Source organism: Apus apus, chromosome 23, assembly GCF_020740795.1.
Source record: "Apus apus isolate bApuApu2 chromosome 23, bApuApu2.pri.cur, whole genome shotgun sequence".
Classification (NCBI taxonomy): Eukaryota; Metazoa; Chordata; class Aves; order Apodiformes; family Apodidae; genus Apus; species Apus apus.
The window spans coordinates 616,838-1,176,166 of NC_067304.1; the positions used below are offsets into that span (position 1 = coordinate 616,838).

At 51.2% G+C, this 559,329-nt stretch overlaps 14 protein-coding genes across 30 annotated transcripts in view; 12 read left to right on the forward strand and 2 right to left on the reverse strand.

The window, feature by feature from the left end:
• Positions 1-23,748: 23,748 nt before the first annotated feature.
• KLHL12 (kelch like family member 12) lies at positions 23,749-50,709 on the forward strand. 3 transcript variants are annotated; one of them, XM_051639100.1, is made up of 12 exons: positions 23,749-23,832; positions 24,094-24,291; positions 30,692-30,845; positions 31,643-31,860; positions 36,377-36,526; positions 39,105-39,219; positions 40,968-41,074; positions 42,593-42,788; positions 44,161-44,319; positions 44,995-45,093; positions 48,361-48,547; positions 49,174-50,709. In XM_051639100.1, exons 1-12 carry the CDS (start codon positions 23,749-23,751, stop codon positions 49,298-49,300), a joined length of 1,794 nt encoding a protein of 597 aa, XP_051495060.1. In that variant the 3' UTR covers positions 49,301-50,709. The 3 variants fall into 3 exon arrangements, with proteins under 3 accessions (XP_051495060.1, XP_051495062.1, XP_051495061.1); XM_051639102.1 differs by lacking the exons at positions 23,749-23,832; positions 24,094-24,291 and adding an exon at positions 24,321-25,047; XM_051639101.1 differs by lacking the exons at positions 23,749-23,832; positions 24,094-24,291 and adding an exon at positions 29,423-30,096.
• A 3,613-nt stretch (positions 50,710-54,322) lies between these two features.
• Positions 54,323-55,789, forward strand: RABIF (RAB interacting factor). The gene is made up of 2 exons (XM_051639119.1): positions 54,323-54,499; positions 54,565-55,789. Exons 1-2 carry the CDS (start codon positions 54,341-54,343, stop codon positions 54,802-54,804), a joined length of 399 nt encoding a protein of 132 aa, XP_051495079.1. The 5' UTR covers positions 54,323-54,340; the 3' UTR covers positions 54,805-55,789.
• A 13,026-nt stretch (positions 55,790-68,815) lies between these two features.
• Positions 68,816-79,129, forward strand: LOC127393734 (tubulin alpha-8 chain). Of its 3 annotated transcripts, none has more exons than XM_051639103.1 (5): positions 68,816-68,896; positions 72,729-72,951; positions 76,015-76,163; positions 77,307-77,987; positions 78,620-79,129. In XM_051639103.1, the coding sequence occupies exons 1-5, from the start codon at positions 68,894-68,896 to the stop codon at positions 78,911-78,913; spliced, it is 1,350 nt and encodes a 449-aa protein (XP_051495063.1). In that variant the 5' UTR covers positions 68,816-68,893; the 3' UTR covers positions 78,914-79,129. The 3 variants fall into 3 exon arrangements, with proteins under 3 accessions (XP_051495063.1, XP_051495064.1, XP_051495065.1); XM_051639104.1 differs by lacking the exon at positions 68,816-68,896 and adding an exon at positions 68,976-68,981; XM_051639105.1 differs by lacking the exon at positions 68,816-68,896 and adding an exon at positions 70,048-70,130.
• Positions 79,130-96,840: 17,711 nt separating this feature from the next.
• KDM5B (lysine demethylase 5B) lies at positions 96,841-159,060 on the forward strand. 4 transcript variants are annotated; one of them, XM_051639085.1, is made up of 27 exons: positions 96,841-97,002; positions 109,669-109,746; positions 110,966-111,088; positions 111,894-112,064; positions 117,931-118,065; positions 122,050-122,143; positions 123,841-123,944; positions 125,610-125,768; positions 126,322-126,441; positions 126,887-127,045; positions 127,488-127,669; positions 130,446-130,608; positions 131,590-131,709; positions 135,568-135,762; positions 136,175-136,356; positions 136,952-137,076; positions 137,417-137,567; positions 140,810-140,924; positions 143,692-144,047; positions 145,133-145,271; positions 148,920-149,099; positions 149,454-149,612; positions 152,099-152,584; positions 154,875-154,986; positions 156,280-156,434; positions 156,953-157,279; positions 158,175-159,060. In XM_051639085.1, the coding sequence occupies exons 1-27, from the start codon at positions 96,865-96,867 to the stop codon at positions 158,310-158,312; spliced, it is 4,566 nt and encodes a 1,521-aa protein (XP_051495045.1). In that variant the 5' UTR covers positions 96,841-96,864; the 3' UTR covers positions 158,313-159,060. The 4 variants fall into 4 exon arrangements, with proteins under 4 accessions (XP_051495045.1, XP_051495046.1, XP_051495047.1 ...); XM_051639086.1 differs by having other exon boundaries at positions 96,841-96,987; XM_051639088.1 differs by lacking the exon at positions 96,841-97,002 and adding an exon at positions 100,068-100,879.
• Positions 159,061-164,670: 5,610 nt separating this feature from the next.
• IPO9 (importin 9) lies at positions 164,671-206,781 on the forward strand. The gene is made up of 24 exons (XM_051639120.1): positions 164,671-164,889; positions 174,681-174,742; positions 175,381-175,467; positions 176,404-176,605; positions 176,960-177,048; positions 177,314-177,400; positions 179,110-179,229; positions 184,074-184,174; positions 185,733-185,791; positions 186,328-186,479; positions 187,216-187,314; positions 187,454-187,560; positions 188,673-188,812; positions 191,880-192,039; positions 193,371-193,597; positions 193,808-193,956; positions 194,861-194,989; positions 196,503-196,778; positions 198,524-198,690; positions 201,060-201,193; positions 203,079-203,198; positions 203,664-203,765; positions 205,059-205,135; positions 205,695-206,781. Exons 1-24 carry the CDS (start codon positions 164,706-164,708, stop codon positions 205,803-205,805), a joined length of 3,141 nt encoding a protein of 1,046 aa, XP_051495080.1. The 5' UTR covers positions 164,671-164,705; the 3' UTR covers positions 205,806-206,781.
• Positions 206,782-209,601: 2,820 nt separating this feature from the next.
• On the forward strand, positions 209,602-247,358 carry LZTR1 (leucine zipper like transcription regulator 1). 2 transcript variants are annotated; one of them, XM_051639095.1, is made up of 20 exons: positions 209,602-209,795; positions 209,871-209,933; positions 210,037-210,093; positions 210,861-210,940; positions 211,023-211,131; positions 212,702-212,785; positions 214,609-214,666; positions 215,200-215,339; positions 216,251-216,452; positions 230,692-230,802; positions 232,054-232,146; positions 233,058-233,153; positions 234,668-234,851; positions 236,781-236,950; positions 238,760-238,916; positions 240,354-240,480; positions 241,594-241,743; positions 241,940-242,045; positions 243,411-243,491; positions 246,555-247,358. In XM_051639095.1, the coding sequence occupies exons 1-20, from the start codon at positions 209,620-209,622 to the stop codon at positions 246,669-246,671; spliced, it is 2,361 nt and encodes a 786-aa protein (XP_051495055.1). In that variant the 5' UTR covers positions 209,602-209,619; the 3' UTR covers positions 246,672-247,358. The 2 variants fall into 2 exon arrangements, with proteins under 2 accessions (XP_051495055.1, XP_051495056.1); XM_051639096.1 differs by having other exon boundaries at positions 241,985-242,045.
• Positions 247,359-248,986: 1,628 nt separating this feature from the next.
• Positions 248,987-255,662, reverse strand: RNPEP (arginyl aminopeptidase). The gene is made up of 11 exons (XM_051639099.1): positions 255,240-255,662; positions 254,757-254,897; positions 254,032-254,180; positions 253,343-253,459; positions 253,007-253,242; positions 252,346-252,459; positions 252,026-252,138; positions 251,576-251,684; positions 251,030-251,254; positions 250,334-250,476; positions 248,987-249,250 (listed from the first exon to the last, which is right to left on the reverse strand). The coding sequence occupies exons 1-11, from the start codon at positions 255,642-255,644 to the stop codon at positions 249,086-249,088; spliced, it is 1,917 nt and encodes a 638-aa protein (XP_051495059.1). The 5' UTR covers positions 255,645-255,662; the 3' UTR covers positions 248,987-249,085.
• Positions 255,663-257,278: 1,616 nt separating this feature from the next.
• Positions 257,279-330,895, forward strand: NAV1 (neuron navigator 1). Of its 2 annotated transcripts, XM_051639082.1 has the most exons (32): positions 257,279-257,338; positions 270,273-270,865; positions 271,231-271,325; positions 273,658-274,377; positions 301,821-301,923; positions 306,082-306,447; positions 317,463-317,601; positions 317,814-318,111; positions 318,547-319,240; positions 319,355-319,807; positions 320,010-320,051; positions 320,195-320,346; positions 320,996-321,166; positions 322,175-322,227; positions 322,392-322,415; positions 322,581-322,658; positions 322,852-322,935; positions 323,102-323,213; positions 323,813-323,934; positions 325,679-325,875; positions 325,981-326,143; positions 326,282-326,456; positions 326,712-326,809; positions 326,925-327,020; positions 327,169-327,328; positions 327,426-327,661; positions 327,768-327,922; positions 328,056-328,127; positions 328,405-328,601; positions 329,097-329,215; positions 329,453-329,650; positions 330,194-330,895. In XM_051639082.1, exons 2-32 carry the CDS (start codon positions 270,297-270,299, stop codon positions 330,287-330,289), a joined length of 6,237 nt encoding a protein of 2,078 aa, XP_051495042.1. In that variant the 5' UTR covers positions 257,279-257,338; positions 270,273-270,296; the 3' UTR covers positions 330,290-330,895. The 2 variants fall into 2 exon arrangements, with proteins under 2 accessions (XP_051495042.1, XP_051495043.1); XM_051639083.1 differs by lacking the exons at positions 257,279-257,338; positions 270,273-270,865; positions 271,231-271,325; ... (1 more) ...; positions 301,821-301,923; positions 306,082-306,447 and adding an exon at positions 314,791-314,867.
• Positions 330,896-337,648: 6,753 nt separating this feature from the next.
• SYT2 (synaptotagmin 2) lies at positions 337,649-355,099 on the forward strand. Of its 2 annotated transcripts, none has more exons than XM_051639106.1 (9): positions 337,649-337,777; positions 349,114-349,296; positions 349,437-349,606; positions 350,933-351,049; positions 351,269-351,436; positions 351,588-351,755; positions 352,115-352,232; positions 352,967-353,100; positions 353,757-355,099. In XM_051639106.1, the coding sequence occupies exons 2-9, from the start codon at positions 349,131-349,133 to the stop codon at positions 353,961-353,963; spliced, it is 1,248 nt and encodes a 415-aa protein (XP_051495066.1). In that variant the 5' UTR covers positions 337,649-337,777; positions 349,114-349,130; the 3' UTR covers positions 353,964-355,099. The 2 variants fall into 2 exon arrangements, with proteins under 2 accessions (XP_051495066.1, XP_051495068.1); XM_051639108.1 differs by lacking the exon at positions 337,649-337,777 and adding an exon at positions 338,823-338,876.
• A 4,014-nt stretch (positions 355,100-359,113) lies between these two features.
• PPP1R12B (protein phosphatase 1 regulatory subunit 12B) lies at positions 359,114-496,839 on the reverse strand. 6 transcript variants are annotated; one of them, XM_051639089.1, is made up of 26 exons: positions 496,473-496,839; positions 460,946-461,076; positions 458,918-459,036; positions 454,798-454,957; positions 452,260-452,404; positions 450,657-450,731; positions 447,801-447,880; positions 447,198-447,340; positions 442,616-442,725; positions 439,226-439,423; positions 438,350-438,432; positions 436,582-436,707; positions 430,816-431,001; positions 430,115-430,300; positions 414,471-414,561; positions 413,849-414,019; positions 412,711-412,894; positions 412,037-412,149; positions 410,164-410,208; positions 376,393-376,409; positions 375,756-375,900; positions 373,823-373,927; positions 373,522-373,575; positions 372,540-372,590; positions 367,381-367,561; positions 359,114-362,416 (listed from the first exon to the last, which is right to left on the reverse strand). In XM_051639089.1, the coding sequence occupies exons 1-25, from the start codon at positions 496,758-496,760 to the stop codon at positions 367,427-367,429; spliced, it is 3,141 nt and encodes a 1,046-aa protein (XP_051495049.1). In that variant the 5' UTR covers positions 496,761-496,839; the 3' UTR covers positions 359,114-362,416; positions 367,381-367,426. The 6 variants fall into 6 exon arrangements, with proteins under 6 accessions (XP_051495049.1, XP_051495051.1, XP_051495050.1 ...); XM_051639091.1 differs by lacking the exon at positions 430,816-431,001; XM_051639090.1 differs by lacking the exon at positions 367,381-367,561.
• Positions 496,840-504,351: 7,512 nt separating this feature from the next.
• Positions 504,352-519,159, forward strand: CSRP1 (cysteine and glycine rich protein 1). The gene is made up of 6 exons (XM_051639115.1): positions 504,352-504,470; positions 511,563-511,675; positions 515,884-516,052; positions 516,454-516,580; positions 518,383-518,476; positions 518,745-519,159. Exons 2-6 carry the CDS (start codon positions 511,564-511,566, stop codon positions 518,819-518,821), a joined length of 579 nt encoding a protein of 192 aa, XP_051495075.1. The 5' UTR covers positions 504,352-504,470; position 511,563; the 3' UTR covers positions 518,822-519,159.
• A 5,926-nt stretch (positions 519,160-525,085) lies between these two features.
• PHLDA3 (pleckstrin homology like domain family A member 3) lies at positions 525,086-526,098 on the forward strand. Its single transcript, XM_051639118.1, has 2 exons — positions 525,086-525,437; positions 525,824-526,098. The coding sequence occupies exons 1-2, from the start codon at positions 525,086-525,088 to the stop codon at positions 525,943-525,945; spliced, it is 474 nt and encodes a 157-aa protein (XP_051495078.1). The 3' UTR covers positions 525,946-526,098.
• An 11,378-nt stretch (positions 526,099-537,476) lies between these two features.
• On the forward strand, positions 537,477-544,991 carry TNNI1 (troponin I1, slow skeletal type). 2 transcript variants are annotated; one of them, XM_051639117.1, is made up of 7 exons: positions 537,477-537,658; positions 537,760-537,801; positions 538,406-538,537; positions 538,625-538,714; positions 539,153-539,329; positions 540,590-540,700; positions 541,338-541,768. In XM_051639117.1, the coding sequence occupies exons 3-6, from the start codon at positions 538,412-538,414 to the stop codon at positions 540,695-540,697; spliced, it is 501 nt and encodes a 166-aa protein (XP_051495077.1). In that variant the 5' UTR covers positions 537,477-537,658; positions 537,760-537,801; positions 538,406-538,411; the 3' UTR covers positions 540,698-540,700; positions 541,338-541,768. The 2 variants fall into 2 exon arrangements, with proteins under 2 accessions (XP_051495077.1, XP_051495076.1); XM_051639116.1 differs by lacking the exons at positions 537,477-537,658; positions 541,338-541,768 and adding an exon at positions 544,856-544,991 and having other exon boundaries at positions 537,766-537,801.
• A 4,586-nt stretch (positions 544,992-549,577) lies between these two features.
• Positions 549,578-559,329, forward strand: part of LAD1 (ladinin 1) — a 12,333-nt gene continuing 2,581 nt past the window's right edge. Inside the window, exons 1-8 of the mRNA XM_051639109.1 lie at positions 549,578-549,767; positions 553,411-553,551; positions 555,060-555,546; positions 555,969-556,112; positions 556,808-556,857; positions 557,854-557,926; positions 558,300-558,431; positions 559,237-559,326. Of these exons, the coding sequence (XP_051495069.1) occupies positions 549,730-549,767; positions 553,411-553,551; positions 555,060-555,546; positions 555,969-556,112; positions 556,808-556,857; positions 557,854-557,926; positions 558,300-558,431; positions 559,237-559,326 (1,155 nt within the window). The 5' untranslated portion in view covers positions 549,578-549,729. The remainder of the gene's footprint in view (positions 549,768-553,410; positions 553,552-555,059; positions 555,547-555,968; positions 556,113-556,807; positions 556,858-557,853; positions 557,927-558,299; positions 558,432-559,236; positions 559,327-559,329) is intronic.

Sequence of the window (559,329 nt, forward strand, 5' to 3'; positions counted from 1 at the left end):
TGCAATGACGTGGCCAACCATAGGGACCTCAGGCCTTGTCCTCCAGGGTCCTCCGTAGATCCCACAGGCCCCTGGAAATGGGCACTTGTCTGCCCCACACCATCAACTAGAAGAGCAAAGGAAGTGGGTTAGAAACAGGGTGTCCATGAGTGACCTGAAGGCTGGACCACCTCTCCCTTGGGAGGCTCCACCCCATCCACTGGGAGCCCCATGGTTTGGACAGGACTCCTGCTTTCAGATGATGCCAGGAGCTGCGGATGCTCAGCTCCTCTTTCAGTCTGGCCCACCATGCCTAACAAGGGGTCTCTGAACCTCAAGGCAGCCAAATCCCAGCCCCTCCCCAGAGAAAGGCACGTGCTTTGCCTCAGGTCACTCGGCAGCGCCTGGCCAGGGCTCCCGAGGGAACACCAGGCTCCCTTCACCTCCACAGCTCCCTCCACCTCCACACCCCACAGCACTCCTGGTACACTCCAGGAACAGACACTGGGCTCCTGGGCAGGGTAGAGGGAAATGGGGTCTGGCTCCCTCACTGCCCCCAGCCCTCACTCCTGGAAGAGCCTGGTGGTTCTTGGGTACTTGTCCTCCACCCAGAACAGCCCACCTGGGGGCTGCACTTGTCCTCCCTTATTTTAAGGGCCACTCATGTAGAAAGAGGAAACAGAAATCAGCCTTGTGGGATGATGGCATCAGGAGGACACAGACCACCGGGATCAGTCTCAAATTTGCTCCCTGCAGCTCACGGATCTCCCAAATCCATCCTCTCCATCCCAAGCCCTCCCACTGCCGCACAAGGCAGCAGGGAGCCCGTGGGCAGAGCTCAGGCCCTGGGCAAAGCTTTGGTTCTGCTGACACTGCTGCAGCTGCGTGAGTCGTTCATTCCTGTGAGACAATAAACGAGCCCCGTTGCTGATCAGTGGCTGCTTCTCTCCTCTTGAGTGTGACAAGCACCTTGTTGGTTCATCCCGTGTCTGGCTGCCCCTCTCAGCCCAACCAGGCAGCTCCTTGGATGTGGTCTGGATTGCCTGAGTGAGGACTGGGAAACGCTTTGTGTCCACAGGAGCTGCCACCATCCTCCCCACCCCTCTTCCTCGGGGGGAAGAGCCAAACAGCCTTTATGCAGCAGAACTGCAACCCCAGCATCCCTCTCCAGACCCCACGGACCAGACTCACCTGGTTGCTTCCCCAGCCCACTGCATCTGGTGTCTGGGCTCATCAGCGGGACAGAATCTGCAGCATAAAAGTTTGGGGACATCATGTAACAGGGTCTTCCACACAAAGCCAGACTCCAGCCAGAGCCTAGCTCTGCTTCCCTTCACTTCACATGAGCCCTGTAGACTTATCTCAGGAAGAAAAACTTAAGAGATCAGCAGGAAATCAGAGCTATGAAACCCAAAGATTAGATAGGAGTTTGGGAACCCCAGATTGAGTGACAAATCCAAAGCTCTGCTGTGCATTCCAGGTGAGAGCTATGGAAGATAAGCCCTGTTATGACACTTGAATCCTGATCTAGACGTCTGATAGATGCTCAAAATCATTTCCCATGCTTAGCTTATTAAAAACCCTGAGCCATTTTCTTCCATTTCCTTAAAGTGCACATGACTGGGAAAGACTCCCCCCTGGCTTGATTTGCAGGAATAAAATGCTCCTTCAGAAGTGGGATTCTTCATTCTCAGCAGAAGCCCAAATTCCCCAGCGTAACTCCATAAGGGAAATCCTGAATTATAAAACATCCCAAAGTAAACCCCACTGACATTGACACCATGAGAATCGTTACAACTCACAGACCAACCACAACACTCTCTTGCCTGGGATGCCCTGCCTGCACTGCTGCCAAGACCATCCATGCCACACTAACCAGCATGAAGGTGCCCAAACCCATGTCCCCAGGGCATGGAGCAAAGGAGCACCAGGCCATCAGGGAACACCCACACAACATCATGGCAACAGGAGCTAAGCAGTACTTAGGATAACAAAAGCAGGGTGCTGCATGATCACTGTAGCAGAAATTGAGATCCCAGTTGTCCCAGCTGGTAGACAGGGTTCCCAAAATGTAGGGATGCTGTGTTCCTACACACACACCAGCATGCATGGGCAGGCTGCCAGGGCTGCAGAGACTGTGGTGTGGGACCAACAGCTTCCTCCTGGGACTGCATGAGTTGCAGCCCTCATCCAACCTGTCTGTCCCTTTTAGAGCCTCAGCCCAGCTGGGCACATCCCTTGGTGATGCTGTCATGGGTGCTTCAGGTGATGACCACCACGGGACAGGCCAGACATCCTTCATGGCACTGACCACAGAGGAGTAGGTGAGTCTGTGCTCAGGACTGGCAGGAGTCTGGCACAGCCAGCTCTACAGGGCTCCTGCTCATCACCTCTGGAGCTGGCTGAGGAGCAGGAAGAGCATCTCAAAGTGCCCAGAGCAGAAAGAGCCTGAGATGATGACAGGGTTGATGCAGGCACAGGCACCATCCTTCCCATTTCTCCAGGAAGCTGTGGAAAACTTCCTGTGAGAAGAGCAGGAGTCCTCAGGAGTCTGCAGGCCCCTAAGAGTCAATGTGGGACTTCCCAGCTCCTCTGTCTCTAAGGAAGCAATGGTCAGCAGCCCTGCTGGCCTTGTCTGTGCTAGAGCACAGCCCAGCTGAGCCCTGCAGCACCCACATCCCTCCAGCACCCACAGCAGATGCTGCCTATGCACTTCCCGACCATCACCCCGTGCTCACCCACAATCTCTGTTTCACCATCTTCTACCTTACTTGTGTCATCAAGCACAAGCCTGGAGGGTGTCCCTGGTGAGAGGGACATGTCCTGTGCCAAGAAGGGCTGCAGGGCACCTCTGGGGAAGGAGGGACTGGGAGGACACAAGGCCACTCCAGATGGCCTTGAGCCCAAGGAGCAGGCAAGCGATGAAGCACTGAAGCACTTCCCCCTGTTCCTTGGAGAACCTTTTCCCACCAAGGGTCTCTAGGCTGACACCAGGGAAAATGTGGTGGTGGAACAGTCACCCCTCAAAGGCAGTTTCCCTCTCCTGGCAACCCAGGAACTGCCAACCCCAAAGTGAATAACACCACTGGACACAGATCCTGGATAGGGCCATTGCCCTCTTTCCTACCCCACAGCACCAGCTCTCCCCAGGCTCAGAGCTCTTCCCCAAACTATTTCTGCACTGGCCACTCTCCCTGCTTAACTGAGCACCAACTTGTTATGGAGCAGGCATGGGATCTGTGTCCTCTGTCTCCCAGGGATGGGATCTGTGTCCTCTGCTTCCTCGGGGCCACCTGGAGCCCCTCGGAGCCCACAGAGAGCAAACACACCCCAAAGAGCTCTCTGAGCTGTGGCCTTGGCAAAAATAGGAAGAGGAAAAGAGAGGAGCTTAAACAGGGATCATGTTCTGTCCTGGCCCACAGAAGTGCCTGAGAAACAGTGAGAGCTCATGGATCTGCAGAGGTGCAGGCATCAGAAACCAGCACCTTTCCCTCTGCTACTGCAGGCCACAAATCCAGAGCGTGAACTCCGGCTGTTGCTCATTAAAGTGCTTCCATCACATCCCCAGCAGCGTGGCTTTCCACACCACCAAACACTAAGATCAATGATTCTCAGAAACAAAAGTAAAAGCAGTTCTCCACCCCTCCACCTCCTTCTCAGCAGCTGGTTTGGTCCTGACGGGTGCCAGGCTGGCCACCTCCATGCAGCTCAGCCCTCTCCCCATCACAGGGAGCAGAGGGTCACCCTGCTGCTCACAGCCACGCACCCAGCCTGCATCACTGTCCTGGGGACAGTCAGGAGGCAGCCTGGACTATGTAAACCATTCTGGTCCACCAACCGAGGTGTGAAGTTGCTTCAGCAAGCCCAGGACTGCCCACATGGGCCAGCTATGGGGCCTCAAGGGGTGGTGCTGCCAACTCTGATGAACACAACGTTCCCTTTGTGGAACAGGGCCACCACCAAAATGTGTGATCCCACGGGTGCTGCTGGCTGGTAGAGGAAATAACACAGCAGTGTTTGGCAGGTGGTGACACAGTGCTGGTCATCTTGCTAGTTTACCAAGTAGAACCCTCTCCATAAAGTCCTTTCTCTGCTGGAGCTCCTGCCATTTCAGGAAGTCAGGTTCAATTCAGGGGTGAATCCCTTGGGAGTTAAGTCCACACAGTCAGAGGTGGGACTACAGCTTATGTAGATACACCTGCCTGGACTTTGAATAACCATGGTGAATGTTGCTACCATTATCTGGAGAAACACAAGCTCAGGAATGACTGTAGAGCAAAAAGGATTTAGGAGGAAAACTCAGGCACCTGGAGTATATCCCACATGGGAAGTTCTTGCTCCCTACCCTCCATTAGCAAGAACTCATGAGTCTACTCTTCTGCCTTCTGGACTAAGCTTTGGCAGAGACATACCACCCTGTCTGGACACCTCCCTTCCAGATGATCCTCTTCAAGGCCACCAGATGTTAGCACGGGCCTCCCAACAGCAACCAGAGGTCCTGGAGGCATCACGAGGTCTTTTTGTTGGAGACAGGGCTCCCCTGGCTCCCAGCCTTTGAACAGGGATGTGTGAGAGCATGAGAGAGAAGTTTAAGTCTGGGCCCCCTCCCTGCAGCAGGATTGTTCCTGGCTGGAAGGGGTCTGGCTGGAAAACAACCCCGGAGAGCAGCCAGGGATCTGGACCTCCTGGTTGGATGAGTGGAGCTGGGCTATGAGTCCCACTTGCAGGAGCTTGTGTGGCACACTTCCCAGACACTGCCTGCAACCTCCCGTGCAGGGCACAGAGGTGGTGGGACACACTGAAAGGGAGGAGAGCGAGGTCACACTGCCCTGTGGGTTACATCTTGGCTGATGTGGCTTGTTCCAAGCAAAGGCCCTCTGGGTAGCTGGATGACATGCAGAGCTGCTCTGGAAGCCATTGTCAGGGCTGGGCACCTTTGAGGTTTCCCCTGCACGTCAGCAAAGCACTGTCAGGACACCCTGAAGGGGACAGACAGCATGTTTCATGGAGGGATTTGGCCCTGAGGGACCCGGAAGCATTGTCTAACAGGACAATGTAGAGACAGTCTGTAGGCACTCTCAGATGTCAATTTTTCACTTGTCCAGCCCTCATGGCTGTAGATGTGCAACTCTTCTGAAATGCAGCCAGTGAAGCAAGCACCCTACAGTATTATTTTTTCAATCTCATTGTTTTTTCCACCAGTGTTGTGAACTCTGGGAGCCTGGGCCATGATCTGGGAGGTGGAGGATCACAGCACGGCCACAGGAATGCAGATGGTCAGCAGCAAACTCTGAGGGGGATGGCAATGTCTCGTACCAGCTGAGGAGGCCAGAGGAGAGCAGAGATTTTGCAGAATGTGAGCCCAGTTTGGAGACTGAGACAGACCACAGGCCTGAGGCTGAACCTCACCAGGTCCAGGTTATACCCTGAGCTAACAAAGGGTTAACGTCTTTTCGCTACCCTCCAGTGACACAAAACCAGATTCACATCACTAGACAATCTTTTCCAAACATGCTTCAGGAACCATTACTGTTCAACACCTGTTTGGGAACTTCTGGGCTTCCTCATTTGCTGTTTTGAGCTCCCGGAGGCAAAACCAAGCATTTAATCTCAACTTCTTGTCTGTTAATATTTTGTTAACTCTGATTCCTGCTGGAATCTTTCTTCTGCCATCCAGTTCCAACATTTCTTCATTTGGACACTCTATCCTCATGCACCTCTTCCTTCCATCACAGACCCCAGGAATGGGATGCTGGATGGTGTGGGCACAGACAAGTCCAGAACTGGACCAAACCTATTGGCTTTTGTTTCTCAAAGTGAAAGTTACAGCCCCAGATCTGCCTGCAATCCACCCTGCCCCCATTTCCAGCTGCACATTTCCCATGTCCAGAGGGAGAGGCGCTGCTTTGAAAGGCAATGGGCAGGAACATGGTGTAGAGGACACAGTCCTCCAAAGGGTTCAGAAGTTCACAGCTTGTTCTCATTCCTCTGGGAATGCCAGCACACTCTCCCACTACTGTGCTGGAAAGTATTCTGCTGGGAAGCAGAAGTATCCTGGGAAATATTCTGCTAGGATATTTCTTAAACCCTGGATGACAGTGAAGCATGTGCACAGTCCCTCCAGTTCTGTTTCCAGGTGTACCAGCACACCTGAGATCCTTGCTCACTGTATTCTATTCAGATATATCTAGGATATCATTGTGCAAGCAAGTGTCAGGTTGACCCTTGGGAAAAATCATGGGAAAAGCTGAGTTCCCAATGTGAAAAGCCAACCTGGAAAAAATCAAAAAGCTCCAGTTTCCTGAAATGCCTCAGCCCTGGAGTAACTTCCTTGTAATTAGTGAGGAAGGAGAACAACACTGGAATACTGGCCAGACATAAACTCAAACACCTTGACCTCTCCTGTGGCACTTCCCTGAGACCCACGAGGCTTAAAGAATGATGTCTTGGCTGAGGCAGAGGGTGTCTAAGGAATGGTCACAATCTCTTGTCCTAAAGGGCTCCCAGGGGGCAGATTAACAATGCACAGGCGCTTGAAGATGCAGAAAGACAAGATTTGTGAAGCATCTTGGTATTTACTTATGATTGGAAATCATCATCTAGGATTTGCATGAGGCCAGTGAGGCCTCAGTGTGGAGTGAATTGTGGAGGGAGGTGGGCAATGCTGCAACTGACTCTTCTCTTGCCCTTATATTCACTGTGATGTGGTTCTTCTGCAGCTCCATAGGGAATCAAGCAACAGTCCTCACGGGGACTGGGGTTCCCTTTGCCTTTGTCCACTCGGGACAGTAAATGTGGATGTGAGAGCACAGACAGAAGTGCTCCAGCCTAGGGCACTCTGCCCTTTAGATACAGGATACAGGAAGATGCAGCTGCCTTGCCCAGGGAAGCTGTGGCTGCCCCATCCCTGGCAGTGTTGAAGGGCAGGTTGGATGGGGCTTGGAGCAACCTGGGCTGGTGGGAGGCGTCCCTGCCCATGCAGGGGGTTGGATCTAGATTATATTTATGGTCCCTTCCAACCCAAACCATTCCATGATTCTATAATTCCACACCCAGGACACAGAGGAACACTGTGTCCCTGCACATGGGCTAGCTGGCTTCCTCATGCCAGAGCCACAGAGCTCTTGAAGTGCTGGTCACTGCATGGGCCTGAAGAATAAGTGCATCTCTGAGAGTTCCCACCTCTCAGCCTTCATCTGCTGCCCAGGCACAAGGATGCAGAGAGCACATTGCATTCCCCACCAAGTGGTGCTCCAAAGCAGCAGATGATGTCTTGTTCCCTCCAGCAGGGATGAACAGTAGTTCAAGTGCTCCCTTGCACAATCTGAGGGGAAGAGCAAAGATCTCTTGACTGGCCCAGCAAGACCCAAGGATGTGCTGTGCTGAGCTGCAAGCCAGGGGAACATTTGGATCCTCCTTCCTCAGCTGCCACTGCCATAAACCATTCATGATAGTAAACCTTTCCGAGATTCACTAGCATGTCCTACACCCATCCTTCATTGCATCTCCTCACAAGAGGGGATCTGAACTCAAATCCACCCAGAATTTTTTGTATGAACTTGTCTTACTTGGAAAATACTTTTAAATCATCATCTCCTCTCCCTTTTTATACTCCAGATACAGCCAGCTGAAAGGCTACCTGTCATCTGTCTTCTAAATTTTAACAGTATCACTTTTACAGGCAAAGTATTCACATCATTCTTATCACTTTTTCTTCAGAATAATTCCACACTATTCCAAATATGGGTCAAGAATAATGACAAAATCACAGAATAAGAACCACTGAAGTTGGAAGGAGCTTCTCAAGATCCCTTGTCCAACCTGCCCACTCAGGCAGGGTCAGCTACCATAGATTGTGTCCAGTCAGATTTTTAGTAACTCCATGGATAGAGACCCAACAGTCCCTTTGGACAATCTATTCCAATGTTTGACCACCCTCACAGGAAAAAAAAAGGCTGAGGAAGGTTACATTCATATGGAATTTGCTGTGCTTAATATTGTGCCTGTCACCTCTTGACCTGGCACTGGGCACCAATGGGAAGAGTCTGACTCTCTCTTCCTTCCCTCCCATCAGGAATTCACACACCTTAACAAGATCCCACGGAGCCTTCTGTTCTCCAGGCTAAACATCCCAGCTCTCTGAGCTGCTTTTCATATGGGAGTTGCTCTAGGCCTTCAACATTTTTTGCAGCATTTCACTGGACTCTCTCCAGTATGTTCATGGCTTTCTTGTTCTGGAAGTGCAGAAATGGACACAATAGCCCAGATGTGGCCTCACCGGTGCTGAGGAGAGGGGAAGGATCCTCTCTCTCCATCTGCTGACAAAGCTCTTTGGAATGAAGCTGAGGATGCCAGTGGCTTTCCTCACCACGAGGGTGCATTGTTGGTTCATGGTCAGCTTCTTGTCCACCCAGACCTCAGGTTCTTCTCTGTAGAGCTGCTTCCCAGCCATTTGGCCTCCATCTTGTGCTGAAGTGTCACATTATTTCTATCCCTACATAAGCTTTTGCACGGCCAAGAAAAGGCAGCTCTGGGAAGCTCTGCCTTTCTCCACTCTGCAAATGTGATTATATGTATAGTTGATTTAAGGTATCACAGAATCATGGAATGCCAGGTTGGAAGGGACAGCAAGGATCATCTGCTCCAACCTTTCTAGGTAGTAGTATAGTTTAATGAGGTGGCCCAGCAGCCTGTCAAGCTGAGTCTTTAAACTGTCCCTTGGCATGTGCATGCACACACAAGTATCTGATAATCACTATTAAGTGCACATTATTCACTTATTTCTAGATAAAACCACCTCACTTCACCCCAACATCCTGCAGCTGCCACCCCAAACTTGTGCATCATCCTGCAAAAGGAGAAAAACTATTCTTTGCTGCAGAGTGTCAAGCTGGGCTTATTCACAGCCTTAGTGAGGACAGCAAACAAGCCTTCTCAGCACAGAAGAAGGGGTTAGGGCTTCTCTTCAGCATCCAACACTGTCTGTTAGAGAGAGGTCAACTGGACTAGCATGGCAGCCCTGTGTTCTTCCCAGAGATCTCACCCCCCAGGTCAACCTGCCCTTCTTTTGCCAAAATGTTGGACTTTTTCTGGCATCCACAGCAGCTCAACAAGCCCAGGTCCCCTTGCCAGGACTGGTATCTCAGCACCAGGCTGTCCAAATCCAATGATGGCAACCACCTCATTTACAAGCCTACGTAAACTTGTAAAAGAGCTATCCTGGGGGCACTTCCATGTTAGGACACTATAAGACACAGGAAATGGAACGACTTACTTTGAATTTCAGCATACTGTCCTGACTCACCTCATTTTTGCCCATATTCTTCATCCTTTTTTTTCCCCTTTGAGACCTGAGAGAGCCACAGATACTCCTACATCCAGTGTCCAAAGTCAGATATGATGAGGAGCACGTGACAAGCTGTGGAACATGTGGAGCTTCAGTTAACAGCTGAAAGGTGCCTTTTCTGCTGCCATAAGAGTAAAAGGAATCAAGTCTACAGCAAGTAGTCTCCTTCTAGACTCTTCTGGGACTTAATAGCAAGCAATTAAGACATCTACTCAAAATTTTGAAATCATCTTCTTTGGATTTACAGCTTTGTTAGCAATTGCACAGTGTGTCAATGGCTGGGTAAAGGCTGAGATGCAGCAGGGCTCCTCAAGGAGGACCCAACACAAGAAGGACATGGAGCTGCTGGAGAGAGTCCAGAGGAGGCCACGGAGATGATCTGAGGTCTGGAGCAGCTCTGCTCTGGAGACAGGCTGGGAGAGTTGGGGTGTTAAGCCTGGAGAAGAGAAGGCTCCAGGGAGACCTTAGAGCACCTTCCAGTGCCTGAAGGGGCTCCAGGAAAGCTGGGGAGGGACTTCAGAGAAGGGCAGGGAGTGACAAGACAAGGGGCAATGGATTGAAACTGGAAGAGGGGAGATTAAAGTTGGACATGAGGAGGAAATTCTTTGCTGTGAGAGTGGTGAGACCCTGGCCCAGGTTGCCCAGGGAAGCTGTGGCTGCCCCATCCCTGGCAGTGTTGAAGGGCAGGTTGGATGGGGCTTGGAGCAGCCTGGGCTGGTGGGAGGTGTCCCTGCCCATGCAGGGGGTTGGATCTAGATGATATTTAAGGTCCCTTCCAACCCAAACCATTCCATGGTTCTATGTATATCATGCAATGGGTGTCACCTGCCTTGAGCTCTTGCTAATAGTGTATCAGGTCATAACTCCAAGAAGAGCAACAGGTCATGCCAGGTACATTGGTGCCCAAAACACGGAGAGCAATGAGACATCTTTTCCCCATAAAAAATAAATCAAATGTGCTCTTTCTTTACTCATTACAGTTTCCATCACCCAAAACTAAAAGGGTAGGAATGCCAGGCTGCTCAAGTACTTCCACTGACTGTATTAAGCAACTGCTCATTCATTCATGACTATCATCACGAATGGATGGCGACAATCAGGACAATCAGAATCCATTTTTTATTTATTCCTTCTTGAAGTGTTCTGAAATAAAATATAAAATAAAAAGCAAGACCCACCAGGGGACACAGGAGACCCATTCTTCAGAAGGAATGCAGCACTTTGTGTGAAGGTAGTGACTGACACCATGTCAAAGACAACAACCTAAAGCCAGAGGGGACAGGCCAACCAGGCAGCATCACACAGAAACATTTTAAGATCCTTCTCATTCAACTGATTCGCTGATTTTCTGAGGTGTAAATCAACTTGACAGCAAATTCATCTATAAACTGAACATGCATTTTCCCCTCTTCGTGATGACAGGGTTTGCTTTGCTTGGGGACAGCCTAGATTCTCTGTGGTATTGTGTCCCATCCTTGTCCAGCAGCCTGGGATAACCTTAGAGACAAAGAAAACTTCTAGCCTGTAGGACATGACCCGTGGTCCTGACTCTCCCATTGTCCAACTCAGGGACCTTCTTCCCCTCCCAGCCTGCATGTGCAGCTCCTAGAATCCTAGAATCATGGAATGGTTTGGGTTGGAAGGGACCTTAAAGATCATCCAACCCCCCCTGCTATGGGCAGGGACACCTCCCACCAGCCCAGGCTGCACAAGCCTCATCCAACCTGCCCTTCAACACCTCCAGGAAGGGGCATCAACAACCTCCCTGGGCAACCTGTTCCAGCACTTTTCTACCCTCATAGTGAAGAATTTCTTCCTAAGATCTAACCTAAATCTTTCAGTTTAAAACCTTTACCCCTTGTCCTCTCACTACTGTCTGGTGAAACTCTCACAGCTTTTCCTATCCCATTGCAGAGGGACAGGAGGGAAGCAGGGGGAGATGCACAGTTGGTCTTGTCCTAACAGAACAATTGACCAGAAGCATTGTGGGGTCTGTTTGCATAGAACCAAACACACTTTTGGAAACTTACTAATCTAACTTTCCCAGTCAGGATGTAGAGGACAGCAAAGGGCCAGGAACTTTGTGAGTAGAGGCAGAAATTAGCTCCTCCCCCCCAAAACACCATCCTACATCCTTGTTTACACCACGGTGTGTGGGAAGAACAGATCCTGAATTGCTGTCAGGCAAGGGATAAAATCCAGCAGCTGCTCCACACCACCTAGGAACTGTTTGAGGTTGATTCTGAACAAAAACAACAACAAAGCCTGGTTTCATTAGGGATGATTTCCTGAGCCAGGGGAATAGAGGAGGACGAAGCCAGATGACTCGTTTTGGAGGCAATACTAACTTTTCCTAACCTCAGCTGTTCAGGAAACTCCAGCCTTCAGCAGCACAGCCAAAGTGACCCAAATCCTCAAGGAAAAAGCAGGTGTGAAGTTGGGTCCAAATGTGCCTTTGAGGTTAAAGGGATGTCTAAAAAAGGAGTCCTTACTCCTACACAGAACTTCACAACCACGCTCTTCCTCTCCTTTGCTGCCCCACAAGAATAGACCCAGTTAACAAACAGAAAAACAATTGCACCAAAAATTTTGCAGCTGTTATAGGTCCAAGCCCTCAGGGGGAAAAAAAGCCTTTTATGCTTTTGATTTTTTGTTTTTCTCCTGCCTTTTTTGCCAATTGAGTCAATCAACTAAAATAACTGCATTATTTTCCTCTCCCACCTCCTCCAGCCCACCTCTTCTCTTCCTTCTTCTCTCATTCTCACATTTAGGACTCTATTTTTATTTTTATTTTTCAACTTCTGGTTTGGAAAAGTTACACAGCCAGAGTTTCACATTTCCTTTTGCCACCACATTGAAGACACTTGAGGAACACCGTGAAGTGAATTTCACCCTGGACACACACGTGTTCAGTTATAGTGGAGGCAAAGGGAAAAAAGACAAGAAGGCAAAGCAGTTTCCACTCCAGTTCCTCTGGCTTGCCTGGCCTTTCTACCTTGCTGGGACTGTTCAATTTCTTTACCCACCCCCATTTCTTCATCACCACTTCTTCCCTTCCTGTTTCATCTCAATCTTGTTCCTGTTCCCTCATCTCTGCTACATACACCTCCTCACCCCATGCCAAATAAAATTCATTATAAGAAAACAGAAATAAAACTGTGCTGCAGATCTGCAGCTACCTGGTTTAAGTCAAGAAAACAAAGCTCTGAAGAGATTCTCTCTTGAACAAATGCTGGTGAATAAGGAACATCCCAGACCCCTGAGACTGGTGGGGGACAAGGGTCTTGATCTGACTGTGAGACCTGTCCTGCCACAGCCTGTCTGAGGCAGAAGCATTAGTGGAAGAGGCTGAGGAGATCTGTGCAACCAGGGCTGAGACTGCCTGGCAGAGACCACGAGCAACGGTGCGGAAATGCTGACAAGGCTGAATCTTGGCCAGTGTGAAGACAGCCTGCAGTCCCTGGTCTAGTGGGAGGTGTCCCTGTCCATGCAGGGGGTTCGAACTAGTAGAGCTTTAAAGTCTCTTCCAACCCAAACCATTCGCTGATTCCCAGGTGAGCACATGCCCATCAAAGAGGGGCTGAGATATCCCCATCACTTGCTGTCATCATTTCCTGTGGCTGAAGCAAAGAAATGGTCCTTTGGCCTTTACTCCCATCACACAATGGACAGGTAGAGCCCCCATCCTTCCTCCAGACCTTTGCTGAATCAGTGTACGAGGTTGGGATTTCTGGAAAGCCCCTTCTCCCTCAGGTTTATCTGAAAATCCCAGTGAGCAGAAAAACACAAAGGTGAAAAGACACATTCAGACTCGGGCACAGGCTGCACCACCACTTCCTTCATGCTCCCACATCCACAGAAACAACTAGAGAATCATAGAATTAAGGAATGGTTTGGGTTGGAAGGGACCTTAAAGATCATCTAGATCCAACCCCCTGCATGGGCAGGGACACCTCCCACCAGCCCAGGCTGCTCCAAGCCCCATCCAACCTGCCCTTCAACACTGCCAGGGATGGGGCAGCCACAGCTTCCCTGGGCAACCTGGGCCAGGCTCTCACCACCCTCACAGCAAAGAATTTCTTCCTAAGATCTCCTCTCAGTCTCCTCTCTTCGAGTTTAAGCCGATTCCCCCTTGTCCTGTCACTTCCTGCCCTTGTCCCAAGCCCCTCCCCAGCTTTCCTGGAGCTCCTTCAGGCACTGGAAGCTGCTCTAAGGTCTCCCTGGAGCCTTCTCTTCTCCAGGCTGAACACCCCAGCTCTCCCAGCCTGTCTCCATAGGAGAGGAGGTCTCTGCCCGCTGGGTTGGGCCCCTGTGCTATTCTATAGGTGGTCCCTGCTCTCAGGCAGTGGCTGGAGCTGTGCAGGGGCTGGTGGCCAGCCCTGCTCCATCTCATCCAACTTTCCATATGCCCTGGACCTTGTTATTTAGCACCAAAACACAAACTGGTTTAGAATAACATTGTAAAGCCTTCTGAGTTGCAAAACACCACTAAAGGAAGTTTCACCTTGGTCTAATGAACTTAATGAAGATTCTGGAGCATGTTGCCTCCACAAAAAAGCCTGTCAGCAAAACATGAAGGCAGGTTAGCAAACACACAAGCACCAAAAAGAAAATATCTTCCTGTCAGTTTAGGATTTTGAAATAATTTATACTATTCCAACTAACCTGCCCACAAAATCTTGGAGTTCCTGGACAGAGAAAATTTAAATATATATGTTTAAACCCCTACAATATAATATAGAAAAATTTAGTAGAAATGCTGGAGTTTTTATGGTCTTCAATAGGATGTTTAGATTAAGCTTGAGCACAGCCCTGAGTGCAGACAGATGGAAGAAACCCAGAAGAAGAACTTTGGTCAGAGCAGCCCTCTGGAAGGCTCCACTCTAATTCCCTCCATAAAGCAGGATCAGGTTGCTCAGCACCATGTCCAGTCAAGTTCTGAAGCCCATCCAGGATGAAGATCCCACCAGCTCTCTGGTACCAGTCCCAGGGCTGCACCACTTTAATGGGGAAAAAATACTGCAGCAGAATTTCCCTTGATGTAATTTGTGTCCATAAGCTCTTGCCTTTACAACGCACACCTCTGGCCACACATGAGGCAGCTGCAGCCAGACAGACCTCCCACTCACCTCGTCTCCTCCAGGCTGAAATCCAGCTCTGCCAGTGTCTCCTCGTGTGACCTGTGCTTCAGCACCCAACCACCTCATCTGGACTCTCCAATATGTCTTTCTTATGCTGAAGGACCCCAAAATGGACACAGTACTTCAGGTGTGACTCTCAAACAGAGATGAACAAACACACAGAATCACAGAGTCATCAGGGGTTGGAAGGGACCTCTGGAGATCACCCAGTCCAACCCATGCCAGAGCAAGGTCACCTACAGCTGATCCCACAGGAACATGTCCAGATGGGTTTGGAATGTCTCTGGAGAGACTCCACATCCTCCCTGGGCAGCCTGTCCCAGGGCTCTGTCACCCTCACAGTCAAGAAGTTTTTCCTCATATTTAACTTGACCCTCCTGTGCTCCAGTTTGTGCCCATTGCCCCTTGTCCTGTCATATACAACCAACCCTGGATAAGCTTCACCCCTGCACCCTGAAGCAATGTTCCTACTTCCCTTTCAGGCAGCCCAGTCCTGCCTTCACTTTCTGTGCACTTCATTTTTATTTTATTTTAGTCATGACTTCCCTGTTCATCCATCCTGGCCTCCTGCCATGCTTGCCTGACTTCCTGCAGATCACATTGGGCCTTTCTTCTGTCTGGGGAGGCCATCCTTGAAAATTTAGCAGCTCTCCTGGGTGGCTTTGCCCTCTGAGGTCAGTCTCCACTGCAATTTCATCTAACCCAAATCCACCAAAACCTGGTTTCCTGGTGCCAGAGTTGTTGCTCTGCTGCTTGCCTTCCTCACTTCTCTCAACACAACCAAGTCATGATTCCAGCAGCCAAAGCTGTCATCAGCCATCACATCCCCAAAGAGTTCTTCCTTATGCATAACTAGTAGACCCATCACCACTTCCATCAAAAATGAAATGACCATTAGATCTCATGGTGAGTCTCATTCAGCTTTTTCCCCCTCATCTTCTTGCCTGTCAAATCCCTGTCTGAAGCCTCACAGAACCATGAGACCTCTGCAACAACTGCACAGGGGCCCTCATCATCATTGAGGCCTTGGAACAGGCTGCCCAGGGACGTGGTGGAGGGACTATCACTGGAGGTTCTCAAAAACACAGGTGGACGTGGTGTTTCAGGAGATGGTTTAGTGATTGGGGGTTGTAGGGTGGATGGTTTGACTTGATCTTGAAGGTCTTTTCCAACCTTGATGATTCTATGATTCTGTGATCATACTGGCTAACCCTGATACCAGAAGAATGAAACTCAGTTGCAAGGAAGGAGGGAAAAAGTTCCTCACAACTGCAGGATCTAATTGTTTTCTCTGTGTCCTCCCATCTGGAGACAGAGACGTCCTGGACAGCATCCACCAGACCCCTCCAGGAGTGCTGGGCAAGCTGGGGATGTTCTGTGCCCTGCCCACACTCTGACAGGCTGAGGTACGATTGCACGGACCTTGGGAGCACAGTCAGGGAAAATGAACGTGAGGAAAACTTCTCGACTGTGAGGGTGGCAGAGCCCTGGGACAGCCTGCCCAGAGAGGTGGTGGAGTCTCCTTCTTGGGAGACATTCCAACCCCCGGGTGCCACCCTGTGCTGCCTGCTCTGGGTGACCCTGCTCTAGCAGGGGTTGGACTAGATGATCTTCAGAGGTCACTTCCAACCCCCACCATTACATGAGTCTATGAAAATGGTTTATGAAAGAGGAACAGGGATGGCAGAAGAAGAGACTGGTCCCAGTGACAGCAACTCCAGCACATGCTATGACAGCCAGCAGGTGGGCTCTTCAGGGAATGCAAGAGCATCATGTCAAGCCCTGGGCTCAGGAACAGCTCCCATACCCTGTGTCCACAAGCACTGCTTGGTGTTCTTTGGGGATCACCACTGCCCTGTGGCAGGCAGGTCCTAGTGCTGAGGGAGACATCCAGGACACTCCCAGTCCCCCCTGCTGCACAGCAGAACGGAACCTGCTTCCACAGCCACCCCACCCAGGGGTGGGACAGAATCACAGAATCACAGAATGTCTCTGGCTGGAAGAGTCCTCCAAGGTCATCCAGTCCAGCTTTAGACCTAACACCACAAGCTCACCACGAAACCATGTCCCTGAGCACCAGGTCCACATGACGTTTAAATGCCTCCAGAGATGGTGACTCCACCACCACCCTGGGCAAGCTATTCCACTGCCCGACAACCCTTTCAGTGAAGAAATGCTTCCTAATATCTAACCTAGACCTCCCCTGGCACAGCTTGCATCCATTCCCTCTGGTCCTGTCACAGGTCACGAGGGAGAAGAGGCTGCCCCCTCATTGCTCCAGCCTCCTTTCAGGTAACTGTGAAGAGCAATGAGGTCTCCCCTCAGCCTCCTCTTCTCCAGACTAAGTAACCCCAGCTCCCTCAGCCATTCCTCACAGGACTCGTGCTCTGGCCCTTCACAAACCTCGTGTGCCACACGAGCTCCAGGTACAGATGTCAAAACAGAGACACTTCCCCTGATGTTTCAGACCCAGAAGTGCTGAGGAGCCTTGTGTGGGACACACCATGGCAACACTCCTGGGTGGCTGGGGAGCTAAGAGGGACCATGAGCTCCTGCTTAGGTGCTTCAGAAGAAATACCAGGGGTCTGTCCAGCCACCACCACCACACGCACACGGGTGCAAGGAAGATCCTTTCTTTGCCCAGCTGCTGGAGCAGAGCTGGAGCTGCTCTGCCCTCGCGTGGTGCGTGGGCATCTCTGCAGTAACGCATCTCTGCATCCTTAGGGCTGTCACTGTGTCACACCCTGGTAACTCAGCACTGTCTCCTCCTCATCAAGGCCTCAGAACAGAACGTTCTGATGGCACCTGAGAGGTCACATCCAGCAAACACCTAAACCACAGCCCAGAGACACATGAAGATGAGTAGAAGTTGTAACTGGATGCTTTAGAAAACACTTCTCAGATCACACTTTTGAGACATTTCTTACAGTACCCCTGAAGACACTCCCCGGAGCTGGAACATGGATATCCAGAAGCCATTTTAAATTGTCCCAAAGACGTCACCTTGGGAACAGAGCCAAGAAGAACTTGAAAAATCAATCAAAGCCCCAACCCAGGAACCATCCTGCAGCTCCTCTGATAGCTACAAAACATTCTGAGCTACAGATCCAGCACATCAGAAACCACAGCCAAGGGCAGTTTTGAAAATATATAGATCTAAGGCCCCGCCCAAGCAATTTATCAAATGTCTCCGTGATCCCATCGAAGGGACGTTTAGAAAACGCCCGTTGGGCACCAGGACTGAAGAGACAATTGTGAAAATCATCAAGGCAGTTGTGAAGCTGCCCCGGAATCAAACCCTATGGATTTACTAGGAACATCTTGGTGATTCTAAAACTGCCCCAAATAGCAGCACATAGAAGCCATTTTGGAAGTGATCTGCAGCCATAAGCACCCTGTTAAAAGGACTATAAAAAAAAAAAACAACCCCCCAACCAAAAAACTCCCCCACAGCATCCAGTGTTACAAACCTTTTGTGTGAGATTTTTGGAAGCATTTTCCTGGGGGCCTTTTGAAGGGCTTTGTACAATGACGCCTCGATTTTTTATGGTCCTATTTACAATAGGTCCTTTGTGGGAATTTGGGCTCACTCTTGATAGCTCCTTGGCAGTATTTTTGGTCTCCTCAGTGTGTTTTCACAATAGCACCACGATGGAGGTGGCATATTTTTACAAGAAGCATTTCATAGGTCTTTTTTCCTTTTTTGAGGCAGTTTACATAATGGTTATGGAATGGTTTCTCAAGGGAGGATCAGAGATTTGATTGAAACTGCCTGAATGATGTTGGATTTGTGAACCTTGTCCCTGTGAAGGCAACATCCATGGGACCACAGCCCCCATTTTATGCCATGAAGAGCAAAGAGAAGACAAGCATAACCACAGGATTCTGTTGACTCCAGTTTCAGGGGTAGAGCAGCCAGCTGGAGATGACACCACCCTGCAGTTCACAGAGGGAAAAAAAAATCAATTAATCTGCTCCCAATTTTGCCACCCTCACAGACTGCAACAATCCCAGACTGATCATCTGACCTGGCAGCAGGTGGAGGAAGGTTCTCCTCCCCCTAGGACCACATCTGGAGTGTTGTGTCCATTTCTGGGCTCCCCAGCTCAAGAGGGACAGGGATCTACTGGAGAGAGTCCAAAGGGGGCTACAAGGATGATGAAGGGACTGGAACATCTGTCATACAAGGAAAGGCTGAGAGATCTGGGGCTGTTTAGTCTAGAGAAGAGTAAGAGGGGACCTTATTAATGTCTCTAAATACCTGCAGGGTGGGTGTCAAGAACAGACCAGTCTGTGTTCAGTGGTGCCTGTGACAGGATGAGGGGAAAGGGCACCAAGAGACAGCACAGGAAGTTCCACCTCAACATGAGGAGCAACTTCTCTCCTGTGAGGGTGACAGAGCCCTGGGACACGTTCCTGTGTGACCTGCCCTGGGTGTTCCTGCTGCAGCAGGGGGGTTGGACTTGATGATCTTCAGAGGTCCTTCCAACCCCTATGGTTCTGTGATTCTCTGATCGGTCACAGTGAGCCTGATCTGGCAGTGAGTCTGGCCAACAGTGACTATTATTACTATTATCCATATTTATGTTGCCCTCAGGTGTATCCAGCCTGGCCAAGATCCAGGGAAGTGACCCTGTGCTGCTGTCCTGATATGTTACCAGCTGGATGGCTCCCAGTTCCCTTCACAGCTCCAGCAGGACCCTTCCAGACATGAGAGAGACAAAACCACTTCCATGCAAAGAAGAACAAAAGAGGGGGGTTGTCATGTTTTCTTCACAGACTTTTGTACAGGGATATTGAAACAGAGAGACCATAAAGGGAAGAGTGGGAGGTATTGTGGAATATCTGGGGAGAGCTATGGGTGAACATGGACCATAACAGTGCCAGCCACAACCCTGCTATGTCTTGAGGAGCCTGGTTCCCTTTTCTACCACTCCACAGACAGTGAGCATGGATTTCTCACCCAGGAGATCCAGTTGGCTTGCTCCACAGTAAACCCAGATTATAAATCAACATGTAATAAGTGGAGGATCAAGGAGTCTGTGTTCTTCCACCACCACAGCCACAATAATTTTGCCCATCCCAAACTGGTAAACCACTGCTGAAGAAGCATCTGTAGTGGCCTGCTTCTGCTCCAGGCTTGGAGGAGAGCATGAGTGCTCAAACAAAAGGCCTTTTATCCAGGAAAGTCAGTTGCTCTGATATAAGAAATCACCTCTTCCTGAAAACCTTGCCTTGTGTCCAACTGAAGAACATCCACCAGGCAGCTGGACTGGGAAAGAACAAAGACAGTTCTCAACCCATGACTTGTAACAAGAGCTGAAATGCAGTAACTGGTTGTTCTCCAAGAAACTGCTGCACAGGAATTGAAAACAGACTCAGATGAGCAGCCCAGTCAATGTCCAGCTGAAGCCAGTAAGCACTTGGAGTGCTGTAGCCTCTGAGTGCCTCAAGGATTGTCCTCTGGAGGACAAACATCCTCTAGAGGATGTTCCCAAATCTGGTCATGGTTTTTGTCAGTTCTGACCGACAGGACTCACAGTCAAAACAGTTTATATGGGTTTGTAGTGGGTTTGCCTGTACTTAGGCCACGGCTCTTATTGATCTTGCAGCCCAGAAACCAACCATGTCCTGGACTGCATCAAAAGCAGCATGGCCAGCAGGTCAAGGAAGAAGAGTCTTCCCTTTTACTCAGCTCTTGTGAGACCCCATCTGGAGAACTGTGTCCAGTTCTGCAGCCCCCAGCATAAGAAGGACATGGAGCTCCTGAAGTGAGTCCAGAGGAGGCCATGACCTGAGGTCTGGAGCAGCTCTGCTCTGGAGCCAGGCTGGGAGAGTTGGGGTGTTCAGCCTGGAGAAGAGAAGGCTCCAGGAAGACCTTAGAGCACCTTCCAGTGCCTGAAGGGGCTCCAGGAAAGCTGGGGAGGGGCTTGGGACAAGGGCAGGGAGTGAGAGGACAACAGGGAACGGGCTTAAACTCGAAGAGGGGAGATTGAGATGAGATCTTAGGAAGAAATTCTTTGCTGTGAGGCTGGTGAGAGCCTGGCCCAGGTTGCCCAGGGAAGCTGTGGCTGCCCCATCCCTGGCAGTGTTGAAGGGCAGGTTGGATGGGGCTTGGAGCAGCCTGGTCTAGTGGGAGGTGTCCCTGCCCATGGCAGGGAGGTTGGACCTAGATATTCTTTAAGGTCCCTTCCAACCCAAACCATTCCATGATTCTATGATTCTGTAAAGTAAATCCGCAGTATCACAAAACCCTCATCACCTAGAGCAGACCTTGCATCACTGCCTGGTAAGAAGACCTCCACATAGTAAGGAAGGACCTTCTGGTGCATTTCATGTTTGTACCTCAGTGGTTTGATATTTCAAGACAAACCCAGAGCTTAAATATCTGAAACTGTGATCCTTTATGAGCTCTGCACTGCTGATCCCAAGAAAAATGGCCTGAGTTGCCTTTTTGAAGAGGAAGATGGACTATATCTGGGATATCTGAGATATGTGACTTTGTGGAGATCTCATCTCAGAGTACTTTGCCTGTGTGACCTGGAATGAATGATGGGTCAAACCAGATTTGATGTGCAGCACAAGTGGCTGTGTGACAGTGGTTTCCACAGCATGGCTGGTGCAGGAGACACTGAGCAAGTGCCTCTGCTGGGTAACTGCTCCTGATGTCCTAGCAGAGAGGTGGAAGAGCCCTCCCAGTCCCCACCAGTGCTGTGTTTCAATCAGGTTGCTCTGGAGGCATGAGGAGTCAGACCCTGGTGGCCTGGAAGGGTCTGCCACCCATGAGATCTGGTACCATCCACCCCAAAGGTGGTGCCACGCAGGCCACCAACACGGCTTCAGTGTCAGGTCCCATCCCACCACATCCCAGCTGCCTCCTCAAAGGTGCCACGACACAGGAGGCTCCTCCACCCCCTGGGCTGGCACCATCTCAGCAGCAAGAGGACTCCAGGTTCGAGCCAGCCCAAGGGAACAACCCAAGAAAAAGCCCACGGGTAAGGTTCTTCCCCATCCTGTACCAGCTGGGACCTTTTTATGCAACCCCAGAGGACATTGCAAGAACAGGACAAGTCCTGCCAAGTCAAGTTGAGCAATTCAGCTCTGTGGACATAGTCTCAAAGCACAATTTAGGTTGGAGGTGTAGAGATCTCTGGAGGTCCCCAGGCCCAGCCCACCCAAAGCAGAGACAACACCAACACTACATTAGGTTGCTCAGGGCATTGTCCAGGTACATTCTGGGTATCTTTGAGAGCACAGTGCATTCTTACAGCTCAATCCAGGTAGCACCACCATTGTGTGAGGGGACCACGCTCCCCAGACAGGGATGAGATGTTTGTTTCTTAAGCCTCTGCTTGGCAAATACCAACTTATTCTGGAGCAGCATTTCTGTGACATGTTTATTGCACCTTGTGTCTGAGCCCTAGGATGCCCCTTGCTCTTGTTTACACATTTTAAAAGTTGATGGGTTTTATTTTAACTCCTTTTTTCTATTTTAAAATACTTATTTAAAAAGAAAAGAAACATTACAAACATTAACATGGAGAGCAACTCAATATATCTGTCAACATTCAAACCCTAGGGATGTGGGCCTATTTCTTAAACAGACATTATATCAGTACTTCCTCTGCAATATTTTTCATCCTTTGTGAGGCAAAGTTTAATTTCATTGTGCAGTTTTTCACTGTGGCTTCCTTAGTTTTTCCTGAATGCAACAAGAAAAAAAATAAAAATAAACCATCATGGAAAAAATAAAGGGACTAATGGGGGGTTTTAACCAGGTCTTCAATACTGCCAGAGATTTCATCTGTATCCTTGGAAAATCAACACAAGGTGGATCCAGAGACTGATGTGATGTGTCTGTTGGGAAACAAGGAGCATGCAGTGTGAAGGTAAGCACTGTGCAGACATATGCTGACTTCTCCATTTCTCCAGGCTGCATCTCTGTGGACTGACAGTCTGTTCTGACACTCTCGTCAAACATCCCTCTTGATTTTGAGTTCCAAAAGGACCATAGGATGATGTAGCCTGACACAAAGTTTCACTTACTGGTGCCTCCAGCGGGATAATTTCTGCTTGACCTGGATCTGTTGAGAGGCTGCACGTGGATTGAAAGATCCCACATGGCAGAGCATCTGCCAGCTCTGGAGGCAGTGGGTAATTGCCCTTCTGGCTGAACACCAGTTTCTCGTCTCCAGCTGCTGGATCTTGCTGATCTTTTGCTTCCTAGATTTGTATGACTAAGGTTGAACAACCCCTCCAAGTTCTTGTTCCATGTGCAGCCTCAAAAGAGGCTGAGGGAGCTGGGGGTGTCCAGCCTGGAGACAACGAGGCTGAGGGGAGACCTTGCTCTGCAAGGACACGAGGTTGGAGCCAGGGGGGTCAGTCAGTTCAATGAAGTTACAAGTGACAGGACAAGAGGAAATGGCCTCAAGTTCCATGGGGAAGTTTAGACTGGATGTTAGAAAGAATTTCTTCCCTGGAAAGGTTATCGGGCACAGGCTGCCCCGGGAGTGGAGTCACCATCCCTGGAGATACTGAGGAGTTGTGTAGACGTGGTATCTGAGGGGTATGTTTTAGTTAAGGACTTGTCAGTTTTAGGGCAACAGTTGGTCTGGATGATCTTGAAGGTCTTTTCCAACCGAGACAATTCTGTGATTCTGTTTCTGTGATCCTACCTCTCTGAGGAGGAAGTTTATTAATAATCAGCCTCCAGGCCAGAAGAGTGTCCTAACCCGTGTACAGATTTCTTAACTTACAATTTCTTCTACATTTAGCTGAGTGTTTATCTCAACTCACTAACACCTGACAGAATGTTCAGCTTTGGGTTTTAAAATGCAGCCCCAGGCACCCGGCAGGATGGGAAGGAGCCGAGGGCCGGGGAGCGCGGGGGCGGCCGCGGAGCCCAGGGCTGTCAGTGGAGCTGCGCGTGTGGGAAGAGCCCAAAAATAGAACTCAAGAATCCCGGCAGCTTAAACCCTTCTGAGGCCCTTGCTCCTCGTTTGACTCCAGCCAGCTGCTCCCGGCAGGGCCCGCTCCAGGGTGCGCACCCTCAAGGAGTGACACAACAGCAGGGCAGGACGTGACCCGTGCCCGGCACTTTGTGACATCCGCCCGTGCCTACGGGCCATCCCCACCAACCCACGGCCAGACCCCGTGTCCCCCCGTGTCCCCCCGGCCCGGCCCGGCCCGGCCCGGCCCCCCGGGCAGCGCAGGCCGCGCTCCCAGGCGCGTTGCCAGGCAACCGCCGGCTCTCCGGGGCGGGGCAGCGCGGCGCGCGGCGCCATGACGCCATCAGAGCGCGCCGCGCGGGGAGAGGGCAGGGAGGGGGGAGGAGCGGCGCGCGGGCCGGGCCCTCTCCCCGCGGCGGTGAGTGCGGCGGGGCCGGGAGGGGCGGGAGGGGCTGCGGGGCAGGGGTGCGGGGTGCGGGGTGCGGGGTGCGGGGCGTGGGGCGTGGGGCGTGGGCTGCGGGGCGTGGGCTGCGGGTTGCGGGCGGTGCGGGGCTGCGGGGGGGGCGGGGGCGGCCCGGGCGGGGCAGGCAGGGAGGGAGGGGCGCGCGGCGCGGCGGCAGCGCCCCCTGCGGGCGCGGCGGGCGGCCCCGCCATGTGGCCGTGCTGGCTGTGCCCGCAGGTGCCGGGCGCCATGGCCCCCCCCAAGGACATCATGACCAACTCGCACGCCAAGTCCATCCTCAACGCCATGAACGCCCTGCGGAAAAGCAACACGCTGTGCGACGTCACCCTCCGCGTGGAGCACAAGGACTTCCCGGCGCACCGCATCGTCCTGGCCGCCTGCAGCGACTACTTCTGCGCCATGTTCACCAGCGAGGTCGGTGTGCCCTCGGGGCAGGCGGCAGTGCTGCCCGGGGCTCGGGATGCTCTATGGCAAGCTGCTCAGCCGCTGGCCCAGGGTCCTCCCATGGCGGAGCTGGATCTCCCCGTGGTGGCTCTAGATCCCCCCGCAGTAGCCCTGGGTCTCTCTGGAGCCCCTCATGGTGGCCCAGGATCCCTTCGTGGTGGGTCTGGAGCCCTCTGGATCCTCTCCTGGTGGCCCTGGATCTCCTCGTGATGATTCTAGGTCTCATGGTGGCCACAGAGCCTTTTGTCATGGCATGGTGGGAGTTAAGAGGCTGCACTTGGCACCACGGTCCTGGATCATTGTCTGCTGTGTGACCAACCTGTGCACCAGAGAGCTGCCAGGCTGAGCTGAAAGGCTCTGATACATCTACTGATTTTTCTAGTGATGCTTTGTGGTCTTCATGCTTCTGGGCATCTTGCTTGCCCAGGGTACCAGCCCCAGTCAAGGCTGTGTGAGCTGTGCCGTGTCCCTCAGCCCAGGCGGTGCGACCAGGCAGCCCTTGGAAACTGACATGGAGGGATTTGCCTCCTGTGCTGCTCTGCAGCTGCACTGGCTGATCAGCTGCTGCGCGTGGGGTTGTGCTGTTGCTCTGGTGAAGAGGATGTCACCTCCTGCTCTGGGGCTGAGGAGACTGAGATCAGCAGATCTGGCAGTGAGGACCTTTGCTCTCCAAGCGCTGCATCGACTGGCACTGCCTGCAGGCTGGGCTTTCAGAATCACTGACAGGTATTATTTGAGCAAAAACTGGCCCTCCTGCAGGTTCTTAAATATGAGCTGGTTTGCCTGGCTTTGTCTTTTGTAGCCGGAATTAATATTTTTGGCTTGTTCCTACAGAAGATGCTTTCCTTCTGCTAGACACTTCCCCATTAGCGGGGTGAAAAATTACTAAGGAGCTCAAAGGTCCTAAAGACCTCTCTGCTAACCCAGTAGTCCTTGCAGGAGAGAATCCTTTTCTCCTTTGTTTTATCCAGCAATGAATGCTGTTGGCAGAGTTGTGTGTGCATTTCTGGTTCTTTCAGTGCTGGGTTGGATGAGCAGGTGTTTTTTTATTTTTAGAGTCCTGTGCAAAGCAACCAAAAAAAGACATTATGTGGACTGACCAGATATCAGTATCTTTTCTGTCCATGTCTTCATGAAATGTGTCCATTTGTCAGTTTTATGCACCTTCTCTGCATAAAGGAAATGTAAGCTTTTTTTAAAAAAAAAATACACAAAGCAAATTCAGTCCCTGGAGCCAAAGTTCTTTGTTTACCAGTAGCTTTGAGGTGCTCAGCAGTTCAGCAGAATCTCTTTCTGCTTCTCTGAGTTTGCCCCCACACTCCTGTCAGTGCTTTTGTCTTCCTGGACTTTACTTGAGCAGTGTGCAGAGATCCCATCACTCTGTGCTACAGAACATTCTTTGTGGCTGTAACAGAGGATTGATACACTCTGGATCTAAGCTGATATTGTCTCTTCTTCCTTCTTTATACTCTCATTTTAACTGCAACATTGTAGTGACTCTAATTCATAGTTTAAATTCTTCCTAGAAAAAACGGTGCTTGCAGTGCCCTGTGGGCGTGGCTGCTCCATCCCTCACCCTCCCCAATTCCAGCTGCTTGGAGAGTTTTACTTATTTTGTTTGTATTTCTCACAAATCTGCTTTTTCTTATGGAAACCCCAAAGTGACAAACCTGCCAAGTGTCAGGCCCAGTTTCTGAGGGTTTGTGGGAGTGTTCTTTCCAGCAAATGAGAACTTGGTGAGCCTCAAAGTGGACCTGCTTCCTTGGAGTGTCAGTGGCAAGTGTGTTGGTGAGCAGGGAGAGACAGCACTTGGTTGCTCTCCAGCCACTTGATGATACAGAGTGTTTTGGCTGTGGCTGTAACTTGAGGGAACTCAAAGCGCTGGATTGCACAATGGACTGACAGTCTCTGCAAGGGCTTCCTTAAAACTGGAGGAGGGGAGGTTTAGGTGAGACATGAGGAGGAAATCCTTTAGTGTGAGGGTGGTGAGACCCTGGCCCAGGTTGCCCAGGGAAGCTGTGGCTGCCCCATCCCTGGCAGTGTTGAAGGGCAGGTTGGATGGGGCTTGGAGCAGCCTGGGCTGGTGGGAGGTGTCCCTGCCCATGCAGGGGGTTGGAACTGGATGGTCTTTAGGGTCCCTTCCAACCCAAACCATCCCATGATTCTATGTTTCCTGTGCATTCCATCTCTCTCCTCCTGCCCATCTGGGCACTACCTGCCTGGGTGAGATGTGGCTTCTCTCAGACTTGGGCTGCACCAGGTGTTGCTCAGAGCTGATCCCAGGGTTGTGTCCTTGTCCCTCAGGATATCACAGTTGTACATGGCCCCTGTAGCACTGACACTGTCACCAGAGGTTATCATCATCAAGAGCTGTGTTTCCTAGTCCCTGTGTTCTCTGCTTTCCTTCCTTTTCTCACTCCTGTCTTTACATTTATTTAAAAATGTAGACAGGAAAAAGAAACACTCATCAGTTTTACCTTCAGGGTTCTTCCTTGCAGTGAAAACTGAAAATTAGTTCTAGCAAATGCTCCCCTGGATCCCAATTTTGCACTGGGATTTCTGCCTTTTTTGGACAACTGAGCACAACTGAGAATGTGTTAAGAGCTGATCATTGGCTCCAACTCGGAAAGAAACTAGTCTGTCTTCTCTTGGGAGTGTAGAAATTGAAGGTTTGTTTTTCTCTTTGAACATGGAGAAGTATTCTGAAGATCAAGAATTTGTGTTTCCAGGTCTTTATGGTCACCCTCACTGACTGTGAACACCTTCCAGAACACATATTAGCACTGTCATGCCAGCATTTCTTTTCCTCTACATGTGAGAAGAAGCTGGAGGGGTTCATTTATTTATTACAGTTTTGTGTATCTGCATCAGGGAAGGCAAAAAACAGAAAGTGGCCTTGGATAAGAAAATGGTGCCAAAAATTTGAGGCCCATTCTCCTGCCAAGTGTGTTGCATGATTTGTGGATGCAATGATAGCAGCATTGTGTTTCACAACAGAGCTGGGCCCTGCAAGCCCTGCCTTGAGGCTTTCGGCAGCTTAGACATCCCGGGGTGAAACTCCTGATGTCTCCAAGTGACTCTCCTTAACTCTAGGAATGCATTTTCCTGGGTGTTCCAACTGATTGCTGGACCTGGACTGCTGAGGGGATGGGTGCTTTTATCAGGGCATGTCAACCCCTTCCTGCTTTACCTCCTGCTGCTTAGCGGAACTCACAGAGTCACAGAGTGCTGGGGGTTGGGAGGACGCTCTGGAGATCCAGACCGCGCCAGCCTCCCTGGGTAGCCCCTCCCAGGGCTCTGTCACCTTCAGAGTGAAGAAGTGCTTTCTTATATTTAGCTTAAACCTCCTGTGCTCCAGTTTGTGCCCATTACCCCTTGTCCTGTCACTGGGCACTGCTGGGAAGAGTCTGTCATTAAACAACAAAGAAGAAAACTTGAAATTCTAACAGCAGAGATCTGTCTGGTACCACCAAACACCTGCACCACGAAAGCTTCTGGTGCTGTGTTTTGAATAGCATTGTGTGACCCTCCCTTTGCACTGCTTCTGAGCCCAGATGTGTGCATCTGTGGGGACACGGGGGACTGGCTCTGTCCCAGCAGCACCACCACTGTGTGCAGCTCCCCAGCGCTGCGTGTGCAGCTTAGGGTCTTCATGGGATGTTCAGAATCCAATTGTCTCCACTCTGAGGTCTTTCTTCAAGGTGTGGTGCTGGGATCCCAAGTTATTCTGTGTCACATACATTATGTGAAGTTCTTTGAAATATTTTCTTCCTTGAAAGCATGTGAGTAAACTGTGAGCCATCCAACAAGGACTGGAGCAAAGTAGGAGGGAAACAGGTGATTGTCTCTGTGGTGTTAGCATTGTCCCCATGACTGGTGTTTTGGTCAGCAGTCCAGAGTGTGTGCATGGCTGGTTACTGAATGTTGAACATTGGTTGTGGGGACAGGAGCTTCCTTACCAGCTCCAGGCTGATCTGTGTAGAACATTTGTCTGCAGCTTCTACCTGATGCAGTGTGATCTGATGCCCCTGTATTCTGTCAATAGATGTTTGTAACATTTTAGAATTACAGAAGCATTTAGGTTGGAAGAGACCTTTAAGATCATCAGGTCCAACTGTTTTCCCAGCCCTGCCAAGGCCACCACTGCCCCATGTCCCTTAGCACCACATCTGCATGGCTTTGAAACCCCTCCAGGGATGGGAACCCCTGGCTCTGGGCAGCCTGGGCCAGGATCTGCCAGCCCTTTGGGGGAAGAAATAGTTCCCAAGATCCAATCTAAACCTCCCCTGGGTGACTTGAGTCTGTTTCCTCTTGTCCTACTTCTTGTTCTTGGGAGAAGAGACCAGACCCCCACCTTGCTTTGTGATCCTTTTCCAAGTCTGTATTGCCTACATCTCCATTTGCTTGTTGGAATTGTAAGAACATCTTGTCTGGTCGTTTGGGACCTTTGGTGACATCTCTCCTTTAAACTGTTGTACCAAGCAGTTTACTCTTGTTCTGGGAGTGTTTGGGCCAGCCCAAGTTAGGAACTCATTTTAGCTTCTCAGTGCAAGGCAAAGCCTGTCCTACTGCAGGTCAGACAAGGTCATTTGCTATTCTCTGTCTGTGAATGCCATAAAGTTTCTTCATTGTGTCAACAGACTTGAAAGGCCTCTTCTCTCAAATTACTTGTGTCACCAGTACCTCCTGTGGTTGTCTTCTCTCCTATGAAGTGCATCTCTCTGTGTCATAGGAGAGGCTCAGGCTCAGCAGAGACATAACTTCCTTTCTGCTGCTGTGGCACTGGATGTCTCTGCAGGGCTGTCCTCAACTGCTGCTGCTTCCTCTGCTTCTGTATCATCTCCTTTCTCCCCAGCTGAGGCAGACTCTAAGGCAGGTGATCATAGAATGGTTAAGGTTGGAAGGGACTTTCAAGATCTTCAGGTTCCAACTGCCCTGCGTGGGCAGAGACACCTCCCACCAGCCCAGGCTGCACAAGCCTCATCCAACCTACCTTTGAACACCTCCAGTGATGGGGCATCAACAGCCTCCGTGGGCAACCTGTTCCAGCACCTTCCTACCCTCATGGTGAAGAATTTCTTCCTAAGATCTCACCTAACTCTTTCAGTTTAAAACCATTTCCCCTTGTCCTCTCACTACAAGCCCTAATAAAAAGCCCCTCCCCAGCTTTCCTGGAGCCCCTTCAGGCACTGGAAGGTGCTCTAAGGTCTCCCTGGAGCCTTCTCTTCTCCAGGCTGAACACCCCAACTCTCCCAGCCTGTCTCCAGACAGAAATCCTTTCGTTTTTGATCATGTTTTCTGTTCACTGAGTCTCTGCTCAATTGGTCTGTAACTGACTTCAGGCTAATTCTTGGCAAGAAAAGTCAGGGGCTTTCACTTGAATCCTGCTTGCACTGGTGCTCACTGCTTCAAATGTCATGGAGAGAAAGGCTGGGTTTGCAGTGTGCTGCTTGGAGACATCTTCTGTTGAGGTCACTCCTGCAGACCAGAGCTTGCAGCTCCCTGCAGGGTGTGTTCAGTGACTCCACCTTCTATCCCATTGCCCAGGAATCATCAGCTGCAGTGCCAGCAGTTCCAGATGGATGCAGTGAACCACTGAGCTGGTGCTTTGTGGAAGATAATCTCAGCTTTGTACCTATAGAGGTGCAAATTTGGTGGATTCACAGAATTTACTGTTGCCAGATTGACTGTTGAGAGGATGATTTTTATTTTTTTTCTCAAAAAAATTATCCTAAAAGAGGATATAAGATGGGAAGGGGACAAGATCAGGGCTGGGTAAGTACCAACACTGTATATGGTGTTGTTTTACTTCTAAATGTTTAAGCTAAACCTACATTTAACCTTCACCTCTGAATTTTCTGGCCTGTAAATAGTCATGCTTTTTAGGGATCTTCAGCATGAGCTTCCAGGCTGGATCAGGAGTTGGACAGTCAGGAGATACTTTGCTTTGGTTGTAGGGCTGAGTGGGGAGGTGGGGACTCCAGGTAAGTGCAGCATGTCAGACACATCCAGCCTGGGGAGGAATCCCCCTGGACTGTCTGTTGTAGTAAAGGCTGGAGTCACTGCATGGAGGAGAGACTTCATTTCTCTTGCACAAATGACACATGAATTTCTGCTATGTCTGATCTCACCTTGCTCATTTTTCAATGCAGTCTGACTGCCCTGCTTCTCCATCATGAGCTGTGGCTCTTGTACTCACCCTGTAAGTGAATTCCATAGGGAAAATCCCTCCTTGCAGTGAGCACGAGAAAGACCAAATCTCTGCTGACAGCTCTCTGGCAGATCACATTTTTAAAAAACTGCTGAACATTAATGGCTTTTTGATCACATTACTTGAAAAAGCAGCCTTGGTATCCTTTCTCATTTACAGCTCTCTGAGAAAGACAAACCCTACGTGGATATCCAGGGACTGACAGCTTCCACCATGGAAATCCTGCTGGACTTTGTATACACAGAAACTGTTCATGTGACAGTAGAGAACGTCCAAGAGCTGCTCCCCGCGGCGTGTCTGCTCCAGCTGAAAGGTACTTGCCCAAGATCAGCACAAACTGCACAGTTGCTGCTGCTGCTGTTCAGAGATTGGTGTGTCTGACCTTCTGGAAATGGAAGACAGATTGTGGGAGGCATGATATTTATAAGCACTTAGGTCAAACTTCTGTTGTCTTGTGTGCTGTGGTTTTGTTGGTAGAGGTGGGGGAACAAAGATGACAAAACAGGTTATTGTTCCATGCTTTGGGCTGCTGTATTCCTGCCTGAGAATTCCCAGGAGGAATTGTGGACTGTACAGCATAGCTCAGTCAACTGATAATAATAAGCAAATTCTTGATGTCATTTGGCCTGTCATCACTGTGTCTTGATGATTAACCACCTGGGTGAGGTCACTGCACCTGCACCTCTGGAGCCATCCTAGGCAATTATCCCAAATCCCAGGCAATTATCCCAAATCCCAGGCAATTATCAACAAGACATAGGAAAAAACCCAGCAGTGTGGTCACCATATCCACTAGCACATTCATTTCTTTGTTTCTAATCCATGAAGCTCAACTCAACATTTGAGTCTTTTTCTACTATCAGATTTATTTAATTTTTGCATCTAAATGAAACAGCCAGAGATCAAAAAGCCCAAACACACCATCTTCTGCCCAGTGTTTTCACATCCCTCCAAAGAAATATTTGCATGTGTGTGTTCCTGTCCTATTTCTAAGCCTGTGATTTGAGTTGGATTTTCGTTATTGTTTTGAACTGTCTTTCCTGAGCCCTTTTCAAAGCAGCAGCTGGACAGTAAGTGCAGTGCTCATTCACCCCTCCCAATTTTCCATAGGTGTGAAACAAGCTTGCTGTGAGTTTCTAGAAAGCCAGCTGGATCCATCCAATTGTTTGGGCATTCGGGATTTTGCTGAGACACACAATTGTGTTGATCTAATGCAAGCTGCAGAGGTCTTCAGCCAGAAACATTTCCCAGAGGTGGTTCAGCACGAAGAGTTTATCCTCTTAAATCAAGAAGAGGTTGAAAAGCTCATCAAGTGTGATGAAATTCAGGTAAAACCTGAAAAGTACCATTACTGTGCTAAGCATTGAAGTAAAACCTTGAAACCAGTAAGAAATAAGTCTGTGTTCATAGGGTGGACTTCTCACACAGTTCCTGAATTTGAAATTGAATTTTCAAGAAGCTTCTGCTGATTTTTTAGCCATGTAATCTGAAATTGATCCGTGACATAAAGCTTTTGTGTAAGGACATGTCACACAAATGTTTCTTGCAAGTGAAGCAGTCACAGCTGCCTCTGCAGAGCTGTTGTTCCCTTGTCTCCTCCTTTCCCTGGAGGAGCTTTCAGAGGTTACAAGGACAAGCTGTCTAAAGCCTACATTTCAGAAATATCCCCAGACTTTCCCTTTTATTTGTAGATCTGTGCCTGCTGCTCAGCAGCACAAGCAGTGCTTGTGTCATCCCAGGCACTCGGGTGTCCTTTACTCTTACAAGCAGCAGGATGTGTGATGGTGCAGGGTTGTCTGACTCTTCAGGGACTTCTCTGCAGATTTTCTTCCTTTAAGGTTGGATTCTGGAGGATTTACTGCTTGGATGGAACCCCTCAAGCACTTTTTTTCCAAATTTTGTATGAAAATACATGTTCTTGAGAATTGAAATAAGTTGAACAATCCTTGATAATGGGGAGGGGACTTGTGATTTTTTTATTGACAGGGGCTTCATTGAGAGCTGATGTTTGCTTCTGTTCTAAAAGAAATGATTGAAGCAATCACTGTTCAGAGTTCACAGTGACGTGAACTCCTAGAAGCAAAGCAGTGTAAGTGATATCTCTGGTGGAATTCCTGAAAAGCCAAGACGGGAGTAGCCAGAGGAGAATCCTTGATGGATGTCTGCCTTCAAAATGTCAGCCAAGATGACATCCTCTTTTAATAAGTCTGCCTGACAAAGAGCATGTGAGAGCTCAGTGAAAGGCCCTGACACAAGCTGAGGGCAGCAGTGGAGAAAGGCTGAGTGTGTTTGATGTTTAACAAACTGCAGCTTTAATGCTGTGAGGGTTTGAGCTGAAGTGGGTTGTGGTGAGGGCTGACATAATGACTCTTGGAGCAAGTCCAGAGCAGCCACAGAGATGATCCAAGGGCTGGAGCAGCTCTGCTCTGGAGACAGGCTGGGAGAGTTGGGGTGTTCAGCCTGGAGAAGAGAAGGCTCCAGGGAGACCTGAGAGCACCTTCCAGTGCCTGGAGGGGCTCCAGGAAAGCTAGGGAGGAGCTTGGGACAAGGGCAGGGAGGGATGGGACAAAGGGGAATGTATTAAAACTGGAAGAGGTGAGATTTAGATGAGACATTAGGAGGAAATTCTTTGCTGTGAGGGTGGTGAGACCCTGGCCCAGGTTGCCCAGGGAAGCTGTGGCTGCCCCATCCCTGGCAGTGTTGAAGGGCAGGTTGGATGGGGCTTGGAGCAACCTGGGCTGGTGGGAGGTGTCCCTGCCCGTGCAGGGGGTTGGATCTAGATGATCTTTAAGGTCCCTCCCAAACCCAAACCAGGCTGTGAGGCATCCTGTGGACACTTCTGAGCAGTGAAGAGGAAAAAATGAGGAACTTTTGAATGACGTGGCCAAGCTACAGATGATCTACACAGGCAAAGTGAAATGCAGTGGGTGTTGGAAGGAGTGACTCAGGCCTTGCAGAGCACACGGAGGTGTGTATCCATTGTCATAGCTGAAGAAGGTGAATGAAACCACTGGAGCTGTTCCTGTGGCAGTGGGGAGGTTAGGGCAATGAGAAACACTCTCATAAACCCACCAGGCTTCTCCAGAGGTATAATAGCAGGTCCTCATTGCCATGCTGTGTTTAGTGTTACTCATAGTTTATCAGAAAACAGAAATTATTTCATGCAAAACTGTTAAATATATCAGAGGAGAGTCAGCTGGGGAGGGAATAAAAACAATGTGGCATTTGAAGAGGAGGTGGTGAAAATTGGAGACAATGAAGTACTCTGCTCTCCTTTTGTGAGCTCTAATTGTCCTTTCCCTGTAATTCAAACAAGGAGGCCATTTCAGGTCACACTGTAACAGATAAAAATCAATGGCTTGGAAGAATTGCCTTGCATAATTAACTCTGTGGCTCCCTCCTTCCCAACAGTCTGCAACAGCTTCAAGCTGAGCTTCCAAGTGTGCCAGTTGTATTGGTAGGAAGGCTCAGTCCCCTTATTACTGCATCCCCTTTAATCTTCATATTTAATAAGTTAGCAGACCTCATGATAATAAGTCATGTCTGATTTACTTTCGTGTTGGATGATCTAGAGATGTGCAAAAAGAAAACCAAGCCTAAATAATAGATTGTAGAGCTTTTTACAATTCTTTTGCTTGTGGTGATCATAGATATCCTGAGCACCTGAGGTTCCCAGGAAGGAACAAATCTGGGTGGTTTAATGTGTCATCTCTGGAACTGGTGTAAGCACCTGCATGTGCTGCTTCCAAATGGAGAGAGAAATAGACATTATCACAGTATCATTCGGGTTGGAAAAGACCTTCAAGATCACCACTACCCCAGCTCTGCCACGTCCACCACCAAACCCTGTTCCCTGGCACCACATCTGTTTAGATGTCTCCAGGGATGGTGGCTCAACAGCTCCTCAGACAGCCTGGATCACCCTGTCCAACTCCTGCCCCAGAACAGGACAACCCCAAAGTTCACACCATGTCCCTGAAGGGTGTTGTCCAAATGTTTCTTGAATACTTTCAGGCTCGGAGCCATCACTGCTTCCCTGGGGAGCCCATTCCAGTGCTCCACCACCCTCTGGGTGAAGAATCTCTTCCTAATGTCCAACCTAAACCTCCCCCTGCACATCTTCCCACCATTCTCTTGGGTCCTATCGCTGGTCACCAGAGAGAAGAGGTCAGCTCCCACTTCTCCTTCTTCCCTCATGAGGAAGCAGTAGCTGTGATGAGGTCTCCCCTCAGTCTCCTCTTCTCCAGGCTGAACAGAACAGTAACATTCACACTCTGGGGGTCTCCACTCTGAAACCCAGTTGTTTATAGTTTCTTAAGTGTGGGATGAAATTAAAATAAAACCCTTAAATATCCCTGGAGTGGCTCAGGTGTTAAAGGGGCCATGCATGGGCAGGGGGCTACAGGGGGTTAAGTCCCTGAGGAGGGAGTTGTTACAAGGGCTTGTAGTGAGAGGGCAAGGGGTGATGGTTTTAAACTGAAAGAAGAGAGATTTAGGTTAGAGATCAGGAGGAAATTCTTTGCTGTGAGGGTGGTGAGACCCTGGCCCAAGTTGCCCAGGGAAGCTGTGGCTGCCCCATCCCTGGCAGTGTTGAAGGGCAGGTTGGATGGGGCTTGGAGCAGCTTGGGCTGGTGGGAGGTGTCCCTGCCCGGGCAGGGGGTTGGATCTAGATGATCTCTACGGTCCCTTCCACCTCAAACCACTCTATGAACCATTCTGTAATCTTGAAGGTCCCTTCCAACTCCAACCATTCCATGGTTCTATAGGTAAGATTCTGTACAAAGGAAAAGTTATTCTGATCACTTTCATGATGGTATAGTTAGGTTAGTGGTTGGACTTGATTATCTTAAAGGTCCTTTCCAACCTCAGTGATTCCACAATGGTGCTCTGTATTTTGCAGAACTGTGACTCCTGCTCTGCTGAGCAGTTGGGAGCCACTCTGGGAGTTAGAGCCTGTTCCTTGCCTCTCCCAAAAGTGGTGGCTGCATCTTCAGGCTCTGCTGTGTGCTGTAAAGCTGACTTTTCTGGCACTTGGACTGCCAGTTGTTGATCTCAGCTGGAAGGGAAAAACAATTTCATATTAAGGAAAAGAAAATGAAAGAAAATTAATACTGTTGTGTTTAGTTCCCAAAGCCTCCTTTGCAAGGCTTGAAGCCTCATTTGGAGGGTTCAAAGCTTTCATTTCAGGATTGAAAGCCTCGTTTGGAGGGGCCAAACCGTCACTGCTAGGGCCCACTGCTGCATTTTTAAGGTCCACTGATTCCCTTTGGGGGTTTGAATCTCTTCTTAAGGCAAAAGGCCTCCTTTTAGGTTCTAAATCCTCTCAGGTCTGAATGCCTCTTTGTAGACTTCCAAGCTTCATTGACAAGGTTAAAATTCTCCTTTTCATGTCCCACAGCCTCACTTGGAGTGTCCAAATACTCATTTTAGGGTCCCAGCTCTCACTGTAGTGACCACATCTTCCTCTGTTCCTTCCAAAGCTCAATTTGGGCAGCCCAAAGCTCTACTCATCACCTCCAGAGCCTCATTTCAGAGTCCCAAGCCTCATTTCAGAGTTCACAGCCTTGTTGCTTGTCTCAGCTCCAACTGTGAGGCTCCCAACCTGATTTTTTGGGCCCAGTGCCTCCTTTTCAGGCTCCAAAGCATCATTTCTGCAATCCAGCCCTTCATTTTCAGGGTCTCCAGGCCCCATCTGCAGGGTCCCAACACCCATCCCTGAGGTCCATAAACCCTCTGGTTCCAGCACAAACCCTGCTTGTCGAGCTGGAATTTGTCTGCTCCACAGACAGTATGCTGCTGAGATGCCTTCCTGCAGTCTGCTCAGCCTGTTTCTCTTCTCCCCAGGTGGACTCCGAGGAGCCGGTGTTTGAGGCAGTGATCAACTGGGTGAAGCACTCCAAGAAGGAGCGGGAGGCGTCGCTGCCCGAGCTGCTGCAGTACGTGCGGATGCCGCTGCTCACCCCGCGCTACATCACCGACGTGATCGACACCGAGGTACAGCACGGGGAGAGGGCACTGTGCCCTGCTGAGCCTGAGAATCACAGAGTCACAGGCTGGGCTGGGAAGGAAGGGACCTTAAAGATCATCCAGTCCCAACCCCCTGCATGGGCAGGGACACCTCCCACCAGCCCAGGCTGCTCCAAGCCCCATCCAACCTGCCCTTCAACACTGCCAGGGATGGGGCAGCCACAGCTTCCCTGGGCAAGCTGGGCCAGGGTCTCACCAGCCTCACAGCAAAGAATTTCTTCCTAAGATCTCATCTCAATCTCCCCTCTTCCAGTTTTAATCCATTCCCCATTGTCCTCTCACTCCCTGCCCTTGTCCCAAGCCCCTCCCCAGCTTTCCTGGAGCCCCTTCAGGCACTGGAAGGTGCTCTAAGGTCTCCCTGGAACCTTCTCTTCTCCAGGCTGAACATCCCCAACTCTCTAAGCCTGTCTTCACAGGAGAGGTGCTCCAGCCTCTGACCATCTTTGTGGCCTCCTCTGGACTCCTGCTGTTCCAACAGAGCATGTCAAAAGCTGCTGTCTCTGCTGATGGTTTTTGATACTGACACTATGGAGTTGTCCCTGTTCAGCTGGAGCACCCACTGGTTTCCTCAGAAGTACTTTGCTGTCCCAGCAGTCACAGCACCCTGCTTTTCAGCTGGGAGGGTGCCCTGTCCAATTACTCAATTGTCTCCTGGTAGATGTAGCACCTTTTTGTTGTCATCTCTTCCAGTTTTCATACAGCTGTTTTCTGCCTTCCAGTCATGGTAGCAGGTCTTCTCTAGGCTGAAGGCTGCTGGCACCATCCTGAGGAGAAAATGGCTCCTCATTGTTTTAGGTGCAGATGGCAAGCAGGTACCTTTGAATGAGGACAGCAGCTGTGTAGGTCCAAGGCCAACACCCAACTCAGAGCCACCTCTAACACTGCTTCTCTGTGTGGCTGGGGTGTTGGAAAAATAAACCAAACTGTGCATGATGATCAGAGAGAATTAAACTTTTGCAAACTGTGCAAGCAGGAGGTGATGCTGCCCCTATGCCAGGTTTGACAGGAAGGCACAGAGAAGTTCAAACCAGAACTCTGGTTTGATGGGGATGTGAAGTAACCAGTGGTTACTGTCCCTTGTCACCTAAGGGGTGCTGAGTGTTGCGTGGCAGACTGCTCTAGAGAAATGGTGGTTGAGCAACATTGCTCTACTGGGAAACAGCTGCCTTTTGTGGGTGTTCTGCTGTAAAGACAGCTGACAGGCACTTCAGTTGTGCCAGAGCTAGAATGTGCTCAGTGAGATTGTTAAGGTCCACCTGAAACTGAAATTGAAGCTAACGAGGGACTGGTACCAAAACTATTAAATCTGTCCCAAAACCAGCCTGAGATAATGTGTGTGTGTCCAGGGCCTCAGAATCACAGAGTTGCCAGGGTTGGAAGTGACCTCTAGAGATCATCAAGTCCAACCCTCTGCTAAGGCAGGATCCACTGGAGAACATTACCCAGAGCTGAATCCACAGGGGATTGGAATACCCAGAGAAAGGGACTCCACCCCTCCCCGGGCAGCCTGTCTGCAGGGCTCTGCCACCCTCATGGTAAAGAAATTTTTTCTCATCTTTAAATGGCACTTCCCGTGTTCCAGCTTGTGCCTGTTGCCTCTCATCCTGTCCCTGGGAACTATTGACCAGAGTCTGGCTCCATCCTCCCTGCACCCACCCTGAGATACTTGGAGACATTAATAAGGTCTCCACCCAGCCTTCTCCTCCCCAGGCTGAACAGCCCCAGCTCTCTCACCCTTTCCTTATCAGGGAGATGCTCCAACTCACCAGTCATCTCTGCCACCATCATCCACTGGGCTCTCTCCAGCAGTTCCCTGTCTCTCCTGAACTGGAGAGCCTAGAACTGGTCACAGTTCTCCAGATGTGGCCTCACAAGGGCAGAGCAGAGTGGGAGAATGATCTCTCTCCACCTACTGGCCACACTCTTCCTAATGCACCCCAGGATCCCATTGGCCTTCTTAGCCACAAGGGCACATCGGGAGGTTTGTTCAGGGGGGTAATCACACCGCGTTGTGCAAGGAGGGGATAAGACTGTCCTTGGGCTGCAGTGGCACCCACTTCTTTTAAAGAAGGCCTTGCTGCTTCCATTGCTTGTTACTTCCATAGCTCCATGTCCCATGTCTCATGGACTGGGATACCAGGCTCAGCAGAACTGCTTCCTGTGCTGTTTCCTTGAGGGCAGCTGCAGCTGAGAGTAGATAATATGGGGCAGATCCAGCCAAACCAGTTGCAATTGTAGTTTCACTGTCAGTCCCCCTTCTCAGACATACTTCTGCTGGCTTAAATGTAGCAGAAGGGGCTTTTCCTTAGTTTTCCAGTAGTTATTTTCATCATAGAACCTGCAGTGCCAGACTTCGTGTGAGAACAAACTGAGCCATAGCTTTTCAGCTGCATTTCCTCATGTGCTGTATTTGCAGGAGGACCCTACTACCCACAGCCAGCCCACAAGGCATTGTAGTCCTGTCTGAACTGACAGAGGTGGGTTTAGGACAGTTCCTGTGAGGGATCTGTAAGTACTTGTACCAGTGACTCCTGTTTTCCCTCAGCCCTTCATCCGGTGCAGCCTGCAGTGCAGAGACCTTGTAGATGAAGCCAAGAAATTTCATCTTCGGCCCGAGCTCCGGAGTCAGATGCAAGGACCCAGGACAAGAGCACGTCTGGGTGAGCAGCAAGGGAAGGGACACTGAGCAGGTCTGGGACACTGGCTGGTATTGTGCTCCACACCTTGTCATTGCCCTGAAGTGCTTCACAGCAGGGACTTGTCCATCCACAATCTCCCACGGTACAGCAGGGGACTGAAGGAAAGGATAGAGGGACATTTTTTTCAGAGCACAATTGCTTAGTGGCAGTGCAGTAACTTGGTGGTTGTCTTTAATCCCATGCCTCTGCTGCAACCATAAAACCAGTTACCTGAGTGATTGCTGCCTCCAGGTATGTTTGTCTCAGCGTGCAGCTGTCCAAGAAGTGTGGGCAGAGTTCTTCCTGTCAAAAAAGACAGGTATCGGTGTCAGAAACAAAAAGAGCTGCAAGGTGAGAGGCAGGTGTGTTACAGGGAAGAGAAGTTTTCAAGAGGGAATTCAGAGGACTTGTTATGGTGTGGTTTGACCTCCAGCATAGTCCAGGCCACAGCTTGTCTCCTGTTTTTCTGGGAACATCCTGCATCAGTTTCAATGCATCAGTTTCAGCTCAACCTGTCATTGCAGAAAGACACATTTCATTTTGTTCTGAGTTGAAATGCTTCACCTGATAAAGGAGACATCACAAAACTGTTTTATTGCTTAATTATACAGGCAAAAACTGTGCACCTTATTGCCAAGGTTGTCTGGATTCAGTCCTACCTTGTTCAATTCATTCAATACTATCTGCGATCAGCTGCTCTCATGTGTCACCTAGAAACTGTGGTGAAGTTGTGGATTAACTTTCTGAGGGATAAACTGAAATGATTCTGCTTCTAGCTGTCAGGCTGCACAGGAGGCTTTCCAAATTGTTGTTGCAGCTCTTTTGTGAATCCTTCCCAGTGCTTTTTTTAGATCATTCTCCTTCATCTGAGGTGGCAGCTGTTCTGCTTTGTGCCAGACTGGGTCTTGTTAAATCTTTGTTCCTCATTGTTCAGTCCTTCCAGTGAAAAGCTGAACAGTTTGAAACTCTAGTAAAACTCCCTATTGCAGAAGGTACACAGGGGATTCAGGACATGCTTATCTATTTTTAAAACTATAATGGAAACCTGCCACTACCCATGACAAGGAAAGTTAAAATTCTCCAGGTCACAAGTTCTATTCAACTCTTGGGGAGAAAATAAGAAAAATACAGGGACAATCTCAGAGAAAAGAAATCAGAGGGAAATCAACTTGGAAATAAAATCTTTAACACTTAAGAGACATTTCCTCTGAAAATATTTCATTAATTCTTCAGGCTTCAGTCAGCCTGACTTGTTTCTCAGTGAAATGGTGCACAAAGATGTGCCATCTGGCCTGGATGCTGTCCAGAGGGGAGTGAGGAGGCTGCAGGGAGCAGCCGTCCTCCTTCAGCTCTCAGGGGGCGGTAAGAGGTTTGAAATAAAAATAATTGAGAGAATACAAAAGGAGATAGAAACAAGCCAACTTCAGCACCTCACTCAGCCAGCTTGTCTTCTCCTAGTCCCTCTGACTTGAGGAGAAGCAGCCTCCAGCAGGCAGCTCCCAACATCCCAGCTGGTCTCACTGCCACACACTGTCCCTCTTCCTCCCCACTGGGAACAGAGGGAGCCCAGGTGACAGTACCCAGGTTAGGTGCCAGCTTCAGAGGAGTGATGAAAACAGAGGTGACTTGTTGCACCAAGGAAGGCTCAGAGATTTTTCAGGTGATTGCCTTGAGGTGATCCGTTGGTTGCCAAGGGACTGACTTGCCTTTGCTCTCCCTCTCTGCTCTAGGAGCAAATGAAGTCCTGCTGGTGATCGGCGGCTTTGGCAGCCAGCAGTCACCCATCGATGTGGTGGAGAAATATGACCCGAAGACTCAGGAGTGGAGTTTCTTGCCAGTAAGGGACCATTTCTAACCACCACGGGGTTGAACAGGCTGTGACCAAACACTGATCCTGTAGTATCAGCCATTTAACATTCTCCTTTGGGCGCTGCTTTGTGTTCCTCTTAGTATTCCTGCCATCAATTATTTAGAGTTGCTGAGATGAACACTTAATGTTTCCAGATTTGCTAATTAAGATTTGTGTAAGAGGTGGTTGTCACATTTCTAATCAGCTGAGCCTGCAGAGACCCACCTCTTTGTTGTGGGAGTGAGAGCTATCATGTTTCTTATTGAAGGAGTGTTAAGCTTTAAGGTTAGTGATGATAAATGTCGATAGGAAGAGTATAATCAGTCCTGCTCTCAGGCAGGCTGCACACTCTCTCTGGTTTCATTGTTTCTGACCATAACAGGAGGTAGTAAGGAAAAGAGAATTCCTGCACTGATGACTATTTTTACCCAAATTGAAAATCATTTTCATGTAATTTTCATCACCACCTCTGTGTAACGGTGGAGAGCTGCCTCTTTTTTAATACCAGAGAAGACCCTGTATCACCTGGTGTCCCAAAATTGTGGTCTGTTTTGGAGGCTAAAAGCTTCCGATATTTTCATCAAATATTCCAAGTCTCCACATTTTCCCATGAACAGTCTCTGCAGGGACCCAGTGGGAGGCACACAAACCCCTGGGATGTACAGAAGATGTAACAGTGTAAGATAAATGACAATTAATGCAGAATGCTTCAGGGCAAAGAGGGCTTGGCCGTGAGAAGAGAGAATGGCACAGACAGAGTCCAGGCAAAGGAAGGCAGACACAGTCATGAAGAATTTTAGCCAGGGCTGTATCCTATAAATCCATAGTTCCAAAAAAGCATCAAAAGAGGATGGAAGAACAGTGGTTTGTCTCCATGCACAAGTGTTATTTCCTCCCCTTCATAGAATCCCAGACTGGTTTGGGTTGGCAGGAACCTTACAAATCATCTAGTTCCAACCCCCCTGCCATGGGCAGGGACACCTCCCACCAGCCCAGGTTGCTCCAAGCCCCATCCAACCTGCCCTTCAACACTGCCAGAGATGGGGCAGCCACAGCTTCCCTGGGCAACCTGGGCCAGGGTCTCACCACCCTCACACTGAAGAATTTCTTCCTAAAATCTCATCTCAATTCCACCCACTTTCAGTTTTAATCCATTCCCCCTTGTCCCATCACCCTTGTCCCAAGCCCCTTCAGGCACTGGAAGGTGCTCTAAGGTCTCCCTGGAGCCTTCTCTTCTCCAGGCTGAACACCCCAACTCTCCCAGCCTGTCTCCAGAGCAGAGCTGCTCCAGCCCTTGGATCATCTCTGTGGCCTCCTCTGGACTCACTCCAGACCCAGCCTTGCAGAGGGGTCTCACAAGAGCAGAGGGGGCACAATCCCCTCCCTGGCCCTGCTGGTCACGCTGCTGGTGACACAGCCCAGGGCATGGTTGGTTTCTGGGCTCTCCAGGAGCTCCATGTCCTTCTTTCTTTTCCCATCACCTTTCTGTTCCCTTCCCTGCTCCAGAGCATCACCCGGAAGAGGCGCTACGTCGCCACTGTGTCCCTGCACGACCGTATCTACGTGATCGGGGGGTACGATGGCCGCTCCCGCCTCAGCTCTGTGGAGTGCTTGGATTACACATCAGATGAGGATGGGATCTGGTACTCCGTGGCTCCTATGAATGTACGCCGAGGCCTGGCAGGAGCCACCACCCTTGGAGGTATGTCCTGGTCTCTGTGGTGCCAGGGCCCTGCTCAGTTCCCACCTTGAGCTGGTCTGTGCAGAGTGGGCCAGCAGTGAGGGAGGAGGCGACTCTGAAAGTCCTTCTGGTTTCCCATAATTTGGATGTAGGAATGGAAAACTTGCCCACACAGCCTGAGGAGCTCTGCCTCCACGTGTGTCTGTGCATGGAGGGAGAGCAGCTGTGAGGGATTATGGAGTGGGAAGCTCCCGGGGTGGTGATGGTGGTGTGTGTTCCTGAGCACAGGACACCATGTACAGCAACAGCCCTCAGCACTGGGAGAGGCTGGGACTGGGGCAAGTGCAGAGAAGGATTCCTAGGATAGACTTGGAAGAAAGAAACAGCTACTGAGCAAACCACAGGACTTCATGTTGCTTCTGCTGAGAAGGCAAAGGCCGGGAGGGGATTGGATGGTTCTCTGTGAGTGTAACTTGGCTTGAGAAAGACATGGGCAATGTAAGTGTTGAATGAGAGCAAATAGTTACCAACAGGGCAAGGGAAAGTTGGTGTGGAAATGAGAGGAAGTTTTCTAGCCATGAAATTAGCAGTCACTCTAATGAATATTCTGTGCTTTAATGCTTATAGTAACTTCTTAATAATTAATACTGGTTAAATATTATTAATTTAGATTGTTAGTAATCTGTTCTAATGAAAATTCTCTTTAAAATGCAACTGCTTTGCAGAAGGCAGATTTGTGAAACTGTTGCCTGAGTTAGGTCATCCAGTGTGAGAGACTGATGTTGAACATCCAGACATGTCTTACAGATCTTTTTTCCTTTTGCTGCCTTGTGAGCACTCTGGGAAGGTGCAGCCAGGATGGTGGTGACAGGCATGGTTTGGGCCTGGCCGTGGATCAGTAGGTTCTGCAGCATGAACAAGAGAACTGGGGTGTGTGTGTGTTCTCTTTCATCCATCATCCAGAATCATGGAATCATGGAATGGTTTGAGTTGGAAGGGACCTCAAAGACCATCCAGTCCTACCCCCTGCATGGGCAGGGACACCTCCCACCAGCCCAGGCTGCTCCAAGCCCCATCCAACCTGCCCTTCAACACTGCCAGGGATGGGGCAGCCACAGCTTCCCTGGGCAACCTGGGCCAGAGTCTCATCACCCTCACACAAGAAGCAGATCTTAGGGCCAGATGGGTTTTCTGTTTGGTTGGTTTGCTGGGGCAGGGTGATGCAGTGAGCCAGCAGGCTGGGCTGGTCCCAGCTGCCACGTGCCAAGATCTGTAGTTGTTCCTGTATTTTGCAGACCATGCTGTAGGTTTGCTCCATCTCTGAGGGCCTCCTTGCTCCATCTGCACCCTTGATACTTGACTTGCTGTGTCCAACCTGTGTCTAATGTTGCAGACATGATCTACGTGTCCGGGGGGTTTGACGGGAGCCGCCGTCACACCAGTATGGAGCGGTACGACCCCAACATTGACCAGTGGAGCATGTTGGGAGACATGCAGACAGCACGGGAAGGAGCAGGGCTTGTTGTGGCTAATGGAGTTATCTACTGCCTTGGTAGGTGCCCTTAGAACCTCTTGGCATTCTGCAAATTGTTGTTTTTAAAGGAATGGTGGTGCAGGAGCTCTGTGGGGAGCACCTGTTGTGTCATGTCCAGGTTAGAAGAGAAGATTTTACTTCCCCACATTGGACTCTGCACAGCTCTGGTTCTGACACAGAATCTCAGAATTACCTTGGTTGGAAAAGACCTTCAAGATCATGGAGTTCAACCATTAACCCAGCACTGCCAAGTCCTTAACTAAACCATATCCCTAAGTGCTGTGTCTGTACACCCTTAAATCCCCCCAGGGATGGGGACTCCACCCCTGCCCTGGGCAGCCTGGGCCAGGGCCTGACAACCCTTTCCATGACAAAATTGTTCTCAAGATCCAACCTAAACCTCCCCTGGTACAACCTGAGTCCATTTCCTCTTGTTCTATCCCTTATTCCTTGGGAGAAGAGACCAACCCCCCCTGGCTCCAACCTCCTCTCAGGCAGTTGCAGAGCCAGAAGGTCTCCCCTCAGCTTTCTGTTCTCCAGGCTGAACACCCCCAGCTCCCTCAGCTGCTCCTCCTCACACTTGTGCTCCAGCCCCTTCCCCACAGATGCCCTGCCTTCTTGATGCCCAGCCCTCATGTATTTATAGATTTATATATATGTCAGATCCATGGATTCTGTTGTGTTTTGTTTCAGGTGGCTATGATGGGCTAAACATACTGAACTCAGTAGAGAGGTATGATCCCCACACTGGACACTGGACAAATGTCACCCCAATGGCCACTAAGCGCTCAGGTGAGAGCCCCTGGTGCCTGGAGGCCAAAACATTTGGTGCAGTCACTGCTGGCTGGCTCTGCTGTCCTGCAGGATGTTGAGTGGGCCCAGGGAGTGGTTTGGATTTGAGAAGGGATGATTTTAGGACATGCTGATTGAACTGCCCAAGAGGAAGATTAATTTTCACATGCCCAGTGTCTCCAGCCCAGGCTAAGGTGTGGAGAGAGGAGTGTGGGGGGGTTGTAGGTTACAGGGAGGGAGAGGAAGTCGTGTGTGGCTTCCATGACTAGAAGAAAAGCTAGCAAGGCACAAACTGCAGTTTGCTAACCTGGTGCTGGTGAGCTGCACAGGACATGGCCAAGGCAGGAGGGCTCTGGCAGACCCTCCTTCACCCACACTCTGCCCTGTGACACCCTGGCCCCAGCTCCTGCAGCAGCTCTGGCCCAGAGAGCAGCACTGCCAGAGCCCTGACACGCAGCAGCGCTCACACTCCTGGTGGGACATGGTGCAGTCACACGTTCAGCACCCATCACCAGCTCTCAGTTTGTCTTTCCTGCTTGGGGCCCTGTCTGAGCTTGAAGTATGACAGCTGTGTCTCAGAGAAAAATACAGTTGAAATCCTACTTCTGGAGAAAGTTGCTGTCTCAGCTCTTCTCCTTTTCTCAAGGGGGTTCTTGTGGGGCTTGTGCAGCTCCTGTGTGCTCCAGTGCCCCTCAGGCCACCTGCCCCAGGCCTTGCTCAGCCACGTGAGGCTGGGCAGGGTGCTTGAAACCTCCACAGCTTTATTGTTTCTCATATTCTGCTTTTCTTACAGGCCCTCTTTCAAAACGCTTTTGAAGTTGCTTTTTCTCTAATTCTTGCCATAAGTGTCCTTCACATCTAGCCTGGGCAGCATAGTTTCTGTTTGGTCTCTGCTGCAGTGTTTTTGTTTAGGGACTGGCGCTGGGTAGTCAATTAAAACTGGTCTCTGTTCTAAAAACATTTCAGCTTTCCTGTGCCTGCAGTGGCACTCACCAAATCCCCAAGCTTTAAATATTTAGTCCTGTGACAGAGCGACTCCTGTGAAGTGAGTTGGAAAGTGTTTCTCATACGCCAGGAATGGATTTGATTTAGAAGTTGGTCACTGATTTTCCACATCCAGGAAGACCCAACATACAAACACATGAGAAGATCTGTGGGTTCTCCTACATCAGAGGCAACATTTGAGACCTCTCCAGGGATCTCTAGGGAGCCTTAGGATGAGACAGCTTTCCCCAGGGGGTCTGTGGTGTGCACCAGAGAACATGGCTTTGGGCAAGACCAAAAGCAAGGAGTTCAAGGGAGAGCCTTTTGTATGAAGTGTTTCCCAGGTCCATGCTAGCTTTCCACAAGATTCTGAGGCTTTTGGAAGCTGCCTGGACCCGCAGTACAGGCTCCTCATTGTCACGGGGGAGCAGGAATCTTGGCCCCACTCTGACCCTGCCAGGTTCCTTCTTTCCTCACTGCTGTGACCGGGAGCACTGAGGTCTAAAATGGAGGTGTTGCCAAGAACACTTTTTGGCCCAGGATTTTGTGCAGCCACCCCATGGTAGTGACACCCCGAGCTACTGATGGATGAGGTCGCACCTGCAACCTTCATCCTGGTAGTTTCAGTCCATCCATCCTGGTAACCATGGACCCTGTAGGACTTCTTTTGCCCCAAGACATTGGCACTCTTTCTAGAGCTGTCTGCTTGCAGGCCCTTGATTTCCAAGAAAGATCAGGACTAAAAGTAATCTTTATTCACAGAGATTGTTTCTCTTCCCTCCCTGTTTCTCTTCATCTCTTGGGACAGGTTCTGGAGGTAGGCCACCCCTCAGAAACCATGGCCAAATTGCACTACTAGACCCAACCTCCCTGACCAGGCCTTGGTCTGGTCTTTCTTCCCAGCCAGTCTTCCTTGGTGAAGCTGTCTGAGAGGCCCTTGGGGCAGCCTGGCCATTCCCAGCTGTTCTGGTGCTTTCAGCAAGGACAGCATTTAGTGGAACAGAAAGTCTTTATACCCTGTTTGTAGAAGAAACAGATCCGGGCCCAAAAGCTGCAGGTTAGCTGGCTTGTTTCCTTCAGGTTGTTCACCAATGCAGTGTGTTGGGGGGAGCAGCCTGAGAGGGTTTGCTCTGCTCTTGAGATGCAGCTCAAACAGTGGCAGGAGCACCTAAGGCCACCAAGTCCATTGTTATCTTTTTTGTTCTCTGGTGCTTGACCTGAAGGGAGCTGCAGGGGAGGAGCAGAGGCTGCAGAGGTTTATTTTCTGTTGTTGTCAGAAATTCCCAGCTGGGCCAACTGTTATTGGTGGCTGTTACTGTGAGAACGGCTGCTCAGGCAGATGCTTCAGCCACTTCTCTGCTGTGACTGTGCAATGGACACTGGTTTTCATTTCCCTGGCTCCTGGAGGAGCAATGTCAAATAAATCCCTCCCCCAGCTTGACATGGGACAGTGTCATTCTTCTTGCTACAGCCAGAGGCTGGGCGACACCAGGGAGCCAGAAACACCAGAGAAACGTTTCTCTGTAGTGACAGAGTTCCAGTGAGCTGCCTGCCAGCAGAGTGAGCCTTTCATGGGATCATCAAATCGTTTTGGTTGGGAAAGACCTTTAAGATCATCCAGTCCAACCATTAACCCAGCACTGCCAAGGCCACCACTGACCCATGTCCCCCAGCATCACATCTACAGGGCTTTGAAACCCCTCCAGGGATGGGGACTCCACCCTGGGCAGCCTGGGCCAGGGCCTCACAGCCCTTTCCAGGAATAAATTGTTCCCAAGCCTCAGCCTCCCCTGGCACAACTTGAGGCCCTTTCCTCTTGTCCTGTCACTTGTTCCTTGGGAGAAGAGACCAACCCCCCTGGCTCCAACCTCCTCTCAGGCAGTTGCAGAGCCAGCAGGTCTCCCCTCAGCCTCCTGTTCTCCAGGCTGAACATGCCCAGCTTCCTCAGCTGCTCCTCATCAGACTTGTGCTCCAGACCCTTCACAGGGGGTGTTCAGCCAAGGGGAACATCTCATGTTTAAAGCTGCCCTGGCTGCAGTGTTGCTCAGGCCCCCTCATGCCGGAGATTCAGCAGCATTGGTAGAATTACAGGTTTTCATGTATCATATTGGAGACAACAGCAGCAGAAGACACTGGGTTCTGGCAGCTCTTCTGTAGGAGATAAAAGCATAAGAAAATGTCCTCTGGAAAGGGAGGAACTGCCCTTGTTCAGGCTGTACCAGCCCTTAGCACTGTGCTGACAGTCGCCCGTGGGTCTAACTGTGCTGCCTTCTCTTCCCCCAGGGGCTGGAGTGGCTCTGCTGAACGACCACATTTATGTGGTTGGTGGGTTCGATGGGACAGCTCATCTCTCTTCTGTGGAAGCCTATAATATTCGCACTGACTCCTGGACAACTGTCACCAGCATGACAACCCCCCGCTGCTACGTGGGGGCCACGGTGCTGCGGGGCAGGCTGTACGCCATCGCGGGGTAAGGGCTGGCGGGACCTGCCCGCCTGTGTCTGCTGGAACAAGGCAGCTGAGGTGACACAGCCTGCTGGGTGCCAGGTGGCATCTCCTTGCATTTAGATTTCAAGCTTATAAGAGTAAACAGCTCACAGAGACACTGTACTCAAGGCAGCATGATGGTCCAGAGCCAAGATCAGGGCCTACAGGAAAGCTGGGGAGGGACTTCTTACTAGGGCATGTAGTGAGAAGACAAGGGGTGATGGATTAAAACTGGAAGAGGAGAGATTTAGGTCAAATATTAGGTGAAAATTCTTCACTGTGAGGGTGGTGAGACCCTGGCCCAGGTTGCCCAGGGAAGCTGTGGCTGCCCCATCCCTGGCAGTGTTGAAGGGCAGGTTGGATGGGGCTTGGAGCAGCCTGGGCTGGTGGGAGGTGTCCCTGCCCATGCAGGGGGGGTTGAAACTATGTGTTGTTTAAGGTTCCTTCCAACCCGAACCAGTCCATGATCATTCCATGAAGACAGGCAGGAGAGCAGCAGCAGACAGCAGAAGGAGCTGAATGCAGGGGTTTCAGGCCAGGCCAGGGCTCTGAGCACTTCAGCCTCTCCCTTCAGCAGCATCTCTCACCTGCCGCTTTCTGTCCTTGCAGGTACGATGGCAACTCACTGCTGAGCAGCATTGAGTGCTATGATCCCGTCATTGACAGCTGGGAAGTGGTGACCTCCCTGGGGATGCAGCGCTGCGACGCTGGAGTCTGTGTCCTTCGGGAGAAGTGATCCAGAGGGAGCTTCTGAAGAACATCCTGAAGAGTCTCAGCTGGAGGAAGAGTCCCAAGTGATTTGCAGTGACTGTTCTTGAGAGTTGTGGATGCTGTGGAAATAGTCACCAGAACAGCAGCTTTCTGTGCTGCTTCTGACTAGAGCATGTGCATAACCGTGTTATCTCAGCAGTCATTTGAAATTGGGGGCTCTGTGTGGAGCTGGAGAAGGGTGGTGAGGTGGGTCAGGAGAAGCTGTGTCCTCTGCTGTTCCTGTGGCTCAGTCTATCGGCAGAGCAGAGGTGCTCCCAGCCTTGGCATCAGCCAGCCTGGAGAACCCTTCCAAGGACCTGTACATACAACTGGGGAGTCTCTTCAGCCACTGCAGGACCACGCAGGTCCTCTGGTTGCTCTCAGCCACGTGGGTGTGTGGGGGTAAATCCAGCTGCTCTGATGTTCCAGTTTCCAATCATCTTGTACATACTGAATGTGTGAACGTGCTCCTCAGGTGCACAGGAGAGCAGAGGCAAACGGAGTGAGCATGTCCGAGGGGTCCTGCACTTCTCACAGCTCTGCACACAGAAGGAGTCGCAGATCAAAGCTGTCAACTACTGAGACCCAAAAGCCCGAGGCTGCAGGGGCAGAGGGTGGGGGTAAAGCTCATTGCCTGGTGTAGGAGCAGGTCTGCAGCGCTGTGCTCCAGTCAGGGGGCGCAGCGAGAGTCACATCAGGGTTCCCTCAAAGAGCTCAACAGACCCAGCTGCAAAGTGCTGTGTTTTCTTGAGCAGGAGCCTGGCTGTGCTGGGTGCTGCCCTCGCTCCCACCCCCTGGAGAGGTCACCTTGCAGAGGTGGGGCCCTGGCAGCAGAGACACAATTGCTGCCACCCACATGATCTTGCTGGTGAGCAACTGGGGTTCATGGCTGGACAGCCCTCTCTGTCCAGCACACCCACCTCAGCCTTTCAGATAAGTTCATTGTGGTGATACTCCTTTTATCTAGGATTTTTCTGCTTCCAGGGCCGTTAGGGATCCATGTTACCCTCTGTTTCTTCCCTGGCCTAACTCCACTTCCTCTTTCACTAGCTCTCCATCACCTGCGCCACAAGCCCCAGGTGAGAGCTTCCTCTGCCACTGTCTCCTCAGCGTGTCTCCTGCCTTGCTGCCTTCCTGGGAGCAGGGGCTCTCCTCAGCTTGGCCCCCCAGTGCCTGGGCTCCGTGTTCTGCTGCTCGTTGAGCTTCCTGCTGACTCCTTGCTTGGGGGACAGGGTGGGATCAGGGACGTGGTAGCATGACTCCATTATGCACTTTCAGCCAATGCTCTGACCTTCTGCGTTTGTTCCTATCACACAAGTGTTCTGTGGTTTTGTTTCCTATGTTTATTTTTTAATGAAAATGTAAAGAATAAAAGATTTCCTGAGCCAGCGGGAATTTGGCTTCTGTGCTCTACCCTCAAGACATTTGTCTCACTGCTGTGTGGAGGGTATGTAAAAACATTGGTGTTAGACCAGGCAGCCACTTCTGGCTGTGCCTCTGCCCCGCAGCTTCAGTGTGGTGGTGGAAACAGCTGCTCCATCTGCAGAGATCCAGGCAGGAAAATGTATCAGGCCTGGAGGACTTGCTAACTGAGGGTGAAGGTGTTGCCAGATCTCCTGCTTGAGAAGAGAAGGGCAGCAGGGATGAGGGCAAGACTGTGGTGATACTGTTACAACAGTGACCCTGTAACACCTCAGGCAGCAACCAAATAACCTCAAATGGGGTCAGTTCTGGGCCCCTCACCACAAGAAGGACGTTGAGAGGCTGGAGTGTGTCCAGAGAAGGGCAATGGAGCTGGGGAAGAGTCTGGAGAACAAGACCTATAAGGAAAGGCTGAGGGAACTGGGGTTGTTTAGTTTTGAGGAGGCTGAGGGGAGACCTCATTGCTCTCTACAGCTCCCTGAAAGGAGGTTGTAGGGAGGTGGGAGTTGGGCTCTTCTCTCGAATGAATAATGACAGGACCAGAGGAAATGGCCTGAAGCTGCACCAGGGGAGGGTTAGACTGGATATTGGGAAGAATTTCTTTACCAAAAAGAGTGGTTGGGACAGTGGAACAGGCTGCCCAGGGAGATGGTGGAGTCACCATCCCTAGAGGTGTTCAAGAAACCTAGACGTGACACTTCAAGGCATGCCCTTGTGGCTGTGCTGGTTTTGCGGTTTTTTTCTGGGTTGATAGTTGGACTCGATGATCTCAGAGGTCTTTTCCAACCGTGATGATTCTGTGATTCTGTAACAGAACCTGCAGTTACAACTCGTTTGTCCACCAGGGTGAACAGAGGTGAACAGAGCCCAGTATTATTGGTCTGTCAGTGGTGTAGGTACCACATACCTCTCCAGAGTTCTTTCATTTCAAGGCAAGCAGCATGTCCTGCCCCCGTAGCCTTCAATGACTGAGGGTCTCCCTACTGCCCAGTCCCTGAGGAAACACCTCACCCATTATTCCAGATCTCAGATAGCTCCTCCTGACACATCTCCCTCAGGATGAACTTCTCCAGTTTCTTCTCCACCCTTTATCTAGTGAGAACTATGTGAGGAACCGAAAGGTAAAAGGCCCCAGTTTGGGAGAGTGTGGTGTTCATGAGGAAACACTGATTTCATATGTGGCTCTTGCCCCGGGCACCTCTGACACCTGCAGGGACACAGGCACATGGAGGGGGGGGTTCCAGCTACCAAGCCTGGAGTTGTCAGCAGCTCCTTTCCCCTTCCTGACCAGTCCAGCTCCCATGCAAACATCTCAGGGGGGAATTCAGCTCCAGAAGTGACCAGTGCTGGAAGAAACATGTCCAGAGCGTGGTTCTGCTGAAGCTCAGCAAAATGGAGCACCACCATGGGAACTGGGTCACAGCAGGACATGACCCACTCACAGCACAGCCTTTCCAGGACAAGATGTACTGATGTGTTTGAAGAGGAATTGACATTACCAGCTAAATAATGAACAAAATAAACCTGCATAATGGTCTACATCTGTGCTTAGCAGGAGGTGAGAAAACTTACAGGCTGCTGTTGAAGATAAATGTCAAATGTCAAAATGTTCTTCTTGGAAAGAAGCTGGTATTGATTCTCACAGGCCAGTAAGACTGTCACCTTCTGTTTCACAAATAATCTAGGAGAAAATGTTAAAATTCAGAATTAAACATTAATTTTAAATACCAGGCAGCTCTCCCCCAAGAAGGTTTAAAATTGGCCAGAGATCATATTGGTATTTATTTATTCATTTATTAATTTATTCATTTATTCATTTTCTTCCAGGGGACTGTGCCAGAGACTCCACCACACCAAGCAACCATCCCTGACCCACCAGCTCTGCTCAGCACAGCCTTGCCTGGCAGCAGCCACGGACCACGGGCTGGGAGGTGGCAGGTAGTGTTGTGCCACTCCAGGGCTTTTGTGGGTGGTGGATCTTGCCAGGAAAGCTTCATCTCACAGTAATTTGACTAGCAGGGGGCACCGAGGTGAGTGCTGATGCCACACTGTTAGCTTTTGACTTGCAACCTGCAAGGACTTCACTTGGGCCAGGCAGAGGGCTTCTTTCCTCTCCCCCATCCGACCAGCATCTTGTGCTTTACTGACTGTTTCCACCTAAATTAGCACACTCTCAACACCATCACCTGCAGCCCCGCTAACATGTTGCACCATGTCATGCTACAACCAGACCAGGGGACCCAGCGCCCTTCCTGCCTCCTCCAACAGGCAACGTGTGTGCAGGAGCTGCAGGAGCTGCAGGAGCTGCAGGAGCTGCGCTTCCCTTGGCTGGACACGGGAGGCAAGAGCAGTGACCCCTTGGGAGGCTCCAAAGTTCTAGAGGGGAATAAATGAAACCAGATTGTCCCTGCTCCCTGCTGCCTTTGGGGCAGCATGGGTTGACTGGCTCTCAGAACCCTGCCTGAGCAGGGACAGGGCTCCTGGGCACCTTTACTCTTTTTTGCAAAGGTGGGGTTTGCAGTTAGACAAGAAGACATCACGGAATTGAAAAATAATTGCAGCTGGGAGAGGCAATTTGGTGGTCTCTAATCCTGCTCAGAGGAGACCCAGCTTGGATCACTTTCTGAGCACCTTGTTCCATCTCCAAGCACAGTACTCCTGTGATTCTCTGAGGCCCTGAGTCGCTCTGGCTTCAGAAAAGAGCAGGAAAAGAGCACAGCACGGAGCCTCAGAAGTGCTCTGTGCATGCAAAATACACGCAGCAGCTTCACAGGGAGGTAATTTCCCTTTGTCCAGCATCAGCCAGGCTCTGCTTCCTCTGCTGTCACAGAATTCGTGTCTCCAAGACTCCTATGCCCAGGAAGTGACTGAACCTGACGGGCTCAACTGGCCAAAAAGCAGACAGACTTTTACTGCCAACTGCTTCACTCCCAGCTTGTGCAACAGCCCGGGATCCAGCTGGATCCTCCGCACCGCGGGGTCAGCCAGCACTGCCCTCCCCTCTGCAGAGCAGGGGCGCGGGGCTGAGTCACAGAGTGGTGGGGTTGGAAGGGACCTCTGGAAACCATCCACTCCAACCCCCTGCTAGAGCAGGGTCACCTATAATAGATCCCAAAGGAACACATCCAGAGGGTTTGGGAATGTCTGCAGAGAAGGAGACTCCAGCACCTCCCTGGGCAGCCTGTCCCAGGGCTCTGCCACCCTCACAGTCAACAAGTTTCTCCTCATGTTCAGCTGGAACCTCCTGTGCTCCAGTTTGTGCCCATTGCCCCTTGTCCTGTCACTGGGCACTGCTGGGAAGAGTCTGGCCCCATCCTGCTGACACCCCTGGAGATATCGGTGAGGGTTGATGAGATCCCCCCTCAGTCTCCTCCTCTGCAGCTGAACAGCCCCAGCTCTCCCAGCCTTTCCTCACAGGCAGGTGCTCCAGTCCCTGAGCTCTCTCCGGCAGCTCCTTGTCCCCCCGGCCCAGCGGAGGGGCCCGCGCAGCCGCTCCCGGGGCCGCCCCCGCCCCGCCCCGCCCGCCCCGCCCCGCCCCGCCCCGCCCGCCCCGCCCCGGGCAGCCCCGCCCGCCCCGCCCCGCCCGCCCCGCGCCTGCGCGGCCATGGCGGCCTGTGCCGAGATGGAGCCGGCGCCGCGTCCTCCCGCCGCGGGCCCGGCCGGGCTGGTGTGCGCGCAGGGCCGGAACCTGAAGGCGGTGCGGTGCCAGCGCTGCGGCTCGCGGGTGCTGCTGCCCGGCGCCGCCACCTTCGCCCGCCGTGAGGTACCGGGGCGCGGGGCGGGCGCGGGGCGGGCGCGGGGCGGGCGCTGACTCCGGTGTCCCCGCAGCTGCTCCTGCCCGCCATGAGGAAGAAGGCGGCGGCGGCGGCGGCGGGCGGCGGGGACGTGCTGCGGGAGCACTGGCTGGTGCGCGACATGTTCTCCTTCGAGAACGTGGGCTTCACCCGCGACGTGGGCAACGTGAAGTTCCTGGTGTGCGCCGACTGCGAGGCGGGCCCGATCGGCTGGCACTGCCTGGACGACAAGGACCGCTTCTACGTGGCGCTGGAGCGCGTGGCCCACGAGTGACCGCGGCGCGGGGGGACGGGCCCGGCGGGCACCCGGGGAGCGGCCCCGGGACCCCCCGGGACCCCCCGGCGGCTCCTCGCTCACCTGGGCCCGCCTGGGCAGGACCCCGCGGGGGGGCGGCCCCGCACCCCGAGCCGCAGCCCCCCTGCCCAGCCCCCCCTGCCCGCCCTGCCCAGCACCCCCTGCCCGCCCTGCCCAGCACCCCCTGCCCGCCCTGCCCCCCGGCCCGGCTCGGGTGCCCCGGGCTGCGGGGCCGTGCGGGTCGTGCGGGGGACGCGGCTGCTGCACCGAGTCGGCCCGGCAGCCGAAAGTGTCTGAACTGCAGCCAAGCGGTTCGGGGTGCAAGGCTCTCACTTCTGTTGACTTTCAGAAGAAATCCTCCCTGTCCCAGACCCTAACACGGAGGTTCTCAAACCTCATCCTACTTGACAACTGTTACCTGTAAGAGTGTGTGGCACCTGAAGTGTGTGTGAGGCATCTTAACTAACATTGTATGCGGTTTTATTAACTGAGTACTTGGAAATAAAACATGATACAGTTAGAAATGACAGACAGCAGAGGCTGAGAGGATGGCAAATAAAGAAAATGTGCAAGATCACAGTGTTTCCAGGCAGGAATCTGAAAAGCATTTGAGTCGCTGGACAAGCAGAGTCCAGTGACTGTGTGTCTCAGTGCTGAAGAATGTCAGAACTGACGTGTGTGTATTAAACAGAAAAGTCAGGAAGGAATTTCTCCTGTAAAAGCAGCACAATGCTGGGATGTTGTGTCCAGGCGGGCACAGAGCTGACTGAAAATTGGAGGAGGCTCAGCAGCCGTGGGTCTCACTGTATTGATCTTTTGGTAATTGTGGTCCAGTTTGCATTCTCTGTTTTCTAACCCCTGTATGAATAACACAGCAGCTTTCACAGTGGTCATTGTGGGAGACAGAGGACATGCCTGGCTGCAGGAGTTGTAGCAGGGCTAATAAACACTTGGTACCAACCCAGCTGTAAAGGGACACTGTCATTGTGCTGGAGTGGTGGAGTTGTGTTTCTCACCCAAATCAAGGTCGGTTTTAGTTGAAGACTTGATGTGTTGCTGCCACAAGGCTATGGGAGAGACCTTCTCCTCACTCAAACACTTTTGCTGGCAGGAGGTTGTACAGCAGGCTCAGCTTCAGGTGGATTTTGAAGAAAGGCATCCTGACGGTTAAACCTTTCCTCCAGTGCTAGAGCACCTGCACTTTTAAGATTTGGAGATTCTGCCTTAACATAGAAGTAGAAAAACCAGGATATTGGCTGTTCTGGGTCTGCTCTGTTAGAAACCTCTGCTGTGGGCAGCCAGGATTTATTACTGGGAGGGAATCATAGAATCATAGAATCATAGGGGTTGGAAGGGGCCTGGAAAGATCATCCCGTCCAACCCCCCCTGCCAGAGCAGGGTCACCCAGAGTACATCACACAGGAATGTGTCCAGGGGGGTTTGAATGTCTCCAGTGAAGGAGACTCCACAACCTCCCTGGGCAGCCTGTTCCAGTGCTCTGTCACCCTCACAGTAAAAAAATTTTTTCTGATATTCACCTTGAAGCTCCTATGCTCCAGTTTGCATCCATTACCCCTTGTCCTATCACTGGTCATCACTGAAAAAAGCTTAGCTCCATCTTCTTGACACTCACCCTTTACGTATTTGTAAACATTGATGAGGTCACCCCTCAGTCTCCTTTTCTCCAAGCTCAAGAGACCCAGCTCCCTCAGCCTTTCCTCATCAGGGAGATGTTCCACTCCCTTAATCATCTTTGTGGCTCTGTGCTGGACTCTTTCAAGCAGTTCCCTGAAGAGAGAAGCATAAACTGGGGAGAGACTTTTTACAAGGGCAGGGAGTGAGAGGACAAAGGGGAATGGATTGAAACTGGAAGAGATTTAGATGAGACATTAGGAAAAAGTTCTTTGCTGTGAGGGTGGTGAGACCCTGGCCCAGGTTGCCCCGGGAAGCTGTGGCTGCCCCATCCCTGGCAGTGTTGAAGGGCAGGTTGGATGGGGCTTGGAGCAGCCTGGGCTGGTGGGAGGTGTCCCTGCCCATGCAGGGGGTTGCATCTGGATGATCTTTAAGGTCCTTCCAACCCAAACCATTCTAAGATTCTGTTATTTTAGATCCCCTCTTTCAGTTCAAAACCATCACCCCTTGTCCTGTCACTGCTCTCTCCGGTGAAAAGTCCCTCCCCAGCTTTCCTGGAGCCCCTTCAGGCACTGGAAGCTGCTCTAAGGTCTCCGTGGAGCCTTCTCTTCTCCAGGCTGAACACCCCAACTCTCCCAGCCTGTCCCAGCGGGCTGAGCTCTGGCTGCACGAGGTGACCAGCAGGCCATGGCAGGGAGCAGGTTCTGAGCGGCCTTGGCAGCAGGAGCTGTGAGATCAGCTGAGCTGCCCCGGGCAACTGCCACAGGCCATCCCTTGCCACAGGCCACACTCCCTTCCCTCGATGAAGTGTGTTTCACTGCAGCAGGTAAGTGGTGCTGGGAGCAGGGACTGGAAGCCATGGTCCCCATTTCCCCAGTTCTGCAAGTCAGCAGGAAGGTCCCAGTTTCTGGGCCTGACAACAAGCAAGGACTCTCCATGATTGCTCATCTCTTAACAGAGGAAATCTTTGGCAGAGCAGTTATGACAATATGGACTTTGAAGTCACAGGTTGGAGGACGACTTTGCTGTTTGCCTTCCTGCTGTGTTCAGAGCTCATCCAACCTGCCCTTCAACACTGCCAGGGACGGGGCAGCCACAGCTTCCCTGGGCAACTTGTTCCAGTGCACCCCCACACTAAAGAGTTTCCTGGGCAGCCGTGAGGGTTTGAGGTAGGATCTTTGCAATACCTGCAGCTCAGTGTGTCTGTGGAACCTGCTGCCACAATTTGTGGAGGCCAGGAGCTCAGCAGAGTGCAGAAAAGAGCCGTGGATTGAAAAAAACCGGGCCAGCTTTGCTAGGAGAGGTGTTTTTGGCATTACATCTCCTATAGACCTTGCCTTGCTCATTTCCCCAGACCACCAGCTCTCACTCCAGAGCAGAACTGCTGCACTGTGTGAACAGACACAGGCAGCTTCTACAATCTGGGAGTGTCTGGGAGAAGACAGATAACTGAAATGGTTTATGAATATTCTCTGAAGGACATTTTATGTGCCTGACATTACACTCCTTGACAGGAACAAGAGAAGTAGGAGGAAAGGAAACAATAGAGAGGAAATTGCTCCGGGGTCCTTCAACAAACAGTGCAGGAAAAGGCTTCCCTGCCTCCCGCAAAGCCAGGTTAATAAAGGCCAAACCCAGGAATCAAAGGAACACTAAACCACCAAATATTTTGCAGCTGCTGGGGGACACAGAAGGAAACCACAGCAGATGAGTGGAACTTGCCATAAAAGTGCAAAGAGAAAATGAGGGCTTTGATAAAAGCCAGTGTTCTGCTCCTTTTAACCAATGTTTTCTGTTCTGCATTTCAGCAGAAATACTTTTGTGCTGAGCTGTGAGTCAGGTTTTCAAAATGCAGCTTTTTACAAGTGCAGCTGGACCTTTCTGTGCTGGTGAGGACAGAGGAGATGGTAGCCAAGGAATCCAGATGAGAGGTATTGAACTGAGGGGCTGCACCCCCCGGGTGAGTGAGAGAAGCTGTGCTGGTTTGGGGTGGGATAGAGTTGATTTTCCACATAGCTGTGCTTTGGATTTGTGCTGAAAACAGTGTTGATACTACAGGGCTGTGTCTTGGCAGGATTGTGCTTCAGAGGAAGTGCACGGTTGTCTGAAAATTATCTGACCTTGCAGAGTAGAAATGAAGTTCTTGGCTCCCTAAATGCAGTCACTGAGGAAAGGTGAGCAGGAAGTTCCCTAAAACTTGATCCAGAGTGGCACAGTCCAAGCCAGGGGTTGCTGCAGTTCAGCTTTTTAAGTATTGCCTCTGAGAGAGCTCCACAGGTAGCAGAGGATCTGTCTTTATCATAGAACCATAGAATCTTAGAAGGTTGGAAGGGGCCTTGAAGATCATCAGGTTCCAACCCCCTGCTATGGGCAGGGACACCTCCCACCAGACCAGGCTGCACAAGCCTCATCCAACCTGCCCTTGAACTCCTCCAGTGAGGGGGCATCAACAACTTCCCTGGGCAACCTGTTCCAGCACCTTCCTACCCTCACAGTGACGAATTTCTTCCTGAGATCTAACCTAACAGCCTGGAGAAGAGGAGGCTCCATGGTGATCTTTCCAATATCTGAAGAGGCTACAAGAAAGCTGGGCTTTTGACACAGGTGTGTAGTGAGAGGAAAAGGGGCAATGGTTTGAAGCTTAAAGAGGGGAGATTCAGGTTGGACATTAAGAAAAAGTTCTTCCCTGTGAGGGTGGTGAGCCCCTGGCCCAGGTTGCCCAGGGAAGCTGTGGCTGCCCCATCCCTGGCAGTGTTGAAGGGCAGGTTGGATGGGGCTTGGAGCAGCCTGGGCTGGTGGGAGGTGTCCCTGCCCATGCAGGGGGTTGGATCTGGATGATCTTTAAGGTCCTTCCAACCCAAACCATTCTAAGATTCTGTTATTTTAGATCCCCTCTTTCAGTTCAAAACCATCACCCCTTGTCCTGTCACTGCTCTCTCTGGTGAAAAGTCCCTCCCCAGCTTTCCTGGAGCCCCTTCAGGCACTAGAAGCTGCTCTAAGGTCTCCGTGGAGCCTTCTCTTCTCCAGGCTGAACACCCCAACTCTCCCAGCCTGTCTCCAGAGAAGAGCTGCTCCAGCCCTCAGATATCTTCATGGCCCTTCTCTGGACCCTCTCCAACAGCTCCATGTCTCTCCTGTGCTGAGGGCACCAGAACTGTACACAGTTCTGCAGGTGGGGTCTGACCAGAGCAGAGCAGAGGGACAGAATCCCTTCTCTGGCCCTGCTGGCCACACTCCTCTTGGTGCAGCCCAGGACACAATTGCCCCCCTGGGCTCCAGTGCTCACTGACGACTCATGTCCAGCTTCTCATCTCCTCCCATCCCCAGGTCCTTCTCCTCAGGACTGCTCTCCAGCCATTCTGCCTCCAGCCTGGATTTGTGCCTGGGGTTGTGCTGACCCAGGTGCAGGACCTTGCACTTGGCCTTGTTGAAGGCCCTTCATGGGGTTGGCACTGGCCCAGCTCTCCAGCCTGTCAAGGTCCCTCTGGGTGCCATCATCTCACAGTCACTTTCTAGGGGCTTCAGTTTTGCCTTTGGTGCACATAAACTGTTCAGATACAGCTTCTACAAGGAGGAACACAGGGTTGCCCTTCTCTCCTTGGCACAACTGTCTCAGAGGTGTAGCTGAGGTGTCAGGGCACAGCCCAGGGCAGCTGACACCTCCTCAGGGTGGCTGGGCTGGGGCATGTTCTGGCCAAGGCAGCTGCCTTCAGCCACCAGAGGAGGCCAAAGCAGAAGCACCAGAGCTGTGTTTGTGCCAGTCTGCTGTGCTGGCCTGTCAGCCTGGCAGAACAGGTCAGAGCTGCAAGCAAGGTCTCTCCTTGGAACGTCTTTGAGGGCAATTTGTGGCATCGATAGGAGCCACTTGGCCCTGGGGCGAGAAGCTTCTTCCCTTTGTGGATGTTTGTTTACCCCCTCCCTGTGTGGATGTGTTTATCCAGCTTCTCCTTGCCAGGAAGCACCTGTGTACACTCAGCTGTGCTTCTGCTCCCCTTTCATGTTCCTTATCTTCCAGGAGTCTCTGAATTCCCCCGGAGGAAGGGAGACAGTTGCTCACCCCCATCGCTGTGTGCCAGGAGCCACCCCTGCCATTGCTCAGACCCAGCTGGAAGAGCTGCCCTGGGGGCAAAGGAAAATAAGCAAAGCCATGTCAGCACAGGTATCCCCCCCCCCTCGAGCAGCTGGCTCTGTACTCTGTCTGGAACACTGTGAGCAGTGTGCTCTTCCCATGGCAAACATCCAGACCACAGCTCCTTGCAAAATCCCTGAATAATTTGGAATCTGGCAATGGAACATGAGGACGTGGCTCCAGGAACTTGCTGGCTCCTGCTTTCCTGGGGAGGGAGCAGCCTGTGACTCCTGTTCTCTAACACAAGCAGAAGGACTTAGTTCTCTTTGTCAAACTGGCAGATCTGAGGAGCTAGCACCAAAAAGGGCAGGAGGTCAGAAGTGCCAGGACTCAGCAAACACAGGAGACAACTCCTGAGGAGAAAAGATGCTCAGAGGAAGGATCAGCAGGAGGAACCTCCCTTGACAAGGGATAAGCAGGAGTGAGGGATATATCTGCAGGTGGCAGCAGCAATTTGTAGGTAAAGTGCACTCAGCAGCTCCATCCCTGCTGCAGCCACAGGTCCTCAGTTTGGCCCTGGCACTGACCCCCAAGCTGCCAGCACCATTCAGGGAGATCTGGTTCCATCCCTTCACTCCAGACCCCTGTTGGGATTTGGGACTTTCTGCTGGAAACCCTGTGTGCTGGCACTGAAAGGCAACATCTGTGTGCAGCTGGCCTGTACCTGAGCCCCAGGTCCTGATTCTGGGAGAGGTGAAGCCACAATATCCAGTTCTGCACATACACTGTGAGGGTGGTGAGACACTTGCCCAGGGAAGCTGTGGCTGCCCCATCCCTGGCAGTGTTGAAGGGCAGGTTGGATGGGGCTTGGAGCAGCCTGGGCTGGTGGGAGGTGTCCCTGCCCATGCAGTTTAACTAATACAGGCAATACAGTTACCAAAGTCTGACACCACTTGAGGTGCAGGCCAATCAACCAACAGCAACACAAAACTTGCAATCCAGAGATGGCTCTGCAGATAGGTGAGTAACCCAGCAGGCCTTTTAATTGTCAAGTAAAGAAAACACCAGTGGACTTGATGGAGAAGCTGTTCCAGCTTCAACATGTCTGATGGAGGCTGTTCCCCCGGGCCAGCAGGGAAGTACTGTGTGAAAGTCAGGGCTGAAGGAGAATTTAAACCAAGCAGGGAATGGAATCAGCCCCTGCAGTGTGGACTGGTGAGGAACAAAAGAATAGGGCAGCCAAGTCCCTGCTTGCAGGAGCAGGATTAAAACAGTTGGAAGATCGTGAGAAACTAATGGAAGACTTCAAACCAGGGAATTCAGTGAAGGCCATTAAAATCAGGATCTTCTTTCAGGATTACTGACAAGAAGCCATGCTAATAGCTCATTAAGGTTACAAAGTCAAATGATCAAGGTAGAGAACACTGATATTAGACTGGGTTGTGAAATGTTAATCTCCTCTGTACTGCACTACCAACTATCAGGTAGGAATCTCCCAACCCAGAAGCAGAGCCCAGCCCTTTGGGGTTCCAATCGGGCAAGTCAAGCACATCCTTCCACTTACTTTGACACTCCCTGCAGGGGGAGGACCAGGTATAAACAGGTATCATCCTATAATTAGAGAGATACCAATGACACGTGTTGAGTGCTCAGGAGAGGACCTTGTTTGAGCTGCTCTAGCTCTGCTGCACTCACAACCCTTAGATAAGGATTTCCAGCCTATCTGGAATGGGAGTGTGTAGGTGAGGGATCAGTTCAGCCCTGTCTAGTTGGGTAGTTTTCATCTCTAAACTAAAGACATTTCTTGGCACCCTGCAAACATTTCCAAAACCCTCATGGAGAGTCCATGTCCTTCCATGGAGAAGATCAGTGGATTAAGCATTTCCAGCTGTTCTAGGTTTCCCCCAAAGTGTTCCAGGTATGCGTGATGGGTTCTACATCTTGCGCTGCCACCAGAGCCCAATGATATGAACTGGTTTGTCACAGGATTTGCAGCGTCCCACTCAGACCTGTGGGTCCCGGGCAGCGGGGGCTTCACTTGCACAATCCGTTCCTGCAGGGCCCCCCCTGGCCCGGCCCGGCTGCCCTGCCCCGCGCCCGGGCTTGCGGGGGGGAGGCAGCCTGCTGTGCACACACACCTCCTGCTGTGCACACACACCTCCTGCTGTGCACACACACCTCCTGCTGTGCACACACACCTCCTGCTGTGCACACACCCCTCGTGCTGTGCACACACCCCTCCTGCTGTGCACACACCCCTCGTGCTGTGCACACACCCCTCGTGCTATGCACACCTCCTGCTGTGCACACACCCCTCGTGCTGTGCACACACACCCCTCGTGCTGTGCACACACCCCTCCTGCTGTGCACACACACCTCCTGCTGTGCACACACACCTCCTGCTGTGCGCACACACCTCCTCCTGGGCACACACCCCTCGTGCTATGCACACCTCCTGCTGTGCACACACACCCCTCGTGCTGTGCACACACTCTCCTGCTGTGCACACACACCCCTCCTGCTGTGCACACACTCTCCTGCTGTGCACATACACCCCTCGTGCTGTGCACACACCCCTCGTGCTGTGCACACACTCTCCTGCTGTGCACACACACCTCCTCCTGGGCACACACCCCTCGTGCTGTGCACACACTCTCCTGCTGTGCACACACACCCCTCCTGCTGTGCACACACACCCCTCCTGCTGTGCACACACACGTCTCCTGCTGTGCACACACACACACCTCCTGCTGTGCACACACACCTCCTGCTGTGCACACACACACCTCCCGTGTGCACACACACCCCTCGCGCTGCAGGGTGACCCAGCAGGCAGGGTCTGCAGGGAGAGCTGCGATCGTTTCCCATCGAAAACCCATCCCGGGAGTCAGAGCTTTCCACTTGTGTTCTGTTGATCCGCAGGATCCGTTCAGCTCACGCCGAGTCCCCCGGGCAGGGGGATGTCGGGGTGTCTGCCCAGGCAGCCGGACACCCCTGACCGGCAGCAGAGTGTCCCTAAGTGACACCAGACCTGGTGGCCAGAGGAGCAGGTGCAGGCAGTTTGTGACCACAGCCAGTGCTAAACCAACTGTGAATCTCATCACTCAGCGCAGGAAACGGCTGCTTCTCCTCATTCTTGCTAGTTAGGCTTTAGACAACAGCTTTCCTTACAACAGCTTTCCTTACAACAGCTTTCCTTACAGCAGCTTTCCTTACAGCAGCTTTCCTTACAACAGCTTTCCTTACCTGCCATTCCCTTCCCAGTCTACAGAGACAAAAATCCCCATTTCTCTTCCCTTTCCACCTCTCCAAACGGGTAACAAAGGTGCTGCTCTACTTGACGGCAGGACCCTTGTCCCTCTCCAGCCCCTGCAGAGCTGAGAGTGTGTTTAGCAACAGCCAAAGGTCAGGGCTGTGCCACACGAGGCTCCATAAAGTTCCGAAGCAAGCTGCTGTGGGCAGGGTGTCAGGATCAGAGCAGATCAGGTGATCCTGAGTGCACTGCACCCAGCGTTGCAAAGGAAGATTAAAACAAACCCAAAATACATGAAGAGCCCTGTCAAAACAATTTGGAAGGAATGCCAGTAAAAAAAAATGGGTGATTCTTTAACAATCCAGGACCTGAAACCTAGAGGAGAATCTGTGTTACCTTTGGGGACCCTGGCAAGGCATCCAGAGACCTGGGGGGAATGGAGGCAAGATAGAACCAACAGGCACAAACTTGTAGCCAGATGAGAGTCTGGGATGAGAAAATACAGACTGGTGGCTCAGGAATTCTCTGAAACAGGCATCTCTGAAGGAGGGGAGAATATCTGGGGTAGTGATGCTGTTACCCTGGCCCTCTCCTGCATTCTCTCCAAGGTATTTGATATGGGCCACCATGAGAGAAGTAGTGCTGAGCACAGCAGGAATATATCTGATCCAGCAAAACTCTTCTGACATTTATGTCTTTAGCAAGTTCCCCACGTGCATGGTCTCCCCAGGATTAAATATGTATCTAAAACCAGCCTCTCATTCTCTGCCACAGCACCAAAACAGCCATCAACCACGCAAAGGGTTAGGAAGGACTGAGGAGTTGTTGGAAGAGTCCAGAGGAGGCCACAAAAATGATCAAAGGGCTGGAGCACTTCTCCTATGGAGGCAGGCTGAGACAGTTGGGGTGTTCAGCCTGGAGAAGAGAAGGCTCCAGGGAGACCTTAGAGCACCTTCCAGTGCCTGAAGGGGCTCCAGGAAAGCTGGGGAGGGGCTTGGGACAAGGGCTTTTAATGAGAGGACTAGGGGGAATGGATTGAAACTGGAAGAGGGGAAATTTAGATTAGATTCCTCCTAATACCTATTAGGAGGAAATTCTTCACCATGAGGGTGGTGAGACCCTGGCCCAGGTTGCCCAGGGAAGCTGTGGCTGCCCCATCCCTGGCAGTGTTGAAGGGCAGGTTGGATGGGGCTTGGAGCAGCCTGAGCTGGTGGGAGGTGTCCCTGCCCGTGCAGGGGGTTGGACTGGATGATCTTTAATTCACTCCCAACCCAAACCAGTCTGTGGTTCTATGACATTTCAGTTTGAGTGTCCAGCAACTCTTCCATCAGACTGGCTTACTTCTTGTTGGTGCATCAACTGTGGAACGGCACAGAGGGAGAAGCCTGGCCTGAAGTGCCAACTGCATGGCCCTGCTGTCTGGATGCCCCCTTTGATGCCACTGAAACCTTGTTCTTGTCTGAGTGCTTTAATGAATCTTTATGGCATCTGATGCAGCATGACAGAGCAGATTACAGCTGCCCAAGTGGCTGCATGAAATTCGACAAAGTAGCATCAAAACCTGAATTTCTCAGCCAAGTCTGACAAATACTTTATGCAGTTGGAGCAGCCCTGGTAAATCCAGGGATAACACTGATTTTCGGAGCTCTGGTCCATGTCAAAAATCCATTGCCCAGTATCTGTTAAGAAAAATCAAAGCAGGTAATTAGCACAGGCATACTGAGACACCCCCCAGCCTGGCCAGAATCTCATTTTATTTAGCAGCTAAGCTGAAAAAAGTGCTCACTGCACTCACAACAAGATGCCACCTTAATTTGCTGCTTTTGGGAGGTATCTGACCCTTCTAGTTTCATAGTCCAGTAACGTATCTACAGGAGAGTAAAATACTAGGGTGTGATTCTGACCCTCAGCTGAACTTCACTGGCAGAGCTGAAGGGAAAGCAAGAGTCCTGTGAGTGTTATTTCAGATCAGAATATTTTAGAAACATGAATGAAATCTTTCAGACCCCTAAGACTGGTTGTAAAATCACAGCATTCTTGAAAAATCATCATGGGTTCATATTTTCCACAGGTTTTAGAGCTCAGGTAAACACGTCTTTTTGAAAGGCCACGTGGCTCTCCCAGGTTCACCTCACACCTACATGGGAGGCTCTAAGGAGAAGGAAAAAAAAACAAAAGAAAACACTGAAATGTTTTTAATACAATTGCCAGATCCAATTTGGCCTTTTTTTCTTTTATCCTGCAGGAAAAGGATTCCTGAAGCTGGTTTACAAAGATCTGATCATGTGGTACTGCTATTTTTTGTTTGCAGCTGAGAAAAGCACAGCACATGATGAGCAGAGATTAAAAAAAAATAATATTTAAGTGCCTTTTTTTTTTTCTCTCCTCCAAAACCACCAAAATAAACCAAAATATTGTAGCTATCTTCCTCTTCCACTCATAATTCTTCCTCATCTTCTGTTCATAATTGCTGTGATGGCTGATGATCACTTCAGGTGGGATCCCTCCCATCTGAGCGTGACCAACTATGACTGCAGGTTTCAGTTCTGCCTGTCTCAGACATCAGGACTGTCCTGATCTTCTTTACCAAACAGCTTCACCAAGGGAGTCTCTATGAGCCAAAGGCAGTTTCAGCCCAGGTCACACCCCAGCCAAGTCAGGCTAAGCAATTAGTAGAGAACAAAGGAGATAAAAGAAGAGAAAGACAAGTTCTTTCAGGTCTCAGAGATGACTGGAGTGTGTTACAAGAGGCTGGCTGGAGCAGGGGTGAGGGTTATTAGAAGAAGTGATGGTGCTAAGCAAATAATTTATGCTTGTCAAGGATTAGCTCACATAAAAGCAGAGGAGATGTATTTTTAAAAAACTATTTGCAGAGCTGTGTGCACCTGGTCTGGCCACCCAGCTCATGGTTGGAACAAAGATTTCTGTTTCCTACTCACAGAATGTGGAACAGGAGCCAGAGAAACTGGATCCTGCTGAAGTTTTCTTCTTGATAAGGACACTTGTATATGTGATCACTCCCAACCATCCCTTCAGCCCTAGGGATCCTCACTCTGGTGTGGAGACAGCCAAATTCTCTCAATACAGAGAGCTCAGCACTCTTTATATCATGCCTGCTTTTCAGGCACTCATTACATTTGGCATAGATCTCTGGAAAGCCCAAGTACATCAATATTTGTCGTTTCCCCCCTTCCTTCGCGTCTGCCCTTCTCTCCCGGTCCCCTGATCCCTGCTTTCCAGAGGACTTTCTTGTCCTTCAGTAATTCTGAGCGTGCAACCCATGCTGGCTGCACTTCTATGCCCTGTGTTGAACTGATGACAATGAAATCGGTAACAGCTGCTGCAGGACCTGCAGCAGGATGCAGGTCTGGAGGGCAGCAGCAGGGAGGGGACCCATCCCCTCCCACCGCCCAACACTGCCCTTCGAGAGTGTCGCTTCTGTTCCGCCTGCTCCTCGGACTGCAGGTCCACAGAGGAAACCACGAGCTGCTTTGTTATTGTTGACAATTGCTCCTCATACCGCTGCTGCCTGCAGCAGGGACGGGGAGAAGCCGCGTCCTGGGAACCTGCCCTGCTGCCCCGGGAAGGAGGTGCCCGAGCTGCCCAGCCCCGCACGCGCTGCAGCAGCTCGATACATCATAGAATGTTTGTTAGTAAATCCAATAGAAATACAGCCTCATACAAGTTTACTAAAATAATGAATTTCTATACTAAGGGTTGCTTTTAAAACAAGGTGCTTTGTGAAACTATCAGTCAACTATGCCAAGCATCCTGGAGGTTGTGATAACATCAAGTCTTCTAAGACCCTGGCAGCTACAGACACACTGATGTGGATTCTGACCCACCTGGGCAATCGACCAGCGGGAGGCTGGAGACAGGACCAGGACAGAGACAGGACAAAGACGACAAAGGACTAGAATCAACAAAGACCCCCACAGGAGACCCTCGAGCAGGCATCATTACAAAGATAGCCAATTCCAGGAAATAAAATGACTATGTAGAAGAATTCTGGGAACTCATTGACATGGAACTTAAGATGCATGTTTTTGGTGTATATTAGTCAGGGTGTTTCACTGGCTCCTTGGAGCACTCATGGTGGAGGATCCCCAGTGCTGCCCAGCACTGCAGTAAGGAATGCCTGCTCAATAACAGCTTGGTTGTTGTTACTGGGTCTTGATCTCGGAATCCTGACCCAGCCGCACCAGCCTCCACTGCGGGGAGGAGCGTTAGAAAGCAGGGGGGGTTGGGAAGCTCCGAATTTCTGTTTCCAGCTGCTTTCCATCCGGAAGGAAGGTGGGCAAACTCGTCAGTATTCCCGGTAACACAGCCCTCAGGACACGCCGCAGGGGTTTATACGTCCCATGGAAACGCCCAGCTTGAACCGGGGCACTTCAGCCCCCAAGGTACCGGTTTCACTGGGGTCCGTGTGGCTTTCCCGATCCGGTCCCGGGGCTTTAACCCTTGGGGTTTAAGGCCTTTCCAGGTCCGGTCCCGGGGCTTCGAGCCCCGCGCACCGCGTGACTCCTCATCCAGCCGCGCTCGGTTCAAGCGGTGCTGCTGCTGCTGCCGCGGAGACGCCTCCTCCCTCCTGGGAGGGAAAACACAGACCTGTGCCCACACCGCACCCTCCGCGAGCAGCGGTCCCGCAGAGCCCGCCGGCAGGGCTGGGGCTCTGGGGGCCGCACGGCAGGGCCGGGCCCCGCGCCCCCCGCGCCCCGCGCAGCGGGACCCGCCCTCAGGCGGCCGCTCGGCCCTGGGCGGGAAGGACAAGCCCCGCCCCCTCCCGCCCCTGGTTACGAACCAACCAATAGCAAGAGCAGAGAGATGAAATTCATACCTGCCAGCCAATGGCGCGCGGCGCAGCGCACGTCACGGGGCGGCCGCCCGGCTCTGATTGGGGAACAGGGCGAGCTCCACGAGTAGGCATCCAATAGTGCCGCGAGGAGGTTACACCTCCCAGCGAGGTATAGCCAATGAGCAAGGCGCGGGGAGCCAGACGCCCCGCCCCCCTTCCTATATAGAGTGTGCCCGGGAAGGGCGCCCGCTTTTGCGGTGCTGCCCAGACCCGTCGCGCGTCTGTCGCTGCTGCCGCTGTCAGCGCTGCCGGCAGAGCCATGGTGAGCGGGGGCTGCGGGGCGGGGGCTGCGGGCAGGGCCATGGTGAGCGAGGGGCTGCGGGGCGGGGGCTGCGGGCAGAGCCATGGTGAGGGGGGGGCTGCCGGCCCCGCTCCGCACGCTGAGGGGGCGGGACGTGCCCGTGCCCGGCGGGAGGTGCGGGGCGGCCCCGGTCTGCGGAGCCCGCGGCGGGCGGGACGGGCCCCGCGCGGGGCTGCGTTCGCTGCCGCCCCGGGCCGCGCTGCCCGGGCGGGCCTTGGTCGCGCCGCGTCCCCGTCCCAAGATGGTGGCGGCTTCTCTGAGAACATGGCGGCCCCCGCGGCCCCCGCCGCGGTGCGGGGCTCCCCGCTCCCGGCCGCCCCGGAGCTGGCGGCTCCCTCAGCCGTCCCTGCGGCCCGGCACCTCCGCAGCCCTGCGCCGCGCCCGGGGAGGTCTCCCGGTCCCTGCCCGCTGCGGCGTGAGGGGGTGTGGGGGAGTCAGGGAACGGGCTGCTGGGGGAGGTTTCCTGAAGGACTTTGTGAGATTGGCTGGGCAATAAAGCTGAGGTGGAGTGACCTCAGGTAGGAGTCAGGCTTGAAGTCATCTGCGAAGGGTGGTGAAGGGCTGGGCCATCAGGAAGGGGGCAGCGCGTTGCTGTGCGGCGCAAGTGGGAGCTGTCAGGTGGAGTCTGCAACAACCCGCAGGTTCTACACGTGGACCTTTGCCCTCTGCGTGTGTTTTGAAAAGGCATTGTGGATGTCAGAGTGTTATACGGATCTTAAAGATGCAGCAAACTGCTTCTGTGGGGTTATGAACATGTAGGGAATGTTTGTTAAACTGAAAATGGTCAGAAGTTAGGAGAACTTTGGAAAGACTGATGCCCTTGTTTTTACCTGTACATGGAGAGATGTCTATGGTCACATATTTTAAAACTAGGCCAGAAGAAGTGTGTGAATGCAGTTTCCCTTGTGTTTCATCCAAGGGAAGCCACGCTTCTCATTATGGTATGTTGTTGAACTTGGTCTGAGCTGGTACAGCTGTTCTTATGAAACTTGGCTTTCTGTCAGCTTCACACATTTGAAGCTGTACCTGAACTGCTGTGCTGGAAAGTACCAGGGACAGAGCATGATCCACCAGTACAGCTGGAGAGAGCTGGGCTTCAGCCTGGCAGGGTACAGCAAGGGGCCACCTGGTAGCAGTCTACAGCTACTGAGAGGGCTCCCAGCTGGAACACATCATATAGCAAGAGGAGACAGAGGTAATAGGGGCTGGAGAGGTTCAGGTTGGGAAAATTCTCTGGGATTTCTCACTGAAACTGATTCTATGCTCAAAATTAATATAAGTGGGGGAGAGCATTTAGTGCTGAGGATTCTATATCCTGACTTATGGCTTGAATATAGCACTTAACAGTCCTGTCTGACATGCATATTTAAACCTTATTAACTCTGAAACTTCTATCAGTGATGGATAAAGGCCCAGTGTTGTAAAGAGTGTGACAGTTCTGCCTCTTCACAACTTGGAGGTTGTATTTTCAAGGGTCAGGTTTTGTTCTGTTCTTTAGTATTCTTGTGCTGCAGGACTTCACTGCTGTGAAGAGGCTATGCAGAACGGAGTAGGTAGAGTCTTTTGGTGGCTAACAGATTTGTTTCATGAAACAGCAACATGCTACTTAAAAGCACTTGGTAGAGTTGCAGGAAAGCAATTGAGAGAGACTCTCAAAGCAGGGCAGGGTTTTGTGACTTTGTCTAGCCAGGTTTTGCAAGCCTCCAAAGAGGAAGATGCCTCCCCACCTCTGGTGACTTTTTCCAGGGCTGCACCACTCTGCTGGGGAAGCTTTTCCTGTCACCCAACCTGAATGTCCCAGCATCCTCCTAACATCTGACCTGAACCCTCCTGCTGAGCAGACAAAAAGCTTCTTGCTGTAATGTCCAGGTGTCTCCTTTTGTAGCTTGGGACATTGATTCCTTAGTGAGGATGAGGGTGCCCTGTTGAATGCTGGTGTCTGTGTTAACCCCCAGGATCTTTTCAGCAGGGTTGCTCTGTTAATTGCTTCGTGCTTATAGGGCAGTTGTTCTGCCCTGAGTGCTGAACTTTGTACTTTGTCAAAGTAAACATGCCACGTGTTCAACACGGCACCTGGAGGACCTGGTCTGTGGCTATGTTGCCCAAGTTGTATTTTCAAGGACTTAAGCCTTCTCTTTAGAACACAAATGTTGCTTTGTGGAGTTTGAAGTAGTGGTGCTAGTTTGATGCTAGAAAGCTCACACATGGTCTGATGCCTTCCATGCCTTCCACCTTGCTTGGATCTGCTGGTCCCAATACGCTTCCTTGCAGTGACCTTCCTGAGCTGCTTGTGAGCTTCACTATCAAAGCTTGGATCTCTGACAGGGCCTCAGTAGAGGTGAAGATCCAGGCTGAGGTGGTGGTATACCTCTGCTTTCTCCTCTCACTGAAGGATTGCAGGCTGCCCTCCTGCCTTCCTGAGAGGGTGGTGTGGCCTGATTCCTTGCCATGTCCTCACTCCTCTGGGGCAATGCAGCCTGGTTGGGCTGCATGCTGGAGCTGCTTTTCTGTCACCCTTTTTGCAGTGTGTAGGTTGACTGTCCTCTGCCATTGCACACCTTGCCAAGTGCTGAGGCCTGAGGACCCATGGAATCATGGCTTTGGGGAGCAGTAGGGTGGCACCAGCTGGTTGCAGGATGGGTGTGGATTGCTCTTCTGGAAGCTCTATATCTGAATACCCAGCTTGGATGGATGGGGAGCTGAAAAACAGCAGTTCCCAGCTGCTCAGTGCTGTGGCTGAGAAATAATAGCATACAAATTATAATTCCTTGGGGTTCTCATGGAAATTGAAAGGAATATGCTCTTGCTTTCCTGCATTGACTCTTGATGCGGACTAGACAGTTCAGGTCCTGCTTATCCTGGAATTTCAGGAGGTAAATTAATTGTGTCATCCAAACATAGGGTCTGAATGTAGTTAAATGTAACTGTTATTCAAAGCTGTCCCATATGCAGGCTCTTCTAGAGTGTGTTTAGCTCTGTCACTCAAAACCAGAAGGTAAATATAAAATGCCACAGATGGACTAGGAGTTTGGAGGTGGTTCCATTGTGGTTTGGCTTTTAATATTCAAAAACCTGTGCTGAAATATTGCAGAAGCTGGGTTTATGCTCTGGATATCAAAGGCAGCCTGGGAATCCATAATTTGGTGTGAATAGATCCTTTTGCTGACACTTAACTATTTTCTGCCTAATTTAAATTAGGTATTTTTGCCTAATGTTGGAGTTCAGTACTTGGCATTCAGCAGTGGGATGTGAGGCCTGATGTGCTGTATTTATGAAGTGACTGACACTAAGGGATTTGTTAGGCAAAGACTTTTGTTACAGAATGGGCAGCATTCCCTAAAGTGCTCAGGAGATTTTCTATGATTTTGTGTGTATTAAACAAAATGGCCCTGGATCCTGCAGAAGGTTTTGCTCCCTCTGGTGGCTTGAGTTCTGGATGCTTGGGCCAGTGACAGGTGTAGTCATCAGTTTTTCTAAACATTCAGTGTTTATTATGAAGAAAGGGTTTTGGAGGAGTTGATCAAAGTCTTCCTGCCTGGTTGAGGATGGGAACAAGAAGGAGGAATAAGTCTGTAAAAATGACAATGTCCAAAAGGGTCTTTCTAGCTGGAGGTGGATGTTGACTGAAAGAGGCTTTTGTGTTCAGTTGTATTTTGTGCCAAATGCCCCTAACACCAAGACAATCAGGCCAATGTTTGAATGGCTTTGCAGTGTGGGAGCTGTGTGCTGAATATGCTCTAAAAACAAGGCAGCTGCTGTTTCTGCTGAGTGATCCATTTCTGTTTCCCCACAGCGTGAGTGCATCTCCGTACACGTGGGTCAGGCCGGGGTGCAGATGGGCAATGCCTGCTGGGAGCTGTACTGCCTGGAGCATGGCATCCAGCCCAACGGGACCATGCCCAGTGACAAGACCCTCGGGGGAGGGGATGATTCCTTCAACACCTTCTTCAGTGAGACTGGGGCAGGAAAACACGTTCCTCGTGCTGTGTTTGTGGACCTCGAACCTGCTGTCATAGGTAAATAGTCACCTGTGCAAGGGTCTGCAGAAGGTGCTGTAGGATTGGATTGAACTTACATGTTCTATTGACTAAGAGATCCATTTCTCTAGGTCTGCAAAAAGCTTTGGGGCTACAAATTTTTACCACATAAAGTTTGCCTACGTCTTCCTAATGATGGAAGATACTTGCCTTTATGTTGAGATTGGCAAATGTGCACTCTGGAGCTCTACAGGATTTAAATATTAGCTTCTGCCAGTCCACGTAATTAAATAAATTATAGAATGGTTTGTCTTGGGAGGGACCTTAAAGATCATCTGGTTCCAACCCCCTGCGTGGGCAGGGACACCTCCCACCAGCCCAGGTTGCTCCAAGCCCCATCCAACCTGCCCTTCAACACTGCCAGGGATGGGGCAGCCACAGCTTCCCTGGGCAACCTGAGCCAGTATCTCACCTGAATATGCCCCTTGTTTTTGCTGTGCAAGAAACTGGTTATAACCTCTTGAAGCAATGACACAACATGCACAGCAGTCAATAGTAGCCTTTTTAAAATGTGGTATGTCATTAAGCAGGTTTCTTTTTGTACGTTGGAGTGATTCCTGTGCTTTCCCAAAATAGTCTTCTGCTCTCTGCAGTGCGCACAGAAATGAGTCTCAAGTGCTGCCTAAATTCAGGGACTTCCAAACTTGCACAACTTCCTGATGCCTTATCTGTTAATAATCTATATCCTGAAAATCAGTATTATGCCAAGCGCTGGCTCATAGTGTTCAGATGTCATCACATGCATTAGCTGCTGAGCACTCCCATGTTCTGTGGCATTGGCTTCACTGCCAGTCTAGTATGAGCTCCCCAGTTTCACAAGACCTTTGTTCCTTGTGTTGTGAGTCTTGCTTTTGGTCTCACCAGCATGTGTATGAATTATTTCTGCTGGAGCTGGTTTTGTGGCTGTCTTGCCTTAAGCAGGGTCTTGGAGCTGTCACAGAAGAGGAGCTCTGTTGCCTGTGCTCATGCAGTTGATGTGTTTAATTCTGCAATAGAGTTGGGAATGGGAGATGTGAATAGGCTTAGGCTGTTCCTATATAACCAAACTGAGTGTCTGGTTCATTGTAAGACCCAAACCATTTTGTGTGGCTAAAACATGAAGTTCAGGAGAGCAGAAGGCTGGAGAGGTCAGAGGTGGCAGTGCTGGACTGACAACTTTGAAATGGGCCAGAGCAGCCTTGGCCATGCACTGATAGCCCAGGAGCTGCTTCAGGTCTGGCTTTCTGCTCTCTTGAGCCCCATGGCTGTTGCTTCCTCTGCTGCTGGCCAGGTGGTGGCTCTCAGCAACCAGAAAAGGCTGAGAAAGGAGGTAAGGAGGAGCAGGTGGCAAAGCCTTCACCTTTCCTCTGGGGGTGAGGAGCTGGTGAGTCTTGGGACAGATGGGTAAGAGGAGGTGTTCCAGCATTCTGGCTAATGATGCAAATGTAGCTTGGGGAGATGAGGAAAAGGCTGTCTTATGAAACACTTGGTAATACTGAAAATTTTAGGGCTTTTGTTAAAGATTGCATCATGTGCCTTTCTGGGGCCTGGCCTTTTTTTTATTCCTGCCCTGCTTATTTGAAAATTATTGATTGGTTTCCTGGGCAGGGCTGGCGTGATTCTATCCAGTCATACAATGTGTCCCTCTGCACTGTTTATAAAAAAACACCTATTGTGTGTACAGCAGCTTTTCAGCTGCCATGTGTGTACACCAGGGCTTTCTGGAGCTTCCAGTTGAGTGCAGCTCAGTGAAAACTGCAGGGGTGCACCAGCTCTGTGGATGTTGTGGTAAAATGCCATCAGACTTGCCTCCAAGAAGTAGGTGCTGACATGGCTGGGAATTCAGAGCACCTGTCTTGAAAAATCTACCCCAGATAGACTTAAAAACATGAAGAACAGCATGGCTGGGGAAAGCTTGTATTAGCTGTCCCTGAACTCTCAATTCTTTATTCCAGCACACATTTTTAGTCTAATGACTTAACTCTTCAAATTTTGTTACTCCCCAACAACCATCTTGACTCATGTTGCCCCTACCAGCTATCTTTTTCTTTAGGTTCTAATTTTTTTCCTTTTGCCCATATTTCTCCTTTATAACTTGGTGTGGCAAGGCAGAAAATCTTAGAATCATGTTTTGAATGGTAGACTTCTGCAATTTGGTTTTACTTGGAAATACTTGAGAGAATTGGATTGCAAACTGCAGTGGTAGCTGGTCAATCTAAATTGGTTCAAATACTGTATTTTTACGTCTTGAATTCTTATCTTTGTCTTGCTCACTCTTTTTCAGATAAAGTATATGCAAACAGGCAACTTCATCTGTAGTTAATAAAGCTCTTTAATTAAAATCAGGTGGAAAGCAGAGAATGCAATACTGCATTAGCATGCAGCTCAAGAGTGGCTTGAGCTAACCCAGAGACAAAGCAATGTGGTAGGACAGCTTCAGCCTGCTAGAAGTAAGTGCCTATTTCTGATGACTAGTGGAGATAACTGCATCATTCTCCAAATCTGTAGCTGGTGGGGGATGCTGTGTGTTCATCTGCACTGTTTTATAACCCAGCCATTTGTGCTGGAGCTCACAGCTCAGTGTTTGAATTAGAGTAGCTCCACAAGAGCATCTCCTGTCCCTTTTGAACATTCTTCTCCTCCCTTGGCAGAAAGTACAGTTAAGGGAGAGAAGAGGACAAGCAAGCAGTGTAGGCTCTGACTGCCCACAGCTGCAGGAACAACAAGACAACATCCTGGAGGGCTGGGAAAATAAGGGGGAAAAGCAGTAATTCAGATGCTGATCTGCAAAGTGGGCCTTAAAAACTATGAATTAATTATTCTGCTGCTGCAGCCCAGTTGTAAATTGCTCTTGCAGGTCAAAAATTAAAAGTTGTGTAAAATGGGACAGTTTCTCAAGCAGTAGCTTCATTTTTTGTAGTTATTCAACATTTAGATGTACTAAATATTTTGCCTACTAATAAGTAGAAATCAAGCTACTTAGGTACCTTATTCTGGACACCCTCAAAAGTTTGAAAAGCCTGGTCTATATAGAAAACTAACTTATTAATTTTATCTCTCCAGATGAAGTTAGGACTGGGACATACAAGCAACTCTTTCATCCTGAACAGCTGATATCTGGTAAAGAAGATGCTGCAAATAACTATGCCCGAGGTCATTACACAGTTGGGAAAGAGATCATTGATCTGGTCCTAGAGCGTATCAGGAAACTGGTAAGACTTTCCTTCACTGAGAGCTCTTAAACATCTTTATCCTGTTTTACAGGACCTGGAAATTAGATCAAAAATAGCCCTGTAAATTGTGCTTTAATTTATTCCATGGTAGGAAAATCTGTGGACTTAGTCTGCAGCTGTTTTTATTCTTAGCTGAGAATGGTGGGATTATTCCTGTCAGATACAACTTTCAAGTGGCTTTAAATGTTGATGAGGTGCCCAACACTTTATAGTTTCATGTTCAACTTCACAAAGCCAGGACTAAGAGTTGATTTGCATAGTTCCTGCTGGAGAGGAATTGGTCTCTGGCTGTGGCTCTTGCAAGGAAGTTTAAATAGGTGTTTGCTTCTGTGGGTTAGACTTCTGCTTGCATTTCCTGCTGTTACAAAATTTGAATTAATTTAATGGTAGTAACAGTAGAAAAGGAATAAATCTCTTAAGTTGGAGTGTTTCAGGCTCCCCAGTACTTTGATCATGTAGAAAATTTATTAAGATGTCAGCTGGGAAGGTTAGAGTTCCCTTCTTAGGGCTGCTGAGCACGTACTTTGTTGAATCTGTCCCACAAAGGTAAGTAGTTTTCATTGCACAGAACAATCCAGGATACACCTCTGGCTTTAATGTGGAATGTTAAATGAGTCTTACTGAAAAATACACCTTTTGCAGATCAAAACTAGTATTCTCAACTCTTAGCTGCCACTGCCTCTAAAGCTAAGACAAGTTTGCAGCAGGTTGTGCTTTGACTTGGAAAATATGGTAGTAACTTCTTTTTAGAAGATGTTGGAAGCCAGTGTCAGTCCTGGGAATCCAGCTAAGCAGCACAGGGCACTTTCTGAATGGTACTGCTTTTTCTTAGTCATTGTTAATGGCCTTGGCCTGAGCACTGGGGGTAGGGAAAGTTTTGAGGTAGTAATTTAAGTGGTCACCCTCCAACATGTATGGAGCTTAACAGCCAGAAATACAATGTTTTTTATGGGGGGGGGGGGGCGCGGCTCCTTGGTTATAGGTGGTGAATCAAATCCAATTCAGAATTATGTTCCTGAAGCTTGAACAGCTGGTATGAGTCAGAATTCAGAGTTGTCTGAGCTTGTTTTGGGCTTCTTGATGTCTACACAATTGTTCTAACACAGGTATTTTCTCTTTCAGTCTGACCAGTGCACTGGCTTGCAGGGTTTCCTGATTTTCCACAGCTTTGGGGGAGGCACTGGCTCAGGTTTTACTTCTCTGCTGATGGAACGCCTCTCAGTTGACTATGGGAAAAAATCAAAGTTGGAATTTGCCATCTACCCTGCACCCCAGGTCTCCACAGCTGTTGTTGAGCCCTACAACTCCATCCTGACTACCCACACCACTCTGGAGCATTCCGACTGTGCCTTTATGGTTGACAACGAGGCCATCTACGACATCTGCCGCCGCAACCTGGACATTGAACGCCCAACCTACACCAACCTCAACCGCCTCATTGGTCAGATAGTCTCTTCCATTACTGCTTCCCTCAGATTCGATGGTGCCTTAAACGTGGATCTTACTGAATTCCAAACCAACTTGGTGCCTTACCCTCGCATCCACTTCCCCTTGGTGACCTACTCCCCAATTGTCTCGGCCGAGAAGGCCTATCACGAGCAGCTCTCGGTGGCCGAGATCACCAACGCCTGCTTCGAGCCATCCAACCAGATGGTGAAGTGTGACCCTCGCCACGGCAAGTACATGGCCTGCTGCATGCTGTACCGCGGGGACGTGGTGCCCAAGGACGTCAATGCTGCTATTGCTGCCATCAAGACCAAGCGCACCATCCAGTTTGTGGACTGGTGCCCTACTGGTTTTAAGGCAAGTCTTGGTTACCTTGTGGGTTTTTATGGGCTTCTCATTCACTGTCATGGGTTTATGTTCAAGCTGGAGAAGAGGAGGCCTGAGGAGACCTCTTAGTGGCTTTCCAGTACCTGAAGGGACTACAGGAAAGCTGGGGAGGGACTTGGGACAAGGGCTTGTAGTGAGAGGACAAAGGGGAATGAATTAAAACTTGAAGAGGGGAGATTTAGGTTAGAGACATTAGGAGGAAATTCTTCACTGTGAGAGTGGTGAGACCCTGGCCCAGGTTGCCCAGGGAAGCTGTGGCTGCCCCATCCCTGGCAGTGTTGAAGGGCAGGTTGGATGGGGCTTGGAGCAACCTGGGCTGGTGGGAGGTGTCCCTGCCCATGCAGGGGGTTGGAACTAGATGATCTTTAAGGTTCCTTCCAACCCAAACCATCCCATGATTTTCATTCAATGTTGTGGGTTTATGAAGTCTGTTTTTTCACTAAGATTTCACGTTGGCACCTGATTTGTGTTTTCAGAAGTGGAGAGGTAGAACTGTTCTCTTGGGAGTGAAACATCTTATTCAACTACTGTCTGACTGCTTTGATTCTAATCACTGTGAAATGCTACAAAGACACTTATGGGCTCTTCTGCTTGTCACCTAGGTTGGCATCAATTACCAGCCACCAACAGTGGTTCCTGGTGGTGACCTGGCCAAAGTCCAGCGGGCAGTGTGCATGCTGAGCAACACCACAGCCATTGCTGAGGCCTGGGCTCGTCTGGACCACAAGTTTGATCTGATGTATGCCAAACGTGCCTTTGTTCACTGGTATGTTGGAGAAGGGATGGAGGAGGGCGAGTTCTCAGAGGCTCGGGAAGATCTGGCTGCACTTGAGAAAGATTATGAAGAAGTGGGCACAGACTCGATGGATGGAGAAGACGAAGGTGAAGAATATTAAATGCAAGAAAAGTGAATTGCAAGCCTGCCATTTTACTGCCTCTCCAGTAGTGGTGTAAATCATGTTAAATAATTGGAATAAACTTCTTTAATCAAGACATCTGGTAGTGTCCAAACACTATGTACACTCATTGACTATATGCAAATAGTCAGGAGTCCAGGAGATAAAATTTCTTTCTGAGAAAGATAGCTGAATAAAATGATCATGCTATGGTTAGAGCAGTTGTTGTTCTTATGGTATTGCTATCTGAAGAGGAAATAGTGTCTGTTTTCCCCCAGAACACGAGAAAAGAATGCTCTTGACCTTCTTCTGGAGGATTAGTTAGGTGCATTTTTCAAGGAGCTGTTGTCACAAGAGGAAGCAGGAACTAGCCTTGTGTTACCCTTAAGAAAAGATGCAACAGCTTTAAAACCAAAGGCTATTTGAGTTTTCTCCTATACTTAGATGTAGCATGGGCCAGTTGGTGAAACCAGGAAGGAGAGGAGGTGTCCAGGAAGGCTGTGCCATAGCATGAGGAACCTGCTGCTCCTGTCACAGCCTGAGTGGTTGTTGCCCTGGTGTCTTTGTCCTCCCACAGAAGGGGTGGCATGGAGGAAAATCTCTGGGTTAGGTGGCCAGGGTTAAACACTGTTCTTTTAAACACTATTTTTCCCTAAAACTAATTATTCTGCAGAAGTAGTTATGAGTTCAGCTATGCAAATTACCATCCTTTGCCTTCCATGTAAGCTGATGGATTTGGTTAATCAGTTTATCTTCAGGTGTGGACAGCCTCTACCTGGTCTGAGTGAGGGCCTGGGGACACTGATCCATAAACCACCCAACCTGACTGCTCTTCTGTGGAGCTGGGTGACTGAGGGATTGCTCCCACAGAGGTAGCAAAGGTGGAATGGGCAGATGTGCTCAGATGACAAATCTTGAATATACAGGATACCAAAGTCTGAGCCCAAGACCTAGATATGAGCTGGAGAATTCCTCCCTGTTTTCAACCTTATTTATATTCCTTCTGATTTCATAGCAGAGCATGATCCAGAAAAGCCTTGAAGCCTGTGTCAGCTGAAGATGAACATATCTGCCTAGCAGGAGTCTTGGCTGTGGTATGAAAAATGCCTCAACTTCTCTCTGTCTGGGGGAACCTGCAGGACTCTGGGAATGCTGCAGTGTTTGACATAACTCCTAACGTGAGAATCTTTCCCCAGCCTCAGTTGTAACTGTGAACTGGGTGTGCTTGTTCTACTAGATGGAAATATCACTTTTAATTTAGATTAACAAGCTGTTGCTGCTTGAAGGTCCAAGAGGTTGGCCTGGTCTGCAGGGGCTGACCAGTAATTTCCTTATTGAAAACCTGTTGTCCTGAATTAACTGTTTGTTCTTGGAGCCTTTGGGTTGAGTCAATCTGATTTGAAATTCATGTAACTTATTGGAGATGGATGTTGCCAATTTTATGTAGATGGGGAGAACTATCTTAAGTCTTCATAACCTAGCTCCTCAGATTGTCTGTGGCCTTCTGCAGAATATCCAAATGTAAATCAAACCTCCTGCCATCCAGCATGGCTAAAGTTTTCAGCAAGTTTCTCATTTGCTTTTGCTTGTGGTTTTATGTTCCAGGGTAGACAAGTGTAGAAGATCTCAAGTCCTTATTTTCCTCCATCCTGGTGGATTAACCAAATGGGACAGGTGTAACCCCAGAGGTGGTCACAGTCCCTGCAAGTCAGACTGGTTGCATTCCTGGGTGTGCTCCAAGGTTTGTGATGCAGTGGCAGTGCCTACAAGAGGGACATGCAAAGGGCTGGTTCCTGCCTTGCAGGTGGCTGAATTTTCAGTGTGAAATCCTCCTGTCTTGCTGGCAGGTGAAGGGTGCTGTGTGAAATTTATTTGGGATTGTGTAGGAGTGGATTTCTGAACTGACCTTCAGTGAGATCTTTTAGCAGTGACTTGGCTCTTCTGGTTGGGATTCTTCATGTCGTTATTTGGGGCTGGCATGCTCTGTTTCCTGCTGATACTGCCTGTTCTCTGACTAGGTGCTGATTACCCTCATTTAGAACATTGTTGCTTCTGGTTTGCAATGTGTTCATGTTGTCTGGGCACCTATAGGGAGGAGTGTGCAGGGCACAGTGCTCTGGAGCACCCTTGTAAAAAGGCTTGTGCTTATTGAGTGCTGAGCTCTGTGAAAAACCTGGCCTGAAAGGGAATCTCATGCCACGTGGGCATTAGATCTGAGATGCAGCATGTTTTTTATTTTTAAAAATAACATGTAATGCTACTTTGAGAAGATAAGCTGAATGACCGTGAGCATCCACTGGTGGAAGGATTGTCAGGAGATGCCATGTCACTTGTTAGGCATTGGACTGATGCTGTAAACACTTTAAACATTCTCAGGCTACATAATCAAATTCTTTATATTATTAAGAAACACTTCCATTAGCTAGTGGGCAGTTAGCTCTCAGTACATCCACGCACTGAGTGGAGATAGTGTTTTTCTCAGATATGAAGCCAAGATAATTATTACAGCAGGAAAATCCTGCTGAAACTGCTCTTGCTTCAGCTAGAAACCCTTAAACATGTTCTAATTAGTAGCTGCATGGCTGATTTAACATCTGGCTGGTTCAGCTGTTTCCTGAAATGTAGAGAGCCTACATAAAATTTGTGTGAGAGAATACCTGAAACTGAGGTTAAGATTAGCTGTCACTTAAAAGAAAATGCTTTCTTTGCACTCTGAAAGCCTTTTTTAAAAATTCTAAACTTCAAATATACATTTTCTTTGGTGAGAAATACCAGTATTTCTGCTTTGAAAAGTCATGTGCCTCTTTATACTGGCTGAAGTGCAGGGATTATCTAGTGGGAACTAAATATATTTTTACCTGTGTGGTGACACAGCTTTCTCTGGTATTGAGATTGGCAATTAATAGCTATCACCTGATACAGAATAAATTCTGTGACTCATGAAGTGGAGGAGGAGGAAGTGAGCTGGGGCCCATCCTGGATTGCTCTGAACTTTGTTATAAATTGCTGGTCTTATCTGCAAGATCTGCTCTAAGGTGGTTCTGGTGCAGTTCCAGGGGAATGCAGTGCAGCAGAATCTGATTTCCACCCACTCTGCCCTCTGAATAAGCAACGTGAATACCTTTTAATGTGTTCATGTCTATATTATGTATAAATTATGCGTATTTCTTGTTTCTATAGCAAGCATGACACAGTGTAATTGTATGATAAAAATCTGTTTAGCTTTCTGGACAGTACAGGTGACAACTACAACTGCACATGCTGCCACATTCGTCCCACAGAGCAAATTTTTTTCAAAATTCAAAAAGGTCTTTTGTGCCTCAGATACATCAAGCCCTGTCAGGTAATATTCCCCCTGGCAGCCTGTTGCTGAAAGGCTTGTTTAGGAGAGCAGAGCTCTTTGCTGTTAGGATTGATGATTGAGGTATTAAAGGGAATAAGTAAAGAAATACCAGGATGACTCCATAATTCTGGTTGGAACATTAGAGGTAAGATTGCAAATTATACTGCAGAGTTTTAGGAAAATATGAAACACTATCTGAAAGATACTGATAGTATGACTTGGTATGAAAGATTTTCTGGCTTTATCTTTCTCCACAGTGTAATAATGAGGTGTCAGAGAACATCTTGTGGGTGGTTTAGGGTGATTCCTTTTGAAAATTTTGAGGAACTAGCAATTAAAGCTGAAGGAATGGCAGTGACCATGAATTTATCAATATGCTGCTGTAAATTTGCTTGTAGGTTTGGATTCCCTGATCCCAGACCCTCAGCCTTCTTAGACTCTGACTTGCTGCTGCTCCAGCTGATTCTCTTCAGAGGAGGAGGAGCTCAAATATGCATGTAGATTGCAACAGTGGAGATCTTGTAACATCTGAAATACAAAGCTGCTAGTGTGCTACCCTATGCCACTCATCTGGTGGGTTTAAATGCCTGTATTTCTGCCAAATCAAACTTTGTTTGCCCTTGCACAAGGTCATGTTTTCCTTAAGGTAGGAGATGCTGCACAGCAGCAGAGCTGCAGTTGTCACTGCTCAGAATGCAGAGCTATTTTGCTTCTTGACTTCCCTTGCATTGTAACAACACAAGATTCCAACTTTTTTTACCAGTACCTGAAGGGGCTCCAGGAAAGCTGGGGAGGGACTTCGGACAAAGGCTTGTAGTGAGAGGACAAGGGGTAATGGCTTTAAATGGAAAGAGGAGAGATTTAGGTTAGAGACATGAGGAGGAAATTCTTTGCTGTGAGGGTGGTGAGACCCTGGCCCAGGTTGCCCAGGGAAGCTGTGGCTGCCCCATCCCTGGCAGTGTTGAAGGGCAGGTTGGATGGGGCTTGGAGCAGCCTGGGCTGGTGGGAGGTGTCCCTGCCCATGCAGGGGGTGGGCCTGAATGGTCTTTGAGGTCCCTTCCAACTCAAACCATTCCGTGATTCTATGATTCTATTTTGCAGATTTTTCAGTCAATGCATTTGTACCTTTGAAGTAATTTATTTTACAAGCCTTTAGTTCAGGAAGAACTAAAGAATCAGCTAGAGCAGTAAAATTAAGAGATGCTGTGTCTTGTGTAGGAGCTGCTACTGACCAGGGTTTGGGGAAGCAGAGAGGAAGTGTAACAGGTTTCTGCCAGGAATAAGATACTCGATCAGGTGACTCCTGATCTCACCAGTTCTTAGGTCATCATTATAAGGGACTACTTCAAAAGAAAATTATTTTACTTTATTTGAACAATGAAAGCAGGGACTGGGCACAAATTCAGAAGAAAGCTGAAAAAGTTTTCCATTATATTGGAGAACTCCTGGAAGTGCTGTAGGGATTTTCTGTCTGTTGGCAAGGTGATAATGATTAATTCTGTCCTATCTGGGTCTGGGACTAGAGGTCTATGTAACTTCCAGACTTTGCAAAGACTTTGATCTACAGTTTTCTTCTAAACGTTAGGCAAGAGGATTAAAGGTTTGTAGTCTAAACTAGCTCTTCTTGGAGAGAAGGAATGAGAGCATGATGAAGTGGGAGAAATTAGATTGTTCTGAAGGTATTGTAGGTTCTGGCTGACAAGAGGCTGAGAAATACCAGAGACTAAATAAAAAATGAAAGTAAAGTGAGGGTCACTTGAGTGGTGCCTTCTGTGGAGCTTTTCAGTGCGTGGAGTTGGTTCAAAGTCAGTTTCTTCATCTCTGATGCCATCTGTCCATGGGCTTGCTGAAGACCTTGCTGTCCATGATGAGCTTCATCTGACATAAACCATGTTAACTTGTTTAAAGATATTCTTCCTTCTTGTGATACTATTTTATTTCCTTAGGGACTTGTAAAACTTCCAGACATTTTTCAGGAGCACGTTTCAGTCTCTCTGCAATAGTGTTTTGGTTTCCCTGGTCTGTGTTAAGAGGTTGGAGTACTTGGGCACTAGATGTTAAATTCTTCTTTTCAAGTATTTATTAGAAAATAACTGCAAATACTAAGTGTGAGGGTCTAGAAAACATTCTAGAAACAGATTTTTTTTATACTTAACGTAGTGTATTAGAAATACTGGAAGACTTAGGAAGTCTTAAGTGAATTATTTCTGAGAAAAAAGTGCATCTTGGTCCCTTTAAACTGAAGTGCTCCAGCCCACCAGATGAGCTCAGTTGTGCTCCAGGGTCTACCCCAGGCTCCCTGAGGTATTTGCAGTGTTCCTGTGAACAGTCTCTCAATTTTGGCCCAGGATGTACAAGGTGATTGTTATGTCAGATGCAAAATTGAGTGGGTTTTGAGGCTGAGGGGAAAAACAAGGGTTAAGTCTTTGTGGGTTTCAAAGTGGAGAAGGAATGCAGGAATAAAGTTCACTTTATAAGATCAGGGCTGGAGATCAGATGGTTGTGGAGGAGTTGAAAAAACTTTGACAACTTTACAGGCTTGAGGTTTTGTCCATATGGATACAATCAGCTCCAGAAAGGCTGTCCCAGAGGTGTTGCATTAATCCTGGTTGGGCATTTTTCCCACTTCAGCCTTGTTACCTTGTGGAGGTGATGGGTGATGTTTAACTGCTATTACACTGTGTTGAGGGCCTGTTTACAACTCTTCCTGAAGAGCTGCAGTTCTCTTCTCTCTGACTATTTTGAGATTGAACTGGTTGAGGTGTTGTTGCTGGTCTGTGTCCTGCCACTCAAACATTAGGCAGTGGAGATGGGCAGGTCAAAGGTCTCCCAAACTCTGTGCCTTGTGTCAGGTGGGTGAGATTAATTTTTCCAAACCTTGTACCTGAAAGTGAGTTACCTGAGTTACATCCACTAGGATTCTTTTTGCAATATCAAGGGAATTAGGGGAAAGAAGATAATATGAATGGTGCCCATTTTAGATGGCAAAGTCAGAGATAAGTGGATTTCCTAAGTGTCTATTGAAGGTGTCAAGTCCAGAGTGATGTATTTAACTTCTGAACACTGGAACTGGGACAAATCCCTCTGTTCAAAATGACCTGTCTGAGGTTATTGGCTGTCAGTGTTCAAGTGTCTGTTTCAGAGACAGCTGCTGCAAGTGGCTTGTGCTTCAAAGTAGGGATGAACTCCAAGCAGTATTCTTCCAGAAGGCTGCCAAGACCTTCAGCATCATGTTACTTTTTATTTTAGAAATCTATGGCTACAACTGTCAAATGCATTTCACAGTCTTACATCATTGCCACTTGCAAAAGATACTTTGCAGTTGTTTATCCCAAGAGCAGAGATCTTTGTGGGTTTTCAGTTATTTCAAAATCCAGTTTGTAGAACCTGCCTTGGGTGAACTGCTTTGGGTTGTTTGAGAGATGCTAATGTACCTTTTTGAGCCTGGCTTTGTTTTCCAGCAGTTCTGGGACTGGTCGTGTGCAATTTTGCACAAGTTGTCAAAGCTGTGTCCCATGCAGAGGTACTTCCAGTTTGATGTTTATAGCTGCTGTTAAACCAGTGGAGCTGTTGGCTATTGCTGTCCCAGTCCTGCCTCATGCAATCATGGCTTTGTTCTGGCACTAAGTTTTGTGGTAAATTGCCTGAAAACCTTATCCCTTTTCATAGAATAATAGAAGCACCCAATGCTTTGGGTTGGAAAGGACCTTAAAGATTCTTTCATAGAATCATAGAATGGTAGGGGTTGGAAGGGACCTCTGGAGATCAAGTCCAACCCCCCCCTGCCAGAGCAGGACCAACAGAATCTAGGGCAGGTCACACAAATGCATCCAGGTGGGTCTTGAAAGTCTCCAGAGAAGGAGACTCCATAACCTCTCTGGGCAGCCTGTCCCAGGGCTCTGTCACCTTCACAGGAAAGAAGTTCTTCCTCATGTTGAGGTGGAACTTCCTGAGGTCCAGTTTGAATCCATTGCCCCTTGTCCTGTCACAGGCACCACTGAACAGAGACTGGCCCTTCCTTCTTGACACCCACCCCTCAGATATTTATAGACATTAATAAGGTCCACTCTCAGTCTTCTCTTCTCCAGACTGAACATCCCCAGATCTCTCAGCCTTTCCTCATCAGACATGTTCCAGTCCTTTTATCATCTTTGTAGCCTCTGTTGGACTCTCAAGTAAATCCCTGTCTCTCTTGAGCAGAGGAGCCCAGAACTGGACACAATATGTGAGACATGGTCTCACTAGGGCAGAGTAGAAGGGGAGGAGAACCTCCCTTGACCTGCTGGACACACTCTTCTTAGTGCACCCCAGGATGGCATTGGCCTTCTTGGCCACAAGGGCACATTGCTGCCCCATGGATAACTTGTCCACCAGGACTCCAAGGTCCTTCCCCACGGAGCTGCTTTCTAGCAGGTCAGCTCCCAACCTGTACTGGTAAATCCTGTCCTTTGGGAAGAAGGGCAGAGTTTTGTTCTGTCAAGAGCCAAACTGGCTCAGTGTAGGATCAGCTGGGACAGGGATGGGCCAGTGTGGGGTCCCAGCTCATCTACAGCTGCTGTCCAACCACAGCCTGGCTGGTCTCTACTGACTAGGACAAAATGGTTTCTACCTTTGTTCTCCACAACTTCTATGGAGTGTTTATGTGGAAAGGAAAGGCACGTGCATGTGTGTATGGAAGTGTCCCAGGCACGTCTCAGGGTATGTTACAGAGCAGTTTCTGCCATGGGCCACAAGAGCTTTTGAACAGTGTTAATGTCTTGCAGTATGAACATATGGCACCCAGAGATGCAGAGTTTCCTTCTCTGACTTCCCTTATAGCTCAGGCAACAGTTACTTGCAGTGCTGTGCAAAGTGCTCTTCAGTTTCTTTTACTTTATGCTCTGTGTTTAGTGTTTATCTTCCTCTCTCTGTTTCCAAATTCTCTTGTTCACTGCTGTTGCAGATACCAAATGTGTTGAAGCTCCAGTTTTGTCTATTACAACGTATGTGCTCTGGCTTGGTTATCTCCACTGCCTACAAGTATTTAATGTCTAGTAAGTGTGTCTGCATGTGTTAGATTTGTCTGATGAGGCTGAGTGGGGCAGCTTCACAGCATGTGGGTTTAGACCTTGTTTGATTAGCTGTATTAAATACTCATGTTTATTACAGATTCTGAAGCATGTATGTGCTGCTACACCCCTTCTTTGCTCGCTGTAGGTGCTGGCAGTTCAAGGGTGATCCTTACTGCTGTGCTTGTGGTCGCTGGAAAGCTGTTCTTGTTCAGTCTTGTACTTCCTTGCAAAAGATGCTCTCTATTCTGTTGGAGCTTTTGAAATGTTTACATCTTCATCAGATGTGTGGTTCCAGAGATGAATGCAGTAAACCAGGCTTCCTTTGCAAATAAACCCTCAGAGCTCAGGGCATTCTGAGGGCCTGATTTCTGTTTCTTCTGGTGCCTTATTGACTGTAGAGCTCCTAAATTCTTTCCCTTGCCAGATTATTTAATCACATCCTTTCCCCTTTGAAGGCCTTCTGGGTCCCCTGCTGGCTTTAAACACACATGCCCTCTACCAGAGTCTCCATCACCCTGTCTCGTTGTGTGATTCATGTGGTTTCTTACCACCTTGGTCTTCAGTATTGTCTGAAATATTTTCTTTGCCTCAACTCATGTGGCTCATACACATTCTTCAACAACCTGAGCAATCTGCAATATTTTTTGCATATTTAAATTGCTTCTAGAAGCAATTTTTCCATGGCTTTCATCAGTGAATGATAGTGGTTTCAAAAAACAAACTTTGTTCTGGCTCCTTGTCTGTTCAGCCTTGGACTGTAATTTTTTTTCTCTATTTCAAGTGACCCAAAAGGGCTGATGCTGTTCATGCTTGGTGCTGGAAACCTGGGTAGTAGTTAGGGGGGTGTTGAGAGTTTGGGGAAGTATCTGCATATTTGAACTAGGTATGCAAGGGGTAAGGGGGTTAAAACTGGGAAAGGGGAGATTGATATTAGACATGAGGAGGAAATTCTTTGCTATGAGGGTGGTGAGAGCCTGGCCCAGGTTGCCCAGGGAAGCTGTGGCTGCCCCATCCCTGGCAGTGTTGAAGGGCAGGTTGGATGGGGCTTGGAGCAACCTGGGCTGGTGGGAGGTGTCCCTGCCCATGCAGGGGGTTGGAACTGGATGATCTTTAAGGTCCCTTCCAGCCCAAACCATTCTGTGATTCTCTGAATGCAGCTGCAATTTAGCCAAGCACAGGGATTCCCCTGAGTGCTGTGCTGTGGCACAACCCATGCAGCATCCTTGCTGCCTCTCCAGTGTGTGCCTCTCCTTTGTGTCCAACAGCAAGTGAATCCTGCAGCACGTCTGGGCACTGGAGGGGAATTTTGGCTGTGGCAGAGGCAGGAAGCTTGACTGGGAACAAGATTTGTTACTTAAACACTTTCTGCAAAACCAGCTTCCTTCCTTGCCTGGGCCTGTGTAGTGTCAGTTGTAGAGTGGAGGTCAGAGGGTTGATCTGTGGTGGGGCAATGCATCTTTTCCTTGTGACACAGGGCTCTGCAAGGCTGGCAGAACCTGAAGTCTTCTGAGCTTTTTGGGTTTTTTAGTGCTGCTTCTGCTCACCCTGTGCAGAAACCGCAGCTGAGCTCAGACACTTTTTGGGGAAGATGGTGATGGTGCTCTCTGTTTTGCTGCAGCCGAGGGGTTAGGGGTGGAGAAGCTCTCTTCATTTCTGAAATAGCTTTTTCTAAGAAAAAGAAAAAAATGCTTTGTGGTTTTATGCATCATGGCAAGTTGTGTTTCCCATGTTGCTCTGTTGTCTTGCCAGAGCTTCATAGCAGGGTTTGCTTTCCCAAGCACTGAGGTCTAGAGCTGAACAAGGTACTCAGGGTTCCCTGTACAGAGAAGTAAGTGATTTAGAATCACAATGTCTGAGGTTGGAAGGCACCTTGAAAGGTCATCTTGTCCAGTCCCTCTGCAGGGACCTTTTTAACTAGCTCAGGTTGCTCAGAGCATCATCAAGCCTGACCTTGAGTATTTCCAGGGATGGGGCCTCCACCACCTCTCTGGGCAACCCGTTCCAGTGCTTCACCACCCTTAGAGGAAAGATCTTCTTCCTGATATCAAATCTAAATCTACCCTGCTCTAGTTTTAATCAAAAGTTCCTCATTTTTTCCTCTTCACTGCTCAGAAGTGTCCACAGGATGCCTCACAGCCTAGTTTGGGAGGGACCTTAAAGATCATCTAGATCCAACCCCCCTGCCATGGGCAGGGACACCTCCCACCAGCCCAGGCTGCTCCAAGCCCCATCCAACCTGCCCTTCAACACTGCCAGGGATGGGGCAGCCACAGCTTCCCTGGGCAACCTGGGCCAGGGTCTCACCACCCTCACTAAGGAATTTCCTCCTAATCTCATCTAAATCTCCCTCTTCCAGTTTAATTCATTCCCCCTCATCCCATCCCTCCCTGCCCTGTTCCCAAGCCCCCTCCCCAGCTTTCCTGGAGCCCCTTCAGGCACTGGAAGGTGCTCTAAGGTCTCCCTGGATCCTTCTCCTCTCCAGGCTCAACACCCCAACTCTCCCAGCCTGTCTCCAGAGCAGAGCTGCTCCAGCCCTTGGATCATTTTTTAGGCCTCCTCTGGACCCCTTCCAACAGCTCCATTTCCTTCCTGTGTTGAGGGCTGCAGAACTGGACACAGTTCTCCAGGTGGGGTCTGACCAGAGCAGAGGGGCAGAATCCCCTCCCTGACCTGCCCATGCTGCTGGTGATGCAGCCCAGGATGTGGTTGGTTTCTGGGCTGCCAGTGCACATTGTTTGCTCATGTCCAACTTTGTCCCCTAGTCCCTCCAAGTCTCTTTCTGTAGGGCTCCTCTGACCTATTTTAAACACCTGCTTTAATATAATGAACTTTAAAGCCTCACCCTCCCTTACTGTCCTGGTGCTCCATGGTTGACTGGTCCCTTGCCACCCTTCACACATCCCTGGAAGAATCCCACCCTCTGCATGTCCTGCCTGGCTGCCAGTTGCTATAAGCAAGTTGAAGAGCAAGAAAGGTACAACCTGAATTTCTTAAGCATGAGTCAGCAGCTGCCTGAGAGCTAATTGGGGCGTGTGAAACCACCTCAGCTCTGCCTCTCCAGCACTTCCTAGGGTTGTGGTTTCCTTATCCTTGTCTGGCCAAGGATTTGGAGTAAGACTTAACACTAGCTAATGACAGGGTATGGGACTTTGAGAATTTTATTAATACAAGTAGTGCTGAAGGCAGTTGCACAAGTGCAGAGGCCTTTCCATACTTGAGCAGAGGTGTGCTATTTCTCCAGATGCTTACCAGCTGTTTTTACCTGTTTATTGACACAGTCCCCACCTTCTGCAGCTGTGGGACTGCCTTCCTCGGCCTGCTCAGCTCCAGCCCACAAGTGAGGCTCAGATTTCCTGCCTGCCACTTCAGCCTGGCCCCTCGGCAGGGTTTCCTGTAGCTGACATCTTCAGCCTGCAGTCGGAGGAGTTAAGAGCCCAGCGGTGCTTGTTCAGCTTCCCCAGAACACACGGGGCATCAGAGGGAGCAGGGCTGTGACACAGAGCACAGCTGCTTGGAAAAGGCAAAAAAGTACCAGGGCATCTAGTTATGGAAACCAATGTGTCTCTTGTAGCAAAAGTTTCCAGCAAAGGACCTAATTCTCTATCTAAGAATGCTGCTGCTGCTGAGACTCAGCCAGGACCCCATGTGAGACAAACAGCCTGAGTACCTGGCAGCAAAGCAGGAGTCAGTTTGATGTCTGGCAGCTGTGCTCAGAAAATATCCACAGCCTGGGATATACAGCACCCAGCAGAATGAGGGCTGACCCAGCCATGTGGAGGGTCTGGAGCACAGATCTGATGAGGAGCAGCTGAGGGAGCTGGGGGTGTCCAGCCTGGAGCAAAGGAGGCTGAGGGGAGACCTGCTGGCTCTGCAGCTGCCTGAGAGGAGGTTGGAGCCAGGAGGGTCGGGCTCTGCTCCCCAGGAACAAGTGACAGTACAAGAGGAAACAGCCTCAAGTTGTGCCAGAGGAGGTTTAGGTTGGATCTTGGGAACAATCTCTTCCCCAAAAGAGTTGTCAGGGCCTGGCCCAGGCTGCCCAGGGCAGGGGTGGAGTCCCCATCCCCTGAAGGGATTTCAAAGCCCTGTAGATGTGGTGCTGAGGGACATGGGGCAGTGGTGGCCTTGGCAGTGCTGGGTTAATGGTTGAACCCAATGGTCACAGGACCACAGTTCCAACCAAAATGATTCTGTTGTTCTCCTCTATGATTCTATATCCAGAATGCTCCTTTTTTCTAACCAGACTCCTGAGATCACAGCAGCTCCACACAAATAGTCCATTTTTGCTGAAGGACTGACATGCAGCAGCATCTCTGGGAGCAGCTGGCTTTCTGGAAAATGTAAAACCCTTTTCTAGCCTTGATGATGAAACTCAAACTCCTTTGCAGGTTTGTACAGGCTGCTGGTTTGCCCAGGAAAACTGGTTTGGTTTGGTCTCTCATAGATCCTGCTTACTAAATCTGTTTGTTCCCAGGGACCTGCTTGCTTAAGGAGCCAAGAGGCTCAGCATATTTCCCTCACTCCCCTGCACTGTGATCATCTAAACACATGGTATTTTAATCAGGCCAAACTCTCTGCTGATGAAATGTGTGCTCTGACTCCAGAGGAGTTTCACTGATCTCTGACTTACATGGAGTTTACATCAGGTTTTTTATGTGTGCTCTTTGTCTCTGGACAGGATAGTCTAAAACTTGGCCTCTCACAGGCAGCATCTCCAGCTTTTGCTCTGGGTAATTCTGGCATGAAGCTTGTGTAGTATCAGCATATTTTCTGAAGCATTGTTAATTGCAGAGCCTCTGGGAGCAGCTTTCTCAGTGTCTGAGGTGCAGCTATCTTCTGTCTGCTTGGAGGTGCAGGGTGTAGACTTTCTGAAAGCTGATCCCAGGAACCTGTTGACCCAGGCCAGTATAACCAGTACCCAGTGGTACCAGAGGAACTGGCTGCAGTTCATAGAATTACAGAATCCCAGACTGGTTTGGGTTGGAAGGTTCCAACCCCCTGCCATGGGCAGGGACACTTCCCACCAGCCCAGGCTGCTCCAAGCCCCATCCAACCTGCCCTTCAACACTGCCAGGGATGGGGCAGCCACAGCTTCCCTGGGCAACCTGGGCCAGGGTCTCACCACCCTCACACTAAAGAATTTCCTCCTAAGGTCTAATCTGAACCTCCCCTTTCCCAACTTAAAGCCATCCCCCCTTGTCCTCTCCCTCCCTGCCCTTGTCCCATGTCCCTCCCCAGCTTTCCTGGAGCCCCTTCAGGCACTGGAAGCTGCTCTAAGGTCTCCCTGGAGCCTTCTCTTCTCCAGGCTCAACACCCCAACTCTCCCAGCCTGGCTCCAGAGCAGAGCTGCTCCAGCCCTTGGATCATCTCCGTGTCCTCCTCTGGACTCTCTTCAGGAGCTCCATGTCCTTCCTGTATTGGGGCACTTGGAGATCTTGCTGTATTACAGGATCAACCAGAACAGACTCCAGGCTGCTGGGATGAGACGTGCCCTGTCCTGAGGCCCAGCTTCTCACCAGTAGCTCCTCTTGGTGTCTGCCCATTCTCCCTGGCATCAACAGTCTGTCCTGTGTGCCTGGAAAGAGATGGGATGAGATTCAAAGTAATGAAGTTTCAATCTGAATTAACACTGAACTGGAATTGTTGTGTTTGAACCCAGCCTTTTATCCAAAAAGGAAAGTTGGTCTCAGGATGAGCAGGGAGAAAGGAAGTGGGGAAAAAAGGTGGAAAAACCCCACAATTTTTTTTTGTAGTGTCTGAGTCAGAAGATCTAAGCCCAAGCAAGTCAGTGTAGGCTTTGTGAACAAGGTGCTCCAGGCAGGGGATGGCAAGTGCAGAGGAGTGCACTCATAGGAAGGTTCCCAGTATGGTTCCCATTCAACAAAATAGGATTGCTAAATATCCCTCTGTGCTGATGGGACTTCCTGAAAACAAATGGTGTGTGAAGAAGACTGTGCTGGAGCACTTGGGTGTGAAGGAGCCTGGATGGCTGCTCTTGCTGGAGCTCATGGGACTAGGCACAACTGAGGGAGGATGGAGGGGTTGCCAGGGAAAAATCCCAGACATTGCAAAGAGGACTCAGCTTCATCAGAAGGCTTGATGCTCCTCACCTTGGGTCAACCTGACTCTTGTTTCTCTGTGTCTCTGCTGGGTGGCTGCCAGGGCAGCAGCTGCTGTGTCTCTTGGGGATCACACTGAACTGCAGCAAAAGGGGAAATGCTGCTCATGGGGAGCAAATGGAGCAGGCTTGAAGAAAACCTGCCTAATAAAGGGCTGTAACTAATGACAGTCAACTGAGCCATGGAGAAGGGATGTCTGCATTCTCATTCAAACAGAGTGAAACCTGCTTTCCTTTCTGCAGTTTGTGCTTCTGTGTAATACCTGAGGAACTCATCCCAGAATCCAGAGTTGTTCTTGCTGAGCCAGACAGTGCCAGGGTGCTCCCCTGACTCAAACACTGCAGGTGCCCCAGGAGAAGGATACAGGAGGAAGCAGTGTGAGAAGGACACACTAATGTTGGTGAAACAGGTATCAAGGTGGAGAGGCAAATAAGATGCCAGTGGGGTATACAGAGCCCCCAGGGTCCTCCCCTTAAAGACCATCTTCTCCAGACTTGAGTCACCTTATTATCCTCCCTTCAAGACACTTTTTATCCTTAGGTCATCTCTTGATCTCCTTGCTCTGTGCTCACCTTTAGGTCTTTGTACAAGTGTTTTTTCTCCTCCATCTTAAGTGCCTGGGTAAAGCACCTGGGCTTGAGTATGGTTTCCATCGGGGTCCCACAGGAGGCCTTTGTGGCTGTACCAGCAGAAATGGTCCTGCTAAACATGCTCCTTCCAACTCTCAGAGTCAATACCAAGCAGCCTGTTTGATGTACACCAGAAACCATGGGGATTCAAGCATCCTTGAAACTCTTGGGGAAAGTCTCAGTAGTGGTGCTGGAAGTGTTCTCCTCTGCCAGAGCCCCTTGAGCTCTGGATGTGATGCAGAGCAGCTGTTTGAAGATGATTAAAAGGCTTAGTTTTCTCTCCAGGTTCTGGTATGAGGCAGATAGTTGGTTTACACTGGAGGTTCCCTCTGTGTAAGATAAAAGTATAACACAGGTACAATGTATTTTACTTATGAAATTTATGCCTAAACTTGATACTGCTTTTGTAGAAGGAAGAAGGTTCATTGTCTTCTGCCAGCTCTGGATAAAATTCAGCAAAAGAAATGGCAGGAGCCTCTTCCCAGAGCTCAATGAAGTCTGAGATGCTCCTGATGGCTGAGGTGTCATCATAGAATGGTTTGGGTAGGAAGAGACCTCAAAGATCATCCAGTCCCAACCCCCTGCACGGGCAGGGACACCTCCCACCAGCCCAGGCTGCTCCAAGCCCCATCCAACCTGCCCTTCAACACTGCCAGGGATGGGGCAGCCACAGCTTCCCTGGGCAACCTGGGCCAGGCTCTCCCCACCCTCATAGTGAAGAATTTCTTCCTAATGTCCAGCCTAAATCTCCCCTCTTCCAGTTTTAATCCATTGTCCCTCTTCCCATCCCTCCCTGCCCTTGTCCCAGGTCCCTCCCCAGCTTTCCTGGAGCCCCTTCAGGCACTGGAAGGTGCTCTAAGGTCTCCCTGGAGCCTTCTCTTCTCCGGGATGAACACCCCAACTTTCCCAGCCTGTCTCCAGAGCAGAGCTGCCCCAGCCCTCTCATCATCTCTGTGGCCTCCTCTGGACTCACTCCAGGAGCTCCATGTCCTTACGCTGGCGGCTCCAGAACCCTTGGTGCTCCCACTCAGCTCTGCAGAGCCCCCAGGAAGGCTCCCGTGGGGATGGTTGGGGATGGGGGATCCCTCCCTTTGCCATTGTCTGCACCGATACGTTTCACAAAAGCTGTTTCCTTTTTTCCCCCCTCTCAGGGCTCATTGTCCTGACCCGGCACTGAGGGTCTGGTACTTCTTTATTTACTCTAATAGTTCAGAGACCTGACGGATTCCTCCTGCCTGGAAACCTTCCTTGTGGAAAGTGTGTAGGGGAACGACTGGATGACCCGGAATCGCTGCGGTGCCGGTTGGTGCAGCGCTTCCCAACGGTGCCAGCTCTCCCTGCAGGAACTGCCATCCAGGAACTCCCAGGGGGCTTCAGCCCCCCGAGGGTCCGCCTGCCCCGGCTCCTGCGGCCGGTAACGCAGTGAGCGTCGCTCCTGAGTTTGGCTAAAAAATGTGGGTCGACCAGCGAAGTTCCACGCGGGGCGCGCCGAGCACCGCGCGCCGGGCAGCGCGCACCGAGCACCGCGCGCAGAGCACCGCGCACCGAGCACCGCGCACCGCGCGCCGGGCAGCGCGCGCCGGGCACCGAGCACCGAGCACCGCGCGCCGAGCACCGCGCACCGAGCACCGCGCGCCGGGCAGCGCGGCCGCCGCGCTCGTTCCTCCCCCCGCGGGCTGGGGCAGCGCGAGGGCTCCAGCCGGAACGAGACGGGGCTTCGCGCGGGGGGTCCCGGGGGGCTCAGCCCGGCGTGTCCCGCGCTGGGGGCGGGGCCGCGCGGGGCGGGGCCGCGCACGTGCGCTACGTGCGGTGCCTGCCGCTGCGGCGGGGCCGCCCCTCCCCCGCTCCCGCCGGGGGGGGGGGGAGCCCCTCTCACCCCCCAACCCGGCTAACGGGGGGGCAGTCCCGCTGTGCGCGCGGGGGGTCACTAAGCCACGGGGCGGGAGGAGCAACTCGCGGCCCCGCTCAGGGAGCCCCGTTACCGGTGGGGCGGGGAGGGGGGGGGAATCCCAGGCGGAAAATGGCCGCGGAACAAAGAGCCGGGCCCGGGGCCGGTGGGGCTGGCGGGGCCCGCGGTGCCCGCGCGTGGCCGCCGAGACCCCCGCGGCCCCGGCCCGGCCCAGACAATGCGGGGCCGCCCCCGCCCCTTGACGCTTCCGCGGCGCAGCCAATGGCGGCGGGCGGAGAGGCTCTTTAAAAAAAGAAGCGCCGGCCGGCGGTTGCTGTCAGCTGTGGTGGATCCCTCCGCGCGTGTAAACAGAGCTGCGGGGCAGCGCGGGGCAGCGCGGGGCAGGGTGCGGGGCCCGGGGCGCTGCGGGGGGCGGCGGGTGCGGGGCCTCGGGGCGCAGCGTGGGGCCTCCCGAGCCAGCGGCGCTGGGGGCAGCGACCGGCGGGGCTGCGGCCGGAGCGAGGGGCTGCGCACAAAGGCCCGTGTTGCGGGGCCGGGGGCGCGGGGGGCGCTTCCCGGGGCTCAGCGAGCGGCGCCTCCGCAGCTCCGGGCCCCGCCGGCCTCTGGGCGCCGCAGCTCCGGGGCTCGGCCCCCGCTGAGGGACCCGCCGTGGGCCCGGCCCCGCCGCCCGGCCCCGCGGGGTCCGGCTCCCGCGTCCCCCTCACAAAGGCGCGTGACAGGGCGGGGCGGCCGCCGCCCCCTCCCCCCGCCCAGGCCGGGGCGGACTCTTTTTCTCTCGCGCTCCAGATCCTTGCCCCCCCCCCCCATCACCTCCCCGCCCCCCCCGCGCGGACGTGCACGTTCCGCGAGCGGCGCGCGGCGTTCCAGGCTGCGGGATTGTTTGGAGCGGCCCCGGCGCGGGCCATGGCCGAGTTCCTGCCCCCGCCCGAGTGCCCCGTCTTCGAGCCCAGCTGGGAGGAGTTCGCCGACCCCTTCGCCTTCATCAACAAGATCCGTCCCATCGCCGAGCAGACCGGCATCTGCAAGGTGCGGCCGCCGCCGGTGAGTGCCCGCATGGCGCCGCCGGGAACGGCCTTTGTGTGGCGGCCCGGCCCGCACCGGCCACCCCCGCCCCCTTCGCTCCCGCTCGCCTCGGCGGCCGCTCCGCTCCCCGCGCCGCGCAGGTGACCCCCGGGCAGGTGGGGCCGCCGGGGAGGGCAGCGGGGCCGGCCCCGCCGCCGCTCTGAAGTTTCAGAGCCCCCGGGCCGGGGCCGCGGGGCTGGAGCTCGGCCGGCCCCTCCCGCAAAGTCCTTCCGAAGTGCCGGAGTTTCCTGGCAGGAGAGTGGCCGGAGCGGCCCGGGGATGCGAGCGGGGCCGGGGGCAGCGGCGGGGCCGGGGGTAACGGCGGGCCCGGCCGCCCCGCTCCCCGCCCGGCGGGCCCGGCCTCCCGCTTCCCCCGCCGCTCGGCCCCCGAAAGTTGCAAGTTGTGCGGACCCCGCGGCTGGAGCGGCTGCTGCGGGAGCGGCTGCTGCGGGAGCGGCCCCGCGCCAGGCCCCGCGGGAGGCAGCGGCCGGGGTGCTGCCCTCCATGTTGGCATTGTGGTGGGGAAGGGCTGCGGGACCCGCCGCGCCGCGGCCCCGGCCCGCTCTGCCCCGCGTTGGTGCGGGTCACTGCTCCCTCAAGTTGAACAACAACCAAACTCCGCAGCCCTGAGTTTGGCTGGTGGCTTTGCGAGCTGAATCCTAGGCAGACATGGCCACCATTTTAGAATGCCATTCACAGTGGGAAGAGGAATAAGCCTTCGTCTTCATCATCATCGTCCCGACCTTTGGTGTAGGAAGCTCAAAGTTGGAGTATAAATCCGAATTTCCTTTTGTTGGTCGACTCGGTTTGCTGAGAAATACTGCAAAGAGCTTAGAACCACAGTTTGTGTAGTCATTGTTAGTTTGTTTAAAGGGATACAGCCACACTGGTGAGGAGAGGGGCTTCTAGAGTAAAAAAAAAAAAATCAATTAATAAGCATGTGGGAATCATCTTTATTTTCTGTGAATTGCTCTTTCTGTGAAGTGGAGGGTGGTGCGAGTCTGGGATGGTGTATCTGGCTTGAGGTAGTTAACCTGATGGCAACAACTAGAATGCTGAACAGCAACTGAGAGCCTAACATCTCATCCAGCAAGAGGTGAAGCTGACAGAACGTTTCTGCAGACTGAAGTTTTGTGATTGAGACTTTGAGTTCAAAGAAATAACATTCAGAAACACATGCTCCTCAGTTTCATGTTTTGATCATTGCCAGGACTCCTGTTGGTAACCATCCTTTTCCTTCTGAATTAAAATAGAAGGGACTGGCTGCATTTCTGCCTGCAATGTTTGTAGCAGATTTAATAATGTGAATCTCACTGGAGAGGAAGATGTTCCTGTTCTCTGGAGGAAGAGTCCTGGTTTGTAGTGGAATGAAGGCACACAGAACACTTGAATTCATAGGTAGAACATGGCAGTGCCCCTTTTCATGCGGTGTAGCCAGATGCTGGCATAGTTAAGGGGGTAAGATGGTTTTCATTATGCACTCAATATTTAACTTGTGTAATATTTTTGAGTAGAGTATTCTTTTTGGGTTGTATATTGTCAGTGGTATTTCAGCAACTGTGAGCAGAACAATTTTTATGAAGGGTTTTTTTTCTTTTGTGATTTGTTAAAAAAACATAAATCTCATCTGTTTCTTGGCTGCTTGTGGAAAAAAGCTAAAACCCTGAGAGAAAGGCTTCTTCTAACCTATATTGTCTGTTAGAGACTCAGAAATTAGTAGCTCTCCTAAGGAATGAATTACTTATTGCAACTGCATTACTCTCATCCTCACTAAAGAGCCAATATCTGTGTTCATCATCATGTGTTTCACTGAATGTATTTAGAAGTAGGATGAAAATAGTTGGAGCTGCTGAGGGCTGAACACCTCAGAGTTGCATGGAGCCTGGCTTTCAGGAGAGCTGAGCTGTCATGGCTCTTATCTGCCCTAGATAATGACTTGGATGACTTGTGCAAGTGCAGTTGTTGGTTCCCGGCCTGCAGCATAGAGGGAGCCCTTCCAGATCTACCAGAATAAGCTGTGAAGTTGACGTAGTTCCTGGGCTTCCTCTTGCCAACAGGAGCCGCAGTGAATATTCCTGTATTCTTTTCTGTGTAATCAAGTGGTTTATAATACTGTGAGCAACAGAGTGTACCAAGATTTTCACAAAATGATGGATGTTCCATCATCCAGTTTTAGGGGGGTTTGAAATCTTTATGCATCCAAGTTAAGTTCTTGCCTGTGCTCCCAGCCTGGTTACGTGCTGGTAGGCAGGTAGGCAGCACCACAGGCTGGCAGGTTCTGTGCTGAAAATGGAATTAGACATTTGATTGCTGGGCTTGCTTCATTTTAGCTTAAGCTCTGCTGGATAGTTATCAGCAGATTAATTTGTGCTTCTGTGTCTGAACTGCAATATGTAGTAACGTGTGAGACTGATAGTGCTTAACTGTGGCTTCACAATATGATTAATGAAGAAGTCCTTCCTCCTGAGCTGGCTTTTATGCTTCAGCACCAGGCCAGGAGGAAGAGAGCTCCCTGTTCTCTGAAGGACCAGGATCATCTTTTTCTCAAGTACCTCTCAGCTAGCATTAGCTGGGCACCAGATGGGCTTGCAGAAACCTTATCTGTGGTGGCTTCTCTTGCATGACAGGTTAGGAGGACAGTGAACTGCTCTGTGAAGGGTGTATCGAGGCATCTCATGTACTGTAGACATTGGGTGAAAGACAGTGGATTGTGAGTGATCATTCCATATTCACAAGATGAAAGAACATCCAGGACTCTTAACAGGATGTGAAATTTCTGCACAGCCGGTTCCAGTTGCACCCTCAAAAGAAGCTTTCTTCTCCTCATTCCAGTTCAGTTTGTGCCAGTCGTCACTGATGACTTAGTTTTGCTCTTACTTGGGTGATTCTGGGATACTGCAGTGACTGTCCTGTGAAGGGTGCAACAATAACCATATTCACTGCCTCTATTTTGCATGGAACAGCAAAGCCAAGGCTTTTTGTCCACAGACTGAAGCATAAATAGACAGTCCCATTGGCAGCAGAGTGTGCAGATGAGACCCGGGGCTTCGCCAGTGGTGGTTTCTTCTGGTAGTTAATGTGCTACATAAAATAGAGATACTTGGACTTTTTGCTGCTGAACTGGAGCCCTGTGCAGAACTGTTGGTGGTGTACATCTTGTGTAGTTGGGATTTTCTTCTATCAACTGAAAACATCCTTTTATTATTGTTTCTATATTTGAATTGTTATCTGGAGCAGCAATTCATTCCAAAACTTGGCATTTCAAGTGGTGGCCTTACATTCTGGAAGGTGTTACAATAGCTCTTCAAATTGTTGGGGGCAATTAGAGGAATGAAATTTATTGCTTTGAGAATGGCATCATTGTTTGAAACAGGTACTTAACAGTAGTTAATGAAAGCAAACAGTTGAACAAATCTGAACTCCAGCTTGAAGAACAGAAGGTAAAATGGAGAGCATATGAAACCCTTCTTGCTCCACGTTGTTCTTGAGAATGGACTTCAGTTCATTGCTTTACTCCTTTGAAGAAATAGCTAATAACAATTACTTAAGCCTTACTGAATATGAAGAAGTACAGTTAGGCCTCCAAGTTACCTTGAGCCTGTCCTGATAAAACCAAGCATTTTAAGATTAGGAAATCTGTATTAGTATAGCTGATCTTCAAGGAATTGACACTGGAGTTCTAAATTATTGACTTGCATTTTTCAGTAAATCCTGGAATGCTGGGGAACTTTCAAGGGTGCAAAAGAATTAACTTTATTATGGGCTTAAATTCTTTTTGGGTGCTGGAGGTGTTGACCACATCTCACTCCGGGGTAGAAAAATGGCTGATACAGTCTTGAATAGGAACTTGAAAGGGGTGAGTATGAAATGTGATTGTATGAAAACTGGTATTGCTAAATTAGTTTTATTGTTTTCTAGGAGACTGTATTTGGTGAAGTCAGTTGTGTTGTCATGATCTATAAAGTAATTGTGTTTCAGTATTCTAATTAGAATAATTGTTATTGTGCAAAATTGATATCCTGCTGAAGGATACACAAATTATTTCCACTATTAATGAGAATTTGTAATGAAGGCTACGTTTCTGATGGGTCTTTCAGAACCTCAAGCCAAGGGTATCTAATTTTCATTAAAAGTCTAGAAGAACAAAAGAAATGATTCCACACAGATGACCGGTTTAGGGCCGGAAGCTCATTGTTAGAGAGGGATCCCAATTGCCTAATAAACAATGGATGTTATGAAACAGTAATCACTTAAGTAGGATTCAATGTGAGGTTTTACATGTAGAAACAAAGGAGCATAGGTCAGCCTTAGAGGAGGGAGGATGACAGAGAAATAATTGTGGATCCTTGTGGAAAGCAGAGTGATGGTAGCATGGATGCTTGGGCTGAGCTCAGGAATGCAGCTCCAGAGGTTGGTGGTGAAAAATAGGGTGATTTTACCTCTGTGGGAGTAAGAGAGTAGAAATTTCTACGTTCAGAGTGCAGCCTTGTCTGAAAATTTTAAAAGGACTTGCCAACTTGAGAGGGTTCGGAGAAGTGTCAGGAAAGTTATGCAAGGAAAGAATGAGTTTTGAGAAATGTAACCTTAGCAAAGCCTGAGTGCTGAAACCTGAGGGCTTCCCAGAACTGGAGCTGCTGCTCCAGGGACATGATTTGAGGAGCAACATTGATTGAAACAGTGTCCGTTCAGGCTTCACATTCACCTGCTTGCTTGTTTTATTTTTATGGAAAAAAAGAAAACACGAAGCAAAAGATGTTCATTAAAGTATAGACTAAACCGAATTTACTTCTGGAGCAACTTTGTTGAGGTTCCTGGTGACCTGGTGCCAAGTTGTAAAGCACTCCACTGCTCAGCCAGGAATTAATGCAGAGAATTGCTATTCCCTGCCCTGAGCAGGAAGTTGGTCATGATGATCCCTCTGATTTGATAATATACAGAGGATCAGTCAGTTGATTTTATCAAAAAGAAAACAGAGAGATAACTCAATTACAATAGGTAAGTGAGCTTTCCGAGGGAGCATAATCGGTTCCGTGTCGTTTGTCAGTTGGGATGAGCCACTGGCTCCTGCTCAGCTAAGCTGGGTTCACGTGAGTTAGATAAGGAGGCGTGTGGCTTCAGCTGGGAGGCTGATCAGCTGGTAGGAAGGAACAAAGGGGGGATGCCCCTTTCTGGCACTTCGGGACCAAGAATGGGTGTTTTTTTGGGGAAGAAATGTTTTAGTGCTGAGGTTCCTGCTCACACGTGGTCAAATCCTTGTGGAGAAAATTAGATCAGTCACCCAAGCTCACTGGAAAATTTTTACTTTCGACAAAGAATTTTCTGTTTTCGATCCAGGGGTCATACGGTGAAGTTTGGTCAATTCAGAGTAGGTTAATTAGCAGTCTCCTTTGATCTTTAGTTATCAGGAAATATGAAAGAGGAGTGTTGCTTTCCTGCAGGCAGCTGCCATGTGCAGCACTGCTGCTCTCGCCAATTGTGCACTGAACCACTGGAGCGTGCCCTGTCGGTAGGTGGATGGGAGGTGGTGAGAACACCCTCTTCTTGACTCAGTCTCTTCTAGTGAGGGATTTTAAACAGACTTTTTAGCTAATTGAAAATTTAATATGAAACAATTTAGTTTGTAACTCACTATGTAGGCAACAATGGTGGGACATTTGGGGAGATTTCATAGCTTTTTATTTGTTTAACTTGAGATAAATTATGTCAGTTAGCTAAAAGCTGAAATCAGAGTTTCAAACTAAACAGGACTCTCTTCCCCAACATTGAAACTAAAGCTGCCAGTGAACAGATCTCATTTATGCCTGGATATCCATTAGGATGTGCTTTCTCTCAAGCCCAAATTCCTGAGTTTCTCCTGGGAAGTGCTGGGGGAGATGCTGTGTGTATGTTTGGGAGATCAGGCTGAGTGTTTTTGAAAGTCAGGGAGAACTTCTGGGATCATGAGCCTGCCAATCCCTGTATGTGTCTGAGTAAATGCTCCCCACTGAACGTAGGTGCTTTACAAGTGACAATGAACCTGAGCAGCCTGACTGAGGGTGTTGGTGGCAGTGGCTGCCGGGCAGCAGGCGGTTGCTGTCGCAGCAGCCCCAGGATTGTCCCCAGCAGAGGCAGAGCCCTGTTGTCCCTGGCTGGTCTGCTTCTCTTCTGGGGTGGCCGTTCAATTCACATCTGTTCTTAATCCAAATTATGCTGGGATTAAAATCTATATTTGAAAGCTGCTGGTTACAGCCCTGAAGGGGGCACAGCTGTCTCCAAAGGGCTGTGATGGGAGAGCTCCAGAGACAGTGGCTGGCCCTGCCCGTGCTGCTTGCTGATTGAACATCCTCTGGGAACGTCCTACAGGAGCAGACCAAAGGTCTGTCTACAACGTGCTGCATCTTGAGTGAAGGTGGCAGAAGCTCCTGGGGCCTGGTGCCCTTGGATGCTGACAGCTGAGTCTAGATCCAGTATGGATGGATGCTCCACTTCAAGGTCTAGGTCAGAGCCTTTGAAGGGAATTGGAGATCTTGGATTTGCTGCTAGTGCGCTGACCCCAAGGCCTCATCTGTCTCCAGCTCTTAGTGTAGTGCTCCTGGTATGTGGCTTGTTCTTGCCTGGTGCTTCTAGAGCCTCTCTACCTGTTCCTTGTGTGCAGTCGCCTCCATGGAGAGAACACTGATATCTCCTGTATCTACACCTGCTTCTTATTTAGTGGGGATGTTCAAACCCTGTATATAGTTTCCATCCTCTGCCTCTGGGTCCCAAGGAGCAGCTGGCCCTGACACTTGAGAATCATCACCAGTTTACCTGAGCTTTTATTCCTCTCCAAATTTGGAGCTGGCACAGAAACACTGGAATCTAGGGTGGAGATTCCCATTTCAAGTTCATCTTGGTTGTGATTCTCAGATAGGAAACATTTGTAGTTGTGTTTTCTCATTTGTTAGCCTGAAGCACATAACAGAGCCAAATTTTGTCTCAAATGAGAAATACTCCACCAAGCTTTTATTATCGATGAGTTCTGTGTGTACAGAATGTTACTGCACCCAGGGCCCCTGGAATTCACTGTTCTTGTTGGAAAAATCAAGTGCACTCAAAATGACCAAGCAAAGACCATGTCACCACAGACTAGGTTAGCTGGTGATTGGACTGTCCAACTAACAGGGTCAAAGCAGCATTAATTTCCCTTCAGCTTTGTGGATGACCTGCTGACGTTGCTGGGGCAAGAAACAGCGCACACCAGTTTTACATAGATTCTGCCATCTGAGTTTCTTCTGAGTGTGTTTTTAATGTATTCATAAAACCACGAGACTAAAAGGGTCCTCCTGAGTCAGGGAGTCTGCTCTCCCTCTCAGCAGCAATCCTGTAACACCTTCGCAAAGGCAAGACCAGAGATCTGGGAACAAAGGATGTAGGTCACGCTTGGGGGGTGGGCATCCTGGGAAGCAGTGAATTGCTGGAGTTAACTGAATGAATGTGTTTCTCCAGCAAGAATTGCTAAGATATTCTTTTGGATCTTACTATGAGGTGCTGTCTAGCAAGATAATGAAAGTGACATCTTCTTTTTGTGTCTGACGTTGGAGAGATTGCAGCTAAAGTGCTCCTTGCAGTTTTCAAAAGATGCTGAAAAAATAGGAGAGGTTTCCAAAAAAAGCCTGAGGAAAATATTTGTAGGACTGGAAAGCTGGTCCTGTAAAGGGAAGCAAAAAAATATTTGTTTATTGGAACATGTCTTGAAGCATTGCTTGCAGGAAGCATTCATGAATAGCTTCTTGGGCAGTAATCAAATGAGATATTTGGTTAAAAATGAGATGAGGATACAGGAAAAAAGGAAAGTCAAAGCTAACTAACTTGTAGAACAGCTTACCAGTGACAGTGGTAATTTCTTGTTCACTTGGATTCAAGGGAGTGGTTAAATATTAATTAGAGAGTGAGTTTGGCTGAGGTGCAAGGTTTACCAGCTGAAGTGGTATGAAGCCTGCCATGCCTGCGATGGTGAATCTGGAAGGAATATAGAAATCCTCCAGAAGTAGTTCTCACCCTCTGTAGTTTGCATTATGACTTGAAATACTAATGAGTGTACCTGCTGCACAGCTAGATTTGTCTGTAAAGTTTATAGAAAAGTTTGAAATGTTGTCAGTCTCGTTTTTTTTGCCCAGATTGAGATTTGTTGTGCTGGCTGTGGTTAGCAGTGCACACTGACACAGGGCAAATGGCTCTGTGTCCCCATTGCAGGCTTTTGACAGCCTGGGTGGTCAACAGGAACAACAAAGACTGTGCAGTGTAAAAACTACAGATTTTTCTAGGAAATTCAGGTTTTCTTGGTTTTTGCATGTCCTTCATCTTAGTGTTTTAGCATGGCTGTTGAAACTTAAATTGATTTTTTTAAGCTTCTTTAAAAAAAAAAACAAAACAGTATTTGCTTTTGAGGACCCTGGAAGAGCACATGGATGGAAATGGCAATTCCCTCAGATTTCCCAGACATAAACCTGGGGGAAGTGAGGCTGTGGAGTTGGTTTGTGGGTGCTCTGCCATTGCACAGCAAAGCTCCTCCTGGGGATCAGTAGCTCTGCAGAGTGGCCTTGCCAGGACGAAGCTCCCTCTCGTGGTGCTGCTGCATTTCCGAGGTGCTTAAAGGCATTCCATCAAACCCCACATACCTTAATACTCCTTCAACATCACATTTATTGTAATAAGTTGCACTTTAAAATGTATGCAAGCTTTTTGTTGAGTAAATAATACAGTTATTAAAGAAGGATTGAAAACATCATGTTTAGTGGTTGAGGACTTGCCATACCCTGGAACATAAGACAGTATTATTCTCATTGGTTATATAAACTTTGAGTCGTTCAGGAGCTCCAAAATCAGCTGTTTGTTACTTTAAACTGGATCAGTGATACTTAGGGTGGCCTGTTCACTGCACCTGCTGGAATTTCTCCACATGGTGAATGGCTGTTTATCTGTGACTGTGACTAACATCATGTGAAACAGGTTCTGATAAATGGGATGTACAGTATCATAGAATCATAGAACCATTCAGGTTGGAAAAGACCCTTGGAATCATCGAGTCCAACCATCATCCCTACTCTACAAAGTTCTCCCCTAAACCACATCCACCAACACCACATCTTGACAACCCTTAAACACGTCCAGGGGTGGTGACTCAACCACCTCCATGGGCAGTCTGTTCCAGTGGCTGACTACTCTGAAAAATTTTTCCTAATGTCCAGTCTAAACCAGTCTAGTGTCTTTCTAAAGTCGGAAGACTTTTTATAAAGAGCTAATGTGACCTATTATTTAATATATAGCATGCATTTCCCTCGGCTCTGCCTACTTAAATATATTAAAAGCCTGAGTAAATCCAGGGTTACTTTTTATTAAGCCAATTGACCGTATCCCAACAGTTCTTGCAATGACTTTCTCCTTCCTAAAAGAGAAACATTTTTAAGGCTGTTAAATTTTTGTGTCTAGTTGATGGACCCATCTGCCTGATAGACTGAAAAGCTGTCTTCTGAAAGTTGTATGTTGAATAGATGGAGTTTCCACAGCTTCTCTTTGTGAAACAGCTGAGCTACCATCAAAGTGTTGTGGTGTGTATAGAGTTTATTCAGTGTCATTAAACTTACAAACTGCAAGGTGTAGAAAGTAGCTCTTCTGGAAGCCTCTGTTGTCTGGGCTTGTGTTACTTTTTCCTGTGAACTAGATAACTAGTTCTTTGCTTGACCAAGAGTCTTTGGCTGAAAAAAAAAGAATTTCCAAAAATGTGTGCCCAACCAGAAGAGTCTCCAGCACTCTCCCTTCCTTGTCTTCATGGTCTGCCGAACTTTTTCTGTGAGCAATGCCCTGAAGCACAGCGACAGGTCAGTGTCATAGGTAGTGTCCTTGCCTGTGTGAGCTGAATTCTTGCTCCTGTTCTTTTTATTCCTGCTCCTTCTCTGCAGGTCCCTGTTACAGGATCCTGTTGTAGGTGATGCATGGCTCACCTGTGACAGCCTTGGCTCATCACCTAGTTAAGCAGTCAGTCAGCACAAGCCACTGCATTTTAATTTACTCTCTTAGCCTGAGAAAAGCGCTTAGGATCGTACAGTTCTTCCTTCAGCAATGTCCCCTTCGTATCCCAGGGCTGTTGTGTGTCATTACTAGTGTGTGTCCTCTCCTGGCTTGGTTGTCTGTCTTCTGTCTCTCTTCACACACAGAGCAAACCTCAGACTTGTGACTAATGGTGTAACCAGTTGGTTCAGGTTGAAAGTCAGATTTGTTTTGTTGAAGTGCAACACTTCAAATCTTGCCCTAGATGTTCCCAGTCATGTTCCTCTTACAGTCTGAGGGCCACAAGTTACTCATTAGTTACCACAACATTATAACAGAATGTCAAATGTTTCCTTCATCAGACTTGCTATTTTCACTGCATTTGGTGTTGTGGAAAACAAAAACATAGGCTTAATTTTGTTTAGTTTTTTAAGAACACTGTTGGATACCGGTCTTAGTCTTATGGTTAAAAAACCCAAAAAAGATGGAGCAGCATGTTCCACTGCTTGAGGGCTGCCCATCCTCTTGAGAATTTGTCATCTTGACGCCCCTGTTGTCATTTAACTTGAAGTTTGAATTTTAATTTTAACCTTTTCAGGTTTTGATGTGTTGAAACTGCCTTGCAGGATCAGAAAACTTTAGAGGTCTGAGTTAGTCAGTGTATGTTTGATAAAATGCGTAGATTGGTGTCCCTCTCTGCTACTCAGGTTTTCCACACTCTTGGTGACTCTTGCGTCCATTCTGTCTAGCTGCGAGAACACGGCATTCTGCTGTGGGCTTCTAGTGGCAGGATGGGGTTGTCACAATATAGAATTGAGCGTGGGTGGTTGTACATAGGTAATTGCTTTGCAGATCCTTTATGGTTGTTTTTGACACTACTTTTCATATGAAGTATATCTACTGGAAGGATGAGCACTCTGTGATGCTGCTCTTTGGTTGCCTCAGTCTGCAGGCATTGAGGAAATGTTCGTTTTCCTGATAGAAGGCTCCTGTCTTATTCCTATCAGTAGCTCTCACGTATGTTATCTTCATGCTGTAATTAGTGATAATAAGATAGCTTTACATGTAATAAATTTCTGTCAAGTTTAAATCAAATCTAATTTGGTTTAGTGAAGTTGTGTATTGCCAAACCCCAACTGCGTGTGATAGATGTCAGAGATCTAAAAGATAAAATTGCTTTATAGTTGTATATATAAATAACACTACCAGTTGCAGGTATTTTGTCAAAGTAATAATAATCTTTATTAAGTTGGTCATATTCCAGCTATTCCTGAGTGTTTGCAGACAAAGAATTAAGCTTTTATTTCTGTTTTTAGTGCAGCTGCTGTTTGTTTCAGAGACCAGCATGTATGAGCACTAACTGCTGCATTTGTCCTTTGTGAGCATTTACAGTCTCTGCCACCAAATGTCTGTCATCCCAGTCAAGGCAGGCATGGCAGTTTGGATCATGGTTTATGAAACTTCACTTTGTTCTGTGCTTTGCATGGTGACAATACTGAATTTGATAAGTGATGTCCAGTCTCAGAGTTGTAACTGAGTATCTGTTCCTCCCATGGAAGGTGCTGGGAGGGTTTGTCTTGCACATGGCAGAACTGCTGGGGCTTCTCTCCATATCCAGCTGACAAAGCCCTCAGCTGTTGTATGGGTCCCATTTGGGAATGGGTCTGGGCAGGTGAGGGTTGGCCTGGGACTAGGCAAATGGCCTGGGCAGCACGCTGAGCTGCCCAGCATGGGTGGGTAGAAGGTGGACTGACTTGCTGTGCAGCTGAAGGCTTATCTTTGACGACAGATCGTTAGTTCCAAACTATAATGTGTTTTGTGGTTTCATTAACTGTCTATTTTAAAGGCACAGTGAAATATTTTAAGGGGTAGGCAATGAGGTATCCTGGCTTGTGTCAGCACCAGTGTGGCCAGCAGGACTGGGGCAAGGATTGGCCTGCTGTGCTGGGCACTGGTGAGGCCACACCTCAAATCCTGGGGTCAGTTTTGGGCCGCTCACCGCAAGAAAAACATTGAGGACCTGGAGCATGTCCAGAGAAGGGCAATGGAGCTGGGGAAGGGTCTGGAGCACAAGTCTGATGAGGAGCAGCTGAGGGAGCTGGGGATGTTCAGCCTGGAGAACAGAAGGCTGGGGGGAGACCTGGCTCTGCAACTGCCTGAGAGGAGGTTGGAGCCAGGGGGTTGGTCTTATCTCCCAAGGAACAAGGGATAGAACAAGAGGAAAGGGCCTCAGATTGTGCCAGGGGAGGTTTAGCTTAGATCTTGGGAACAATTTCTTCCTGGAAATGGCTGTCAGGCCCAAGCTGCCCAGGGCAGAGAAGGATTTAAAAGGCATGTAGATGTGGTGCTGAGGGACATGATTTAGTGGTGGCCTTGGCAGTGTGGAAAAGAAAGAGGTCTAAGAAGGTGGTGGCAAGAGAAGCAGACCTCATCACAGCTGGGGCACGGTGGGTCAGTGGCTGACGGGTCGGATGCAGCTCCTGCCAGGGGCATGTGCTTTGTGGATTAGAGCTGAGGAGGATCTGGTTTGGAAACCACAGAGGTCTCTTCCATCTTGGGATTCGCCTGGCTTTTCACTGTCACATAGAGAAGTGTCCTTCATTTTCCTGGTCTTTTGATGAAGCTCTTCTGTTTTTCCAGGACTGGCAGCCACCGTTTGCGTGTGATGTCGATAAGCTTCACTTTACACCAAGGATCCAGAGGCTCAATGAGCTAGAGGTAAAGTGTAAAGCTGAACACTGCTACTGCTCCAAAACGTGTAAATACTGTTTGGAGAACTGGTGTTTTCCAGTGGATTGACCATAAGCTGTGTTTGCCTTGAGCTGACAGCACTCAGGACTTCTGAACATCAGTTTTTAATTGGCACAGAAATTCATCTGTTTCAGAATCTCCTTAAAAACATGCCAAACAAAAAAGTAAAGTAATGGTCATTAGAAGAACATAATTCCGGTCTTTTCCACGCAGGTGCTTCTAAGTAGTTAAACTAAAATTCTCAAGTGCCACAGATTGGTGTCTGTGTTTTGCACATATACAGCATCTTTTAAAAGTAGAAGAGATGCAACATTTACAGAGTGCTTTAAAAATAATAAGCCATTTGGAAGAGAGAATTGCAAAATCTGGATTCAGTTGGTGGAAATTTGCTGTTCACAAGCACTTTCATTCAGTGCTTTGGTGAATTCAGACTAGAAGGGAATGGTGAGGAGTTCTGGTTAGCTCTCTACTGGTAGGAATGGGTGTGATGGTGACTCTGCCTACTGGCTGTTTTTTAGCTTAAAAATAGAAAATGTGATGAAAATAAAACGTGTCAAAACTTAACTCCAAACCGTTACTCTTTAACATAGCAACAGTCCCATTATCTGCCTGTGTGAATTGCTGTGCAAATAAACTAGTTGGCTTCCCCTCCCCTGCCCAGGTTCTATCTGTAAAAATGGAATAAATGCAGTTGGGAGTGAAAAGGGGTAACAAAATAACCCTTTAAATTTTTTGTTTAACGATCCGTAAATATTTTTTTTTCTAGTTTATTACAAATAAACCAAATTGCAATAAACTATTCTATTTATTAGTGTAATGCATTTTAGCAATGCAGCTGGTTTAGATATTTTCTAACAGTAATAACACATTGCTTGTCCCTTCTCAGAAACTACTTTTCTAAATCAAAGTATCAGAATCATAGAATGGTTGGAAGGGACCTTAAAGATCATCTCGTTCCAACCCCCCTGCATGGGTAGGGACAAAAGTTAACAAAAAGTGACTTAAGAAAAGACTGGTGGTATCTGAATGGAATTATTTTTTTCAGCATACAATGAAAAAATGCAGTTTCCCTGGCAGAGGGAAGAGCCAGGCCCTCAGCTGAGGCTGCAGCCCTGTGAACACTGGGATACAAAAGCTTAATCTGTATTTAGTGTGGAGTTAATTTTTTGTTGTTTTTGTTTTCCAGGCCCAAACTCGTGTAAAGCTGAATTTTCTGGACCAGATTGCAAAGTTTTGGGAGCTTCAAGGATGTACCCTGAAAATTCCTCATGTGGAGAGGAAGATCTTGGATTTATTTCAGCTGAATAGAGTAAGACAATGGAGAAACTTGTCCAGAAATATGTTATCTTAGTTTCTCTGATGGTCACAGTTGTTCAAGGGAGATTTTTGAGTATAAGCTGAAAAAAGTGTTACTTCGTTTAACCTAACAGAGCTAATAGGACAAAACAGTAAGAAAATGCAATATCATGGGAGTTCTAGGAGATCAAATTAAATTTCCAGCTCTTCTTTAAAGCTGAACTTGGATACAAAAACTCATCAAGAATAAGCCTAGACTGTAAGAGAGAGCTTCTGAACATTGACAGCCATGAGAAAAACACTTTCCCATTAGAAATGTGGGAGAAAAAAATGAATTACTTTTAGCTTGCATTCTGATATTAAGCAATGGGATTTACTGATCCCAGGGATATGTTCACTGTTTTCTTTATGTTTAGCATAGTTTTTATTTTGTTGTTTTTGAGCCTGTTTCATAGAACTCATTCCAATGAGAAGAACTGCTCATACTGTGCTAGGAAGTTGTTGTCACACAGAGTGGAGGCGTGACAAATTGCAGCCAGGCAAACTCTTCAAAGTGAGCTGAATTACTGTTTGGTCATCTAATACAAGTGCTGACTTGTTTGTAAAGTAATTCAGCAAGTTTACAATTTCTGAATACGTTTTATGCTGTGTTGCAGTGATAGCTCTGAAACAACTTTGGTGTTTTGTGTTGGTTTTTTTTAAACCTACAGTTTTTGGGTTTCAAATAGCAAATGGGCCTTTTAAGCTAGCAGCGCTTTTCTTAAACGCTGATCATTTTAGTATTACCTATGTAACCTCTTTTTGTTTTCACTTTTTAGCTAGTTGCAGATGAAGGAGGATTTGATGTAGTTTGCAAAGAGAGAAAATGGACCAAAATAGCCACGAGGATGGGATTTGCTCCTGGCAAGGCCGTGGGCTCGCACATCCGCGCGCATTACGAGCGCATCCTCTATCCTTACAATCTCTTCCAGTCTGGAGCAAGCCTGTTGGTAAGCTATAGTGAAGCTAACTGAAGTCCAATTAATTTAGCAGCCAGTCTGGTGGTTTTTTGACCAGTGGAACATTTCCAAAGGCTGCACTGAATGCTCTGTGGCCTGCAGGTGACAAGACATGGTCTGTGGTGCTGAGTTTGGAAGTTCAGGGTGAAGCAATTAAGAAGGCCAGAGGCAAACTTGTAATCAAAAGTAAAGTTTCTGGATTACTCTTTGAGGTAACCTCTTATTGACAGCTCTGAATACTGCCTTTTTGTGTTTTCCCTCTATAGCTTAGAGAAACCTCATGATAATGGACTTCCAGACTTCCTGTAACGATGTCTTCAATGCTGTTTTATCTAATGCAAAATTCTGCTGCGTTCACAGATCATTTTAGGTCCTTCTCTGTGGAACCACAATGCTGCTGGTCTGCATCACTTACACACAGTGACTGAGGGACTGTATCAAACCATGGCAGTTTTGTGACACTAACTCATCTTGCTTTCACTAAGTGTCCAAGTTCAAGAATGCTTTGTGGAGATTGCAGTGTTCCTAACAGTACGGCTTGTGACTTTCTTCAAGCTTAAATCTTCATCCTTCTTGCTTAGATTTGAGCGTTAAAACAGAAGTCAGGGTTGGTTAAGAGTGGAAGCAATGTAATCTCTAATGAAGAACAGGGCTTTTCTTTTAGAGGAGTACTCATTTATTTGGAAAACCAAAATAGGTTGCAGCTGCCAACATCCATTTTCCTTTATTTGAAACACCCTTACCATAGTGTGATCTTTCAGAGAGAGGTGTTGGCCTTTTTTGAAGCAGTAAAAGCCCAAATCCTGTTACAAACATGTCTCTGTCCACAGAAATCAACAGAAAGCCTTTCACATAAAGCTACCAAAATGATGGAGGGACTTAGGTCAAGAAGGGTTGGAATTGGAGGCTTTTTATTTAGCTAGTGGTGATTGCTTTCAATGAAGAACAGCTAGAATCTGTAGGCCCTTCAGAAGAAGAGCAACTTAACTTGTGTAGGTTTGAGTATTTTTAAATGTAGGATAAGAATAAACTATAGTTGAGTATAAATACCTCTGTGATATGGAAGCTACTGTATCAAAAATATTTTGCCTTGTCTCAGAGACATTGATGTTAAGCAGTGGAAAGGAATACCATTTTCTGAACGCATTTCATTGAAAAATTCACATTTTTATGAGGTCTGAAAACTCTGAATCCATTTTTTTTTTTTTTTAATCTGAGGTGTGTTGGGACACCTGGCTTTGCTTTCCTGTTTTTGAGATACAGTTGCACAGGGAAAGATCTAATTCAAAGTTGTAAAGCAGCTGACCTGGATCCACACTGCCTGGGAAATGTGGGTTCCCTTGTGAGTGTTTGTCATGCAGCTGATGTTCACTTGGAAGGGAAGGACCTTCTCAGATGAGGTCACTCTTCTTTTTAAATGTCACTTCCCAAGCTCCCACTTGGAACAGGCACCTGCCATTTCCAAACTGATGTGTTTAGGAGGTGCAGGTCAGAAGAAGCCTGGTAGGCACAGCTAACTTCATTTTTTAACTCGTTCCTCCTCCCAAAAGCTGGTTAAATACTCTCCCCCCATGTGTGGCAGAGACATATATTTTAAAATAACTGAAAGAATCCACAGAAATATGTTTGGTTTAGCTCACTTTTCACTTATCATTTGGCTTTTTTTTTTATTCTAACAGTATTGTCTTCCAGCTGAGTTTGTTTTACAATCCTTTTTTTAAGGGAGAATCTCAGATGTGATTCTTTCTGCCTTTCTTCCCTGTGTTCTCAGTAAGTGGTGCTTTCCCAGCTGTTTCCTGTGTAGGTGTCCATTTCGTGATGTCTGTTCAGTGCTTCACTGGGGATCTAAGCAGCTCTGAGTTTTGGTTTTGGCAAAGATGTAGCTATTGGATTTGACAGCTGTCAGTCTGAGACGTGTGGTTCCTTCTTGTCATATTGCAACAAGCCTTTTGAAGGAAACTCTTCATGCAGCCAGGATGATCCATAAAACATTAGTGCTAGCATTCACTAATTTCTTTTTTTTTTTTTTTTTAAATTGGTAGCACTTGCAATCTTCATTGACTTTTTTCTGCAAAAGCCCAAAATATGAAATGATGTATTTTCCACTGATGACTCTGCCTCTGCTTGAATCTCATCCACATCTGTGTACAGCGTGAATTGTTTATGTCTGGCTTAAATATATGTTAAACTTGCTTCAGGAATTATTTTGACAAATACCCCAGTGGGAGATATTTCTATTTACATAATAAAATAGGAAGACTCTTTGGAGTTGTTCAGGGGTGAACAGATGACATGTTTTATTAAAGCTCTTGTTCAGTCAAATGGCAAAAATTTCTGAAATCAGCCAGTTTCTAATAGTCCAAGGAGCTCTCCCCAAGGATGTGTGTAGTTTTTTCTTCTCTTGAAACATTGGACTAGACAGGTCTTGAGTGTTTGTCTCCAGAGTGGTGCAGCAGAGCTGGTGGTGAACTGGTTCTGTCTGTGCCTCCCTTGAATTCTGAGCACCAGTAACCATGAGTGTGATGCTGCAGAATCTTGCTCTGTGCCCAGATGGATAAATGTCCCCTGACATGAGCTGAGTGTCCAGAATCTGCTGTGATTTTCTTAATTTAAAATGCAGCTACAGTTCCAGGGGGGCTAGAGATGGTCTTGTGGTGTTCTGTTCCTCAGTGAATGCATCTGATTCAGTAGTTCTGGGTCGGGTCCCTTTTCCAAACTAAGGCTTTAAAATCCTGAGTGCAAATCACAGAATCTTTCTGGTTGGAAAAGCCCTTTAAGATCATGGAGCCCAACTGTAATCTAACTCTGCCAACCATTAACCCAACTCTAAAGTCCAATACTTTGTTCCCAAGCACCACATCTAGATGTTTCTTAAATATCTCCAGGGATGGAAACTCAGCCACCTCCCTGGGCAGCCTGTGCCAGAGCTTAATTACCCTTTCAGTGAAGATTTTTTTCTAATATCTAAACCTTCCCGATTCATATGTCCAAAGATTCATGTTTATGCCTCTAATAAGATGCTTCTGTGTGAGATAGTTCTCCAGGACTCTTTATTGTTACTGGAGAAAAATAAGCACCATCTGGTAGCACTGACCTCTTCTCTCTGGTGACCAATGATAGGACCCAAGGGAATGGTGGGAAGATGTGCAGGGGGAGGTTTAGGTTGGACATTAGGAAGAGATTCTTCACCCAGAGGGTGGTTTAGGTTGGACATTAGGAAGAGATTCTTCACCCAGAGGGTGGTGGAGCACTGGAATGGGCTCCCCAGGGAAGCAGTGATGGCACCAAGCCTGAAAGTTTTCAAGAAACATCTGGACAACACCCTTCAGGGACATGGTGTGAACTTTGGGGTTGTCCTGTTCTGGGGCGGGAGTTGGACTTGGTGATCCAGGCTGTCCAAGGAGGTGCTTGAGCCACTATCCCTGGAGACATCTAAACAGACAGATGTGGTGCCAAGGAACAGGGTTTATTGGTGGACATGGCAGAGCTGGGGTAGTGGTTGGTCTCAGTGATCTTGAAGGTCTTTTCTAGCCAGAGTGATCCTGTGATACTAGTGGTTCTTACCCTTAGGTGGATATATAGCAGGGGTAGACCAGTTGTGTTCTTCAAGTACAGGGAGCTTGGTTGATTAGCTTATGTGTAAATTACTACTTCATAAACATCTAAACCTGGAGGTTATTAATTATAGCTCTGTTTTGTTTGTTTTCTGTCTTTTGTCATCCTGGAGGCCATGTGAACATTCCTGCTGTGTCCCTTGACTGCCTCCAGAGGGGCTGCTCCTTAATGTTTTTGCCTTTTCACTTACTCTCTGCCACCATTTGGAGTTCAAGGATTATCGGTGCAGCCACAGTCTAGATCACACAATGCAGGATGAGCTTCTGGTGAAAAAATCTTACCAAAAAGGCTCTGCTGGCTGGGAGAGGAGAGGCCTGAGGAGCTGGCAGCCCTTCAGGAGCCATGCTGGCTGCTGGTCAGGTCAGTCTAGGAGCAAAATAGGTTCAGAGGAATTCCCATCCTTAAGACAGGACTTAGATTTCTAGTTCTTCTTCTAGATGCAATTGAAAATGTTAATTAGCAGCCATTTCATAGTCCTGCTTCGCCTTCGGTTTACTGAGGCTCTGGGAAATGTTTCTGGTTAAATAGTTGTTGAAACCTCAATATTTAGGGAATGTTTTCTGGGATTTTTTAATTTTTTTTTTTTGCTTGGACACCATTGAGGTGAGGCAAGATGAGCTAGTTGTTGCTTTTCTCTTTCAAGGTTTCATTCCCCTTTTCTTTAGGAAAAGCTGTTTGCCTTCCAGATGTTTGCATTCAAGGATCATACGTCCTGTCACCAAAAGGAGCAGAAACTATTATTTTATTTTTTAGTGAAGGATTTGGGTTTCACACTAGTGCATGATTCAAGGAACTAGATTTTATAGAAGTAATTAAATTTGCAGTGTTCTGTGTAACAATAATCTCATTTGCTTTTCTGTTCTCTCACTTTCATGTTTTTCCTACTTTCTTGCCTTTGCTGCGTGTCCATGTTCTGTCCTGCAAAATTGTTAGTTTTGACTTTCTCCCACTGATGTTAATGTGAAATAATTCACATAATCATCTTTCAAAGTGACCTGCGTCCTCTCCTGAAGAGCTGGCTGCTCTGCCTCTGAGCACACAGCACAGGACGTGCCCAGGACTTGTGTATAAGCTGCAAAGTTGCGTGGGTTTGTGTATTTCGTGTTAGAAACTAAGTCAGACATTTGCTTTCAAAGACTTTCTCTGGACTTGAGTTACAGAGTCTGAGATTGAAGGCAGCCCTCACGAAAACTGGAAGCTTCTTTCAGCAATGTTTTGTACTGTCTTTGGATGATATCCTGCTACCCTTGACTGATATTTCATTTTGTGTTAAATTTGTATTTATTTCAGCATGGACCTGCCTTCTAAAATGCCACTTTTCCCTCCTTTTCCATCCTCTCCTCTATCATTTGTTTCTGAAAGTCTGATTTCTGTGCTGTCTAAAGAGCATCAGTCTTCATGTCACTGCGGTGGTTCTTGTGCAATTCATGTCCTGTTTGTCTGTTGCTGAGAAGGTGCTTGTGATGGAAGCAGATCAACAGACCTGGGGAAATGTGGATCCAGCAATTAGCATGAAACACTCTGTGACAACATAGGGCTTCTTCTTTCTTTAGGATTTGTTGTTTACTCATTAAAAACTGTTTAAAACTATTTTTTCTGCTGTTACTGCTTGTTTTGTGGCTTGACACACTTGGAATTGTCATTAATTGTTATTTTTCTTGTCAAATGTATGCACAGTTTTCAGCAATTCAGTGTCTTTGTTCAGCAACTTGAAAGAGCTTAGACTGTTCTTGCATCTTCTTCCCTCCTGCTCTTAATTCATACAGCAGAGTTGTCCTCTCCAAAATATGTTCTTGAGCCAAAACTGTATTTCAGTTAAGACAGGGATACATCAGAGGTTGCAATTTACTTTTGTATTGCTCTGTATGTTAGTGTTACAGTAACACAACCTGAGGACACTGCAGCAGGTTCCGGGATGCTGTTGGTACAGTCTTCAAAAGCCCCATCTGCTAGAAGAATTGATCCTGGCATTCCCAGAGAGAAATCTTCAGTGCTCATAATGTTTAAAGGAAAACTTCAGCTTTGTTTAATGTCCTTATTTGTGCCTGTTGCGTTCATTAAAAGGACAGGAAAAAGTGATTTTGTGACTTGTTGAAATGGATAATGTTGTGATTGTCATAAATTCTGTTTTTATTAACTCAGCACAGTAATTATTAAAGCCCTGTCTACCTTCTCTCACATTAGCCAGGAAATTGTTCTAGATGAAGTTTGTATAAGAAGTTAAGAAACAGTGTCTCTTTAGTGCTTGCAGAAACCAGATCTCACCGGTGACACCAAGGACAAAGAATATAAGCCCCATGATATTCCACAGAGACAGTCTGTTCAGCCATCTGAAACTTGTCCACCTGCTCGTCGAGCAAAGCGCCTGAGAGCAGAGGTGAGAGTGTGTGTGGGGGTGTGTGTGGGTGTGTGTGGGGGTGTGTGTGGGCACGAGTCCTGGGGTCACCCAGCCACACGTCCCAGCTCCGTGGTGCTTTGCCGGGCCACGTGGCACAACAGGTTTTAGTGAAGTTGCAGGGCAAATGTTCCTTCCTTTGACCAGATCACTAAATGTATATGCAGAGTAAACAGGTTTAACTTTGTCATTGTTGAACAAACGTAAATATTGATAAATGCACAAATTGTCAATGGTATGGCAAGGAATGGGTGGTACTTGAAAAAGCATTACTGAGGTTGGGAGTTGTGAGAGGGATCTTCTCTTGAAGCTGTTCCACTTCACACCAGTTAAGAGTGTGTATGCTGTGATGATGTTTTGGCATGATTATAAATAATCGGGGGCTCACAGATTAAAATACAGGTGGCAAACTCTAGACATGAAGCTTGTCCTCTGCAATTTGATCTCTGTCATTTCCTCAGGGGACAGCCAGTGAACAGGAGCTGCTCTTTAAATGTGTTGGGAGGTTGCTGTAAATTCTTTCATGAGTTGAAGCCAGATGTTAGAGCAGAGGAGGTTTTTGTTGCAGCATTAGCTTTGTTGTATTTAATTTTTTACTCTGAATTCTATCAGTCTGTGATACTTTCACAATGCAATATAAGGCAAAAAATTACATAATGTTAAGTCAATATGGTTTTGTACAGTCAAACAGGATTAATCTTCCCTCTGCTTAAGAAATAATACTTACTTGGATAAGCAGAACATTTATTTATTATATTTTAGGAGATTGTGCTGTGTCTCCTTTGTTGCTCAAAAGCTAATACTGTGACTTCAGTCTTTCCAGCCTGATGTTCCTGCCTTGAGAGTTTACTATTTCTTTTGTTTGAGCAGATGAGGAGCAGGGGAGGCTTATTCCCTGGAGACAGTCCTATTAGTGGTGACATCATGAGTTAGGAAGGTCACGATTGACTCTCTTTGTTCATAATCCAGATTTCTATTTAAGTTTGTTTCAGACTCTCTATTAACTCCCATTGTTCTAGTCCCAGTCTTTATTACTACCAAGCAATAAGGCTACCAAGCTTTGTTGTTGCAAATTCTGCTTATAATTATTCTTAGTAAATAAGCTACAATTAAAGTTTTCTAAAGCTTTTCCACACAAATACCTGGTTACAAGTAGATCTATAATTCTGAAAGATCTCAGTAATTTGGTCTGAAACTTTCCTTTTGAAGTACCTGTGGTTGAAAATCACTAGTTCTCATGTATCCTTTAAAGACACACAAAGATACAGCAGGACAAATGTATTTGAAAATTGTTGCTGTTTCTCTCACTGGTGTAAGATGACAATGAGTAACAAAAAGTGCATGTTTTTGTCCTTTCTGTGGAAACAAACTGCTTGTGCTCAGCCAAAAGGCAAGGCTGCATTCCCAGCTCTTTCCCTGAGCACTATTGATGGCAGGCACCTCATTTTTGTGGAAGGAGGCTGTCCTGATTGCAAAGTAGTAAAGTTTTGGTTTATGTCTCTCAACTTCTTGCTCTAACAAGTTGCAGAAGGATTTGTCAGATGGTAAAACTGAAGTTCGTTCTCATGTTTACCAGTTGGAAATTTCCTTCTTTTTAAAGGTCTGCTAGAAACCTTTAAAATAAGTGAACTACAGGAAAGTACTGTAAATTATTCTTACCAGCAAAATATACAGCCTGTAGGATAAGTGTTAGTTGGCAGTTTTAAGACACATATAGTTTTACTTCGTCCTTTCCTACCTGGTAAATTAACACCAGAAATGCATATTAGAATGAGAAAGAAAAAGGGCAGTGACTGTCATAGGCTGGGTATGAAATGCAAAGGATTTGGATGCTTGTTCTAGAAAAGGTAAGTGTAAAAGATGAGAACAATGCTGTGGAAGTGAAAGTGATGAATCAATCTGATAAAAGGCTCAGGCCAAAAAAAAAAAAGAGCTGCTCTTGTGAAGCTAAATGTAGGCTTAAGCACATTGTTCAGACACAACTCATACAAGTGAAAGATGCAGAAGATGGGGCATCTGTTACTGCATTTCTTGAGGATCAGTGTAAAGTGACCCTGACTCAGTATTACTAAATACCATGAATAGCATTTTTTTGCATATCTTAAGCAATGGGACCTCTACCTGGTCTCATGGAGACAGTAACTTGGGCAAAGAGAACACAAAAAGTGAAGGGGAAATAATGCCAAAACCACCTCTGTAAAAATCCAAATGAAACATAACAAAAAAACCTACCAAAATAACCCCAAACAGGACAACAAACCCTGCCCTTGGAGCACCTGGTGACACATTCAGCCTGGAAGTTGTTCTTTTAGAGCTCGGCCAGCAAGTCCCATTATTTGTGGTTCAAGGAATGGTTGATAGTGGACTGGCTTGGATGAGTAGCAAGAGAGTGGTTGCATGACCTCATTTCCTTAAGAAATTAGGCTTAAAAAATACAATGTTGGAGAAACTCATCTTTTTGCTGAGGGATATGAGAATTGTTCTCCCACCGTCTCAAAACTTCAGGGAAGAAATATAAGAATTAAATGGAAAAACATTATTCTGTGTTGAAAGCTCCACAATACACCAGTGGAATTCCCTGCTGAGAAGGCTGGAGTATGTTCTGCTTCTCTAGAGTAAAAGGAAAATCTATGAAAGCCCAAAGTTCCATGCTCTTTTGCTCCTTATAAAGTTCCGTGAAATGAATCTAAACACATGGTGTCGTTACTGGCACAGGCTTTTTGCAGCATTTTCTTTCAAATCTTCAGGTTGTTCCCTGTGTTATTTCTTTCTGAATTCTTTTTTAAATCATTGAAGACAAGTATTTCAGAAATGCAGAATTCAGGTTGCCTTTTTAGACATGTGTGAGTATAAAATGGTTCCCTGAGTTTTAAATGAAATCCTCAGAGTCTTTATCCAACTTCATCTGCCTTTTCCCTAAAACAAATCAGGTTACAGGTTTAAGACCTCCCTTGTACCCCAGGGACACATAAGCTAGTTCTCTGAGCCCTTGCAGTCCTCTCTAGGTTATTTATCAGACTGGCTGAAGAGCTGTATGCAGATTTTTTTTTTTAATTTGGAAGTCAAAGTTGTCTTTCCCAGCTCTTTTCTCAGCACTCAAGAGAATGGAAAAGTGTATTTTAAAACTTTGGGGGGGTCTGCCACCGAAGTTACCCAACTGTAGAGACTTGCAGAGAATTATTTAGACCTTAGCAGGCACTTCCTTGCCAGGACTGAGGGCTGGATGAATCCAGCTCTTCCCACAGCGCTGAGGGGCAGGAGGAGCAGGGGGCAGGCCCCATGTGTGTCAGAACTGCCTGACCTTGAGCACCTGCCCTGGGTCTAGATGCTCAAGTGAACATAGACACAGAGTCATTTTGGTTGGAAAAGACCTTTAAGAGCATCCAGTCCAACCATTATCCCAGCACTGCCAAGGCCACCACTGCCCCATGTCCCTCAGCACCACATCTCCAGGGCTTTGAAACCCCTCCAGGGATGGGGACTTCACCACTGCTCTGGGCAGCCTGGGCCAGGGCCTGACAGCCTTTTGGGGGAGAGATTGTTCTCAAGATCCAACCTAAACCTTCCCTGGCACAGCTTGAGACCATTTCCTCTTGTTCTCTCCCTTGTTCCTTGGGAGAAGCGACCAATCCCCCTGGCTCCAACCTCCTCTCAGGCAGCTGCAGAGCCAGCAGGTCTCCCCCCAGCCTCCTTTGCTCCAGGATGAACACCCCCAGCTCCCTCAGCTGCTCCTCATCAGACTTGTGCTCCAGACCCTTCCCCAGCTCCCTTGTGTTTTTCTGGACATGCTTTAGTAGCTCAATATCCTTTCTGTAGTGAGGGGCCCAGAACTGACCCCAGGATTCAAGGCACAGCCTCACCAGCACATTTCCCACATTTTCCTAAATACAACTGTAACACCAAACTGTTCCCTCTAATGACATCCTTGTTTTTTTATTTTTTCTCTCTTTTGGTTTCTTTTTTAAGGCAATCAATATTAAAACTGAATCTGACCCTCCAGAAGCCAGAACTCATAATCTGAGACGTAGAATGGGATGTGCACCTACCAAGTGTGAAAACGGTGAGTGGCACAAGGGGAATGAAACAAACCGGGAACACAATGACTGAGACTTTGTACAAACTCACTTTAAGACCAGAGTTAAATTCAGCAGTTGGAACAATTCAAAGTATTTTTCTAAGGAAAGTACTTCTGTTAACTTCATTCTTAAATTGGCATTTATTGTTATTTCATTAAATTATTTTATGGTTTTGAAATCCTTGTGTTTGCTTTGTAAGTGGTTGAGTTTTCTTAGAGAAAAAGATACTCTCCGTTGAAAAAAAATTTGCTGCTTCTTAAAACTTCAGTGTCTCTTAAGGAGGAAGCAGAAATGGGATTTAAGACAAATTTCTATTTTGTATTTTAAATAGTTAGCATGAATCTACTGGATTTAGACAGAGGAAACATGTTTAAGAAAGTATCATATTTCAGACACTTTTAGGGAAAAAAAATAATTTGAAATCAGGAAATTAAACTCATGGAGGCAAAAGATAATATGCTGTGAACTAGACAACAAAGTTCCTGTAGTATGTTTTTTAAATTGCTTCTATTGGTAGTTCTGAGTCTGCTGTTACCTCTCTTTAAGAAATAATAATTACAGACTGGGAAGAAATCTTTCATGCTATCAAAAGAAGAATAAGCTTGTTGACAAATAATCTGGCAAAGCAAATACAGGAAACATTTACAGCCACTTAATAATTGAAAATAAATAATTTGTCAGTCTCCATTATCCATTCAAAATGGTTTTTTCCCAATAATTTGTGTAGATTGGGGGCTTTTAGATAACTTTTTCTATAAGGAGTGTCTCTACCCATTAGCCTTTTTTCCCCTCTGAAGAGCAGAGGAAAATGCTCAAGATTGTTTGTGTGTTTTGTTTTTTTTAATGTTTGAGTTTTTCATCTACATAGACATTGTTCTCTTTAATATTTGTGAGCTTTAGCACTCCAAGAGGTGCTTTGGCTTGTCTCATGTCCAGCTGTAAAGGTCTCTGTCTCACTTGCAATTTTAGCCAAGACCTTTGTTGCACCCTTGTCTTCAGCACCAGGTTGCTGGGATTCTCCACGTTCTGTTCTTGTATTTGGGTGGATTGTTTTTTGGTTCTTTATCATGTCAAGAATGAAGACTTGAGTAGAGACATGCCCAAATGAGGGAGCAGTGTAAGAATGTAGAATGTAGAAGAAACTGCTTTTCCCAGGTTACTTCTGCTGGGTGCTCATCTTTGACAACATGTTCTTATGAAAGCTGTTGCTACCAGAAACTGGGGTGTGAAGTTCATTGTAGGAAGCTGCAGTTTTGTGTCATGTCTTCATGTGACACTCTGCTATAAAATTGGTGGAGTAATTCAACCACATTTGTGAACATGGTGTGGAAACAAAATCTTGGTTTATGAGAATATTCTTAACTTAAATTACATTGTATTTAAAATGCCCCCTAAAAAAATGTAGGCTGTGATAGTCATTGCTAGCTGGTGGTGGCATGGTTGGCTTTTTGGATAACACCAGCTTGTGGAGGCACTTCTAGGTGTTCAGATGTTACCTTAAGCCAGCTGGAACAAGTGTGTGTTGGGGATAACAAGTAATTCAACAGGTATCTTGGAGTGATGCAGTCTAACAAGTAATAACAAATAAAATAAAAAAGAAAAAGTTATGCTAAGCATTAAAACATATTGTAATACCCTCTTTTTTTTTTTCTTTTTTTTTTTTTTTTCTTCTCTTCACCAGATAAGGAAATGCACAGCCCAGGGAAACTTCCTGAGAAGAGGGAACATGCTGGGGAGCCAGAGAAAGACAAATCCAAAGTCCGGTCTAAAAAACCCACTAATGCTGTGAGTACAGCCTGCCTTAGAATCAGAGAAGATGCTGAGTTGGAAGGGACCCATCAGGATCATTGAGTCCAACTCTTGTTCCTGTGTAGGGCACCCCAAGAATCACCTCAAGTGCCTGAGAGCATCATCCAAACACTTCCTGAACTCGGGCAGGCTTGGTGCTGTGACCACTGCCTGGGGAGCTTGTTCCAGTGCTCAACCACCCTCTGGGTGAAAAACCTTTTCCTGAGGTTTAGGTCAGCCTTCCCCTGCTTCATGTTGGTTTCAGGTGTTGCTGGGTTTCTCTTGGGTGTGGAGGGAAATATCCTGTCACCTGTATCACAGCAGGTGCTCTTGTGTTCTTTATGTCACCCTGTGGCTGAAGCAAAGCAGTATCTGTGCCTGCTAGAATGTACCTCCTACTTCCTCCTCAAGCTTCATGCTGTTACAAAGCTGAAAACAACAAGATAGTTAAGTTTCAGTATGTTTAACTGAAGAGCTTGTTCACTGTCTCCAGGGTACAGTCTCAAAATAAGAATTTTGCAAGAAGAGTCCAAATAGAAATGGTTCTCCTGTGACCTGATCTCTTCCTGTTGCTCTTTGACCTCAAGGGAGCCTAATGCAAGCTTTGGCACCTGGCTCTCCAGCAGTCATGTCACTTATTCTACAATTCCAGCACTAAATTGGAAACTTTATTGTTCAAATGTTTCTTAAAAACCCAACCCTGCTCCCGCTCCAGCTCTCCACACAGCACCACCTCCCCTCCAAGAAAACCCAAACTGAAAGCAGTGGTAGTTTGTCTCACTTTTGACAAAGTGATAGAAATTCTCTGTCCTTGCCACTGCTTGGGTCCTTCCTAAGACAAAATTTAATCCACACCTATAGCTATATACCTGAGAAAGAAATGTGCAGATACAGGAAGGTTGGCACCCCTGTCCCCCAAAGAAGGAGGAGCAGGAGATGCTGCTGCTTATTTTAACAGTGTAAGACAACAGGGTCTGGTTGTCCTCACATCTGTTCTGTATTAGAGAAGGGCTCTCCAGCCCAGGCTGGTGCTAGTGAAGGTGTGGTGAAGGACAGGCTGGAGACAGCCCTTCCCAGGCTGGGAGGGCCTGCACCTCTTCTTGGGGCTTGTGGGCTGCTGTGTGAAACCTCCACCAGGCCTCAACAGCTGACCCCTGCCCCAAAGCACGTTGCTCTGCAGGGCAGCTGGGGCCTTTCCAAATTAAAGTGAAGGTCTTGGCCAGTATCTCTGGGGAAAAAGAGAAAGACGCCCATCAAGAGGAACCCCTTCCTCTCTTCTGCTGTTCCAAACGATCTCAGATGAGAACATCTGTGCACATACACTGCACACGAGAGCAGCAGGAAGAAGGATTTGTGAGCCAACTTATGTTCCACCCTCAGTGCTGCTGATGTAAACTGTCCTGGCCAGGGAATCAAACATGTCTTTTGGGAAAAATATACATGGAGGGGCTTGGAACTCTAGTGGTCCTTCCTTAAGTGACAGAGTGGGATTATTTAAACTTGTATATAAATATTATGTGTTTGCTTGTCTCATTTCCATTTCAGAGATGAGGTAAAAATAAGCTTTGGCCAATGTCACAAACAACTGAGTTACCAAACTGCTCTTTCACCAGGAGTTTCCTGAAGTGCTCCAGTTCCCACTGTGGCAATTGTTTGTTACAGGTGGACCTGTACGTGTGTCTCCTGTGTGGCAGTGGTAACGATGAGGACCGACTCCTGCTGTGTGATGGCTGTGATGACAGTTACCACACTTTTTGTTTGATTCCACCCCTTCATGATGTTCCCAAAGGAGACTGGAGGTGTCCCCAGTGTCTGGCTCAGGTAACGCAAGAAAACATACAAGTTAAGCTGTGGGTTATTTTTGAGGTTTTTTAAAAAAATGATCCTAAGGATTGAAAATACCATTTGTTTCTTACTTCAGGTTGTGCAAACAAGGTGATAGAAGGTGAAGCTGAAATGAACACTGGGCATGCTTCAGACTGGGAAGCTGCCACTTGAATATTTTGGAGGCAAAAATTGAATACATTGGGTTTTAATTAACCCCTTTCCTCTGTAGTTAAAATGGTTGCTTAAGCTGGGTGCTTCAGTGTGGAGGTTTATGCATTTTTTTCCACTTAGCTCTACTAGAGGAAGGAGAAATTGGTCATATCAATTAATATTTATGCAGATTTATAAATAAATAAGTATTGTGATTTTGAGAATTAAGCAAAGTAGGTTCTTCTGGCTCTGTGCAACTTGGGGCAACCATTTCATTTTGGTCAGGTGTCCTGCCTTCTTACCCGTCAGATGCTGCAGTCATAGCCCATTTGGGTGAAATCTGAGCACAGGTTGTCTTATGAATACATTATAGAAATAATTATCTTTTTAATTACAGGAGTGTAATAAGCCTCAAGAAGCTTTTGGTTTTGAACAAGCAGCAAGAGATTACACACTGCGCACGTTCGGAGAAATGGCCGATGCATTCAAGTCAGACTATTTTAACATGCCAGTACATGTATGTCCTTGCATTTATCCTGATGTCAGAATGTAGATTTCATTTTTTGTGTGTGTGTGCTTAATTAAAATATATACATTTTGAGGGGGAGGGAGGAATTCCAGGTTTAAATGGTTTAAATCCCCAAATCAGAGGCTCACATTTAGGTCAGTGAATCCTTGTTCTTTCTGGTGTTGTGGTTTCTTGTTCTGCTGTTTTCTTGGTTTGTTTTGTGTTTTTTTTTTTTTCTTTTCATTTTTGAAGAAATGTCTCTGTCACCTGTTCCTGAGAACAAAGCAAGTCTTGTGTGGAACCATGTTTCTACTGCATTATTTTTTCTCTTGTTGAAATGATTTTGAAAGAGGGAAATGGTTTGAGCTACTGGAGGTTCCTCCCTGGGAGCAGCTTTAATGCACATGCTTTTCATATACTGAATGCACCTTGTTTGTTGTCTTTTCATACCTAGATGGTCCCCACTGAGCTGGTTGAAAAAGAATTCTGGAGACTTGTTAGTACCATTGAAGAGGATGTGACAGTAGAATATGGAGCTGATATTGCTTCAAAGGAATTTGGAAGTGGCTTCCCAGTTAGGGGTGGGAAATTTAAAGTTAGACCAGAAGAAGAGGTAGGTCTCATACTGTGTATGTTTCCACTGCAGTTCTTCATTAAATAAGTCTCTTTGGTACAAAGCAAGACAATGGAACTGGATTGCAAATTGTTTGTTTTGTGCGTCTGGCACAGTATTTGAAGAGGAGAATTACATTGGAGTTTTGAATAAATAAATTTTTCTGTGATCAGACATGGAAAGCTACAGGTTTATCCTAGAAGTTAATAAACAACTTCCAAACAGACAAACAAAAAGTCTCATTTTAACAAAGCAGGTCAGATAAGGTTTGTGAAAGGAGTGAGGACAATGGAGGTTTTGTTCTTTGATTAATTGACCTGCTTCTTATACTTTTTCAGCTGGGGAAAGATGCCTTTCTTCTGTTGCTCTTCTGGCACTTTTATCTTCTTGGAATTTTTACTTCATGTTGTAGAAACCTGTGATTGTTCTGTTCAATTTTCAGGAATACCTTGATAGTGGCTGGAATTTAAACAACATGCCTGTGATGGAGCAGTCTGTTCTTGCTCACATCACTGCAGACATATGTGGAATGAAACTGCCCTGGCTCTATGTAGGAATGTGCTTTTCTTCATTCTGTTGGCATATAGAAGACCACTGGAGCTATTCCATTAACTATCTGCACTGGTGAGTTTGAGAATAAACTCAGCCTGAGAAACAATCTCCTTTTCATTCCCCCTTCCCCTTTTTAATTAGTGGACTAAAGCCAGATCCATAGAGTTCAGGCCAGAGTGACCCTTGCAGTCCTGTAGCAGCAGGGTTACATTTGACACAGTGTGATTCCTGCATTGATTTGCTTTTGGACAAGAAGTTCTATTTTGGAAAGAGACATCCATTCCCAGTTCTAAAAATCCATGAGAGCTGCAGCAGATACTCCATCAAATGTTTTATTATGCTCAATGTAAAACTAAAAACCATGCATTTTTTAAAAAAATCATCTACCTTCAACTAACAACCTTAGGATCCTGCATATTTTTTTTCTCTGTTAGAAAGATCATTCTATCATAAATCCTCTCATCAAGCAGACAGTTATCAACTGTAATCAGGACAGATCTTTGCCATCTCTGTAATATTCTAGATTGGACTTAAACTTCTCACCTTCCAACAGCTTTTCTAGAGTTTGCATTATTCTTGTTGCTCTTCATGAAACCTGTCAAGCTTTTTCCCTTTCCTTGTTCACAGAAGTATTCCAGCAATGTGGTTCAACTGGGATGTGATTTTACATCTTTTTGGTTGGTTATTCAGTTGCTGCTCCTTGAAACAGCTCCTGCTGTAGCACAGGCCAAGTAGTCAGTGACTTAATTTGCTTGCTTTATTAGCACTTAACTGTGTTAAAACAAATATTTGAGTGAGGGTAATTAAATGAGTGATCAGGATTCTCCTGTAAAAATTGTACTTCTTGTAATTTTTTTTTCTCTTTTTTTTTTAATCTGAAAACTGGGAAGAGGAGATGTTTTGTTTGCAGTAGAAACTTCATTCCTTCAAGGAGAGCTTCCCTCACTGTTGTCAGAATGACATGGTGGCTCCATAGCTTTTCCTGAACTGCATCTGTGGTTGCAGGCAAGGCCAGATAGTGATCATGTTTCTGTGCACACACATGTACATTCACAGACACGTGTGCAAGTTGCTCTGCCTGCTTTTAATTCGTTTCTTCAATATGAAAGTTCTTCATGTCTTTTCATCTGCAGATATTCTTTTGTATTTCCCTTCCACTGAGAGGTTTAAGTCTGGGCGATTTAGCCTATTTAAGAGCAGTTTGTAGTTGAGGTCAGTATTGTTCTTGACCAGAAGATTCAGTCTTCACGACCTGCCACTGAAGAGCCAAAGCTCTAAACTCTGGAAAGGTTTCAGAAGGCAGGACTTATTCTTGTGGAACACTGGGAGTTGCATGTCCATCTTCAGGGCTCCCAAAAACCTTGGAGGGGCTTGTCTCCTGGGACAGTATTTTGAGCAGACAGTCCCAAGTGAGCCAGGCTACAGCAGCAGACCTTTCATAGGGTTGAAGGCAATAGTTCTGCTGCATGACCCTGTCCTGTGTTGGTTCTTGAGGTGGTAGAGGGAGAAAAAACAAATATTCGTTTCTGAAGATGCTTGCAAAGAAATAATTGCCAACACTGATGCTGGTATTTCTAAAAGCAGGGATGTGAAGCTGTCAGGTAGCAGTGTAGAAAGAGCTGTCACCTTCACCCATTCTGCAGGCTGCTGCCCTCATAGGGCTGGCACCTTATCACATCTCTTAGAATCCTGTCATTCTCCATATCTGCTCTCCTGAAGTCTAGAGACCCCTGGTACCAGTATCCCTGTCCAAGTTTAGCATAGTTCAGAACTGCTGCCACTCCTTCCTGGCACTGACACACACCAAGGAGCAGAATTCTTGACTGACCCAGTGTTGGGTCAGGACACAGGACAGTTTTTAGTTGTGGGTGTTCATCATGAATTCATAGAGTTGTTCCAAGGTGATGGCCAGGCTGCACAGTCATTCCACCCTGCACAGTGATGACTCTCATTGTGCTGTTCTCTGTGGTACCCGTGTAACTGCCCTTCTACAGCCCCTCCTGCTCCTTGTCCTCTTCACCATGACAGAACTGCTGTCTGAGGACAGGAATAAGCTCCTGGATGTGAGAGATATGCTTCTGGATTCACTCTCTTCTGTAATCCTCCCCATCACTTCTTGATTTATGGAAAAAAAAGAACACTGTTGGGTCAACTTTACTCTGCCAGCTCTTCAGGAGTCTTGGGAGAAGGTGACTTGCCTGTTACCCTCTTTTCTGAATACCTTTTCTAACATTGTTCTTGATGAGGTATTGGAAGGCATTGCCATCTTTGTGCTGCAGGAAGCCAGCTCCACTGCAAACCTGAACCAGTATCTACTGGAACACATCTGCATAACCTTAATTTTCTCAGCTGGCTTGAACTGGGTTCAGCTATTGCTAAAAGTTCTTTATTCTTACTCTGGATGTGGATTTTTTTTCCCTCAAAGTCTTTTGCATCATTTGAAAGTTTAATTTCTACTTACTACATGTTGCTTTTATGCAATTATGCACAAGGCAGAAAGAAGTGTCTTTGGTTGTTTGATCCAAGAGGGAGTTCGTGTTCGTGGTAAAAGACAAAGAGCTTATGTTTTGAAGTGATGCTGGAATCGGCAGAACTTCACTGAGGGCTTCTTCAGTCTTTTTATTTTTCTCCCAGAATATTTTAAATATGTGCTCAGAAATGCAGGCAGTTAAAAACTGAGGTCTGGAGGAGGGACATGTGTAAGCTGTCAAGGTTCAGGAAGGTACATCACCTCTGCATCCCTTCCTGGTGATAGACCCTTCTTTTGACATGGTGTATTTTAAAGCGGAAGACTGAAAATGTAACTTACAAGCTTGCTTATATTTAACTTTTTTTAATAATCTTGCAGGGGGGAGCCTAAAACGTGGTATGGAGCCCCAGGGTATGCAGCTGAACAGCTGGAGGATGTAATGAAGAAGCTTGCTCCAGAGCTATTTGAATCTCAGCCAGATCTCTTGCACCAACTTGTCACCATAATGAACCCGAATACTTTGATGGCCCACGGAGTGCCTGTATGTTGTTGGACTCCTGTGCTACTCCCCCAAACCCAACCCTCTTTCATTTGCACTGATTTCTACTTCAAAGCTAATAATTGAAGCCACTTTTTATTATGAAGATGGTGGGGTAGTTTTCATGTGTGTTGTATCTTCCTTCTCTAGTATTATGTGCCAGTGTGAACAGATGGGCAATGGAGTCATTGCTGTTGGAATTGCTTGGCAAAGTCTTTTCTGGAGATCCATCTTAGAATATTCCTATTCCTGTATTTCAGCTGGGAAGTTTAGTCTTGACCTTTGAAACAGGGACAGGAGCTCTTCCTGTGTCTGTCTAATCAGACACCATTTTTTTTTTTGGTCATGGAATTTCTGGCAAGGGGTCAAACCCCATTCTTTCTTTGTCATCCTTATACTCTTATTTTTCCCAGAGAAGTTCTTAGGTATTTAAAAACGTTTTTTCATCAGTTTCCATCATATTCCATACTAGATTATTCATGGGAATTATGTCCCTTTACAACTCAATTAGCTTTTGACTAGCTGACCTTGGGACTGGAAGGAAAATTGGGCAGAAGTGGCAAAATTTGTGGTGTGAGAGACTCCAAAATGGAAAGTTGCAGGAAGATGTGCCTGCTTTCATGCTAGTGACCCAGCACAAACAGCATTAGATTTACAGCAGTAGGAACTTTGGAGTAGGTTCCAAATTTGTCTTCCCCTTCAGCTCCAGGTTGAAAAGAGCCTTGTCTGTGCTTCCCCGGGGTGAGTGCACAGCAAAGGGCACAGACAGCTGGCTTAAAATGCCTTCAAGTGCAGGTCTGGCTGATTGAAACCTCTCTGCTTTCTAGGGACAAGTTACCAAATGCCACTTGTCATTCTTGGGTTTATGTTTTGCAACTATCCAAAGTCGTCATAGAAGTGACTAGGAACTGGAAATTCATCTTCTCTTCAGAGCCTTCAGCTCTGTTTAGGTCTGACCTAATGCTTGTCTGTCTTTTCTCCTAGGTCTATCGAACCAATCAGTGTGCTGGAGAGTTTGTGATCACCTTTCCAAGAGCTTACCACAGTGGCTTCAATCAGGGGTTCAATTTTGCTGAAGCTGTGAACTTCTGCACAGTTGATTGGGTATGTTCCAAGAGCAGTGTTTTGTAAAGTATGGCTCACCCAACGTTGCTTCTGCCTGGTCTGCAGCTCTAATGTCCTGCTGATGCACAGCTGGGGTCCACAGATCAGGAGGAGCCTGTTGCTGGAAGCATGATGTTTTGCTGAAGGTTTGGCTTGATGTCCAGATAGAAAATGGTGACAAGTGGTGTCCCTCAGGGGTCAGTACTGGGACCAGTGCTGTTTAATATCTTCATTGATGATATTGACAGTGGCATTGGGAGCACCCTCAGCAAGTTTGCCAGTGACACCAAGCTGGGTGGTGCAGTTGATACACCAGAGGGTGCCATCCAGGGAGACCTGGACAAGCTGGAGAAGTGGGCCCAGGCAAACCTCATGAGGTTCAACAAGGCCATGTGCAGGGATGACATGCTGGAGAGTAGCCCTGTGGAAACAGATCTGGGGGTACTAGTGCATGAAAAGCTGGACATGAGCCAGCAATGTGCAGTTGCAGCCCACAAGGCCAAGCACATCCTGGGCTGCATCAAAAGCAGTGTGGCCAGCAGGTCAAGAGGTGATTCTGCTCCTCTACTCTGCCCTGGTGAGACCCCACCTGGAGTACTGTGTCCAGCTCTGGAGCCCTCAACACAAGAAGGATGTGGACCTGTTGGAGCGTGTCCGGAGGAGGGCAATGAAAATGACTGGGGGGCTAGAGCAGCTCTCTTATGGAGACAGGCTGAAGGAGTTGGGGTTGTTCAGCCTGAAGAAGAGAAGATTCCAAGGGGACCTTATAGTGACCTTCCAGTACCTGAAAGGAGCCTGTAAGGAGGCTGGGGAAGAGCTGTTCTCAGGGCATGTAATGACAGGACAAGAGGTGATGGTTTTAAGCTAGAAAAGGGTAGATTGAGATTGGACATGAGGAAAAAGCTATTTAATATGAGGGTGGTGGATCACTGGAACAGGTTGCCTAGAGAGGTGGTGGGGGCCCCATGCCTGGAGACAAAAGGTCAGACTTGATGGGACTCTGAGGAACCTGGTCTAGTGCGAGATGTCCCGGCTTACTGTGGGGGGTTGGACTAGATGACCTTTAGAGGTCCCTTCCAACCCAAGACATTCTGTGATTCCATTTCTTTTATGTAATGAACTGTGGGGATTTCTCTGGTTCCTGAGGTTCAGTTTGAAATGATACATTAGGGCTGATATATCTTTTACAGCAGGAGGTAGGCAAGGCTCTGTGCATGCTCAGAAGGAGAAGCACCAGTGCTGCTAAATCTGCTACTTTTCTGTTCCCAAATTTCATTCCAATTGTCAAAAGCCAGAATAAAATTCTTGTGTTTATTGCACTGGAGTTCTCCAAGAGGTGCTTTCTACAATGAAGAGCAAAGCTGGCTTGGACTCCTTTTCTACTATAACTCCTGTGATTAAATCAAATAATAAATTTAACAGGCACTAAGAACAGTTAAAGACTTAGATAGTCCTCTTGGGCGAAAAGCTAATAAGAATTGCATCTGATGTGAGTACATCCTGTTGGGTAGCAGAGGGGGTGGAGGTTTTTAGGGAAGATTATCTTAATGAGAAGGGAACAGAAAGTTTTAGTGTTCAAGCAGGAGGTTTACAGATCAGTACTTTATTCCCAGTGAGCTTCACTCAGCCCATTGAAACAACAGAGACAGCCACACATTACAGTTATTAAGTCATAATAATTTATGAAGTTTTTTGTCTTCTTAAAATGAAAACAAATGGAGGATGGTTGCTCCAAAATCTCTTCTTCCCAGCAGATTTCAGACACGTGGTGTTGCCTCATCTCAGAAAGATACTTTGAAGCTACTGGTATTTCAAATGATCATAGAAACACAGCATCCCAGACTGATTTGGGTTGGAAGGACCTTAAAGTAGTTCCAACCCCCTGCATGGGCAGGGACACCTCCCACCAGCCCAGGTTGCTCCAAGCCCCATCCAACCTGCCCTTCAACACTGCCAGGGATGGGGCAGCCACAGCTTCCCTGGGCAACCTGGGCCAGGGTCTCACCACCCTCAAAGGAAATAATTTCTTCCTAATGTCTAATCTAAATTTTCCCTGTTCCAGTTTTAATCCATTCCCCCTTGTCCTGTCACTACAAGCCCTTGTCAAAAGTCCTTTTTTTCCTTTCTTGTAAAAGAAAATTGCTCCTTTTGTAAGTATTTTTTTCCCTAAAATAAGTTCTTGGCTATTTGTAAATGTAGCCCATCTAAAAATGTTGCTAGACTTAAAAACAAACAAACAAACATCACTTAGAAGTAGGAGATGTCCAAAACAGGAAGAAAGCTTTCTGCTTTGTGACTGTGTTCATATATCAGTTGGTTTGGTTTGTTTTTCCTCTTGTCCTGCCAAGAGTTTCATACCCAACTCAGACACATCACCTAACTGTAACCTGATCATCACTATCTGTCTGGGAAGCAACAGTTCTAAAATAAACCTTTGATTAACCTGCCCAGCTCATAGTTAATTGTTTCCTCTGCCTGGAGTCAGTGAGGGACTTGAATGCATCAGGGAGTCAGCAAGTTTCTCCTGCTGCACACAGTTCATGTCCTGCATAAAACAGCCACATTCCTTGAGAAGGTCCAACATGCCCAGCAACCTGCCTGTGCCAGGACATCCCTGTGCTTCCCTCTGACACTTTCCCAGCCTCTGTGTAGTTTTAGCTTGGGTCACTTGGTTTATTGATTGAATTGCCCCTAATAATGGTCTCTTCCAGGTTGTGAATGCAAGTTTTTTAGCTGGGTTCAGGAGGGAAAAGCAGTGGCTGCTGTAAAGGAGCTATCTTGGTTTCTAAGAACTCAGTTCCTTCATTGATCTAGTTTTACATTCTGAATTCAGAACATTGTTGCTAGAAGGGTTTGTCTTGGCCTTCTATCGAATCATAGAATCGTCCTGGTTGGAAGGGACCTTGAAGACCATCAAGTCCAACCATAACCTAACCTCCCCCACCATAACCTGATGTATCTGTTCAGTGCTTAAATTGTGTCCCTAAGCACTATTATCTATATTTCTTTTAAACACTTCCAGGGATGGTGACTCCACCACCTCCCTGGGCAACCTGTTCCACTGTCCAACCACTCTTTGGGTAAAGAAATTCTTCCCAATAACCAGTCTAACCCTCCCCTGGTGCAGCTTCAGGCCATTTCTCTGGTTCTGTCATTATTCACTTGGGAGAAGAGCCCAACTCCCACCTCCCAGCAACCTCCTTTCAGGGAGCTGTAGAGAGCAATGAGGTCTCTCCCCTCAGCTTCCTCTTCTCCAAACTAAACAATCCCAGTTCCCTCAGCCTCTCCTGACAGGACTTGTTCTCCAGACCTTTCACCAGCTTGGTAGCTCCTCTGGACATGTTCCAGCAACTCAACATCCTTCTAGTAGTGAAGGGCCCAGAACTGACCCCAGTACTCGAGATGAGGTGTCACCAGTGCTGAGTACAGGGGTTTGATCCCCTCTCTACTCCAGGTGGCCACACTATTCCTGATGCAGGCCAGGATGCCATTGGCCTTCTTGGCCATTGGGGCACAATGCTGGCTCATGTTGAGTCGACTGTCAGCCAACACCCTCAGGTCCTTCTCTGCCATGGAGCTTCCAACCAGAAGGCATTAATATCTCAGCCTTTTCTCCATCCCTGTTTGCCTTGTTCCCCCCCATATCCAATAAAGGATGGAGATTCTCCCTGGTTTTCTTTTTGCTGTTAATGAATTAGTAAAACCTTTTTTTATTGTCTTTGCTGGTAGTGGCTAGATTGAGCTCCAGCTGGACTTGTAATTTTTTGATATGTTTTTGTTAGTAGCATAAAAAAACCCCTAATATCTTCATGTAATTTTCTAAATGAGCTCTGCCTTGATTCCCTGGTTTCCCTGCAGCTGCCCCTGGGCCGCCAGTGCGTGGAGCATTACCGGCTGCTGAGCCGCTACTGCGTGTTTTCCCACGATGAGATGATCTGTAAAATGGCTTCCAAAGCAGATGATCTTGATGTTGTGGTAGCATCTACAGTTCAGAAAGACATGGCTATTATGATTGAGGAAGAGAAGAAATTGCGTGAGAAGGTGGATAAACTGGTGAGTTGGGGGCAACGATGCCGTACTGAGTGCAGGGGCGGTTGGAGCGGTGGTGTGAGACGTGCAGGGGCTTGTTCTGTGTTGGCAATGGCTTAGAGCTGCTGGGAACCTTCCTGAGCAGTAGTCTTGGTTTCAGTGGGCCACTTGGGTACTCCAGAGAATCACTTATTGTGTATCTGGCTTTAGCATCGGCCTGTAATATTGTTCAGAATGTCTCTTTTAAAGTAATATCTGTTCTTTCAATAATTTATTCATTATAGCTGATTTTGCACTAACCAAGCGATCTGTCTACCTGGTTTTAAGCTATTATTTCTCAAGTCATTATCCCTTTGATAGATTTAGCTTATGATGTTTTAGCTTGGAATAATCACCTCTTCATTAGACTTTGAAGTGATGTAACCTTGTTTTGCAGGGAGTGACCGACTCAGAGAGAGTGTCTTTTGAGCTGTTTCCTGATGATGAGCGACAGTGCTTGAAGTGTAAAACCACCTGTTTCATGTCTGCTGTTTATTGTCCATGTAAACCTGGATTATTGGCGTGCTTGTACCATGTTGAGGAACTCTGTTCCTGTCCTACCTTCAAATACAAACTGGGGTAAGCTTTAGATGGCAACTAATACTGTGTTCTGAAGGTGTTTATGGTATGTGTAGCTATTGCAGCCTGATAATTTAGTGCCTGATCTGCTTTGTCAGTGGTGCTGGTGCCTGTGTTCTGTTTCTCTCAGTCCTTTGCAAATACTGTACCCCAAAACAACGTCCCCATTTTGTGCTTGTAGACAAAGACTCTTTCCAGCATTCAACTCTTCTTGCTCTATAAAGGCAAAAATTACTGAATCGGTTTGTTTGCTTTTTTATTTATAGCAACAAGGTCATCACCCCTTACATCCAGTCATTGCTGAGGAATATTTATTTGCTTTGTTAGCTTTCCTTCCTGTTGCCATCTTTCCTTTCCTGTTGTTTGCTACGTTTTGTCCTATATAATCTCACAATTGCTTCAATCATAGAAGTGATTCCAACATTTAATTTATCTTGGGGGGAACATGGTATGGTTGTAGGTCTTAATCACACACCCCTGGGGGCACAGTAGATAACTCCTGTGTATGTAATAATTTGTTGTATGGACCAGCAAATCCTGATGCTCCTCCCCCCTGAGTTTTTTCTGAAGAGTTTGGTTTCTGTGCTGCCTGCAGGTACCGCTACACCCTGGAGGAGCTGTACCCCATGATGAACGCCCTCAAGATGCGCGCGGAGTCGTACAACGAGTGGGCTTCCACTGTCAACGAAGCTCTGGAGGCAAAAATTACCAATAAAAGAAGTGAGTGCCTTACCTTTTGTCTGCAATATGTCATTTTAAATGGCTAACTTTTCAGTTTTGAGTTTCTGAACCTTAGTCGCTTTTGTCTCATGCTTGTGTGACAATCCAAGAAAGTAATTTATGATTTCTATTCTAGGATTCAAGTTTTAAAGTACATGTTTTAGCTGCAATAATCCCAGAGATTCTGCTAAGCTGTCTCTGTGTGAGAAGACTGTAAATCACTTTGACACAAAATATAACTCAAGTTGAAATAGAAATGCATTTAATGTGTTACTCAGCCTTACTATTGAAAATCCATCAGAAAGGGGGACTTATGCTAACTTACTGTCTTTCCCAAAAGGTCTCATCAGTTTTAAGGCTTTGATAGAAGAATCAGAAGTCAAAAAGTTTCCAGACAATGATCTTCTGAGACACCTCAGATTGGTGACACAGGATGCAGACAAGTGTGCCTCAGTTGCACAGCAACTTCTTAATGGCAAAAGACAAACCAGGTAAGTGTTGCTCTATGGTTTTGCAACAAAATTGAGTGACTGAAGATAGATGCTAGTGTTCTGTAAGCCTTAAAAATTGAAGCAATCTTTTTGTCTTCCCAAGAGAGCCATCTTTACTGGGAGACTCACTTTTACTGCATGTAATAAGTTAAACATCCTGAGCTTTCAGGCTCCTTTTCCTGTTTGACACCTGGGCAGTAAATTCATTCTAATGTTCCCTGAAAGGAAAAATTGGTGTGGTACTTCCAGACAGGGCAACACCCAGTGAGAGACAGTCTTTGTGCCATGGGGACTGAAAGTCTTATCAGTGGTGCATATGTCATGATATTCATTACACTTCATGCCTTGTGGCAAATGAAGTGACTGAGCTTCCTGAGCTGCTGCTGATGGGAATACTGTGCGAGATCTCTGAAAAATATCTGCACTGTCTTTGGCAGCACTGCTGGTAAATCTTTTAGACAGGTTATTTGCTCAAGAAATGTGGAAGTAGTGCAGTGTCTTGTAACACATTCTTTGTGAACTGCATGTCTGGCTGCTTGGTCCTGCTAGCACATTCCATATCTGAAATTAGTTGGAAGGAGTCAGAAGATCCAGAAGGACAAGGCCAGATCTCCTTACTGCATCAGTTTGGTTGTGACTGTCATGATGTACTTGTCTTTTGGGGATCACAAATTGCAGATTCTCTACCCAGAGTTCCAGTGGCTGCATCTGACCTTGTGGGATGGTAGATTTCTAAGAAAATCTTGGGTTTATGTGGAGGACAATATTGTCAGCAATCTTAAGTGTGAAGCACTTCAGGAAAAACTCATTCCTGTTCCATCTGGATTATTTGCACCTGTATCTGCTGCTTTGAACAACATGGTGTGTGTCAGAGCTGTTTCTCATTGTGCTGTTGTGTCTGCATGTGTGTGGTTTCTGCATGTCTCCTGCCTTAACAGGACTCATGAGGCTTGTCACTCCCTGTGCTCCTGCAGTACTTTGGAGGCTGACTTAGAGGGACTTTGGTGGTGGAATATTCAGCTACTATTTAGACTGATTCTTGTAGCTGAGCTTTCCCTTCCTAGTAATCCTTGCATAAGTCTTGGTAGCCAGGACTTGATTAAAAATTGACTTATCACTGCGTGCAGTCACAGGAGGATGAAGCTTCTGTCACAGCAACATAAAAATGTTACAACAGAAAATGGAAATTTCAACCCTCCCACCAGATGTGACTTTTGCCAGAGTGGTAATTTCCACCCCAGAGATTCCCAGGACTGTTATCAAAGGACATGTCCACTTCTATATCTTTCTTCCTGAGAGTAAATCCTGTGAGTCTTGCTCACCATCTTCTCTGTAGTACTTGAGGAAATGCAGATGAGCTCTACTTCCCTGTTTCCTTTGGTTCTTACAGTGGTGGGTGATGAAGCCATCCTAACAGATGCTGTTGGGCAGATTGTTCCATGAACAGCTGTTTGAGTGGGGCCAGAGGACAGTGCAGTCCTCATTCCTCTCTAGCCCTGGCATGAATCCTGGGGTCAGTTTTGAGCCCCTCACCACAAGAAGGACAATGAGGGGCTGGATCGTGTCCAGAGAAGGGCAGTGGAGCTGGGGAAGGGATTGGAGCACAAGTTGAGCAGGAGCAGCTGAGGGAACTGAGGATGTCCAGCCTGGAGCAAAGGAGGCTGAGGGGAGACCTGCTGGCTCTGCAGCTGCCTAAGAGGAGGTTGGAGCCAGGGGGGGTTGGTCTCCCCTCCCAAGGAATAAGCAACAGGACAAGAGGAAATGGACTCAAGTTGTGTCAGGGGAGGTTTAGATTGGATCTTGAGAGCAATCTCTTCCCCAGAAGGGTTGTCAGTGCCTGGCCCAGGCTGCCCAGGGCAGGGGTGGAGTCCTCATCCTTGGAGGGCTTTCAAAGCCCTGTAGATGTGGTGCTGAGGGACATGGGTCAGTGGTGGCCCTGTCAGGGTGGGCTAGTGGTTGGACTGGATGATCTTAAAGGTCTTTTCCAACCAAAACAATTCAGTGATCCTGTGTAGATGATGTTGGAAAGGAACAGTGTGACAGCAGGGCAGTGTGACAGAGGGATGTTCTCATTATCCATCCCCTTTCTTCTCCAGGCCTCATGACACCTTTTCTGCTTTTTAGATTCTCCAAGACATTAGAGACCTTGTACATAGAGATCTTTGTAATTAGTAACCCTGGATGGATGTAGGCTTCACTTCTGTCTTTTTTTTTGTTGTTGTTATTTTAGGCTCATGTAGTTTCTGGTTTTCCAAACCATCCTCGTGATGGTTTTGCAGTTTAGATGTGTATGTGTGTGTGCACACATAGGTATATATACATAAATCCTTGTTTATCTTAAAAAGTTGTGCCTTTTCCTGGAAGATACTGCAGAACTTCGACAAAGTAGGAAACCCTGTAGACCATAAAACAGCCTCTGTTGTACCTGAGACTTTGAATTAGTTTTATTGTTCAGCTTATGATGGAACTCTTAATGTGATCTCGGCATATCCTTTAAAAATACTTATTTTTAACATAGGATGTTAAATAGATATTTATTATATAGTGGTCACATTCCAGCCATGCTGGCATATCCTGCTGTGATGTTGCTTTCCTCTTTTGTTTAAATGACAAATTGTGGATTAAATTGGAGCCAGCACTGTAAGACATTTCTTTCCTTTTCTGTTTAGGGTTCTCAGGCCTAGTTAATATTGGCTTGAGTTTAGAGAGGTTTTTAATATTAGCTGTTAACCCTTGTAAGCCACTCATTTGATACAAAGCTTGTAGATAAAAATGAAAATGATGATTTCAGCGTAAAGAGGATTTTTCAGAAGTGCCTACACACCCTGTGAGTGTAAAACCCATTCAAAATTGGGATTTGTTCTCTTTTGGTATGGACATGGGAAGAGCTTACTACAATAGCTGTTGCAACACAACTGAATACTTGATCCACAATTGCTTTGTGTTCTGGAAAAAGGCCTAATTTTAATCCATAATAACCAGTGCTTTTCCAAGGTTTGAGTAGTTGTTCCAGAACAGTATTTAATATGAAAGAGTATTTTCAACAATGGCTTATTCTGCTACAGCCAGCTGAAGTTCTCCCATGTATGTAGGCCCTAGGCTGCTTGGATGCTTTTGAATATTCTATTATTTGCGAGTAAAGTTTGACGTAGAAGAAATCATAAGCAGATTTTTTTGAGACGTGGAGATTTTATGTTGTATTTTGGTGGCATCCAACCAAGTTGAACTGTGCTGAATTGCAGGTACCGCTCCGGAGGGGGGAAGTGTCCAAACCAGCTGACGGTGAACGAGCTGCGGCTGTTCGTGAGGCAGCTCTATGCTCTGCCCTGTGTCCTCAGCCAGACACCCCTGCTGAAGGTAACTTGGGAAACCCAGAATCAAAGGATTGTTGTGGTTGGAAAAAACCTCTAAGATCATCAGGTCCGACCATCCACACAGGAGAAAAACAAAAACCCCAGACCACCAAACAACAGCACAGCAACACCCCCAGGCCCACTAGAGCGTGCCCTGAAGTGCCACATCTGCAGGTTTTTTTAATACCTCTAGGGATGGTGACTCCACCACCTCCCTGGGCAGCCTGTTCCACTGTCCAACCACTCTTTGGGTAAAGAAATTCTTCACAATATCCAGTCTAACCCTCCCCTGGCCCAACTTCAGGCCATTTCTCTGGTCCTGTCATTCACTTGGGAGAAGAGCCCAACTCCCACCTCCCAACAACCTCCTTTCAGGGAGCTGTAGAGAGCAATGAGGTTTCCCCTCAGCCTCCTCTTCTCCAAACTAAACACCCCCAGTTCCCTCAGTCTCTCTTCATAGGACTTATTCTCCAGACTTTTCACCAGCTCCACTGCTCTTCTTTGGACATGCTCCAGCCCCCCTCAATGCCCTCCTTGTGGTGAGGGGCCCAGCCCAAGGGCAAAGAGCACGATCATTTATTATAGTGATATTTTTGCACTGAATTCTTCTCCAACAATAAAGACCTTTAAACTGGGTAACTTGTGCACAGGAGTTGCTCAAGAAGGAAGCTTTCTGACCTGCTGGTGTTCATGGTCAGTAGAGTTATGCTATACAGGGGACAGTCAGTACGTTAATGTTGCATGAAGCAACGCAAAAGAAGCAGCAGGATAACCTGAATAACTACAGGTTAAAAGTCTGGGGTCAGTTAACTAATCTCCTCTGAAGAGGTGAAGCCAGGTTTATCTGAGAGTATTCAAAGCTCCATAGTGACACTTCTGCCATTTGTGTCACTTCACTTCCCTGCTGTGTTAATTCACAGTCAGCTTTTCAGTCTTGTCATTAGAGACCTCCTTGTATCAACCCCCTTCCAGGAACCAGCACAGATAAACCCAGCCAAAGCTACCACCCCAAATATTTGTTCTAGCAGAGTATCTGCTGCTGAGGGTGAGTCAGGTCACTGTGTTCATTATCTGCCCAGCAGATCATCAGCCCTTGGACAAGCTGAGAGTAATTCAAGATTTGGTTTCAGAATTTGCCAAAACTTGATCACAATGAGGGGTAATCGAAAAAAGGAACATGAATTCTGGGCAACTGCAATTCCTGTCCTAATGGAGGAGGACTTTGCATATTTGTGACTCTCAGCTCCTGACCTATCTCTGAGGTGTCCACATGATGCTGAGAGACCAGAGCATAGTGTGACTTTGAATCAGAATAGACAGGTTCGGTTCAGCTTTGTCTCTGTTGCTTCCAAAGCTTTATCAGGTCTGGAATGTGTGAATTAGATTTTATGTAATCCTATTTACAGTTATTTGTTTATAGCATTGTCACTCTGAAGTTCTCTTACTATTCAAAAAGCAGAAGTTCAGAAATGCCAGAGATGCAAACAGCTCTTCTCCATCTGGCATTCTTGAACAGGGAAATATCAAACACATATGGTCAGGGTATTATTTTATGTCATTCTCAACAATCTTACATGATATGTACTCATGCAAATGAGGCTGTTAATTGAAATGACCAACAGTTACTGGAGATCAGTTGACAATTTAATCTGTCTCTAAAAGGGCTTTATTTCCATCATGGGTGGGATTGCTTATCCTGGCATACAACCTGATTGGCAAAATCCCAAGGTACCAGCTGTGAAGGAAGAACTCACTGCTGGAATTGCATTTCAGCCAGTACTGGAACCACTGGGCAGGATGGCTAAATACAGACTCATTCCAGCCTTTGCACTGAGATTACTCTGGCTGACTGTCCATCATGCTGGGTGAGGTGCAAACAGCCACACAGGGGCCTTGGAGGGGTAATTAGCTGTTGAACATATGGAGAGAGAGAAGGTGTTGCACTACATGAGAGAGTAGAAAGCCTGTGACTTATGGAGGCACTGTGGTCCAGCTCAAAACCTTAACAGTGCAGCAGAAATGAACCCCAGAAGCTCCATGCCCTTCCCAGCATTCTTCAAAGCCTTCTTAATCTTGACCTTATTTTCTAGCCTTCTCAATCATTCCACAACAAAGCCAGAAAACAGCACTGATGGAACACCTAAAATTTCCCCTTAGATCCTTTCTATTCTTGTGAGATTTTTTTGGCACTTGTCTCTTAGTTCAAAGGAATTTGGAATTCCCTTGTTCTGTGATCCTCAAGCTGGTGGACACATGTATGAGGAGATGCTGATACATACGTTGTGTGTTGAATACACACTATTAAGTGGTCCAGATGTTCTGGAAACTCCCTCTTTACAAGGAGTCACATGGAGAAGACAAGGGGTAATCACAGAATGGTAGGGCTTGGAAGGGACCTCCGAAGATCGAGTCCAATCCCCAGTGTAATGGGTACAAGTTACTCCTGGGGAGGTTCTCATTGGACTCCAGAAGAAAATTTCTCACCATGAGACACTGGAATAACCTCCCCAGGGAAGTGGTGGATTCCTCTACATTGGAGAGTTTGAAGACTCAGCTTGACAGGCTGCTGGGCCACCTCATTTAAACTACGTTCTTGCCTAGAGAGGTTGGACCAGATGATCCTTGAGGTCCCTTCCATTGCATGATTCTGTGTCGCCGTTGGCAGGCGTGTGCGCTGCGCTGCGCTGTTTGCCAGCCGCCTTGCACGCAGGTGTTCACCAGGTTTGTCAGTTGCTTTTCTCCCAGTTTATTGTTGCATTTGTGTATTTCAGGATCTTCTTGATCGTGTGGAAGCTTTCCAACAGCAAAGCCAAAAACTCCTTTCTGAAGAAATGCCCAGTTCTGCAGAGCTGCAGGAGCTGCTGGATGTCAGCTTCGACTTCGACGTGGATCTGCCCCAGCTGGCGGAGCTGCGGACGCGGCTGGAGCAGGCCCGCTGGCTGGAGGATGTGCAGCTGGCTTCTGCAGACCACAGCTCTCTCACTCTGGATGACATGAGACGTCTGATAGACTCAGGTGTTGGACTGGCTCCCTACCCAGCAGTTGAGAAAGCGATGGCAAAGCTGCAGGAGCTCCTCACTGTGTCTGAACACTGGGATGACAAAGCCAGGAATCTGATAAAGGCCAGGTAGAAGCTGAGTCTTCCTGTTCCATCTTGTAATTCCATGAGCTGTTTACAATGGAAATTGTTGGCTTTACTCCTGAGGGGGCTTTTCTGTTCACCCTGTTCACAACAGGAAGGCAAAACATGAAGTGCCACGGGGAAGGGAAAGGAATGGAGAAGGGGGATGAGAGACTTGGCCATGTCAAACCTCAAACCTTGCTGTTGGCTTGCAGAGTTGGTGGTGCCCCACTGTCATGGTGGAAATCCTCCTTTCACCACAAGGAAGGGTTTTAAGACACGTCTTCCCTCCTTCATTTCTGCCTTCTTCCTGCCCCCAGTGTCAGGCTGGCAAAATTTTATTGTATGCACTAATATTGAGGAGGTTTTTCAGGTTAGTTGGTGCAGGGAAGAAGAAAATAAGCCCAACACATCCTTAATGAGAAAAATGTTCTTGCTTCTTGCTTTGACCTTTTGATTTATAAAGTAAAATGGGGGAGAGTGTCATTTAGAAAAGTGCCTCAAACTTATATGCAAGTTTTCCTCCCTCCACATTCCTGGTTTTACTTTTTAAAAAATTATTTCCCCCAGCCTCATAATTAGGAAAGCATTTGAGCCTTTCTTACCCACTAGTAAATATGCTGTTTTCAAGTGATCATCCATTGAGCACAAAACTGGAAGAAACTCGCTTTTACCCTCCAAACTGGAGATGCTGCTGTTTGTACCTTTCTAAAATGAATCAAATTGTGAAATACAGGAAACCCATCTTCAGGGTTTTTTTGTAACCTTCTAATGTAGCGTCACTTAGCTGGTCATGTTTTAGGGTTCATTTTGTATTTGAGGATCCAAGGTTCTTGCAGTCAAAAGTTAATGAATATTAAACCTCCCTTAAGCTCAGAAGTGTGACTGTTCTGGTAGGGGTCTGTAACGAGCAAATGTACCTGCATGACTAGTGCAGATGGATGTGCAGACTAGACTGGGTGTGCAGTCCTCATCTCTAGTGCTGGACAGGAGGCCGTTATTGGGTGTAAATCTGGTTTTACTGACTCAGATGAGTAGGAGAAGCCCCGTTGCTGCAGCATTTTACCTTGTGGGCTGTTCTGTTCACACAGACCGCGGCAGTCGCTGAGCAGCCTCGCAGCAGCCGTGAAGGAGCTGGAGGAGATCCCAGCCTATCTCCCCAGTGGTGTGGCCCTGAAGGACGCGGTGCAGAAGGCCAAAGACTGGCTGCAGGAGGTGGAAGCTCTGCAGGTACATGAACACTGCTCCTGCTGAGGGACAGGAACCCCTGTCAGGTTAACAGACCCTGTACAGGTTTCCCCCTGTACTGAAAATGCTCCATCTGGAACATCTGTTGCCTTAGACATGGTGCATTGTGCTCTGATGAGTGCTGGTTTCACCTCTGCTCCTGGACCTGTTTTCTGTTCCTTTACCTCAGCAATTAACTGGATGCAATAAAATCTCTAAAGCATAAATCTAGACACTTCACTGGAGAGGGGCTTTTGACAAGGATTCTTAGTGAAAGAACAAGGGGGGATGGATTAAAACTGGAAGAGGGAGCTTTAGATGAGACATGAGGAGGAAATTCTTTGCTGTGAGGGTGGTGAGACCCTGGCCCAGGTTGCCCAGGGAAGCTGTGGCTGCCCCATCCCTGGCAGTGTTGAAGGGCAGGTTGGATGGGGCTTGGAGCAACCTGGGCTGGTGGGAGGTGTCCCTGCCCGTGCAGAGGGTTGGAACTAGATGATCTTTAAGGTTCCTTCCAACCCAAACTATTCCATGATTCTATGGAGCTTTACCTTAAGGTAAATTCTGCTCGGTAGCTAATGACAATGATCCTTTTACCTGGTAATCGTAATTTTTTTTACCATTCTGTGGATAAAAGAAAAATACTATCTTTGTAGTTTTCTTGTGAAGTTCACTTTCATGTTAAAAAATGTTAAATGTTTTCCATCCTAGTGCAGTCATTTTGCTAATACACTTCAGTACTCTCTTCACTTAAAGGAATGAGTCTTGTTTCAGAAGATGCTTTCCCAACAGCAGCAAGCTCCAGAACAGCTTTACTATAAAGATGATCATCTTCCTGTGCTCCTGTTACACACATTATGGGGCAGGTGACACTGCTGAAGCTCTGCTTGCTGACTCTGAATTAGCAAATCCCCTCAAGCACTGAAGGCACCAACAGTAGCTTTTCATGGCCTTCATTGGGTTGGCTAAACAAAAAATTTTCCTCTAGCATCTTCTAAAAAGCCCCAAGGTTTCCTGATCCAGGAGTTTTCTTGATCAGACACGTGTCCTGTCTGTGGATTTTCTGCAGTTTGGAATGTGCCTTTCTGGAGCAGACCCCATGTACTGCAGGGAACATCTCACCAAGACCTCATGATACAAGGACATTCACACTTACTGGTGGTGGAATCACCTCTTCTGGGGCCCCACAGAACTTATTTGCAGTTTTCTCTGCTGCATCTTTAGTGGTATTTCAGACTGTTCAGATACTCAGTATTTCAGATATTTGACATTTCAGATATTTCCTCTAACTGAGGGGTTTCCCCTCACTCGTTAGCCATTAAGTGTGACCAGTCCCAAGGCTGCTGCTGCTTCTATTCCTCAATGGTCAGCCTTTGATTTAATTGATTAAAATACTTGTAATTTTGTAGTAGTTCTGTTGGAATTTTGAGATGGAATTTCTCTTCTTCCCTCCCTCTTCTTCCTCTTCCAGTTTTTGAGCTTAGTGGCCATGGCCATGTTCTCACACTGAAACAAGTCTTCAGCTGAGCAAAAAGCTGATGGCAGAGAAAGAAAACCAGGAACGAAGTTTTCACCCAGGATTTCACCTTGGCTTTTAGCACTTCCTGCTTGAATCTGTTTATTAACCTTTCAGAAAGTTTGGTTGGTGGACCCAGTTTCCTTTCCTGTGTTTGTTTCCTTTTCCTGTTACTTGCTTCTTCTACAGTTCAATGGCAGCTGAATTCTCCCCTCTGCCCTCTTCTCAGCACTGTTCCTCCTGCAGGCAGACTCTGCAGGTTCTAACCCAGGGAATAATCCTGGCTGGGCCCAATTTTTGAAGTGGTTCCCGACTCAGCAAGGGGTCAGTGAGACTGCACAGATCAGGAAAGAGGGGACATTTTGATACAAGTGGCCAAATACTTCCTTATCTTTTTATTTGTCCTCCTTTTTTTTTTTCCTCCATAAAGTGAACTCTGATCTGACGTGCTGGTGTTTTCAGGCCTATGTGACCTCAATTGGGCTTTTAATAAAAACTGCTTTTGAGTCAAGAAGCTTTTATTTAAAAAAAACCAGTCGTCCCAGGCTTCAAAATTTGGAAGGAACAAAATGCATGTCACACTTTTTTTTACATACAAAGTTTTGTTTGAGGGCTGTCTTGAAAGAACTTGGAATTGTTCTTTGTGTTCTCTCATTTCTTGGTTTGGATTCTGAAATTCTGCCTCCTGAAGATGTAAAAATGTGTCTGTGTGTGCCAGGAATTCTTGTTCAGTTCTGCAAAGATTTTAGTAAATGCCTGAAGTCACTGTGACTTGCAGGAAGTGCTTGGTAGCAGTACTTGGAGGTTTGCTGCTTAGAGATGTTGGGGTCATTCTGGGTGAGCAGTTCTCAGTCCCACATCCCTGCATGGTTTAGAAATCTCCTCTCAGAGCTGCTCAACTGCTGGACACAGGGAACCTGCAGAGCAACTGCACAGGGCTGGTCGTCAAGTGCATCTGGGGAAGAACAACCCCATGCACCAGTACAGGTTGGGGGCCGACCTGCTGGAGAGCAGGGTAGGTGAAAGGGACCTGGGGGTCCTGGTGGGCAGGAGGATGACCATGACCAGCAATGTGCCCTTGTGGCCAAGAAGGCCAGTGGCATCCTGGGGTGCATTAGAAAGGAGGTGGTTAGTAGGTCAAGGGAGGTTCTCCTCCCCCTCTATTCTGCCTTGGTGAGGCCACATCTGGAATGTTGTGTCCAGTTCTGGGCCCCTCAGTTCAGGAAGGACAGGGAACTGCTTGAAAGAGTCCAGCACAGAGCCACAAAGATACTGGAGGGAGCGGAACATCTCCCTGATGAGGAAAGGCTGAGGGAGCTGGGTCTCTTTAGCTTGGAGAAAAGGAGACTGAGGGGTGACCTCATCAATGTTTATAAATACATTAAGGGCAGTGTCAGGAGGACAGAGCCAGGCTTTTTTGAGTGATGTCCAGTGATAGGACAAGGGGCAATGGATGCAAACTGGAGCAAAGGAGGTTCCACGTAAAATGTGAGGAAGAACTTCACTGTGAGAATGACAGAGCCCTGGGACAGGCTGCCCAGAGAGGCTGTGGAGTCTCCTTCTCTGGAGACATTCAAACCCACCTGGACACATTCCTGTGTGATGTGCTCTGGGTGATCCTGCTCTGGCATGGGGGTTGGACTGGATGATCTTTCCAGGCCCCTTCCAACCCCTGGGATTCTGGCATTCTGTGTTGAGGCTCATGAAGGCTTGAGATGGCTCCCTGCTCTTGGTGTGCTGGGGATGGGGTCAGACCTGCCTTCTGGGTCTGTTTCAAAATTCTTTTGATTTTCTGCTGTCAGTGCAGATTGTTAGATTGGGAGTCTGCTTATATTGCTGGCAGTCTATTTTGAAGCTTCCATTTGGTCAGTGTGTTCTTCCCCTGGTGTTTTATTAGTTTTGACTGTGTGTTCAGGGACTAGAGCATGAGAAGCACAAACGCTGAAATAACAGCAGTGGAAGTGACTGAAGTGTCTAAGCAGCTGGAACTACATGATCTTTGAGGTCCCTTCCAACCCTAGCCATTCTGTGATTCTAAATTCATTTTTAAAAGCTCTACCTTCAGTTAATCTAAATGACTCGCTGGGATTTATGGAAGTGGTGTGTCTTAAAAGCATTTTTAAATTTATAATCTGCAGGTTGGAGGGCGTGTGCCTGTACTGGACACACTGGTGGAACTTGTCACAAGAGGTCGATGCATTCCAGTGCATCTGGACTACCTGCCCAGGCTGGAGTCCTTGGTGTCAGAAGTGCAAGCATGGAAGGAGTGTGCAGCCAACACGTTCCTGTGTGAGAACTCCCCTTACTCTCTTCTGGAGGTAAGAGATTTCAGCCCTGGGTCTCCAAGACAGTTGGGAATTCAGGGCAATCCCTGGAATCTTCTACTGTTTTCCAGGACTTGCAGATTAAATCATGTGGAGGCTGTTCAGTGTGTCAGCTGTCTCCATGTTACCAGCAATGAGACATGGAGGTGTTTGGGGTCTGTCCATTTTATACAACTGAATTTTTAACCTTCCAGCTCTCCTCATTTTCCAGATAACCTCGTTCTATTCCCCCAAATCTTTGATGGAAGAAACTGCAGGGATCCCTGTTCTACCCAGTCAAATGTGGCTGTTGGGGCAGGATGAGTGCAGGAGGAATGTCATGGACAATCCTGCTTTTCTGTCCCTCAGGTCTTATGTCCTCGCTGTGATATTGGAATGCTGAATCTGAAGAGAAAGCAGAAGAAGCTGAAGGATCCAGTGCCAGGTGGAAAGAAGAAAAGCACCAAGCTGGAGACTCTGAGTGACCTAGAAAGAGCTCTCTCAGAGAGCAAAGACACTGCAGCTGCAGTAAGTGGCCTCAGGGCTTTTACAAACTATACTTTCTTGCAAGTTCTTTGAATCTTTATGTTTGCCCCCCATGCAAACCTTCCACTCTTGCTTGCTCTGCTGTTCTGCAAGAAGGACTCGCAGGGCTGCACTTCTCTGTGCTTGCTTCTCACTTTGCAAAACTGGAAAATTTTCCCCACTTCTAGTGGGAAAAAATGTGTGGTGTCTCTGTGCATGAAGTAGTCCTAGAGTAGTCTTACTCCTCCTCACCTCCCCCTCTGCTTTGCCTTTATGAGGTTGCATCTGGAGAACTGTGTCCAGTTCTAGGCTCCCCAGTTCAAGAAGGACAAGGAGCTACTGGAGAGGATCCAGGGCAGGGCCACCAAGTGCTGAGGGGACTGGAGCACCTGCCTGTGAGGAGAGGCTGGGAGAGCTGGGGCTGTTCAGCTGGAGAGGAGGAAACCAAGGGGGGATCTCATCAACCCTCCCCAATATCTCCAGGGTTGTCAGCAGGATTGAGCCAGACTCTTCCCAGCAGTGCCCAGTGACAGGACAAGGGGCAATGGGCACAAAACTGGAGCACAGGAGGTTCCAGCTGAACATGAGGAGGAACTTGTTGACTGTGAGGGTGACAGAGCCCTGGGACAGGCTGCCCAGGGAGGTGCTGGAGTCTCCTTCTCTGGAGACATCCCAAACCCTCTGGATGTGTTCCTGTGGGATCTGCTGTAGGTGACCCTGCTCTAGCAGGGGGTTGGACTAGATGATCTCCAGAGGTCCCTTCCAACCCCCACCACTCTGTGACTCAGTGATTTGCCAGGCAGTGCCTGTAGCCTAACACAGCATGTGAAAATAAACCTTTGAGACCTATTTCCCCCAGCATACCAAAGCCTTGTTAAAGATAGGGTAGGGTTTTCCCAAGTCTGATCCTCTCAAAGAATACAATAACCCAACACCATTTGTAATTAAAACAAACACCATAAAAAAATAACAAAACCCTCATGTATTATGAAGTCAGTAAAACAGAGGCTCTGGATGGAGCAGACTTAGTTACCTAGTTGCTGGTGGTGAAGTGCTTGATCCCCAAAGATGTATTTCAGAGTCTCCACCGTGGTCAGATTAAACAATGACATATGATTGTTGTGGAGCAGCAGCCTGGTTTGGTGGGGTTTGATTATAATGGTCCCTTTTGATAAGGGACATCTAAGTTTTAACCTATGGCAACCACTTGAGACCTGCATGTTCAGCTTTTTGGGTTTGACCTCCCTTGTCTGGGAATCCAGACACAGACTGTGCCCTATGGGTGCTGGCAGGAGAAAAGACTGGGTCGTCTGAATCATGGGATCACAGACTGGTTTGGGTTGGAAGGAACCTTAAAGATCATCTAGTTCCAACCCCCTGCATGGGCAGGGACACCTCCCACCAGCCCAGGTTGCTCCAAGCCCCATCCAACCTGCCCTTCAACACTGCCAGGGATGGGGCAGCCACAGCTTCCCTGGGCAGCCTGGGCCAGGGTCTCACCACCCTCACACCAAAGAATTTCCTCCTCATGTCCAACCTCCATCTCCCTCTTCCAGTTTTAATCCATCCCCCTCATCCCATCCCTCCCTGCCCTTGCCCCAAGTCCCTCCCCAGCTTTCCTGGAGCCCCTTCAGGCACTGGAAGGTGCTCTAAGGTCTCCCTGGAGCCTTCTCTTCTCCAGGCTGAACACCCCAACTCTCTTGCTTTGAATGAGAATCTTGTAAACCATGATGTGTGAAGTAACTGTTTTGTATATATTTATGTACCCTCCTGTTGACATTTATTTTTATATCCATAGTAAAATGTGGAGATTTTGTTATTTATAGCTGCTACTTACAGCCTCTTGTATGAAACTGAGATATATTGCTGTATTTAATAGCAGCTAATGCTAAAGATTCCTTATAAAAAAGGATCCTGAGCAGGTGTAGAAAAGGCAAACTCCACATTCAGGAGTACACCCGCATTTCACTTGTTGTTTATAAACCCCTGAGCAAGCACAAAGGTTGGGACACAGCCCTGGGCACCTGACAGGGTGTGCAGGGTGGGATCAGAGGTGAGTTTGTACTTCTGAAAACCACCCAGAGGTGTTTTGCACAGTCAGGCTGCGTGTTTGAGAGGCACATTTCACAGAGGAGCACCTGCAAGCCAAATCTGCCCTTTTTTCAGAATTTAAGCTGCTTTAGTGCAAGCAGTTTTTGTAGTACAAAACATGGGTTTGGAACCGGGAGGAAGGGAATGAGGAGGGCATTTCTGCAAGGGAGTGAGCTCGGTATTTCTGGGCCTGATGAGAAAATGGAAGAAAACTGAAGCCACAAGGATGCACATCCTCAAACCTGCTTCACTTCAAACACTCAAAGCCTTGAACAGGCGTGAGGGGCTTCTTGAGGAGCTGAACTCCTTGCAGGCACGTGGCTGTGCAGGGGTCAGCCTGCTCCTAACGAGTAACCTTTCCTTTGGGATCCCATCCCTGTCTTTGCACTCCCTTCCAGATGGTCACGCTTGGGGAAGCCCGATGCAAGGAGATGGAGGCGCTGCGCTCGCTGCGCGCGGCCAACGAGCTGAAGGTGCTGTCTGGGGAGGAGGAGGCAGAGCTGAAGGTCTGCGTGTGCCAGAAGGAGCCGGCAGCCCCAATGGTGCAGTGTGAGCTCTGCAGAGGCTTCTTCCACACTGGCTGCGTGTCCGTGCCCAGCGCCGCGCCGGGCCCTCGCGCCTGGCTCTGTCCCCAGTGTCACCGCTCGGAAAAGCCGCCCTTGGAGAAGATCCTGCCTCTCCTGGCCTCCCTGCAGCGCATCCGCGTGCGGCTCCCGGAGGGGGACGCCCTGCGCTACATGATCGAGAGAACTGTGAACTGGCAGCACAGGGCACAACAGATGTTGTATTCAGGGAATCTAAAACTTCTACAGGACAAAGTTGGCTCAGGATTACTGTACAACAGATGGCAAGGCTCGGCGGGCCAGCTGCCCGAGACAAACAAGGTGAGGCTGGGCTGCTGCTGGGGCTCCTGGGCGGTGCGTGGCCAGCAAGAGCAGTCTGGAACACCTGCCTGGGGTTTGGGTTCCTTGTATCTGCCTACAGATACTGGCAAGGCAGATGGTTTGTATGTAGTTCACAGATACACGAGTTTGGGTTCTGCCCTGACCCTTAGGCAGGATGTGTGTCCCCCTGCAGCAGCTTCGTGTTTGCCTTCCTGCTGGAACCCTGGGAACAATTGCTCCTAAAGGGCCCATTTTCCCTTCTCCTTTCAGCTGCTAAGCTCTAGTGTGACACTGTGAACCACAGAGTTGCTGAAGCTATTGTTTCTAGAATGCTTAGTATTCAATTAGTCTTCATGTTCTGTTCTTGCAAGTATTTCAGTATGGCTTGAAGTGCTGAGAATTAGTAACTGAGGCACAAACTGTCCACTGTGTCCATTGCTCTCAGAAGAGGTTGTTTTCAACAGGGTATCTTCAGCCATTGCTGCTCCTTCTTCTTATCATTTAAACTGCAACTCCCAAGCTGAATATTCTACTCATACTGAGTTAATCTATATAAACTGTTTCAGATGTGGTCATGAGGGAGCTTCAGACTCCCCCCAGGGAAGATCTTTTAGCAAAACGCACAAAATGAGAAACAGGTTAACATCTCTAGTTTTCCTGAGATAACAAGTGCAGAAGAAATCTGAAATTAAGGTCTGTGCAGCACAAAAAATATGAAACATCCCAAAATGAAATGCACTCTGCTTGTATTTTTGGATTGAAACACCACTTTTCCTAGCCCAGCCCTGCTTAAGTTAGTCTGTGTGGCTTTTGTTTTCATGCTCAGTTATGTTAAAACCATAAAATGTGCCCCATGTGCTCAGAGGTGCTGTAGCTGCTTCTCGGGTAACTGCTACACCAGGTTGCTTGTGTTGACCACATTTTTCAAATAGACAAGCCTAATTTTAGAAATTAAAATCATATTTAGACACCTATGAGAATTTATCCAATAATTTACGTTTGACAGTATCTTTTTACTAGACCAACCAGTATGGTTGAAAACAACTGCACCATTTTGGGCAGGTAAGTGGATGCTTGGGGCAGAAATGGAAGCAGTAAGGTTAGTTGTATCAGCACAGTTTTATCAGGTCGGTGTGGTACTGTGAGGTTCCTCAGAGCTGAAAGCTGTCTCACCATTTTTCTGTGGTCTGGAGCTCAAGTCAGTAAACCACCTAAATCAAAGTAACTCTGTCAGAGCTCAGCCAGCTCCTTATGACCACATTTTCCCCATCAGAAGTCCCTGGGAAGCTCAGTGGAAGAGCATCTGACCATGTGCCTGACCTTGGGTCCCTTGCTGTGCTATGGAGCCTTCCTGGAGACAGTGGTGCTGGGGGCAGGGCAGAGGTGGCCACCAGAGCCATCTCTGCAGAGGTACTGACCCCAAAGCTCTGGTCTCAGTGGATTTGAGATGTTTATTTGGTGAATCTGGTGTCTCAGCATTGCTGTCCTGACCTGAACAGTTGTGTTTTCCCTGTTACCTGGGACAATCCAACGCTCCCCCTCCCCCAGAGAAGCTCGTAGCAGTAACCACTGGATTTTGGCTTCCTTGGCACTGGCCAAAGTTAAGAATGTGGAGCATTTAGATGAGTTTGAAAAATTCTCTTGAAAAACAGCTGTGAGAATTGATGAGAGCCAGATTTTGAGAGGGACCCAGGCACTGGAATAGGGAGGGAGACAGTATCTTGGAAGGTGTCTGGTGAGATGTTTGTGAGTCGGAAACAGACACTTGGTGTCTTCCTGACGTGGCCTTCGCATATGTAAGCACATGGTTTGCCATGGATGTATCCTCTGTGCCTGCTGAGGTGAAGAGAAGTGCTTCAGCACAGTGTTGGTGTTTGATCAGATCAAGACAGTGAGAAATCACTTTGTTCTTGTGAAGAAAGCAGGGAGCTGTAATATTTACACTGAGTCAGCTCCAGAGCTGGAGCCCTCGCTTCCAGAAGCCCAGGGTTGCCCCTGTAGTGTCCCTGCCTGTGCTGTCTCTGCTCCCCAGGCTTGCTTTCCTCTGGTGGATCATGCTGCCATGTGCACCAGGGCTGGTCCTGATCACTGTGGAAATGATAATTCACAGCTAAGAATTCAGGCAATAAAGTTGCTGTTGCCTGTTGCCCCTGTGTAGGGTTGAACAGATGGAACAAGATTTAAGCAATTGTAAGAGAAACCAGTTTTAATTCTGTTGCAGTTATTTGACACTTCAAAACTCCATGTTTAGTGACAATATCTATGCATTATGTTCTGTTTTGTTTTCTAGGTTTCCCAGACTATTGGAGCTATGTCATTCTCCATGCCTCATGACTGGGATAACAGAACCATATATTTACATTCTCCATTTTCTACAGGACAGCACTGCATCCCACTCCATGGTTTGTAATTTCACTTTGATTTGTTTTTTCTTTCCCTTTTTTCCCCCCCTGGTTTTGGTGAAGAGAGGGTGTCCTGGTCAGCAGGAGATGGCTGAGGCAGGGAGGCACATGACAGTGCAGGACACCTGGTTGCTTCTCCAGCCCCTCAGCAGCTTTGGAACTTAATGTCCAGCTTGGGCAGCAGGGTGACATTCTCAACAGCTCACATTTCCCACCTGTGTCATGAAAAATGGGGCATGGGAGGAGAAGAGGGATCAGCCAAGAGCCCCTTCCCATGTGAGGAGCACAGGGAGGCTGTGGCCAACCCAGATGGGGACGGGGGGACCATGGAAATTGTAGGAGCTGGATGGGAACAGTTCAGGGAGGTGGTGCTGGAGACCACAGGTTACTTAATCCATAGGATAAGAGCCCACCTGAGTTCTGCTGCAACAGAACTGTCCCAGGGTCACAGACTGGAGGGGTTTCCTTGCTGTGCCCCAGGACTGCCCAAGTCCCAGTGCAGACTCTGGTTCACTGGGCTGACACAGACCCATGAAATCTCTTTCTCTTATGACTGTAAAAGAACCTGCTTATCATTTCTTTCCTCCTGATGCATAAAGCCCCAGGGACACAGGTCTAGCTAACCTTACCTTCTTGTGTTTAAGTCAGTGCAGCTTAGTCCATACAAGACATTTATTGCAGCTTAACTTTACAGTTAAAATGAAAGGCAGTCCTGTGCACAGTCAGGTTTATTTGAGCTGTACAGGACACTGTATTAAAAAGCTGTTATTTACACAATGATTGTGGCCTGCCCTGGCTGTGGCTGCTTCAACAGCCCACACAGGTTTTAAGCTCAATGGCTGCAGTGGGGGGTACAGCAGGACTCCAGGGCTCATCCTCTCTGCTTTCCTTCCTCTCCTCTCTTGGCTTCATTTATGGATTCCGCTCAGTTTGTTCATCTTACACACTTGTTACACAGTGAGGGGATCATCACACATCTTGTAGCTCCAGAAGCAGGAGAAATGGCAGAGAATGATGGGAATTGCTTATCCTCAAACCAGCAAGAAATGCAAGCCTGGAAAGGGGGCTGCACCACAGTGCTGTGCAAGCCTTTTATCTTTCTTTTATCCTTGCTGTTAAAAATGAGCAGTGAAGAGGGAACAGATACAAGTTAATTCATACAATTGCAGATTTTAAAAACTCCTTCACAGGTTTTTTTTTATGTACCAGAGAAGAATTTTCATTATCTGTGCAGTTCTCATCAGTGCTGATATTGAAGAATTCATTTTCCCCTCTCTCCCTCTTTCATAATAGTCATTAGCACAGAGCTGGATGAGCTGATGATGGAAGCCCAGCTGCTACAGGTTTCTCTGCCTGAAATACAGGAGCTGTACCAGACCCTGTTCACAAAGCAAAGCCCTGTTTTGCCAGCAGAGCAGAGGTCATCCCTTGGACCCACAAATGATAAGGCAAGTGTCTGGCAGCAGCAGTGGGGTTGGGGACAGGCTGGGGCAGGGGCTCTGCCTGAGCCCGTGAGCTTTACAAAGAGCTTTGTGTGTGTGTCTGTGCTCTCATGAAAACACATTTTCCCTGTTCAAAAGGGGTCAAGAAGTTGATAATTTGAAGTTGTTATGAACTATTGAACATAATTTGTGGCCTAATGCATTTTTGCAATTTGAGTCTGGCTTTTATGGCCACTCTCTGTTTTTAAAATACATTTATCCTGAATTTTGACACTTCCCCTGTGTTCTTGAGGCTTTCTCAGAGACCTGCCCCTGAAGCAGTGGACTCAGAGGCAGGGAATGAGAATCTTTTTCTCTACAAATTTTGTTACTGGAGTGTGACCCTCCCCTTTGCTCCCCTTACACATCCTGCTTCTGCTGAGAAGGCAACACTGTCAAGCACTGCACTTTGAGCCTGTTCCTAAAAGCAGGGTGAGGATTTCTAGTTGCATACTTACAATTTTGCCAAAATATATTTCCAACAGAACATGTGTTGCCGAGGAAAAAAGGATGGAATTAGTTACATGGAGAGAAAACTAAAGCGGCGTTTTGAGAGAGAGAGTTTCTGTGATGAGAAGAGAGCAAGAGTAAAAAAAATAAGAACACCCAAAAAGAAGAAACTGAAATTGAGTCACTCAAAGGATCTCTGCACAAACAAACTGGAGAGAGAGCGGGAGCGTCTCTTGGAGATGCAGCGTTCCAGTGAAAGCCACTTGCTTCCTTCAGACATGTCCTTCTCTGAGCAGGAGGACTCAGAGGATGAAGATGCCATCTGCCCTGCTGTGAACTGTCTGCAGCCTGAGGGAGATGAGGTCAGTAGAGGCAGAGCTGCTGTGGTGTGTGAGTGCTGGGATCTAGCTTTCAGATCCATCTAAATCTAGATTTAGGTGAGACATGAGGAGGAAATTGTTTGCTGTGAGGGTGGTGAGACCCTGGCCCAGGTTGCCCAGGGAAGCTGTGGCTGCCCCATCCCTGGCAGTGTTGAAGGGCAGGTTGGATGGGGCTTGGAGCAGCCTGGGCTGGTGGGAGGTGTCCCTGCCCATGCAGGGGGTTGGGACTGGATGATCTTGAAGGTTCCTTCCACTCCAAACCAGTCTGGGATTCCAACTGTTCAACTGCAGAAATGCCCTTTTCAAGGAGTGTGAGGCACTGGGCAACCCAGCAGCAGGGTCTGCCACTGCTGGGACACAGTTACTAAAGGTCCTTCCCACCTTCTCCAAGAACAGCTTTGCAGCTGGGACTGGGTTAGGCTATCAAAACATCTGCCTGGCATCAGGAGGAAGGGGTGTGCTGACACCATGTTCATCTCTGCTTTTGAAACACAGGTGTTCACAGACCTGGTGGGTTGCATCCTTTCTGTGGGTGGGGGCAGTGCCTGGGAGCTCTGTACAGGCCCATCCATACTGGAAAATGGGAAAGAGGGACATCACCAGGAGCCTGGGAGGGCCATGGTGAAGTTGCCATCAACAGTTTTGCTGTAGGTGGGAAAGCGTTAGGGAAGATCAGGGAAGTGTGTCAGAGACCAGGGAAGCTTCAGAGGAGTGGGACTGCAGGAGTCCAGAGCAGACTGAGCAGGAGTTGAATGTCCAGTTGTAGAACAGGACATTTCACACTCACTGAAATAGAACAGAAGATCCCAGCAATGACTGTTCAGTGCTGTATTTGCTTGGTCCTTCTCTGAACACCAGCTTGTCTGCTCTTCCTTAGGTTGATTGGGTCCAGTGCGACGGCAGCTGCAACCAGTGGTTCCACCAGGTGTGTGTGGGCATCTCTCCAGAGATGGCAGAGAAGGAGGACTACATCTGCATCAGCTGCTCTGGGAAGGACTGTCCATATCGGAAGTAAAACTCCCCATAAACCATTCAGGACTGGAGTGAAAAAGGTTATCAGAGTTTTCCAATAAAGCCACAGGGGCTGGTTTAAGAACCAGATTGCAAATGGTGCTACTTCTATCCTTATGGGATCATTTTCCAGAACTCAAAACCATTTTTGACACTTTTGTATTTTTCCTTGATCTGTTTGTGGTTGTTGAGGTTTGAGATGCTGACTGTTGAGCAGGGGTTTCCACCAATTGAGAAGGCATTTGGACATTGCACCTTTTCTTGTACAGCATTAAATGACCTCTCTGGGATTTACCGGCATATTTAATTCAACTTGGTTTAGGTGCAAAAACAAACAATGAACCTGCACCATGAATTTTCCAATAAATCCTCTTTTGAGGAAATCCCTGTTTACTCTGTTAACTCTTTGGAGACTTTAGGTTTTTTTCCACTTTGTTTTTCGTAGATTAGGTTTATTTATCTGAGCAATAACTTCTATGTCTGGTTTCAGTGACTGGAATGACAATTCTGAAGAGCGTGTTGCTTCTAGCATTGGTTGATGTACAGAAAGCAAATGGTAGATCCTGGTGTCACTGAGGGCCCAGTGATGTAGAAGACAGGAAAACAAAAACAAAAACAAAAAGCTCTGTAAAGTAATTGCCACAGCTGTATTTTGGCTTTCTCCTTTTTTGGGTAGCTTGTATCAAATGTTGCAGTTTATATTGTGGAATAAACCCCTGGTTATGTTATAAAATTAAATGTTGGTGTTTTTAGAGAGTTTGAAATGCAGTTTCATTTCCCTCTGGATCAATCCCAATGGCACTGGTGGGTTCTCTTACTCAGGAAAAATCCATCTTCAAAAAAAGAAATGCAAAAGCCCTGATAGTTTCTTCCCTCACTGGTCTACTCAGGTCTGGGAGGAGAAGGCAGATCATCATGTTACTCACACCAAAAAGAAAAAAAAAAACCCACACATTTTTCAGGTATTTTCTGAAGCTTTTCCAAAACTGAAAGGATTTTCAGGTTGGGTGAATAAAGGGTTGAAACTCCAGTTTGTGCTGTGGCAGGGGCAGGAATGGGGAATTCCCACAGGAGCTGTGGGGCAGCTCCTGCCAGCCTTGTCCAGCTGGCTTTGGACAGAGGGACTTTCTCCACAGCAGAGCAGGTGCTGCTGGTTGGCCACTGAGTCTCCCTGGCCACAGGCAGGCTCCATTCAGCTGCTTCTGTTTGGATTTAGGCTGAAAACCTGAGGAATGAGGAAATTCCTGGACTGGTTACTATTGAAAGACTGCTGAGGGACCTTGGCCTGGGGGAGGCAGGGGCAGTGCAGGTGGTGGCACAGCCATGTTGCCTCCAAGGGGACTAAACCACTGAGGGCAGAGGGTGTTTCTTCAAGCCTTCGTGGCTCTCCACATGGGGCTGCACCTGGAGATCCATGGCTTGTGGAGAATCTAGCTTCTGCTCCTTTGGAAATGGCCTGGTTATGGTGGGATGGCAAAGGTGGGCCATCTGGAGCCCTGGAAGATGAGAGGCATAGGAGATGTTTATATCAGAGAGTGTTGTCCTTACACATCCTGTCATCTCTAGCAATGTGCCAGCACTGGTGTTCCCTCTGCTCACCACCAATAATTCCCTGGTAGCTTTTTCCCTGCTGGGTTCAGCCCTTTTCCCATGGGCAGAATCACTGGGCACAGGGCAAAGCCCTTGAGCACGAGTGGCTGATGGTGACGTGGGGCATCTCTGTGTGGAGCCACAACTGCAGGAATTCCTCCTGCCAGGGGTGGTTTTGAACATGGAGCATGCTTGAGTCTCACATTGATTTTTAACTGTTAAAGAATCATCAGCCTGTCACAGGTGATCTGGTGGGGGGGGAAGACAACCTGGCTGTGATGTGCACTTTCTCATGCCACATGAGGAGCATCAGCAGAGACCAACAGGTGCCCAGCTGCATCGGGGTTGACCACGTACAGCACCAACATGACCTGAAGGAGAGGCAGGGGTTTTGGTCCACCTGCTTCTGGTCTTAAACCCAGCCCATAGTGCTGAGGTGTGTTTCCAGCACCTGGTTGAAAAGTTCCTACATTGTTTGAACTGGACTTTCAAGCACTTTGACCCCTGTCTGAGAGCAGAGCCATCTGCAGGGCAGCCCGTTGTCCTGGCTCTCTGGGAAGCAAATGAAGGATTATGTGGCTCCCTGACTCAACACACTGGGTATGCCTTGAATCCTGTCCCTGACGGCTGGGAATCAAAGGCAGATGGGAGGCAGCTTTGAAGGACAACTGGGAACGATGGTCCCTGTGTGTTCTGATCCACAGAGGGTGGTTGGGTATCCACGTGGATCTGCACCCTTGAATCTCTGCAGGAAGCAAACGAGATTTGGGGCAGTTACACCACCTAAGCTGCCATCCATTTTCTCTGCTTACACCCCAATAATACTCAGGGTTTATTTTCCACAGGCAGAAACTGCTGCTGGAATTGCACTCCTGGTGTGATGAGTGGGCAGCACAACTGGCCACCAACAGGGACAAAAAATGTGTGGAACGAAGAGCGTTGGGAGAGAAGAGCTTGCCAAGGATTTGCTGTAGAAGGGATCAGTCCTTCCCTTCCGCAGCACCTGCTGGGTGATGGTTTATGCTGAGACCTCTTCTTTGGGGTGAGGAGACAAGAAAGGAACGTGAGTAGGGGTTCCAGATACAGAAAAGGATTTAATTCCTTAGGGACAACACCTATTGTTGTGTATACAGATGAAACAGAGGTATTCAAAGAGCATGGATTTGGGGAGAACAGTCCCTTCCCAGCTATGGGGTCGTGTGTTCCCATGGCCCCAGGAGGGGAAAAGCAGAACTGAAATTATCCCCTCAGTGCAGGGTGGGGCTCAGCAGCATGTGGCAGCCCGACCCCGGGGCGAGATGGGCAGCAACACTCACTAAATACACACATTCAAGGAAACAATGCAAGGACAAACAGCTCATTTTGCAGCCTGACCCAGAAGCTGTTCTGTGTTAGAGCTGAGGGATGCAGGGAGGGCTGTGGGCCAGCTCCTGCCGGGCAGCAGAGCAGTCAGGAGCAGTTTCAGCTCAGGACATGACCACAGGTGTCACACGGCGTTTAGAAAGGGAAGGTCTCCAGAACACACCCACAGGCAGCAACTCCCTGCAAGAAACAGGGATGAGCTGAGATGGCTTTTCTATGAGTCCAGAAATGAACGGGCTTTTCCCAGAGAAGGGCTGAGCCTTGAAGAGCTTTATCCTTCCTTTGAGGATTCTCCTCTAGGATGTAAACGTCAGTCTCTAAAGGCAACAGAGGAGGAGCATCAATAAAAATAAAAGCTATGCCTGGGAGAGGAGATAAAGCAGTCACACTGGATTAGTAGTATTGCAGGTTCAAGACTTGGCTTCTGTTTGAGACAGACAGAAATGGTATCAAGTGGGTTCCAGTAAAAAGGTCTTGGGTGGAAGGGACAAATTAAAAAAAAAAACAACAAGTGTGATGATGTGAGATGCTGCTGGGGCCAGACAATTGCAAGTGCTGAGAGGAAGGTTTGCTGAAAGGTGGTTGAAAGGAAGTACTGACATACCCTAAATTAAGAGGTGCAGCTTCATGAGCTTACATAGTGCAGTTTCTCAAGTTCTGAAATACTTGTTAATCCTACTACTTAAAGTAATGGTTTTAAAGGTACTTGGCAGTTTAATCACAACACTGGACCAGATTTTGTGTGTGTGTGTGTGGTTGCCTCCTGAAGTCTGTGAGTGAGTTGGGCATCTCAAAATGTGTAAATACTTTATCAAAAAGTAGCAGAAACAGCAGCTCCCTGGCTGCAGAACATGCCGTGTGTCTCCATCAGGCTGGGTTTGCTGAGGGCAAAATGCTGGAGGGTCTCTGGGAGGTGTCTGGGCAGCTCTGGTGTCTGTTGGGCTTTCGGGGCTTCACGTTCTTGTTGCTGCCTGGGCTTAAATTTTAACCAAGTGGGGCCAGCTCAGCACGTCCCAGGCAGTGTCCTGGGCTAATGCCTGCTCACTGGGCTGATGCTGTGCCAGCCCTTGCACAGGTCCTCATTCCTTTGGAGGGTTTCTGCTGGTTGCACCCATCCCACATGGGCTGCAGGTCCTCCTGTGGGGTCTTTGTGGCACAGGTCTGTGGGGCCTTGCCCATGAGTTGAAACATCAGAGGGGGCAACAAGGAGCTCATCAGAAAGTATCTGTTCATGCTAATAATAGAACTTTTTGTGGTGACTGACCTGTCTTAGCTACAGCATGTCCCAAGAAAAGACAGATGTCGGAACCCATTTGGCTCTGAGGTAAAATGCAGAGAAGCCTGCTGGCTTTGTGGAAAGTGTCTACACAGACAATGTGAAGAGGTAGACAGAATAGATGGGAATTCAGACCTGAAAAACCTGGGAGATTCAAATAAAGGTAATATCTGCAACAATGGAAGGATGAGTTGGAGCATTCAGAGCAGTTGTATGGTCACTTGAGCAAAAAGCATTATGGGTTTAGACAAGCACTGCTCCAGGATACCCCTCCTGACCCTGAACTTCACCCTTGTTTTCTGCAAAATGTGAGTGCAGAGGAAACAGTTCTGATGGGTAAGAAGGGACAAAAATGACCTCAAATACTTGCAGAGACACCTGGGTCCTGATGTCACCAGCCAGCCCCGGGTGCCTGCAGAAAGTCTGGTGTGATAGTCCTGGGCCTGTCTCATGGATTTTGGAGCAGTGGGAATGTGACTGGACAGGTTATCCCAGAGGAATGGACTCCAGGTTGGAAGAGGTTGGCAAAGCTGCCTTGGAATTTAACAAATACACAAAAAAGAGTCATGGCTGGGTGGGGACAGGATGTCTGTAGGAGGAAAACAAGGATGTGCACAAGTGATGAGGCATTAAATAGCACCTGGACAAGGCTAAAAACCAAATACTCCTCATGGTAGCACATCTATTACCAGGTAATCACTTGATAACCCTCCAGTAGCTTTCAAGCAGAAAGTGTCGTGGGCAAGGAGAACAATTCCTCAGCCAGAGGAAGGAAAGGTTTCCTCCTGAAAGGTTCCCACATACTGTGCATAGTCTAAATCGTAAGACACCTGCAGGGAAGGAGTAAACAGTGCCCAGAGCAGCCAGAACCAGCGTGGGGATTATAACACAACTACTGCTTCTTTTGTGCTTCCTGTGTTCACCCTGGCCCCGGGCTGTGCTCATACACAAATCACTGTCATAAGGGGAGGAGCAGAGGAGTGAGAACCAAACACTGGGCTCAGAACCCCCAGGAACATCCCGCTCCAAAGCACCTGGGATCTGCTGGCTCAGACCTGCCAAAACCAGCTCCCTCACTGACCTTCGTGTCAGAAAGCATTTAGCATAATACTGCTTTTTGGCACTTGCAATGATTTATAGAATTGCTAACACTTTGGGAGATGGAGGTTGGACATAAGGAGGGAATTCTTTGGTGTGAGGGTGGTGAGAGCCTGGCCCAGGCTGCCCAGGGAAGCTGTGGCTGCCCCATCCCTGGCAGTGTTGAAGGGCAGGTTGGATGGGGCTTGGAGCAGCCTGGTCTTAGGTGGTTGGGAGTTACAGAGCTTACGATATTGTGTCCTTTTGGTGGACTTAGCTCATTATGTCATTATAATACTAAAAATCACTCCCCTGGGTCAGAAAGGCCCTGCCTGGTGAAGAGCCCTTCCCCAACCCCGTGCGATGGCAGAAACCTGACGTGACCACGTTACATGTGATCATGTGAGGAGGATGGATCTGGAGGCTTTGCTGGCTTTATAGTTTTCTGTATAAATATGTCATGAAAACCTTGCTGGGTGTGCTGGATGTGTGGGAAGGCACCCGGCACCCAGCCTCGCACACACCCGCACCAAGGGACAACCTCTGCTTCCTGGAGGTGGTCTCTGCGTTCCGGGGCAGTCCCAGGGACAGCAGGTCCGGGGCCTCTTCGCGTCCCAGCCCCGCAGCGCCTCCCGCAGAACCTCACACCCCCCGCAACCCGAGGGCGGCGGGTTCGCTCCGGCGGGGACCGGCCCCGCAGCAGCTGCCGGCGGGGCCTCCCGCAGCTCCCGGGGCTGGGGCGGGAGAGCCGCGGGAGGAGCCTGCGGGAGGGCAGGCCCCGCGGCAGGCCCGGCCCCGGGCAGGGCAGGCCCCGGGCAGGGCAGGCCCCGGGCAGGGCTCCCGGCGGGGCCCCCTGCGGGACTCGAACCCGCGTCGTAACGGCGCCCCCCGCGCTCCGCCCACCCATCCCTCCGGGCCGCCAGGGGGCGCTGTGAGCGCCGCGCCGCCCTTCCCCTCCGCCCCGCCCGCCGCTCCGCTCGGCCCGGGGCGCTCGCGCGTGCGTGCTGCGTGCTGCGTGCTGCGTGCGTGGTGCGTGCTGCGTGCTGCGTGCCGCGGCGTGTGGCGCGCGCGGTGGCGGCGGAGCGGGGGGCGATGGCGGGAGGCGGCGGCGGCGGCGCTGGGCCCGGAGCGGGGCCCGGAGCGGGGCCCGGAGCGGGGCCCGTGGCCCAGGGGCTGAAGGAAGCGCTGGTGGAGACGCTGACGGGCATCCTGTGCCCGGTGCAGGCGGTGCGAGCCGCCGCCGAGGAGCAGGTGAAGGTGCTGGAGGTGACGGAGGGTGAGTGAGGCCCGGGCCGCGCCGGGGGGCCTGGGAGCGGGGGAGGGCGGGTTGGCGGTGTCTGGGTGGGGAGGGGCCGCTGGCGTTTTCATGAAGTGTTTCCCGGTACCGGCACCGCGCGGCCGCGCCTGGGCCTCGGCCGGAGCTCCCGGGGCAGCGCCCGGGCCGCGGGGCCGTCCCGCCGGCGTCCGCCGCTTCCCTGAGCAGCGCCGGGAGCTCAGCTGCCGGTTCGCCGTCTCCGGCCCGCGGCGGGGGCCGCCGTGCAGGGTCTGCACGGCACCGGGCGGAGGCACCGGCCGTGGGACGGCGTGTGCCCGGGGAGCGCGCCGGGGCCGCTGCCGGGGGCGCGGGGCCGCTGGGGTGGCGAGGCAGCAGGGCTGTTGCCGTGGGCGCTTCTTTCCGCCTCAGGGCTCCTCACACGGCGTCGCGGGGAGCTGCCCGCGCCCTGCCCCGCTCCCGCAGGGACCCTCTGCGCGGGGTGAGCTGCCCAGGCCCCGCAGGCCGTGTGCGGTCAGGATGGAGCTGCACGCTGCTCTTGCGTGAAGCTCCTAGGCCGGGGCTCCATTGTTGTGGAGAGCTGGGGAGATGCGAGACACTGGGGCTGGATGGCAGCTGGCCTAGGGCTCGGAAGAGACAGAGCAGGGCATGGACTCCAGATTCAAGCTGTGTCTCTAATTATGCCATTACTCATCTGGCCTTTTTACGATGGCTCTAAGCTAGTTCATGCACTTGCTGCTTATTTTGAGTAGAAGCTACACTTGAAAACCCATTCATGGTAACATTTTATTTTGCATCAGCTTCAATTTTATGACCCATCCCAAATAATTGGAATCTCTAGAAACCACTGGTAGATTTGCAGGTGTTGTGGTGGTGACAGGAGCTGGGCACTGCCCCAAGCTGTGCCTGTGGCCTTGCAGCCTGATGAGCTGGTTGGTTGTTCATGGATCCTCTTGGAAGCTTTGCCTTTGTCTGATCATGCTATTCTGAAAGTGTTTTAAAATCTTCCTGACCCTGAGCTTTAGCTCATGAATGTTATTGGAGAAAGTTTATGGTAAAGAGAAGGAAGGTGTGAGGGCATGACTGAGTCAGGAGAGGTGGTGTTGTGTTGGGGTTACTCTGGGAATGAGACTGGGGTGATGAAGGGAAGGCAAATTGATAACATGTTCCTGATTGTGCAGCCCAAGGTTGTCCCAGGCTGATGACACTCTCAGGCTGAGTCTTGCTTGATGCATGTTGGGTTAATCTGTGCTGGAGGTTTTAGTGCATTGCAGTAGTGAGTCTGGAAGTGCTGTGAGGTTGATTGACCCTTAGAGCCTTTGCCTTGCAAAGCTCCTACAGTCACCATGCTCTTTGGTGGCAACTTTTTTGCCCCCAAACAGTGTGAATCTTATCACAGGTAATGAAATCAAGTTTGTGTAATGGTTTGGGTAACAGATTACCAAAAAAGATTATTTTTTGAGGGTTCCAGGTGGTGGATGTTCCTAAAGGTCCCCTTGAGAGCCTGGGAATGCAACAGAATTACATTTGGTGGATAATGTTGAGGGCAAAAGGAGTGGGGTTATCTGCACTTCATTTTTTCGCTGTTTTACAAATATCCTGAAGTCACCCTGTACTTCTCTGTGGTTGCAGTCCCAGAGGATTGCAGGATACACGTCTGTGCAGGGCCTGTACCTGTGACCTGGAGTAGGCTACTGAATATCCAGGTGACACCAAAATGGTGGGGAAGCAGTTGATGTCCTTGAGTTCACTACTGTTGTCCAGAGAGCTTTGCAGGAAGGGACCAAGAGGAAGCTCCTGAAGTTCAGCAAGTACAGATGGATACCAGGTTCTACACCTGATACAGGAGAACCCACCACAGGGATGTGTGTCAGGCAGTGCTGTGCTGGAGAGCAGCTTGGTGGCAAAGGGCCTGGAAATACTGGTGGCCAGTGAGCTGGACAGGGCCAGCAGTGTGTCCTGGAGGCCACCTGCAACCCAGGCTGTATGAACAGGGTCAGAGGCAGTGATCAGCCCTCTCTAGTCAGCACTTGTTAGACCACATCTAGAATAACTGCTCTGGTTTTGCACCCACCTTCCCAGTAGAAGACAGTGACAAATGGGAATGAGTTCAGCAAAGTGCTGTCAAGTCAGCTGAGGAACTGCAGCACTTGGGGAGACGATGGGAGAGAAGGGTTTCCAGTATGGAGACAAGAAGGATTTGGGGGAGAAATCTGTCAGCAGCTTTTGGTGACTATAAGGAGGTTGTCAAGTCACTGGGGGTGGGAGAGGGGGAAAGAAAAGGCACAAACTGAAACGAGAGGTTCAGACTGGATATAAGGATAATTTTTTTTCTGTGTGAGGAGTGCCAAGCTTTGGAGCAGATTGTCTGTGGAAGCTGTGCCATTTCCATCATTGAGGATTTCTAAGACCTGCCTAGAAAATGCTCTGAGTGACCTGACTTGATGCTGCTTTGATCGTGGAGGTTGAACTGGAGACGTCCTGAGGTCTTCCAGCTGAATTATTCTGCCCTTCTGTGATTCTTTCTCTCTTGTCCTAGTCAAGCAGCATGGGAAGAATAAGCAATATTCTCCTTTCTGTGCTGTCTTTGGTGTGCAGAAACCTGCAAAAAACAAGAGGAAGAGCTCAAGGAATGCAGTGTTTGCCAACACTGGATTATGGAGGTAAAGAAACACACATCATGTGTGTCAGAAGTACTTTAAAGAAAAAATGTGTCATTAAGCAGTGTAAAGATGATGCTGAAAGTGTAAAGGGAGGGCAGTAGAAAGAGCACAAATATTGGCACTTTTAATAAAAAATAAATGAATCTAGGCAAACAAAAACTGAGGAAAAACTTGCTAAAGAAAAAAATTTACAGTGCTTTCAAATGTTGCAGAAGCAGGAAGCATTTGGGAGGTATTTGTAGCCACCAGGTGACTGATGTGTTTTGGGGACATTCAAGTAGCACAGGGCTGCAGAACAGCTGGGTTCTTGGTGCTGGTGTTGGCTTAACTTGCCATGCTGAACAGCCTCTACAGGAGACACATTAGAGAGCCCACCTCCAGTAGAAGCAGTTTCATTTATCAGTTTGCTTTAAAGAGCAGATGGATCTCCAAGAGTTTTAAAGGGACTCAAACACCAAGTTACCATGCTGCTAATTTTTCTGTAAAACTTGCCAGTTAAAGTCACGTAGGCACCAGATAAATGCGAATTGGTAACCACAGGACAGCTTTCAGTAAGGGCTGTGAGGTGGGGGATGGATGTTGGGGTGTTACAGATGGGGCAGTGTGGCTTGTGCACTGCCTGCAACAGTTAGAATGGTATCAAGAGCTGGAATGAGGAGAGCAGGGTACATGAGATGGTTGTGGCAGAGTCAGTCCATGTTTGATAGAAGAGCTGTTTGAAGGAGTTCTGGGACTGCCAAAAAGCTTTTGGAAAATTCCCTTACTGAAATTTTTTTAATAAACTGAAATGCTGCTGGTGCTGCTTGCTCTGGCCAGAGTGGGAATTGGTGGCAAAAATGACAGTATGATTTCACGAGAGTGAGCTGAGTGTGCAAACGGCAGGTGTGGGTCAGCCCAGTAATGCTGGGGGTGGAGGAGACAGCTCAGATGTTATCTTAAAAAGCAGTGGGCTGCCCGAACTATTGGCAGTGGGAGAAGAAATCCCATTGTCAGCCTGGAATGTTTCCTGAAAGTATCCATTCAGTGCCTTGCCCTGCTCCGGGTGCCAAATGGGCCGTTAAGGAGGGAGCAGAGAACAAAGCGCAGCAGAAATTCCTCCTGCTTCTGCAGCCCCGGTGCTTGTGCATCACTGGCTGCTGCTCTCCGGAGGGATAAACAGTGAAAACGGAGCACAGCCACAAGCAAGAGCTTCTGTTCTGAGCAGCAGTGAATGGATTGACTTTTCTGCCTGGGAGAGAGTTAGCAGAGATAGAGGCTCTAAAGATCAGAGGAAAATTAATCTCAAAGTGAAGGGAGTAGATTGTTTCCCTCTGTGTGTAAACTGTGGAACTCTTGAGTGCTGGATGTTAGAAATGTTTAAAAACCATTTCACATTCCTAGAAGAGAGAACTCATCAGGAACAATGCAACACTCTGGTGAGATACACCACCTGCTTCAACATCTCCGGGGGTGTGTTGGGGGGAGTGTTGCTCTGCCCTCACCTCTTCACTTAAGAGGCTTGGAGGTGGGGTTGTGTAACTAGTTAAGCCAAGGCAGGGGTCAGCTCTCCCCAGTGCTGGGTGCTGCCTCGTGCCAGTCAGTGCCCACTCTCCTCCCTGCAGGCTTTGGTTAGGTCACGATGGTTCAGCTTCTTGTGAGGATGCTCACAAGTGGAGCTCCCTGAAGCAGGGTGATGGTGGGTCTGGGCACTGCCTATACACAGGGATGGGTAGACGTGCACAACCAGAGCTGAGCCTCTGGAACAGGCTGAACTGTCCAAGAGGAGTCTCCTGTCTGACTCGATACAGCTGTTCTGGAGGAACAGGGGAGTCAACTCTGGAGTAGGGACATTGTGGCAGCTTCTTCTTGCTATGTCACCTTTTAGCAGCTTCCAAATGTGTCCCCAGTGACTCAGCCTCTTCTACCGTGTCTTCTCTCTGCTGAGAAAGTGTGAAAATAAGCACCACCTTACAGCTTGGGGATGGGAGATGCATGATTGTTGGTCTCCAAAAAGATGAAAGTTCACCTGGTAACCTTTGTTGTCTCTCGGTTTTAATGGAACAAAAATAAAAGCACTGTCTGAGGCTGTTCAGGGGGAAGGCAGGGGAAAGGAGAGCTCTGGTTGGTGGAGCTGTGCTGCTGTGTGTGTGTCTAACTTGGTTGGACTCCACCAACTTCTTCCCAGTGAAGTGAAGATAGTTCTTTCATTCCCCCTTTATCTGCTCCATCAGGTAACACCATACACACCCCCTCAGATGGTGTACGTGTGCTCTACCACTGATGCCACCTGACTTGAGGATAATTCCTTCATGTGCAGAAATAATCTCTTACTGGAGAACACGTACAGAGGTCAGGCCATCTCCTGGAATGTCAGAGCAGGGACAGTGTCACTCTGAAGGAGGTGCATGTCCACCAGCAGGATTCACACTTCCACCCTATGAAGTGGAGCAGTGTCTGTAACACATGCCTCTAAATTTTCTGAGTTTTAATGCCAACTTCTTACACAGCTGAAAAATGCCACCACCTTCTTGCCTGGTTATATAACGAGTTTGATATATTGTGGTGATGGGATTAAGCCTCTGAGCTGTTGGCTCTTGTGCTCTGGAAGTGTGGTGGTGGTAGATGAATGGCTCCAGGCTGGAGAATTGCCTGTCTATATTATGTGTTCCTTTTTTGCAGGTGGAGAGGGCATTATAGGGCTGTCTCCAGTGTGGCTTATGTTGTGACATCTTTTGTATGTGAAGCCATCTTCAGCTCAGTCCTTTCCAAGGTCATTTGTTGCCAGAAGCAGAGACGTGCAGGTGGCTGTGAAGATGGTGATGACCTTGGCAAATTGCCTCGTGTCAATCTGGGCATGCTGACACTCTTTGAAGTTTTTTGTCCATCTTGTTTGAGGCTAGTCCTTGTGTGGAAGACCACCATGTTGGTTTGAAGGAGTCTTTACAGGTCTTGTACATTTTCTTTTAGTGTCTTCTATTCCAGAGTTGGTGGCTCAGCATGTTCAGTTTGATGCTTTTAAACTCCCTTGATTCTCTGATGATGTTTGCATGATATGGTTTGGTCTCCATTTATATTAGGAAAACAATTGTAAGTATAATGATAGCACAAAACTTGTAGAAGCCACCAGTTCAGCACGTTTCTGTTTACGGTCAGCTCCTTCCCAACATGGTGTCGGGCAATTCCTGGGGACCTCCTTGAATACATTATTTAATGCCATAAAACCCGAGTATTGTGTGGAAGGAGAGATTCTGGTGAATCTGCAAACATGACCACAATGTGTGGTTGTACGAGTGGTCTCCTGGCCGTAACTTGAATCATAGTAGAATGGGTGATGGGCAGAAGTGGGTGGAAATACTGTGAATTGATACATTGATCTGAATTTTTAGCAGGACTTAACATTTTAACATTGCACTGGATTTTTAACAGGGAAATTGAAACAAGAAATGGCCATGTTGGGACATTATTGCACTGTGAAATGCTGCAGACCTGTTGAGTGTAGCGAGATGTTCTAAAGAAGGGATTTCAAGAGAGGCACTTAAAACCAGCATGGATTCTGAGAAGATTTCACTTCATCTTTCTGCCCTTTGCTGAGAAGTGAGGAAAATACTGTTGTAGTTTTCTGAGGTGTGCTGAAAAAGACAGTGCTTTTGGAATAGTCCTTAAGAACCAGGATGGATGTTGAAGAAGCTCCTCAAAGAAGCACGTTTGTAGTGAGTGAAAATTATGGCTAAACATTAGGTACTTACTGATATTTCTTCCTAATCTGTCTGCAGATGCCCTCTGTGCTCTGCATTGGTCTGACCTTGTGGCTGACCCTGCTTTGAGTAGGAGGTTGGACAAGATGACCTCCCAAGGTCCCTTTCAACTCAGATCACTTGATGATTTTCTTGAGAACCATTCCCCTGGAAGAGGCCGTGTGGCTGGAGGGCTGCACAAGGGTGGGCAGGTGTTGGGTGTGCGGAACTGTCGTGTTTGTGAGGTCTGGTCTCTGCAAACTGAATGTTGTTTTAACTTGGGGTGTTGGCAGCCACGGGGCAGTGGATTCCCCTGCGAAGACTGCAGCAGCTGCCATGGCCTTGTCCTCTGCTGCTGCCTGTCTCTGACCCCGGCAGAGGCCACTAAAAGGGCCCAGCAGCAGCTCCTGAACCAGCTCTGGCGGAGGCACCATCCCTGGAGATGTTAAAAAAAGGGTCAGATGTGGTGTTTCATAACATGGTTTACTGGTTGGGTGTTGTAGGGTGGATGGTTGGACTTGATGATCTTGAAGGTCTTTTCCAATCATGATGATTCTGTGTTTCTATGGATAGAATGAGCTGGACTCAGTTGGTGCTGGCTCACTTCAACCAGGCAGGATGTCAAGTGTGGTGATTCCTGCTTGCTTAGTTTTATTCCTGCTTGCTTAGTATTATTTTTTTTTGTTTGATCCAGCCTAATTTCTCCTAAAAGTTGCAAGTGGAGAGGTAGTTGGCTTTGCAATAATTGGAGCTTGATTGTGGAGGAGGAGAGTTGCAGAGTGGGATTTAACTAATACTGAGGTTAATGGAGAGGAGAAGCGGAACTGGGAGGAAATGTGTTTGCCAAGTGTTCCCTCTTGCCAAGCCCTTCATTAAAAGTTTCTAATATTTTGGTTTTACAGATTTATCTTGGGAAGAAGACTTGATGTTTCTGGTATCTCAAGTCCACAAAATCTAAGTGCAGTTATGAAGAGATGCATTTGAACTGCATTTACCCCCAATAAAGATAGAAAGTTCCCAGCCAACTGGGGAAAAAAAAAACAATAATAAACCAATTCTTTGAGAAAAGAGGAGGCAGCAAACTATGCAACCATCAGTGTAATTCCAGCCTCTGGAAAGACTCTTGGACCAGTTTATTAAACAGCTTGCCAGTGTCTATAACATAATAGGATAAATAGATACTACCCAACTAATACTGTTTTATATGATCTGTTCTCAATAAATCCATCTAATTTGTGTATGACAGAGAGCTGGCTTCTTGCTTAAACAAGCAATTCCTGGGAATGAATGATATGAGCTCAGCAGGATTCCTGATAAGAATTGGCCGTGCCAGTTGTTTATCAGTTAAGAGGAAGGAGTTTTGTAGTATTTTTAAGATGCACAGTTGGCTGGAAACCTGTGTGTGGAGCTGTGATCAATGGCTTATTGTCAAACCTGAGGGGCTTTTAAGACAAGAGCTCCTGGTCACTGCAGCAGTGAGTGCACTTCTAGTGTTGGCACTGCAGTCTTCTTGGAGAGCTGAGTTAAACAGATGTTGGAAAATTGGAGAGATGGCCTAAAATCCTTTAAAGAAAATACTGTAAATCAAGTGCAGAGTACTGTATGTGAAGGGAAAAAACCCAAATGTGTGTAGTATATGCAAACACATTTAAAGACTGCAACTCTGCTGCAAAGACAGGCTGAAAGTGTTGGGGTGTTCAGCCTGGAGAAGAGAAGGCTCCAGGGAGATCTTAGAGCACCTTCCAGTGCCTGAAGGGGCTCCAGGAAAGCTGGGGAGGGACTTTTCACCAGAGAGGGCAGTGACAGGACAAGGGGTGATGGTTTTGAACTGAAAGAGGGGAGATTTAAGTTAGATATTTCAAAGAAATTCTTCACTCTAAGGGTGGTGAGGAACTGGGGTGGGTTGCCCAGGGAGGTTGTTGATGCCCCATCCCTGGAGGTTTTTAAGACCAGGTTGGACGAGGTTTTGTGCAGCCTGGTCTGGTGGAGGGTTCCCTGCTCATGGCAGGGGGGTTGGAACTTGATGATCTTTAGGGTCCCTTCCAACCTTAACAATTCTAGGATTCTGTGAAATAAAATCTTAGTGAGTTGCAGGTATGTGAAGCTATTGCATTTATTCTGGCTTTTTAATTAACTTAAACCCTTTAAAAATGTGACTGAAATGTGATGCCCTGTTCAAGTCTGAAATGTTGCAGACAACTAGCAGGATAATTACTGCTGCAGCTAAGAGGAGTAGTATGTTAAGTACATTGCAGAGTGAGGCTCCCTGCTTTTGCAGCCAGGATAAGAGGGTTTTTTTCCCTCTTTTTAAAATGCATGATCTCTAAAGGAAGAAACCGGGCATGTTCACTATAAGCATGGGAAAATGAGAGGCAATTATCTCCCAACACAGAAAGACCTCTTACTTGAGATTAATATTAGAAGAAACTGAGATAACCGCATTTGTGAAGCACCTGAAGATGCTGTCAAGGCATGTAGCAGAACTCTTAGTCAGAAGAATTTTCAATACCTTTTGGACAGGGATGCTGTAAGCAGTTTATTCTGGCTGTGGGACTCAGGTGGTGCTAGCAGGACCTCGGGGCACAACTTCTGCTCTACAGTTGCTGCAACTAAAACCTCACAAATGCATTTCTTTAAGCAGACTAGTGGAACTAAATTAAGTATTTAGTACAGTTATCAGCTACCTGGAAATTAAAGCAGCATTTTAAGCAGATTTATCAAGGCATATGGATTTACACTGCTCTTCTGGTTTTTATTGCCTGTGCTCAGTCATCAACAGAATTTGTACAAGGGTTTTAATTTTGCCTTTGTTACAGAACTTGCTTGGCAACTAGAAGAGGCCCTTGCTTTTTCTGGACAAATTTCTTGCTGGAGAAGGTCCCACAGCCCCAGTGATTTACAGGCAATTCCTGGTGTCAGTGTGTTCAGGCAGGATTTGCTCAGGAAGGTGCTTGGCGAGTCCTGAGCAGTCTCAGAGTGTGGTTTGGGACAGCTGAAGGGATCCAAATCACTCTCTGAATGAACCCAGCTAGTCCAAAACAGGACTGCTGACTGACAGTTTTACTCCATCCTGGGTCTTATCCATGCATCCCTCCTGTAGGAACTTGAGTAAGATGTTGCATTGTAAAGAAGATTTCTTTTTTTTTAAGTTGTAAATAATTTGCTTGTTATTAACTTGAATTGCAAAATTTTTTGCTCATGAGAGGAAGAAGTAAGTTGCTGAGAAAATAAATGAAGTTTGTGCAGAGAGCACAAGGGAGAAGTAATGTTCATGATTCATGTGAGTAGCTGTGCTTTGGAATTGTCTCCTTCCTACATATGAGTCATTGAACTGCTATGATGTCTTTCTCCAAAAATCTTGATGAGTGTGGGAATGAAAGTTACGATACCAGCATTTTCTTTTATATTTTCTTTGCAGAATTTGGTGTTCATTTAGCAGAACTGACTGTAGATCCCCAAGGAGCTCTGGCCATCCGTCAGGTGAGTTTCCCTGCAACTGTAGAAGGAATTTTGATGGCAGTTCTTTGGCTTTTCAGATATTCTCTCATGTTTCCAAGTGAAAAATTAGAGGTAGTATTTAATTACTGCTTCTCCATTTTCTTTTACATCTGTCTAAAGTTGCTACTTTCTCTTTCAGCATTATTCAGGTGTTATACATTTACCTGTTTTGAAAATAGTGCTTTTTTGACTTAATAAGCCTGGTGTTGAGAAAGCACAACTTACTAGGTGGATGGCAGACATCAGCGAGCAGAAGTGTGGCTTGTCCCTGCAGCAGCTTTTTCTGTACTTGTTTTCCTCCTTGAAAAGGAAGTTTGGGTTCTGTATTTCTTTAGTTACCATGTGGCCCATACCTTGTGCCTTTTTAGAGATAAGGAAATAAAGCTACTGCCTTATGTCAGTGCTGTCCAGACCATCATTGCTCAAGGAATGGTCCTCACTTCATCTTTTTGCTGCAGGAGCCTTTTTTTCCCTTTCACAAAGATTGTGCATTTTTGGCAAGCCCAGTCTGCCCTCTGAAAGCAGCTTAGTGTGACAGGAGGCTGAGCAAATGGGCCAGGGGTGACACTTGCTGTGGTTGCAGGATTTGTTACTGATTCTTGACCTCTCTTCTGACACAGCTGGCATCTGTCATTTTGAAACAGTATGTGGAAACTCACTGGTGTTCCCAGTCAGAAAAGTTTAGACCTCCAGAGACCACGGAAAGGGTAAGATTTGGTCTCATGTTGTTTAGTTTGAGACACCTTGTCCATCAAGAATATTAATTGTGTAGGTGGTTTAAAAAGTGTCAGTGCTCTTGTCCTGTTGTGAGGATGAATGGCTTCAGTGAAGATTTTCTGCTGTTTCCACTTCAAAAATCTGTTTTCAGTTGCTTAAAACAACACTAGACTTGAAGCTTGGGCTAATTCCTGTAGGAAAAGTTCAGCCATAATGTTTCTGCTGCTCTAAGAGCAAGACTAGAAAAAAGCTGCTTTCTAAGCTTTACAAATACTGATTTTGGCAGTCCATTTCAGAGCTCTGCTCAAATTTAAAGGCTGTTTTCCTATGACAAACTTCAGTTTAAAGGTCTGCTGAGTTTAATTCAAAATCTGTTTGTTGGAATCATCTAACAGCTAAAATGGACAGAGATTCCAGCCCTTTGCCCCTTTGACTGTTGACTGGACCATCTTTCACATCTAGGGTATGATTGATGCCATCCAGAGACAGTTGCTTCAAATAGATCTTGTGAATTATGCCTTAGAGGTGCTGGCTTTTTGTTTCGGTCCCCTCAGGGTTGGGTGACTAGTTTTCTTTTCTTAAAATCTTCCAAAGCAAGCAAATATCCCTGACAATGAAGCTGGGAATTATCTTGGCTATCTCTGGCTGTCTGCCAGATAGATACCTACATCCTATCTAACTGCAGCTGTGAGCTGTTTATTGTGTGCTTGGCCCAGTGCTCTGTGTGAGGGCAGTGCTACATTACAGCACCCTGTGCAGTTTTCCATAAAAAATATCCCGTAGTGGAGTCTGCAAGATTTTGTTGTCTGAGTGTTCATTTGTAAAACCAGTGCTGAACCCCTATCAGGACACAGTCATAGGTATATCCATTTTCTTTTGGTTTAGAACTGGGCATCTGTTTTGCTAGATAATGTTGTTCTCTGCAGGCAAAAGTTGCTATTAGGGAGCTGCTGCCCAACGGGCTGAGGGAATCCATCAGCAAGGTGCGCTCCAGCGTCGCCTACGCCGTGTCCGCCATTGCCCACTGGGACTGGCCCGAGGCCTGGCCCGAGCTCTTCAACCTCCTGATGGAGATGCTGGTTAGTGGAGATGTGAACGCCGTGCACGGAGCCATGAGGGTCCTCACAGGTACGTCTGCCTTGGCCAGGCTGGGGTAGGAAGAGGTTTAGGCTTTTCCCTGCCTTAGGGTCTTACTGAGTTGCATGCTCAGCAGCTCATGGAAGCTGAGGAGGAAGGTTCTGTGCTGCAATAGCTCAGAAGGAACTTCTATGCAAAGCCCTGTTTTCCAGATAGCTGCAGTTTTTAGTGTGGTATTTTTCTGTTTGCCTTCAGGGATTGCCACAGGTAGGCCAGATGACACTGGTCTAGCCAAGTACAAATCTTGTGTGTTTCCAGTGGTACTGGTTGCCAAAGATTCTGTTGTTGCTGTTCCCTACAACTTTGTTTTTTCAGAAGACCTTCCCTTCTTTCTCCATTTTTCAGAGTTCACACGGGAAGTGACAGACACACAGATGCCACTTGTTGCCCCTGTTATTCTTCCAGAGATGTACAAAATTTTCACAATGGCAGAGGTATAATCTTCACTGTGAAATTGGAACTGAATGGTATTGGTGGGAATGCTTCCTGGAGCAGAGAAGCTCTGGATTTAGTGATCAAACTGTTCTGCACTGTGATTCAGACTGAAGTAATTTTCTTGATGATGTGATAGTTGGTGGCAGTTCATGTTTCAACAGAAATGATAAAATAAGAGAATCAAGTTAAAACAAAAATAAATGGAAAGTTACAGGGAATAAAAGTATCTTGTGTTCCTGATTTGTTGTTTAAACTCCTTCCCAGGTCTATGGCATTCGCACAAGGTCACGTGCAGTGGAGATATTCACCACGTGTGCCCATATGATCTGTAACATGGAGGAACTGGAAAAGGCAAGAGTTTGACTTACCCTACAACATACATTGCATTCACACTCAGCAAGGTGCTAAATAATTGTTAATATGAAAATGAACCTTTGAAGGGTTATGTGCTCTGTCAGGTGTAATTCTGGGGAAGAGGGTGTAATTTAAGACATGCCAAGGGACTGATTCCCTCCTTTACATGCATGCCCTGATACTGTGCCCTGGGCCCCATCATTAAGTTAAACTTGTGAGATACCAACTGCATGCTTGTGACAGCTCAGAAAGGGGGAGTCATGGTGGGGAGGAGATGGTCTGTCATCCCTTGGTGTGGAAACCCCTGTCAGAGCTTCCAGTCTCCAGGTGACCCCTGTGTGCTGGTAAACTGCTGGGCCTTGGCTGTCTGCATTGTGATGGGCAGTTTTCTTACCCTAGTGCAAGGCAATGGTTACAAGCTCCTGGAACTTTATCAGTTTCTTTATCATGTTAGCCTTTTGTTCCTAATGGGGAGGTGGAAACCAAACCAAAGCAAAGAAAATTTTAGAAGAATAGCTGTTAAGAAAAAAACAACCTGTGCAGATAAGCAGCTTTATACTCATGAGCCTCCTGTCTGGCTCTGAGCACATTTGCATTTCATATGGCCTTTAGCAAGTGGATTTCCCAGCACTCCCTAGACCATAAATGGTCCTTTTTAAGTTCTTGGAGGGTGAGGATAGCAAAGGGTGACTCAGTCTAGTGGCTGGTCTTCAGTGAGTGGCTGTATCTGCTGTTCCCTCCCTGTGTGCACAGGCAGCAGTTCAGTGCAGGCTTCTGGGGAGCTCTGATAAAGACATCGAGTCTCCCCTGCACTGACAAGGTTACTTAGGCACTAATATCATGCAGCTGGTGCCAACATCCAAAACATACTAGTAGCTTCCCACTGCCTGGTTCTAGAGGGGGGCTGAAAGTGTCCTTTACATTGGATACACAATTTTTCTGTTGAAATTCTACTTTTAAAAAGTGTCAATCTTTTTATAAACTGCTACAGTAGTATTTCATAGTTGATTTAAATATACAACTTTGCTGTCTTAGCTATGAAGTTATGAGAAATATTCTCAATAAAGTAATTTTTGTCCAGTATTGCTCTGCCAAGCACTGCTTATGGAGTGCTTTGACATCTGGAAAAATACGCCCTGCCTTTTCCTAGGAAGAATCCTTCTGGTAATCTCCAGGCCAGCTGTTGATACTTAGCTCACAAAGCTTGTTTGGTCTGGGGGAGGGTGACTCAGGAGGGAGATAAATGCCACCCGCAGGGCTCAGGATAATTGCTACTGTGGGTGTCACCAGCCCAGGTGTCTTTTCTAGCTGGGGGGCTCTGGGTGGTTGGGTGCAGGGCCTGACTCACCTGAGCCAGTGGAAGTGCCTCTTTGGGAGGCTGTGCAGCAGTGCTGAGATCCTCCATACTAGAGTGTCTGGCTCTCACAGGCTGAACAATTACCTCAGCTGTAGGTGTGTATTTTGTAGCAGTCTGTGCTGTGCCATATTGAAGGGTGGGATGCAGCTGAGCTTAATTCCCAGCATGAGGAGAAAGCCAAAGGGATGTCTGAAACAAGTATTTCATCTGACTTTTTGGTTGTTTGCCATGAGTCCCCCTTTGATTTTGTAGCAGAAAAGTGCAATTTCCATTGCTTCTGATGCTTTGCTTGTCAGACCTGGGGGTTCTGTATCTCTCATTCAGTTGTGCTTGTGTTGCTTATGACCAGGGTGCAGCCAAAGTCCTGATTTTCCCTGTGGTGCAGCAGTTCACAGAGGCCTTTGTTCAGGCCCTGCAAATGCCTGATGGACCTACATCAGACAGCGGGTTTAAGATGGAGGTCTTAAAGGTAAGTCACTTTAGGCTGATTAAATGTAGGAAGAATGGAATGCCAGTTCACTGTCAGATGTGCTGGAAATCAGAGAAACTTGAGTCTATGTCACCTCACCTAGTACTGCTTCTGTTGTGGAGTTTTTTGGCTGCCAGCACTGTACACATAGAAATAAATTGTCCTGCCTGAAGATTCCTTTGATGAGACCTACAGGGATCTGTCCATAAAATGATCACACTAGTTGATCTTAGGACAATCTGTCATTGTCTTTCACTGATCTAAGACATCTTGGATGCATCTTGTTTGGACACAATACTTGCTTGTTAAATATGTCTCTTTTCTAAAGGTGCTGCAGAATTTGCTGCTGTGAAGTTTTAAAAGCTTACTATGTGCAGGTGCTTTTCTAGAACTTGCCTGCTCTTTAATACTAAGTTGTCTCTGCAGAAGAGAGGGAAAGTCTTTGTATTGTCCCTGTTTCCCAGAGAAAGACAATTGGGTCACAGATCTCTCTGTGCTTGTAGCTCAGTGTGTGGGGCTGAGAGTGGCAGTGCAGAATGGAGATCCTTCAAAAGCTGGGAGAGCGCTGCAGTTCTGTCATAGAGTCGTTTAGGTTGGAAAGGACCTTTAAGATCAAGTCCAACCATTAACCAAACTCTACCAGGTCAGTAGAACAGGGTTGTTGAGTGCACTGCCTGCAGCAGGGAAGAGGAGCTCAACAGCTCAAGTGGCAGAATCAAACCCCGGTCTTTCATTCACTTGTACATGTGCTGGGCTGAGCAAGACCTGGTCACAGTGCACACCTTTCTGAAGGTGAGTGGCTGAGGCCCATTCAGCCACGTTCCCTGAGGAAAACAGTAAGCAAGAATTACTGAAGACAAGCATCAAAAGTTTGTCATAATGACCAGCTTTATGCTGGAGCCATGAAAATGAACTCTAGGAGGTTCAGGAGGATGCTGTTGTGTTAAGCAAACTAGCAAGTACAAAGCTCTCTCTTGCAGAACTTGTTTTCTCAGTCCTGTGACAGGCAGCAGTGCCCTGATTATGGCACTTGGGCCCTCCTCAGGGTTTGCAGGTATCATGCACTGGAAACAACAGGAGCTTGTTCCTTGCTGTGCAGCACCAAATGGAAGGGAGTGTGGGCTGGGGTGTTGGCAGGTTTTAGGAGAGTGTCTGTTGCAGTATCTTTTTCTTTCTGCTGGCTGGGCACTGGGATTCCTGGGGCAGCAGTAAAGAGGAAAGCTGACATGAAGGGGATGCTCTGCAGGGTGTAATCTCAGTTTGAACAGGCTGCAGCTCAAGAGTGGCTGAATCTGATTCCAGATACGTACATTCGGACTCTTAATGAGTTGAAGTTTTCAGCCTACATGGAAAGCAGTTGTAACTGATAGTTTCACTCAAACCATGGACTGCTTCTTCTGTTCTTGCTACATTCATAAACTCTGCAGCTTTAATAGCTTTTTTGTTATTTATATAACAATGCATACTGGAATTGGAGCTATTTGTACAAGTACAAATGTTTGCACTGATACACAGCAGTAGTCTCTTGAAAGGTGTCACAGGCTGGAAAAGTGAGGAAATGTCATCAAGTTCTTGCTCTGTTCCTTAACTGTTTGTGGGCATCAGCTCTGGCGCACTGCTGGGCAGGTGTGGTACCAGAGAGGGGTTTGCTCTGAGTGCTGCCTTGTGTGCTGGGTGGCATTGATGACAGCACCAAGTCAATATGGATTTAAACAGTAAATTCAGGAGATCTGCTGCTGACAAGTGGTTTGTAGGAGGCTTGTTGTGAAGTGGTGAGTGTTCTGGCTTTTGACTCAGTGCAATTCATGATTTTGTCACTCAGGGTTTCAAAGCTGATGGTACCAATTTTCTGAGGGAAAAGGGATTGAGGTGAAAGACCCGTAAATTGCCTTTCCTTCCGGAAGGTGGATTTTATAGTAATTGTAATGCAGAAGTAAAAGACCTCAAGGGATTAGTTAAGCCAGCTCTACAGATGAGATCATTTACAGGAAAACTTTGAAATGCTGATGCAATGGGGGGAGGGAATTGAGACTTTTTTAATAACATGTTTTTAACCAGATGTGAACTCAATCCTTTTTTTTTTTCTATAATGAAGTGCTATGCAGCATAAAACAGGAAAATTATTTTTTTTCCTGTCTCTTGAGAGCTTTGTAACCTGAGATGCATAGAGTTCTCAGTAGAAATCTGGAGAACTGTGGCCAGTACTGGAGACCCTAACACAGGAAGGACATGGAGCTATTGGAGAGAGTCCAGAGGAGGCCACGGAGATGATCCAAGGGCTGGAGCAGCTCTGCTCTGGAGCCAGGCTGGGAGAGTTGGGGTGTTCAGCCTGGAGAAGAGAAGGCTCCAGGGAGACCTTAGAGCACCTTCCAGTGCCTGAAGGGGCTCCAGGAAAGGTGGGGAGGGACTTTGGGCAAGGGCAGGGAAGGATGGGACAAGCAGGGATGGGAGAGGGGAAGTTAAGGTTGAGCATTGGGAAGAAATTCTGGGCTGTGAGGGTGGTGAGAGCCTGGCCCAGGTTGCCCAGGGAAGCTGTGGCTGCCCCATCCCTGGCAGTGTTGAAGGGCAGGTTGGATGGGGCTTGGAGCAGCCTGGTCTGGTGGGAGGTGTCCCTGCCCATGCAGGGGGTGGGACTGGGTGGTCTTTAAGGGCCCTTCCAACCCAAACCAGTGTGGAATTCTATCAATGAGAGGCAGCCCTGACCTAAACCGTCTTGTTTTCCATGTAAAAACACTATGCAGGGCAGTGTTCAAAGCTCTGGAGTGTACACATATGCCTGATCCACCGGGACAGTTCTCCTGTTTAGGAGGGTAAGAGGGTTGGGTCACATTGTGGTGAACCACGGATTGTCAATTTGTCCCAAATCTTTCCAAGTGTAGCCGCAAGTTCAGAAGCAGTTATCAGCAGGCAAGTCAGTGCCTTCAAGGAGATGGGAGGTTCAGCCACAACAAAAATATTTTCAACCACAAGGACTCTCACAAAAATGCCAGTGGTGTGATTTGTTGTGTGATAGTTAAGCATGAATTGAATCGATATCTCTGAGGTTGAGTGAGCTGCAACTAAGTGATTCCTGAATCCCAATTCCAGTGTTGTTGTTCAACCTGCCACTCTGGATGGTTTTGAGAGAAACAGAGTGATTAAACATGACAGGTGACAGAGTTAAAGCAAATTTCCTAGCAAGGGCATACAAATACAAAGTGCTCTGTATGGAGTAATTGTATCAAGAGCACCAATTAACTCGAAGTCTGAAGTATGTTAGAACTTTGCTTTAGTGCATCTTCACTCATGCTGAAACCCTGTTGTTTTGACACCTGTATATTAGGTAGGTCAGAAAAGTTATGCTTGTATTTTTCCTGCTGTTGGAACATATAATTGGTCACAAAAAAATCGTATTAATCCTGCCCTCTTTGTTCTTGGATGGAAGACCAGGTGGTGGCCAGTGCTGGGGAATATTTCTGAAGCTGATGAGCGAAGCACAGAACCTGCCCCTGCTCCACTCCTGCTGGTCTTGGCTTTAGTATCCTCTCCTACTGTCCAGATGATACTACAAGCTTTTTATCCAGATTTGGGGATTCCTTCTTGTCTAAAGACACAAGTAGGAAGTGAAAAGAGACTTTGATACAGAGTGACTTTAAGGAGCTGCAAAGCTATGAGTGGAGCTGTCGTTGAATGTTTGCTTGTGGAACAGCTGGGAGGGGCCCAGGAGCTGTGGTGCTGCCCCCCCAGCCGTGGTTTCAGTGAGCCTGGGTGGTGACTCTTGCCTTGGCCATTAAACATCCTGCTTGGGGAGCAGCTTGGCTTTGAAGGGAGATGATCATTGCTTTCTTAGAGGATTTAATACATGGTGGAGCAGTACATGGGGGCTGACGGGAGATCTGTGAAACAGTTCTCTTAACTCAAACAAGCAGTGCAGGTTGGCAGGATGAAAGGCCAGGGGTTGAAACACAGCATTTGTGAGTTCTCCACTTTGCTACAACGCAAGTCTTTAAAAAAAGAGCACTCTCTTCTGTCAAATGTTGTGTTTCAACCTTCAGCCTTCTGTTGTTAGAACTGCTGAGCTGTTGAGCTGAAAAGCTCACTTACCACTCCAGCAGTGCTTCTCGCAAGGTTGTGTTGGCATGTAGCTTAGCAAAACTGCCACGGGCTTCATTAGCAATGAGATATGGAACCCATATAAGATAACTGGAGCTCTGTCCCTGCAGGAGGAGACAGTGTCTGTTTGGGGGAGTGAGCATTTGCTGGCTCCTGGAGGATCCCAGAAGTGGCAAGTGTCAGTGAAAGGGCTCCCCTAAACCAGGGTGATCAGCTTCAGGAAACCCCAGGCACAATCTGCTGTAGAGCTGCTGTGCTGGCAGAGCTGCTTGTGTCTGCAGCTGAAATGGGAGAGGGAATTGCTCTGGATGGGTGTTTTCATCTGCTGCTATTCCCTGGATGTGCAAATGGATGTTGTTTGCATGTGTAGGAGCTCGGGAAGTAGGCTGTGGTCTGCTTTCTCTTGATATTGGAGTTGATTTTCCGGGACAAGATAGCTTCCAGGTGGCGGTGGTGTCCAGACAGTGCTGCGCAGCGCTGCACTTCTGACTAGGAGTCTGTCCACCAAATAATTGCTTTCTCTTCATTTCCAGAGTTGTGCATCTTGTGTTATTCCTTTGCTTCCCTGCAATAGACCAAATATGAAAAGAGGTGTGAGAGTTTGTGCAAGAGAGGGGACTGCTTGGTCAGAAGTGAGGGGAGGAGACCTTGGGCTGTCTCAGTTGTTAATGAGACACCAGCCTGTACTTTCTGTGTTTGTTGATGGTTTTCCCCCATTTCACTTCTGACTGATTTTTTTTCTTTTTTTCCAGGCTGTGACAGCACTTGTGAAAAACTACCCAAAGCACATGGTGTCCTCCATGCAGCAGATCCTTCCCATTGTCTGGAACACCCTTACAGAAAGTGCTGCCTTATATCTTTTGTGGGGAGTGGTTTTAACTGAAATAGAGCAAGATAAACACACCATCAACCTGAACACAGCTGAAGAGCATGGCACAAGGGGTAGTGACAGACAGCAAAGGCATCTGTGGGTGGATGTGCCAGATAGTTCTGTCAGTCAGCCCCACTATGACTCTTTTAGCTTAAACATCAGTTACAATGAATGATGTGGTGTCCCGTGTTACACTGGCTGTAGAGTTGTGTCCAGTCTCTGTACTGGTTTTGGTGCTATTTGGTGAAAATTGTCTTCTTAGAAAAGATGTCACAATGTAAGGGCTTCAGGTAAAGGAGAATCTACACTGTCCCTTGCTGCAGGAGTGCCAGTGGTTGGTTACAATCACTGCTGCAGTTGATTTGCCTTTGGAATGTTGTAACAGTCAGTACTCCACAAACAGCCCTGCTAGAGGACTTCTGCTGGTGGTTTGCCCAGTACTTGCAAACTGAAAAGTCAAATCTTTCCATATTGTTAATCCAAAGTTGCTTTTTACCCTTGTATAACCAGACAGTAATTGTTGAAATACTGAGTCTTCTTGCTGCTATTTCTGAATTTTGGTATGAACAGCAGAAGTGGACACTGTTGTGATAACAGCATAAGGCTTGACTCAGCTTTTTCTCTAATTGAATGAAACTGTTCTCCTGGAGATCAGAGATCTAGACCTTCTCTCAAGGCTGTCTGCATAGTCCTGTGTGTCAGAATCCTGTTACACTGGGTGATAGGCTCTTGTAGAGTGAAAGTGGGCAGGGAGAACATAAAAGTAGCTTTAGTTTTGGTGCAAGTAGAGGTTGTCTAGTTTCAAGCTCAGCTGCTCTTTGGGATTTTGTTTGTTTTCTTAAGACAGCTGTTGAAATACAGGGAGCTGTTTGTTGAATTGTTGATAGTGCATGTCTCCCTCTCCTGACCTGACTCCCACTGCACTCCTGCTGGCAGCTGAGCTGACAAAATAGTTTTTTGTTTGCAAATGGGGAGAGTCTTGTCCTTCCTTCCCTTGGAATGGCTCTGGCATTTGTTGGACCTTCCATTCACCATCCCCAAAGCAACCTCCTTCTTCTTCACCTCCAGGTTAGTTTTCTGCCACTTCCCAGAGTTTGAGGCTCGGGGAGAAGCCTTAGGGGAGGAAGAGCCAACATAAGGCAGCACATGGGTTCATGACTTGATCCTCACCCTTTGGCAGCAGCAAAGTGTGAATTGATTCCTTGTCCAAGCCAGGGTGAGGCTGAGGGTTCTGTTCTTGCTGAGTTTTAGCATAAATAAAGTTTGGGGTTCCCTTGGAGGATTTGGTTTAAGTGAACCAAATGATCTAAAAGATGTACTAGAGTGATGTGGAAGTGGTGTGTGAAAGTGGTCTTTGAAGCTGAGTAATGCACAAAGCTCCTGGGCCTTGTCTCTGGAACACAGGGATGTGAGTAAGGTCAGAGTTTTTTTCAAGATAGAGAACTTCTGTAGTTATTAGGAATTTTAAGATAGGAACAGATTAATTCCTAAGTAGATGCCGTTTTTCAGAAACATACATATTTACTTTAACTTCATCCACTTATGTGAGAACAGAAGTAAATTACACAGAAGAGGTGGAGGACCCTGTGGATTCTGATGGTAAGAACTTGCTAAACTGCACTTCTGCTTTCCCTTTTGAAGAGGAATGGACTTAGCTCAATAGTATTTTTGTCAAAATACTGTTGTCCTACACTATAGGACATCCTGCTTAAAGGTACATTTATGGTGTTAGAGCAGTTTCCATTGCTTCTTTGCAACTTGCTTGTGATTGTGATCAATGAAGCTGTGCTTTCTAGTGTCCCAGGGAGCGAGTCCTGCAATAATTTTGAGCTATAAGTAATGGGACAAAAGAAAAAAGGTTTCTAGGTTGAGCTTGATCAAGTTTTAATGAGGGGTGGGAAGAGAGCAGGAAGTGGTGAGGTCAGACATCCTGGGGCTGCTGCTGCCCTCCCAAGCCCAGGAGAAAGAATATACATCTTGTAAGACAAGCTGACAGTTTGTAATTATATTTGACACCCATTTGTACCTGTCTACATGTTAGTAAAGTCACTCATGGGTTTTGTTCTCACATGTGCCCTTCTGGTTTTTGGCATATTCAGCCATGTTCTTTTTTTTCCCCCCACTTCTTTGTTCAGGTGAAGTATTGGGCTTTGAAAATCTGGTGTTCAGCATATTTGAATTTGTTCATGCCTTGTTGGAGAACAACAAATTTAAGAGCACAGTGAAGAAGGCTTTGCCAGAGCTGATCTATTACATACTCCTTTACATGCAGATCACAGAGGAGCAGGTGAGCCCATTTGTCTTGTGTAGGAAGCAAATGAGATGACAACAACTGATGTCCTAGGAAGAATTTCAGTGTGTGGAAGCTGCTGGGATCTGTTTTGTCACTTTGCTGTGTCAGGAGTTAGGACAATAGCATCCAGAGGTTCCTACATGGCGCAACGTGGACAGCAGATCATAGGACCATGGAGTGGTTTGGGTTAGAGGGACCTTAAAGATCATCCAGTCCAACCCCCTGCTGAAAATTAGGATTATCATGCTGAAAGGGACACCCAGTTTTCTGTGATGGTGAAAAGATTGAGCTGGTAGTGTGAAATAATTTGTACCAAAATTCTGCAGGGCTCCTGGCCTGCCAAGCCTGATAGCCATCTTTGTCTCCTGTTCAGGCAGGCATGCATCAAAACAGACACTCTGGTTAAAGATTCCTCTGCTTCTCCCATTCCTCATCTATTAATAAAACTCTAACATTAGTTCCAGGTCAGTCATTAGTTCTTTCAAATTCTGACCTCAAATGTGGAGCAGAAGAGCAAAATGAGCCCAGAACAGAGAAGATCTTTTCAAAGGTTTCTTTCATAGACTCTCAAAAAAATCAGTTGGAGATGACAACTTCTTATGGCAGAGAAAGCTTCTGAAAGGAGTTTTGCAAGACTGAGGTTACTGGGAACAGCCAAGCTTCCTTTTACCCTTGTTGTTCTGAATTTGTCACCCACCCCCCTGTCCTTCACGTCTCCTTTCTGTTTTAGATCAAAGTTTGGACTGCAAATCCACAGCAGTTTGTGGAGGATGAAGATGATGATACTTTTTCCTATACAGTGAGGATTGCTGCCCAGGATCTGCTGCTGGTAGGGATTGTGTTCCACCTTTAGATGGAACCAAAACAACAGTAACAAATAATAAATCTAGCTTTGTGTAGGGCACTTGGAGAAAAGGCCAGCTTTTAAGAATCTGTATCAATAAGTGTTATCATTTCCTTCTGTGCAGGCTGTGGCTGCTGATTTCCAGAATGAGAGTGCAACTGCTTTGGCTGCAGCGGCTACGAGACATTTACAAGAAGCTGAGCAGGCTAAAAACAATGGTGCTGAGCACTGGTGAGGGGCTGGGGCAGCAGGGAACCACACTGTGGATGGCAAAGCCCTTTTGCACCACTGGTGGAGCACAATTTAGTCACGTTTTTTTAGTGACGTTGCTGCTGATGGACAAGGGTGAAATTGGAGAGCTCTGATTAGAAGAAGAAAGCGGAAGTGCAGCAGTTGAGCTAGATGATGGAATCTTCATGAGGAATACTCTCAGCAATTCCTAGCACCAGCTGGCTATCCCCAGGCTCCCTCCCTCCAGGCCCTGACAATTCCTTAAAACATATCCTTGGAAGCCATAACTAGTTATAGGCAAGCTGAAGATAAACTGGCAATACTTCCACTTTTTGTTCAATTGACTGAGCTCAAAATTTCAGGCATCCCTTCTCCCTGATGTGAAGAAGAGGTTCAGGTTCTGTCTGCAGATGTAGGTGTTCAATTGAGAATTTGAAAATTGCAGGTTTTAGTGTCACATGAGAATAGGAGGAAAAAGCTCAACTACAAGAGTACCCACTTGCAATTCCATAACTATTCCCTTTTGGTTTTACAGTGCATTAGTTGAGCATTTGTGTTTGTTTTGAATACTAGTGTCAGAGTAGCCACACTGCACAGTGAGCAGCAACTGAATGTCAGAGAACTCTGACATTGAGTCCCTGTCTGCCTTAATTGTGACAAGCCTTAAAGTAGGTTATTTGCATTTGTCCGTAACTTACTTCATTATCATTAACAAAACCTAATGCAAAAATACACATTTTCAAGCCTTTAATGTCCTGGGTATCACAGTGCTTCTGCACTCAAGTAAGGCACAGCTGGAGGTGGAGCCTTAGTAGAGAAATCTCATTTGTTTTTTTTTTATTATGGGAACAAAATTGGTACAACTTTGTAACAATTATTCAACCAACATTTTAGGAAGTGATTGAGGGTGCCGTCTCTCCTGGGTGAGTTACAAAGTCCCAGCTTTGCAAATACTGATTTCTTTCTGGCCCTTTTAAAATTCTCTGCTTTGGGATGAACAAAATAGTTGTGATATCTTAGGCCAACAAATGTGTAGTTTCATTTCAGATTGTTGTTTATTTATAGAGGCAGTGTTTGGGGAAGAACATCAAGACATCTAAATTCTTTTGCAGGTGGAAAATACATGAAGCTTGTATGCTGGCCTTGGGCTCTGTGAAGTCTATTATTACAGACAGTGTGAAGAATGGCAGGATACATTTTGATATGCATGGGTTCCTGACAAATGTTGTTCTTGCAGACCTCAACCTTTCAGGTACGTTGGCCCTTGCCATAACTCAGAGTAACTATTGAGAGCCAGAACTTGGGAATCTCTCACAAACAAAAATGTCTGATGAATCAGGCTCCTGTGTGCATGTGGTGGTGTAATGTGCAGTTGTGCACATTGTACACATGGAAATGCATACATCTTCTCTCATGAGTTCCTCCCCCTCTGCCCTGGTGAGGTCCTGTCTGGAGAACTGCATCCAGTTCTAGGCTCCCCAGTTCATGAAGGACAAGGAGCTACTGGAGAGAGTCCAGGGCAGGGCCACCAAGTGCTGAGGGGACTGGAGCACCTGCCTGTGAGGAAAGGCTGGGAGAGCTGGGGCTGTTAAGCTGCAGAGGAGGAGACTGAGGGGGGATCTCATCAACCCTCACCAATATCTCCAGGGGGTGTCAGCAGGATGGGGCCAGACTCTTCCCAGCAGTGTTGTTTTGACAGTTGGACTTGATGATCTTCAAGGCCCTTTCCAACCAGGATGATTCTGTGATTCTGTGCCCAGTGACAGGCAAGGGGCAATGGGCACAAACTGGAGCACAGGAGGTTCCAGCTGAACATAATGAAAAATCTTTGTTGTGAGGGTGACAGAGCCCTGGGACAGGCTGCCCAGGGAGGTGCTGGAGTCTCCTTCTCTGGAAACATTCCAAACCCATGTGTGTTCATGTGGGATCTGCTGTAGGTGACTCTGCTCTAGCAGGTGGGCTTGGACTAGATGATCTCCAGAGGTTCCTTCCAACCCTGACCACTCTGTGACTCTGTATGTCTCTCTGACATGCTGCCAGGTCCTATGTAAGTGATTTCATTGTAAGACCCTCTGCCTTTGGTTGCAAAACACTGTTTTCTACCTTCCTGCCGGAGGGTAGAAGAAGCTGCAGGAGGACCTGGACAGGCTGGGATGAAATTCACCAAGGCCAAGTGCAGGACCCTGCACTTCGGCCACAGTCACTCCAGGCAGTGCTACAGACAGGGGAAGAGTGGCTGGAGAGCAGCCCAGCAGAGAACTGGGAGCACTGGTTGACAGCTTGTTGAACATGAGCCAGCAGTGTGCCCATGTGGCCCGGAAGGCCAATGGCATCCTGACTTGTATCAGGAATGGTGTGGCCAGCAGGAGCAGGGATGTGATTCTCCCCCTGTGCGCAGCACTGGGGAGGCCTCACCTCCAGTCCTGGGAGCAGCTCTGGGCCCCTCACTGCAAGAAAGATCTTGAGGTGCTGGAGCAGGGCCAGAGGAGAGCAATGAGGATGGTGAAGGGACCAGAAGGAAAGTCTTACGAGGAGAGGCTGAGGGAGCTGGGGTTGTTTAGCCTGGAGAAGAGGAGACTCATGGGGGACCTTCTCACTCTCTACAGCTCCCTGAAGGGAGGTTGTGCTCAGGTGGGGTCTGGGCTCTTCTCCCAGGAAACCAGTGACAGGACAAGAGGGCCTGGCCTGAACCTGCTCCGGGAGAGATTTAGGTTGGACATTAGGAAGCACTTTCTCATGGAGAGCGTGATCAGACATTGGAATGGACTGCCCAGGGAAGCGGTGGAGGCACCATCCCTGGATGTGTTCAAGGAAAGGCTGGATGTGGCACTTAGTGCCGTGGTCTGGCTCATGTGGTGGTGTCAGGTCATAGATGGACTTGAGGATCTTAAAGGTCTTTTCCAGCCTTGGTGATTCTGTGTTTCTGAATTCTTGAGCCTGGAGAGCGGGCAGATAGAAGAGAATTGTTTGGAGAACCTAGTGGGATGAAGCTGTGTTGTATCATTTTCTGGGAAGGTCACCAGCAGTGTTTAGCAAGCTTCAGAATTCCTGCAGCAACATCCCATCCCATTTAGTTTCCTGGGGCTGACACTGGTCATGGCAGATGAATTCAAATAATATTCCTAGCTGAGTGTGATCCTATTTTGGGATCTCTGCAGGCTACTGCTTTCTGTGTCATCTTAGATCGGTGTGCAGGCGAGTCCAAGGAGTTGTTGAAAGTCAGACCTCGAGAGTCCTTGCAAATAATTAGGATTTGAGAAGTTTAAGCCAGTAGGATCACTATTGGTGAGTCCATGTTAAGCTGTGTCAGTGCAGAAAAACAAATTGCTGGTGCTTTCAGCAGAGAAACATTTGTTTAGCCTGTTACAAAGAAGGTTTCTTCAGGTTTTGAGTTGATTTTGAATGAAGAGATAGTGTGCAGAGTGTGCAATCCATGTAAAAAACCAGCCTCAGCTGTTTAGATTTATTTGCACACATTCACATCTGTGGTGCTGGGTTGTAAATGAGCTGTTGTGCTTTAGAAGGAGCTGCTGGATTCAGTGCATGGATTGTTCTCAGAGGATGTTGGTTTAATGCTCAGTAATAGTGAAAAGACAAAGATATCTTGCTTTTTTATACTACTCATTTAGAAAACAAAGCTTTTCTCTTGCTTTGTATCTTGTGTGGAGTTGTTTATGTCTTCATATTAAATTAATACTTGCAGGAGTATAAATAATGGCAGTAAAGATGCTGAGAAATGGCATCATCTGCTTGAGGATAGCCTGAATAGATCAGGATACTTTTAGCCTGGAAAGGCAGGAGGGTTAAGTGTGATATAAGTGTAAGCAAGTGAGTAGAGAAGGAGAATTCACTATTTCTCTGGTGCTCTTGAACTTTCTGTGCTGTCATTACAAGGTGGTGACTGGAAACCAGGAAAGTAATCTACTAAAAATCCCTGTGCATGTGCTGAGCTTCTCTCATTCTTTCCCCGTAGCTTCTGCTCTTGGGGACAGAATATTGAGCTAGATGGGCAGGAGTCACTGCAAGAGCCTGCATTCTTTTCCCTTACTTCAGTTCTGATCATCACTAAAGCACGTATTGCTGGATTGGTGAACAAATTCAAGTTGAGGGAAGAAGTGCATTGTTGGGTTTTTTTAAAAACAATTAAGAAAATTAACTTTATTCTGCCCATAAATAAAAATTCTTCATATGCTTGCATACTGGTCTTCTGTCTTTCTTTTACTGGGATGATAACATTTTGGATAGTGGATGGAAGCAGCTGTAATTTGAAACTAATAAAAACTGCAATTAAACCTGCTGGGATTTTTGGTTTGTTTCAGTGTCTCCTTTTCTCCTGGGCCGTGCCCTCTGGGCTGCCAGCCGGTTCACAGTGGCCATGTCACCAGAGCTGATCCAGCAGTTCCTGCAGGCAACTGTCAGTGGGCTGCATGAAACCCAGCCTCCTTCTGTCCGAATCTCTGCAGTCAGAGCCATCTGGGGGTGAGTAAACCCTCAGATATTCCAAAGCTGCAAGATTAGGGGTGGTAGGGTGGATGGTTGGAATTGAGGATCTTGAAGGTCTTTTCTAACTTTGACAATTCTATGATAGGTGTCACAAATTACACTTCTAAAACTGGTATTTTAAAATACTGATAATATTTCTGTATAGCCTGTGGAAGTGTTTGCTTTGAATGCAATAGATGCAAAGTTAAAGAGTGAAAGCAAGCAGGTTCAAAATAGAATAGGACAACTTTTAGGACAAGAGGAAATGGGGTTGAGTTGCACCTAGGGAGGTTCAGATTGGTTATTAGGAAAAATTTCTTCACAGAAAGAGTGGTGAGGCCTTGGAACAGGCTGCCCAGGGAGGTGGTGGAGGCACCATCCCTGGAGGTGTTCAAAAAACAGGTAGACATGGTGTTTCAGCAGATGGTTTAGTGGTTAGGGGGTTGTAGGGCAGGTGGTTGGACTTGATGATTTTGAAGGTCTTTTCCAACCTGGGTGGTGATTCTATTATTCTGTAACTCTAATGAGGAATGTGACATTGAGATACAAGGTTGACTATGATAAAATGTTCTAATCGATACAGTCCTGAAGAGAAGTAGAACTACAGAGTGATGGAAAGTGTGAAAATGAAACCCAGATTGCTCCTGTTCAGTCACAGGGATGGCTGATGGCTTTGTGGGCTGGTGGAGCAAATCACAAAAAGGAATGTTTGTAGTGGGGTGGTGCTGGCATCCTGTTTTTGCAAGTAAGTTGCAAGAATAAAAAGAGAATATCTGCTGGATTGATTTTCATGTGAAAAATGAACTGTAGTTTAAAATAAACACACAAAAACCCCCACAAAAAACAGGCTATTCTTCCCCTCCTCCAAAACCACCTTGTCCTCTGTTTGCACAGAAATGGTGAGTAAAGGCAGATACTTACAACTTGCTTATTCCTGAAATTGTTTTTTGTCTTCCCTAGCTCACTTGTAGAACATGGTGATTAAAGACATTGTGGGCAGTGAGTCTCTCTCTCAGACTGTTCTTTCCCCAAGGTTTTTCTTCAGGGGTGAGCAGCTCTTAAGAGAGAACTTTTACTGAGAAGCAGTGAAAACTTTTACCATCACTTGGCTCAACTCTGCTTTTGCAAACCATTGGGGATAGAATGAGGAGGAAAGGCAGCTGAGCTGTTGAGAGACAAAAGCATCCTAGTCTGATGGGGAAAAGTCCTAGAGGAGGGAAATTCAGGAAGAAGAGAATGGGGTGAAATACAACCCCTTATGTATTATCTAGTGTTAAAAGGATTCATCACTTTAATATGTATTTTTATGTCACAAATTCCTTGTCTAGCTACTGTGACCAGCTGAAGATCTCTGAGAGCACCCACGTGTTGCAGCCTTTCCTCCCCAGCATTCTTGATGGACTGATCCACTTGGCAACCCAGTTCAGCTCAGAGGTGCTAAACCTGGTGATGGAGACACTCTGCATTGTCTGCACGGTCGACCCAGCGTTCACAGCCAGCGTGGAGAACAAAATCTGCCCCTTCACCATTGCAATCTTCTTGAAGTACAGTAATGGTATGTGTTCCAGGTAGATTCTCAAAGCACAGCTGGTTTTGCTTCTGAATCCTGGTGCTGAAAACGTAAGAAATGATAGTTAAAAGAACATCTCTTCATTCCAAGGTAAAGCAAGATGGGAAACTTGCTGCTTTGCCTGGTTGAAATAGTGGTAGCAAAACTTGAGATGTTTGTTAGTACGTTGTAGTAAATGCTGCTTTCTCTCTCCAGATCCAGTTGTTGCTTCTCTTGCCCAAGATATCTTTAAGGAGCTAGCTCAGATAGAAGCCTGCCAGGGTCCAATGCAGATGAGGCTAATACCAACTCTTGTCAGCATCATGCAGGCCCCTGCTGACAAGATCCCAGCAGGGCTTTGTGCAGTAAGTGCTACAGTGATGTGGGCTTGGCTGGAGATGTTCCCTGTTCTGTAACCAATGCTGGCTGGTCTGCAAGGAGCAGGAAGGTTTTCTTAAATGGCTTTGGAACAATGACTTTGGTCATTGGTGGAGGTTTCATTGTGGAAAGAAGGCATACTGCACGTGGGGGGACATACTTCCAAAAGTTAACTTTAAACTGTTCCTCTGGCCTTCTTCTGGTCTCTGCAGTGTATCCCTAGTCGTTCTGCTTTGACAAAGCCATCTTTCACCACTAACAGTCCCTCTTTGGTGGAATGTTCTCCAGCAGGGTGCACAGCAATTCCTTGCACATTCTTCTGAGGCTTTTTCTGATTTATATGTCACATATGTGTAAATTGCTGGAGATTTTACAGGTTTGTCCTCTTTATAAAAAGTCAGCTTATAAAAGTTAAGGCATTGACTGGGTAGATTGATTGTATTAAATTTAAACCCATAAACATCTTTATCGTTATGCTTATCTTCCTTTTGATTAGAATGACTGTAATAATTGCTCATGGACAATTAGAATAAATTTAAATCAATATAAATAACATGGAACAAGTCAGCTGAAACAGTTCTCTGGCTGTACTGATTAGCATGCATCAGGGTACCCTGAAATTGTTTACTGTCTTTAAGTGGTTACACTGCTTCTAACGTTTGAGCTGCCTTGGGAACCTCTGCAGTGCACACGTGTGTCCATGTCACATACAGGGATCCCTGGGTTCATGCTCCAAGGTGCTCTGGTTTCAAAAATGTCCTAGGCTTTATAATCAGATGTGGTGGAGTACTGGCTCACATCCCCTCATGGCTTTGGACCAGTGGAGGGTGGTGCTGACAGCCTGCTGTGGCTGCTGCTGTGACACTGCATCTGTTTGTGTTTTCCTTTCAGACTTCTATTGATATCTTGACCACAGTTGTCAGGAATACAAAACCTCCTCTGTCCCAGCTCCTCATCTGTCAAGCATTCCCTGCAGTAGCTCAGTGCAGCTTGAACACAGATGACAATGCTACCATGCAGGTAACACTGTGGGGTGGTAAGGATTGCAGGGCTGTGCGAGTCCCAGAGGGGTGACCAAGTGAGACAGGTGACATGGCCTTTGAGGGAGCCCAGGCTTTGCTTGCCAGAAGCAGTATCAGCAGCTCCTCAGGAGTCTCTGCCACCTCCAGTGTATCATGGAAGAACTGCTGATAAACAGCCTGCAGTGACTCCTGTTGATCATTCCTCAGTTTGGAGGACTGGAGTGACTGAAGCAGCAGCCTTCCTTCTTTTTCTTCCCACTCATTCAGGTGGGAAGAGGAGGGCAAAGTTATTTTTGATTGAGCCGGGCATGGGATGGAAGGAGAGCAAGACTTCATCTCAGACAGCAGTACTGTCTGAGCTGTGCTTGTCCTCTACTCTTTCCTGTGCTGACTTTAGTCTATTTAAGCATGAAAGAAAAAGCATCAGAGGGTGCAGGGTGCCTTGTCATTCCATCTCCTAGCTGGCATATAAACAATACAGCTGGCTTCATTCCTCACATAAGGACTTTGTAGTGCCAGCTGCCCTTTGCCGTGTGAACACAGACCAGAAATTACTTTCCCTAAACAACGTATCAGTAAGGACAGGTTGCAGACCAGATAAAAGTGGTTGGAGACCAGCATTCTGGTTGCTCTGTTGGTCTTTGTTTTAAGAAAGAATTGAAAATGATTGGGTTGTGTTTTGTTCATGCTACACTCTGCTGTCTTCATCTCTCACTTGTTAGAGTGTCTTGGAATTTCTCCAAGTAACAAGACTGGCACAAAACTGCAGCTACTTCAGGTTGTCTTTGTATTTACTGGGTGCTTAGAGTCCTAGAGTGGTCAGGGTTGGAAGGAACCTCTGGAGATCATCTAGTCCAACCCCCTGCTAGATCCCACATGAACACACATGGGTTTGGAATGTTTCCAGAGAAGGAGACTCCAGCACCTCCCTGGGCAGCCTGTCCCAGGGCTCTGTCACCCTCACAACAAAGAGATTTTTCCTCATGTTCAGCTGGAACCTCCTGTGCTCCAGTTTGTGCCCACTGCCCCTTGTCCTGTCACTGGGCACTGCTGAGCAGAGTCTGGCCCCATCCTGCTGACACCCCTGGAGATATTGGTGAGGGTTGATGAGATCCCCCCTCAGTCTCCTCCTCTCCAGCTGAACAGCCCCAGCTCTCCCAGCCTTTCCTCACAGGCAGGTGCTCCAGTCCCCTCAGCACTTGGTGGCCCTGCCCTGGACCCTCTCCAGTAGCTCCTTGTCCTTCATGAACTGGAGAGCCCAGAACGGGATGCAGTTCTCCAGGTCGACAGTGAAGAATTTTGTACTTGATAATGAACTGAAGTCTGTAGAAATTATTTTAAAATTAGGCACTCGCTTTACTGCCCATTAGAATGCTTGGTTCTTTTACAGATGGCAGGAGTTTGCCCATTGTTTTCATCTCGCTTAGGGGTCTTTTTGGGGTGATAAAAGGAGATGTCTTCCATGCCCTCCTAGAAAGGTGCAATTCTAACGTGACAATTCTCTTGCCTAGAACGGCGGCGAGTGTCTGCGTGCGTACGTCTCGGTGGCCCTGGAGCAGATTGCACAGTGGCACGATGAGCAAGGCCACAATGGGCTGTGGTATGTGATGCAGGTGGTGAGCCAGCTTCTGGATCCAAGGACCTCAGAATTCACCGCTGCCTTTGTGGGCAGGCTGGTCTCCACTTTAATTTCAAAAGCAGGAAGTGAGCTGGGGGAGAATCTGGACCAGATCCTGAGAGCTATCCTGAGCAAAATGCAGCAAGCAGAGACACTGAGTGTAATGCAGGTGAGCAGGCTGGGCACCCAACAGGGAATGGAGGAGTGTCAGGAAAAGAAATTACCTTTTTTTTTTAAATTGTGTGCCTGATTATTTATGGCTACTGCAGTTGGAAGTTCACAGTTACCCTCTTGAAGTAGTCAGGAAAATGCCTGCTCTGCTCCTGCAGAGTTGTCTGGCTTATGGGGAAGGCCAGGCTCTTCTGGGTGAGTTTTACTGCACCTTGAATAGTCCCTCATGACCTTGTACTTGCAAGCAGGGCACCTTTATAAGGGACAAGAGTTGCCCAAGTAGGGATGCTGTGGCAAAGGCAGCACATGTTTTCACCTGTTTTTGTGCTGTACTTGAAGGATAAATGCCTGGGAATCGAGACAAGGGAAGCTTTTGGTGGAGGAGGTGTATTTGCCTCAGGTGAGAGGCCAGACAAGAGTGTTGCTATCTCTTCTAGCCTTGACCTACTTCTAGTGGCACAGTTTTATGGAATGGTTTTTATCCCAGTGGTCTTTGTGCCCTTGTTGTCAAACATGTAGAGATGGCTGCCCTGGTTCCTCAGGAGCAGCAGGAGGAAGGTGTTTTTCTGGCACTGTTGAGGAGTTCTGCCTTCTGGCAAGATCCCACCTTTGTCCTCCCTGTGGCACTTGGCTGAAGCTCCCTCTGTTCTAACCCTTCCATCCTATGTATTTCTCTGGTTTTTGTGTGTTTTTTCAAACCAGCACACGGGGAGTCAAGAAGGCTGTTCAGATGTCGACACAGATTTCATCTTAAAGCCTTTATTTTATTCCCCTCCTTGGAAACACTCGGAACAGTTAAGAACTGTTCAGAATGGCTTTCACTTTGCTAATTTTTGAATTTAAAAGATCTGAATCCCCTGTATCCAGGGGAAGAGAAAAGAGCCATTCACAACGCTGAATCTCTTCCCTGTGTTAGCCTGAAAGATGGGCTCTGGAGATGGGCAGCTTTTTCCCAAGGAAGCCTGTGGGGATGCCCTCAGACTCAGAGACTGACATTTGGGCATACACAGCGTATGAATTCTACTGCTGGATTTTCAGACTCAGACTGTAAATGTGCATCTTGTAAAAAAAAAAAAAACAAAACACCAAAAAACCTTTCTAAAACTTGCAGGTCTTTCCCTAAAACTTGTGGTCAAAGTGCACTCAGAATTAGAAAAATGCTGCTGACTTAAGATGTGATGACGTGGGAGAAGGGTGGTGGAGGTGATGGTGGGAAATCCATGGGGCGAAAGGGGAAGAAAACATGGGTTCTGGCTCTGGAGCAGTGGCTTCAGGTCCTTAGCTTGACCATGAGATGTGTCCCTGCTACATCCGTGTGGCTTGAGAGCTCGGTGCGTGGAGCCACGTGTGCAGCTTCTGCTCCCTTGAGCAGACCACAGCCCTGCAGTGCCTCAGAGTTGCCAGATGATATTTTTTGCTAGTCAAACATCAATTGCAACCTCTGGTATTTTTAAAATAGCTTTTTAAACTTTGCTTTAGAAAGGTTTGTTAGCTTGAGGTGTGAGTAAATTTATTCCTGCAGTGTTTTTTTGGTGGGGGATGGATACTCTGCTGCTGACCGTAGCAGGTCACTGCTTGCTCTTGTAGCGCACGGTGCCTGGCAGAGGGTTTTACTTTCCCTTCCTCTTGGGGTTGCTGAGCACAGTCTCTGCTCTCACAGGACACTCGCTTACTTGAATATTTGATCAAACATTTTCAGCTATTAAATTATGTACAGCTAATGTTTCCTTTCTCCTCCTGCAGTCCTTGATTATGGTGTTTGCTCACTTGGTTCACTCAAAACTGGAACCACTCCTGGAGTTCCTGTGTAGTCTCCCAGGACCAACTGGCAAGCCAGCCCTGGAGTTTGTAATGGCCGAATGGATGAGCAGGCAGCACTTGTTCTATGGGCAGTATGAAGGCAAAGTCAGGTAGGGGGTGTTCCCTGGGCAGGGGGTGTTCCTCAGATAGTGGGGTGTTCCCTGGGCAGGGGGGGTGTTCCTCAGGTGGGAGGGTGTCCCACAGGCAGGGTGGTGATCATCCCATCCCAGTGAAGTGCACTGGGTGGGAGGGGAAGGGCAGCTGGCTGAGGCTTGGGTCAGTGTGCCAGCTTTGGACAGAATGAATTCTTTCCTGTGCTGTCAGTTTGGGTTAGGAGAGCCTTGGTAATTGGAGCAATCTCTGATCTTCCTCTTAAGTGCTTCTTGTGCTGCCTGGTGTTTCTGCGCTGGAACAGGGTGACCCAAGGGGAACGGTCTTGCAAGCAGGAGAGTGCTTTTGGGTTTGAACATCTGCGAATGGGATGGGAACAGCTTCCAGACACAAAATTGCTTTTATAGACGCTGCAGAGGGTTTCCTGAGAGAATCTGGTGTTTTCTTGTTGATGTAATGCTCTCTTACGAGTCAGTAAAGAAATCATCTGCCACAGTTTTCTTTCCCTTTTGCTGTAGCAGCACATTTGTGTTCTGGGAGAGACTGAGTGCTGTATTCTAAAGCATGAGATGCTCTGTATTAATTTAAATCTTGCTGCAGCTGCTGTCCTTGATTTTTCTGGAAATGTGAAGCCTAGCAGACCACTCTTAGGAATCTCATCAGCTGTTAAGTCACTTCTTAGTATTTGTTGGTGTGTTACCGTTACAAAGCAGTCAAATAGCCTGTGAAATAATTAAGAAGAAAAAGCATATTTAAAGTGGAAGTTGGTGAAGGATCATGCTGAACAAGAGGCAGCCTGATTCAGGGATCTCATGCTGTTTTCAGTCACTCTTGGTCTGTTTCATCCCTAGAAGCAGTGGTTTTATCCCCATTTTCACAGGGCAGGGTTGTCTGCAGGATCTTCTGAGGCTTCTCATGGCCATGGGGAAAAGCCAGGGCTGGTGCTGTCAGGAAGAGCAAGGTTGAACTTTGCTGTGCAGTGCTGTGCCCATATTGTCCAAGATTAGAGTTCTTTGTGTACAGATGGCTTGGCAGAGCTCCACACTATTACACACTTTGATTTTGGTTATTTACAGAGATCCTTATCATTCATTAGAAAATGCAGGGTGTTCTCTGTGTCATGAAGAAAGCAGTGCCATGCTCAGAGGACCCTCTTGTTTAGAATTAGTAGAAAGAACATGAAGATAGCTGGCATCTTCTGTGTGCACCAGTTCCCATCCCTGTGAGGGACAGGTTGAAGAAGTGGCTTTTTGCTCTTGGCTTCCATGTTGAAAGGATGGATGCCACCTTGGGCATGTAAGATCTGGGCCCAAACCAGACACTCTGGGAACTCAGAACCTTAGTGGGAGAGAAAGAGGGTGTGAAGTGAAAGCACAAAAAGAGGGAGTTCCATGGAGCTCTTAAACTTTAGTTTGAGACTTACAGAGCCAGAGGGAGGTTTAAGAATGCCACGTGTAAACTGGTGGCCTCAGCCTGTAATCGAAGTCATACTCAATATGTCTTGAAAACAGCCTGGAACTGAAGAAGGTTGGAAAGTGTGGTGTAGAAATCTGAGCAGTAGAGATGGAAAGAATGTATGAGGGGAGCAAGGAAGGTCTGAGTGTCACTGAGCTGTGAAGGACCAGAAGAGTAAATTATCTTTGAGACTGGAGAAAAGTAGAAGGAGATACTGATATCTGCATATCAACCAAGTTGCTACTGTCTTGCTGCTCTTTTCCTCCTAATTCCATCTTCATCTGCACATGATGCTTCAGGAGTGTTTACCCTTGTGGCCCTCCTGAACTGGAAAAAGCTTTTCATGTGTCTGTGCACTGCCTGGTAGTGTCCAGTCCAAAGCTGTGTTAGTAAAAAACAGCCCATCACAGGGATGGGAACTGGTGCACACAGAAGATGCCAGCTATCTTAATGTTCCTTTTACCAACTCTAAACAAGAGGGTCCTCTGAGCAGGCACTGCCTCCTGCAGTACACAGAAAACACCCTGCATTTTCTAATGGATAAAAAGGATCTCTGTAAATAACCCAAATCAAAGTGTTTAATAGTGTGGAGCCCTGCCAAGCCGTCTGTACACAAATCTGGGACAATATGGAGACAGCACTGAACAGCAAAGTTTAATCTTGTTCTTCCTGACAGCACCAGCCTTGGCTTTTCCTTGGCTTGCTGTGCAGGTCAGGAGGTGAGTCTGGTTTTGGATGCTGACATAAAGCAGGAGAAATAGGAAAATTCTGCAATTCTTATTCTTGGCAAAAGTGTAGAAAAAAGGGCATCTGGATGTCACCTCTGAAGATGTTCCCTGTTAACAGGTCACGGTGGAAGCCAGGTGGTTTAGGGAAATCCTGGTCTGTAATTTTGCTATTCCCTGCTCCCCAGCTCTGTAGCACTGTGTAAACTCCTCCAACATGGCATCAACACAGATGACAAGAGACTTCAGGACATCAGGGTAAAGGGAGAAGAAATATTTAATATGGATGAGGGAATACGGACACGATCAAAGTCAGCCAAAAGTAAGTAATCATGTTGCTGGTTTTCATAAGTTTTGGGTTTTTTTCCCTGTTGTGGTTGCCTTAAGGCAATCTTGCAGATCACACAAAGCTGTGAGAGAGACTCCCTACAGAGGGTGCATGTTGTTTTTTAGAGCTAATCCATTAATCTATTATTTGCTTTAATTCTGCCAAATAATTATTTAGAAGATTCCTGATGTCTGTGATGGATGATGAGGTGATTATGAGATAGGGAGTTATTTGCTGCTATTTTCATCATCATGTTCCATCTAATCATAGAATCATAGAATGGTTTGGTTTGGAAGGGACCTTAAAGATCATCAGGTTCCAACCCCCCTGCGTGAGCAGGGACACCTCCCACCAGCCCAGGTTGCTCCAAGCCCCATCCAACCTGCTCTTGGACACTTCCAGGGCCGGGGCATCTATAACCTCCCTGGACAACCTGTTCCAGTGTCTCACCACCCTCACAGTGAAGAATTTCTTCCTGATGTCTAACCTAAATGTCCCCTCTTTCAGTTTAAAACCATTAACCCTTGTTCTGTCACTACAAGCCCTAATAAAAAGTTCCTCCCCAGCTTTCCTGGAGCCCCTTCAGGCACTGGAAGGTGCTCTAAGGTCTTTCTGGAGCCTTCTCTTCTCCAGGCTGAATAGAATTAATGATTTCATGATGCCTTGTAGCTTCTCTGAGAGGAAAGTATATTTAATTAATGCAGGCATTTTTTAAAAAAAGTTGGAGGGTTTTTTTAAGAGACAGACTTTCACAAATATTAGCAATGATTTCAACAAGTTAGAGATGACTTTTAAGGAGAGCTTGGCTAGTCTCCTGCATAAGACTTATGTTATTTTTAATTGGCTGAACCCCAAATCCTTGATTGGAAGTTACTGTCTAGATATTCATATATTAAATCAGAGAGGGCACTGGGCTGTTTTTTCTTTCCTGGGGACTGAGCCCCAGGGGGGAGGACACTGGAGCTGCTGTGCTCAGGGGACAATCAAACCCTGGCTTTGCAGTTTGCTGTGCTAGAGCTTGTGCTTAACCAGGGGTGGGACAGGCTGTGTTGGGCCAAAGTGGAGACCCATGGAGGCAGAGGGTCCCATTCTCCAGCTGTTGTAGGCCCAGGGACAGGGTGATGGAGGAACGTGGGAAAGAAACAGGGGAAAGCACAAGGAGTTAAAGAGGCAAGTAGTGGCCACAAAACACCTGCAACCTTATTAGTCTTTGCTTAAAAAACACACCAAGCAGCACAAACCAAAGTCAGACATTGTCTAGTCTGACAGAAGAACAGTAATTGCCAGCATTTGAGCACCTCAGGAGCTACAAGTAGTGCTCCCAGTTTCTTAATTTGATATAATCTTTACTTTTGAAATTAAGGACCAAGCCACTGTCTAGGTACCCCCAGGGATAATCAGGCCTTGCAAGAGCCATGGAGAGGAAAATTTGGAGGTTGCAGTGTCTCAGAAAGAGTCGAGCCACGTGTGGGGGTGCTGCACTGCTCAGTCACTTGAAAGCACTGAGTGTTCCTGCGAGATATGCAGGGATAACTTCAGAGAAGGCTGCTTCATGAAGTCACCTGGAACTGATTTCACAGAGTAGACTCACAAATTAATTGAGCTGTGAAGATTTTAACCACATCTTCTCTTCATCCAAAATGTGCAGTATTTGATACTGCAGTGAAGATCTTAGGACATCTAGCTGTGAAGGTATATGGAGGAAACATTGGGGATTTTTTGTCAGTCCTTTTTGCTTCCAACCTGGAGGCTTTTGCTCATCTGTGAGCATTTTAAATGCATGATAAAATTAAAGAAACCAACCACTACAAAAAAAGGCCTGTTTTTATCAACTTTTTTATAAAAAGCAATATGTGTATGTATTTTTCTTCTCTTACAGATCCTGAACGCTGGACAAATATTCCTTTGTTAGTAAAAATCTTAAAATTAATAATAAATGAACTCTCTAATGCAATGGAAGCAAATGCATCTAGACTGACAACTGCAGATTGGAGCCAGGGTAAAAAACTGGGTTTGCTTTTCCTCTTCCATGGCTTAAATATACCTTTTAAACTCTTCAGTAGCATATATGGTAATAAGAAGCTCACAATAGTAAATAATATACCTGTAATAGCAAAGGCTTCAATAGTGATCCAAAGGATAGAATCAATACTTACACCTGAAAACTATTTTGGGCCAGTTTGGAAGATGGGATCTGACCATATGCTAATAAAATTGTCCTGTCTTGATGGATCTGGTCTGCCTTTCTTCCTCCCTGCTTCAGGCATCCATTCTTGCAGCTGCTTTTTGCTTAGCTGCAGTTCCTGAGTTCCTCACTCCAAAGGGCTGGTAAGGGCTGGAGGTGTTTCCCTTCATCCTGCCTGGGTGGGGGCCTTAGCCTGAAAACTACAGTCCCCTTAGAGTGATGGACACACTGGACCTCTTAAAGCTTTTTTATTTGTATAAATGTTTTTTTTCTGAACAGATGATTCGAATGACATGTGGGAGGATCAGGAAGAGGATGAGGATGAAGATGAAGGTTTAGCAGGACAGTTCTTATCAGATATTCTTTCCACAAACAAGTATGGTAAGTAATAGCTCTGAAGTGCTTATTCAGAGAGAGAATAGAGTAGTTGAGCACTGGGTGCAGGTTTGGGCACCGCAAGATAGGAAGGACATGGAGGTGCTGGAGAGGGTGCAGAGAAGGGCAATGAGGTTGATGAGAGGCCTGGAGAACAGGTCTGATGAGGAGAGGCTGAGGGAGCTGGGGCTGTTGAGCCTGGAGAAGAGGAGCCTGAGGGGAGACCTCATTGCCCTCTACAACCACCTGAGAGGAGGTTGCAGTGAGGTGGGTGTTGGGCTCTTCTCCCTAGTGACCAGTGATAGGACAAGAGGAGATGGGGTCAAGTTGTGCCAGGGGAGGTTCAAGCTGGATGTTAGAAAAAAATTTCTTCACAGATAGAGTTGAGACCTTGGAACAGGCTGCCCAGGGAGGTGGTGGAGGCACCGTCCCTGGAGGTGTTCAAAAAAGGGATAGATGTGGTGTTTCATAAGACGGTTTAGTGGTTAGGGGTTGTAGGGTGGATGGTTGGACTTCATGATCTTGAAGGTCTTTTCCAACCTTGACGATTCTATGATTCTCTGACATCCTAGTCAAAGTTTTCTTTCCTTGGCAGCAGCTCAACAGAGACTTCAGGCAAGGGGAAGGAAATACTGCACTGGGATGTTGAATAAGGACTTTTTTCTGTAAGAGAGGGACATGTCTTTGAATAACACCATGATTAAATAACTGCATTTTCACCAGAGTTCATGTTGCTGTGAGGTTCATGCAGGTATTTCTTCTAAAGACAAAACTGATTCTTAAAGATGTAGATGTGACCTTGGAGTGACAGTGTCATGGCAGTGGATGAGCTTGTTTGTGGAGTGACCTTGAGAAATAATAGCTGCATAAAGATGGAGCAGGCATTTCATCTCCTTGCTCTGCTCTCCAGTTTGCATATAGTCCTGGAAGAGAAAACCTTCCAGGCAGAGACAATAAGGGAGATGCTGACATGAGCCCAGAACTGGAAAGGTGTCACCCGGACTGAAGGTTGAGGGATAAGATCATAGTGCACGTAACTAACCAGCCTGCCTGTCTGGTGCCCGTGTGTGCTCCTCACCCGTGTGTTCCTCAAGACTCACTGTCAGCTTCTTGTTCTGGGGTGTCGTGGTTTCTAATCACCTCAACTTGAGGAGTGAATCTTCTCAATACAAATGTTTACCCAGCTGTGCTGAAACTGTTTACTTGTTGGAGCCTTGGATTTCAACAATAGTGTAACAGAATAATTCCTGAGATACTTTGCTCTGTTTCATTTAAAACCTGCTGATTTGCCTCTGACAGATGAGGATTACTATGAAGATGATGAAGAGGATGACCCTGATGCTTTAAAGGACCCTCTTTACCAAATAGATCTCCAGGTGATGCTTTAGAATGAGTTTTTAAATCAGATTCCAATCATTTTTTATAAATTAATTTTTCTGTGTTGTACTTTAACAGAACTGTAAACACCAGTTACTGATTGTTGTCCTGAAGGTACTCAGGTCATTGAAACTACTTTCAGAAGTGCTGAGTACCCCAAGAATGTCTGGAATTATTGTTCCTTACTGGATCAGTATCTATAACTTGGAAGTATGAATTAACAAAGCTTTTTGAACAGAGGGAGATGAGGCTTTTCTACCCATGAGCCTCACAGCTCTTTGCTGAAGTCAGGAGCAGATTGGAGGCTGAACATGGCAGGATTTCATACTCCTCTGGGAGATGCTCCCATCCTGCCACAGCCCTTGTGTGATACTTTGCTCCTGATTTGTACCACCACAGGCAGCTCTTTCCCAACCCTCCCTCCTGCAGCTCTTTCCTGCTCCCTGCAATCCCTGGGTCCCACTTGGTGCATGTTGAGGTTTCTCTTGTGACACATGAAAGAAACAGACTTTCCAAGGTGATGTTACACTAACTTGAGTATTTCTTTCTTCCTTTCAGGCCTATCTCACTGACTTCCTCTGTCAGTTTGCACAGCAGCCCTGCTATGCAATGTTTTCAGACCATCTCAATGAGAACGAGAAGCGAGTGTTACAGGCCATTGGGATATAAACCTGCTCAAGAGACCATCCCCATCCTATCTGAACAAGATTTTTTTTTGCTTTTTCCACGTTTTATGATTAAACATCAAACATTTGCCAGTGTCTGCCTGCTTGTTACAGGTGGATGATGGCCTCCTTGCAATGTCTTGAGCCTCATCTTAACGGGAATCTGCTAAGGGAAGGAATAAAGGCAGCAAGGACAGAAGTCTGTAGAGCTCTACACATTGGTCTCACCATGGGAGCACTTTCATTTTCCACAGTAACTTTCCAGGAAGTTCTTAAAGTTTAAAAAAACCAACAACTGTTTCCTTAATATTTTTAAAAGCAAACTGTCTCCACCTCTGAAGAGGCACTAAAGTGAGTTTCCCACAGCACAGCTGGACAGAGAAAGGAACACAAATTGCTTGGATGCATCTAGAGAAACTGGAAGGTTGTTCCTTGTTGTGCTCACATAACACACACAGGGTAAATACCTGGACCTTGCAGCCTGACTTCTTTTTATAGAACTATAGACTCTTTTATCAGAGATGCCTGAACAGGATGGAACCTGTTTACAGGAGTTTGGATGGGAAGCTGAGACAACAAAAGTGAATGCACATCTTCTTTCCTGTTGTGGGTGGAGCTTTGTTGCTCACATCTGCTGTCCACTCCCATGGGAGCAGTTCTTTACTAATGCTTTTGTGTGCACATGCTCCAAGGAAGCTACCACTTAAATTTTTGTTCCTGTGGCATGTGGCTACTGAAGACTTTGGTTTTATGGAACACAAGGAGCCACAATTTTTTTGGGAAAAAACTTGATTGTATTTAACATATTTGCTCCATGATAGCCACTCTGCTTCCTTCACACTCCTGTGTGTATTTTTCTAGAGTGGTAAAATGATATTTGCAAATTGATTTACCCCTAAGAACAGTGTGATGTATCTCACAACACCTCTCTGCCTTTGGTTCCCCCTTGGGGAAAATGAAAATAAAACTCTTAAAATGTACATTGGTATCCTTCTTATAAAACAGATTTAAAAGGAACTTGCACTTGTTTCCTGAAGTCACTTTTTAAAGACACATTTCTCCTTGAGCATCCTGGTCTGGTGGGTGGTGTCCCTGCCACACAGCAGGGGGGATGGAACTGAATGATCCATTCCATGATTCTGTGATTAGGAAACTTTCTGTATGTGCCACCTGGAGGATTTTAGGGTGTTTCACAGGAGTCATCTGGACAGAAAGGGAGTCCTGTAATGGATACATCTTCTTCTGCTTAAAAGAAAAAGTCTGACCCATTATAAAGTTTCCTTTCTTAAGAAATGTTCTTGTTGTTCCTTTGTAGAATAATGTGCTTCAAAGTTGTATCTAAAAACCTCCAAAGAGCTGGAGCAGTTCTGTGTCTTACTGGTCTGAGTATAGCTTTTCACTTTTTTACTAGGAAGGGATAATAAATTAATTTTTTCACAGACAAAGATGGCACAATTTGTTTAGCTTGGCTGGGGAAAATGGTAAAATAACTAAATGCTCAAGCAGCCCTTGCTGCCCCCCCAGCCCTTGCTGCTCCCCCACCCTCCCACCCCCTCAGCTTGTGCCTGAGAAGGGGCAGAGCAGGGGGGAGCTCCTGAGCTGCAGCCTGAGCCCCCACCCCTGAGTCCTCAGTGGTTTTCTATGATCAGCTCTATTAGAAGCAGAATTTGAAGCCAGGTTTTTGTGTGTGTGCATGTCTGTGTGTCTAATAATGCATCAGCTCCAATCAGAAGTGTCCCTGCAGCTGCGTCCTGGGATCTTCCTGCCCTGTGGATTCTCTGGTGTATAAGAATTTATCATTAAACTGTGTCATGGTCATCTCAGTGGAACCGCTGTGGTTCTGTCTTCTACCTAGACATTTTCTTTATTTTTAAAGTCTGTTAGGAATTTTGGCTTGAGGCATTTGTCTCTCTCACTTTTCACTTGAAAAGGGCCAAGAAGTTAGGCTGAACAGAACAGTCTCTTGAGAAGGGTCCTCAGAGTGATCAGTCCCAGCCCTGGGAAGAGGTAGGACCATCTTTTTTTTGCCCCATGTGTTGGCAGCAAGGCTCAAAACCAGTCATCCATTCTTAGAGGTGAGTATCAAACTTCTGGGAGCATCTAGGTGTGTTTTAGGGTGTCAGCTGTAAATGAAGCCTGTTCGAGTCTGGTCAGGCAGGGCTCATGGGGAGGTGCTGGTGGGATTCACCCGTGTTCTGGTGGGAGTTGGCTGCTGTGTGCCTCGGTGGTGCTTGCTTTAGTCAAGTTGGATGATGGGTTTAAACCACACCATGAAAAATGAGACTGACCTTGTGCTGCTGGTACTGTTCCTCATCCTCAACTGAGAAATCCAAGGATTTCTTTGCAATCTCAAGGTCTGGAAAGTAGATGGGCCAGTGTCTTGTGGAGTTCCTGTTGGAGCTCGTCAGTGTGTGGATCAGAAACTGCAGGAACGGATGGCTTTTCCAGGAGTGTAGCTGCTGAGATGGGAAAGGTTGGGGGCCTTGAGCAACCTGATCCAGGGGAAGGTGTTGGAGTAACCCACCATGCAGGGGGGTTGGAACTGGATGATCTTTAAGGTCCCTTCCAACTTTAGCCATTCTATGATTCTACACTAAGTGGCTTTTGGGGCCAGTGCTCTGGGCTTTTCCTCCTGCAGCTTCAGCTCACAGGCAGCCTGAGCTGGCTGGGCACGGAGCTGGCTGGGCACGGAGCTGGCAGGCACGGAGCTGCTGGGCACGGAGCTGGCTGGGCACGGAGCTGGCCGGGCATGGAGCTGCTGGGCACGGAGCTGGCAGGCACGGAGCTGGCAGGCACGGAGCTGCTGGGCACAGAGCTGGCTGGGCATGGAGCTGCTCGGCCTGGAGCTGGCTGGGCACGGAGCTGCTGGGCCTGGAGCTGGCAGGCACGGAGCTGGGATAAGGTTTGGAACTTCGGACCAACTTGGTGGTGGGACAGAAGCAGCTCGGCCGTGCTGCACACTACTGCAAGCAAACGAGTTGTGCAGGATGTTTTCTGGCAGGAAATCCTGTGCCTCAGGCTTCCCCTTGGAAGAGGCCAAATAGGATGTAAGAGTGAGTGTGGAAGGGGGTGGTTTGAAGGATCTGTGCCTGATCCTGCTGGTGCTCATGCTGGTGTAACTCCTTCACCCTTTCTCGCTGTTCTTTCATGCTCAGTCATTTACCTTTTTGCTGGAGGGGTGTCAGTTTTGCTGTAACAACTCTGACCTGTGACAAGGTGATGGCTCAGGATGAAAAATGCTGGACCCTGCAGTGATGGTCTGGTTTTGGGGTGCAGAGCACCTCTTGCTGTCTGCTGTTGAGAAGAAATGAAACGAATAGTAACCTTTACGACGAGCACCGTATTAGGAAATACAAGCTCACCGTGACATTTAATTAAAACCGAGGGTGGGATGCAGGTCCCCCTCCTGCCGCCGCTGCCTGGCACCCCGAGTTCTGCTCACAGCTCCTCCGCGGGGAAGAGCTGATGTGCTGCGGGTGCTGTCCTGCCTGGCGGGACGCTCCGCTGGGCCCTGGCGGTGCAGTGAGACTTGATTGTTGTTCTCGGGTTCTTCTTTCGTATTAACAATGATCTCTCTCAACGCATCAACCTGCCCGGGTTCCGCGCCCCGCGGCAGCAGCAGCCCCGGGGCTGGGGGGCGGGGGCGGGGCTGGGGGGCGGGGGCGGGGCCGGGGGGGCGGGGGCGGGGGGCGGGGCCGGGGGGGGGGGGGGGCGGGGGCGGGGGGGCGGGGCCGGGGGCCGGGGGGCGGGGGGGGGGGGCGGGCCGGCCCCGCGCCCGGGGCAGGCCGGGGGCTGGAGTCCGGGGGCTGGCGCGGGCCATGGCGGCCGCCGGGGCCGCGGCGGGCGGTGCGGGGCGCTCCAAGGTGGCTCCCAGCGTGGACTTCGACCACAGCTGCTCGGACAGCGTCGAGTACCTGACCCTCAACTTCGGGCCCTTCGAGGCCGTGCACCGCTGGCGCCGCCTCCCGCCCTGCGACGAGTTCGTGGGGGCCCGGTGAGCGGCGGGCGGCGGGGGGGGGGGGGGGGCGGCGGTGCCCGCGGGTCTGACCGCCGCGCTCTGCCCCCGCAGGCGCAGCAAGCACACCGTGGTGGCCTACCGGGACGCCATCTACGTGTTCGGCGGGGACAACGGGTGAGGCCGCGGCGGGCCGGGGCAGCGGGGCCCGGGGGGGCCGGGCCCGGGCCCCTCGCCGGCTCTGCCGCCCGGCTCAGCCCGTTCTCGTTCCTCCCTGCAGGAAGACGATGCTGAACGACCTGCTGCGCTTTGACGTGAAGGACTGCTCGTGGTGCCGGTGGGTGCGGCGGGGCCGGAGCGCCCGGCTCCTTCCTCAGCGCCTCGGCCCTCGCGCTGGAAACCGGGGCCTGTCCCGGAGCGTCGCCCCCCGCCCCAGCGCTGCCCCCCGGCACCTCCCGGGGGCTGTGGCTGCCCCCGCAGCTCCTGCCGGCGGGGGGAGCCGGGGGTGCAGGGACGGGGGGGCTGGGCTGCTGCAGCCCCTCGGGGCGGGAAGGCTGCAACGGGGGGTTCACGGGTGCCTTTGCTTTGCTCCTTTGCTCTGGACTGTGCAGTCTGTGCTGTCTTAGCTGTGCCTCGCTTGTTTTCTGCCAAACAGGTTCCAGCAGCACCGTGTGGGATCGTTTATGCATGTAGTGCTAAGGCATAGAATAATATGGAGTGGCTTGGGCTGGAAGGACCTTAAAGATCCTCCAGTCCCACCCCCTGCATGGGCAGGGACACCTCCCACCAGCCCAGGCTGCTCCAAGCCCCATCCAACCTGCCCTTCAACACTGCCAGGGATGGGGCAGCCACAGCTTCCCTGGGCAACCTGGGCCAGGCTCTCACCACCCTCACAGCAGAGAATTTCTTCCTAATATCTACCTCTTGTCCTTTCTCTACAAGTGAACAGTCCCTCTTGGGTAGCATAATTAAGAAACCAAACCCACACTCAGGAACGGCAGAATAACTTTTAACAATTGTTTCTTTTTTTGAATCTGCGCGGTAGCTCTGGGTGCCTGCAGCATGACAAGGGGGTTGATTGCTGCTCTTCTCAATGTTGTGCAGGGCTTTTACCACGGGGACTGCTCCAGCACCACGGTACCACCACTCAGCTGTGGTCTATGGGAGCAGCATGTTTGTGTTTGGTAAGAGCAGCAGATGACTGTTGCACACCAGAAGTGTCTAGGCTGGATTGTATTTGAGTCTAATGGGATTGTCATTGCCCAGGTGGCTACACTGGAGACATTTATTCCAATTCCAACCTGAAGAATAAAAATGATCTTTTTGAATATAAGTTTGCAACTGGGCAGTGGACAGAGTGGAAGACTGAAGGCAGGTAAGGAGCTGGCGTGACCACACTCTTCAAGGGGATTTGAGCATCACTCAGCAAACATTTAGAATGGCACAGTTAGAATTGGTTACAAGGCTAAAATTAAGGCTGAAGGATGATTTCTGCTCTACTTGCTTGATTCAAGTTTTCTGAAAGCTTTCTTTTGTTCTGAGGAAGCTGGTTTTTTTGCAGGGCCTCCATTCCAGAGTGCACTCTATTGGAAATCTCACCAAAATCCATTCTTCACATTTTCTTTCTGTGACAGGGTGGCAGCAAAGGAAGTTTTTTCTTTTGCATTGTTTGTTTTTTTTTTCAAGGGTAACAGGAACTTTCCTGATCCCTCATAGTTTCATTTAAGTTTTATCAGAAACCAGTTGGAAGCTGATTTGTAGTTATATTACACTTCCTTTCCTGGTTAAAGTTGGACTTGCTTGGAGTGCTCTAAAACACACACACTTGCTTGAAGCACCTTAAGGTGATGTGTGTTTACACAGATAAATTCAGAAGCAGAGGAATGAGTTGAACACAGGTTCCTAAGATTCAGCCTTCCAAGACAAAATCAAACCCAGTAATGCTTTATTTCTTGAGGTTGGCTTTGTGCACATTTCAGGTTGTTACCCATGACACTGATTTTGGCCCAGCTGCTTGATGTTGACCACATTCTGTGTCTTTACCCACAGTTCCTTACATGTTTGAAGTTTCTGAAATGCTGATTTCAGTGGGGAGAGGGAAGGGAACATTTATTATTGTGATTTGCAGAGGGGGATGAGGAATGCACAAGCCATTCGTGAGGTACCGTTGCTGAGCTCTGAAGAGCATCTGTTACATGTTAGAACATTGACCTCATTAGTAATTTCTCTTTCTGGTTATTCTAGCAACTTAAGCCATTTTGTTGAGTAATTCTTATTCATATTCTATGAACTCTAATACTTTTGTCTTTCCCCACATACTGCACAAATCACCACAGACAGGCCAACATTACATCCATGGCCTTGTGACATCACAGTTTTGTTCAATCCTTCTTGGTTGATGTAGTAAACCCAGCAAATTTAGGGGAATAGGAAGAGTAAATTTGATCTTTTATTGTGGGCTCTGTCTCAGGAACACCCTCTGAACCATCCCACGTGAGCACTCTGAGCTCTGTCCTGCCTCTCATTTGTGTCCTCCAACTTTTTAGTGCCTGACAACGTGCCTGGGATTTTTATAGCACAAGTGCATTGCCACTTGGCCATAATTACAGTGCTGTTAATTGTCCCACTACTTAGCTACTTTCCATAAAATACTTTAAGAGTATTTGAGGCCTGGAAAGGAATTAATTGAGATTTTATTTTTCTTTTTTCCTGTATGCATTGAAGTGTATTTTCTCTAACAAAGCAAGCAGAGTGTGAAAGTCCAAAATGGACCCTTCAGAGGCTTCTTTGTGTTTGGAGGATGGACAGGGGGAAGCAGTTTCTTGGCTTGAAGCCATTTGGTGTTGGGGACTTGATTCTTACATGTGCATTTTAGCTGCCATCCTCCTTGCAGCACCTCTGCAAGTGACCCGAGGCTTTTTCTCTCTGAACTTGCCCACCTGCAGGCTGCCCGTGGCGAGGTCGGCGCACGGCGCCACCGTCTACAGCGACAAGCTCTGGATCTTCGCGGGATACGACGGCAACGCACGGTGGGTGGTGGGATCCCTCTCTCCTTGGCTGCTTTTCTAAAATCCTAGTCCCTCACTTTTCACCTCCGTAGAGACATTTTCATACACCCCATCTGCTCAGCCCTGGTGAGGCCACACCTGGAGAACTGGGTCCAGTTCTGGGCTTCCCAGTTCAGGAGAGACGGGGCACTGCTGGAGAGAGCCCAGCAGAGGGCAACAGGGATGGCTGCGGGGGTTGGAGCATCTCCCTGATGAGGAAAGGCTGAGGGAGCTGGGAGAGTTCAGCCTGGAGAAGAGAAGGCTGAGGGGAGACATTATGAATACCTGTAAGTATCTAAAGTGTGGGTGCAGGGAGGATGGAGCCAGACTCTGTTCAGTAGTTCCCAGTGACAGGACGAGGGGCACCAGGCACAAGCTGGAACGTAGGAAGTTCCATTTAAAGATGAGAAAAAACTTTACTATGAGGGTGACAGAGCCCTGGGACAGGCTGCCCAGGGAGGGGTGGAGTCTTCTTCTCTGGAGACATCCCAAACCCCCCCTGGATGCAGCCCTGGGTGATGTGCTCCAGGAGATCCTGCTTCAGCAGGGGGTTGGACTTGATGATCTCCAGAGATCCCTTCCAACCCTGACAATCCTGTCAAGTGATTGAAACACAGCACTGGAGCTTTGCAAAACCCAGACTCTTGTTAAGCATATTTTGCAGTTTTTGCAATTGACTATTAGAGTTCAAATAACTGTTTAAAATTAACCATGTGTCAACTTTTTCTTCAAAAATATGTGAGGTTATTCAGGTTGAAGGGAGATGAGATTTTGAATGGGAAAAGACTGGAAATAAGTGTTACTGAGAAGTCAGGAAGAGTCTGAAGCTTTTTCACAGAGAGAAGGCCTTGCATTTGCTGTTAGTCCATCAGCGAAGAATCAGTTCTAAACACATAATATTTTCCTCTCTTGATGAACCTCAGAAGTGTTTTATATTGATGCACAATACTTGCATTGTGGGAGCATACAGAGCTTGTCACAAACCAGGAGCTGCCTCTGTGCTGGGTTGCCTCCTCTTTTGAGGACAATCTGCAGGGAAGTTATCAGCTCCTTGAAGTCTCCAGGAGAACTGCTGATCATTGGAAAAACAGATGGGATCTTTATTTCTGGCAGAGGAACTGGAGAAAGATGCATGACTCTGGAACTGCTCAGTTGCAGCTTAGGGAGTTCCCCAAGGATCGTGGGTAGCTGGAAGGAGGGGTTGGGTGAGAGGAGCTGTCTGAGTTATGTTAAATATGTCTAATCACATTAAAAAATGTCTTTTTGTGGAACATGAGCCTCCAGGCAGATTTGAACAAAGGAAGCATCTGTAGTTAGTGTGAATAACTTGTGCTAGGAAAAGCACAGTCAGATCCATGGTAGTCAGATGTCTCAGGTTACCCCTTTTCATCCTCTTGTGTATAGGATTCAGCCACCTCAGTAATCACTGTGGTCAGTCTCAGGGGTCAGCAGTGCTGAGTAGAAGAAGGCAGAGTAATTAGGGGTATTTCTGTAAAAATCCTGAAGATTAAATAGCTCAAATCCTTAAGCTCCAGGCAGAGTCACTGCGTGTAACTGTTTACTGCAGTGAAGTTGTGTACTTGTAACCAGATGACAAAGCAAACTGAGGTGATGGTATAAAATCCAGGTATAGCACAAAAAAGATTCTAATTTTTTTTTTTTGTTTTCTGCTAGTGAAAGCAGGAGATTCTCCTCCTGTGCAGGAGAAGGAATGATGGTAAAATAGGGTCTCTTTCGACTCTATGAGCTAAAAATTACCAACAATAAACTGCTTCAAATCAAGCATTTTTTGTGTTATAATGTAGGTTAAACGATATGTGGACAATTGGCCTACAGGATAGAGAGCTAACATGCTGGGAAGAGGTAAGAATCTTTTAATTTCAGCTAACACAGAGTTTATGTTTGTTTTAACACACAGTTTAAAGTTTTCCATGCTGGACTGCCCTGGGGCCTCTTCAGATGTGTTTGTTGCCCAGGTGAAAGGAAACGGTTGAAATTTGATGTTATTTGTGTATTTGGAAAAGTGTACATGAAATGTGATTTTACTTGTGACTCTGTGAGCTGGACCTGGACTGCCCGTGGTGGCTTTGCTGTGCCCCTAGAGAAGGGGCTGCCCTAGCCTGGGAGCTTTGCTGGCTGGTGAGGTCAGAGTCCTGATCCTGACAGTCCCAGGGGCTTTAGAAATGTGGCTCCCAGTCCTTTTTATCCTTTTTATCAGTCTGTGCAGACGGGTCAGCACAGCATTAGTTGATGACCTGTAGCCAGATTTTAGGGGCTTGGTTGTCTGCACACATCTCTGCCAGGTGGCCTGTCTGTCTCAGCCTGGCCTGCTCCTGCAGCAGACTCAGCACCCGTGGCTGTGCACAGTTTACATTGTGAGCTTCATTTTCTTTCAGATTGAACAAAGTGGTGAAATTCCTCCTTCGTGCTGTAATTTTCCCGTGGCTGTTTGCAAAGACAAGATGTTTGTTTTCTCTGGCCAGAGTGGAGCCAAGATTACCAATAATCTCTTCCAGTTTGAGTTCAAGGAAAAGATGTAAGTGTAGACAGTTAAGTTGTGCAAAATCCACATAATCCTTGACTGCCTGAGTTGAGAAGTGCACATACTTAAGAGTACTTCATTTCATGATGTGGAAGAGTAGACAAGATAAAATAGGGACTGCTTTGATTAGACTTTGTCATTTTCCATGTGCACCAGATTGGTCTTTTTCAGCAGACAAACAGCAAGTTCAGTAGATTTACTGTAAACAGTAAGTATGAATCTTAGTGTTCTCAGAATGGGATGGCAAATACCACCTTCCTAAAAGTTGATATATGAATAGCTGAGTAAAACCAGTAAAAACAGGGCCTGACAAGTACCAGTTCAGAGTGAAATGGAAATAAATGTTTTTTTAAATCTCCAGTATTCAGTTTGAGATATTTGATGTGACTTGCTCAGAGTGTCAACCATTGCTCTGAACATGTGGCCCCTCTGATGGGATAAAAATGCCCAGACACACTGGTCTGTTCTGGCAGCCTGGGCTGTCTGGTTACTGGCTGAAGTGGAACCACACCTGAAACCACAGCTAATGGCCTCCAGACCTTGGCTGAAATGGTCTTATCACAGCGAGTGAAGCCTTCTCAAAACGGGTATGGTCTCAGAGTTAGCTGTTAAAATGGGTGATAACAGATCACCAATTCCTTCCCGGGCTGGGGTCTTTAAGCTGCTGGGGTTTATATAAATACATCTGGGCTGTGGAACCATGTTGTCTGTATCACATTTTAGCAACATGGAGCTTATGCAGATCTCTGACAAACCTGCAGATTGGTCCTTGTCTGCTCTCACGCAGGTTCAGTATCTGCTGTGATAGAGCAGCTCTTCTTGATTCTTGCAGTCTGAGAGTTACAAAACTTACTTTGTAGAAAAGAATGGTAAAAAAAGACACTCTTTCATTCCTAATGTCTCAGTTGGACACGGATTCCTACCGAGCACTTACTTCGAGGCTCTCCTCCTCCTCCCCAGCGGAGATATGGCCACACCATGGTCGCCTTCGACCGGCACCTCTACGTCTTCGGGGGGGCTGCAGACAACACGCTGCCCAACGAGCTGCACTGCTATGATGTGGACTCTCAGACCTGGGAAGTTATCCAGCCCAGCCCAGACAGTGAGGTAAAACATTCAGCTCTTGTTTTTATCTTTTCTGCTCCGTCTTTCTCTGACCCATCTTTGTGGTCAGGCTACAGACATGTTCTTGACAGGGACATTGACTTCTAGCTAAATACTTATAGCTCCTTCCCACTAAAAATATTGTGGGCAGCAGTCTTCAAAAATTAGTCTTGACCCATTTAAAACTTTGCTTAGTACTGTTTAAAGAAATACCATGAAACACTTGTAATTCAAGCTGTGAGTCAGTCCTTATCTGTCAAAGATTAGGAATGAGTTCACGGTGTGGACGAGTGGTGGGGTGGTTGCCTGTGTGATGCTGTTGAAGCAGAATTTGGAACTAGACAAAGTTATGATTGTTTCACTGTACTAATGAGTGTGTAAAACCTTACACATGCTGGGATTATACAGAACAGCATTTCTGAGCATAGATAAATAGCATTTTATGAGGGGGACCTCATAGTGGCCGTCCAGTACCTGAAGGGGGCCTACAGAAAAGCTGGGGAGGGACTTTTTACATGGGCTTGTAGTGAGAGGACAAGGGGTGATGGTTTTAAACTGAAAAAAGAGAGATTTAGGTTAGAGACCAGGAGGAAATTCTTTACTGTGGGAGTGATGAGACACTGGCCCAGGTTGCCTAGAGAAGCTGTGGCTGCCCCATCCCTGGCAGTGTTGAAGGGCAGGTTGGATGGGGCTTGGAGCAGCCTGGGCTGGTGGGAGGTGTCCCTGCCCGTGCAGGTTGGTTCTAGATGATCTTTAAGGTCCCTTCCAACTCCGGCCATTCTATGATTCTATGATTTCCCTTTTGGATTAAGTGTAAAGTGTTTGCTTATAAGGGTAATACTGTAAAATAAGAATAGAGACCATAGGGAGGCTCAGAAGTGGCTTTTAAAAATGTATTTGTCTTAATAAGATACATAAATTAAGATACATAAATTAACAAACATAGATTCTTTACATGAGCTTAAAAAAGACAATAGCCAAGTAAACACTCAAAATGAAGAAAATATAAAGAGAAGACAATGAACATGTTCATATGTTTCTTTTGGGCTGCTCTTTACAATGCAGTGATTGTGTGGTAAAATGTCAGATTTTTTTCTGACACCATCTGTGGGATAACCTCATGTCCCAGGTTGGAGCTCAGAGGGTTTGCATGGCTTCAGTGCTCATTTCAGCTCACATTTCAGTACATGTGGTTTCAGTGGCCTCAGGTCATTTCATCCCCAGAAACAGTAGGTTTCTTGAAGCCTGTGTTAATATGTGTATTTCCTGGATTTAGGATGGTTATGTTGGCTGTATTTGTTCATTTTAATGCATTTTACCTTAAGCCATGTTAAAATACTTCAGTAGGTTTAGAGTGTGTCTGCTGATCTGCAGGAAGAAACAGTTGATGTTTGTGTGCTGTATAGAGGACTGCAGGGATTAAGGGCATGCCCTAAAGAGATGAATGTATTACAGGAATTAGGATCCAATGCAGATGTACTCATTTTGCCAGAACTGGTACACCAGAGGTGCTCACATCCTTGGCTGTTACACTGTATTTTAGTTTGTTTGCACAAACACAGCACTCAGCATTTGATGAACAGGAAAACAGCATTTATACACTGCTCTGAAATGAGCAATGTGTGTGGGCCTCATTGTGAATAATTACTTGTCCAAAGTGTTTAATGGCAGCCTATTTTATACTTTAACAAAGCTGATTTATTTTCCCATGAAATTAATACAACTGTGTCTCCAACTTTTTCAAGGCACAGCTGCCTTCAGGAAGGTAGGTTCTTTTCTGTTCCTGCCAACATTTGACATTTAAGGCTCTTCCTCATTCATTGGTACTTTGTGAGCAAAGAGCAAAACTGTTCCTGTCAGGGCTGTAAACCAGCACTGTTATATATTATAACCTGACTTTTCCCCTGCTAAATTTCGTTTAATGTTTCAAAGCTCTTTTCTTGGGCTGTCTGACATCCCAGAATCTCAGAATCCAAGGGTTATGACTCGAGTTGCATATATTTTATTTTGAAGTGTCTTTCATCTAGAGACTGATTTAATAGAACTGGGAAGTGATACTGAAGCCCTGTTGAAACACGTGGTAGTGAATGTTCTTAAAAGACTCATTAACTGCAAGATCTGGGAGACTTTGGGTGTTTTAAGTAAGTGTTAAATGATTTTGTGTGTTCTGGAGTGATAACTAGGTAATTTCTCAGAATTGTTTTCCAGAAGTTTCCATGGGCTTTTGGCAAAGACTTTAAACAGTGACAGTGAATCTCTGATACCACGTTATTCCCAGGACACTCTGAACAGGAAATGTCCTTTCTTATCCATTGTCTGTGAGCAAAACAATTCACATTAAGTTGAAACAAGGTTGCCAGCTGAACAAGGGAGGTGACTGTCCCGCTCTGCTCTGCACTGGTGTGGCCTCACCTTGAGCACTGTCTGCAGGTTTGGGCACCACAGTATTAAAAGGACATGAAGCTATTGGAGAGTGTCCAAAGGAGAGCCACGAGGATGGTGAAGGGTCTGGATGGGATGACTTATGAGGAGCAACTGAGGTCACTTGGATTGTTCAGCTTGGAGAAGAGGAGGCTGAGGGGTGACCTCATGGCAGTCTGTGGTTCCTCAGGAGGGGAAGAGATGGGGCAAGTCCTGATCTCTTCACTCCTGTGACCAGGGACAGGACTGGGGGGAATGGCAGGAAGTTGAACCAGGGAAGGTTTAGGTATCAGGAAAAGGTTTTTCCCCCAGAGGGTGGTTGAGCACTGGAACCAGCTCCCCAGGCAGTGGTCACAGCACCAAGCCTGCCCGAGTTCAGGAGGTGTTTGGATGATGCTCTCAGACCCATGGGGTGATTCTTGGGGTGCCCTACACAGGGACAGGAGTTGGACTTGATGATCCCAATGGGTCCCTTCCAGCTCTGCATATTGTGTGATTCTGTGAGTGTGATATTGTCTCAGCACTTGAAGGATTATGCCTGTGTGTGAAGTGAAGGTGATCACTGTTACCATGCAGCAGAATCATCTATCTTGGCTTTTGGTGGAGTTGTGGGTTTTCTCTTTTTCTAATGAATGGATTGTACAGCATGTGTGTGTCTTGTATTTGTCTGTGTTATGATCTTAGAAATGTTGCATGACAGCTTTGCTTAACAGCACAGCAGCTGGGTCAGCTTTCATACTTGCCATCATGTAATGAATCTCCTTAATTCTTTCTTCTTTTGGACATTCAGCTTTCTGTGAGTGAAGCCTCCAGAGTCCAAAGCAGGGAGGCTTGGTGCTGATTCCACTCTTAATTCAGGAGTGACTTCTACAGTGCTTTGCAAAAGAGTTTTCTTATACTGATGCTGAGGAAGAGTGGCTGCTGCCATTCCAGGCTTTCGCATTCTCTGAGCTAAGACTGGGCCAGCCTTGAGAAGCTTTTCGGAGTGGTCCAGGTAGTGAGTTGGACTTCTCAGACCTACATGTGCCAGTAACAGAAATAGACTGTCAGGTGGAAATGTTTGCCCCTGCTGCCCTGTTATGGGCAATGTGGAAGGTGACAAGGCACGAGACTGAAGGTTTTCAAGGTTTTTACCCAGAGAAGGTGGCACAGTTTGAACCTTGGTAATGAGATGAGTTCCAGGGAGGGGGCAGGAGCAGCTTGTGAGGACAGGCAGCTCTCAAGTACCAGGCCCTGTGGGTGCACTGGGACAGTCTTGCATTTTCTGCATTTTAGGTAAACAGGTGGAACAAAAACTGGGAACAAGTCTGGTGATGGACCTGTCCTGTTTCTCTGCCCAGGCCTCTCAAAGTTGCTGGCAGGGCCTCACTGTGGCCTGGAGGGTGGGAAAATGGCTTAGTAACTAGGAGAGAGAAAACTAAAGTGGAACGTGTTGGTACTTCAAAAATGATGCAAAAATCCTGTTTTATGCTTTTGGGATGTCTCCAAGCTGAGTATCAAGACATGCTTTCTGAAATGCACTGTTGAAATCCATACCTCCTTGTACCTTCGTCTCTCTGCTGTAATACATGTAGGTGGATGTTTTACAGAGCACATGGAGCTGTTCTCTGCTCTACTGTTAGATGATCTTCACATGATCTTCACAGTTGGTTCTGCTTTTCTGAGGCAGCCAGAGGAATATCCCATCTGAGTCCATGCCTGTCAGTGTGACACCACCAAAGCCTGGTTTGGTGATGCTGGGTTTCCTTTACACAGGGCTGTCAGAGGATTAAAAAAAAGAATTCTAATAGATTTTTTCTTTGCTTGAAGTTTTCCTGTTGAGCTCAAAATATCCTTGACTTTCTGAAGAAGGGTGGAACAGGATAAAAAATCAGCAGGCAGTAAGAGGGAAAATGCCTCATCTGGTGAAGTTGCTTCCCAGCAGACAGCCAGCCAGGCAGCCCATGTGGGCACACAGCAGTCCTGGGTTGTGCTACAGCAGGGGAGGGTTCTCCAGGGAATGGCAGAGGAGCTCAAGGTCCAGGAGGGACATGCATCCATTTGTGGACACAGTCCTGCAGAATCACAAGTGGTGTTTGGAACCAGGTAGTGGCCCAGGGAGGACAAGGTGTTGTAGGAAGAATAAGAGAATTCTCCTTCCTGGCAATGAGTAAAGAAGGTCAGTGTGTGGGAGAGTTAAACCATGGATCACTCCCCTGCCAGCAGGAGTCTCATCACCAGCTGCCCAGGGCCTGCAGATAGGAGTGAGCAGTCTGTCTCTCCTGAAGTTACAAAAGAAATCTCCAAAACTTGACCTGTGAAACAGCTTAGTCTCACAGTTAGGCTTTTTAAAGTCAAGAGCAATAAAAATATCTGACTTTCAAAGCTCTTAATTTTTCTTTTAATACGCAAAAAGGGGAGGTTAATGTATTGGTAACCTCTGGTTTCCTTTGAAGCACAGTTCTGGGTTTCTTCAGATGACGTGGTTTGTGGGCAGCTAAGAAGGATTAAAAGGACTTACTCATCCTGCTGTGGATGAGGCTGCAATGGTCTCACCCACTGAGGTATCTTCAGGCAAAAGAAACATGTTATTATGTGAACAAACCCCTGAATTCCTTCAGTGAGGCCCCTGACAAGATCTGCCTTTAGATGTGGTGAGTGTAGTTGTCAGGGTGTCATGTTCTGCTAGGAGAGAGAAAATACAGCATTTCACAGTCCGAAGAGAAGACTGATACTTTTTATGTTTAGAAATCAGATGTAGTGCTCAGACTTGCATCCTTTTTAGAAAGTTTTGGGGTTTTTTAAAAATTTAGGATCTTCATCTTTTATAGAAATGTGGCTCTGTCTTCTCTGTGTTCGTCCTGTAGGTAGGAGGTAGCTGCAGGCAGCAGGGTGTCTCCTTGGCCTTTTCTTCTCTTGTGCATCATGTGCTCCAGTCCCCGATCGTGTTGGTAGCCCTCAGCTGGACGTGTTTGTGGAGGTCAATGCCTTTCTTGTATTGGGAAGTCCAAAACTGGGCAGAGTGGGTCAGCTGTGGCCTTGCAAATACTGAATGGAGGAGGAAAGATGCCTTCCCTCAACGTGCTGATACAGCTGAGGATGTTGTTACAGAATCACAGAATTGTCAGAGTTGTCAGGGTTGGAAGGGACCTCCAGAGATTGTCGAGTCCAACCCCCTGCTGAAGCAGGATCTCTTGGAGCACATCACCCAGGGCTGCATCCAGGGGCAGTTGGAAAGTCTCCAGAGAAGGAGACTCCACAACCTCCCTGGGCAGCCTGGCCCGGGGTGCTGTCACCCTCATAGGAAAGAAGTTTTTTCTCATCTTTAAATGGAAGTTCCTGTGTTCCAGCTTGTGCTTTTCTTCATAAGGGAGATGCTGACTTCTCCCAATGACAGTCTTTGCTTTCACACATTTTGTGATGATGTCCAGAATGTCTTGGCCTTGCTGCAGGGTAGCAATGCTGATTCCTGTTCAACTTTGTTGTCCACTAGGACTCCAGCTTTTAATCTTAAGAGCTGCTTTCCAGCCAGGCAGACCCCAGCTTGTATCATTGCAAGGCATTGCTCTGTCTCAGGAACAGGACTTTGTATTTGCCTTGGCTGAACTTCTTGAGGTGCCCATCAGCCCATTTTTCTAGCCTAGGTAAGTCCTTCTGAACAGCAGCCTCCAGCATTTCAGCTACTCCAGACAATTTGGTATCAGCCACTGCCTTGCTGAGAACACAGTGCCCACCTCTGATCTGTGCAGCCAGGCAGCATTTTGTAGAACATGATCAGGAAGAATTTGCCCTTGGTAAATCCTTTGTGACTGTTCCCAGCCGCCACCTCCATGTGGTGGAAGTAGCTTCCTGGAGAATTAGCTCCACCACCTCCTCAGGATGGAGGTGTGGTTGCCTGGCCTGTGGTTGGCTGGATGCTCCTTCTTACAGGTGAAAGAAGCCTTTGCCCAAGCTGCCCTCCTGGTTCACTTCATGCCAGGCTTTTAAAAGGAAATGGTGCATGCTTCATGGATTCTAAACTGCACTTTGTTTACTCTCAGGTACCTCCAGCCATAAGGTAGATGAGTCCATTGCCATCATCTGAAAGGAATCACTGCCTAAGGAAAGGCAGAATAAACCCCTTCAGCATTTGCCTTCCCCTCTTTGTTCATTTGCAGAGCTGCATGTCTTCAAGTTCACTCTGGAATGAGTCTCTTCCAGTTTTGTCTAAAAAGCTTCCCTGCACCCAAGGATTGTTAAATCTTTAAACTTCCTTGAACTTAAGGAACATCCATCTGATGGATCCAAATAGATCCTGCCCATCTGTTTGAGAGGGTTTTGCTGTTGTCTGGTATGGCAGTGTAGAAGCATCTCTTGAGTATAAAAAGCTGCCAGTAGTGACACCTCATTTGGATCTGTTATAGCTTATGGTTTTCTTCTAGTTTCAGTGGAAAAATAGGTATTTTTTTTGCCTTTCAGTTTATGTTGGTTCAGCAGGTTTGTTGATGGCTTTAAGTCTTTTTATTAATTTTGGCTTAGATTTTTTAGGGGTATTGGAGGATAGAGAGCCTCATTATGTTCACAGAATCATAAAAGGCCAGGTTGGAAGGGACCTCAAGGATCACTTGGTCCAGCCTTTAATGTTCCTAGTTTGCAAAAGAGACCTGAGCACATCCTTCCTGGCTTTGGAGTTCAGTGCAACAATCAGCTTCCTTAATACCTGCTCATTCAAATATGAGTGTGAGGAGTGTTGAAATTTACACTATTATAAATTTATTCTGTAAATTTCAGAAGACTTCTGAGGAGCGAAGAGAATGAGAAAGAGCCTTGAAACAACTGCAGTGGATTTGGGTTTAGTTATTTCCTAGTATTTCACATGAAGTTGAAATGTCAGACTGAGAAAGCAGTGAAACAGAATAATAGAATCATTGTGTGGTTTGGGATGGAGGACACCTTATGGATCATATAATTCCAACTCCCCTGCATGGGCAGGGACACCTCCCACCAGCCCAGGCTGCTCCAAGCCCCATCCAACCTGCCCTTCAACACTGCCAGGGATGGGGCAGCCACAGCTTCCCTGGGCAACCTGGGCCAGGGTCTCACCACTCTCACACCAAAGAATCCTAACGTACAACCTCAATCTCCCCTCTTCCAGTTTTAATCCATCACTCCTTGTCCTCTCACTACATGCTCTAGTAAAAAGTCCCCCTCCAGCTTTCCTGTAGGCCCTTCAGAGACATATTAGAAATGCTTTGAGGAATGGAGAAGAGATAGAAGATGAGCACTGAAAACTACCCAAGTAGTCACAGCCTGCAGTAATAGTCTAGTTAATCCATTCTCCATGGCCAAGAAAATTAATCTCACTACAAGGAAGTTACTTTTTTGTAACTGACCCAGATCTCTTGGCAGAGGTACCCGAGAGTTGCATTTGGGCCAAAACCAGCTCCAGCCTGGCTCAGGAGGGACACACAGCTCTCCAGAGCTGCTGCAGGTCTCTGTGTGCTGGCTGTCCTCACCCCCTTGTGTCACCTCTCAGCTGTAGAAAAGGTTTTTTACTGTTGTCTTCCAGATGTGTTAGTCAGTTTTGATATAAAGTGCAGGTTGTCACCTGGTGATGACCCACCCAGGTGTTTTGTCAGGCCAAGACATAGACAGTGTCTCAGACTGCAGGAGGAGCTGCAGGGGTTTCCTCTTGGCTCTTTGTTCCTGCTTTTGCAGGAAACAAACCCCTCAGCTGCTCATGGAGAAACGTGGTTGAAAGGGCAGACAAAAAGCAATTAGTGCATAAGATTTTGATTGCTGTGTTTGTCATTGTCTCTGTCATTGCAAAAAACATAAGAAAATGACATGACTGATTTGTTAAATTGCTCAGTCACAGCGAAAGCTCCAAACAAGATGGTGCTGCTTTCTCTGGACTGACCTGAACATTTTGGGTTACACAGGCACGATCTTCACAGAATCACAGAATCATTCTGGTAGGAAAAGACCCTTAAGATCATCGAGTCCAACCATAACCCAGCTCAATCAACCATTAGCCCAACTCTGCCAGGTGCAGGGCTTACACCATGTCCCTCAGCACCAGATCTACATGTCCTTTAAACACCTCCAGGATGGTGATTCAGCCACAATTTGTTTTTGGAGCCTCAGCTGCAGGGAAGCTCCTGCTTCATGTCCAGTCACTCATCTATTCCTGTACACGTTTTTAAATCTTGTAACCAGGTGTCCTGCCCAGAAGTGGCTGAGAGAGTATCTGCCCAAAAATAAGCTCCCTCCTTGCTCTCAGAAGAACATGGTTTAAAAGAAATCTCAGGATGTGTTTGGTTTAGGTTTTAGCGTAACAAGTTAAACAATCACCTACAGCAGACTCAGGGGGAAATCAAGAAACCCTTAGAAGTGAAAAAGATTGCAAAGATGCAAATTAAATTTACTCCAGGAGAGAAAAATTCTCGTCTCCTCCACTCCTTTTTGCTTTTGAAAGCAAAGGTTCCAGCTTGGAAAAAGGCTCAGTTTGCAAATCTCATTAACCTTAAAGAGAGAAAACAATTCAGCAGATGAAACAGGACAGGGTGTCTTGGAGAAGGTGCCAGCCCAGATCACCAGAGGTGTCAGGAGTGAATCTAAAATTCTTTATGTCAGGCACGGCTAATAAAGTAAAGAGATCACCCTGCCTGAGAGATAAGGCTCTAGAGCTGACAAATACCTCCAGACTGGCTGTGCATCTTAGGCTGTGATTTTTAGCATTCTGGTGTGCACTAGGAGCGAGGAGAACCAGAGCCCTGTGGGTTCACCTGCCACCTCTGCCTTTGCACAAAAGAGCTGCACCAGCAGAGACCACACAGAAACCACAGCTCTTGCACATCAGATCAGCAATTGCACAGATGAGCTCACCTGATGGACTCAAGATGCTGTTGCACAGTGCTGGTTTAAGTAGCAGTTGTTATTGTCCCAGGGGGACTTCCCTGTGTGCTTGAGCACACCCCACACAGGCCTGGCTCTGTGATGTGTGTGATGGCTCCATTCATCACCATAATCCTCAGTGCAGTTCTCACCCTGTTGTCTGGGATATTGACTCTCAGCTACCTCAGGGAAGGGTTGCCAGCATCTGAAGAGAAGTGAAGGTGTGGGAGGAGGCTTCTGGTGCACAGCAGGGTTGGGAAAACTCTTGTGCAAACTGCCCATCTCAGCTGCCTCTGCACGGACACCTGTAGCAGGGGGCAAGGAGGAGGGAGAAGGTTGTGCAGAGTCACAGAGCTGTGACCCTGTCGGACATAGTGAGATACAACCAGAAAGACAGGCTGGGCAGGAGTGGAGAAGGGCTTGAGCTCCAGGCAGAGGAGTGCCTGGAGCTTTGCCTTGGGATGGGTGGTGAGCCAGTTGGGAGTTAATGGATAAGGATCAAAGGATAGACCAACATGGATGACACTGGAGGGATTTTAGCTTAAAGTGAAACAATAATTCTGGAGTCCCCAACATAAGAAGGACATAAAACTCCTCGAGCATGTTCAGAGGAGGCCACAAAGATGCTCAGAGGGCTGAAGCACCTCCCCGGTGAAGACAGGCTGAGAGAGTTGGGGTTGTTCAGCCTAGAGAAGAGGGGGCTCCGTGGTGACCTTAGAGCAACTTTCCAATGTCTGAAAGGGCTACAAGCAAGCTGGGGTAGAACTTCTGACGTGGGTGTGTAGTGAGAGGACAAGGGGAAATGGTTTGAAGCTTAAAGAGGGGAGATTCAGGTTGGACATTAGGAAAAAATTATTCCTGTGAGGGTGGTGAGATGCTGGAACTTCCAGGGAAGCTGTGGCTGCCTCATCCCTGGCAGTGTTGAAGGGCAGGTTGGATGGGGCTTGGAGCAGCCTGGGCTGGTGGGAGGTGTCCCTGCCCATGCAGGGGGTTGGAACTAGATGGTCTTTAAGGTCCCTTCCAACCCAAACCATTCCATGATACTATGATAATAAGCAGCAGAAGAGAGTCCTGACTTCTAGCAATTTAGAGGATTTCTGACCATCCTGGCTAGCAAAGTGCATATTATTTAATATCTGTTCCTGTGTTGAGTGTATTCAGCAGCTGGATTCAGCAGCTTGGGAGGTGTCACCAAAAAAAATTCAGGCTAGGGCAGGCAACTGGCATCTGGCATTGGTGGATGAAGAGCATGGAGCCCAGCATGGAGCCCAGCTCTTCTTGCTCCTGATCTCTATTAATGCTTTTGGCCCTGAATATTTCCTTCTCATGGACCAAGGTCCCCTTCTTTGTTCTGGGCCAAAGTTTTTCTCTGGCCAAGTCCTTGGTCCTGGGAGGCAGAGAATTGTTCTCCTGGAAGGTGGCAATGGTACCTCATCACTCAGGGTTCCTGTCACCCCCTGAGGAGTTTGTGCTGGCTTGAATTCTGCTGCTCTTTGCTGAGCAAAACAAATACACTGAAACCCTCAGCTGCACAATGTTTTGATGACCTCTATATGGCCTCCCTTTTTCTGGGCCATCCTTTCATATTTTACATTTCTTTACATGTATTTAAAGAAGTAGGGTTGGTTGATGCCTCAGTTACTAGGAAGCAGCACAGCTCTGGTTCCTTGACCTCTCTGATACCAACCATTACAAATCAAAATCATCATTATCACATTCCTTACAGATTGTTTCAGTTAAATATGATGTGACTTGCAAGTGTGGTGTTACTTGGTTAAATATTCAGATGATTCACGTTTCCTTTCTGGCACCAATTGTGAAAATGCTGTAAGTTGTTGGGGTTTTTTTCTTGCAATAATGTGGTTGTTCAATACAATGGCTGCTTTATAAAAGCAACTGTAGAGAACAGTGAGAATTATTTCAATTAAAAGCAAAGCTGAAGTATTTTTTTTTAGAAAAACAGGGCAGGGAAAATGTCCTGATTAAGTATAAACCAAGGGCCTGTGTTTGATCTCTGGCATAATAGCCCTTTTATTTATTTATTTTTTGCTTTTTGGTTGGAAAGTCAGTTGTGAGAGAAATGTTAAAATACAATTAATACCAGCCCATCTAGTTGTGTGGAAATAGGGCTGCAAGCAAAGCTTCATGTTCTGGATTGAGCTTGGAGGTCTATTTGAGAAAGGTCACTGAAGTATTTTTAAACTACTGTAATATGTTTGCTTTTTTTTCAGTCGATACCTCTTATTTAATCAAAGAGATTACTACTAAGAACAACTAGAGGCCATATTAAATAGATTATATTTGACAGTAATCTCATCCTCATTTGGAGAGGCATCAAACAGGGGCCCAACAGGAATGTACTAATAGATCAATATTACTCCACAATCTTCCCATCACATTACTTATTAGCACCAAATTTAAAGTTTCTTTGACAAAGTATCCATGAATTATGCCAGAGACAGAAGGCATCTTGTTTATCCAGAGGAATTTAGATGACTTGTTAATCTGGCAGAGGCAAATGTGCATTTTAAGGTGACCAAATCTGTGGTTTGCACATCTGAGAAAAAAACCAAACAGGTCCAGTTATTGCAGGGGCAGTTGTATCCCTAAAAGCTGTAGTTTGGAGAAAGGAAAAAGTCCTGGCAAGTCTGGTGAGCAACAAGCTAAATGGGACCATTGTGGGATGCTGTGGTAAGAGAGAGGTTGGTGGTAATGAAAAATGCCAGTCAGCATGGTTTCATGGAAAAGATGTCTCTGCAGATAAACATCATCTTGTTTCATGGCTGGGTTTACTTGGGTGGTGTCTAGAAATGTGTACAAGAAGACAAGGTTTCTTCTACCAGAGGGCTTTTTATTTTGTAGGCAAAGATTTAAGGAGATCTGCTGGTGGAAGACAAAACCAGTCTGATCACAGAATCACAGGGGTTGGAAGGGACCTCTGAAGATCTCGAAGTCTAAACCCCTGCCAGAGCAGGACCAAAAAACTAGGACAGATCACTAAGAAAGGCATCCAGATGGGTCTTGAAAGTCTCCAGAGGAGGAGACTCCACAACCTCTCTGGGGAGCCTGTCCCAGTGATCAAACTAGAAAAAAATAACCCAGTGAGATGTGCTGGTTTATCAGATGTCTCCTGTGTAACCTCAGAGCAGTGTGTGCAAGTGATGTGGTCTGTCCTGTGCAGGAGGTCACTGTGGCTTTGACTTGCAGTGTCTCCTTCCTGCTTCAAAAATAGTCTGATTTTGCAGTTCCAGGGGTTCTCTGTGTTGTGAACCTTCAGTCCTATAAATAGCTGGGGCTTCATGGCTTTATTTTCTGTGGGCCTGGCATGATGGAGGATGGAGACCTCACTTGTTGTCGTGGTTCCTTGTCTCTCTCCTGCCTGGCTTGCCATTAAATGTCGTGGTTTTGGGCCCAACATGACAACGAAGGAACAGCCCCATGGCCACTCACTCAGCTCCCCACACACACGCTCTGGGATGAGGAGGACAAAGCTCATGGTCTGAGACAAAGGACAAGGAGGGCTCTTCACTGATTAAGGTTCCGGGCAAAACAGACTCAACTTGGGGAAAAAAAAATAATTTAATTTCAAACTAATCAAACACCCACAGGACACAGACAACACAAAGAGCAGAGCTTGCATATGTTACCCCCCCTCTCTTCTTCCCTGGCTCAAATCACTTTGTTCCTGGTTTCTCTCCCTCCTTCCCCCCAGTGGCACAGGGGGATGGGGTTTAGAGTCAGTTCCCAGGCTGGTGGTTCCTGCTGCTCCTTCCTCCTCAGGAAGAAGGATTCCTCACATTCCTGCCCTGTTTCCCCACGGGGTCCCTCCCATGGCAGAGTCCTCCACCAACCTCTCTTCCACCAGCCCCGGCGCTGCTCCAGCGCTGCCCAGAGTCACGGGGGCTTCAAGAACAGGCACCTCCCCTGCCCGGGGGCTTCCACAGCTGCGTAATCAGACTCCACTGGCAGCAAATCCACTGGCCACAAAATCCAAGTCCACTGGCCAAGTTGACCCCTCCTGGTGCCCTCAGGGAATGTTCCACCACGTTCCTCCAACGAGTGAAGGGGCACAGCTGCCATCTCGCCATGGGCTGCAGAGAAACTTCTGCTTGGGCACCTTCTTCCCCTTCTTCCTCACCAACACCAGCACCCCTCTCCTTCCCCAGCCCAGCTCTCCTCCTCCAGCTCAGCTCTTCCCCCCTAAGTGCTTCTCTGCTCAGGTGTTATAGATGTTCATCGCTGAGGTGCATCTGTTGTCCCTCTAATGGTTCCTTGCCTGGTTTTGGAAGCAGGGGGAGCTTCTCAGCTTCTTACCAGAGCCACTCTTGGAGCCCCTCCCCCAGTACCAAAAAACCCACCAAAACAAACCAGAACACTTGGTGGTGCCAGCTCTGTAAGTATCTCCATTTTGAGCTATTGTGAGGACTCTGGCCTTGCTGGGGCACCCATTAGCCAGCTGGTTCAGCCCCAGTGAGCTGTGGGGAAAGCATGCCCTGACAAGCCTGGTGTTCAGTTTCCAGCTGGGATAGATGATCATTTACTTTTGAATTCCCGACAATATTCAGAATGAGCTCTGAGTTTGTGTGGTGATCACATTTGAAGACTCTGTTTATTCTTAGAAACGTTTTTATATGTAAAATTTGGCATTGAGGCTGGGTCTGGTCAGTGGTCTCTTCTGTCACTCTCATGATATAGAGCCCAATGTATGAACATCCTGGTGAGAAGGTGCAATGACTAGGTGCTGCCAAGTGTGACTGGAATGTATGTTTGGATGTTTCAGAGACCCTAGGAAAGAATCCTAAAATACAATTAATGTCACTCTTAAGATGGAAGCAGTTGTGTCACTTCAGACTACATCGATTTTTTACTTCTCACTGTTGATCTGTTGCAGGCTCTTGGGAGAAGACAAACAGACAGACATGTTTTTGTTTATTCTCTTACCTCTTTTATCCTTTTCTTGCCCTAGTTACCCAGTGGGAGACTCTTCCACGCTGCAGCTGTGATCTCAGATGCCATGTACATCTTTGGTGGCACAGTGGACAATAACATCAGGAGTGGAGAAATGTACAGGTTCCAGGTAATTTATTGACAAACAGGCTCAAACATCCACACCAATTCTGTTTAAATCCTTCTGGCTCTGGACCTGGCAGAGTTCTTGGTTTGGCTCACCCTGAGCTTGATGGCTTTGGTTTCATATCCTTCCTGCAGGAAGCTTTTCCATTTCAGATTCAGCTGCCAAAAGTGATTGTGTATCTTTAAAATTTTTTGAGATGTGTTGTCTGGACAGATGTTTTGGTAAGGCCGAGTTCTCAAGTGCCTTCTGAAGTCCTAACAGAGGTCATGGCAACTTGTTTTGGCAGATTATTGAGAAGTGTATCAGACAGGGTTTGCCAGGATGTTTAACTGAAGATGGACTGTTACCATCATAGAATCATCACAGCCTGGTTTGGGTTGGAAGGGACCTTAAAGATCATCCAGTTCCAACCCCCTGCATGGGCAGGGACACCTCCCACCAGCCCAGGCTGCTCCAAGCCCCATCCAACCTGCCCTTCAACACTGCCAGGGATGGGGCAGCCACAGCTTCCCTGGGCAACCTGGGCCAGGGTCTCACCACCCTCACAGCAAAGAATTTCTTACTAATGTCCAACATAAATCTCCCTTCTTACAGTTTTCATCCATCCCCCTCATCCCATCCCTCCCTGCCCTTGTCCCAAGCCCCTCCCCAGCTTTCCTGGAGCCCCTTCAGGCACTGGAAGCTGCTCTAAGGTCTCCCTGGAGCCTTCTCTTCTCCAGGCTCAACACCCCAACTCTCCCAGCCTGTCTCCAGAGCAGAGCTGCTCCAGCCCTTGGATCATCTCCGTGTCCTCCTCTGGACTCACTTCAGGAGCTCCATGTCCTTTATATGCTGGGGGCTCCAGAGCTAGACAGAGCACTCCAGGTTTCTCCTCATGTACCATCAGGTTGAGCGTTCCTGGGTCAGAGCATTTTGTACTGAAGTTCTCACTTCATGCAGCACTCCCACCTCCATCCCCCCAGTAACTATGGGAATTTAAAATTTTTAATTTCAAGATATTCACACTAGCTCAAGCCCCCCCCTACACTCCTGCTTATTTTTATTGCATAGGACCCTTGGACAAGTCCTGGGAGCAGGTGAGACTCCAAGCCACCAAATCCATCAATCTGCAAGTTGTGATAGGACACAGCTCTTCCATGTTATTGCCCTCCCTAAGTTAATAAGAAAATCCAGTGATAGTCTCTGTAACTGCACTGCTTTTGGATAGCATCTTTTAAAATGAATTCTGTCTTTTGTGGGTTTTTATTTGTTTAGTTTTCCTGTTACCCTAAATGCACTCTGCATGAAGATTATGGAAGGCTGTGGGAAAACAGGCAGTTCAGTGACTTGGAGTTTGTTTTGGGAGAGGTGAGTAGAATTTCTTGAAAAGGTGCCAGGGGGTGTTACTGCGTGTGCAGTGTGGTGGGAAAAAGCAAATTGGACAAGGATTGTGCCAGAAACCCTGGGAATGAAGTTTCAAGAGTCACTGGTGAAAATGGTGTCTGTCTGGTTTAGTAAGTTACACTAATCTGGATAAATTTATGAAGTTTCAGAGGAGAAGAAACTTTTTGAACAGAAGCTGTAGGTCACCCAGATTTATCAGAGCACATTTGATAGAGTTGCAATATGAAAATGATTCTAATGGGTTCTGGACAGTCCCAGCTGGCTCCTGGAAAGAGCAGGTCAGGGGTTTGCAGATCCATGTCTCTTTCCAGGAGCCATTTTTAATTACTGAAAGAAAATGGAATGAGGAAAATCAGCACAGGGGAGTGATTGTCTGGTCATGAAAACAATTACAAAATTGTAAAAAGAGCACATTTTCTGAAGAAAAACATGGGAAAGTTGAATTTAGCTGTGTTCTTTTGCAAAAATAAAAGTTATAAAACACTTTTCAGAGATCAGGTAACAGATCCTCAACAACAGGTGAAGTAGATCATGAAGAACAATAGCAAACAAATACACTGCTCTTGTGAAAAACACAAATCAGTAAGATTTTTTGAGCAATAAGAAGCAAAATTTGTGACACTGACTCCAGGCAGCAGCTTCCACTCAGAAAACCTAACAAAGACTTTTTCCAAATGGTGTTTGCCTTGAGCCTTTAGGGAACAGGGGCACAGAATTTCATCTGTATGTGCAGAGCAGATGCAAAGTTGCCTCTGATTCTAACTGAATGTGTAGTAACCCAGAGTTCACCCCAGGTTTCTGTGGCTTCTGCCATCTGCCACCACCCTGTGATGTGGGAATAGAAGTTTGATGTGTTATTCCTCTGCCTTTGCCAGAAGGAAGAGCGGGTTCGAGGTCACGCTGCCATCGTTACAGCCCGCTGCAAGTGGCTGAAAAAGAAGATCATGCAGGCCAGGGAGAGGTTGAAACAGGTGAGTAGTTTGGAAAAGTGATCTTGTGGCAAGGTGCTGCTGAGGTTGTTAGGAAAAAGATCATACCTGCTGAGGCAGGCGTAGGACCAGGACAGTATCTGATGCTAAGGTGCTCTTGGGCAAGTAAAACAAAGTGGATAATTATCACAGGATCATAGAATCATAGGGCTTGGAAGGGACCTCTGAAGATCATTGAGTCCAACCCTCCTGATGCAACAAGAACACCCAGGGCAGGTCGCTCAGGAACATGTCCAGATGTGTCTTGAAAGTCTCCAGAGAAGGAGACTCCACAACCTCTCTGGGCAGCCTGTCCCAGGGCTCTGTCACCCTCACAGTCAAGAAGTTTCTCCTCATGTTGAGGTGGAACTTCCTGTGTTGTCACTTGGTGCCCTTTCCCCTCGTCCTGTCACAGGCACCACTGAACAGACACTGGTCTGTTCTTGACACCCACCCTGCAGATATTTATAGATACTAATAAGGTCCCCTCTTAGGCTTCTCTTCTCTAGACTAAACAGCCCCAGGTCTCTCAGCCTTTCCTCATCAGACAGGTTGACTGTTAGTATTCACACAGGCTGCTGGATGAGCATCAGGCCAGGCAGGGAGCGTGGCATGGAGGAGCCAAAGTTAACCCAGTTATCTGGGTTTGGTGGTTCTTGAGTGGTTTCATAGCAAAGTTCTAACATTGTGGAATACCCCCGAGGAGGTGTATGAACCCCTCACTCTGGGGAGGGTGGGAGCTGCAGGTCATCAGGGGTGTCCTGCAGGATTAGATGGCAGGGAAGGCAGTGTTCAGGTTTTGAGGCTGGCTCTGGTACCTTTACCTTAGTGTTTCCTGATTTATTTTTTTTTTCCAGAGTTGAAGGTCTGGTGCCTCTGGTTCATTGTCTATTAATTTGAACTACTTAGAGCTTGTTGGCAGAAAACGTTTGATTGCAGTTGAGGCAGTGGCAGCACAACCTGCAGTAACACACACAGATGCCTCGTTGTCCCTTAGTTATCTGCTGTGCCACCCCACAGCCCTGCAGCTGCACTGGGGAAGGCTCTAGGGAAAAGCTGTCAAAGTGAGACCTGAAAGTAGCAGAGTGGCTTAAAATACTTCTGTATTCTGTAGGAAAAGTCTTCAGGCTTAAAATACTTCTGTGCAGCACTTGGAGCTCTGACTTTGCAAGGCAAGGATCTTTGCAAGGTAGGACCTGCTCCTACAGCTTCCTTCTCCAGGGACAGATGCTGTTCCTGCTGAGGGCAGGAGTGTGAGCTCAGTGCAGTTCATTCCTCCCTTCTTCTGAGCTCCTGCTTTTGAGCTTCATCTAGGAGCTCACGTTTGTTCTGATCCATGTTGTCACAGGCCATGGACCAGTAAGTAAGACAGCAGAATTCCTTATTATCTTGAAGATAATGAGATCTTGGGTCTTGAAGATTGTGCAGTAGATGAGCAAGATCTTTCCTCTGGTATGGTAGGGATGTGTGTGAGCTGGCACAGCCTTCCTGCCATCTTGGGGTGTTTTCTCTCTCAGAAATCAAAGCAAGATGTTGAAGATGAGGGACACGCAGTGTGCCAGAAGGATGGGATTGGTGGGAATGTCAAGTTGTGCCGCCTGCAGCCGCTGCTGGAAGTGCCCATCCGAGAGGCTGAGGCCCAGCCCTTCGAGGTGCTCATGCAGTTCCTGTACACGGATAAAATAAAATACCCTCGCAAAGGTAGGACAGCAGGAGGAACCAGAACACCAGCAGCTGGGGAGCAAACATTCACAGAATCACAGAACCATTCAGGTTGGAAAAGCCCCTTGGGATCACCGAGTCCAACCATCATCCCTACTCCACAAAGTTCTCCCCTAAACCATCTCCACCAACACCACATCCAAACGACTCTTAAACTCATCCAGGGATGGTGACTTTCCTTTGGATGCAGAGCAGGATGGAGCTGCTCTAAGCACTTCATTGCTTACCTGAGATTACAGATAAGCAGAGTTCTATCAAAGCACACTAAGAGGGCTTTGTTTTTTCCTAATTCTTTTCAAACATCAGGGAAAAGCAGGTTCTTGATCTTTCCAAAAGGCTTAAAAAAAACCCCAAACAAACACACAAACAAAGATGTTCATGGTGTTTTGAACATTACAGCAGCCTGCCTTCAGGACCGTGTATCCTGGGTTGGCTTATTTCCTTCTTCTGGCATTGTTTTGATCCCTTGCAAACTGCCCACACAGAAAGGCAGAGCAAGCCAGTTTTTATCATCTCTTCAAAATGCCAATCCAAAGGAATGCCTCAAGAAAGGAAAAAATCCGTTTAATGTGTTCTTGGAGGATCCTTGAGCTCTTGCAGGCTGGGAGGTAACACCAGAGGTGTCTCAGCTCCTGCCCAGCCCCTGTTTGAGGGGCAGGGTCTGGTGGGCTGTGGAGCTCAGGCTGATCCCAGGGGTTCAGGCTGATCCCTGAAGGTCTCCAGCTGGTGGGGCTGGAGGAGCTGCAGCCACCTGGCCCAGGTGTGTGAAGGGAGGTGGTCTGTCCTAACGCTGGAAGGTTCTCAGTTTCAGTGCAGGGTCTTTCCTTTCTATTAAAGGTAATTCTCAGGAAAATAGTGGTTTGTGGCCATTGTCCAAAGGCTTTCCCAGCCAGGTGACCTGTCTCAGAGCAAGCCTGATTAATGGGGAGCAGGGAACCTTCTCACTGGTGTCTGCAAGTGTTGCAAGTGTCAGATCCCACTCTCAGCTGGTTCATGGATCCTCAGTGTGCTCATTGCAGGACAGGATCAGACCAAGGAAGGGATTATCATCCCTACTCTTCCCCTTGTTATAGGCTTCCCAGGCAGCCTGCTCCTTCTCCCCAGCCCATCAAACCAGCTCCCCTGTCTGCTGGGATCCTGCAGTGGCCCCATCCTGACCATTTGTATTCCTAGTTGCTCCTCTCAGCACCTTGGGGATCCATCCAGAGGCTGAGTTAATGGAATTGGGCATGCTCATCAAATGGAATTTTCCTGATTAGACACAGGGAAGGCACATGACAGGCAAGAATGCATCAAAAAGTAGTTACACCAGATGGCCAGAGATCTCCTGTGAGGAAAGCAAAGGCTGTGGAGGATTATTCCTTGACTTGGTGTCCCAGTAGCACCCTGGCAGAGGCCTATAAGGGTCCCCGCTGCCCCTCTCTTGCTTCAGTTCCCCTTTCTAGACCAGCCTCAGACCTGGACACGAGCAGTTGTGCCTTCATAGGGGTCTGACCAAGTCAAGGAGCTGCTTGTTGATACTGCATGAAGACCAGGGAGTTGAGCAGAGCTGAGGGCAGCTGGGCACTGTGAACAGTCAGGCTGCTAGCTCTGGAGCTCATCACTGGTTTTAGAGACTTCACTTTCTTATGAGGGTTTTAAAAAACTGTGATTCAGAGTGTCACAAAATCTTTGTCCAAACAGTCTCTTGGGGTGGCTCGTTTGTGCCTCAGGTTTGAAACTCCTTTTTTAGTATCAATTCAGATTTTGTCTCCCCAGAAAAGGAGTTTTTTCCTCCATAAAAGTGCTCCAGTCACTGCCCATTCAGCCTTTCCAAATGCTCCAGTGGGTGTGAGAAGAAATACTTGGAGAAAGGTTCCTCTTCTTGCTCTGTGAGCTCTCCAGCATTTTTCTCTCTTGTAATTTCAGGTCATGTGCAGGATGTGTTGCTTATTATGGATGTGTACAAACTGGCCTTGAACTTCAAACTCTCCCGGCTGGAGCAGCTCTGCCTTCAGTACATCGAAGCGTCCGTAGACCTGCAGAACGTGCTCATTGTCTGTGAAAATGCCAACAAGCTTCAGCTGGACCAGCTGAAGGTAATCCCACTTTGCACACCAAGTAGCTGATAAGAAATTTTAAAAAAATAACATTTCTGTAATGGACACTTCGCCAAAGCTGATGGCAGGTGCAGTTCTTTTCTGTAGTTACAGTGCTCAAGTTGTGTTGGATTGGATTGTCCTGCAGTTGCTCAGGAATATTATGTAGGGTTGTTTTGATAAATGTTGGTTATTTTTGCATATCTGCCCTGTAGGGTGGGAAGGGCAGAGTGACTTTGGCTCTTCCCCAGTTCACTCTCATTGCAGCAAGATGGAACCAGTGTGTTTTCTGTCCCACTGTTTTACACAGAAGATTCTTCCACCTGGGCTGATGAACAACTGAATTCTATTCTCACACCTTTGAGTTGAAGAGCACTCTGCTGAAAACCAAACTGTGTCTAGGACTCTCCATCTCTCCATAGTGAGTCAAGGGGTTTAGGCATTTGGTGGAAGTCATGACAGAGTTGAGAGCCCCAGGCTTCAGACCACGACCTGCTGGGATGGTCTGGTTCTCACCGACAGTGTCCAGAGCAGGTTCTGCTTAAAGCTGCAGGGAAGAACCTCCTCCACCCAAGTCCATGCAAGACCATGCAGTGTCTGTGCCTCTGCACGTCAGCTGGCCATGTAGCTGATGGCTGCAGCAGAGTGAGGATAGAAAAACCAGGACACACCAACATTTCCTCAGCACTCCATGCACGGGATATGGACAAAGGAAGGGCATCCAGGAGGACAGCAGCAGAGTCAGCAGCACATGTAAATGCTGGCACAGCCTTTGCTGCACAGTACCATGATGCCATTAGCTGCCCAGAAGCTCAAGCAAGTATCCCAGCACTGGTGGATCTAGTACCAATAATTTGGGATCATCCTGCTACCTCCCTCTTCCTTCTTTACCAGCAGGGTGACAGGGGCTTTTCCACACAACTCCATTGGGTCAGGATGATCTGGAGTTGGCATCCTAGCTTCTCAAGTGCACGTTAGTCCTCATGGGTAGGTGCCATCTGCAGAAGGCTGCTCTTTCTGGCATCCTAGTCATTGTTTAAAACATTTTACAGATGGGACCTGGACAGATCCCTATGTATCACAGGTGAAATAACTTGGCAGCAGATGGACAGTAGTAATTATGCTTTGGATTAATTTGGTATTCACCTTATGGTGAGCTGGTATAGGTTATATTTTTGCTTATGAAAATGTCCTGAGGGAAAGCCTTGGTTCACAGTGGCAAATTAAGAGCTGTTTGTTGTCCCCTTAACTGTTCAGCATCAAGTCTGGTTCATTTGTCACCTTTCTAACACAAGGATTTTTCCAGCAAGTTTGTCCTGCAGGAGCTCTCAGACTGTTTGCAGCCCTTACAGAAAAGGTTAAGGCAAAACCCACACAAGGAAAACCTGCAAACTGCTTGTATCTTTAATGGATAGTGTTAAGAGTTGAGATCTCTTCACCCTTCTAATTTACTTTTGCTATTTAATTGTATAATAAATTATTATGAGATAGCAACCAGTCTTGCTTAGCTCCATGAGGCTTTTGGCATCTCCTCATCACTTGGATGGGAGACAATTAATCTTTTCCTCGTCATTATTTCTTAATGAGGTTTATCTAGATGCTTAGAGTTGTCCTGAATTTCCTGCTCAAGCAGAAGCCCAAATGGTCACTTAGTAAGGAGATGATGTTTTGATAGTTCCAGCTGCAGGATCCATGTGGAAGGTTGTAAGAACAGGATGGATGTGACACGCATGATGTGGTCACCTTGGTCTGGTGCTGTAGGATGGCTTCATACTGGACTTTTTTTATGAATATTGTGGTTTTTTTAAGGAACACTGCCTGAACTTTGTGGTGAAGGAGTCACATTTTAATCAAGTAATAATGATGAAAGAGTTTGAGCATCTTTCTTCATCCCTCATCGTGGAGATTGTTCGGAGAAAACAGCAGCCTCCCGTTCGCACCCATTCCGACCAACCGCTCGACATCGGTAACTCTGATGCTTTATTAGTAATTAACTGTGCTGGTTTTGCATTGCTAATGGTTTGCTCAGGGTAGGAAGCAGCCTGGGAAGTAGACCACTGCAGCCCACTAAGTTGGGATAACTGTCCTTATGCTGTTTCCCAGACTCAGGCAGGACTTGTTAGTTCTTTTTCCAGTGAGCTTCATTTCCAGCAGTATCCCTGTTAAGATACAGGAAAGGTCAGGCTAAAAATAGTTGTGTTCTTCTTGCAATAAAATATCCTGACTCTGTTCAGAGAGAGATGAGGCAGAAGGAACAGAAGGGTATAAAGAGTGATTCTAAGATAAGGCAGCAGAAATTCAGTGTAAGTGGAGTAGAAGGTCACAGAGCTGAGTGGGGGGTTTGCCTGCTCGGAGGTTTTCAGTTAAGAAGGAGCCAGGGTGAGGAAGAGGATTTCAGCAATAGCCAGTGCTGCCAAGGTTATGGTGAGACAGAGAGGAAAAAGAGGGGGAAAAAAGCATGGAAAAAATTAACCAAGAAAAAGAAAAGTTAATGGAAGAGAGGACAGAGAGGAGAAGGCTTAGATAATTGATAGTGAAGATAGCGCTGTTTATTTTTATTCTGTGGTTCTGCTGGAAGATGGTTTGATTTACAATTCCATTATGGAATTCATCAGGGACTGACTTGGGACAAGTCTTATTCAAGATTTTATCATCCTGACACACACAAAAAATGGAATTTCGTAATGAAATATTTTGAGGCCACAAAGTTCAGAGGCATTGCCAGCATTGATTTGGGAGACTACACTAAAAAAGAAAAAAAAAGGGAACTTGTAAGACAGATGGAGAAGCCAGTCCTGGAAGGTCAAGTAGAAACCTCTGGCTGACATTTGTCCCAGGGAGAAAAGTGAGGTGCACCATCCAGGAAGATGGCAAAGCCAGCTTCTGTATCCAGAGTGAGAGACCCAAACATCAACAGAATTTAAAGATGAACTTTGAAGTTATGAGTGAATTTGGATCAGACTTGGATGTGTTCTATTTCTCAGTTATTGTGTTTCCAAGGGTTAATTAAAATGTTGCTTAAAAGGAGCCTTTCTTGATGATCTGGGAAAGCTTTTCCATTAAGAGACAATATTTTATATTCCTTGTGTTTGGAAATATGAACAGGGTGGGGAAAAATCAGATTTCTTCATATAAAAACATCTTTAATTGTGGTCACTGCTGGTGTTTGCTGTCAGCAGATGGACAGCAGAAGTGCCAGGTTTGTTTCTGGGATGGGCAGTAGGGATTGCAAGAGGGAAGGATGAAGCTAATTTTCCTCCAGGATTATAAGCAAGGGTCTGCCTCAGCCTCACCCCTCAAGGAAGGAGGGGCTGGAGCTATTGCACAGCCACCTATTAGTTTGGTAGCAGCTGGTCACCTGGAGCTGTCCTGTCTTTAACTCTTCCACTGTGTTAACTTTCAGGAACATCTTTAATTCAGGATATGAAGGCTTATCTAGAAGGAGCTGGGACTGAGTTCTGTGATATCATCCTGCTCTTGGATGGCCACCCACGGCCAGCCCATAAAGCCATCCTAGCTGCCCGCTCCAGGTGGGTCCACGTTCACTAAAAACTAAACCAAATGTGTCACATGAAGTGCTGCACAGTCTGAGGGGGCAGCTGGGGTGTTTTAGAAGACAGCGAGGGTGTAAAATGCAGCTTTGCTCAATGAGTGTAATAAGCCTTTAAGCAACAGTGATTAAATGTTTTTTTCAATTTGATACCCAGCAGGGAAAGAGAGGAGGAAATTGAAATGGTAGAGGTTCTCTAGAGGGTGTGTAAGAAACTGCACTGCAAGACAAAGAGTCTGTAAAATCACAGGAGAGGAAAACAAGTGTAAAAAAAGGTGGTTTCAGTGAAGTGGAAAGCAGCAGATGTCCACTGAGGTCAGAAAGAGTCTTCTGATGGTGAACATCCATTTTGAATCATGTGAAACGTGGGTCGCTTTCTCAGTCACTGATATGTAAGACTGGGTGTGTCACAAGCCGGCACTGGGGGGCTGCCCACAGGGTGTGAATAAGCAGAACACAAAATCAAGCAGAACAGAGACTTGATTGTTCCTGTGCTTTGGTGCAGAGGCAGGTAGTTCACCCTTCAGAGGATGGGTACTGTTCTCTTTCCTCAGGGTGTGGGTGAAGTGGGCTTGTCCTTTGCTTGTGTGTTCTGTATACCTGCACCTTTATGTTCTGCCAAACATGAAGTCTTCACATAAAATGTCTATTTCTAATACTGTCACTGTTTTTTTTCCAGTCCCAGTAATACATTCAGTATTAGTTACTGTGGTATTTTACCAGAAGCATTTCACAGCACTTAAAACAACCCTGCATGACTGGCAGCCCGTAGGTACCAAGGAAGTGCAGAATGCTTTAAGCTCTCTGCTGGGTCTTATGCAAATGAGACAAAAATCAAAGCACCATGTGTCCTAATTTTCAAGAAACAGAGACAGATTTCAGGTCGTGCTGGTGGAAATGAGGGGGATTATATTTGGAGTCATCTCACAGGCAGACATCCATGAAAGAGGAATTTAGCAGTGGTTTTGGCCCAGATTGACACCTGCATTCACCTCTGTGGAAGGTGCAGTGCTTGAGAAGCAGCCTTTCAACAATACTGGGACAAACCAGCTCTCTGCAGAGTGTGTCACATCAGTTTTATTTCCTTTTCCAGTTACTTTGAAGCCATGTTCCGTTCCTTCATGCCAGAAGATGGGCAAGTGAATATTTCCATTGGTGAAATGGTTCCCAGCAAACAAGCCTTTGAATCTATGCTGAGATACATTTATTATGGAGAAGTAAACATGCCTCCTGAAGACTCCCTGTATCCTTCAATCCGAAGGCACTGCAGTGTCTGCCTGGAGTGCCTCTCCAGCAGCTCACCTGCCTTTTGCTCTGGATTGCCAGGCACAACCTGGGGGGTTATTTGTCAGGATTGTCCCTTTTGTCACTGAGCTGTATTTGCAATCAGTGCTGTTAATTGTGGGTTACCTCTTTTTTTTCCTTGATGAGCTGAACAGCTACCTCTTTGCTGCTCCTTACTACTACGGCTTCTCCAACAACAGACTGCAGGCCTATTGTAAGCAGAATCTGGAAATGAATGTCACAGTGGAGAATGTCCTGCAGGTAACTGTCCCCAAGCAGCTTTAGTGAGTCTTAGGTACAGGAAGGCCAAAGGGTGTAGGGAAGTGGGTGCCCCCAGAGCCAGGTTCCCGGTGGCTTCCAAAGTGACATCCCCTGAGACTGCTTGAACCCTTCTAGGGACAGTGGCCCTGCGTGGCTGGCAGGAATCAGCCATGAGACCTCATCACTCTCTACAACTAGCTGGAAGGACATTGTGGAGAGGTTGGTGCTGGTCTCTTCTGACAGGTAATTAGCAACAGAACAAGGGGGAATGGCTTCAAGCTGCACCTTGGCAGGTTTACACTGGACAATAGGAACAATTTTTTCATAGAGAGTGTTCAGACACTGGAACAGGCTGCCCAGGGAGGTGGTTGAGTCACCATCCCTGGATGTGTTGAAGGATGATTTGGATGTGGTGTTGGTGGAGATGGTTTAGGGGAGAACTTTGTAGAGTAGGGATGATGGGTGGACTCGATGATCCCAAGGGGCTTTTCCAACCTCAATAGTTCTATGTTTCTCTGAATGCAGGAGCACAGCCTGCAGCAGCTGGGTTTCCTTACCTGCTTTTTGTGTCACTGGTGCTCCTGTGCTGAAATACTTAGCATCTATTACTGCACTGGCCAATAGGATGTTGTTCCTCTTGAGGTCCTCACCCCTCATTGTAGACCAGCATTTCTAAGAGGTCTTTTTAAGATGTACCACATGCTCAGCACTCAGCTCCAAACTTTTTTCTGTAGACATTTGTACCAGGACATACATGTTTCTGGAACAGGTTGCCCAGGGAAGCTGTGGCTGCCCCATCCATGGAAGTGTTGAAGGGCAGGTTGGATGGGGCTTGGAGCAACCTGGGCTGGTGGGAGGTGTCCCTGCCCATGCAGGAGGGTTGGATCTAGATGATCTTTAAGATCCCTTCCAACCCAAATCAGTCTGGGATACCGTGATGTGCAGGTGATATTAGCCTTGTTTTATCAGTCATGCTGACAGGAACCAGGCAAGGAAGTTGAAGCTAAAAATAAATACTGTGTAAGAAGGAAGCCTCCAAAGCCATCTACTGGCTATGCAGACAGAACCCCCTGCAGTCCCAGCAGTATCAGTTCCTGCTTCTGGCTCTTGCTAGTGTCACTGGGGCACTTCAGGGAGACCTGGCTCAGAAACAGATCAGCAGTTTCCTACTGATTATCTCGCAAGGACTCCTCCATACATTTTAAACCCAAGGCTTCTTTTCAAATAGTTCAGAAGAGATTCAGGTTTGTAATGAAAAGTGGAGGTATCTCCTTTGCTGAGAGGAACTACTGAGTCAGAACAATGTTTGTGCCCTGTACCTCTGAGCCACACAGAGGGAAAAACACGTCATTGCTTTTGCTGTAGATATTGGAGGCAGCTGACAAGACCCAGGCCCTGGACATGAAGAGGCACTGCCTGCACATCATCGTTCACCAGTTCACCAAGGTTGGTTGCATCTTTTCTGGGGCTTTTGAGAGCTGCTGTCCTGTGTCACTGCACTGCCTAAAGGCACATTCGTAGGGGACTCCATTTCATTCATTCTCATGTGAGACAGCTGAGAGCTGGCTGCCTCTCACTGACACTGGTGAGGCTTCTAGCCACACTTTCCACACTAAAAAATAAAAGACTAGAAGAGCCTGGTCTGGAAATGTGAAGACCTTCCGAAAGAAAAGTTACAGACTTGCTTCCTTTGCCACTCTTGGAGCTGTTCATTTTGCGCCATCCCAGCCTGAGGTTCTCGTGTGAGCAGCAGGGCCAGGTTTTGGTGTATTGAGGGCACAAATCTCTTCCACCAGTGCTTACAAGTGTGCTGTTCATATTTCTCTGTAATTGGTGTTTATTGTCATGTGCTCAAAAGGCAGATGACCCCTGTCCTAGCTGGGCTTTCTGCAGTTCCTGTGCTTTGATATGTGGGGTCATGCATTAGTGATAGGTCAGGAGCCTGATGTGCTGATACTTCTGACCCCACTCCAGAGAAGAATGTTGTCATTTAGTTGTTCCTATGAAGTACAATCCCTCCATGATTCTATCTCATACAGGAAAGCTGGGGAGGGACTTTGCACCAGAGAGTGTAGTGACAGGACAAGGAGTGATGGTTTTAAACTGAGGGCAGATTTAGGTTAGACATCAGGAAGAAATTCTTCACCATGAGGGTAGGAAGGTGCTGGAACAGGTTGCCCAGGGAGGTTGTTGATGCCCCATCACTGGAGGAGTTCAAGGGCAGGTTGGATGAGGCTTGTGCAGCCTGGTCTGGTGGGAGGTTTCCTTGCCTATAGCAGGGGGCTGGAACCTGATGATCTTTAAGGCCCCTTCCAACCTTGACCATTTGATGATTCTGTGATTCTATGGGAGTTTCCCAGCACATCACCTGTTTGTTGCACAACTATTAGCATTGTTGAACTTGACAGATAGATCATAGGAATTGGGATTTCTGGATGCTACACACTTTCTGGTAATAATTCCCTAGTTAGCATCCAAGTAGCTCTTTATCTTCTCTATATTTAATCTCATAATCCTCTTGCTGTTGCCCGTGGAAAGCACTGCTCAGTCCTGTTTGTCTCTAGAGATGAGGCAGAAGGAGGTTCAGGCTCTTTGTTAAAGTCCCAAGTGTAGTGCATTTTGTATCTGGAAATAACTGAAAATGCATGAAAAGCTTTGACAGTGGAGCCAGCACCCAGGAATCACACACTCAGTGCAGAGTCCCCAGCAGGAGGCTGCAGCCCCTGCCTTCATCTTCTGCATTTTCTTCTGGCCTCATGAATCCTGCAGAGTGGCCCAGCTCCAGCAGGGGATGGAGAATGGTCCCACTGTGGGTTACAGGGTGGCCTGGTGGTTGGACATCTCCTCAGCTCTGGGGTCGATGTGTTATGGTCCCCGAGAGCTGAAATCTCATGGTCTCAGCTTCCCAGTGGAGGCCACAGGGAGACCAGCAGGCTGCTGTGGTTCTCTCCAGAAGGTGCTGGGGGAGTGAACATTGTGCCATTTCAACAAAAGAGATTTGACCCAAGGGTGTTACCCAATGTCTTCCAACAACCAGAATGTGTGGAAATGTTTTATATGTAAACTGTTGACTGTTAGAACAGTTTTCATTAAAAAAAAGTGGCTGGAAGACTGTCAAGCAGATGTGCACAGAGAAATCTGAGTTATGCAATGTTTTTCTTCAGCCTGAGAGGCTTCAGTGTCTGATTTTTGGCCTGGTGCTGGGTGACTCGATGTGTGGCTGGGCACAAATGCTTGCCCTTCTGCTCCCTGGCAAGCCACAGACTCTGAGGGGTGGTTTGTTCCAGCTGCACAAGTCCAGTGTGGCCTGGAGGCTCAGGCAGGCCGTGGTGCTGAGGGGATCTCTGGTGTCTCCAGCCTGGTTAACACTGTTCTCCATTCGGACCATTGAGGAGGTTTCCCCACAGTAAGAACATTATTGAAGAGCTGATCCCAGAGGTTTGCTGGTTTGGGCAATGTGATTTTAGGCTCTTGTGTGTCAGTGCAAAAGCCCTAATAAAAGTACTGCTGTGAAGCTCTGGTGCTGACACCCTGCTCTGTTCCTCTGCAGCGCCTGCCTTGCTGCAGGGCAGGATCCACCAGCACTGAGGTCTCTTTCCCTTCCAGCCCTTGTGGACTCTTATTTTGGGGATATTGCTTCAAGCAGATGTCCTGAGCTCTTTCTAAAAGCATGCTCAGCCATTTTTTCCCTGGGTTTTAAAAGATGCTTGGAACATCTCTGCTCCGTATCACAGCCAAGCTTCTTAGAGTGGGGCAATATCTTTTATTAGATCAGTTAACAGAGGCTGGATGAGAGGACAGGCTTTAGGCAGTTTGCCCTCAAGGCTGGGAGTTAGTTTTAATAACTGGAGAGAGGGATTACTGCTTCTTACTATGAGGCTGTGGAGAAGGAAGGAGTGTGCAGAGCTCCTTTTCGATAACAGTTGTGCTTCTGAACAGTCTAGGAGAAAAAAATGTGTTGTAGATTCTCACAAACCTAGTGGGGTGAAGGTTTTTGTTGGCTGCTTCTGCAGGGAGCTGTGCTGCCTGGGGAGGCTGGCCAGCAGCACCAGCAGGGACACCAAGCACAGCGTCCTTGGGAGCACACAGGAGCAGAGATCCCATCCTCAGTCAGGTTCTCAGTACAAACACAGGCTTCACAGCTCAGGGCTGTGCTGGTGCCCAGCGTCGCTTCTAGGAGAGTGCTTAGTTGGCCTCCATCAGCAGGAGAGTTGTCAGCGTTAGCAGGAATTACACTCCTCTCTCAGGGGGCTGTGCTGGGCTCTGCTGCCCTCCCTCCCACCCCTGAGCTGCAGCCTGAGGTCGGGTTGTAGCTCAGGAAGGGGTGACAGGTTCTGCTGCCCAGCTCCACCACTGCCAGTTCCAGTGCCTGCCGAGCCTCTGCCTTGCCTGGCCTGCCTGTTCCACGTGGGGTGGCAGGGGTAAAGCTGTGATGATTTGAGTCAGCCATTATTTGGGGAGGGGTTTAATTTCTGTGTTTTTTCTGTTCTGTTTTTCTTTTCCTTGAAGGTCTCCAAGTTGCCAAATCTCCGCTCCCTGAGTCAGCTGCTCCTCCTTGACATCATAGAGTCCTTAGCTAACCACATATCAGACAAGCAGTGTGCAGAGCTGGGCTCAGACATATGACATGCTTTGGTAATCCAGCTTTTCTTTTGTTCCTCAAAAAACCTAGCATTTTACAGCTGACTTTCTTGTTTACCATTCCATGCTGAGCTGCTCAGAGCCTGCTCCGTAGAGCAGGCAGCCCAGAGAAGCGTGGACATGCCTTGCTCTCCTGTGTGTTTCCTTGGTTTGGACCTTTGTGGAGAAGGGTTTGGTCTCTGTTACACAAATGTAAAATCAAAGCTGTTGCAGGAGTTAATTTATTCCACGTGGTTTTGGGAGTAACTGAGTTCAGCATCAAGCCCATTTTTACTTTTATACTGTAAAATAAAGCAGTAATGTCAGTGAGTCATTAATACTTTGAAACACAAGATTTAAAGAATACTATTTAAAGAACTTCAGCTGACACAGCCAGGGGCAGTAAGGGGAAGTCAGATGTAACGAAACTGGAAACAGAGAGGGTGGTGTTTGCAGTGAGGCTAATGTTGGACACGAGGGTAGTGACTTTTCAAGGCTGTCCATGATGTGGATTAAAAGATAAGCCCTTTTGAAACTGCCTCCCTGGTGGGCTGCAGGAAGCCCAGGCCTGTGCTCTGCAGCAGGTCAGACCAGATTACAGTGGTCCTTTCTGACCATGAAATCCATTAATCCTGTCTCACTAAGCCTTTCTAAATCAATTTATTAATAAAGAGTTAACATCTTCTCCTGGCATGTCATGACTGACTTGGCTTTCATTTTGGAAAAATTAAGCAAAAAGAGCTCCCAGCTTGATGAAGGTCACTTTGTTAAAAATAAGTGAGCTACATCTAGTTACTTGTTACTAATTTTATGCTGAAGTGTCTTGGTCAGTGGTTGCCTTTGCAGGAAGGTGAATGAAGGAGGGTGCCATTCCCAGCCATCCAGCTACAGCTGCTGTTCCCCCCCAGCTACAGATCTGGTGCTGCCCCCACGGCAGAGGGGAGAGAAGGGTGGTCTCTGGCTCTGAGGTGCAGCTGGGCTGGGGACTGTCAGCTCAGGTTGTGCTGGTGAGATGTCTGCAGGCAGAGCTGCTCCCTGACCAGAGCCACCAGGGCAGCCCAGAGGCTGAGAATGAAAACCTGGCCCTGCCTTGTGCTGGTTCACAGGAGGTGGTGCTGCTCTCTGGCTGCTCAGAATGGCAGAGCTGGCTTGAGCTGGAGCAGTGGAAGATCCCTTTGGGAAGCCCTGGGGTTTCCACCCTTTTGGCTGTAACTTTTAGCTCAAGCCAGTGGAGTGTTGGAGTGTTCCCAGGTTCTGAGCCCCAGGTCAGCATCCAGTGGGTTCCACGTCTGTGCTTGGTGTGTTGAGGGCACTGCAGTCTTGGTGCAATGGAGAGTGTGTAATTCCATTTAGTCCAAGGGAAATGCTGTAGGAACTGCTCCATCTGTCTCCCAGCCTGCTCAGGTGAGTCAGACCAGAGGTGGCAGATGCCTCAGAGAGCCAAGGGTTCATTTTCAACCAGAAGGATTATTTCCATATGCCTCATAGGTGATGAAGTCTCATGTCAGAGGTAATTGTTACAATGGTAATTGTACCAACAGCCTGTGTGTTCCCTGGGAAACCAGGGTATCTGCACATGGAGGAAGGTTGGATGCTACAACTTGTAAGAATAGTACAAGTTATTTTCAGCAATGCTGAATCTGCTCGAGGACATGCATTGCCCAGACCTGCAGCCTGGTTCCCTCAGGGAGATGGAAGGGGCCGATTCCAACCATGCCATAACCTGCCCCTTTAACCCCATTTCCTCAAACTGTTTGGGGTTTGGAGCTTATTCCCAAAGTCCATCAGCCAGGAAATGTGCAGCCTGTGCTCGTTGTGAGCCAGGGCACTGTGGGTGCCTCTGCTTTGGGGGTGGTTTTGGCTGTGGTGACCCTTGTGCTGGGTCAGTCACATCTCATCTGTGGGCTCAGTCTGGGGAGCTGTGGTCAGTGGTGCTGTTATGTCAGATGCTTGTGATTTCCAGGTGCTGGGATGGTGCAGCCCCTCCCAGAGGGGAGCTGGGACCCAGGGGCAGGGCTGAGCCCCCCTTCCTGGTACCCCCACAGTGTGGCTGGGGCTGGACTCAGAGGCAGGGACAGTGTCAGGGCTGCCAGGGAAAAAGGGCTGAGCTTCCTGTCCCATCCCTGCTGCCACATGGGACCTGGGACAGCTTGGCAGGAGCACAGCAAGGACAGGTGTGGCTCAGGGCCACCCCAGGTGGCTGCGCCCCCATCCCTGATGACCCCTATCCAGGGCCACCAGCCTGGCCCCTGGGCAGGAGGAGCAGGGAGCCAGGCTAAGGGTGCCCAGGGGTTGCTGGAAACAAGAAGAGCACAAACAGAGAAAAATTACAAATTTTAATAAGGAAATTTGTGCAGTGATGGCAGAAAAGCTGAGGTCCTGCCCGAGGGAAGGCTGCAGAGGGAGCAGAGCCAGCTGTGCTAGTGCTCTGCCACCTCCAAGCCTAGGATCTTCTTGACATAATTCTGGACATTGATGTGGAGCTGTGGGGCTGTAGCAGAGAAGGTCTCCATGGCCAGAGCCCGGGCTGCCTCCGACCCACCCCACATGGCACGGTAGAGGGGCAGGGTGTACTTCTGTTTCCCCTGCAGAGACACAGCAGGGGTTACACCCCAACCTCCCCAGCTCAGGGAGCCCCAGGAGACCCCCCAAGCCCCCTCCCCAGGGCATAACACCTCCTGCACCTCTCAGCCAGCAGAGTACAGAGGAATGGGGGACAGTGTTGGGAATGCCACCCTCAACACTGCAGTGCCTGGAGAGGGGACCTTGGAGAAAGAACAGGCCCATGAGAAGCTCAAGTTCAATAAAATCAAGTGCAGGGTCCTGCACCTGGGTCAGGGCAATCCCCACTACCAGTACAGACTGAGGGAAGGAGAGATGAACTGGATGTATGGATTGAGAGCTGGCTCTGCTGAGGAGGACTTGGGAGTACTGGTGGGTGACAAACTGGACATGAGCCAGCCATGTGCTCTGGCAGCCCCAAAAACAACTGTGTCCTGGGCTGCATGCAGCAGGACCAGCAGGTCAGGGAGGGGATTGTCCCCTCTGCTCAGACCCTCCCCTGCAGGGCTGCGTCCAGTTCTGGAGCCCCCAACACAAGAAGGACATGGAGCTGCTGGAGACCAGAGGAGGCCACAGAGATGATGGGAGGGCTGGAGCAGCTCTGCTCTGGAGACAGGCTGGGAGAGTTGGGGTGTTCAGCCTGGAGAGGAGAAGGCTCCAGGGAGCCAGTACTGTGGCCTTTTCATCTATATAGGGAACTTGTAAGAAAGCTGGAGAGAGACTTTTTCCAAGGCCTGCAGCACCAGGACAGGGACCAGCAGTTCTAAACTGAAGCAGGTGGGGTTAGATGGGACATAAGGAAGAAATGTTGTACACTGTGGTGAGACACTGGCCAGGTTGCCCAGAGAGTTGGTAGATGCCCCATCCCTGGAAACATTCAAGGTAGGGTTGGATGAGGCTCTAAGCAACCTTATCTGGTTGAATATGTCCCTGCTTACTACAGGGGGTTGGACTGGGGGATTTTTAAAGGTCTCTTCCAACCCAAACCATTCTGTGGGTCTATCAAGAGTGAGAGCCAACCCCTGGCCCCCTGGTGCAGGGGTCCTGTGCCCATCTCTGCTCCAGTGGCTGCTGCTGGGTGCAGCTGCTGCTGCCCAGGGACAAACCTGGCTGTGGAGGAAGTCCTTGACCTTGCTGTACTCTGCCTCCAGGTTGTTCTTGAGGATGATCTGGCACCAGCGGAGTCGCAGCTCAGCATTCTGGGACTTGGAGATCTTGGGGTACATCTTGCTCAGCCTCTCCACATTGCCTGTGAGAGGAATTGTCACCACCACTGCAGGGGCTCTGCTTCTAGCTTCCAGCCCCCAGCCCCTGCTCTGAGGGGACCCTGTGTTGCCAGTCCTGTGGGATCCTTGGGCCAGCCCTGGCCCCTCTTCAAGCCTCCCAGCACCCCAGCTGTGTGAGATCCCAGGCACTCGCTGGGCCTCCTGGGGCCAGGCAGCCCTGCCCGGTGCTGGGGACACCAGCACAAAGGGTGAGGAGGTCCCTCAGCAAGGAGCACAAGGAGAAGGGAACACAGGGAAGACAGCCCAGTTGAGCCATCCTGGGCACATCAGAGCTCCTCCCTGCCACTCCCCATAGGGCTAGGGACACCCTTCCCCTGGCTCTCCACTCCCCACCACACTGAGCAAGGCTTCTCAGATGCCAGGAACCACACTGCTGGATCACAGCAGGGAGGGGATGATGGCCATGGACCCACAGATCCCACTGGTATGTCCTCATGTCCCCAACTGGCTGGACCAGGCCACATCACCCTCTGTCACTCTGGGCATGGGAGCCCTAGGAGGTGACCTGGTGCTCACCTTCTGGCAGGGGGGATTTCTGCAGGATCTGGTCCAGGAAATAGACCAGCTGGTAGGTCCTCCAAGCTGCAATGTCCACGGCTTCGATTGCCTCCATGTTCACGCTGTCAGCTGCCCAGAGCTCTGCCAGCTCATCTGCTGGCTTCATCAGCTGCTCCCCTGGTGAGAGGTCGGGCAGGTAGGGGGGCCAGCCCGGCGTGTTCAGCCAGCGGTCGAACTCGAAGCCTGCAGCAGGGAAGGGAGGGAGAGCTGGGATGGGTTTCCTGCAGGACATCCCACTGCCGCCTCTGGGTGTCCCCCAGCACCAGCAAACCCACCCAGGGCTGGCGACGAGCAGAGACTAATGAGGTGAGACTGTTAAGCCCCCATGGGCACTGCCTGTTGCAAGGCCAGGAGCAGCAGCAGCATCTCCAGGAAAACCCACACACCGACATGCCTGGGGTCCTGCCCAGGGTCTGCACGGGACATGGGGCAGCTCCGGCACCCTGGGGTGCTGGTTTGCAAAGCTGTGCCCCAGTCCCATGCCCAGGAAGGCTCCCTGCTGACCTGGGATAGTGTCCACGCCCTTCTCCTTCAGCTCCGGGAAGTATTCCAGGAAGAAACCAAGGGTGTCATCTGCTGTGATGCTCTGGAACTTGAACCGGTTCACGTAGGCCTGCGGGGATGGCCGGGGTGTGAAGCCACTGATGCTTATCTCAGCAATGCTGCCCAGCTCTACCCGTACTTAGCCTCATGGGGGTTGGCACTGCCAAGTCCACACCAGTTCCCCCTCCAAGAGACTTGCCAGCCCCCAGCATCCCCTGGGATACCTTGAGCATTGCCACAAACTGCTGCCAGCACAACATCTCCTTCCCCCTGTGAACATCTCCATTTCTCACCTCTTCTCCCCAGCCACCCTGTTCAGCCCATCCTTCCCAGGGTCCCACTGTGCTCTGCCCTCCCTCTGTGGGGTTTTGTACCACTTGGCACCTCCACCTGGTACCTCCCTGCACAGACCTGGAGGAAGGCATCGAACTTGCTCTGGTCCCCCACCAGATGGGCCAAGTAGCTCACGAAGCAGTACCCCTTCTCGTAGGGTGTTTCATTGTACGTGTCATCTGGATTGACACCTAGAAAACGGGAAAACTCTCAGGAACCATCCCCCATCTGCAAACCAGAACAGCCCTCACGTGTGCCGATTTCTCCCATTCCTCCAGGAGCCATCCCCTCACCCGGGTCCCACCAGCACCAGTTTTATTGCGAGCCATGAAGGCTCCAGCCGCAGGGCTCCCCCTGCAGCCTCGCTTGGCCCCGCGCCCCCAGGCTGCCCCACAGACCTGGCTCGATCACCACCCGCAGCTTGTTGAGGGGATGGTCCTCCCCTGTGTTGTCCATGTGCTGGCGCAGCAGCGCCCTTCCTGTGGCAGCCTCCAGGCAGGTGTAGGCCAAACCTGGGCAGAGACAAGTGGGAGGTGTTTGGAGACCCTGACCAGACCGTGTGTGCTGCTACAGGAGGGCAACAGCATTAGGTTTGTGAGCTGGGAGAGAGGAAACTGATGAACAAGGCACTGGGATGGCAGAGCTGCAGGGAGGTGTGGCAACCCAGCCCTTGGTTAGCAGGAGGATTTTAGAGCCATTAACATCCATCTGGATGCAGCAAAGAGTGGCAGGGGTGCCTGAGCTGCTGGATGTGTCCATGGGGAGCTCAGGGCAGCTGGTATTCCTGCGGGGAGCAGGAGGAAGGTGGAGCTGGGCTCGATGGCAGCACCTGTGTCTGTGCCTGAGGCTCAGGGGCTCTGTCCACCTCGGAGCAAAGGTGGTTCCACTGCTAACACAAAGCCCTGGGTCCTGCAGGCTGCTGCCCTCCACCTCCTCTGAGACACAGCACAGGCCCTGGCCCCACAGGCTGTGCTTGGGGGGACATGCTGGGCCAGACCCCCACGGTCCTGCCCGGGAGGGCACGGCTGAGCTTGGGGCTTCAGCCCCAGGGCCACGCACCATAGACCTCGGTGGAAATGCGCCTCTGGGCGTACATGGTGAAGCCCTCGTTCAGCCAGAACTCGCCCCACGTGGCGTTGGTGACCAGGTTGCCAAACCAGCTGTGGGAGATCTCGTGGATGATGACGTCCGCCAGGGAGCGGTCCCCGGCCAGCAGGCAGGGCGTGAGGAAGGTGAGGCAGGGATTCTCCATCCCGCCGAACGGGAAGGAGGGCGGCATGAACAGGATGTCGTACCTGTCGGGAAGAGCTCGGGTCAGACCCACCTCCTCCTGTGGATGGGGGATGCTCCCCTGTGCTTCAGGGAGCAAAGCCCTTCAGGAACAGGAGGCCCTACCTGCCCCAAACATAAGGTCCAAAGAGCTTCTCTCCAACAGCCAGGAACTCCTCGATCACCCCGTCGTACTCCTTCTTCGCAGCCTCGATCAGGCAGGGCTCAGCCCAGACACGGCTCCTGGCCAAGTGCACAGCAGAGGAAGTGTTAGCCACGAGAGACCTGTCACCCTATTGCTTCATCAGACAAAACCTTCGTGTGCTTATCCCGCAGCAAAATAAAAACCTGCTGATCAAGGTTTTGAGACCGATAGTGCAAATTGCTGTAATTTCTGTCCTTGTCTGAATGTCAAAGGGCTTTCATAGCTACTGTGTCAGCAGGGAACCCAAACGAACCACTGGCCTTGGGAAGACCTGGGACCCTCTGGGAATGGGGACCTGCTGCTCTCCTTCACATTCATGGGACTGAAACAAGCAGAGACCAGGACGCCTTCCAGGCTGAGGGGACCTGGCACAGAGGCTCCTCCTGACCCCCAGCACCCAGCAGAGCCCAGGGTCTGGTGACAAAGCACCACGTGCACAGCAGTTGGGACTGACCAGGTCACACTTACGGTCACTGTCTTGTGCCTGCTGGCTCTCCAGAGCCAGGGAGAGGCTGTAGGCAGTTCCCATGGGACCACATGGCATGGGAGCCTCACCATGCAGCTCCCACAGCCAGGGCTTAACACTCAGGTCTCCTCCAGAGCCACTTACCTTGGGCCAACATCAGCAGACACAATGTCCCCAACAGCCAGAGCAATCAGGTAGGAGGGGATCGGCTGGGACATCTTGAAGACAAAGGTGTTATCCTTCTGCTTCTCCCAGCTCGTGGCACTCATCACAGCAGTGAAACCCTCCGGGACCTGGACACGTTGAAAACATCTATTAGATCCATGAAGTGCAGCATGGGATGGTGGCTAACCCAGCCAGGGACACTCAATGCCTGATGGCAAACACCTCCCAGCAGGCTGGGGGTGGCCGGGTCCATGGGCACTGCAGTTTCAGGAGCAGAGCAGCACTGCCCCGAGCTCCAGCCTGGGACCCCAGCTGCATCCCCAGGACACCATCACTTGGCACTTGGGCTCTGACACCAGCTGGGTGCAATACTGGGACAGCCAGAGCTGCCAGGGAGGTGCCAGAGAGATAAAGAAATGCTGGAGCTGCGGGTACCGAAAGGGCAAAGGTCCCTCAGACTCTGACTTTACTGTTTCTTACACAACTTGCTTTTCCTGTTCTCCAGCCAAAGTAGAACTTGTGGCTGATCCACTGGCCTGGGCTGAACCCTGGGAGACCGATCTGGTCTCTCTTCTTCCAAATGTGGGCTGAGCCCCTGCAGGGGAAACAGCAGCTCCCCTGCCAGCAAACTGTAAACTCATGGAGGGTCTTGCTCCCACGGGGTGTGAGGGGGATGGTGGAGCCTGTCCAGGGGCAGGACTTACCTTCACGGTGGCCGAATAGGTGAATTTGACTGAGGGGGTGTCGAAGCAGGGGAAGAAGGACCTGTTGAGGACAGCCTGGCCTTGCGTGTACATGTAGGGCTTCTGCTTCCCTGCCGTCTGCTCAGGAGCGAGCCAGCACACCTGGGGGTGGGCAGGAGGGGGAGACCCGCTGGTGAGAGGTGTTCCCTGGCCCTTGCCCATGGGTGCTGTCTGCTGGAGGAGCAGGGGTTCTCCTCTGGGGCCTGGGTCTCGGCCTGCTCCTCCAGCTCCTCCGGGGCCCCTCGGTTCCCCTCGTCCCCTCATCACCTCCTATTCCCGTTCCCTGGTTCCCCTCACGCACCCAGCTCCCCCCGCACCTTTCGGCTTCTGCGCCCCCTCAGCTGCCCCGTCCCCCCAGCCCCCCCCGTCCCCCCGTCCCCTCAAGCCCCCCGGCCCTCCCCGCTCACCCCCGTCCCCTCAAGCCCCCCGGCCCTCCCCGCTCACCCCCGGCCCCTCGCCCGCCTCATAGTCGATCAGGAGCGTGAGGAGCTGCCCGGCCCGCGCGGGCTGGGGCAGCGCGACGTGCAGGGCGCTGCCGTAGCTGGCGAAGGGGCGGCTCTGGAAGCGCAGGGGCTGCCCGCCGGGCTCCCCGCCGGGCTCCCCGCCGTGCCCGGGGGGCGGCAGCAGCGCGGCGCGGAGCGGGCCCAGCCCGGGGTGCGTGTCCAGCCGCACCTCGCTCTCCCCGTCGCGCGCGCACCGCAGCTCCAGCCGCGCGCTCCCGCGCAGCCGCCCCGCGCGCGCCGCCGCGAAGGTGACGCGCAGCGACAGGTGCAGGTGCCGCAGCGACCAGGAGCTCGCGCTGCTGGCGGAGGCCGCGTCCCGCACCGCCCCGTCCCGCACCGCCGCCATGGCGCTGGGGGGCGGGGCCACGACGGGAAAGGGGCGGGGCCTGGGTGGGAAGGGGCGGGGTCGGGAGGGAGGGGCGGTGCCGGAGGGGGCGGGGCGGGGCATGGATGGAGGGGCGGGGCATGGATGGAAGGGGGCGGGGCAGGGATGGAAGGGGGCGGGGCCGGAGGGGAAGGGGCGGGGCCAGGGCAGCGGAAGGAGGGGCCGTGCAGCGCTGGGGGGCAGAGGGATCCATGGAAGGGGGATCCGGGGTGAATCCATGGGGGGCGTGGGGAGGGGAATTCAAGGGGAGATCCATGGAGAGGTGGTCCGAGGAGAATCTATGGGGGGGTCTATGGAGGGGGAATCCACGAAGTGGGGATCCGTGGGGGCGGATACATGGAGGGGGATCCAGGAGGATCGGTGGGGTGGAGGGGTGGAGGGGGGCCTCGGGGAGGGGGATTCATGGGGGGATCCATGGAGGGGGAATCCATGGAGAGGGGATCCCGAGGGAGATCCATGGTGGGGGGGGTCGGATCTGGGCGGATCTGTGAGGGAGACCCATGGGAGGATCGAAGGGAATCAGGGGGTGGGTCCATGTGGAGACCCCTGAGCTGGGAGGGGTCGGGAAGGGGTGTGGGGAGGGACTCATGGAGGTTCAGTGGAGGGATATAGGGAGGGAGGGATCCATGGAGGGGACCCATGGGGGGGGATCTATGGGAGGGGATCCGCCTGGGGTGAGTCCATGGGTCGAAGGAATCTATAGGGGGCATTCCCTGGGCAGGGGGTTCCATGGGGAATCAGAGGGGGCGTCTGTGCGAGGGTCAATATCGGGATCCGTGGGGAAGGGATCAGGAGATCCAGAGTAGGATCCATGGGGAGACCCGTGGCGGGGTCGGGATTGTAGGGACGTCTCCATGGGGAGAGCCGGGAGGGATCCAGGGGGGGTGTCAGGGAGGGATATAGGGAGGGATCCATGGGGAGATCCGGGTGAGATGCATGGGCATCTCCATGGAGGAATATAGGGAGGGATGGAGTGGATCCATGGCCCGGGGGATCCATGGGGGCTGCGGGGGCTCCCTGGGGGATCCCTGGCTCAGGTTTCATCGCCGGCTCCAGGCGCCGCGTCCCGGCAGCCGAGCGGCACTGGGACTGGGAGCTGGGACTGGGGGCTGGGACTGGGAGCTGGGACTGGGGGCTGGGACTGGGGGCTGGGACTGGGGACTGGGGACTGGGAGCTGGGACTGTGGACGGGGACGGGGACTGGGGACTGGGAGCTGGGACTGGGGGCTAGGACTGGGGGCTGGGACTGGGAGCTGGGACTGGGGACTGGGGACTGGGACTGGGGACTGGGAGCTGGGAGCTGGGAGCTGGGGGCTGGGACTGGGACTGGGACTGGGGACTGGGAGCTGGGACTGGGACTGGGGACTGGGAGCTGGGACTGGGACTGGGACTGGGAGCTGGGACTGGGGACTGGAACTGGGAGCTGGGGCTGGGATTGGGGACTGGGACTGGGAGCTGGGATTGGCAGCCTGGGACTGGGAGCTGGGAGCCTGGGACCGGGAGCCGGGGCCCGGAGCGGCGGGGCCGGCCGGGCCTGCGCGACTCCTCCCCCCGGGCCGCCCGGCGCGATCCCGGCAGCTCCGACAGCCCGAGAGCGGCGGTGGCACCGGGAGCGCCCGCGGGGCCGCGGAGGGACGGGGCGCCTGGAGCCGGCGGTGAGTGCCCGGCCGGGGTCTGTGCAGCGGGGACACCCCGCGGGACTGGGGGGGGACCGGGGGACACCCCGCGGGGACCGAGGCGGTGGGGACACTCCGAGAGAACCGGGGAGACGCGGAGGACATCTCAGGGAAGCACGAGGGACAGGCTGCCCGGGCCGGGGGTGATGGGGGATGTCTTGTGGGGACTGACTGTGACAGTGGGGACATCGTGGTGGGGATCGGTGGGGGTGGAGGACGCGCCGTCGGGGACCGGGGAGACGCGGGGGGCACCCAGCTGGGGACGGCAGGTGAGGAGGGGCACCCCGGTGAGGACTGAGGTGATCAGGTCATCAGAGGTGAGACATGGGACATCATGGTGGGGACGGGGGGTGACAGGCAGTGGCTGCAGGGGCTGATGCCACCTCACCCTCGGGGCAGCCGCCCCGTGTCCCCTCCCCGTCCTCCCTAATGTCCCCATCTCTTCGTGGGGACACTATTTAGGCAGTGGGAGCTCCAGTATGGACGGTCCCAGGGCAGTGTGTTTAAGCTGGTGTGTTCCCGTGTCCCAGTGCCCCCCCGGTGTCCCCTTGACACCCCCTGTCCCCTGCAGAGGGGGCAGCAGGAAGCCACCACAGTGCTGGAGGCAGGTGCTGGTGCTGCCTGCAGAGGAGAGACCAGCAGTGCCAGCAAAGGGCAGTGGGGGGAAACTGAGGCACGGGGGCCACCACCATGGGTGACAGTTCTCTTGGGAGCCAGCCTGGGGTGGCAAACCATGTGTCCATGATCTCCTTCCTCATTTCTGGCATGGGAAGGTGCTGTGGGGCCACGAGCACCCATGGCTGGTCCCTGGATGGGTGTCCAGTGCCTTGTGGCTCCAGATTCTCCATATCCCCACGGTGGCTTGGGGAGAGCAGGGAGGACAGTGGGGACTTCTTTTAAAAATGCTCTTTTTGCCAATAATGAAAGGGCTGGGGCCTGATGGCTTCCTCCTACTGGGTGTTCCACCACCCCAGGGATGCTCCAAGTCCCCAGGGATGCTCCACCACCCCAGGGATGCTCAGCCACCCCGGCCACCCTGGGGTGGTGGAGAATCCCCAGGCCTGGTGTGGGATGGCTCCTATGGAGCTGTGCACCAGGGCCCTGGTTGTCCTGGATTTCACCTAGGAAAAAAACAACTGGGAGAGAAGCCAGAGAGCCTGGGTGTGCCGGGCTGAGCCCACAGCCATCCCTGCAGGATGCCCCTGGCTGGCCCAAAGTGGGCCAGTGGTTGCCCTGTCATCCTCGATGGGCTTTGCCAGAGCTGCTTGCCCCGTCATCCCTGATGCCGCAGGGTGGCCAGGTGCTCCCAGGGGAGATCATGGGGATGGGGGGAAACCCTCGTGCCTCCCCTGGCAGGGTGTGTTGGTGCCTGTGTTGTTGCAAGGTGGGGTTGGACCCCCCCTAGTTTTGCAGCTGGGGAAGCTGCGTCAGGAAATCCCGGCTGGATCGGCCGGATCCTGGCTGAGTCATTTCACAGGCGCTGAGTAACTGCCCGTGCTGTGGGGTGTGGGGCTGTACTCTGTGGGGAGCAAGGGTGTCTGCAGGGTGCAGGGCTGGCCGTGGGGTGCAGGGATGTCCACGTGGTGCAGAGCTGTCTGGGGTGCAGGGGTGTCTGTGGGGTGCAGGGATGTCCTTGGGGTGCAGGGCTTTCCATGGGGGTGTTTTGATCTCCGTGGGGTGCAGGGCTGCCCGTGGCCTCTGTGGGTAGGCAAGAGCTGCCTGCTCTGCCTGCTTTGCCCGTCAGCTCCCCATGGCTGTGGCCTCGTCCAGCTCACAACCCATGCTCACCTCAGAGCCTTCCTCTCCTTGCCAGCCCGGTGCCTCAGTTTCCCTCTGGGTTTCCCCATGGGTTTCCCTCCTGCCAGGGAAGGATGGGACTGGATGGGGCAAAAAGCTCCTGGGACCTGAGCTGGATCCGGTCCTGCAACCTGTCCCTGGCACGGGGATCTGGCTCTCGAGGGACCAGGGTAGGCCTGAACAGGGGGAGATGGGGTGGGCTGGGGGGTGTGGGGCTGGGTGACCTCTGGTGGAGGTTGGGAGGGGAATGACCTTCCCGAGGCAAAATTTGAGTCTCCTTCTGCTGCCAAGGGATCTCCAGACTGACTCTTGGTGTGTGGGGAGGACAGGGTCAGGGAGAGGGATGGGATAGGAATGGGGATGAGGATGGAGATGAGGATGGGGCCAGGGTGAAGGTGAGGGATGGGGCTGGAGCAGGGCTTGTGGTGCTGTGGCAGATCCAGCAGTGCTGGCAGCAGCTTATAAATAACCTGTGGAGACACGAGTTTTTTTCCTGCCGCCGCCCCGCGCTGCAGCCCCATGGACAGGAAAAAGGTGTTTCCGGCTGGGGACGGGAGCGGGGCCACAGCCCCGGGGGGACACGGGGCCCGGCCACAGACAGGCGGGTGGGAGACAAGTGACCCCCCCTTGGCTGGTGCTCGGGGTGCAGCCACCAAGTGTGGGGTTGGTTGGAGCCCTGAGCCCAGCAGGGCCACTGCCCCCCCCAAGTCCCCAGCTGGGCCACCAACCTGCTGCTGGGCCCGGCTGGAACTGCCGTGGGGACAGGACGTGCTGCCGCCACCTCAGACACCCTGTCCTGGCCCCAGTGCCACCAGGCTCAGACACCCAACAGGCACATACCCTGGAGCCAAACCCTACTGCACGGGGATGGAGCCTTCTGCTTTCGCAGGGGGTCGGTGGGGATGTTGGGGGGACAGGAGTTGGTGCCCCCACTGTCTGATCTTGCCTGGTCAATGCCCTGTCCTCGCGTGTCCCCCAAACCACCTGCAGTATCATTACTGTCCTCAGGACCTTTGTGAGGGGGCTCTGGGTCACCCCATCTCTGGCTGGGTCCCCATGAGCACCCACAGTGGCAGCACATTGCTACACCTCAGGGTTATATCCTGCAAAGCCCCTTCCCCAAAAGGCCTGGCAGCATGTCTGGGTGCCACCCTGGCTCCTGCACTGTCCCCTATGTCCCCATGTGAGCTCAGTGACACCATCCTCCAGCCCCACTGGTGACTGACCCACTGTGATTTACACTGTGGCTCCCACACTAGGGGCTGGACTCCCTGCTCTAGGGGCTGCCATGTGCCAGGGTGGGATTTGGCCACAGAGGGGTTGGAGCCCAGGTGCTGCCCTGGGGTGCCCCAAGGCATGGCATGGTGAGAGGACAGGTGGTGACAAGCCACCCATCCCCAGGGCCGCCTGGGACAGTGGGACTGATGTCCTGGCATCCTCTTGCTGCTGGGATGTGGGAATCGGGCTCCAAAGGTCTTGCTGTGCTGCGGGGAGCAGGTTTGGGGTGGGAGCCAGCGCATGAGCCAGCACCTCCCAGTATTTGCCTGTGTTCCCTTGGCTCCCCCGCTCCCACGGAGGGGCGGAGGTGGGAGCTGGAGGAGGTGGGCTGGTGCTCGTCCCCATCCTCATCCCGGGCTCCCGCTGGACACGGCTGCGGGGCCCATGCGGATGCAGCCGGGCGGCGTCACCTCCGGCGGCGGAAACTCCCCCAGCTCCGGGCCGGGCGATAAGTCACGGCTTCTCCTCCACCCCTTCCCCCTCCTCCCGGCCCCTCGCACCCTCCTCGCTGCTGGCCCCTGGGGACTCGGCTCCCTGTCGAGGGGTCCATGGCAGGGGACAAGGACCGGGGGTTGGGCGAGGGGGGGGTGGGAGTGCTGCCCCCCCGGGCGGGCGGGCTGCTGGAGGGATACTCAAGGGACACTTAAGGGACGCTCGAGGGATGCTGCAGGGATACTGGATTCTGGGAAAGCTAGGAATGGGATGCACCCACCGTGGCTCTATTCATATCCCTTTGAGGCAGGAGGTTTCACTTCACATGTAAGAAGGTGCTGGGACCGGAGCTGCCACCCGCCCTGGGGCTGCAGGGGGGGCACTGGGCTCAGAGGTTGAATTGCCAGCCCCTGCTCACATCCTTCAGCCACATGCCTGCATCCCTGGCTCTCTGGGGACACTGGCATCAGGGACACACTTACGGTTGTGCTGGTGGCCTCCAGGGATGTGGGTCCCTCTGGGCTGCGTGTCCCTTGAGCCTGGCAGTGGTGGCGGGCGGGCAGCCTGCTCACATCAGGAGCAGGGAGGGCTGCAACCCCCCCCCGGACCCCAGCAGGGAGGTGTTTGCCAGCAGCCACTGCGGATTTACGGCTCACTGGAAAATCCACTCATCCCATTAAGGGCTCCCCGCGGCTTTTGCTTTCCATTGCAAATATCCAGTTGTCCCAAGGGAAACTCCCTTGTGGTGCCAGCAGGGATCTTGGGGCAAACGCTGCCGGGAAGAGGCTGAAAGAGGAGCAGGTTTGTTTAGAATACGAGGGATTATCGGGCTGAGGGGAGATCTCATCCCACCTGCCCAGGTAAGACCAGACCGGGAAGTTTTGCTGGTGGTGGGAATGGTCCGTACTGGGAGGGACTGGGGGGAATCAGAGCTGTGAGTTGACTTTTCCTCTCCTGATTCATCACCTAAACCAGTTTTGGCATCTACAAACACTCCAGCTCGGAGCTCAGCTGCTTTGCAGGGGGGGATCATCACCCCATCACTGCCGGCTCTGTCTCTGCCCTCAGGGTTAAAGCTCCTGCTTTGGCTCATGTCATGTTGCTGTGTCCCCAGCTCCCCCCACCTCACGCTCCTTGCAGCAGTTTTTAAATCCTTAACCTGCTTTGGGGGGGGTGAAAAAAACCCAACCTTTTTTGGGTATCCTGAAGACCCCTGAGATCTCAGTGTTGTAGAGGGTGGACATGCAGCGAGGTCTCCCGCGGGAATGCTGGGGATGCCGGGGATGTTCCAGCCGTGCTGGGACGGGCAGAGCAGCCCAGCTCCCATCACACCGCCCACGGACGCGTGCGAAGGCCACAGCATCTGCTGAGCTGATGCGTTCCCCAGCCCCGCCGCGCAGCTGCCTCTCCCCGCCAGAGTCAGATCGTGCCGGGGGCTTTCAGGTTTCCAGGGCTGAGGATTGCTGGGGGGGGGAGCATTTCCGCACGGCAGGCAAACGCAGACGCCGCGACATCTGCTGCTGCTCAAAAACCCCGGGAGTGAAGGGCCAGGGCCGTGGCGCAGCAGGAACGTGCGGCTGAAGAAATGATGCAATCGCCTTCGGGGAGTTCTGGCCCAGACAGGGGTTGATCCAGATGTCACCAGTCACCCTGCCTGCACCTGGGCTGAGGGATGGCTCCTGGCCAGGCAGGACACAGTGCTGCCGGATCCACGGCCCAGCAGCAGCACTGAGGTGTTGGGGAGGTTTTGGGGGAGTTTTGGGGAGGTTTTTTGAGGGGGCTGTGTGGGTTTTGTAGCCCTCAGGAGGTGCAATAGGAAATGTTACTTTTTGGCCAGGGCACTGGATGCTGACGTGACCTCCGGTCCTGTGGCCCGAGGGGGGAGTAGGGAGGTCGGGGAGGGTAGGAGACCACCCCAAACAACCCAAATCCTCCTCGCAGGAGGATCTTGGCTATGGAGGGTATCTGGAGGAGGTTCGATGGGGTGTTACCCCATGGCGAGGCAGCTTCACCTTGGTCCCCAAGAGAGTTTGGGACAGCGGGGGATGACAGCAGCGCCGGGGAGGGCAGATGGCACAGGCTGAGGACAGATGGTACCGGCCCCAGACAGGCAGCCGCGGGACAGCGGGGCCCGGACCAGCTGGGTTAGTCCCTGGGGATTTGCTCTGCTGGCCCCGGGCGGGCCGTGTGACCCAGCAGGGACAGGCAGCACAGGTCGGGAGCAGGATGCTGGTACTGCCGGCCCGGGGGGCACCAGCGGGGGGGGAAATGACACCGGCCCCGGGGGGCTGACAGTTGCTGGGAGGGGCGGTACCGGCTGGGGAATGACACCTGCTGAGGGGGGGGGCTTGGTGGCAAGAGCCAGGGGGTGTCACACCAGCTGGGGGCGGTGACACCGGCCCAGGGGCGCGGTACTGAGGGGGCTGACCGGCCCGAGTTGGGGGGCACTGGACAGAGGGGGGCGGTACCGGCCGGGGGTGTGACGGCGGGCAGCGGGGGATGTGACGGGCCGGGGGGGCGGTACCGGGCGGGGAACCTGACACGGGCCCGGGGAGAGAAGCGCGGCTCGGGGGGTGACCCTGTGGGGGTGTCACCGGGCGGGGGCGGTGCCGGGGGGCGGTGCCGGGAGGCGGGCGGAGCTGTCCAGCACCAGCACCTCCTGAACGGCCCCAGCTCCGGGCGCCGCAGCCCCCCTCGGCACCCCCAGACCCCCGCATCCCCCGGACCCCTCTGGCCGGGGCCCAAGCTGCTCCTCCGCCCCGAGCCGGCACCGGACACTCCCGATGTGCGCCCGGGGGGGCTCCAGCCCGGCGGAGGGAACATCTCTGCCCCGAGGCCCCTCCGTGGGGTCCCCAGTCGCCCCGGCGCCGGGGCTGTCACACCCACCGCGCTCAGGCGGTGAGAGACCTCGAGGTGGGGACAGGATGGTGGGACATGGAAGGGCCATGGGAACACCAGACACTTGGCCTGTGCCTCAGGGAGCCGGAATGTCCCCAGAGATGCCTCTGCCCCAGCCCCACTGCATCCATCCTCATCCCCGCACCAGGATTTGTGCCCAGCAGAGCCCAGCCTGGGCAGAGCTCGGGTTCACTGTCACATTCGGGGACCTTGGTGGCAGAGGCTGCTGCGATCAGCCCTGTTGGAGCCGGGCTGTGCTCACAGCAAGGTTTTACTGAAGTGGGTTAGATGCTTAATGGGATTGTCACGGAGCGGCTGAAGCTGTGGTGACATGGCTGAGCACCTCTGCCCTGACACGGATGGTTTCATCCTCCTCTTCCCACCCCAGCCTGCAGCTCCTCTCAGCAGCTCCCAGAGTCCCCAGCATCGTGCTCTGGGGACACAGCCAGGCAGGGCGGGCAGCGCCGGGGCTGCTCTGCCACCTCTCCCACCCGCTTGCTCATCTGCTGCCTGCACCCACCTGCCTGGGCCATCGAACCCCCGGCATTGCCCCTCTGGTGGGGCAGGGAGAGGGGGAAGGGCAAGGCCCCCCTGGGGAAGGACGCACGGCCATGCGGGCAGTGACGCTGTCCCAGGCGGTGACACCGGCTGGTGGGCTGGAGGGACAGGGCTGGCAGCTGAATCGGTGGCTTGTTCCCCTCTGAAGGCTCCTTTCTGGCTTTGCTCCCTCTGTTTCTCTTAGGAAAGTTTTATATCCCTTGTGTCACAAGGAGCCTTTTCTTTGTCCCCCTTCCCGAGCCCGCCGCTGGAGCGCAGCCATCCCTGGGGAGGATGGGTCCTGTGCCCGCTGTTCGGGGCCGGTCACGGCTCCAGGATCTGTCCCCTGGCACGGGCGCTGCTCCTCGGGTCCTTCAGACGGCGGGGCTCACCCCCGGGTGACCCCCTCCCGATGGATTGCAGCCCCCGAGCACCCCAGGGGCACCTGGCACGGCGGCTCCTCTGCAGCCCCCGGTGCTGCCGATCCCGTGGGGGTCTCCAGGATGGATCCCAAGGTACGGAGCTGCTCTGCAGCCCAGCACACCCGGGGCAGGATCCATTCCCTTTTATTCCAATTTCTCAGCCTAGTTTCAGCTCCCTCACCCCTAACCGAGGCTGTGTCAGGGTGGGGAAACTGAGGCATGGAGCTGCAGCAAGGCTGAAGGGTTTAATACCTTCTTGCATCGCTCAGTGCTCCTGCTCAGGCTCCTGCCACAGTTATCCCAGGGATGTGGGTCAGAGTTCATCTCCAGCGGGGATCTCTCAGCTGCAAGAGCTAAAAGAGAAGCCAATGTGATCTGGTTTATAAAAGTCACCCCAAAACACTTTGGAACCAGAGCAAAATGCTTGCAGAGGTCTCTTGAGACTGCAGGAGTGCTGGATCCCTCCAAGGGGGAGCGGCTGCTCACGTGAAGGTGGCTCCCAAGCGAAGCTGCTTCAATGCTGGGGATGCTCCAGTGACCCTGCACACGTGAAACGGGGACACAAAATGAGACTTGGGCTCCAGGCCCCTGTGTTCTTTTCTGGCTGCTAAAAGTGCACGTGTGAGATGCATTTGGACACGGGGCTGGGGAAGTGGTTTGAGCTCTGAGCTCGACAGATGCCTCTTTGGAGGAGGTGCCTTCAGGGATGTGCTGGGTTGTGTTTGTCCTGGGATGAAGGACATGGCTCGGCCAAGGATGTGTCCCTTCTCCTTCAGTGTGGACACCTATGTCTCTGGGGATGGCATCATTCAAAGGGACCAAAACCCACCCTGCTTATGGGCTTAGAGGTCTTTAACTCAGGGGAAACTCAAGGTCAGTAGATACTAGCCCAGTGCTCCAGACTTGATCTCTGGAGGTAGCTGGGAAGAACATCATCCCCCCCAGCCTGGAGATGAGCATCTCCAGCTGCCCACAGAGGCTCAGCCCTGGTTCCCAAGCAGGGCAGCACTGCTGCAGCTTCACAAGAATATCCCCTGGTGCTAAAACCCCTTGTGTGTGTTAGGCTGCTTTCCACCACCGTGGGACCCAGTGAACTCAAGCTGGTACCTGGGAAGGGGACAGAGCCAAAATCCCACCCAGGAGCTGGAAGTCCATAAATTCAAGCATGGCGTGCAAATTCATGGTGCTCACATTAGCTGGAAGGCGAGCAGCAGCTGGTTCCTGAGTGCTCTGGGTTGCACTGAAGGAGAAAGTCCTTTCCCTTTCAAGCTAATTTGCAGAGGAGCTGCCCGTGTCTATGTAGGTCAAGCTGTAACCTGCTTTATCCAGGCATGGTGGCAGCAGGACACCTCCTTGACACGGCGTCACACAGCGGGACGTGGCGCTTACCTTGTCCCTGCACCTGGAGTACAGGCCTGGTCCCTGGGGGCAGAGTCTGGATAGGGTATAAAACAATCTGGAGTCAGAGGAAGGATTGTTTGGAAGATCAATGGGCCCAGTCTCTCATGGGAATGGTGTTTCTGCTCGGTTGTCAAATGATGGAATCAGCAGGAGGGGGGATTGGCATGGGAGTGGCTCCTCCTAGGGCTGAGCGGGGGAGACAGGGACTTGGTGGGAGTTGCTTTGGTTTCTCCAGAAAGCCAACTGTGTCCTGGGCTGCACCACCAGCAACATGAGGGAGGGGATTGTCCCCCTCTGCTTCTCTTTGGTAAGACCCCCTGCAGGGCTGGGTCCAGCTCTGGGGTCCTCAACACAGGAAGTTGGAGCTGTTGGAGAGAGTGCAGAGGCAGCCACGGAGATGATGGGAGGGCTGGAGCAGCTCTGCTCTGGAGACAGGCTGGGAGAGTTGGGGTGTTCAGCCTGGAGAAGAGAAGGCTCCAGGGAGACCTTAGAGCATCTTCCACTGCCTGAAGGGGCTCCAGAAAAGCTGGGGAAGGACTTTGGGCAAGGGCAGAGAGTGATGGGACAAGGGGGAATGGATTAAAACTGAAAGCAGGTGAGACTGAGATGAGATTTTAGGAAGAAATTCTTCAGTGTGAGGGTGATGAGACCCTGGCCCAGGTTGCCCAGGGAAGCTGTGGCTGCCCCATCCCTGGCAGTGTTGAAGGGCAGGTTGGATGGGGCTTGGAGCAACCTGGGCTGGTGGGAAGTGTCCCTGCCCATGCAGGGGTTTGGGACTAGATGATCTTTATGGTCCTTCCAACCCAAACCATTCCATGATTCTTTGACCGCTTTGGTGGCATCCCTGGCTTCAGGACTCCAGCCCAAGGGTCCAACTAGTATTACAGCCGAGGAAAGTGGGGCTGCAGCCACTTCTCCCCTTGCCCACCCTGGTGAAGCCCCCAGCATCTCTCCAGCCTGAGGAAGGGTCACCCATGCTTAGCCAGGCACAGCAACACCATGGGTGTTCCCAGAGCCCCCCGAGGTGTGTGCTGCAGGGAGGGGATGGCTCCAGATCCTGGCTCCCAGAGGGTGTTGGCATCTCCTGGGAAATGTCAACCCTGCAAGCACAAAGGGTGCATTGTTTTTGTTTGTTTGTTTGTTTGTTTTTATGGCCAGTTTGGCACCTTTGGCTTCTGCTGCAGCCACAGCATCACAGCCAAGTGGCCACTGGTGGGCTCAGAGGGGAGAAACAGAAGTTGTGTCCAGGAGAAAGAAATCCAAGGTGAATAGACTGGAATAAAATATCTGTAAAACCTGGCTACAGCCCTGATGCCACGTGCCTGGTGAGCAGACAGGGCTGGGGGGTGTTGTGTGCTGATGGTGCTCAGAGGATGCTAGGGGAGCTGAGGTGGTAGCATCAACTTGGAGGAATTGGCTTTGCCTCTGAGCTGGTTGATGAGGAGCCTGGGACTGGGTTTCTGGAGCCAGTGGCAGATGATCTCCCTCCACATTAGGAGGACCAGCAGCAGCAGCCCCTGGGGCTGGAAGTGTTTGTGCAAGAGACCTCCAGGGCAACACAGGTGAGTGGTTTAACCACTCATGTCCACAGGCTGGAGCTTTGCTGGCTCTTGGCCTCATCCTGGACATCCTCTTGCTTACGGGGAGGAGGGTTGACTCCACTGGGGTTTGCACCAGGTATTTTGCAGCTCAAGGCTGCAAACTGCCCTGTCCCCTGACACAGCACCTCTGGGGCAAGGGGCTGGGGTAAAGAGAGTGTAAAAAAGTTGAAAAGTCAGGGTTTTCAAGTGTGGGTTGTGGGGCACAATCTGGGAACGGGCTGAGGGGATCTGGTTGCTGCTGTATTTGCTGCTGGGTGGGATGCAAGGGGGGCTGGGTGTGTTGTGCCCCAGGGCTGGGCTGGTCTGCAGCTCCAGGTTGGTGCTGGATGCTGAGCCCTGGCTGCCTTGCTCCCAGGAGTGACTTTTGTGGGTGCAAGGAGATCTCACTGATGCAGGGAAAGCCCCACATGGCCCAGCCTGGCTCCTGCCACCCCACAGCACCCTTGGGTGCAGGCAGCTGCCAGCACAGGGTCCTCACTGGGGGCTGTGGTTTCCCACCCAAGCCTGATCCTGACCTATGGGCCAGCAGAGCTGCAGGGCATGACTCCATCTTACCCCACCCAGTGGCTTGGGGACAGATCTGTTCCAGAGACCCCCAGGTACCTTGTCCCAGGGCCTCCTCCATCCCTCAGTGATGTGACTTGGGCTGTGGCCACGGTGAGCAGAGGCAGAGATGTCTCAGCTGGGACATGGGGAGGAGAAAACTCCTCTTGCAATTTCAAAGACTTCAGCAAGAGCAAGCCCAGAGCTGGGCGTGTCGGGTCCCTCTTCTCCTTGGGCTTGACCACAGCATCAGCCCCTCTCCTTGTGACATGAGGCTCCACCAGTCAAGTGATCCAGCTCTTGTGGGTCTGGCAAAAGGGAATCTGGGGACACTGAGCTGAGCACTGGCCATGGCTGGGACATGGCCACCCTGGGGAGCTCGCTGTGGGGGGGAACCTGGGGAAAGGCTTGGTCCTTTCAGACTCCCCAAACCCTTTGGGAAGCCAGGTTTGGGGCACGTGGGAAGAGGTAAAATGGGGCAGCCTGGGATATTTTTGGACCTTGCTGATGCAACACCCTGTGCTGGGAGATAAAATGGGTGTAGGGCTGAGGCTGGGTGCTGTTCCATCAGGGTGATGGGAGCATCCTCCTGCACTCCACACCTTGCCAATAAATCTTCTTCAGCTCCAGAGAAGCTCCATCTGGGCTGGGTGGTCTGAGAGGTGGCCAGGCTGTGGTCCCTGGGCTGGTGAGAGTGGCTGGAGTGTGGCCTGTCCCTGGGACTGGCTCCTGGGAACAGCTCCACTCCAGCCCAGACACACTCACTGGAGCAGCAGCGCAAAGACCCCCCTTGTGCTCCCTGCACTGACTGGCCCTAAGCCAGTGCTGGAGGACAGGAACTCCCCCATAGGTGACAGGGACTGCAGGTGGTTGGCCTGGAGCTGATGGTCTCCCCTAGGATGTTTAGGGACCCCAAAAAGCTTCTGCTTCCCTCCCTGGAGGTTTTCCTTTGAGGAGGCCAAGCAAAACTGTGCTGGAGTGACACACAGAACATGTCCTGAAGATCTGTGGTACCTGGTGCTCATTTGCCTCTGGTCCCCTGTGGCTGTGCCAGGGCCAGAGGTTGGCCAGGTGCCCGTGGAGCCATGTCTCCCTGTCTTTCTAGAGCCCACTGCATTTCCTGGAGATAACTTATTTATTTATTTATTTATTTAAAAAAATTTTGAGGTTTTTTCTTTGGACACCTGCAGGAGGGAGGTGGTTGGTGATGGAGATTTGCTCCACAGCTGATTTTCTTGCTGAGCTCTGCCCTGCCTGCCCAGGCAAAGCCTCCAGTAGGGATGAGCTGCTCCACTCACTGTGACCATGCCAAAGTCCCTGTCACTGGTGGTGGCAAAGATGGCCCTGTCTGCCTGTGGATGCTTTGGGTGGGATGGGGTGGTGCATCAAGCCCCCATCTCCATCCACACAGAACAAAACATCAAGGCAAGGGGACATAGGACACCCTCTGGGTGGTGGTGGCAGGGAGAGTCACCATGAGGCAAGATGAGAGCAGAAGCACGGAGAGGTGGGGTGGCTGGCACTTCTCTGGGGGGTGCTGGGGTGGGAAAGGCAGAGATGGGGCACAGATACTGAGGAACGGGGTGACATTTGTGCCAATGGAAGGTGGTCTTGGATGACCAGGAGAAGGCCTCATGTGTCTGGGAGGTGGTCTTGGATAACCAGAAGATGGTCTTGGTTGACCAGGAAGTGGTTTTGGGACCAGGATAAGGTTTTGGGTGGCCAAGAGGAGCCCATCCTACCTGTGGTGCAGCCCTACCTGGTGAGGGTCTATGCCCATGTGGCCTTGATGCAGGGACCTGCCACAGGGACCTGGGGACATGGGGCTGCATGGGGTCCCTGGAGGGACTAGAGTGTGGGATGCAGTGGCCTCCTCCCAGGATGGGGACACGAAACACCATGGGGGCCAAGACCAGGGTCTGATGTGACTGAGGGGACATGGGTGCCACTCCATGCCCACCCACTCACCACTTCAGTCCATGCTCAACCATCTTTTCTCCACAGCCTCCCTGCAGCCACCTCACCAGGATGAACGGGACAGCCAATGTCAACCCTGCCGGCCGCAGCCCCTGCGCCTCTGCCATCCCGGTGCCCCGCGCCCTGGCCCACGGCAAGCTGCTCACCACGGCCCCCCTCAGCACCCCAGGGCTCCCTGTCCCCCTCGGGGCTCCGTCCCCCTGGCCAGGGAAGGCGCTGACCCCCGGCCCCAAGACCCTCAAGCCCAAAGGCGCTGGCAGAGCCACCAGCCGTGAGGGCAGCCCTGGGGCCCCCCCAGCTGGGGGGCAGAAAGCCCTGGCGAGACCCCTGGTGTCCCCCAGGAAGTGGCCAGAAGCAGCAGGCAGGGGCAGGAGAGGGGCAGGCAGGCTGGGGGAGCCCACTGAGCTGCCGAAACCCCCCCCAGCACAGGGCAGGGGTGGGGGGCGGCTGGGGGGGTCCTCCCGAAAGGGCAGTGGGGCAGCCACAATGGGGACGGGGGATGAGCCCCATGGCAGCTTGCAGGGCAGGGGCCCCGTGTTTGGGTCAGGGGCCATCACCTTCTCCTCGGCCCCCCTGCACAGCCACCCTGTCACCGCCACAGTGGCACCCTTCCAGTACTGGTGAGTCCTTGGGGACAAGGGGCATGGGGCTGCAGGGGGACATGGGGATGGGGACAGGCAGAGGGGCACGGCAGGGGTGGCTATGGGGAATGAGGGGGGTGGGTTAGGGGGCTCTGCTCCAAAAGAAGGTGTTCCCATTGCATTTGGGGTGCTGGGGCATCCTAGAGGACCCATGGGAGCTGGTGTGGGGCAGGGGATGGGCCCAGTGGGGAATGGGGTGCCCTGGGATCCCCTTGCCATGAGGCCAGTGTCCCCAAACCCTGGCAGAGTGCAAGGCACTGTGCCCCATCTTCTGGGGGTCTCCAGTGACTGTACCCCGTGATGTGCTCCTGCACCCCCACCCTGACCCCCCCCTCTGCCCCCAGGCTACGGCAGGATCAGGAGGAGGAGGGGGCCACATCTCCGGGTGACAAGTGCCCTGGTCCTGTGGAGGGACCCGACCCCAAACCCAGAGGTCTGAGTGAGTCCAGGGGGGTTTGCTGGAACTGGGGGGGTCCTGCTGGGGGGCTGCTGGGGTCGGTGGGGTGGTGGTGGGGGGAGTCCCCTCATAGGAGATACTTAAACCCTCCTGGGAAGCGGGGGCCATCTCAGCATCTCCCGGGGCCGTGATGGGGAAACCCTCCCCTCCGGTGACACTGCAGGGACATCGCTCCGCTTGGCTCCTTTCCCTCCTCTTCCCAGTTTCCCGGCGAGCTCCAGGAATGACCCATTTCCAAGGAGCCGGCAGAGAGCCGGAGCGGAGGCGGGTGCTGCAGGACGGCTGGCTGCCCCCACCCACCCCGGGGACACCCCTTTGCTCGAGGGTGACTGAACCCAAATTCAAGTGCCTCCCCGGCAGCCCTGGGGACACCCCAGTCCCCTCCAGCGCTTCCTTTTGGGGGAAGATTTTTTTTGGGGGGGTGGCTGCTGGAAAGGATGCTGAGGCGGCGGTTGCCAGGGCAGCGGCAGCCGAGGATGGTGGGATGCTCCAGGGATGTGCTTGGAAGGAGGGGGGTGGAAAAAAAAAAAAAAGCCCTGGGAGCTTCACCGGGTGATTCAAAGGGACAGAAGTCGGTCAGAACCGCCGCGGCTCCCGGCACAGCCCGGCTTGGAGAGCTGCAGGGGGCCCTGGCCCGAGGGGAACGGGGCTGGCGCTGAGCCCCGGCTCGGGGAGCACCAGGAGCAGCACGAAGCGGGAGGATTTTCCGGGAGGAAGCCGGAGGAAAGCGAGCCGGGCTGGCGTGCGCCCAGCTCAGCTGCCCTGGGAAGTTTTGGGATGATGCCGAGCGGGTTCAGGGCTGGGGAAAGGGCCGGATCCTTTCCCTTGCTCCACGACTCCCCCGGCCACCCCAGCCCATGGCACCTCCTGGGTGGGCCTGACTGGAGGGGCCAGGGGACACTGGGAGGCCCCAAATCACCCCAACAGCCCCCAAATGACCAGGCAACCCCAATTCTTCCCCCTCCCTCCAGGCAACAGCCTCGTAGCTCAGGGAGGGGTGTAACAGCCCCCCAAGACTCAGAGCGGTTTTGGGGGGCAGCGGTGGCTTGTGCACCCATCCTGCCCCAGCAGCACCTTTTGGCGTAAAACACCCTTTTTTGGGGGACAGCCTTTGCTACCCCATCCAGGCCAGGTTGTTTTGGGGCTCCTGAGCATCCCCATGGGCTGAACCCCAAACCCCAGGGGTTGCCGTACCGGGGGCCGGCCTGGGGGGCACACGCCGCCCCCCGCCCTCCCTGCTCCTTATCTGGGCAGCCCAGTGATGGGCGCTAATGCAATATTTTCTGGCGGTTGCCATGGCAGCCTGCGTGAGGTCACCAAATAGACTTAATTCACCCCTCCCCAGGGACGGGTAATTAATGAAAAATGATGATAACCAGATCCTGCTGCCCCTCAGATCATGCTCCCCCCCCTTAATTCCCCCAGATAACTGGAGAGGCCCTGCTTGGTTTGGGGGCCACAGTGTCACTCGGGGGGCTTCCGCACACTCTCCCGGGCCCTTCCGGTGCCGTTTGGGGTGAAAGAGGGAGGTTTTCGTCCCCCTGGAGCTGAGTGCCAGGGGGGGGCTGGCTGTGGGGGCCGCGGCAGGCGGGACTGGGGGTCCTTCACACACAGGGTGCTAGGGCATGTCCCCACCTCCCCCCGTTCACCCACCGCCCGGCCCGCACCCCGCACGTCCCTACGAGGGGCTGCGGGGGGGCGGGCAGGCTCTGGGTGCAGAGGCCACACTGGATGCGGTAGCACATCTCTCGCCGCGGGGGTTCCGCACCCCCCCGGGGCACCGCACAGCCCCGCTCCCCTCGGGGGTCTGTGTGGTCCTGGGGGTCCTGCATCACCCTGGGGTCCCGCAGAGTCTTGGGGATCCCGCACAGCGCCTCCGCCCCAGGGGGGCCCTATGGTCCTGGGGATCCCGCACGTCCCGGGATCCTGAACAGCCCCTGCCCTGGGGTCCCACGGCCCGGGGCTCCCGCTGTTCCCGGGGGTCCCGCTGTTCCCGGGGTCCGCGCGCGCTCCCGCCTCGCCCCGCCCCGCGGCGCGCGCCCCCTCCCGGCCGCTGTCGCGCGCCCCGCGCCCCGCCCCCCGCCCGCGCGGAGGAGGGCGGGCCCTTTTTGTTTGCCCCTGACATTCCGCTGGTTCGCAGTGTCCCGCCGGCGCTGGAGCCGCCAGGAGGGGCTGCGCCGCTCACCCCCACCCGCCCAGCCCCCCCATCTCCCCCCAGCCCCTCCCCAGCCCCCACCACCTCCTCCCCGCGCCGGTGGGGCGGGCGCTGACGCCGCTTCTCTCTGTCTCGCCCGGTGTGTCCTCGGTGCCGCAGCAACAGCAGCAGCAGGACCCGGCGGGTTAAATGGTTGCAGCGCGGGGATGCTGGGGAGCAACCTCAAGAGCCTTCCCGACGTGGAGCTGGGCGAGGAGGACCGCGGCTACCGGCGGGGCCCCGACGGCGGCGCGGTGATGCCGAAGCGGGCGAAGTCGGCGGCGCCGGCGGCGGGGCCGCGGGGCGCGGAGCTGCGGGTCTTCAAGGCGAGCAGCGCGGAGGGGCGGCTGCCGGCCGGCTCCAACCTGCGCAAGCAGAAGTCGCTCACCAACCTGGCCTTCCTCACCGACGCCGAGAAGAAGCGGCAGCTCTACGAGCCCCGCTGGAGCGACGACATGGCCAAGGCGGCGGCTCCGGGGGCGGCGGCGGGGGGTGGCGGCCGGGGCGGCGGCCCCCGCGGCCGGGAGGCGCCCGCCATGTCGCGGAGCTTGTCCCGCTCCGAGCACTCGCTGCTGCCGCCGCGCCCCGCCGGCCCCGCCAAGCCGCCGCCCGCCGGCAAGCCCAGCCGCATCCCCCGCGGGCCCTACGCCGAGGTGAAGCCCCTCAGCAAGGCCCCCGAGGCGGGCGGCGGCTCCGGCAAGTGCGACGATGAGCTGCTGGGCGGGAAGGGGCCGGCGGTGGCTGCGGGCACGGAGGAGAAGCCCTACCTGAAGGTGGACCCCGAGCTGGTGGTGACGGTGCTGGGCGACCTGGAGCAGCTGCTGTTCAGCCAGATGCTGGGTGAGTGTGGCCATTGTGCCCCGCTGTCAGGGGGTGGGGAAATGGCGGGGGTAGGGGGGACCTGCCCGAGGCTGCGTCGGTGTCCCCGGGAGAAGGGATGCTGAGACGGAAGGTGCCGTCAGCCCTGCTGAGGAGGAACGTGCCATCAACCAGCCTTGGCTGCGGCCTCCTCACCGGCGGGAGTGGCAGGTGGCAGCCGAGCTCGCCCTCCCCCACGTCTTTTCAGTCACCCCATGTCTCTACACCCCACCAAAGACCGTGGACGTTGCCCGGCCCGGTGCCACAGCTGGTCCCGGCCACCGGGACAGCTTTCCTGGGGGTTGACCTTGGCTGCTCTCGCCTGGAGGCTGCCGGTGGTGCTGCTGTGCGTGGGGTCCGTGCTGCTGCTGCTGCTTTGGGCGTCAGGCTTTGCATCCAGAGCTCTTCCAAGGTCTCGGGCTCTGGCTGAGCATGGTCCTTCAAAGACGCTGCCACAGGGTTTGTGTGAGCTGGCTTCAGCCCGTGGCCACCTGTGTCTTGCTGTCCTGGTGGGTTTGATCCCCGAGCCCACGAGGCCGGGGGCTCGCTGTGAGCACGGGGGGTTTTCATCAGAGCCCCGAGCGCTGCTCCCAGCTCTGGCCGTGCCTCCGATCTCGGGACCTGCTCCCCGCTTCTGGGCCGTGGTGCTGGGTCTCGGCGCAGACCTGCCCAGCCCTGGTGTTTCCCTCGTGGCCGTGTGCTGATCTCCAGGAAACAGAGGCAGCCTCGGCAGCCCTCTGCTTCCCAGTGGAGCCTCCTGTGTCCCGACTGGCAGCGCTAGTGGGCTTGACCAGGGAAGGACCGTGGGGTGTTGGTGGCTCCAAAGAGCTCTGTTTAATCTGGATAACTGGTGTGAGAAGGCGGCAAGTGAGCTCTGCACAGCTGTCACCGTGCTCCCTGTGCCTGAGACAGCCGGGCTTAAAGCCATGGTGGTTGTTGGTGGAGGGGGGGAGCAGGCAGGGCTGGGGGCCCTGGTGTGTCCAATCTCCTCAAATTCCCTGCCTGGGACCCTTTTTTAGGGGACTAGAAGGTTCTCCAGCGCTTGGAGAGCTGGCTCAAGATGCCTTCTTCTAGCTGCAGAGCTCTGCTGTGGGGAGAAAGGGGAGGGATTCACCCTGGCTGGGCGCTGTGGGGGAGGTTTGGAGAGGTGGAGGGAGCTGGAGTACGTGCTGGAGTCAGGCGGCTGTAAAGCTGAGTCCGATTCCCTGCTGCACACCCTGCAGGAGCCCTCGGGGTGTCACAGCGCTGCTCCAGGACAGGGCTCGGGCACAACGTGGGTCATGCACACAGGCACAGAGCCTCCCAGGCCATCCCCCTCCGTGCCCTGGCCGTGCACAGCCACAGGAACAGCAGCCGTGGTGGGCACCCTGCCCCATCCTCCCCGGCTACTGGAGCATCCTGGGCAGGCTGGGGCTGCCCAGGCAGCTCCTGGGAAGCAAGAGTGAGCTCAGGGTTTGGGCAGGCAGACTGTGAGGATGAGCAGGCTGGACACACAAGGTGCTGCAGCTGGGCTGATGGACATCCATGCCAAGGGAACATCAGATACCATGGAGCAGGGCAGGATAGCTGGAGAATTTCACAGAATCATAAAAAGGTTTGGGTTGGAAGAGACCTTGAAGATCATCTAGATCCAACCCCTCTGCATGGTCAGGGACACCTCCCACTAGATCAGGTTGCTTGGAGCCCCATCCAACCTGCCCTTGGACACTGCCAGGGACTTCCACGACATCCCTGGGCAACCTGTTCCAGTATCTCACCACCCTCAAAGGAAAGAATTTTCCCCTAATATCTAATCTGAATCTCCCTTCTTAAAGTTTTAAACCATTGGCCCTTGTCCTCTTGCAGCTCTCCACCCACTGGTGTTGGTGTGCCTCGGGGGAACTTGGTGTCTCCCTGAGGTGCTCTGCTCTTAGATGGGGATTTCCTCAGCACCCCCAAGATAAATTCTTGCAGCTAGCTGGAGGGTGCAGGACTGGCTGACATGGGAGTGACTTCTGGCTTGTTGCAGTTGTTGGAGGACCAGAGGTCCTGCCTGCAGGACAATGGCTTGTGCAGGTGCTGATGGAGACCACAGCTTGAAGATCAACTCCAAGACCTGCTTAAGTTTCTGATGTGGTCCCCTAGCCCCCTGCTTCAGGGCCAGAGGGCTGACCTTGACCTTGGGAGGTGTTGAGCATCCCTTTGGACTGCACTTACCATCTGAAGGCTTGGTCAGCTGGCCCTTGAGGGCCAAACTCTGCTGAATCTGTCCTCTGAAGCCCCTGCTCTGTGTATTTGCTGAAATAAGTAACTTTCCAAGATGGATGGAGTGCCAGGCATTCTGTGATGGGGAGTGAGAGCTGATTGTCCATTTTTGGGTGGGGATGATGCCTGGGATGGACAGAGCAGGAGCTTAACCCTGCTGGAACATCTCTTTCCTTCCATGGGGCTGTACCTCTCATGTTCATGGGAGTTGTACAGTGGAGTCACACCTAGTCAACCAAGCCAACCATGACCTGTCATGTCCTTGACAGCCTGTGTGGTGGGGATGCCTAAAGGCCCCTGGGGATGTGCAGGGGAGGAAGCAGTGACAGTGGTGGTGGCTGCTCCTTCACTTTGTATGTGCCAGTGGCAGAATCACAGCTGGGGCTGCACAAGCCTGGACACACACCGAGCTTCTGGTCTTGATGCCTTTCCTTGTCATCTGGTGCAATCCAGGCTGATGAAACCTTTTCCAGGGGTGACAGGGCTTTCCACAGCCTGGCTCCTCAAGGGAGAGGTTGTTCCTGTGGTGGGGATGGACCCAAAAGGGACAGGATCCCGCTTGCTCAGGAGAGTGGGCTTCACACCCTGCTAGGGCTGGTGTGAGGGGCCAGGAGGGGCTTTCTCCTGGTTGCTACAGGAGGTGCTTGGGAGGGAGGGAAGGTTTCTTTGCTGTTTTCACTGACCCCATTGGCAAAGAAACACCAGCCTGAGCTGTTTGGCTGTGTCTGCTGGAGCACACCCTATCCAGAGGGGCACAAGCAGACCTGCAAGCTTGGCTTGTGCTGGGAAGAAAGAGATGGGAGGTGCAGAGACTTTAAGCCTCTGCAGATCTTACTGTCCTTGAACTGCTGACCTGTGTTGAGAAGCCTCTGCCTAACCCCAGCTCCCTGCTCCACCAGACTGGGTGGCTTGCAGAGAGACCTTGTGCGTCTTTGGTCTCCACACCTGAGTTCTCATCTCCACCTCATGCTCCTATGGCCAGAATCACTCCCAAGCCTCTTTTGGCCAAAAATACAGTTAATTTAGCAGTGGCCAAATGTTACCTCTCATTTGGTTGCTGCTGCTGTGTCATCTGTTTGATGGTACCAAAGCCTTTGTAGAGCTGCTGGAGATGGGATGGAACCACGTTGAAAGCAGAGCAGCCTGAGCAGGATGGGAGAGGTCACTGGGACACAGCAACCGCATGTGCTTTGTAGAGGCTATTTCCATCATCCAAATTATACCTTTCACATCAACCAAAGACTGAGGCTTCTCATCAAAGCTGGCTGGCAGCTGGGGTTGCTAATTACACCAGGGTAGGAAGAGTACGTAGGACACGTGGCTGGCATGATGGAGGAGCTGGTGGTACAGAGCTTGTTTTCCCTGTGTCCAGGAGCCTGCCGATGCGGGGGCACAGATGGATTCCTTAGCCCTGGGCTGTGGTGCCCAGCCTGATTGCTGCACTCACCTCCGGGTCCCCAGAGCACCTCCAAGATCCTGCAGTTACTTTCTGCAGCCATTTCCTTGGCCATCTCTTGCTGGGTATGGTGCCTCCTAAGTGGCTGCTAATTGGCATAAGCGAACGAGCGGCCGGTGCTGGTGGGCTGGCGCCCAGGCAGACACACGGGTGGTCTCGGGGGAGACCCTGTTCCCTGAAGCTCTCGCTGCAGGAGCCTTCACAGCCCTGCCAAACTCTGCAGGGGCAGCTGTAACCTGTCCCAGTCCTGCAGTTCTTGGCTGGCAGCAGGTGGGCAATGCCACCCTTCCCCGAGTGGCCCAGGAGGATGTCCCCGGTACCTCCGTGGTGACCCCCTGCTGGCAGGGCAGACCCCAGCTCTGCCAGGGCTGGCAGCTGGGAGGGCAGTGGGTGCCAGCAGCCTGTTGGTGGTGGGGAGGAGAGCCAAGGGGCTGGTATGGGCAGATGGGCTCCTTGAAGGGCGGGATCTTCACCTTGTATCTGTGGTTGGTTTAAAAAAGAAGTCGCGGTGCAGGGAAGATGTTGGGCTGGCGTCTGACAGGTCCTGTGTGAGCGTGTTCCCAGCTCTGGTGGAGCTGATCCCTTTCCTAGGACATCCCTTTCTGATGATCCTCCTTGCTGGCCAGGCACGTGGTGTGGGACTAAAAGGAGCACCTCTGCCCCATGGCGTTCCTGCCTCTGCCCCACGGCGTTCCTGCCTCTGCCCCACAGCATTCCTACCTCCCCATGGCATTCCTGGCTGTTCAGAGCTCTGTCGGGCCCGTTGCAGAGTGTGCAGCAATAGTCAGGCTCTCTGGCAGGAGACTGTAAGGAGGTCAGAGACCAAGTAGCTCTTCACAGAGGCAGGAGTGGGTTATTGCCTCGTAAAGTGGCGCGATTGCTTTGGTTTCACTGTCACACTAGTGTTATTCCTCTCCTAAGGCCCTGGTGTGATGGCAGCTGTGTGACAGAGTTGTTAGGGTGGGGATTTATTTCCTTCTGTCCACAGAGCTGGACTTCTGTGTTTGGGGTAGGGGTCAGGAGAAAGAGGAAATTTATGTGGTTGTGTCGCTGCTTTCAAGCCTATCTCTGGGAGCTGACAACAAGTAGATGATGTCTCCTCTCTCTGGCTGAGATGGCTGCAGTGACTGGAGAGAAGTTCTGGAAACGGGACCCCAGGGTCCCAGAGGTTTATGCTGAAGCTGTTTGGGATGTGCCACATTCCCAGGGATCCTGGCATTGCAGAAAAAAAAAAAAAAAAAAGGAAAAAAAGAGAAATCTAGACTTGTCTTTCAGAATTTCCAGTGGAGAAAGAGCAGAGCAAACTCCTGAAGGCAAAATATTTGGGAATGCACTGCTGAAACTAATTCTGTCCCAACATAGCTTGAAAATGGCCATTCAAATGGTGCTTTCCCAGTGACTGTATCTTGCCCCCAAATCCAACATTTGTAAATTATGCAAAGTTGTAGGAAATTCTGGAAATGGTGTTTTCCATCTTCTGGTGGGATGTGACCATGATGGGGCCTGGACAGTGTCCCCTCAAGGCCTTGCTGTACCCTGAAAGCAAATGTTGAGGGTTGGTTTGCTCTTGCAGGAACCCACCCACGGATCCTGCCTGGCCCAGGTGCCTCCTGAGCAGCCTGCTTCCAGCTTGGGTGGCACTCAAGCCACTTGGGTGGCAGTTCTCAGTCCTTCTGGAGAGTCTCAGATGACCCTCAGATGAGCTGTCTGGAGAGACAGTAGACCCTGTCCCCAGCTTTGTGTCTTTGGCTTCTCATGCTGTGGCACGTGTCTCTGTGTCCACAGCCCTTCCCTGGCAGGAGTCCCCTCTGCCATTGCCCCATTGTGTCCATTTGGGTTACCAGCTTGTTCCTGTGCAGCTTCTCGTGGTGCCAGAACAATTTCCCTGGTGCTCCCTGCCCGCTCTCACTCCGGCACCTGAGGACAGTACTTGGCTGATGCTTGTGCCCCCTGCATGGGGGAGGATTCGTTCCAGCTCAGCACAGAGCCGTGACATGCCCCCTCCGAGGTGTGGAGCTGCCAGCGCCAGCGCCAGCCCGTCTGCTGTGGCCAGCGGGTGCCCCTCAGCTGGCCTGGCTGAGCTGCTCTCCTTCCTGGAGGGGGTTTTCTGTGGGGCTGTGGTCCTTACCTGGCTCTGCTGCGTCAGGCAGACCTGCTGACGTGTCCTCCAGACTGGCCACTTGTCTGGTCCAGAGCATCCTTTGTGTGACCACGTGTGGCATTGGGAGCCCCTGCGCCTGGTGGCAGGGGGTCCCAGGGCTGCATGGGCAGCGTCTCTGGAGCCGGTGGCAGCTGCGGTTGGAGCCCAGCAGTGAAGCTGCTGAGTCTGGATCCACTCTCTGGGTGGAGTGGGGATGGCTCTGTCCTTCAGGGGGGCTTAGTCCTTGTCCTCTCCGGGCTTCGCACCTTGAGGGTGTCTCGTTTGGAGCCGTGGGTTGGCAGGGTGGGGGAGATCAGCCACGGGGCGATTGTGCCGTGTCCCCTACCCTGCAGAGTCATGTCCTCTGGGCGCAGGGAGCAGCTCTCCCCAGTGAGCCAGGGGAGTGTTGCTGGTTCCCGGGCTGGGAAGCAGGGAGCTGGGTGAGGCAGAGAAGGGGGGAAGGCTGGGCCCTGCCTCGGGGCGGGCCGGGGGCGCGGGGCTTTCCCACGCTGCTGCATTGCAGCGGAGCCGGGGAGCCGAGCGCGGAGGGGAGCTGGGAAGGCAGGGGATGCTGCATTGCAGGGCTGAGATGAGAAGCCGTGCAAATGGAGATGTGCCTCTGTCAAGGCGGGTGTGACACTGAGGAGCAGTGCCCGGCACACCCGCTGCTCTGCTTGTCTTTCCTCTAATCCATTTCTTCCACGTTTTGTTTCACTCGAGTGTTTCTTTTATTCCTTACTCTGTTATTTGTCTTGTCCAACTGAGGCAGTAATGTATTTTTTATTAATTCAGAAAAAGAGCTGAGATTCATCTCCTGCTGGAAGGAGCTGCTGGAGCCCATGTAGGGGAGCTTAGCACAAGCACAGCTGGGCAGGGGGTTTTCCTTGCTCCTGGGAGCAGGGAGGTGACTCCAGAGCCTCGTGGCTCAGGCTTAGGGGCCAGCGCGTCGTGTGAGCTATAGAGGTGCTGCATGGACAGACCACGGGCAGACCATGGCCAGGCACGTGTCTCCACGCTGCCTGGTGAGATGCAGGCATGTCCTGTAGCAGGGGCACGTGCCTCCACCTTCATGAAGGTGTGAGCATGCCAGTGCCATGGGGAGCTTGGGGTTTTCCACAACCACCTGGCATAGGCATCGGTGAGGCTTATACTCCTCAACATCCCTCTTCTGTTTTCTGTCAGCCTTGTTATATCTGTCCCAGAGCCCTCGTGCTCATCAGGAGGTGAGCACTTTGCACACTTGCAGGGGTCTGGCCTGAAGCACCCCCTGAATTACAAAATGAATTTATGGCAAATCTGGGAATTCGTTTCTGAAGATATGAAGGCAGGGCTGCTCTGTCTGCCCCTTTCCCCCAGGCTGGGTCTTGCCAGTGGCAGTGTAAGGAGGGGATGGTGAGCTGGCTAGGAGGGACCTTGCAAAGGGGACCCAGGAGGTGACGTTCAGTCAGGAGCTGGAATGGAGGGTTTTGTGCCACACTCGTGAAGCCACAGTTCCCTCGGCAGGTTGCGAGCCGGGCTCCTTGCCAGCCCTGTTGGCTCAGCAGCCGGTTGGTGAGGGGTGGGAACCTCTCCTGCTCACTGAGCTGGAAGGATGGCTTGTGTCTGAGAGGTCCTCTGCAGCGTCTTGAAGTTGCTGGGGATTGTGGTCATTCTTGTGTGACCCAGGAAGATGGGAAGGGCTGTGCTGTGGGAGCTGCAGTGTGTGAGCTGGAGGGGGAAATGTCATCAGTGCAGCGTGGCAGAGGGGCAGCACTGTGCCTGTAGCTCCAGGGAAAGGCTGAACCACTTTTGTTCCTGGTGCCAGCCCTGCTGGGCACCAGCCTGAGTGGCTGGAATCTGGGATTGCTGCATGTCCCACCTCTACATATTGTGCACGGTTGTGTCACCAAGTGTGACAAAGTTGGCAATGAGGCCCTGCAACCAGAGCTTCTTCAATAGCTCCCTTGTGAAGTGCAGAGTCTTGGTCAAACCCAGTCCTTACTGGCTCTGCTGGGAGCCCAGACTGGGTAACACTGAGCTTTTGTGCAGGTTACACCTCTGTGCATTTTCCATGGGACTGAACTGCCCCCCGTGCTGGCTCTACCCCTGCACAGAGCAGCCTGGCTCTCCCAGTTCAGCCATGAAGCACGTTCAAAGCTGCAGCTCAGGTGCGGCTCCATCGCTGGTTATTTATAGCATGAGCTCCCAGCATGGCTGTGGGCTGGGAATAACTCACTGATGAGACACTTCTCAAAATCATGTGTCCATGTGCAGCATCGTCGTCTCAGGCTTCCTGCATGGGGTGTAGGGTATGTGTTGGTTGTGTGCCAGCCCAGATCTGCACAAAAAGGCATTTACTCCAGCTCTTTTCTAGCCCGAGGGGTCAGCTGGCTTGTCATGGCACAGCTGCACAGCCCTGTCCCTGGCAGGACACTGCCAGCCTCCTGCAGGGAGTGTGGTGGGGATCCCTTCATGTGGGGGCATGGTTTGCACTTCGTGCAACCCACCCCATGGAGAGCAGCCCTTCCCCTTTGTAGCTGGGGTGTGGGGAGATGTGGATGCTGGCAGGCATGGATGTGCTGGGGGAGCAAGGCAAAAGAACCTGCTGGTCAGGCTGGGACCAGTGATGGTGAAACTCATCTCGTTAATGAACGCCTCGGGCTGGAAGCCTTAGATGCTGTCGGGGTGTTTCCACTTCGCTTTATCTCTGACTTGGCATTGTATTTCCATGCTGATGCAAACAAGTGGAAGAATAGATAGTGGCTAATTCACATTGATTGCTGCGGTGCGGGAGCTCCCTGAGGTGAGCTGGAGCTGGCAGAAAGCTCCACGGGGCCAGCACGTCCCTCCCCGCCGGGTCCCGGTGTGGGGCTGCAGGGGACATCACAGGGGGCATGATGTCCTTGCTCCCACATCCTGAGGCTTCTCCCAGCCTTGGTGGCTCAGCAGCTGGAGGAGGCTTTGCCAGGGCAGGTGCAGCATCTCACACAAACCCTGTGGTGGGGTAGGGCAGGGGCATTTCCCAGACTCTGATCTGGAAGTGCTGCTTGGCAGGAGTGGGGACAACTGAGTGCCCCTGAATTAGATCTAGGAGGAAAGGCATTTCACAGATTGTGTTTGGGACCTGGGACCATCTGGCTCTCCCAGGGAAGCACCAACGTGGGGCCATGGATGCTGTGGCCATGATGAGCACAGGACCCGAGACCACCCAGCCCTGGCTTCTTGCAGCCATCTTGTCTTTAGCCTCTTGATTCACACCATGATGAGGATGATGAGGACACAACTCCAAACTGCCAGTGTGCAAAGCAAAAGCAAAGGAAATAATGAAGTTCAGCTTCCTCCCCATTCCAGCAGGGAAGACAGACAGTCGGTGTCCTGGAAAGGCTGCTGTGAGCCCGGAGGGGCGTGCACTGATTCCCAAGGAGTCGGCCTCGTGCTGCAGCCAGGCCTTGCTGGGCTTGGTGGGGCTGCAGACCAAAAGATGGGAGTGAACTGAGTCCTGCTTTGCTGGTTCCCAGAGTGCTGCTTTCCTGCCCCACTGGGCTGGGGAAGGTGAGGCTGCAGGCAGTGGTGAGGAGTCCATAGGGACAGCTTTTCTCTGGTGCTGCTCCAGCTGCTGCCAGGTGCCATGGCAGGGTGACTGCCCTGCACTCCTGTGCCTCCCACAGACCCCAGGTTCCTTTAAAAATGTTAGCACAAACCCTTCCAGGGAATTGGAGTCACACTGGGCAGGCCACATGTTGCACAGTGGGATAGACAACAAGGAGGGATCCTGGGAGCAGAGGTGCCAGTGCACCAGGGAGCTGTTGGCTCCTGGTGGTGGTGATTTCCCTCCCAAATAACATGCAAACAGACTTGGTGTGGAGTTAAAATCCTTCTCAGCCTGGAGAACGTGTTGTGTGATCGCTGGCCAAGGGGAAGCACTGGCATTTGCCTGACTCCCAGCCACAGACCTGAGTCTCTTGTGCCTCGGGCTGTACGTAGCTGGGGGCTCACACATCATAAAGCGTGTTGTCTTTGGCAAATCCCATGTTGATGGCTCACCCCGGGTTTATTTGAGGCTGGATGTATCACTGTCTGGGCCTCCTGTCTCCTACCCAAAAGTTGGCTGCATCCTGACCCCACAGGGAGCTACAGCACCCAGAATAAACACAGGCTTCCTGCTCCTTGGTCCTGTGCTGGTGACGCCGCGGGTCAGGCGGTGCTGGGGCAGTGAGGGCTCCTGCCCCACCTGGTGTCTCAACCTTTCTCCGCAGGGCTCTGCCCTCATCCCACTGTCCCCAGCCAGCACAGCCACAAGGGACCTACTTACAGGCTGACAGAGCTACAGCAGCCCCCTGATTGCCTTGGAGACCACAATGTCCCCCTGGCATTTTTGGGGCTGCAGGAGGGACAGAGTTGGTGTCCTTCAGTGCTCCAGACTGAGGACAGCAGCAGTTTGGGGACTGGTTTATCATCAGACTGAGACCCTTCTTGCTGACAGGCAAGAACATCTGGAGGAAGGCAGGCACTCAGGCAGCAGCACCTTCAGCCATCTCATTTTCATTTCCCTGAGCCCTTTTAGCTGTGCTTTTGCTGTGCTGTGCCAAACAGCATCCCGGTGCTGCTGGAGCACTAATATCCATCATCCGGCCGTGCTCTGTAGAGCACTCAGAAATTTTGTGCTATTTTCAGTTAGTTTTCCAAGTTGAGCTTATTGGCTCATGGGCATCTGCTCCCAGATGGAGAACATGTGGCTGATTCCTGCAAGGGAAGGAACAGCCCTGCTCATAAAGCAGCATGGGGGATGAATGAGGGAATCTCTTCCTGGAGCCTGCAAGATGCTTTTGGGGCTGTGCAGAGGTTGGGATTTTAAAGCTGCTCTGAAAACCTGTGAGCAGAACTGGTGTGGCAGCGTTGCTTATGGTGGGAGGTCACCTCCTCTCAGATGGCTGATTAGTCTTGGGGAAAGTACAGTAACCTGGGGGCAGGATTAAACCTCTGCTCAGCTGCTGTTTGCACTGCTCTGTGCTTCCCTGCCCTGCTTTACTTTGGAAAGCAAGCAGCAAGTAATAAATTTTCCAGGGTGATTTCCTGGGAAATAGTCATTGTGCTAAAACTGGTGAAGCTCTTGGGGTTCCTGAAAATCTCCCTGTGTCGAGCAGCCTCCGTGAGCACTTGCAAAATGGAGTGGTGTGGAAGGAGGAGAGAAACCCAGAATGAAAGGGAAATTTGCAAAGCAGCTTTTCCAGCCTTGTGTTCCCAAGAGGAACGTGTGAAGGGCTTTCCAGTCCCAGGCACTCGGTGCTGCAGCAGTGACCAGTGGGGCGAAGCCGCCTCTGCTCGGCTCTCGCTCCGCTCATCGTTGTGTCCAGGGGACAGAGGTCCTGGTTTGTTTTGTTGCTACAGTTCTTCTTCCCTTGGTGGGAATAAAGCAAATTTTGTTTGGTTGAGATTCTCTATAGCTTCAAAGGCAAATCAAATCTGGGTTGCCAGCTTCTTTTTGTATTGCAAGAGATGCCTGTTTTCCATCCAAACCCATCCATGTTTCGCAGCTCAATAGCACATCCTAGACAATGGCTTTAGAAATCAGACGCCTGCATTTTGGACCCACAGTGCTGAGGCAACGCCAAGTGGTGCACGGGGTGCCAGAATTCCTGCACATGGGGGGAGTGAAGAAGGAGGAAGAAAAACTTGCTCCGATGGGATGTTTCCAAGGAGATCATGGTAATGATCTCCCATTTCCGTGTAGCTTTTCATCCCCTTGCGGAGCGTTCTTACGTTACGTGCGTCCTGTGCGGAGCGGGCAGCGGCTGCCCTGGGAACACACATTGCGGTGGGGAAGCTCCGGCATTGCAGAGTGGGATCAGCTTGGGGTGGGAGGGACCCATGAAGCTGTGGGGACACTCAGGGGTGTGGGATGTCCCTGCCCCTTTGGCAGCACCCTGCATTTGGTGTCTGAGGCTGCTGGCCTTGCTGTGACCTTGCTGCTGAGTAACAGCACCTGGATACACCTCGATCCTTCCTCAAATCCATGTCACACGTAGCATGTGCCTCACATCAGCCAGTGTCCAGCTTGGAGTAGCTCTGCAGCTGGACATGCTCTGGCACTTGGATCATTGCATCAAGAACCCTGTTATGAGCTGTTCAGGTCTCTGCAGACTCAGCTGAGAGCAGCAGCCGGGGTTTAGGGTCGGCGCCGGAGCAGCTGTGTCCCACAGTGTTCCACACCAACACGTGGCGCAGTTTTCCTGGCTCATCCATCCCTTTTTACCCAGTTGGGGCTGGTTGCTGAGCTGGGGGCCTGTGTTAGCCCTGAGAGGACCACGGGGCTGTGCAGAGGGTCAGCAAAGCTGCATCTGGAGCGTGCAGGGGGCTTGGCTAATACATGATATTCCCTCGTCCTTCCGAGTGCCTCTCGGTTTCCAAGAGGAAGAAGGCAGATCTACAGTTCTGCTTCTCTGCTGTGGAGAGATGGGTTTGCAAAAGCCACAGTTTCTTCAGCTTTTTATTTTTTAATTCCCTCTTTTCCTTCCCTGGAATTTTTCCCTGGCCCGATGAATTTTTAAACAAAAACATGGTGAGGAGAGAGCAGGAGAGAGAGGAAAAACCCAGTAGAGGACATGGGGAAAAAAGTCTGCTTTCAAAACCAGAGTGACTTGAAGTGGAAGTGAAAGTTTAGGGTGTGTTTTTAATTTTAAAATTCCAACTAATTTAAAGTCACTTTGTTGACAGGAGAAAATACCTTTCCTAATGCTCTTTTTTTTTTTTTTTTTTAATAAATTGCAGTTTTACAAGTAGAAGCTCTTGGAAAAATCCTGTGGAATTGTGGAAGTAAAAGGTGACTGCTGTGCCCTTTGGTTCCTCCCTTGCTGTGGTGGGGTTGGTGCTCTGTGGCAGTGGGGGGGCTGAGGCTGGGTGGGGGAACAGACGCCACGTAGATGCCTCTGGGTGCCTGCCCATCTGTCAGGGTTGGTCACCTGGACATGGTGACTTTGCTCGGGGACAGATGTGGTTCCTTGCCTGTAGGTGCAGGGCACTGAGCAGAGGCAGCAGTTTGGGTGCAGTGGGCCTGAGTTCGGCCCAGGTCAGGGCCCTCCAGCTCTTTGCCCTTGTCATGGTCCTGGAGAACCAGCTGTTCAAGACAGAAGAAGGCAAAGGAGGCAAGAGGGAGCACGAGGATGGAAAGGGGAGGTGGAGGCAGTGAGAGGCCTGATTCAACCAGCCGAAACCCTCATCAGCAGGAGGGCTCATCCTGCTCCATACGTGGAGTTTGTGCCTCATGGCCCTTCCTGTGCTACTGACCTGCACAAATCACCTGGGGAGTTTGAATGGGTAATGTAGCTGTGAAAGACCATGGATACCTCTCTGTGCTGGGCTTCATCCCCTGCAGGAACCTTCCCCTGCCATGTCCCACTGATGCGGGGGCAGGAGCTGAGTGCCTGTGTTGGAGACAGGCTGCTCCTTCTGCTCCCACTTGGGTTGGGCTGGTTTCTCATGGCCATCAGCTTTGGCAGGTAGATTGGGTGTTGTTAGAAAAACAGCTTAAATCCATTGCCTTTCAATTCTGCAGAGCAGAGGGGTCTTCTAGCAGATCTCATTGTACTTCATACTGGAGCAGAAAAAGAAACATTTTATGGTAATTTTTTCAATGACTTTCCAATTTTTTTTCCCTTGGTAAGCTGTCTGCAATCACTTACAGTGTTCCTGAAGGGATTAATTACTCACTGGAGCTCATTGTGTGTATTTCATATTCAGAGCTGTTGGATGCTCTGCCTGGCTTGGAGCGAGCAATGGGTCACATGATGTTTCTTATTTCATGCTTTCCCCCCCCTGTTCTGCTCTATCTGTCAGGCTCCTGGTGTGAGCGCTCCCAGATCGGTGGTCGCTGGGTCGCGTCGCCGCACGTGATCGTGGCGAGTTCCCTGCTCCGCGCTCCTTGCTCGGGGGAAGCGCAGCCAGGAGAAGACAAATCGCTTCCTTGTTTGAGTGACTTTTGGCTGCTGCTTTCCGCCAGGCTGTGGGGTTGGCTCAGCTCTTCCTGCAGCCGTCGTGGCTCCGGGCTGTGCATCGTCAGGGCTTGGACAGGGAGCAGAGCTGGGGAGAAGAGCTCGGAGCACATCACGGTGCTGCTTCCCACGGACCAGAGGGCTTGTGTGGTGCAGGCAGAGCTGGGACATCTTGGAGGGGATAAAACCCATCTGGATACGTTCCTGTGTGATCTGCCCTAGGTGTTCCTGCTGCAGCAGGGTGGGTTGCACTTGATGATCTGCAGAGATCCCTTCCAACCCCTATGGATCTATGAATCTCAGTGATACTGGAGAGCCCACTATGCCCTCCTGGGAGGGTGATGTCCCAGGAGGGAACTGCCTGTGTAGCAGCATTGTCTCCGGCCCAGCAGGGGGTATCCCAACCCATCCAAGCTGGGGCACATTGCTTGGCAGGCTCTTGGCATGCTTGGGGGTTCCTGCAGTGTGCAGGGGAACAGGGGCTTGTCGCTGTGCAGGGGTCCGGGAGCGAGCGGCCGCTCTCCTGTTTAGTGTCCAAGTGAGCCCATGTGCCTGGGGGCTTGTGGCTGCTGTCACCACATCACTCAGCCCTTGGTGGTGGTGGGGGAGCAAAGATGGCCACAGGAGCTGGCACGCGGTGGAGAGTCCAGAGGCCCTGCTGAAATCCCTCCTGATGCCTTTTTCAGAGCGTTTCCTGCCCTGCCCGTCCCTGGCAGTGCCAAGGCTGCAGTAAAACTCAGACTTCTGGAGTGGAACAGCACTGAAATGGAATCCTGAAGCATGTCAGGGTCCCTGCCCATAAGGCAGTTGATGAATTTGAGGTGAAGAGTCCTCTGAGCAGGGGTGCTGTGAGCTTTCAGGTCCCGAGGTGGAGAGCAGGGACCCAGTGGTGGATCCCATGCTGGTGGCACAGAGCTTTCTGTTCCCAAGCATCCTGTTCCCTCCTGAGGCACACCTAGATTTCTCCTTCCTGAAGGAGACAAGACCTTCCTTCTCTGCAAACCACCCTTAATGGGAGAAATGCAAATGTTGCTCAAGTAAACCTTTTCCTGGTGGTGGGAACCCAACGAGGGCACTGTGAGAGGTGGAGTAGGTCCAGAAGCAGCTGGAGGATGATGCAGGTCCTGCCCCTGAGCACAGTGAGCCCTCACCTTGCCCTCCCCATGGGGAACTGTCAGAGAGAGCGGCCTCTGGAGCTGGAGGAGGAGTTGCCTGTGCTGAGGGTCGATGGGGGGAGACCAGTGCTCCTGACCTCCCCAGGGGACACCCAGCATCTCCCCAGCATGGGGATGCGGGGCAGCCCTGCGAGGTGGCAGGATGAAACCCTGGGTGTTGTTGTCACCGCTGGGCCAGTTGTGGGGCTGCAGGATGGGAAGAGGCACGTGGGGCTGGCACTGCTCCTGGCCCCAGTGGGGGAAGGCACCTTTCCAGGACAGGTCTGGAGGAGCAGGTACAAGGCTGGCAGAGGTGGTGGCAGCATTGTTGGGGTGGGCAGGGTGCTGCTGAGTGAGACAAGGGCACAATGTGGGGGTGCCCCTGGGGGAGCCAGCACAGCAGGCAGGAGTGTTCTCCTGCACTGATTTGGGTCACCCCAGACCCTCTGCTGAGAAACTGGGACATCTCATCCCACTTCTGGGCAGGGACCCTGGAGCTGCTGGTTCCTGTTGGATGCACAGGGGACCTGGGGGACAAGCACAGCCTATCAGTGTGTTTGGCATCAGGACTGCTGTGCCCTCTTCAAATGAACCTTCTGTTGTGTGTTGCACACTGCTGCCTCTTTGGGGGAGCTCAGGGGGTTTGCTGTGGGGTGGACATCACCTGGGCAGCTGATGGGGGCAACAATAGATCCACGAAGGAGCCTGGAAGTGTTTTAAGCTGGGTTTGCCCTGCAGGGCTGTGGGAGCCCGGGCTGTGCTGCCTCCTGCGCTGGCTCATCTCTTGAGGTGCTCTTGGGGAACCACCTCGTGCAAGGGCTGATGACCAAAGGGACCCCAAAATCTGTCGTGTGTGTCAGTCCTCAGCCCTGCCTGGGTTGCTGGTGCCGGTGGTGCCACGATTTTCCAGGGGTGAATCTTGCCCTGGTGCCTGATGGTGCCATCACTCCCGGGCGCCCCGGTGCCGAGGGGAGGCAGGTGGAAAGAAGCCCCGATGCTGGTGGGATCCCGGTGATGGGGTGTGCAGCGCTTGTTTCGGGCTCTCCGCAGGCTGCCGTGCCGGGTGCCAGGGTGAATTTGGCACCTGGTCCTCCTGCCGGGCTGGGCCGGGGGAGAAGAAAGGCGGAGCCCTGCGGCGCCGGCAGGAGATTCAATTACCCCCGTGCTCACACAATGGCCGTTTATCTCCGGGAGCAAAACCCTGGTAACCATCAGGGCAGAGCGTGAAGGGCTGATTAGAGGGTGTGCGGGGAGGGGGGCCGGGGTCGCGTGCAGGCACTTCCCTCCCCATTCCCAGGGCTTTCCGTGGTAATGGCCCCTGTTTTCCTCCGTTGTTAGGACGTCACTCACACACGGCTCGAACGGCATCTGTCAAAACATATCCCCCCGTCCTTGGTGCTGCTGGGGAAGAGGGATCCATCGCCCCGTAATGAGCCTGACATCAATTAATCATCAGCCTTAAAAATTAGCATCGTGGCAGCTACACGTTGGAGGGAAACGATTCCCCAGATGGAAGCAAAAATAGCCTCGGTTATCTCCCTCCTCCCGGGGGAGGAGGCAACAATAGATCCACGAAGGAGCCTGGAACTGGTTTAAGCTGGGTTTGCCCCCGGGGCTGGGGGAGCCCGGGCTGTGCTGCCTCCTGCCCTGGCTCATCTCTCCAGGTGCTCTTTGACCCTCCCTGGGTCTGGTCCTGCCTGCAGCCAGACCTCATGGGCTGGGCATCCCTGGGCTTTGCAGAGAGCCCAGAGTGAGCTCACAAGTGCTGAGCCTCCTGAAGCTGAGGTTTTGGAGAGCAGCACCTCAGGAGCCTTGTTCTTCTGGTGCGAAGGGTGCTCATCCCCACCTAGTGCTGCGGGGCTAGGATGGGGCTTCAGCCAGTGCTTCAAGGATGTGACTCACTCTGGGGGGCTGTCACTTGTCCCTCTCCAGGGTGACAGCTCTGAGCCGGCTTGGTGCCCACAGCAGCTTGGTTGAGTGCCTTGCAGCTCCAGCATTCAGGAGCTTGGCAATGTGCTGGAGGTCTCCAGAGACCCCCTGTTGGGAAGTGACTTGGGCACCTTCCTGGAGGTTCATGGTGGCCTGAACTTTGTGCCCATGCCATGCTGGGATTTTCCATACTTGGAGCTGCTCTCCCTTGCTCCCAGGCAAGCTGTAACCTGAGGGAGCAGCTCTGCTGCCCAGAGCCTCTTGCAGCTTTCGTTCTCCCCCCTGTTACTGTGTGAGGTGAAGACCCTCCAGCACCAGCTGCATTTTGGGGCTGTCTTGGTGGCTCTGATCAGCAGCTCAGTGCAGAGCAGCTCTGTGGGCTGCGGCTGGTGGGGGAGCCAAGGAGGACATTTTACACTCTTGCTGGAGACACATGAGGGCTCTTTGGCCAATCTGGTGATGGACAGACAGACCAAGTGTCTACCAGAGCCCAGCTGAGGCCGGGGAGAATTGTGTTTGCAACGCATTGCTCTGCACAAAGCTCACAGTCACAAGGCGAGCGGGACAAAAGGCTCCCTGTTCGCTCTGTCCCAGTGGGTGCAATTCCAACAGTTAAAAAGCAAATGTGAGTTGTTTGTCTCTGTGAATATAAAGCTTCCCCAAGCATGGCCGTGTTTTGGCTGAGAATGGGGAGTTTGGCTCCACTAATGACTGTTCTCCCTGCAAAACAGAGCCAACTGGAGCCAAGAGCTGCCTGACCGGGCCCTTCCCTGCCGGTCCTGGTACAGGGATGTGGGCTGAGGAGGGGACAGGCTCCTGGGTCTGATAAATGCCCTTTCAGCCAGGCCTGGGTGCCTGGTGGAGAGCAGGGGGTGGGATGAGCATGGGGACCTCTGCCTGCTGTGCTGCTGGGGGTGATTGCCACCCTCCAGCATCCTGCCAGTGATCAGGATCTTCTCCCGTGCCCAAGGCGTTAGATGTCCTCAGCAGAAGGGAGCCCCGAGCAGGATGGGCTGGCTCCCTTGAGTTGTCTAGTCTGAGGATTTGGGGCATCTCACTGCAAGTCATAGAATCATAGAATCATCCTGGTTGGAAGGGACCTTGAAGACCATCAGGTCCAACCATAACCTAACCTGCCCCCACCATAATCTGATTTACCTGTTCAGTGCTTAAATCATGTCCCTAAGCACTACTATCTGTATTTCTTTTAAACACTTCCAGGGATGGTGACTCCACCACCTCCCTGGGCAACCTGTTCCAGATCCTGACTGCTCTTTCAGTAAAGAAATTCTTCCCAATATCCAGTCTAACCCTCCCCTGGTGCAGCTTCAGGCCATTTCTCTGGTCCTGTCATTATTCACCTGGGAGAAGAGCCCAACTCCCACCTCCCTACAACCTCCTTTCAGGGAACTGTAGAGAGCAATGAGGTCTCCCCTCAGCCTCCTCCAAACTAAACAATCCCAGTTCCCTCAGCTTCTCCTCATAGGACTTATTCTCCAGACCTTTCACCAGCTTGGTAGCTCCTCTGGACATGTTCCAGCAACTCAACATCCTTCTAGTAGTGAAGGGCCCAGAACTGACCCCAGTACTCGAGATGAGGTGTCACCAGTGCTGAGTACAGGGTTTTGATCCCCTCTCTGCTCCTGCTGGCTACACTATTCCTGATGCAGGCCAGGATGCCATTGGCCTTCTTGGCCATCGAGGCACAATGCTGGCTTGTGTTGAGTCCAAGGGCTGCTGTTGCTGACTGGGGAGTTGTGTCACCCCTTAGATGGGTTTGGGTGGCTTCCCTGCTCATGGGAAGGCCTGTGAATCCCCATGGTGCTGGGTTTTCACCCAGGTTTCCATTCCCAGACAAAGTGGAGAAGGAAGGGGCTAGGTCCCTGTGGCTGAGGGTGTGATGGTGCAGGGCAGTGTGCCTGGTCTTGCCAGGCAGTTGTGAAGCTGCTGTGGGACCTGGGGGCGAGTGTGGGTCTGGGGGATGACTACAAACCACAGGCTGCAGCTGGACTCAGAGCATGGATATGTCACAGCACCTACGTGGAGGATCCTCAGCAGCAACAAAGCTGTTGAGATGGTGCCAGTACCTAATGTGGAACAAGTGTTGTGGTTCCCCTGGGGACACGTGGCACTTAACCCCCACATTTGTGGCAGCTGAACTGTGCTGAGCATGGCCTGTGGACATGGTCACTCTTGCAAAAGGGTGCTCCTCATCCATGGTTGCTTCTGCATTTGTCCCATCATCTCCTCAGCTCATTCAGCCTTGAGCATGGGGGCTTTGAAGGAGGGTCGTGCACATGGGATGAAGGATGTGGCTGTGACCAACAGCCCTGTGCCCTCCATCATGGTCTGGAGCACAAGTCTGATGAGGAGCAGCTGAGGGAGCTGGGGGTGTTCAGCCTGGAGCAAAGGAGGCTGAGGGGAGACCTGGCTCTGCAACTTCCTGAGAGGAGGTTGGAGCCAGGGAGGTCAGTCTCTTCTCCCAAGGAACAGGGGATAGAACAAGAGGAAATGGCCTCAAGTTGCCCAGGGAAGGTTTAGTTTGGATCTGGGGAACAATTTCTTCCTGGACAGGGTTGTCAGGCCCTGGCCCAGGCTGCCCAGGGCAGGGGTGAAGTCCCCATCCCTGGAGGGGTTTCAAATCTGTGTAGATGTGGTGCTGAGAGACATGGGCTAGGGGTGACCTTGGCAGTGCTGAGTTAATGACTGGACCTGATGATCTTAAAGGTCGTTTCCAACCAAAACAATTCTACAATTCTGTCTTGCTAGGGGAGCCCTGCAGGGACCCCAGCTTGGTCCCCAGGTTGCAGCAAGGAGCGGGTGCAGGATCCCCCTGCATCCCCCTCCTTCAGCAGGCGAAGCCTGGGGTGAGGACTGGTGACGTCCCCAGATGTGGAGCACATCTGGAGGGCACCGACGCAGTGAAGTGAAGGGCTGATTTGTGCTATAGAAACCCGCAGTTCCTTCCTTTGATCCTCTGAATCAGCCCATTGCCTCCGTCACATAAAGCCCCGTTTATCTCCGCTCCTCAGGGTAAGTTCCAAGGCGGTCGCGGCTCGTGGCTCCTCAGCGGCAGCGACCCAGCCCGGCTGCCTCTTCCGCTGAAGCAGAATCAGGTGAAGTCTCTATGGCAACGAGCAGATGACAGCGAGTCTTGTTGCCTTGGAAATGAGGCAAGGAAACAAAAAAAACCCACCACCACACAAAAATCCCACCCAAAAAGAGCCATCTGGAATTTTGAATTTCCTCGATGTCCAACCCACCTCTGGTGACGAGTGGGGATTGTGAACCTGCTGCTGCTGCCGGCAGCTCCGGGGCCTCCGAGCTGGGGCCCGGCTGCACCTTCTGCCTCCCTGTGGGGTTTTTAGGGTTTCTTTGCTCCCCACCCCCTCTTTCTGGCTCTTTTTTTTGTTGTTGTTTCTGTGCAGGGCCTGCTGCATTGCCTCGCTCGGCTGCTGGTGCCTCTGCTAGAAGTATTGGGTGTGGAGCACTGGGGGTGCCTGAAATCCCCAGGGATGTGCTGGCACAGCCCCGTAATGCCAAACCCCGGGGGGGACAGCAGGCTCTGGGGGAAACTGAGGCATGGAGTGCTGAGTGACCAGCCTGACCTCACCCTGCCAGGGCCCCAGAGTAGGACAGACCCCAGGTGCAGTGACTGCTCCTGACACTGTCCCCATGTGCCCAAGGCTGTGGGGCTGTTAACCGAGTCATTGTTCACCGAGTTAGTGTCACTTTACATTTGTGTCAGTGTCCAGAGGCTTGGGGCACCCCTTGGGGCACCCCTTGAGGCCCATCCAGCCCATCCACCCACTTTCTGACCCCCTCCTTCCTGAACAGTGCAGGTGTTTCCTCTGGGTTATTCTGGAGCCCCGTGGTGCTGGGGACAGGGCTGTTGGGGTGTTCCCAGCTCATCCAACGCTTTGCAGGAGCAGCTTTGGAGGCAGCCGTCACACGGGCACGTGTGGTGCATGGGTCTGCTCCGACATGGGGGGTTTTGGGCTCTCCTGGCTCATCAGCACAGAGGAGGTGACATGGAGGTGGGTGCAGGGGACGTTGGGCTCTCGCCGTGGGAAGAGGAGCTGGAACTGGGATGCACAGGTGGGGTGTTTAGGGGCCAGGCACAGCATCCATTGAAAGAACCCACAAATGGGCTGGAGGCCTGGCCTGGATCTCTTCAGCAGTTCACTTGGAAACTTGTGTATGGGAGAGACCCAATTAAGTAGATTTATGGCTGCTCTAGCCTGAGAAAGTCTGAATCCCTTTTAAAAGCTTGGTTGGCTGGAGCCAGACAGGGCCCAGGCTCCAGGTCTCTCAGCCCTGCCCTCGTTCCAAGCAGTGATTCACAAGGCTCAGCAGCCGCCGTCGCCCCTGAAGTGCTGATTCGGCTGCAGCCCCGGCCTGTCACAGCCTGTCACCACAGTGTCCCTGCCACTGTGTCACTGCCTGCCTGCCAGCAGGGAGCTGATGGTCCCCACACACGGTGTGGGGCTGCCCCAGCCTGCGCTGGCTGCAGGGACTGGGATGCCCGTGGGATGGGAATGACTGCAGGATGGGGACAGGGACATTTGCAGGGAGGGGGTGGCTGTGGGGATGGGGATGGTGGGTGCAGACAGAGGAAGGGGCTTCCTTCCTGCTGCAGCCACCTTTGGAGCTCCTGCAGAGACATGTTGCTTTGCAGAAGGGTCCAGTAAGGTGTGACATGTGGGGTGGCTGTGCCAAAGTGGGGTCCTGCCACCACTTCTCGTCTCATGGTGTCCCTGCAGGAGCTGGTGCTCCTCGGGGAGCTTGGACCATGTGTGGTGCACACTGTCCCACCAGTGCTGCCCACCACTGTAAAACCCTGTTGCTGCCCCCAGCTTTTCCTGCTGGCCTTTCTTCCCCGTGCCCAGGGCAAGCTCAGGACACGCTGAGCTGTGCCCGTCTCCTCCCTGCAGCCTGCCCGGGGCTACGTGCGGGGCAGCAGTCAGCGGGGAGCTCAGCCTGCCCTGGGCAGGGACTGGACCTATTCCCAGGGATCTGCAGCATCCCTGGAACATCCCCTGGGCTGTTCCTCCATGTCCCCAGGGAACATGGCCTCCAGCTCCACCAGACCCAGGGCTGGTGGTGGCCACACTTTTTCTCTCAGGCTGCCTGGGGTGTTTCAGAGGTGCTAACCAGCCATCTGAGAACCCCAGGACCATGTTCCCAGGGTGCTGGGTGGCACTGGGCTCCCAGCCCCATCCCTGCCCCTCAGGGAGCAGGACCTGCTCCCAACACTGCTGCAGGAAACACGGGGTTGGCAGCCAGGTGTCTGCTCACACCAAGAAGCTCCTGGAAATTAAAGCACAGGATTTTTAACAAACTTGCTGCCTTGGGATGGGATAGGGCAGCAGGTGCAGGTTTGCAGGAAAGGGTGAGATGGCCTCCTGGGGAACTGGGCAGAGGGAATGTGCTCTGCCCAGCCTGAGCACCCTGAGGCATCTCCTGAGAGAGCTGAGTGGGTTTGGGGGTCCTGGTTACCTCCCTTGGGGGCAGCACACAGGGACTGTAGGGATGGGCTGGAAAACAGGGCCGGTGGTGGAAGCAAACACTGTGGACCTGGCAGCCACCCCACACAGCCCCATTAGCCATCTCTGCGGCTCATTTAGCCTGTTTGGTAGGGAGGGAGGAAGAGAATTAATTAGGCCACAAGGAGAAGGGTTGCAGGTTGCAACCATCCCCTCTCCCAGCTGTCCAGGAGCATGAATCAGAGCTGGATGTAGGAAATGCAAGATAAACCCATTTCACTCCATATGGAAAGACTCTGCTGTGGTTGCACCAAGACGCCAGCAACGGAGTCACGGGGTGTGAGCTGGGAGCCTGTGGGGCTCAGGGCCTTGGGTCTCCCCTGGGGACAGCAGCCTGGCTCTGGTGGGCTCTGGGTGCCAGAGCAGAGGGTTTGCCAGGAAAACCCCAGCAAAAAGATGTCTGGGGCTGATTCATTCATAAAAGCAGCAGGGAGCATGGGCCGAGGCAGCACGGTGGGAGAGGGAGGGTTGGTGGAGCTGGGGAGCTTGGCGGGGCTGGGGGAGCCTCATGGCCCTGGGAGAATGGTTTTTATTGCAGAGTTCGTTAGTGAATTTTTTGATGCGTTGGAAGGAATTGAGCAACCAGTTAAAAATGTTTCCCGGCCTGGGAAATCTGTTGCAGCTACTGTGTGATGGAGGCCCAGCAGAATGACTCAAACACCACCAGGCCTTTTACAGCAAATTCCCACTTCCATTAGCATCTTTAGTGGGTCACCAGGCATCCTGTACAAGTCTGATCTCCTGAAATGAGACTGGTTTCGTTGTGAGGGTCAGGAAAACGTGTGTGAGTGTCGCACTCACGCTGGGCACACGGACACGGGTGCAGACGGTGCATCCAGGCAAGCCTGGCATGCTTGTGCTGGTGCTGGCTGCTCTGCCCCCGTGTCTGCACCCGTGCACGTGGGCACACGTGCAAGGTCACAGGCACAGGTGTGCACAAGCACACATGCACCTTTCTGCAGGCAGAGTGGTCTGGCTACCATGTGGCCTGCACGTGAACACATGTATGATGCAAAGGAGCACTTGGCCCGCACACACACACACGCAGGTTTCTGTGCCAAGGCACATGGGGCACACGTGTCCCATGGACATGGCTCTGCCTGGCCCCAGCAGGAACTGTTGGCCACATGCTCCTTTGGAATGAGCTGTCACAAGCCGTTCGGAGTCAATGATTTCCTCATTCCTTGACGTACTTGGCCACGTTGGCAGCGCCCCGCTGGGGGCTGCGGCTGCGCCCCTTCCTGCAGGCAGAGGAGCTGCCTCCGTTCCCTCCTGGAGGTGATGGGAAGGGCTGGATGTGAGCACAGCCTGGAGCTCCTGGCTCTGCCCCGGCCCTGGCTCTGCCCAGCACAGTCAGACCCACAACACGTGCCCTTGGCAGCACAGCTCCCTCCTCCCCCTCATTTTCCTTCCTGGCTGCCTCCAGCCCCTCATCCCACCTTGCCAGTGCTCCTCTTGGCCATGGCACCTGCTGCTTCCCAAGTGGTGCAGGGCAGGAGACGAGGGTGATGTGCAGCGTGTGGGTGCAGGTCAGACCTCCATGGTGCCAGGTCTCCGTGCTGGTGTCCACCATAGTGGAGCAGGCAGCCTTGCCCGGTGTTGAACACAGATGGTGGAGGCTGTGTGGGAGAGCGTCTGCAGACCCGTGGGGTGGTTGGAGGTGGGCTAGAACTGCCTGCCTCAGTTTCCCCTTGTGCCATGTTAAGAAAGGAGCAGCAGCAGGGGCTGGGAGAGCTGGCCAAGCGTGCCTGCATGCAAGGGCAGGTTAGACCCAGCCTGGCACTGGGGATAGTGATTCAGGCAGTGGAGACTGGTGGCCCTCCTGCACAGGGCTTGGGGACAGTGGCTGAGCCTTGGGGCTGCCCTCCTCTGTGTGGCCGGGCTGGGGGAGCACATGGCCAGAGGCAGATCCCCCTTCCCTTCAGGACATCAGGACAGAGCCTGCTGGAACAGCAGGGAGCTGGGAACCAGCCTGGAGCCAGGGCACAGGGGACAGGCCGTCCCCAGGCCTGCAGCCTCGGCAGAGCAGGGGACACTGTGGGACACATCCCAGCCGTTGGTGCTGGAGAAATGAGCCTGGCTGAGACAAGGTGTCCAACTGACCCCTCCACGGCACAGGCTGAGCTGTCGCTGCTGCTCCCTGCTCCGGCAGCTGGAAACATCTGGCTGCGGAAAGCTTGCTAAATTGATGCGGGGAGGAATCCAGCGTGCTCCTGCCGTTCCCACACTCCAGCCTCTCCCAGTGGCTCTGGTTTCGGCTCAGCTCTCTCAACATGCTCTGGCTCGGCCAGCCCTGAGACAGCCCCCAGCCCCGAGACAGCCCCCAGCCCCTTGCTGCATGTGGAAAGCGGGCTGTGGGGTCCGGGTGTCACCGCCCTGTCCCAGCACCGCGGGGCCGGGCAGGGGCGTTCCGGCCCTGGCAGTGATGCCGCCAGCGGGACGTGTGCTGGAGGTGGGCGAGCAGCTCCTCCAGCCCCAGTTTGGCCCGTTCCCAAGTGGGAGCTGCTGCTTTCCCTGGGGCTACTCCAGAGACTGGAGTGATCTGGATTGTCACCCAAGAACTGAGGGCCAGGAGAGCAAACTGTGGGTGCTGAGGGTACTGCAGGTGGAGGCGGGGACGCAGGTCAGTGCCAGTGCCCCGGAACCCTGGGGCTGAGGCACCTTCCAGCCCCTCCACCAGGCACTGAGCCTTTGGGTGCTGCTTCCTCCTACCTTGGGTGTCTTGGGGCTCCTCGCTGCAGGGGTGCCCATCAACAGTGGGGTGCAGGGAAAGGTGGGACCCGTGTGCCAGCCCCTCTGTGGGGGCAGGTGGGGACACAGCGGGGGCTCAGCCCAGCACTCCTGGGATCAGGGGTGGCTGTCACAGCCCCACTGGCAGTGGTGCTAGGGGGAGGCAGCTCCAGACCCCCTTGGAGGCTTCATGCCCAGGGGAATGGCTGTGGTGGTCATGGGGGAGGCAGCCAGGGGGTTTGGGGGAGAGCTGTGTCCAGGAGGAGCTGGGGGTGGGAGCTGCTGGCAGCACCGGGGCAGAAGGGTGGCTCTTCCATCCCATCCTGCCCCACCCACAGGGATGTGCATGTGCTGCCTTCTCCAGGTGCAGGAGCTGGGCTCAGGGGGGACAGCACCCACTGGATGTGGTCAGGGTGGAGGAGCTGAGGGAACAAGTCCTTCCATGCATGAACCCACCTGGGAACACTGGTGGGTGTTTTGTTGCTCTTCCCTTTGGGCTGTGCTTCTCCTCCCAAACCTTCCATCACCCTACAGACTGCACGTGTGGCAGCAGTGGACTTGGCCTTGGGTTTCTGCCCTGCCATTTTGCAATGGAAAATCCACCTTTCCAGGCAGCTCAGGGGCAGGACCTGGCAGCTTTAGGGTGCCCTTGCTCTGCCACATGGCTCTTTCTACCTGCCCCACTGGAAGGACACAGGGTCCCCTTGTCCCCAGCCACAGAGCAGGGTGGGTGCCACCCCCCAGCACCAAGGGCTCTTCAAGCCTCCTCTGCTCCCCGGCTCCATGTCTGCAGCCCCCTCTGCTCCAGTCCTCCAACCCTCTGTCCTTGCTGCCAGCACGTCCCCATCTGGGGCTCTGGGGAACCCGTCTGTGCAGGCCCCACCACTATGATTTAATAACGAGTTCATGACTTGCCTCCTGCTAAGCCTTGTTCTGAGAACTGGATGAGAGGGATCGGACACACATGGGGCTGGGTATCATAGAATTATCAAATAGTTTGGGTTCTCTGGGCAACCTGTTCCAGGGTCTCACCACCCGCACAGCAAAGGATTTCTTCCTAATATCTCATCTAAATCTCCCTGCTTTCAGCTTAAAACTATTTCCCCCTGGTCCTCTCAGTCCCTGCCCTTGTCCCACGTCCCTCCCCAGCTTTCCTGGAGCCCCTTCAGGCACTGGAAGGTGCTCTAAGGTCTCCCTGGAGCCTTCTCTTCTCCAGGCTGAACACCCCAACTCTCCTAGCCTGTCTCCAGAGCAGAGCTGCTCCAGCCCTCCCATCATCTCCGTGGCCTCCTCTGGACTCCAGACCCAGCCTTGCAGAGGGGTCTCACAAGAGCAGAGGGGGCACAATCCCCTCCCTGGCCCTGCTGGTCACGCTACTGGTGACACAGCCCAGTGCATGGTTGGTTTGTGGGCTGCCAGCATATGTGTGGGTGTCTCTGGGGGTGTGTGTGCTCATGCTTGTGTGTGCAGGTATGTGCAGTCGTGTGCATGTGTGCCTGCACACGTGTGTGGATGTGTGTGCATGCACGTGTGTGCACAGGGGGTTGTGGTGCAGGTAGGTGTGTGCACACGTGCAGGCTGTGTGTGTGTGTGTGTGTGTGTGTGTGCACCCGTGGTGTGGGTCTGTACACTCGGAGCAGCCCCCAGGCAGCTGGAGCTCGGGGGTTCCCATGGGCCCCCCTTGGGGGGCTCAGACCTGCCGGCTGCTCCAGCCTGTGGCAGCAGCCCCTGCCCCGGGCCAGAGGCGGGAGGGGGCTCAGAGGGCTCAGCTGGCCCTGCTCCCTGACAGCTCCTCAGACCTGCTGCTGCAGTGCCCATGTCCCCAGGCCAGAGCAACCCCAGGGCCTGGGGGATGCAGGGGCAGGTTTGGGGTTGTTCTTCCATGGCAAGTGTTCTTTTCTGGCCCCACGGAGCAGGGTCACAGTCCTTCAGGGTCGCCTGACTGTAGCTGACCTTCTGTCACCTGCATGGCTCCTGTGGCCCCACTTGGTCCCCCTGGCTCCACTGGCCACTGTCCAGCTCATCCTTTCTGGAGCAGACATCCCCACCTTGGCTGAGGCCCTCTTGAGGGTGGTATTTCATGGTGGAGCAGTTCCAGCCTGGTGCCAGCCCTGCCCTGTCCCTTCCCAGCAAGCAGAGCAAGAGCTGGGGGACACAGCCAGGGGCAGAGGGGTGTGGGAAGGAGCTGGGGGGCACAGCCACGGAGAGGGGTGCAGGAGCCATTCATCCTTCTATAGCTGCTGCCTTGTCTCTCTGCAGATCCTGAGTCCCAGAGGAAGAGGACAGTGCAGAATGTGCTGGACCTTCGTCAGAACCTGGAGGAGACCATGTCCAGCCTGAGGGGTTCTCAAGTGTCTCATAGGTGAGGCCTGATGCCAGCCCTGCCCCCCCTCCCCACAATTAGTGCCCTTCCCAAGGCAGCAAGGGAGGCTGGGGTGGCTGGGAAGCAGCTCTGGGTGAGGGCCACGTGTGTTGGAGGGAGCTGGCTGTGCTCCATGGCCTGGGGACCCTGTGCATGGGGGCTTGGAGAGATGCCCCCAAATCTGTGGGGTGTCACACATGGGGCTGCAGCAGAGCCCCATTCCTGGTAGTGCTCCGGGCCCAGCACTACCTTGTGTGCCCCAAGGCAATGGGGATGGGGGGTGGTGGGACCAAGGGGAGCTGGTTGCCCCCAGACCCCAGGCACTGGGTGAGGTCTGTTCCCAGTCAAGTGTCTATGTATGGACAACCAGAGCTGAAGGTGTTCCCTTCACCTGCCCAGGTTTGGACCACAAGCTCCATCCCCATCTGTGGCTCAGTTTCTCTACTCTGTGTAGAGGTGGTGATGGAGAAACCCTCAGACAGAGCTGAACAGGTGCCCACGGGCAGAGGTGGGGTACCCTGCCCAGAGTGGGGCTGGGGACAGGGTGACCACTGGGATGTGAACCACGGCAGTGTCCACCCACGTTCAGAGATGTGTCCCACATCCCTGGGGCTGTGTCCCCTCAGGTTTCTCTCTTGAGACCACTGCAGGATTCCTGCTCTGCTGTAGACCTGCTTGGGGTCTGCTCCAGCCTCCTGCCCAGCCTCGGGGGCTGAAGAACCCGGACCCCGCCAGCAGTGGGTGGGGAGGGGACATCACCTGAGGGCACCCTCCGGCGCCCAGACAGGGCTGCAGCCGCGTTAGGAAGCCGGGGCTTTGCGGAGAGGCTGTGCGGACTGTCAGCCGGACGGGAAAGCCGAGGAGGCGCCCAACATCCTTCTCCTGGCGTTTGTTGCCCCCTCGCGGTCTCCCTCGATCCTCATTTTTGTGTTGAAAGGGAGAAAAAAGCAGCAGCTTCCTCCCCCCCCTTCGCCCACGGCTCATAACAGACCTTCTCCGGGTCTCCCCGCCATCAGCTTCACCAGGATGAAGCAGTCGCTTGATTTACATCTTCTTAACCCAAAAGCTCATCTAGACCTTGCTCATCCTTGCTGCATTTTCTGGATCTTTTCCGAGCTGGAGGCAGCAGAGTGCTGGGCAGTGGGATTTGCACAGGGACATGGAAATACTCCCTGAGCTGATGATTTCCTGGGATGATCTGTCCCTGCTCTGCTGTCCCTTTGCTCCTGGCAGGAGCTGATTGGCAGCCTGGTGCTGGGCACACTTGGCCTTCATCTGTGTCACACCTCACCTGCAGGGTGCAGGGTGCAGGGTGATGAAGTCAGTGTTGCTGGTGGGGTTTGACTCTTGGCTATCACTTCCTTTCCTTGAGGAGTTACGACCACATTGAGTGCCAGAGATCTCAGCTGAATCCTTCCTATGGAGAAGAATGACTAGAGAGAGCCCAGGGATGCCTACCCCTGTGTTCTGTCCCATCAGGGGTTCTTAAATTCATGAGGATCTTCCCTCTTACCCCATGGCAGCTGATTTTGTTTGGAAGCTTGGTCTGCCTTTGGTGAGAGCACTTACCCACCACCTCCTGGCAGCCTCAGCAGCCTCCGTGTGCTCCCTGCAGCCCTCCAGGAGCTCCACCGTGGCTGTGAGCTGGATTTTCCTTTACCAAAGCTGTGTCAGCTCTTCCCTGGTATGTTGTAATTACACACATACCCACTAATTCTGCTCTTGGGAATGCTTCCTGCAAGCATGTCCGATGTGGATGTCATCTGTGGTCTGCTGGATGTGCCCTGTGTCACCGGTGTCCCTGTAGCCACTTCAGGCTCTCCCTTTGTTCCTTCCACAAACTGTTCCTCAGATTTCTCTTGTTCTCCTCCCTTTATTCTTCCAGCCAGCGCCTGGGGACTCCTTCTTTGCTCTCTCATCACTAGTACACAACTTTTTGCCTGAAAGACATCATATTCTGGCAGCCTTTGCACCAGGCAACAGGGCCACACGATTGTCCTTGGGGGCTTGCTGAAGTCCTGCCTGGAGATGTGGTTTCCATCTGCTCTGAGCTGCCAACAGAACATCCTTAAACAGCCTTTGTGCTGCCGACAAAAACAAACCCCTTTTAGCAGTCCCTTTTTGTCCTGCTTTAACAAACTTCCTAGGTTTTTTATGCAGTTCCCTGGTTTAAATTCAGTGTTGCAGCTGGGGTTTGGCTTTTACTGCTCCTGCAGGACCGTTTAATCCAAGCTAGGGAATAGTAATGTTTGGAGCCAAGTCAAGGGCTGTGGGTTCCCAAGTAGTGTCTCCAAGAAGGAATCATTTTTGGTGTCTAAATTTAGTCTCAGCATCACTCCCCGACATGCTGTTTGCCCAAAATACACCCCGAGGGGTGTGGAGAGTGAGTGAACTCCCTGTTCTGATGCATTCACGGGCTCTGGGCTGGCTGGAGAGCAGGTCACTTGCAGGCAGCCCCACAGGGTTGGGTAGCCCTGTCCTGAGGCATCCCCTCCTGCCCAGACATGGAGACTCACTCTGCAGGTTGCTGATGGCAGGGGACCTGGCCCCTGGGTTGCTCCCCACCAGCCTTTTTGCTCCCAGCCCTGCTCCCCAGTGCAGCTCACAGGCACATCCCTGGGAATCAGGGTGCTACCACCCCAGTTCATCCCATCCTGGGTCTGGGATGATACTGGACTGCAAATGTTGAAATGGTGGTGGGGAAATGGCCGAGGAAGAGCATGTCTGGGCGTTCCACTACAGGCTCCCTGTTAGTGGGGTCCAGCAGGACGGGGGTTGGGGCTGGTCTCCAGAGAGGTGTAGACCCCTCTCCCACCATGTGGTTGAATCCAGCCCAAGCTGCTGTGTGGGGAGCATCACCTTGGAGGGGTGGTGGGGGCTGTAGGGAAGCACAGACCTCCCCGTCACACCCACGTCCTGCTCCACGGGCACCCCCAGACACCAGTGGGTGCAAGTGGGGTGAATGTCCCAGTGGGTCCTGCAGTGTGGGATGCTGTGCTGGCACCTTGGCAGGGCAGGAGGGGACTGACCTGCCAGCTGAGATGGAGGGGGTGCAGAACAGACAGCATCATAGAACGAATCACAGAATCCTATCACGGTGGGGGTTGGAAGGACCTCTGGACATCATCTAGTCCAATGCCCTGCTACAATAGGGTCACCTAGAGCAGGTTGCACAGGATGGCATCCAGATGAGTTTTGAATATCTCCAGAGAAGGAGACTCCACCACCTCTCTCTGGGGAGCTGTTCCAGTGCTCTGTCAATCTTCCAAGTCAAGAATCTTTTCCTCACGTTCAGGTGGAACTTCCTTTGTTCCAGTTTGTGCCTGTTGCCCCTTGTCTGGTTGCTTGTCTGGGAACCATAGAAAACAGTCTGGCCCCATCCTCTTGATACCTGCCTTGTGGATGCTTCTAAGCATTGATGAGATCCCCCCTCAGTCTCCTCCTCTCCAGGCTAAACAGCCCCAGCTCTCTCAGACTTTCCTCACAGGCAAATGCTCCAGTCTCCTCAGCATCTTTGAAATCCTTTGCTGGACTCTCTCCAGTAGCTCCTTGTCATGAACTGGGGAGCCCAGGACTGAGCACAGTTCTCCAGATGCAGCCTCACCAGGGCAGAGCAGAGGGGAAGTAGAATCTCCTTTGACCTTCTGGCCACACTCTCGTTAATGCACCCCAGGATGCCATTGGCCTTCTTGGCCACAAGGGTGCACGGCTGGTGTCCCTGCACCCACGCTCCTGGGAACCTCTGGCCCTGCCTGGCTGCCTTGAAATCGTAGAATCATAAAATTGTTAAGGTTGGAAGGGACCTTAAAGATCATCTAGTTCCAACCCCCCTGCCATGAGCAGGGAACCCTCCCACCAGACCAGGCTGCACAAAACCTCGTCCAACCTGGTCTTAAAAACCTCCAGGGATGGGGCATCAACAACCTCCCTGGGCAACCCATCCCAGTTCCTCACCACCCTTAGAGTGAAGAATTTCTTCCTAGTATCTCACCTCAATCTCCCCTCTCTCAGTTTATAACCATCACCCCTTGTCCTGTCACTATCTTGTCTGATGAAATGGGCAGTTTTGTTTCCTGAGCTCCTGCAGCCCTGGTTTTGGGGTGTGGGGCAGAGCACAGACCTTGGCTGCCCACCCTGCCCTAACCCCCGTTCTTGCAGCTCCCTGGAGATGACCTGCTACGACAGCGACGACGCCAACCCCCGCAGCGTCTCCAGCCTGTCCAACCGCTCCTCCCCGCTGTCCTGGCGCTACGGGCAGTCGAGCCCGCGCCTGCAGGCGGGGGACGCGCCGTCCGTGGGCGGCACCTGCCGCCCCGAGGGCACCCCCGGCTGGTACCCGCACGGCGAGCGGGCGCACTACTCGCACACCATGCCCATGCGCAGCCCCAGCAAGCTGAGCCACATCTCCCGCCTGGAGCTGGTCGAGGCGCTGGACACGGACGACGTGGAGCTGAAGTCGGGCTACATGAGCGACAGTGACCTGATGGGGAAGACACTGACGGAGGACGAGGACATCACCACGGGGTAGGTTCCTGCACTGGGACTCGTGCCTGAGCCGGGAGGTTTCGCCCCGTCCTGTTCAGCTGGTGGAGGAGCACAGAGAGCACAGCCCATATGGCTGGGTGGATTGTGTCCCTGCGTCCCAAAAGGTGCTTCCCCACTGGCCAGGTGGTGTAGCCCCTGCAGCGCTGGTGGTGCTGGGCCAGCTGGGGTTGCTCGGGGCCAGTGAGTCCCCAAGCTGGGCATGCTGCTGCCCCAGCATGCAGGGAGTGTCCATCTTGAGCTGGGGGTTCCCAAGGGGTTGAGAAAGGCATTGTGGTGCATGGGGCAAATCCTGCTGCTGTCAAAAGTGCTCTCCCAGTTTACACCAGTGTGTCTGAGCTTCCTCTCTGTCCCTGGCACTGCAGGGACATGTTGTGTCCAGCTGGCAGTGCTGTTGGGACAGGCTGGGTGAGGTCTCAGCAGCTCAGTGAGAACTGGGCACTGAGGTGTTGTTGCCAATGGGTGGCACCGTGGTGAAGCAGAGTGTGCTGCTGAGGGGGGTCCCCTCCTTCCAGGACTCCTATCGGCCTCCATCCTCCCACCTGCCAGGGCCAGGGGCATCTGCCAGGTGGGCACAACCCAGCACACCCAGGGCTTGTATTTTCCTGCCAGCATCCTGCTCACACTGTGCCCTGTTGAGGTACCCCTGGCTCTGGCCGGGGTCCAGGGTTTTGGCATGTTGGAGGTTTCCTGTTTCAGCACAGGAGAAAATAAATAACTCCAGCATTTGAGTTGTCCCAGAACAGCAGGAGATATTTGGCCTCCTGACAGTGCTGCTCTGACCCTCCTGGGGTAACTGTAGTCACGTCAGCTTGTTGCAGGACAGAGCACAACCCATGGCTTCACACCCATCCTGGGGGCCAGTGCTCCCTGAACGTGGCCTGGAGGTGCATGGTACAGTTGGAGGGGACACACCAATGGGTGCCTGTGCTTGCCTCTGTCACTGTGGTGCTCCTGCTCGGGGCTATTAGACCCCTCCTCCCCACAGGCATGTGGGGTGACCTTTGGGGGCTGCCTGGTGCTTGTGAACAGGGTGCCTGGTGCTGGCTCAGTGTCGTCCCCTCCTGGGACTGTAACCCGTTGCTTGGTGGCCAGAGGTGACATGTCACCAACTTCTGCTACTGGACACTGGACTGGGGGGTGTGGTGAGCAATGGGGTGGCTTTGGGCTGCCCTGGATGGCTGGGATCACAGTGAGTCTGGCTGTGGGGGTGAGAGGCTCCAATGCTCTCTGTCTCCCTCCTTGTTTCATCTCAGAGCTGCTTGTGCAGGCAGATGACCTTGGGGTGCCCTTGGCTGTGGAGGCAGTGCCAGGAGGGGTGAGCTGGAGCATCACAGCATCTCCATCAGCTGCTGTGCAGGCAGAGTGGGGACAGGGGCAGCCTGGTGGGACCCTCCTGGGGCTCAGCCCTGCCCCAGGCAGAGTCTGCTTCTCCTCCCAGGAAGGGCCAAACCTTGGGGATGGAGCCTGATGGAGCTGAGACCCCCTGAGAGGCCCAGGCAACACCACAGCCCCCTGGAATGGGTGAGGCTTTCAGTGCCACAGTGAGCTGGGTTGGCACCACCACTGCCATGTGCCACAATCCCTGTTCCTGCACAGGGTCCCCAGTGTCATGTCCTGGATGTGTCCCAAGGGAAATCCCTGGTGGGTGCAGAGACAGAGTGGGTGCCTTGTGCTGGGTGCCCCTTCCCAGGGATGGGTGCAGAAGGGCAGCCGGGATAGCCCAGAGCCATCTTATCCACAGGGACATGTCCTGGGGGTCAGCAACATCACTGGAATGTTGCTGGCACACAGGGCCATTTGGTCACCTAGTCACAGCCCCATGGCCCCACAGCTGGACTTGGGGAGTGTCCTCCAGAGTGGGCAGGACCTCTGTCCCCAGGGTGTGTCCCTGACTGGCTGCTGGGGGGTGTGGGGTGCCCTGTGTGGGAGCCTGCACACTGGATGCAGAGTCAGAGGGGGGAGTAAGGGCATCCCCTCCTCAGAGCCAGCCAGAGCACCCACCCCGCACAGCCCCTCACCCGCACAGCCCCTCACCCGCACAGCCCCTCGCCCAGCCCCCTCGGCTGGCTCTGACCTAGAAATCACACAGCGCCGCGGGCCGCGTCTCCCGGTGCGGCTGATGCAGCGGGCAGAGCCGAGCGCTGCAGATGGGGCCGTCAGCCCCGGGCCGGGCTGCGGGGCAGCACCTCCCGCACCGCGCCGGCGCGTGCCCGGGCTTGTAGGGCAGTAGGTCAGAGCCAGCTCGGAGAACGCGGTGGCACAACGCCCTTGGAGACGTGTGGGGCTGCAGGATGGGACCCGGCATCCCTGCGGCTCGCCGGGGAAGCAGCCTGGAAGGAGAGAGGGCCAAGGTACAGCCGGGGTGTGGAAACTATCCATGGGGGTATCGGGATGAGGCTGGTGAGGTGGTGGTTGGGGTGAGCCCAGCCAAGAAGGCAGTGGGGGTCCCTGGGCGCAGCTCAGAGCGAGGGGTGGGGTGATCAGGTCTGGAGGTGAGAGCAGGGATCAGCTGGGGACACCCCAGCCCCCGGAAGCCTTTCTGTACCAGCCGAACGTGCCAGCAGCCTGGCTCCTCACCCGGCCGTGCCCGCCTGCACCCCGCAGCCTGGCACTTGTGGCTCCCCTCCACTGGTAACCTGCTGTGGGTTTTGGGGGGTGGGAAGTTCTGGCTTTGCCCTGCCTGTTTGGTTTCCAGTGACAATGGATCCTCCTCGTGCTCTGCAGCAGGGCAGCCCATGGCTGGTCGTGACCCGGCCCAGCCCAGGCTGGGAGCAGCCCCCCGGGATGTGCCCACACTGCCTGCACCGGGGGGTGTGAGGGGCCTGGAGCGGGCAGCGAGCTCTGCTTAGCCCGGCAGCGCTCGCCGGGAGGGTGCTGCCCTGCTGCCCTGTCCTTGGGACAGCACCAACCCCTGGGCTGAAAAATCCCCGCCCCCTTCCTTGGGGGCTGTCGATGCAGGTTTCCACCCGCTCAGCTGCCGCTCGCTGTTCCCTGCCCCGGTCCCGGCCCTGGAGGTGCCGTGTGTGATGCTTTCCCCCGCAGCCGGGCTGGGGATGTTTCCCGGACCCTGAAGGTCACCCTGCCGATGTCACCCCACCGGCAGGTCCACCAGCGTGTGGCCGTCACCGCACGGGACCTGCGGGGCGGCACAGCCGGAGCGGGCGCTGGGCTGCGATGCAGCAGCAGCAGCGCGGGCCCCTTCGTGCGCCGACCTGCGTGTGAATCAGGCGGGAGGGGCGGGAGCGCCCGAGGGGGGTGTTCAAGCCAGGGTTTGCCCGGTTTTGTCCGGGCCACATCCTGCGTGTGCGAGCCGTGCCACCTCAGCCACGTGGAGCTGCCATCCCCCTGTCAGCGCGGCTGCGTGTCCGGGTGCCTCCCCGTGCTGTGTGTGCCCAGGGACCTGTTGTGAGCGGCAGGTCCTGGGTGCTGGTGCAGGAGCGGGTGAGCGTCCGTCACCCCCGGTGTTCCTTGGGCCGTCTGGGACTTGGTGGGGAGTGAGCGGGGTGCTGTGGACTTCGCTGCAGTTGGGAGCTGGTGGGGTGTGCCAGCTCCCACATCCCAGTGCTTCCTGCCTGAGGCCATAGGGCTTCCCCCCTCCCAGGGAAGACAGGATCCCGGGCTGGCAGCATGACAAGAGGATCAGCTTGTCCCTGCTTTGCACTGCTCTGCCGCGTCTCGGGCATGAAGGGTCCCAGTGTGATGTTCTCCTTTTTGCCACCCTCCTTTTGTCAGACCCTTGGTCAGCCGACCCATTCCCTGCAAGCAGTGATGCTGCTACAAGGGCACTGCAGTGCTCTGGGTGTCCCTGGAGGGGTCTGTCAGGCCAGTGGGCCTCAAAAGGGTCTCGGCACCTCCCTGTGCTATACCCCATGGTGCAGGGCAGTGCGGAGCACTGGGCAGGGGGCTGAAGGGACTGGCTGTGTAGCCTTTGCCGTGTGTCACTTCTCCTCAGTGTACCCTGCTGGCTGCAGGCAGGGCAGGGGAGGGCATACCTGGGTCATGGCAGGGAAGAGCTGCTCTCAGTGGGGTTTGTAGGGTGCAGAGGAGGATGAACTGCCTGGCTCTGGTACATGGAGGTAATGTTTGGGGACATGAAACATCAGCTCAGCCATAAGCCCACTGATGGGATGGGCAGCTCCCAGGTGAGGTCCCCAGGGACAAATTGGGAAAGCTGGCTCCATCCTTGGAGCTGCTGAAGTACATCACAGTGAAATACTTCATCCTGTCCTTCTGGCAGGGCACAGGGCTGGGGAGTGGGGAGGGGGTGGGTGTGCTGGCTGCCAAGTCAGTGCTGTCTGCCCGTGGTGGCTGCGGGCGTGTGATGGTGCGTGCGCTGCGGGGTTGGGGTGTGCGGCATCGCGCTGGAGCTGAGCCCCAAGGCTGTGCAGCTCCTGTGGGGCTTTCCATGCCCTGGGGACATCCTTCTGCAACCCTGGGACTGCTGTGGTCTGGGCGTGTCCCTTCAGGCCTAGTTTTTTGGAAAGGGAGGTGGCATTGCATCTGCATCCCACTGCAGTGGTGACAGCATCTGCACCCCCACAGACCCACTGTTCCACAGAGCCCTGGGACAGGCTGCCCAGGGAGGTTGTGGAGTCTCCTCTGGAGACTTTCAAGACCTGTCTGGACATGTTCCTGTGTGATCTGCCCTGGGTGTTCCTGCTGCAGCAGGGAGGTTGGACTCGATGATCTTCAGAGGTCCTTCCAGCCCCTCTGATTCTATGATTCTGTGATTCTATGAAGCCCAGCACAGCCCAGCACAGCCCTAGCTCCATTCATGGGCATAAAATGTGGCAGCAGCCTTGGACATGGGGACTGCAAGGCAGCTCAAGCATCTGCACGTGTGTCCAGCTCACAGTACACCCTGGGCACTGCCCTGGGCCACCACGATGGCGCTGCTGGCGGGCAGGCACTGCAGGGCCTGTGGTCCCCTCCGATGGGGCTGGGGGCTGCCAGCAGCATCCCCCCCCCAGGAAGGCTGTCCTGCTGCTGGCACCCGCTGCGCTCCAGCCGGCCTGGCTTTGGCTTCCTTGCAGCTACTTGAGCTCAGCGCAGCCGGAGGGGGAGCAGATGTTTGGCTGGGCTCCCTGTGATGGTGGGGGAGCGGCCGTGCTCCTCTCCTGCTCCGAGCGGGATTGGCGCTGGCTTTCTGCTCCCTTCCCTCGAGTTCCCCTTGCTCGGTGTTGGCCGATCTGCCCTGACCCCTCACTGCCGTCCCGCCGAGGCCGTGAAGTCATTTCTCGGAGGGGACCTCCTGTGGGACACGGCTGTGGCCGTGGCCCCGCACGTGGCCCGGCGTGTGCGCGGGGCCCCAGCCTGGCTGGCCTGGGGAGCAGCCGGGGAAATGGTGTTGGATAAATATTTTCTGTGCTGCACCATGTGCTGAGGCTCAGCTGGGTTCCTCCCTCCAGCTGGGGACGGGGAATGGTCCCAGAAAGGGACCCTGAACCCCTGCTGGGCATTGCTGCCACCAAAGCCTTCTGTGCTGTGTCCCAGCCAGCCCCTGGTTTTGGTGTGAGGCTCGAAGCTCCCAGCGCTGCCCCCGGCCCTGGGGCTGCTGGGGTCTGGCTGCTGCCACAGCACTCGCATGGGGCACATTTTGAGGAGGGGGTCCGGAGTTGTGGGGCTCCGCGGGTGCAGGGCACCCAGGGTCAGCACAAGCCCAGGATCTGGGAAGCTCCTGGCCTCTGCGGCTCATCGCTGGAGCTGGGTGCGGACGCGGAGCAGAGCCGAGCCCAGGGCTGGGCCTTGCACACCCACATACCCCAGGGATTGCTGCTTGGGGGGGTCTGCCCCTCAAACCCGGCTGCCTGCTCGCTTGCCAGAGGTGTCCTTAGGACAACGGGAAAGATGGGAATTTCGCAAGCAGGCTGAGTCACGGTGCTCCCCCACCCCGGCACTGCCCTGGGACTCTCCGGCCGCCGCACGTGGCTCCTGCAGCCCCTGGTGCTGCCGCCGTGGCCCCAGCACAGGCTTCGTCTGTCACCCTTCCCGAAGCAGCTGGAGATCCCCTCACAGGGACACACTTCCTCTGGGGTTTCTGCCACTTGAGCAGGGCCAGAAGGGTGACCTGGTGCTGTCCCTCCTGCAGCAGGGCTGGCTGAGCTCAGCAGCGTGTCACAGCAGCCAGGGTGGGGCTGAAGTCTGCAGCTGGTCACAGACCTTGAGTTCCTGAGGGAACTCAGACCCTGCTGTAGCTGTGGCTGAAGGAGCTGGAGTGGAGGTGCAGCCTGGCCATGGGTCCCTTGTTGAGGCCACACATGCTCCAGGGTCCCACAGACAGTCCCCCACACCCCTCGGGGACCTGGGGGGCTGGGGGACCACAGGCAGTGCTGCCTAGAGGACAGGAGACTAGGCCAGCTGCTGGGATGTGATGCTGATCCTGTTCTTCTGGGGGAGCTTGGGCAAGTCCCCTTAGGGGGTCTGAAAGGGGGTTGTGGGTGTTATGATGCACTGAGGCAGTTGCTGAGGCAGATATGAGGGGGGAAGCAGAGTCACCCCTGCCCACACCCGTGCCCGCAAGGAGTCCCCAACCCCCCCATTGTGATTTATGAAGCTAATTGTTTTTTCTGCCCCATTAAGTGGAGGAGAAAGGGAGGGAGGGAAGATCCTGGGCTATGCCTGTGCTTTCCTCTCTGGTCCTACCAGAGCAGGACAAAGCTGTGATGGGGGACACCAGCGGCAGATTCCAAGAGCCCCCTTGGTGCCAATGACCTATGGATGTGGGGGGTGGGGACCCCCTGGTGCAAGCCCCGTATTTCCTCCCCTGCAGTGGCCACTGCAGAGCAGGAGGAAAGGGCCAGGGTGGATCAAAGGAGGCTTTGCTTTAGTTCGAGGTGGACTTTGGGCGGATGATGGGATTTGGTAGCACCAGCCTGGCATGGACGTGAGTTCCAGGAGCCTCATCTGGCCCACGGGTGGATGTCTGAGCTGGACTGAGATGGGTGAAGCAGGGAGACTTGGGACTCTCTGGCTGCAGCAGCAGCTGCTGCTGAGAAGTGGGGCTGGGGGTGCTCCTCTGCAGACAGGTCTGGTGCTGGTGGAACATTGCTCGTGTCAGTGTGTACCACTCTGGCAGGGCTACTGTGGCTGGTGGTGATTCTCCACCATCATCTGGCACCAGATTCACAGCTCCAGTGGGGTCGCCTTTCCCGGGGACCATTGGTGCTGGGCTGTGTCAGGTTCTGCTGGCCTGGCCCCCCCCGCCCCCCAGCACCTGAGCATGGATTTGGGCTCAGCAAAAGCCAGACCTGCTTCTCCGAGCACTGCCCAAGCAGGCTGTGGAGGGGCCAGGGAAGCCAGCCAGGAAGAGGGGCAGGAGGGGACAGTGTCCAGCACTGTGCCTGGCTGGAAGGGCTGTGGGGATGCGGTGCTGGATGGGCCGTGTTATTGCACCCATTGGCATACATGACATGGGGCCATCCCTGGAAGGACTGGGACAGTGTCACCAGTGTGAGGCTGTTGCCCCACAGCAGGGCTGGCAGCTTGCTGGAGGGACTGGGGATGGTGACACCACCAACACTGAGGCCCAGAGCTGCTGCCGAGTTGGTGGGTGCAGGCGAGGTCTGACTGGTGGGGACAGTGATGGCAGTGATGGTGATGGCAGGGGTGACGAAGGCAGGGATGGTGATGGCTGGACACCAAGGTTGTGGTCCCCTGGCCCTCCCTGCTGTGCTGCAGGACCTTGCCTCGCCAGGACAAGCCCCTCATGGGGAGTGATGGGGCGAGGAGGGAGCCAAGAGGTGTTGCCACTGCTGAGGAGGACTCGAGTAAGGAATTACATTTCCCAGCCCACAGGGATCAGCTCTGGTTTGCCAAAGCTGCAGTTAACCCTCCGTGTGGCCAGGCTGGCAAAGGTGACCCCAGTGTCACTGTCCCAGTAAGGCCTCAGCCTTGGGGCACAGCTCCAGCTTTGATACGAGAAAACTGGCAGAAATAAGGTTTTTCGGTTGGTGAAGCGCAGAGCGGTGCAGGCGGGGGTGGGAGCCAGGGAGGGTTGGAGCAGCCACGCCTGCACCCCAGGGGGGTGGGAAGGGGCAGAACCCCACCGGGCCCCACAGCGGGAGGAGAGTGGGGCTGAGGGGTTGGCGATGGGGCACTGGGGTCACATTGTGGGCTGGACTGGGGGGGCACTGGTGCAGCCTGTGGGGATTCCGGGGAGCCCCGGGCTGAGGCTGGGGGGCAGCAGGGACAGGGGTGGGGGGTCATGGGCCTGCCCGGGGGGCTGTGGGCTGGGAGGGGCCCGGGGTTTCGGGTGCCGCGGCCGCTTTAAGGCGCGGGCCGGGGGCGGTCCCGCCGCCGCCCCTCCCGCCCGGGCCCGGCGGGGCCGCGCTCCGCACCGCACCGCACCGCACCATGCTGCGGGCGGGGAGGCCGCGCCGCGCCCCGCGCCTCACCAGCAGGTACCGTACGGCACCGGAACCGCTACCGGCACCGGCGACGCGGCGGGCGGGCAGGCCGGGCACGGCCCCGGCAGACAAAGCCCTGCGCCCCGGGGCCGCTCCGCGGGCGGTGCTTTGTCTCGGCCGCGCTGCGGGGGAAATGGGGGCCCGGGCAGCGCGGCCCCGCCCGGCACCGCAGCATCGGGGCGGGTCCCCCGATGCCCGGGAGCGGGGCCAGACCCTCGGCTACGCCTGGCACCTGCAGCACGGCCGGGCCGAGCCTCCGCGGGGCTCCCGGGGCTCCGGTACCCGCGGTCGGCGGAGCTGACCCCGCCGGGGCGCGGCGGGCAGCGGGATGCCGGGTGCGGGCCCCGCCGAGGGCTTCGAACCGGGTGCGGGCGGACCGGGCGGGGAGCGGAGCAGCCCCACGCAGCCCCTGTTCCCCTCGCAGTGCAGCCACCTCTGGGGCTCAGGTTCGGGGTGTGCATCCATCACCGGAGCTGTTCGGGACCCTTCTGGCCGGTGGAGGGTCCCCGTCATGTGCCGGTGAGCGCGGCAGGACGGTCCTGCTGCCGCAGCCCCCGCCGCGCCGCTGTCCTTGAGCATCCCCTCGCGGGGGCTGCGGGTGTCCCCGCGCATCGCTGCCGTCGCGGGGGTTCGCTGCGGTGCAGCGGTGGTTGCTGCGGTGGGGAATCGCGCTGTGTGAGATGGAGGGGCTGGAGCACAAAGCAGGAATTGAGCTTTGCCCCCGGCCTGACACTGCGGCCGCGCTGCCCCTCGGCTGGGGCTGCGGGGGCACCGGGGGGGCTCGGCCGGCCGGGACTGGGGCGGCAGGGCTGGGCCGTGCAGCGGGAATGCAGCTTTAGTCCAGGCTCCCGGTGCTGCGCTGGGCACAGCACACAGGCTGGTTTTGGGGATCCCCCGGTGTGCCAACCCTGCACCTGGGGGCACCCCACAGCGTCTGGCTCCGAGGCTTTACCTCATGGCTTCAGGGCTTTGGGATGTCACCTGTGACCCCTGTGCATACCTTGTCTTGGCATGGGGCTGATAAGGAGGATCTAGGGTGACCTTCAGCCCTGGTTCACCGCGTTTCACTGGGGCCCTCCAGATGCCTGGGGCCAAGGCAGTGGAGTCTTCCAGTGTGGGGCTGGGAGGGCCCTGCCAGGCCACCAAATCCAGGCTGCAGAGAGCCAGTGTCATGTTTGGTCACAGCCACGTGCCCACAGGTGGCAGCTCCACAAAGCCCTGCCTTGTTCCCCGTGCTGTCCACTATGTGATGCCAGTGTGGGAGAAGAGCTTTGCTTCCTGCCCCAGGGTGGGGATTTCTGTCCTGGTGAGAAGTCACCCCCAGAGCAGGGGCTGGGGGTAGGAGGTGCTTGGAGCCAGGCAGCCCAGCAGCACATCCTGGGCATGTGCTCTTAATTAAATCCCTTCCTGGGCCGCAGTGCCTGGGGGTCTCTGCTCCAAAAGTCGCCACAGGGAGGAGGGACCATGTCTGTCCTGGCTTTGGCCAGTCCCTCGTGACTGGGAAGAGCAGGGGACACAGACTGGAGGGTTGTTCCATCCTGGGGTCTGGGCATCCCCGAGGGGTTGGTGATGGCTGTTGCTTGTACCCTGGCACCCTGGTTGGCAGGTGCCCTGCAGGTGCTCTCTCCAGTGCTAGGCCCTTCCTGTTCTGTCCCCAGCTCAGCCAGGATCACAGTGCTACTCAGGTGACACTAAGCATCTTCAGCAGCTGCTCAGGCTCTGGTGCTCGCTGGGCTCCTCCTGCACCTCTGTGGCCCCAGTGTTGGGGAGCAGGAGTTTCTGGCAGGGAGCAGCGCTGGCCACAGCTCCACAGCTCTGCTCCCCTCTCCTGTGCCACTGCTCGTCCCCCCTCAGTTCCTAGAAGCCCCCTTTGAGGCTGCGGGGCCTCAGTGACCTACTCAGCCGCTGACCTGAAAGGGGCTGTGCTCATCCTGCTGGAAGACGCTCCGTACCCGTCTGTTCGGGATCGCCGCGGGCACAGCCGGTGCTGCGGAGCCGGGCGGGCCGGGGGTGCGCAGGCTCTGCCGCCCCCGTGCGGTGCGGCCCTGGAGATGGGGGGTGCCCGGGCTGCTGAGCACCCCGCACGGCGCTGGGCCCGCTGCCTGTGCCCACTGGGGTGCTGGAGAGGGGGCGAAGGGTGGTGGGTCGGGGCGGCCTGAGGAAGGGCGGGTGCTGCAGGATGGCTGGTTTGCTTGCTCCAGCTGATTCCTGCCCTTTCCAGCAATCCTAACCTTCTCAGCATGGCAGGGGCTCAGTGCCAACCATGGTACTGCCAGCCCTGCTGGAGTGGGTGCTGGCCTCCCTGTGCTGCACGGGTACCCTCTGGCCCCAAAAACCCTGTAGTGGGGAGATGTGGGGTCACTGAGGCTCATGTGCAGGCACGGTGCTGAGCCTTGCCAGGCTGGGCTGCAGCCAGTCGTGGCCACTGAGTGGCACCTCCTGCCACAGCCCTGCAGCAGGTGCTGTCAGGAGCTGAGGTTTGCCCCCTGTTGGACCCTGGAGTGGAGAAATCCCGTGGGAACTGGTAGGGACCCACCAGACAGAGCTGGAGCTGGGCAGGGGGGTCTTACTCTGGCTCTGCCGTTGCAGCTGGGATGAGAGCAGCTCCATCAGCAGCGGCCTCAGCGATGCCTCTGACAACCTCAGCTCGGAGGAGTTCAACGCCAGCTCCTCGCTCAACTCCCTGCCCTCCACCCCCACCGCCTCACGCAGGAACTCGGCCATAGCGGTAGGTGCCTGTGGGGCCTGGACCTTTCCTGGCCCTGCTCCCGGCTCCGTGCCACAGCCTCCGTGGGAGGGAGTGGATGGAGGGTGCTGGCATGGGGGAGCTAAGGCATGGCACAGCGTGTCTGGTGTGTCCCGCTCCCAGCTGGCTGGTGCTCGCTGGGGCTGGGTTTGGGGGGAGCACCAGGAGCACCCCTGACTCTGCTCCGCCCGCAGCTGCGCACGGACTCGGAGAAGAGGTCACTGGCAGAGAGCGGGCTGAGCTGGTACGGTGAGGGTGAGGACAAGGCACCCAAGAAGCTGGACTACGACAGCAGCAGCCTGAAGATGGAGCATGGCTCCTCCAAGTGGCGGCGGGAGCCCTCAGAGGGCAGTGAGGAGGGGTCCAGGGGTGGCGAGCTGAAGAAGCCTGTCAGCCTGGGCACCCCGGGCTCTCTCAAGAAGGGCAAGACCCCTCCAGTGGCTGTGACCTCCCCCATCACCCACACTGCCCAGAGCACCCTCAAAGTGGCAGGTGAGACGAAATTCAGGCAGAGTCCAGCTTCTCTGATGGGGAGGGGGCTGGCTGGCATCTTTGTGGGCCTTCTCTGAGCATGTTGGCCATGAGACACCTCTTGACTGCGCTCAGACCTGGTGGTTGGACGTGGGCTGGAGGGGTGGCCAGGCTGTGAATCCCTGAAGGCAGGTTGTGAGTCTGGCCTCATGCTAAGCCCTGCTTGCCCAGGGCTGTGCCTGCCCCATGGCCTTGTGGCCATGCACTGAGCTGGGGGCTGGCTGGGTGCACTGAGGGCCTGGCCATGGCTCTGCCCCAACACCGAGGGTGGTGGCATGTCCCTTTGACTCCATCATGTCCCCACATCTCTGATGGTGATGTCCAGTGTGGGCTAGCATGCACCTGAATGTCCACAAAGCCTCTTGGGACACTAACCCGTCCATACCTGCCCACCAGGTAAGCCTGAGACCAAAGCCACTGACAAGAGCAAGCTGTCTGTGAAGAGCACAGGCCTGCAGCGCTCCTCCTCCGATGCCGGCCGTGACCGCGTGGCCGATGCCAAGAAGCCACCCTCGGGCCTGGCGCGTCCCTCGGCCTCCAGCTCCTTCGGCTACAAGAAACCGGCTCCCGCCACTGGCACGGCCACCGTCATGCAGGCTGGGGGCTCGGCCACGCTTGGCAAGATCCAGAAGAGCTCCGGCATCCCTGTCAAGCCAGTCAGTGGGAGGAAAACAAGCCTGGATGTCTCCAACGCGGCTGAGCCCGGCTTCCTGGCTCCAGGGGCTCGTTCCAACATCCAGTACCGCAGCCTGCCCCGGCCGGCCAAGTCCAGCTCCATGAGTGTGACCGGTGGCCGCGGCGGGACCCGCCCGGTCAGCAGCAGCATCGATCCCAGCCTGCTGAGCACCAAGCAGGGCAGCATCTCGGTGTCACGGCTTAAGGAGCCGTCCAAGGTGGGTGCCGGCCGCGGAGCCCCGGCGCCTGTGAACCAGACAGACCGCGAGAAGGAGAAAGCCAAGGCCAAGGCGGTGGCGCTTGACTCTGAGTGTGGGTCACTGAAGAGTGTCAGCTCACCTGAGAGCACCCCAAAAGCCCAGGCCAACCTCCCGCCGGCGGCCAAGGTGGCTGAGCTGCCCCCCACACCTCTCAGGTACAACCCTTCCACCTCCAAGGGCAGGAGGCACCTGGCACAGCCATGCCCAGTGCTCGGCCGAGCCCAGCACCCCAGTCTCACCTGTTTCCTTACTGTTTTATCCCCCTCCAGAGCAGCTGCGAAGACCTATGTGAAGCCTCCCTCACTGGCCAACTTGGACAAGGTCAACTCCAACAGCCTGGACTTGCCCTCCTCCAGCGAGCTGCACACCCCCCACACAGCCAAGCTCCAGGACCTGCACCTGGCTGGTGGGCACCTCGCGCCCTGCTTCAGCCCCAGTCCTGCCCCCATTCTCAACATCAACTCGGCCAGCTTCTCCCAGGGCCTGGAGCTCATGGGTGGCTTCAGCATCCCCAAGGAGGGCAGGATGTATTCCAAGCTCTCAGGCCTGCACCGCAGCATGGAGTCCCTGCAAATGCCCATGAGCCTGCCCAGTGCCTTTTCAGGGGGCAGCACCACCACCCCCACCCCTGTTGCTGCACCCCCCACTAGTACAGAGGAGGAGGAGGAAGAGGCAGGGGAGCTGGGCTGGAGCGGGAGCCCCCGGCTTGCACATCTGGACAGGTATGGCTGGAGGGAGGGTATGGGGCTGGGTGCACCTCTGTGGGCTCAGATCCCTCCCTGCTGTCATGCCATGGCCTTTGCCTGCTTTGGAGGCTCTTCCTGCTACATTTCTGGAGAAAAGCTCCCTGTCCCCACAGCTCAATCCCCACAGCAACTTCCCTCATCTCTGCAGGGATGTTACCCATATTTCCTTCCCTTCCAGTGCCAACCGTGACAGGAACACGCTGCCCAAGAAAGGGCTGAGGTAAAAGAGCCCAAATCACTTTTGGATGGTGCTGGTGAGGGGGTTGGGCATGTGGAGCTTTCTGCAGGGGGCTGGTGGTGCTGGGCAGGAGCCGGGTTGGTGCTGGTTCACCTCACCATGCCGGTCTCTGCTCTGCTCCCCAGGTACCAGCTCCACTCCCAGGAGGAGGCCAAGGAGCGGCGCCACTCGCATGCCATCAGCAGCGGGCTCCCCGAGGCGGACGACCAGCAGGAGCTGCCCTCGCCCCCCACCCTCCCCATGGCACTGGTTGGGAAGGGTCCGCTCACCAGCATCGGTCAGTGCCCCCCACCGCCAGCACCTTCTGCTTGCCATCAGGCCTGTCCCTCCTGCCCCTGTCACCTGCTCCCCAGTCACTTGCTGATGCTGCCCTGGGTGTTGCTTTTCTCCTGCCCAGCCCTTCATGCGCAGCGCCTGGTGCTTTAGGCCTTCTGAGGTGCTGGGTTGTGCCCAGAGATATCCATCACCTCTGCTTCAGGGCACCTCATCCAGTCTCGGGGCTCTGTCCATGGCTCCTCTGGGGGTGCCCAGCAAGGCACGGGGTGAGCCCTGCCCCATGCTTGCCAGGATCTATGTGTTCCTGGAGGGTTTGGGGGGTCCAGGCAGATGGGTTGGAGGTGCTGGTGGGGAACACCGGGTGATGAGGGGCTCCCCTCCTGCACCTGCAGGTGTCAAGCTCTGGCATGGTGGTGCCCACATTGTCCTGGGGCGATGGTTGGATTCTCAGGCCTGTGGCTACCTTGGTGCTGGTGTCTATTGTAAATGTGTGGTTTAGCTTTCCCCCAGCTCCCCCTGCATTGGGACCATGATCCCTGCTTCCACTCCGCATCGCAGCTCTCATGGATCGCTCCCAGCCCTGTTTCCCCATCCCAATCCCAGGTTCTCCTCATGACTGACCCTGCTTCTCCCCTGCCCTCTCCTTGTAGTGAGTCCCACTGCTGCTGCAACCCCACGGATCACCCGCTCCAACAGCATCCCCACCCATGACTCCACCTTCGAGCTGTACAGCACGTCCCAGATGGGCAGCACCCTCTCCCTGGCTGACAAGCCCAAGGGCATGATCCGCTCGGGCTCCTTCCGGGACCCTGTGGATGATGGTGAGAAAGTGAAGCTCTCCTGCCCAGGGAAAGGGAACTCCAGGGCTCCCTGCACGCTTGTCCCTTCCTCTTCCCGGCTGCTGTCAGCACTGGTGTGGCCAGTAGGACTGGGGCAGGGATTGTCCCCCTCTCCTGGGTACTGATGAGGCTGCACCTCAAATCCCAGGGTCAGTTTTGGGCCCCTCATGACAAGAAGGACAATGAGGGGCTGGAGTGTGTCCAGAGAAGGGCAGTGGAGCACAATTCTGATGAGGAGCAGCTGAGGGAACTGGGGATGTTCAGCCTGGAGCAAAGGAGGCTGAGGGGAGACTTGGCTCTGCAACTGCCTGAGAGGAGGTTGAAGTGAGGAGGGGTCGGTCTCTTCTCCCAAGGAACAAGGGATAGAACAAGAGGAAATGGCCTCAAGTTGTGCCAGGGGAGGTTTAGGTTGGACCTTGGGAACAATTTCTTCCCCAAAACGGTTGTCAGGCCCTGGCCCAGGCTGCCCAGGGCAGTGATGGAGTCCTCATCCTTGGAGGGATTCCAAAGCCATGTAGATGTGGTGCTGAGGGACATGGGTTAGGGGTGGCCTTGGCAGTGCTGAGTCAATGATTGGACCTGATGATCTTAAAGGTCTTTTCCAACCAAAACAATGGTATCGTTCTGTGATTTTTGATGCTGCTGCATTGCTGTCAGATGGTGTTGGCCCCAGGGTGTTGTGGCATCGAGCAGGGGATCCCAAGTAGCCAGGCTGGGTGGCAGAGCCCCTGGGCTCAGCCAGAGCGCAGGGTGCAGGTGCAGGGTGCTCCCCATGCCCTGCTGCACGCCTTGTGCCCTGGGGTCACCAGCCACACGCCAAGACACAGGCAGTGCTGAGCAGCTGCCGTCCCACCCTCTGCCTCCCCCAGCCCCTGCAGAGCCCCCTTCCCTGGGAGCTCCATCCCCTGCACCCTGCTGTGCCCTGCACCCACAGCCCCTGGGGTACCAGCAGCGGGGACACCCTGACAAGCTGGTTCTGTTCTGTTGCAGTTCACGGATCCGTGCTGTCCTTGGCCTCCAGCGCCTCCTCCACCTACTCCTCCGTAAGAGCCGCCTCCGCGCCGCTGCGTGCATGGCTGGGGGGACCCGGGTGGGATCGGGGGGCTCTGTGCATGCCTCTGCCTCGTGCTGAGCCTGTCCGTGCCTCGCTGCCCTCCTGACCTGCCTCTGTCTGTCTGTCTGTCCCTCTCTGCTCTTGCACTGCCAGGCTGAGGAAAAGATGCAGTCTGAGGTGAGCCTGTGCCCTCTGCTCATCACGTGCCCCGGCCCCTGCGGTGAGGGGGAACACCTGTCCCCCCTCTCACCCCAGCCCCTGGCCCCCCTCTCACCCGAGCCCCTGGCCCCCCTCACACCTGAGCCCCTGGGCTCCCTAACACCTTCTGCTTTCTCCCCACAGCAAATCCGCAAGCTGCGCCGCGAGCTGGAGTCCTCGCAGGAGAAAGTGGCCACTCTGACCTCCCAGCTGTCTGCCAACGTGAGTCCCTGCAGGAGCTGCAGCCTGCTGCAGGACACCCTGCTGTCTGCAGGGCTGGTGCTGGCCTGTCCCCACAAGAGCCTTGATGTCCCCTCTCCAACCTCTTGCACCCCACAGCTGGTGGCTAGGTGCTGGCTCAGCCATGGGTGCTGGCTCAGCCATGGGTGCTCACCCCGTTCTCCATCTCTCCCAGGCCAACCTGGTGGCAGCTTTTGAGCAGAGCCTGGTGAGCATGACATCCCGCCTGCGGCACTTGGCCGAGACTGCCGAGGAGAAGGTGGGTGTTGGGGTGCCGGTTGGGTGTTGGGGAGCACTGGTGGTGCAGCTCACAGAGCTGGAGGGGTGCGGGACTTGGGGGTGAATCTGCTGTGGCACTGGGTGCTCTCAGGGTGGGCCCTGTGCCATCAGAACACACCCTATGGGTCCTGGCTCTGCTCCCCCAGGACACGGAGCTGCTGGACCTGCGAGAGACCATCGACTTCCTGAAGAAGAAGAACTCAGAGGCCCAAGCTGTGATCCAGGGTGCCCTGAATGGCACTGATGTCACCCCCAAAGGTAGGCATGGTGCTGCAGCCCCCCAGCACAGGGATGCAGCCCTTCCTGAGCTACTGGCCCAAACGCAGCTGAGCTGCTCCTGCCCAGAGCTGGCCCAGGGTCCCAGGGCACCCTCACTCCAGTGAGGTGTTCAGACAGGAGGCAGGGTCCCCTGGGAAGCAGCTTTTTCCCACCTGAGACCCCTGAGCATCTGAAGCCAGGGTTGGACAGGCAGAGCTGTTGCTGGAGGAGGTCTCAGTGGTGATATGTGGGGGGTGACAGGATGGTCATCCTTGCCGGGACACCTCACTGGGCCCTTTGCCAGCCACTCAGTTTTGTCTGCTGATCTTGGCTTTGTTCCCATGAGTTTCTGTTTCTAGCCCCAAAACCCCAGTGTGAGTGCAGGGGGCTGGCAGGGAGGTGGCCTGGGACAGGAGCAGGACCCTGTGTGCTCTGGGCTTCTCTCTGGGGTTTTGGGTCACTGTGGTGACCCCAAGAGCTCAGAAGGTGTTTGGGTGAGAGAAGGGAAGGGGTGCAGGGGGCAGAGTGCAGGTGGCTCTGGCATGAGGGCAGATGCAGTTTGCTGATCCCTTCTCTCCTGTTTCTCTGGCTGTCCCCAGAGCTGCGTATCAAGCGGCAGAACTCCTCTGACAGCATCTCCAGCCTCAACAGCATCACCAGCCACTCCAGCGTCGGCAGCAGCAAGGACGCTGACGCCAAGAAGAAGAAGAAGAAGAGCTGGGTGGGTTGGACTGGGTGCTGGCAGGAGTGAGGCTTGGGGAGCTGCTGGCAGGGTCTTGGGGGGGTCAGCCCCAGCTGCTCTTGGTCCACCTTGGTGTTGTGGTGTTGGTCCCCTCTGTCCCCTGGAGACAGCACTGTGAGGAATGTGCAGTAACCATGGATTTGGGTCTTGACATGTTGACTGGGACTTCTTCAGTCCCCCTGGGAGTTCTCCAGCCCTGGTCCTGCACGCCTGCTCCCACGTTTTTCCCCACGTGTCTGTCCTGCCCACGCAGGCTCTGGCAGTGTGGGGCAGACCCCTCAGCCAGGCAGCCCCTTCCCTGTTCCCCGCCGCCTGAGCTGGACACGTGATTAAGTCTTGCTTTGTTTTGTTTCTCTCCCTTTATGCTGACCTCAACCCTTTTTTTCCAGGTGTATGAGGTAAGTCCTACGTTGTCCCCTCCACCCCATGCCCTGCCCAGCCAGGGCCCTTGCTCCATTTTGTGGGACACTGCTCATACCACTACCCATCCCATCCATCCCACCAGCACTAACCCCCCCACATGGCCCATCCCGGGGCCCCCAGCTGGGTGTGCACATCTTGGCTCCTTCCTTGGATGCTAAGACCAAAAAATGCACCCACGTGGAGGGGATGAACTGCCCTGAGGCAGCAGGAAGGGCTCGGATGGGGACCTGTCCCATGGATAGGGACAATCCCTTTCTTGCCTGGGGAAGGCAGGTGCTCTCCTGCCTCCCTGGTAACCAGATCTTTTGGGGTCAGAGATCTCACTGCAGCTCTGCCTGTGGTCCCAGGGTGTGGTGCTGCTCATCTCTGCATTGCCTGGGCTGGCCTGATGTGGGCCCAAGTGGCTGTTCCTGTTGGGTCCCGTGCAGGTCTCAGTGCTCTTCTCCTCTCCTGCCATCACCAGAGCCTGGCACCTACCTGTTTTTTTTACACTCCAGTGCAAGGGTTTTGCTTTTGGGGACATCCCAGACCAGCCTGCCTGATGCCTGCGGGAGTTGGGCCACATCCTGCCCATTCTCCATTCCCTTTTCCTCCTATGTCCCCTTGGAGCAGGCCCTGGCCCTCCAGGGGACACGGTGTCAGCTTGGGGTCCCTGTCCTGCTGCTCTGCTGTGGGCTGGTGAGCAGGACCCAAGCCTGGTTTGGCCCCTGCCCAGCATCCATCCACCCTGCTGTGTGTGCTGTGTGCATGCTGCATGCCTGGCCAGGCCCCTGTGACATCTCTGTGCTTCCAGGAGGACCCCTCAGGGCAGAGGGGGAGCGTGGGGCTGAACTTGTCCCCTTGCACCAGGACCTCAGCTCTGGTGGCTGGGAGGGGAGTGTTATTGCTGGGGTGGCTGTGGTGGGGGAAATGTGAGGATGGAGTCAGCCCTTCCTGATGGACCTTCCTATGGTGCCTGAACAATGTGGGTGCTGGAGGGGGGAACAGGACTGGGAGGAGTGTGACCAGGACGTGGGTCCCACTCCATTGGGCTGTTTGGTGCCATCTGAGCTGGGGCTGGAGCATTGCACAAAAGTCCATGCAGCCTGTCCTGGCTGTGCCAGCAGAGCAGGGTCAGACCAGTGCTGCCCCAGTGCAGGAGCAGGGCACAGCCCTGCCTCAGGGCAGGGTTTGGTGCTACTGGTGCCAGCTCAGACTGTGGGTCCTGGGCAGATGTAGGTCCCAGGGCAGGACCAGGCCCGGTCTCTGCAAGGCTACACTGTTGGGCTGTCTCTGACAAGAGCATTTCTGTCTCCTGTAGCTACGCAGCTCCTTCAACAAGGCCTTCAGCATCAAGAAGGGACCCAAATCAGCCTCCTCCTACTCGGACATCGAGGAGATCGCCACGCCGGACTCGTCAGCCCCCTCCTCCCCCAAACTGCAGCACGGCTCCATGGAGACCACCTCGCCCTCCATCAAATCCTCCACGTCCTCCTCCGTGGGCATCGACACGGCTGAGTACGTGGAGCCAGGGTGGGTGGCACAGGGTGGGGACAGCTGCTCATGGGGGCTGCAGGCTCCTGCCCTGGACATCTGCAAGGCTCAGTCTCTCCCTTGGCCCAGGCTTTTCCAGACCCACAGCGAGGGTGAACCAGAGAAGAAGGAGGTGTCGGAGCTACGGTCAGAGCTGTGGGAGAAGGAGATGAAGCTGACAGACATCCGCCTGGAGGCCCTCAACTCGGCCCACCAGCTGGAGCAGCTGCGGGAGACCATGCACAACATGCAGGTGAGGACCACTGCCAGCAGCCTGGCTGGCTCTGAGGACCTGGTGGATAAAGTCCCTGTACCCTTGGAGCTGTGCTGCAGCCCCAAGGTGCTGCCAGTGTCCAGCTCCTCACCCTGGACTGTACTGGTTCTCCCCCAGCTGGAGGTGGATCTCCTGAAGGCTGAGAACGACCGCCTCAAAGTAGCTCCAGGGCCCTCGGCAGTGCCGGGCTCTGTTCCTGGCCACATCATGAGCACATCAGCCTCGTCCTCCCCGCGGCGCTCCCTGGGTCTCACCCTTGGCCACGCCTTCAGCCCCAGCCTAGGGGACTCAGGTAGGGAGCATGGAGCTGCTGGCAGACTGGGAAGGGCTGGGGCAGAGAAGTGTGTGGTGGGTGATGGACAGTCCAGACCCTGGGAGGAGGCAGCTGGTAGGAACGTGCTGCTGCTCACCTGGAGGCAGCTGTGCACAGGGCTCTGTCCTGCTGCTGGTGCCACCATCTGCCACAGCAGGATTTGGCTCAGGCTGGGCAAGGTCAGGCTGGTGGCTCAGCTTTCCCTGCCGCACAGCCTCACTACTCTGTCCCCAGATGTGTCCCCCATGGATGCTGTCAGTGCTGGTGCCCAGAAGGACGAGCTGATGCTGCGGATTGTGGTGCGCATGCCGCCCCAGCACATCATCAAGGGGGTAAGTGTAGGGAGCCTGACCTGGCCCAGTGCCTGGCCCTGGGCAGGGGGCAAAGGACGCCTGTCCAGGGCTGGATGCGGTGCTTCAACACGCACACCTGTGCCTTGGCTCCTAGGACCTCAAGCAGCAGGAGTTTTTCCTGGGCTGGACCAAGGTGAGCGGGAAAGTGGATTGGAAGATGCTGGATGAGGCTGTCTGCCAGGTCTTCAAGGTAGGAGCACAAGGACCTGTCTTTTGAGAGCATTTTGCGCTGTTCCACCATGTCTGACACTCCTCAGCCCAGGTCCTTACCAGGGTCTTGTGGAGCTGCTCCCTGCCAGCCCTCAGGGACGCTGCCAGCTCTGTCCTTGTCCTTGTAGGATTACATCACCAAGATGGATCCTGCTTCCACGCTGGGGCTCAGCACCGAGTCCGTCTACGGCTACAGCATCAGCCACATCAAGCGGGTCCTGGACACGGAGCCACCAGAGCTGCCGCTGTGCCGCCGGGGCCTGACCAGCATCGTGGTGACACTCAAAGGTCAGTGTGGCAGGCGGGCTCCACCGCTGCCCATCCTCCCTCTGTCTCACGGTGCTGGGGGACGTGAGTGGGACCATCAGCCTTTCCCTGCTGGCAGGCTTGAAGGAGAAGTGCGTGGACAGCCTGGTGTTCGAGACGCTCATCCCCAAGCCCATGATGCAGCACTACATCAGCCTCCTGCTGAAGCACCGGCGGCTCATCCTCTCGGGACCCAGCGGCACCGGCAAGACCTACCTGACCAACCGCCTGGCCGAGTACCTGGTGGAGCGCTCGGGCCGGGACGTCACCGAGGGCATCGTCAGCACCTTCAACATGCACCAGCAGTCCTGCAAGGTGAGGGCACGCAGCACCAGGAGCATCCCTGCTGGCACCGCTGCTGCCAGCCCCATTGGCAGCTGTGCCACGGCCCCGTGGGTGACACGTGGCCCCTTCCTTGCAGGACCTGCAGCTGTACCTCTCCAACCTGGCCAACCAGATCGACCGGGAGACGGGCACGGCAGACGTGCCCCTGGTGATCCTCCTGGATGACCTGAGCGAGGCGGGCTCCATCAGTGAGCTGGTCAATGGTGCACTCACCTGCAAGTACCACAAATGGTGAGAGCCCTCCTCGGGGCACATGGAGATGAGACTGCACGTGTCCATTGTGCTCAGATCAGCTCTGCTGTGGGTCAGGGGGATACATGGTGGGGTTTTTTTGTCATGGATCTTGTCTCTCTCTGTCACTCAGCCCCTACGTCATCGGGACCACCAACCAGCCTGTGAAGATGACCCCGAACCATGGTCTTCATCTCAGCTTCAGGTAGGAATTGTACATTCCTGGGGATCATCCCTGTAGGTTTGGTGGGGTGCAGAGGTCATCCCTTCTGCCCCTGGGCAGTCGTGGGTACATGTGCAGTAACTGGAGACCCTGATGAGGACTGAGCCCCAGGCCTGTCCCTGCCATCTGAGAAGGATCTGATGCCCCAACCTTGGGTGCGTGTGGTGTGCGGGTGCCAGGAGTCCCCCCCTGAAGGGTGCTGGGGAGCAGGGCAGCTTGTGTGGAGGCCCAGCCCTCATCCCCTGAGTCTTTCCCCCAGGATGCTGACCTTCTCCAACAACGTGGAGCCAGCCAATGGCTTCCTGGTGCGCTACCTGCGGCGGAAGCTGCTGGAATCGGACACGGACGTCAATGCCAACAAGGAGGAGCTGCTGCGTGTCCTGGACTGGGTGCCCAAGCTCTGGTACCACTTGCACACCTTCCTGGAGAAACACAGCACCTCTGACTTCCTCATTGGTATGGCCTTTTCACACCCCCCCTCCTCTACCTCTTTCTGCTGGGAGCCCCCAGGGACTGGGGCAAAACTCTCCCAAAGGAACCTGGGGGGCTGCCCTGTGTCCCCCAGTCCCACGTAACCAAAAGCTGGTGGGTGACACACAAGTGTTGCTCTTCCCTGGGTGACATTTGTCACTGTGGTAGCAGCCAAGGCTGCCTGTCTTGGTGGCACCTTCCTGGGGCAGGCAGGAGCCCTGTGTCCCCAGGCAGGTCTCCCTTCGCCTCCCCAGGCTTTTGGGGGGATTGATCAAACACAGCAGCCCTGTTCCTTGCCCAGGAGGTTGTTTTCTGCCTGTGTGTGTCAGGCAGACACTGCCTGGGCACTGCTCCCAGGGGGTGGTTGAGCCCAGGACGCCCTGTACAGCTGGTCTGGGTGCTGTGCTGCCATGAGGCTGGTGACTGGAGCAGGAAGGGGACCTGATTCCCACTTTCACTCTCTGCCTTCCCCCTGCACAGGTCCCTGTTTCTTCCTGTCCTGCCCCATTGGAATTGAGGATTTCCGGACCTGGTTCATTGACCTGTGGAACAACTCCATCATCCCTTACCTGCAGGAGGGGGCAAAAGATGGGCTCAAGGTACCCCAAGCTGCCTGGCACCTGAGGGTGTGGGCCCGTGATGCTTGGGGACATGCTGATGCAGCAGTTCAATGGGACAGGGAAAGGGGAAGTGATGGCATTTGGGGCATGGGTGGCATCTCTGTCAGCCTGCCCTGTGGCTGCAGCAGGACACAGCACTGTCCTGGGGGGGTTGGGGTGTCACGTCACCAGCTCTGCCACGTGCTGAAGAGACTGCTGCTTGCTCCCTGCCTGCAGGTCCATGGGCAGAAGGCAGCCTGGGAGGACCCCGTGGAGTGGGTGCGGGACACCCTGCCCTGGCCGTCAGCGCAGCAGGACCAGTCCAAGCTGTACCACCTGCCCCCACCCACCATCGGGCCCCACAGCACCGTTTCCCCACCCGAGGAGCGCACCGTCAAAGACACGACGCCCAGCTCCCTGGACTCAGACCCTCTGGTACGGCCCTGGGCTGGGCTCCGGGAGGTGGCTGGGGGTGCTGGTGCAGGGGGAGGACAGGATGGAGCTGTGCTTTGCTTCCCCCACCACTTTTCAGTGTGAAAACGCTGGATGTGGGGATGCAGAAATGTTTAGTGTTCCTGGGAGGAGCGGTGGTTGTGGGATGGTGCCTCTGGTGGGCATGGAGTGATGGGCACAGTGTGGCACTCCATGGGCCATCATGGCCACAGGCAGCCACACACAGGCTGGGACTGGCACATACGTGTCCTGGTGTGTCACCCAGAGGGACCCAGAGCACAGGTTGCCACGGGTGATGGCAGCTGATGTGCCAGGGCCTGTCCCTCTGACCTTCTTGGGCCTGCTCAGCTTGGAGCATCCCAGCTGTGCCCGCAGCTGGCTCTTGGTGACAGGGAGAGATTTTTCAGTCTCTGGGCTTTGCTTAGAGTGGCTGGTTTGTACGGGAGGGGAAGAAGGGCCAAGGTGGCCTTGGCCAGGGGGACCCTTTGTCCCCTGGGGCTTAGTGCCATGCGTCTCTCCCCGCAGATGGCCATGCTGCTCAAGCTCCAGGAAGCCGCCAACTACATCGAGTCTCCAGACCGTGAGACCATGGTGGATCCCGACCTACAGTCGACTCTGTGAGGCCCCGATGTGCCGGGCCAGGCACAGGGGAGCTGCTGCCAGCCCCGCTCCCCCCGGGCTGCTTCCTTTTCCTTTGGTGTCCCGGAGCGCGGGGCTGGGGAGCGAGCGGAGAGGACCGGGGCTCCGGCAGGTCCCGGCGGAGTGTGGGGAAGCTCAGCTCATCCGTGGGAGAGCGTGAGGTGACGTCTCCCCTCCCCACCCTGGGGGTAGGAGAATCCTGGTTTCTCGGTTTTTTTCTGTCTGTCTTGTAAACTCTGGGGTTTTGGGGCCAGGGCGACCAATGCGGCGGAGCCCCCGCTCCCGGGAGCTGCAGGAAGGGCCCTGCGTGGGGCAGGGACCCCGTGGGAGCCACTTGGGCCAAAGCTGGGGGCACAGGAGGAGCACGTGGCACAGGATGAGAGCGTGGGTGTGGGGGGCTGCAGGTCCTTCTGCCCCCGCGGGGCACAGCCGAGGGCAGGTGACCGAGCCGTGCCCGGGGAACCACTGGCCTTGCACTGGCCGAGGAGGAGCGCGGCTCTTGCCGCTGTCTTTGTACCTTCCCTCTTTCACCTGCATGGCAGCTACTGCCACCAGGACAGCCCAATAAACCCTGCCTTGGTTATTTTATTTTTGTTCCCCCGCCCCTCCCATTTTCCTTTGGCCGAGTCCAGACTTTGCTTTGGTCCCTTTTTTTGTTCTGATTCTTCGCTCTCCTGGTCTGGAGCCCGTGGCTCGGTACCCACCGCTTCCCTGCGAGCAGCTTCCCTTTCCCTTAGGTTTCTTTTGCAGCTGTTGGTTCCACCACTCAAACCACCTCTGTCACAAAACTGGTGCTCACTGGACAATCTCCAGTCCCTGAACCCACCTCCCGGGGCCTCACAGCTTGGCTGAGATGGTGCTTGGCAGCTGGTGCCAGTGGGATGCTCCTGGGGTAGTCCCTGGCCTGGCAGCTCCCCCCTCCCCAGAAGCACAAGGCAGAGTCTGGCCCTGGGGACAGGGTCTCCTTCCAGGCCAGGGGCCACAGAGTCTCCCCTCCCCAAGCACCTGGCACTGCCCAGGGCCTGGGTATGGGGTTGTTGGTGCTGCCTCAGCCCTGGGTCCCCTCAGTGCTGGGGGGCACAGCCTGCCCCTGTCCGCTCAGTGCTGCCAGGCCTGGGGGGGCAGGTTGGTGAGCTGTGCTGGGGGGTGATCCCTGTGCCACTGGCTCCCCTGTGCCTTCCTGTGGCCTGGCAGGATCTCTCTGTGCCCCATGGTGGTGTTCTGGGGCCAACAGGGGCTGCCACGTGTCCTCTTGGCCCTAATGTACAATGTCACTGGCAAGGCTTCTGGCAGGGAGGGGATCAGCCCTGGTGCTGCTGTGGTGCCTTAATCCCCACCGTGTGCCAAGGGGACACGTGGGGCTTGGGCTGGCACTGCCACAGCCTACTCCGGCTCCGGTGGCCTAGGACTGTCCCTAACGCCAGCTTGGCTGGGATGGGACAGGGGTGCTGGCACCGACCTGAGCGTAGCATCATTTTGGTTGGGAAACACCTTTAAGATCATCAAGTCCAACCGTTCGCCATGGCCAAGCTGGGGCTGCTGCCCCAGCACCTCTCGCTTGCCTGTCCCCTGGGCCAGCACTTCTGCTCCCCTCTGCCTAGGTCCTGCCAGCTCCTGCACCCAGCTGGGGCCCTGGGGAGCCCTTGGGGAGAGGGGACCCCAGGGCAGGCTCTGCTGAGCCATCCTGCCCCCTCAGCCCTGCCGTGCTGCAGCTGGTGTGGCCTTCAGGGACACCTCCACTCCCCCCAGGGGCCCCTCCAAGGCCCGGTTGTGCTGCCGATGCCACCTCTGCCCTTGGTGCTCTCTCGGCTGGTGCGTCCCGGCCGCGGCGCCCGCGCCCCATGGTGCTCACTTCTCTGTCTGTCCCACAGCTTTTGTCCCCCCTGCTGCTCCCTGGGGCCGGCCAGCCCAGGCCCCTTGGCACAGGGATGTCTCTCCCCACGCTGGCTTGGACACCAGGGCTTTCCCTTTGCCTTCTCTTGTGTTGCCGCTGCCGGCCGAGGACTCGCTGTAAATACCTGTGGCCCAAGGCCCCACGGGAGGTGGGGGGTCCCGGCCCCGCGCCCCTCTCCTGGTTTATTTTGTACTCTGTGATAACTTCTGTGCTGTGCTGACTTCTTTTCTGATTGTACGAGACACTGGCTCAGCAGCCGCTCGAGGCTGGCGGTGGGAACCCGGCGCTCCCCACCAGCCCCTCTCACCCTCCCTGGGGCTCTGGTGCCCAGGAAAGGGGCACCATGCACCTGGGGGGCTGCCCCGTGCCCGGCTGCTGCTGTGGCTGTAGAGGGCTACACACACCCCTCGCTGCAGGCAGCCTTGGCTGGGCCCAGTTTTCTTGTCTGACACCCCCGTGGAGCCACCAAAACATTGACCGAAGTGTCCCTGTCACCCGCTGGCTCAGGGCTGCGCTGCCCCAGCCTGTTCCCTGGGGGTTTGCCCCATCCTCCCCCATAACCTCAGCCCGGGTGCGTGGGGAGCGGGTGGCACATGGGTGTAAATCAGGAGGAGCCCCTGGGGGGGCTGGGAAGGGCAAGGGTGATGCCAGTAGGTGTGCCCAGGGGTGGGGGGCTTCTGCTGGGCTTACCCGGCTGGGTTCCTCCTGAGTTTACATCCAGCACCTGGTGTCCCCAACCATGCTAGCTGTCTGGGGGGGCCAGGAACCCCAGCACCATGGGTCCACGATCACACTAACTCATTGCCACACCACCCCCAAGGGTGCCCATCTCCCCCAGAGGTGCCTGTCACACCCACAAGTAGTCCATCACCTCCCAAGAGGGCTGTTGCCCCCAAAGGTGCCTGCCACCCCCAAGGCTGTCTGTGACCCACCAAGGGTGCCTGTGACCCCCCAAAGGTGCTGTTTGCCCCCAAGAATGCCTGTGACCCCCCAAAGGTGCTGGTTGCCCCCAGGGGTGCCTGTGACCCTCCAAAGGTGCTGGTTGTCCCCAGTGGTGACCATTACTCACCAAGGGTGTCTGTGACACCCCCAAAGGAGCTCATCACCTCCCAAGGGTGCCTGTCACCTCCAAAGGTGCTGGTTGCCCCCAAGGGTACCCCTTGCCCCCCCAAGGATGTCTGTGACCCCCCAAGGAGCCTGTCACCCCTCAAGGGTCCTTGCCACCTCCAAAGGTGCCCGTTGCCCCCAAGGGTGCCTGTGGCCCCTGGGAGTGGCAGGAGCCCTCCTGAGGGGCTGGAGCTGGGAGACGCCAGCGCCTCACCCTCCTGCCCCCTTGAGCTGCTGCTGCCTGGTGGCCTGAACCTTTACAATTTTAGCTTTTTTCTATTAAAAAAAACAACAACCTTTTTTAATTAAATAAAAGACAAAATGGACAAATTCCTGTTTTAGATGATCTGTGTAATTGACTGGGTTTTGTGTTTCTTAACTGCATGGTATTCCTGCCGAGGGGTTTTGTAGCACTTTTTAAATTTCTCTTTAAGATTTTGGTCCAGATTTCTACTGCTCTCGCCTGTCTTGTCTTTGCTTTTCCCTCGCCTCCAAGTTTGTAAACTCGGTCCATTTTTTATCTGATGTTGAGACCCAACCCCACGTTGTACATAGCTGCGGGAACAATCATAGGGAACAAACACCATCTGGACTCTAGCCATGATTTGTCGTTTTTACTTAAAAGAAATTTTCAAGGAAGTATCAAAGGAAGCCAGGAAAAGGCTCGAGAACATTCCAAAAGACAGGAACAAATCCAGCCCTGCACCAAGTCAGCTCCTGCTGCCCACGCTGCCCGCACCACCCGGCATGTCTCTTCTCGGTCGTCTGTCTAACACCATTGGGTTCAATAAAGTTATCTCCTGTACCTCTGGCTGTTGGTCCTGTGTCCTGTGCAGGAGGGGGGAGGACTGGTGTGCTTGTACCACCATGTGTCTGACACTGTCCTTGGGGGTCACCTCCTGCAAAATCTGGGGGGGGGGGATTTGGAGAAATGCTCCTGGCTTGAAACATTGGCTGTTTTGCAAGATGCTGGGAGTGGTTTTGTCAGTCAGGGACACCTCTTCCAAGATCATAGAATCCCAGACTGGTTTGGATTAGAGGGACCTTAAAGATCATCCCGTTCCAACACCCCTGCCATGGGCAGGGACACCTTCCACCAGCCCAAGTTGCTCCAAGCCCCATCCAACCTGCCCTTCAACACTTCCAGGGATGGGGCAGCCACAGCTTCCCTGGGCAACCTGTTCCAGTGTCTCACCACCTTCATGATGAACAATTTCTTTCTAATATCCCATCTCAATCTCCAATCTTTCATCTTGAAACTGTTCCGCCTCATCCCATCCCTCCCTGCCCCTATCCCCGGCTTTCCTGGAGCCCCTTCAGGCACTGGAAGGTGCTCTAAGGTCTCCCTGGAGCCTTCTCCTCTCCAGGCTGAACACCCCAACTCTCCCAGCCTGTCTCCAGAGCAGAGCTGCTCCAGCCCTCCCATTATCTCAGTGGCCTCCTCTGGACTCACTCCCACAGCTCCATGTCCCTTCTGTGTCGAGGACCCCAGAACCAGACCCAGCCTTGCAGAGGGGTCTCACACGAGCAGGGGGGGGGCACAATCCCCTCCCTGGCCCTGCTGGTCACGCTGCTGGTGACACAGCCCAGGACACAGTTGGTTTCTGGGCTCCAGCACATGATGCTGGCTCGTGTTGAGCTTCTCATCACCCAACACCTCCAAGTCCTTCTCGGGGCTGTTAAATCTGGAGTGTGCAGAGGTGCTCTTGCTTTGAAACCCTGACTGTGGGGATCCCTCCCCTGGGACAGGAGTGTGCTGGGGGTAGTGGGGGGCTCAGGGTGAGTGAGGCATCTCCCTGGACCCCTTTCACCTTGCCATGGCTTGTCTCCATCCTCGCCTTTAAAGGGGACAGGGTGGTGACAGATGCCACTCCACACCTGCAGCGCAGGGACGGATGTGGGGCCGTGTCCCTCAGGCCCTGCAGCAGGGCACGGAGTGAGGGGGAGCCTGCGAGCACCCGCAGAGGGGAGATCCCAGTGTTCCCGGGGTGGCTCGGGAGCTTTGTTCTACTCGGGAGAGCGATGCTGGAGCGGGAACAGATGCTCCAGGAGCATTAACCACAGGCAGGTGATGAGCTGTAACGAGCTGCAGTGGCGGATGCAAGGCCAGGAGAGGGCACTTCCCACCGGCTCCGTGCTCCTGTCCGCAGCGCGAGTTCAAACAAGTTCATTACCTCTGGGTGCTGGAGAGCAGGACTGGTTTGGGGGAGCCACCACCCCTGATCCACAGGGACGTGTCGTGCGGGTGCTCGGGAGCCCCGGCTGGCTTTGTGGCCCCGTGCAGGCAGCGGGGCTGGAGAGGGGTCCTCGGCTGGGTGCGGAGCCCTACGCGTGGTGCGAAAACTCATCTGCGTGTTCCAAGGGTGACGCAGGCTGAGGACGGTCCCGTCGGTTCGGGAAACAGGACCCCCCGGGCTCGATGCTGTGGCGGGGACTTATTCCCCCGTGCAGGGTCCCTTCCCCTGCCCTCGTTGGCTGGAGGAGCTGGGGGTGTCTCTGGGCCGTGGGGGGCTGGTGCGGGGCTGGGGGGGCTGGACCTCGCTCCCAGCTCCCAGCCCCAAGTGGTCTGGGGACACAGGGGCCAACCAGCAGAGAAAGGGAGTCACAGGGAGCAGGGACCCCGGTTTCGGGAGGTGGTGGTTACTGCCTCCGTGATGTACGGCAGGACCTCCGGGTGCAGCGCCGCGGGTGTGACAGCGCCGGGGGTGGCACCGCGCTCACCAGGCACCGCGTCCCGCGGGCCCCGCACCTGGCAAGGGCTGCAGCACCCGCAGCTGCTCCCGGGACACACACAGCCCTGGTGCCAGCAGCAACTCCCAGCCCAGGGAAGTGCAGCCCTTGTCCAGAGCCTCATATAACGGCTTGGGTTGGTCTAGGTCCAACCCCCTGCATGGGCAGGGACACCTCCCACCAGCCCAGGCTGCTCCAAGCCCCATCCAACCTGCCCTTCAACACTGCCAGGGATGGGGCAGCCACAGCTTCCCTGGGCAACTACCTGCCTCATCGAAAGTCCCTCCCCAGCTTTCCTGGAAGCTGGAAGGTGCTCTAAGATCTCCCTGAAGCCTTCTTTTCTCCAGGCTGAACAACCCAAATTCTCTTACTGCAGAGCTTTCTCAGTCCTTTGATCATTTCCATGGCCTCCTCTGGAGCCACTTGAGCAGGGCCATGACTGCCTTGCACCAGGGATCCCAAAGCTGGTCACAGTGCTCCAGGACAGGTCTCCAGGCAGCACTCTTGTAATTACTTCTAGTAATGCAGCCCAGGACATGGTTGGTTTCTTGGCTCCAGTGCACATTGTTGGCTCATGTCCAGTTTGTCACCCACCAGTGTCCCCAAGGACACCATCCTGAGGTGCCCTTCATGACTTGGGACCCCACTGACGGGGACAGGAACCAGCCACCATCGCTGCTCTCTGCACCCACCCAGCTCCTTGCTTAGCTCCTGTCAGATTTTTCTTGCTGTTTTGACCCCCAGTTGAGAGCTGGGTTCACAAGAACCCCCTGGAACTGGGGGTGGCATGGTGGGCGTTGGCACTGGTCATCCACCACTGCCCTGCTCTCCTGTGGCTGTGGTGGGGACACAGTCATGACTTGGTATCTTCATGGTGGGTATTGCCATGATGGATGTGGGGTGACCTGTGCAAGGTCACTAGTGAGAGGTGACTTGCGTGGGGGCACTGGTGTGAAGAAACCAGCAGAAAGTGAGGTGGCCAGTGCTGAGGTGGCCAGTGTGAGGTGAGACATGGGACTTTACTGATGTGGGGTGAGCAACGCTGAGGTGACAGGTGCAAGGTGACAGCTGTGAGGGTGACTAGTACATGGTGATGTGTGTGAGGGGATTAGTGCCAGGTGACCAGTGGGAGTGACTGGTTCAAGGTGACCGATGATGGGTGACCAGTACAAAACGACTGGTGTGAGGTGCCACCTGGGAGGTGATGGATGTGAGATGATCGATAAGGGGCCACCAGTGTGAGGTGACCAGTGAGAAGTGATGGGTGTGAGGTGACCAATGGAAGGCGACTGATGAGGGGAGACCAGTGTGAGGGGTTGGGAGGTGACTGGTGGGAAAGGCTTAGTAAGGGGTGATGGTTGTGAGGTGACCCCAGCAACAGGGATGAGAGGACTAGTGCAAGGTGGCCTGTGTGAGGTGACCTCAATGGTGGGTGACAGGTAGGAGGTGACTGGTGGGGGGTGGGAGGTGACCCCAACAGGGGTGCCCGGTGTGAGGTCACCCCGCGGAGGGCGTGGCCATGCCGGTGGGCGGGGCCTGCGGGCGGTGGGCGGGGCTGTGCGGAGCCGCCGCACGCGAGCCCGGAGGGGCCGGGGCTGCCGCAGCGACCGCTCCGCTCCCGCGCCCGGATCCGCTCCTCTCCGCTCCTCCCTGCTCCTCTTCGCTCTTCCCCGCTCCTCTCCTCTCCCGCAGCCCCGGTCCGGCCAGTCTCGCCGCTCCGCCCCGCGCTGCTCCTGCCGGTAAGTGCCGCCGCGCTCCCGCCGAAGTTTCTCCCCGGTGCCGCAGCGGTGCGGGGCTATGCGGGACGGGGCCGCCCGCGCTCCGCCCAGCCCATCCCGGAACCGCTCCCGGGCTGCCACCGTCCCCGGAGGGTGACACTGTCCCCGGTGGGGTGGGAGCATCCTCGGTGGGGTGAGAGCAGCGGTGCCCGGGCTGGTTCGGACGGTAACCACCTTCCCGCGGGGCGCGGGTGCAGGGAGCGGGGCGGGGGCCGGCGTTCCCCGCCAGGGCCGCTCCCGGGAAGCAGTTCCCCGCTGTGCCTGGTTCCTCGGGGCTGCCCGTGGGGTGCTGCTCCCCGAAGGCAGCTGGAGTGGGATGGAGGTGGGTGTAGCCCCCGGTGCGGAGCTGGCAGGGACCTCCCGAGAGCGTGGGATCCCCCGGGGACTCGGGACCACCACCCGGGAGTGCAGAGCCCAGCCCTCGGGTCAAAGGCGCCCCCGGGCGCCGAGGGATGCTCCAGCCCTGCATCCCGAGGGCGGGTGTCCTTGGAATCCTGTCACCGGGGGGGTGGCCGGGGGCGCGGGGCTGTCCCCGGTGCAGCGCGGGGAACACGCCCCGGTGCTGGAACCGGCTCGGCTGTGGCCGAGGGCGGCCTCAGGCCCCGTTGCACCGGCGGCTTCTCCGTAGCGGCCTGGCCCGGAGCCAGCTCCAGGCAGTCCCTTCTCCGGACTGAACGTCCCCGCCGCGGCTGCAGCAAAGATCCGGGATCCTCCTTCTGTGCTGGGGCTCGCCGCGTGCTGCCGCGGGGGGGTGGGGGTTGGGGGGGGGGGGAGGAGTCAGCCCGGAGCCAGGGGGGTCAGCTTTGGGGTGCCGCAGCCTTGGCACCCCCCCGCGGCGTCGGAACCGAGCCCGGCACCTCGCAGCTCCCTGCAGCCTCCTAAAGAGAGGCGGGGGAGAGGGGGGGGGGGAACGACCCCCAGATTGCTCAGCGAGTTGTGCAGGGGACAGGCGAGACTGCAAGATGACTGTGGGACGGGAAGGAGGGGGACACGCCTGTGGGTCACCCATCGCTTCGTGGTCCCCAGCTGTGCCGTGTGTCCCTCTGCACCTGTCCTCCAGGTGAGAGCGGCCGGGGCAGCGGGTGCTGCGGGATGTCACTCGCTGCGGGATGTCACTCGCTGCGGGATGTCACTCGCTGCGGGATGTCACTCGCTGCGGGATGTCACTCGCTGCAGGGTGTCCGGCAGCAAAGTCCCCCGCGCGTGGCAGCCGCAGGGCGCTGCAGGACTCCCCGCCTGCTGCTCTGCAGCAGCACAAACTTCGCTCCCGGAGCAAGGGCTCTCGCAGCGCGCCGAGGTGCTGCTGCAGCGGTGTCACTCCGTGCACGCTCCACGGAAGCGCAGCCACCGGCAGGAGTCCTCTCCTCTCTCCTCTGCATTATTCCTCGCTGGCGCAGCGCCTTGGCCGAGCGCTGCCAGGGAATGCCGGGGAGCCCCGGGGCACCCTCGGGGCGGCCGGGGCTCGGCGCCTTTGCTGCGGTTGGGTGCTTTTGGCCTTGGGGTCTTGGTGGGAAGAAGCGCGGTCTGTGTGCCGGGGGGGTGTGAGGCAAGCGGGAGGTGATGCACCCAAGGTCACTGAGGCCCGCAGTGGCAGTGGGACGTCACTCGTGCTGCTGGGGAAGAGCCCAACCCAGCAAAACACCCCACTGCTCCCCCAGACTTCTCTCAGAGCAATGTCCTGTCCCCTTCTTGCATCTGGGTGAAGCGCAGAAATGAGTCTGACCTTGCCTGAACACCGAGCATCAAGCGCTGCTCTCCCAACCCCCAGTGGCAAGAACCAGGGCCCCATTTGCCAGCAGCCGGCCCCAAGCCCTGGTGCCCCCGTTTCTGCAGGGCAAGGACACGTCCCTCGCCACCCAGTGAGAGCAGCAGCAGGGAGCCAGCAGCAGCTGCACCGCCGGCAGCCCCGGCTCTCACCCCTCTGCCGCACTGTGCCCGGTGCTGCACGGGAGGACAGGAAAATACACATACACACCCTTAGACATCCTCATATGTATGAATATATCCTTATATATGACTGTCCTTATATATATAACTGCATCCTTAGGGGTCTGGCCGGGGAGGGGCTGCACACCCGCTGCCGCTGTGCCGAGGTGCCCGCGCCGGTTGGTGCCGCAGCGCGTTTGTCGCCGCCCGCCCCCGGGGGAGCAGCCTTCTGTGAGCAGAGCCCCAGGGACAGGCACTGGGCTTCAGCTAAAGGCCACTGAAGTGAGCAGGGACTCCTGCTCACCCCCCGGGGGCTGGGATCAGGCCTTTCCTCCTGCTCGTGGGGCTTTTGGCAGAGCCCCAGCTCCAGCAGCCGGATGACTGCAGCTCCTCGTGGTGACTTGAGCTCCTCAGCAGGAGCTGCGCGTCGGCAGCCGCGCTGCCCTCCGCCAGGATCGATGCCCAAAGCAAACAGACGGGACCCAGCGCCCGCTGCTTTTCAAATCTAATTTTTTTCCCCCTCTCCCCGCTCGCTGGCAGTGGAGCTTGGCGCTGTGTCTGGCCGTGCTGCTCCTCAGCCCAGTGGCTCCTGGTGCTTTGCCTGTGCCAATATCCGGAGCCACCGGTAAGTGCAGTTTGGCAAAATGGTTTTGCCCTTGGCTGCAGTCAGGCTCTTCCTGCCAGGAGAAGGCCTGGCTGTTCCCTGGCTCATCCCTGCACAGGGCTGTGGCTGCTCCTGCCAGAGCCTACGTTCCCCAAAGGGCCCTTTGATTATTAGCCCTAATAATTGTGTTATCGCATTGACTGAAGTGTTTCAGATGCCAAAGCTAATTTTGCTCTTCATGCCTTCCTTCATCAGTAATGGGATTTTGATAACATCACACGTCCAAAAGTATTGGAGAAACTCGGTATTATTCCCCATTTATTAATTAAACCATAAATTAGGCAGCATGTGGCTGGAATCCAAGATGCCCTGTACTGGTGTGATCCAAAACTGGGGTTGGTGCTGGCTCATCCCTGCCAGCCCTGGGCTGTGGGATTCCACCCCACTGGGCTCAGAGGCTACCATGTCCCAGTCCCATATGTGGGAAAAGCAGTGTCTGGTGCCTGGAGGAGAAATCACAGTATCCCTGGATCCCAATGCTGGCCTGCGAGTGGGGTGGGAGGCTCCCTGTCCTTCCCAGGAGGCTCTACTGGTGCTGCAGCCCCTGTACTAGGGAGCAGGGCATGGCAGCAGGTCTGGGGGAGCAGAGCAGTGCTGAGGGGTGAGTGTGGAGGTGAAGGGCTGTGCCGAATTGCTGCCATCTGGCCCCACACCCCACTCTCCTGGCATGGGCAATTGTCCCAGTGTGTCTGATCCACCACCACTGGTCCCTGGGCACTGGGCATCTGCAGCTTCCCCTGCCTCAGGGGGCTCCTAGGACATCTGTCATCTCGAGCATCTTAAGGAAAGCTGGTGTGTTATAATTCATCCAGAGTATTTATTCTTCCCTGGCTCTTCTCAATCCTCCAAGCCCTCTGGGCTCTGAGCTGGTGCATCCCTGGGGGATACAGGGAAGCCAGGACTGAAGCTGGTGTTTGTGGCACGAGGTGCAGGGCAGGTGCTGGGGACACGTGGTGCTATTCTTGGAGACATCCAAACCTTGAGCCCACCTGAGCCATGCTGAGCTGAAGGTGGCCTGGGGGATCATTCCACTGCTGGGGGCTGAGAGAGCTGCTCCAGGGCTGGGCTGAAGCCACAGGGGTGGATGAGTGAGGGCAGAGGGAACGGCCAGGACACATGGGGATGGTGTGAGGTTGGCAGAGCTGGTCTGGCAGCTGACCCTGCGGCTGGGGGTGGCTGAGGGTCCCTCACCCCCTTAACTCACTGTGGTACTCACACTGGAGAGCTGGAGCTCTGAATATGGTGGTGTGCTTGGGAAGACTCTTCCCACCTTCTGCAGAACATGGGATGTCGTCAGGGACACGCAGTGACAGGGCTGCCAGGACCAGGGATCCCTGAGGCAGCACCGCGGCTCCTACCAGCCTTGAGCAGCAGATTCAAGGGGTAAAACAACGCCAAATTCCCATGCTGTGCATGGATTTTCAAGCAGGTGGGGCTCTGACACTGTCTCACTCTGCTCCCAGGGGAGTTACGGGGTTTTCTGCTGGGGCTGGAGCCCGGGGAGGTGGTGGGGCTGGTGTGTGCCCGCTGCCTCCCACGCTGCAGCCCTGAGCCGCTGCGGCACGAGGCAGCGGCAACAGGCTCAGCACCGGGTCCTGTGCAGGAGACCCTTGCCAAGACCCTCCTGCTCTGGTGGCCCTGGCCACAGTGACCCTTTGGGGGGGGCACGTTGGCAGCCGGTCCGGGATGCTTTGCAGCTCCCCAGGCGGGGGGGCTCTGGGTTGTTCTGGGCACGGAAGAGCCTTCCCTGGGAGGCACCGTCTCTGCAGCCCCACAAGCATCTGCTGATGTGCTTGTGCCTCCAAAAGACCTGGAGCAACGTAGGGACACGGGTCAGAGGGGCTGGGCAGGAGCAGAGGAACACCCCGAGGCACAGGGCTGGGTTCCTGGCTCTTACTGTGGCTTTTCTCCATCTGCATGAGGTTGATTTGTGGGAGTCAGTTCCTGGCGGCCTCGGTGGTGCTTCATGCTGCAATTAAATACGTCCCCCCTGGGCTGGTGCAGTGCTGTGTCCTCACTGGTGCTATCATTGCTGTGCCTCTGCTGTCCCCTTTCTTACCCCAAGTCCCACCAGGATGGGTGGCCCGAGGGACACAGGACCATCCTCTGCCTCTGGGGCTCTCTGTGCCATGGAGATGGTCAAGCAGCTGCCAGCATCACCTCTCAAGGCAGCCAGTCCTGGGGGAATGAGCCTTGGCAGGGAGGAGAGAGATGCTGGAGTCTGAGCATTGCTGGAGACTCCCTGGGGCTGGGAGTCTGTTTGCTGGATTTCTAACACCAACCTCATGCTTGGCAGGATGCCTTGTGCCCATGGGTACATGGAGCCTCACCCCTGGGGATGGCATCTTGTGGCTCATCTCTGCCTGTTGAGCCCACGTCTGTTCAGCTCTGGAGTGGTGTGGGGTGAGGGCTCCCCCGCCTCGGATCGATCCACCACGTCTCGGCTCTCTCCTGGAGCAGCTTCTGGCTCTTCCCCAGGAGCTTGTCTGGCTTCTTTTTCCTCCCCCCCACACTGCTCAGGAGCTGTGGCTGCTGCACAGGGCTGTCTCTGGGCAGTGCTGGAGCAGGGTGGCAGAGCGGGGCTGACCGGGCAGGATCCGGGTGCTCTGGGCTCTGTGGTGCCTTCACAGCCTGAATGACTCAACCTGTCACCTTCTGCTGCCCTATTTAGTGTCTGATGGAGCAGGGCTTGGTGCTGGGGAGCAGACTGGGCACGTCTTGGTTTCGGGAGCCTTTTCTGGCCATGGGCAGCTCTGCATGCCAAGGGCAGGCTGTCAGTGCTGGCTGTGGTTGGGGTGAGCCTGGTGGATGCTCTGGTGTCCTTGGGGATGGCCTTATCCCCACAGGTCAGGGGATTGTGCCCTCCAGCATCTCCAGATGCCTCTTCCACGGGTGCCATGGCAGGACGGGGCATGTGCCTAAACCCTCTGGATAAAGTGCTGATGGTGAAAGGTGCCTGCAACCCCCCCGGGGGTGGGAAGGACATGGGTGGCCTGCTCCCTCTTTGTCACAGGGCTGCACTCATGCCACCACACCAGGGGCTGGAGGGTCCATGGGCTGTTTCTGACATGGCCATAGAGAGCTGGTGCTGAGCTCCGTGGCTGTATAAGCAGGTGCCTTGACCTGGTCTCTTGTTTTCTTCTCAGCTAATTAGTGAGGTGGCTGCTTGCTCTGGGATCTCTGGAGCTTTGCAGTGCTGCTGGGTGCTGGTGGCAAGCTGAGAGCTGGAGTGGGGACAAGGTGCTTTTGACCAGTCCTTCCACTGCTGGCCCTGGAACTCCAGAGCACCAGCTTCAATGTCACCTTCCTTGTGTCCTTCCTGCGCTGCTGGGGCAGAGTGATGCTGCTGCCGAGGGGCAGCCGGGGCCTCAAGGTGGGCTGGGGTGAGCAGCACCCCCGGGTGCCAGGGGGGGTCCCCATGCAGGGAGCTGTCCCCAAGAAGGGACAAACCAGGTGGCTCCAGGAGCAGCCCTGGGTGGTCACAGTGCTTCGGGGACCCCTGTACCCAGCAGGTGCCACTGCCACCGGGGCTGGGGGGGATGCTGCTGCCAGGGGGATGCTCAGAGCTGAGCGGGGAGGGCAGGATGGGATCATCCCTCCCCAGCTCCTCACACCCCCAGCCCCACTGGTGCTGGGGCCTCTAGCCTGGGGCTGGTGGAAGCCAGAGCAGTGCCCAGCACAGTGGGAGCTGGGGTTTTGCTTTGGAACCACCAGAAGCTGCTCCTGTGGTACCTGGTGATGGATGAAGCTGCCTCAGGACTGCATTTCACTGCTACATATCTCCTGGCTTTGCTGTAAATAACGCAGCTGCCGTGATGCTGGAGCAGGTCCTGTGGCAAGGCGAGCTCCAGCCTCTGAAATCACCAGTCCTGGCATTTATTTTACATTTTTTTGAATTCTACAAGATCTCCCCTTCCTCGAGGTCAGGGGCTTCTCGGTGAGGAGCCAGGATCTCGGCACATGAGGCAGTGAGGCAGGAGCTCACCCTGGGGTCCCTGGCCCTGCCCATCTTTGCAGTGTCTGACCCTTGTCCCTTCAGAGCAGGGTGAGTGTGGGGACCCTGGATGTGACCCTGTGGCTGCACGGGGCTGCAGGGACATGCAGGAGACACACTCACACTGACCAGGCAGCTCACCCATTTACAGGAACCGTGTGATTCTCCAGCCTGGTGCCCCCCGGAATTACTCATCTCCAGGGGAGGGCCCATGGTGGGGGCTGCTGGGTCCCAGCACATGGTTATTTTTGATTAGAGGAGCTGGGTGCTGGCTGGGGGTGAGATGGAGGGAGGCTCTTGTCCCCAGCCAGAGGCACCACCCAACAGTGAGCAGCACAGGGGCTGTGTCACTTGCCCTGGCCCCCTGTCACTCACCCTGGCAGCAGCAGGGACCCGGCGTGGTGCCGAACAGGGAGGGATGGTGTGGTCCCCTCTGCACGTGGGACTTCTCCTTGAAGGTGCTGCTGCTGCCCCGTGCTGTGCCTCAGTTTCCCTGGGTGGGCTGGCAATGAAGCACCACGAGGGGCACAGGCTGGAGAGGGGTCTGACCAGCAGCACCTGCCTGTGCCCAGGTCTGGGGACAGGGGGTGTCTCTGCAGGGGCCATGTCTCGGCAGGTCACGTCCTGTGCTGCTCACTGCTGCTACTGGAGCCTCCTGGCTCCATCCCACCCCCTCAGCTTCCAGCTCCCGTTTCCCAGCCTGTCAGGAATATCCTGGAACAAGCGGGGCTGGAGGAGCAGAACCCCCCCTCGCCCTCAGCAGGGTAGGCAGGTGGGTGTGGGTAGGGGGAGGTCCTGGGGAGGAAGGTGTCCCTGGGCTCTGGGAGCGGCTGAAAGAGCTGCTGATCTGGCGCTGCTGATGCAGCGATTGCAGAGTTGTGCCGGGCTGAGGAGGGAGAGCAGGGGCTTGCTGGGCTGGGCTGGAACTGGGGGGTTTGCTGGGCTGGGCTGGAACTGGGGGGTTTGCTGGGCTGGGTCGTTGCAGAGTCTGTTGCTCCGGGGGTCTGCAGTGTCCCCCTCCCCAGCTCCTCCTTCCCTGTCCCTCCATTCTCCCGTGCTTTCACACATCCCTTGCCAGAGTTTCTTTGTTAATTAAATGACCATTAAAAGCCAAGTCATGTTTTTTCCCTAATTAGACTTTCTTATGTCATTCCTCTGAGCTGAAGCTCTGGCCCATCACATCCCCTTCATGTCTGAGGCTGGACCTGCTGGTCCCAAAACAATGGGAGTGTTGTGGGGGTCTTCACTGTGTGAAGGGCCAGGGGAATACAAAGGTGTTGTCCCCCACCAAAACAGCCACTGGCATCAGGATCTGGTGGGGGCTCTGCCAAATATCTGGGCTGTGTCCCCAAGCCCCTGCATGCCCCCAAAGATGGGCTCCAGGAACGTGATGGCTCTGCAGTGCCACGGCTTCCTGAGAGCACTGGGGTGGGAGAGGGATCCCCTTTGGGACCAGTTTAGGATTCTCCTGACATCCAAGCCCAAGTGCTGGCACAGGGTGGTGCAGAGTTTGGGGTCAATCCCAAAGGTGATGTTCCTGGAAGACTGGAGGGGTCCTCACATCTCCATCCCTTCAGGATGACTTCCAGCCCCTTGGCTTAACAGGCACCTCAGCCCTGGCTCTCCCCAAGAACTCCTTTTTTCCCAGCCCAGGGTGACAGCAACCTCGTTAGCTAATGGGCTTCCCCTAGTTGGAGTCTCCTGGGAACAAGCCAGCACCCTGGGCTGGGAGACCCAGGGGTTGGGCCCCCTGCCCACAGCCCAGCCCTCTGCCAGCCATTCTGGTACTAATTGCTGCCTCAGCCTCATTAATCTTGATTTGTTGCCACTTTCTGCCCTCCATCCTCACAGTGGCCTTTGCCTCCCCAGCAAGGAGAGGTTTCAGCTCCCAATGGGGAGACAAAGGCTGCAAGGGGGTGTTTCCAGCAGCTGGGTCCCCCCAGAGCCCCATGACACCAGGGAGTGCTGGGCATGCCCGAGGCCAGGGTTATCCCAGGACATTCTGTTCCTTCTGTACATCCCCAAATTCCCTTCCTGGGTCTGGTCCTTCACACAATACGTCAGTGATGGGGGGGGGAGGAGGGGCTGGAGCCCCTGTCCCTCTCCTGCTTCTCCCCATAACCTCCATCCCATGAATTCACCCACCTCCTGCCCTGTCCCCTCAGTGGGTGTGAAAGTGGAGGAGCCTCTCCCTGGGGTGATGCCTAAGGCACCATCAATGAGGAACCTCAAATCCCCCTTTTTTTTTGGCTCGTGGGATGGGCTGGGGGGTGGTCTCTGGGACAGAGCCTCTGCACCGGGAGGAGAGGAGATGAAGGGCCATTGGAAGGGCTTTTTAGGGGTCAAAACTGCTTCTCCCAGCACAGGACATGCCCTGAGGATGGGTGGAGATGGGATCCCTGGAAGGAACCTGGGCTTTCCATCCTGCAAGACCCACAAACCAACCCCAGCCCTGCTTTTAAATAATGGGAGTTTTCAGTAAATGGGAATGTTGGGGCTCGTTCCAAGGCTGAGTTGGAGCCAGTGCCCTGGTGCAAATCAGCAGAGCCCCTGCCAGGGCGATGGAGACGGGGGGGTTACACCAGCAAGGGGCCAACACGGGGGGGACATGGAGCAGCTTGTAAGGGCTGCAATGAGGGGGATCAGGGTAGGATTCCAGTAAGGATGGAGGAGTGAGCCTGGAGGGGCTGGATCCGGCCACAGGGGCTGTGACTGCACTGACTGCAGTGACTGCAGTGGCTGCAGTGGCTGCAGTGGCTGCATTGCAGTGCCAGCACCCAGCCCTGCACTGCACCCACACCCTGCACCCTCCTGGCAGCACTGGGGGGGCCTGGCTTGGTGGGGGGCAGGGAGCTGGGACAGGGACAGGCCCTTTTGCCCTGAAATCCACTCTATGGTGCTGGGAGCAGTTTTGCCTCCCAGCTGAGGGGTTGGGCTGCACCCCCCTGTATCTGCCCCGTGCCTGGCAGGGATGGGGGATGTGACCTAGGACAGCCATTGAGGCAGTGGCAGAGCAGGGATGGGACTGGCAGGCCTGGGGATGTGCCCAAGGCCATGCTGCCCCACACCCTGCCCCACACTGCCCAGCTCTGGCTCCTGGTGTGAGGGCAGCCTCAGCACCCCCCTCCCCATAGCAGAAGCTGAAGAGTCCTATGGGGCTCCAATAAGGCAGCACTAGGGTCCCCATGAACCCCCACCCTCCAGCCCCTCCCCTGCCTCAGTTTCCCCAGGCCATCATGTGCCACCACCCACTGAGCCACACGGGGTGTGTGAGCATGAGCTGCTGGGGCAGGTGATGGGGCAATTAGTGCTGCTAATTAGCTTGTTCTGTTCAAAACCAGCCCCTGCAGTGAGGCCTGATGCTGTCTGCAGTCCCCAGGCCCTGAGCAGCACCCAAAGCCCCCCCAGGAAGGAGCCTTTCCCCTGCCACATGCCTGCAGTGCAGCTCAGCCCTCCCTGGCCCCCACCCCCTGCCCAAGAAGGGATTTTTCTTATTGTGTTGTAAATGATTTCCAGGGATCCAGCAGCAGCTGCTGATGGTGGCCTGGGGGGTGGGGGGGACCCACTAACTTGGTGCCCCCCAGGCAGAGATTTGCATGGAAACTGCACATGGAAGGTGCTCGTGCAGGGACACAAATGCACAAGTATGGAGTTCTGCACCTGGGGAGGAACAACCTCCTGGAGAACAGCTCTGGGGGGAAGGACCTCTGGGTCCTGGTGCACAACAGATTGACCATGAGCCAGCAAAGTGCCCTGGTGACCAAGAAGGCCAGTGACTTCATGGGGGACATCAAGAAGAGTGTGGCCAGTAGGTCAGGGAGGTTCTTCTCTCTCTCTCTACTCTGCCCTGGTGAGGCCCCATCTGGAGAACTGGGTCCAGTTCTGGGCTCCCCAGTTCCTGAAGGACAAGGAGCTACTGGAGAGGGTCCAGGGCAGGGCCACCAAGTGCTAAGGGGACTGGAGCACCTGCCTGTGAGGAAAGGCTGGGAGAGCTGGGGCTGTTCAGCTGGAGAGGAGGAGACTGAGGAGGGATCTCATCAACCCTCACCAGTATCTACAGGGAGTGTCAGCAAGATGGGGTGAGTTGTGGAGGCACTTTGGGTGCAGAGCTGGGTTGTGGAGGCTTTTTGTACCTGCTTTACTTGCAGGAGTAAATGCTGCATCTGCAAGCCCATGGAGCAGGTGTCCCCATGTTTGGGGGGTGCTTCAGACCCCACTGGACTGGGGATGGGGGGTTCTGCAGTGGAGCAGAGGAGGACAATCCCCTCCCTGGCCCTGCTGGTCCCTCTGCTGGTGTCACAGCCCAGGACATGGCTGGTTTCTGGGCTCCAGCACATGGTGCCAGCTCATGCTGAGCATCTCACCACCCAACAGCCCCAAGTCCTTCTCCTCAAGGCTGCTCAATCCATTCTCCACCCAGCCTCTATTTGTGTGGTGCTCCTGGTGGCTTTGGAGGTGTCAAGGGTCAAGAAATATGTGGGGGTTGACTGGGCTTCCCCTTCCCTGTGAGGGAATCAGGAGCCTGGCCTCTGATGACCTTCCTAACCACCGGGCTCTAAGGCTCTCTAGCAGATCAGGCTCCCAGCTGTAGCCCTGCTGTCCATGCAGATGTTGCCCTCAGTGCAGAGACCTGCTCAGGGACACAGGCTGAGCACATGGAGAGGTGAAGGGAGGAGAGGCCCAGGTGACCATCAAGTCAATGTTGCATTTCAGGGACCCCCTGAGCCACCATGACGTTCAAGCAAGCATCCATGATGGCCCCAGAGGCCACAGCCACCACGATGCCCATGGCCACAATGGACAACTCCACCGAGGCCTCAGGGCCAGGTGAGAGCAAGGAGGACATGTTCACCAAGCTGAGGGACAAGTTCATGAATGAGCTCAACAAGATCCCCTGTGAGTAGCTGCCTCTGTTTCCAGATATCCCCTTTCCCACGAGCCCACCACCGCTCCAGTCCCAGGGGGGTGTGGTGCTGAAGAGGCTGGGATCAGGAGGGAGCTGTGGGGATGACCACAGCTCTGGCTTTTGCCCACAGTGCCACCCTGGGCCCTCATCGCCATCGCCGTGGTAGCTGGACTCCTCATCCTCACCTGCTGCTTCTGCATCTGCAAGAAATGCTGCTGCAAGAAGAAGAAGAACAAGAAGGAGAAGGGCAAAGGCATGAAGAATGCCATGAACATGAAGGACATGAAGTCGGGCAACCAGGTGATGCCCTTCTGGTCTTCTTGGCTTTGCTCTGCACTTGGTGTTGTAGGACAGTCCCTCTGGTTGAGTTACAAACCCTGTCAGGACACTGGTAGCTCAGGCAGCAGAGGGGGATGGAGCCACCAGGATCCTGGGATGGGGAACCTGGAGCTGAGACAGCAGCACTGTCCTCTGGTGCCTGATGGCCTGGATGGGACCAAGCTCAGGCTGCCCTGGACCAACTGATGCTTCACCGACCACCAAACATTGGTTTAGTCCCTTATGTCTCCTCACCTTCCTCTGAATTGCCCTTTCATTTCTATGGACCTTTAGCAGAGAGGGGAGGACCAACAGGAAAAACCTCCCACCAGTTTGGAGGTCCCCAAAAAAGCCAGTGCTCAAGGGGCACGTGCTGGTGCATGGAGTGGATCTGGGACCTTATCCCCATCCGGGAGGGCCAGGAGGGGTTGGTGGGAAGGAAGCTGTGGGTGATCCCGGCCCTTCTGATCTCTCTGCCCAACTCAGGGCCAGTTGGTGGGAGGGTTTGGGTGTTTCTGCTCCTCAGAGCCCCACGAGCACTGCAGGTCTGGCAGGCAGGGCCAGAGAGGTGGGTGCTCCATCCCACCTGTCCACCTGTGTGTCCCTGCTGTGGTGGGAGGTGTGGGGTGGGATTCCCCCTGTGCTGCCCCCTGGGTTCCCCTGGCCGTGCCAGCCCCGCTTCCCCAGGGCGCTGTGGTCCCACCAGTGCTGTCCATGATGGGTCTCTCTTCCTGCTCTCACCATCCTCCCTCCTGCTGCCCTGGCTGGGTCTTCACTTTCCACCCTGGACACCATCCACGGTAGGTGCCACCACAAGCCTCCATCAGATGCTGCCAGGCTGGGGTGGGGGACCTGGGGACACACTGGAGGGGTGGTTTTGCCTTAGCTGTAGGAGGATGATTTTGTATCTCTATTGCTAAGCCCTTGGCACCAGCTGCAGTGTCTCCTGGGCATGGGCTGGGGGGTGGAGGACCCCACACCCTTGGCAGTAGGGCCTGCAGCCCCCCCGTGCCAGCACCAACCCCCTGGGACTGAGCTGAGCCCTGGTCCCAGCACCCCAAGGCAGCCCCCACGCTGTCCCACTCTGGGGTTGTGGGCAGAGCTGGTGCCACCCCAGGGCTGCCCCCCCACCCCCCCCATGTCCCCAGCATGGGGAGGTCCCTGTCCCTCATGGGGAGAACCTGGGGGGTTGAGAAGCCAGAGGGGTCGGGATGCTGGAGGTCCCCAGAGGTGTGGGGATGGGGACACTGGGCTGTGACCCTGCTGCTGAGCCCCTGGGCACCTCGGCCACCCTTGCAGGACAAACAGGACGACGATGATGCAGAGACGGGTCTGACAGAGGGGGAAGGTGAGGAGGAGGAGAAGGAGCCGGAGAACCTGGGCAAGCTGCAGTTCTCGCTGGACTACGATTTCCAGGCAAACCAGGTGAAGGAGGGTCTGGGGGGGTCGGCTGAGGAGGGGAGGGGGGTTTGCCCAGGGAGGGTATTTGAGAGGAGAGGTCTCCCTGTTGGACCTGGGTGGCATGGGAGGGAGCTGGGTGCTACACCATGGGGAGTCCTGCCCTGCATTGGGCTGGAGACCAGCCCTTGGCATCTGCAGCCCGTAGCACCTTGCTGAAGACACCGACCCCTCTGCCCCCTCCAGCTGACAGTGGGGATCCTCCAAGCTGCTGAACTGCCAGCGCTGGACATGGGTGGCACCTCAGACCCCTATGTTAAGGTGTTTCTGCTCCCTGACAAGAAGAAAAAGTATGAGACCAAAGTGCAGAAGAAGACACTCAACCCTGCCTTCAATGAGACCTTCACCTTCAAGGTGAGCCCCTTCCTACCTGTGACATGGGACTTTATCTCCCACTCCCATCTTTCCCCCTGACTGTCCCAGTCCCATTTGTTCACTCTCACTGCTGGGGAAGGGCTGTCCTGCCTTGGGCTCCTCTGAACCTGTTGCCATCCTCTCTGTGCAGGTCCCCTACCAGGAGCTGGGTGGGAAGACACTGGTGATGGCCATCTATGACTTCGATCGCTTCTCCAAGCACGACATCATTGGGGAGGTGAAGGTGCCCATGAACACAGTGGACCTGGGCCAGCCCATCGAGGAGTGGCGGGACCTGCAGAGCGGCGAGAAGGAGGAGGTGAGAGTGGGATGGGCACGAGGCCCTGGGCTGAGACCCTTGGCCAGGGTCTTGAGATGTGCTTGGCTTTCTGGGCAACCCCACAGTGCTCAGGATGGTGATCACTGTGGGGGTCCCACCAGGATGCCATGCGTGGCCTGGCTGTGAGCCCTGGGCAGGAGCTGCCCCTGTTGTTCCCTTGGTGCCAAAGCCTCTCCAAGACAATTGCCTGCCCCAGAGCCAAGTGATCAAACCCTTCTGCTGGTGCACGAGGTGCCAGCTGGTGCCTCCATCAAAGGTTGAGCAGGCTTTGGGGGGGCCTGCATAGCAGCATGATGCACTGGTGGGGCTTTGACATCTGCCCCTGCTCCTCTTGGCAGCCAGAGAAGCTTGGAGATATCTGCATCTCCCTCCGGTACGTGCCCACGGCCGGGAAGCTCACGGTCTGCATCCTGGAGGCCAAGAACCTGAAGAAGATGGATGTTGGGGGTCTCTCAGGTAGGTGTTGGCTCCTGGCATCCCCACCCTGCTGCGAGGCTCTAAGCATCCTTTGTTGGGAAGGACACTGTGGCCATCAGTCTGGCAGCCCTGGAGGCAGCCCAGGGTCTGGCTAGAGGGTGAGGGGAGATGGGAATGGCACGAGACCCCCAAGCCTATTGGAAGGACATACTGAATTTGGCCTGTCACTGTCCAGGGCCAGGACACTGCAGGACCTGGGTGGTGAAAATCCTTCTCTGCCATTGCTCCTGGTCCTGCCCCAACTTGGCAGGCAACTGAAGACCTCAGTTGATGGCATGTTTGATGTTAGAAGAGTCTTCCCATCTCTGCCCAGGGCTGAGCGCTCTGCCCGGGGTCCTCAGCCCTCTCCAGACCTGTCTACCCAGGAGAGGAGCAGGTCCTGCACGGCTGGAAGGGTTCAGCCTCATTGCTGGAGTGTCCTGCTCCAGAAATAGGGGTGACGGGCCAGAACTCCCTGGTGTCCCCAGCCCTTCTACAAGGAGACCCACAGGATGCAGGAAGAGCTCCATCCCTTGGCCAGTTGATCCCACAAATCCTCTCCAGCCCCAAAATTTCATCTTTTTCCTCCATCCTCACAACACAAACGTCAGAGCATCTTTACTCATGGAGGTCTCCTTACCCCATGGTGCTCCTCATCCTGGGCTGAGACTTCTCCTGGTCATCTTAGCCCTGGCTAATGGACCCTCCTGCCCTCCCCCTTCCCCTCCTCCCAGATCCCTATGTGAAGATCCATCTATTGCAAAATGGCAAGAGGTTGAAGAAGAAGAAGACCACAGTTAAGAAGAAGACCCTGAACCCATACTTCAATGAGTCCTTCAGCTTTGAGATCCCCTTTGAACAGATACAGGTTCGTCAGATGATTCCCCTGGGAGGCAGGCAGGGTGGGGGTGATGGGGGAAGTCCAGCAGCTGCCTGAGCCCTTGTCCCAGCCTTCCCACCAGCCTGAGCAGCTCCTGCCAAGCTTCTAGTCTGGTCTCCCATGAAGTACAACCAGTTCCAACCTGGGCCTGGGCTGATGCTGAGAGCAGCTGGTGCAAGGACAGAGGTGGGAGACTGGGCAGCACCTGTAGGAGATGCAGTCTCCAACCACAGCTTGCAATGGGTCTTTCTTCTGCTCCTGGCCCTATAGAGCTCACCTCAGGGGCAGCAGGGACTCCCTGGTGGTCCTGGAGGCATTTTCACCACTGGAATCTGCCTTCTGCCCCTCCATGTCCTGCCCTTTGCCCCAGCCCAGCCCTGTCAAGCCCTCTAGCCCACAGCTCTTGCCCAGCCCCACGCCACCCCTCAGAGCCCTTTCCCAGGTGGCCACGTCAGGATGACCTGGGCCCTTACCCTCACCCCTGCCACCCCGGGATCCTCTGGAAGGAAGCAGAGGTAGCTACAGGCATGGAGGGGACCCTGTCCCAAAATGGGCCGTGGAGGAGCTGAGCCCTGGGTGCTCACTGCTGAGCCACCAATACTGCTGGGCCTTTCCACTCCTCTAAAGAAGGTTTCCTCCTTTAGAAAGTGCAGGTGGTCATCACGGTGCTAGACTACGACAAGCTGGGGAAGAACGAAGCCATTGGCAAGATCTTCACGGGCTGCAACTCCACGGGCACAGAGCTGCGGCACTGGTCCGACATGCTGGCCAACCCCCGGCGGCCCATCGCCCAGTGGCACTCGCTGAAGCCAGAAGAAGAAGTAGATGCAGCTCTTGGGAAGAACAAATAGGCAGCTGTGCTGGCCCTGTGGACAGTCGGAGTGACCCAGAGCTACTGATACCTCAGTTCTGCAACCTTTGGTTTTGGTTCTTCTGTTCTGTTTTAAGCTGCAAAACCCTTTGATGGCTGTGGAAGGGTTTCAGGCCGTCCCAATAGCTTCCAGGGGAAGAGGTTAAAGACAAGGATGGTTCTTTTTTGTTCTTCAGCATCGTTCCCTTCTGCTGCATGTCCTGTCATGGCCTCTGCCCACCGTCCCGTCCACGTGCGAAGCCACCGCCACGCCTGGGACCTTCCCTGGCATCCTCGTCACCAGCCCACAGCATCTCTGCCACCATCCTTCCCTCGGGTTGATGTGGGGAACTACTGGACATCGCATGAGGTGACACTGGAGCCTGACAGTGCCAGGTGACCAGACCCACTGTGCTTGCTTGAGGCATGAGCAGCCTGTGTGGGCATTGGAACGATGGAGAAGACCCTCTGCAGGAGACCCGGGCTCCTCCCGCTCCTGCTCTGCTCCCTCTGCCCAGGGAGGCCAAGAGCCGTGGTTTTGGGCCAAGGGTGGTTGAGTGCTCCTGGCCAGCTCCAGGTTTGGCTTCTTCTGGGGAGAGATTTGCAGGGGTGGCCAAGCCCTGGCATGGTGGTGGGGTGACGAGCCCTTGGTGCTGCAGCTGGAGCTGGGGGGACCAGTCTGAGCGTGGGGAGCCCCAGGAGCTGCTCAGGGCAGAGCTGGTGGGATGTGCATGCAGTGGCAGTGCAGTGTAGACCAGCAGCAGCAGCAGCACTGCTGGGCCACTGCCGTGTTCCCAAGCCAGGACAGTGCTGAGCAATTTGCTTGTGTGTCCCCCCATGCTCGGTTGAAACCTGTAGATCAAGATGCTTCCACAAGGCAGGTTTACACTGAGAGGTCTCCAGATGTGAGAGGTGCCAGGGGCCTCCCCAAAGGCCATCACGTGTCCCCAGGGCTCAGCCCCACCTGGGCACCCCAGCCCAGCCTTGGGGCAGTGTGAGCTCCAGCCCCACTGCCACATCCCACTGCCGTGATGCCCATGGGGAGGATGAGAGTGACCCTGTGGCCAACAAGGGACCAAAGCCCCCAGGCCCCCTGAGCTGCTGGTCCCCACTGGGCTGGTGGCTGCTGAACCCACCCCATCCTGCTCCCCTCGGGGGCATAAGCCATATCCATGTCCCTGACAGTGGGCAAGAGCTTCTCCAGGTCACCACTCCCACCATAGGACAAGCCAGGACCAAGCCCCCGAGCTGGAGAGCCACCATTGTTCCCTGCTGCCAGGAGAGGGTCCAGCAGCCCTGCCCAGTTTATCCCAGTATGTACTGGAGCATTGATAGGAGCTGGTGTCCCCGTCCCAGCCCTGACTCCCCAGCAGCCTCCTGCTCCCTGCTCTGCTTTGCTTTCCTGGACTTGGTTTTCTGGGGTTTTGGCACAGTTGGAGCAGAAGGGGGTTCCACCTTCAGCCTAGGGCCTTGCAGTGGAGCAGCAGAGCTCTGGGGTGCTCCTGGACCTCCATGCAGAGTGTCCCAAGCCTGAGGACAAAGAACCAAAACTGAGTTTGCCCCATTGGATGCTCCAGCAGATCCCTGTGGCTTCCCTAAGGGCACCTCAGTCCTGGCTGGAGGTTGGGAGGTGATGGGAAATTGGTGGCAGCCACAGCTCAGGGGGTTCAAGTTGGACACGGGGACAAGCCCCTTCTCCTGTAGAGGTATGCATCCCTGGAACAGGTCCCCAGGGAGGAACAGCTCCATTCTTGGGGGAGCCTGGGGGCTTGGTTAGCCCAGCCAAGCTGCGGTGGTGAGGGAGGTTGGACTGGAGACCTCCAGAAACCACTTCCACCAGCTCCTCAGCAGTGCCCGTGCCCCAGGGCCCAGCACGGCTGCTGGAGCTGCTGGTGGCACCTTGCTGGGTGATGGGGGCCTCCTGGGTCAGCAGGCAAGTAGTCCCACAGGGCCATCACCAGCTTTAATTAGTCCCTTTGCCTAATGGATGTGTCAGTGTCAACAAACGAGGACCTGCCCTGCTTGGGTGGCCAAGGGGAGAAGTCTCGGGGTGCTTTTAGTTACTGGGGCACTGGGGGTGGTGGATGCCCCTGGGCTGGGGACACTGGCAGGATGTGGTCCCTTGAATCAGTGGCATTTTGGGGTCCAGTTGGGGATAGAAAAAAAGATGGAATTGAAAAGAGCCCTAAAATCCTCCTCTTTTGGTCTGGGAGGGTGCACGGCCCCACAGCTTTCCCTGGGAGGCAGGTGGAAGTGTCACACACACCTGTACACACAAGCAGTGGTACACACATACACCTGTACATACACATGCACCTACACACACCCCTGTACGTACCCCTATACACACACACCCCTCCACCTGCACACACACATGCACTGATACACACATACACCTGTACATACACACCTGTACATATACATGCACCTGTAAACACCCACCCACCTGTACACACACCTGTACATACACACACACCTGTACACATACACCCACCTGCACACACACCTGCACCCCTCATCTGCACCCCCCCACCCCCTGCACCCTCCAGACCCTCCTCATCCTCCAGGCTGTCACCGGGAGCAGAGGTCCCACCAGTGGCCCTTCCCACCCCATTCCCATGGCTGCCTTCCATCCAGATTCTTCAAGCCTGGCCAGGGGGTGGGGGAGGAAACTGTGACTTAATACATGATTTTTTTTTTTTAATAAAACAAACAAAAAGGAAAACCAATCAACCCACCCGTGAAGCCATCAGTGCTGCCTCTGCCCCCTCAGCTCTGTGTAGTCGCTAGAGTTCGGAGCCATCCTGTGTGTCCCACCAGCTCTGCATGATGCAGCCCCCAGCAGTAGCAGCATGGATAGAGCCCAATGGTGCTGCCCCCTGCTCCCCCCTCACCCCTCCATCCCCTGCCCCCCGTCCCCTGCTCCCCCCTCCATCCCCTGCCCCCAATCCCCTGCTCCCCCCTCACCCCTCCATCCCCTGCCCCCAATCCCCTGCTCCCCCCTCACCCCTCCATCCCCTGCCCCCCGTCCCCTGCTCCCCCCTCACCCCTCCATCCCCTGCCCCCAATCCCCTGCTCCCCCCTCACCCCTCCATCCCCTGCCCCCAATCCCCTGCTCTCCCCTCACCCCTCCATCCCCTGCCCCCCGTCCCCTGCTCCCCCCTCCATCCCCTGTCCCCTGCTCCCCCCTCCCCCCTCCATCCCCTGCCCCCCCAGCCCCTCTGCCCCCGCCTCCCTCCAGCCGGGCCGGGATGGCGATGGACACAACTCGTTGCTCAAGTTCTCTCCACCCGCCCTGATTATTCCCCCCTCCCAATAAAAAAAAAAAATAACAAAACCACGTAAAAGAAGACAAGAATGCCAAGAAGCCAAGCATGCCAGGCCAGCCCCGCCAGCCGGGGGAGCCGTGAACCTCCCGTGTGTGTCTTGTTCCTGCGTCTTGTGGCGTCCACACCATGGCCGGGCAGCGGCAACGTCGTGGCTTCGTGTCCTGTGTCGCCTTTGGTGCATCTCACTGTCAGAGCAACTTTAGAAGCCATATTAGACCACGGTGTGTGGGGACCCCACGGGGAGGGCCCCACAGCGGAGCCGTGTCCCTCCTGCCCCCCGGGTGTCCCTCCTGCCCCCCCCGGGTGCCCGCTGCCCCCCCCGGGTGTCCCTCCTGCCCCCCCCGGGTGTCCCTCCTGCCCCCCGGGTGTCCCCCCCGGGTTCGCGGGGCGCAGGACGCGGGGACGAGCCGCGGGTGCCAGGCCAGGCCAAGGGGACACGGCAGCGGGGCTGACCTGCTGGTGGCTTTTCTGCAACGGGGTGCGGCAGAGATCTGATGGAGGGAAGGCTTTTGGGAGGGATCTGGGTTATTTCTGCCGTGTCCAGGGGGGTCTCCATTTCGGGGCCAGGAACTGCTTCCCCCTCTCCCCACGCTGCTGGAGAGACGCTCGGCCTCAGGCTCCCGGGGTTCAAAGGAAGAGAATCCCCCAGGCTTGGCAGCAGGCTTGGCTTTCTTCTCCTTTTCCCCCCCAAAGCTGGGAGGGAGGAGCAGCTCCTGGAGAGACCCCCCGCGCTGTCCCCGTCCCGGCCCCGCAGCGCTCGGCTCCGGCGGAAGCTGCTTTTAAAGCCCCTTCCTCTCGTGTTGTTTCCGTCTCTTATCGTTCTATGGTTATTTTGTAATGATATCTGTCTCCTTATTAAAGAAACGAGCTGAAAGGAGCCCCCGTTCCCTTCTGGTCTTGCTGCTGAGGCTCAGCGGGGTGTGTGTGGCTGGGGGCAGGTCCCAGGGATGATGGAGGGATGGGGGCACGGTGGGAACCCCAGGGGGGGTCCGGGTGAAAAGTGAGGGTGCTCCCACACTGGTGGGGATGTGTCCAGGTAGCCCTGAAGCTGGCTGACCATGGCAGACAAGGTGTGCAGGTGGGAAGACATCAAAGGACCCCAGCAAATTCTTCACCCTCACCACATGCAGTTTGGTCCAGGTATTCCTGTTTAGGTCCTGCCCTACTTTGCAGAAGTGCTGGATGCCCCTAGACCACAGAAGAGCTCAAGCTGCAGCCACCACCTCCAAGACTGAAATACCCAGATCTCCATCAAACTCCCCTGGGACGAAGGCTCTGAGATGCAGCACCAGTGCCCATGTCCTCACTACAGGTTTGTCCTGACCAAGCCTGTGAGCAGAGAAAACACAGGGATTGGCATCATGGGGGAAGATGCAAGGGATGGAGGCCCCTCCCTGGCAGTGTTGAAGGGCAGGTTGGATGGGGCTTGGAGCAGCCTGGGCTGGTGGGAGGTGTCCCTGCCCATGCAGGGGGTTGGAACTAGATGATCTTGAAGGTCCCTTCCAACCCAAACCATTCCATGATTCTATGAGATGGGCCCGAACCCCATTGTGGTTCAGAGGTGTCAGATGGACTCTCTCCTGTTCCCCTTCCCAGCGGGGGGTGCCTTCCCAGCCACACACACAGCTCCCTTGAGCCTTCCCTGGCCAGGCAGGCAGGGACTGTCACCTCCCCATGCTGTGGCTGCAGCAGGGATGTGGCTGCAGAGCATTTCTGCATTTATAAACATCTGATCTTGCCATAGTGTGGGAATCTGGGGAGAAACAGGGCACTTTAGGCTAAACAACTTGCAGCTCCAGAAAGATGGAACCAAAGGCAAAGCTTCTATTTTATCAACTCTTATTTTATTCATTTATAAATACTGTGGTGTTTACAAGCATCATAGATGTGAATATTATTCCCAAACTTTCAAACACATAATACTTTTAATACTATATAACAACAACCAGTAAAACAAATCATTCATCTCAGGGTTTGAAAGGCCACTCAAAAGTTGCATAAAAATACATTCTCTCCCCATCTCGTAAGCTAGTCCTGCTTCTCCAAGGAGTTTATTTACAAAGAGCCATCATCAAACTCACAGCCACAATAGGCGGGTTCACCCCAAGCAATAAAAATGAATTCACTCCAAGCAATTGCTTAGAAAAAAAAAACCCTTGTGGTCTCCAGTGGAGATCACGTCTGGCAAATGCTCTGGTTCAAACAGGGATCAGTTTTAAAAACTGCTTGATTTGCACTCTGTCCCACGTGCAGAGCACAAGGTGTCCTGTTCGTCACCTCCTCAGTGCACTGGTTATGTCAGTGAGAGCAAAGAAAAAAAGAGAATTATTTCTGAAGAACTTGGTTTGCAATTGCATCATCATCCCAAAATCCTCCTGGCTTTGGCTCTTCAGCGAGACTCAGGTGTTGGTGGGGCCTGGTCAGAGTCCAGGGGGATAATCCAGTGCTGAGCAGACACTTCATGGAAAGTGGTTTGTCTGGACAAGGTGCTGGCAGAGCAGTGAGGCCTCTGCACCCTCTGCCTGCTGCCCCTGGGTGTCCTGGCAGGAGGGGCAAAACGTCAGTGCAGGATGAATTTGTCGGATTGGGTTGAACACTCTCCCTAAAACAGATCCCAGGCCTCTTCCCGCTGCCAGGAACCTGCCTCGTGAGAGGACCAGGACCTTTAGTCTGAAGTCTCGTCCCTGTTCCTGCTGGGATGAGCCACGCGCGGTGGCACGTCAGGGCTGCGCAACCACCCGCAGCCCCAGCGGGCCAGAGTCTTCTCTGGGTGGCACAGAAAGGACTGGACACCCATCCAGAGGTGAGAGAGCCCAAGTCTGAAGCGAGGAGTGGGTCACCAAGAGGCAAAACATCAAGAACAGCAGGAGTACTCACATGAAGAGTGCACCAAGGGGCAACGGCGCGCGGAAAAAGCATTGACCCGATCTCAAGACTTAAAGCTGTTAAATAGAGCAGGGTTAAAAGAAAATATAAAAAGGCTGCCTGGCTTAGGCAGTGCCCTGCAGGAACCCTGATGCCATTACCAGCTTTGGCCTCTTCCTCCCCAAAGCACAGCAGCAGAGGAAGAGCCTCAGTGTACCAGGAGAAACGGCATCTTGTGCCGTGCACAAGGAACTGCTGGCTGAAGAGCAGTGGAAGAGGAACCTCTGTCTAGAGCTGCCTGGGGTAAAACTGGCAGCTCTGGGAAGAGTTAGAGAGGTGGGAACAGGTAGGATGGGGAGGGAAAGGGAAAAAAATGAGTTAAGAAAAAACATAAAAGCAAAGAAAATAACTCTAAGGGAGAGGAAAATAAACAGTTTCTGAAGCAACAACCAGCAAAAGGTTCTGAAGAGCCCAGGACTGACTCATAAATTTTACCCTGTTAAGCAAGCTCAAGAATTATGATTATGTTCAAGTATCTCATCTGTCTCTCTCAGAGCAGACTGTCCCACCAGCCCAGGGGGAGCTGCCAGCCCATAGTCAGAGGAAGTGCCCGGAAACGCAGGTAGAACCTCCGAGTTCAGTGACTGAGACTGCACCTCAGCCAGATGGAGCAGGGAAATTAAAGGACAAAGGGAATGAAAGGACAAATATGGAAGGATGTAGATTGGAAACTGGTTTGGATACAGCTTCAAGAAGTCTCTCAGAGGGAAGGTATTGTTCAAGAGGAGTCTACTAAGGGGGAAGCCCAACAAATCTGATGACAGGTTAATGCTTCTGTCATCAAAATCTCAGAGCACGAAGAGGAGCCACTGTCTAAATGCCCATGGAGAGAACTAAGTCAGACTGTTCTATGTCCAACATGGAAGAGGTTTGTTTTTGAGGCTTGCTTCAAGGTCAAGGCTTATTACAAGCTTTGGACAGATAAAAGACCACCCTAGCGATGGTGACCAGCACTCCCAAGGGCAGCTCCTTGTCCCTCTTAACACCAGTGCACCCACATGTGGGAGGACAAGTGATGCTGCTTCATGCTCCTCTGCCTTGAAACCCAGCATCAAGCTGCTTCCCCAACAGGTGGGTGGGACTGGACTCTGGCATTCCCTCTCTCTTTAACCTGGTCAGCCTCCAGCTGCAAATCACATCCAGGTGCCTGAATTACCTGAGCAGACTGCTCCACAGGGCTTTGCCTTCATGAGAGAGGCAGGAAAGTGTTTCTGGGGGGTGGTTTCTGGGGTGGGTACAAGGTGATTCATGATCATGTGCATTTGAAAGCAGGAGCAGATCTCAAGGGGTTCAAGCTTGTCCTTCAGAAGGCCTGGCAAGAATCTGTGATACCCTGAGTAGCAAGAGTCCAGATGCAATTAGCAGATGCTACTAACTACTGAAACTGGAGCCCTGGAAGGACACAACATGATACCAAATCTCCCAGGCTGGGGAGGAAAGACACACTGAGGAATAAGGGGTCTGACACTGAGAGGCAGTGTTGAAGTTACTGAACAGGTTTGAAATCTTGTATTAAATAAAAGACTCATTCTGCTGGGGCCAAAGGAGAAGAAAGTCTCTGTGCAAAGCAGCTGTCATCAGCCTGTTACAGAAATCAGTCCTGGTGGCTTTCACAGCATCACATTGTACCCAGAGCCCCACATCTCAGGTGGGTTGATGGGCATCCTCAGAGTCCCAGCCCACGTTCACACTTCCCACCTGTAAAGGGCTTGGATGTGCCTGGATTGGTTCTTCAGGCATCACTTTTTACAGTAGGAGCTACCTACTCCAGATCAGAGTCCAACACCAAAGACTGGGCTTCTGGAAGAAGAAGTTTTGGCAGCTCAAACTCAGTCCTCATGTTCTTCTCCCTTGACTAAAACATCTGAGATACCACAACATGCTTAAATTAAAAATAATAAAATGGCAGGGGGGGTGTTGGGGGGGCAAAAAGGGCTGAGAGGGAATGTACAGCAACGGGCAGGGCAAGGCAGGTGTGACAGGTTGATCCCACGGCTGAAACGCCCACTGTACGTGTGACAGGAGGTGACAGGAGGTGACAAAGGGGGCAAGGCCTGGTGGAGGGGTTGGCAGCTGGTGTAGGGCAGCTCCGTCCTGCCTGGGCTTGGCATTGCTATTTGGAGAGCTTGCTGATGACACGAATGAGGGCTCCGTTCTCGTCCTTCAGCCTTTGGTTGTCTGACTTCAGCTCCGTCAAAATCTGCGGAGAGACAAAGAGAAGGTGGGACACCAGGTCGGGGCTGCTGGGGGGACAAGCCCCAGTGCTGAGTGTCCCCTGCACCCAGCACGCTCCTCACAGCAGCTGCTGCTCTGTAACATCACCAGGATCTTTACACACTGGGTGGGGGAGCAGGGGGGCCTGGAGCCCTGGGGAGCAGCAAGGCCAAGCCCCAGGGGGGCAGGACCCATTGTTGAGCTTCATCCCAAACCTGTTCCCAGAGGCTACACAGGGCTCAGCAGAAACCTAGAAAGCCCCCCCCCTTTTTTTTTTCTTTCTTTTCTGATTTTTAATTTTTTTTTCTCCCCATTTTACCAGAACTAGAGGGGAAAACGAAGGTTTGAAGTTCTCACTCAGGACTGGACCAAGCCTGGCCTGCAAAATCTTGTTAGAATAACCCCAAATCTCTTTGAGGTCCTGTAGATGTCTAATGCAAACACACATGTCACAGCCAGAGGACTCCTCAGTGCTCAGTGTCTAAGGCTGGAGCTCATCCAAGTGTCCCAACACAGACAGAAGCCAGAGTTTTTAATTGGAAGCAGAGGGAGAAACAGCTTTGAGAAGACCTTTCCAGTGTTTCTCATTGGCAAAACCCCCTCCAACCCACCTTGTGTCCCACCCTGCAGGTAGGTGACCTGCAGTGGAGGGTCCTCAGCCCTTTGGGGACAGGAAGGAGACCACACACTCCTGCCTCAGGATGTGACACAGAAGGTGACCCTGCAGCCCTGAGGGCCATCAGCTGGAACACACCAGCCACTAACAGCACCACTAGGAGCTCAGTGATGACCTGAGGGGGATCTTGGAGGAACTCCCCCAAATTCCAAATCCCCACTAAGCCCTCTTCTTCCTAAGCTGGGGTCTCAGCCCTGACCACAACCTCCTACCTGCTCCTCTCCCCTGCAGCCCCCACCAGCCCCTGCCCCAGCACAGGCAGACACCAGCTCCACTGCTCCAGCTGCAGCAGTTGGAATGGTTTTGGTTGGAAAAGACCTTGAAGGTCACCAAGTCCAACCATTAACCCAGCACTGCCAAGGCCACCACTGACCCATGTCCCCCAGCATCACATCTACAGGGCTTTGAAACCCCTCCAGGGATGGGGACTCCACCCTGGGCAGCCTGGGCCAGGGCCTGACAACCCTTTGGAGAAGAGATTGTTCTCAAGATCCAATCTCAACCTCCCCTGGCACAACTTGAGGCCATTTCCTCTTGTTCCTTGAGAGAAGAGACCAACTCCCCTGGCTCCAACCTCCTCTCAGGCAGCTGCAGAGCCAGCAGGTCTCCCCTCAGCCTCCTTTGCTCCAGGCTGGACACCCCCAGCTCCCTCAGCTGCTCCTGCTCAGACTTGTGCTCCAGACCCTTCCCTAGCTCTATTCCTCTTCTCTGGACACATGATATTCTCTCCTTTCAGTGTCAGGCCAAGTCATGCCTGGTCCCAGTGTGACCAACCCCATCCCTGCTGGTGGTGGATGCTCCTGACAGGAGGTTCTGCAAGAGAGAGGAGGGGGAAAACTGCAGAGTGGGATGAGACTGGGGAACATGATGGGCTGGTTGGAGCTTCAGCTAGTGATGCTTAGGAGTGTCTCACTGGGCCCAGTGGTGGTGTGACATGGACATCTCAAAAGGGCTGTGAGCAGAACAGAAGTCATGACTGTTCATGCAGTTTCTCATGGCCAAGTGAGAGGCATGGCCCATCACCAAAATGCTCAGGAGCCCAGAGCAACATCTGCTGCCTCACCCCACACTCCTCTGTTCTCTCCCCTGCTTTATCTGACACCCAGAAGCCCAGGGCCTGCCAGTCCAACACACTGGGAAGCTTCAACCACTTATTGGGGTCTGCAGACAGACAATTCCTGTCCTCTCTGTGTCACTGCTTGGGGTGGCCTTGCATCCCTGAACGTGTCCATCACTCCAGTAAAGCAATGGTACAGAGTACTGCCACTTGCTTTGGTGGACATCATCTGTCCCCAGTTCCCAGGTGCAACACCAGAGAGCAACCATCCTGGTTTTACAGCTCCCTGGAAGCTCTGATGTTGGTTGGGCCTCATCACATGCTTCTGCACAAGTCTGGTGATTACTGGAAAAGGAAGGGATGCAATAATGTGACAAGCAGGTGCTTCTTGAGAAGTTTCCCAGCTGCAACCCCACTTCCTCCATCAGTTTCCAGTGAACCTTTCTGAAAACTAAAAATCAGCCTTATAAAATTCCATTCCTCCCAGGTGAAGGGCATGGGAAGTAAAGGAACCTTTGGCTTCAAAGCAAAGCACCCTTGAGTTGGGTAAAATAACCTGCCCATGAAAAAGACTGGAAACACAGGAGCCTGAGACATGGACCTTAATAAACATCTCCCAGGGAGGTGGTGGAGTCACCATCCCAGCAGGTACTCAAAAAACATGTCGATGTGGCACTTCAGGACATGCTCTAGTGGCCACGGGGTGTGTTTTGTCAAGATTTGTTTTGTTGTTTTTTTTTTCTCATCCTCCAGGCTCCAGGCTGGTCTGAGCAGGGGTGCTGAGTGTTCCCTGTGACACCAGAGAACTTCTGAAATTGCATGGATTTTGGAAAAGGTGATTCTTTGAAAAGCACCACAGCTGCAAGGGCCTGGGAAGTGTCAGAGGTCAGAACGGGGATGTTGCTGTTTTGCTGGGAAGTGTAAGGACGTGGGTGGGATAAGGCTCAAAGGTACCAGGAACACCTTGTGTTAGACCTACTAAAGAGCTGGAAAACAACCAGCAGAGCCTGCAGCCAGCTCAGACACCAGCAGTGACCCACAAACCTCAAGTGAGGGGGGAGGAGGAGCCCAGCCAGGCCTGAGCCAGCCTGGGCCAGAGGAGGCACAGCCGGGCAGGGGTGTCAGCAAAGTGACACCAGGGCTGTCTCCTGGGACAGGAGACACCCGTGACTTACAGTTCATGAAACATAATTTCTGTGAGTCTGGAAACAGGGTTGTTTTGTTTTTTTTTTTTTTCCCTGTCAGGTCTCAAAGGACATTGGGAAGGAGAAAGACTTCAAGCCACTGCTTGTGAGAAGGGCTGAGTCAGTGACAGGTTCAGGAACGCTTCTGCAGACTTAAAACCAGAGAGATGGTGAGATCATTTAGTCTGACCATCTGCACAATTCAGGCCACAGAAGAGGAACCAGCCCTCCCTCAGCCTGGGGGATGCACTCACGGTCTTGAACTGAGCCTCCTGGAAGGGGGAAGTCACAATTCCCCTGGTTAGTTTGTTTCTATGGTTAATCATCCTTGATATAATTTGTGTGCTAAGAATAGATTTTTTTTATACCTTAGTGCCACTTCCAGCCTGCAAGAACATGCTGCTTTTTCCTTTTTTTTTTGTTTTAAATAGCTGTGTCTGAAGGGACCTGGATATCCCTACTAACCTGCAAAAGCCTGGTAGGGCCCTAAGAAAGGAGCATTTACAGCTTTATTGAACTGAACCAATGAAGGAACAAGCGAGGATGTAATTTAACCGTGTGATGTGTGAGGGCAAAGCTCACAGGAGGCTTAGGTTGCCAACACTAATTGCTCTGCACTGAATTTAAAATACAAGATGAAAAGAGAAACCACATCTGGTCCAGCTCTGATGGCTTCACCTGCCTTGTGGCCAGACTGCAGAGGCAGAGGGGATGCTGCAGCCTGGCAACTCAGGCTCAAAACTCACTCAGACTCTCTTGAAAATGAGGGTAGGAGCTTGTTCTCTTTGCTCAAGTGACCAAGAAAACCTGCTGAGGGGTGCCCAGCTGGAAGTTTTCTAAAAATCACTTTTCTGTCTAAAATGTGCACTTTTCATAACATCCCTAGAAATCCATTAAATTGCTCATCCTGACTTTGGGTCATTTTCTGGTGCCAGCTTCTCACTGAACTAAGTCCAATTAAAAAACAGTTCCATTATGAACACACAGCATAAACCTGAGCTGCATCCCCAGCAGTGTGACCAGCAGGTCAGGGAGGGGATTGTCCCCCTCTGCTCCACTTTGGTGAGACCTCCCTGCAGGGCTGGGTCCAGCTCTGGGGTCCCCAATACAAGAAGGACATGGAGTTGCTGGAGCAAGTCCAGAGGAGGCCATGGAGATGATGGGAGGGCTGGAGCAGCTCTGCTCTGGAGACAGGCTGGGAGAGTTGGGGTGTTCAGCTTGGAGAAGAGAAGGCTCCAGGGAGACCTTAGAGCACCTTCCAGTGCCTGAAGGGGCTCCAGGAAAGCTGGGGAGGGGCTTTTTACCAGGGTGTGTAGTGATGGGATGAGGGGAATAGTTTCAAGCTGAAAGAGGGGAGAGTGAGATGAGATGAAATTCTTTGCTGTGAGGGTGGGGAGAGCCTGGCCCAGGCTGCCCAGGGAAGCTGTGGCTGCCCCATCCCTGGCAGTGTTGAAGGGCAGGTTGGATGGGGCTTGGAGCAGCCTGGGCTGGTGGGAGGTGTCCCTGCCCATGCAGGAGGGTTGGAACTGGATGACCTTTAGTGTCCCTTCCAACCCAAACCATCCCATGATTCTATGACTGTTTTGAGGCAAGGCCATGGGGAAGGGGTTGCTGACTAACCCATGGGCACTGACAAGCTGCCCCGGAGCCATTTGCTGGTGTTAAGGCAGAAGGAAGCAGCTGAGCTATCACTCCTCCACAGCCATCTCAGCACCATCCACCCAAGCCTAGGTCTCCACAGCAAGACAGGGAGCACATCCTCTGGGATGATGGGAGACACGGACCCCATCCCCATGGACAAGGCAAACCCCCTCCAAGGGCAGTTAGTGAAATCAGCACCATCTGCCAAGCAGAGCCCAGGTCAGCAGGGCTGAGCAAAAGCCTCCAGAGAAACCCTGCCAGGCAGGCCCCCCACGCTGCTGGATTTTAGAGGAGCTTTTGCCACATGCTGCTTTTGAGCCCCAAGCTTTCACAGCCACCCTCGAGAGCAACACGGCCAGGGTGAACAGCCTGGCCAAGCAGCAAAGACCTGCCTGGAAGAGTGGAAGAGGGAGGCGAGATGAGCCGGAGGGAAAGCAGCTACAGCTCCTCTGACTCGGAGGGCTTGGCAGGCAGAGAAAGTCTGGCTACGACCCGGGTCAGAGCCCTGTTCTCAGCCAGGAGTTGCTCATTCATCTGCCTCAGAGTATGAATCTGTTTGAGCTGGTGGAGATTCTGCAGAGAGGGACAGGAGTGGACAGAAAAATACAGAGAAAACACATCACAAAGACAAAAGGGCACAGAAAGATGAATTTAGTCCACAAGAAGTAAACTAGAGAATGAAAGAAAAAAATTAGTGGCAGTGAGTGTTGGATGGGCAGCAGCTCTGATGGAGATGGAGGAAGCCTTACAACATAGAGGATGTTTTGGGAACCATCCCTTTCTCCAGGAGCCCCCAAAGCTCAAATAGAGGGACTTCCGACCACTAAGCAGGACAGTTTCTTGCAGGTTATATTCCAGTTGACCCAGGAGGGAGCTCCAGCAGAACTGGCACCATGGACTCACCACCCACCCTGGCTTTGCAAGCACTACTGGCAACTGAGAGTTCCTTGAATCTACCTCTAAAAGCTAAAGTGGTCTTATGTAGCAAAGAGTGATAAGAGCTTCACAGATTTTAAAGGCACAGACGGAAGCCCTTGAAAGTGCCACTGTTCCAGAGCAGATCCCCAAGGCATGCACCACGTCTGCTCATGTCCCGTGTCCCTGCAGCACCTCAATGAGGGCCCTTGTGTCTGCTCAGGCTTCAGTCCTGCCAAAAGGTCTGGGAGTTGTGTGGGTTTTTCCTCCCTGCCCAGATTCAACCCTCCTCTCTCACAGGGCTCAGTTTATCTCCAATCTCCAGAGGTGAAAATTCAAGGGCCTTAAACCTCTCGTTTTAACTGAGATGTGCACATGACAGCAGCCTACACAGAGGGGACAGGTGACAACATGGTGTTCTTGGTTACAAAAGCAACAAGTGGACAAAGGACAGTGCAGAAATGGAGACCCAGAGCTGGGGCTAGCACAGGGCCAGCAGCAATGGGGAGACACAGAACATACCCAAGAAGGCAAAGAGGAGAATGGGAACAGCCAGGCAGACATCACAGTTTCTGGTACAAGGGTGACATTTATCTGGGTGACACTAAAGAGAAGGGGTGGGTGCCAGGACACACTGAGGGCTGCAGAGCTGCTTTCTGAGCAGTGTCCCATCCCTCCTTCCTCCCACCAGCTCCTGGGGCAGCTCAGCACATGAAAGAGAAGCCCTCCAGCCCAGAGGAGCGAGCACAGACATGGGGCAGGGAGGGAAACATCTGTAAGAAGAGGGGTTTCAAGTTCAGGGGAAAAAAATCCCAGCCCTGAACCAAAGCAGCTTCTGTCCTGCCTGCAAACCAGTGTGCTCTTCCCTGCATCCTCCTACTCGTGGGTTGTGACAGCAAGGAGGAGACAGAGAGAAGGGCCTGCTGGGAAGGGGGGTCCTTTCTGCCATTTCATCAGCAGAAAGTGCTCAGAGGGAGGTCACTGCCTGTCCTGAACCAGCGGCTGCACGGGCAGATCTGCTGTGCTGGGAACAACCCAACTCACATGATGTGGAGCTGGCTGCAGGTGGCAAGGAACCTGCTGCAACCCAGGACATATTGTGCAAGGGCTCATTCCTGTATAAAACAGGAGTATTTCATGCAGCCCCCATCCATCAGCTTGATCCTAGCTACCCAAAAGCACCAACTCTGCTCCCTGATAAGGAATCAAGATACCTTGTCCAAAAGCCCTGCCAAACCAACAGAAGAAACAAGGCAGGTGAGTGCAGGGAGCCAGCAAAGGATGGGTCTGAGCCCCTGAGGGCAACTGACAAAGCAGCTGCTGCTACTGGACTGCACTGATGCAATCCTGACTCCAGCAGGTCCAGGGACAGAGCTACATCCACCAAACTGCAGGAGTGTCAGGGACACCCTGGCAGCCAGGTCCCCTCTCCCCAGATCTCAGCTATCATTTCACCTTGAGCTGTGCCAGGTGCCCCTGCACTCAGTGGGGACACAGATGGACATCACAGGCCTGTGCTGTGATAAATCCCACCCAGGAGCTGTCAGAGGATGGTTCACACTGGAAGAGCCATTTCTTTTGGTGGCATCATGGATAACAAACACCCTCCGTGTAATCACAGGGAATCCAGCTGAGCTCTGGCTGGCAGAAAACATCCATCATGTGTAAAACCTTGTGCCATGTTAGGCAGGATGGAAAGGACTGTGATCATTTTGGAGATCACCATTATTTTTCCACACCAACACAGCATGAAACCTCAGCACGGCACGACCAGACCCTGCTCAGCCTCAGCAGGCTGCCAGAGAACACCAAAGGATCACTTCTGGAAAAAGGTGTGTGTGCTGCAGGTAGGATGGCTGCCTTTGTCCGAGAAACCCAGCAAAGCCTGGGAAGCTGGGACTGAAGCCAAGGGTGAAGAGCAGGATCTGGCCGATGCTGCTGCGATGGCTTTAGCGCTCTGCTGGACACCTGGCTGAGCAAGAGCAAGGCTCTCAGTTCAGCTGGACCTGCCTCCAATTAAAGGATTCAGTGCCTGCAACACTGGGGGAAATAGCAATGCCCAAAGCATGCCCAGTGCAGAGCCAGGAGGTGCAGTGCTGCTACCGAACAAGAAGCTCCTGTGACCTTCAAGAAACATTGCCCTGTTGAGCTGGGACCTCAGGCACTTGGCATCCAGTTCAATTCAGTGCAAAAGCTCATTTTCTTTCTAGTTCCTTAGCCAAGTTGCTGTATCTCCAGTCAAATTCTGCACTTGGGCAAATGCTCTGTCACCTTCACAAGAGCAGGTCTGCAGGAGCAGCTCTGGCACCACCGAGTTCTTCAGATTCCCGAGTTTGTTCCACTTCTCTCTGTTTCTTGATTGCTTCGTGAAACTCAGAAAGGGACAAAGCTTGTTACCTCAAGTGTAGACTGAAGTTCAAAGCATTTGTCACAGAAAACCAGGATAGTTGTGTCACCACTGAGGTGTCTCCTCTTCCCAAGAAGTCAGCTGCTCCAAGGGGAAAGCCCAGCCAGGACATCTGATGCTCAGAACTGGACACAGACACCCTCGGATCAAAAAGCTGGATGTGAGCCATGCTGGGCTGCATCAGTTCAAAGGCCAGTGGGAAGAATCCCAAACCCACAGGATTCCCTGAGATCTAAGAACCTGGAATGTCTGGTTGTTTCCCCTGGCTGCTCTCCATGTTGAAGGAAGCTGGTGGCTTCTGCTCGACCGCTATCAGGTAGCACGAGAGGCAGGCAGGAAGGTCTCACCAAAATTAATACATTTGTTTCCCTGGCTTGACTCCCACACCAGGGATTCACTCAGGTGCTCTGTGAAGGTTTTCTCACTCTGGGCAAACACAACTGGGCTGACTCTCCTGCTTTAAGGTGCAATGGAAGTGGACACAGAAAGTCCTTGTTGAGTTCAACGTTTTTATCTTCAGAGATTTTAGACTCCTTTGAGTGGCTGTCAAAAAAGAGATGTCACAGTGAACTCAGGTACTTACCACACGCTCAGTGGAAATGCAGTAGGACCTTAGAAGAGATATTTCAGATTTAATCTTTTTATTCTACTAACTAAAGGCCACTTTGGTTGCTCAGGGGCAGCAGGAACCCCACAAACAGCAAAGAGTAAGTACCACTCTTGAGGATCTGATGGCTCATTTTCAGTTAGACCACAGCATCCTGTGGCCCATGGCTCCAGCACGTCTCTTGGGGCAACAGAAGAACATCTCAAGCTTCTAGCAGTGCTGCTTCTTCTGCACCATCTTGGCTTCCATCAGTCTGCACCTCCGAATCACCCGAACCACAGGCGCTTTGGTTGCATTTAACAGTTCCCTCAAGCACCTTCTTTCATTAATTGCTTTCTGAACCAATATAAATGTTTCAAAACTGACAGGCCACTAGAGGACACCAATTTGTCTTTTTACTCCATGGACTGAGCTGGTTTGCAGGGATCTGCACAGCTGAAGCAGCAACACCCACTGCTACTGTCGGCGTTTCCTCTTGCAGGATACATTTCTGTAATTACAGGAAGGTCTGTCTGCAGTGAAAGGGTGTTACCTGTTCTGTGAAAAAAGCATTTGGAATTTAGGCAGATTCAGTCCTATCTCCTTCCCCTTCTGGCTGGCACATCCATATCATTTTCTCCTCTGTGAGAGAACAAGAGGCTTTACAGTGAGACTCCACCAAATTGTTCTTCTTGCAGTAGAAGATGCAGCACAAGCCAACGGGTCCTTTCAAATGTACATCTATACATCTTGGTAAATATATGAAGCTTCAGATAGAAAAATAAAGTTGGAACCTCCTGCAGGGTGTCAGGACATTGTTTCCATCAGTGCACCAGGCTGGCTTCCAGGTTGGGTCCTTCCTTCCTAGAGGTCCCACCCAGGTCATGCTCAAAGGGAATGCAAGCGCAGGGCAGAGAGCAAAGGGACATTCTGTGAACATGGGCAGCAAAACACAGCGTAAAATGATGTAGCAAAGTCGGTGTCAAGTTTTGCTCCTGTGGCCAGAGCAGAACCATCCTTGGAAGCAAGGCCAGGAGAGAGAGGAGGAGGCGCGGGAGCGGTCGGAGTGGGACGGCCCGTGAGGGAAGCCATGCTGCAATTCCATCGGGAAGCAAATTCCTCTTTGCTGAGATCTATCCCAGGCTGACTGACTGACACAGCCTCCAGTGACATGCTTTAGGGCACAGACACAATCACTCTGTGTTTTTTTGCTGGCCCGCGTGTGCGTGATCTCAAAAGCCAGCTTTGTCTTCTTACCCATCCGGAGAGAACCACGACGGCTTAACTCGGGCTGCAGACTATTCAGAGCACAGAGGATCAGCACACTGAAACTCACCGATGCCACAGAAGGTTAGTTTGGGGAAGCATTTAAGGAGAACAGCTTTCACAATTCTCGGCTCAAAAAGCATAACAAATGGAACATATGGTGCAACCAGATGAGCAGTAATAGGACAGTTTTATTAGTATTTAATATTCAGAGAAGATGGACGGTAACGTTCCGACTGCATAAAGGAACGTGCTCAGAGAAAACACGAGTCCCTTCCATGTACACCTTTAATGTCCTACTCCTGGGTGACAATCCCAAAAGACAAATACAAAGCATAAACAACTGGAGCAGACAGAGCAAACAGATTCCTTCCTACCTTCATCTCCTCTTCCATTTCAGAGAGTTTCCGCTCCAGCGCTCGCTTCTCCTGTTTACAGGGAATGACAACAAAGATGGTCACAAGGATTGAAAAGAAAAACTTGCAGCACATTTTTTTTTTTAAAAAGAAAACCAGGAGTCTTGTATTTCTGTTGGAGCTTCACTGCAAAGCATCTCAAAGATTACAACCAGGAGCTGATCAGGGGGAAGAGGGCAGCTGGTAAACCAGGCAGTGATATGTGCTGGGCCTGTCTTGGCAGATCCTGAGTTCTCTTCACAAATCTCCAATGAAACTGTCCCCCCATCTCTGGCAATCCCAGTTTTGGGGACTTCCTGTAGGTGAAGCCACAGATTTCACTGCATCCTGCTGAAGGAGGCAGCGAGAAAACTCACTGAGCCCATCCAGCCAGAAGCAGAGAACAGGGAAAAGTGCCTGGGAATTCTGCTCCTCCCAGATCAGTTTAGGGCTTCAGAGCTGCCCAGCTACCTGCCTCCTGTGTGTTTTGGAACAGGACACAGGTAGGTAGGCTGTGCCCTGGAGTGCTGGTGGTGCCCCAGGGGGCAGCAACGTTCAGGAACGAGGCAGGAGAGCTGAAACATTCAGATTTCACCTGGAATCACAAGGCACCCAGCTGGTGTTTTGCCTGGGTCCAACCCCTCCCCAAAACAGTCTTTACAAGGATCAAGAATATTTTCCAGCCCAGTGGACCAATGGTCTCTTGGCACCATATGATACAATTTGTTGGTCTGCAGCTTCCTACAAAGAAAGAATGAAACCAGAACGAAACTGATGTGCAAAGAGAGCAGAAATGTCTCCACCACTGAGAAGGTCAGAACACAATTATCCACTGACAACTGCTCCACAAGGCAAAAATATAACTTATCTTTTAATTAACACTTTCCTTCAAGAAATTACTCTGCCCTGCAGAGCAACAGAGCGAGGCAAAGATTGGGACTCAGAAGAAGGCAGAGACACGTACCCTTTTCTCCATCTCCAGCATGCTGGACCGGTCAGAAGTCTTCTCCTGTTTCTGCTGTGTAAATTAAAAATGGAAAGCTATAAAAACTGAGAGGCAATCAGAGGGTGCTGCACAGAGGCTGAGGCAGCCCACAGATGCACTGGCCTGGAGAAGAGGCAGCCATTACAGTCACTCAAACTTATTCCTGTGAAAATGTCTCCTCCGTAGCACCTTCCCCCCCAAGAGCTAAACTAGATCATGCACTGGTGTGTCGTGGGCTGGTGCTTGGTTCCTCCAGTCTAGGAGCTGGTTTTTGCCTCACCTGGGTTGCTTTTTCCAACTTGGATTTGATGTCGGCCAACTCCAGCTGGGCTTCTTGCAGTTTGGACTTCAGCTTTTGATTTTCAGACAGGGCACTTTCATACAGCTGCAACAGGAGACAAAAGGTGTCCATGAACTTGGCTGCTCTTCAGCCACTGCATGGACCCAGATCTGCAGCAGCACAGGGAGCAGAGGTGTGTCCTCAGCACACTGCCCAGAGAGGTGGTGGAGTCTCCTTCTGGGGAGACATTTCAAACCTGCCTGGATGTGTTCCTGTGGGATCTGCTGTAGGTGACCCTGCTCTAGCAGGGGGGGCTGGACTAGATGATCTTCAGAGGTCCCTTCCAACCCCCACCACTCTGTGACTCTGTGAGCGAGCAGAGGGGACTGTGGGGTTTGTGTGGCTCCCCCATGTCAGGGTATTAGAAGAAGGGCCAACAGAACAAGTTGGAGGCTTTACTTGTGTTTTCATAATTCTTACAAAATAAGTAAACAGCTGTTTAAATTTGTGGTGTTTTTAAACAGAGCCAAGAGGCAAAGAAAAGGGATGTTTTGAATGTAGGTAAAACTGCTAAGTATGAAGTTGTGTGTGCTAGATCACAGAATCATGGAATGGTTTGGACTAGAAGGGACCTTAAAGATCATCTAGATCCAACCCCCTGCACGGGCAGGGACGCCTCCCACCAGCCCAGGTTGCTCCAAGCCCCATCCAACCTGCCCTTCAACACTGCCAGGGATGGGGCAGCCACGGCTTCCCTGGGCAACCTGGGCCAGGCTCTCACCACCCTCACAATGAAGAATTTTGTCCCAACATCTCATCTCACTCTCCTCTCTTTCAGATGGAAACTATTCCACTCATCCCATCCCTCCCTGCCCTTGTCCCAAGCCCCTCCCCAGCTTTCCTGGAGCCCCTTCAGGCACTGGAAGGTGCTCTAAGGTCTCCCTGGAGCCTTCTCTTCTCCAGGCTGAACACCCCAACTCTCCCAGCCTGGCTCCAGAGCAGAGCTGCTCCAGCCCTTGGATCATCTCTGTGGCCTCCTCTGGACTTGCTCCAACAGCTCCATGTCCTTCTTAAGTTGGGGCTCCACAACTGGACCTAGCCCTGCAGGGGGTCTCACCAGAGTGGAGCAAAGGGGGACAATCCCCCCCCTTAACCTGCATGGACCTGAACCCACAATTCTGTTGTGCTCCCTGACACAACACACCTTCATTGTTCTTGTTCATTTTTAGTTCAAAGAGAAGGAGAAAGGAGGACAATTTTAGGTCACTCCAAAATGGATGTTTTCCCTTTGATTCCTTGAAACCAGCAGAATTTCCATCCTTCTCAGAGGACAAATGGGGCATCCTGCCTCTTCTGGACAGACCTGTCCAGAGTGGGCTGCTGGTTACCATGAAAGACTTTTCAGCATCATCATAATTTCAGAATTCAACTCATCTTAATCTGATTAGTTTTCCTATAGTAGATGTGTAGGCACAGCCCAGGGTCATGGCAGGTCATGTTACTGACTTTCATGGACTATATTGAAAGCTTCTTAAGTTTTAGAAAAAATAATTCTGGACTGTGATATCAGCAAGAAATAACTTTGCAGGCACGTACGTGCTTGGGCCATGCTGGCATGCTCCAGCTTTTCTTGCTCCTTTCCCATCCCTCCCAGCTTTGCTCCAGTCTGACTCCTCAGTCTCCCTGGCAAATCGCTGATTTTGCCTGGTGTCCTTTCACCCCACTGCTCTTTGGACCCTCTGAAGGGCTGATGCCTTTGCAAAAGGCTGCTGTGCATCCCAAACCAGTGGGAATGGGGAAAAGGGAAAGAAACGTTTTCTCTTTCTGTTCTCTCTTTTCTCTTCAGGTTTCTCCACAGCAACAGGCAGCTCCTCAGGTGCACGCGGTGACAATAACAGAGATTAAAAATTAAAATGAATTTTAGAAGTCCTACTCTTTTGTAGTCCCTGTTACTCTCCTCTTCTGCTCTGCTGCTGAGGGCGGCCAAGCGGTTCTCCCGGCGGGTGTAGGCGCTGGAGCGGCTGGAGGCGCGGTCACTGTAGGAGTCACTGGTGCTCGGGGTGGTAGCTGCTTCCAACCTAAAAGGCAATGAGGATCTCACACCACGAAGCTGCTGTTCCTCTGGGACAGCCAGGACCAGCCCCTGCCTTGGGACTGATGCTGCCCCAGCCCAGCAGAGGTGCTGGGAGCTCCCTCCACCCCAGCGCTGGCACCGCTGCTGAAGGGCAGGCAACCACCCCCTAAACTGGGACAAACCCAGTGGGAATCAGCCCAGACCCCAGACGGGCAGTGGTTTCCCATGGATCTTCCATCATGGTAGGAACAGGCTCCATTTCCAATAGGGCACAGAAGGATTTTTCTCTCTACAGAGCAGCTGGAAAATCATCTGGGGAGTGAAGGATAAAAGCAAACTGGCCCAACAGCTGAGCCAGGGTGAGAACCCAGGGGCCAGTACCAGTTCAGCTTGTGCTGCTGGTTTGAATCACAGGGAATCCCCAAAGCCAGGCAAAAGTGCTGCCAGTAAATATCTCATAAAAACAAACAAATAAATACATAAAAACATTTCTTACCTGGAAAGTCTTTCATGCTGGAGGAAAAAAAAAGAAAAAAAAAGAAAAAGGGAATTAATAACGAGAAGGATTCAAGGTTCAATTCAAGACCTGCAGAGCTGCCACGCAGGAGCCATTTCCTGCCTCTGCTACCAGCACCCAGCTCACAACCAACCAAACCACAGGATTTCCCGTGGCCAAACTGTGAACCAGTGATCCCTGCCTGAATCTCTTCAACAGCTTCAGCTTCTCTGAAGCATTTCAGATTTCATTGATTTTGCTCACCCAGAACCTACTGAACCTTGTACTTCAAATCCTGGTTTCCAGAACTGAAATCCATTCCTTTGAACCAAACCTAATCTGCTGTTTCCCTTTTTACAGAAAATTATTCTTCCTGACTTGGGTCACTGTCCAACACATGATGTGGGTGAGAGGGATTAACAGCCCATGATACCCTGAGTGGAACGTCAGGAAATCAAAGCGGACCTGGGCAATCTCTCCCCCATGGAGAAAAGCTTCACTGTGGCCAGGAGATCCATGCCAGAAGCTGCACCAGGAAGGGAGAGGACCCTTCCACCAGCTCAAAGGCTGGACCTTCTGGTTGAAGCCCATGTCAGGTTCTTCTCTTCTCCACAACATCCCCACCTCGGCGGTGCCGCCCCCAGCGCCGCCTTTGCCTCACGCCCATAAACCCAAGACCACCTGGGCCAAAGAGAAGGGTGAAGAAAAGTTTTGCTTGGCATTGCAATATCCTACAGGAGCTGGTTGTGGTAAACCACCTTTTTCATACACACACAGTATCTATAAAGTTTTCTGGATCAGAGAGGTCTTTCCCACAATTGCAGAAATCAAGTGGTAATGGCAGAGCAGTCCTGCATCCTGCCCCAACCCACCTCCTCCTTCTCTGTCAGGTTTCTCTTTCTCTTACAAACATTTACCCAAATTTTGGTGCAGTCCAACTCTTTTTCAGTCCCTTGAACTGGAAATCCAGCCCGATATTCCTCAGCAAGTTTTTTAGCAGCATCATTTCTCTGAGCGAGCACAAACCACTTGCAGGCACTGCCAGTTATTTCCCCAGATCCTTTTTAATAAATGCAACAGTCCAGGCAAAAAGGACATTGCAGAGAAGACAAGAGGTCAGGCTTTTAGTGCCCAGACACGCTCGTGTTGGACACGTCACTAAATCTGGAGCTGAACACAGCACTGGCTGCCAGAGCTGCTGCCTGCCTGGCCACCAGTGCTGGAGGATCTCAGAGCTCCTGCTCCTGCCTGGCACCTTGCCGGTGGCTTGGATCCCTGGGCAGGTATCTGGGGCACCCCCATGGGCAGCTGAAGGGAGAAGGAGGGTAGACGTGACCCTCTGGCCTCTTGCCTGGCCTGCCTGGACCCTGCCCTCTGCTCCTCAGGACACAGCAACCCAGCTCCCTCCTGTGTGTTCAGTTATCAAATGTTTAGCTCATCCTGCCTTCGTGTGACTCTCATCTTGAGTCCTGGTCCCAGCAACCCCCTCCCTGGTGCAGCCTCTGCTGTGGGGCATGGTGGTTGGAGCAGTACAAAAGACACAAACTGAGAATCCAGCACATTTGAAGCCTGGCAGATGGACAACATGTTCAGCTGAAGGTGCTAAACACAAAGCTCAACCCCTGCTTCTGATCATCCCACTCTCCCTGGAGCTGCACCCGCAGGGCCACCCTCAGGTGGCCTCACCCTCAGGTCCCATTGCTAGCCCTGCACTGCAGAGATGGTCACCAAACCTCCATGAGCCCATCCCAGTGCTGCCACAGGTCCTGAGCCCCAACAACGGGTCCAGCTCCGTATTATTTTATTTGCCCTACCCCTCTTTCCACGTGCCAAAAGCTTCCTTTCCATCCCACAGGTGAGAAGCCACCCAAGGGGACAGCAGATGGTTTCCACCTGGCTAAGTCCCACTGCATTCTCATGAACAATGTTGGGCACCATCTGAGAAGCTTCTCCTGGGGCTGAACGTGTGGCATGAGCTGCCACTGTTGCCAGGACATTGTCTGCTTGTCCCCACAGCCATGGCTTGGGCCACTCTCTGCCACCAGCTCAACACCAGTAACTTCAGCAGTGGTTTCCGTTCAGCTGGTCTGGCTGGGGTCACAGAATCACAGAATTATTGAGGCTGGAAAAGACCTCTGAGATCATCAAGTCCAGCCTATGACCAACACCACCACATCAGCTAGACAATGGCACCAAGTGCCACATCCAGCCTTTCCTTGAACACCTTCAGGGATGGAGATCCCACCTGGGCAGTCCATTCCAATATCTGATCACCCTCTCCGTGAGGAAGTGCTTCCTAATGTCCAACCTAAACCTCCCCTGGAGCAGCTTCAGGCCAGGCCCTCTCCTCCTGTTACTCGTTGCCTGGGAGAAGAGCCCAGACCCCTGAGCACAACCTCCCTTCAGGGAGTTGTAGAAAGTGAGAAGGTCGCCCCTGAGTCTCCTCTTCTCCAGGCAAAACAACTGATGTCTGCATGGTTTTTTTGATAGCAGAGCTTCAGACACTTGCCCTGAGAGCTCCCTTTGAATTTGGGCCCAAAGACTCAACTTACCCTGTTGAGCAGGAGTGGGGAATTAGGAAGCAATTAACAAGGCTCTTGGTGAAGTTATTGGTGCACTTCGTGTTAATCCCCTTCAGGGACAACTTCAGATGACAAAGGGACAGGGAAGTGACCCACTTGATTTCAAGCTTGCATTTATTTCAACAGCCACACCTGCTGATGGATCTGAACAGGGGCAGGAAAGTCCACAGGTGGCTGGGCAAGGCAATGTAGAAACCAAGCAACAAAACCTGAGCAGGTCCCCAAGCCAACCTGCATGGGAGAAGGAGGGAAAAATCATTCCTGTCTTTTTTTTTTGACTCCAAAGAAACCAAGAATTTCCACAGGCAGGGAGAGCAGAGATGTGCCTGCATGGGAAGGGGGGTAAGAAAGGAATAACTAAACACAGCTGCTGGGAAGAGCACAGGGGGGGAAACCCCACCAAGTTGATTGTATTCAAACCTTCCTGTGATGGGTACTGAGATGAATTCTTTCAGGCTGCAGGTGTCTCTGTGTGTCTGAAGAGGACAAGAGATAAATGCTGAGAGGGGAGGACCCGTGAGCATCACTCCTGCCGCTGCTGCCGGCACCGGAGCAGCAACCCCCCAGTGATGCCCCGTCCTGCATCTGCCCCAGCAGGTGGCAGCTCCAGGGCTTCCCCTGCCAAAATTTCTTCATATTTCTCCTCCTGCAACCTTCTCTCCCTTTGGACCCATTTAAAGCACATCTCTGTGCCATAAAACGACCCCAGTGTCTTGTAGAGCGAGCACAGAGCTGCAGGAACTCTTCGTGTTCGCAGCTGTTGGGAAGACTGGGGCCTGTGCCTCACCCCTCAGTTTCTGGGTGTCTCTCCCCCTGTTGTTTGAGTTAAACATGGTATTTCTGAGATAAAGATAATGAAGTTTGAGAGGAACTGTGCAATGGCTGAGGTCTGGGAAGCAGAGCCTGAATGAGATGTTACAGCAGCTGTTGGAAATGCCTCTACCACAGGAAAGCTGCAGAGAGTTTTCATCAGTGGATCAATCTTCCACTTCTGGTACCTTCAGAGAAGGAGGGATGATTTATTTATTTTGTTTTAAATCAATTTCTGGCTCAATATTTTCCTGGTTTTGCATGAAGGCCAGTGTTCATGCTGGTATTTCAAGGAGCAGTTTATTCAGGTGCTTGGGTTTTGTTTGGTTGGGTTTTTTTGTTTTGTTTTGTTTTTGTTTTTTGTTAAACAATGATGGAGGAGGGGAAAAAAATCGTGGGGAAAAAAATGTTCCACTTTACATCTTCAAATAAAGGCTCCAACTGAAAAAGATGACATAGAAAGCAGCAAATCCTGGGCACAGAGGGAAGCTTTGATGCCCAAGGGAGTTCACCAAAACAATGGAAAAAACCTCATGCTCCTGGGAGGTGGCTCTGAGAGGGGACCAGGAGCTTCAGTGAGACTTCCTGTTATCTGCTCAGAGACAGACAAACATTTTCAGGCCACTGGGACATCACATAGAAATAATTCCAGCAGAAACGGGCACCTTTTGGGCTCAGTCCTGCCCTGCATTCAGCCTTTGCTGGCTCAGCCCCTGCCTCTTCTCCACTCGCTCCACTTCTGCAGCACCACCTGGCTCATTGCTCCAGGTATGGAAGTGGTGAAGAAGGTTGTATCTGCTCAGAGATGCTGTCCCAGAGCTGGAAACCCTGAGATCAGTCAGAAGGTTAAGGACAAAACTCTCCCTCCTTCATTTCTGGAAGGAGAATTTGGGGGTAAACTGAGGGAAATGACAGCTGAGGCACCAAACAAGCACTTACTGACTGAGCTGGGCAAGAAAGGGCTTTTCCTTCTGGATTTTTTCTGGAATGAATACTGTGCAATGTGTTACGGGTCAAAAGAGGGTGCTGAGGAACTGCTCCACTGACTGTAAGTCTGTCTTGGGGCTTCTTCTCCCCTTTAGCTAATCTGGAGCAGCCCTGCCAGTTCTGCCCAGGCTCCTTCATTTCCCTTGGGAGCAGAAGTTTGACTAGAAACATTAACAGCCAGAGAAGTGTTGGGCTGTGAAACCATCCTTCCTGCAATCTAAAAAGGGTCAGGGCGTTGCAGGGCTTGGAGTGGGGGGAGGAGGACTCCAGGGAAACGTCGGGCACCGGAGGCAGCTGCCCTGGTTCCAAAAGCGGCAGCAGCCGGTGTGGAGCCCCCGGCCCTGCCGGAGCAGCAGGACACCCCAGGGAGGGGCTGCTGCAGGAAAACTTGAAGCACAGAGAACTCGCAGACATGCTTACGAGTTTCTGGTAATTCTCAGCTCTTGGACATCTCACTGGAGAGATCACATAAAACTTCCTCCAGAAAGACATGAAGATGTTGGAGCAAGTCCAGAGGAGGCCACGGAGATGATGGGAGGGCTGGAGCAGCTCTGCTCTGGAGCCAGGCTGGGAGAGTTGGGGTGTTCAGCCTGGAGAAGAGAAGGCTCCAGGGAGACCTGAGAGCACCTTCCAGTGCCTGGAGGGGCTCCAGGAAAGCTGGGGAGGAGCTTGGGACAAGGGCAGGGAGGGATGGGACAAAGGGGAATGTATTAAAACTGGAAGAGGTGAGATTTAGATGAGACATTAGGAGGAAATTCTTTGCTGTGAGGGGGGTGAGAGCCTGGCCCAGGTTGCCCAGGGAAGCTGTGGCTGCCCCATCCCTGGCAGTGTTGAAGGGCAGGTTGGATGGGGCTTGGAGCAACCTGGGCTGGTGGGAGGTGTCCCTGCCCATGCAGGGGGTTGGATCTAGATGATCTTGAAAGTCCCTTCCAGTCCAAACCAGTCTCTTAGTCTATGATTCCTCCCATCCAGCTAACTGTGGGCAGCACATTCAGGTCAGTGCTGGGGGTGGTGGAGGACAGCAAAGGGGTTCAGCTGGTTTTGGAGCCCTCCTGGACAGGATGCAGAGAGGATCCAACCCAGGTGGGCTGGTAAAACAGAGGACATCCGAGCTGGGATCTGAGAAAAAGCTGAAAGGCCATAAAACCAGACTGAGCATCCTGCACAAACCACTTCCTCCTGGTTCCCCAGCTCTCACTGTGCTGACACTGGTCACTCCCACAGCTCGGTGCTCCTGGCCATGGATTCACCTGCCCAGAACATGTCCCTGAGGGGGGATCTCATCAACACTTATAAATCTCTGAAGGGGGTGTCAGCAGGATGGGGCCAGTCTCTTTCTAGCAGTGCCCAGTGACAGGACAAGGGGCAATGGGCACAAACTGGAGCACAGGAGGTTCCAGCTGAACATGAGGAGGAACTTGTTGACTGTGAGGGTGACAGAGCCCTGGAACAGGCTGCCCAGGGAGGTGGTGGAGGCTCCTTCTCTGGAGACATTCCAAACTTGCCTGGATGTGTTCCTGTGGGATGTGCCTCAGGTGACCTTGCTCTAACCAGGGGCTTGGACTAGATGATCTCCAGAGGTCCCTTCCAACCCTGACCACTCTGTGACCACTCTGTGGTGCTGCACAGCCCCAGGAACACCGGATGGTTTTGGTTTGAGATCCATGTTCGGGCTGTGGAGGGTAGGAGCCTTCTCTTGAAAACTCAGGAACTTTTACAGCTGTAGGGAGTTCAGTAAAGCATAATTACAACCAAACTTCTTGTGGAAGGTTTAGATAAAACACAGCCCTGAAAATGCAGTGCCAAGGGGAGGATTGGCCATGGCTCTTGCCAAGCCAGAAATTGGCCTAATTGCTTCCAATTGCCTTCTTCTGTGGCTGGGATCAGACCCAGCAATGGCAGAAAAAGTCTACTATTTACATTTAAAAAAAAACCCACAACAAATTAAATAAAAAAACCTAGATGCTTCGGGAACATTTTATGCTTCTTTATCTCCAACTATTCAACCTCAGGAGAATATGGACTATTTTAAGCTCGTTCTCAAGGAATTTATTTTGGTGTGTTTTGCCTCTGAGATCCTGATTGATGCTGCTGATTAAATAACCACCATTTACCAAGATCCTGGAGCTCAGCTCCAGCCCTCCTGTCCTGCCTTTCCTGCATCAGAGGGGAAGTTTTAGGAACCTCTGAAATTTGTTCTTGCACTGGCAAATATCCACCTGGTGAGTCCTGTTTGTTTTAGAAATTAAATGTAAAATAAAGCCATCTGCTTTTGGGGCCAGTTCCTTTCCTCTTACATGCAAAAGCCCCCATGTCCCTGCAGTTATGTAGCTCCATGCTTCTACACTTCCACAGCTCTAGGTGCTTGGCCATGCTGGGGCAGGGTGGCTGCAGAAAGGACAACCTCTCTGGTGGGTTGTGTTGCTGCAGGCAGGTCTTCCTGGAGCTGACCCAGCAAGAGGTGAGCTGGAAGGAGAACTGATGAGAAGGGTTGCCTGGTACATGTCCCATCCCAGACCCATTCCCATGGGTACAACTCAAGGGCATGTAGCAATAGGATGAGAGGGAATGGTTTCAGGCTGAAAGAGGAGAAATATAGATTCAATCTTAGGAAGAAACTCTTCCCTATGAGGCTGGTGAGACCCTGGTCCAGGTTGCCCAGAGAAGCTGTGGCTGCCCCATCCCTGGCAGTGTTGAAGGGCAGGTTGGATGGGGCTTGGAGCAGCCTGGGCTGGTGGGAGGTGTCCCTGCCCATGCAGGGGGTTGGACTGGATGATCTTTAAGGTCCCTTCCAGCCCAAACCATTCCATGATTCTATGATTCTGTCACTAACTCAGATTGATGTTCCCCTCAAGCCTTTCCAGTCAGGAACAGCTGGGGTCAAGTTTGCTTTTCCAGGGGATGCAGAAGAACTAGAAGGTCTGGTTGAACTCTGCTTGTGATACAGTTTTTTGAGGTCATGACCTCTCTCACAAGCTCCTTTGCTCACCCAGGAGCTGTGGTTTGTCTCAGCATCCCGCTCCACACAGCTGGTTGCTGAGCAGTGCTGCCTCCCACCCCCTCTGCACTTGTGCAAAGACAAGGATTACAAAATCCCATGGATATGATTAATAATCCAGCACAGCCAAACCACCTCCATCTGACCTCCAACTCCCAAAAGCCTGATGCAAAATAGGTTTTCACATCCTATAAATCAATAAACTTTGCTTAATAAAAACTGCTGTTACTGAAGCATAATATTAAAAAGTTCTCCGAGATGGAATTTGGCAGCTGGTTCCAAGAGATCTCATAATTTTCAGTCCAGCTAGCAATTATTTGATCAGAAACAATGACACGTGGCTGCAAGGGCCTGCCAGCCTCATCTCCTGCCATCCCAAGCACCTCTGAGCATCCTGCAGTTATCCAGTGCTTTGTGCCACTGCCAGCCCGTGCCTCAGTTTCCCTCAGGCCTGGCCCCGTGGCTTTGCAGCAGCTGCAGTTTATCACCACTGGCTCTTGGGGATAGAACTCACCCTGTAAAACATCAAGCTGGATTGTGTTTTGATTTAGTAACCTGGGGTTGTTGCTCTTATTTTTTTTTCCCCGCTTCTTTTCTAAGGGATCAAATTTTATTGGTGAAAAATTTAATTTTGCACAGTGATGTGATCTTTGACAAAGCTCTCGAGGCAGGAGGAAATAAAAGCTGAACAGCCAAGTGACACAAGATGAGAAGATTCCTGCTCCTAAATCTCTTCAACATGAGGACACCCTGGGTCTGCAGGGAATGTCTCCCTCATCCCTGCAAATGCTCCAGCAAGAGGTTTCCAGCTGTTATCTTTGGGTATTTAAATACTAATTTGGCCACTACCCAGGATTCAAACTGCCTGAAGCCAACTTGCCAACTTTCCAGCATGAAGCACACTCCAAAATCTGGTGAACACACCCTGCAGCCTCGGGGCATCCCCGGGAACAGCTGCTATGGCCACGGGGATGGAAAAGCCATCAGGGCTGGTTGGGGTCCACTGACCCTTCCCTTCCATCTTGTGCTGTTATAATTCAGACAGTTTATATCCATAGAATCCCAGACTGGTTTGGGTTGGAAGGGACCTTCAAGATAATCTAGATCCAACCCCCTGAACGGCAGGGACACCTCCCACCAGCCCAGGTTGCTCCAAGCCCCATCCAACCTGCCCTTCAACACTGCCAGGGATGGGGCAGCCACAGCTTCCCTGGGCAACCTGGGCCAGGCTCTCCCCACCCTCACACCAAAGAACTTTTTCCTAATGTCCAACCTGAATCTCCCCTCTTTAAGCTTAAATCATTGCCCCTTGTCCTCTCACTACACACCCATGTAAAAAGCCCTACCCCAGCTTTTTTGTAGGCCCCTTCAGATATTGGGAAGTTGCTCTAAAGTCACCACGGAGCCTTCTCTTCTCTAGGCTGGTCTTCATAGGGGAGGTGCTCCAGCCCTCTGATCATCTTCGTGGCCTCCTCTGGACATGCCTGAGGAGTTCTATGTCCTTCTTACCCTGGGGACTCCAGAACTGGGCACAGTACTGCAGGTGGGGTCTCACCAGAGCAGAGTAGAGGGGGAGAATCACCTCTCTCAACTGTCTGGCTGTGCTTCTTGTGATGCAGCCCAGGACACGGTGGCTTTCTGGGCTGCAAGTGCACATTGATGGCTCACGCTAAACTTCCAAACTTCTAAACTTCTTTGTCTCTCTCCTCCCTCTCATTTGTTTTAGTCTAAAATGGCTCCAGAGCAGCTGCCAAATTTTAACTAAGAGCTACTTTCATCTACTTGAGGACCTCTGCTCCAAAGATCTTACTTCTGTTGAACTACAGGAGGAACCCCAGCAATTTAGGGGCATTTAAAAGAATTTACAATTCATTGTAAAAAACCCCAAAGTTTTGCAAGTTTCTGGTAATCCTCAACTCTCGGACCTCTCACCTGAGAGATCCCATCATCCTTCCTCCTGCCCATCTCATGGAGGGCAGCACATCCAGGTGGCATGAGGGGTGGTGGAGGACAACAAAGGGGTTCAGAAAAAAAACATAACACCCTCAAACCACCACCAACCTAACAGTTCTCCAAGGTCCATATGTTGTTCTTTGACCACCATTTGCAGCTCCAGTGCATGAGGCAACATCTCCACTGGTGGAAGTTTGCAAGGGAAGAGCACAGGTTCAGCTGCTGGAGCCCTGGGAACCAAGCTCTGTGTCTCTTCCAGCCCTGCTCTCTATGGGTTTGGAGTTTTTATGAAAAACAAACCATAATGGGCTCCTGCAATGGAAGTAAACATTGGTTTCCAGTGGAGCAGTCTGAAGTGGTTTGCTGCCTTCAGCTTCCTCCCGCTCTCCCCACCATTCCTGTGGCCACTTGCTCCCATCCCACAGCCCCTCCCAGCTCAGCTGTGCCAACCTGCTTGGTTTTGTGGCTGTACCATGAGGTGACCCAAATTAAAGAGATCCTCTTTCTCCTTCTCCCTTCACCCCTTTTACAGCACAGACTGATTTCCTGGTCTGGTGCAACCTCAAGTTGTCCTCTGACCTTCTGGCCTCCTTGCTCTGTGACAGGCAATGGTTTCAGAAGCTGAGCCATCACAAGGATTGCTCCAGCTGCTAAACCAGTTTCAGAGATCCACAGAACTGTTTGGGTTGGAAAAGACCTTTAAGATCTTCAGGTCCAACTATCAACCCAGCACAAACCCAGCACAAGGCCACTGTCAAACCATGTCCCTCAGCACCACATCTACATGGCTCTGGAATCCCTCCAGGGATGGTGACTCCACCCCTGCCCTGGGCAGCTGAGCCAGGGCCTGACAACCCTTTCGGGGAAGAAACTGTTCCAAATATCCAATCTAAACCTCTCCTGGGCAACTTGAGGCCATAACCTCTTGTCCTATCCCTTGTAACTTCATTAAACAGATTGACCCCCCCGGGCTCTCCAACCTCCTCTCAGGCAGTTGCAGAGCCAGGTCTCCCCTCAGCCTCCTTTGCTCCAGGCTGGACACCCCCAGCTCCCTCAGCTGCTCCTCATCTGACTGGTGCTCCAGACCTTTTCCCAGCTTTGTTGAACTTCTCTGGACACGCTCCAGCCCCTCAATGTCCTTCTTGTGGTGAGGGGCTCAAAACTGACCCCAGGATTTGAGGTGCTCCCTCACCAGTGCCCAGCTGCTTCTTCAAAGGCACCTATCACTGACCAGGTGGTCGAGGGTCAAAACAAGTGTTTTAAATAAGACTGCAGTGTTACATTGTGTGCTTCTTTCTTAATTGTCCATGACCCTTCAGATCCTTTAACAGTTAACAGACTCCCCTGCTGTGGCTTGGATTGATTTGCTCTGCTGCTCTGCTCTCCTTCCTGAAGAAGACAGTTGAGCTGCAGGGACACAAGCCACTCACCCTGTGGGTCACAGCTTGTCCTGATCCCTGGTATTTATAGATCCAGATGCAGCCAGAGCCTGGTTACTACAGCATCATCTGGCTCCTGAGTAACTGCAGGGAACATGGGATGGGTGGTGCCCTAAGGATGACTAGAAGTTCCCATTATGCTTCCAGACATGGACATTTGCAGAGGAAAACATAAAAAAACCCCAACAACCAGAGAACAAAAGGGGTTCAGACTGATACCACCTGAAGAACGTGACGCTTGAGAAATAATGTGATAAACAACTGAGGGTGCCTGAAAAGAGTCATGTAATATATTGTATCACAGAATGGTTTGGGTTGGAGGGACCTTAAAGATCATGTAGTTCCAAACCCCTGCATGGGCAGGGACACCTCCCACCAGCCCAGGCTGCTCCAAGCCCCATCCAACCTGCCCTTCAACACTGCCAGGGATGGGGCAGCCACAGCTTCCCTGGGCAACCTGGGCCAGGCTCTCACCACCCTCACAGCAAAGAACTTTTTCCTAATGTCCAGCCTGAATCTCCCCCCTTTAAGCTACAGACCACTGCCATTTCATACCATTATTTATGCACTAATATCCAACCCATGCTGGTTTTATTTGCATGCCAAGCACCTGCAGCTCAGACAGAGAACGTTTTTGTGCATTAGCTTTTATTTCTTTCTGTAAGATTTGCATTAGGCACTAGATGTACGTGTCCACATCAACAAATTGCACCCGTATGAGATGTGTTTGCTGCCATGGCAATCACAGCTTCCAGCAACCACGGGCTGGATGTGGAGCCTCGTTACCCAAGACAGCAATTTGGAAACTGTTGATCTTAATGCTCAAGTGTTCTTATCCAGTGACGTGGGGAAAACATATGGCCCCTTAAAGGTGATGTTCCTGCAGCCCGTAGTGCACTTAGCACGGCTCCTTCAGACACTCCAGTGAAAGGCAGAATAAAATCAATCAGTGCAGACCATGGAGTGTATTTAAACTTTACTGCTGAACCCTTACTGACAAAAAATCAGCTTGAAAGCTGAAGTAATAGGTGCCCAAGGCAGCTTAATGAGGGGGTGATCAAACATCAGAGGGTAAAACATGTAAATATGGCCAGAACAAGAATGATGGGGAATCTCTTGAAGGGAGAGTAACAACCAGGGAGTGATGCAGCCACTATTAAACAAAAAGCAGACATGCATGTTGATGAGGGGTTTAAGCTGTGATGGTGTTTCAGAGCAAAAAAAATCATATGACAAGACAAGAAGGAGCAGTAAGTAAAGGAAAGGACTGGTTGACAAAAAGGTGGGAAACAACTGAAAAGCTCCAATAAAACCTGTGCAGGGAGTTGGGACTGTGCATTCTCCTCAGCTTTTGTTTTCCTACTGAATTGATAGGAAGAAATTCTTCACTCTGAGGGTGCTGAGGAACTGGGATGGGTTGCCCAGGGAGGTTGTTGATGCCCCATCCCTGGAGGGTTTTAAGGCCAGGTTGGATGAGGTTTTGTGCAACCTGGTCTGGTGGAGGGTTCCCTGCTCATGGTAGGGGGGTTGGAACTAGATGATCATAGAATCATAGAATCATCCTGGTTGGAAGGGATCTTGAAGACCATCAAATCCAGCCATAACCTAACTCCCCCTACCACAACCTGATTTCCCCATTCAGTGCTTAAATCATGTCACTAAGCACTATATCTACATTTCTTTTAAATACTTCCAGGGATGGTGACTCCACCACCTCCCTGGGCAGCCTGTTCCACTGTCCAACCAAGGGATCTTTAAGGTCCCTTCCAACCTTAGCAATTCTATGATTCTAATCCTCACATTTCTCCATGGGGTATCATAGAATCACAGAACTGTTAAGGTTGGAAGAGACCACGAACAGATGGATGAGCCTACACACAAACTACAGGGTATGTCCTAAGAAAAAAAACAACTGACCCAGCACAAATAGGATTTTTTAAAAAAAGAAACAAATTTCAGTCCTTGCCTTCAACCTCATCCTTCCAATCCTGCCATTTATTTACTCACTTATGCCCAACAGGTTTCAAACCCTGGAACTGACCATGTGAATAGTATTTTTTGAGGAAGAGAAACCTTGAGCAAAACTTGTGGAGAAAAGGTACCCCCTGCCACAAAACCAGAAGCTTTTGCCAAATAATGGGATGATCTGAATTGCTTTCCAAGGGAAATCAGTTTCCACTTTCTAGCAATGTCCTCATTAAAGCAACTGAGAAGGTGCATCCCCCAAGGCTCCCCCTGGGTGTTTTGATGGGATTTGCTTGGCTACTCTCTACTGGTGACTGTAATTCTGGGCTGTTCTGTTGTGACACAAGAAATTAAGTATTTAAGGGTGTCCAGGGGCAATGGGACAGTGCTGACCCACTAGCAGCAGGATCCCCTCTTCCTGCCTTTTGCTCCTGTGCCCATTCCAGGGGCTTTGCCTTTCTAATGACTCGTGTGAGCTCCTGCAAAGCGCTCGCTCTTCCCCGCTGCGCATCTGGGGGATCCCCACAATCAAAGTGGAACAAACCACATGTGGTCTTATCACAGCAGCTCAGGAGGAATGATACAAGCAGCAGGGAATGCCATTGGAAACTGCTCTGCCAGCGACATCTGAATGCAGCTGCTTGGCACAGATACCTTAATAAGTAAAAACCTTCTTTGCTCTGCTCTTCTCAGAGGTTCTTCCAGGTCTGGACCATGCAGGAGACTCCCTGCCTGCTCCTGTGTCTTCACAGCCCAGCTCAGCTGGGAGTGATTAGAGGCCCCAGGTCTGCTCTATCGATCCTGACTGGATGGAAAGATAAAAGACTCCAAGATATCACATCCTGATCTGTTTTACTAAGGCTGGTGGTTCCCTGCTGCAAGGGATGTTGCTGGTGGGCATGGGGAAGTGTGTGTGGGGAACATGCACCAAAAATCAGGGGACAGATCCATAGGAAATCACCCTCCATTCTTTCTCTTGCTCCTGGCAGAATTACATTTTCTTAGAGAAAGAGTTAACTCAGATACTTTGGTTTAGCCTGAAGTAAATCCTTCCCTAATTAGCCTTTTAAGGCATGGTCTGTTCCATAACCCAGAGAGCACCAGGACTGTTTCCTACATGGACTGGAGAGTTGAAGCTGCTGCTCTCCCAGTCTGGCTTCCTCCACACCAACGCTCTGGAGCCAGGGTCAGCGTCACCGTTAAAACTGCAGGAACCACCAAGATTCCTGTGCTCAGGTGTTTGCTTTCACCTCAATCTCATTGCCATGGGAAGCTCTTCTCCAGGCCCTGCCATTCCCACCCAGCACCCTTCTGTACCCATCTGAGAGCTCCCTCCACCTCTTCTCATGCCCTCAAGGTCCTGTCCTGGCTATTGCCAGAGGATACCAGCATCTGCTGGGGGTTTGTATCCAAGCAAAGAGCAGCAGACTCTGGATACAGCATCCATGGCTCGTGTGAGATGTTTCTCACTTGTTTATATGCCTGATTGCACAAGGGGGGGGGGAAATGAGTCAGTCTGTGGATGCTGAACACGACTGATTTAAAAAAACTTGCATTTTGAAAGAAATTAAAACATTTTCAGCTTTACTCTCTAGCTAAGGGCACATTGGAAGGGTTCCCCACCTGCTATTAAGTGGTTGTCAAGTGGCAATTTACAGGGCAACAGTTGAAGCACAGCTGTAAAAATGGATGAAAGTCCATCTGAGCACACAGGGGATAGTTCTGTTTTATCTAAAAGCTCCCCAGAGATGCTCCAATTGCAGATTGGAAGAAAGCAGAGATTTGTGCTCCCAGGTTAAACAGTTAAGAGCCCGGGGGCAACCAGCAGCCATGAAAGCCCTCGAGGCTGAAGTTCCCGAGGTCAGGGACTGCTTCCAGGAACACCACAAACCCCCTTCTACATATTTCAGGCAATGCTTTTCCAGACCAAGATATGCCACCTCAAAAGGAGCAGACAATGTGCATCTGATTCGAGCAAACACCAGTGCTCAGATTAACTCAATGCTTACATCTAAAATTAGCCTGCCTCTTCCCAACAAATTCCTCCAGGCTTTGACATGATAGTATTTCCTGAGGGTGACGGGACTGCCCGGGTAACAACGGGGACCGGACAGTTTCACGGTGGCCCTTCACATGACTCCAGAGCTACCAGCTGCTACACAATGCTCCCAACTTCCACACCCTTGGGGAGATGGGACCCAGCTCCAGTTTGTGGAGGACCAGCTTGCTGCCTCACCTCCTGCTGCAGGTGGTTTTCTTCATTTTTTGTCTGTTGTTGAAATTATTGAACTATACCACAGGTCAGCACTGCCCCAAGGGTGAACACTAGACAGCAACTCCTGTTTCACCTGCAACGTTCAAGGGCTCATGGACAAGTGCAGTTTAACAAGCTGGTCAGGTTCTCCCTCATTGTCATCGGTGAGGGTTTCTTCCAACCACAGCCTACCAGGAGCACTGTTCCTGTGAAAAGCAGGACAGGGGGAACTACCATCACAGCAGCTCCCTAGAGCCATTAGTGCAAATAATCCCGGCACGAGGGCTCTGGCAGCCGGCTTAAAACCTGTTGCTGCAGAGGCACCTTCCCAAGTTTCACTTAAACCATCCTCCTTTCCAAAGCAAACCACAGACACAGGTCTCCAAGGGTAAGACAACACACCACCACCACCGGTCTCTGCTCCGGGCACGTGCCCAGCAGGTCTCCGTGCAATACAGAAAGGAAAAGGCTGCTTACTCTGAGCGTCTTTGCGATGGGGGAAGGAGAGGATGGGGGAGAGTCTGACTGAGCCTTCCTGCTGCGGGTGTATTCCTTACTCCTGGTGTACAAGGACGACATGGCCTCTGGGGCTGGCTGCCTTGGAGAGGCAACACAAGTCTTGCTCTCCTGTCGCTCTACGGCGCTGGGCAGGTCCTTCTTCCAAGGTCAGAACAAACTAATTAAACTATTCACAGCTCTGGTAATTAAACCCTGCTGTTTAGGGTGTATAATTTTAGGCATTAATCTGCTGCAGGGAGAGCTGAGGCTCCACAATGCTTCTTGTCCGACAAGAAGAGGAGAAAGTGTCAAGGACTCGCTGTGCTCCCGCGCCGGGCGTTGCTCCGTGCCAGCCTCACGGGCCCGGCCCCATCCCGGCTTCTCCGCAAAAGGACATTTCCCCTCGTCCAGCGAGTGGACCAAAGCGATCTCCTCCCAGAAGTGCACGAGCCCAAACCTCCCAGCTCCAGAGAGAGTGCCAGAAAACAGGCTGGGTTTATCTAGACACGAAGCTTTTGCCAAAAAAAAAAACAAAGGGGAAGAAACCCCAAACCTGTTGGGGTCGGGAGCGGTGCCGCGAGCTCTGCCGTCGCCGCGCTGAGCCGCGCGCTCTGAGCGAACTGCAAGAGCATAAATCAGGAACAAACGCTGGTTTGGAAAGGGGGCAGTCCAGATGAAGTTGTGTTTTGTTCCGTCCTCCTCCTCCTCCCGGCGCCGTTACCCATGCGAAGGCTCCTCTCGGCCCTCCCGCCGCTGCCTTCTGACATTCCAGATCCTGACTCGCTCCGCCAGGAATGCTGGAGGGCAGCCAGCAGCAGCGATTCACTTTCAGCTTGGGATTTGGGCTGCCACTTGTAGGGGGAAAAGGGAAAAAAAAAGTCACAAAAAAACCCCAAAAACAAAAGAGGAGGGGGAAGAAAACACTGGACAAGCTCCCAAGGCCTGGCCGGGCACGAGCAGGAGGTCAGAGGCAAATTGATGGCTCTTTGTAAAGCTGAAATTCCAGCACATGTTGTGCAGCTGCAGCAAAGGGAGATATTTTAAAGGACAAGGAGAGGTTCATACCAGTAAAGGGAGGACACACACACACAGTGCAACAGGGTTTCTGTTGATTGCTGTGTGTGGAGCTGCAAGAAGGCGACGCAGAGCTCATGTGACGCGCGCTGGGTGAAGAAGCAGCAGGATTGAGGGGACGAGAGGAGCTTGGAGGAAAGGAAGCCTGTACTCCTCTCACCAAACTTCCAGCTAGCTCTTTGCTGAGCTCTTTGCAGTGTCTCAGAGATGGCATAATTGTTCACTGCAAAGGCAAGAGGATCCCTCATGGCCCATCTGAACAAGCACATGGGATGTTCACTTGAAAAATGCTCTCAAAGACACAGTTTGTGTGCTGGTTTAATAGCTCATTCACTAAATACAACCATGAGGTTGCAAATCTGTTTTCCTTTGCTGGAAAGGCAGCAGCCCATGTATCTGCACTGGACCAGCTCCAGTAGGGCAGCATTAACCAACCAGTACCACCCCGAAGGACGTGTCCTCATCCAGACTCATTCCCACCCACCCAAACTGGCTGCTGACCAAGTCACTGGGTGCCTGGAGTCAACCCACCCGCAGCACATGAGCTGCTCCAGCCCCACAAGCTGCTTCACCATCCAACACTTCCTAGCAAGTGCAGAAGAATAGCTATATAAACATATTTAAAAGTATTTCTACACTTGAATATCTCTCTGTTGATCTGAAATATTGCACTTTTTTGCCCAGTGCTTGGCAACTGTGTAATTTTACTGACAGACACAGCTGGGGAAGGGTGCTTGGAACAGCAGCTGCATCAGTTTCTCCTGCCATCCAGCACCTGCAGCATCCAGGGGTGATCAGCATCTCTGGGTGACCCTGGAGAGAGGGAAACAGGGCTGCTGGGTTGTCCTGCTCTAGGAAAGGCACTTTGAGATCAGGTTTCTACTTGATACCCCATCATGAAGAAGGAGGAGATTCATTATTCACCGACTGCAGGAAGGGGGTTAAAAAGGAAAGTTTGGAGAGGTCTAATTCTGCCTGGCAATATTTCTGCATTCCCTTCTAAAGGTATGGAAATTAAGCCCAGACACACAAGAAGGTAGTGACAGGCACCCTGCTGAGCAAGGAGACTGTAGCAGGACCTTGATCTTTCCAGCCTCCATCTGTTGCACTCATCACCCCCCACCCTCCACCTCTCCCAGCAGCCTGGGGCGGGCTCTGGACGGCGACAACAAGGGAATTCAGACATTTTAAAGCCATATTTATAGAACTTGCACACACGGCTTATCCTTTGGCACTAGTCTCAGTTTCTGGGGTTTCAAAACAGCCAGTGAAACTGGGCTAACCCGTGTGGCCACCAGCAGACTGCAGTGTCTCAATCACAGTTCCCAGCCTGGCAAAGTCCAGCTTAGTCACCAAGGTGGAGTCCAACAGCTTGAAATTGCAGGGTTTGCCTTCCCCTCCCACCCAGCCCTCAACGAACCGTTGCCACATCCCTCCACGGTCACGTTCCTGCTGAGAGGAGGGGTGGGAAAGCTCCAAAATCAACATTTCAGCACAGAACTCACAGCCTGAGTCTCAAACCATAATGCAAACTGAGCTTTCTATTCCCTACTAATTAAAAGTTAATTAGTCATCCAGTGCAGATGCCTCACAGATTGACAAAATGCATCTTGCTGGACCATAACTCATTCTGAAGAGCGGAGAGGCATGAGAATTAGTATCCTTGTATTAGCCAGCAGAACGAGATGCAATATGGCAAAACATGTGGGCTTTCATCATTCCTTCAACAAAGGTGCCCAATTTAGGGGTTTCTTCCCGCTGTTCTGGATGGTTTCCTTTCAAGCACTCCCCTGTGTAAGTAGGAAACACGACTCTTGCTTTGCTGCTGCCCTGACATCCCCAGGTCTGTACTACTCAAGGTCATGGCTTAGATCTGACTGGTTTTGTCTGTTAGGGATATTTCTGAGCAGAAACCAGGAGCCTGGGCTGTGCTAGAGCTGTGGTGCTGCTTCATTTGCTCAGGAGTATTTATGCAGCTACCAGAAAGATGTACAAGAAAAAATACCTGTGAGGATTTACACAATACTGGACATGAACCCTGGGACTGCCCAGACTGTTCACTTCACACTGCAGTTTATTTCTGGGCTAGATCACCTTCAAGTTTCTTCTCACCTGTGAGTACAGCAGCACAACTGTTCTATAGTACTGCATATGCTGCCTACAGGAAGGCTGGGGAGGGAGTTTTTACAAGAGATTGTAGTGAGAGGACAAGGGGGAATGGATTAAAACTGGAAAAGGGAAGATGTAGATTAGGCATTAGGAGGAAATTCTTCACTATAAGGGTGGTGAGACCCTGGCCCAGGTTGCCCAGGGAAGCTGTGGCTGCCCCATCCCTGGCAGTGTTGAAGGGCAGGTTGGATGGGGCTTGGAGCAGCCTGGGCTGGTGGGAGGTGTCCCTGCCCATGCAGGGGGTTGGAACTAGGTGATCTTGAAGGTCCCTTCCAACCCAAACCATTCCATGATTCAATGATATCTCCTATATTTATAGAAAACAGCATTTTTCTGTACTTTGAGCTATGGTCTTGGCTATGATGACTCTTTTCAGGCACCTTTCCTTTTCCTTTCAGCTGGCTTTCTTCTCCCTTCCTCAGAAATGATGCTTTTGTTTGTACCCAGTTTTTTTAACTAGAGAGGAGGACCCATGTCCATGAAAATGATGTACCAGAAAGAGAATGAAGCTCTGAGCTAAATATTTGAGGGGAAACATACAAACACTCCTTTTATATGTGCTGAAAATCTTCAACTACAGAATATGACCCTAATAATAAATTTAAATAGCCCTGTAACTTTCCAACCTGCAGTGGATAAAAAAGGGAGAAGAAGCTGGGAGTGAAAAGCCAGTGATGCAGAATGATGCTCAGGGGTGATGTGAGCCCATGGCAGGTTCTCTAGGAGTGCAGAGGAGAGGAAAGGAGAAGCCCTCTTGGGAGACCAGGATTGTAACAAAGCTCGAAGGACAAGGGAGAGCAGTTGGTATTTTTGGAGCTCCTCATCCCAAAACCACCTCCTTGAAGTTGTAGCTGTCACTTTCCACATCAGGTTGATCACACTCTCCTGCACATCCCTGTCTTACTTTCCATCAGCTGCTGACTTCTTCCATTTGCAGCCAAACCTCCCCAGCACAGGCAGGTTTTGGAGACCAGGTTGGGTCTGCAGCTATGCCAGGCTCAGCTGATGGAGGAGCTGAGCTCAAGACATGATCTGGGGCCACACAGCACCAGGATGCTCCCCACACCACACATCTTCCCACAGGGCCTCCTTGGCTATGTCTGGGAAATTAAACACAGCCAGGGACCCTCCCTGCCCACCAGCACACAACCCTGCAGACCACTGAGCTGCTGGAAGGTCTCTGGCATTGTTTTGTCCTTGGCCAACAATTGCTTCCCTACCCACAACGTGGGCACTTGCAGGGACCGTTCCCAACAGGCACTTTGGACACGACCACAAGGAATGGGAGGGCAAGAGGGGCTGGTAACAGGCATGAGCTTTCTGCTAAAGAGAGTGAGCTAAAGAACAGCTGGGGCCAGGGGGGAGTTAGGGACACTGGGACTGACACAGAATCATAGAATTACCCTGGTTGGAAAAGACCTTCAAGATCATTGAGTCCAACAGTTAACCCAGCACTGACAAGTCCTTAACTAAACCATATCCCCATATCACCTAAGAACTGTGTCACCTCAGAACTCTGAAATCCCTCCAGGGACAGGGACTCCACCAGTGCCCTGAGCAGCCTGGGCCAGGGCCTGACAACCCTTTCGGGGAAGAAACTGTTCCAAATATCCAATCTAAACCTCTCCTGGGCAACTTGAGGCCATAACCTCTTGTCCTATCCCTTGTAACTTCATTAAACAGAGTGGCCCTCCCTCACTCCAACCTCCTCTCAGGCAGTTGCAGAGCCAGATCTCCCCTCAGCCTCCTTTGCTCCAGGCTGAACATCCCCAGCTCCCTCAGCTGCTCCTCATCTGACTGGTGCTCCAGACCCTTCCCCAGCTTTGTTGCCCTTCTCTGGACACGCTCCAGCCCCTCAATGTCCTTCTTGTGGTGAGGGGCTCAAAACTGACCCCAGGATTTGAGGTGCAGCCTCAGCAGTGTCCAGCACTGGTCACACTATTCCTGTGCCAGGATGGTGTTGGCCTTCATGGCCACCTGGGCACCCTGCTGGCTCATGTTCAGACACTGTCAGTCAGGTTTGCTCTGATGGGCAGCTCTCCAGCCACTCCTCCCCAGTGCTGCTACGCACTCAGCCTTTGGGGACAAGGTCTCACCAGAGCCCTTGCTGAGACCCTCTCCTACACTGGGCCAAGCAATAAAGACCAACTGGGCTGTGCTGCAGGGACACCAGCTGCAAATTATATCCCAGCTGGATGCTCAGCAAGATGGAGTTGAGTGACACATTTCATGTTTGCCTGTGAACCTCTCGCACAGAGCTTAGTTGTCTGATTGATATTCAATTAAAAAAATCTTCACAATCCTCACTTCTGGACTTCCCACTTGCAGGAGAAGAGTGTGCTGTTTGTGTGCTGAGTCATGTTCCAATTTAGGGAAACACTGAAACGTGCAATTCATATTTCATGCAACACTAATTCAATACTAAATAAATTCTAAAGCCACATTTATTCACATGACACTTCTCTGGAGAAACAGAGAAATAAACTATATTGGCAGTTGTTTCCAACAGCCAGGCTACAAAGCCACTCTATGCCCATAAAATAACTGTTCTCAGTCTAAAGAATTTCTGTAAAACATCTAGAGAAGCTGAGTTTAAACATGAAAAACACATTAACTATTGATGCAGGCTGTAGAGAACAGAATCAAGATTAGATTTCCTATTGCTTTCACACTGCTGGAGTGGCATACAAAACTGAAATCCATAGTTCAAGAGTCCCCTTTATAATAACATTTATACTGGGGGCAAAGTTTAATAAATCCTGTGATTCCCTTCACCTCAGGCTGTCCTGTATTTGTGATTATTCAAGCCCTAAACAACGTGCAGTCTCTGCGCAAGCTAAAGGGTCCCGCTGCTTTGCCCCTGCAAGAGTTTTTTGCCTTGTGTCTTCCAACAGGAGCAAATCAGACCTGAGTGTTACCTGCAATGAAGAAGTCTGTGATCAGTCTGAGAGTGAGTCTGAGGAGCCAGGAATTCCTGTTTAACACATGGGGCTCCCCAGTGCTGGGGAGGCACCTCAGGTACCTGCACACCAGGTGTTTCTTTCTCTATGTAGGATCTTGCCCTACCAGCTCTCTGGAGAATTACCAACATCTGGAAAGGAATTCACCTGCAATGAAAAAGCTGAGCCTTATCAACCTCCCTGCTCTCCCATCTTTATTCACTGTATCCATCACATTTTGTGCACAGAAATCCTGCAGGCTCTGCAGAGAAACTGCTCATGTTGGTGCTGATCTGGAACTAGCAGCACTGTCACTGAACCCAGGAGCTGCGACAAAAAGCCAGGCTTTAGAAGTTATAATAACAAGCCTTCTTCTTTTGCACAGCTCACACTGTTATCTGTGAACTGAAATGCAGTTTGCAGAGCCATGTAGGAACCCAGAGAGCCAAAGAGCTGCTGCTGTTATGTGGGACAACTCAGGGTCAAAGCTGGAGCAGCTGCATTCAGCCTAATACCCAACGCACTGTTAAGTCTGGAGAATGAAAAGTTGATTGAAAATCCAGGCTATTAAAAAAAGCACTTTAAAATAATGTAAATAAATTATTTGAGAATGATATGCAAGCTTTCACAGGTTCAATTACAGCTTTGCAGGGCTTGTTCAGAATTGACAATGGCTGTGTTCAGCAAGAGAAGGCTGGAGGGCTGTAGCAAAGAAATTATTGGTCAGGCATTGAGCTGTGCTGGAAACGTGATGGGAGGCACTGCAGCAGTTTCCCATAAATGGATACAAACCGTGGAAGTGAAGGGCCTTTCATCTGCAGTGCCCTGCCTGGGATTCCCAGGAGCAGCTCTGGCGTTAGAGGAAGCTGAGGGAAAGGATCTTCCTCTCCTCCCAACCACACAGCCAGCAGCTGACAGTCTATAATTGCACCTATAGCATCATATTTCCCCCACTTTTTATTCCCATCACTAAATTTATCAGCAAAAGGCTGGAAGGCACCCCCATTAGGCATACCTGGATTAGCATGAAGCAGTAGAGGATTATTTTAGTGTGGGCTGAGAAAAGCACACTTTAAATACACTTCAGAATTCTTTTTACTTTTGTACAAATCTAGGAAATAAAAAGGAACAGTGAAGAGAGTTTAAAAAGCTCCATTCTCAGCACAACAACATCATTTTAGCCCTGCAGGTGTCAAATTATGCACGCAGGAGAAATGTCTTCCAGTTCTGTGGAGCAGAGCTGAGTTTTGGGAAGATAATGTGCCCTGAACACTCAAATCCAGCATCTCTAAGAGGACAAGGAGCAGGGGAGTTCATTGACACCTCCAAGGATCTCCCTGACCTCAGAAGTTGGGGATTGAATTTAAAGACAAGACTGGAATGCAAACAGCCTGGAGGAGGACTTAGGGGTGATGGTGGATGAGAAGCTCAACGTGGGCTGTCAACATGTGCTGGAGCCCAGAAACCCACGATGTCCTGGGCTGCATCAAAATCAGCGTGGCCAGCAGGGAGGGGATTCTCCCACTCTACTCAGCTCTTATGAAACCCCATTTGAAGAATTGTGCCCAGTTCTGGAGCCCCAACTTAAGAAGGACATGGAGCTGTTGGAGTCCAGAGGAGGCCAGAGAGATGATCCAAGGGCTGGAGCAGCTCTGCTCTGGAGCCAGGCTGGGAGAGTTGGAATTTTTCAGCCTGGAGAAGAGAAGGCTCCAGGGAGACCTTAGAGCACCTTCCAGTGCCTGAAGGGGCTCCAGGAAAGCTGGGGAGGGGCTTGGGACAAGGAGTGAGAGGACAAGCGGGAATTTTGCTGTGAGGGTGGTGAGAGCCTGGCCCAGGTTGCCCAGGGAAGCTGTGGCTGCCCCATCCCTGGCAGTGTTGAAGGGCAGGTTGGATGGGGCTTGGAGCAACCTGGGCTGGTGGGAGGTGTCCCTGCCCATGCAGGGGGTTGGATCTGGATGATCTTTAGGGTCCCTTCCTACCCAAACCATCCCATGATTCTATGGTGATTCTGTGATTGCAGAAGAGGGATTTAATCATCTCATGTTCATCACCTCCAGTAGGGCTGACAGCAAGTGGTTACAGCAGTGGATGGTGATGGGAGTAAGAACCAGCAAGAACAAAACAAAGCTGCAGCTACAGGCTCCCATTAGAGCGAGACAGATGTGGCACTGACTGCTTTGCCAAAAATAAATGTTCCTGAGACCATGGATTTGATTCCATTCAGTGCCGTAAATGCAACCACAGTTACAAACCCTGAGGCCTGGGATGACCCCAGCACCACGGATATTTATGCCATAATCCTCAGTCTCCACACACCAGCAGGAAAACTGGTGTCTACAGAGGACCTGCTTCATGTCCACCCAAAGCCCCGTTCTGTCTGTTCATAGTCAGGCTTCTTTGCCCAAGGCAGTTACCACAGAATCATTGGATCATGGAATCATTTGGGTTGGAAAAGACCTTTAAAATCATTCAGTCCAACTGTTCCCTCAGCCCTGCTAAGGCCACCACTGCCCCATGTCCCTCAGCACCACATCTACACGGCTTGGAAACCCCTCCAGGGATGGGGACTCCAGCCCTGCCCTGGGCAGCCTGGGCCAGGCCCTGACAACCCTTTCCAGGAAGGAATTGTTCCCCAGATCCAACCTAAACCTCCCCTGGGCAACTTGGGGCCATTTCCTCTTGTTCTAAACCTGGTTCCCTGGGAGAAGAGACCGACCCCCCTGGCTCCAACCTCCCCTCAGGCAGTTGCAGAGCCAGAAGGTCTCCTCTCAGCCTCCTTTGGCTTCATGTTTAATTCAGAAAAGGCTGCACGATAAACTCCAGAGAGATTCTCTCCCCTGTCCTCTCAGAAGTCCAATTTAGAGCATTGCCAAAAATCAAGCTGTTTCATCCAGTTACCCCTACTGAGGATTCAGCAGTCTGAAAACATAGTATGTTCCAGTGGAAGCTGTTCAGCAGTTGCACTCTGCAGTGGTTGCTGACAGGTCCCCCCTTCCCTGATTCACTTTCTTACAAAGGCTGAAGCAGCACAAACATGCTGAGTTACAGGGGGGGAATGCAGCAGAAATTTGCAAAGATATTAACAGGCCATGTCAGGGAAACTGAGAGAGCAAACACTAATATAAGAACCAGATGTAAACACAGCTATTTCCAGCTAAGGGACTTTCCAAAATATGTCAGAAATCTCAGAGCATCCACAATGGAGTCATGATCCATTTTGCTCTTTATCTGAATTCACCAGACTCTGATGCAGGCTCCTGCCTGCCCCAGCCCCTCCACGGCTAGAAAACCTTCTGTGAGCCCCTCTGTGGAAGCAGCTGGCTCACACTGAGCAATATTCCAAGTGCTGCTGGCCAAGCAAATGTGTAACTTCATCATATTGCTATCTAACTGTGCTTCAATTCTGCTTCTGGTCTTCCTTTAACACCAGCAGACTGTGGTGCAGAAGGCTATGTTCACTTCCAAGGACTGATCGATCTATCTGTCTATCTATCTATCTATCTGTCTATCTATCTATCTATCTATCTATCTATCTATCTACTCACCCACCCACTCACCCATACACCCACCCATATATATATAAACAACCCACAACAGTGCCCAGCTTTAGCTCCATGACAGGTACCTACTAAAATGAGGAATTAAATTGTCCTGAGGCCCGTTTTACACCAAAGCTGGTGGGAAATTCCTGCCAGGAAGGAGTTTTGCAGCTTAAGGATTCTACATCTTCACATACCAAATAATCAAGTAGCTTCATTGCCAAACAATGTTACTTCTCACACGGAAACTCTGTGTCCAAGAGCAAAAAAACTAACAATGACTTTGCAAATATGAAGCTTTTTCTGAAGAGAGAAGCATGTGGGAGGATATAAACTCAGAACAAAAAGTGACCTTTTAAAGACAAGAGGGACAAACAGCATCACCACACTCACATCATTGGCACACACAGTTTTTCCTACAGTGGTAGCTTCCACAGCATATTTTCCCTCCAGGGAATTTGACTTCAGTTTTCCAAACAAATTTAGGTTACTCTTAATTCCTTGCTGGCCATCTGGCAATAGAGCTTCTGCTTCTTGCTCCTTCAGGACATATTTGGGAGATAATTTACTACCTAAACTGGGAGCTGCACCATTCCCCATGGTGCTTCCAGGCAACAAGGACTAACAGCTTCCCAGGGGCTTTGCTGTGGAGCCACAAGGAAGCCTTCACCAGCAGATGGATCAGAGGGGCTAGGAGGGCACGTTCCAGTTGCATCTGCTGGAGCCATCTACTGCCCTCAACCTTTCAGCCGTTCTCCAGGGCACAGTCGTGCCACCACGGCAGAGCCAGCAGGGGCTGCTCAGAGAGCTGCTGCTGGATGCAGGGATTTTAGTCCAGCAGATGAGGTTTTCTGGAGGATGTCTTCAACCACATCAGGAGAGACATCCTCCCCATGCCTGGCTGAATGACTGACAACAAAGTATGATCATGGGCTCCCAGAGGAGCAGAGAACCTGCTGTAAGTACTTGAGCAGTCAGAGGTATTTTTCCTTTCTCTAATTTTGAGTGCATCAGATGAGACAGAGTTTGACAGTTTTGAACAAAAATTAACACTATGCTCCTTTACACATTTAAACACAAACATCTGCTGTTAACTTTTAAAAAGTCAAAAACTATAAACGCAATTAGACATAAATCACAGAATCATGGAATGGTTTGGACTGGAAGAAACCTTAAAGATCATCTAGTTCCGACCCCCTGCACAGGCAGGGACACATCCCACCAGCCCAGGTTGCTCCAGGCCCCACCCAACCTGCCCTTCAACACTGCCAGGGATGGGGCAGCCACAGCTTCCCTGGGCAACCTGGGCCAGGCTCTCACCACCCTCATGGTGAAGAATTTCCTCTGAATATCTGATCTAAATTTCCTCTCTTCCAGTTTCAATCCATTCCCCCTAGTCCTCTCACTAAAAGCCTTTGTCCAGAGTCACCCCCAGCTTTCCTGGAGCCCCTTCAGGCACTGGAAGCTGCTCTAAGGTCTCCCTGGAGCCTTCTCTTCTCCAGGCTGAACACCCCAACTCTCTGAGTCTGTCTCCAGAGCAGAGCAGCTCCAGCTCTTAGATCATCTCCGTGACTTCCTCTGGACTTGCTCCAGGAGCTAGCCCAAAGTTAGATGCATTCTGTCTCTGGGATATGGACCAGGGAGCTATGCTGCTCCTCAGACAAATGGGTCTAGGCTGACACCCTGAATGTGACTGGTCCTGTCTCCTGGAGTGGCTGCGCTGGACCCACCCAGCACTGGAGATACGTGCACTCATGGCACTGATCCTGCTGCCACCCCATCCATCACACTGTCCCAGTTCCTTCTGGGAAGAAAGCAAAAGGATCCCGGGACACCTGTGAGATAGCTGCCATGTAGGCAAAGAGACAGGACCCTGGGGTGACGTGGGAGAATCTGAACTGCCTGCACTGGCCTCCCAGCAATGCCGGCAAACGCCAACTATCTGGTGGGGCCCATGGTATCCGATGCACTGCCAACCCCAGCTCCATTGCTCCAGGAGAAATGATGTGCTGACAACTGGGAAAGATCACTCCCCTTGGCCTGCACTGAAATGGTGAGGGTAGTTTACTAAACAAGAAGTTAAAGCATAAAGTTACCTTAAATAGTTACGAGTCCATGACCTTGTGAATCATTCCTGGAGGACTTGCTATTTTGCTCCATCTTCCCGGGACTCGGAGATGGGACTTGAGCTGGTTTTGTGTTACTCCTTTCCATCTCCATCGTGGACACTGCTTCACATTACACCTTCCTAATTCAGCAACTGGGTGAGTTAGAAGAATTAACCTGAAGGCATTTAGCTGTAGCCCTGCAGCCTGCAGAGCTGCCATGGGTTGCTTGGCTTTAAGCACAAATAACGTGTTTTCCCAGAGCTGTAAACAGGCCTGGGCAGCCACGCTGAGCTCAGTGCTGCATCCACAGGGAGAGCAGACAGCAAGTCTGATGCTCTTCCCTAACCTTAAGGTTAAGAAAAACCAACCCAAGCATGCTAGGCTGGAGAACACAGGAGGCAACATATCAGGACCTGTGAAAATTTTTTTGGTAGAAATATTTGCAGAATGAATTCCAATTTTTATAGTGTCTTTCCTTCCACCTCCCAAAGAAGCCAGGACACTACAAACCCATGAAACTGTACCATATTTAAAGCTTTATGGCAAAATATCAGCTCATGCTCCTGCAGCAATTTTCTGCTGTTTAAGATTCAGCTTGATCTTTCTGGTGACACACACATTGCAGGTCTCCCTTTCTCGCAGAACACACCACCCATTACAGCCTTTTGTTTACAAACAGGACTCGCAGCCAGTCTCTCTCAGCCTGACTTTACACATAATGAAAAGCTCTCTAGTTTGACTTGACTCACAGCTCCACCTCCACTCCCTTGGCCAGGGGCCAGATGGCTCCTCTCCCACTGCAGCTCTGCTGGAAGGGACCATTCAAGGGTAAAAGCAGGGAAAAAAATCCTTGCCTTCTCAGTCCCCCAAAGGGACCCTAGGCTGGCAGCGAGGAGGCAGAGGATGGATGGACCACACAGCACTATCTAGATGAAAAGATTTTACTTTCTTATCAGCTAGGAACAAGTCCATCTATTCTGTCCCTTTTGACTAGTCAAGTTTTCCTTGTATCTCAGCAAACCAGCGCAGCCCGTGAGGACATACCTTACCATATTAGGCAATCCAAGTCCAGAAAGTGGAGGACTTGGAGCCTTCCATAGCTTAAAAAGACAGTTCACAGGCATCAGGAAAAGAGGACACCAGAACTGTGGGCTCAGGGCAGTTGTCAGGGCTCCCAGGGCAGTCTGGCTGCAACAGGAAAGTCACAAAACACTAACTGAAGCTATTGCTGATCTTTTTGCTGTTGACCTTTAAAAAGCTGGATTTGATAAACAGCAGTTACAGGAGCTAAACTGAAGCCTTTGCAGAAGATAAAATGCCACTAACAGCAAAAATATAGGTAAGAAATAGAACATACCCAAATCAGGACTCCCAAGTCATAACTCTGAAACAGGTATAACATTAAGACACTTGGTTTGCATAAAGAATTTTTCAGTTCATTGGTCTTCCCTTAGAATTCATGGAATCAAGCTGAGAAATTCAGTCCTTCTAAGACAGAGGCTCAGTTTTTATTAAAATCCAGTTGCATCTGGTGATTTCATGTGAATAGCACCATTAGGCAGAACCCCTAATATTTACAAAACAGTGTGGGAGGAAAAGGGTTTTGCAGAATCTAAAGTACTCATGTTCTATAAATCAAAGTGCAGAGAGACAAGAGTGGAGCCTGTTTAATACACCTGCTGAGGCTGTAATCTATGACCACTTGTTTCAGTGTTATTCCTGCCTAGAAGTTCACTCCATTAATGTGCCTGGGTTTTACACTGTGCTTTACAGACTGTCCTAGAGGAAGTTCACGAGAACAGATGTTTTCTTTGACACTTTTACTGCCCAGAAATTGTTACTCCACCAACATGTCCCTCTGTGCATTCCCCTGTAGTTAAAGCTCTCCCTTGATGAACAATATATCTAACACAGGGGTGAGGCACATTTGTAATGTCCCAACAGAGAAATGCAAGGAGATAAAAGTCTTGACATGGCAACAAACATTTTTTTTGTTTCTGTTATGTACGGGATGTCATTTAACATAGACTTTTCTTCCAAATTTGTTCCAAATTTCTCATGCTGTGTAACAGAAACAGTGGAATTAAGGGATAAGTCAAAGTCAGAAGGGCTGGGGATAAGGAAAACCTCCAAACGTAACATCAGACCATTCTCTCCAGTCTTCATCACTGTCCCACACCAGAGCTGCTGATCTGCATCTGCTCTGAGGTGCTGTGCTCGCGCTCAGTGACCCCACCATGACTACTCTGGATTCACAGAATCCCAGAGTAATTTGGGTTGGGTTGGGAGGAACCTTAAAGATAATTTAGTCCCAACCCCCTGCATGGGCAGGGACACCTCCCACCAGCCCAGGCTGCTCCAAGCCCCATCCAACCTGCCCTTCAACACTGCCAGGGATGGGGCAGCCACAGCTTCCCTGGGCAACCTGTGCCAGGCTCTCACCACCCTCACAGCCCAGAATTTCCTCCTCATGTCTAAACTGAATATCCCCTCTTCCAGTTTAAAACTATTCCCCCTCATCCCATCCCTCCCTGCCCTTGTCCCAAGTCCCTCCCCAGCTTTCCTGGAGCCCCTTCAGGCACTGGAAGGTGCTCTAAGGTCTCCCTGGAGCCTTCTCTTCTCCAGGCTGAACACCCCAACTCTCCCAGCCTGGCTCCAGAGCAGAGCTGCTCCAGCCCCTCAACCATGTCTATGGCCTCCTCTGGACTCTAACAGCTATGTGTCTTTTTTGTGTTGGGGACCCCAGAACTAGACCCAGCCCTGCAGGGGGGCCTCATCAGAGCAAAGGGGGACAATCCCCTCCCTGGCCCTGCTGGTCCCTCTGCTGGTGACACAGCCCAAGACACAGTTGGTTTCTGGGCTCCAGCACATGATGCTGGCTCGTGTTGAGCTTCTCATCACCCAACACCTCCAAGTCCTTCTCCTCAGGGCTGCTATAAATGCATTGACCATCCAGCCTGTATTTGTGCTTGAAGTTGCCCCGACCCACCTTCAGGACATTGCCCTTGGCCTTGCTGAACTTCATCAGGTTGGCTGGGGCCCACCCCTCCAGCCTGTCAAGGTCCCCCTGGATGACCTCACTCTTTTCCATCGTGTTGACTGCACCACACATTTCACAGTCACTGGCTTGCAGGGAGCAGGAAAGGTTTCCCAATGCCAGCCTACCCACCCTGCTCAGACTGGTCCTAACACAATCTCTCAGACTCTCACAATTTTTATTTTCTGAGAAATGGAGACCAGCCTGTGGTCAAACACTTTTCCCCACCTCTGCTGTGAGCTCAGGACTCCCCAGAAAGAACAAAACCTTCCCAGCAGAACCACACCAAACCACCCTCTCCTAAAGCTGCTTCCCCAGAGGCTTTTTCCAGCTGAAGTCCTTGTGCCCTTCAATATTTATTCCACAATAAAACTTTGTTGGCCCTTCCAACTTTCCACAAGGCATCCCAGCAGCACAGGGAGAGGAAGGGTGGGCAGTGACACCCAGGAAGGTTCCCTGACACATCCTGCCCCGGCACCGCGTGCAGTTGCCTCCGACTCAGCCAAAGCGTCTGGGCTGGTTTCCCACACTGGTGCTCAGGAGTTCCAGCCAAAATAATTCATCCACTTCTGAGAATTAGAACAACATGTATTTGCTCCTTTTTTTTTTTTTTTTTCCCCTCTTTCTTTTAAAAAATGGCCTTTACCTCTCCTTCGTAAACTCCAGCCCTGCACAGTTTGGAGGAAGGAATTCAAGAAGGGCCTTTTTTGGCTCCCGTGAAGACCTTCCTAAGATCAGCCAAGATATAAACACTGGAGGGGAAAAATATATAACTGCTCATACAAAATCAGGAGAGTCTCTGGGAGTCTGCAAATCAAATGGGACACTTTAGTGTGTTCAGGTTCACAACTGTGATGGTGGCACCCGCCATTCCAGAATCACATTATTATTATTATTACTACTACTATTATTATTATACTATATATTAATTACACAATAATATTAGTATATTATTGCATATTACGCATTATTATATAATTATACATAATCATAATCAATTCACAGAATCACAGAATGTTGGGGGTTGGAAGGGACCTCTGGAGATCATCGAGTCCAACCCCCCTACCAGAGCAGGACCAAATCTAGGGCAGGTCACTCAGAAATGCATCCAGATGGGTATTGAAAGTCTCCAGAGAAGGAGATGCCAATGATTATTGATGATTTTTAATTGTACTTCACACTTGGTTCTACAACTGAAAGCAAGGAGCCTCCCTGACTCTTGCCAAACTGATGGTCTGTTAGCAGGACAGAAACCTCTCTGATTTGGATGTAAAATAAGCCAGGGAAGACTGACCAAGTGACATGATGCTGAAGGCAAGCAGTAAAGAAAGTGACCTGGAAACTGGGTAAAAACAAGAGACTGGGAGAACGGGAAAAACAGCACCAGCAGAGAGGGAGGAGGGTCCCAACCAGGGTCTCAGGCACATGAGGTGTGTAAGGAAACAGAGACTGTTGCCACAAAGCACCTGAGCAGAGGGGCCAAGGAAATGGAAGTTGCTCTTCTGTTAGATGGGAACCCACAAGAAAATCATAGAACCACGGAATGGTTTGGGTTGGGAGGGACCTTAAACATCATCCAGTCCCAACCCCCTGCATGGGCAGGGACACCTCCCACCAGCCCAGGTTGCTCCAAGCCCCATCCAGCCTGCCCTTCAACACTGCCAGGGATGGGGCAGCCACAGCTTCCCTGGGCAACCTGGGCCAGGCTCTCACCACCCTCACAGCAAAGAATTTCCTCCTAATGCCTAATGTAAATCTCCCCTCTCCCAGTTTTAATTCATTCCCCCTTGTCCTCTTCCTACAAGCCCTTGTAAAAAGTCCCTCCCCAGCTTTCCTGTAAGCCCCAAAATCATGGGAAGTATAAGACAAAAGGGTTCCTTGCTGTTAACCAGCACCATTAATTGTAAGAAACTGGGTGACCCTTAAGTTTTGGGCAGGAACATATGGTGGGTTCTTAGGAAGTGCAGTTTTACCCATTTACAAGAGCAGTGAGGACTGTGCTTGACAGAGAGTTCAGCAATTTTAGGACTAGACTCCTGGAAGCCTCCAAACCTGCAGCCTCTTTTGTCTTAATTTAGCTAATGTGGGACAACTTCCCAGAAGAACAAGACATTCCCAGCAAGCCTAAAACACGACTGCTGGAAACAAGGTGTCCCTATTATTATTATTACTTTTTACACATTACAAAATACCCCTCCTTCAGTCTTGCTGTGAGACAGCAGAAATGGCAAAACCATTTTAAGGATGATAAATGGCTGGATCTCCCAGGCAGGGTTAAGTGGGAGGTTTAATGAAGCTGAAGACAAACTGCTGTGGAAGAGCTGGGCTACTAGAAGCAGGTGGTGCTTCTGGAGGAAGGAATATCCTGCTTTTCATGCTTCAAAGGAAGTGTTGGGAAAGCAAAGCCTGGCACTGAAAGATAAGCATGTGCTAAGAGCCCTCCCAGCACCACGTGAGTCTCTGTCCCTCCTCCTCAGGACTTTGCCCCATTTTGGCTGAGCATTGTAAAAAGAAAACCAAAAATACACTCTGAAGATGTTACTGGAAATTTTCAGAAAAAAACCCAGTTGACTTTTCAATAGAATGATGCTTCAATCACTTTGCTGAACTGCAAACATGTGGAAATCCCACCCTAAGTTCAACATTGCTGGCAAAAATTAAGCATCACACAACTGGGCCGACCCCTCCACAACCTGACGTTTGCTGTTGTTCCCAAGTCTTGCACATCATGCTTTAATAGTCTGGAAATGTATTTAGCTTCAACATTGTCAGAGTAAGTCATGTTGTCAGGCTCCAATGTGTTTTCAAATGTGTTTTAGACAAAGACAGACAAAACCAAAAGAAACCAAAGCAATTAGGAAGGGTTCAATAATTATTCTAAAAGACAAGAAAGGGCCACAAAGGACAATGAGACTATTGCAAGAACAGGGGAACAATGAATAATCCCTCATGAGCTGCTTGCCAAAACCATTTCCCACAAGAAAACACATCAATGAGGAGACAAAAGTGCAGATTTTAGGAATACAAAACATATTGTCCAAAATATGTTCCAAAATATCTCCATCAGGAGATTCTGAGATATGAGGTCAGGCACCTTGTGGTGACACCTGACAGTCATGGCCCCAGTCACCACGCTCCTGATGGTGCTCCCAGAAAAGTGCTCCAGGCCCTCCAGGTTTGAGAACTGCCTGTGCAGCTCTCAAAAAGCCAACTTTTGAGCTTAGGCCAGTCTAGATGTTCTTTACCTTTCAGATGAGAAACCAGCAGGACATTGGCTACTCAGAACCCCCTCCCAGTTCATCCTCAGCTCCAGAACACAGCCAGAATATCTCGTATAAACAAAAGTAAATTCACAAAAGACTTCTTGCCACCAACACTGAAGACTGAAACACCAACTATTTAAACATGTTTTCACTTACCCGAGTTTCCTTCAACTCCTCATTTCCATCAACTTCATCATCATCCTAGGATGAAAGCAAACAATGTAACTAGGCAGCCTTGGAGATAACTAATTTGATTGCAGGAAGATGATGTGTTGCTTATGATTGGATGCTGAAGCTCAGACCATGGCTTTCAAAAGAAATGCCTGCCTGGATGCTTGGGCTGATTATCAGGTGAGGTCTGGCAGCCTAATGGCCATTTAGAAGATCTTGGTACTGGGGACAGAATTAGTCTCTTGAGATGGCTGCTGCAATTTGAATGCTCCTGAGGAGGCAGGAGGAGGAGTAACACTCCTCAATATACTCAAGGGACAAAAGTGACACTTGGGAAGACTGCATGTGTGAAAGCTTAACATAACACTGACTTCCAAAGCATATCCTCCACTTCAGCTAGACTTTCCCAGGAGGAAATACAAGTCATCCCAGATAGCCTGCACTTAACACAGCCTCTCTGTAAGCCACTGCCTCTTTGCAACAGCTCCAGGATTTCATGGAGCAGTGGTGAAGGACCACCTGGCTCCATATGGGACCTAAGGGGTTCAGAAGCTGTAGCTGCAGTTTTGCATAGAGACAATAGGGAAAAGAAGAGAAGGCTCAGCCATGAGCCAGTTCATAAAGGGTGGCTACCAAGAAGATGGAGACTCCCTTTTTCCAGGGATTCTCATGGAGAAGACAAGGGGTAATGGGTACAAGGTGCTCCTGTTGGACTCCAGAAGAAAATTTTTCACCATTCACATTGGAATAATCTTCCAAGGGAAGTGATGGATTCCCCTACGTTGAACTGTTTTAAGACTAAGCTTGACAGGCTGCTGGGCCACCTCATTTAAACTATACTATTGACAGGTTGGACCAGATGATCCTTGAGGTCCCTTCCAACCTGCCATTCTATGATTCTATGAAGCCATTTGGTTTCTGCTCTGAAGCTACTGATGCTGCTACAATGATCCAGTAGACAACTGGGTAAGCTCTAAAGCATTTGACTAAAAAATAACAGTAAAAAAATTCTCCCATTCTGCATGCAAGTGAAAAATGTAAGAATTGTTTGAAAATAATAAAAAGAGGGTGTTTGCAGCAAGACTTTCAACAGAATTTCTGAGGTTTCCAGATCATTCAGCTGGTCTGTAACTGCCAATATTCACCTTATCTGCTGGTGCCACAAGGAAGAGCATTGGAGGTTTTTTTCACTGTGCTGTGCAGGAAACCTCTGTCCCTGAGGGGAATGAGAAAGGCTCTATGGCCACAGCTGGACTTCAGCTGTTGCAGATCTCTTGACCATGATTTCACAACACTTATTTTCTCCTGAAAAAGGTGATCTGACCAAGGTTTGGAGAGTTGGATTTCTTTCCTCAGTCTGAAGAAATCCTTCTGAAACCAGGACTAAGAGGAATGACCACAACACAGGCAGCTCTTGTGCATTTATGCTGTGTGCTCCCTGGTGCTGGGCAGGGGGTCCAGACACAGGTTTTTATTCCTCATTGTCTTCCTTTTAGGGGGCCTAAAGAGCAGCCAAATTTAGACTCAGAGGAATCTGAAAATACTTCCAGTGCCTTGCGACCTCCTTCTTCCAAAGAAACCAGATTTCTAATCTCTCTTCTCCCATGTGGGCTCTTCCACAGGATCCCACTGATTTATGGCTCCAGAGCCAGCTTCCCAGAGCCTGCTGCTGGGGCTTTACATGGGCCAGACAGGGAGGAGATCCCTTTGGCAGTGCCAGTCTGAAATCAAGTTGAGCAGGGGAAGGACTGATGGGAAATGAAACTGACTTGGAAAAAACCTGAAGCTTGGAATTGGAAGGAAATTCATCCTGAATCCGACAGAGAGAGTTTCTCTTCTCTGAGGAACTCAAACTTACCTCTTTTGTTGAGAAGATGATGCCCGTGCCTCTTCGCCTCTCCTTTGGCCGCCGCCTCTCTCGGATGGACTGTTTGCTCAGAGATCTGTCGTCTAAGTCCTGATCTTCACACTCTGGCCAAGCAAAGAAAGGCTGCTTTGGTTTCAGTGATTTACACCCATGCTTTTGCTAAGGTACTGGGTGTTCTTTTTGAGCTGATCAAGGTCATCTTGGCTTGTGTCATATTACAAAGGAGTTATTAAAGCAAATGAAATGCAAGCTCAGTGCTACATCTGGTTACTCACACTCCTTCCTTTATCAGAGCCCAGAGGGGTTATCCTAGCTGTCAGCTCTCCCCTCATCATCCCAACTTACTCCTGTTCTGAGGACAAATAGTATTACTGGAATTGCCCCCCACCCCCAGCTCTAAGATCTAAAGACTCCATGGATTATCTCATTTACTTATCCAAAATGGAAAATATCCTTTTTTCCCTCCCTGGAACAAGCAATATACTGTATCCTACACTAGGTTTTCCATTTAAAGAAATAACACTTGTTAGGTGAGATGGCAGCTGCACATTCCACTCCCTTCAGATAACAAGTGAACTTTTTACCTCTGTCTGTACACACTGAAAGTTCTAAAACCCATGAAAACCCCTGAGCTTTGGCTGTTCTCCCTTCTCCTGGGTACACACCATTCTTCTCCATCTCTGTGGCTGCACCTCTGAAGTCTGCTGGATTCACAGAGTCAAGACCAAGATACTTATTTGTTCGAGTCAGGTATGAACTGGTATAGAGGAGAGGTGCTGATGTGGAAGGAGATACAGGTGTTGTGGGTTTGTCTGATTGTGCTGGGCACCTCAATCGCCGATAGACGGTCTAAAGACACAGAACCATGACAGAAAGTTAGTAGAATGAAGAGAAACTAGCAGACTTGGGATTTCAGGGAGCTGGGTAATTTTTTAGAGTGTTTTTAGAGTTTCCTCACTGCTGCTGGAAGTGATCACCTCCATCTGCCAGATCAGGTTCATTCCATCAGATTGGGATGAATGTTTAAAGCATTTTACAGCTACCATGTGAGGGTACGTTTCCATGGATGGGAAGTTTGGAGTCAATCTCTTTGTCTCTACAGCCAATGGAAGGGCAAACAAATTATCTGATAGAAATGAAAGATTTAGAGTAAAAAAATGTAAGTCGTGACAAGGGGAGAAAACTGGTCTCTTTGGTCTCCCATTACACAGAGAACATCTGTGGAAAAATGTGAACACAAAGCCCTGGCCCAACCTGCACAGCAAGGATGGATCCAGGTCACATTTCTATCATTCACCTTCTTATTCCACTTCCTGGGATTTACATAGTTTTATTTTTTGGCAGGAGACAGAAGAGTGAAATTCCCAGCAGAGAGCCAAGGACCAGCTAACCTCTGCCACCTCTATACCCACATCCCTGGTGCAGATGGCTGATGTGAGGTTCTACTCCTCAATATCACTTCTTTACAGTAAGTCTGCCCCCTTAACATAAACAGATTCCCTGAGGAGTTTCTCCTGGTCTCAGCTGTCCTAAATCTTAGAATCATGAAATGGTTTGGGTTGAAAGGGACCTTCAAGATCATCTAGATCCAACCCCCTGCATGGGCAGGGACACCTCCCACCAGCCCAGGTTGCTCCAAGCCCCATCCAACCTGCCCTTCAACACTGCCAGGGATGGGGCAGCCACAGCTTCTCTGGGCAACCTGTTCCACCATCTCACCACCCTCACAACAAATAATTTCTTCCTAATGTCTAAATGGTATCATTAACTCTGAAACATGAGAAAGGAGGCCAGGAGGATCACCTCCTCATCTGCATTCCTGCTCCACCGTGCCCGGGTGTCCTGCCTCTCCCTGCTCTCCTCAGCAGGCTCCGTGCTCTCCGCCGTCTCGCTGTGCTGCTCCTGAGCTTGTCGCTCTGCCCGGGACCTGCTGAAGGTTCTTTCTGCCTCCTGAAGGTCTGTCAGTGTCACACCCTGGAGAGAAAAAGAGAGAATTTTTAAATGTATGCATTTACATTCCACATCTTCCAGGTCAGTTTAAAACACCCAGCAGACTTATACCCAGCCAGGCTAATGTTTCATCTTTATGCTAACTGGAAAAAAAACTCATCTGTTGCCTTTAACACACTTCTCAGTGTACAGACCTAATCACCGACTGAAAATCACCCAAATCTACGTGATCAAGCTACAAATTAAAAGGCAGGAATACTGCACCAGTGAGAACTTTGAAATCCAACTCATGTGTGCTCAGGGGAGTATTCTGTAATAACCACTTGCAGGAACTTTTGCCAGAACCTCTCCAATCCAGTGAGGGCAGAGAAGCCCCTTGTCCTAAGCAGTAATACAAGAGCAGGAGAAAATCTTGCCTCTTTATACATCTTTTCTCCTCCCCCTACCCAAAACCAGGAGTATTTCCAAGCTTTACCTGCGTGGACCTGCGAGTCTGGCGGGCCTGCCTGGATCGTGCCTTCCTCAGCGACTCCGCTTCCTCATCCCGCACAGGAGTCAGGTATGATCTGAAAAAAAGGGTAGAAGAGGTTAAAATAAAAAAAAATGCTCTGCCTTCTGCCCCTCTGAGCTCCAGAGCTGAAATACTATTCTTTTTCATATGGACAAAAATTATTTTAGCCCCATTTACCAAGGCTGCTCATCATCTGCTTTGGGACAACCTTCCTGTGAGCACACGACACACAAATGTTTGAATTATGTTCACTGTGGAGTCTCTAAATAAACACTTTAGTATCAGACATGTTCTGTCAACAAAAAAAAAAAAAGAAAAAAAAAAGAAAGAGGTGCTACTATTTAGTATAATATTTGCCCCATTCCATGTCCTGTTGCATCTGTAGAAAAAAAACCAAACCACCCCACAAAGCATCTCCATTCAGATAAAGATCTCGAGAACAGAAATCCTGCACTGGCACATTCCTCAGACCCTCCTTCCTGTCATTATATTCATGATCATATTCCTGCAATCTGCTGTCTTCATCAATATGAAATCCATCATGCTGGAAACAGGCTGAACTGCAGGCATCTTACAGAGACAAAACACCTTGAAAAAATAAAAGCTATGAAATCAAAGAAACGACCTTCACACTCCAGAGCAAATCGAGTCCCTTTACACTGACAAACATGGTTAAAATGCAGAGCTGGTCATCACCAGATTTCCTTAAACTGGGGAGATTTCAAAAGACTTATTCACATGAAAATATATAAACTGAACTCTCTGCATTGGCATTCACTGTGGCCAAACTGGAGGAATTTGGCAGTGCTCCCATGGAGTCGGGGGTGGCACAGCAGCAAGTCTCATTTCCATCCTGCTGGAGTGGCTTCCATCTCAGGAAAGATTAATTAGCTTGGACTCTTCAGTCTGGTTAATAGGGAACGATTATTAACTCTGTCTCTGTACAAGGATGAGGGTGCCTGAAATGCAATGCTCTTTTGGAGGTTTATCACTGCCACAGATTAACAGAGCATCAAAGATCTAGATAGGTTCAAAGAATAATTAGCCATGTGAGGGGTGGAGATCTAGCAAGGAATCCCTTCCTTTCTCCTCAGACTTTTCCTGGTTCTCCACTGCAGCCACTTGCAAGGAAAAGGCAATGGGCTAAAGAGATTTTGCTTCTGATCTAGTAAGTTAAGACATTTATTAGGAAGATGGCTAGCTTTGCAAAACCTCAAAGAATCACAACATCTGGATCATTCTAAAAACCATCTACCATGATGGCTTTTATCCACCTTCATGATCATAGAATCATAGAATGGTTAGAATCAGAAGGGGCTTAAAGATCATTGAGTTCTTGTGTTCAGAGCTGTTTTATCCGTGCAGCCAAACACAGGGATTCCTTGGATGTTTGGAGGTACATCCATGGCAGCTGGTCACCTTGCACTTTGAGTCCTGGTGGGGAACATGTGAGGGTCCTGCTACCTAAAACGGGTGTATTCTGCCCTGGTGAGGCCCCATCTGGAGAACTGGGTGCAGTTCTGAGCTCCCCAGTTCATGAAGGACAAGGAGCTACTGGAGAGGGTCCAGGGCAGAGCCCCCAAGTGCTGAGGGGACTGGAGCACCTGCCTGTGAGGAAAGGCTGGGAGAGCTGGGGCTGTTCAGCTGCAGAGGAGGAGACTGAGGAGGGATCTCATCAACCCTCACCAGTATCTCCAGGGGTGTCAGCAGGATGGGGCCAGACTCTTCCCAGCAGTGCCCAGTGACAGGACAAGGGGCAATGGGCACAAACTGGAGCACAGGAGGTTCCAGCTGAACATGAGGAGGAACTTGTTGACTGTGAGGGTGGCAGAGCCCTGGGACAGGCTGCCCAGGGAGGTGCTGGAGTCTCCTTCTCTGGAGACATTCCAAATCTGCCTGGATGTGTTCCTGTGGGATCTGCTGTATCTGACCCTGCTCTAGTAGGAGGTTGGACTAGATGATCTCCAGAGATCCCTTCCTTCCCCCACCACTCTGTGATTTGACCTGATAAATCTTGCCTGGAACCACCCTGATCTCCAAAGAGTACAAGGAGAGTGCAAAGGATGGTTGTTCCCTGCTGAGGTGTCTGCACTGCAGACTGGTGGAGATGACTCAGGGAGGGGACTGCAATGGAGGTGGCTGCCTCAGCTGGCCAGGCTGACAGACCTGCACTTCCAGAGCCCCATTTACCACTTCCAGAAAGAGCCTCCAGCCCACGTGCACATGTTGCAGAGGAGCTCAGTGCTTCCCTGCAATTATCCAGACAGACACACTCGCTGTGACGGATACACCAACATGGGAAGTGCCTCAGATCCTGAGGGATGATTGTCTCCCAACAACTTGCTGTGTCAGGAACAGAAAAAGCTGCTCTGTGATGAGTGGATGCTGTGCAACCCCTGATTTTGCAGACAAGTCATTCTTTTCTGCTCTCCTCTACGCAGGGCACGTGTGTTACCCAGGTAATGGCACATTAAGGAAACAATCAGCATTTTCTGCAGCTCCTGACACAAGTGGAATAGCTGCTATTTGCACAGCATCCAAAAGCAATGAGCCTCCTCCAGGAAGAAGGCATTGGCAAAATCTAGTGCAAATTAAATTCAGAGCAGTAGTAAAATTTTTTTTTTTTTTTTAAAAATTAAAGTTCCTGAAACAAATAAGCCAAGTAAATGCACAGAATCACAGAATCATTGTGATTGGAAAAGACCTCGAGGATCACCAAGTCCAAACATCCACCTGGAGTGGTGGGAACAACACAACCCACCCAAACAAACAACAAATCCGCCACAACCACACATCCCACAAAGCCACCACCACCACACACCCCATAAAACCCCCTCTGTGCCCACTAAAGTGTGCCCTGAAGTGTCACATCTGCAGGTTTTTTTAATACCTCCAGGGATGGTGACTCCACCATCTCCCTGGGCAGCCTATTCCAGTGCCTGACTGCTCTTTCAGTAAAGAAATTCTTCCCAATATCCAGTCTAACCCTCCCCTGGTGCAGCTTCAGGCCATTTCCTCTGGTCCTGTCATTATTCACTTGGGAGAAGAGCCCAACTCTCACCTCCCTACAACCTCCTTTCAGGGAGCTGTAGAGAGCAATGAGGTCTCTCCCCTCAGCCTCCTCTTCTCCAAACTAAACACCCCCAGCTCCCTCAGCCTCTCCTCATAGGACTTATTCTCTAGACCCTTCCCCAGCTTGGTTGCTCTTCTCTGGACTCACTCCAACAACTCAATGCCATTCTTGTGGTGAGGGGCCCAGAACTAGTAGCTAAGTAAGGTGGACAGTTCACTGCAACAGCTCTGAGCAGTGGAATTTATGTCTCCTACTCTGCAAAGAGGACACAGGTTTGTGTGAGCTACATGCTTAGAAGGGGGAATATAAGGAGGAAAGATGAGATGTGTCTTTGCCTGAGCAGGAATTCAGCTCATACAACCACACACATGCAGTGGGCCACCTTGGGCTTGTTCAGATACACTCCTGGTATGTGTGAGCAAGAGGAGATCACGCTCCCAGCAGCTGGGCCTTCTGCACACAGCAAAAGGGCCAGTGAGCTCCTGCGAGGGTGGGCAAACCAGGGGTGCAAAATGGTTGCAGAAAAGCTGGGGCAAGTCTGTGGAGAAGAGGAGAGCAGCAGGTCCTGGGCAGGAGGGGGCACAGGAGGATGCTGCAGAGCCCAAGCAGGGCTGGGGCAGGATTAGGGCTGGTTTGCAGGAGCAGAGCAGGGCTGCAGGATCTGTGTGCAGGGCTGTACAAACACACCACAGGGGTTACAGCAAGAGAAACATCCTTTTCTGCCTCCTATCCTATTATCCTCCCTGATTTTTTTCCCTCTGCTATCCCAGAATTTATATAAAAATAGCAATATGTTAAAACATCATTAGCAATTTTGGATGTCCAGCCTGTGACAGTGACTTCATCTTCAGACAAGCACATTTTGCAAGTCAGAGTGGCTCAGCTGGGGCTGCAGCCTTTATCGATTGCTAACTTTTGGTTTCTTTCCATGCACACAATTCCCCACTTCTTGGAGCTCACCCAAAGCCATTTTACAAGCCTGAGATAACGGAATTTTCTGAAACAAGTCAGCAGAGCCACTGCACAGTGACAGGGCTGGTTTCTCCAAGTAAGCAGCTACAGCCTTTCCCTGGTGATGAAAGAAGGTGGCTGTGCTGTTAAGATTTCAAATGCAAAGAGCAGACACCAGACCCGGTGATTCAATCATGTTTTTGCTCATCTTAGGGGTTTTTTTGTGTTGTGCATTTTTTTTTCTTTGAGAGAGGGAAGATAAAAGCAGATTTTACAATTTTAGGTGATGCTTCACTTTGCTTATGAGCTGAATTTTAAAAGACCCAGGTGTGCAAATGGGAGGGATGGAGGGAGGAATGAAGAGAGAGAGAGAAAGAGAGAGAGAGACAGAGGAAGGGAGAAAAAGGAAAGGGAGAAAAAGGAAAGGGAGAAAAAGGAAAGGGAGAAAAAGGAAAGGGAGAAAAAGGAAAGGGAGAAAAAGGAAAGGGAGAAAAAGGAAAGGGAGAAAAAGGAAAGGGAGAAAGAGAGAAGAAATTCACTGCAAGGAGATGGCAAGTCTGCTGCAGCAAGGCTGGGCTGGCTGACAGCAGGAGAGCAATACACTGCTCTCCAAAGCAGAAAGATTGCAGATCACAGCAAGCTGCAGGGGACAGGCAGCAAATGGGGTACGAGGCAGGCTGTAAATAAGGCACAGAGTTTTTAATTATGTTTTAAAGAAACATGCTGCTTGCTGAAGTGCAGTATCTATGTCATCCCATTAATTCAAGCAAATATCACGTGACCCAAGCAGATCTTCAAAGAAATACATTGTGTTTTCCTGCAAGAAGCTTTTTCTGAGAAATACATGAAATAAGAGCAGCCATCACGCCAAGTTCAAGGCACGCAAAAAGCACAACAGATTTTTCCCAGAGTTTAGGTTGCAAGTAGAAGCAGCAGAATATAAATTGTTCAAAATATGTACATGAGAGTCAGCAAAAACACTGCAGAAGTTTATAGTTCCCAGAGAGAAGTGTGTCCTGCTGCCACAAGAGAGCTACAAGCTTTTGATTCCTGTATTAGCTAGAAAAAAGCTGGGAGCAGAATGATCAATCTGGTTCCTGTTTAATCCTTCCTATTTCCAAGGAAACACCTATTTTCTCTGTTAACTCCTTTCATCAGGACAGTGCACTACAGAAAGATGGATCCTGATTCCTCATCACCACATCAAAGCAAAAGGAGCTGCAATGAAATGCTAATAAAAGGGGAGATTCAAACAGGGTAAGAGGATAATGCTGGATATACAAGCTGATCAACCAAGAATACGAGAGGAAATCTGTATGTTAGAGAACCTGTGCCAGGGATGAGAAAAACAATATACTGTGGAGAGAAACCCCTCCCAAACAAAGAGTAATTGATGCAGAAAAAGAAGTTACAATCCCCTGTTAATTGGTGCACAGAGAGCAAGAAGAGATAAGAAATTTCTTCAAGAACCAGACAGGCTTCTGATCATCTTTTTACAACGCTGGTTCCCTCCTGGACTCCCTCTAGCACTTCGAGATTGAAGCCTTTGTGGCAAACACCACCTACCACCACCACCTGGCCCCAGAGGGAACACCAGGACTCTAAAACCTGCTGCAGTTTCATGTTTTTACCCTGCAGTGACCCAGCAGTGGGAAAGCACTTGCCTAAAAGACACTCACCTACGTGCATCAAAACTTGGCAACAAATTTGGGATCAAAATGTTCATTCCAGGCTGCAGCTGCCCTGTTGTCAAAGAGGATTCAAGGCATTTTGTCTTGTTGTCAGCACACCAAAAAATCAGATACACCCCCCCATGAGTGAGGGTGTATCCCCATGTAGTGGGCCACAATGGGTTCCCCATCAGGTTCTTCTCCAACAGACCCACATTCCCATAGCAGGAGCAGTGAGAACATGAGCTGGCAGGCAGCAGCTATGGGGTGTCTGGGCTCTGTGACCACAGCACTGATGCTTGATGGGGCTCTTCTAGTCAAGCCACGGGCAGGAGCCATTCCCCTGGCCCTCTCCACCTCCTCGCATCTCAGCTCAAACTCTCTAGCTTGGGGGTAACTCTGAATTACACTCACTAGACTAGAAATGATCGTGACAGTTTTCCTGGAAGCCAGGAAGGACTTCTGGTTCTTCCAGGTCTGGATGCTACAGCTAGAGAGAGTCAGGCACAGGTTTGGCTTCTTGCACACAAAAAGCTTTGTTCAGCATATGGACATGGATAGCCATACACATAGTCAGACTCTAAAATGTCTGGAATAACTTTTCTTAAGAGTACACCATCACTATTCCAAATGCTGCAAGGATTTCAAAATTGTATCTCTCTCTGTTTCATGCACACACAGAAATACATATATGCACACACTGAAAAAGATAGGAACAAACAAACAAACAAAAAACAACAGCAAAAGCCTCAAGTACTGATACTGTTCCCCTGGAAACAACTGGAAAAGTACAGCATCCCAGCCATGCATTCCCACAAGCTGGAAATTTGCCATTGGCTAAAAAAACGATCTATAAACTGGGGGAGGGAAGAGCAAGTGCAAGCTCTACAGGCACCAATGCTGCCAGCAGTTCCCAAAATACAATTCCTTAAGTTAGATAATAAAGTATGTACCCAGCAGCAAGTCACTCATCGACATTCACATGGAAACAGTCAGAAAAAGGAACCTTTCTGCTCTCCCATCCAAGGAAGCAACAGGTTTCAGCATTCTTCCCTGTGCTAACATGTTCTAGCTATCAGCCCACTGCAACTGGAAAAAATTAAGAGAAATTGCCATGAAAAGTTGGCTGACTAATTTGAGATGACCATTCAAGAGGCAGGAGGAAAGGATAACGTGTCAGACTCTGCAAGTATTGGAGCTGGGAATGAGGGGAGAGACAGCCAGACAATGCTGAGTTATTTAATAAGCTGCAGACAGAGGGATAACGAGATTTCAGGATCTTGTGTTGCACAGCTGGCTCAAACAGGCTGGGCTGAGTATTCACCATTTTGAGGCCTCTCTCAAGTTAGTCCTGGCTCCTGTGAGCTGTCGCTGTGTTTCAGTCTGGACTGTGAATTCTCAGCTAAAGAAAGTTTAAATGCCTGAATTTCAATCATCTGTTTACAGTGTGATTAGCAGGTTAACAGGCACGAGATGCAACTCTTTATTTGTGACAGCTCTGCTTTCCTCAACACATTCAGGTGCTGATCCAAGAGATTTAGAGACTTGTGATCTTTGTCACTTGTTAATCAAAACAACAAGTACCCTTTATCCCTCCTCAAAACTCATGCTTTGATGTGATATTTACAATGGGTTGAGGTTACACACCCAGCAGCTGATGCTCTAAGAATACTTCCCCTCATACAGTTCTGGATTATTTTGCCCCTGCTTTCCCATCTGCCCACGTTTATCTCTCTGTGCACCCTTCAGAAAGCTGAGCTGCTGCTTTTGTGCTGGGTCCCTCTGGCAGGGAGCTGGGGGGACAGGGAGCTGGGGGGGAGAGAGAGATGGGGGCACAGGCAGCTTTGGGGACAGGCAGCTGGCGGGGAGAGTCAGCTGAGGGGTCAGGGAGCTGGGGGGGAGAGGAAGCTGGGGGGAAAGGCAACTGGGGGCCTTCCCTGCAGGCTGCACTGCTGCAAAGCACCAGGGGGAGCAGAGCTCCCAGTGCAGCCCCAAGGGGGGATCCAGCCCTGCTCGGCCCCAGCCCCAGGGGCCCTGCATCCCCTCTGTCAGCAGAGCAGAACTGAGCATTGGTGCCTATTGAGAACTCAAAGTCTGGGGCTGAAGAAGACAGCACATAGATTGGAATCACACACACGGAGTCACGGAGTGGTGGGGGTTGGAAGGGACCTCTGGAGATCATCTAGTTCAACCGCCCTTCTAAAGCAGAATCACTTACAGCAGATCCCACAGGAACACAACCAGACAGGTTTGGAATGTCTCCAGAGAAGGAGACTCCACAACCTCTCTGGGCAGCCTATTCTAGTGCTCTGTTAGCCTTTATTTTTTATTTGTTTGTTTTATTTATTGCCATGTTACCCTTTTCCATTAATTAAAGCCACTCAGCATCATGGTAAAAAGTGAAAAGGCAACAAACATTAAGCACAGTGATCATACTCCTTAAACCAGCTGCCTCATCTGGAGCAGGCTTGCTCCTGCAGTGAATCTAAACCTTAAAATTCTTCCAGAAGAAGGGAAAATATACTCATTGAAAAATGAAAATCCAGGAAATATTTCTGCAAGAGAAAAGCAAAGAGTGCTGCAAACACAAACCAAGACAAGCCAGGAACACGTTTTCCCTGCTGAACTTCCTCTTTGTTCCTGAATGTGTTGGTTGTGACCATCACAAGTGCAAAGCTTTCCAGGCTGGAAAATTCTGAAATGGGTTTGTGTCCAGCACAGGACATGAGGTGTCAATAGCCACCACTGAGCAGTTTGTCACTGCACCATGGAACGATGTGCATGACTCTCTGCAGTCCTCAGAGGCTGCATCTTTGCATCAAAAACATTGCTGCATGTAATGGAGCAGGATGAAACTCCAGCCTCTGCCAGTGATGAACAAAATTCATGCAAAGGTGTGAGTGTTCTGCCCCATCAATATTCCTCTTTCCCATTTTCTAGTGAGCCAACACAATTAGACATTTTTAACAACCTCAAGCAGCCCTTTTACAGCTTTCCCACAAGCTTGTTTACATAGTCTGAAACAGGGCAGGAAATCCCTGGGAAAAATAAAATCACTCAGAGAAAACCTGAGTATTTGGGAAATTGCCTTTTGCAACTACAAACCAAAATAAAATCAAAACTTGATGGTGCTAAAGCAAGTTCAGCTACTGCACTAGATAAACCGCAGGAGAAACGCGGGCTTGGCAAGCAGATCCCTGCAGCCTTCGACTGCCACCTCGTGGGAGCTGCCTCCAAACCAGCACCCGAGCAGCTTCCAGACAAGACAACCAAGAAGCAGCCCCAGCTGAATTACATAAAACATCACCCCATATTAATAATGCATAAAAGATTTCCATTTCCTACTGAGCTACGACTGCAATTCCTTAGCACGTGGCAGTGGCTTTGGTTCAATTTCAAGCGTCCACTCTTCTCAAGGACAGAAGATTTATGGAGTTTGCTCAAAAGCTTTTCTTATCAAAATCCCAGGGTGACTACCTGGCTTCTTCACCTGTAACACCCATGGGGCTGTGCTGTGGAGCAAAGAACTTCACAGAACAGCTGGTTTTGTGCTAAATTAGCTCTCAACTGCATACAGTATTTCCACAAATATTTTGGGTACATTTCTTAGTTTAATCACCATTTCTGGACACAGAAAATTCTTTGAACATGTTGAAGTTAGTAAATGCCCATCCCCTGAGCATCCAGGTAACAGAACCCAGCTGGAACTGGAGCCCTGGCTGCAGAACTTGCCACTAGACAAATGTGCTGTTAGACACAAGGATTAAATAGGTGGAACATGTCAGTGGTTACAATTAGTAAATCACAAGAAAATGCACATGAATTCTGTGTGCAGACAGGGATGGGGAAAAGCAGTTTTACCTTCTGCTTGCTCCATGCTGCCAAGCTGCAGTTCTTTTACACTGCTTAGCTCAAGTGGTCCCTGCTTCGTTTCCTTGACCCTTCCTGGGGGATCCCACATATATTCCTGCTTTGAATTAGCAGGCCAACCTACAGCCGGGGCTCCTCCGCCCAAAGCAGATCCCAAAATATTCCCTCCCTTCCTTTCCCCAAGCACTGGATAAAGTGCCAGCAGCTGAGCATGCAGCAGCAAACCTGCTTGCCTTCTTTACAGGAAGCAGGGCTCAGCAGCAGTGACCCCCCTGCCCACACCTCGACCTTTTCCCAAATCAAAATGCAGCCTGGTTTCTGATCCAGCAGGAGCAACCTCGTCTCTTCCCAACATGGGCAATCCCATGGCCAGGCAGAATTCCTGCCTTCCCACGTCATCTACACCAGCAGCCTTTTAAAAAAAGGACAACTTTATCTGAAAGAGATTAACTGCAGCAGGGTGGCAGAGAAATGCTTTCAGCAGCAGGTGCCAGATGATGGTTCAGTTCTTCACAAGAGACCTCTAAACTTGTCAGTGGCTGCTGTGCCGTGGGGATGGGACCCTGTCCCTTGCTGAGCAGCAGCACCTTGCACCAGGATCCCCACCACTCTGCCTCCCCAGGGACCTTGCCAAGGAGAATTTTTACCAGGGCTTGTAGCCAGAGAACAAGGGGTAATGGATTAAAACTGGAAGAGGGAGATTTGGTAAGAGATTAGGAGGAAATTCTTTGCTGTGAGGGTGGTGAGAGCCTGGCCCAGGCTGCCCAGGGAAGCTGTGGCTGCCCCATCCCTGGCAGTGTTGAAGGGCAGGTTGGATGGGGCTTGGAGCAACCTGGGCTGGTGGGAGGTGTCCCTGCCCATGCAGGGGGTTGGATCTAGATGGTCTTGAAGGCCCCTTCCAACCCAAACCGTCCCATGATTCTATAAATTAATATGACTCGGCTTTACCTCAGTCAGTGATAAGGGTTATAGAATCAAATACTATTGAAAAACTCCCAAGGTGGTAGCAAGACAATTCTCACAGCTCATGTCACATTTAAATACCCCTTGAATGCAAACCCCATAGTTTAAATTTTACAGCAATCAGTGTTTCTTAATTTTTTTGTCAGTTAACAAGGGTTAAAAACATATTGGACACCCTAGAGGAGTCATGCTCTTAATTTGCCAGGACAGGAATCATAAGATAAAAGGACCTGCCAAAAATTGTTCATCTAGCAGTACTGGTGGAGGAGGATTCAGTTATTAATATATTATTAATATATGCTTCTATAATTAGCAGCTGGATCCTTAGAATAAGGGAACAAAGAATGAAAAATTCCTCTTGGGAACGAAGCAGAAAAGGGAAATGTTTGCTGGACACATTTACCTTGTACATCAGTGAACTTTCTTCATCTGAAAAAAGAGTTCTTGGGGAAACTTTAGAGGGCACGAATCAAGGCTGAGCACAGCCCTCAGCCCAGAGCTGCTAGGAAAACAAGCCCACCTCCCTCCTATTCTTGATTTATCTGAGAAACTGGCCAGAACAAATAAAAAAATAAGGAAGAGAGAGGCTTGTTTCCTGTCTGTAACTGCTTGCCTGCTGCAAGTGCTACCACCTTGCTGGAACCTTCCTGAGGAACAGGAAGAACAAATACAATTGCAGAATGTAACTGAACAAACAGAGTGGCTGAGGGGAAGAAAATGGGGGGGAAAAAAAAGAGGGGGGGGGGAGGAAGGACAAATTTAAATGCTAAATTCTTACAAAAATAGGCCAGATTTCAAATTCAAGAGTGTCCTTTTCAGTTGGTCATGTAACTGAGAACACAGCTTTGCCGTTCAAAAGTTCTAAGGCCAAGGTTGCCCTACCCAGGTGACAGGAAGCCTGGGCTGCAGGGTGGCCTCTCCATCTGGCCTGGGCACCAAAGCTTTTCTGTAATGTGGAAGGTTTCAGTGAGAGCCAGACCCCCCGACCTTCCCTTCAGCACCAGACCCCTGGTGGCTCCAGCTTGACAAGCTCTCCTGCAGACCATGCCCAGCAGCTTCAAGCAGAGCCCTCTCCCAGGGGCTGCAGCTTGGGATTCCCGGGAGCAGATCTGGCCACAGAGCCCTCAAGCCCAACCTGCACGGCCACGGCTGCAGAGAAGCATCAGGTGGCACTAGAGGCCGCTGCATCCCGGAGCAAGGCGGATCATCCAGCAGAGGGCTGCAACCGGCAGGACCCCCGGGGCCCCACCATCTGCTGGCACCAAAAGGAAACCTAAAGGACACTAGTTGGCTACGGGGAGACTTTATAGCAGCCTTCCAGTGACCGAGGGAGCCACAGGAAAGTTGGGGAGGGACTTTAGACAAGGGCTTGTATCCAGAGAACAAGGGATGATGGTTTTAAATTGGAAGAGGGGAGGTTTAGATTAGATGTTAGGAGGAAATTCTTCAGTATGAGGATGGTGAGACCCTGGCCCAGGTTGCCCAGGGAAGCTGTGGCTGCCCCATCCCTGGCAGTGTTGAAGGGCAGGTTGGATGGGGCTTGGAGCAACCTGGGCTGGTGGGAGGTGTCCCTGCCCATGCAGGGGGTTGGGAATAGATGATCTTTAAGGTCCCTTCCAGCCCAAACTATCCCGTGACTCTAGTTTTGCACCAGGAGGAGCAGGCTGTACGTGAGGTGCTGTACTCACAGCACCACACGCTTGTAATTCCCCCTCAGCAGAGCCAGTGCTGCTTCCAGCTCAGCTCTGATGCATTTGCAGTGTGAGATAATTTGACCCTGGCAGGAGATCATCAAAAAAGCCCAAACAGCAAGAACATTTATCAGTGGCTCAAAAATTTCCATGAAAAAGAAAAACAAATTGCCTGGCAAGAATATTGAGTGGGGAAGCTGGCCTGTTCCCAGCACCCTGAGGTGCTGCAGCAGGATGGGGGGGTGATGGTGCCACCAGGGACATGTACCCATGGCTGGCAGCAGCTTGGCTGAACATCCCCACCATATGGCTCCAGCAGCAGGCAGCGAGTGGCCATGCTCCATCCAGGCTGCAGTGCATTCCTCCAAACTCATCTCTCCTCTCCTGCTTTCTTTTATTTCTCTCCTCCCTCTTGCAAGGACTTGAGGCATGATTCACGCTATTTTCCAGCTACCAGAGCATTTGCTGAGCAATTTGGCTCACAAACAGGCAGCAGGTAAATCACCACGGATGGAACACTGGGCTGGGCAAGGCTTGTTGGCCACGAGAGGATGCAGAGCAGAGCACTTTGCTGCTCCTTCCTCCCCAGACCTAGCAGTCTCTTCTGCTTTAACCTTTTGGCTTCAAGCAGATAAGTTAAGGGCACAAGTTAGGAGACATCCCTGTGATCTAATATTAGATGATAAGCTTGTTTATGTTTTTGTTGCTAAGAGAAAGCTGGAGCTTTGGAAACACTGAAGCAGATGAAATGCTACTGCAACAGCTGCTGGTGGGAACTGAAATCCATAAAGTGCTTCCCTGACAACTGGCTGCCATTTTCCTTTTTTATTTTATTTTACTGGAATTGTGTCTCCATCCAACATAAGCTTTTCCCAACCCAGTTGGGTGACCTCTCCTGTTTCTCTAGGTCCATGTTTCCTAGTTCAAAATGTGCTGGCAGTTCCCCAGTCAGTAAATCCTGCTGTCAGAACATACATTCATCTGTGAAGTTTTCCTCCACCCACAAGCACAATGCATTGCTGCTGTGCTTTTCTTTCTATCAGTAGTTTCAAAGCATCAATTAAAGGTGGGAAGAATTTTCTGGTGTTTCTCTTTGCATTGGCATAATTTATGGTTCCCTAATAAAAATGCAGGAGACTTACACAGATCTTCTGTATTATTCACAGAAACTGATTTGGCAATAAATGCCAATGCAGCAATATTAACAGATGCTCTTTTGGACCCCTAGAGGTACTAGCCCAGTCAAGCTGCTCATCTGCAGAGTCTGGTGGGTTTTGTGGAGCCCACTTGTCATGGGAAGAATCTAAAGATTCTGCAACTTGATTCTGGGTTTGCCAAAATGGAGATACTGCTGTGAAAAGGTCTGAAGTGTGAACTGAAAGCACAATACTCACTCTGTCCTCTTTTGCCCAATCTCACTTTGCACCGGGGGTATCTTTTGGCAGCTCATCCCAATTCAATTGCAAATGACACCAAGCCGACTGACCCCTAGCAAAACGCCAAGGAGCACAGAGGCACTCCTCATAGGAAATGTAAGTGCTCGGCAGACAAAGGGGAGACTCTGCAGGAGCTATTTCCAGTTATATCCCTGCATACAGAGCTGATGAATGTGGCTCAACCATAAGCTTGCAACACCTCCAGAGCAGCATTCCCCGTGCTAGCTCTGGGGACAAAAGTGGAAAAACACCAACCCAAACAGCATTAAAAATGTGAGCATTTTCCAAATAGCACAGACCCCCTTTTTCCTTGGATCTGCTGCAGCTGAAGGCAGGAGAAGCCAGCAGCAACCAGGCCCTCCCTCCACAGGAGAGCTGAGGCGGTTGGCGGCAGAGGCTGCGCTCCCACCTTCAGCCCTGCAAGCTGGGAATTTCCATGATTGCTTTTCACATCCTTTGGCTTCAGGCCATTTAAAATATGTCAGAGTACCAGCTCCACTCAGGAAGGTCTGTATTTTAAGAAGTTATTATTTTAGTCTGGAAGAATCTAATTAATGAAAACACTGCATGAACTGGTTGCTAGTTAGAAATACACAGCCCACTGCTGCTTTTTACTTCTTACCATTTACTTCCATCACAAGAGACAGATTTTGCCCAAGTTACCCTGGCAGCAAGAATAAAGATGGATAATTTTATATCCTGTGCTTATATGCACCAGGTACATTTCCTTTGAAAAAAGCATTGACTATCCAGGTTTGTATTTCCCCAGTCTTAAAATAACAACATATAATAAGAAAGAGATCCCACCACCTAGATTCAGAGTAATTAAAAATGCTGCTACTGCAGAAACAGTCTTAGTTTCACAAGGCAGAATTGTGCCTCTGTGCTCTCTTCATTTATAGTGAATCAAAAGAACTGTGTGCTGCCAGGGTGCAGTCCAGCTCCTTTATCTACACGCTCCAGGAATGTCTGTGTTCTGCCATTAGCAACAGAGGGAATCCAGGGGACTTGGGCAGCAAAGATGTCTCCTCGGGACATTTGTAAACTTCACTGAGCAGAATGAGAGGGATGGGTTTTATCTGAATGTGTCTCAGTCCAATGGTCTTTTTCAGATGGGGTTTGTTACAGAGCCCACTGCAAGTGGCTGCTGGGCTGCCTGTCTGTCTACACCTAGAGGCTTCAGGGACTGAGATTAGCTGCACCATGAGCAGCGAGTGAGCAGATCAAGGGAGGTGATTCTTCCTCCCTGCTCAGCTCTGAGACCCCACCTAGAGTGTTGTGTCCAGTTGTGGAGCCCCCCACACAAGAAGGACATGGAGCTGTTGGAGAGAGTCCAGAGGAGGCCACAGAGATGATCCAAGGGCTGGAGCAGCTCTGCTCTGGAGACAGGCTGGGAGAGTTGGGGTGTTCAGCCTGGAGAAGAGAAGGCTCCAGGGAGACCTTAGAGCACCTGCCAGTGCCTGAAGGGGCTCCAGGAAAGCTGGGGAGGGACTTTGTACAAGGAGTGAGAGGACAAGGGGGAATTCTGCTGTGAGGGTGGTGAGACCCTGGCCCAGGTTGCCCAGGGAAGCTGTGGCTGCCCCATCCCTGGCAGTGTTGAAGGGCAGGTTGGATGGGGCTTGGAGCAACCTGGGCTGGTGGGAGGTGTCCCTGCCCATGCAGGGGGGTTGGAACTAGATATTTCTTAGGGTCCCTCCCAACCCAAACTATTCCATGATTCTATGACTACTGAGGAAAAGGACTGAGACACTGAAATGACAAGTAGAAAATTATGAAACTAAATTCACCCTGCAACCCAGCGATGACTCGGTTCCAAACCTTGAGATGGAGCCCAGGCAGCCACCTGTAACCCTAGACAGCACCTGGGAAACACTCCAACACCCCAACCATCACCACCACGTGAGACCTGATGAGAGAGGAGGACCAACACACACCGGGCACTCTGCTCACTGACCTTCTGCGCTCCCTGGCTTCCTCAGCTGAGAAGTCCTTTCCTGCAGTGGAGGCAGCACCAGCATTCCCAACACCATTAGCAGAGCCGAGTATGGCACGGTTTGTGATTACACCTAGGGGGGTGCTAGCAGAGATGCTCTCTGTATTTTTCTCTACAGCAGAATCAGTTTGTTGCCTGAAAGGGGCTCTGAAATAGAGAAGACATAATGGAAAGCACAGCAAGTGAACTCAACTGCTGACCAAGACCTCGAGGGAGCATCGACAGTTCATTCTCCTCGTTCCACACTCACGTTTGTGTAAAGAACAGCACATGTGAAAAGGAGCTTTTAAAAACTTGCAGAAGAACAAGCAGGAGGAATGAACAGTGTTCACATCCCTGTTTGTAGCAAAAATGATTAAAAAATGGACCTGGTAAGTAAGCAAAAGGAATGAGCTAGCACACTGGACACCCAAGAGCAGCCTGAGCTACACCTCATGTCTCTGACAGGGCAGCAAGAGGCACAACTGACCCCCCCAGCACAGGAGGGGGCACCTCTGGGCTCTGAGCTGCCTGCTGCTGCTTATGCACCACTGAGACTCTCCAACAAAACCATTCTGGGCTTTCTCATCAGTGCTTCCCCTAGGGAAGCACACTTCCAATCCACAATCCACTCCAGAATTCCGAACTTCCAACCCAAATGCTGATTTCTGAGCTGTGGTTACCTGGTGTAGTGGCAGGCTGATGCAGTGGTGTTCACACCGAGGGCTGTGGGGCAGGAAGAGGCAGGTGGCCACGGGGTGCCCAGGGAGGTAGATGAGCCAATGGCAGTGGGTGAGGTAGCTAGAGATGTATTACGACTGGCTGAAATGTAGGGACTGCTCAGGTCACTACTTCTACCAAATGAAGCACTGTAAAACATCACAAAATCAGGTCCTTCAGAGCACAGTCAATATTCAACAGAACATGGCCCCAGCTGGGCTGTCAGCTGGACTGGGAGCATGTGTTACATCTTAGCACAATGTAGGCAAGGAGATGGGAGCAGGATGGAGAGGGTGGCTTGGGCAGCTCCTGCAGCTGAGCCCAGCTGAGCTTCAGGGAGGGTGAAGTTGGTGAAGATCAGGGAAGGGAAAAACTGCAGTGAAGATGGTGCACTCAGAGCACCCTGTGTACTGGGGAAAGGGAGAGAATGAACAAGGAGGAGGTTGCTTAGAGCAGGGAAGAAGAGAGGGACATAAGCAGGTCACAGGATCATTGGAGTTGGAAGGAACCTCCAGAGATCATCTAGCCCAACCCCCTGCTAAAGCAGGATCCCTGGAGCACATCACACAGGATTTTATCTAGACGGGTCTTGAACATCCCCAGAGGAGACCCCACACTCCTCTGGGCAGCCTGTCCCAGGGCTCTGTCACCCTCACACTAAAGACGTTTTTCCTCATGTTCAGATAGAACTTCCTGTGCTCCACTTTCTGCCCATTGCCCCTTGTCCTATTGCTGGGCACTACTGGAAAGAGTCGGGCTCCATCCTCCTGACACTCACCCCTTAGATATTTATAGACAGCAATAAGGTCTCCTCTCAAGTCTTCTCCTCTCCAGGCTGAACAGTCCCAGCTCTCTCAGCCTTTCCTGATAAGAAGATGCTCCAGCCCAGCTGCAGTCTGACTGCAACACATCCTAAGGATGCCCAGGACTTCCAGGTTTAAGAACTTGTTTTCAGTGGCTTAAAGCTTTGGCAAAGATCATTGGTTCAGGCTTTAATTTTCCTGCAGGCATGTTTACCACAACCTCTGTACTTCTGGAAAACAGGTAGTGAAACTGTTCAAAAAGACGTATTTCCCTTGCTCGTTCTTGAATATTTTGCCAGTTTCAAAACAAAACCCTTAACACCATTATTGCTGAAAAGCTGTAAGAGTTAAAGTGCTTATACTTTGGAGAGGAGACAGGAGAAAAGGAGAAGGGGTCTCACAGGAGGATATACCCTTTTGCTTTTCCAGAGAAAATCCATCCTAAGTGGGAGAAGTGGCAAACCTCTAAGAACTGACTAGATGAAATCTGGCAAAAATCTCCTTACTGCATGTGCCAGAGCCCTGTGCACAGGCTGCTGGTCTGCACAGAGCAAAGGAGCACACATGCATCATCTAGGACCTTGCCACACCTTTCCCAGCAACTGGTATTCCTGGTTGCTGCTGGTCAGACTGGGCTGTCTGCGGGATAAAAGGCTAGGAAGGCTGGGAGGCTGCCTCTCACCTCCTGCTCCCCATGGAGTCACCACGAATCCCAGGCCAGTGCACATGGAGGAAAAGTGGTTGCATCAGGAATAAAAGCTGACCTAGAGGAAAAGCAGACTGGGACAAGGAGCTGCAGGTTTATGGGAATGCCAGGGACAACAGACTGGAACTGGAAGTCAGAACTAGAGTCAGAGAGAGCAGCCTGAGGCTGAAATAAAACTTGAAAGAGGCAGGACAACAGCCAAGGGCAGGAGGCTGGAGGAAGGATCCAATCCAGTTCATGTAGGCACCCAATTTACAAATCAGCTCCCTATGCCAATGCCCTCAGCCAGCCCAGCACAAGCAGCTGGTCCCTAGACAGCCCAAGGAGAGAATGGGGCACCCTGGAAGGCCTCCACGGGGAGGAATCCTGCATTTGGGCTCTTCAGTTGATGGCTGCTTGCAATCTCCAGGTCACAGAGGAAGAAGCAAGTTATTGTCACCAGGTAGCAACCTCCAACAAACCCTAAACAAAGCTTCCTCTGGGAAGCTGGGCCCTGCCTGGAGTAGGGGGGAGCAGGAAGTCCTGTTGGAAGCAAGAGCCTCCCTTCTTGGCTGCCTGCAGCAGAGGAAATGGCTGAGCCCTGGAGACGGGCTGGGAGGAGGGTGAGAGCTGGGAGCTAAGCCTGGCTGCCATGGGCGTGCAGAGCAAGCAGCTGTGAGGTTGCAGAAAAGCATGTATTGAGGAGATGATGGCAGTGGAACGTGTGTCAGGGGAAGGAACAAGAGGAGCAGAGGGGGGAAAGGTGATGGCAACCCTGAGGGGGAACAGGGCTGATGTGGCACCATCATAGGAGAGCCCAAGGCAGAGAGGGGTGGCTGCAAAAAAGAGAAGGAACTTGGTCAGGAAGGGGAACACGGCGGGGGTGTGTGTTATTAATTAAGACCTAACAAAGATTGTCTTTCAGAAGGGAAAGGTAATGGGTGAAAAGGGGACACAAGAGGATGGAAGCAGCACCAGGTGCCTGGGAGAGCAGAGATGTGGGGGAGCTGAGAAGGGGAGGAGGAGGCATGGAGGAAAAGCCCATGGAGATGGTGGTGTGCCAACTCCCACATGGACAGCCCTAGGCTGGAGAAATGTGGCATCACACAGCCCCTCCTGCTCACACAGGAGCCCAGGCATGGGCAGCAACACAGGAGCTCACCTCCCCACCCTGTCACCCTGCGTGGTGGACCTGCACAGTCTGAGGAGGACTCTTCAACTGTTCATGTTTGATCTGAACAGGACCAGAAAATTGCAAGCAAAAGGTGAGTTGGGAATCTTGTTAATTAACAGCTGTGTTGATGGGAAGCTGTGAAAGGGAGGATTGTGCAGTTATCCTGAAGAATTCAACATTAGAACTAAAAAAAAGGCACTGACACACTACTGTGCTTTCTCTAATACAATCCCCATAACACAACCACCAGGTTGAGCAATGAAATCAAGGTAACATTTCAAGTCAATGAAAAGAAATACTTCTGGAAACAGCTAAGGCAAGTAGAATTACAAACTTTCAAAACCTTAAAAGTTTCTACATATGCTAACAGAAAAAAAAGGCTGCACAAAACACCTAACTCTTTTTTCTTAACACACACTGCTGCAGAGATCAAAACAGGATTTGCTTTTGGAAGTTGGCCACAGTGGTGGCTGTTAAGAACAACAGACTTAAGTATAACTCCTGACTCCTAAATTCATCACTGCTGGAAGTAAAGAGAGTGTGGGACGTGGAAGACTGCTCCAAGCTTTTGTAACTTGTCCTTCAAAATCAGTTGCTGCCAGAAACAGAGCTGGGCTGCCCAGCCTGACTCGTCGTGATGGTTTTTATGTGAACAAAACCAGTAAGAAGGGATATATGGAGCTATGTAAAACAAAGGAGAAACTATGTGAAAAAGGGATTTCATTCTGGTGTGTGATCCCCTCGTGTGAGGCATCACTTATGGCTGATGTCAGAGGCAGGATGCTGAATTAATTCAAGCTGCTGTGCCAGGTTTCCTCCCAGTCCTTCAACATACAGGAGAAGTGAACTGGCTGTTTGAAGGCCAGTCTGCACTGACATGGAGAACAGGCTGTCAGAGCAGGGTTCAATGAATTTTTGGGCTAGTGGGACACCCATAGAGAAAGCAGAATGATCAACTGCCCTTACAGAGAGAGCTTTAACGTTTGCTTCAACTAAGGCGGAACAACAACTGCAACATTGCTGCAAGTTATTTTTTTCTCTTTTAGAAAATAAGGCATTTCCAGCATCTTAAGATGATCTGTTGCCATTGTTCACTCTTTGTTTGGGGTCATATAAAGCACACAGAACATAACCAGGAATCTTTATGGAGATTAGTTAGATGCCAAGGTTAAGGGCAATGCAGATGTACAGAAGTCATCCTCTCAGTAACATCCAAGGTTGTCATGTTCACTTTAATTCTTACTCTCTTAGAACAAGCTTTTGGAATTGTGTTCAGAGATTTGTTAATACTTGGAAATGACAAAGAGCTTATTCTTAACAGGCAGCCAGGTTCTCTTCCTCATCTTAGAAGCTGTTGCACAAGGCTGGAGAAATCAGAGGTTCAATACAATTATATTTAATTTCTCTGTGCTCTCCTATAGAAAACCCATATGGGATAGAGGTCAAATTCATCTTGATTTTACTGTTTGTACATACAGTGTAAAACCATTGATCTCTTTAGAAAAAGTACACTTTATTCCTCTGCCTGGCAAAGCTGTTCTCTGTAATTGCTTGTAAACCAACACTCTCCTATGAAAGGCCAGAATTCAGCCTTTGTGAGAAGAAATTCATATTAGTGAAATACCACTGCCAGCCCAAACCTCCCCTACTCTGTGCAGTTTAAGCAAGGAAATACAGTACAACTATGTGAATAATACCAAATCTATCTCTGGATTAGCTGAGATAAACAGGCAATGTTTGTAAAATTTCAGCAGCCAGCCATGTGAGGGACTGGGTGTCTCAGCACAGGGAACAGTCAGACATGGCAGCTGCAAGGGGCACAAGTTTTCCAATGTAATCAGCTGTGGTTTGTGAAACTGCCTTTAGAGAGAGACAAGTGAGGGAGGTTGGCCTGTCATCATGTCCCAGGATAGATGTGAAGTCACTGGAATGGCTCAGCAGATCAGGTGAAGTTCACTGCTTGAAGGGGCTATCTGTTTCACCTTTTGTGGCAATGGGTCTGTGTGTGCTCAGCAATTGGACAGACACATCCTCCAGCACAACTTGCCTCTACCAGCCTAAGCACCAGAATACAAAAAATCTGCCTCTTCCCAAATATCTCAAGCAACTGTTTCATCTTCAGGACAATTATTTAGCTCAGGGTCTAGAATTTGATGAAATACAATCTAAAACCTTGAAATATTTCTGCCCTTTTGCTTAAGCACAGCTCAAATGGCTTTGCAGCCTGACAGGTTTATGTCTGGATGCTGCTTTGATGGTCTCCAGTACGTGCTGGAGGGGATGGCACTTCACTTGCACAAAGGGCTGATCCTCCTTCTCACGACTGAGATGAAAACTCAGTGATGTATTATCTGCCTTAACAGAGCAGGGCATTCATTCTCCTCATTCAGAGACAGCCATTATCTGGTACTTGAAGGAAACTGAGCCTCTGCCTTCCAAAGGGGTAAAAGATACTGCCAATTACAGGAGTTCTGCACAGGATTGCTTTGTGATTCTGCCTGGCTAGTTTACCAACCATCAGCCTCTACAATTTCACACACACTGTGCAGAAAGTGCTTCCTTACTGCCACAAGGAGACATCAGTCTTACTCCTTAGCAAGTGCTGTTAAGTCATGCACAACTGACACTTTTTTGATAATGATGTCATAAATACGGCCTCATATAAACCAAAATTAGAGATAAGTCACAACTTACCTGTCAATAGCTATTTGAACAATGCTTTCAGACTGTAATTATTTTCTTTTTATGATCAATTTTGGTTTTTTATTATCTAACTACAATTCTATGCTAAACTGAGAAAACACTTAGCATTTGAGTTATGTCAACCAGAGCACTTGAATTCATTTCAGCAATTTAGAAAGCAACAAAAATGATGGCCTGTAAAAACACTATTTAGCATTACAAACGTCAGCATATCTTAATTTTGACTTCCTGCTTTCAGCAGCAGAAGATCCCAAGGCCAGTTACACTGAGGCAATAAGCAGCAAGCAGAAGGTTATGGTTTGGGAGGCATGTTAAGAGCAGAACTGACTGCCAGGGAGCCTGTGTAAGGCAGGACTGGAGATACCTTTTCAAGTAGGTAGATACGTAGGTAGTGGGTGCACCCGAATGGGGAGCTTCATTTCCCTTGCGCTCATCCCTCCAGGGCTGCCGGGTGTAGGAGCCGCTGCGCACCAGGTTCACAGCTGATTCCCTAATGCAGGGGAGAGCACAAGGTTTGTTTAGTACAACCCTGGGACTCTGCTTCTGGCTCCTCTGCAGTTCCACAGCACAAATCCTTCCCTTGCACCTACGTGCCCCGTCGTTCCCAGGTGACCCAACTGGCTGGAATGCCTCTGCTGGGCTGGCCATCAGCTCCTGGTCAGCACCAGCTGTGTGACTTAATAACAACCAGATGATGCATGAAGAGGGACAGGATCCTTTTTAGTCAGAAAACTTGCAACTGAAATTTAGATTGTCCATAAAAGCAATTTCACATCTTTAGGAATGTTGTTTGATATTCCCTCTGCCCTCTTGTATCAAACAATGTTCCATACAGGGACAGATACTGCAGCTGCAGGAGAGGTTTTTATTCCCCCAGGTATCCAGGCAATGCCAGTGAAGCAGCTCTGCATGGCAAATCCTTTGCTGTACTGAGCAGGAGAGAACAACAAACAAAATATTTGGCAAGATCTAGAACTACTTGACAAGTTATCTGTATATTTCTAGTAGTCCTGTTGATCAGTTATCTGAAATCAGAGCTCCTTTTCCTAACACACACTTTGGAAGGATGTCCTTTTCTGGTCTTGGACAGGACCCCAAGCTTGAAATGCAACACAAATCCATTCACTCCTGAGCCCACATTTATTTTACATTTTTTTCAAATTCTGTGAGTTCTGTGAAGTGAAACTCAGCTGTTTTGAAGAGAATGAATATTGGGAAAAATCTGTACTACCCATTAGGCCTGGGCACCATCTGTTCATGCAGGACACTTCTCATTCCCTGCTCTACCCAGCAAAGGACACTTCTCAGCAGTCAGCTGGGCATGTCACTCAATAGGAACCACTGCCAAACTGCTCAGGCTTATCAGCAGACACAAATTGTCTGCTCAAGTCCAAATCACAGTGACTGGCTGAGATTAAGCAAGAACGCAGCAGGGAGGTTCCAGCAAAAGGACCAGCAAAGAATCTCCAGCTGTGCAGAGATTCTCTCAGGGTGCTCATCTGCTGTGACTGCTTCACAACAACCACAGCTCACAATGACTTCTCTGTCTGTGCCTTTCTACTGCGACCGGGGAGGTGCTTGGAAAGGAGGCTAAGCTCAATTTTTACTCATTCTAGAGATTAGCTCCTCACGTACATCCTGAGATACTATATATTTATCCTGTTTATAGTGTGGTTCTGTCCAGGGGCAACTACACATATTCACTATAAAACAACCCCTGCAGTGGAAACAGTTCCATAAACAAGGGAGTTCACAAACTCAAATGAATCAAAAAATGACAGATGAGTGAACAAAGGGACTGAAGGTGAACACTAAGCAAGTATCAGAAGTGCAAGTGTAGGTGCCAGCTACAAAATGAGGCACTTGCATCTAAAAGAAAAAAGTATGCATGAATCTTCCTGGATGGAGAGCATACATGTATGAATCCAGAGGTGGGGAAGCCAACCTGCTGCCCTGCTCACCTAAATGGAAAGCAACGTACCAGAACTTTTATAGATGGGAGACAGCTCTTGATACTGTGAATTCCCCTGGGCTTGGGACTGCTGAGAAAATACATGAAGCATGATTACAGAAAAAAGGTATTCCAAGGAACTACTGACAGGATAGAAGCCGAGCATGATGTTCAATCTCACCTGTTTTCTTTTTCTTCGATATCACTTGTACTGCTCAGTCTTCTGGGAGCTATTGTGGCAAGATAGCTCTTGCTGTCTTTATCCTGGTGAAGCAAAAGGAGTACTTTAACTGCTTATCTGTTACACTTCCAGCATGTTCAGTGACAAGTAAATTCATCTTTAAACTTCTTCAACTAAGAAAGCATTCTCCTGTCTAACGACAACTGTTCTAAGGCACTTTCCTGGGCAACACATACCACAGATTAAAAGTATCAGTTCTGAAAATGATTTCCTGCAGAGCACTCTAGTGAATAAAGCAGCTTCTAATTAGAATTACTTGTAAACCAGAGAGTTGTAGAATCATAGAATGGTTTGAGCCCTCCAGTGAGCAGGGACATCTTCAACTAGATCAGGTGGTTCAGAGCTCTGTCCAACCTGGCCTTGAATGTTTCCAGGGATGGGGCACCTACCCTTGGCAGCAAAGTTACAGCTAGTGAATATGTGGGACAGGATTCTCCAGTACAGCTGGTGGGTACAGGAAGAGCCTGTATAGATGACAGTGAAGGAGAATTTCCACTGCAGGAATAATGCACTACTGTCTGGATTGGTCATTTTCTGGGAAGGAATGGGCCATGCCAGACCAGCAGCCCTTGTTCACTGGCAGCCCACTCCAAACCCAGCAGGAATTAGGTAAGAGGGACATCAAACTCCAGTTCTGCAAGAACAACTGACAGGACAGGAATAATCTTAAAAAAAAAAAAAAGCCTGAAAGGGACCCAAGTTTGTTATGGACACAACCCCAGCGATAACTCGAAATGAAAGGGAAAGGGTCCTAAAGCAGTGAGGAAAAGCCTGCTCAACTGGGGTGCCCCAAAACATTTTTGCTGCAAGCCAAACCTTTTCTTTGCTGTCTAATAATGCAGATATCCGAGGACTTGAGGAGGAACGATAGATAGAAGAAGTCCTGTCCCTCTGTGCCTCTCGAGTGGCAGCCACCTCACTCAACATGTTGTGGCTGCCGGTCTTGCGGAGCCCCAGCCGCCACGACGAGGGGGACTCGTCCTTCTGCTCCTCTGACTTGCTGAGCCAACTGAACTGCAGAGGAGAAAAAGGGACATTTGGAAGAAGTAAGAGCACTGCAAGGCACAATCTAAGTTCTGAACATGTTTCAGCAAGCCCCAGTTTTCGCTGGGCTACACTTGTAAGATGGAGGGACTTTGATTTGTTGCTTAGCTTTAATTACAGGACTTAGCTCAAGGTGAACTCACCAGGATGCAAACTGCTCTAGTCTCCTCATCCCCAAGGACAGAGGATGAAAGAAATCCTGTGTCACTGTGCAGGTCCCTTTGCCTGCACAACACCCTTCTCCAGCTTTGCAGAAAGAATAGAAGGAACAATGAGGCTTTTATTTGCATCATTTAGGAAGGGGGAATTATTCATTAAAGACAGAAAACAAAACAAAACAAAAGTAATTGACTCTTTTGAGACTAGCTACAAATAAAACCCTTATACAGATCAAACTGGACAGAGTCCAGGAGAAGCCATAAGATCATCAGGGAGCTGGAGCACACAGCACTAAATGACCTGGCTCTTTTAGTGCAGAAAAGAGAAGGCAAAGAAAGTATTTAATAGCTCTGCTGCTTTGGGGGTGGGGTTTGCAGGAGATAGGGAAGCAGAGTTGTTCTCAGTGGTCTGCAGTGAAAGGAGGAGGAACAGACACAAGTTCCAACATGGGAAATCCCCAGTGACATGAAGGAAGACACACCTCTGGGTAGGAAAAGATGCTGCACTGGGACAGGGAGCAGGAGGGGGGAGGTGTCTCCATCCTCAGAGACTTCAACACTCAGGTGAGCTCAGGTAGTTCAACAAAATGTGACACAGGCTTGAAGTTGGCCCTGCTTCCAGCAAGAGGTGGACAACAGGCTTGCAGAGGCCCCTTCTGTCTTAAACCCTTCCATGGTCAGATAACTGCATATTCTATGCACATACCACAGAGGGAGCTTCATGCTTTTTGTTAGGTGAGACACTCCTGACAAGCATTTATTATTCCTCAAGAATTAGAGTGATCAAGTCTTACAAAAAGATGCCTACAGACATTCAGGAATGGAGCCTGGGCACTGCAAGAGATACTTCTACAAAGACAGGGGTTCAACACCAAGTTATATAGGAAATAAAGCAAACAAAACTTGAGGAATTCTTGGCAAAGAACAGAATATGGAACACAACACCATTATGCCTCTGTGTTCCTGCTGGGTACAACCACACCTTTGGTACCATGCACAGCTCAACTCCACAGCCCAAGAGCAGCACAGGAGAAGGGGAAGAGATTCAGAGAAAGGCAACATGAAAGAGCAGAGCATGAGAGCTTTTGTGTGAGGAGTTATTCAGTGTATGAGGAATCTCCAGGCTGAGATATGATCAAGGGACCCAAAATCCTCAGCAGCAAAAAGGACAAGGATCAATTATTCCTTGTTCCTTCCCCTAAAGGAACTGGGGGCAGCAAAGGAAGCCAGCTTGTGGCAGGCTTATAGAAACAGGTGCCTGAAGCTCTGAATAATATGGAATTAAGCTGAAGAGCCCTTTGCCAGTGGACATTATAGGATCCCAAACACATGGGCACTCCAAAAGTGACTGCATAAATCATAGAGGAAAAGTCTAACAAGGGGTACTGAATGCAAAGAAGTACTACAGCTTCAGCATGTCCCTGGAATGCAAATTGCTAGAAGGTAGGAGAGAAGTCCAGCTAGGTTCTGTCTTCTCTAGTGTCTTTTGATGGTCACAGTCAAGGACAGGATGCTGGGGCAGACAAGGCTTTTGGTCAAAGCTGATATAAGAATCATTATACCATATTCTACATAATATAAAACATCTGACATTATCCAGGATAAACTGAGCTACTGGGAAGCTCTGCCCTCAAACTTATTGATTCAAGACTGCAAAGATAAAATTATCACTGCAGTATTTTAGCAGTGTTTCTTAGCTAGTGTTATTTTAAGGCAGATGCACAGAGTTAATCTTGTGTACTCTGTAATTCTGGCACTTCCAGTCTACTGAGCTACACAGCTCTAGTCCTTGACTGTAGTTTTGACACTTCCCTCAGAGAAAGCTCAAACCCACAGGAAAAGATCCTGCCTGTAAGTTCTGAGCAACATACAGCAAACATTAACAACCCCACCAATGGAGGGCAACACAAGTACTCATGTTTTCCCAGATAAAACTCAATCTGAGAAAGAGAGTTACAGAAGAATCAAACATGTAAGAGAAGATGAAGTCTCCCATCTTGAGTGACTGAGGTAAAATTAATAACTGCTGTTATTAATTATTAACAGGCCCTCTTCTATAGCCTAAGGGCCTTATTCTGGGTTAAACAGCTCAAAAAAGTGAGAACAATTCTCTGCAGCTGGGAAATGGTTAACTGAAGTGCTCAGACTTCACAGCCTCCTTGTACCTTTAACAATTCCCTGCTAAGTCAGCCCGAGCTGAACGATACCCAGAGGAGCTCGATTTCACTTCATCTGGATGAGAAGTTTCACTTAGCAGCATGTCAAAAAAAAGTTAAAAAAAAATAAAAATACTTCTGACTAAGCAAAAAACATTTCCCTTCTAACATGTTGCTAGTGCTCCAGCCTCTGGCAAGGTGCCTGCACTGTAGAGCTGTCCCTCATATTCTGGTGTGAAAAGAAACCAGAAGCATAAGACACCAGTTCTGAGCAGAACAGAGAGTCTCCTGGTGCCATCTAGCTGAGTGACGTGAGAGCTGGAGAATTCAGATAAGATTTCAGTAACTCTGCTTCACCTTTAAAAAGCTTTCCCAGCCTGGCTATCTAGACAGAGGCAAACTTTATCCTCTCTGCTCGCTGGGCTGTAACATCATGTCCCTGAATCAGCTGAGTTTGCCAAGTCAGAGGCACTTCAGCTGATGATGCCAAAGGCACTGCTGATCCATCAGGAGGGCCCAGCTCTGGTGAGAGATCTCCTGCTGGTCAGAGATTGGCATCGACCATCTCAGGACTGACAGTGACACAAAGCACTCGCAGTAAGAAGGTTTCTCTTGTGAACAGAGCAATTTGCTTCAGAGACTCAAGAGGAACCTCATTGCAGAAACATCCCCCTTTGTGCCAGTTCTATCCTGTTGTTAACACAGCATCTTGATCAAAAGTGCAGATACCACGCTTTCCTAAATTCACATCTTAAACTCTGAAAACCAGTTTCAGAGCATCCATTTCCCAGAAAAACCTCCTGCTTTCAAGCTCTGCTGGAGTCCCCATTGATTCCAAATTCACTTACTCTTCTGGCAGATGCAGTGAAGGAGTTGGGCTCGGGTGGTGGTATCTGCTCAGTGATGCTAGGCCTGGTTTCATGGCTGGAGTGGTTGGCAAAGGGCTCTTCCTTCCTCTCTACAATTTTAAACAAGAAGAGAAACCAAATTTTTCAGTATTGCACTTCCAAGGCCCTTCTTCACAAGCACAGTGTGCACTCCACTCAAGTTCAGAGTTGCTGTCACCTTGGCACACCTTAGATCCTAAAGATGATGTCAAGTGCCAAGACCCACCAGGGCTTTCTGCAGGGAGCCTGGCTGATTCCAGAAAAACATGCTGGACACATTTGCCAGGCAAGGCTTTTGAACTTCATCCCCACAAGCAAAACCTTTGCAGAAAGCACATTAAGGGGGACAAACAGGTATTTTGATTCCTCCCAGGGATTGTTCTCCTGTGAAACACTCAGGAAGGGAAGCAGAACACACAATTCCCATGGGTGTGCCTCACCAGGTCTGGAGAAGGCCTGGATTTCCTTGCACACTTCTGCTGCAGTTGCTGATGTTGGGGGGCAGAATTTCTGGTTTTCTACAGCAAAATCCATTTTTCTACATGAAGCTAGGACTGATTCCCAACAAGAAAACTTTAACAGGGCTCAAAGCAAGCCAAGCAAACACTACCAAAGCTCCCAGCTGGCTCCCTCTTGTTAAGACAAGTGCAACCATCCAGTATTACATTTGTTTTGTATCTATACCCCATGCTTGACATAAGAACCAGAGATTACCAGGGGGAGAGTAAGCAGAAGCTGTCTCAGGCAACAGGTTGAGCTGACAGGAGTGCACAGGGCTCTAAACCAGAGTGTTGGCCAAGCACAGCCACATGTGAGGTGTCTAAGGAATGAGGTACCTACACCAAGAGAACAATGTTTTCCTCTCACAGCTGTGAGTGCCTCACACAGTCATGGCTTTGGAAAAACAAAGTAATTTGAAGTCTAACCAGCCAAACAGTCCTAGCAAATGAGGTGTGTGCAGTGAACAAGGATCTCCTGTTACATATGAAAAGCAGTTTGGTGTGGAGCATCTGTGAGGATGGTACCTTGCAGCACGATGATCAATCTCTCTGAAACAAATGTTCTCACACCTAGAATAAAGGATTCAAAGGACACAGAAAACAGCAAGCCAAGAGAAACATTTAAAAACAGCAGGCAGTTAAGCAGGACTGACAGAGTCAGAACTAATGAGACAAAGATGCACCTCCCCTAGGAAGGTCTGCATGATACTGAAATCTCAGTCACCTTTCACAGAATCAAGGAATGGTTTGAGTTGGAAGTGACCTTAAAGATCATCCAGTCCCAACCCCCTGCATGGGCAGGGACCCCTCCCACCAGCCCAGGCTGCTCCAAGCCCCATCCAACCTGCCCTTCAACACTGCCAGGGATGGGGCAGCCACAGCTTCCCTGGGCAACCTGGGCCAGGGTCTCACCCCCCTCACAGCCAAGAATTCCCTCCTCGTCTCCAACCTCAAGCTCCCTCTTCCAGTTTTCATCCATCCCCCTCATCCCATCCCTCCCTGCCCTTGTCCAAAGTCCCTCCCCAGCTTTCCTGTAGGCCCGATCTCATCTCAGAACTTCCATCAAACAAATCTAAACAGAGTAGTTCACTTCTTGAGCCTAACAGGAGGACCCATTACACTTCCAAACAGCCCATTTGGGAAGAGTCAGTAGATGACTCCTTGCAGGCCTGACTTGTCATTCAGCAGGTCATGGAAATGTGTACAGACAAAAAAAATATTATATGCTTGCCCTTTGCTGACTTCCTGAGAGTGAAGCCTGGAAACCACAGGAAAATCCCTGACATGGCAGGAAGGGGAGAACAGACCTGACCCAACAGCCAGGCTGGGCCAGGTGGGGACTCATGGCCCGTTCTGGAAGTTTATAGCACACGGGTCAATTTTTAAGGTCAAGCCTAATTACAAGGGCACAAACTTAAGTGGTAATGACAGGTTGGAAAGAACTTAACTGTGAGCAGTGTGACTGAAGGAGTCAGTTGCAGGAGAGGGACAGGCAGAAGCACCTTGTGCTGGCAGCGTGAGAGGCTGCTTGACCACAGGGACTGTCCTTAGGGGAGGATCCCACGTTTTGTTTTACTCCAGGTTCAGCAATAAGCATTATGAATTCCCATCAGCTCAGTTTCTCCAAACCAATTCAGTGAGACTGAAAATTCACTTCTCTAACTTAGCATATTGTTTTTCTTCAGAGCTTTTTCGGGGGTGTCTTTTTTTGGTTTAGTTTGTTTTTTTCAAGCACTGCTTGTTTCCCTGACCTGCTTTAATTCACAATAATTACCTATTGCAATAGTTACCAGCACAGATAATGACCATAGAATTTCATAGTGATTTTTTTCTTGTTTATATAGAACCCAAAGCCAAATTGTTAATTGTCCTCAAGATGAAAAAAAAAAAAAAAGGCATTACTGCATTTAGCTTCTTTTGTTTGAAGAACAAGTTTCTTACAGATTGTAAGAAAGATGGTCCTCTCTGAGCCACTCCAACAATTTCACTGCTTACCTCTCCAAATTTCTTCTCCTGACAGTCTCTGCAAATACCACAAACTCAGCACAACCTGAGCTCCTTCAAAATAAACTTCTTTATCATCCTGCCAACTCCTACTTTGTCCCACCTTATTCTCAGTTACCAAAGGAGTTAATTTTTATTATTTAAGAAGATCACTCATAACAACATTTTGGACTTTTTTTCTGTCGTCAGAACTTTGAACACTTTAGGACAACAAGTTGTCTTTTATCTGTCCAGCACTGCTTAGAATTACAAAGCTCTGTGAATATTAAATCTCAGATGAAAGTGAAGGAAATAATAACGAACAAGTAATTTACATGTCTACAAACCCATGCCTCCTGTATCCATCCAAGCACTTTTAAGTATCTAGCAGATAAAAAAGAATAATTGGCCTTAAGATTGTGTGTGAAACTAGTAATACTGTGATGTTTATAATTTTCTTTGACAAGCTATTTTCATCCGTACTTCTCCAGAGTCCTCCTGGCACATGAGAGCTGATGCTGTTATCTCATGAACTTTGTTTTAATGGGAGTATTGAAATTGTGCACCCCACTCACACAAGCAATAACAGGCAACTATATCCACATCCAGCTGGACAAGTTCATGTTCATTTCATTAGAGATTTTAGAGGTTCACCAGGTCAGGTTTCCATTCTGATTGAAATTTCTCAAAGGAACCAATAATCTCCTCCCTTGGGAAAGGAGAGCACAGGTAACAAAGCCTGAAGCTCCAGGATTCATCATTACTTGAATGCTTTTTGTCTTTCATTTGTTTTAGCTTTAGTGGTTTGAAATATATTAGTATTATGTACTTTGCTCAGTGATTTAATTCAATAAGAAGATCTGCTCTGGCTTGCAGAGAAATGAATGCCAACTGCTGTAGCACTTGCCTTGCTGAAGGGTCTTGTGCTGTTCCTGGATCAGTTCAACATCACCTGGATGCACTTCTCACAGCTACACAAAGGCCAGAGGAGTCTGGTCAAGTCCCTCTGTGTTAACAAGAAGTGGCACCTAGCTGGACATGGCTGCTGTCTAGTAAAACCCTGATTTATGGAGCAAATAAACATGTCTTCTACTGCATGTCTGTTTCCACCACTGACTTCTCTGCTACATTTACTTGATTTAAAAGCCTAAAGACTATTTCACAGTGTTGCTGTCGCACCCAAACAGCTTCTGCAACTACCAGTTCTGCAAAGACCAGCCAGGGCTCTCAGCACCTCTGATACTGTGATAAACAATTAGAACACAGGTGACAATTTTACTGGCAGAAAAAGCAGGACAAAACTTAAAACTACACTTTTCTGCAAGGACTGACTTCCTAGCACACTGGGATACAGGCCAAGTAAGCTGATGTTAAAAGTAGTCTAACCACTAGACACATCATAGTCCAAGATCCAGCTCTCTTTGCAGAAATATTAAGTACAAGTAAGTCTTGGCTTACTGTAAAATTAAGTCTCATTATTTAAACTGTGCTGCACATATACACTGCTTAAATTAATTAAGGAAGTCTTAGAACTTGTGGGCAAAAAAATGAGATTGAAATGAAGGAAGCAGGAAGCCAGCAACGTGCTATAATGCAAAGACTAACGTGACTCTATGTACTTAATCCTTGTTTTCCACTTCAGCCCTTCATTTCATCTCTCCAACTCAAACACAACAGGCTGTGACCTTCCTACTTGTTCAATTGCATTTCTACCATCTCACACTAACCAAAGTGTTGATCCTGAAATTGGCCAATGAGGAAAACACCTGCGGTTGAAGAACAACCTGTGAACAATGTGTAACCTTACATTCAAGTGAACTGGAAGTAGAAATTAAAATACTACCTGCACTTTTATTTTGGAAAAATTATGCTGACTTAGGAGTCAGCATTTAGGTCAGCTTTTTCAGTAAACTAGTCAGTGAGCTCACCATTTCCTACTCATATTCACTAAAGTAAGACTTTTAGGATGGCTTTAACAACTAAGCAAAAAAAATAATCTTCAAATTGACCCCTAATATTGTTTGGTTAATTATTAAACCAAAGACTGTGCTAAGTCTCACCTGACTCCTTTTCAGCATCTGATTCTGAAACTTCATCTTCAGCTTCTTCCTCTTCTTCTGAACTAGAACTGCTGGAGTCCTTGTTCTCATCCTCCATTTCCACAGACTTCAGTGTGTCTTCCTCATAAAGAATCTTCTCTTTGCTGCAAGAAACAGAAATTTTAAGAACTGCCAGATGATGGAATTATTTCTGAGTTCTGCTTCTCAAAAACACAATTTGCTACATAAAGTAAAAGGACAAAATCCATCCACAGACTAAATCCCAGCACTTCCAGCACTGCCCATTTGCCATGGATTCCAATGCCAGTCTCACATTTCCTAAATTTGCAAGCATTTCTCGGTCCCAAACAACGTGGTGTCTCTTTTCCCAGTGCAACACAACCCACCATGGCTCTGTGCACCTGCAGAGAAGCAGTTCTCAGCCGGGTATGTTAAGACACAGCTAAAATTGTATTTGAGAGAGCCCAAATTTAAAGGAAACCATGAAATGAACATGAGCAGCAGTGAACTTTTTCTAATCCAGCTGAGGCCAGCTGACAGAAGAAGCTGGCCTCCCACTGCACTCTGTGCAGCTTCTTTTCAACAAAGAGGAAAGACACATACTTGGGGAAGAGTCCACTCTGGGGCTTCCCGTTCATGTCGGCTTCAATGAGCTTGTTCCTTGTCTCCTTCTCACTTCGCAGCTGTCCAGAAGTTCCAGGAAATTGGAAAAATAATGAAGAGACACATCTTAAAAAGTCATCTCAGCACAACCCAAAAATTACCACAGCATGCAGTCATCCCAAAATCATTAAATGAAAAATACTTGGACTTGTTTAACAAGCCAAGTCAACGGATACGCATCTGCCAGAGCACTGGCTGTCTTGGGCTAGAGCTCCATAGGGCAGAGCTACACAGCCAGCATCTAAATAGACTCAAGCTGCAATTTAATAAAACCTTCAGAAGTCTGCAGCTGTCATAGAATCATCACATTCTTATGGTTGGCAAAGACCTTTAGGATCATCCAGACCAACCATTAAGCCTGCACTGCCAAGGCCACCACTGCCCCGTGTCCCCCAGCATCACATCTACATGGCTTGGAAACCCCTCCAGGGATGGGGCCAGGGCCTGACAACCCTTTGGGGAAGAGATTGTTCTCAAGATCAAATCTCAAACCTCCCCTGGCACAACCTGAGGCCATTTCCTCTTGTTCTATCCCTTGTTCCTTGGGAGAAGAGAACAACTCCTCCCTGGCTCCAACCTCCTCTCAGGCAGTTGCAGAGCCAGCAGGTCTCCCCTCAGCCTCCTTTGCTCCAGGCTGAGACCCAGAGTCAGGTCCAACTTCCCCAGTACTGCCCAGCATCTGCCCATGCAGACACAGTGCTGGAGGTCTGGCTGCACCTGTCTGTGTGTCCATGAAATCAGGCTCAATTCTGTTCAAAACGTGCTGCCTCTGCAGCCATCAGAGCATCCAGGCGTGCCCGGTGCCGGCAGCCTATGGATCTCCCACGAGGACAGGTCACCTCAGAGATCTCTCAAATGTCACACAACAACACCTGCCATCACCCCAGCAATGGAAATACTTTGCCCAGAGAGCAGCAAGAGGAATTTTGTCAGCACTGATGAGCAAAACTGTTACCAAAAAATTGTTTCATGCCTTTTAGGAGCACAGACAGAGTTGAGGCAGAAAGAGGCATGGCAATTAAGAGGCTCACTTTTAAGGCTGGCTCCTTTGTGTCACATCTATCTCAGATATTCTCTCTCTTTTGATATCAGCTGACATGAGGCACAAGAACCAGAAGCTCTGTGAGTTTTGAATGTGGAAAAAGCTACATGGAGTCCAGCAAAGCCAAAATTTGGGGTAGAGCATGTATTTAAATACAAGAGCCTGCTGGAGCAAGCAAAGGGTGTGCAGGAAACAGCCTGCTGGACTCACAGGTAACTCAGAGATTGGGGAAAAAAACCCAAGCCCAAATCAAATTAATTGCTTCCAGCAAATAAAATCCCCTCTTCTCTCTGATAACAGCAGCAATTCAATCAGCAAGGATGGCAAAGTGTTCAGTTACAGGCAATAGATTGAAAATAAATCCGATTTGAGAGCCATTTTGAAAGTAAAATAAGGTACTGGGAGGGATGTCATGGAACTGCCTATTTCATCCTTAACAAATGTTTAGTTTTCTTTTTTAAGTGATAAAAGCAGCACATGAGAAACACGTGGTGAAATGGCATTGCTCTAAAAATATCATGTCCACTAAAAAATAAAAGTGTGAGAAAATCTGGAAAATTCCCAGCTCTCCTCTAGCTTGCTGCACTGCTCTAGTAAATGGGGAGGGCCTTTATATAGTGCTGCTATCTAGAGAACAAAGGGGTCTGCTGGCTGCTGTGAAACCAGCCTAACAATGGGCCAGCACCCATCCAAAACCCATTCTTGTTGTCTTTTTTAGTTTCCTTTTCTTCTGTGGAGTGCAGTTGTCTGCAGAGTCCTGGTGTGGTGAGATGGGAGGAAATCCAAAATCCAACATTGATAGTATTTATCAACACCTCATTCAGGGAGAAGCTGATTAATTTTTGAGAAGTTTCTGTGAATGTTAAGGAGGCTATTTCAGGATGACAGCAGCTGTGTTATGAGCAGAGCTTGAGTTTCATCACCCACATTTCAGTTCCTCAAAATACTTCACTGGGGTTTATCAGTGTTCTCATTATGTTTTGTTTCTGAATCTAACATTTTAAATTATACTTTCTAATGTATTTATTTATTTTATAGAGGATTGGGTGTTTTTTTTGGAAGCACTCAAATGAGATAATCGTGTAGACCAGATGAAATAGGAAAAAAATGCAATTAAAAAGCAAAACAAATTTTCTAGATTGACAACTGGCTTTACTTGGATCAAGATATATTTTTGCTTTCCTTTTTCATGCCAGCTTTCTGCTTACAACCCCTTCCAGTATTTCCATTGCCATTATAAAATGGCAATTTAATATGGTTTTGAAAGAACCAATTCTTTTAGTCCAGAATTCCCTGAAGTTTTTAATTTCTTCTCACTCAATCAGAAGTCTCTCTATTGTAAGAAGGGCAGACATGGTAACGAATCTCTTTCTCAACACTGACAGCTTATTTCCTTAGATGCAAACACAAAGTTGACTTGAGTAATCAATCACTCATGAAGAAAAGAGCAGTTTGATGCTAGAGAGCTTGCCAGCCAACGGAGCAACTACAGGATGGAGAATTCCAAAGGTGACCTATACATTCCTTATCAGTTTACATAAATGTCAGCACTATACTTAACTTCTTGATAGTCATCTGGGTTTCTAGTTTTCTAGCTATTAAAACTACTGGTGCAATTAAAAATTCCAAATGACTAACATAAAAAATACAGCTGGGCCTCAGCTTCATGTGCCTGTTGACACCAGATGTCTCAGGGAACACTCGTGCGTGAAAAGGTAATTGGAGAGGTGGAAAACCATGTGCCAGAAACTCACCACAGTCTGTTTCTTCTGCAACATTTCTAAATGCTCAACCAGTCCCTCATCAGCCACGTCGAACGGCGTCTGGCCCTGATGTGGTGAGAGAAGACAAGAGGATCTCTGATGGAGTGTGGTGCTAATATTCAAAAAAAGCACCATTTAGCAGTGAGAAGAAGAAGTGAGCCTGTGCCACATCCTCCCTCCCCAAATGCTGGGCAACTCACCCCATTTCACTCTGGAGTAGGGAAAGCCATGGCCAGTGATGGTGGATTTTATGACTCCACCCGTGATCAGAGCAGCCTTCATCATGGAAGTGACCAACCTGAGCAACCTGGTCTGGTGGGAGGTGGCCTTGCCCTTGCAGAGGGGGCTGGATCTAGCCAATCTTTAAGGGCACTTCCAACCATTCTATGACATTACCTTGCCTGCTTTCACTCCCCAGGCCTGTGCCATGTCCATACAACCCCATTTCCTCCTCCAGCTGCAGCCAAGGTAGAACTGACCCAGCTCACAGGCACTGCCTGGGCACCACAGCACAGAGGGGAACCCTGGACAAGCACACACCAGCTCTTGAAAATCTGGAGGCTCTTTTGGAATAACTGCTAACAATCAGGATGGATCCCATTTTTCTTTACTAATTTCTCACAAATCTGAGTCAATTTTTCAATTTCCCTTTTTATGACCAATTCAGTAGAACCAGAAAAATTCAGAGCTGCCAGTTTCTCAAAGGTTCACTAGTTTTCTGTGCCTTATACCTTAACATTAGCATAATATTTTGCACTCCAAGGCTGTCTTTGTTGATGTTGTTTGTCAGGATTACAATAAAACAGGAAGACACAGCCCCCCATCCTTTCTTAAAATCTTGGTCGTAAAGTTTAATCTCTCATCTTTTCCACTAATACTTGAAATATTTTCTGCCTTACTCCTGTCAAGAGACGTTATTTTCTGATGCTTTCATGGCTCCAGTGCACAGGCCAGAAGAACTGCTACTCACCTCTCAACCCTGTTACAGTGTTGGATAGAATCAAAAAAATGTTCAGGTGGAAAAGACCTGTAAGATCACCCAGTCCAACCTTTAACCTAACTCTGCCACCCTAGCTCTACTAAACCATGTCCCTAAGCACCATATCAACACAATTTGTAAACACATTCAGGGATGGTGATTCAACCACATCCCTGAGCAGCCTGTTCCAGAGCTTGATAACCCTTTCTGTAGAGGATTTTTTCCTAACATCCAACCTAAACCTCCCCTGGACAACTTGAGGCCATTTCCTCTTGTTCTATTGCTTGTTACTAGTGAGAAGAGACTGACTCCCTCACTCCACTCTTCTTTCAGGGAGTTGTAAGGAGTGAGAAGGTCTCCTCTCAGCCTCCTTCTCTTCAGACTAAACGCCCCCAGTTCTCTCAGACACTTCTCATAAAGTTTGTTTTCCAGACCCTTCACCAGCTTGGCTGCCCTTCTCTGGACTCACTCCAGCACCTCCATGTCTTTCCTGTATTGAGGTGCCCAAAACTGAACACAGTACTTGAGATGCAGATTAAGTGGTGGGCAAATATTGCTATTCATCTGCCTCTAAAATAGGTGGCATGAAATGTGCCAACATCTGTGCACACTAACCAGCTTGTTCCTGATGTCCATGTCACACAGAGCCTCAGCCAGGATGGAGCAAGCTTCCTTCACTCCCCAGTGTGCCGCAGCGTGCAGCGGAGTCCAGCCGTCGTTGTCCTGGATGTTCAAATTAAACCCAGCCTGGATCAAGAGCCTGAGGAAAGAAGTGATATTGATCTCCTGCCCAGCCCAGAATGACTTCTCAACACAGGACAGTTCACACTGGGAGCCACAGAGGAGGTAACACAATAAGCCAGTCTCTCAACTTATTTGCCCAAGCAACATCCCTGATGTGCTGGTGACTCTGCGAGAAAAGGGCAGTAAATTAAAAGTGACTTTGCTGTAAAATCTGCTGGAATGTGTCTAACTGATAAGGTTCCCTTTCAGCATGTCCTAAACTGGGAGAACACCTTTATTTCTAACCTAGAATCAGTGACCCAGTCTGAACTCCTGCTCCAATGGACAAGGACACCAGGCATTAAGCAAACAAACAACTCTGCAGATGCCATCTCTGCAACGAGGAGCCAAGCACAGAACCTGGCGTGGAAAGGACATTTGGTACCTGGAGCTCAGTCCTGGTTCTACCAGAGAACAAGGCAACACTGTAGGCACAGTCCAGGCAATGCCAGCAGGACTGCCAGGTAAGAAGCAGTAACATTACTGTGGCTGACAGATGTGCAGTTTCTGAGTTACATAGCCCACACTTGGGTTGAACAACCCCAAATGCACTTTTGCAGACTCGTCCTTGCACAGTGACAGCAAACAGGAACCTGCCTGAGAACCTGGGAACACCCTCCCATCACATTTACTGCTGGGCACTTTCCCTTCTCTGCCAGAGCAGAGCTCTCGTGTTGCAGAGCATCTGGAGCTTGAATATTTAAAACCAAAACCAACAGAAGAGAGACAATTGTAGTCTGAAGCTTCAGAGACAGATGCACACTGGAACACCAGTGATCAGATCTATGTACAGAACGGCTCGTGTATCAAAACTATTATCCAAGTCGCTTAAATATTTAAGTACATCCCAGGGGAATTCTGCAAGTCTGGTGAAACTGCCACTGAAAACTTCCACCAGAAGAAGAGAAGAGAAACTCCACCAGCCAGAGCCACGTTTCAGTAGCACAAGGGAAGCCCGGCAGGACACCAGGATGGCACCAACCATTTTGAAACTCTGGCAGCTTTACACCGATGCATGACTGTGCTAAATAAAACACAGTCACCCTATAGCAGCAGTGTGCTTCTCTGGGAAAGAAATTTTAAATTAGGTGCTGACTTTATGTTGATTTTCCAGCTGGCAAAAGAGAGGCACATAGCTGCTAAGAGACTCAAGGTCACAGACCAATTCCATGTCTCATTTGAGTTAGCTTTTGAGTCCTGGCTTTCAGCCCCTTTGGTTTAAGTCACGGAAGATTTGTAGTTCAACTTACAGCGTGGCCATAAAATACACAAGAGTGAAACAATGTCAGCTCTCTGTGAGATCTGTTTATCATTGTAACTATTAATGGCAAGGAGTAGCTGTCCAGAATCACCCTGCAAGCCATGGATGCAGTTTTCACTGATGAGTGCTGGATATACAACCCTCCACTGAAAGTCCATGGGACCAACACCTCAAATTCAGGAGATATTACATTTCTGTTCCACATGAGCTGTGTTGGATCAGTGTTCTTGGGCACAGTGCAGGCACAGACAGCTTGTAACTCAATTAGAAGCTCTAATGAATGAATACAAATAGGAAACATGGAGAACAACAAAATTACTAGAGCTTGATAAGAAACAGCTTGTACACATCAAGTCATGCCACTTAATACTATGAAATTAAGGATGAAGAGAGATAAACACCTGCAGAAATTATTTTAATGTGGTCAACAGAGTAACCTTGCTGATGATTATGAGCAGCCCCACTCATACATAAAGAGTAGAGAAGAAAGATTTATTGTTGAAACTCTCAATTTGACAAGTAAAAATATTAATGCTTTATTGCCAGGAAACACCACATTGGACAAGTTTATCTTCATAATGAGCTTGCTAGTGCCACAACAGTAGAAGCAGGACCGTTACATGTTGGAGTCCCTCTGTCACTGCTGGCAGCCACAGCAGCAGCATTAAGGGGCAGGGAACAGTGGGATAGGGGAGGACACAGCATTTTTCCACCACATGGGTTATTTAAACTCTTGGGGTGTTTGTGATTGTCATGCATCCTGTATTGTCACTTTGTTGGCTGAAATGATACTTTAACCCCTAATACTGTTTAACTTGTTAGTCTAAAACTATTACTCTAAAAGTGAAAATTAAATCTTCTAGTTTATATCTCACTCTCAGAAAAGCTTTCAAATCACTTCAAAGGCCTAAAGGTATGAAAGAGCATCTTCCCCAGGTACCTCTAGGTGAACCACTATGGTTGGGCATATCAATCTACAGAGCCTTTTGACAAGTATCAGCTGGGAAATCTCAGTATGAAGCAGATTTCTCCTAACTATAAAGCTAGATGTGCTCCTGACAAAAACCCAGCTTTCACCCAGTGCATCAGCCCTGGGAAGAAGCTCCTACCTCATGACTTCAGAGTAGCCCTTGGCTGCAGCAACGTGCAGAGCGGTGGCGCCTGTTCGGGGCTGCTTTACATCTTCAATCCTCCCACTGTTCAACCACTGCCGGGCATCCTGCAGCATCTGCTGCTCCTCTTCTTTTCTTGCCAGGTCTAGGTCTACACCTATGAGGGTGAAGGACAGAAGAAGAGATTATCAAGTGAAAGCTCTCATGTGCTTGTCAAGCTTATTCCATGATTCATTTCCTATACAATATTAGTAAACTATTTGTAATCTTCCATGAAAAAGAAATAGCAAAAGTGTCTTGTAGGAGTTGGGAGAACTCCTGCATCATTGACAGAGCTGTCTGACTTTTAGGCCCGTCACTACAAGAAGGACACTGACTTGCTGGAGTGAGTCCATAAAAGAGCAACCAAGCTGGGGAAGGGTCCAGAGAACAAGTCCTGTGAGGAGAGGCTGAAGGAACTGGGGGTGTTTAGTTTGAAGAAGAGGAGGCTGAGGGGAAACCTCATTGCTCTCTACAGCTCCCTGAAAGGAGGTTGTAGGGAGGTGGGAGTTGGGGTCTTCTGAGAAATGGTCTGAAGTTGGGCCAGGGGAGGTTTAGACCTTTGAAGAGCAGTCATGCACTGGCATGGGCTGCCCAGGCAGGTGGTGGACTCACCATCCCTGGAGTTATTAAAAAATGTGTAGAGGTGGCACTTCAGGGCAGGCTCCAGTGGGCATGGGGGGTGGTGCTGTGTTGTTGTTCTGTTTTGTTGATTGGTTCTTTTGTGGCGTTTTTTTCCCCTCCTGGGTGGATGGTTGATCTTGGTGATTTTAGAGGTCTTTTCAACCATGACAATTCTGTGATTCTGTGACTTAAAAAATCTGAAAGTTGAGCCACTGGTTGCAAATCAGCATCAAACTACCAGCTCAACTGTGAGCAACAGGTGGAAGGATTCTAAAAATGCAGTGTCCTAGATTGAGATAACCAAGTCATGAACAGCTTAACAAACTGAATTAAACTACAGTGAGAGTATAATCTACAGTGAAGATCTCAAGAGATGATCCTAAGACATCTGCTGCAAGAGCAGCACGACCCCATCTGTCTGCTCACTCCAAATTCAGTACAATCTGCAAGCTGCACATACAGAGATCAGTGCTCCACCAGAGCCAATCACTCCAGGCACCTTGAGAGAGGTATTAGAGAGTTAATTCCACTGAGCAGCAAACCACTAGTTCTGACAAAACAATTCTAAATAATTTTGGGGATAGAAGGCAGAAAAAAAATTAAAAATCTACTCTGATGGCTGAAGAGATCTGCTTGTAGATGAAGTAATATCAAGTAAGTTCGTCAATACACTCACCTGGTATATCAGAGAGACAGACTGTGGGGCTTTCTGAGAACAAAAGGGACAAGTTTCCCACCCCAGGAAACAAGTGCTGTGATGTGGGGAGGGAGGGTGGGTCTGGCTGACAGGTTGTGTCAATTGTCACTAAATCAACAGGAGGGAAAACTGTCTTAGACTTGTTTTTGTGAGTAGAGATTTCATGGTAATGAGGGCATGCAAGGATGATGCATCCACCAGAAGTACAACACAGCTCCATACAAGAGTCATCAGACTAGAGCTACTGACTCAGAAAAAAATTTGAAGGAGGAGATGACAAATCTCAGAAATCAAGGGTGTGGAAGAGCAACTGTCTCTGTGGATTAGTTCTTTCAGGATAAGAACAATGTGATTCCCAATTAAATTATGGGGCATTAGGTTTGAAACAGAACAAAAGAAAACACTTATCAGCTCAGAGTCTGAACTGTGACACCCACTAGTGCAGGATGGTGCAAAGATTAGAAACACAACTGGCTTCAGAACAAGGCTTAGACAAATTTGGAGTTATTAAGCATAATGCTAAACATGCCAGCAGTTCCCAAGGAGGACTGCACAAGGTCCTGAAACAGAAAGCCACGGGGGATTCATAAGCACACAGAAAGCCCATCTGGCTCAGGAATTCCTTCAGGCACAGTGGCTGGAGGCTGGGAAAATGTCTGGGAGGGGAATCATACACACTCGTCCTGTTGTTACAGTTCACAGCAGGCACCTGCCTGTAGCTACCACTGCAGACGGGCTCCAGAGCTGGATGGATGCTTATTTAAAGTTTATACCACATTTACTCCAGCAGTTATGACCCTTTTAAACTGTGTCAATGGGAAGCTCCTCGGCGGAGACAGATGGTTGGTTCAGGGCATCTTAGCGGGATGCCGCTAATGTGGGGAAGCGGTGGAAAAGCCAAGCAGAATCCCAAGAAGTGTCAGGGGAAATATCTGCAGCTGAGGCAGAATTAATGCCTGGGTGTCCTGCAAGGTTCCAGCCATGTTATCACCACGTACAGCTCTTGATGCCCACTTTAAAGAGGGACAAATTACACTGCTGTAAATACAGGATCTCTGTCCTTCTGGGCATCCAAGGAAGCCTGAGTGCAGAGAGGAGACAGGCCTGGTTTGCACAACCCAGTAAAACAAACGCTGTCTATAGACACAATCCTTTTTAAATACTTGAGCAGACTAAATATAAGGGAGAGGGCTACTTATGCTTCTTTAAAAGCAGAGGGAAAAGTGGAACAAAGTAAGAATAACCTTGTCACAAATAACAGTAGACTGGAAAGTGAAAAGTTTCTATTTATCAGAAGAAACATGATCCTGCATCAATGGATGGGACACTCACAGAAATAACAACTAGCTCTCAGATGGATGGCTACAAACTCACCAGGGGGGCAGTAACATGCTTGACACGGGAGCAAGGGGCTAATCTCTTCTTAACTATACCTGAAAATAGCTTCAAAAACAAAGTAACTACCATGTGGCACTCAGAATACATCTGCTAGAGAGAGCTGGATTCAATCCAGCATGTGAACAACCCCAACTCCAACCTGCAGCCATAAAATAATCCAGAATGGAAAGAGTCTTTGGGGGTCTTCTGCCAAAACCCCTGCTCAGAGGAAGGTAACTTCAAACCCAGATCAAATTGCTCAGAGCTGAATGCAGCAGAGTTTTGAGTAACCCCAATGATGAAGATTCCACAAATTCCTGGGGTGCCTGATCCAACAGTGTAACATTTCTCTTGGAAACATTTTTTCCCTATATATATATACACACATATATATACATATATATATATATATATAAGCAGTCAGAGTGCCCCGGTTCAAACCTAATTTCTTCTCATCCTATAACCCTGCAGCTCTGAGACAAGTCTGGCTCCATTGCCTCTACAGCCTCCCTTAGGGTAGTGGAGGACATCAAAGTGACCTTCCTGTCCATCCTCTCAAGACTAAGCAAGCACTCCATGTATCTTCAGCATGGATAGTTTGGTTTGTATCAGCTCAGTTGGACTCAATTCACCACTTCCCATAAATACAGCCTTAAAAACATTTTTGGCTAACTTCATAGGATTTTTGGGGAGGGACTTTTTACAAGGGTATGGAGGGATAGGACAAGGGGTAAAGGCTTTAAGCTGGAAGAGGGAGATTTAGATGAGATCTTAGGAAGAAATTCTTTGCTGTGAGGGTGGTGAGACCCTGGCCCAGGTTGCCCAGGGAAGCTGTGGCTGCCCCATCCCTGGCAGTGTTGAAGGGCAGGTTGGATGGGGCTTGGAGCAACCTGGGCTGGTGGGAGGTGTCCCTGCCCATGTAGGGAGAGGTTGACTAGGTGATCTTTAAGGTGCCTTTCAACACAAACCATTCCATGATTCTATGATTTGAGCTTCTCACAGATATGTACAGACACCTACCTGCTCACAAATGAATAGTTCCTACTCTCAGCAGGGCTGTAAATCTCACCTCTGTATTATCAAGCCTTAGTGAAACAAGACCTTTCCTTGATACCAGAGGTCAGAATTAACTCTCACCTTAAAAGCAAACAGATCTAATGCATCAGGTTTCAGTTCTGTGATGTCTTGCTTTGGAGAGTTGTAAGGACAGAGCCTGCAGACCACAAATCTGCATCTGTTCTGCTACCAAAGCAAACTCTGCCTCCTGCCTCTTGGGCCAGATTGCAGATCTCTTCACCTACAGACATGAGCCGACAGAATGTTCTTACAGAACCTCTTCAAGATCTGACTCTCACATATCCACTCCCACTACTGATTTACCTTGTTTCTTTACTTGTTCCAGAAGCAGGTCCTTCATGGCTGCTTCCTCTGCGATGTCAGAGGGGACGTCACCTTCGCTGTTCACAGCAGCCACATTGGCTCCATGACTGATCAAGTACCTGGAAGGTGAGACCCAGACGCTGTTATCAGACCTTGTGTGCAGGATTCAGAGCAACTTACACAGTAGATCAAGTAGTAGAGCAAAATATTTGGCTCTCTCATTCAAGTTCAATTACCAAATGAGCACCTCTTAGCTTTTGTTTCTCTACAGTTATCAAAATACCCCCAATTCTTGCACTAATCTAATTGATTGTGCTTTTTTTTTTTTTAATAAAAAGGAAATAAATAATAAAAAATAAGCCAAGCCATCACCAATTTTCAAATACATAGTTTTATAACTACATCAAATGCTCATTCAAGAACAATTAATGTCTTTTTTGGCTCCTACATCTGTAACCAGTAAAATTCTGGGAAGTAAAAGAAGCATCTTTTTTTAAAAAAAACAAATCTAGAAGGGTGAGGCTGCTGTATTTAAAATCTTTTTTCAATGCCTTTGATAAATAGTAATCACTATTCAAACTTTGGTAACTTTTTGGGAGCTGCAAAGCATAATATCATCTTTCATTGCAAGAACCAGTATTTAGGAAGAAGAAAAAACAAACTGATAAAGGAGGGTCTGAAGAATTTAGGAATTGTTCCAGGAAGAGCACAACACACAGAAGCCTTTTTTGTTGTTAGAATATATTGTAAAGGACTATGTTGAGAATTACATTTCTTTTCCCTTTTTTTTCCTAACCTATAATGCAGCCTTTTATCTCAGAAAAATTATTTGAGGTGCGGAAACTGCCATTTACATTTGTCTGTTCTTTGGTTCCAGCAATTAGAGCACTCAAGGTCATATATCTGAGCAACCCTCAAACTCCCAGAGCAACTTGTTGGTGCACAGTGAGTAGTTTGGTATCGGTATCTTCTCTGGGACAGAATGCTAGTCCTTTGTAAGCATAATGAATGCTCAGATCAGATGCAAAATGTTACTTCAAACCCTGGAATGAGAAGAAAATCTTTGTTGGGAGCCACTTACAGCAGGTTACTGCTTTGCTCTAAACATCTACTGGATTAAACTCAATTATATTTATTGTCTCTTCTTTCACATACCTTTTATGTTTGTACTCACCAGATTATCTTATCTCCCCATGGCAGGCCACAGAATTTCACCTGGTTATGTCTAAACTGAGCCCAGTATCTTGTGTTGTAAACAAAACCAAAAAATCAATGCTCTGATTTTAAGTGGGCTAAGTAACAAGTAGCTATTTATCTACCTCTCCATCTTTTGTCAGATAGTGCGAAAGAAGCAGAAACATCAGATTTGAGTGTAAAGAAAAAGTAACAATGCTCTTGGCATATTGATGACTGGGGAGCCCAGAAGATTGCATTTCTGTCTCCAGAGTCTGCACACAGCTGCAGTGCTGCTCACACAGGCCTGTCTGCTCAGAAAATGTAGCTGCTCTGCAGCCTCAGAACAAGCACTGGTGCAGTCCCCCTTTGCACTGGTTTATAGCACACCATGTATCTGCTACCTGGTGTTTACACCAGAAGAGCTACATGGATGTCATTACACCAACATACATTGTGTACAGAGACAGAATTCTTTTCAGTTAGAGGAATAAAATCCCAAATTGTTCTTAGGTAACACACGGGCTCCCTGTGATGGAAGTGCAGCTTCACTACACATCCTGTGCTGCTGTGCCTGCTGCCAGCCCTTCTGTCTCCCTGTTGCTTGGCATTTTAGCTGAAGTATCTAATGAATCATAAGTCACTGTAATGAGATCAGCAAAAGGTGACCAGTTGCAGGCTCCATCTTAATCCTCACAAATTAAGAATTCAGGAACAGGAGCAATGCACTTATTTCCAGCACCGCTTCCCCACACGCCGTGTGAGTCCCAGAGCATCCATCACCTGAGAAGCTGCTCTGAAGGGGAAGATGTGGAAAGTGTTACAAATACCCAGAACAGCCAGAAACTCACTCACTCTGCTATGTTCAGATAGCCACACGATGCCACTGCATGAAGAGGGGTCCAGCCCTCATTATCTTGCTGGTTCACATTGGCTCCATTTTCTACAAGGAACTTCACCATGTCCAGGTTCTCATCTATACAGGCCTGAGGTAGAAGGGGAGAGGAGACATCCAGGGAAGGAAGGGGTGGAGAGAAAAGGAAGAAGAATAAAAAATAACATGTTGGTGTTAAATCAATTGTACAACCTCCGTTTGCATTTTACTGGGAGCAGGTAATTCCTGGGCTGAACTCCCCACACTGTGAGCTAAGTGCACCTTAAAAGTTCAGGTAGCTTGAAGTTGGGAACTAAAATGAATTAATTTCAGAACTTTCAAAAATTAATTGTAACTCAGAGAGTCCCCAGGTGGACAACCTCTAAATTTGCTCAAGCTTTACTTCTCACCAAGTGATCTGTTTCCTTCCTCTCTTCCACACTCTTATCTCCCTGGAGTTAGGACACACTTTAAAACAATATAACTGTATTAGCTTTAGGTACAGCATCAAATTCCTCTTATCAAGGAAGGCTATGGATTTATCTAGATTACATTGTTACCTCTAAATGTCAATGAAATAAAGTCATAACAATGAATATCACTAGTGGAAGGGATGAGCAGGGAAAGCAGGAGCTCCAAAAGCCTGACCAAAGCAGACAATCTGTACCCTGGATGTTGCCCTTTACAGATGTAACCATAGCAAAAGCAGAACCTTAGAGAAGTTAGTAACCTCTTTATTCAGCAGTGCAAATTCATTTTCCTGAGTAAAACGCAGTACAACCTTCCCTGGTAGCTCTACAGACCCCATGAGCTACCAAAGAGAATGTCAGACCTTTATTAGCCACCGTATTCATTCCAGAGCCTGCACTTCCAGAGACCTGCCAGCTTTGAAGTTGTCAGAAGAAAACCCAGCTAGATTTTCAAGTCTCAGCAGTTCTGTTGGGTGGAATTCCTCCTTCCTCAAATTCCTGGCTACAGCATGTTCTGCATTGCATGTACAGTTCACTGGAAGCTGCTATTTAAGGATGAGCTGGCAATTTAATACCTACATCCAAGTGCATGTGTCTCAGCTGAGAAGCACCAAGCACAACCAGGAGGTGAAGGGACTGCATTTTACTGCGTGCCCATCCTCAGGCAGAAACCTGGGTCCTCATCACTAGAGAGGGAATCAGTTTGTTTGAAATTCCTCCAAAAACCAATGCTGGATTCTATAGCTTGATGTGAGCACATCTATCACTTACAGCAGTCAGATGACTTCCAGAAGTCCATTCTTCTAAACCAAGCAACACTGTCTAACCATGTGAGGAAACTATCTTCAACAAATACCTCCTTCCAAAAGAAGAGACAATCCAATATTATCTAACATGTTCAACCATGCTGCATTGCTTATTTCAGAGGAGAGGATTGCCCTACACCAGGGCATCAACCTCTTATTTCTACTGCAAGTGCAAATCCCAAACCAACCTTTCAACCCACAAACCCCAGCTACTCCTGTTTGCTGGGATCACAAGGAGCTGTGTACTGACTGCTAGTGCCATTACTTGGCAAATCACAGAATGGTCTGGGTGGGAATGGGCATTAAAGATCACCTAGATCCAACCCCCTGCATGGGCAGGGACACCTCCCACCAGCCCAGGCTGCTCCAAGCCCCATCCAACCTGCCCTTCAACATTGCCAGGGATGGGGCAGCCACAGCTTCCCTGGGCAGGCTGGGCCAGGGTCTCACCACCCTCACAGTGAAGAATTTCTTCCTCATGTCCAACCTCAATGTCCCTCTTCCAGTTTAAAACCATTACCCCTCATCCCATCACTACATACCCTGGTAAAAAGTCCCTCCCCAGCTTTCCTGGAGCCCCTTCAGGCCCTGGAAGCTGCTCTAAGGTCTCCCTGGAGCCTTCTCTTCTCCAGGCTGAACACCCCAACTCTCCCAGCCTGTCTCCAGAGCAGAGCTGCTCCAGCTCTTGGATCATCTCCGTGGCCTCCTCTGGACTCTCTCCGGGAGCTCTATGTCCTTCTTATGTTGAGGTCTCCAGAACTGGACACAGTTCTCCAGGTGGGGTTTCACAAGAGCTGAGTAAAGGGGGACAATCCCCTCCTAGGCCCTTCTGGTCCCTCTGCTGGTGACACAGCCCAGGAAATGGTATGTGTGTACATATATATGTACAGACCCAAGTACCCAAGTCCAGACTGTGTCCAGGCAGAAGTGTTAGCCCACTTTCTTGCTGGCTTAGACTGCTTTAATCTTACTCTGTGCCACAAAAGCTCAAGCATAATTCTAGAAGTAGTTCCCATCAGGGACTGCTCCAACCCCAGAATGGATGAGACTGCCCCTGGGTTGGCTTCATCCAACCTGCCCAGTCCATCAAAACCCTCCCAGCCTCAGGCACCAAACAGCTTCACCCCAGCTCTGGGGCAGCTCCCTCAGATTATTTCAGGCCCTTGAACTGGAAAAAATCCAGCAACCTAAACCAAACCTACTGGGGACTGAAGAGCATCACACAGAGGTCAGAGGAGTCCCAGGTCCAAGCACAATGGCATAAGACATGCTTAGGTCTGGGCAAAGTGGATGCAGACCAGGTTCTCTGACCTGCCTCAGGAGCAAGGTTTGTTTCCTGCATCGCCTTTTATTTAAATCATCTGTTGCAACCCCCCCTCAAAGCTGGGCTGAATCACATGGTCCATCAGGTTGCTCAGGGGCTGCTCCAGCCAGTTTTTACCATCTGCAAGGATGGAAACTCCACAGCCAGTCTGGGTTCCTGTCCCAGCACTTCACCATCCTTGAGGTAATTTTTCTTACAATATAATCAGAATTTCTCTAGCAGCAGTTTATACCTCCTGCTGCAGGAGTAGCCATCCCTCTGCACCTCAGCAGCTGATGAGAGTAGAAAACACCAGCCAAATATTCCTGCTGTACAGGGGAACTAATAAGTGCCCATTATGCTCATCATTAATTATCAGATTATTCTAGAAGAGATACACTCCTGATTTCCCTAATCCTGCAAACAAATCCGTTAGTGGCTGATGTACATAACATTGCATTCAAATGCAGTAGGAAGGTAAAGTATGCAATACACACAGAACTGGACATGGATACACAGCTCAAGGAGCAATTTTTTGGGGGAATTCGAGTCTGCAAAACTCAGAGCTAATCTGTATTTTACTGCCCCCAATATTTATTACAGCATATTAGAGATCTTCCCAGCACACCTCAAACAAATTACACTTACAATCTTATTGACGAGCTCTTCATTTTTTGATCTAGGAACACAACCATTGCATCTCACTTTGGAAAGAAAACTGACTTCATCTAAAAGCATATTACTCCCAGAATAGCCAAGAAAGGTTCACCCACGCAGTGGTTTCTTCCGAGCACAATCACTTCTGCCTGACTAAAGAATTATAACCTCAAAAAGGAATTTTATCAGCATGGCTCTGACAAAGCAGCGAGGTAGACGTTCCATGTCTGTGCACACTTACTGTATTAGAGTATTACTGGCAGTTTGAGTGGAAATCTAAATTTAGACTCAAGAATGTCTCTATATTGTGAGCTCTGTATGTATTTGATAGAGAATTATATTTACATTGTTTATCATTTAAACTCCCCAAATACACCCACTACAGCTGCACATACCAGGAACTGGCCAAGAGAAAAGACCAGTTCTTGCTGAAGGCACTGGATATGCTGGACTCTAAAACTAGATATCTGTTGAGATGTATTAAGGACCCCCTAGCCCCAGCACCTCCCCTTCTTTTAAACTTCTGCCTGTTATTGGCTTCGTTCTGCTCGTCCCCATCTCATGTGGTTCCTATGGAATGCATGCTAGAAACAGAAGGGATAATGGGATCAAACCCCACCTGTTCCTACAGAGAATCCTGCAGTAATCTGACTCGCCTGGCTTCTGAGGAGATACAACAATGACAAAGTGACAAAGCTACATGGGTGCTGACAACAGCAGGCACTCGCCTGCCGCCCCAGGGGAACCATAACTCATTCCATGCTTTGCTGTTTGCATTTGCCACCAAGAGAAAGTCAGGTGCAAAGGAGTATTAAGTCCTTAATGGAGCAGCAACATATTCTTCACTATCTAAGAAAAATAACCCTCGCTCCACCCTTCTGCACCTACATAGCACGAAAAGCTGCTGTTGAAGTTATCTGATCAAGCAACGTGACACTGCTTGCCAAATATTTATTTTAGTATTGGTTAGTGACACACAAGAATAGAAATGAGCACAGAGTTGAGCAACTTGTACAGTTTTTTAAATGACTGGAGGCTGCCTTGACATTACCAGGCACAACTGACTGCTGGCCTGCCTCAGATATTCAAGTGCAAGCTTATTTTATTTTATTTTATTTTTAATATGACATGATGCTAATTATTTTGGCCAAGATTTTTAAAAGTGAGGTGGAGAAGGAAAATGGCATTCAACAAACAGAGGCACTGAACAACCTCTGTTCCACTCTGGAAATCTCATTGTCTCCTGTAAGAAAACACCAGGCACAGGATTATTTGCATGATTTTTTAGTCAGACCCCCTAAAAGAAAACACTGCTTGCATCTTCATGTGCTATGACAGATTTAACACATCTCAGAGCAATAACAGGGACAGTGAGTAAAGCTGGTAATTTCTAAAGATCTCCTAAACTTTAAGATCTTCAGAAAACATGTATAAAAGTGATGACAGATTAAAAGGCAGCTATTAGGGGTTGCAGTGGATTTCTGTTTGTACTTTCAAAGTATCAACCCATTAACACTCGCACATTATCACAGAACTCACACACATCAGCAGTGTTAATAGCTTCATACATGACATCATTTTACCAAGCTACAAATTAAAGAACAGAAATTCTCCCTGTTTAGAAGCACTCAGGGCAAACATCTCAAATTTTTGGGAGCCCTGACTGCTGCCACCCCTCCAGAAAATCTCTGCTGTTTTATTGTGTGTATCTGCCCAAATTCAGCACTGTGAAGCACCACATAAGAAAGAAGCATTCACTGAGATTCAGAGGGTAAAAATTCATCTTTTGGCTAAGCAAAACAGGTTACCTGAGGTTACTGAAGGAAGGAGAAGAGGACAAAGAGGAAGTAAAAGGGATAGATGTGACCTCCTTTAAGTACTATTAATCCTCCAACCTTAAATTTAGGAGAGTGGGTAAGTGTAGTAACCCGAGAGGCTCTATCACTATGCAAAGTTCTCCTCTTTTATAGGATACAGTGATCCTGGGGAACAGGGTAGGAATAACTAACATCAGGCTGCAATGTTACAAAGCAGACACCTGCCCCTCCAATCCCCAAAGGGAGGAAAGAAACTCAAAAGAAGTTGGTTGAGAAGTGAACACTGCCTTTTGAGTGGGTAGATATTTCATGTGAGGAAACGCTCTCCTAAATGGCTCTGAAAATCTGCTTTGCCCAAAGAAAAATCCCTGCATGGATAGGCTTAACTCCTTCCAGTGTAGGCACTGCCTGGTTCCACGTGTAGAGGAGACTAAATGCAAAGTTAACTAGCATTTGTGTGTCTACATTTTTAATTCCTTCTTTATCTTCTTTCTCTGCAGAAGATACAATCCAGCCTTCAAGGCGACGCGACGGGGTGGGAGCACACGGTGACTATCGGTCCCTCTCATCAGAGATCTGCAGCAGGCTCATCTCTTGCCATCCTTTTTCTTGGCAGTCAGTTCAGCTCCAAGTGCTGCTGGAACAGCACTCATGTGTTACAGTTTTAGCAGTCTTTGATGCAAACTGCATCCAGTGCCCAGAATCACCCACTAACCACTCAAAGAAAGTTGGCTCATGCAGTTTAAATCCCAGGCATCGCTGGGCAAGTCTCCATCCCCAGCTCATGGTGTTCCTTCAGCTCCTGGCAGGGAACCAGAATTTAGCAGTTTTTCCATAGGGAGGAAGTGCTCAGTTTCTAAAATTTGCAGATATGGCATATTAACTTCCCCCTCTTAGATAACAGGTGTAGCCCTTTACAGCCAGGGACACTCTGCATGGCTTTTTGTTGCCAGTAGCTATTGCCAAGGCATTCTTCTTCCAAGCATGAAGTTTACATTACAATAATGAAACAGGGGACACCAGGAAATGTTACAGAACAGCTCTGCAGAACTCTGCTCTCTGGCAAGGCTTGTTCAACAACCAGACAAAATCTGATCTTTATCTTGAATGCAGCCTCATTATTCTATATTGTTAGTGTCTGCTCCTTCCTCAGAGCACGCAGGCCTCAGCAAACATCTGATGAGTATCAGCAATGCAACAGCTCCAACTGCCTGCCAAGGTTCTTGGTTTGCATATCTCCTGGGCATCCCCCAAAGGGCAGATATATGAAGATCAGGGAGTAATAGGAGCCAGATGGGATGAGACTGAAAGGTTCAGAGGACCAAGAATTGAGTTCCAATAAGGTGTAAACAGTATAATACTGCTCACTTTCTGGGGGGTGCGTCACATTTAGCAACTCCCAGCCTATGACTGGTGTTGCATTCCCACTATGTACAGGATAGCAGGGAGGAGAACAACTAAACCACCTGACAAATTCCTAAGAAATTGTTTGGGATCAACTGAATGAGAAAAAAACCCAACCTTTTTGCCTCTACATGGAGAAAGGGGGGTGGTTACAAACCCAGAATAAGACAGAAGCTGTGGCTGCACATCAGCAAGTGCTGTCACAGGCACCCACATTAGGGCAACCATCTTCTCCACACTCACACAGTATTATGGTATTTTAACATAAATACATGAACAACATTCAGATGGAATCCCAGAATCACAGAGTGGTTAGTGTTGGAAGGGACCTCTGGAGATCATCTCATCCAGCCCCTCTGTAGAGCAGGGTCACCTACAGCAGATCCCACAGGAACACATCCAGGCAGATTTGGAATGTCTCCAGAGAAGAAGACTCCACCACCTCCCTGGGCAGCCTGTCCCAGGGCTCTGTCATCCTCACAGTCAACAAGTTCCTCCTCATGTTCAGCTGGAACCTCCTGTGCTCCAGTTTGTGCCCATTGCCCCTTGTCCTGTCACTGGGCACTGCTGAGCAGAGTCTGGCCCCATCCTGCTGACACCCCTGGAGATACTGGTGAGGGTTGATGAGATCCCCCCTCAGTCTCCTCCTCTCCAGCTGAACAGCCCCAGCTCTCCCAGCCTCTCCTCACAGGCAGGTGGTCCATTCTTCTAATCATCTTCAGGCAGAACAGTTCTCCTCAGCCTTTCAGCTTCACATTTCAGCCCCACAGCTCCCCAGTGGCACAGGCACCTGCACAGCTTGGTAGCACTGTGTACAGTAGCGTGTCTAACAAGGGTGCACTTGGCTGGAAGCACATTGCATTTCTAAATGCAGCCCCATTGAGTAAATATTTAGTTTACAAACAGTATGTCACATCACCCCGTGTCATATGATCCTGTAATAAAATAGCAGCAGTGTGCCTACAAGAGCTTGGAATCAAAGTCAGCCAGGAAACCTGTAATAAATGCTGTGGTTTGCATTTTGCCTCTGTTTAATTCCCTGGTGCTCCCTCCTTGGTTGGTCAGGATTTGAGAGAGAACCTGTGCATTATCTCAAGGAGGAGGAAAGATGCAAAGAGGGTAAAGAAAGGGCTACATGCTTGGCTTCCATGTTACATGTTTCTACTATGAATACATCAGTCTTGTGACAGAACCCTATCTTGGTGACTTCTCTGTGCAGAAGAGTGAAAATCTTGTAATCCCGCTGTGTCAGATTCCTGGGCAGCAATCCTCATGGTTCCCACGTGGAAATCATACTTGGCAGCTCCCCTTGTCACCCGTAAATATGATACATAAACCAGCCGGTCAGACACATGACAGCTTTTTTAATGGAGTATTAGAGACATCAGGCCAGTAAAAGCCATGGTTCATCTCTTCTTAATTATTGCAGTATTCATCTCCTGAGCCTCCCAGGAGCAGGGTCTCTCTTGGCCTGTGCAAAATGCTGCTGTTCAATCAGACACCTTTATTCTTTTACCAGATTCTCCTCCAATCCAGAAATCAAGTGTTGATACCATCTTCAAAGCTCTTTAGACATACAGCCTTCCCCTGGCTTCTCTCCCTCTGTTCCATCACCGATTCCAATTTCTGTAACTCTTAAGTCAATGTATTAACAAACATCTCTGAGATTCTTCCATACAACCCTACCCATGGTCTGGCTGACATTCAGGACCCTTCTTCATATGTCAGTTTGCCCAGAAAGCCATTCCATTCTTCCACATGGTGAAGAAGTTTATATTTGAGATGATGAGATCCTCAGAGCAGGGACTATCTGCAATTGTTTAAAGAGGACCCAGCTCTCAACACACAGCAGTGCCAGTCAGGTAAGGAGCAGCAACGTACACACCATTGAACTGCTGCAGCTGGAAAGGACCTCAGCAGACTCCTAGTTTAGTGCCTCCTGCCCAAGGCAGGATCTAAAGTGAATTCCCACCATCTTTCCAGGCTGTGGATGTGTGTGTGATGTGTGTGTGCCCCAACCTACATGTACACACACAGACACTCATATTTATTCTTTGTAAATCTAGGGAACTTTACAGTGGGGGGGGAGGACTAGCACACAGACCTGTGTGATGTGTCTGCAGCCATTCTGATCCAGAACTGACTCACCTCCATTGCTTAGATGCTTTATTTGTCCAAGCCTCAAGTTTTCTCCTCCTGAATGATGTTCTCATGCTAGGAACCTGACCTTGACTCATTTGGGTGGCAGAGGTTGCACCACCCATGAGCTACAAAAGATTCTGAATTAGATATGGGGTGACAAAAGTGGGTTTTGTTCATACAGACCAAGCACATCCTTTCCTAACACTACCAGTGGGACCATTTTTGACACGATCAGACAGATCCACAATGCACTGAAACGGATTTAAAGATTTTCTTTAGACTAAATAAAAACCAGGGTTACTGCAGTGAATACAGGCTATAAAAACCACTAAACTAAAAGCAGAACTTTGTCTGTGTGCATGCAAATACAATCTGAAATTCAACCCAAGACCCCACAACTTACACAGGCTTAAGGTTGCCAGGGTCCCTCCTGCTCCAATCATATGTTCCCACACCTTGCCTTATCCACATTTTCCAAGTGTAAAGAAACAGATGTCCCCAGAGAGCCTGTCAAAGCTAGGTGGGATTTATTACCCTCACGGGACTGTCCTTTCCCATGCCTGCAGAGCAGCAGAAACCCATTTACAACAGGGTGAGATGAATCCCACCCCCAGTGACTTACCAGCAGTCACATGAGAAACCTCCAAGAGCCAAGATTTATCAGGTCGCTCCTTAACCTGAGGCTTGTGGTTATTTTCTTGACCACAACCTTCTGCTACATGATTAGTGCAACTAGAGCTTTCCTGAGGGGTTTTAGAAACTCTTTAAGAGTTCCTGCAAACCAGAGGATGACACTGATACCAGCAGCAACATTAACATTATACACTGGGCTGGAAGAATTAGCTGGCCAGTTAAGTCATGGTGTCACAACACAGAGGTCACAGTCAAAGGGATTAAATGACAAGACTTGCTTCTCTACTGCTCTCCCGTCATAAGTCTAAAATATATGGAACAAGATTAGCAGAGAGATGAAGGGAGTCAATCCTCCACTGAAGGCAAAGTAAGAGTAAGAGTAAATATATGATGTCAACATCCACTGCAGAGCAGCCAGTGATCCACGAGGGAAGGCAAACCTGATGACAGCTGAGCAGCACCAGGGTTAAATCTGGGAACACGGGGAGCGGAGTTCACAGAAAACAAAGAGAAAAGCACTCCCAAAATAGCCTTGCAACTGTCACCACTAGCAATTGTCAGCACTGGAAGGTATGACCTTGCCATTGTGTCTCTTGATCACAGCTCTGCTCTTAATGGGGCATTTGTCTGAACTGGCACCACCAAAAATTCCACTTCCAAGTGATCCTGTATCTCCAGCAGCACAGATTATACTCACCACTCACCAGTGACTTTGGGAACCACAAACACCTCTTACTGCTGCTCCAGGAAAAACACAGAGCTTCTGTACCTTCCCTTCTCTCTTCTCAGCCCTGGCTTTAGATCCTAGGATATCCTGCATGGGCACTTCTGTACCACAAACCCAGTTTTAAAATCTTGATGCTTTCAAAATCCTTGTGCAAATCTGACACAATTGGAGCCAGCAGAAAGAGGTAAAATCTGTTTTAAAGAAAGCAGGGGGAAGGGAGGGAAATGAGATTAAAAGGTTATTATTAATTTTCTCATCTGATGAATTTGTTACGTTGCTTCTTTCTAACAGCAGTTGAGTCATACTTCTCATGCAAGCAGGAAAACAGATATGGATTATGTCAGATTTTTCCATCGGAAAAAAACCCACAACAACTAGAAGTACTCAGCAGTATCCCAGCCAGTCATCAAAAGAAACCAACAACAAATCTCTCAGAATGATTAGCACAACAAAACACCCAGCAGAGCACATGGGAAGACAGGAGTACGTGCAAAGGCATAATTATTTCATGAACGTAGCATTTCCAAGATGAAATAGCAGCACGAAATGTCAAGTGCAGAACTGCTTTGAATAGAAGCCACATTTTGAAACCCTCCACGCCTTCATATATGAGCCAGGGACATTAACTTAGTTAAAAGGAGGTAGAAGTAAATATCTGCTGCACTAGAGTATAGATGGCTTAGCTAAATGTCTGTGACATTCTTTATAATTATCAGGACTTCTGCTTTAGCTCTGCAGCCATGGTATGGCCAGTGAATACTGAAGCACCACGCTCCACTTCACCACAGCCTGGTACATGCCCTCAGCACGCCAAAGCTTCCAGCTCTGCTTCTTTAGGATCAACAGGAAGCACTGCTGTAGGGAAAGAGAAGGGCATTGGAGACTCACACACTCGGTGATACATGGGGGAAAGCTAAATTGCCCTGCTTTCACATCTGCTAGGATGAGGGGCACAGACAAGCAGGATTGCCACCTTTTGGCCCCTCATTTAGTATTTCAAATCAAGTCTCAGAGGCCAGCAAGGATCACAGATACAACTACTCCACTGTGCAAAGAACCACAAAGATCAACCCCTTCTGCCAATCCCTCCAGCCTCGCATTATCTGTGCTCCCATGTGTCCACCAACCTACAATTAATTCACCTCCCATTCCAACAGGACCCACTACAGTGATTTTCCCCTTCCATAGTGTCAGTGGTCTGGCTTGTCATTCGCATTCACAGACCAGAAAACACAGCTCTAAACTAGAGCCAGGCCACACGGAATTGACTTTAAAATCCAATCTAGATTATCATTTTACTCCTTTCCTTTTCATCATCTTCATCCCCCTAATTCCAACATCATTTTTAATACCCATTATTTCAACAGCCATTGGGAGCCTAATACTTTGTACTATCTGAGAAGGGCTTGAAATGAGTCCAGTACTTGATCAACTGCCAACACTAAAAATAAAGTCTTTCTGTCAACTAAAATGCAGGGACTGCCAGTTTTCTAATGGTGTAGACCAGCATTAGCTTTTCAAGTCTCACCAGTTTAGTCATTCTGACCACTAAGCATGTCATTTCTCTCCCACTCAGCCAGTGCTCTCTGGCACTGGGTCAAGACAGTGTATGTAAAATCCTGCCCTTAAATTACGGAGATTTTAGCTCCTGCCAGAAATAACTCCACATTTCATAATTAGAAAGCTCACAAGCACTCCACTCCTGTGTAGAAAGTGGAAATTTAGCTACTGCAGGTTTGCTCAGCAAAGCAACGTTCTGCCAACAGTGCCTCGTTCTTCTAAATAGAAGCTACACACCAAGGGTAATACTGTACCTACTGAACACAGCTCCTAGCAGCACTTGTACAATGCAAGCAACATATACACGTGGTTTCTGCCATCAGCCATATTACACAAACATATTCTAAATTTCCAAGATGCAACCTTAGATCAGCTTCAGCCAAACTAAGAGCCTCCTGCAGCCCAGGGCTGACACTCGCCCAGTTGTCTTGAATGGCCACTGCAGGTAGCAGAGCAGTGTGGTTAAGGTCAAATGAAGACTAACCTTGTCAGTAATAGAGGGGGGAAAAAAATACTATCACGTTTCAGCCCACTTGGCAAGGTCACTCTGCTTGCACCATCCCTGCCAGGAAGGGTGAGGTGGGGTAGGAAGGTATGGCAGGGCACCCTGTGCTCCAGCAAACAATCCTCTATGGGAAGAGTCTCCCCAGGTCTCCTCCTAACTGGTCAGAGACATGGAAAAACAGCTGCAAATGTTTTTAGCTCCAACGTGGCAAACTACAGATGAGATTTGTGTTACCTCACTACAGACCTCAAAGACAGAGAGAAATCTCCACTTGTCACTTCAGGCTCTCTTTAGTCTTTCCCATGCAGCAGGCTCTGCGGGCTGAAGCCAGGGCTGCCTTCATCCTACCTGGTCCTGCACCTGGCCAGCAGACCCTCAAGTCCTGCAAGGGGCATTGACACTCATTTGATTCCCCACTAAACAGAACCAGGAGCTAAACTGGCTGACAGTGGGACCAGACAAGCGCTTACACTGGTATGAAAAGCATATGACAAGAGTGGCAGGAAGGGCAAGGCTGAGATAGTCCCAAGCTGTCACATCCCCATTCACTTGGACATCCTGCTTATGTCAAGACAGACAGCTCATGTCACACGTGGCCCAGGGAAAAACTGCTTTTTCAACAGACAAAGCAACAAAATCACTCCAGGGCCAGGATCACTTTGACAGAAACCAGCTCTTCCTTAGAGATACCCAAGCTGGTGGAGGAGCATCACCATCAGCTCCTGCTAACACCAACAAGTACCCAATTAGCACTAAGTAAGGGCGAAGACAGTGAGAACTGTGGCTGTATGCAGAAACATCTCCATATGGCTTCAAAACAAAGAAGAGATTCCTTTGGTGGATTCACAGGGTTTATTCAGAAGCAGACTATCAGGCCCTCAGTTTTTGTGCACATCACTGTTTTGCAGTCACATCAGATCTTGTTTCAAGATCTGAACCTCACCTTTGTGGCCAGAAAAAAAAAAAAGTTGGTTTATAATAAAATCCAACAAACTTACACTCAGTGGTTTTACTCATTCATTCTCACTGCCCACCCTGCAGTGCCTGGGAAAAGTTAAGTTTTCTTCATTGCAGTTGTAGATCCAGGTGCAAACACCCTCCCAAGCATCAGTCCCACACACTCCCAAGGGCTCAGCAAAAGTCCTCACTAGACAGACACGCAGCAGCTCACTCAGTCATTTTCCAGTTCTGTACAATTCAGAATCTTCATATTCAAGGAAACAAGTGTTTTTTTCCTGAGTTTTGCAATTCTTCTTGCTCGCCACCTGAAGAAGAGACTGGTATCCCCCATGGCTTAACTGCCACCAAGTGCTGTCACTCCCAGCAGGAAAAGGCACCACATCCATCACAGGACACAGGAGTTTCTCTGAAGCACAACAAGTGATAGAGCAGACAAAGAGGGTGCTAGATAAGAAATCTTTCTAAAAAGAAAGTGATTCCACATTTCTCCCTGTCAGGACCATAGCTAAGATTGTGCAAGCATTCCTGTTTCCAGTGAAACTTGGATTTGCAACATCATTGAACATGGTGCAGCTTCTAGAAACTTTTTATTTTAAATGCTAGAGAAACATTGATATAATTTGCTATTACAGCAGAAGTTAAGCTGTATATTTTCTTAGAACATAAAAAAAATTAATAATTTTCTCTCAACACAGTAATTTAAGGTCTGGCCTGTGGCTGGCATTTTGAGAGTGGAAGGTGAAGGGAGAGTTCACAGTCCTACACAGCCTGCACATCCCTTTGGTAACAAACTTTCCAAGAACTCTCAATACTGGAAAAAAATATGCTCAATATATGCTTGGGAATCTGATTTTGATAAGTTTTCGAAACCCCACCTAGAGAAATGTGTCCAGTTCTGGAACCCTCAACACAGGAAGGATATAGAGCTGTTGGAAAGAGTCCAGAGGAGGCCACAGAGATGATCCAAAGGCTGGAGCAGCTCTGCTCTGGAGACAGGCTGGGAGAGTTGGGGTGTTCAGCCTGGAGAAGAAAAGGCTCCAGGGAGACCTTAGAGCACCTTCCAGTGCCTGAAGGGGCTCCAGGAAAGCTGGGGAGGGACTTTTTACCAGGGTATGTAGTGATGGGATGAGGAGTAATGGTTTTAAACTGGAAGAGGGAGATTTAGGTTAGATGTTAGGAAGAAATTATTCACTGTGAGGGTGGTGAGAGCCTGGCCCAGGTTGCCCAAGGAAGCTGTGGCTGCCCCATCCCTGGCAGTGTTGAAGGGCAGGTTGGATGGGGCTTGGAGCAACCTGGGCTGGTGGGAGGTGTCCCTGCCCATGCAGGAGGGTTGGATCTAGATGATCTTCTAGGTCCCTTCCCACCCAGTGCAGAGGGCCAAGTGGTGCTGGAATGGCAGCTCTGCAGCCCCTGCCCAAGAGCTGTCCCAGTCCCTGGGCACTGTGTGGAGGAGGCTGCCACGCTCTGTGCTCCTGGCAGAGCACCACACTGTGTATCCTGCTTGCTGAAAAGCTGGACACAACCAAGGTGTCAGCTTTCCCCAGGGACATTAATGATGTTTTGAGTCCAATCAAGGACTGTGGTCTCTGTGATCAAAGAAGCACAGACCCGATACAAACCCTTCTGTTTTCATAAGAGTAACATAACCCCAGCTACTTGCTCTGGCTGTGCAGATGCCCGGCATGGTTCAGGTGCCAGCAGCCCTGAGTGCACTCCTGGTGTCCTGCTGAAGTTCACACAGCCCTGGCTGGCAGGTGCTGAGAAAAGGACATAGCCAGAAAAGGACAGAGCAATGACTGTAGACAGCAAAGGGAGGAGTGGCGGGCACAGCAAACTCTGCCCCCCGGTAACACAGAATCAGAAGCATTAGAGCTGGAAGGAACCTCCAGAGATCATCTAGTCCAACCCCCTGCTAAAGCAGGATCCCTGGAGCACATCACACAGGACTGTATGCAGGTGGGTCTTTGATGTCTCCAGAGAAGGAGACTCCACAGTCTCTCTGGGCAGCCTGCCCCAGGGCTCTGTCATCCTAACAGTAAAGAAGTTTTTCCTCATGTTCAGATGGAACTTCCTGTGTTCCAGTCTGTGCCCATTGCCCTTTGTACTATTGCTGGGCACTGCTGAAAAGAGTCTGGCTCCATCCTCCTGACACTCACCCCTTAGATATTTATAGACAGCAATAAGGTCTCCTCTCAAGTCTTCTCCTCTCCAGGCTAAACAGTCCCAGCTCTCTCAGCCTTTCCTTGTAAGAGAGATGCTCCAGTCCTCCAGTGATCTGTTGCCCTGTAGCTGTCCTGCCAGAAGCAGCAGCCAGGCAGAGGTACAGGCTCCCAGGTGAGCTCCAGCAATGATTCATCCTTAGAGTAAAGCAATGCAGAGGCCCATGGCAGCCCAGCTGGAGCACAATGATTTCCACGTTCATTGCTCTGTGTCACTTGGGCATCACTCTGCCTTGGGGGTGGGCACAGCCAAGCCCTGGAAACAAAGTCCCATAACCCAGATGGTGAACAGGAGAAATTTAGAAGAAATAGAGGTTTGTTGATAAAGCCATGAAATAGTCTGACTTCTGAGTGGATCCACCCCATTCCTGCTGCAGAGAGAGGATGAGTAAAGAGCATCATGCAGGAGAACTTCCAGAGGTATCATAAAGCATCTCCATCTCTTTGCCAGCTGGGAAGGAAGAGCTCACAGGAGAAGCAGTGAGATGATGGTTGGGAGAACAATCCTGGAGATGGGTCTGTCTCTCTGGGAACATGACTGCACGTCCCCAGGACACACCCCAGGTTGCAGGCTGGGTTCCCAGCTGGAAGCAAGAGCGAGGCCATGACATCCAGACAGATGGGTGGTGACAAACATGGACTGGTGGTGACCTGCCTGCTGAGGGCATGACAGAGACAGCCAGGAGAGGCTCTAGGGACAGAATGGCTGGTGTTAGAAAGCTGGACAGTATCACTTGGGTATCACTCATGGAAATCATGTCATGGCTATGTGCAGGACCAGACAAATGGAAAGTGGCAAGTGCCTCATCGTACGGCTGAGAAGACGGAAAGAGGGAGTCATTAGGAAGTGAGGAAACTCCTGGAGTAGACAAGGGGAGAGATCTTCTCAAAGCCAAAGAGAACCAAGCTGCTAGTGCTTATTATTGGATGGTACAGTGCAGAACAGTGCATGCACGGGAAATTGTGATATTTTGGAAATGAGGCACCAAGGGTTTTACAGAGGGGAAGTAATGGCAGAAATCCACTGGAGTCCTTTGAAGAATACATAAGCACAAATGCAAGGGAGATCCAGGTGATATAATCCACAGAGACTTCCTAAAGGCTTCTCACCAGGCCCCTCATCAGGGCTCCTAAAAATACTGAATTGAACAGCTAAGAGGGAAGATTCTTGCACAATTATAACAGAATTGCATGATGGGGTGACCAGAATGCATGATACGGAGATCTCTGCAGAAATCCTTCTTGGGATCTGTGCCACCTAACGTATTAACTACAGGACCTGGAGGAGGAGGTGGTAAAGTTAGCTGTTTAAACTGTTCAAGAGGGTACAGAGAAGGATGAACTTGAAGAATCTTACAATACTGAGCAAGTGGTGGCAAAACAGCAGATGAAATTCAGTGCAGATAACTGCAGAGTGAATCACGGGCACAAAATACACCTCACACCATGTAACCAAATGAAAGGCTCTGAGATGATTACTGCCATTCAGGAAGAAGCTCTTAGGATGATAATAAATAGCTGGAGGAACATATCAGCTCCAAGCTCAGAAATCAAAGCAAATTCTAGAAATTATTTGGAACAGAACAAAACAGAAAATATCATCAGGCCTCTATGTAATGGTGCACTACATTTTCAGTATTGTAAGAAATTCTCCATGACTACAAAAGATGGAGTAGGCATAAATGTGACATGAACTACAAAAAAAGTTCAGGGGAAAAAAAAAGGAAAAAAAACCCATTTTCCAGAAGCTGTTTTTAAGAATTTGGCATCACATATACAGTTTATACTATGGGTAGGGTAACAGAGAAATAACACTTTGGGGGAAAAAAAAAGTCGAAAGAAGAATTCAGGAAGATAAGAAGAGAACAAGTTGTAAGAGGTTTGAGGAAAACAGGGCGCTTGCTCCACATTCACCCCATGCTCTGCCCCAACCTCAACCCACCACAGCTGGACCTGTGGGGACTGGTCTGTGTGGGACAGGACAGGATTCAGCATGGATTACTGGAGAGGGTCCAGGGCAGGGCCCCAAGTGCTGAGGGGACTGGAGCACCTGCCTGTGAGGAAAGGCTGGGAGAGCTGGGGCTGTTCAGCTGGAGAGGAGGAGACTGAGGGGGCATCTCATCAACCCTCACCAATATCTCCAGGGGTGTCAGCAGGATGGGGCCAGACTCTTCCCAGCAGTGCCCAGTGACAGGACAAGGGGCAATGGGCACAAACTGGAGCACAGGAGGTTCCAGCTGAACATGAGGAGAAACTTCTTGACTGTGAGGGTGACAGAGCCCTGGGACAGGCTGCCCAGGGAGGTGGTGGAGTCTCCTTCTCTGGAGACATCCCAAACCCTCTGGATGTGTTCCTGTGGGATCTGCTGTAGGTGACCCTGCTCTACAGAGGGGCTGGATGAGATGATCTCCAGAGGTCCCTTCCAACCCTGACCACTCTGTGACTCTATGACTGCAAGGCCTTGAGCCTGTGTAAGCACTTGTGTGAAAGTCTCATCAGCACAGTCTAATGAGGCCCAGCTCTGTGCCTCAAGACAAAACTGCAGAAATGGAGGCCATGTTTTACTGGTGTGAGATGAAACCAAAGCAGATGTAGAGAGCTCCAGGAACAGAACCCAGAGATGTGTTCCTGACCAATATTCTTGCAACCAAGCAAAACAGGAGCATTCCTGCATTTAGAGGAGAGACAAGGTACAACAAGGACAAAAAGGACATGACATCAGTGGATCACTGACTAGATATCCACTTGAGACAGCCACCAGGTGACAGGTCTCAGTTGTGTTACAGCAACTCCACTCCTGCCAGCTCCTGGCCACTGCAGCCAAGGCAGCCTGTCAGCTCCAGCAGCCCCCACACTGCAGGGAGCACGCTGCTTGCTCAGGGTCTTAACCTTTCCAAGCAACATTTACTAAATATATCGTTACACCATGAATGATTTACACCATTGCTTCTAATTTTGCTTTACCATTCCCTCATCTCCATCCCCACTGGGCAAGGGAGGCTTGGCTGAATGACTCAGTGGGGTGCTGCTGAAGAAGAAAGCAAGTCTCCTGGATTCTGGAATAAATTACAGACAACTGCTGCTAGCAAGGCCCTGAAGAAAATTATTCATGGGCCAGACTTAAGCACCACATTCAGTTTGAAAGCCACATACTCATAAGAAGCCCAGAGGAAAACAACAAGGCTCATTGCAGGTTTAGAAGGCATCAACTAGTTGGAAAGGTTAAATACAACTAACTTTACTGTATAGCCAGGTAAAAGAAAAATAAAGTTTGAGGAGAACCGAGTCTTCCAATATAGTGGGAAGACTGTTATGAAAGGGAAAGCAGTTGCAACCAGAGGAAAATTAATTCAGCTTCATATGGAAGGAAGTGGAATTGGGTCAAACACAGATGATTTATAACTGCTCAGCTTGCCAGGCACTGGAGGAGTTTCCAGGGAGGTGCAGATGAGCTCTTTGTAAGGTGTTTAGGAACAGATCAGTTAACTGCCTTTTGGAAGCACCTCTGATAAACCTGATGCTCCTTCCATGCAGAGAACTGGACCAGGAGATCTGTGACTTCTTCCAGCCTCCAGGTAACTCTACAGCTGCAGCAGACTGCCCTCAGCTCAGGCAGCACAGATTGGTCCTTCCCAGATGGGTCTGAGAAAAAGCAAATGACAAAAACCCAAACAGACAGCAGAGATGCAGCTTTCAGCATCATACAACAAACTGTTCAAAGCAGCCAAAGGATCAGCAGCTTGGTTAGACTGGGGAAGGACTGAGTGGCCAGAAGAACTGAGACTAGGCCATAGCAACAAGTAAAAGAAATAAAAAAAAGAGCTGCTAGCCCTGTCAACAACAGGTATCCCCAAATCTCCAGGACTTGGAGGGTTTCATCACCATATCACTGCGTTTTAAAGGATGACCCTGGAATCAGATTAGATTAAAATGCCTTATTTTCCATAATGCAGCAGTTCTTCTGGACAGAGCTTGAATTTTTAAGTCACTAGCACAGTTTGCAGGAAGCTGGGCAGAATGTCAGCACATGGATTCCCTCCCAATGACTACAATCAATTCTTTGTTCCTTGTTCACTTTCTGCAACATTGAACAATTTTCTTAAAGATCAACAGCACCTAAACTAAAAGGAAAAGCATGGATTTTGTGGGCTGACTGAGCTGTAAAGACAAACCAATACTCAAAATAGCTATAAGACAATATTTGGCCATAAGCATAAAACTCCTCCTTATAGCAGCTATTAATAAAGGATCAAAAATAACTTGTGCAATATGCTCTGAAGTTTAAACCCTGGCTCTGCTGGCACACAGGTTGGCACAGCCCTGAAGTCTCTCATCAAGAGACAGACAAATTTCCCACTTATCTTTTTCAGCTGAGGGAATGCTTGTTCAGAATAACTCAAGTGATCTCCATTTAAAAGACCAACCATTGAGGGCTGCAAAGGTCAAATTCTGTTCTTCAGTCCTCCAAGAAAGAAAAGCAAAGCTGCTGAAAACCAGGAAATAAAGATGAAATCCACTCTTTGCAGGAATACCAGATACTGTTCAGTGAGATACATCCCAGAATAGTCATGGTTGGAAAGGACCTCCGGGATCACTGAGTCCAACCATAGAAAAACTAAAACAAAACAAAACACCCAAGCCCACAGCCCAGAAAAACCCCACAAACACATAACCTACAATCTCAGCCACTAGAGCATTCCCTGACATCCCTCACCTACACATTCTTCAAGACATCCAAGGATGGTGACTCCACCACCTCCCTGGGCAGCCTGTTCCAGTGTCCAACCACTCTTCCAGTAACAAAATTCTTCCCAATATCCAGTCTAACCCTCCCCTGGCCCAACTTCAGGCCATTTCCTCTGGTCCTGACATTATTCACCTGGGAGAAGAGCCCAACTCTCACCTCCCTACAACCTCCTTTCAGGGAGCTGTAGAGAGCAATGAGGTCTCTCCCCTCAGCCTCCTCTGCTCCAAAATAAACACCCCCAGCTCCCTCAGCCTCTCCTCATAGGACTCGTTCTCTAGACCCTTCACCAGCTTGGTGGATCTTCTCTGGACATATTCCAGCCCTTCAAAGTTCTCCTTGTAGTGAGGGGCCCAGAACTGCACACAGCACTGGCAGGTACTTTTCTGCTGGGCAGCTCTCCAGCCAGTCTGCCCCAAGCTTGTAGCCTTGCCTGGGGTTGTTGTGACCAAAATGTAGGACCCAGAAGTGCAAAGCATAAGGGCCTGCCATGCAGGCAGTCCAGTAGTGCTCAGCCTCCTAAAAATTGCTGAATTTGAATTGTCAACATATTGCCTTAAAATCTGAGAAAATATTTGGCCTTATTCATTCCCCCCATCTTATTTATCTTCTTGTCTCTAATCTGTAATAATTAATGCCTTTTTAATTTGTCTTTACATCAGAGGGAATCTTCCTGCCACACCATCCTAGAGCCTGGCAATCTGCAGCTTCACTTAAGAGTTAGAATTTAAACCCTTTGAGCAATTTCTGAACACATGTAAGCTTTTGCCATGAACTATGTCCTAAAGCAGTTAGTTCCACAGCTGAATTTAACACTGGAAGAACAAATATTTGTTTTAAAATTCTGATGTCCTTTAATTATTCCTCGTGGGAAAAAGCAAAGATTCCTAATCACACCTTATGTGTAATTTGTGGCTTCCCACCAGTCAGAAAGAATTGTAAATGGTTTTGATCTTTCCCTGTAGAGAAACCACTCCCTGACTTGGATCACCTTGCTGCTACTGCCCCTATCTATTGACTATAGGGTTTTTTGAGATGTAGGAAAGAACTGCACATACTCACCTACAGATGGGCACAGCATGAACTTATACTGGCTTTGACTTCTACTTTATTTATTCCTTTGTTACTAATTCCAACTGTCTAATTCAGGTTTTACCCAAAGCTGTACTTCCATGCTTTCATTTTCAATCCTCAGAAAACCTTTTCCAGCCTGTAACTGCTGGATTAGAATCCACCATCTCACCATAAACATTACTTCCAATTTACTGACTGTTCTGGTTTGGTGGGTTTTTTGGTGGTGGGGGAAGGGCTGCAAGAGTGGCTCTGGTAAGAAGCTGAGAAGCTCCCGGTGCTCCAAAACCAGCCAAGGAACCCTTAGAGGGACAATAGATGTGACTCTGCCATTAACATACAAAAGAACTGATACAACACCTATGCAGAGGAGCACTTAAAGGAACTGATCAATTTTGCCAGCCATTTTATCAGCTAATGAGTCAGAATTGTGCAGCTCTTCACTGCCAGCATTTGTTTGATCATCCTGAATACTCAGCACCATGGACACACAGTTACCTCACTCTTTAATCCCTTGTCCATCTCACCCCTGGGTGTGCAGAGCAGCACAGCCCCAGGGGAGATGCACAGGGTAACTCCCCTTCCTCCTGTAAACTGATCTGTTATTCCTGGCCTTTGTTTGATCTACTTCAGATACTAATTAATCAATAATAAGATGTCTCTCTATTTCACAAGTTTTCTTTCTTAGGGCTTCCACAGAGGGACCTATCAAAGGCATTTTGGAAATCCAAACCTCAATCAGATTCCTCCTCTTCACATGCTTTTTGACTCCTTTGGGTTTAATATTTCCAAGGTTCTCGGAGTCCTTTTTGGAAACCAGCACCACATGGAGAACTGTCACTTCCCACTGCCATGGTCCTACTGCAGGGAAGGTCCCCTGGTAGCTGGTTTAAGTGACATGTTATAAACAACAGATAATAGCTCAGTGACTTCATACACTAATTCCTCCTGAACAAATACCAGCTGGTGCTGAAGACACAACACTTCTCATTTCTCTGAACAATTCTGTAACTTCTTTTGTCAATACTGCAGCTTGGTGAAGCTCAGAAAGCTGAATTTTTATTTTAAGAGATCTTTGTACAGGGAAGACTGCAGGCCCACAGACACAGCACTGCTGAGAAGCACCACGACCTCGGCAGAGCGGGCAGCGTTGTGTCCTTAGCAGGTTTGCTGATGGTCCCAAACTGGGAGGATTGGATAATTCACCAGGAGGCTGTGAAGCCATTCAATGAGATTTGGACAGACTGGAAAGCTGGGCAAAGATGAACCTAATGAGGTCCAACAAGAATAAGTGTAGAGTCCTGCACCTGGGAAAGAACAACAACACGCATCAGTACAGGTTAAAAGCCAACCTGCAAGAAAGCAGCTCTGTGGAGAAGGACCTTGGAGTCCTGGTGGACAAGTTATCCATGGGACAGCAATGTGCCCTTGTGGCCAAGAAGGCCAATGCCATCCTGGGGTGCACTAAGAAGAGTGTGTCCAGCAGGTCAAGGGAGGTTCTCCTCCCCTTCTACTCTGCCCTAATGAGACCATGTCTCAAGTATTGTGTCCAGTTCTGGGCTCCCCTGCTCAAGAGGGACAGGGATTTACTTGAGAGAGTCTAAGAGAGGCTACAAGGATGATTAAGGGACTGGAACATCTGCCTGATGAGGAAAGGCTGAGAGACCTGGGGCTGTTTAGTCTGGAGAAGACTGAGAGGGGATCTTGCTATAATCTTGCATATAAATACCTGAGGGGTGGGTGTCAAGAAGGAGGGGCCAATCTCTTTTCAGTCATGTTCTGTGATAGGACAAGGGGCAATGAATGCAAACTGGAACACAGGAAGTTCCACCTCAACATGCGGAAAAACTTATTTACTGAGAGGGTTACAGAGCACTGGGACAGGCTGCCCAGAGAGGCTGTGGAGTCTTCTTCTCTGGAGACTTTCAGGACCCGACTGGATGCATTTCTGCCCTAGGTAATCCTGCTTTGGCAGGGGGGTTGGACTTGATCTCCAGAGGTCCCTTCCAAGCCTGCCATTCTTTCATTCTGTAATACAAAACTGTTCAGCACACAACAGCAAAACTGGGACACATGTGTCTTTTGAAACTATTTAGTTGAGTTTGCATCCAAGAGTCAGACTCTCCCAATGAAATCCCACGACACCGTGTGCTCCCCGAGTACAGCATATACCTACTACTGGGATTTATGAGAGGAGGAAGCACACAGGCCACCCCACACAAAAGACGATCTGTCATAAGGAACAATCTATTGTTCTTCCAATTTTGAAATACTTAGGATTTAAATTCCACTAAATCATCACTTTTAATTTTCTTTACTGAAAGTCCCCCTGTTCCACTGACACAAGATGCAGAGGTATACAGAAATGTCTGCAGCAAATACTCTTGCCCTCATGCACCCACCTCTCAATATATTCCACTTTCCAGATCCATGTACAAGAGGAGAGACTGAGGAACACGTGTGTGAACAGGGAAGAGATGCAAACTCTGGGAGGAGAGGGGCAGATAATCTTACCTGGAAGTTGGAAGGCTCATGAGCTGAGCCCTTGCACAGAGGTCTAACACACCCAGCATCTCGGATGCAGCTCCCCTCACCCTGGGAATGGTCTTTGGGTGGAAAGGACAGACTCCCAGGAGCTCCAAGGGACTCTTGGTGCCTTTCAGCTTTCCCTCCAGATTAGACTGAAAGAATGTAAGTGACAGAGGGTCTGGGAAACAAATGACAGTGGGTAGGCAAGTGACATGGGGACCAGCTCAATAGCTCCAGCAAGGTCCAAACCCCTGGAGTGGCACTTTGGTCCTGAAAGCATCCAGGCTGCCCTGGAGCAGCACACACACCCAGGGGATGCCAAAGGAGCCAGCATGTGGTGGAACTACCCAGGAACAGCAGGCAGACAAGACTCATATCCCACCAAGGACTGCCAAAAGGAATACAGAGCAACAAGTTGTCACACAGTGTTGTTTTCCTCACTGGTTCCTTCTCCTAGCCCAAAGCTACTCAGCTTGGTTCAACGAAGGGACCTTGGCTGCCAAAATGTGCTCTCCCCTCACTGCCCTGTTTGCAGAAGGGCTGGTCTACAAACCACAGGACCTGCCAGCCAGGTCTCCTCACCTGCTTTGGGTGCACAAAGGTCTGGCTCTCAAGGCTACTTCTGCAACCCAGCTCCTCTGGGCAGCATTGTATCACAGAAATATAGAATGTGAGGGGTTGGAAGGGAGCCTTAAAGACCATCCAATCCAACATACTCATCTGCTGGGCACATGGAGCCAAAGAGCCCTGTCAGACTCTTCCCAAGGTCATGAGGGTGCTAAGGTTAAGGAAAGATGGATCCTAAGACATGCTTTTTGTAAGGACACAAGCTCATGCAGCTGATCCACAGGGACCAAGGAGCCATCACTCCTGCCTACAGCAACTCATTCCCCCCCAGAGAGCTCAACCCACACCCTAGTGCCTCCTGCTCCCCCTTTTCATACTCAGATGGCTCTGAGCAACAGGTAATATTTGAAGTGCAGCAGCAATTAAATTGGCAGCTGGGCTGAAAGTAAAAAGGGCTGCAATAAAGTGGACTCAAGAGCCAAAAATGACAGTAGAACTTGCTTTAGAGCATTTCCTCTAGTGTCAGCCATTCTATACCTGGGAGCAGTGAGAAGCATTCTTCAGCAACTGGAAGGCAATTGCTAAAGCCCATTAATAAAATTAAGACAGCCAAGAAAGATAAGAGAATACCCTTAGCCTCGGGAGCCACTGACATCTGTAGTGCAAGGTGGTTAAGAAGCATTTTCCAAAGAAACAGAAAGCCACAATCATCATCTCCCTTGGGAGACATTACCTGGCAGTACTCCTGCTTATTGCATGTCTACTCCTGAAGACAAGGGGTAACGACACGCCTTAGAACTGAACTGGTGCTGACAGATAAGCAGGTTTGAATCGTTGGTTAAGTCATCATGCAATTTTGCACCAAAAAGCAGGGAAGGCATCACAGGTATGAGATGACAGCAATTGCTCACCAGCTGTGTTCCTGCAAGAGTGAACTCTGAAGAAGTCAAGAGACAAGTCAACTAGACAGAACCCCTGCTATTCCCCTCCTGGCAAGGACCTCACCTTAAAACTTAAGTTTTTTAGAAAGAAAAAAAATAAATCAAGGAGATAAGGAAATCAGGAAAGTTTGCTGTGCACAGGAGTGTCTGAAAGTTACTGCAAAGAGCTACAGGCAGGTGAGAGTGGAGTTCCATGCAGGGCACACAGCTACAGAGCACTGCAGCTGAGGGGGCTGGGACAACAGGATGGGCACAGGAGAGAAGGAATGGACAGAGGACAGTTCCCAGGAAAAACAGGCTGACCCAGAGCCCCAGCTCAGTGAACAAAAGGGAAGGAATGGTCACGGATCACTTTTGGGGCCAGGAGGGATGCAGGCACAGCCAAGGAGGGAGATGGCTGATATCAGTGCAAAGTCACTGTCATCTTTCAAAGGTCATGGTGACAAAGGGAGGTTCCTTGTGACATGCAAACACCATGTATCATGTAAGAAGGATCCAGGGAACCAGAGGCCTGCCTGTCCCACCTTAGTCCCTGGAAAAAGTAAAACTTCCTGAAATCTATTTCCAGCTGCATGCAGGTGGTGGTGACTGGGAACAGCCAGCATGGATTTACCAGTGGCAAATCTTGCCTAACTTGATTGCCCTCCACAATGACAATTTGGTTGGGTAGGTGGGTGATGGCAGAGAGTGTGGTACACCTTTGACACCATCTCTGATGGTATTCTTAACAGGCAGATTGGTGTGAGCTGGACTAGAGAAGCAGACAGTAAGCTGATAGAAAATTATCTAGAATATCAGGCTCAAGAGGTGATCCAGTCCATCCAGGAGCTGAGTACCATTGGCATCCCTCAGGGGTGACACAGGAGCCAATATAATCTAATGTCCTTATTAACAAACTTGATTAACACCAATTATGGGACAGAGCACTCTCAAGAAGTCTGCAAATGATATTAAGCTGGTTGGTATGGCTGGGGTGGGAGGTCCTTCTCAAAGGGACCTACACAGGCTGGAGAAGTGGCCTGACAAGAGAGCTTGTGATGGTCAACCAAGGCAAACCAGGGGAAGTCCTGTCCTTGGGACAGAGTAACTCCTTGCACAACACAGACCGGGGCAACTGGCTGTAAAGCAGCTCTGCAGAAAAAGATCTGCCAGGTTCTCAGTGGGCAGAGCAGACAGATGAGAGGCAGACCAGATAACTGCTCTTCTGGACTATCAATATACCTGTCTGGAAGATACTCTGACACACAACATTGACTTTCTGCTTCTCAAAAGTCTTTGAAACTAATTTTAAACACAACTGCCACCTTTCAAAGCTTGTGCATGGTACGCAGATCCCCCTAAATGCTGACAAGACTGACGAGAATATCAGCACAGAGTAAGCTGAGCTGGCTGGAGCATGATGTAGTCCAGTCAGCTTCCTACCAACACTGGGAAGAAGCACAAAGCAAGGCAAGAACCAAAGCCAGCATCAACTGATGAAACTAGCTTGGAAGGCTTAACCTAGATGCTACCTCCTTCAGAAGCAAGTAAGCAGCACTTTCTGATCTTCTCCAGAGAGCACTATTTTAGTAGTCATAATTCTGCTTGAAATACTTATTGTACACTACTTTAAAAATACCTCTTGCATCAAAAAGGGAACACACGGTAATAGGCTACCATGTAGCATTTTGCATGTGCCATCAAGTTGCTTTGAAAGCATCTTTGTCAGTGTAATGATTTCCAGTAACTGAAATGGTTACAGTAATGCAACATGTGGATCACACCAACAGCATGAACATCACTTGCGATGGTCATTAAAAGACCCAAGCAAGGGCATGTGGTTTGCCAGCACAGGAACTTCTGCTGGCATGATCACATCACTTTAAAAAAAAATTAAATCAGACATTTGGCAAGTCTGCAGTGTTTGTATGATGGTCATGGGTGCAGTTAAACTCCCAGGCTCAGGATGTGAAGCTCTTCCCAAGCAGGTGTCAGTTGTGCCAAGGCAACCGGTTAGCTCAGATTTGGTTGTTATCCACAAAACCACCAAACCTGTCTACACTGGAGAGCATGTCCTCTCACTTACAGAAACCAGAGAGCAAACGGGGTAGAAAAATGGCTTGTTAGATAAGAATTTAGAACACTACATCCTCCAAAACCACACCAGTATTTCAGGTAAATACTCTGAAGATTTCTGATTTAAGGTAAATATTCTGACGACTTCTGCTGGCAGAGGCAGGGTCTCTGTTAAAGATGTACCTCAGCAGTGTCCTGGCTGTACCACAACAATTAACTCAAGCCCCATTACTCAGAGCCAGCTGGGTCAGAGTTCACCTACCCCAGCAACCTTCCCAGGCAGAAACCCCCACTACCATGTCTCGCATGCGCTATCAGGGTGTCACTCAAGATCAATCCATAACTAATACTTGTTTTGAGTAAGGCTGGCAGTTCATACAGATTCAGAACCTGAAAGAGGGAGAGAAACCCTGCTTCATGCTTTGACTTCAGAATGAAACCATTGCAGCAGTACCTCAGGATAGAGCAGCATTTGAGGATTCATCAGTTCAAGCACAAAACCAAGATGGTTATTCGGTGCAGCTCCGTGTGCGGGCCCGACCAGCTTCAAGCTGCTCCACATCCATTTGGGTGATGGTATTATATTTACAAGTCCAAACTAAACAGATGTAAGCCAGGTTAGGCCAGCAGAGCCCACACACAATGTTGCATCAGCTCACTAAATCACTGCTAGTCACCTCTTGCTAAACCTGCAGTTGTGTTTAGACAAGATCTGATATTACACGTTGTTGCTATCACACAATTTCAGAAGTAAAAAAACATAAAGCTTTGTAACAAAATCACATTAACTGCCTAAGACAGCGAGGAATGACAAATTATAAATAGGAGGTGGCTTCAGACAGATTCCAGAAATGGATGGTGAGCAATCACTGTGGCAAATCAATGCTCCGGCTCAGAGTAGCAGAGAGAGGCCAGGTTTAGTTTTACCCTGAAAAGGCAGTGACACAGAAAAGACTAATGGCAGGTGGTCATTCTGCATTCTGTACATTTCACAAAGATTTATGAGCAAGGCTGAACGCTGGAAAAGCAATACTGAAACTGCTTGTGTCCCCCTGCAAGGTCAGCTTATTGTATTATGGAAACATTTCTAGTGAGACTCTTATAAGATTGTTCTATTTTATTTTATTTTTTTCAAAATACAGAAAAAAATACTAAGAGAAAATAGCATTAAAAATTAATACAATTTATTCTTTCTTAAAGAGCAAGTTTTCAGTTGTTTTCAGATGAGCAAAGACTATATTTAAGCTGAAAGGTGACTGATCTTTCAAAAATCTGTTTAACGTGAAAATATTTAAGAAGAGTGCACACACGTGTATTTTCTAAAACACCAGTCATCTGTAAGGAAGTACTGAACATTATAATTATGATGAACAAACGCTGTCATGAGAAATCGTGTAGGTGTCTGATTCAAGAATTTTTATGTTCGTGGTTGTCAACAGCTTGATTAGGAAAGAGAGGCCTGACTCTGGGGGTTCAGCTGTCAGCAGCACAGGGTATCATTCTCACTAGCTCAATAATCTAGAAGAGCAAATTTCCTCTGAAAAACATTTGAAGATTTAGGTATTTAGGAATGGTCCTGTTCCACATCACTCAAGGAGGCCTGTTCCACCACAGTAAGAGATGCATCTCTGGAGTGAAGGCAGGCAATAAAATGTGGCACCTAGAAGCTGTGCAGGTTGGAGCTCCACCACACAGCCATGCTCTGAAAAGCTCCATTCCCACAAAGCTGACAGCAGCCTGAACACGTTCCTCTGCACAGGCTGCATGGACTATACTCACCATGAAGCTGTTCTTAAATCTGTGCATGCTGAAGTGGGCCCCATAAAAATAGGCACCTAAATCCCCACCAAATCATTCCCTCAGAATTCTTATAAACTGAAATGCTCCTGCTAAGGCACACTGAACACCTCCTCCTGCGAGCTGCACCTTTCATCCCAGTGCAGATCAGTTTGCTGCAGCCCAATAAAGGAGATTGCAGGGACAGCTGTTGCACCTCCCTCCAGAAGGACAGCTGAAAATAAACTGCAGACTCAGATCCCAGGATTTATACTGGGCACCTTCACCATGCTGGGGCCATTCCATTACCACTAGGTCAAACAGATCACCCGCTGGAGAGCTTGCAACTGGAGGGTGGGGGCTGCTAGTCCCCTGAAAGGGTCTGAGCTTGTTTGTTCACTTTCTTTATCCCAACTCTGGGCACAAATATGATTTTTTAAAATTCAGAGCATTCAGTGCTCCCCCTGCCCTCATTTGTATTCAAAAGTTAGAGTGAAAAAAATCTCAATTTATGCAATCACTTAGATAACATTCCCCTCTCAACCTTCTTAGCAAGATTGCTCTAATATGCACAGTCTGACAGGCCTTTTTGACTTATGGTATATAATAACCCTCAACTGAGAGCTAGCATACCAATCCAGAAGTCTTATATTTTAATATTAGTCAGTTATTATCTCAGTACATTACCTCACTCAGTGCTTAAGATGCCTCAGAAGCCTCACTGTACCTAATCTGAATTCTGTCTCCAAACCTGGTTACTCCTGGCCCCTTGACACCTACTGTTATAATCAGCAGGAGAGATTATATACTGTAAAAATAATACCAGGATGATGGTAGTTTCATCTAGGTTACAGCTGAGAGAGTTCTGCACATAAACGTTGCCTTTAATGTTTCAGTAGGTTCCAGCCATGCCAAGAGGAGCTGGGAGACACGGCTCTGGACCAGTGACCATTCCAGGCAGCACCTTCATTGCTCATTCCTGCAGTTTTTGCTGAGCCAGCTTCCAATCTTAGCAAACAATGTTGATTCAGACAAGCATGCAGCATTAAAGACTTGTCTCCATCTCTAATGCAGGCTCAAGAATTTAATTTGCAAAAGTCAGAAAGCTTTTCCTAAAATACCTTTGCTTGCCAAAGGAGATTTCCATGTGGGGCCGGAGCTCTGGAGTGCCTGACAGCACTGCTGAGATGAGAACTTTTCCACAGGCAGCACTAAGGGACCAGGGTCATCACTTCTAGCTGCTGCCATAAGGGAAGTTGTAGCTGAAAATCCAATCAGCTTCTTTGCTCACTGCTTCTGAGGAGCAGCAGAGCTTGACTCAGCGAATCACTAGACAGGATAAACAGAGGCTGAGGAAGGAAACAATGAAGATGCACATTTCCCAACACAAATATCCACCTACTTACTAAAAGAGTAAGTTTCCTCCCAGCACCCAGTAGCTGAGGGAATGCTGGGGTTGGCTTCGCTTTCCAGAAGCCCAACTAACCAGTTGAGAAACTGCCCCTAACCCAAACACAGGAAGACTTCCTCCAACTGCTGCAAGGAGCAGCAGCTCTCCAAGGCTCTCACTCATTTCAAGTTCAAGGTTAATTTGTTTAGTCTAGATTTAATTCTGCCCACTTAGGAGATTGTTTTGAAACAGAGATGTAAGGGACAGACATTTGAGGTAACCCCACAGGGACAAAACATCAAGCCAAAGAAGAGACTGAGTAAGCCAAAGCAAGAAAATAAAAGCAATAGGTTGGTAAAACAGCACTTCAGATTTTAACTAGCTTTGTCTAATCAATTCCTGGTGTACTGTAGGTGGCTTCCAAGCTTTCTCACTTTATTCAGTGTACATACTGCTGCATTCCCACTTACAAGTGAAACCCCAAAAAAAGTATTTCACTTACCCTAGTGATAAACTCTATTTTTGACAGTGTTAGATTTCAGTTTGATGAGCAGTGTTAAATACAGTACAAACAGCTTACACCTTCTATTTTCACTGGCAGAAGCATACCTTTGGAAACAAACTTTGCAGAGTGTGGTGGAAAAGGTATGGCTCTCCCTAGATAACCTTCCCTTCCTGGGATCAGTGTATTTTTAGGCAACACTGCCATTCAATCTTAAAAAACAGACCCTCATTCATGACGCTATCATTGAAAGATCAGAAGATAAACTCCCTTAAAGTACAGCTGTGATGCCCCAAAGGTGCACATGTAGTATCTGGATACTTCATTCAAGAGTCTTCATGCCACTCTATGTTGTGTTATATCCTCAAATCACCAGGCACAAGCCAGATTTTGCCTTTTGGTAACTAAGACACTTTAGTGGTCACAGAGGTGTAGGGCTGGCAGTTGGACTTGATCTTGAGGGTCTTTTCCAATCTTAATGATTCTATGATTCTCCTGGAAGCTGTTGCACATGAGCACTCTGTGTGGGTAATGGTTTTTGGATCTATCCCACTTATTGTCCCATCCCTGGAAGTGCTGAAAGGCAGGTTGGATGGGGCTTGGAGCAACCTGGTCTAGCAGGAGGTGTCCCTGCCCATGCAGGCAGGTTGGATCTAGATGATCTTTGAGGTCCCTTCCAACCCAAACTATCCTGTGACCCTGTAAAACCAACCCAGGCCAGTTCAGCCACTACTGCAGTCCCAACCCTTTGTTCCACACTTGCTACCAGTGATGCTCTAGGTAGAAAAAACACCAATCCCCGCAGGAATCCTCTCCTCCTTCCTCCCAGCCCCCCAGATTTTTTTGCTGTGTTAGCACCTCAATGATTCCTCCAAGTCTCCAGGCTGCTTAGGGAGAGTCATCTGGTTTGGACTGTCCAAAAATACTGCAGCCCCTTGCTCTGCTGGGGCCACACACAATATTTGGAAGTGATTAAAGGGCCAAATCTGCTGAGCAGCAACCACCCTTAATTTGACAGGGATGCTGCTTTCTAAAGCTCTCAAGAGCTACTAGACATGCCTGCCTGCAGCTTTACAGCTCTGGCTCCAAAGCAGGAATAACTCAAACTGGGACTGCCAGAGAGGTCCAGCCTCTGCTGTCTAACCCAGAATTGCTGCACAAAGCGCCAGACTTTTCATGAAGCAGCTTCTGAATTACCACAGGTGCCCAGTAGTTGAAAATATGACTAAAAGCAAATGCCAAGGTAATTTAAGAGTATTGCAAATGACAGAAACTCCGGATTTATTTCAGGAACAACTAGCTTTTCCCCAGAACAGGCAAAAGGGAAACAGCAGGTAAATCATCAAAGGGCAGACAAAGGATAAACAATCTTTTTTGTTGTCATCAGAACCAGCCCTTAAAGACAAACAAGCACTGCCTGTTACATGTGGAGATGCCTTCCTAACTAGTAACATCAGAATTTTTTTCCCTTAAGCCTCAGTTTTTGTACAATTTTACTCTTCAGTTCTATCCACTTTCCACCATCTGCAGGTACTACAGAAGTTCACCTGCAACCAGTGGTTTGGTTCACCTACCAGTAGCAGTTTTCTTGACAATTTCTAGATGTTTGCTCACATTTAATATCTCCCTTTCCATCCTGCATCAGACAACAAATCATTGCCAAAAATACACTGTATTCAATGAAGTAGGTTAGTTGCTGATAATATGGGATTGATGTTCATCTGGAAGCAGTTACCAGGCACTGAAGCAGACACATGTAGGGCTGAAGCCACAGCACAGGTAAGAGCCACTGGCCTGTGGTGGAGGTTTAAGCAGCACCTGATGCCTCCAAAGAAGAGAATGACACGAGCTAGAGGCTCAGAAACAACACTTGTAATTTAAAAGTCTATTTTCAAAATACAGCTTCATGGCTATAAATAGCAAAGACAGCTTCTCCCCCAGCAAGCACACAATGGCTCTTAGTCATAGTGGCCCAGATACCAGAGAAAGTGCAATTTTACCTTTGTTGAACACCAGGCAACATTTGGGGCCATTGCACTTCAAACAGACTAACCCAGTTGGTAAGATTGGTGTTAGGTTTTGCAGAAGCAGATGCTGCCTCTAACACATTAAGTCAATTGACTTTGTTAACCCTTCCATTACCTAAGAAGACATTTGCTTGTACAGAGCAAGTCTCACTTAATATTAAGCTCTTTAGCCAAAGAAGAAAAAAAAAATGTACCAAATCTTTCCTACAACAAAGCAAACTTTTTTCAATGTGTAGGATTTCCTCCCTCACTGTACAGGCTGTTTGGTTTTACAAGTATTAAATGAGAGCAGACTGTCACTACCATCTGCCCTGTATTTCATAAGGTTAAGTTTCTAATACCAAGTGAAGTGCAGAGAAAAATCCTCCTGTGTGCTGCATTCATTTCATTTGTCAACCAGCACCCTGAGGACCCTCAAGCAAACTGGACCACAGCTGACACCTCACCACAGATGGTCCCCAAATAATGTGAAAAAAAACCTATTTTGGATACCTTCAGTGAAAAGGAACTCATAACAACCTCTTCAACCAAGGTAATAATAAATATTTTCATTTGACACAGATTTATAGACTCAAGATACACAAGTACAACAAAACCTCTAACAAATCAGCGTTTTCTCCATTTGGGTGTGCAAGAACATCTCAACACCCTTTGGTGTTGTCCAAGATTTGCAGATGATACAATGTTACATCAAGGGGACATTGGAACAAAGTTTTTATTCAATTTAAAGTAAGGTCAGCCTCCCTTCCTGTAAAGTTTCTGAAGAAACAATGTAAAGGGCTGGCTTGTACAGCTCCCATCAGCTCAACTACTCACTCATCTGAAAGCTCTTCCAAGTATCCAGCCCTGGATGTTACTGTTCAATGTTACCCGATTCGTAGCTCCTAAGACACATTTCTTTACATACACAGAATTGTATTTGCAGCCTCCTTGTCAATATATGGATCATCATTTTCAAGACGTTTGACCTTGCAGAGATAATTGCCCATTCTCTGATGAGTCTAATGCACTTCATGATGCACTTTTGGCCAAGCATCACATTATGTGGATCAGCAAGATACCTGGATAACTTCTGAAGAGACCTCAATCAATCCTGGCTGGAAAGCCCTCACCAAGCCATCCCAACTCTACCACACTTTTACCTGTCTTAGATTCTGCCTTCTTGCTTGTCAAAACACTTTCAACAACCAGCTCTCCAGCAACTGGCTCTTACTAGTGTCTATCTGATTACTTATTTGTCTGATAATAAATGTATTCATGCTGTATTGGAGATTAATTAGGCAGCATAACTTACTTGCTATCGCTATACCAAAAAAAACCACCAAAAAACACAACAAAACAACCCTAACCAAGCCATGAGGAATTCACTGCTTTGCCAACTGAGGTCTTGTCCAACCTGACAGTCCATAAGCTCCCATGCTCTTTGCTTCATAACTTATTTTTGGAACTCCAGTACAAATGGATGAAGTATCACTGCTCCTTGTGCACTGACAGCCATGAGCAAGTGAGCTTGTGAACCAAGGTTTTAAACCTTCCAAAGGCTTCAGTGCAGTAACATCAGCCCAGCAAAGAGGAAAACCACCAATGCAACTACTGTCCTGCTATTTGTGCTATTAAAGCATTATTCTTTACAAGCACATGATTTCCAGATGTTATTCCTGGACTGGGCTTCTTCTCCAGGTCTTGTCACTGCACTACATGCTTAATCTACAGCACCACACGCTTAATCAACAAGATCTTCAGCTAAGAAAATGCTCTTCCTAAGGCTGGCCCGGATTCAAATCAGATTCATTTCACTGACCAGATGCAACAATCTGGGACGCTAATTTCACATGCCCTGCTAAATTCTGAATCAGGCTTAGACAGCAACAGGTTTGCAAATACTGAGGGGTAGCAATTTCACATGCTCCCTTACATTCCTGTTCATCTACACAAGGACAAGCCAAAGCTACAGATGAAGCACAGCACACGTTCCCAGGCAGACAAGGCTTTACCATTCTGAAGGTAACTTCTGTGACCACTTTTGTGGTCTTTAGCCCATTTGGACGAACATTAATAGAAGCTACATTGCTTATCTGAGATGTGGGCACTCTCTGGTCCCTGCAAAGGTTAGTTTGGGGAGTTTCAAGGCAACTCTGATATAACACGAACACAGAAGCCCACAAGACACTTCTGACCTTGCAAAACCCGCGCTCCCCCCGTCAAGTTTTTTCAGCTCTGCTGCTACTTCACCACACCCCCCAGCACAAAGCCAGAAGTTTTCAAAAAACTAATAAATCGGCCACTTAGCCAGGCTGGCAGCTCTGCCAGCCCAGCGCTTGATTTTGCTCACGAAGCTACTTCACAACCCTGCGAGATCTCGGCACGTCCAGCTGCTCGACCGGACCGCGCCCCCGCGCTCCCCTCCACGCGCGGTCTCCGCTCCGGACACACGGAACACGCGGGACGAGGCTCGGATCAAAGCTCAGTCACGGCTTTGTTTATAAACAACCCACCGCCGGTGCGGCAGGTCCCGCGCTGCCCGCCCCCGCCGGGCCCTGCTGCGGGGCTGGGGCGAGGCCGCACAGACCCCCGCCCGCACAGACCCCCGCCCGCACAGACCCCCGCCCGCACAGACCCCCGCCCGCGGCCCCGAACCCGCTGCCCGGCGAAGCCCCGCGGGGGCGGGAAGGGGCACCGGGACCCCCGCCCGGGCCGCCGTACCTGGTGCAGGGCTGTCAGCCCGTCCACGTTGGTGGTGTTGACGCGGGCGCCGCGGCCCAGCAGGCGCTTCACCTCCTCGGTGTCCCCGCTGGAGCAGGCGGCCAGGAAGACGGCGCCCTCCTCAAAGCGAACGCGGGACCCCCCGGCGCCGCCGTGCCGGCCCCGGCCGCCCCCCGCCGCCACGGGCTCCTGCTCCGTCAGGGAGCCCTTCCAGCGCCGCAGCTGCTCGGCCCGCCGCAGCCGCGCCGACTCGGCCCGCTTCCCGCCCAGGTGCTCCGGCTCCGACATCGCGGCCGCCGCTGCAGGCGCAGGGAGCGCCGCGCTCAGCCGGGAGCGGGGGGCAGCGCCCCCGCCGCCATCTTGGCCGCCGCCCCGCCCCCCCCGCGCCGCCCCGCGGCATCACGGGACATGGAGTCCCCGCCGCACCTGCCCGCGGCGCCGCAGCTCCCGGCCTGCCCCGCGCGCCGCCGCACCTGCCCGCCCGCCGGGACTACAGCTCCCGGCGTGCCCCGCGCGCTCCTCCCGCCCCGCCCGCGCGGCCGCCGGCGCAGCGGCCGGACCCGCCCCGCCCCGCCCCGCCCCGCCCTTACCTGCCCCGCCCCGCCCGGCCCCGCCCTTTTCCGCCCTGCCCTTTCCTTCCCCTTCCTGCCCTTTTCTGCCCTGCCCTTTCCTCCCTTCCCTTCTCTTTCCTTTCCCGCTCTTTCCTGCCCGGCCCCACCCTGCCCCTCCCTTTTCCACCCTTCCCTTCCTTTCCTTTCCTGCCCTTTCTTTTCCTTTCCTGCCTCTTCCTTCCCTTTCCTTCCCTGCCCTTTCCTTCCCCTTCCTGCCCTTTTCTGCCCTGCCCGGCCCCACCCTGCCCCTCCCTTTTCCGCCCTTCCCTTCCCTTTCCTTTCCTGCCCTTTCCCGCCCTTTCCTTTCCTGCCTCTTCCTTTCCTTTCCTTTCCTTTCCTTTCCTTTCCTTTCCTTTCCTTTCCTTTCCTTTCCTTTCCTTTCCTTTCCTTTCCTTTCCTTTCCTGCCCTGCCCTGCCCTGCCCTTCCCTTCCTTTTCCTTCCTTTTCCTTCCTTTTCCTTCCTTTTCCTTCCTTTTCCTTCCTTTTCCTTTCCTTTCCTTTCCTTTCCTTTCCTTTCCTTTCCTTTCCTTTCCTTTCCTTTCCTTTCCTTTCCTTTCCTTTCCTTTCCTTTCCTTTCCTTTCCTGCCCTGCCCTTCCCTGCCTTTTCCTTCCTTTTCCTTCCTTTTCCTTTCCTTTTCCTTCCTTTTCCTTCCTTTTCCTTTCCTTTCCTTTTCCTTTCCTTTCCTTTCCTTTCCTTTCCTTTCCTTTCCTTTCCTTTCCTTTCCTTTCCTTTCCTGCCCTGCCCTGCCCTGCCCTGCCCTGCCCTGCCCTGCCCTGCCCTGCCTTTTCCTTCCTTTTCCTTTCCTTTTCCTTTCCTTTTCCTTTCCTTTTCCTTTCCTTTTCCTTTCCTTTTCCTTTCCTTTTCCTTTCCTTTTCCTTTCCTTTTCCTTTCCTTTTCCTTTCCTTTTCCTTTCCTTTTCCTTTCCTTTTCCTTTCCTTTTCCTTTCCTTTTCCTTTCCTGCCCTTTCCTGCCCTTTCCTGCCCTTTCCTTTCCTGCCCTTTCCTTTCCTGCCCTTTCCTTTCCTGCCCTTCCCTTTCCTGCCCTTCCCTTTCCTGCCCTTCCCTTCCCTTCCCTTCCCTTCCCTTCCCTTCCCTTCCTTCCCTTCCCTTCCCTTCCCTTCCCTTCCCTTCCCTTCCCTTCCCTTCCCTTCCCTTCCCTTCCCTTCCCTTCCCTTCCCTTCCCTTCCCTTCCCTTCCCTTCCCTTCCCTTCCCTTCCCTTCCCTTTCCTGCCCTGCCCTGCCCTGCCCTGCCTTTTCCTTTTCCTTTTCCTTTTCCTTTTCCTTTTCCTTTTCCTTTTCCTTTTCCTGCCCTGCCCTGCCCTGCCCTGCCCTGCCCTTTCCTGCCCGTTCCCGCTGCTCGGTCCCGCTGCGCGGCCTGAGGAGCCGGCACCGCCCGCCGGGACAGCCCGCCCGGCCCGTGCGGGGCCCGTGGGCCGGGTTGGGCCGGGGCACGGGGCAGGTGAGGGGCAGTGGCTGGAACAGAGAAGAGCCGCGTCTGTCTGGGGCCAAACCCGGCGGGTCTGGCTGCCCCTCCCGCCCGCGCGGTTGCCGTGAGGCTGCCGGGCTTCCAGAGAGGCGGTTCCCAGCTCCTCTCGTAGCCGAACCGGCCCCAGCCGGGCCGTCCCCGGGCGGAGGCTCCGGGGGCAGCTCCGCCAGGACGCGGCGGGGCCGTCGCTGCAGCCGCCGCGCCCGCGGGCTGCTCCCGCCAGCCCTGCCCGCGGGAGACAAACCAAGCCGGGAACACTTTCAGATGTTCGGGTTGGCCTCGTTGCGCCTTCTCTGAGCCCCCTCTCGCGGCGGGAGCGCCCTGCGGTGCCTGGCGCTGCTCAGCCCCGGGCCGAGGCTCGGGCTCTCCTGGCAGACCCCTGGGCACGTTTCTCGCTCAGAGCGGAGGGGCTGCCCCTCTCCTTCAGGCTATTTTGCAGTACCAGGCTGCCAGAAAGAGGATTTGCCTCAAATTCTCTGTCAGAGGAATCAGAGAACGAGCCCACTGCGAAATGATCAGTGACAAATTCCCGCAGACCAGATGGCGTTTGCTCCTTAGTCTTTAAAAGAGCCCAACAATTTCCAGCAGAGTTCCAGGGAAAACCCCAGGAACTACAGCACAGTGTATCTGATACCCCCTGTATGCAGCCTGTTAGGAACCACGCTAATGACCAGAGTTAGGGGGCACATGAAGAACTATGAAATATTCATTGAGAAGCCAGATCGTGGCTCAAGAACAGTCTAACATCACTAAACTAGAGCTAGGAACTGCCAGTGCAGAAACAGTTCAGTGAAGAGCAAAAAGGAACAGGGCTCCACACAACAGGCAGTTCAGTCTGGAGCTCCTGACAGCAGGGCAGTAAGGATGTGAGTTGTTGAGGTGGGTTTAAAAACAACAAAGCATATTAACAGCAGTAAACCAATCAAGGGGTCACAAATGTGTATCATAAATGCAAAGTCACTGTCTCTGGCTGGGGGTTGCTGGAGGCTGGGAACCCTCTGAATGCTCCTGGAGCCTGCAGGAGATGGGATCTGTGCTGGGTCACATTCAGCATGACCAGGTATCTCCTTCCCATGGTTTATATTGTGTTCTTTCCAGGGGGATCCATTATTCCTGATGATGAACATGCTAGGTCCATGCTGGACTAGGCCTGGAGCTCCTTAACTTTGCATCTATTGCTTCAAGAATTTCATAATGTCTGGCTGCAGGCCAGGCTGAAGGAGCCTTGGCTCTTGTGCAGGGCGATGGACACAGCTGTGCTCATGGCTCAGGTGATGGTTTTGTGAGCACTTTCCCCACCTGCAGAGGGGTAACAGGGCTGGAGCCCATCCTGCTTCCCTCTGCAGCTCACAAGACCACCCTGTGCTCCTCTGAAAACTGCCTGATTGAGACCATCAGCTATTTATGTTTTTGAAACATGCCTTTTAAGTTCCTCACAAGAATTTTATGCAGGCATATTTGGAGAGTTTGCTGCATTTGCCTGGGATTCCTGGACAAGAGTCTCAGTGCCGTGGATGTCCTGAGTGCCTTGTACTGTTTGTGTTCTTTGCTTTGGATTAAAAGCTTTATCTGTGCTAATAGCAAGTTCTTTCCCTGCCGGACTAATTGCTGCCACTCCTATTACTTGTTTGCCTTGAAGTGCTCAGCTTTGTGCTAATGGATCTATGAGATTCTCAATGAGTCGCTCCCTGATGATAACAGTTTACTCTGATTTATTTATGAAAGGCACCTCATCTGAAGGTCCTGAAGCTCTTTGCAGAGCCTGTGGCTCAATGATGTTGGGGTAAAGAGAGGCTTGGAACACAAGTGTTAACTGGTTGGCAGCAGTGAGAGGAGCCCTAGGTCTCCCTGGAAGTCTTCAAGGGCAGGTTGGATGGGGCTTGGAGCAACCTGGTCTGGTGGGAGGTGTCCCTGCCCATGCAGGGGGTTGGATCCTGGTGATGAAGGTCCCTTCCACCTCAAACCGTTCTATGATTCTGTGATGACACTAGATGGCGTGGGGACCCAGGGCGGCAGGCACAGCTCAGCCTCCGACCCTCAGCTAACAGCGGAGTCCCTGCGGTACAAAATTCTTGACTCCTGCATCCCCTGGGGTTGCTGGATGCTGTTGGGTGGATGAGGAGACTGCAGCAATCGAAATGGTGAACTTAGAAAAACTAGAAAGAAGGAAAGAGGAGTCAAAGCCAGCTCATCCACAGAGAGAGGATGAGCTCCAGGCCTGTCCCCTCCCCAGCAGGGCTGGTTCTGCACTTCACATCCCTGGTCCCTCCTCCAACCCCCTCCAGAGCAAACAGCCCCAGAACAAAGACTAGAGCTGGGTTTTGCAGTAGTGGACACTGAACTGTGGGATGCAGGGATCCTTTCTGAGGCTGACAGCCAGCTTTTAATAGAACCATGGAATAATTTTGCTTGGAAAATTTCTTTAAGATCATTGAGTTCGACCATTAAGCCCACACTGCCAAGGCCACCACTGCCCCATGTCTCTCAGCACCACATCTACAGGGCTCTGAAATCCCTCCAGGGATGGGGACTCCACCCCTGCCCTGGGCAGCCTGGGCCAGGGCCTGACAACCCTTTGGGGAAGAGATTGTTCTCAAGATCAAATCTCAACCTCCCCTGGCACAACCTGAGGCCATTTCCTGTTGTTCTATCCCTTGTTCCTTGGGAGAAGAGACCAGCCCCCCTGGCTCCAACCTCCTCTCAGGCAGTTGCAGAGCCAGAAGGTCTCCTCTCAGCCTTCTTTGCTCCAGGCTGAACATCCCAGAGTCAGGTCTAACTTCCCCAGTACTGCCCAGCATCTGCCCATGCAGACACAGTGCTGGAGGTCTGGCTGCACCTGTCTGTGTGTCCATGAAATCAGGCTCAATTCTGTTCAAAACGTGCTGCCTCTGCAGCCATCAGAGCATCCAGGTGTGCCCGGTGCCGGCAGCCTATGGATCTCCCACGAGGACAGGTCACCTCAGAGATCTCTCAAATGTCACACAACAACACCTGCCATCACCCCAGCAATGGAAATACCTTGCCCAGAGAGCAGCACGAGGAATTTTGTCAGCACTGATGAGCAAAACTGTTATAAAAAATGTTACAGGCCAAACACCCCTAGTTCCCTCAGCTGCTCCTCGTAAGACTTGTGCCCCAGACACTTCCCCAGTCTGGACACACTCCAGCCCCTCCGTGTCATTCTTGTCATGAGGAGCCCAAAACTCTGCACAGAATTTTCTCCTCTGGGGAAAAGAACTAGGGGTACATGAGCTCCTGAAACTGGCCAGCCCTTGTCTCAGATGGGTGGGAAGCCAGCTGGAGGAGGCAGGTCTGTTCAAGTCTGCTGGAAGCCAGCATTTGCAGCACCATCTCAAGCACTGTGTGTCAGACACATCCTCTGAGTCATTTGGCAGAGGTTTCCCAACCTCCAGGGAAAAGGATTCTCATTCCTGAATGCTGTGGCAATGTCAGCTCTGGGGTATGACTCTCAACTCTCTACGTGGCCTCAGGGAACCCTCTGGAAGGTCTGTGGCCATCGTGACCAACTTCAGTGGGTGATGTCAAAGTACTTATTTCACCATACTCTTCATGTGCATCTTGTCATGTCCCCATGTGCATCGTGGCAGCAGGTAACACCCCACTCTGCAATAGGCCTGTACCTTGCTGGGACCCACATGTTCCCTTCAGTGGGGCCCTCAACTCCTGGTTAATGTTCCTAAAGTCACCTGTTCCTAATGTCCCCAAGTGATGAGGTGACCTGCTATGCTCTGAGGTGTTGCATGGGCCATGCTTGGCAGAACTGGGTCCTTCAGGTCACCTCTGCCTTGCTCATCCATGCTTGGTCGGGGACTGGGATGCCCCAGCAAGCAGTTCCTGGGGCCATTCCTTGCACACCCGGCCTGGTAGTGCAGCTCCTCTCATGATGGCAGGACAAAAGGCATCCTGGTCCTCAGTGACAAAAGCCTTCCCTGCACACAGGACGTGAGCAGCACATTCCCCTCACAATCCTCATCCCCTTCCTGCATTCCAGGCCTTGGTTCAGGACCAGGAAATTCTAACCCAGAGTTCAGGGCAAAACTACTATTGAATCTAATGCCAAAGTTTCCCAGGTCCAAAGGAAGCACCTCCCTGCCCTCCCAGCTCTCCTCCCTTCCTCCCAGTTCCCCAGTGCATTCCCAGCAGCTGGAGCAGCCTGGGCTCCTCAGTCATCCTGCACATGAACTGCCTGCCTGAGGTGAGATGCTGTGGCTCCGAAGAGGAGAATGAGTGGGAAGGGTCCCCTGAGTCCCTGAGAGCAGGAGGCAGCCTCTTCCTGCCTTTTTTTCTTTAATACCTATTTACATATTTTAGTAGAAACAGGCCACCCAAGGCAAGAGAAATTAAACAGGATCTTTTGCTAACTGCATCTTGGCCTGGCTTGACAACCCTGTCCATGGCCACAGCAATCAAGAGCATTACTGGAGCATCCACCTTCTCCCCATCCTCAGCTACTGCAGGGGCTGGAAGATTCTCATGGAGCACTGATGCCTCAGGGACTCCTGGCTCAGAGGCTAAGGATGGGAAGCAGCTATAGACACTGGCAAAATTGTTCCCTTCTTCTGGCTTCCACTCCTGGAGCTGCTTGTGGAGCTGGTCCTGGAAAGGACTTCCTTCTGCTGGCCTACAAGTCCAGGTGATGGAGCATTGATGGACTGAATCTTATTGGACTTTCCGGAATGCCAGGAATGCCTAAGAAAGGGCTGATCCTTTCTCTGCCTCATGCCACCTGGTTCCTGTCCCTGGGTGGGGTTTGCTGGGTGTCCTCTCCCAACCCTCCTGCAGCCAGCTTCCATGGTGGAGGCCAGATCCAGGTGAATGTTTCCCAGGGGGACAAAGTGGGAGTTTGTACCCCAGCAAACTGAGCATCAGGCAGGGACAAGCAGACAAGGGAACACCCAAAGGAGTCTTGCTGGGGTGGGGGAGCAGAGCAGGCAGCACCATCAGCAGGTGACAGGTAACGTGGTGCTGGGGCACCTGCAGGGCTTGCACACAGACCACCCGTAGCCTTTCATGCTGGAAACAGCGTTACCTGGAGCCTTAGGGTGGTGGTTACAAAGCCCTGGACCTTCTTGGGCCCGTGTTGCTCTGTCTTTGCAACACAAAAGAAAAACTGGAACCAGCAGCTTTGTAGCCCAGCAGCCACACATTGTAGCCTTGCAGAAATACTTAGTAGCCCAGCAGCTGAACTTTCTGCTTGTTGCTCCCGGTGTGAGGACAGGGCAGGAGGTGCAGCCCAGCCGAGCTCAGGGCCCTCCCTTCCCCACCCCCAGCTCTTCCGGGAGTGTTTTCCCAGCGCCTCTGCAGCCACCTTTCCTTTGGAGTTTCATTCTGCTCTTATTTCGTAGCCCCAGGTCCCTGCACCCGCAGCAGCATTGTTGTGGTGGGTTCCCATGGGAAGCATTCCCAAAGAGAGTCCCTCCTCACCGCCACCTTCCTGCGCCTTCTCCTGCAGCGTTGATTTATCTTCAAGGAAAACGTCGAGTGTAAGGAAACACCGAGCTCAGGGCTGCTCAGGGCTGCTCAGGGCTGCTCAGGGCTGCCCGGCGCTGCCCGCGGCACACACGCTTGGCCACCTGCCCGCGGGGCTCAGGGAGCCCGAGGGATTCCCCCCCGTGGGACGGGGATGGGGCGCGATCCCGAGCGGCGGGGCCCGGCTGCGCGTCCCGGGGCCGTGCTCGGGGCCGGGCCGGGCCGGGCCGGGCTGCCCGTGCCCTCCTCCCCGGGGCGGCCGCCGTGACATCAGCCCGGGCCGGCTGAGCTCAGCGCCGCCGCCCCGCGACCCGCCTTCCCCCGCCGCACACAAAAGCCCGGTCCGGCCGCCTGCCCCAGCCCTCTTCGTCACCGACACCGACACCGACCCCGACACCGGCCCGGCTGCAGGTAGGAGCGGGACTGGGGCGGCCTCCGAGCCGCCCCCCCCCACTCCGGCCGCCCCGCGCCCCGCTCCGGAGCCCCCGGGGATGCTGCTGCCCGGCCCGGGGCGGCCGGAGCCCGTCGCTCCCCGCTGCCCCCCGGGATCCCGCCGGGCTTGGAGGGGATCGGCCCCTTCGTGCCCCCCGGGGCGGGGGCGGTGGGACCCGCTGGGGCACAGAAGCGCGCGAGGATCGGCGCGAGTGGCAGCAGATGCGGAAGCCGAAGCTCTTGCATCAGATCGGGTGAAGGTCCCTGAGCCGCAGCGAGCGGGCAGGGGCAGCGCGGCCGCTCCCGCCCCTCTGCCCAGCCGGGCTGCGAACAACCGCCCTCCCTGCGCAGCGGGAAAGCTCCGGGCTGGGCGGGCAGCACGGCCCTTGCCTCCCGGGTCCTCGCAACGACGCGGGCTCCGCTCTTGCTTTGCTTTATAGGCTGAGTGGAGCTTATGCTGGGGAAACTGAGGCAGCTCCAGCCTCTGCGCTGGTGTGGACTGGTGCTGCTTTAGAGAGACTTGCATCGCTGAGGACCCGGCTGGGCTCGAGCACAGCTTCAGGTGCCACTTTCCAAGCCTCAGAGCTGCCGGGGTGTAGGAGGGAGAGTTCATTAGCACTTGGCAAAAATACCAGATGCTGCCAGGTCCCTGTGTTAGACACAGGGAGGGATGGACTGGGGGAGAAGGTGCAAATGCTGAAACAGTTTTGGGTGCTGCACCTCCTGGCTCCTTTGTGGTGAGGCTGGAAAGGTGCACTGGTGCTCCTCACCACCTGGCCCTGGGAGGACTTGCTGCTTAATGAGCAGCTCTGTGCTTGCTGCTGCTCAGCAACGTGGTGCCTCCCCTGCTCCCACAGGTGGTGGGCACCATCTGTCCAGCCTTGGGCTCACAGCCAGCCTCTCCTGTCTTCTGGATCAGGACCTCTCTCTCCAGTGCCTAAACAGCCTCTGGAGTGGCTGAGCTCAGCTACATGCTCCTGAGAGGCAGCAGAAAATGACCTGGACAGGAGGATCATAGGACCACAAGATGGTTTGGGTTGGAAGGGACCTTAAACATCACCTGGATCCAACCCCCTTCATGAGCAGGGACACTTCCCACCAGACCAGGTTGCTCCAAGCCCCATCCAACCTGCCCTTCAACACTGCCAGGGATGGAGCAGCCACAGCTTCCCTGGACAACCTGTTCCAGGGTCTCACCACCCTCACAGGGAAGAATTTCTTCCTAATGTCCAACCTAAATCTCCCCTTTTCCAGTTTGAAGCCATTACTCCTTGTTCTATCTCTTCCTGCCCTTGTAAAAAGTACTATATAAATATAAAAAATAAGGGCTTTGCAAAAGCTCAGGTGAGCTTGGTCAAGTTCTGGATTTTGATGCCTACAGGAGTCAGTAGCTTTCCTTATCATAGTTGCAAATGCTTTTGGCTTCTGTTCTAGATAAAACTGGGATTGTCTGAGGAACCCAGTTATGACAGGAAACTTCCAAGCTGCCTTTGCAACCAAAGCTTGAGAGCCCTGTGGTCACCAGGTGATCCACAGGCACGTCGTGGCCAGGGAGTGCTCAGTGAGGGCCATGTCTGGCAAGTGGCTCAGCCAGTGCTGGCATCGTGTTGGCACCTTCCCTGGCACAGCAAACTGAAGGCTGCCTTAGTGGTGGAGGCAGAAATACTGCCTGGCTGTGTTGGTTTGGGAGCTGTAGAGTGCATGAGCCATGTGTGAGGATCACTCCGGACCTCAGACCCTCCTGACCTTCTCCCCTCCTCTCATGGCAAAGCCCTCAGAGCTGTCTTATCTGCTACATCTCCTGGGTCAGTTCTCTGGTTTCTCCATGGTGTTGCTCACTGTTTAGCCATGTCCCAGTGCTCACCAGCCTCAGGTCCCTGTTCTCTTGCTCAGCAGTCTGACATTGCAGTACCACAAATGACCTTAATTTATCCTCATGTAAAATGTTGACAGCCCAGAATCTCCTGGTCTCACTGCTCCACCCAGCTGTTACATGGCAGGGGGACAGGGGGGACAGTTCTAATTTGCCTCTTGTAGGGCCATTTCCACTTGTGCCAAGGTGAGGTGAAAGCTGCTCCATGGCAGATGCACAAAATTATTCCTCTGCACTTAATTAGTGTAGGATTTTAGTAGAAAATCTGGGCACAGACATGGGAAAAGTTTTTCTGGCTATTGCAGAAGTTCAGACATCCCAGTAAAGTTCATCAGAGGGTGAAGGGGAGAACCTGCCCTGAGTGCTCCTGCTGAAGCTGCTGTCGCGTGGTGCTGCTTTAGCCCTGGCAGGTAAAAACAAGTGCTGTCAGCCAGGTGAGATGGTGGTTGTCAGCTTTGGTGTGAGTGACATGATCTTTTACTCCACTCTGAGTGGAAAGTGACAGTGTGTCCCTTCTGCCTGACGGCTTGTCTTGATCTGCTCATTGCTCCCCCTCACAGCCCATGTTTAGATGACATCCCAAAGCACCTGGACAGGTTCTGTACTGGCTTATGCTTGAAAGGAGGTTGTGGTGAAGAGGGTCTCAGTCTCCTCTCCCTAGTAACAAGTGATAGAAAAGACAAAATGGCCTTAAGTTGCACCAGGGGAGGTTTAGATTGGATCTTGGGAACAATTTCTTCCTGGAAAGGGTTGTCAGGCCCTGGCCCAGGCTGCCCAGGGCAGGGGTGGAGTCCCCATTCCTGAAGGGATTTCAAAGCCCTGTAGATGTGGTGCTGAGGGACGTGGGTTAGTGGTGGCCTTGGCAGTGCTGGGTTAATAGCTCAGGGATCTTAAAGGTCTTTTCCAACCAAAACAATTTGATTATTCTATTCTTCTATTCCTGGTTGCTTAGTGTGGCTTAATGTGCCTCCCAAACTGGTGCAACACCAGCCCATCTGAAACTGAGCCTGTTGCTTACATCTGACCAGGTGATCTGCACTGCTGCAGACTCAGACATCAGGCACTGAGATTAATCTCCAAAAAGTGCCAGACTTGTGTGGTTCTGCACAGCTGTTGATAAAAGGATGGTCTCCTGGTTTTTGAGGCCCCTTGCCTCATCCAGAGCAGATGATGGAGCAGCTCTGGCTGGCACAGAAGATGCTGTCTGCAGGACTCTGGTTGTGTTTGCTGTGAGGTTGTGGTACGTGGGATGTGGAGCTGCAGGAGGGAGGAAAACAATCTTGTTTTTTGGCAGCCCTGGGTGTCTCTCTTGCCCGTGCTCAGTGAGGTCTTTGGCTGCAGAACAGTCACCTCTCGTTCCTTGTTCTGCAGAAGTCTTAATAGTGATTTGGAGAAGTGTGCCTGAGGTCAGTAAGTGTTGCAATTGGACAGAGTATGGTGCTCAGCTCCATGGTGCAAAGTACTCTGAAAAAAAGTGTTGAAAGGATTGCAAACTCTCTCACATGTCTTAGGCATTAATTGGGCAACTGGGATGATGGGTCTATCTAGATGGCTAGTGCAAGGATTTTGCTTCTGGAGGCTGGTGCAGGTCCCAGGCTCTGTGAGCAGGGTGCTGCTGTGCTGACCTGGAGCATAAACTGCTTTTTGTCTCTCGTGTGGCCTGCTGGGCTCTCAGTATGTTCCTGCATATGTTGTGGACTAAAAGGGAGTTCCCAGCAACTTCAATCTTATCTCAGGTTTTCTCTGTGCCCAGCTGTGAGATATCACAAGCCCAGATAACCCCAGGACAAACTTGTTTTCGTGGTCTCTCCCTACAGAAAATCCATCCTGGTCTTGCTGGGATGTGGCTTTGTTGGGGCTGCATCTCTGCTGCTGGGTCTTTCGTGGTGAAAGTCACTTGCCAAATCACACTGAAGTTGTTAAAACTGCTTGGAGGCACCTGCAGCCTTCCCGTGGTGGATGGAAGAAAAGCAGCAGCAACAGGGCTTGAAATTCTCTTGTGGCAAACGTCAGATGAGCTTCACCTAGAAACATCTTTTCTCCTGTGTATACTTAGAGGCAGCTCAGAGGAAGGTGTCCCTGCTGCAGTGTCTTGTTTGGGGCAGATGGAACCTGTTGTTTGGGACAAACAAATCCTCTTCCTTCACTGCTGCTGTAAAGGGGAACACGTGCCCTGGAGGCAAAGATGAGCAACTGACTCCAAACCAAGCTGAGCAGTTTGTCCCTGAGCCTGATGGCAGCTGTGCTGGCTGTGGAGCAGGGAGTGGGGGCAGAATGGAGGCAGGAATGAGGGAGGCAGGAGGCTGCCCACCAAAATCAGGGCTGGTGGGTCCCAGAGATGGGGTCTGCCAGCTTTCATGTTTGGAAAGAGTTGGGGGACCCAGACAAACTGTGTTCAGTTTTATGTTATTCCTGATGAGGGATGAGCACAGATAGAAAAGGCACCACTGGGCTCCTGTGCCATCCAGGCTTGGGCATCTCCACTGCCTGGGCTGGCACGAGGATGCTGCTGGATGTTTCTGCCCTCCAAGGAAACTCCTGAACCAGGTTGGGACCTCCTCCTGGTGCAGGGGGAAAAAACAGGCTCTGGAGAAACACACTTTGTGTCCTTTTAAGGCAATGGAAAGGCTGGGAGTGGAAGGATCGGGCTGGAAGGGAGGGATTTGGCACTGGCTGCAGTGGTGGAAAGCTCAGCCTGCAGGGCCTTCAGAAGAGACTTCCCGGTGGCTGCAATCGCAGCCCAGCCCAGCCCCCAGGGCCCTGGAGCCAGCACAGACCCCCAGCCCCTGCTCCCAGCACCTTCCCAGCCCCGTCTGTCTGTCCCGTGCTGGGACCGTCCCGGGAGCTGCAGCCAGGATAGAGTGAGGCCCTTGAGTCTGCCCTGCCTGCCCTGCCTGCCCTGCCTGCCCTGCCTGCCCTGCCTGCCCTGCCTGCCCTGCCTGCCCTGCCTGCCCTGCCTGCTGTTACAACCAGCTTGAGGTCAATTTCCCTTTTGTGTTTCCTGACAAAATACTCTTACCCAGGGATGAACTCAACTTCCCCTACACTGGAAAGCAGAGAGATCTGCCTGGTGGTTCTGCTGTGCCTCATCCTCCCTCATCTCCCATCTGATACAGCCCCCAGTCCCATCTGTGCCCCCCAGACAGCCCTAGTGGGGGATCAGAGATCCAGAGATGGTTGGACTTGGTGATCTTTCCAATAAAACCGATTTTATGGTTCTCTGGTTGGGCTGCCCCACGAGCTGCAGGGAGCGGGCTCAGAGGCTGTGTCCGGGCACACCCAGCTCTGTGTCCTTCCCTGTGGCTGCACAGCTGAGCTGAGGGCAGGGAGGAGATCTCCTGTGTGCTGTGGGGTGGCACACAGCTTAGTGTGAGAATGGGTTTGGGGACCTTGTTCTGCTGCTTTAGCTGTTCAGGATTCAGGAAGCACAATGCCATGCCCCCAGCAGGGGCTGCTTCTGCTGCTGGTCCCCACCTGGGAGCAGGATAGAGAATGACAGAAGTGTTGAGGGAAAGAAGCTGAAGCTTTTGCCCATTGACCCTTCTCATATTCTTCATCATACATGACTTTTCCCCCAAATTCTCTTTAGGTCTTGAAAGGGACAGAGAACATTGGGCACCCCCAGAAAGTGTTTTGTTTTCTTGTCTTTGTAGCAGTCTTAGGTTGCTGTTAGATCCTCCTTGTGGCCCAACTCAGCCAGCTGCCTCCTTCAGCATCTCCTCTTAGGGCTTTGTTGCTTTGTTGTCTTGAGGTTTGTTGCCCCCATCTTCAAAAGTATGAAGGCCCCTCTGGGCTGGATCTCTGCCACTTGTGTTAGCTGCTCACAGTATTTTGGAGTTACCTGCAAATTTCCAGATCAAGGGGCCTCTTGATCATAGAATCATAGAGTCATTCTGGTTGGAAAAGATGTTTAAGATCACCAAGTCCAACCATAACACAACTCTACTGAGTCTGGTGCTAACCCATGTTCCTCAGCACCACATCTACATGGCTTTTAAACAGCTCCAGCGATGGGGACTCCACGACTGCCCTGGGCAGCCTGGGCCAGGGCCTGACAGCCTTTTGGGGAAGAAATTGTTCCCAAGATACAATCAAAACCTCCCCTGGCACAACTTGAGGCCATTTCCTCTTGTTCTATCCCTTGTTCCTTGGGAGAAGAGACCAACTCCCCCTGGCTCCAACCTCCTCTCAGGCAGCTGCAGAGCCAGCAAGTCTCCCCTCAGCCTCCTCTGCTCCAGGCTGAACATCCCAAGTGCCTCAGCTGCTCGTTGTAAGACTTGTTCTCCAGATCCTTTCCCAGCTCCATTGCCTTTTTCTGGACACGCTCCAGCCTCCAGTGTCCTTCTTGGAGTGAGGGCCCAAAACTGTCTCATGTTTCATCAGATACGTTTCAGGAAAGAGGAGAGAGAAATCAAATTGTTTATGTCCTGCCCAGGAGCTGCATGGTAGCTTAGCTTGGTACTCGAGTGTTTGCCCTGCACACAAGCCTGTGTCCCTGGGGCTGCTGAGTTTCCATCCTCCCTGACTGCACCTGCAGTCCTGGAGGACCCTGAGATGCTGGAGCAGAGGGTGAACCTGTGAGCAGTTGTCCAGGTGAGGCACAGGGTAATGATGCTATGGGGACATGGTGCCAGAGCCCACTGTGTCTGGGGTCAGCTCCTGCCCTTTGGGCAACCCTGACAATACCCCTGCCCCTTGGTGACAGAAATGGAAGAGATGTTTGGGGAGGAGAAGCTGGAACTGTTTCCAGCTGGTGTGGCAATCTGTGCACTCCCCAGCACCAAGGGTTTGGTCACCCTGGCACTGCTGTGTTGCCCTAATAACAGGATTGGGATCTAATGAGGTGCCAGTGCCGTGGGTGCCTCTGTGAGGTCTCCCACCATTGTCCCACTTCCTTCCTTTTCCAGGCACAGAAAGGAGCTGTGAGGTCCCACGGCTTCTGCTGCTCCTGACTGGCAGGACCTGTGGTCAGGAGGCAGCTGATACTGCTGGGTGCTGTAAGGAGGGCTCCTGTGGGCATCCCAAGTTCTGCTGATTCTGCTGGTTACCCTGTGGATCCACGCACACAGCAAACAGCCCTGGGTGGGCTCCACACGTACAGATGTGGAGCAGCCTCTGCAGCTGGGGCAGCTCTGCCCCATCCCTGCCCTGCCTGGCCTCCCGCCCTGACACTGCCTCTGTCTGTGCTTTTCCTGCAGGATGCCAAACTGGGGAGGAGGGAAGAAGTGTGGTGTGTGCCAGAAGGCGGTGTACTTTGCTGAGGAGGTGCAATGTGAAGGCAACAGCTTCCACAAGTCCTGCTTCTTGTGCAGTGAGTACCAGCCCTTCCCTCACCCTCCTGCCCAGCTCCCTTGCTCTCTGCTGCCTGGATGCCCCGTTGTGTCCTGTTTATGGGCCATGTAAACACCCAGTGGGATCCCTCCTCCATGTGGGAGCCATGTGGCAGGCTTGCTGCTTCTCTCCAGACCTGGAAGTTAGTTCTGCTGAAGGAACACAGATCATCCCAGGACACCAGGGGCCAGCCAAGCTGTCAGGGCAAAGGCTTAGTCTGTCCCATCTCCAGGGAAAGGACAGGCTGAGTCCTCTAGACTGTCTCCAGATGTTCAAAATTGCAGCATGAGACAGGGGCTCTCCAAACAGCAGTAGCAGGAGGTGACACATCCCAGGCAATGCTCTGGGGTGATGATAGTTTTAGTCTTCTAAGTGGCTTTGCCACACTACAAAGGTGGTTGGGCCTTGGGAGCTGGCATGGGATCTGCCCCTGTGTCTCAGGGGGTGATGGGAAGATGTGATCCTGTCCTAGCCCTTCTGCTGGTGGAAAGTCTACTGTGAAGTGTTAAAGCATCACCTCCAGCCTGCCTGCAAATCTGCAATTGTGGATACTGGGTGTCTCTTTTGTGTGTTTGGACCCAAGTGTCACCTGCAGGGAAGGGCAGTAGAACAGGATTTGGCTGTGGACCTGTGCAGAGATCCCTTCCTCCACCTGCTCTGCAGGATCCTGCAGATCCTCTTGGGTTCATGGTGCAGGCCCCTTTCCCATCCCTTTGGGGAACCCTGGTCAGCAGTGCAGGGATGGGTGAGTAAAGCTGAGAGCAGCTGAGGTGTCCACATCCAGGGGAGATGCAGGACCTTTGGCCATTGTCCTCAGGCTGTGCTTTGTCAGATTTCTGTCCCCTTGAAGATGATCCCATAACAGGACCAGTGGTTCCCCTGTGCTGACAGGAGCAGGCATGTTGTTTGTGCCCACTGATGGCTCATCAGCACACTCCTGCTGCTGCTCTGGGACACACACTGGAGGGCACCTCAGAGCTGTCCCCGCCCAAGGTCCCATGGAGGTTTAACACTTTCTCAGCTGGTCCCTGTACCTGTTCCCAGTCTCACCATCCCCCTGCAGCAGGGAGCACAGATGTGATCTTTTCCAGTCAGGCAGCAAGCAGAGCTCAGTCTGTAGTCAGGCACGCAGGCAGAACCAGTCTCAGCAGACCTATTCCACCAGGGAAATAGTGTTCTCCTGGGGCTGATCCCTGCCGTGCTCCCATGTCCACCTGGCAAGGACACTGGATCCTTGGCCAGCCTGCTGGGGAAGCTCTGATGGTTGCAGGTGTGAGGGGCTGTTGTTGTGTCTCTGCTTCCTGTGCAGGGTGACAAGGAGGGCTGGCATGGCTGGTAGATCTTACACATGGGAGTTTCCAGGCTGGAAACCTTGCTTTGGCTCTGGAGGACTCAGAAGGGAAGTTGCAGGGAGGCTTTTGGGGGCAGGCAGGGGATGACAGGCTGTGTCCTTATTGCCCTGCTCTGCAGCAGGAAGCTGTGCTGCTTCTGCAGCCTCAGATAAGGAGGGTGGAGAATGTTACCCTCATCTTCCCTCTGCCACTGTCTTTTACCATCTGAGACTAGGTCAGTGAAGGACCTCAGTGTGGGAACTCAAGCTCCATGGCACTGCATCCATCTGCCCTGCCCTGCAAGCCCTGTGCACACAGCTGGATTGCTTAGGGAAAGCTCTTCCCCAGGGCATGGGACAGGCCTGCAGGAGCCATGGAGTCAGACAAAAGGCTTTGCTTCCAGAAGGGAATACCAGGCCAAAGCAGGGAAGAAGATCATCCTGTGTCTGCTCAAGAGAGCAAGTCACCAGGGTTTGGTCTGGAGCTGACGACAGCCAGGGCTCCACTCCTTGGGCTTTGCAGATGTACATAACCCCACTCCACATGGACCCTGGCAGTTCTGCCTGTCCTGGCCATGGGCTCCCCAGCTCAGGTTGTGGCTTTCATGCCAGCCCACAGTGTTTCCCGCTGTCCCCAGTCCTACCCCACAGGTTGTGGGTGATGCTGAGCTGCATCCTGTGTTCCCAGCCTGTTCATAGAAACATTGAACAATTCAGGTTGGAAAGGACCTTTAAGAACATCGAGTCCAACTGTTTCCCCAGCACTGCCAAGGCCACCACTAAACCATGTCCCTCAGCACCACGTCTACAGGGCTTTGAAATCCCTCTAGGGGTGTTTCTTTAGTGCTGCATTTGGGCCTTGTCAGGGAGCCTGAAGCCATTACCTTTAGTGGAAAAAACCAAATACGTGGACCTGATCTGCCAGAAGAAGAGTCAAAAAGGAGACAAACCTACCGCAGAGCATTAGAACTGGAGACTGGCTGAGGGAGTGACTTGGTGATTGACTTGGTGGCATCGATCCAGCTGAGCCAATAGCACAGGGCAGGAATGTGCTGTAATGAGGCTGCTTGGCCACTGAAAGTGGCAGCAGCTCTTGTCTAATTGTTTTGTGGAGCAACTCAGCTGCTCTTAGAAAAACAAAGGGTCCTTAACTCGATGAGTGCAGGGCACTGGAATTCCTGCAATGCAGAAACCCGGGAGCAGGGGGTGATTTCTAGGAAGCAGATGAGGAAAGAATTTTTCTGTGGCTTCTCAAAGTGTCTGTGGCTCGTGCAGATGAGGGACTGTGAGAGCTTCAGTGAGAGCTCTAAACCCACCCAGCACGGTGGGAGAGAAAAACAGACGCCACTGAAACAATTCACTCCCACCCCTAGGAAAGGGTCTTTAAACCTGCCAGCAGTAGAAATGTCCAACTTCCCATCCTGGGGTGTCTGTCTGAACACAGTGTTGCTCCTGATGAGCTCCAGGTAATGCAGAGACAACCCCAACACCAGCTTGGCAGCAACAGGACCAGTTAGCTGGTCTTTCTCAGTAGGGATGCATGGTCCGACCTCAGCTCTGGCCATGGTGGGTCAGGGAAGCTGGTAGCCAGAAGATCACTGCCAGATCATCCTTAGATGGCAGGAGACATTTCCCTTTCCTCCTCTTCATCCCAGCAGCTGCACAGGGGCTTCTCCAGAGCCTGGGAGAAGAAGCACCATATTTAGTAGCTGGGCTGAAGGGAGGCTGCCTCTCCCCCCTGTGGCTGGTGCAGTGGTTTGTGCTGCTGGGAGAGGAGAGCTCTGCTCTCCTTGCATTCCTGCCATGCTGGTCAGGGCCAAGAAACCTTCCGGCTGCTGAAGAGGCCAGCAGGCTGCTGGCAGCCTTGACATTTAAGGTGTGTAAGCAGGATGGGGGAAGACTGAGGCAGCTGTAATAGGATTTGTTTATCGGGGCTGGCTGCCAGAGCTGTGGACTCTGCCCTGGGTGTCTGGATCCTGCACCAGAGCAGATAAACACCAGAGATCACTGTGAGCATATTTGGGTGCTGCTCACCTCCCACTCTGGCTTGCTGGGCAGCTTGTTCCAGCAAGGGTTTGGAAGCCCACATGGAGGCTGAGATCACAGCTGTGTTGGGAGTCAGGAAAACCTAAAAAGCAGGAGAAGAGTCTGTGTGGTCTGAGGCAGCACCAAACTCAAGCTCTGGATGGGCTCAGCTGGGACCCCGAGCCTGCTGCTGGCTGCTCCATTCCATCTCACAGCCCATATCGATCCCCAGGGCTTGAGCACCCAGGTGAGGTGAGGCTCCTCACCCTGTGTACACACAGGCATGGACCAGGGGTGGCACAGTAGCATGAACCCTTCCATCGTGGTCTCAGGGACCGGAGAGGCAGCTGTGCACAACATCATGTGCCAAACCAAGGGCAGAGGCTGCAGGTCTGCTCTTGGTCTGTCCCATCACAGAGGACACTCCGTTGGCTGACGTTTCTTTCCCTGTGCCTGTCACTGGGGATGTGCACACTGGGAGTGGGCAGAGATGGGTCAGGGCAGGGACCTCCATCCCAGGCTTCTCAGTCCTGCAGTGCTCTGTAGGGAAAGTTCACCCCCCCTGGTTTCAGAGCATCTCCAGGACACCAGCACCAGGGGGTTAACAGTTTTTTCTCAGTATCACCCTCACAGCTTTGTCGTTGCTTCCTCTTAAAGCCAGAGGCTGTTCTGGTTGTGACCCTTATCTCGGGCTGCTTTGCATGTTCTCCCTTGAGCTTGTCTGGGGTTTCCTCACTCCTTCAAAGCCCAGCTGTATTTCCCTTGTGAGGGCTTGTTTTCCCCAGCTAATTAGTGAGCTCAGGCTAATGGCACAGCCCTCCCCTCTTTTCTAGTGGTCTGTAAGAAGAACTTGGACAGCACGACAGTTGCTGTGCATGGAGAGGAGATCTACTGCAAGTCCTGCTACGGCAAGAAGTACGGCCCCAAGGGCTACGGCTACGGGCAGGGAGCAGGGACCCTGAGCACTGACAAGGGGGAGTCTCTGGGCATCAAATATGAAGAGTGAGTTTCAGTCTTGTTTTCCAAACTGGGGCTGTTGTGGGCACCTTCTCCCCCACATCTGGCCACTTGAGAAGCTTGGCTGTGGGGCCCGTGTTGAACTTCCAGCAGCCTCTGCTCTGGAGTGATCCGTGGGCTGCCCTGCCTCTCTGCTCCTCGGGGGGAAACCTGCTGAGCCCTGTTTGCAGAGTGGGATGGGGCGTGATGAGACTTGTCCCTGTTGCCTGAACGTGCTGCCCACCCCCTCCCAGCATGCAGCCCTGAGGCTGAAGTTTCCATGGGCCTCCACTTCATACCTAAAGCTCCAGGCCCTTCGAAACTGGGTTGGGATTTGGGATCCCACAGCTCTCCCCTCCTCCCTCTTGCATGTGCAGCCCTGATCATGAGCTCCCTCCCATCCACAGGGGCCAGCCCCACCGACCCACCAACCCTAATGCATCCAGAATGGCCCAGAAGGTTGGAGGCTCTGATGGGTGCCCTCGCTGTGGTCAAGCGGTGTATGCAGCCGAGAAGGTGATTGGAGCTGGAAAGGTAAGAAGGGGGGTGGAGTGGACAGGGCAAGTACATCCCACAAGTTGCTTTGTGGCCTGAAGACCTTTGGAGAAGGTCTTGACCTGATCCACAGGCTGCTGCAGGCTGGGCTTGAGGTCTGGTGGCCATGTTCACCTGGAAACCTGTCACCAAAGGAGAGTTGGGCATGTCTGGAGACCAGGTTCTCCAGGTTCTCCCTTTTAGAAGGCAGAGAAATATATTTTATACTAAGTGTTTGGAGCCCTGCTCAGCAGAGGTCACAGTGGACATCCCTGCTCCTGGGTGTGTTGGTAGGATGAGCAGTGATGTGGGCCATGGCCACTGCCCCCACTAACTGAACAAGAGCAACATCCAGTGAGCCTTCTCCACCTTCTGCCACAGGCTGAGATGCCACAGCCCAAATTTGGGGCAGGGAATGAATTTCAGTGGCCAGCACTGCCCACAGGCAGGCCAAGGTGGTTGGAGATGTGGGCATGGGCTCTGTGCATCTCTCTTGGGCTGTTCTGCTGGAATGAGGCCAGGGTCAGGTGTAAAGGACACTCCACAACAGCCCTGGTCCTTCCTATGTCAAGTTGATAACTTGACCAGGATCCTTGGTGTACTGAGCTGTGGCCCAGCTCTGGGAAGCCTGGAAAGGCATGGGGACATCTTCTGCTCTGTCAGCCTGGGACCCTGGGTGAGCTCCCTGCCCTGAAGCAACCTTCCATCTGAGGTTGGGCACAAGTGCAGAGCTTGCCAAGGTCAGGCTGCTTGGCCTTGTGCCACAGGGGATGGGATGGCCATGTTGGGGAAGCCTCACTGTCTCACTGCTGGAGTTGGGTCACCCTTGCTGTGCTCTGTCCTCCTGGGGTTTCTGTTTGTCCTCTGTTCCCAGAGCAAGGAAAGGGGCACGGAGGAGAAAGGGCCTCCCAGCTTCATCTCGCCCTAGGCTGGCAGTGCAGGGACTGGTGATGGACATGCTGGGGGCCAGCCCAGGGTCAGAAGCCAAACTTACCCTTAGCATAATGATCTGAGCTTCCTGGTAGGCTTCTGGGGTCGATGTTTATGGGGAACCAGAGCTGGCAAAACAATCACACTCATGCAAACTTGGAGAGGATTCCAGAGCATGTATTTCATGTCCTAATGTTTGCGGGATGACTCCATCTGCTACCTCCTCCTCCAGCCCCCTAATTTCACATTTTCTTCCAAAAAAGGTTTCATGTTTTCCAAAGTGTTTATTTAAATTCCTCCATGAGCAGCTCTGGCTACTCTAGGTCTGCCCAGAGGCTGTGAGCTCATGTATTCCCAGAAGACTGGAGGAGCCGTGGGGGGGGGGTGTTATTTTTAAACACTGGCTGATTTCTGCATTCTTTGTATCCATTTGCTGCCTTCCTTGGAGCTGTAGCTGTGTAGGGGCTGGTGTCTCCAACCCTGCTGCAGCCCCTGGCTAACACAGAGCAGCAGTGGATCTCAGCTGGATAGCTTGTGGGATTTATCATGCTGCTTCAGAGATGATGATCACCAAAGAGGGGATGATTGCTCCTTACAAATTATTGTACAGATTATTGTTCAAATTACATCTGTCAGTGGGGGTGAAATCTTTCTGAAACTAGATGAACCTGGCAGCAGTGACAACACCTGATGTTTCCTCTCTGTATCTTCTCCTGGGGTCTGGGAGGGCTGCTCACTCTTCTTAGAGAGCAGCTTTCACCCCGTTGAGACCTCTTTGGGTCAGAAACAGCAAAGTGTCCCCCTTTGATACACAAAACATCCCTACCCTGTCCCTGGGTGTTGTCTGACCCAGCTCTGCTCCTGTACCACAGTCCTGGCACAAGTCCTGCTTCCGCTGTGCCAAGTGTGGCAAAAGCCTGGAGTCCACGACCCTGGCAGACAAAGACGGGGAGATCTACTGCAAAGGTGAGTGTCAACTTCCCTCTGCCTTGTCCTGCACCCTGAGGGTGAAGGAAGGGGGTGAAAACCTCTCTGCAGGGAACCAGGATGGGCCTGAGGTTTGGGGCCTGAGGTTTTGGGAGATGGTGGCTTTTCCTGCTGCTCCTGGGGCCTCTCTCCTTGTCCAACAGATACAGCAAATCCTGTCCTATTTAGGCAGTGCCTGCTTTGAGAGGAGGACCTACTTGTCTTCAGCTGCTGCTCTTACCTGTCTCTCCCTCCCTGTCCTTTGCAGGTTGCTACGCCAAGAACTTTGGCCCCAAGGGCTTTGGCTTTGGGCAGGGTGCTGGGGCCCTCATCCACTCGCAGTGAGGCACCAGGGTGGGCTCTGCACTCACTCAGGGCTCACCCAGAGCAGCCTGCTGTGCTGCCCGAGCCCTCCCGCACCGCAGTGAGCATCCTCAGCACCATCAACAGCCACCTGCTGCTTCACAGCACCAGCCCCTCCCTGCCCACCCCGGCCCTGACGCTGTGGGAGCCCCGTCATTGTCCCCATCAGGTCCGGCTGGTTTGGGTGCTGGCGGGGGGACAACTCACACCCACCCGCAGCCGGGCCCGCGCGCCCCAAACGTTCTGCTCCGCGCCGCCCGCCCCGGGCCGGGAGCTCAGCCGTGCCGCCTCACCGAGCAAGCAATAAACATCAAAGCTGACCCAGGCCTGGCCTTGCTGGAGTTCATTCCCTGTCTGGGGGCTGAGGGGATGCCTGGGTGAGCAGAGCTGGGGGTCTGCAGGCAGGGGGTGGCCAGGCAGTGTTTGCAGTCCTGGCTGGCAGTCAAAGCAGGAGGGGCAGGGCTGCTCAGGCTGGACTGGCTGTGGCCACCTGAGCTCTGTGGGCTGGGTGGGCCTGGCTCTGCCCTGGTCCCCCCATGGGTGACCATCCCCAAAACCACCTCCGGTTGATGCTGGGAAGCCCAGGTTGGACTTCCCTGGATATGTGGGTAGCACGGGTGCCTGCTCTGGCAGGGCTCTGCCCTGGCTCCCCTCCAAGCAGGCGTGCCCAGCAGCACTGGGCAATTCACAACTTTCACCTACTCTGGGTGTTTTTAGCAGTACCAGGGATCATTAAGCTGTCAGTTTGGCAGCTTCCCAGAGTTAATTGGTTTCCATCTAAACTTCTTTCTGTCTTTCTATGATTCTCATTTCACCCATGTGGCATGCCCAGGTGATCAGTCTCACTCCAGCTTACAGCCGTGAACTGCAGAGGGAATTTAGTTTGGGTTTGCTTTAAAGTTATGAACTTTGTGGTGTGGTAAATGAGGTGGGTAGTGTTTTCAGAAGCACATCAGAGGCAAGAATCCTTTCAATGGGGCAGGTCTTCGGCTCCTTCATCAACTTAAGCATTTTCTCCCATTCATGACACCCTGAGTTTTTACATGACGTTTTGGAAGCTGAGATGGGGAGTAAGCTCTTAAAGCATCTCCAAAATCCTCCCCCATCATTTTTCCCAGCCTGGCACCCAAATTCTAGCTTCCCCCATTGCTGGGAGGTGTGTGGTTGGGGTTTGGTGATAGCAGCTGGCACTCGGGGTGTGGAGCAGAAAGCCCCAGCTTGGAGACGGTGGAGGATCAGGAGCTGTAGCAGAGTGGGACCACATCCCACCCTGGCTGTGGAGACTGAAACCTGGCTCCTGGGCTTGGCGCAGACCCTGCTCTCCCACGGAGGCTTGAGGGGTTTGGAAGCTGCCTCCTTTCTCCCTGAGCATGGGGTGGATGCTGCTGGATGTGCCCCGGGCAGGGACTGCACCCAAGCTGTGCTGTTTAGTCAATAAAGCTGGAACAGTCTTTCCTCAGTCTCTTCTTCCCAAAGTTGTAGAGATTGTGTCAGAGAGAGGGGATGTACTGACATATCCCCTGTGCTTGACACTGGTGAGGCCACATCTCCAATCCTGGGGACAGTTTTGGGCTCCTCACAACAAGAAGGACATGAAGGGGCTGCAGCGTGTCCAGAGAAGGGCAAGGGAGCTGGGGAAGGGGCTGGATCACAAGTCTGAGCGGGAGCAGCTGAGGGAACTGGGGGTGTCCAGCCTGGAGCAAAGGAGGCTGAGGGGAGACCTGCTGGCTCTGCAGCTGCCTGAGAGGAGGTTGGAGCCAGGGGGGTTGGTCTCTTCTCCCAAGGAACAAGGGATAGAACAAGAGGAAATGGCCTCAAGTTGCTCAGGGGAGGTTTAGGTTGGATCTTGGGAACAATTTCTTCCTGGCAAGGGTTGTCAGGCCCTGGCCCAGGCTGCCCAGGGCAGGGGTGGAGTCCCCATCCCTGGATGGATTTTAAAGATGTGTAGATGTGGTGCTGAGGGACATGGTGGCCTTGGGAGGGTTGGGTTAATGGTTGGACTTGGTGGCCTCAAAGGTTTTTTCCAACCAAAAAGATTCTGTGACTCTAAGATTTTATATCACAAGTGTGATGGATCCCATAGAGGCCATTGGCTCCTGAAGACCTGCTCAAAGCCAGGAGAAAATGCTGGGTTTGGGTTTCTGAAGGTGATAACGGAAAAAGGTAGGATGGGAGGGTCCTGCAGAGGTCTTGAGTTCAACCTCCTGCTTAAGGCAGAGTGTGCTCCACAGGTCAGGTGATCTGAGCCTCTGGGGTCCAGTAAAGTTTGGGAATCCCCCAAGGATGGAGGTTCCACCACTGTGGGTCTTGTCACAGCATTGCACCACGCACCCAGAGAAGGTTTTTTCCTTCTGTGCATCAGTTTCCCTTGTGGCATCCCTGCCCCCTGTCTCCTGCCCTCAGCCCTGCACTGCTGGCTCTCCCTTCTCCACAACCCTTCTCTAGGTAGTGGAAAACTGAAGTTTGATGTCCCTGTGCCATCTTTTTTTCAAGCTGGTGGCTCTCTGCTGAGCTTTCATCCCCAATGACCTCAGCGTGGGCAATGTCCTGGGACAGGGACCTTGCCCTGAAGGTTTGCAGTGGGTTCTGAAGTTGTGCTGTGCTGAGAGCAGCTTAGGGGGTGATAGGGACTGACATTCGTGGTGTCACCATGGGGAGACCAGGACAGGCATTCTGGGCCTGCAGGTCAGACAATGAGGTGGTGGGACAAGGCCCAGGAGAAGCCAGGTGGGATTAGGGGAGTTTTCTGGACATCTCCTGCCTGAACTGCAGCAGGTGGCTGCGATCATCTGCTACCCTCTGCTGGTTCCTGCTCCCCGTGCATGGGCAGGGCCAGCTGCCCATGTCTGGAGACCTGAAGCCAAAGATTGTCCAACCCTCTTCAGAGGCAGCAGAGCCACATTGCACCCAGTAGCGCCCACCCTCCCTGCTTCTGGCATGGGGGTCTGCCAGTCCTTGGCAAAGGGAGCGTGGGATCCAAAGCTGAACTGCAGAGACAGAGCAGAGGGTCTTGAGGGGCTGGTGGTGATGATTTCAGATTGGTCCCCTCTCTACAAGAAGGACATTGAGGGGCTGGAGCGTGTCCAGAGAAGGGCAGTGGAGCTGGGGGAGGGGCTGGAGCACAAGTCTGAGCAGGAGCAGCTGAGGGAACTGGGGGTGTTCATCCTGGAGCAAAGGAGGCTGAGGGGAGACCTGCTGGCTCTGCAGCTGCCTGAGAGGAGGTTGGAGCCAGGGGGGTCGGGCTCTGCTCCCAAGGAACCACGGATAGAACAAGAGGAAATGTCCTCAAGTTGTGCCAGGGGAGGTTGAGGTTGGATCTTGGGAACAATTTCTTCCTGGAAAGGGTTGTCAGGCCCTGGCTCAGGCTGCCCAGGGCAGGGGTGGAGTCCCTGTAGATGTGGTGCTGAGGGACATGGGTTAGCAACAGACTCAGTAGAGTTAGGTTAATGGTTGGACTTGATGATCAGAAAGGTCTTTTCCAACCAGAGCAATTCTGTGATCCTGTACCACTCCAAGGGGTCAGACTGGAGCCCTCCAAGCCCCATGCCTGGGGGTTCCAGAGGATCTTGCAGCAGGGAATGTCACACTGCCATCCTGGCCATGTGTGCTTTGCAGGAATGTAACCCAGGGGCCTCTGAGGTCTTTGCCCCACCTCAGACCGAGCAGCCCCCAGCACTGGGGGCTCTGTGTGGCTGGGCTGTGCAGGAGGGTGATGCCAACCCCAGAGAAAAGCCCTCTGCTTCCAGCAGCCACACGCAGTGGGTGCTGCGGGGTCTGCTGGAGGGCCTGAGCTGCAGGGTCAGCCCCCCAGGTCTGGGGGCAGCCAGCTGGGGTAAAGAGTGGAGAAAGACTTTGCCAAAGCTCTTTTACATCCATGGCTACAGGAAAATGTCCTTCCCTTGGTGGCTGGAGCCTGAAAAGGCAGCCAGCAGTGGAGATGGGTTGCAGGGGAGGGGGCGGGTAATGTTGGCTCTGCCCAGGGTGATGAAGGAGACCAGGCTGGCTGGTGAACCTTAAGTGCCCACGGGCATCCCAGCTTGCAGGGGCAGAGCCAGAAGTGACAGTCCTGAAATTACTCACCTCCAGAGTTCCAGGGCTCAGCATTCCCAGAGCTGAGCTTTCCCTGTGGGTGGGAAACCAGCCTTGGATGCTCCTTTGGGAGGGAGAACCCATGTATCTTCTCTGCTCCTCCCTAAAGTGCTGGGGTGCTCAGGGTGACCTGAGGGTTGTGCTGGCCCTCCTGGCTGTGTTTGGCCCTGGGGGTGGCAAGGGCTGGGGGGGGGGGCTGGGGGCTGCCCCACGTCAGGAACCTCAGTCTCCTGGGACACCCGGGATCTCTGCCAGCGTGGTGAGGTTGGCCCCAGGGAGCATGAACCAGTTTCTGGCTCAGACAGCTACTGCCCTGCCCTTTTAATGAGGGATAATTAGGTACATCTCATCAGTGCTGCAGACTCACCCCCCGGCCATGCCAGCTGCAGGTGATGCCCCCAGCAGGGACTGGGATGATGGAGGGACTGGGGGCAGGGGGGGCTCTGACTGGGGGGTGGCAGGATGCTGGGGCAGGGTGATTCAGGAGATGAGTGCCAGGGCAGTAGCTGTGTGCCAGGGAGCCACGGGCCAACCTGCCCACCATCATCCCCAGGCAGTGACCCTGGGGTGTGCCCAGGGGGGGTTTATTCCCCTTCCAGACCTCACCCAGGCAAAGAGACCTGCACTCTCTGCATCTCTGGGGGCACATCCAGCTGCCCAGCAGGCTGCGACCAGCACCCCCTTTGGCAGCCCACAGCCAGCAGAAAGGCCCCAGATGTTCCCTGCTGGGACATTAGACCCCCCCATCACCCCCCAGTTCACAGTGAGCAGTTCTGCGCCAGGTACGGACACAGGAACAGAGAGAGCTGGGATGGCCGGGAACGAGATGGGCTGGGAAGGAGGCGGGTGTTTGGCTGCAGGGGAGGGCGGTGCCGGCGGGACTGGGCTGTGCCCTGCTGGCCTGGTCCTGCTCCAGGGGGGCATCCTCCCCTGCGCAGGTCACAGGAGGCTGGAGGGTGCTGGTCCCTGCTGTGGAACAGGCTGGGGGGTTTCAAATCGCTATCCCAGGGGATGTGAGGGACCAGAGCTGAGTGAGCTGAGGGGTGGGCCAGCACCCTTGGGTGTGGGGCTGGGTGGGTGGTGGGTGTCAAGGACTGTGCCCATTGCAGGGCAGCCATGCACAGCCAGCTCAGAGTTGTGACACTGGACACCTTCTACCTGCATGTGTCCCCACCCTGGGACCCCATCCGAGAGTCCCCACATCCCCTGCCTGGCTGGTGCTGCACCCACAGCCCCCTGTCCCTGGTGACACTACACCCCATAATCCTCTGCCCGTGCTGCAACTGCACCCCATTGTGTTTTCTGGCTGGCACTGCACCGTGACCCTGACCCCCACCCCAGCTGGCACCGCACCCCATTGCCCCTTCCTGGCAGGCACTGTGCCCAGAGCCCCACAGCCCCATCTGCAAGTGAGACTGTGCCCCACAACCCCGTGCCAGGCTGGGGCTGCACCCCACAGCCCCCCCTGTCCCCCGCTGGCACTGCATTCCCTCCAGCTGGCACTGCACCCTGTCACAGCTGGCACTGCACACACAACATCTGGCACTGCACCCTGTCACAGCAGGCACTGCACACACAACATCTGGCACTGCACCCTGTCACAGCAGGCACTGCACACACAACATCTGGCACTGCGCCCCGTGCCTGGGCTGCCACGCAGCTGTTTCCCAGCCCTGCCCCAGCACCGCTGCCGTGCAGCCCCCTGCCCACACCCTGCCTGTTGACACAAGCCCCCCGGGGCAGCTCCTGCCTGCGGGCACCCCGAGAGCAGCTCCGGGTGCAGCGGGGCCGCCCGGGCCCGGCCGGGCTCCTCCCGGGCGTGCAGGTGCCGGGGCGCAGGAGGGGCCGGGCGAGGCGGGCAGGAATGCGAGCGGGAGAGCGGCCGGGCGTGCAGCGACAGCTCCCGGGGCGCCGCTGGGATCCCACACGCGGCGCGGAGCAGAGCCCGGCTGCGGGGCTGCGGCCATGGGGTCCCCCCCCGCCCGCCCCCTCTGAGCGGCCGGCGCGGGCTGGCGGGTCCCCCCCGGGCAGCGCGGGGGTCCCCGAGCCCGGGGAGCGCGGAGGGGCTGGAAACCCCCCGGTGGGTGATGCGCGGCTGCGCAGACACGAGGTGCTGAGGGTCTCCGGTTGGGGGGGGGGGCGGGGTGAGGAGCCACGATGACCCCTGAGAAGGTGCTGAGGGAGGGGGTGCTGGAGAAGCGGAGCGGGGGGCTGCTGCAGCTCTGGAAGAAGAAGCGGTGCCTGCTGACGGAGAAGGGGCTGCAGCTCTTCGAGCCCAAGGGCTCGCGGCGCAAGGAGCTGAGCTTCGCCCGCATGAAGGCGGTGGAGTGCGTGGAGTGGAAGGAGAGGCACATCTACTTCACGGTGGTGATGGACGACAGCCACGAGATCGACTTCCGCTGCGCCCAGGAGGACCCGGGCTGGAACGCGGCCATCACCATGGGGCTGGTGCGCTTCAAGAACCAGCAGGCCATCCAGCTGGTCCGCGCCCGCCACAGCTGCCGAGCAGGTACCGGCCCCCCCGGCCGCGCCGCGGGGTGGGGGGACCCCCCGGGGGAGGAGGCTCCAGCCACTGGGTCCCATCCCTGAGTGGTTCAGCTTCCCAGTGGGAATCACGGAGGGGGGTCCCACGGATGGGGGGGGTCTGCGGTGGGGTGGTCCCATGTCCCTCGCCGCTGGCTGGGCTCCGCTGGGGCTTTCACCTCCCTGGAAAGGGACTTTCTCACCCCCTCCCCCTCTCTGGGGTGGCCTGAGGGTTATGTGGCTCTTTGCCATCTCACACGTGGGCTGGGGGGAGGATGGTGTCTGGCTGCTCTCCCCAGCCTCCCTTGGGGCCACATTCTGCTCCTTGTCCCAGCACCAGCCAGGGGGGTGACAACTGCCTTCTCTCCACAGTGGTGCAGTTCGAGGCAGCCCCAGTGAGACAGCCCATGGACACACAGCATCCCAAGAGCAGGATGGAGATGGCCCTCGGCTCCATGGGTGCTGGGGAGAACGGGATCCCAGCAGGCAAGTGAGGCCACCACTGGCTGTGACCTGGGGACAGGGACAGTGGCCCCGGGGTGGCCAGTGCAGGTGCTGGCCTCAAATTCTGGGACAGGACAGAGGGACTGCAGGAGCCACATTGCCTTGGCACGATGGGGCAAAGAACACAGTCAGGGCCACCACCTGGGGCTCTGGACATGGCAGGGGGTGACATCCCTGCCTGGGGACTCATCATCCTTCAGTTGATGTGGTCGGGACCTCGGTGGACTGGTGGGGACCCCCAGACCCCTCCTGCTGGACAGGGGATGGGATGGCAAGGTTAAGCCAGGAGGAAGCAGCGTGCCCTTGAGCTCTGCCCGACTGCTGGTGACACTGGGACAGACGGCTGTGGGGGGGTTGCATGGCTCACCCTGAGCCCCCACCTTGAGATGGGACTGGAGAGCTGCTGCAGCAGCAGGGACCCTCTGGGCACTGTACCCAGATGGTATGGTGACCCTGCCATGCTGCTGGGCACCATCCTGCCCCAGGCTGTCCTTGGACTAATGGGGGATGCTGGGGAAGGCAATAGAACCCCAATTCCCTGTACCAAAAGTGTCCCCAAACAGGACCTTCTGCTGCTTACTCTGGTGTTGCTTTGATTTGTGGGGCCCCAGAAGGTGGGGGAGAGCACAAATCCTGCCCAGAGCTTTGCTGGTCGTTGCCTCCCTCCAAAATGTTCGGGCACCCCATGGTTGGGCTCCAAAGCCCCTCACTGCCACCCCGAGCCTCTGTGGTCACCCGTGTCCCCGGGGATTCCCACGGTGGTTTGTGGGCAGGTGACCCGGGACAGGCGGCTCTGCCCCGACAGGCAGCGCAGACACCGGCGCCTCCAGCCACCCCGGCTGCACAAGCTGGAGCCTGAGTCCCAGCGCCGCGGCTGGAGGCAACAGCAGATCCTCCTGGAGATCTCCTGGCTGTGTGGGAATGGGGGAGCGTGGGACCCCGGCCCCTCCACCAGACCCCACCATGTCCTGTCCCTGTGCCAGGGCAGCTCCGGGTGGCTCTGGGGAGGGACAGTGGCAAAGCCACCGTGCAGGGACAGGGTCCTGCTGGCTGGGCCTGAGCAGCTTGGGAATATGTTTTGGTGGTTTTCCACCCAAGGAAGCCTGCTTGGGTACCCCCAGTCCTCAGAGCTTTGTTTGCTGGGGCCCCCTTCTTGTGAGTGGAGACAAAGTGTGTGTGGGGGGGTGCAAACTGGGGGGGTGCCAATGAAGCTGGGCCCAAACCCTGCACAAACAGAGCTCTGCACCGTCCCTGTGCCGTGGCAGGGACACAGGGACCAAAACACGCTGGGTCCAGGGATGGTGTGACCTGGTCCCCTGCCCATAGGGAGATGCTCTAGGCACAGAGCTCTGCATGGAGCAGCCTCCCCCCGACCATGTCCCCGTTCTCACTTTGGGAGGGAATGGGGTGGTTAGTGCTTGGAGAAAGGTGCTGGCAGGTGCTGGCAGGTGCTCCCACAGCATTTTCATGGCAAGGATCTACATCCTGGGGTTTCTCATAAATCCCCAGCTCCTGGAGCCAGGGGATTGCATGGGGCTCATTCACAGCCCTGCAAGCACCCCAAGCCTGTGGGAACAGCACCCAGGGGTGGGGAGCACCTCGTGCGAGAGGTTTCCTGAAGTCTTCTGAATTCTGAGCAGTTCTGGGCAGTCTGACTCCCTGCTTTTCTGCACTCTCACTCAATAGATACTTTCTGTTTTCCAAGTGCCAGCAAGGAGCTGGGGAAGAAAATGGTGTGTGTGAGCACCAGCCCTGGCTGTGGACATGCAGGGTGGGGAGAAATTTAGGTGCTTGGGAGAGGGAGAGGGACAGAAAGAGCAAATAGCACAGTTGGTGTTTTAGGTCTGGCCATGGAGAAAGCCAAGGTTTTTGGTCCCCATCCCGAGCTCCGCATCACTCTACACCCAACAGGCAGCCAGAGCCCCTGCCTGTACCATGTACCCTCCAGGTTTGGGAGTTTCTTCTGCACAGAACCCCAAATCTGCCAGATCCACCCTCAGTGGGTGGGTTCACAGCCTGCTCCTGGGAGCAGGGGGTGAGAGCTGAGGCAGGAGGGAGGCAGGAGGGCTTCACACGCTGCCCACGAGGGCTGAATTTCTCATGCAGAGGAAAGGGTCACCCAGGGACTGAAAAGAAAATAAACAGCCACAAGATTCAGCCAGGTGGCAGAGCAGGGCTGGGCTGGTGGCAGGAGCATCCCCTGTCAGCAGTAACCAGGTGGCAGCCCAGCACTGACCAGGTGGGGCTCAGCTTTGATGGGGAATTTGGGTCAAAGGGTTATTTTACCCAAAGGAAGAGGCCCTGCAGGCAGGGGCTTGGAGAGCAGCTGGGTTTGAGGGGTGAGGGCAGCTCGGGGGCAGAAGGGCCCTGGGAGCACTGCAAGAGGCAAAGCACTGCCAAGGTGTTTTTAGTTAGAATCATAGAGTCAGAGTGGTTTGGGTTGGAAGGGACCTTTAAAACTCAGCTGGTCCAACTCCCTGCAGTGAGACAGGACATCTTCAACTAGGCCACGTTGCTCCACGCCCCGTCCAACCTGACCTTGAATGTTTCCAGGGATGGGGCATCTACCACCTCTCCGGAAAACCTGGGCCAGTATTTTACCACCTTCAGTGTAAAAGAATTTCTTCCTAATATCTAGTCTAAATTTCCTCTCTTTCAGTATAAAACCATAACCTCTCGTCTTATTGCTACAGGCCTTGCTAAGAAGTCTGTTCCCATCTTTCTTACAGGCCCCCTGTAAGCACTGAAAGGCCATGCAAAGGTCTCCCCAGAGCCTTGTCTTCTCCAGGTGATTATTTGCAGAGTTAGGGAGCTCACAGGGCACTCCCAGCCAGCCTGAAAAGCAGAGAGAGGATGGGAAGGGTTCCTAATGCCCCTGGAGGTTGGGAAACTGAGGCATGGCAGGGGCTGGTAGCCCCCCACTCCAGCACATCAGTTCCCACTGCAAGGAGGGGTTGCCGTCTGGGGACCCCCAAGCTAGGGACACTGAACAGAACTGGGGCTGAGCCCCAAAATGGAGCAAGGTGCCCTGGAGCTGCCCAAGTTGAAAGGCAGGAGCCTGAAAATCCAGCTGTGCTGCTCCCAGCCCCAAGGGGCTCCTGCTCCACCGATCCTCCCCACGCTGCTCGGGGGATGCTCCAGTGCTGGGGCTCCTCTGGGGGGCTGCCCTGGGCCTCCCCCCTGGGGCCAGGGGCTCTGCCAACACCCATGGGTGCTGGGGCTGGCACCCTTCATGCACCACCATGAAGGAGAAGTCAGGTGTAGGGGAGGTGGCAGGAGGACTTTCAGGGCCCTTTTTCCCACCTGATGGAATCCCAGTGCCCAGCTCTGGCTTTGGGGTCAGTCTGGGGCTGCTGGACCCCCTGGCGGCTGATGAAGGTCACGCTGCCCAGACAGGGTTTGCAGCATGAAGGTGCCAACACTTCTGGCAGGTCTGTATGTCCTCCAGCACCGTGTGCCCTGGAGAGAGGCTGGCAGTGTCTGGCTTCTCCTGGAAGCATCAGTGTAGTTTGAGAGTGGTTTTTCCTCAGATAAAAATGGGAAGAAAATTGAAGTTGTAATCAGGCAGTATTTTTTATTATTATTATTATTATTAGCATTGGGTCAAGTGTCTGGCTTCCTGCAGATGCTCCTAAAATAATTTCAGTGATAATTAGAAATCCTAATTCACTGAATTCTGTTTTGGAATCTAGAACCTGTCCCAGGCAATGCCAGGCTGGAGAGTTGCCTTGTGCCCACTGCAGCTGCATGGTCACACTCCATGGAAGCAGCCAGCCAGGACATCCACACCACCACTGGGGCAGCTTTGGCCATCTCCAATAAAGTCCTCTTGAGTTTGAGTATAGGAAGAAATCCTGCCACCCAAAACCTAGAGCTTGGGATGCTGAGGGGGATGCAGGCATGGATTGCAGGGTTTGCATGTGTTAATTCCCCATCCTCAGTGTCCTGATGTTGTCTTGAAGAGGGTGTCCCAGGAGGTGGAGGATGCAGTGGAGTGAGGTTGGGAGCATCACCCAGCGGTGGAGCTGAGGGAAGGGTCCCAACACCCCATCTGGCACCACAGGGAGCAACAGAAATAGTGGCCAGGAGCTGCTGGGGCTGCAGGAGGCAGCACACCAGCACACCAGCCCCATCCCTCACCCACTGGCCTGGAGCAGGAGGCCCCAGCTGCCCTGCTGGCGGGGGTGGCCCAGCCAGGCAGTGCTGAGATACATCGAGTGTCTCAGAGACAGATGGGAGGGCCTGGGACCTGCCTGGGCTGGAAAGTTTGGATTATTTGAAATAGTCTCTACCCCCCCGCCCCCGAAATATTTTGCCTCCGGCTGAAAACTGGTCAGTTCTGAGGACACGGAAACCCAGGTGTCAGCCCCTTCACACAATTTCCTCCTCTTCCTTATCAGGGTCAGCAAGGTCAACATTGGGAAGGTTTCATGTGTCACTTGGCAAAACCACAGAAAGCTTGAAGTCTTCAGGGGGTGGCTCAGCTCCATTCCAACGCAGGGAGTTCCTCCTGGTTTTTCTGTGTGCCAACGGCAGGAGGCAGGGAGCAAGTGCTGTTTGTAAAGAACCTCTTTGCTCTGAGGGACCTTCCTCAGCTGTGGCACCTTCTGCAAACATTTCAAGTCTTCTCAGAACCTTCAGGCTTTCTAGGAGTATTTCTCGCATTTTGTGTAAATTGTCCTGGTTTTGGGTCCAGCTCAGCAGCTGCTTCCACATGGATTTACTGCCTGCAGCCATGCCAGCTGGGAAGAGGGAGTCTTGAGCCCATGGATGAAGATGCTGAACACAGGCACCATCTCCAGCTGAACCACATACAAGATGGTGTACAGCCACATAGGGGTTCCCAGAGTCAGAGGTTCTGCTCTGCAGGAGCAGCTCTTCTCCCTAGGAATCCAGTACATGGACCAGAAGATCTCAAATGGATGAGGGTGGTGGGACATGTGGGTGTCTTGGTGGAGCTGATGCAATGGGGTGAAGATCAGCAGGACAGAGACCTGTGCTGGGTGAGGTCTCTCAGCCCCACAGGGCATGTTAGGGGTCTGGCCTGGGGTTTCACTGGTTCTCAGGTTGGGCTGTGATGATCATCCAGGTACTGGTCCACTTTCCATCTCCACAGCTGTCCCCACTCCCAGGTCCACTTTGATAACTCAGGGCATCACCTGCATTTGACAGGACTCACAGTTGCAGCAGGTTGAGGAAATCCTTTGCAGGGCTACAGAAAGTGTTTGTTGTTGGAGAGCATCCCCAGGATGCTGTCACCTTCTGCTGTCTCACATGGACTGAGCAGCTGGGACTAGCTGGATCCCTTTGGGCAGCTCGTGAGGGCTGATCTGCCAGATCATCTGCAGGATCACGACACTTCATGACACTGTAATCCTGCAGCCTTGCCAACACTTTGCTTCCAGGAGGTGACCTCAATGTCCCTGTGTCTCTGAGCTGTTCCACAGGGGCAAAACCTCCTCCCACCCCTTGGTGGGTCTGGGGGGCATCCTCCATCCCAGCCTGGTGAGAAAGCAGAGGCAGCTGGTGGGCTCCTGCCATATGACCTGGCATTTGGGGCTGGCTCTGAGTGTGGCAGCTAAGGGGTGGGATGGATTTGTGTGGAGGGAGAGGTCCCAAAGGACAACAGAGGCTCAGCTGTTATTTCTAAGTCTGTCCTGGATGCCCTGAGAAGCCCGTTGTCTTTGTGAATGCCAGCGAGGGTGACAAAACAAGGATGGTGCTTGGAAGAGGGCAAGGACAGGATGGTGGGGTGGCTCCAGGGCCTTGAGGAGGGAAAAAGATCCCTCCAGCACCACTGCAGGGCTGCTTCTCCAGGGAAACAGGCTTCACCAAACTGCTCACAAGGGTCAGATACCAGGATTTGGTACCCACCATCCTAAGGAGCCAGGGCACATTGCTGCAGGAGGGCAGATGTGGTGGCCCCAGCCATGCTTGTGGGGCTGATGGACGATGATGAGGAAGCACCAACAACCTCCAGGGACTCACTATGTCCAGAGGGAGGGAGAAACCATGCAGGCCTCTGGGAATTTTTTCTTGGCATCCAGCCCCTTGATGGCAGACCCTGGGGAACAAGTTGCTTGTGTCAGAGGCTCCCAGGAATGGAGGGATATTATTTTGCTTTGAATTTGGCCCCAGCACTTTTCTACCCCACAGATTTCCAGTCTGTCCCCTTCCTACCTGCCAGCAGCTCAGAGAGGTGCCCACAATCTAATAAAACAACCCCTCATTTTGAGGCTGCTCACTGTGTTTTGTGAACCTGAGATGGAGACACAAAATGTCCTCATGTCAGCTCGAGAAGAGGGATGGGAACATCCTAGTTTTAGAATCAGAGAATCACTTTGCTTGGAAAAGATCTTTCTGATCATCAGGTCCAACCATTAACCCAGCCCTGCCAAGGCCACCACTGACCCATGTCCCTCAGCACCACATCTCCAGGGCTTGGAAACCCCTCCAGGGATGGGGACTCCCCCCCTGCCCTGGGCAGCCTGGGCCAGTGCCTGACAACCCTTGCCAGGAAGAAATTGTTCCCAAGATCCAACCTAAACCTCCCCTGAGCAACTTGAGGCCATTTCCTCTTGTTCTATCCCTTGTTCCTGGGGAGCAGAGCCCGACCCCCCTGGCTCCAACCTCCTCTCAGGCAGCTGCAGAGCCAGCAGGTCTCCCCTCAGCCTCCTGTTCTCCAGCTCCCTCAGCTGCTCCTCCTCCCACTTTTGTTCCCACCAGTCTTTCTGCTCCTGCCCCCCCCATGACAACCCTGGGGCTTTGAAACAAACACTGAAGCCCCACATCCAGGGGTCCCACTACCCCATCCCTTGCCTGCCCTTTCCTCCTCCTTCTCCTCCTCCTCCTCACCCCAGGTCCCAGCAAATGAGGAAACCTGAGACTGGAGCCAATGGCATCTGGAGCAGCCCCGTGGTGGGGTCCTGGGACAGGGCAGTGGGGAATGTGGTGCCTTTGTCACCAGCTAATTTTGGCTCCTCTGTGCTCTGCAAACAATCCCCAGGCAGGTGGGAGGGAAGATGCTGGGGGCCTGGCCCCGCGGGGGCTGCTGCCTTATAAAGTTCTGCCAGGGCTGCTATAAACCCCCTGTGGCAGCAGCTGGGAGCAGATCTGCTGCACTGGTGCTTGGAGCTGGGAAAGGTCCTTGGAGGGCCCCCAAGGAAGGTGGGCACTGGGGGGTTTCTCCTGGTCTTGCTGGGACTTGACTAGCAGGTCAGACAGAGGTGGCTCTGCCCCTGCCATTGTCACCGGCTCCATCACCCACCTCATACCAGCCTGGGGTGAATCCTTCTGCCCTGGTGTCCAGGCCAGGGAAAGGAGCTGGGGAAGATGGTTGAGCATCCCTGCTCTGCAGGACGGGGGGGATGCCTCTGCTCCCCACCCTGGCACCGAGCAGCTGTGTGCAACCAGAACAGCCCCAGGATTAAAATACCCAGCATTGTCCCAGCCAGGCTGGGAATTGTTTGCTCCTAAACTTGCCCCTAAAAATATCCCAGGAACAGGTGTCCCCTGGCCCTGTGGACCTCTGCCATGCAAATCCTCCCTCTGAGAGGATGTGGGGTGCAGGGGGAGAGGCTGCAGCTTTTTTGCTGCTCTTTGGGAACTTCATGGGAAAAACATCAGGGTTTTTGAGGAGCTGAAAGTTGCTCAAGCATCCCAGCCAGCTGTGCTGTGTGGATGGTTCTGGACCATCCTGTTCCCCAGGGAGGGGACTGCCCCATCCTGGGTCCCTCAGTCTGTAACCCCACCTGGTCTGTGTCACCCCTTTGCCCCCCAGCAATGAGCCCTGGCCTGGGGAGGGGGTTACCCTCCTGCTTGGGCAGCTCTAGGGGCTCCAGTGCTCCCATGGGGACTTCACTGTGTGCTTGTACCATCCTGCCTGGGGGTCAACACCACAGCAGCTCTCCAAGCTGCTCACACCCCCTTCATGGCTCCTTCAGAAGCCTTCTCAGAGGAAAAAAAAAAAAAAAAAAAAAAAAAGAAAGAAAAAAAAAAAAAAAGAAAGAAAGAAAAATGAATGCAGGAGATTTTCTGCAAAGAAAAAGCACTGCAGTGTTTGGGCTCAGGGTTTCTCCTTCCCTGCAGACTCAGGGTTTTTCCAGCATCTGGAAGAGGAGGAGGAGGGAGAGGAGGAAGGCAGATGTACCATGAGGGGTACACCCCGTTGTCACAGCACTCCCAGTGCAGCAGGGTCAGCTTGACCTGGGGCTGGCCAAGACGAGGTGATTCCCATGCAAACAGTTCCAGGATTCATGGATGCAGGAAAACAGGGGTGCAGGAAAACAAGGGTGCAGGAAAACAAGGGTGCAGGAAAACAAGGGTGCAAAAAGTCAGGGTTGCAGGGAAACCAGGGTGCAGTAACATGTGTGGGTGATGCGTGTGCGTGGCCCCATGTTCAGGATGGTGCTCAGGTGTGTGTGACATGTCCTGGGGCTCCAGGGCTCCAGCAAACATGTCCCTGCAGCACCAGAGGGGATTTGTGCTATTTTTACTGACCACTTGCAGCCAGGCTGGGGTTTCATCCTCCCACCCCAGCCGCCAGCCCCGGCAGAGCCCGCTGCTCCGGAGACCAGGCATCACCTCCCTCCCGCACAGCTCAAGGTAAGGCTCTGCCTCCTGGGCCCCCCCTGCCCTTGGCTCCTGGCTTGGGCTGGTGGGCACACGGGCATCAGAACACCAGTGCTGGCACCTGGTGAACTCCCAGCACCTGCATTTGTCCAAATTTCTCCCCCTGGCTGAGGGTGCTGAGACATCTTTGCTCTCGGAGAGAGGATTAGTGAGACTGCGATGGAGAGAAACTCCACCAAAGTACCCAGCCAAGCTTCGGAGCTGGGATTTGCTCTGTTTTTTTCTGAAAACTGGCAAGCAGGGAATGCTTTAGGGAGCATTTGCCCCTGTGTCCTAACCTGGCTGCTCAGGGTCACTGGTGTGGGCAGGGAGGTGAGGTCTGAGGGTGGGAGAAGCGTGTGTGCAGCACCGTGGTGGCTGGGCCAGTGCTGGTGGTATCAACCTTGTCCCCTGGGATGGGGAAGTATGTCAGGATTGACAGTGTTTAAATTCAAAGGCTTATTTCCTTTAAGGATTTCCATTATCTAATGGTTTAATAAGCTTTTTAAACTTTTATTGGCTGAGGGCATGCAGAATTAGCTTGTCCAGATCCTCTTCTCTCCATCAGTCTCTTGGGGATGCTTCAGATCCAGCTGGAGCCCAAAAGTCCCTGCACAAGATTCCTGGGAATGTCTCACCAGCACAGCCAAGTCCTGGCTCTCCTGCAGGAAGTCCAGGCAGAACTATCTGGCCTTAAAAGCTGATTGACCTTGGTAGAGGTCATCAGCCTGAGGTGTGGGTCCCACCTTCTAGGGACATGAGGCTTTGCTCCGACAGGGAAGGCTGGAGATGCTGAGAAGCTTTGCCCAGCCCCACCTCCCCTCCAGGGAGCCAAAGGCTTTTCTGCCTTCCCCAGGACAAACTGTGGGGAGCAGCTGAGACCTGACCCACTCAGTGCACCAGTGTCAGGCAGGAGGAGCCTCATCCTCTGCATGTCCTCTGGGACATTTGTCTTATCACCAAAAACCTCCAAAAAGGCATGAAAGGGGCAGCTCTGGCTGCATCAAACTGATGTGGCTTTTGGGAGAAAATGATTCCTGTTCTTGGGGTTTTTTCCTTGTAATTTCAGGGATCTGGAAGGCTCTGGGAGAAATTATTCCTGCTGGGATTTTATGGCATTTCCCCCCCCCAGATTTCAGTTCCTTCAGACCATGGCTCTGGCTGGGCAGCACAGGGCACAGGGAGGGGACAGGGACATGCAGATGGAGCCAGGAGGTTGCACTGAGACCTCCCTGACACAGGCTCCATGCAAGCTGGAAGCAGCTGTTTGAGACCTTCATTGTTCCATTTTCTTTCTCCCAGCAGGAAACTTTGGGGTTTAAAACAATTTCCAGCTTTAGGGGGAATGCAAAGAGATCAAGGTGAAAAAAAATCCCAGCTTTCTGATTTCAGTCCTAAGGAAAAGGACTAAACCCACCACTGGAAACTGCTGTTTCTTTCTGAAATACATCAGTTTGTTCCTCTTGGTGGGAAAGAGAGAAAATAACTCCCCACGACCGATTGGCTTTTTACCACACATTTTTCAGGCTTACACGGTGCCCCAACTTCTTGGCAAGAGAGGGAAGTGTTGGAGGCAGAGGAGGGGAAGGTGGAAGCTGCCTTTGGGAGCAGCTGCCAGGGCATTGGATTACTGCGAACATTTCAAATATGAAGCCTGAGTATTTCACCAGGGACGTGGCTGCTGGAGGAATCCGCTGGGCCTTGACTTGCTGCCCATCGCCCTCTTGCTCCCCGGATGGGTTTTGGCTCCATCACCCCCATGGTTGCCCGGGGGGAGCTGCAGGACAGGACTCCCAGCACAGGGGGTTCCGGGGTGCCCGTTTCTCTTGAACCTGCCAGGCAGGCTGGTCTCCAGCCCCTCGCCCCGAGCCGGGCTGGGCGCTGCAGCAGCTCGGTGCTTGGGAAAGCCCCTGGGGAGCAGGAGACCGAGCCCCGCAGGACGGGCGGGAGGCAGGTTGGAGCTGGCCCAAGGAAGGTTTCCCCGCAGCCAGGAGGTTGGGCGGCCTCGGGCTTTCCCAGCGGGACGGGGAGGCTGCCCAGCCATTCCCTGTGCCCAGCGCGGGGCAGCACCCGCCCTCAGGAGCTGCTGCCTTCCGCGTTTGGCTGCATTCGGGGTTTGCTCCTTTGTTTCAGCTCCTTTCCTTCTTATTCATTTATTTTTAATTTATTCTAATGTGTGTTTTGCAGGCCCAGAGGCGCGGCCGCCATGCCCGAGCCGTGAGTAGCACCAGGGTCCCTTGGCTTTCACTGGTCACAGTCCTAGAATCACAGAAGATGCTGATTAGGAAGGGACCCGTCAGGATCATCGAGTCCAACTCCTGTCCCTGCGTAGGGCACCCCAAGAATCACCCCACGTGCCTGAGAGCATCATCCACATGCTCCCTGAACTCAGGCAGGCTTGCAGGGCTGCTGGTGCAGGCTGAGCTTGTCCTTTTTTGGAGGGTTTCATCTGGGAGAGCAGCTGGTGCCCCAGGCCTCTGTGCCGCTCCCCTTGAAAAGCCGCCTGTGAATAAAAATTGTCAGGGATTTCCACATCCCAGCTCAAACCACAGAGCTGTCCTTGATCCCAAAACAGGGATCCGAGGTGGGCAGCACCACTGGCTTTGCTGTCAGGCTCTTTGTAGCACATGGTGCAGATAAAACATGTTCCCCAGCATGAGCAGAAGGGAAGAACCTTCCTGCAAGGCTTTCATGGAGCAATGCTCTGGCCATGGCCTGGCCCTGCAAACCTGGGCAGGACCCCAGCACCCTGCCTGGCAGCCCTGGCTGCACAGGGAGCAGAGGAACGGGGGTGCTGTGCCCTGATCCACCAGGACCGAGCTGGGGCTGGCACAGTGGGGACCAAGACAGCCCCTCTGCCACACCTGAGTGGCATTTTGCCTTTCTGAGCACTGGCCCTGAGCTCCCACTGGGTTCCCAGACAGCACCATCACCACAGCCCCCGCCAACTTGCAGGTGGCAACTATCAGGTACAGAAATAAGGAAACCACCTGCAGTGACACGAGGTGCTTTCCCTGCTTGTCACCTCTGTTCACTGTTCTCTTCTCTTGTTCCCTGCTGCTCCTTCCTGGCCCCACGCCTGCCTGCAGGGAGGTAAGTGCCTTTCCTTTCGGGAGCCACCTTGATGCTGCTCTGCATTTGTTGTGAGTTTCTTTTCAAAGGGGTTTGGTTTTCTTTTTTCCCCTTTCCCCTAGAGAAAATCCAAGATCACGGCCTCACGCAAACTCTTGTTGAAGGTGAGTCCTGAGGGCTGGAAACTCCCTGGGGTTTGTCTTGTAGGGGAAGAGGAGGTGGAGCTGAAGTGTGTGGTTGGTGGGACAGCGAGGAGGAAAGTTAGAAGTCTGGGCCTTGGGGAGCAGCTCCCATTCCCACCTCTGGTCTTCCCCAGACTCCTCACTCATGTGGGCTTTGTGGGCCATGCTACAAACAAACCTCCACTTCACTGAGTGGGGAGAGACTCCAGCACCTCCAGCCCTGAAGCCACAGGCTGGGTGTTTGTGCACCAGCAGCTCTGCAGCCTGAGCTCTGGGGCTCGTTTGGTCCCACAGCAGAACAAACTCACGCAGGGAAAGTGCTGACACCAGCATCCATCAGGACCACCCCAGCCCCGTGGTACCTCTAGCCCTGCTTTTCCCATGCCTTCAGGGTCACCACAAAAAAGGTGCAGGGAGTTTTTGATGTGTGTTGCAGCAACAGGGTGATTTGGGAAGGACAACTAGAGCAGGGAGGAGGCCTGGGAGGCAGACAGGACTGCCCCATCCCACAGATCTTGCCTGAGGGGCTCAGGGGGAGCAGAGGAGCCTGTTTGTTCACACTTCTGCCATTTGCTTGTGCCTGTAGAGTTTGATGCTGGCAAAAGCAAAGGAGGAGTGGGATCAGGAGATTGTGGACAAGCAGGCAGAGAAGGAACGATACCTGTCGGAGAGGATCACGCCACTGCACACCAGTGGGCTCTCCTTGAGCCAGCTTCAGGTATTGCTCAGGGCCAAGGGTGGAGAGAGCTCCTTGGGAGCGTGGAGGGACATCACTCACTGTTCTCCTGTTGTGCTTGGCCCCCAGGACCTGTGCAGGGAGCTGCATGAGAAGGTTGAAATTGTGGATGAAGAGAGATACGACATCGAAGCGAAATGCAACCACAACACTCGGGAGGTAGGGGCAGGGTGGGCTGAGGCCTCCAGCCATGGACTGAGCTGAGCATGGATGTGGGACATGCACCAAGGTTATCTAAGAGCTGGTCTTTACCCTGCAAGGCATCACTCAGCACCAGGTTCATCCCTGCCTCAGGGAGCTCAGACTGGGTCTACAGGCACCCTTCCCATGCTCCTGGTCATCCCTGGTGTGCCTGAGAGCCAGAGAGCTCCTTCTCCTGGTGCTGCTGCCAGGTACCCACCAGGCTGGGACAAGGCAATAACAACTCTGTGTCCAGGTGGACAGTCCCTTGGTGAAGGTGATCCTCAGGCTGCAGAAGAGGGACAGACCCCTCCGGGCCTTGGTGTTGGCAGAGACTCCTGCTTCAGGCAGGAGCTTTTTTTGTGCAGGGCAGCCGTGCCAGGACCTCCCACTCCTCTTCCTTTCCTCAACCTGCAGATTAAAGATCTGAAGATCAAGGTCCTTGATCTCAGAGGGAAGTTCAAGAGGCCTCCCCTGCGGCGGGTCCGCGTCTCCGCCGATGCCATGCTGAGGGCTCTGCTGGGCTCCAAGCACAAGGTATCCATGGATCTGAGGGCCAACCTGAAGTCTGTCAAGAAGGAGGACACTGAGAAGGTGGGTGTCTTTTCTACAGAGCAGGGATGGAGACACCTCCGTGGGATGCCCTTGCTCTTCCCCAGGGTACCCTGTGAAGCCTGTGGGGGTTGTGCTAAATCCTGGCCACGCTTGTGAGGCATCTCCTTGTGGGAGCTGTTTGACTGGGCCAGGTAGCTGGTGGACAATAACAAGTGAGATTTAGGGTTGTGTCCATGATGCCCACCCAGATCACGTGGGGGTCTTTCATCTGGACTCCTTGGCACGTCTGTTGAGCTGCTCTTGCAGAGAGTTTGGTCTCTGATCTTCTAGGGAAACAGCAGAGCTCCTGCCTGGTGCAATCACACCCAGGAAGTGCCCAGGGACCTCCCAGACCCAGATTAGATAAGGCAGAGCAAGCCCAGCAGGCCCAACTTGGCCCGAGATAAACAGCCCAGTTCTCACCAGCCTTGTGGAGATGTGAGAGGGGAAAGACTCAACACCACCAGAGATGGAGAGTGATGCCCAAACCTGGTTGGGCTGTGCAGGCACCTCAACGGCAGGACTTGTGCCACTTTCCTAAGGCCTGTCCCCGAAGGGGCTTTACCCTTTGATCCCAGCTCAGCAGCCTGGATGAGAATCTCAGTTTTCAATTACTTTTCCCTCCTAGTACCAGTGTCGCACATTTTCAGTCCTTTGGAGGGAAAACTGTGTTCATAGTCCTCAACTGGTGCTGAATAGATCTGAGTTTATTTTAGCTCTCTTGAGCTGGTTTTGGGGCATGGCTTGTAACCTCTGAGTGCTGGTGGGTTGGCAGAGCAGCCACCCAGACACACTCCCAGGGCTGCTGGCATCTCCCTTCTCTGGTCTGGAAGCAGCTCCCTGTCCCACCAGCAATCCCAGTCAGCTCCAAAAGCTCAGAGAAGGTGGGCATGGGTTTTATGTGAGCTGGGAGGTCTATGCAGAAAGTGGTTTTTGCTTTGCCCCGCTGTGCTGGTGTAAATCTGGAGTAAGTTCCATGTGCTGGTTTCTTCCTCCTGAAGAAATTTTCTGGGATTGTTTTGCCTTCTAGTTCATTAATGCAACTTAGCCAGGCTGGGGGGGATCCACGTGAATCCAGACCTGCCTGTGGAGATCAGGTGGCTGTTTGTCATCTTCCTTGCTGGGAACACGTGGCAGAACTGGCTGCCAGGGAGAGGAGCTGCCTTCCCTGTGCTGCCCGTGGGCTGGGGCTGAGGGCTCCGTGCATGAGGCCACCCTGAGCAGGGCCATTGCAACCCCTGTCCCTGTCCCTCCCGGCAGGAACGCCCCGTGGAAGTGGGAGACTGGCGCAAGAACGTGGAGGCCATGTCAGGGATGGAGGGGAGAAAGAAGATGTTTGATGCTGCCAAGTCCCCCACAGGCCAGTGAGAGGTAGGGAACAAGCTCCTCCTGCCATGCCCTGTGCTCCCTGCAGGGTCCCTGACCTGTGCTTGGGGCCAGGCAAAAGCAGAAGTGACCCCCCCCCCACCCTTATATAAAAAGGCATCACATGCCCCATCTCCCACCCCACACTGATGACATCCCCACCATGGAGCCCCTGCCACGGGCTGGAGCAGCTCTGCTCTGGAGCCAGGCTGGGAGAGTTGGGGTGTTCAGCCTGGAGAAGAGAAGGCTCCAGGGAGACCTTAGAGCACCTTCCAGTGCCTGAAGGGGCTCCAGGAAAGCTGGGGAGGGGCTTGGGACAAGGGCAGGGAGGGATGGGATGAGGGGGATGGATGAAAAGTGGAAGAGCAGGTTGGATGGGGCTTGGAGCAGCCTGGGCTGGTGGGAGGTGTCCCTGCCCATACAGGGGGGTTGGAACTAGGTGGTTTTTAAGGTCCCTTCCAACTCAAACCATTCCATGATTCTATGTTTTTATAATTTATCCTCCTTCCAGCTCATCCTCCCCAGCTCTCTGGGGTCTGCTGCCCACACCATGCTCACCATGGGCACTGTTGTCACAAATTTTGGGTTATTTCAGCAGTCAAAAAAACTCCTCTTCTGCCCCACTGCTGTTTCTTTCCCACAGGAGCATCAGGAAGAAGAGCTCCCCCCACTCCCACTGCCTCCCTGCCCCTCGCTGCCCCTCCGTGCTCTTGGTGCCCTTACCCTGAATTCACTGCTGAGCTGAAACACACGGACAACTGTGGGAAGGAGACCTGAGCTTCCTTCCTTCAGCCCTGCCATCCCCCCTGCTCCCCCACAGCATCTCCCTGGTATCACCTGCACAGGCCACGCTGTCTCCAAGGGGCCACTGGCCACTCTTCCCCTCCCACTGTCCCACCACTGTAGAGGCCCTGGCGACTGCTGCTGGTCCTCCCACTGCTGCTGGTCCTTCCATAGCTGGTCCTTCCACTGCTGGTCCTTCCACTGCTGGTCCTTCCACAGCTGGTCCTCCCACTGCTGCTGGTCCTTCCACAGCTGGTCCTTCCACTGCTGGTCCTTCCACAGCTGGTCCTTCCACTGCTGGTCCTCCCACTGCTGCTCCCCACCCCCCACCCTGCTGGGCACAGATGTACCCAGACGTGCATTAAAGGATGGTGTCCTGGGCAGCACGTGGGCTCGTCACTCTGGGGCCATTGGCCCAGGGGCAGGTGCTGGTCCACAGCCCCGTGGGGAGGACACTCCATTCCTTTTCTGCCACTCTGCAGTGTCCCCATGTTGGTACTCAGGCCAGAAACATGCCCTGGAATCAGACTTGCTTTGGGCTCATCTCTTCCAGCCCCCAGGCTGCTCCCTGCTGTCCCCAGTGCCCCACCAGCTCTGCCAGGGCCACAGTCCTCACCCCTCCCTTCCCACCACAGCAGCCATCACTGGGCTCCAACCTTGCCCCAGCCCCCAAAGCAACCAGATTTGGGTCTTGGTGTGGAGATGACATTCTGCTGGCTCCCCCATCCCTCCTTGTCCTCTGGCTTAGAAAAGCCTTCAGAGCTTTGTGTGATGGGCTGAGCCCTGTCAAATCCAAGTCATAGAAGAAGAGGAAATGGCCTCACGTGGCCCAGGGGAGGCTTAGGTTGGATCTTGGGAACAATTTCTTCCTGGAAAGGGTTGTCAGGGCCTGGCCCAGGCTGCCCACGGCAGGGGTGGAGTCCCCATCCCTGGAGGGGTTTCCAGGCCCTGGAGATGGTGCTGAGGGACATGGGGCAGGGTTGGCAGGGCTTGGTTGATGGTTGGACCTGATGATCTTAAAGGTCTTTTCCAAACAAAACTATTCAATGAATCTATGAAACTGCATCTGGTTGAGTGCAAGTGACTGGGAATATGTCAGCTCATCCCAGAGCAGGGCTGCAGGAGAGACCCGGGGAGAATTCACACCAAATTGGGTCTTCTTCCTGGTTGGACTGCAGGAGATGCTCAGGCTCACGGCCCACTGGTTGCTCTTAGAGGTGGTAGCAGTGCCTTGTCTATGTCCCCAGGATATCCAGAGGAATGCCGGTAGCTGTGCTTTCAAACCTGTGCCACTGGTGGGTGTTCTGCAGCCCCCCCTGTCCCTGTTGTGAGCTGGTAAAGCACTGAAAATGCTGCAAACTGGGAGCAAAGTGCAGGTCCCCAGGCAGGTGGAAGGAGATGGCACCAAAAAGTGGATGGTCTCCAACAGGCTGAATCTTCCCAGAAAAAGGGACAGAAGAAGATGTCCCCATGCAGCTGGCTCTTGCAGGAACTCGTGGCAGACTGGGGTGGCTCAGAGGCCAGGAGAACAATTCCAGGAGAGCCACTATGGGGAGGTGGGTTTGGGCTCCAAGCCCTCAGGACAGCTGGATTGCTCTGGGCATCACATCCCCTCCTCTGGCCAATCCAGGGATACCCAGCAGAGCTGTTAGTTTCTGTCCCTGGGCAAAGAGGCTTGGGGCAGATGGTGACTGAAGGGAACACTAGTTTCTAGCCTGGTCATTAGCACTCAGGCTGCCACAACACCCAGCAGCTCCTTCACAGGGAATTTAATAATCGACATGAAAACTCTTCCCAAAACCAGGGTTAGATCAGAGGTGGCTGTTGGCTGGAAAAAACACTCACTCCCTGAGCAGGAGCAGGTGCTCAGCCCTTGTGTTTCCACCTGGCCCTCCATCCCACCAGCATCTTGCTACCTGGGGCAGGCCCACCCCCTAAGTGAGCAGAGCAGTTGCTCAGCACACAGAGCCTTTCCCACCCCTTTCTTTTCCTTTCCAAGCATGATTTGCTGGAGCAGCTGCAGCTCAGCAGTGCCAGGACTCACCACCCACTTGTCCTCCCCCCTTCATCTTGGCCAACCCAAGTGGCCGCTCTCAGAGGTGACTGGAGATGATGTGTGGTGAGATCCTGGGGTGTTGCCACTGCCCAGCCTGCCCCAGCACTGGAGGCAAAGGGTTTTTGCTACCATCTCACCCCTCCAAGCTTGCTGCCCGAGTGGGAGCCGTGCCCGGGCAGCCTCTTGGGATCGTGCTGTTCCCAGAGGGAACTCACACACTCGGCTGTGATCCTGGCAGAGGAAGAAAGGTCTGCAGGGAGACATAATAACTGTTACCTGACCAACTGGTATAGCTGGAAAAGGCAAGAGAGGTTTCAGGGGAACAAAGCATACTTCAGAGCTGGAGCAGAAGCAGAAGATGGCAAGCCAGGTCCAGGTCGAGAAAGTTGCTCCGAGCTTACTGTAATTATGTTAATTTGGTAATTAAAAAAACAAGGAGGGGGGTGGTCTTTGTAGGGCAGGGAGGGATAATAGTGAGATGAAAGGCTGTGATGGGTGCTGTGGGAGCAGGCTCTGGTGGGTGCTGGGCAGCCAGACTGTGCCCGTGCCCAGCTCATGGTCGGATCTGGAGCACCAAGACACCAGAAACTGCAGCAGAGCAAACCCTGGGGTTGGCCAGCACGGCTCTGCAGCCACAGTTGGACCAGCTGGACAGTGCTCAGCAAGGTCCCAGGGCCCACGTGTACCCACTGGGGGCTCTGAGTGGCTTTGCAGGGCTGTCTCATGTCGGGGGGGAGAAGAAAAACCCAACCCCAAAGCTCTTTGCAAGTTCTGCTTTTTCACAGTATGATGCCCTCCAGCCACCAGGTCCTGCTTTCACATCCTCTGGTGGAAAATCGCATTGATCAGTCTTCAGAGAGCAAAGTTTTATGGATTTCAGTTTTATTAGGAACATGGAAAACCTGCCAGCTCTTCATGGGGCTTGAATCTTGAGGAGAAAATGCAGCTGCCTGCTCAGAGCATGGGGCGCTCCTGGTTGGACCAGGGGAATGGGACCAAGTCTTCTCTTCCTCCTCCTCTCTGGAGCTGCTTCTGTGGCTCTGGGCCAGCTGAGCCAGCTTTCCCCTTGGGAAAAGGGGCAGGTGGAGCCTTTCATCCCAGGATGTGCCTGGTGTCCCTTGCACTAGGCCAGCTCAGCAGTCCCACTGTTGCTTCCCTCCCAGGTGACAATAATCTCAATTTCCTCTCTCTGAATTAGAAGTGAACCCAACAGTAACCCCTTTTGCCTGAAAATTCAGCCCAAATGAGGGACTTGCAAGGCTCTTCTTCGGGAGAGAAGCGGATGCTGGAGCAATTGCTAATGAAATTGCATTTATTTGCAGAACTGCATGAGCCAGTCCTGTCTGCTTGAGCTGAGCAGAGCCCTGTCCCTGCTGTCCTCCAGGTTACTCCGTTGCAGTTGAGAGCCCCCAAAGCAAAGCAAAGCAAGCCTGGAATTGCAGCTTAAATTGGACACTAATAAAAACCAGTAATCAACCTGTTGATTTTCTACTGGCAAGGTGCTGGCAAAACTGCAATGAGGGAGATGCAGAGAGCTTGGTCTGATGTGGCCTTTCAAAAACATCCCTCCTCTTTGGTTTTAAAATGGTCTGTTCCTTTCCTAGGATGCTCTGTGACCTCCTCACCAATGGGCTGTGCTGAGACACCTGAGCTATGCCCAGAACTTTCCCAGAGTGTATTTGGAGGTGGTGGCTGGGCCTGGAGAGAGGGGAAGGGGAGGAGAGTTCATGGTGATGGGCAACCCCTGAGTAGGAAAGGGTCAAGTTTATCCCAGGGCCTCCAAAGACAACAGCAGAACCCTGCCCTGCACAGGGGTTAAGGTCAGGCTGCAGGCCCTGGTGTAAAGGTTAATCATTACTCCCTGCAGCCCCCATGACTGCAGCTCCACGGGAGACAAACAGGAGTTGAGCTGGCAGCCCAGAAACCAGCCACGTCCTGGGTTGCATCTCCAGCAGCATGACCATCAAGGGCCAGGGAGGGAACTGTTCCCTTCCAGTTCTAGGGTTCCCAAAACAAGGACGTGGAGCTGGCAGAGCGAGTCCAGAGGAGGCCACAGAGATGATGGGAGGGCTGGAGCAGCTCTGCTCTGGAGCCAGGCTGGGAGAGTTGGGGTGTTCAGCCTGGAGAAGAGAAGGCTCCAGGGAGACCTTAGAGCACCTTCCAGTGCCTGAAGGGGCTCCAGGAAAGCTGGGGAGGGACTTGGGACAAGGGCAGGGAGGGATGGGATGAGGGGGATGGATGAAACTGGAAGAGGGAGCTTGAGGTTGGACATGAGGAGGAAATTCTTTGGTGTGAGGGTGGTGAGAGCCTGGCCCAGGTTGCCCAGGGAAGCTGTGGCTGCCCCATCCCTGGCAGTGTTGAAGGGCAGGTTGGATGGGGCTTGGAGCAGCCTGGGCTGGTGGGAGGTGTCCCTGCCCATGCAGGGGGTTGGATCTAGATGATCTTTAAGGTCCCTTCTAACTCAACCCAGTCTGGAATTCTATGATGACCCTGCTGCCTCAGCATGATTACAGAATAACCACCCATCACTCCTGGTATTGTCACTGTGTGTCCCCTGCAGTATAAAATGGGGAGAAATGGGCTTCTTCACCCCCTCCTTCTGCATCCCTGCAGTCTGCCCGACACCTGCTGGCAGCAAGTCACACTTATTACATCCATGAACTGAAAAGTTTCCACTGACACCACTTCTGGGGGATGTCCACGGTTCCTCATTGTCAGACCTGGGACATCACAGGAGCCATCTAATGAGGAGGCTGATCTGCAGAGGAGGGTGGGAACCTGAAGGACATCGTAGCATCCGTGGGGCCCTGTGGTGGCATTTCTAAACAGGATTTGTCTAATACGTTTATTTTTTTTAAAAAAGTTAAATGATAAATGATAAAGAGCCCCTGCTAGCTGGGTGCCAGGAGATTGGACAGTGGGTTGGGTTTTGTTCAGTGTTGAAGCAAACACACATCAACCTCAGAGTCTTTCTGGCTTTCTTGGCACAGCAGAGGTGTCCCTGTGCCTAGTGCAGTGCTCACCTCTCCCCAAAAGCCAAAGGAATTGTAGCTGGGGAAGGACAGCCCTGGACCATCCCCTCCCTGCAGACAGGGATGAGCTGAGGAGCCCAGTGAGGAGCCAAGACCTGGCTGATGCTGGGGGAGAGGTGCAGGGAAAGGGAGTTCCTTGCTGGGCCCTGGGGTGAGGTTGAGGAATCCCTAATTACAGCCCAGTGTGGAAACGGGAAGTTCCCCACTGCCCTGGAGCCAAAGAAACAGACTCTGCATAGGCAAGAGACACAGGACACTGTTCCCAAGGGAAAAGAAATCCTGTCTAACTCCTTAGAGGGTATAAATGGGTCTCTTCTGCTCATCTGCATCAGATGAACATCTGGCCTCCCTGAGCTCCTCAGGCAGACACAGATTTGTGGCAGAGCCTGCGACATGGCTGGGAAGTTAACCCTGGGGCAGAGCAGATACCTGGAGAGCTGAGAGGTTCTACATGGCAGCAACAGAGTCCTGTGGCACAGCTCCACCACTCGAGAGCTCTGAATGTTCTTACTCTGGTTGTAGATCTGGGACAACAGATCCAACAGCCTGGTGCATGGGGCAGATGGGGATGAATGTCAGTCTGGTTTCTCCTGAGCATCCCTTCCCCACACGGGCTTGTGCCCCTGCCTCATTTCATCACCTTCTTTGTGGATCTGCAGTTGGGTCTGGGCTTTGGTGATGACCTCAGGGTGGTGAAAAGTACTTTTGTAAAGGGAAGTCCTGGTCTCACAAAACAACTGGTGTTTGCTGAAGGCATCGAGGACCTTATGGATAAGGATGACCTGGTAGATAAGAGTTTTCCTGGATTTCCAGAAGCAAAGACTTTAGGTCAGCCACAGCTAAGAGAGAAAGTCCAACCAGAGGTAAATACTCAATCAGCAGATAGGAAACAACAGTGAGATAACAAACCCTACTGATAATTCTTGTGTATTTGGCACAGCAGAGATGAAGGCTGATGATGCAGACATTCAGAAGGGTCTTGCAGGACTTGGGATTTGGGGTTAAAATGGCAGGAGATGTTTGGGGAAGTATCAAATGACACACAGAGGGGAAAATCCAATGACTTTGTAAGTAAGATGTTGGGCTTTGGGCTGGCTTTCACTTACTTGGAAGTGATACTTACCATGGGATCATGGTAAACATGAAAAAAAAAAATGAGGAACATCAGGAAAACATGAGCTAAATGTTCCATGGCAGCAAGAATCTGAAGCCATGAGAAATCCATGCTTTGTGCTGCCAAAGAGCTCAGCAGGATCCCATCCAAACTAAAGGAGAGGTGGGAACTTCTCCAGCAGTGAGGAACAGACCTGGGGAACTCCTTGCTGAAGGATGTTTTTTGTTCTAATAATTTCCTTGATTTGAGGGAAAGTGGGCAGATCCCTGGAGGAGAAACCCACTGAGGGTTCTTACATAAAGAAGAAACCACATTCAGCACAAAAGGTCTCTGAGCTGAAAAGAAAGACCAGGAGAGTGTGAGGGGTGAGTGTGCTGGAGCCTCTGCCTGATCCCCAGCCAGTGAAAGCCTGTCACCATCATCATAATAAGAGGAATCACAAACTGTGAGGGTTTCTATCTCCTTGCTGTGTAGATCCCAGCTGGGGGTTTTCTTTCACTATGTTCAGTCCAACCCTTTTTAAAACCCTGGTAACTCCTCTGCTTCAGTGATATCCTTTGGCAATGAGTTTTGCAAATAAAGTGCTCTCTGGGCATTAGTCAGGAAGGTTTATTGCTTTATAGTAGCTTGCTGGTGCTGAACTGCTATATATAGGTTGTCAGCAATTAGCAGGATGCTCACAAGGTTATTGAAGTAATTTTGATTTTCCTTCTGCCAAAACTTGCTGTGTTTTCTGTATGTATGAAAACACTTGAAAGAAAATCAGTGGCTGCAAGAAGAAAGAAAACCAGAGAACAAACCCTGCTTGGAGCTGGTGGCTCCTTCGACAGGGCTATCTTTCAGAAATGGGATTTTAATCAGGAACCTTTGATTAAAATAGTTCCTTTGATTGCTCAGGTCCCAGGCACACCCCTGTGGGCTGGAGGTATGCGTGGCAAGCCCAGCCCTATAACCAGTCCCTCAGGCTGGTGGAGAGGTGAATCTTGCCAGGATCAGAGACTGGGTTGATGCTTAAGGGGTCCCAGATGACTTTCTCCAGAGGTATCTGTTGAGTTAGCTGCCCCAGCAGGGGCAGCACTGGGGCCCTGGCCACACTGGGAGCCAGGGCTGGGCCCAGGTGAAAACCAAGCTTTGACCAGGGTCTGCTGTGTCTGGGGGCCTCCATTGTCCCGGTGAGACAGTCCCTCTTGTGTCTTCACACCTGCCCTTTGAAGGAGAGGGTTGCCCTGTCTGAGTGCTGGGGGGCATGGGTTCTCAGCACCAGCTCAGGGGGGATGATAGGTTTGGTGGACTGAGTCCAGGTGTGGGACAAACCTGGTCACACATCCCCCCCAGGCACAGGACTTCAGCACCAAAGAACTGGACACCCTTCCCCATGAGCCACCTTCTCTGAGACTTCATGAGTGCTTTCTACTGCAGCAAAGCTCAAAATGGTGAGGAGGCTGCGATGGCTCAATCCAAGACCCCCAGAAAAGTCTGAAAGCAGCAGAGCACCCTCCCCCGCTCTCTGGAAAGGGCTGGACTGCTCCCAGGTGGAGGTGTTTTAATGACTGTTTTGGATCCCCGGGAGCCAGCCTCCTCCCACTCAGCCCAAGGTAATTTACCTCCTCCACCAGGGTTGGAGGAGTTGTTGACTGGTGGAGTGCTCAGCTGGTAGAACAGGTTCTCAGCAGGGAGTTGTCTCTGAAACCCTGGGAGACCTGGATGGATGGAGCTGGGAGCTGAGCACGGGTCTCCACTCCAAGCCTGGCCCAGCCAGGAGTGGTTGGCTCTGCGTGGCACTCCTGGGCAGGGCGTCTTTTGCAGGGCGCTGCTAGTAGACAAATTACAGCCTTGCCTCTGTCAAGGTAGATAAGAAACCATGTGATGCAGCGGTGGTAAACGGGTTGCAGGCAGGGTAAAGGTGCACAGGGAAATAACCTTGCAGGGAGTTCTTCCCTCCTCGGGGAGCAGAGTCTCCAGGCAGCCCAGATCCCACGGGTCCGGCAGCACCTTGGCCTTGATGCTTGCACAAGTTTTGGGAGCTCTGTGAAACTCAGGGAAAGCAGGAATGTCTTTTAGCAGAAGGAACTGGTCTGATCTCTCCAGGTAGGTGCTGTGGTTTAATGCTTAATCCTTTCCCAGCAGGAGGGAGGGGGTGAGGGTGGGCTGGTGGCTCAGTAAGCCTGGAGGGTGCTGGGGAGGGTGGGAAGAGGGGGCAGCCACCCTGGGAGCTGCTGTTCACCAGCCCCTGGCACTGCTGGAGCTTCTCGTGGGTGGGCAAGATCAGAGGCAGTTTTGTCTCTGCTGCCAGGGGAAGCTGAGCCCTGTAGAGGAAAATGGCTCTGGAAACACAGCCTTGCCCCACGTTGGCTTGGAGCAACCTGGTCTGGTGAAGGTGTTCCTGCCCCTGCAGGGGGGTTGGAGCTGGATGGTCTTAAGGTCCCTTCCAACCCAAACCAGTCTGTCATTCTGTGATTCTGTATTTTTTTGACTGGTTTGCCTTTCACTGGGCATTTCTGGTTGGGCTGTGCCTCCAGCCTGGCCCCAGAGGCTGTGGGGTTCCTTCACTTGCTGTGTCTCCATGCAGCCCCTGGGTGTGGGTCCCAGCTCCCTCCTGCAGAGGTTGAGCCTCTGCCCATCCGGTGCTGAGCAAGCCCTGATTCATCAGCAGCCACTGAATAATCCCTCAGCCCCTGGCTTTGCTCCTTCCAAAAAAGTGGTTTTGGCTCCTGTGGGAGCTGGCGCAAGTGGGGCTCCTGGGCATTTTGGGGTGCTCAGGTGCTCACCCAAAGCCTGGGGGATGTGGGGATGGTTCCTGACCTCCAGCAGACCCGATGGCAAGAGCCACTGACCTTGGCTGTGCAGATGGGGTGATGGTGACTCAAACACAGCCATGATCTCCCACAAAATGGAGCAGAAGCCCCAGTTTTAGTGGATGTGCTGGCTTCAAGACTTAATTGCAAACTTACTTTGGATGAGATCATACCCTGGGCTGCATCACCAGCAGTGTTACTAGAAGATTGAGGGAGGGAATTCTTTCCCTCTGCTCCTCTCTGGTGAGACCCCCTGCAGTTCTGGGTTCAGTTCTGAGGTCCCCAACACAAAAAAGGGCATGGAGCTGTTGGAGCGAGTCCAGAGGAGACCACAGAGATGATCCAAGGGTTGGAGCAGCTCTGCTCTGGGGACAGGCTGGGAGAGTTGGGGTGTTCAGCCTGGAGAAGAGAAGGCTCCAGGGAGACCTTAGAGCAGCTTCCAGTGCCTGAAGGGGCTCCAGGAAAGCTGGGGAGGGGCTTGGGACAAGGGCAGGGAGGGATGGGATGAGGGGGATGGATGAAAACTGGGAGAGGGAGATTGAGGTTGGACATGAGGAGGAAATTCTTTGGTGTGAGGGTGGTGAGAGCCTGGCCCAGGTTGCCCAGGGAAGCTGTGGCTGCCCCATCCCTGGCAGTGTTGAAGGGCAGGTTGGATGGGGCTTGGAGCAACCTGGGCTGGTGGGAGGTGTCCCTGCCCATGCAGGGGGTTGGATCTAGATGATCTTTAAGGTCCCTTCTAACTCAAACTACTCTTTGATTCTCTGAGACACCTACCATGGCCAGCACAGAAACAGGAATGAAGAGAGACCTCATTGCTGGGAGGGTGCCAGCTCACACCCTGCCTCCATCAGAGGACATCCCAACCCATCCAGATCCACCTCCTCTGATCCAGAACACAAGCCCAGTGGGGTCCTTCACCCCGGGTTGTTTCACAACCCACGAGGCTGTTTCTGCACTCTCATTATATGAGGCACCATTCACTGGAAGAGCAGAAGTGTCAGATACCTCAGCACTAATGATTAACAGGGCAGGAAAGGACGAGGCAAGGGGAGACTCACCCATTTTCTTTTTACTCATCTCTTTGGGGTTAAAAAGAGTAAGATGGTGAAAGAGAAATCCTGGTTTGAAAACAGGAAGGAACGATTGGCAAAGCAAATCCACAGTCTAACAGGTGGGTTACTTAATGACAAGTAACGAGGAACTGCACATTGGTGGCACCAGGTTAGGTGCTGCCTCTGAGGGACCCAAACAAAGTCAAGGTATGAAAACCTCATTTTTGTTTCGGAGGAGCCTGTGCACACAGGAACAAGAAACAACTGGCTCTTGCATAGGTCCAAACTGGTGTCAGTGCTGTCACCGTGTGAGGGACAGGAGTGCTCAGCAGAGGCACCTGTGTGTGTGTGCCTCACGTGTGTGCCAGCCTTGCTGGGTATGGATGTACCCGTGCAGTGACTGCCATGCTGGGCAGTCCCCCCGTGCCCTGCACATGGGGCCCAGCACCCTGCCTGCCCGGGGCAGCTCCCCTGGGTAGGGACATTCCCTGGCCAGGCCCCCAGAGGCGAGAGCAGCCACACGAGCTGGCTGGGGATGCTCCCACAGGCATGTCCCAGCCTTCCTGCTGCCCCATCTCTCCCCATCCCAGCTTGGCAGTGGGGACCACCCAGAGCCCCCCAGCAGCAGCTCTGGGCTGTGGGGGGCAGGGGATGGAGGCAGTGGGGGGCAGCACACCCTGGGCATTGCCCTGTCCCCAAAGAGGTGCTGAGCTTTCTCTGTCCCCACTTTGCTCTCCGTTCTGCTCTGCTGCCCCTTCCGTGCTCCACCATCTCCCTTGACCAGGAAGAACAGAAGCCACAAAACGGTCGTGGGGGGTGATGTGGTTTAATTTATCACCCAGCTCTCATTACACAGTAACTCATAAACCGCGCTGCGCGTCGCCGCGGCCGCCGGGCCCGCGGGCCTGGGCCGGCTCCCACCTTCGTTTTCTTGAGTCAAATTCAAAGTAAACCTGAAATCTGGATGAAGCTGGGGTGCTGTGATGGGATGGGTGCTGGGATGGGATGGGTGCTGGGATGGGCTGGGCTGCTGGGACCCCTGGGAGTGCTGGCAGCTGAGCCAGGACAAGTGCTGCGGGGAAAGGAACACTCTGCTGAAAAGCTCCATCCAGCCAATAAAAATATTTTCCAGCAGGGTTCATGCACCAGCAGAGAGGGTGGGACAGGTTATTGCAGAGAAAGGAAGAGAAAGCTGGTGTTTTCCAAACAGGTTCTTGCTAAGGGTGGTGTGTTATTTAAAAAGTATACGTTTGGCTTGTGAAGAATAAAATCTTGAAAGATTACTCCTTAAAGATGGTTACAGACCTTGTCTTTTTGGTACAATCTGTGATGAGAAACAATCTCCAGTCCCAGCCCCATGCAGGGAGTAAGAGGAGCTCCTTCCCTCCCTGTCTCCAGACAGAGCTTGTCAGCAGGTGCTTTCAGTTGCCTTTTTGCTCAATAAAAATTCAAATTCCATCACCACAACTTGCACTGGGGCTAAAATCTTCTGCCACTAGTGGTTACCCTCCCAGCTTATGTGGTTGACATCTGTGTGGTGGCTTTAGGGTCCTGGTCTTGCAGAGTTACAGGTTAAATATCCTTGCCTGGGAAGGTTTGCTTAATGTAGGGATTCCTTTTAAATGAGTGCTCCCTCCAACAGAAGAAATAAGGAGTTATAAATTCGAGTGTTTGTGTTGGGAAATGCCTGCACCAGCTGGGTGGAGTGAGTCCTTTGCAACACCTGGCTCGCGTTGGCGTCCCTCTCCAGCCCCTGCAGCAGCTGGAGAAGGCAGCCAACCTCCACCAGCCCCTCGGCCCTCGCTCCTTCCTTGTCTGGTTCAGGGCTGCAAGCTCCTGGGCAGGCCACAGCCTCACCATGTCCTTATGTTTCAATTAAAACAGCTTGGCCAGGCAGAGGACCCTTGAGGATGAAGAAGAGCAGCAAAGAGAGCGCCGGCGAAGGCACCGGAACCTGCTGTCCTCCACGTCCACAGATGAGGAGCCTCTCAGCCCTGTGAAAGACACAAGTCCAACTTCCAGCAGGTGCGTGAGGTCCTGCTAGAGTCAGTCTCATGGTGCTGACAGCTTACAGCTTTCTGCCTTGTTTTTCTCAACCCTGAGCCAAAGCAGCTGCAGTTGGTATGATTATCCTCTGGATGAGAGTGGGCTGAGCTGTGGGAAGACCTGAGGTCCAACGGGCCCTTGGGCAGAAGGATGAGCTTCACAGGAGGAGAAGAGGAGGGGTGTATCTCTGGTGGCTTGAGTCATGGGTCTCAAAATGTCCCATGGCACAGGGAGCCTGTGTGCTGGGGTGAGGGCTGGTGCCCAGGTTGAGCTCTGGTGGGTGCTGACCATGCCCTGGTGGCATCTTGAGCAGGTAAGAGCAGCCAGGCTCTCATCTCAGCAGGGCAGGTGAGCAGAGTGTGCAGCATCCAGTTGGCTGTCCTGCCCCAAAGAGCCTTGCAGAAATGTTGCATGACCTGTGCTGGACTGGGGAGGTGACCTAAGGGCTTTTCAGTCAGTGCTCCCAAAGTCTTCTGCTACAGGGAGCTGGAATTTGGAGGCACCCTGAAATCAGCTGCCCTTACACAGCCTGACCCACTCTCTGGCCTGATCCTAGAAATTTCCAATATAGTTAGATGACTTGTGTTCACGAGAGACCCAGGCTCCAGAGTTGCTCCTCTCTGTAGACGGGATGGAGTCAGGATGCCTGGGTTGTGTATGGATTGAGCAGAGGTTGGACAAGGCCAACATGAACAACTTGGAGATGACATGTCCCCCTTCCCTGATGCTCGCACAGGCTGACCAGGGGCTGACTGCAATTCAGGAGGAGGGCAAATATTAGGAAAAAATTCTTTGTTGTGAGGGTGGTGAGACCCTGGCCCAGGTTGCCCAGGGAAGCTGTGGCTGCCCCATCCCTGGCAGTGTTGAAGGGCAGGTTGGATGGGGCTATGCACCACGACCCATCTTGTCCCAAACTCTGGAGACCATGTAGATAAAGTCTGTGTGGTCCTGGGCAGACACCCTGTCTGTCCCTTCCCAAATCTGGTGCCTGTGTTTGCCTGGGGGAAGGAGGGACAAAGGGCTATTTTGCAGGAAGTGTTGGGACTGCGGCTCTGGTAGATTTTCTTACAAACAACTCCTTAAACTTGAAGTCAGTGATATTTTTTCCTGATCTACCAAAGAGCCCCAGACGTGTCTCCTAGAACTGCAGACCCAAATATGCTGCTCTGACCCTGCAGCTCCAGGGCACAGGTCTTGGTGGATGCTGGTGTCCTGGGATGAGGCTGCAGAAATGCTTCATCTCTGCCACCAAAAAATAAGGGGAAAAAACCCCAAACAACTTCTAATCCAGATTTGACCTTGACAATCCTAGTTGGGGTGACAGGGATGAGTGTGGCTGCAAGTCCAGGTCTGCAGGGATGACTCCAGGATGTTGGGATTCTTACACTCCCCCAGAGCTTTTCCCCTGGGTTAACCTCCCTGCAGACCCAAGCCAGCCCCCTGCCCCCGGTGTGTGAAGGTTTTCCTGTGTTTTTCTCCATCTCCAGACCTCAAACCCTGGTGAAACCAGCGTCTCCGGAAGACAAGGAAGAGCGGAAGGTCTCGGAGGTGCTGAAGACACAAGAAGGGATAAGGACAAGGTCCCCGATGGCCACCTCTGAGAAGCTGAGGCAGAAGGAGCATCAGGAGCTGGGGTTGGGCAGGAGCCGTGTGGGGATGAGGCCACGAGTGGGGCAGGAGAACATCCAGGCTGGAGAGCAGGAGCAGGATGCAGCCAAGGGCAGAGAAGACTCGCCAGGAGACCAGCAGCCAGAGCGGAAGGTGGTGGTGAGGGGACGTCTCCAGGACAAAGAGGGACCAGGTGTGGGGACAGCCCGGGGGGAGCAGAGGAAGGAGGAGGGGGAGCAGCAGCCACGGGCATCACCAGAGCTGGGGGGCTGCCGCCTCCGGGAGGTGAAGATCCTGACCAGGCAGGGGAGCCGCAGCACGGAAGAGAAGACAGCCTCGGTGGTCACCGTGTCTCTGGCCCAGCAGGTGAGCAGGGATGGCCAAGGCAGCAATCCTTGAGGTGCAAGGTTCTGTGTGCTGGGAGGACAACACAGAGAGGGAAGCCGGAAAGTGCCAGGAGGGAAATGGGACCTGTGGGCTTTTGGAGAAAGTTTTTCTGAGAGCTGCAAACCATGAGGCAGTGAACAGGGTCTCACCATCTCCTGCCCCTCCCCTGCATGTACTATTCTGATCACCTTCTCCAGCAAGCCCCTGCTGATTTCCATCAGGGTTTCTCTGGAGAGGTGTTTGAGGCTTTTGCGTCTCCAAGTGAGACAGCCCAGCTTTGGAGGATTGAGATCTGTCTCCTGCCTCCACACTGGTTCCCACCCTGTGTGTTTTGCTCCCTGCACCTCAACCTTCTCTGCAGACTCTGCAGGGATGCATCAGACATCTGTTTTTTTCCTCAGAAACCATCCAGGAGTCCCTCAAAGGAGGTGATACAGCTGTCTCCCACCCAAGATGAACCTGCAGAAAAGTCAGATACTTCTCCAACTCCAGTCACCTACAGCAGCTCCATCAGACGAACCAGCCCAAGAACTGTCTCCTTTCGGGTAAGAGCTAAAGCAAATTGGGGAAGACCCCAATTCAGGCAGTGGAGGGTGGGGGGAAGGAAGGGGTTGCTTTGGTCTCCAGGTTACATTGGCAGAACCTGTTCCCAAAGGTGTGTTCCAAATCCACCCTTGACCTGGACACTGCAGGTCTGCTTCAGTCTTTCCTCCTTTTTCCTTCTCTGTGTCTGGCTGAAGGCCAGGACAGGTGATGTGATGAACACGTCCACGTTCACTTGGAAACTTACAAAACAAATGAGAAAACAGGGAGCTCATTGCCCTCAGATTTTACAGGGAGCCACATCCACCCATCAGCATTTCTTGTTTTCCCTGTGAGCACAGGATAAAATTAAAATCCATCTTCCTTCTTGTCCTTTACATCCCTGAGAATATCTTCAGTTCTAGCCCCCTACAAAAGATCTGTGGAATAAAGTGCTTGGAGAGGCTGGGAAAGCTTTTGAGATCTTTCCTGCTGTGACCAGGGCTGACTGGCCGGGCTTAGCTGACTTTCATGGAGCTTTACTGGGAATAAACCCTTTAGCACTACAAGTGTCTTCAGTCTGGAGAGCTTCGAGCTCTGGTGTGGGTGGACATGGAGCTTGCTTGAAAACTCGGAGCTCAATTTGAGACAGTTTCTCCCATGTTTGTCTTTGATAACCAAAGATGGCTCCAGTATCTCCTCTCCTTGTGTCTTCCAGGTTATTTCAAGAAAAGAGAAAGAAGAAAGCCAAAGCCCTCTCACAAGGAGGTCAGCACCTCTCTTTATGTTACTTTGGCCTTCCTGGGTAGGGATTGTCAGCCCTTTGTCTCAAGGGAGGAGGAGGAGGTGATGGGACCTGGTACCAGCTGGTCAGTACTCTGGCACAGGTCTGCTAAACAATTGTCCCCAGGGTGCCTGGATGACCTGGCCATGATGTTAAGCAGAGGACAGGACCATGTACAATGTCTGGATTACACCTGTATGAGTTCCCCTCCACCAGCCTTGCTGGCTCTTGGTTGCTGTAGTTTTGTTAAGTGCTGGGTGGTGCAGCACCATGACAGGGTCCTTGGAGATAGTGGGAATAAACCCTTTAGCACTATAAGTGTCTTCAGTCTGGAGAGCTTTGAGCTCTGGTGTGGGTGGAAATGGAGCTTGCTTGAAAACTTGGAGCTCAACTGCTTTGGTCTTGGAGACCCATCATGCAGGTCCATGAGCAGCTCATCTGGTTTGGTGGCCAGATCAAGTGCTCCTCCATGGCAAGGTTCAGGTGGGAGACTTAGAAACTCTTGAGAAACTGAGGGCACACATATGAATGCAGGGAGTGGACAGGGTGCCCTGTCCCACCTCTGAGTCCAGGGCAGGAGAGTGGGGTTTTCAAGGACCTGGGTCTGCACCTATGGATACTACAGCAAACTCATACTGTCACTGTTGAAGATGCAGTTCAGACCTGGCAGTTTACTCAGAATAAACTGAGGAACTCAGAACTGTTTTTCAATGGACAATGTACCCCAAGGAAGACAGTGAGACCCAGAGATCTTGGTCACCAGCAGGGCATGAGCTGCCATGGTTCACTTGGCAGATGGATGCAGGAGGAACACCTGGGTTGGACAGGGTCTCCTGCCACGTGGAACCCCTCAGGACCACAGTCCCAGGAGATCCTGAGGGGGCTGTGTTTGGGCATTGAAGCTAGATGATCGTTAAGGTCCGTCCCAACCCAAACCTAGGGTTAGTCTGTGTTCAACTCTCTCTCCTTTTCTTCACCAGCGCAAGCCTGAGGATCCCAGGTAACAGCACCACCATTGGGGAGAAGCTGGAGAAGTACAACTCAGCTGTACAGGTATGGAAAGCCCCTGGAATGGCCAGACTGGTGTGGAGGGATGTGTGGGGAGAGGAAGAGGAGTGGCCTGGAGCTGAGCAGGGAATGGAGAGGGGGATGGAACTGCACCAAGCACCCAGTGCTGACACGGTTGAAGAAGATGGTTCCAGACAGAAAAAGGGAAGGGCCCCAGGGTTTTAGGAGCAGGGAGGGGATGTCCCTTGGAGAGGGTCATGGTCCTGTTGGGAGGAGCAGGGGGTCAGTCCCATGAGCTGGTGATGGGCAGGGAGGGAGCAGACCCCAACGGGCTCAGGACACAAACCAGAAGCAGGACTTTGCTTTTTACCTCTTGGGGTGCAGCACGGCCCCTGCTGATGCTCCTCTCTCCTCCCAGCGCTCGGAGGTGGTGAAATCCTCCCTGACTATTCAGAAGAGCCTCCTGCTGTCCTCAGAGGGGGTGGCCAGCAAGCGCAACTTCTTCGAGGCAAGTGCTACCAGCAAGGCTGAGCCACTGGCTGTCAAGAAGGTAAGGGCAGGGGTTAACCCGAGTGAGGACCTTCCAGAGGGCAGGCATCAGGTTTTTGGACAAATCTTCTTCTAAAGCCAGTCCAAAGATTATAGGTCTGGAGCACAGGTCTTATGAAGAGCAGCTGAGGGAGCTGGGGATGTTCAGCCTGGAGCAAAGGAGGCTGAGGGGAGACCTGCTGGCTCTGCAACTGCCTGAGAGGAGGTTGGAGCCAGGGGGGGTTGGTCTCTTGTTCCAAGCATCAAGGGATAGAACAAGAGGAAACGGCCTCAAGTTGCCCAGGGGAGGTTTAGATTGGGTATTGGGAACAATTTCTTCCTGGCAAGGGCTGTCAGGGCCTGGCCCAGGCTGCCCAGGGCAGGGGGGGAGTCCCCATCCCTGGAGGGGCTTCAAAGCCCTGTAGATGTGGTGCTGAGGGACATGGGCAGTGGTGGCCTTGGCAGTGCTGGGCTAGCAGTTGGGCTTGGTGATCTTGAAGGTCTTTTCCAACTAAAACAATTCCATAATTCTATGGTACCAAGCCCAGGAGGCTGCTGCCTGGATGCAGTTTGGTAGGAGTGCAGGGCTGGGCAGGGCTGGGCAGGGGCTGCCACCGAAACTGCGCCCTGGCGCTGTGTGGGTTTGTGCCCATGAGCTGGTATTTGAGGAGCTGGTATTTGAGGAGCTGGGATGGAGCCAAGGTGTGGGCTGGTCTCTGCGTGTTGCAGGTTTGCTCATTCTTCCCTTGCCTGGGGATTATCCTGGGTGACGTTTGTGCAGTGGGAGAGCTGGTGCTGTAACCCTGGCATCCCTTTCTGTATGACAGGACAACCTGAAGATCTCAGAATCGGTGACATCCCGTATTAATCTGTGGATCAGCAGAGTCCAGGACCCTGCCAAGGAGGAAAAGAACAAGGTA

Excerpts from the sequence above, each read along its gene's own strand:
- RNPEP (XM_051639099.1), bottom strand. The coding sequence starts at position 255,644 with ATGGCGGCGGTGCGGGACGGGGCGGTGCGGGACGCGGCCTCCGCCAGC. Across the intron at positions 253,243-253,342 it reads GGACCTTATGTTTGGGGCAG|GTACGACATCCTGTTCATGC; the intron begins GTAGGGCCTCCT and ends TCTTCCCGACAG. Across the intron at positions 252,139-252,345 it reads GCGGGTGGTGATCGAGCCAG|GTGTCAATCCAGATGACACG; the intron begins GTCTGTGGGGCA and ends CCCGTTTTCTAG.
- KDM5B (XM_051639085.1), top strand. The coding sequence starts at position 96,865 with ATGGCCGAGTTCCTGCCCCCGCCCGAGTGCCCCGTCTTCGAGCCCAGC. Across the intron at positions 118,066-122,049 it reads CAAAGCGCCTGAGAGCAGAG|GCAATCAATATTAAAACTGA; the intron begins GTGAGAGTGTGT and ends TTCTTTTTTAAG. Across the intron at positions 144,048-145,132 it reads AGGAATCTGATAAAGGCCAG|ACCGCGGCAGTCGCTGAGCA; the intron begins GTAGAAGCTGAG and ends CTGTTCACACAG.
- IPO9 (XM_051639120.1), top strand. The coding sequence starts at position 164,706 with ATGGCGGGAGGCGGCGGCGGCGGCGCTGGGCCCGGAGCGGGGCCCGGA. Across the intron at positions 185,792-186,327 it reads GGACCCTGTGGATTCTGATG|GTGAAGTATTGGGCTTTGAA; the intron begins GTAAGAACTTGC and ends TTCTTTGTTCAG. Across the intron at positions 187,315-187,453 it reads CTGCCCAGGATCTGCTGCTG|GCTGTGGCTGCTGATTTCCA; the intron begins GTAGGGATTGTG and ends CCTTCTGTGCAG.
- PHLDA3 (XM_051639118.1), top strand. The coding sequence starts at position 525,086 with ATGACCCCTGAGAAGGTGCTGAGGGAGGGGGTGCTGGAGAAGCGGAGC. Across the intron at positions 525,438-525,823 it reads CCGCCACAGCTGCCGAGCAG|TGGTGCAGTTCGAGGCAGCC; the intron begins GTACCGGCCCCC and ends TTCTCTCCACAG.
- NAV1 (XM_051639082.1), top strand. The coding sequence starts at position 270,297 with ATGAACGGGACAGCCAATGTCAACCCTGCCGGCCGCAGCCCCTGCGCC. Across the intron at positions 301,924-306,081 it reads GGTTCTCAAGTGTCTCATAG|CTCCCTGGAGATGACCTGCT; the intron begins GTGAGGCCTGAT and ends CCGTTCTTGCAG. Across the intron at positions 326,810-326,924 it reads CCCAGCACATCATCAAGGGG|GACCTCAAGCAGCAGGAGTT; the intron begins GTAAGTGTAGGG and ends CTTGGCTCCTAG.
- LOC127393734 (XM_051639103.1), top strand. Across the intron at positions 72,952-76,014 it reads CCTCGAACCTGCTGTCATAG|ATGAAGTTAGGACTGGGACA; the intron begins GTAAATAGTCAC and ends TTATCTCTCCAG. Across the intron at positions 77,988-78,619 it reads GGTGCCCTACTGGTTTTAAG|GTTGGCATCAATTACCAGCC; the intron begins GCAAGTCTTGGT and ends CTTGTCACCTAG.
- TNNI1 (XM_051639117.1), top strand. The coding sequence starts at position 538,412 with ATGCTGGCAAAAGCAAAGGAGGAGTGGGATCAGGAGATTGTGGACAAG. Across the intron at positions 538,538-538,624 it reads TCTCCTTGAGCCAGCTTCAG|GACCTGTGCAGGGAGCTGCA; the intron begins GTATTGCTCAGG and ends CTTGGCCCCCAG. Across the intron at positions 538,715-539,152 it reads GCAACCACAACACTCGGGAG|ATTAAAGATCTGAAGATCAA; the intron begins GTAGGGGCAGGG and ends CTCAACCTGCAG.
- LZTR1 (XM_051639095.1), top strand. The coding sequence starts at position 209,620 with ATGGCGGCCGCCGGGGCCGCGGCGGGCGGTGCGGGGCGCTCCAAGGTG. Across the intron at positions 215,340-216,250 it reads TTTGAGTTCAAGGAAAAGAT|TTGGACACGGATTCCTACCG; the intron begins GTAAGTGTAGAC and ends CTAATGTCTCAG. Across the intron at positions 230,803-232,053 it reads GAGAAATGTACAGGTTCCAG|TTTTCCTGTTACCCTAAATG; the intron begins GTAATTTATTGA and ends TTATTTGTTTAG.
- PPP1R12B (XM_051639089.1), bottom strand. The coding sequence starts at position 496,760 with ATGTCGGAGCCGGAGCACCTGGGCGGGAAGCGGGCCGAGTCGGCGCGG. Across the intron at positions 438,433-439,225 it reads TATTAGACAGCAAAGAAAAG|GATAAAGACAGCAAGAGCTA; the intron begins GTTTGGCTTGCA and ends TTGCTTCACCAG. Across the intron at positions 372,591-373,521 it reads TGCTGGAGATGGAGAAAAGG|GAGAAGCGAGCGCTGGAGCG; the intron begins GTACGTGTCTCT and ends CCCTGTAAACAG.
- CSRP1 (XM_051639115.1), top strand. The coding sequence starts at position 511,564 with ATGCCAAACTGGGGAGGAGGGAAGAAGTGTGGTGTGTGCCAGAAGGCG. Across the intron at positions 516,053-516,453 it reads CTGGGCATCAAATATGAAGA|GGGCCAGCCCCACCGACCCA; the intron begins GTGAGTTTCAGT and ends TCCCATCCACAG. Across the intron at positions 518,477-518,744 it reads CGGGGAGATCTACTGCAAAG|GTTGCTACGCCAAGAACTTT; the intron begins GTGAGTGTCAAC and ends TGTCCTTTGCAG.
- SYT2 (XM_051639106.1), top strand. The coding sequence starts at position 349,131 with ATGACGTTCAAGCAAGCATCCATGATGGCCCCAGAGGCCACAGCCACC. Across the intron at positions 351,437-351,587 it reads ATGAGACCTTCACCTTCAAG|GTCCCCTACCAGGAGCTGGG; the intron begins GTGAGCCCCTTC and ends CTCTCTGTGCAG. Across the intron at positions 353,101-353,756 it reads TCCCCTTTGAACAGATACAG|AAAGTGCAGGTGGTCATCAC; the intron begins GTTCGTCAGATG and ends TTCCTCCTTTAG.
- KLHL12 (XM_051639100.1), top strand. The coding sequence starts at position 23,749 with ATGACGCCATCAGAGCGCGCCGCGCGGGGAGAGGGCAGGGAGGGGGGA. Across the intron at positions 39,220-40,967 it reads CAGGACAAGAGCACGTCTGG|GAGCAAATGAAGTCCTGCTG; the intron begins GTGAGCAGCAAG and ends TCTCTGCTCTAG. Across the intron at positions 48,548-49,173 it reads AGGCTGTACGCCATCGCGGG|GTACGATGGCAACTCACTGC; the intron begins GTAAGGGCTGGC and ends CTGTCCTTGCAG.
- RABIF (XM_051639119.1), top strand. The coding sequence starts at position 54,341 with ATGGCGGCCTGTGCCGAGATGGAGCCGGCGCCGCGTCCTCCCGCCGCG. Across the intron at positions 54,500-54,564 it reads CCACCTTCGCCCGCCGTGAG|CTGCTCCTGCCCGCCATGAG; the intron begins GTACCGGGGCGC and ends GTGTCCCCGCAG.